We start from the raw sequence: 576,716 nt of genomic DNA, 5'->3' as shown, positions 1-576,716 counted from the left end.
TCTGGTTCTACGGTTATTGTCACACTTATCCTCTTTGGCATTGCTCATAGGCAAAAAAAGAAAATAGAACAAGAAACTCAACTGTGGAGTTAATTGCTTCATGGGTTGAAACCTCACATGATGCCATGCAGTTTTATGGCTTTGCCTTTGAAGTATTGCATGACTTTACAGGCATATTTATCAAGAAAATGTTGTTCGAATGCTAACTTCATGGGCTTTGACTTTAGATCTTCAACTATACAAGAACTAACTTAATACATTAAGTAAAATGAGAACATACAAGGTATGACTGAAGACTTCAAATTGTACCATCACCACTGTTTTATCTTGATAACACTGGCACACATACAAACAACAGTTTGAAAATGTCAGTTTCCTTTTCTTTTTTTTTTTTTAACGATGAACTGATGAAAGGTATAATTTAGGAAAGCAATACAGCTACTTCAAAAAGCTTCAAGTGCCATATTAGGTAGGAATGTGAAAGCTGTCCAGGCAAAAAATGATCCAATTTTCTCCTGGCTTTAATTACAAAGAGGATCCCCTTTCATTGGCACAACCAACGGGTGACCCTTTTTTTTTTTTTTGAAGACCATTGTGGAAAATGATCAAGTCAGGCATATCCAGAATGCTCTAATCTGGTCTCTCTATTAGTGAGGCCATATGAAACACTAACATACAATTCCAGTTAAGGAATGTGGCAATCAATAATACTGTATGAGTGGGAGAGGTAAAGAGAAAGAAACCAAGGAGGCTGCTGACTATATTTCAACATATCCATGGTCAAAATGTAAATCAGTCCTTTGTTTGTGGTTAAGGATAAGCAATAATGAAAAGAAGAAAGGCACAAGTGACTTAGTCCTTTAGAAAAAAAAGTTTTCCTTCCTCAGATGTCATTGCACCAACTAAATAAAAACATCATTTGTGGCTAACCCAAAGAGCAGACACATTGCGCCTGAGGTCGTTTTAGTAATGGGCATTGCCCTTTCTAATCTAAATAAATTTGGACATTTGTAACAGCAACTGCATTATGGAAAGTCTTAATTTGTGATTGCAACATCTGTACTTAACCTATTGCTGCATATGTTTCGCGTTATTATTTTTCCGGGAAACTTGGATGCACATGACCTTGCATGCAAAACTTACTGAGTCAGATCCAAAAAAGTGGGTACTGGCAAATACGGTGGTATAAAACAATTATACTTAGGCATGCAAACTCATGCTAAGTGCAGAAAACACAAGGCTGTGTGTGTGCATGTCTGCATGATATTATATGACAAGAAAAATGCTACAATTTTTTAAAATGCATTTTCATCCGGGCTCACTATTTGCCTTGTTGACATGCAGTGGTGTTCAAAATTAGTCAATCCCAACTGCCTACAGTTTTGCAGTAGGTCTGACATCTATTTATTTATTGATCTTATATCATTCACAAAGAGATGAAATACAGTACAGTGGAGCAAATAAGTATTTAGTCAACCACTAATTGTGCAAGTTCTCCCACTTGAAAATATTAGAGAGGCCTGTAATTGTCAACATGGGTAAACCTCAACCATGAGAGACAGAATGTGGGGGGGAAAAAAACAGAAAATTACATTGTTTGATTTTTAAAGAATTTATTTGCAAATCATGGTGGAAAATAAGTATTTGGTCAATACCAAAAGTCCATCTCAATACTTTGTTATGTACCCTTTGTTGGCAATAACGGAAGCCAAACGTTTTCCACAACTCTTCACAAGCTTTTCACACACTGTTGCTGGTATTTTGGCCCATTCCTCCACGCAGATCTCCTCTAGTGCAGTGATGTTTTGGAGCTGTCGTTGGGCAACATGGACTTTCAACTCCCTCCACAGATTTTCTATGGGTTTGAGATCTGGAGACTGGCTATGCCAATCCAGGACCTTGTAATACTTCTTACGAAGCCACTCCTTTGTTGCCCTGGCTGTGTGTTTGGGATCATTGTCATGCTGAAAGACCCAGCCACGTCTCATCTTCAATGCCCTTGCTGATGGAAGGAGATTTTCACTCAAAATCTCTCGTTACATGGCCCCGTTCATTTTTTTTTTTTTTTTTTACACAGATCAGTCGTCCTGGTCCCTTTGCAGAAAAACAGCCCCAAAGCATGATGTTTCCACCCCAATGCTTTTCAGTGGGTATGGTGTTCTTTCTCCTCCAAACACGAGAACCTGTGTTTCTACCAAAAAGTTCTATTTTGGCTTCATCTGATCATAACACATTCTCCCAGTCCTCTTCTGGATCATCCAAATGCTCTCTGGCGCAGACGGGCCTGGACGTGTACTTTCTTCAGCAGGGGGACACGTCTGGCAGTTCAGGATTTGAGTCCGTGGCGGCGCATTGTGTTACTGATAGTACCCTTTGTTACTGTGGTCCCAGCTCTCTGTAGGTTATTCACTAGGTCCCCCCGTGTGGTTCTGGGATTTTTGCTCACCGTTCTTGTTATCATTTTGATGCCACGGGGTGAGATCTAGCATGGAGCCCCAGATCGAGGGAGATTATCAGTGGTCTTGTATGTCTTACATTTTCTAATAATTGCTCCCACAGTTGATTTCTTTACACCAAGCGTTTTGTCTATTTCAGATTCAGTCTTCCCAGCCTGGTGCAGGTCAACAATTATGTCTCTGGTGTCCTTTGACAGCTGTTTGGTCTTGGCCATAGTGGAGTTTGGAGTGTGACTGACTGAGATTGTGGACAGGTGTCTTTTAAACCGATAATGAGTTTAAACAGGTGCCATTAATACAGGTCAGGAGTGGTAATGAAAAGTTAGACCTCTTTGACAGCCAAAAATCGTGCTTGTTTGTAGGTGACCAAATACTTATTTCCCACTCTAATTTGGAAATAAATTCTTTAAAAATCAAACAATGTGATTTTCTGTTCTTTTTTTTCCCCACATTCTCTCATGGTTGAGGTTTACCCATGTTGACAATTACAGGCCTCTCTAATATTTTCAAGTGGGAGAACTTGCACAATAGTGGTTGAATAAATACTTATTTGCCCCACTGTACAATTTTCCGGAATAATAATAAGGGATTAATTTCAGATTGGATATCTGAATCTTTAAATAACAAGTTTGTCTGTGTGGCTGTCTGTGTGTTCGTGCATTGTGGACGCCTAGACGGCTGGGCAGATTTTGACGAAATTTTAGATGATAGATTAATCGACTACTAAAATAATCGATAGCTAGTCTAGTTATATATCATAGAGATAGGGAAGAGGAACATGGGAAAAAAACAAGTCTTGTAAACTGAAGAGAGACCTGTCTGGAGGCTTGTTTGTGAGCTCAAAGGCAATGACAGGTAAGTTCCCAACTCAAAGGCAACAACTCCCATGTCATTACTCCTCATCCATCCAAGCTGCAGGACATTCTTCTACTGTTTCAAGGCTGTTAAGCGTCCTCAACTGCCCAGAGCAGTGGAACGACTCTCATTTCCTCCCATTAAATAACTCATGAAGAGAAAAATTACGTACTTGTTTGTGGTAAACTGCTTGACACCGCCAAGAAAACTTGAAAAATATGAGCGCAACACATGTAAAAGCCATTGTGTAAAGCCCTAACGCTTATTTAATCAGAGCCAGTCATTTCAGGGAGTTGGTGTGAGGATGCGTCCTCAGGCAGAGCCAAGATAAGAACCTTTGATAGAATTAAGCCAGCGTCAGATAGCCACTTGATGAGTCCTGTGAAGATAAAGCAGTCCTGACGGACATCTCTGATAATAGTGCAAACAAAGAGAAAGTGGAGATTAAGGGGTTTCTTTTGAGCATTTAAGTGGACTGCCCAGAGGACACTCCAGAACATGGTTCATCTGTCAGGAATGGGGTAATGGATACTGTCACTGACACTTCATCCAAAAGAGATAGCATCTAGGAATGTCAAAGAATGGGCTCAGCATTGGAATTTCATTTATTTCTTTATTTTCTTTATTCTTTTTTTTAATAGAAAAAAAAAAAGAATAGAAATCTTCCTCTGTATGTTTAAAATAATAATAAAATTGCTACTGGAGTTTTAGATAAAATCTTAGAAACCACAACTGCTTCTAATGGACGTTGCGCAACTTGTGGACATGAAACAATCGAAGTGAGCCTCCCTTTAACGATTTGCAATGCCAAAATCAAGATTAGGATGACAACTTTGATTTTAAGGCCAATATGAGCAAGTCAATTGTTCTTAAATTGGTTCAAATTCAAGAAAAATACATCAAACAGATGTTGTGTTTTGGACGCCACAGTAAATTTGTCATTTTGCATTTTAATACGAATAATTTATTCTCATGCTACCACAGGGGAAACCACCAGGGCTTGCAAATTAGGGCTTTGGAGCTTCAATCATTCTACAGGCCTAATGGCCTCGATAACGAATGTAGCAACATTTGACAACGTGCATAACATCCGTTACATTTCGTGAGGCCAAACACAGGCCACAATTAATCTTTTTTTTTTCATAAAAGTGATAAATATTTCAAAAAAATATTCAGGATATAATTAGATAGATTTTCCATGTCGCATTTTTGGTGTCTAAACTGGCGTCCAAACAATATAAATAGCCCTGGGATGTTTTATATATATATACAGTGTGGGGAGAACAAGTATTTGATACACTGCCAATGGGTTTTCCCACCCACACCTGGCATCCTGGTAACACTGCACATGCATATTGGACAATTTGGAAATTTGGCCAAATTGTGGGTCTCACAGCGGAACTTCAAGTCACCTGAGTGTTTTCCACCATATATACAGTATTAGGTGTGTGACGATACACACAAGTCACGGTTCAGTACGTACCTTGGTACAGAGATCACGGTTCAGTGCAGGTTCAGAACAAGAAAAATAAAAAGGCTTTTTATCCTCACAGCATTTGAAATTAAGTTTGTTTACCGTTACAGTCATATATCAGTGAAATTAAAAAAAAAAAAAAAAAAAAAGTTAATTTTTGGGGGGGAATGGAAAAAAAAAAACAGTTCAATTCAATCAGTTAATATAAACATGTTTAATGTGAAAGCTGTTTTAGACTATAATGTAATAACATGTAGAACCTGAAAAGTAACGTCACGTCATTACTTTGCTAAATAACTAATTACTCTTGCAATGAGGTAACTGAGTTTCTAACTCGATTACTTTTGGGGACAGGTAGTTTGTAAGTGTAACTATTTTTTAAAGTAAGACTAACAACACTGGTACTAACTAATAATTATTTAAAAAAAAAAAAAAAAAAAAAAAAGTTGAAAAATGATCATCACTGTCACTGATGCTGTCAAGTTCATCATTTAATGTCAAGCCCTAATGTTTTTAGCTCTATTACTCCTCCAAATAATTTGAACAATTTGAAAGGGGCAAAGAATGGTTTGAAATAAACCACAAAGTAAGGAACATTACAGTAATGCAATGTCCTGTAATGAAGTCATGATATATTTTACATAAACGTGCTTGGGCACAGATGAGTGCTGTTGGACCACTCAGGGTCAGCAAGGGACTTGGAACGACCTAAATTAATAAGTCATGAACATGTCAGCATAGTCCGAAATGGTTCCATCAGTTTTCTTCCTATTCCAGTGGTAGTAACAAAATCTCTGTCAAGTTGACGAATCATGACAACTGAACCTAAAAAGCCAGTGCAAAGGGGGAAAAGTGTGCTTATAAATTTGATAGGACAAATCTGTTTTGGGATGCTTTTTAGGGCGCTTTCATACTGGCACTGTTTAGTCCGTTTGAAACAGATCAGAGTTTTTTTTCTCAGATGGTCCGCTTTGCACATCCAAACTCTAGTTCGGACCAAACAACCGAACTCTGGTCCGCTCAAAAATCGTGAGTCTCGGTGCACTTGGCGTGTGAATGCAACCGGAGCAGGGTGCGCTTTTGCTACTTCATGAACTTACGTACATACCAACTTCTGCTTCACAAAACGGTCAGTTGACAAAAAATTGACACAGATGCTCGGTTATATCATCAATGCAAAATAAAACACACTAATAAAAAAACAACTTTATACAGCTTAACATGTAAAAATAATGCTATTGTATCGGATGAGGTTGTTGAGTCTCGTCGCTCGCTGAGTAAAGTTCGTGTTGCCGTGTTTGGGTGCTCGTGTCTTTCTTAACTCTCTAGCAGTTCAGCTAGCGCACAGCTAAAATAGGAACACAACATGCCCCAAACAAGTTCCCTAGGTGAATTCTGTTATAATAGAGGTCACTACACTATGCTACATCACATGCTCCACGCTCCCTCTATTTCCGCTTCTATTTGTCCAATCAATGAGTGCGCTTTTCGTCCACGTGATGCTACTTGGAAAGTTCGGTTGGGGAAGTGTGAATGCTGAACTTTTTCAACAACTCATTTGCAAGTGTTGCTGCGACCTAACTCTCCAATCAGACCTTGGTCCTGTTCGTCTAGTATGAAAGTGCCTTAATGGAAATGTTACCCAAAATGAAACTTACTGTTCAACTGACATTAGTTTCAGTGCGCAAACATAGAACAAATAGAAGCTAAAATAAACCTGCTAATGATTAATTAAATAAAAATATAATGTTAAATGAAATTTCTTTATAAACATTTTTGTAGTATTTGATGAATACAACAAATCTTCACCCCATGCACCACTCCTCTTAAAAGTATTTTTTGCATGTTGGAAAACAGATTGTTACATATTATCCTGTGTAACACTTTTGGGTTCATGTCATAAAATACCACTAGCTTAGTAGGGTGACCATATTTTGATTTCCAAAAAAGAGGACACTCGGCCCGACCTCGAGATACTTGAATTTTACTTGAAGATCACTTAAAGATGCCTATATCACCCAAAAATAATCTAACAATGAAAAAAAAAAAGATAATGATTTAAAAAAAATAATAATATAATGCAGACCCATGAAAATGTAGTCCAACCAATACACATACACAGTAGGCTATGTGCCAAATCAACATTTTTTTTTACTGTCACAACAATTGTCGTTAACAAATTGTTATTCTCGCTCAATTTTTATTCTCGTTCAATGTTCTAGATTGTACACAAACAATAACCGAAATAAACTGACAAGCTATTCAACCAGCATGTTTCCAAACACAGCAGTTCAAAACTACATTGCCCATAATGCCTAGCGCGGCTGAGCTCACTGATTGCTACCCTATAAGCGAGTACGGGAGCTAAAATCAGACTTTGCTATAAAAGTTTACAATCATCGGCAGTGCAAAGATGCAACATCAAACGGGATTTTACAGATTACACCAGTACAAATCTCCGACAGAAGTCAGCAGTTGCCATTATATAGGTATTTATCGTAAAAAATTTTTTTTTTTTTTTTAACTCATAAGAAACACAGCTATTTAGAATATAATACTAGTATTCAACCAAATAAACCAACGCAGACCAATTACAAGACTCACACAATATACTGCATCTCTGTGTACACATATAACCTTAAATACAACAGAAGACACGTGATCGACATTAACAGGAGTTAAACTTACAGAAAGGTGAATGGAGGCACGTCTTTCAGAACTCCTTATTGAATTCCTTACTGTTGTCTGATCTCTCGCCAAACTGTCAGTAGATGATGGTAATTCCCCATGAAACTAAGGGTAAACTGCCAACAAAAAAGTAGGAGCCACGTCAACGCAGGCAGGCGCTGCCCCCTAGCGGCTGGAGGGATTCTCTTCAAATTGGTCCCGTGAAAAATCATAAAAACCGGACATTTTCATGAATTTATTAAACCTGGCCGGATGCTCGGGAGGGCACATAATAAGAGGACTTGTCCGGGCAAAAGAGGACATTTGGTCACTCTACACTAACTATGTATAAGTAGTATATATACAGTTGTGGTCAAAAGTTTACATACACTTGTGAAGAACATAATGTCATGGCTCTCTTGAGTTTCCAGTTATTTCTACAACTCTGATTTTTCTCCGATAGAGTGATTGGAACAGATACTTGTTTGTCACAAAAAACATTCATGAAGTTTGGTTCTTTTATGACGTTATTATGGGTTAACAGAAAAACTGATCAAATCTGCTGGGTCAAAAATATACATACATGGATCTGAAAAAGCGAATCATTGACTTGAACAAGTCAGGAAAGTCACTTGGAGCCATTTCAAAGCAGCTGCAGGTCCCAAGAGCAACAGTGCAAACAATTGTTTGTAAGTATAAAGTGCATGGCACTGTTTTGTCACTGCCACGATCAGGAAGAAAATGCAAGCTATCACCTGCTGCTGAGAGAAAATTGGTCAGGAGGGTGAAGATTCAACGGAGAATCACCAAAAAGCAGATCTGCCAAGAATTAGAAGCTGCTGGAACACAGGTGACAGTGTCCACAGTCAAGCGTGTTTTGCATCTCCATGGACTGAGAGGCTGCCGTGCAAGAAGGAAGCCCTTGCTCCAAAAGCGGCACCTTAAGGCTCGACTGAAGTTTGCTGCTGATCACATGGACAAAGATAAGACCTTCTGGAGGAAAGTTCTGTGGTCAGACGAAACAAAAATCGAGCTGTTTGGCCACAATGCCCAGCAATATGTTTGGAGGAGAAAAGGTGAGGCCTTTAACCCCAAGTACACCATGCCTACCGTCAAACATGGTGGTGGTAGTATTATGCTGTGGGGCTGTTTTGCTGCCAATGGAACTGTTGCTTTACAGAGAGTAAATGGGATAATGAAGAGGGAGGATTACCTTCAAATTCTTCAAGATAACCTAACGTCATCAGCCCGAAGATTGGGTCTTGAGCGCAGTTGGGTGTTCCAACAGGACAATGACCCCAAATACACATCAGAAGTGGTAATGGAATGGCTAAATCAGGCTACAATTAAGGTTTTCGAATGGCCTTCCCAAAGTCCTAACTTAAACCCCATTGAGAACTTGTGGACAATGCTGAAGAAACACGTCCATGTCAGAAAGCCATCAAATTTAACTGAACTGCACCAATTCTGTCAAAAGGAGTAGTCAAAGATTCAACCAGAAGCTTGCCAGAAGCTTGTGGATGGCTACCAAAAGCGCCTAATTGAATTGAAAATGGCCAAGGGACATGTTACCAAATATTAGCGCTGCTGTATGTATATTTTTGACCCAGCATATTTGATCACTTTTTTCTGTTCACCCATAATAAAGTCATAAAAGTTCACTTCATGAATGTTTTTTGTGACAAAGAAGTATCAGTTCCAATCACTCTATCAGAGAAAAATCAGAGTTGTAGAAATAACTGGAAACTCAAGAGAGCCATGACATTATGTTCTTCACAAGTGTATGTAAACTTTTGACCATAACTGTAAGGAGTGTAATTGCTTTTATGTATTTTTAAAAATAATAATACAATAAGAAAACCGTGTGAAAGTATGCGGAATTTGATGATCAAGGGTCTATTCATTAAATGCCTGTCACCCAGTTTCATAGTCCAGGTAAAACAGGCCCCGCTTGCTTTATAGCGTGCTTAATTGTTTTTTTTTCCTCTTTGAAAACTTGTCTCACTTGAAAAAATCAAGTATCCGAAATTCAATCGTGCTCTTTAAAGCAAGCAGGTCCTTTAAAAGCTGCTTGCTTTTCTAAGCTTAAAAAAGAAGCAACAAAAAAAAAAAAAAAGTTTTAAATGCTGAAATGGCAGAAAACGACACAACTGTCAGCCCTTAGTAGTACATATACATGCCTCAACACTAACAAAGGAAATGAGCAAACCACACAGCAAATAGGACTTTTATTTAAAAAGGTTGGCCTCTGCACTTACATTTGAGTGTGAGGCTCAGTCACTTACAAATACATGGCTTTATGAGAAATATTATGCACAAATTACAACATTTTTGTCTAGACCGGACATAATTTCAACTATTTACACTGGCATAAATAAATTTCTTACAGCAGTAGCATGTAAAGCTTCCAAATTTGCACTTTAAATTCTATGAAACTCAATGTCACAAAGAAAACCATACCAGTAGCCTTTCCTTTTCAAAACATTTAAATTATCTTTTTAAAAATAACTATGTAAGTAGACCTTTAACATGCCTCAATACATGACCACAGTAAGTCTGCGCTACGGGCAGTGTTTGCTGTCATACTTTCCAAATTTTACAGATTGCAAACATGTTCAGACCTCACTCCACCTTGATCAAATTGACTTTATAATAACTGATTAATTGGCGTTAAGAACACATAGTTGTGGTATGCAGCAAAAAATGCATCACTTAGGGCAATAAGCAAATGTCACAATATTTTTGGATAACAGTTTAGATTCCTACAACAGTTACATGACAGTTTAAAAAAAATTATGCAACCTAGTAAATCATATCACAAAATGACCGTTTTGATTAGAGATTAATGGTGGATTTTAAAATGATTTTATTACCATATCCAGATGTCACATCCCTTAAGATAATTCCAAATTTGAGTCACCCAAACACATTTGATAGTGGTAATACCTTTTTTTTTTTTAATTTTACATACTGTATATTTAAAGCTTTTCAGTACTTGAAATTGTGTCTTCAACCACTGGTTCGCAAACCAACTTCCTGAGCGGGTTGTTAGCAAATAAAAGAAATACTTTTTTTTTTTTTTAAATAAATCAATTTAAAGCAACACTTGGTAACTTTTCAGTTTTGGTCGATTTTAGCGACGTCGGTGGACAAAAGGGGTAGTGTTTTGCCTTAAGGAAGACTGCGTTTCCCATGAGAACCAGCGCTTCGTTTTTCATGAGGACCAGCGCAAATCATGATGGTTGCCTGCAGATGAATTAAACAACATTTCTGTTTCCAACGGCTGTGTGAAGGATGAAAACTAATAAGGTAATGAATCCAGTTGTGGCTAAACAATAGCATTTGACGTTTAGCAACCGTGTGGCCAACCCCACCCAAATTCGGCAGCGCTGACAAATTCGGTGGGGGGGGTGTCACGCCAGCGAGTGAAAGCTGGGCCAATGTTTATTCTGTATACCCTGTTAGCCGCCCTATTTTCTCCTCAGACAAAGATTTTGCTGCTGTTGCTCTGCCATCTTTGCAGAACTCGCGGAAAAGCGTTAGCATCAACTTCCGTCTTTATAATGAATGGGGGAAGGGGGAAGTGACCTATGCCGTAAAGCAGTCAGAAAATGTGTAGTTTTTTTTTGTGTGTGTGTGTGTGTGTGTGTGGCAGGGTTCCTGCCACCCTACTTAAAGTTAATTAATGCCGGTTAAAGCGATATGGACCCCTTCAAGATATGAGGTGTCATTCAACTAGTTGTCAGTCGTTCCAAAAAATCGATTATTACATGCATCGCGATTCGACACATGACGATTCAATTACGATTCATAAAGGCTCAAAAACGAGGATTTTCCCTCATAACTTTGACAGCCGCTCGTAGCGGAACGAAAATCAAGACACGTCTGCCACTCGCACACCTATTACAGATGCACTCAAAACATTATAATGGATGCTTCCTGTAACTGAGTGAGAGATTTACTCTTTGTCAAAAGACTGGAAAATTAATTTTTGAAGAGAGATAGTTCGTTGCTCCTCGTCTTTCAGATGTCCTGCTGTAGTTTCAAGTCATGTCAATTGAAAAATGTCCTGAGTGTGTTGCTAAGACCCGTGTGCGTCTATAAGAGGTGAGTACACGAACCCTCTTATACTGTTTAGCTTTTATTTTTGTTGTTTTCGAGGTGTTAATAGTTAGCGCCGAGCGCTAAGCTAATTAGCCAATTCGCTAACGTGTATTTCATATGCACAACGTGTAAAACCATGATTAAGTACATCATTAACACTACAAACATGCGAAATAGAACAGAAATCTGTGAAAACAAAGTATGTTGGTTAAAAGAATGCTTATTTCTCAAGACACTTTGTTTCCAGAAAATGTGGAATTCATTCCACCTGTGTACATTTTATTGTATTGTTGAGTGAAATAAGTACTCCCTTTCAAATGGTTAATGTTTTTGCACTTTCTTGTAAAAATGAATAAATAAAAAAGCAGTTTAAGGGCAGTTTTTTGTTGTATGGGCATGTTTCCATCGTTCCTGTTGAATCATTAGGATTTTTAAAATAAATAATGGACAAAAATTTGTTTTTCTGCTTTATTAATTTGTAATGTACGACGCATCGATAATCGTGATAACCGTGGTCATCGTCAATACCATGATTATCGTTCAAGAATCGAATCGTAGCACCCTGAATCGTAATCGAATCGAATCATGGGGTGCCCAAGATGGCACACCCCTGTTGTCAGTCAACATATCATAACAAAAGTTATGAAAATATTAGGGCTGTCAAACGTATAAAATTTTTAATTGCGTTAATTACAGCTTAAAAATTAATTAATCGTAATTAAGCACAATTCAAACCATCTATAAAATATGCCATATTTTTCTGTAAATTATTGTTGGAATGGAAAGATAAGACACAAGATGGATATATACTTTCAACATACGGTACATAAGTACTGTATTTGCTTATTATAACAATAAATCAACTAGATGGCATTAACATTCTGTTAAAGTGATCCATGGATAGAAAGACTTGTAGATCTTAAAAGATAATGTTAGTACAAGTTATAGAAATTTTACATTAAAACCCCTCTTAATGTTTTTGTTTTAATAAAATTTGTAAAATTTTCAATCAAAAAATAAACTAGTAGCCTGCCATTGTTGATGTCAATAATTACACAATGCTCATGGGTGCTGAAGCCCATAAAATCAGTCGCACCCAAGCGCCAGCAGAGGGCGACAAAACTCCAAAAAACACAAGTAACAAGTGCACATTGCACTGTGCTGTCATTTTAATCTGTTTGAGCGGGGCATGTGCGTTAATTGCGTCAAATATTTTAATGTGATTATTTTTAAAAATAATTACCGCCCGTTAACGCGATAATTTTGACAGCCCTGGAAAGTATTTTATAAGGTTGAAAAGTTACCTAGTGTTGCTTTAACAGTAGTCTCAAAATTTATTATGTGCACTTGACTGACGCCTCTCCCTCAATCACATCAGGGTGTGGCCCTTAATACCTGCGAACAGCCAGTGCTCAATATTCTCTGAGGCAAAATATGAATTCCATACTACACCAGTACGCTATTTAGTGCCCTAATATAAATAAAAGGATGCATCAAAGTGTTCAAGCATATGCAACTGGTGGACACACGTTAGTCTTGTAAAGTAGATTGTGCCATTTGCTTCTTCATCCACTCAATTTTTAGTGTATAATACTCCTCTTGAAGTTTGAGGACTTTCTCTTGTCTTCTGAGCACAGACATTTCCAAATCAATTCTTTCCTGTGATGTGGTGCATTGTGCTGCATTTGTGCAAGGGGAGCAGTGGGAATTTGACTGTTCTCCCGACGCAGAAGGATAATGAGGACTGAACTGCACTGCGAGTGCTTTTGGAAAGGTAGAAAAAGGAGTCATTTTTTGTCCCAGTGGTGTCGGTGGATCTCCAGCATAGGCGGGTAGCACAAGATCTGCCTGCTCGTGTTTTGCCTTAAATTGTTCACCAGTTGAGAACATGCTTCCTTCTTTACTGCCACTGAAAAGAGAAAAAAATGTTGATTTGGCACTAAATAGGCACTAAGATCAATTCAAATACAGTGGTACCTCTCCATACGATCACATCGACAAACGATCCTTTTGACATCTGACGTAAAATTTGACTTGTCATTTGTCTCTACATATGCTCGAAATATGACGATAAACAGCTTTGCGATTTCATTTGTTTTCCCGCAAGACGGCAGCGCGGCGGATTTTCTTGGGAGAGAAATCAACATGGGTCCCAAGAAGGTTAGTACAGGTGGTGAAAAAAGGAAAAAGGTGACGCTTACCATTGAAATTAAGAAGGAAATGATAGAAAAATGTGAGCATGGTGTGTATGTGAGGGAACTGGTTCGATTTCAGCAAATCACCAGAGAACTACGTAATCTGGTTCCTACAGCACCACGGAAAGTCCCTACTTCAGAGTAGGGACTAAAATGGTTCTTGGAACTCGAGTTCCTGGTCCCTACTTCCTACATATGCGAACACGCAAAATGACGTCATCGCCCCTCAAAAGGTTCTAGGAACTGCGGATATTTCCTACAGTATGAAAGCGGCTATATGGCCTATCTCCTCTGACCCCCGTTCGCCAGTCGTGAAGTTAAGGTGAAAATTATTATTAGTGTAACATCGGCAAGGAAGTCGCCAGCTTCAGGTTTTTAATCATTTATTTAAGAACTTGGGCAACACAACACAGCTACTGTCCAACGCAGACGCCAAGAACAAGATGAAAAAAAAAAAACCTTTCCACTCTACCGCACCTCTTTCTCTCTCGTCAGTCACACGGTGCATTCAGGAACCGCATGCAAAACACAAGGGCCACATTAGAACCCGATTTGTGACATTATTATTATTATTATTCCGATATGAATTTATAATTTATTTGCTTTTCTGTGCGTAATAAGAGTGTGCCAATATCTCCATACAGCGATATATCATGATATTTTGCAACCCGACTGGTTATCGATTTGCTCCTGCCAAGTATCGGTACTTTTATTTGACAGATTGGCCATACAATGGAGTATGGATGCTGTAAACTGCTCAATGTTTGTTGAGCAATTCCTTGACGGTCCACTAGGGGCGCTCAAGAGTGGAAGTGAAGGTAGAGTGCGCACAAGTCGTCTAGAGAAGAAGAGAGGAAGCTCCAAGTGAATTGAAAAAAATAGAAAAAAGCTTCATTAGAACGGTGGAGGAAAAAAAGAAAAATATTGCTACAAATCACACATGTGGACACACTTTAGATTTTACACTAACAAGAGGTGTGAAGTAAGGTGAACAAGAACTTTGCTGTATGCAACAATTGTCTCACAAATATAAGGTTCACTGGCAGCTAGTGACTAGACTGCTTCACTTTCATCACTTCAGGTAAGAAAGTTTTGCATTTTTTTTTTAATTTACATGCATTATTTTGATGACATTTGGTGTTGAATGATATAAAATAAACCAGGACCCTAAAATAAATATCGAACAAGCCTACATGAATTTACTGATTTGATATTATTTGAGAACCAGTTCCCATCTAGTTTACTACACAAACTGTTATTACAGCCATTTTGATACAATGAGCTATAAAAATGGTTTGAATAGCTTCCAAGATATACAAGGTGATGTGCATGATAATTAATGTAGCCTACATATTAAAAGTAGGTAATTATTGCATTTTCAACTTCTATACATTCAATTCATATTTGTTAATTCACTCAATACTTTCAACACAAAAAAAAATCAGGATTTCAACTCAAAAGCTATTAAGTAGCTAATATTTTTTGTTTAATTTTGTTGTTTTTAAGGTGAGGAAGAATGTGACTGACTGAGTCCGACATCTCAAATGCTGAAGCAGATAGTGGAAGTCCTCAAACCAATGCTTTTGGCAACAAATGTCATATACGTAGAAAAGATTGCCCCAATCCAAGCTCATTTGCAGACTGACACCTACAGCACTGTTAATTTTTTTTTTTTTTTAAAGATTTAAAAAAGGGTGCCATTCATCATGATCTCTCCAAAAGATATCAGAGGTTGTGGTTTGTTTCCTCTATATGTGCACGTACACAATTTGCAGTAGATTTACAGTATATTTTACAGGAATGTTGCACTGAAAATATGTCGCTGTTTAATAAATGACTTAAAAAATATTTTTTCTATTTTGAAATATCTTTTTTTTTTCCTTTCAACAGTTGTATCGTAGAATACCATGTATCAAATTTCTGACCAATATATTGATAATCACTGAATCGGGATATCGTGAGATAATCGTTATCGTGAGCTTTGTATCGCGAATCGTATCGTGAGGTACCCTGAGGTTCCCACTCCTAGTGCGTAATTGCTATTTGTAATTGTAAAAGCAGTATTTATTGATGATTTAGCGTAGGTTTTGGGGCTGTGGAACGAACTAATGGAATTATAATGTATTCTTATGGGAAAATCCCGCTCGACAAACGACCATTTCGACTTACAAATCAGGTCCTGGAACGAATTAAATTCGTATGTAGAGGTACAACTGTATATTACTTAGGCCTGAACGATATTGGAAAAAACTATTGTTGCGATTTTTTCGGGGTTTGCGATATATTGCGATATTAAAAAAAATTATATATATATTTTTTAAAGAAATTTTCACTTGATGACTTGAATAGCTGTTTGGAAAGACTTTGGATGACTCACCATCACCACAGTGTACAGTGATCCCTCGTTTTTCGCGGTTAATGGGGACACGAACCCGCCGCGATAAGTGAAAAACCGCAAAGTAGTGCACCCCCCCCATTTTTAATTTTTTTTTGTGTGTTTTTTGTGCTCAATGTATTTATTCAGATCTAGCATTGGAAAGCGATACATATAAGACATGTTTTTTCTCACTTTTCCCCCCAAAGTGATTTAAAAAATGTATATAAAATGGTTTTTAAGCACTTCATATGTCAAAATTATGACCCGTTTTAAACATAACTGTCCAACCAAATCATTTTTTAACAAGAATAAAGAACTGTAGTATATAAATGCTTGGCTTTATTAAATGCTTCTGTTTATCTACCTTAGCTGTGACAGTTGGAGTGACATGTAGAAAAATGTTAAAACTACTCATGATCACTTCTGGCATTTATATGTCTCCAATGTCACCACACACACAAATTCATTTCAGCACGGCTTCCTTGCAGAAACTGTTTAACAAGTTAAACGATGATTGATAGATGCCCGTGTGAAGTCTGCTTCTTTGGCCAGATCAAACCCATCGTTAACTTTAATAAGCAAGTGCCGCAGTGACTGAGAGGAACAAAGGGTTGGGAGAGGGAGGGTGTGAGGCTGTGTGCAGAGTAGCAAGCAAGGCGTATATGGATTTAACAAAAAAACAAAAAAACTATCGCACGTGCTTGCAATGGGACTATCGCGCACGTGCACATCGTGATGGCGATGTTTAAACAATATATCGTTCAGGCTTAATATTACTACTGCAGTGGTACCTTGACTTAATGCACAAACAGTTTTTCATGTAAAATCTGCCGATAATATAAGTATATGCATATATAGAGGACCTGTTTTGTTGACTTTCCACCAAGTCAAAGGGCTGGGAGTCCTCTTCATCCTGTTGCAGTACTGAAGGGTTCATCACAGAAATCACAATCTGGGTCAATGCACTAAACTGATCCAGGGACAGGTCATCATCTGGGAAATGTAAAATGCAATGTTTCAAGGATGCTTAACAGGTTCTGTGACTTTCTTAATAATCCTAGTCATTATTATCTTAATTGGGCTCATTGAGCAACAAACTGTCAAACTTGTCTAAGGTTTATATCAGTGTTCCTGACAAGACATAACAACCAATAAACACTTTCAAGTGCTTATTTCACTTGAATCATACATGCATTTAGTTCGGAACACTGAGTAGCGACGGCAAACTGTACTCACCTGTACCTGTTTGCATCTTCTGACGTTTGATCTCCTCTCTTGACTTTGCAAGCAAATTTTCCCACTTTTTGCTGCAGTCAGACACCGTGCGCTCCATCTGTGGAAAGGCTGAGTTGATGGTGTGGGTGATTTCGTCCCAAGCCTGTCGTTTATCATATACACCAGTCGTGCACTTGCCTCTGATTATTTCTTTTCTTTCATGGACGAGTTGAGCAAGAAGATAACACTCCTGGTCTGTCCAATTGGGTCTACGCTTCCTGCTTGACATTGCCTCAAGTTGAAGTGGCATTATTAACTGATATATTGTGAACTTACAATTATATCACAGGAATACAGTAACGAAATAAAAATAGCTCCTATCAAGTCGCGTACTTTTCTAAAAAATGAACATCTCGCAGTGTTTATGTTGTTGTATGTTATGTCCTAACCACGCTACAATTAGCGGTCATTCAGAAAAACCTTGAAGTAGATTTTAAGCAGCTGAATAGCAACACCAACATCGTCGCACGGCAGTGACGTCACGTCCTGGTGACGTGTCCATTTGTTTACAGGACGGGAGCTCCTGCACTCGAGGTGTCACAGACATGGCTGTGGATATAACATTACTTTTTAAAGCCAGTGTTAAGACAGTCAAAACCAGAAACAAAGCGATGGGAATAGGGTTCGATTCTACCAAAGACGAGATTTTCAAGCGGAGCAGACCCAAAAGTGGCTTCTCTCCGAAGGCAAAAGAAGTGGTAAGTCTTTGCTAGCTAACTGTAGCTTAGCATGTTACTTCGATACAAACTTCTGGTATAAATCTGAGTCATAAAAGCGCGTCAATTGATGGACTATTAATCAGCACGCGTGTTGCAAAACACAATTTTAGAACGTTTTATTCTTTGCGTATTAGATTATGGTCAAATCCTCACATCATCGTTAGACTGACAGTGGTTGCAGGCACAGAGTAGCCTATGATCCAAAACTAGCATTCGTTTTTTAACATTTCAATTCTTATGTCCCATACTGAAATGCGCATTTGAGTCAGTCATACTATTCTGCACTATTTGCATATATAGTATTGTGCAAAATAATACACGCGCTTCATCAACGTGTATAATGGTCTAAAACTAAATGTAAACTGCTGAGAATAATCCAAGCATAGCCTTTGTAATATGTTTTACTAATCTCTGTTTCTTCTGCATACTGCAATATGGCATGCTAGAGCTCAGACTGATGTCCACCAAAATGTAAAATATTGCTGCATGAGCAAGAAGCTTTAATCAATTTCAATTAGTTAGTTAGTTTGTATTATTTTGACAAAATGCATTGCCATGCCTGCAGACCTAAGAAACAGATGCAATAAAATTGCCTACCATAAACTTTGGCATAATGTAATCTAATATTGGATGGATGGTAAATGGACTTACACTTGTATAGCACATTTCCACCATCAAGATACTCCAAGCGCTTTAACACTACATAATAGGCCTGTACAATATATCGTTTGATATATCGCGATCGCAATGTGTGCATGCGACTCAGGATGTGCAATTGTTGTTGTTGTTGTTTTTTTTTCCCCATCATAAAAGCAGCAAGTGTGCAAAGACATGGCCTCCTGGATCCCTTTTATCAGAGCTGGGTTGAATAGCCAATAAGGCTAGGTTCGTACCGCAGGTCTTAATGCACAAATCCGATTTCTTGTCATATCTGTTTTTTTTTTTTTGACGTGGCTGTTCAGACTGCCTTTGTCCATTGAGACAGTTCAAGTATTACACATGCGGACTAATTCGCCGTCCGACACGCGTTAAGCAAGAAGACCCGCATGCGGAGAAGCATCAAAACAAATGACTACACATGCTGGCTGTCATCCGTCTTTCCATATATCTATATACAGGACTGTCTCAGATAATTAGAATATTGTGATAAAGTTCTTTACTTTCTGTAATGCAATTTAAAAAAACAAAAATGTCATACATTCTGGATTCATTACACATCAACTGAACTATTTCAAGCCTTTTATTATTTTAATATTGCTGAATTTGGCTTACAGCTTAAGAAAACTCAAAAATCCTATCTCAAAATATTAGAATACTTCCTCAGACCAAGTAAAAAAATAATTTAATAACAGCAAAACTAAATCAAACATTTGAAAATGTCCATTGATGCACTCAGTACTTGGTTGGGAATCCTTTTGCACGGATTACTGCATCAATCCGGCGTGGCATGGAGGCAATCAGCCTGTGGCATTGCTGAGGTGTTATTGATGCCCAGGATGCTTCGATAGCGGCCTTCAGCTCATTTGCATTTGTAGGTCTGGTGTCTTTCATCTTCTTCTTAACTATACCCCACAAATTCTCGATGGGGTTCAGGTCAGGGGAATTAGCAGGCCAATCAAGGACAGTGATGCCATGGTCAGTGCACCAGTTACTGGTGGTTTTGGCACTGTGGGCAGGTGCCAGATCATGCTGGAAAATGAAATCCTCATCTCCATAGAGCTTTTCAGCAGATGGAAGCATGTAGTGCTCTAAAATCTCTTGGTACACAGTTGCATTTACTCTGGACTTGATGAAACACAGTGGACCAACACCAGCAGCTGACATGGCTCCCCAAACCATTGCTGACTGTGGGAACTTCACACTGGATTTCAAGCAACTTGGATTTTGCTCCTCTCCAGCCTTTCTCCAGACTCTGGCGCCTTGACTTCCAAATGAAATGCAAAACTTGCTTTCGTCTGAAAAGAGGACTTTGGACCACTCTGCAACTGTCCAGTGCTTCTTCTCCATAGCCCAAGTCAGACGCTTCTTCCGTTGTCTTGAGTTCAGAAGTGGCTTGACCATGGGAATACGGCTATTGTAGCCCATTTCCCGGACAAGTCTGTGAACTGTGGCTTTTGATACCTGGACTCCAGCTTCAGCCCACTGTCTTTGAAGCTCCCCCAAATTCTGGAAGCGGCTCTTCTTCACAATTTTGTTAAGGCTGCGGTCATCTCTCTTGGTTGTGCAGCGTTTCCGGCCACATTTTTCCCTTCCAACAGACTTTTTGTGGATATGCTTTGAAACTGCACTCTGTGAACAGCCTGCTCTTTGAGAAATTTCTTTTTGTGTCTTACCCTCCTGATGGAGGGTATCAATGATGGTCCTCTGGACAGCAGTCAGATCAGCAGTCTTCCCCATACTTGTGATTTAGTTTACTGAACCAAGCTGAGTGTTTTTAAGGCTCAGGAAACCCTCGCAGGTGTTTCGAGTTAATTAGATGATTCAGGTGATTAGTTGAATAGCCTACTTGTATACTTTTTCATGATATTCTAATATTTTGAGATAGGATTTTTGAGTTTTCTTAAGCTGTAAGCCAAATTCAGCAATATTAAAATAATAAAAGGCTTGAAATAGTTCAGTTGATGTGTAATGAATCCAGAATGTATGACATTTTTGTTTTTTTAATTGCATAACAGAAAGTAAAGAACTTTATCACAATATTCTAATTATCTGAGACAGTCCTGTATATTGCTATATATCCCAAACCCCCAAAAATGGCAATGTCAGTTTTTTCCAATATTGTTCAGTACCGTTCACTACTACAGACTCATTTACCTACTGATGACTCCGCATCAGGAGCAATGTGAGGTTCAGTATCTTGCTCAAGGATTGTTACGCAAGGTGTCCAGGGCGGAAAATCAAACCCACAACCTCTGGGCTGGGGAACTACTAGTCTAGTCAAAGTAAAATCAAAACAACATCACACACATCAACAACATGCAAGCCAACAGTCTCTTAACATATCTGTGTTATAATTCTTTGTCAGCATCAGTTTTATTTATTTCGTCGACAGGAACTTGTCCGCTTATAATAATGTCCACGTTGCACTTATAAACAATTGCAGTTTTACCGTCTTTAGTGTACGATTTCTTAGTTATCCATGTGTGTTTACAGAGAACAGAAGAAAACTGAGATAATATATCTAATATATTTGCCGATCAAAATAAATGCCCATTTAACTCATTCACTCCCAGCCATTTTCACCGGTGCAACCCCTTCGCTCCCGGCCGTTTTACTGGATTTTGACTGATTTTGCAAGGCCCACAGAAAATTCTGTTCTATTTCTATATAAACATGGAACCCACCAAAAGAAAGATTAAACTCTCTTTCAGCATGGAAAAAGTTAGTTCGTATCTTTTTCCATTCTTTAGAAATCAGCATTAGAAAATAGCTTAGGTTGAGCAATTTTCCAATCTCTGATGAAAAAACAGAGAAATTGAGCTTTTTGTAAAAGCATACATTTCAAACATAACTTTGACTTTAACACAGCTATTTTTTGCCTTGTGACATCCCAAACATCTGAAAAATGTTTTCTTTCTACAAAATAAAATTAACAACAAGATGAATAGAGCTTTTGATAGCAAATTAACAATTTATTTACACATAACTAAACTATTGAACTGAGAAACTGCGCTGTTGTGACTGGTGCGACAACCAGGGTAAACTTTTCCCTCATCGCCGCCTGTCTTATCAAGATGGATTTTTTTGAGTCTTTCTTTTGTGGTGACCACTGCCTCGTGGCAGAGTTCGCCTGGGGAACTTGTGTTCCTGGGGGGGGAACTGGTTTGGCAGTGCGCGTTTCCAGCTGAGTCGCCGGACACTGGAGGGTGCGGGGGACGCAAGCGGCTGAGCACGGCGGCGCGGGCTCTGCTCGGCAAGCAGCACGGACTCAACTGCATCGTCCACTGCACTGGTGGTCCCGGTTGTTCTGCTCGGTCGTCCAGCGCCTGGCATCCCGGGCGTCCTCCCGGTTGTTCTGCTCGGTCGTCCGCCGCCTGACATCCTGGACGACATCTTCCGCCGGCGTCCCGGACGTGTGGCACGGCCATTCGTTCCGTTGAATCGGGTTGCGGGTCTTACCAAATGTGCTACTGCCCTCCAGTGGCCAGTTTAATTGCTTTAAAATGGATTTCCAGCATTGTGTTTTGGAGCTAAGTTGCATCAGAACCTAGAGATGTCTGTTGTGGAAAAAAAACATAAAAAACGTATAAATATGTCTTTGGGACACTGAAACAATTAAAAATAGAACACATTTATACATTTTTGGGAGCAAATGAGTTAATGGGCACTTAACTGCTTTTGCCAACAGGAAGGTATTCTGGGTTGCAGTTCAGCAAGGATTAAATGAGGATTTATTCTGAAAAACTAATGTTGACATGTTGTCTCAGTTTTCCTCTTCCCTATGTAAACAGTCGTAGGAGTCTAAAGAATCCCACACAAAATTCGCTAAAGGTCTTTAAATAGGTCGTGAGTGAAACACAGACCATGATGTACACAGACAACTTCCTGTCAAAACCAGCTTCAGATTTAAAATTTAAAAGAATTGTTAAGCTTGTGGCCACAGTTATTTTTTTTCATTTTTTTATTATTTAGATGATTTGAGATGATCCCTGAATGTTGGTTTAGTTATGTCAAGTCAGATCTGGTGTCGATATCTTTGCATTATCAAAATTGCACCAGTATGTTTATTGGAAGGGTTAGCCCACCTGCATCTGTGGTTGGTGTTAATCTTGGCTGTGACTGTGGTATTACAATATTTAGCTTGTGCACATTGTCCAGATGGAAAACTGCTGCGTAGTGATAATATTGTGACCCGTGTTTGACATTTTCTTAAGTGTAATGCAATGATGGAATGTCAGACAGCAGAATTCCCCTTTCCTTCAATTCCCAAGTCAAACTATTTAGTATTCAACTCAAAACGGGAAGACCTGTGTAATTGAAACGCTGTTGTTGGACTTTTGTGTGACACACACTGATGAAGATGGTCTGCCTTCAGGGTGATGTCACACAAGCGGGTCAGCATTTAACGTGACACTTCACGCAATTCGGTAAACATCATATGTTCTACATTTTTAGGGGATGGGTAGCTATTTGTCCGAACTAGGTATGTGCTGGCATGATATTATGACCTTAAGCCAAAATATCACGGTTTCACAGTATCAAAGGTATTGCAATTACAGCTCTAAAATGTTTTACTTTGAAATATTTGGGTTTAGAAAAAAAATGTTTCCATTGAAAAGGATTTTTATTTTTCAAAATATAATAGCAAATTGGAACATAAGTATCATGTTAAGTTAAAATAACAAAATATTCTAAATAAAATTAAAATAAATGCAGTCCTTTAAACAGACAGGCACAGCTCAACATTATAACCATCAGAACAAAAATAATTGAATTATTGTCCATATGACGCACGTGTGTATGACTCGTATCATGTCTAGATTATACACAAACTCCTGTTCTCAACACGGACAGTTGCCAGAGAGAAGAAAAAAATTGTTTTAACACCTCTAGACACACTAAGCACACTGGAGTTAACTCTCATAGCTGGTGTGAAACATTCATGACAGTGTTTACTAACCTTTAATTTTGTATGAATGCAAAATCATATTTGAGGTATTGCCTCCTCAGCAGCCACCCTCCGCAAATATGTATTACATGTCGGTTGGCCCTCCTCCTCTAAGCCAAGGCCGTCTAACTTTTCTGTAGCCGAAGTATTCCCATACATGAGATTTCGTTTTTTTCGATGGGGAAAAAGATCAGGTGTTTCACCTTCTCCTGCCATCATGTAGCACAGCTGACTTACTGACACTGAGCAACAACCGATTGGGGAGGGTGGAGCCTACAGCTGCAAGCGAGGGATTACGTCATCATTTTTGGGACATAAAAAATAGCTAATACCTTAGGGACGGTATGACGGAAAATGTTCATACATTTTCATACCACGGTATACCTTGAAACCGGTAATCGGCACATGTCTAGTCCTAACATGTTCCTGACACTACTCAAAAACAGGTGTTAAGAGAAGAGTGCATACATAAATAGTTGTTTTAGAAGTAACACTTATCATGGTTTCAAATTTCATAGATGCTAAAACATTTGGCATCTTTGGCCTATGAAAAATGGGCATATATTTAAAGTTGGGATTCTTTACCATGCGCACATTTGTTCGATGCGGTACATACTGTACACTCGCATACGTTTTTGCTAAAGATACACGATAATATCGGTTACCGATAATTATCGGCCGATAATGGCAATTATGACGTCATACAGATTTGAAAAAAATCAACCGAAAATGCAATCCGATAATTATATACTTGATTTAGCCTCCAAATGTGCGCAACCAAGCAGTTTTCTACACTTCTCCACCGCCGCCTGCTCAACCCCTCCCCTCTCTGTAGCCCCTGTGGGAGGAGGGGTTCAGGAGTACGGCGTCATAGAGGAGGCGGTGTTATCAGTGTTGAGGCGCTCTCACTAGCGTGCGTTGATTTTCCCGTGTGTACTGTGAAATGAAATAAACGACGCGCTCGCCATCTACAAAACAAAACAGGTTCCACGAGGCGTAAAGAAAGTATCCTCATTGAACACCACTAACCCAGCAGCCATTTAAAACTGCATCACAAAGATTTTTGGAACGAATACGAGGCTGCTGCTAGCGCGAATGCTAAAGCTATTGTAAACACAAATAAACAATAAAGGAAGCTACGGGGCTTGTGACGATACAGAGACGCTGCGGTCCTCCCGGAGTCGGGTTGTTTGGGAATGCAGCCCAAAGCGGGTGGTAAACTCCCACCTATGGCTAAACACCTCACGAGACCGATAGTCGACAAGTAGCCGTCTTCCGACGGAGCCTGCCGCTCCGGCAGGCCGCCGCCTCGCCGTAGGCGGGCAGAGCAGAGCCATGCACTGAATACGCCGCAGCGAGCCGGCCGGCGCGGGCGGATATCCGGTACGAACTTAGCTGCCGCCGCCACTCCAGTTCAAGACAGAGGCCTGGCGCGGGTGCTAATTTGGCAGCCGGGCAGACTGAGGGGCACAGGCGGGAGGAAATTCCCGAAATGACCCAATAGCCAAACCCCTGAATGAAAAAATAATGCAGGTTATACGACCACGATTCTTCGTGAAAGACATGCCGATCACATCAGTTTTATCACGGACATTTGTACAAGTGATGTCAAGAAAGCATGTTTATCATGACGGCACAGTGGTTAGTTGATAATTGTAACATGCACCAAACCACACAAAGAAGTCATCCAGTCAGTCATGCATTCAGTACGCTTTAAATTTATGACGTCTTAATCAGATCATTCTTCTTAAATCTAGTCAAATAATTTTCCCCATCTTGTTTGAGTGTTGAAGACTAGTTAACAGATGAATGCACCAGATTATTCCACTTTCTTGAACTAAATATTGCCATTTGTTCTTATTAAGCCCAAACATCTAAAAAAATAAGGTCATTTTTCACCTAAATCAAGAAAAAATTGCTTTCAAATAATGTTTTGAACCATACATATTCTTGAATAAAGAACATTTCTGACAAGTTTATTTTTTTTTTTAGGATTATGTATAATAATTTATTGCTTAAAATAAGGCTGTTAAGCTTATTTTCAGCTGGCTATTTTTCTTCAAGAAATCTGAGTGAAATATACTTGAAGTGCTGGCAGTTAATTTCACTTATTTCCAATAGATTTACACTGAAAAGAAGGGAATTTAACTAGTTTTAAGGAGTTGTGTTTTTGCTGTGTAGTAATGTTATACGTTAGGAATGGCTTACTTTTAAAGCCATTTTTGTGCAACTTAGGTATTTACTCTGTAAGTAATTGTTGCCAAAAGTTTACCATTACACAATGTCAGACAATCTGTATTTAGATGTTGGAATTTACTACTTGTTCACATTTGATGTTGAAAAAAAGAGCAATAATATTTTTGCACAGTAATATTTTCTCTTGTGTATACTTTAAAATTTTACATAAATATTTTAATAGAATTATCGGCTTGACATTATCGGTTATCGGTTGAAGCGAGGAGGAAATTATCGGTTATCAGTATCGGCTGAATGCATTATCGTGCATCACTATTTTTGCTACAGGCGTTGATATTTCATCTTTGTGTTATGTAACTCATTCGCTGCCATTGGCGGTGATAAACGGCCAGTCCACCAGTTAAATTCGATTGGACTTCTACTGCTATCAATGACGATTTCCAAGTACTAAATAAATAGTAAAAATAAATGTTAGTCAACAACATTAACGGGCATCTTGTTTGCCAGTAACTTTGCTTACATTTATATACATTTATTAAGGTAAATTCATCAGGAAATGTATTTTCTTATAGACTTTTAGACTTGAAAATTCCTTTGTGTTGTATTGTTAAACAAAAATTAAAGGACATAGCATTCTTGGTACGTTCTGCATGTAATTTCTATACTTATTTTAAGTGTTACCGGCCAAACTTTTGTTGTTTTTATGTGAATCGGAGACCAATGGGAACATAAGGGTGCATTCAAATGTTTTGGCAACCTAAATATGCTCCAACTTTTTCATGCACTCTATATTTTTAAAAATAATTGAAAGCTACTTTGAATCTGTAATAGGTAATCTAAATGCATTACACACTTCACTGGCATTCATTGCGATCATGTCACAGTGTATTCCATTCAGAGTGTTCAGTGGAGGTGTGACATTGTAACATGGAACAGGGCATGCCTAAAGCCTCATATATTAGCTTATTTTTAGTTCGAGGATTTAGCTCAAATTTATGTCACTGAATTTTAATGTCTATCATTAAGGTAGTGCTTGGAGAACTAAGTGGTGGTAATTGGTGGAACATTTTTGGAACCAAAACCCTGGAACAGAAGACGCATGCTTCTATGAACTTTTATTCATTCACTGTAAACCAGTACTGCTCAAATAGTGGGGCAGAACGATGCCGGGGGTGGCGCATGTGACCTCAGGGAACTTTTTTGCAGTACTAGAGTGTAGTGTAATTGCACATCCACTCAGTGGGTCGCAGTGGCGCTCTCATTTTTAGAGTGTGTGCAGTATTTCTGAACCAAACAAGAGCACACAGCAAAGAGCACTGGAGATTTGAAGAGATAAGACGAGGAAATATGAAGAAGCGTATGTAGCGTTGGATTTTGGCTTTGCCTTTTAATACAGTGGCATATGAAGAAAGATCAGTCTGTTTACTGTGTCTAAAAATGTTGGCAGCGGACAGCAGGAAGCCAAATTAATTAAGATGTCACTTAAAGACATTAGACCCAAATCACATTGAAAAGCCGCTTGATAGTTTTTCAATGAAACATGGCGAATATTGTCAACAATCGTCCCGCAGAACAGAAAATAATTAAGAAGCACTGCTGTAAGCTTAGAAAGTTACTTTTACATCCGATTTTTTAGTGCTGGTGAATATAGGTAAAAAAAAAAAAAAAACAGTCACGATTTGGGCTGTTTTGTATCTCGATAACGACATGCTTCGATAGAATACTATTTTATTATTTGTTTAAAAAATATATATATACAAATATTCTGAGTTTAAAGTTCACTTTATTTTGAACTGAGAGTAACCAAACTGGTCTGTCACAAATGTGAAATGTATCAATTAGTGCTGCTATGCAATATAAACAGTTTTGCATCTAATTATCTGCTAGTATTAATGAGTGGTTGTAAAGGGATCCACGGATAGAATGACTTGTAGTTCTTAAAAGGTTAACATTATTATGGGTTAAAATAATTTGATTTTAAAACCCCTATTGATGTTTTCGGTTTTATACAATTTGTAAAATTAGTTTAACCAGTAGGTTGCCGTTGTTGTTGACGTCGCAGGGCAGTGACATCACTGGGTTGCGCTGCCGGGCTTCCAGACTATGACTCTAGCGACATAAACATGTCATCTGTTCAACCCTTTTAATTTGAACTCAAGAGGAACATTAATGAGCATGACAGCACTGTCGATATTTCACAAAATGAGCAACAAAAGCAAAATGGACTGGAAAGACAGGATGAGATGAGACAAGAGTCTGACAAAACCGGTGTCCTACCAAAATGTGCTACACGGGCAAAAAGTCCTACTAGAGGCGAATTTGACACCCGAAGTACCACCGTGCGCTTTCAGCTTGTTTTGTTTAGATGCATACAGACAGAACACACGAAAGATGCCTTAAGAAAATACTTTAACATAGTAATATCAAATAAGGGTGGTTTAAATATGCTACGTGACTAATGTGGTCAACAGATTAACGATCTGCTTTAAAGCTATCACAAGAAAACAAAATGCTTAAAGTATGAGAGGGGAAACACATGCAAAAAGTATTTTGAGGCAATGAAAAGGTAATAAAAGACTCAATAAATACACAAATATTAAGTACTCGCTGCTTTTAACCGATATGCACATGTGTTGGACGTCTCGCCGCGTAGAAGGAATTGCAGAACACCGTCTGCAATTCGTCTACTGACAGTAACAAACTATGTCATCACCCCGAGCGTCCATTGCGCGCATAAAACATGGCGCCCTCCGTAGGTCAAAACATGTACTAAATATTATAGATTTGTGAATTAATGGCAATATTTTATGTGTTTCTAATAACATATTTTAGTAAAAGAGAATAGTTGTGGCTTATTAAAGCCTACAAGTCTTTAAATCCGAGGTTCCCTTTAACCGTTAAGACTATCAAACTCACATAATATCAGAAATAATCCATTCATTCATAACTGTATTTAAATGGGTTGTCTGTGTTCTTTCCAATTGTTTTAAATGCATCACTCAACGCACAGATTGGGAGGGAAAGTACTTGACGCTAGTATTCCCAGCATGTCTTGCATTGGCCTTTTGTAAAAGGGTTTTTCCTAATTAGGTGTTTTATTAATAAAGAAATTAGGCAGTAAAGGGCACAGACGTTTAGAACTGTCTTCAGCCTGTCGTGGCACATTAGTGCTCGTTTTACTTGAAATGGGGACGTTTTTACATATGACGGAAAACACAGACAAGACTGAAAAAGTAGTTTCTGTTCTTGCACCCTTCTTTAAAACAAACTGCTGTATTTTAAGCCAAAACAACTGTTGTGTTTGATAGAACAATATGTCTTTAAGCTGCAATACCAGATTCATGGTGCATTAAGCCCCCAAACTATTTTTAATGTGTCCGTTTTACCCTGGAAACCACCGTTTACAGACGTCGCGCAACCGCTTTTGTTTCAGCCCAACCATAAAAATAAGGTAATTATATTCTAATTCAAAATGTCTGTCATTTTTAGCTTCGAATCATTAATTGATATCTAATATGTCATTTAAAAAAAAAAAAAAAAACTTCAAAAAATTATTCACTCGCATATTTTAAACTTTTAAACAAATTACGTCACAATGGAAAAAAATGGCGTCTGTAAAAAGGTCACGATATCTACCTTATAACTATGGCTTACTTTTATTTTATTTTTTTTGTACTGTCGCATTTTCCCCGATATGTTACATGATAAATAATCGATCCAAAAAAAAAAAAAAGAAAAAAACGTTTAAGAGGGTAAATATATGAAAAAGAACATCTCGACGATGTCTGCGATTTCTGCATCGCGACCCTTGTCATATGACCATGTTTCACCCATAAAATCCCCCAAAAATCCGGCTGTGGTCCCTGATGTCTGCGATTTCTGCATCGCGACCCTTGTTATATGACCATGTTTCACCCATAAAATCCCCCAAAAACCCAGCTGTGGCCATTCACATCTGTGTCTTGACACTCTATAATACATGCTACATGCAGTTTTTGGATCGAAACAAGGTAAGTAAGCGATAATATCTCGTTAAAATCACGGCGTCTTTAATTCTGCTCTCGCGTGCTCTCACCTCCAGTTAGGGTTTTGCTGTTAATTTTTTATTTTTATTTTTTAATGCCCTCCTGTTGAAAAAAATTCTTCCCCCTGAAAATTGAGATTTTAAGCTTTCCAATGATGTATCGCACATGCATATAGGACAATTTTGAAATTTCACCTGAGGGTTTTCCGCCATATCTTTTAAAAAACAAATGCATTATCCAAACACTACTTCTAATGCTTTAGCAAAAAAAAAAAAAAAAAAAAAAAGCCATGTTAATGGCTAATTCTTTTCCAATGTAGTAATACCAGTAGTTGATATTTGTCTTCATCCACCTTATAGTTTATAAATTGTCATTTATTTTTTTTATTTATGCATCATAAGTTGGGGTAGTGATATGACTTTTGAATGGGGACTTGAGTATTTTATTTACCGTTTTGAACTGTTAACTTGATACTGAAATAGTAGTTTATTTAAGCCTGAGAGAATTTTTGTACAATTTTTGTAACCAATGTACGAAAATTTGATTTCTATTTGAATCGTAGCCTCTGAATCGTAATCAAATCGTTGGGTGCCCCAAGATTCCCACCTCTAATTTTCACAATATACATCATCATATCGCCTAGCACTACTTTGTTTATTCTGTGATATAGCTACTGTCATATGCTCAGTTTGCAAATTTGTCTTAGTCTTCTTCATCAACCATAAAATAGAACATACAAGATATTCAAAATTCAGTAGAGAGGCTTTGATTTGAAAACAGCAACCTGCTGTTGCGTTCACGAGTAGAGTACCGGCAATGGTTGACTGGAGACAATTGGCATGTTCCAACAACAAAACAGAGCCTTTGCTCGATGTCAAGAAGGCTGCTTATACAGCAAGGAATCCTTTGCCTAACATGAGGTCCATGAAAACAAACCTCTTCAAAGGCGCCTTGAAGAAGCACTTTACATTTCCCTCAGGGAGTCTGGACTTTAAGTTGTGCCTGATGTCAAGCATCAAACATGAGCCCACTCACCTCGGTTCTGCACAACCAAGTTTTTGTTACGTTACGTTACATAGGTATTAGAAATGGTGGTTTAATAAAAGCAGTGGTGCTGATTCAAAGAAACCCAACTCTGTCCTGTGGTGCTGGTCTCCTGCTCTCTTCCCCCCCTACTGCTGTTTCACTCGCATTGCACATATCATCTCCAACCATCTCCAGTGGAGAAATTTAAATTGCCAGTTAGGAATGTCCTGACTGCTTACGGTTCTATTGCGGTTTTCTCCCACGTCTGACATGGCCAAGCATTTTTCTTTGTGTGCAACTCCTCTCTTCACATGCACGATTCCATAAACAGACTGGAATAACATTTGCTTTCTACTCTCGAACAATTTCTCGGGGAAAGCCGATCCTCCCAAGAGCCAGTGATTAAAGGTGGAAGATCAAAACAGAGAAAATATTAAATTAGGTCCCCGGCAACAATGTTGACGGCCGGCACCTAATGTGCAACAGATGTGGGTGCCCTTCTAGACAGGCAGAACGCTCTTTGGAGCGTCACAAAAATAGAAAGAACATATTGAATTTGACATATGCACAGTGCTTTTGATACAAAAATCCGAGCCATTTAAGAGTAAATCGTAACTAAACAGCACTGCAAAACTAGGCCTGATAGAATATGGTGAAGAGCGCATTTGGGTTTGGTGAGGGGAATCTTCCCCCTCAGAGAGGTCGCTTTAGGGCACTGTGATCTTCATTTCACTGTTCAACTAGTCCCTCTACACAGCATGCTTTCCTTCTCAAGTTTAAATAGTGGAGGTCACTCTAAAATTGTTAAATTGTGTGGCGAGGATAGTGCCTGGCTCCCCGCTGTGCCTTTAATATCACCATTCCTAGACTTGCTCGCTGACATCTTTCAAAAGTAGTGCTGTCACTGCACTGGAGGTTCACTGTTTATTAGGAATGGGAACCTCTTGGTACCTCACGATGCGATTTGCAATACAAAGCTCACGATAACGATAATCTGACGATATGGCGATACAACGATTATCGATACATTGGTCAGGTAATCATTCTTGGATATTTTACAAATAACTAATAAACAGAAAAACAATGATCTGCTGTGAATTGGAATGAGTTTATCACTAGTCGATGTTCAATCCATTTGAACCGGGAGGGTGGCATCGAATGAACATTAGTTCATTCGCTGCCATCCCTCCCACTTCAAACGGATTGAATGTCTATGGCCGTCAGTGGCAGCCAATGCCAGGCAATGAGGTAATTTTGGGCCATTTAGGGTCATGTACCTGTTGATTTGCAGTTACTTCCTGTTGATTTTGGGGTAATTTATGGGTCACTTCCTGTTTATTTTGAGTTACAAAACAGGAAGTGACCTGGGAATCACCCAAATAAATAGGAAGTGACTCAAACTCAACAGAAAATGACATAAAAATGCCATTAAATGAACATCAAATGACCTGTAAATGCCCTGAAAATCGGACAGAGTGACTGTGAATGCTCTGGTTTCGAATGAACGAATGTTCCCAGTCTAAATGGATTGGGCGTTGAGCACCGTCAATGCAGCCTTAGAGTTAACTGAGACACTATTATGGTGGAAAATTTTGGTAGCAACTTGTTGGTTCCTTTTTATTTTTTTTTAGACATTGACACCTTTTTAAAACAATATCTCGATTCATGGCAGGCGCATATCGTTAACCTTTTGGGATATAAAGTATCACGATATATCACCATTTCGATATTTTATCACACCCCTACTGATTACTAATGTTTACTATGTGTGTAGAAGGGTTTTTTTTTACCTGTCCTGTTCAGCTGCTTAGACACGGAGAATTGGAAGCTGAGTGTCCTTATGGTCTGAACAGTTTTAATGTATCACTTAGGAATTTTATATACAGTGATCCCTCATTTTTCTCGGTTAATAGGGACCAGAACCCTGCCACGATAAGTGGAAAACTGCGAAGTAGCGCATTTTTTTTTTTCCTAAGTATAATTTTAAAAAAAAAACATGTGTATATATATATATATATATATATATATATATATATATATATGTATATATTATTAATTTTTAAAAATTAAGCTATTAAAATGTAATAATTATGAGTTTGACACATTTTACTGTCCCACCGATTTATTTTTAAACAAGAATAAAACAGAAAAATGACTGGCTTTATTAAATTCTTCATTGAGCGAGTCCACTCAAATCCACTCACTTACACACAGTGAGTTGCCACAGCAACTGTTTAACAAGTTAGATGATGATTGACGCATGCAGAGTTTTGATCTTGCCACAGGAGCGAACGCGATTGATTGTTTTTTTTTTTTTTTTTTTTTTTTTTTTCAAATCCACGATGGAGTGAGGGCGCGAAGTTTGAAGCGCGTAGTAGTAGTAGTAGATCACAGTACTCCCATTGTTGTTATTCATTATATTTTATTTATTAGGAGAAAGCAGCGAACAGGAAGGGATTATGGGGGGACAGAAAGGAAGGAAGCAGACAGAAGACGAGAAGAACAAACCACAAGAACTACTGTACGTTATTACACACCAATGCTACAGATGAACATAGTGCTGCTATTGTTTGTTAATTGGTTAATTATACTTAATTAGGCAAGGCAAATTTATTTGCATAGCACAATTCAACACAAGGCAATTCAAAGTGCTTTACAACACATTAAGATCCACAAGGGAAGAGGAAGGGGTTTAATTATAGGGTGTTTTCACATAGTTGTTATTTGCTAGGGCCTTTTTATTTTTGTTTCTCTTGCATCTTATGTATATGGTTATTTACATTATTTCTTTTGTTGATATGAAGACAAGTTAAATGGGCGGACTGATATTATTGAGAAATAGAAAAGGGGGGTGGGTTTTAATAAGCAAACGCTTCATCCTACTTCTTTTTGGACACAATGAGCAAATTCTGATATTTATTATTTTCATCACAGTCTTAATTATTGTTGCTTTTATTTCAAATATATCATTGGTTTTCTCTGATTTTTTGCCTTTTTTAAAAAATATATATTTTATATTTTCTCATGTCCAAATATAGCGTTCATCATCATTCATCAAAGAGATGAAAAATGATTTATAGATAAAATGATTTCATAAAAATCACATTAACTACAAAAGAAAGTTGAGAACAAAGACATCTGAAAAAGGAAATAAATTTATACATAAACATTACATTAAATCATCATCAGAATTAAAAAATAATTGATATCGGAAATAGAAATTAAAGAGAAAATGAATAAAATGGAACTGACATTTTAATTATATGTATTTTTTTAATAAGATTTTAGTTTACTTTTTAAGGTTTTCTGATTATAACATTTTAGTTATAACAACTATTTGGCCTAATTAATATCTAGTTACCAATCTAATTAATTTGTAGTTATTAATGTCTGTTCTTAACAATTGTGAAATCTTTCTAATGAAAATGTTTGAAAGTGAAGTAGCAGTAACACTGTGGAAATTTTGAAGAAAAAACTTTGTTGAACTTCAGCAATTTCAAAAGGCATTGGGTGAATTTTAGAGTGTCGGCCCAAAAAAATTTACATCCAGTGTGGAAATGTTCTGTGCGTAGAGCCTATTGCGTTGACTTAAAGCGCAGGAAAACAGCTACTATATATGACATTTATATAAAAGACCGTTGCTCATATGATTTAATTATACAAACTGTGAATTTCTTTCACCTTTGATAATAGGGACAATTTTAAGCACAAAAAATGACAGCTTATGGATGCAGCCGTTTTGTGATGTCAGTTATATCCACGCACATACTGTATACACTAATAGACTCGAGCACAGGTGCATGTGATAATGGGTATTAATGACATAAAGAGCAAGGATGGGTAATTAAGAATACTCACATTTGATTGACAAAATTAGTGCCAGTATTGATTAGGGCTGCAGCTATCGAATATTTTAGTAATCGAGTAATCGACTGAAAATTCTATCGATTAATCGAGTAATCGGATAAAACAAGTATATTTTTAGGTGAAGAGCAATTATAGATATACATGAGAAAACAAGACATTTTATCATTTTCAGTCAATCAATGTCTTTATTTTTTATGTATATTGTTGAAAACAGCCAACAATTGCATCTCAGATGTAACTAGAATTTTAAAAAATGACTAATTCACTGCTTTCACTCAAAAAACCTTTAGATCTTATTTTTAAAAAAGTATATATATAGATAGATAGATAGATATATAAACACACCTAAAAATGCCTTTACGCTTGATAACACACATCACTTAAAAGTTAGGATTTTTTCCCACGTTTTTCAATTAAATTTCTATTTGTGTCAAGCCATTTTTAAGTTCTAGTTAAGTTTTAAGTTAGTCTAAACTGTAAGTCCTGATAGGATTTTGAGTTTTTGCACTGTTCAAAATAAATGTATGATACAGGCTGTATTGGAGCACATTAGGGACTAGTGCTACTTGGTGTTTTATCCAGCAATGACTACTGAGCTAAAATTGATAGTTAGCATTATTGAGTTTTTATTTGACACCCTCATCACTCCACAACGCTATGTTATGTTATAGCCTGTATGTAAGACACGTTAGCCACGCATCGAAAGCGGTCTTAATTAATTGAAACCTAGCCCTCCGCAGTGCTAACGTAAGGTGAGCTAGTAGTGACAGTAACGTTAATCTTATACAGTATATTAGCGTTTAGCGCTCTTTATTAGCGCTTAGCGCTCTACTGCTTTAAGATGGCGGCTGTTTGCTAACGCTGCCCAGACGCGGCCTAGTCTGTCATTTGCGCATCTAGTTCAACATACATGTGATCTCTATGAGACTCACTGGAAGCTACCTGCAACTAACGTAGCATGAGCGGGCTAGTATTTAGCAACGTCGGCGTCGTTTGTAGCGGTTGTCGGCTGCAGTACGTTTTTTTTTTTTTTTGCCTCTTCCTCTACGCACGTGACATCAGCGCGTTGTCCCGCATTAAAAGTAGTCCGAGCAAAACGTGATGCTTAGAGCTGTCAAAATAAACGATTACTCGAGGTGTATAAAATTACTCGGATCAGTTTTTAAACTCGAGTTACTCGAGTTGCTCGAGTATTCGTTTCAGCTCTAGTATTGATAAAATGCCTGTCACCATGTCGGTTGGCAACTTCCTGGAAATACTGGCTTTTATTTTACGTATTTCTCCACTTTTCCACATAAGAAAAATTTAATTTTAGAGTTTAGTGTTTCGAAATGCCGCAGTGACGTAGTGATTTTTTTTTTTTTTTTTGCTTCATTTATTTTGGGGGGGGTTTATTGCTATTTACAGTCAGGGAAATACCTCAGTGACAGACGGTGTCACATTGCCAATGACTCTACAGAAGTTTGCGGTGTTACTATGCCAACGAGATTCACATGGAAGCATCCAATGTTTATTGGAAACTGAAAAACTGATTCTACTGGCTATTGAAAAAAAGAACTCAACCCCATGGGAGATTTACATGACTCTTGAAAATAAAATCAGCATGTCTTCACGGCGAAGGTCTCCTTCTGTATCAGACCTGCATAATTAAATCCAACCTAGCATGGCGTCAGTAAAAATAGCCTTGAGGATTTCAACTGAATCGAGTTAGTTGTCATCTAATTGTGTCAGTTACCTGGATTTAAGAAAACAAAAGAGACATTGAAGCCATTTGGCAAAATCTGCTAACTAAGCCCTTTCTCTTGTCTTGCTCATAATAATCCCTCCTGATGGTTTGTTTGGGCTCAGTCAGGGCTGCGGGCCCAACGTGAATGTGAGCAGCTAAAGTGGGGGTCTTTGATGATGTCGAGATTAGACACAGCCCGGCAGACTGTCTCCGCCGCATTTACTTGCAAGCGGCTTCGCATTCGTGCGCACACACTAATGCAGAAGCGCAAATATACACTGTTGCATGTTCATCTGTAGACATGCGGCCCTCCGCACAAGGACGCCTCCTTCCTCATTGTCGAGGAATTACTTGCTCTTTATGGTCTTAAGTTACAAGAGCAATTGATCCCTCTGACCCCCTGCAAGCCCTTGAGCTTGAGCTGGGAATCCGAGCTCCAATGTATACACACTGGAGACAGCTCAACCCCCAGAGCAGCACTCTTGACACACCCCGATGTAACCCATCAACTCACGCATGCACACACACACACACACACACACACCAGTCCTGCCTGGCATCTTCATTTCATTCAAGGTTTTGGATTTAGCACTATCTGCTGGCCAAAAGATGTAGCACTACTTGGACTGCTTTGGAATCCTCACATCATTAGTAACTAGAGGAGCACTGAATGAGCAGACTTCCACCTAAGCAGACAAATTCAAAGCACCGCCATATTTTTTCATTGCGCTGTACGATTTAGAAATATAAATCACTTTTCGTGATATAGGCCATTTTCCATCACAATATTGATATGGCAGTACTTTTTATTTGGGGGTGAAAAATCTGTACAGCATCAGCCGCTGCATTTTTCAAATGACATGAAACTGACCGGCCACATATGTTATATGTGCCAAGTAGGACTGCAATTTAGAAATATCTACTGTAAACAGAATTTGGGACAAATTGTGTTGTCTCTGTTCTGTGTGGATAATGTGTGGCAATTTTCAATTGTCTTGCATGCATTACGTACGTTTGGCAGGGGAGAGTCAATTGGCTAACAACTGAGTGAAGATTGGTACATATTGGTGCCGATTGGTGGTACTATTGGCATCTGGAATCCCGTCAGTGTAGCAAGTCATTGCAAATTGGGTCCCATCTGCTGTCCGAAATTTGCATTACAGGAACAGGTCTATTTATGGCGATAATGACGACAGACCTGTAAAATGTCAATAGAAAGTTTTATATCTTTTTGGTGATGTATATCGTCGTATCACACAGCGCTATTTGATACAGTGGGCACTCTACCTTTTTTTTAACCTTCACTCTTTCTCTTCTCGCATCAACCACCCTACAAATTTGAGTTAAACAAATTTGAGGCTGATTTTCCATCAATTTATTGTGAAATTCCTTGTCTGACCTCTGTGACCTATGATCTTCTGACCCCAAAATTGAATCACCGCTTCTGTTTCATATTACAAACATAACCTGTTTGATAACTCAAGAACAAATAATCCGAACGGATAACTGGATTTTTCGTTCTGGAGTTATTTTGAATACAAATTTATAGACATACGGAGCCAAAAATATAACCAGTACCTTCTGTAGGCTTCATCTACTGGCGGAGGTAATAACTTAGTCTAACTAACGTCCTTCAGATTCACTGTACCTTGTTTCTAATATGACAAAGAGATAGAAAAATCCGATCTGGGCCACATTTTTCTAGAATGTGGCTGCGGTCTGAACTGTCAAGTCTCCCGAATCGGAATTTATGCAGCAATTAAATCAGCAAAGAGCGAGAGCGGCAGGCAGGACGGCAGCGATGTAACTGTGCATTAGCGTTAGCGCCTAGCTTGAACTGAGCTTTTACGCAGGCGGCAGCTTGACCAGAGTCATTAAAAAAATAAAATAATATGAACAAGCCTGATAATGCTCGATTTTCTTTCTGTGTGCCAAATAAGCAATATTTCAGTGTTTCCTACATGGCTAACTCAGGGCAAACTGACGCACACACGTAGGCTTATATGCATGCGTCACGCACAGTTTGTGTGTGCGATCAGTCCATATAAACTTTGAATATAAGACTATATGGGGATTATTAATGTGTGATATTTGTGTCCTCTTTTTAGAAATAAAAATATGATCACCCTGGAATGACATACAGCCAGCATGTGTAATTATTTGTTTTGATGCTTCATGCGGGTCAGTTTGCTACGAGCGTGTCTGACTGGGAATTAGTGCGCATGCGTAATACTTGAACGGGCTCAATGGACAAAAGCAGTCGGAACAGGCACGCCCAAAAAAAAAAAAAGACAGATAATCAGAATTGTGCATTAAGACCTGCGGTATGAACCTAGCCTTAGTGTCATTCGGCAAATTATCTCCCTTTTGAAAGGATGTAAAAGATCCTAGCTGGACATGACATCTGACATAAGCATTCATAAATGCTCATGAAAGTGTCATGTCATAATTTTGACGGTCTTATGGTAGTCCTATGACGCCACTGTCAAATAAAGTGTTACCAGTTAATGGCGGAAAACACAGACAAGACTGAAAAAGCAGTTTCTGCTCTTGCACTCCTCTTTAAAAGAAACTGCTGTATTTTAAGCCAAATCAACTGTTGTGTTTGATAGAACAATATATGCTGCCATAGCAGATTCATGGTGCATTAAGCCCCCAAACTATTTTTAATTTGTCCGTTTTACCCTGGAAACCCCCGTTTACAGACTTCGCGCAACCGCTTTTGTTTCAACCCAGCCATAAATCGAAGGTAATTCATTATATTTATTATTCAAAATGTCTGTTATTTTTAGCATAGAATCATTCATTGACGTCTGATATTTCGTTTAAAAAAAGAACGGCTTTAAAAAATTATTCACTTGTATATTTTAAACTTTTAAACAATTTACGTCACACTGAAAAAAAGGGCGTCTGTAAAAAAGTCACGGATATCTACCTCATAACTATCGCTTGATTATATATATATATATATATATATATTTTTTTTTTTTGTTACTGATGCATTTTCTCCGATATGTTAGATGATAAATAATGGATCCAAACAAAGACAATTTTAAAAATAAGTTGAAAAGGGTAAATATATGAAAAAGAAACTCGACCAATCCTTGCTGTCTGTGATTTCTGCATCTTGACCCTTGTTATATGACCATGTTTCACCCATAAAATCCCAAATAAATCCAGCTGTAGCCATTCACAGCTGTGTCTTGACACTCAGTGATACATGCTACATGGAGTTTTTGGAATGGCACAAGGCAAGTACGCGATAATATCTCATTAAGGTCATGGCGTCTGTAATTCTGCTCTCATGTGCTCTCGCCTCCAGATAGGGTTTTGCTGTTTAATTTTTTTTTTAAACTGCCCTCCAGTTCAGAATTTTTCTTCACCCTGAAAATTGAGATTTTAAGCTTTACAGTTATGTATCACACATGCATATCGGACAGTTTTGAAAGTTGGCCAATTTGGGGGTCTCAGAGCAGAACTTCAAGTCACCTGAATGTTTTCTGCCTAATGTCGTTTGGTGTAAATTAGGGTTGTTCCGATCATGTTATTTTGCTCCCGATCCGATCCCGATCGTTTTAGTTTAAGTATCTGCCGATCCCGATATTTCACGATCCGATTGCTTTTTTTTTTTCCTCCCGATTCAATTCCAATCATTCCCGATAATTTTTCCCGATCATATACATTTTTACAAACTGTATTTGTTTATTATGACAATTAGAGCTGAAACGAATACTCGAGCAACTCGAGTAACTCGAGTTTAAAAACTGATCCGAGTAATTTTATTCACCTCGAGTAATCGTTTATTTTGACAGCTCTAAGCATCACGTTTTGCTCGGACTACTTTTAATGCGGGACAACGCGCTGATGTCACGTGCGTAGAGGAAGAAGCAAAAAAAAAAAACTTACTGCAGCCGACAACCGCTACAAACGACGCCGACGTTGCTAAATACTAGCCCGCTCATGCTACGTTAGTTGCAGGTGGCGTCCAGTGAGTCTCATAGAGATCACATGTATGTTGAACTAGATGCGCAATGACAGACTAGGCCGCGTCTGGGCAGCGTTAGCAAACAGCCGCCATCTTAAAGCAGTAGAGCACTAAGCGCTAATAAAGAGCGCTAAACGCTAATATACTGTATAAGATTAACGTTACTGTCACTACTAGCTCACCTTACGTTAGCACTGCGGAGGGCTAGGTTTCAATTAATTAAGACCGCTTTCGATGCGTGGCTAACGTGTCTTACATACAGGCTATAACATAACATAGCGTTGTGGAGTGATGAGCATGTCAAATAAAAACTCAACAATGCTAACTATCAATTTTAGCTCAGTAATCATTGCTGGATAAAACACCAAGTAGCACTAGTCCCTGATGTGCTCCAATACAGCCTGTATCATACATTTATTCTGAACAGTGCAAAAACTTAAATCCTATCAGGACTTACAGTTTAGACTAACTTAAAACTTAACTAGAACTTAAAAATGGCTTGACACAAATAGAAATTTAATTGGAAAACGTAGGAAAAAATCCTAACTTTTAAGTGATGTGTGTTATCAAGCGTAAAGGCATTTTTAGGTGTGTTTATATATATATATATATATATATATATATATATATATATATATATATATATAAATAAGATCTAAAGGTTTTTTGAGTGAAAGCAGTGAATTAGTCATTTTTTAAAATTCTAGTTACATCTGAGATGCAATTGTTGGCTGTTTTCAACAATATACATCAAAAATAAAGACATTGATTGACTGAAAATGATAAAATGTCTTGTTTTCTCATGTATATCTATAATTGCTCTTCACCTAAAAATATATTTGTTTTATCCGATTACTCGATTAATCGATAGAATTTTCAGTCGATTACTCGATTACTAAAATATTCGATAGCTGCAGCCCTAATGACAATAAATCCTCAAGATGGCATTTACATGATTAACATTCTTTCTGTGAGAGGGATCCACGGATAGAAAGACTTGTCATTCTTAAAGGATAAATGTGACTTCGTATGTTGTGACTAAATATTGCCATTTAGTGTATTAGTTGAGCTTTCATTAAATGATACTGTAGCCATTTAACTGTTCTGCCCAAATGCATGATGGGAAGTGCAACCATGACTGTGCGTAGTGGCACCAATTCTCTGCGTTGGGAAATCACATAGGGTGTTAAGAAAAATATCAACTACTACCTTGCTTCCCCACATTGCTTCCCATGATATTTCTAATCGTAGGGAGAGGGATTGTAAGGGTTTAGCCAATTAAAAAAAAACTCCAAAGGCTGCCAAAATTCTCTCTACTCATTTTACGCTGCGTTTTAGCTCTATATATAGGTAAAACGGCGCCATTATAGATTGAACACGACAATGTGTGAGTGGGTCGTGCAGCGCATGCGTTAATTGCGTTAAATATTTTAACGTTATTACCGCCGTTAACGCGATAAATTTGATAGCCCTACTTTAAGCCAAAACTAAAGACTCTGGATGAGTGTAAGACATTTTTTCTGTAACGTTAAATATAATTAGAAAACGATTTAATAAAAAAAAAATATATATATATATATATATATATATATATATCAAAAAAAGGCATGTCCGATATTTTTTTGCCGATTCCGATACTTTGAAAATGACGTGATCGGACCCGATCGATCGGGACATCTTTAGTGTCAATATCCCATTATACAGTGTGGACAGCTGCGGCCCTGTAGTCCGGTTCGGCTTATCTGTAAACAAATACCGTTTTTGTGTCAAATTTGGTTGGTGGCGGCTTATAGTCAGGTGCGCCTTATAGTCCGAAAATTACGGTACTGGACGTCTGACCCCAACAATAGCACTGAAATGTGATCATTCCCTGCCATCTCTCCCAGTTAACTCATTAGCTTCAATGGACGGAGCTAGATGTCCAATCTATTCTGACTGGAAGAGGCTGGCAGCGAATGAGCCTCTCAGTCAAAAATGGATTGGACGTCTGGCGCCCTTCAATGGAAGCTAATGAGTTCAATTGAATTTAAATTCTCTCACATCAATGGCAGTAAATGGTTCAGTAACAACTTAAATGGAGTGAGACGGCAGCGCTTTCCTGAATAGTAAATAGCATTGTTGGCGTCGCGTCTGCTGTTCTCATTGCCGTAGACGGCGCACAGTACGAGTCATGTTTCAAAAGTCTTTAAAGCAGTTGAGCTCGCCCTTTAATTGGCCTCCCAAGCGTAACTGCTGCGAACAACAATTAACTCCTGACCCCAAATAATTGTATTATTACAAGGGTCGGCTAGCCTGCGTTAAAGCCGCCCCGTACGTGACGCAACTAAGAAAGCACATCTATGTTTCCAACAAATTGCTTAGCCCTGTAAATTCTGAACCCCCCCCTCCACATTTCCAGAGTCGGCTCAAATAAAACCTCACTTCAGGCTTCTGTGATGCGAGAATGGATGTTTAGGGATATTATTAGACAGCTGGTGCCAGATTACTGCTTACAGCCAGGGCAATTAGATAATTGGTGTTGTTAGAGTGGAAAGGTTGAAGGCCGAAAACATTATGCTATCATAATAATCTCCCGCGCTCGCCAAATTCCGTCACAGTCAAAGCCATTGTGTCGTTTTTCAATCCTCGGCTTGTCCCAGTCTTGTCTTATGCGAAGTCCAACAGAGCCTGCTGTGTGAGGCTCTGCACTGCCAGCAGAACTCTGTGGACAGGGAAGCAATTGGTTCTTTTTTAATATTTGACAGAATTACACGGGCAAATATTGAATTCAATCATGTTTCCTTTGGTTTCACTGTGCACATATACACTCAACGATAAATAGAAACACGTCCTAAATTTAAAGCTTATTTGCAATCACTCTGTCAGTGCTCTGTGTGCAGTAGCTCGCTTTTTTTAATATTTAGAAGGGCAGCTTGACGGCGAAATGGCAAGTTTTGAATTTAGTGTGTCCTGACTCCCACATGCTGATGAATTGTCAAAGATAAATATTGTGAATGCACAGCCACAGAGGGACATTGGTCACCTGTCATCTTCAATAAGCAAAAGATTCGACAGTTTAGTCTAGCTCTGCTCATAAGTAGCTGCGAGAAAATTGCTCCTTGGTAAATTCGATGCTTTGACAAGTTTATAATGACACTGAGTGATGTTTTCTCACTGTATTTTCCTAGATCATTAACATCAGCAAGCTCAAAGACTTCTTGCTGCAACACAGGAAGGATTATGTGAGTGCGGGAAGGTAAGCCTCAGCTTCCAACTACAGCCAATGTTACAGAATGTGACAAACACTGACTTGATGCAGGTGTCAAATGCATTTCGGCTTCTGCTAAGCCCCAGCAAGTAGTGTGGTCTTACGCAGCAGGCAGGCTCCAGTCTAGTTGTCTGCAATAATTGAAGTGCAGCCAAGCAGAGGAGGATTAACGTCCCGGAAAAACGGCAGGACTTCCTCTCTGCCAGTCTCCACCACAACACTCAAAGTCCAGATCAAGATGGTTGTAGTTCGGTGGAGCATAGTTTTCAAAAACTCTGGGAAAACCCATCAAGAATCAATGTGGGTGTGTGCGGGCAGGGGCAGATCAAAAAAAATATTTGTGGGGGTGGCGAGAGGGTGACAGGAACTTTTTGAGGGTGGCAAAGATTTCATGATGGAATAATACTAGAGCTGTCAAATGATTAAAATTTTTAGTCGAGTTAATCACAGCTTAAAAGTTAATTAATCGCAATTAAAACCATCTCTAAAATATGCCGTATTTTTCTGTATATTATTGTTGGAATGGGAAGATAAGGCACAAGACGGATATATACAGTGCCCGCTTTTGTCCACCGGCGTCGCTCAAATCAACCAATTTTTAAAGTTACCAAGTGTTGCTTTAATTGAGTCAGTACATGTCAAATTGACTGGAGCTGGGGGGGTTTTCATCAGTGTCTTTTCGTCTGGCAGTTGCCACCCCATGGCACTCTGGTAGGTCCGCCCCTGTGCGCGGGTGTCATCCACTTTACTGCTGCTGTTATTTGTTTTCTACTTCCTTTTGACTCCAATACTTTGACTAGAATAATTTTGACAGATCCTCTTGACCTTCCTTCAATTAAAATGTGACAAGAGCAATTTCTTCCATTTTTTTCAGATATTTTCAAAATGAAAAGAATCATTATACAGTGGGGAGAACAAGTATTTGATACACTGCCGATTTTGCTGGTTTTTCCACTTGCAAGCCATGTAGAGGTCTGTAATTTGTATCATAAGTTCTCTTTAATTGTGAGGGACGGAATCTAATACAAAAATCCAGAAAATCACATTGTATAATTTTTAAATAATAAATTTGTATTTAACTGCATGAAATAAGTATTTGATACATTACCAACTAGTAAATATTCCGGCTCTTAGTTCTTTTTTAAGAACCCCTCCTGTTCTCCACTCATTACCGGAAGTAACTGCACCTGTTTGAACTTGTTACCTGTATAGAAGACACCTGTTCACATGCTCAAACAAACGCCAACCTCTCCACAATGGCCAAGACCAAAGAGCTGTGTAAGGACATCAGGGATAAAATAATAGACCTGCACAAGGCTGGGATGGGCTACAGGAAAATAAGCAAGCAGCTGGGTGAGAAGGTAACAACTGTTGGAGCGATTATTAGAAAATGGAAGAAGTTCAAGTTGACGGTCAATCTGCCTCGTTCTGGGGCTCCATGCAAGATCTCACCTCGTGGGGCATCACTGAACATGAGGAAGGTGAGGGATCAGCCCAGAACTACACGGCAGGACCTGGTCAATGACCTGAAGAGAGCTGGAACCACAGTCTCGAAGAAAACCATCGGAAACACATTACGCCGTCATGGATTAAAATCCTACAGCGCAGGCAAGGTCCCGCTGCTGAAGCCAGTGCATGTCCAGACACGTCTGAAGTTTGCCACTGACCATCTGGATGATCCAGAGGAGCAATGGGAGAAGGTCATGTGGTCGGATGAGACCAAAATTGAACTTTTTGGTCTAAACCTGGCTCGTCGTGTTTGGAGGAAAAAGAAGGATGAGTACAACCCCAAGAACACCATCCCAACCGTGAAACATGGAGGAGGAAACATCATTTTTTTGGGGCTGCTTCTCTGCCAAGGGTACAGGACGACTGCACCGTATTGAGCGGAGGATGGATGGGGCTATGTATCGGCAGATCTTGGCTGACAACCTCCTTCCTTCAGTGAGAGCCCTGAAGATGGGCCGTGGCTGGGTCTTCCAGCATGACAACGACCCAAAGCACACAGCCAAGGCAACTAAAGAGTGGCTCCGTTAGAAGCATCTTAAGGTCCTGGAGTGGCCTAGCCAGTCACCAGATCTGAACCCGATAGAAAATCTATGGAGGGAGCTGAAAGTCCGTGTTGCCCGGCAGCAGCCCCGAAACCTGAAGGCTCTGGAGAATATCTGCATGGAGGAGTGGGCCAAAATCCCTGCTGCAGTGTGTGCAAACCTTGTCAAGGACTACAGGAAACGTTTGGTATCTGTAATAGCAAACAAAGGTTTCTGTACCAAATATTAAGTTCGATTTTTGTGATGTATCAAATACTTATTTCATGCAATTAAATGCAAATTTATTATTTAAAAATCATACACCGTGATTTTCTGTTTTTTTGTATTAGATTCCGTCCCTCACAGTTGAAGTGAACTTATGATACAAATTACAGACCTCTACATGCTTCGCAAGTGGGAAAACCAGCAAAATCGGCAGTGTATCAAATACTTGTTCTCCCCACTGTAACTAAATTCAGCTTCATCTGAGCTTTGTTTTAGTTTTTACAGTGTATATTATTGATGATTGTCATGGTGTATTTTCCAGTCTAATCTCATCAGACCTCACCCGCATGACAGATAGCGAACGGGATCAGATTGACCAGGATGCCCAAATTTTCATGAGGACATGCGCTGAGGCCATCAAACAGTTACGCCCTGAAGGTGTGTAACATCAGCAGTTATCTAATATTTTGTAGCATCTTAGTTCTTTTATACATTACCTTGTATTCGTTTTAATTCTAGCTGAGAAGCATGTGACATCAGCCCAGACTAAAGAACACAGGGGCGCGGTTTTGGATCTCATTGAAATGTATTTGAAAGGTGAGTTGATGAAGCTGAAAATCGGACGTTTGCCACTTGGTAAAAAATCTTTCTTTGCCTTAAAAGGAGTATGTAAGCTGTACTCAGAGCAGAGGGCCATAAGAGTCAAGAGAATGGTGGACAAAAAGAGGCTGTGAGTATTTGTTTCATTTACTGTTACTCCTCCGCATTTCCTGTTTGGAAACACCAGGGTGCCGATTTCAGGTCACGACTAGGATCTGATCAGCACAGTCGTGTGGAGAAAATGATCGACGAAGAGCCCAAGGAGGAAAAGACTGTCAAGGAAGAAAGCTTTGGTATGTTAGGAGATTCTGTTTATTTGATGCCTGCATTGTATACAGTGGGGAGATACACTGCTGATTTTGCTGATTTTCCCACTTGCAAAGCATGTAGAGGTCTGTAATTTGTATCATAAGTTCTCTTCAACTGTGAGGGACGGAATCTAATTAAAAAAAAAAAAAAAAAGGAAATCACATTGTATGATTTTTAAATAATAAATTTGCATTTAATTGCATGAAAGTATTTGATACATCACAAAAATCGAACTTAATATTTAGTACAGAAACCTTTGTTTGCTATTACAGATACCAAACGTTTCCTGTAGTCCTTGACAAGGTTTGCACACACTGTAGCAGGGATTTTGGCCCACTCCTCCATGCAGATCTTCTCCAGAGCCTTCAGGTTTTTTTATACAGGTAACAAGTTCAAACAGGTGCAGTTCCTTCCGGTAATGAGTGGAGAACAGGAGAGGTTCTTAAAAAAGAACTAAGAGCCGAAATATTTACTAGTTGGTAATGTATCAAATACTTATTTCATGCAGTTAAATACAAATTTATTATTTAAAAATTATACAATGTGATTTTCTGGATTTTTGTATTAGATTCCGTCCCTCACAGTTGAAGAGAACTGATGATACAAATTACAGACCTCTACATGGCTTGCAAGTGGGAAAACCAGCAAAATCCGCAGTGTATCAAATACTTGTTCTCCCCACTGTATACAGTCCCTGACAAAAGTCTTGTCGCTTATCCATTTTGTAGAAGCAATTGCTAATAACCTGTCTTTTAATTATTCAATTGGTTTCAGAAATGGTTCATAGGAAAGCCAAGACCCTCCCAAATGATGTTGAATGTACAAAAATATATTTGTTTCACTGAAAAAAGATTTATCATTTAATGAAGACATAAAGGTCAAATTTTGGCAAGACAAAAGTTTTGTCGCCTACAGAAAGTAGTGTGAAAATTGAACAAAAAATGTACTTCAAATACAAAAATATGTTACATAACAAGCGAATGAAGTAGTGGTGCTGTGAGATCCAAATTTAATATTTTGTATGACTTCCATGGGCTTGAAGGACTGCATCCATGCGGTTCGGCAAGGATCCATACAACTTATTGATGAAGTCGTCAGGAACATCAAAGAAAGCAGTCTTGCATGCCTCCCAGAGTTCATCAACATTCTTGGGTTTCGTCTTCCATGCTTCCTCTTATATCCTGGCCAGTCCTGGAGGATTTTGATCTTCTTTGCCTTGAGGAACTTTGAGGTAGAGATTGAAGTATGCGATGGAGCACCATCCTGCTGCAGAATTTTTCCCTTTTATGGTTAGGAATGTAAGAGGCAGCTAAGATTTATTGATATTTCAGACTATTTATGTTGCCTTCCACCCTGCAGATCTCTCAGGGTGCAGACAATTAAAAAACCGTATGGCATTTGCCAAGGCCCACAGCCTGTCAAAAGGATGGATGCTGGAAAAGTGGCAAAAGGTGGATTTTTCAGATGAATCTTAATTGAATTACACCACAGTCGCCGCAAATATTGCATGAGACCTACTGGAGCCTGCATGGATCTGAGATTTACTCAGAAAACAGTGAAGTTTGTTGGTAGCAAAATCATGTTCTAGGGTTACATCCAGTATGGGGTGTGCGAGAGATCTGCCGCTGTTTTAGGTTCAAAAGTAGCTTGACCTGGGTAATGCGGCACCTGTAGCCTATTTCCAGCACACGCCTGTTCGCGGTGGCTCTGGATGTTTCTACTCCAGACTCAGTCCACTGTTTCTGCAGGTACTCCGAGGTCTGGAATCGGCCCTTCTCCACAATCTTTCTCAGGGTGCGGTCACCTCTTCTGGTTGTGCAGTGTTTCCTGCCACACTTTTTCCTTCCCACAGACTTCCCACTGAGGTGCCTTGATACAGCACTCTGGGAACAGCCTATTCGCTCAGAAATTTCTTTCTGTGTTTAAGCTTCTTGCTTGAGGGTGTCAATGATGGCCTTCTGGACAGCAGTCAAGTCGGCAGTCTTGCCCATCATTGTGGTTTTGAGTAATGAACCAGGCTGGGAGTTTTTCAAAGCCTCAGGAATCTTAATTCGTTGATTCAGATGATTAGGTTATTAGCTTCTTTAGAGTACCTTTTCAAGATATGCTAATATTTTGAGATAGGAATTATTTTTTTTCTTGACTTTTTTGCCAAAATCATCAATATTAAAACAATAAAAGGCTTGAACTACTTCAGTTGTGTGTAATGAATCTAAAATATATGAAAGTCTAATGTTTATCAGTACCTTACAGAAAATAATGAACTTTATCACAATATGCTAATTTGTTGAGAAGGACCTGTATATTCCTTTCGAGTGGTAATGTCAATTGAAGCACCTCATTTACTGCAAAACGGACCCGAAGTGGTGCAATTTGTTTGTGCTGTAAAAAATATCTCTAAAACGATGGCAGCACAAACGTATTACAAACAGTTGACATATTTTTTTACATAAATTTGCATCTGGTCGGGGGCAACTTCACGGAGGTTTCAAATTAAACACGACTGTTAAAACTTCAGTTTTTGTTTTGTTTTTTTAACTAAACTGTGTCACATCTTCGTTTGATTTAGAAAAGAGTGCAACAGAGATGTTGGACCAAAGTGTCAACCTGTGGGAGGACGCCAAAGTGGAGGATGAGCTCTCTCCTGAGGAGATTCAAATGGTTTGTGGGCCAAGAACCTTCTTTGTGTCCGTCTGCATTATTATTCATCAGTGTTCTAACATTGATAAACTCTTTTGTGTAGAATGCAAGTCATAGTTGTACTCGGAGCTCAGTATTTACAGTTGTGGTCAAAAGTTTACATACACTTGTGAAGAACATAATGTCATGGCTCTCTTGAGTTTCCAGCTTTTTCTACAACTCTGATTTTTCTCCAATAGAGTGATTGGAACAGATACTTCTTTGTCACAAAAAACATTCATGAAGTTTGGTTCTTTTATGACTTTATTATGGGTTAACAGAAAAAGTGATCAAATCTGCTGGGTCAAAAATATACATACAGCAACACGAATTAGCAATTTCTTGTGAGTGATTATTGACTTGAACAATCATTGACTTGAACAAGTCAGGAAAGTCACTTGGAGCCATTTCAAAGCAGCTGCAGGTCCCAAGAGCAACAGTGCAAACAATTGTTTGCAAGTATAAAGTGCACGGCACTGTTTTGTCACTGCCACGATCAGGAAGAAAACGCAAGCTATCACCTGCTGCTGAGAGAAAATTGGTCAGGAGGGTAAAGATTCAACCGAGAATCACCAAAAAGCAGATCTGGAACACAGGTGTCAGTGTCCACAGTCAAGCGTGTTTTGCATCTCCATGGACTGAGAGGCTGCCGTGCAAGAAGGAAGCCCTTGCTCCAAAAGCGGCACCTTAAGGCTCGACTGAAGTTTGCTGCTGATCACATGGACAAAGATAAGACCTTCTGGAGGAAAGGTCTGTGGTCAGACGAAACAAAAATCGAGCTGTTTGGCCACAATGCCCAGCAATATGTTTGGAGGAGAAAAGGTGAAGCCTTTAACCCCAAGTACACCATGCCTACCGTCAAGCACGGTGGTGGTAGTATTATGCTTTGGAGCTGTTTTGCTGCCAGTGGAACTGGTGCTTTACAGAGAGTAAATGGGATAATGAAGAAGGAGGATTACCTTCAAATTCTTCAAGATAACCTAACGTCATCAGCCCGAAGATTGGGTCTTGGGCGCAGCTGGGTGTTCCAACAGGACAATGACCCCAAACACACATCAAAAGTGGTAATGAAATGGCTAAATCAGGCTAGAATTAAGGTTTTCGAATGGCCTTCCCAAAGTCCTGACTTAAACCCCATTGAGAACTTGTGGACAATGCTAAGAAACAAGTCCATGTCAGAAAGCCATTAAATTTAACTGAACTGCACCAATTCTGTCAAGAGGAGTGGTCAAAGATTTAACCAGGAGCTTGTGGATGGCTACCAAAAGCGCCTAATTGAAGTGAAAATGGCCAAGGGACATGTTACCAAATATTAGCGCTGCTGTATGTATATTTTTGACCCATCAGATTTGATCACTTTTTTCTGTTCACCCATAATAAAGTCATAAAAGAACCAAATTTCATGAATGTTTTTTGTGACAAAGAAGTATCAGTTCCAATCACTCTATCAGGGAAAAATCAGAGTTGTAGAAATAACTGGAAACTCAAGAGAGCCATGACATTATGTTCTTCACAAGTGTATGTAAACTTTTGACCACAACTGTAACAAACATGGCATTTTCTGAAAATGTATGAAATGATTCCTGAGTGATTTTGAGTATTATTTTTGCAGTTTGAGCAGGAAAATCAAAGGCTGGTCAGTGAAATGAGCAATCTGGTGGATGAAGTCAGGTGAGTCAAATGAGGTAAACTGTTGCTACTACAAAAATGCCATCAATACACCAGAAAACTAGATTTCTAATTCTGTATTTCACGCTTACTTCCTTCCCCCAGGCAAATTGAGGGCAAGGTGGTGGAAATTTCAAGATTGCAGGAAATCTTCTCAGAGAAAGTCCTGCAACAAGTAAGCGACAGCTCCTGTCGTGGTCAACATTTGAGTTTTTGTCGTAACATGTCTTTTCTGACTTGTTATGGCAGGAGACCGAAATCGATAACATTAATCAGTTAGTGGTGGGCGCTACAGAGAATGTTAAAGAAGGTAACGAAGATATACGCGAGGTGAGCTCCATCAAAACCGCTTGCGTTTCATATTCCCGTACTGTGGAAAAAGTCACTTTTGTTTGTGTTCCAAGGCGATCAAAAACAACGCCGGTTTCCGCGTGTGGATCCTCTTCTTCCTAGTGATGTGCTCCTTCTCGCTGCTCTTCCTGGACTGGTATGACAGCTAACAGCCCAGCGCGGCATGGTGGGAGGCTCGCTCACACGATGATATGAAGACAATGCCGGACTGAGTTTGTTGATTTATCGTATTGGACTTTAACGACACCAGACTTTAAACAGATTCTTTGGCCTACTCTTTACCAGAGTTATTTATTATCAGCTTAACCCACAAGGTAAAGGCAGCTTCTGTGGATTGAAACACGCTTTGAACGAGCACTATGTCCACTTTTTGGATAGCGTGATAGTCTCAAGAAGCAAGTGATTGATCAAAGGAAAACATCAATAGATGAAAAACAGATGTACGTGTGTTCCGTTGGTCCGCCTTTTTAAACAACCTTAATACACTTGGAGGTTCCCCATGGACATTAATCGCACTGGCTTTGCTGTCTTATGTTGTAAGAATCAAGTATCACAAATCCAACTTTACTGTAAGAATGTTTTGCCTTCATCAGCAGAACGTGTGATTATTAAAGAAGATCACATCTCGCGTGTTCTACCATCTTTCTTCACTTCAGGCTGTAATTTGACAACCAACAGTTGAAAATATTGAAATACTCTGCAGGTATGTCATATTTTCAGATAAGATACAGAGCAGAATATGAGATGTGTTCGCTGAAGGAGACAGAGTGATGACTGGATACATATCTGCATGCTCCGGATCCAGAACCACTTGTGGCTTTTGTCATTATCTTGCTCTGAATTTAGTTTGGCACTAGATACAGTGGGGAGAACAAGTATTTGATACACTGCGGATTTTGCTGGTTTTCCCACTTGCAAGCCATGTAGAGGTCTGTAATTTTTATCATAAGTTCTCTTTAACTGTGAGGGAGGGAAACTAATACAAAAATCCAGAAAATCACATTGTATAATTTTTAAATAATAAATTTGTATTTAACTGCATGAAATAAGTATTTGATACATTACATACAACTAGTAAATATTTCGGCTCTTAGTTCTTTTTTAAGAACCCCTCCTGTTCTCCACTCATTACCGGAAGTAACTGCACCTGTTCGAACTTGTTACCTGTATAAAAGACACCTGTTCACATGCGCAAACAAACAAACTCCAACCTCTCCACTATGGCCAAGACCAAAGAGCTGTGTAAGGACACAAGGGATAAAATAATAGACCTGCACAACGCTGGGATGGGCTACAGGTAAATAAGCAAGCAGCTTGTTGAGAAGGTAACAACTGTTGGAGCGATTACCGTAATTTTCGGACTATAAGCCGCTACTTTTTTCCTTCATTTTGATAACTGTGGCTTATAGTCCAGTGCGGCATATTTGTTGATTTTTTTTTTTGTCTTTTGACAGTGGCGTCATAAGACTGTCATTATCAAAAATATGACATGACACCATCATGGACCTTACTGAATGCTTATGTCATTAAGTGTCATTTGGCAAATTATGTCACTAACTCAATTTTTGTCCATCTTGGATCTTTTACATCCATTCAGAAGTGAGATCATTTGCCGGATAACACTTAATGATAGCTGTTATAAGCATTCATGAATGCTCAAGACAGAGACATGTCATAATTATGATTGTCTAATGACAGTCTTATGGCGTCACTGTCAAAAAGTGTTAGCAAATACAATAACTAGAAATTGATGAAACAACTGGAACAGTAACTGAAGAAATATTTAACACAGAACATGATTTTTGATTGGTATTTACATCTGTAGCGCTGCAATACATGCTAAGAGGCATGTTGGATGACAACATTGTTGACAGCAGGTGGCAGCAGATGTTGACTGTCTCCCCCAAGGGAGCAGTGATGTCCAAATGAAGCTTCTTGAAGCAATAAAGCTTTGCAGTAATTGGTTCAAAGTTTAATCATGGTTCATTTGGTCTTATGACAGTCAGTCGTATAATGCCGCTGTCAAATAAAGTTTTACCGGTTAATATCTTTTGGTGTAAATATCCCATAATACAGAACTGCTACGGCTTATAGTCCAGTGCGGCTTATCTATGAACAAATGCCGTTTTCGTGCCAAATTTGCTGGGCTGCGGCTTATAGTCAGCTGCGCCTTATAGTGCCGAAAATTAGGGTATTAGAAAATGGAAGCAGTTCAAGTTGACGGTCAATCTGCCTCGTTCTGGGGCTCCATGCAAGATCTCACCTCGTGGGGCATCACTGATCATGAGGAAGGCGAGGGATCAGCCCAGAACTACACGGCAGGACCTGGTCAATGACCTGAAGAGAGCTGGAACCACAGTCTCGAAGAAAACCATCGGAAACACATTACGCCGTCATGGATTAAAATCCTAAGTAAGGCCCCGCTGCTGAAGCCAGTGCATGTCCAGACACGTCTGAAGTTTGCCACTGACCATCTGGATAATCCAGACGAGCAATGGGAGAAGGTCATGTGGTCGGATGAGACCAAAATTGAACTTTTTGGTCTGAACTCGGCTCTTCGTGTTTGGAGGAAAAAGAAGGATGAGTACAACCCCAAGAAAACCATCCCAACCGCAAAACATGAAGGGGGAAGCATCATTTTTTGGGGCTGCTTCTTTGCCAAGGGTACAGGACAACTGCAGCGTATTGAGGGGAGGATGGATGGGGCTATGCATCGCCAGATCTTGGCTGACAACCTCCTTCCTTCAGTGAGAGCCCTGAAGATGGGTCGTGGCTGGGTCTTCCAGCATGACAACGACCCAAAGCACACAGCCAAGGCAACTAAAGAGTGGCTCCGTAAGAGGCATCTTAAGGTCCTGGAGTGGCCTAGCCAGTCACCAGATCTGAACCCGATAGAAAATCTATGGAGGGAGCTGAAAGTCCGTGTTGCCCGGTAGCAGCCCCGAAACCTGAAGGCTCTGGAGAAGATCTGCATGGAGGAGTGGGCCAAAATCCCTGCTGCAGTGTGTGCAAACCTTGTCAAGGACTAAAGGAAACGTTTGGTATCTGTAATAGCAAACAAAGGTTTCTGTACCAAATATTAAGTTCGGTTTTTGTGATTTATCAAATACTTATTTCATGCAATTAAATGCAAATTTATTATTTAAAAATCATACAACGTGATTTTCTGTTTTTTTGTATTGGATTCTGTCCCTTACAGTTGAAGAGAACTTATGATACAAATTACAGACCTCTAAATGCTTTGCAAGTGGGAAAACCAGCAAAATCGGCAGTGTATCAAATACTTGTTCTGTAGACATCCATTTCACTTGGACTGGGAAGGGTGGCAGCCATCAATGGCAGACAACAAGTTAATCGAAACTTTAATGGCAGCTCATTAGAGGTAGTTATATGTATACGTACGTACGTTATACGTATATATTACGTGTTATATTTACTCTGTTATATTTACTTGAGTAACTTTTGGAGAAAAATGTACTCCTTGAGTAGTTTTACAATGCAATACTTTTTACTTGAGTAGATTTGTGAAGAAGAAACAGTACTCGTACGCCTCTTCTTTGGGCTACATTAGAGTCGTTATAGTTTTCCTCTTTATTGTACATATTGACTTTATTTTTGCCAGATATGCCGAAAATGGCGGTCTCAGTTTCACCAATGAGATGCCGAACCAATAACCACATGACTCCATTTTACCAATCAGAGGTAACAATGTTTTTTTTCTCCATTAGGGGGCACTTATGGTGTTCGCATGGGTGACGTTTATAGTGTTGTTCTGATCTGAATTCGATGATTTTTGTGTCATCTTTTTGGCTTAATATGGTCCGGTAATAGGTTATTTTACAGTCATAGACTCCACCATCAGTTGGCAAGACCGCTCACACAGACATTGCGCCACGCCTTCCGGTAGGGGGCCGACCCATGCAGAACGTTGAGTTGGCTTTCACTGTAATAAACACGCTGCGTTCTAACGCCAGATTTAGGTGGAAATAGGACGAAGGTTTTACTGCGTACAAGCCAGCAGGAATGTCTCGAGAGTGATTTTGGTCAAGGATTCAAAGGTAATTATTATATTTTCAGCACCATGCATGCACCTTGAAACGTTGTAAATACAATGAAATGAATGGGAAAAAATTTGCCTAACTTTAGTTTGAAATATTTACGTAAAATGAATGACAACTGCCCGGTTTTTTGCTTTTAACCGAGTCTAGAGTGTTTTATGTTCATATCTATAGAAATTTCGCGATTTAAGCATTTATTTACAACAATTTTCAACTTAAGAAGCTGTTAGTTTCGTGATGGCCGCCCTGTTGGATTACACAATGCCGTAAATTTTGCTTGAGACATTTACATAAAATGAATGCTAACTGCCCGGTTTTTTGCTTTTAACCAAGAGTCTAGACTGTTTTACGTTCATATCTAGAGAAATTCCACGATTTAAACATTTATTTACTAGAATTTTCAACTTGAAAGCTCTTGGTTTTGTGACGGCCACCAAATTGGATTTTGTATCCCTACACAATAGCAGAATTCAACCTAAATAAATTGTGATTGCATATAGAAAAATGCTAATTTTGCTTTTGTCGGGTAAAATTAAGATGGTTCTGTATGCTTTCCTCAAGTATGAAGTTCTGATGTGAAAAGTGAGTGATTTATTAACTGTTGAAAACTTAATAAAAAAAAATAATAATCATAATAAAAATTTAAAAATTCTGTTGCTATTTTGGGCAAAAACTTCAAATGATATTTTAAATATTGCTATTGATCCTGAAAATATAGGTGATTATCTCTGCATTCGGTGTTTTTGTGCATCTCGTGTAAAATTTAAGAATTTAATAACCATTTTAAGTTTACTTATATAAAAAATAGTTAATCGGGATTTTATTAGGAAACAACTTAGAATTTTTTTATGTCGCTGCTAATGGAGACTCATATATGCCTAAGACAGGTGCCTGTTTTGGTTTTAGGTCGCTAGCGGGTTTGGTTTTGAAAATATTAGAATGTTAAGTTTTTGAAAATAGGCCCCCTACGGATCGGCCATGAGCCACGTGTCCCGTGAACTGATAGTGAAGTCTTATGTTACAGTATAATAATACCAGTTCATAGATGAGGTGGAACTACATCAGGGATCAACTCTGAGCCCCTTCTTGGTCGCTATGGTGATGAGACATGATAACGGAAGAGGTTAGACAGGAATCTGCATGGACTATGATGTTTGCAGATGACATTGTGATCTGTAGTGAGAACAGGGAACAGGTGGAGGAGAAACTAGAGGTGTGGAGGTTTGCCCTTGAAAGGAGGGGAATGAAGGTTAGTCGTAGCAAGACGGGAGTGTGTGTAAATCAGAGGGACCTCATTTACACTCATTCAAGGGACTTTCCTTGTGACAATATCTGTGAGTGATTAATGTTACTTTTGGCACCATTTCTAAGGCCTTGTGAAAACCGGACATGCATGATGCCACAGGCAATAACACTGTCAGGATGCTCTATTGGGACTGAAATGAAAGCATAAAGGTTCTTCTGGGCTCTTAATGGTGAGTCAACATTTAACTTGTTAGAAGGACTTCAATTTATTTGGATTTCTTTTTTTTTTTTTTTTTGCTGTCAAAACCCTTGAGCCCACCTGTTATCCCTTTAAAGTATTTCTCAGTTAAGAGAAAAGTAGTTGAACTGTCGATCACTGTCGATGCGCAGCCCTCACAAGGGGGCCTTTTTTTGTCCTCTAGCGCCCCCCAGAGTGGAACACTTAGGATTGGCTCCTGAAAGGATTTTCCAATATATTGGATGCCATTCGTACGTGACAGAATGGACACTAACAGAGGGGACATTTTGTGCTAAAGTTAACCCTCAGCCTAGCATTACTAGCTTAATAGCTAACATAACTATGGATAATTGATGAGAAATCCATAATTTTACAAATAAACCTTTTGAAATGATTCAATTAATTTCTTTAACAACGTAGACACGTTCTAATCTACCACAGTGAATGTACTTCATAAAACGCCAAAATCTTTGGATTGTTATCCTACTTATATTAGTTATTTTATAGACTGAATTTGAATGAAACACTGGAGACATTGGAAAATTCATTACAAAGAAAATTAACAGAAGAAAATGTACCCATGAATTTATAATAGACGGCGATAGCGTACTACACGAATGCTATTTTTAGACCGTGACGTCGCCATCGTAACGCGGAAGTGGGACATTGTAGACACGCCCTCGCATCCAATCCATGTTATTTCTGCTTGTTTTCTCCGGTAATCCATCAAAAAAACATGCCGATCAAACACTGCTGCCATGGAACTTGTAGAAACGACTCTAGACATTACGACATATGAAGTAAGTTTTCTTCATACGTTTCCCAAAGCCAAAAACTCAGAGGAAAAAAAATGTGAAGAATGGATCAACTTGCACGGACGTTCAAAAGACCGGTTTAAGGTGAAGCCATTTACATTTCATATTCAGTAAACATTTTGTTGGGGGCCATGGTTCTAAAGAGGACGAAGAGGTAAGCCATTTTGATATTTTTACTTATTTTTTAGCGTGGCGTTTTGCCGTGCTGCTTCTGTCTAACAATCAATGACCTGAAAAAATTTTAAATGGTTACCTTTTCTGTTGTTAAAAAAAAAAAAAAAACTTTAGTAAGGGGGAAGTGTAAATATATTATAGAATTAAGATTTTTTTATTAATGAAAAAATTAAAAGTGTTCGTTGGCTGTCACTGAGTAGCATTTGCGATCGCTACACAAAAAAGGCAATGTAAATTGCCCCAAGAACGGTCATAGACGCAAGACAACCAGAGGATATAGTATATAAGAAAGACGGGCCATATAGTTGCCTCTTTTTCCCGTCTTTTTCAGCCCTCGACACTCAAGCCATCGCTTTAGCTGAACATTTGTATGTTCTTCCACATCTTTACCAGTGAATTTTGAGACAGGGGCATTATTTTCGGGCAGAATTGGTAGGTTTAGCTCCATAAATATCTCGTTCGTACACTATTTCCATTCATTTTACTATTAGGGACAAATGGGAGGTTGACCCGCCTAACAACAATTGCTGATGTCATGAATATTTAAGAGCAAGTGACGTGTTGCTTGCGGTACGCCTTTGATAATGCACAAAAAAATTCATTGAATGACTATTTGCCCAACTTTAGTGAAAATACAGCTTAATTTATAGTAGGGACATAAATGTCACAATAGATTTTTTTTTAAAAAGAAAAAAACAACAATATTGTTGGTGGGAAACGTGGGCACTTTATTCCAATTCTTCATTTAACATTTAATGTAGCAAATGCACTTCAATGGTACTTATCACACTGTATGAAAATTAGGCATTTGTGACCATTTAACAGACACATACAAGAAAACAAAGCAGCAGAGCAAGCAACTACTTTCAGATTGTTCAACTAAAACAGTCAGTAAATGGACGGCTTCCAGTCACCATCCGATGACATTAATAAATGCAAGGTGTGGCACAATACAGCGTCATTACTATCAAAGCAAAAACATACAGTATAGCAGCATAAAATTGATGCTTAAATGTATCCTTTACATCTTGTTGCCTGCAAATAGCGCACTGTTCACAAAAATGATGGCATTCTTTTCGAAATACAATCGATACATAAACACTGAAAAACTTGACAGCAATATTATGCAGTAAGCAGTCGAGGTCAAACTGCACAGCCAGAAATTGTGTGAAATGGTTAATTCGCTGGTGCAGCCAGTCGGTGTCAAGCCTCCACTCGCAACAATTTAGTAGAATTTTTCTAGAAAACACTGCATTGAATTCAGAGCTAATATCGGTACGATTTACCCTAAATTATTGGGAATGGAGTTTTGCACCTGATAGACATTTACATTGCCAACATTTCCTGATGACAACTAAAACGGGTTCTAGAGGAACCAGTGTGACAAAAAGCAAAGTACAGTTCTAAGTGTTGTGCGTGCACGTTCATCTAAATGTGTCACAAACATGAAAGTTCACAGTCATTTCACTAAATTGAGTTCTAGCTCGTATATGTACAAAGTTAACATCAAGAGTGTGTGTGTGTGTATGAATGGCACTTCTACATGTATGCCACTCATCTATGTAACAATAAATAACAGCACATGCTATTCAAACAAACCCGTTTGCTGAAAATTGTAACCATTGTGACCTCGAAGGCAACGCAGCACATGTAAGCATCAGGTTTGCTTGAACGGCATTTGTTATTCATCCTGCCTTCTCAGGTGAGGCTCAAGCCAGCTTCTGAGCCGTCTCCGTCTCCTGCTGGGTGACCTTCTCTTCAGACATGATGGTCATCCACGGTGAAACTGAACGCGTGATGGTCTGTTTGGCGATGTTGTAGTGGTTGATGAGGGTGAAGAGGCGCCCACGGCCCCCCGGACCCTGATGAGGGAAGTTTCCGCCATACAGCCCGACCGGCATGCAGCGACCTTGCTGCTCCACGGGGAGATAAAAGTGTCAAAAGATGTGTAAGAACTGTGAGGTATGAGTCATCTTAATCTTTGCTCTTTAAAGGGTTATGTAACTGGCTGTTAAATTCTAAAGAACTTTAGCTAATAGAATAGCTCGCTACAAAAGATGGATGGCGGTTCAAGCAACTTATCATACTTTAAATGGAAATTAGACAATGGAGAAGCTCAGATTTAGCACTTAAATTATCATAAGTATCCGCGTTTGTCATAAAGTTGAAAACAGTTGTTTTTGTGTACAGTGCCGATAATGAAGATTTTTCATCAACGAACAATTTTTTTTCATGACAATGACGTGATGATGAGCTAAAAATGTGGCTTGTGGACAAAGTAGCTGTTTATAGTCTAAAAATTACGGTACTTCTTTTCCTGCTATCATTACATAGTTGACGTTGTCCTTGTAAAAGCTGAAACATGGGGTCGTGTGAAATTTGTATGAGATTTCGTCGACTAAAGCTAGATGAAGACGAACACATTTTTAAGTGACTAAAATATGACTAATACTGTAAGTATTTTCGTCTATAAGACTAACCCAAAAATTAAGAGGGCTTCTAAAAACAACACTGCTTGAAAAAAAAGTCACAATTGGTTACCGTGTAGACAAAACTGTCAGGGCATGGCTGCTCGTATTGGTAGACCTTGTAGACCACCAGGAACACCACGCACACTAAAAAGGCCAGGGCACAAATCACCAGCAAGGTCACCTGAGACACAGTAATCATCACACAGTTGATTAGAAAACAATTATCTGCATTAATCCTCAAAGTTCTCTCCTTTCTGGTCTTCCTATAAGTCAAAAGTGAATGATCACTGCCAAGCCTCCCATTTTCAATGAATTTGACGTCCATTGCTGTCAATGGCCGCCATTGATGTAAGAGTCTTGAAATACTTTATAGCCTAGCCTTGTACCTTACTATAAACACAAAATTAGTATACAGTTGGTTTTACGCAACTTTTTTTTTTTAAGTTTGAGACGATTGTAATGAAAGTCAAGTCAATGTGATTGTAACCACTGAATATTTTTTGTCAATGAAACTGACTCACTTTAACACTGTTTTGTTTTTGGGCACCAAGATGACCAATAAATGTACAATGTTGCAATGGAGGGTGTGTCCCCCACAAAAAAAAATCACATTTTAACCCTTTAATGCATGAGTTAGGAATTTTTCCCCTACTTTAATTTTTTTTAATTACTTTCATATAGGAAAGGGGTTTCAAACATGTGGCCCAGGAGTCAATTGTGGCCCTCCTGCAGTGTTTTGCATTCTCCATTTTGCATCCAATTTTGACTGGACGTATTTACAATTACTCAAATAGTAATAAACAGAATTTGAAAAAATGCTCATTAAAAATGTCGTATGTAATTAAATATATACTATATTAACACCATTTAACATATAAACCATTTTAAATAAAATAAGATAAAACTCAAATGGAACCTCGGACTTAAAGACTTATAGGCTCTAATAAGCCACAATTATTGTCTTTTACTAAAGTATGTTATTAGAAACACATAAAATATTGCCATTGATTTAAAAATATATTATTTAGTATATGTTTTGACCTACAGCGGGCACTATGTTTTATGATTCCTTTTACGCGGCGAGGCGTCAAACATGTGCACGTCGGTTAAAAGTAGCGAGTACTTACTATTTGTGTTTTTATTGAGTCTTATTCTCTTTTCATTGCCTCAAAATACTTTTTATATGTGTTTCCCTCTCATACTATTTTTATGCATAGTGTTTTCTTGTGTTAGCTTTAAGGCAGATAGTTGATCTTTTGACCACCTTAGTCATGTAGCATATTTAAATCACCCTTATTTGATATTACAACGTTGAAGTATTTTCTTAAGGCATCTTAAGTAGTTTCTGTCTGTATGCATCTAAACAAAATAAACTAGAAGTGCACGGTAGTAATTCGGGTGTTAAATTTGCCTCTTGTCGGGCGTTTCGCCAGTGTAGCACACCATTTTTTTTCCTACTCTCGTCTTGTCTCATCCCATCTTTCCTGCTCATTTTGCTTTTGCTGCTTGTTTTTTGATCTATGGACAGTGCTGTCATGCTCACTAATGTTCCTCTCGGGTTCAAATTGAAAGTGTTGAACAGAGTGTTTACGTTGCAAGAGTCATAATCTGGAAGCCCAGCAGCGTAACTATGTGACGTCGCCGCCCTGCAACGTCAACAACAATGGTGACCTAAACTAATTTTAAAAATTGTATAAAAACGAAAATATCAACAGGGGTTTCGATATCAAATTATTTTAACTCATAATAAAGTTGATCTTTTAAGAACTACAAGCCTTTCTGTCAGTTTATCCCTTTCAATAAAATGATTGTGATAAATTGGGAGAGGGAGACGAATAAGACAAATTCAAATGATTGTTGACTGAGTTGCTTTGCTCTGAGGAATTTATTTATTGTTTATTTTATTTTGTCTATCTCTTGTTAACTCGCATATCTTAACTCTTTGGCTTGCCTTTGATGGCAATAGAAGTCCAGTCCATTTAATCAGGGAGGGGCTGGAAGTGATATTTCAGTTCAAATGGATTGGACCGCTATTGCAGTTAGTAGGTGAATTTATTTATTCATTTATTTATTTATTAAAAATTAAATTACCCTCTTTTACTAACTACCATAACATACTCTATGACCTGGGCTGGCTGGCAGTGAAAGACTTGAGATAATTTTTTAATAGATTTTTAAAAATTTAAATATGAATGTTTCTGAGTGTCTTTCAAAATTGTAGGTTATTTCAACAAGAACTGCAAAAATCATTGGCCTAGATGTAAATACGGTATGTCATATTTTGGGGGAAACCATACTTTAATTGCTTCAGTCAAAGCCTAAAAATAGCAAGATGTAAATATGTCATTGAAAAACAAAGTTGGTCATGGAGAAGATGTTTTTTTTTTTCCTCCGAATCCAGGAGCTGCACATCAAAGCAGCAAACAAACACAAAGCAACAGGACTTTCGCAAAGATCTTTTGAAGCAAGAATTCCCTGCAGCACTTCAAAAAGGTTTTGATCACATCTGACAATGACATTCCTGTTGGCGAAGGACTAGCCTGCACTGTTTAACTCATGCATCTTTAAATTGTTACATCTCCAAAGAGGTGCAACAGAAGCTGCTGTTCAAAGGACATGGCCATAGTGGCGGCTGAATTCATGTGAGCCTCTGAGGTATGAAGGATCCTTCGTGTAAATGGGTCATAGCCATTTTAATTCCGCAAATTGACCAAGAAACAGGTGGGTTGTTTTTAAAATGATACTGTACTTTTGTCTTGAATTAATTCCCTGCCAGCCTAGCATGTGTATTCACAGAGTGTGTATTATGGCAGTTGGTAAAAATAGAAATATTCTATTAAAAACACAGAGGATGGCAATAGACATCCAATCCATTTTGATTAGGAGGATTAGATATTTGTTGCAATCAATGGCTCAAGTACACTTTGTTGTCAAAATATCTGGACTTCCACTTGTGTGAAATTTGGAGTCTTACTTTGAGTCGCTCAGACACGCCTTCAATGATGCTTATTGAGAACTCAGCGATTTTAGGGGATCTAATTTTGCCCCTCTTGCTTTCGCCGTCATAGTCAGCCTTTGTCTTCACCACCACCTGAAAACACACACACATACAGTGAAAAAAATAAGTATTTGAACACCCTGTTATTAAATTCTCCCACTTAGAAATAATGGAGGAGTCTAAAATTTTAATTGTAGGTACATGCCCACTGTGAGAGAGATAATCTAAAAAGAAAAATCCAGAAATCTCAATGCATGATTTTTTTCAACAATTTACCGTATTGGCCCGAGTATAAGACGGCCCTGATTATAAGACGTTTTATACAGAAAATATTTACAGTCCATCTGAAGCAAATGATTATAACAATATATTTGAGAGAAAAAGCATGTTATTTTGCCTCATTCAAATCTTAATAAATGAACATTTAAATATGTAAAGTGCAATCACATTCGTAAATGAATGGCATCTGGTTTTTGAAATGTAAATAAACCAATCTATTGTGAAAAAACAACAAAATTGCAATTACTGCAATAACCATCAAAGGGAGGAGTAACTAACTGTAGTCTTGGAACAAATCTGAATATGGAAAAACATTGCAATAGAATAATGCAAACTGGTTAAACTTGAGAGTAGCTGAGATCCGTCATGACAGACATCGCTTCAATGATATCTGGCGCCATCTAGCGTCGTGAATAGGTATAATGTCTAGACCGCAAATATAAGACAACCCCCACTTTTTCAGTCTTATTTCAATGCAAAAAACACTGTCTTATATTCGGGCCAATACGGTATTTCTGTGATATAGCTGCAAATAAGTATTTGAACACCTGTCTATCAGCTAGAATTCTGACCCTGAAAGACCTGTTAGTCCACCTATTAAAAGTCCACCTCCACTCCATGTATTATCCTGAATCAGATGCACTTGTTTGACACCTGTCAGCCCCATAAAATGAGTACGACTCAAACTTGTAACATGGTCAAGACCAAAGAGCTTTCCACAAGCCTTCACAAGGTTGGAAAGAACCACTGTTTCCAAGGTTACTGTTGGTAATACATGAGACATCATGAGTTTAAATATTGCATGGCATGGAAGGTTCCCCTGCTTAAACCAGCACATGTCAAGGCCCGTCTTAAGTTTGCCTATGACCCTTTGGATGATGCAGAGGAGTCATGGGAGCTGGTTTTGTGGTCAGATGAGATTAAAATAGAATTTTTTTGTCTTAATTCCACTCATAGTGTTTGGAGGAAGAAGGATGATGAGTTCTATCTCAAGAACACCATCCCTACTGTGAAGCATGGTGGTGTTAGCAGCATGCATTGAGGGTGTTTTTCTGTGCATGGGACAGGAAGAGTGCACTGTATTAAAGAGAGGATGACTGGAGCCCTGTATTGTGAGATATTGGGGAAGAACCTCCTTCCCTCAGTCAGAGCATTGAAGATGGGTCGTGCCTGGGTCTTCCAACATGACAATGACTCGAAGCACATACCCAGGAATATCAAGGAATGGCTCTGTAAGACGGATAACAAGATTCTTGCATGACGTAGCCAGTCTCCAAACCTAAACCCAATAGAAAACCTTTGGAAAGAGCTCAAACTCCGTGTTTCTCCGCGACAGCCCAGAAACCTGACTGGGGTGGGCCAAGATCTCTCCTGCAGTGTGTGCAAACCTGGTGAAAAACTATAGAAGACGTTTGACCTCTGTAATTGCAAACAAAGGCGACTATACCTTGTTTTCTCTGGTGTTCAAATACGTATTTGCAGCTGTATCACACAAATCGTTTAAAAAATTATACATTGTGATTTCTGGATTTTCCTTTTTAGATTATCTCTCCCACATGCACCTACGATGAAAATTTCAGACCCCTCCATGATTTCTAAGTGGGAGAACTTGCGAAATAGCAGGGTGTTCAAATACTATTTTCTTCACTGTGGGTATACAGTTCACATGCACGGAGGAATAAACTTAGCTTGTAACTGGTACAAATGAGGTCACATGATATGTGTTTGGGTTTTTTGTGTTGTTTTTTAAATTAACTTATCACTACCATTCATGGAAATAATGTACAATGTATATTAATCCACTGGAGACACTCTCAGTTCAAAATTGATTGGGCGCCGTCCCCGTGACCCTTTTATAGGGCAAGCAACTATTTTTGGAAGTTTAAAAAAAATAAAACTCAACCTCATTAAACCTGCCATCCATATTCTTCTGGAATGTACAGTAGGATGTGATGTAGAATCTACATCACATTTCTGGATCAATTAGGCCACAATATTAACATTTGGCAAACAAGTGAGGCCAAAAAAATGTCATATGTGATAGCCAGGTCTCAAATATAATTACATATATTTTTTAAAGATATTTTTCGTAATTTTTGGACTATAAGCCCCTACTTTTTTCCCTCAATTTGAATCCTGCAGTTTATAGTCCAGTCCATCTTATTTGTTTATTTATTTGAGTTAATAGGTAACACTTTATTTGACAGCAGTGTCATAAGACTGTCATAAGACCGTCATATAGACTATCATGGGCATTACCGAATGCTTATGACAGATGTCGTTAAGTGTCATCCAGCAAATTATGTCACTAACTCCATTTGTGTCCAGTTTGGATCCTTTACATCCATTCAAAAGTGAGATAATTTCCTAGATGACACTAAATGACATCTGTTATAAGAATTCATTAAGGCTCATGACAGTGTCACATCATAATTATGTTTGTCTTATGACACTCTTATACAATAAACAGCAATTAATGAAACAACTGGAACAGTAACTGAAGAAATAAGTAGCACAGAACATGAGTTTTGTCTGCAGCGCCACAATGCATGCTAGGAGACATGTTGGACAACAGCAGGTGGCAGCAGAGGTTGACTGTCTTTCCCAAATGAAGCTTCTTGAAGGAATGAGCTTCATGGTGGTTCATTTAGTCTTATCACAGTCTTATGATGCCGCTGTCACATAAAGTGTTAACCGGTTAATATCTTTTCGTATAACCAGTGGCGCACTTGGCAATTCTTGGGCCTAAGGCGAACATATCCAGGGGCCCTCTTCATGGGTCAGGGGTTATAAAGGTGAGAAGGATGTGGAGAAAATATGTTCCGGTTCACTAGGGGCTGTCCTAAACGACAAATTTTCTCCTGATTAGTCAGCCGACTAGTTTTGTCGACTAATCTAATTTTCTTTTTTTTACTAATTTAGCAATGCAATTTTTGTTGACGCTTATTAATTCACAAAACCATTTTGGAACACTTAAATTCTTTATTAAAGTACAAATAATCATGTAAATAACAATAATTAATCACAAATAAACAATGAGGTTAAATGCTGATAGCATTTACTAGTGCAAAAGAATGGAAAGTAAACAGATTCAGAACACTGACTTTGCCTTTCCAACATTATTCAAAACAGTTCTTTAAAAAAAATTCTAGCATTGTTATTATAGTATATTACTATAAATAATAGAGGTATAATAATTATAATAATTATTCATTGCCAATCATATTTGTCATAAAGAGTGTCATTTGAAAGCTATTCTTAGTGTTGAATCTGTATTCTGTAGTATTTACTCAACATATTATAATATTAATTCTGAAGTATGTGGGATTAACTCCGCAAATCGTTATTTATATGACGAACATGACGTGCTTTTATTTTGAAATGTTTGCTAACCGAAAGCGTTACACGGAGAAAAAAAAAAAAACATTCTTCGTCATTCATTGTGGTGTCACTAATAGATTTAATTTTTTTTCGTTAGCAAATGCTGTTAACCAGCTGTTGAGTGTAATTGTATGACTGATTGGAACTACTGCATTGTTTTGCCACAGGGTGTGCTGTCGTGTATTTTATGTTCGGTGTGAAGAAGAAGAAAGTTAAAAGAGGCATTAGCGGCCTGTTCTCAACTTCTCCCTCACTGCACTTTGGCTCTCATGGAGAGCACGTTCGCTCATGTGTTCAAAATAAACGATAGCCGACGTGCAAAGTAGCAAGTGAGCTGTAAAGTAGTAGGGGTGCACGATATCCATTTTTTGACACCGATACCGATATCGATAACTTCCTGCTCCTCAGGCCGATACCAATACAATAACCGATAATATACTATATATATATAAGTTTATATAAGTAATATATGAGTTTTTGAACACCTGTAGGTCAAAAATACTAGTGGTTGAGTCAGCATAGATTTGCCTTTGACCAAACGAGAATTTTCATGATGACATGAACATTATTATAATGAACAAAACAAAGACAAGAACAGTTTTGACTTCAAAAAAGTGCAAATATTAATTTTTTCAAATAAATATAATTTGAGTCAATCACAATCAATCAGCCAATATCATTGACGATGCGTTCCCCTGAACCATGAGCACTGATCTAAAACAAACATAAACCCCACATGTATTGTGCTTTGTCAGCAGATAAAACATTTGGTGCAAGAGGAGACTTTAGTCGTCTTTGTCCATGAAACAACTTTCTTAACCTAGCAATTATAGAACAGCAAGCCTATCAACAACCAAAAGGCTTCTCAAGAACTTGTAAACACAATACTATAAAATGCAAACATTTGCTAATTGCCATACTAAGGTTTACAACTCATTGAAGGAAAAATACAGCCTCTAGAACACTAACAAAACTTTGCATATTGGCAAAACAGGAGTGGAAACAAACGCTCACATCCCAATCCGACACCCTGCCAAAAATATTAATAGACCCGATAATATATAATGTTATTGGAGTTATTGGGATGACGTCATAATTCCTATTATCGGAATGATAATTATCGTGCACCTCTAAAAAATAGCGAGCTTAGTGGCGAGAGCTAAGTGAAGCTAACGAACAGCTAAGCGGAGCTAAGCGATGCTAAACGGAGCTAAGCAAAGCTAAACGGTGCTAAATGAAGCCAAGCGACTGATACTCAGTCCGTCGTCGTGGAACAGTCCATTGTATTGCGTGTGTGTGTGAGGGAGAGATAATATAAATGCAGCATTTAAATGGCTTTCTTTTTTGTTTTATTTGTTTGTTTGGTATGCTGACATAATTATACATGACGAATAGTTGGGGGCGCTACTGGCTCCGGTGGCCCAAGCTCTTGTTCGTTGGGGCAAGGGCAGCTGGTTGGGGGCCCCCTAGTGGTTGGGGGCCTAAGGCGATCGCCTACTTCGCCTGAATAGTAGATCCGCCTATGAATATCCCATAATGCAGTGAGGACAGTTGCGGCTTATAGTCCAGTGTGGCTTATCTATGAACAAATGCCGTTTTCATGTCCAATTCGGTGGGTGGCGGCTTATAGTCTGGTCCGCCTAATAGTCTGAAAATTACTGTTATACTAATGAATGAATACAATTATAAATGAATAAACTTGAATTAAAAATAGAAATATACTTTTGCTAAATATTCCCCAATTTGAGTTGTTGTTTTTTTTCATTAAATGACTGCCCTATAAAGGGTTAACATGGTAAATGCATCGTTGAAGTTGAAACTGTTTAAAGACTTTTTATCAATTATGTTTATCTCTATGCACAACTTAGCTTTTGGTTTCCCCAACCCTGAAATAGAGCCAATATCTCAAATCTTTGTCAAAACCTTTTTACCTTGTCCGGTGGAGGAAAATGAAGCTGGCTGGCATCAAGAGGTGTGATGAGGGGGATGGTGTCAAATCCATCTTCAGAGGCCCCCTTCCCATTGTTTTTCTCGCTGAAATTATTCCCCAGTTTAACCATTTTGTGCGCGCACCAACCTAACGGAGAGTGAAGATGAAGAAGAGGAGAGGGGGAGGGGGATTCGTGCACCGGCCTTTATTATTCATGTTTAACATCATATGCCATTGTGCTGATATAAACCATTTGGTTGCATTTCATATTTGTTCTAAAATAGCATTACTTAAAACCATGGTGAGGTGTTTCATTTTGATAGACCGTGAAAAGAAAAATGCACCAATCGCATGATGCAAAATGCATCTCAGCCAAATTAGAATAAAAATTTGAACACTCACCTTGTCCGCCGCGTGTATTGTTGTTGAAAAAGTCGATTGTAATTATATTCCTTTCTTAAACGGCGCCGTATGCTGTTGATTATGTCATGTAGACAAGCGCCTCAATGTGTGACGCAGCCGCTGCGATGGAGGAGGAGAGCAGATATGCTGCTGGTGCACAATATGGCCAAGCAGCCTCAGTCCCCTCTACATGCTGCTTGCTGCACTGCAAGTGATGTAACGTCCTCATTGCATCCTCTGAGCACGTCTCTCCTTCTCACTTGCAAGTGGTTGGGGACGCCACAATGGATTTACTGCTTGGGGCCAAGAGTCCAAATGTACTTCAAAAGAAAGCAACCAAACATTTTTGTTTTCGGTTCCATTTTCTTAAATCCATATGGTAGGGTGACCATATTTTGATTCCCAAAAAAGAGGACACTCGGCCCGGCCTCGAGATTCTTCAATTTTACTTGAAGTCCACTCAAAGATGCCCATATAACTTTAGTATATTTAAAGTGTGCCTCCTCCGTCTGGTTAGAAAAACTCTGTTTTATTACCAAAAAAAAAAAAACATAGGCCTATTGCCATATAGTATGTATTATACACTATATGGAAATATTTTTTACTCAACAGGCTTTATTCTTCCTAAAAAAAAAAAAAATAATAATAATAATCAAACCTTTAAAAAAAAAAAAAAAAAAACGAATATATATACATATATTATATATGTGTTAAAGATGTCCGGATCGATCGGGTCTGATCACGTCATTTTCAAAGTAACAGAATCGGCAAAAAAAATATCGTACATGCCTTTTTTAATATATATATATATATATATATATATATATATATATATATATATATATATATTAGGGGTGTCAAACGATTAAAATTTTTTAATCAAGTTAATTACAGCTTAAAAATTAATTAATCGTAATTAATCGCAATTAATCGCAATTCAAACCATCTATAAAATATGCCATTTTTTTCTGTAAATTATTGTTGGAATGGAAAGATAAGACACAAGATGGATATATACATTCAACATACGGTACATAAGTACTGTATTTGTTTCTTATAACAATAAATCAACAAGATGGCATTACCATTATTAACATTCTGTTAAAGCGATCCATGGGTAGAAAGACTTGTAGTTCTTAAAAGATAAATTTTAGTACAAGTTATAGAAATGTTATATTAAAACCCCTCTTCATGTTTTCGTTTTAATAAAATTTGTCAAATTTTCAATCAAAAAATAAACTAGTAGCCCGCCATTGTTGATGTCAATAATTACTTACACTATGCTCATGGGTGCTGAAGCCTATAAAATCAGTCGCACCCAAGCGCCAGCAGAGGGCGGCAAAACTCCGAAAAATACAACAAGTACAGCTTTCACTGTGCTGTCATTTTAATCTGTTTGAACAGGGCATTTGTGCGTTAATTGCGTCAAATATTTTAACGGGAATAATTTTAAGAATTGATTACCGTTCGTTAATGCGATAATTTTGACAGCCCTAATATACACATATATATATATATATATATATATATATATATATATATATATATATATATATATATATATTTTTTTTTTTTTTTTTTTTTTTTTTTTTTTTAATTAAATCATTTTCTAATTGTATTTAAATCCACTCCAGTGTGGTGACCACTGTCCCTAAAAAACTGTTAGTAAAAGTCGTTTGGTTGCTGAGACTTCTGCATTCTGAAAGATGAACACTAGAGGGAAACAGTTGCTTGGTTCTTGTGCCAAAATCAGTGGCGCTCATATGAGATGACGTGCATTGTAGGAATAGTTTTTAACACATTGGCTGTCTCAGACGGTGATAGACGTCCAATCTATTTGGACAGGGAGGAGTAGCAGCAAGAGAAAATGTTCTCAAATATGACGTGATGTCGATTTTTTTTATCTGATTACCCAAGTCATCAAGGAATGTGTGGCATTGATGCAAGTTCTTATGTAATTTTTTGGGGTTCTAAATCCAAATCTGACCTTTTGAAAATTCAGATTGCAAAATATGAAAATCAGTCAATTATGACAATTTAAGATTGACGATTCAGAAAAATATATATAATTATGCAAAGGACTGAAAAGTTAAACTAGTATTGGGTGAAAATACATGAAGAATCTATACCAACCATTAATACATTACAAATATAAGAATATAAAAAATACCAATTGCATGAAAACTAAAACATAAAGGGTGGACGCAGGGTGATGAGGGATGAAAAAAAAAAATGTAACACTGATCAGTGAAAGGGGATCGTGTGATCTGTTAGGAGTTAGCATTACGTGTTTATTTTTAAATTTTTTATATCGATAATATATTTTATGGTTTTATATGACTCGAATGATTCAGCACTGACTGATTTGGCACTTTAGTTTCCTTGTACATGATAGAATGACAATAACGATTTTATTCTATTCAGTCGGGCAACATAGTAAGACTGTGAACAAAAAAACATTTTTATAATTGGTCAAAATTATTTTCGAGCACCTTAGACAGTCATTTGCTTTGCATATAATTTAAATATATATATATATATATTAGAGATAAAAATATATATTGATTGAAAATATATGTTTTGATTGAAGCAACTTTTTGGGGGATTGAATGGTTTGATTTAGACACAAATGTCCTAATTATGATATGGCCCATGCTTCAATCAAAGAAAACTTTTTCAATGAAAAAGTAAGTGTTCAAATGCAAATTTTTCAATCTCAAATAGTTTTTCGCATTCAAAAACGTTTTTCTATGATTGAATTTTTTTTTTTTTTTTTTTTTTTTTTTTTCTTTGATTGAAGTGATTTTTCTTTTTGAAAATCTATATTTTTTGAAGCAACTTATTTTTTGATTGAATAATAAAGAGAAAAATGTCCTGGCCAAAATGTGGTCCAAACACAAATCAACATTTACTTCAATCAAAAAGTTGCTTCAATCAGGAAAAAAAAAGAAAAATTAATCAAAGAAAAATAGCTTTCACATGCATTTTTTGAGTTTCAAATTTATTTGTGCATTCAAACACATTTTTGGGGATTGAAGTGACTTTTTTTGGGGGTTAAAAATATATTTTTTCATTGAAGCAATTTTTTTTTTTTTTTTTTTTTTTTTTAATTGAAGAAACTTTTTTTTCTTAATTGAATAATAGAGACCCAAATCTACCACCATATGGCTCCGCCCAGGGGATACAATATTTGACTGGGGTAACTACATTGGCACGACACCAACGGATGTACCAAATTCAATGGATGACGATCTTGGCGAAAAGTATTACCTAAGCAGCCTGATTTAGAATTCCCCTCAAGAATGATGGGAAACAAAAAACGCTCATTGTCAACTTATCATTATAAATATTCTTTTAAGTTAATTTTATTGCTGACACTGCGTTTTGGGGTCATCAACATGTTTTGCCCCCCTGCCCCAAAAGTCAAACTCCGCCTATGGATGAGATAGAAGCGCATGTACACAAAACCACTTAAGTATTCTTTGTCTTTCTCAAACAAGGCTCAGAGACTCCAAGTCAGTGGACAGTTGCTAAACGTTTTTTTCTTATCGCTTCTTAGGAAGTCGAGTTTATTGATAACACAATAAACATGATCATAAAAAGTAATACAACCTACATGAATTGCTCTCATCTGACGGGTCGCAAATCTTTAACACTCATATATTTTGTGGGGGATATTTGACTTAACAAAGGAGTTTGACCTCCTTTTAATTAGCTGCTTACTTTTCACCTTTGAATTCACCAACGATGTAAAATCACAGTTGACACTCAGAAGGTGTACGCACAAGTCCTTGTACCAGTGAATGGTGCAGATTTGTGGGTAAACCTTCCAAGTGGCAACTTTGACTTTACATTGACTTTACATTACATTCTTTGTTAAATCTTGCAAGTTCCAGAATAAATCTTATCTTTATTTTTTTTTTTAAATATGAAGCTGAGACGCATCCGAGTGTTCAAAGGACTGCATGATGCTCCAAAGCTGTGGGTTGCCAACTCCTGGACTAGACAAATTACCAATTCCAATACTTGATTTTTTTTTTTTTTTTTTTTTGTTACTGATTAACAATACTGAAAATTAACCATTCAACTACTGATAGGTTAAGTTACCTTAGCAGGCCATCAATATTCATTCCTTCATTCATTCATTCATTTTCTGGACTGCTTATCCTCACGAAGGTCACGGGGATGCTGGAGCACATCCCAGCTAACAACAGGCAGAAGGCAGGGTACACCCTGAACTGCTTGCCAGCCAATTGCAGGGTACATTGAGACAAACAACCATTCAAGCACACGTTCACACCTACGGACAATTTGGAGTGTTCAATCAGCCTCAGGCCATCAGTATATTTATTATATTTAATTTGAACTTGAGACGTACACAGCATTGAAGTGTCCGTCAAACAAAAGATACGTCTGTTAATAGTTTCAACTTAATTTGTTTTATTCATATACATTATGACAATGGTCAAGTTTAATCATTTTTCGACGTGAGAAATGTAAGGTGTGGCGTATGGTGTAAAAAAGGCCTTAATTGGGGCAGGGCCGAGAACGAAAAGTGGTATTTGGTATGCAGCAAAATGGCTTTTGGCATGTGGCATTTTATTTGGTATGTGGCAAAATAGATTTTGACATGTGGCTTTTTTTTTGTATGAGGCAAAATGGATTTTGGCATGTGGCATTTTTATTTGGTATGAGGCAAAATGGATTTTGGTATGTCGCATTTTTTTGTATGAGGCAAAATGGATTTTGGCATTTGACATTTTTTTGGTATGTGGTTAAATGGATTTTGGTATGTGGCATTTTTTATTTGGTATGATGCATTTTTTGGTATGTGGCAAAATGGATTTTGGTATGTGGCATTTTTATTTGGTATGAGGTCAGATGGATTTTGGCATGTGGCATTTTATTTGGTATGTGGCAAAATGGATTTTGGCATGTGGCCTTTTTCTGGTATGTGGCATTTTTATTTTTGTATGATGCATTTTTTGGTATGTGGCAAAATGGATTTTGGTATGTGGCATTTTTATTTGGTATGATGGCAATTTTTTGGTATGTGGCGAAAGTGATTTGGGTATGTGGCAATTTTTTGTATGAGGCTCAGTGGATTTTGGCATGTGGCATTTTATTTGGTATGAGGCTAAATTGATTTTGGTATGTGGCATTTTTTTGTATGAGGCAAAATGGATTTTGGCATGTGGTATTTTATTTGGTATGTGGCAAAATGGATTTTGGCATGTGGCATTTTTTTTTTTGGTATGTGGCAAAATGGATTTTGGTATGTGGCATTTTTATTTGGTATGATGCATTTTTTGGTATGTGGCAAAATGGATTTTGGTATGTGGCATTTTTATTTGGTATGATGGCAATTTTTTGGTATGTGGCGAAAGTGATTTGGGTATGTGGCAATTTTTTTGTATGAGGCTAAATGGATTTTGGCATGTGGCATTTTATTTGGTATGAGGCTAAATTGATTTTGGTATGTGGCATTTTTTTGTATGAGGCAAAATGGATTTTGGCATGTGGTATTTTATTTGGTGTGATGCATTTTTTGGTATATGGCAAAATAGATTTTGGATATCTGACTTTTTTTGTGTGCTGCAAAATGGATTTTGGTATGTGGCATTTTTATTTGGTATGATGCAATTTTTTGGTATGTGGCGAAATGGATTTGGGTACGTGGCATTTTTTTGGGTATATGGCAAAATAGATTTTGAATATTTGACATTATTTTGGTGTGTGGCAAAATGGATTTTTGTATGTGGCCTTTTTTTTGTATGAGGCTAAATGGATTTTGGCATGTGGCATTTTTTTTTTTTTTTTTTTTTTTTTTTTTTTTGTGGTATATGGCAAAATATATTTTGGATATGTGACATTATTTTGGTATGTGGCAAAATGGATTTTGGTATGTGACATTTTTTTGTATGAGGCTAAATGGATTTTGGCATATGGCATTTTATTTGGTATGTGTCAAAATGGGTTTTGGTATGTGGCATTTTTTACAATAAAGCCCTATTCTATTCTATTGTATTCTATTCTATTCTATTCTATTACAGCGCATTGACGTTCAACTGGCACCCAAGTCAGGCCTTGCCATTGATGGCTATGCACCTCCTAATTTTCCATTCATTTTGACTGGCAAAAAAAACATGTGTGGCTGTGATTTTTGACCATACACTTACCATTACAGCTCATTGACTTTCAATTGGCACCCACGTCAGGCTATGCCATTGACGGCTATTCACGTCCAAATTTTCCTATTATTTCGATTGGCAAAAAAAGGCCACCTGCCAAAAGTCATTTTGCCACATTCCAAATACCAGTTTTCGTTCTCGCTGTCTCTCCTAAATTGTGTGAGAAATACACTCGATGCGTGAGAATCGAGAAACCTTGTTTGATAAGAGATTCATGCAGTAAGACCTGGACAATTAATATTTAGTTATTGTTTTTTAATTCTAAAAATCCAGCTTTCTGTCAGCAGCTTACATACAGTACAGCCTGTATGATTAGTATACAAAATAATACAGCAGTGTAAATTGTTCTTTTATTTTTCAAAATTACATAGGTACAATATACAATACATTTGATGTACTCTGTAAATAGTTCACAAACAAAAATAAAAATTGACATCAGATAACCACAACTTTGATACAAAGAATAAGATGTGTGTCCGAAATGAGCATCACTTGATCGTTGCATTTGAATATCAGATGACAACGAAAGAATCAGATGGCCAAAATTGTCGCTCATTCAGCACAAAACAGTAGAACCACTTTTTGCAGCATGGATTTCGAAGCAGTGCCATTTGAATCCAAGCTGAAGAGATCAGAGAAAAAAGTTTTGAGTTTTAGACTCCAACATAATCAGTGAAAAAAAATGCACCCATTTTGAATGTTAAAATGGTTTGGACAAAAACACAGTAAATCAGGGTCAGCAGATTGGATGTCTATCAACGTCAAAGAGAGAGAGGAGTTCTACTTACAACACTGGCCTCATGAGCATCTTCATTGATTCCTCCTTCATCCTCTTCTTCTCCTTTTTCTCTGGTATCTGATCCCAGATCTCGGTGTTCACCCATAATGCCTCAGGGAGGGCCAGCCCAGCTTGAAAGGTAGTAATCCTGCGACACATGGGGCAGCAGATGGTTTGCGTCGCTCTGTCCACATTTGCCAGTTTCTCCAGACAAGGGGCGCAGAAGGTATGACTGCAGCGTAGTAATCGGGGGACCCGCTGACTACGTGAGTACTCGTGAAAGCACACCACACACTCTAGATCTTCATTTGGCGACATGCTGGGGACACTCGGCAAGCTGTGTGCATATGACAATTATGTTACACTTGGCATATTTTCCAACACAAGTAGGTGGACAAGGAGAAAAGTGTTCACGATGTTTCGATTGTACAGTCAATTTATGCGGAGTACCATAACTTTCAGGAACCACAGTGGAGTATATTCTGAAGACTAGGGATGTCCCCGATCCGATCACATGATCGGAAATCGGGCCTGAGCACGTTATTTTTAGAAGATCGGATTAATAAGATCGGAGTTTTTTTAAGTATTAATTCATTGGCTGTCATTTGACTGGGGGACATAGACATCATCATTATTGACGGGTCAGCACGGCCATGCACTGCGCAACTCCTCCGAGCAGGGGGCCGCCCACATCAAGAGGTGCTATTCACAAACACACGCACGCAACGAACTAACGGTGGATTTCGGTTCAAAAAGTACGAAAGCTGTACCACATGCAAACAGGAAGGATTGTCTCAGGAGTGATTTGTTTGAGGATTCAAGGTAATTATTATATTTTTCGTACCATGCATTCATTTTGAAACGTTGTGAAAAAAAATGGAGAAATTAGCCGCTAAGGCATTGGCATCATAGTTCGCAATATTTACGTAAAGTAAATGCTACCTGCACGTTTTTTTGCTTTTAACCAAGAATCTAGACCTTTTTTCATCTATATCTATAAAGAATTCATGGATTTAAGCATTTATTCACAAGAATTTCAACGTAAAAAAGCTCTTTGTTGTTGACAGGCGGCGCCACAGTGGACATAAAGACGAGCTGCACATTTGACATATTTACGTAAAATAAATGCTACCTGCACGTTATTATTTTTTTTTGTTTTAACCAAGAAACGAAACTGTTTTACGACCATATCTATAAAGAATTCAGGGATTTAAGCATTTTTCACAAGAATTTCAACGTAAAAAGCTCTTTGTTATGGGCTTGTGGTAAGGCGGCATCACAGTGAACTTAAAGACGCACATTTGACATAATAACGTAAAATAAATGCTACCTGCACGTTTTTTTTGTAATCCATCCATCCATCCATTATCTTCCGCTCAGTCCGGGGTCGGGTCGCGAGGGCAGCAGCTTTAGTAGGGAAGCCCAGACTTCCCTCTCCCCAGCCACTTCAGCCAGCTCCTCCGGCGGGATTCCAAGGCATTCCCAGGCCAGCCGAGCGACATAGTCTCTCCAGCGTGTCCTGGGTCGACCCCGGGGCCTCCCGCCGGTGGGACATGCCCGGAACACCTCTCCAGGGAGGCGTCCAGGAGGCATCCGAACCAAATGCCCGAGCCACCTCAACTGGCTCCTCTCAACGCGGAGGAATAGCGGCTCGACACCGAGCCCCTCCTGGATGACCGGGCTTCTCACCCAATCTCTAAGGGAGAGCCCGGACACCCTGCGGAGGAAACTCATTTCGGCCGCTTGTATCCGGGATCTTGTTCTTTTGGTCACGACCCACAGCTTGTGACCATAGGTGAGGGTAGGAACGTAGCTCGACGGGTAAATCGAGAGCTTCACCTTTTGGCTCAGCTCCTTCTTCACCACAACGGACCGGTGCAGAGTTCGCATCATTGCAGACGCTGCACCGATCCGCCTGTCAATCTCCCGCTCCCTCCTACCCTCACTCATGAACAAGACCCCAAGATACTTGAACTCCTCCACTTGGGGCAGGATCCCATCCCCTCCTCCGTGAGTCATCACCTTATCGTGGTGGAGGGGTTTGCATGTCCCATTGATCCTTGGAGCTACAGTATGTTGTCTGGGGCTTTAAGCCCCTGGCAGGGTCACCCATGGCAAACAGGTCCTAGGTGAGGGGCCAGACAAAGCATGGCTCAAAAGGACCCCTATAATGAGTAAAGCAAATGAACTCAAGTTTCCCTTGCCCGGATGCGGGTTACCGGGGCCCCCCTCTGGAGCTAGGCCTGGAGGTGGGGCTCGAAGGCAAGCGTCTGGCTGCCAGGCCTGTCCCCATGGGGCCCGGCCAGGCACAGCCCGAAAAGGCAACGTGGGTTCCCCTTCCCATGGGCCAAAGGGGTCGGGTGCGTAGGGAGTTGGGCGGCAGCCAAAGACGGGGGCCTTGGCGGTCCGACCCCCAGCTGCAGAGGCTAACGTTTTTCTTGCTTTTAACCAAAAATCGAGACTGTTTTGCGTCCATATCTGTAAAGAATTCAGGGATTTAAGCATTTATTCTAGGGCTGTCAAAATTATCGCGTTAACGCGCGGTAATTAATTTTTTAAATTAATCACGTTAAAATATTTGACGCAATTAACGCACATGTCCCGCTCAGACAGTATTCTGCCTTTTGGTAAGTTTTACAGCAAGGTTTTTTGTGCTAACAGCGAACTTTTGTGGTCGCTTTGCGACATGGTTTATTGCTTTCTTGCCAGTTCAATATGGCTGCACGACGTCTCGGGCTGACGCCTACGTTGTAATGTTGTGCTTATATGATCCTTGGACAAGATTTGTCCGTAAGTATGGTTGTTGTAAAGAATGTACATATTACAGTATGTTAGTAAGCGAAATGTTATATTTTTTGTATGAGACGCTTTTTGTTTATGTTTAGTGAACCTGTATAGCGTGCTAAGCTAACGTTGTTGCTAATGCAATGCTTGTGTACTTTTTTTTGTAGTTTCACTACGGTCTAAAGAGGACAGTGGTTTGAGGCCATTTTATTAATAAATCAGATGAAAAATGAAAAAGTCTGATTATTAAGGCGTCGTTCACTAGCTGTCTAGCTTTGGAAAAAGTAGACGCTTCGGAGTGAGGACAGCATAGACAGATTTAAATGACAGTAGAGTGAAATGCCCACTACAGTCCTTATGTACCTTATGTTGAATGTATATATCCATCTTGTGTCTTATCTTTCCATTCCAACAAATTATTTTACAGAATATATATATAATTTACAGAAAAATATGGCATATTTTATGGATGGTTTGAATTGCGATTAATTACGATTAATTAATTTTAAAGCTGTAATTAACTTGCTTAAAAATTTTAATCGTTTGACAGCCCTAATTTATTCACAAGAATTTTCAACGGAAAAAGCTCTTTGTCTGTGATTCCAATCGGTCAGCTTTGACGGCCTCACCAACAATGCAGGCCCCCTATGTATCGGCCCCGCATCCCATCAGTTACATTATGAGGTCTGTGTAGGTGATTTGGTAGTGATCATTCGATCAGATTGGATCGATTGGACCTCTATCGCCGTCAATGGCAGTGAAACATGATCCGATCCCAGTCCATACAGTTCTACAAGCAACAAAATAATCCGGAGGTATAGCCCTCAGGGCTGTCTCCAATCCGATCACGTGATCAGAAATCAGGCCTAATCATGTCATTTTTACAAGATAAGAATCAGGTGAAAAACATTAGGGTTTTTAAGATTTTTTTTTTTTTTTTTTGCAGTTTAAGGGCCATAGGGTAATAAGATTTACAATGATGCCGTTTTTTTCTGTGCAACATTTTTGAAAGATCAGAATCGGGTGGAAAAAGATTGTGTTTTAAAGTTTTTTAATGGCTACAAAGCAACAAAATAATTAAGATGGACAAGGATATTGTCAAAATAAACAAAAAAATGCATGTTTTTTAAACACATTTTAAAATACATTAATAAAGTGCAGAGGTACCAGATTGGTACTTTGTATTGGCAGATCCTCAAAATTAGGTAACTCGAGCTCGGTTGCAAAAATATGTGATCGGGACAAATTTACTAAAGACTAGAGTTGTTCTTGATAAAAGCATTTTAAAATTAAATGAAATAATGTCGACATCAGTTTTTCAGTATCGGTTTTGGGCCAATATGAATGTTTCCTTCAAAGTTAATGTAGAAGCCTTCGTATATTCCTTTGTATAAGGCAGTACTTCTCGAATAGTGGGGCGCGCCCCCCTAGGGGGGCGCAGAGCGATGCCAGGGGTGGCGCGTGTGACCTCGGGGAACATGCTTTTTTTCCCCTTTTTTTTGCCGTACTAAAATGAAGTGTACTTGCACATCCACTCAGTGGGTGGCAGTGGCACTCTCATTTTCAAAGTGCGCGCAGTATTTTTGAAGTAAGCAAGAGCACACGGAAGAGACTCATGAAGAGCTGGAGAGCTGTGCGCCGTTTTTGAAAGCCGTTTTCCGGCCGGACTCACGCAGCGACCCACTGTCTTCTCCGGTTCTCACGTGTCCGTCCGAGAAGTGCCATTTTCGGCTTGGGATCATCACGACGACCGCCCTCACTTACGGTTCTCCCTCGGCCACCGAGAATGCGCTTTTTTGCAGGCTGTTTGCCTTTTGGCTTTGACATTTAATACAGTGGTAGACAAGGAAAGACCACTGTTTACTGTGTCTAAAAATGATAATAGCGGACAGCCGGAAGCCAAATCAATTAAACGCCACTTAAAGACATTAGACCCCAATCTTATTAATAAGCCGCTTGGTTGTTTTTCTGCGAAAACGTGCCGAATATTGCCAACAATCGTCCCACTTTGTCAGTGCTATATCAGTAAACCAGTGAGCACTGTTAGCATGCTCAGTGCAAAATAATCCCACATCATTGCAAACTGGAGGTGATACTGGAAGCAGTGAGCAGCGAAAATAAAAACTCATCTGTCCAAAGACACTTTTTTTCCCCCTTTTTCTATTCAGTTTTGTTTTTTCGGTCAAATTTTTGGGCATATTGTCCTCATGAGTTAATGTTTCTAATCAATTTGAATTTGTTATTATTTACTGATTTTATTTTTCAGTATCAAATGGTCAAAAATGCACCTGTGTATTTTTACAGTTTGGATGTGACTTTTTTTTTTTTTTTTAATTCAGGCAAATTGATGCGCGTTAAGTCTTTTCTGTTACAAACAAAACAATGTTAATAAAGTTATACTTTATAAGTTGATCTCTGTTATTTTCTCTAATAGAAAAAAAGATACAATGTGAGGCAGAGGCGTACTTATAATAGTAATATTATAGACAAATGATACTATTTACAGTGGCGGGAGAGTTTGGGGGGGTCACGAAACATTTACGTCTTCCTTGGGGGGGGGTAACAGAAAATAATTGAGAAGCATTGGTATAAGGGCTGGTCACAGCTTTGCACAGCAGTTATGCCTTTTGACCATTAGATGTCTCCAAACTAAGATGCTTGGGATTTGTTATGTGAGCATTATCATTATTAAAGCATCCAGTGGGACATCACAATGCAATAAGCCATAATATGTTAAGTCCACAACCGAATATTAGTTTTATATCGGTATCGGATTTTTGGAGTTGGACAATATCGGGATATTACTTATCGGTTAGAATGTCAGTATAGGACAACTCTACTGGCGACATTTAAAATTTCAAAGAGACATTTTTTTTTTTTTGCCAGAAAAAGTCATCTTGTATCAGAATAGCCCAACTCCCCATTCAAAAATGGCAGCATCATTCAGTATGTCAAATCATTGATGAGAAAGGTTATTGCAAGGGTCTTTCATTGTAATCTGCATGTATATTACAAATGGTGAATGTCATATTTTTGAGAATCAAATCATATTGATGGTTTCAGTACAAATCCATTTTTTTCCTGTGTATAATAAAAAACAGAAGATCTCATTGCCAAAATACTTGCATGATATGTATTTGAGATATACTTACTAGCAAGTTGAAAGTGTTGTTGCAGTGTGAAGTTAATACAGCAATGTCTGAGGTTTGCTTGGTTTGTTTCTGTACTTATATGCTGCTCAATTGTTTATTATTGTCACGTGACACACACGAGCGATATTCCAGGGAAATCTGTCTGGCAAATACTTACGAGTGTTCTGAATAATGCCATTCACACCACAACATGGGGGTGGGGGGATCAGCAGGCCTTCCACAACCTGACTGAATGTGTTATCTAAGTAAGAAGCAACATGCGACAGCCTTTGTGGGTGATTTATGGATTGACATTTTTATTTGCAAACTTTGCCCCTTCACACAAATGATGGTTCCATACAGGTGTGGCTCCCATTCATGAAGTTCAATAGTTACTTACACACTTTTTCCTGATTCTTTTAGTAGTGCAGACATTTTCCAGCATCCAATAAATTTTTTCCTAGACTTTATGCAGTAACCTAAGCACACACGGGGTACGTTGCAGATATGCGGTAGCAGTAAGGAGTAAAATTTGAAGGTCATGTCGATGGTAGTTTCAATTTACCACAAATTGAGACTCCATTGCATGGCTAAAAAATGAGAAGACTGAGGCTGCTTAAGCTAATTTTCGGCCAATGATGGAGATAGATGTCAAATCTGTTTTAACTGGAGTGAACGATCATTGGCATACTTATGGGATCTATAAATATGGCGGAAAACACTCAGGTGACTTGAAGCTCCACTCTGAGACCCCCAATTTGGCCAATTTTCAAAATTGTCCTATATGCATGTATGATACATCATTGGAAAGCTTAAAATCTCAATTTTCGGGGGGAAGAAAAATTTTGAACAGGAGGGCATTACTAAAAAAAAAAAAAAAAATTTAAACAGCAAAACCCTAACTGGAGGCGAGCGCACGCGAGAGCAGAATTAAAGACGCCACGATTTTAATGAGATATTATCGCGTACCTACCTCTTTTCGATCCAAAAGCTCCATGTAGCATGTATCACTGAGTATCAATACACAGCTGTGAATGGCTACAGCTGGATTTTTTTTTTTTTTTTTTTAATTTTATGGGTGAAACATGGTAATATAACAAGGGTCGCGATGCAGAAATCGCAGACATCAAGGAGTGATCGAGAGCTCCATTTTCATATACAGTGGGGAGAAAAAGTATTTGATACACTGCCAATGGGAAAACCCATTGGCAGTGTATCAAATACTTGTTCTCCCCACTGTATTTCCCCTTTTAAACATTTTTTCCCCCATTTTTCTTTGTTTGGACGATTATCATCTAAAATATTGGGGAAAATGCGACAGAAATGCGAGTAAATAATTTTTTTAAGTCGTTTTTTTTTTTTTTACATAAATATTAGACATCAATTAAGGATTCTAAGCTAAAAATGACAGACATTTCAAATAATAAATGCGATTACTTCGCTTCTTTTTATGGCTAGGTTGAAACAAAAGCGGTTGCGCGACGTCTGTAAACGGTGGTTTCCGGGGTAAAACAGACAAATTAAAAATAGTTCGGGGGCTTAATGCGCCATGAATCTGCTATGGCAACATATAGACATACTGTATTGTTCTATCAAACACAACAGTTGTTTTGGCTGAAAACACAGCAGTTTCTTTTAAAGAGGAGTGCAAGAGCAGAAACTGCTGTGTTTTCCGCCATATGGATTTGTTTAGATACTACATATAAAAATATACTTTAATTTACAAAAAAAAAAATCTTGACTTTTGCGCCGGTGCATATTCATGTGAAATCTACATAAATAGAACCATAACTTCACAATTAAAACATAGCATGTCATGTATATTTATCATATATTTCTTGCACGATTACCAGATTTTTCATTCACATTTTATTATATTATTCATATTTTTTGTTTACATTTATTATTTTATTTTTATTGTCAACATTGTGCGGGTCAAATGCAACAGACTTTGTCTAAATCTGGATGGATGGACGGACGGACGGACGGACGGACGGACGGACGGACGGATGGATAGATTTTCCGCATTATAAGGTACACATACAGTGGGGCAAATAAGTATTTAGTCAACCACCAATTGTGCAAGTTCTCCTTCTTGAAAAGATTAGAGAGGCCTGTAATTGTCAACATGGGTAAACCTCAACCATGAGACAGAATGTGGAGGGAAAAAAAACAGAAAATCACATTGTTTGATTTGTAAAGAATTTATTTCCAAATTAGAGTGGAAATAAGTATTTGGTCACCTACAAACAGGCAAGATTCCTAGCTGTCAAAGAGGTCTAACTTCTTCTAACGAGGTCTAACGAGGCTCCGCTCGTTACCTGTATTCATGGCACCTGTTTTGACTCATTATCGGTATAAAAGACACCTGTCCACAACTCAGTCAGTCACACTCCAAACTCCACTATGGCCAAGACCAAAGAGCTGTCAAAGGACACCAGAGACAAAATTGTAGACCTGCACCTGGCTGGGAAGACTGAATCTGCAATAGGTAAAACGCTTGGTGTAAAGAAATCAACTGTGGGAGCAATTATTAGAAAATGAAAGACATACAAGATACAAGACCACTGATAATTTCACCTCGATCTGGGGCACCATGCAAGATCTCACCCCGTGGCGTCAAAATGATAACAAGAATTGTGAGCAAAAATCCCACAACCACACGGGGGGACCTAGTGAATGACCTACAGAGAGCTGGGACCACAGTAACAAAGGCTACCATCAGTAACACAATGCGCTGCCAGGGACTCAAATCCTGCACTGCCCGACATGTCCCCCTGCTGAAGAAAGTACCAGTCCAGGCCCGTCTGCGGTTCGCTAGAGAGCATTTGGATGATCCAGAAGAGGACTGGGAGAATGTGTTATGGTCAGATGAAACCAAAATAGAATTTTTTGGTAGAAACACAGGTTCTCGTGTTTGTAGGAGAAAGAATACTGAATTGCATCTGAAGAACACCATACCCACTGTGAAGCATGGGGGTGGAAACATCATGCTTTGGGGCTGTTTTTCTGCAAAGGGACCAGGACGACTAATCCATGTAAAGGAAAGAATGAATGGGGCCATTTATCGAGAGATTTTCAGTGAAAATCTCCTTCCATCAGCAAGGCCATTGAAGATGAGACGTGGCTGGGTCTTTCAGCATGACAATGATCCCAAATACACAGCCAGGGCAACAAAGGAGTGGCTTTGTAAGAAGCATTTCAAGGTCCTGGAGTGGCCTAGCCAGTCTCCAGATCTCAACCCCATAGAAAATCTATGGAGGGAGTTGAAAGTCGGCGTTGCCCAACGACAGCCCCAAAACATCACTGCTCTAGAGGAGATCTGCATGGAGGAATGGGCCAAAATACCAGCAACAGTGTGTGAAAAGCTTGTGGGGGCAACAGAAAATGTTTGGCCTCCGTTATTGCCAACAAAGGGTACATAACAAAGTATTGAGATGAACTTTTGGTATTGACCAAATACTTATTTTCCACCGTGATTTGCAAATAAATTATTTAAAAATCAAACAATGTGATTTTCGGGGGGGGGGGGGGGGGGGTTCCACATTCTGTCTCTCATGGTTGAGGTTTACCCATGTTGAAAATTACAGGCCTCTCTAATATTTTCTAGCGGGAGAACTTGCACAATTAGTGGTTGACTAAATACTTATTTGCCCCACTATAGATAAATAGACAGACAGACAGTCAGACAGACAGACATTACCGAAATTTAATGATTTATAGCCTCTTGGTTATGATTGCTGATATTTTTCTGTCAAATGGATTGAAAAAATACATAAAATACGACTGACGTGTTACTCTGAAGGACGAATGGCACTGTCACAAAATGACGAACAAGCGCTAATGGCCATTCAGGTTGACTTACAGTGCGCATATTGCATCTAGCATTTCCTATACATGTAATCAACAGGGAGACTACATCAGCCTTACGGTAGGGTCTTTGCCTCCCTCTATTGGTGGGAAGTGTTAACATCTCCTCAACTGTTTTGAGCAACTATTCCTCAAAATTCTCGTGGTTTGATCACCCCTAACTGAGAAATGCTGTACTTGTCAATCGAAAAGGACGACATGCAGAACAATTTTGAGCTGACTGGAATGCTGGAATGGAATGAGCGGCAAATTTCCAGCGCACTAAGGTCAGCACGTGCCGACTTTTGTTACAATCGGTCACAAGACAAACACTCGTGGCACACTCATGTCACACCCACCCGTGGACGTCTTTATGTCTTCTCAAGAAACGTATCGCAGTAATGTCGCTTACGAACTGTAATTACGATCTAATGAGGTAATAATGCGAATGAAAATCATAAAAGTTAACACTCCTGATTGTTGTTAAAGGTTTGGAACATTGTTGAGTTGAGGTGGGGAAACAGCAATGAACGTTTATGTTTAGTAGAACTGTAGAGCAGTGGTGAGAAAACTGCTTTTGGCACAGTTGTACCTATAACACATACACACACAAAAAAACACAAACATGCATTAGGCTACTGCAAGGCAAACATCAGAAATAAATTTTTGTTCTACATTGTATTTTTCAATGATTTGCAAAATAACAGTAAACAAAAACAGAAGTAACCCCAACCTCTATCTTCTAATTTTTATTTTCCCTCATTTCCTCACATGTAAATGCAAAACCTCAATTTTAGTTACCTAAGAACATAGGGTGTACATTAGAGGTGACAAAGTATCGAAATGGTGATAAATTGTGATACTTTGTATCCCAAAATGTTATTGATATGCTCCTGTCAAGAATCGAGATATCGTTTTAAAAAGGTGTCAATTTAAAAAAAAAAAAAAATTTTTTTTTTAAAAAGGCTGCCATTGACGGTGCTCGACGCCCAATCCATTTAGACTGAGAACATAAGCGGATTTTATGGGGGGCAGGGGGGCCAGTCAACCCCCCCCCCCGTGTCCGAAATGTGTTATTGCATGTAATTGACTTTCCTATATACATAAAAGTTGAAAAGCAATAAAACTGCAACAAAAATGAATGAAATGAACAAAAATATACATTTTTATAATGGGTCAAAATTATTTTTCGAGCACCTTAAACGGTCGTTTGCTTTGCATATAATTTAATTTAAAAAATATATTTTTTGAAAAAAAAAATTTTTTTTTTAAATTTTTTTCTTTAACCGAATTTTTTTTTTTTTTTTTTTTTTTTTTTTTGATTGAAGCAACTTTTTGGGGAGATTGAATGATTTAGACACAAATGTCCTCATCATAATATGGCCCAAACACAAAAAAGTTGCTTCAAACAAAAAAAAAAAAAAAACTTCAATTACTAAACAACAACAACAACAAAACACAAACAAACAAACAAAAATCTAAGAAAAACAGCTTTCACGTGCATTTTTGGGGGGGGGGGGTTTAGTTTCAAATTTATTTTTGCATTCAAATACATTTTTTTTTTAATTGAAGCAACATTTTGGGGAGGGGGGGTTGAATAATAAAGACACAAATCTATCTCCGTATGGCTCCGCACACGCATCTTTCGTGGCACGCCAGACCCACTTACAGTGTTTGTTGCCAAAAAGCTCAATCTTGGTCTCATCTGACCAAAGCACACAGTCCCAGTCGAAGCCCCAATACCGCTTGGCAAACTCCAGACGTTTGCATTTATGATTGTGAGTGCATGCCTCCCAAACAGCTTGTTGGCGTGTAGACAGCGCCTCATACCCACTGTGAAGTATAGGGGTGGGTCAGTGATGCTATGGGGCTGTTTCGCTTCCAAAGGCCCTGAGGGTGCATGGTATCATGAATGCTTTGAAATACCAGGACATTTTAAATCAAAATCTGTTGCCCTCTGCCCGAAAGCTGAAGACGAGTCTTTCAGCAAGACAATGACCCTAAACATATGGCCAAATCTACACAGAAATGGTTCACCAGACACAAAATCAAGCTTGTGGAACATTACAGGAGAAGATTAGGTGCTGTTTTGTTGGCAAAAGGGGGTTGTACAAAATATTAACACCAGGGGTGCTAATAATTGTGACACACATTATTTGATGTCAAATAATTATTTATGTGGGATTTTTTCCCCACTGAATAAATGCACTTGTATTGAAGGTTGGATTTTTCTCTTTTTTTTCCCATTAAGGTCCCATATTATTTGAATAAAAATATATATATTAGAAGCTAAAAAACACATCGTAACCAGGGGTGCCAATAATTATGGAGGGCATTGTATACACAGTGGTAGAATGTAATGAAGTAAACGTACATCATTACTGTACTTAAGTACACAACATTCCACAGCACATATCTGTACTTCTTACTCCACGACTTTTTAAATTGTCACCAGCCGTTACATGTTACTTTACTTTGTTTTCTTTTTTCTCATTGTGAATTGATAGTTTCGTTTTCATGCCTTGAGCTCAATCGATAAGTCCCGTGCAACTATACCGTATTCCGCACTAGAAGCAGCAACATGAGTACAAGCAAGATTAGGCAGGTGAACAAGATATTGACCAATAAAAAACAACAGTGTAGCAGCGCGCATTCAGATGGGTGCTGCACACTCTTGTACAGTAGGTGGCGGTACGCACCTGATACTTGACTGTAATCCGCCATTAAAATAAGTTTCAGAGTTAATGAGCTTCCCCCAAAATGTCAAAAAATGTGTGACCAAACTGAAACTGTTCTGTGTACATGCCATTGACTAAATATGCGCTACAACACGCTGAACTTTTGTTCTGAATTAACTTCTTATCACTGGTTACCATGCGGCTTGCTTTTCATTCATTCGCACAGTCCTTTAAACAGTGTGGACGCTGTGCGTATCCAGAGTTGAGAGTGCATTGTTCCACTACAGCAAAACGAGACGAGTCATTGGCTAACGGGTGGGTTTATCCCGCCCATCGGCCGCTGTCCATCTCTGTTGGTCTATGGGCAGTGGGCGGGGCTCGGCTGGCGCAGACACTCTGCTTTTCTGCATGATGATTGGATGATCTGTCTGAGGCTGAATCCCGTTTTGATTGACAGCGAAATGAGCAAATCATTGATCTTGTCGTATTACCATCCTCAGGAGGCATTTTAAAATTTTCATTCCATTGTTCTGGGTTGAACCCGAGACTTTCATAATCATCCTAGCAACGACTCGTGAAAAACTGAGCTTTTATTTCTGGTGTTTTTTTTTTTTTTGTTTGTGTTTTTTTTTTTATTGTAGCTGCTTGTTTTTGGAGACTTGACTTCTGGTACTCTAATTTCTTTCCCTACCGAGCAGGAGGTGCCGCTGAGCCCCTTCACCATCACAAAGCACTCACAGGCGAACACACTTTGAACTTCCTCTCCAGTATCTGCCACTGGTGTACAAGTAAAGTTTTGTTCGCCTAAAGGCTGATTTATGCTTCTGCATTGCGGTGACGGCAGACCTACGCCGTTATTCCAGACCTGATTTACGACTCTACTCTACGCTGACGTGCACCTCCAAAAAACTGACTTCACGTCACGTCAACGCATCGTGACGTGAACGTCAAAGGACTTCGATTGGTCCACTCAGAACGTTGTTTCCGGTTTTTAAACATTCGCAAACATCTTATGTGTCACCTACGCTTCAGCATTTGTATTCACAACATTTATTGTTCAATATTAATTAGCTGCAGCAGCAAATGCACACATTCCATCTCCAAATTCGACAAGTCCCCCAAAACCGTTGAGGTTTACCCATGTTGACAATTACAGGCCTCTCTAATATATTCAAGTGGGAGAACTTGCACAATAAGTGGTTGACTAAATATTTATTTGCCCCACTGTATATGGAATCACTCCATTCTGAGGGGGGGAAATTTAATCATGAGAAACAAATAAAGAAATAACAATCAAAACACATCTCCAGTATTTAGTAGCACCACCTCTGGCTTTTATGACAGCTTGCATTCTCTGCGGCATGGACTTGATGAGTATTCTTCATCAATTTGGTGCCAACTCTCTTTGATTGCAGTTGCGAGATCATGTTTGCAGGTCGGAGCCTTTCTGTGGACATTTTTTTTTTTTTTTCATTTCCACCACAGGTTTTCAATAGGGTTGAGATTGGGCTATTTGCAGGCCATGACATTGACCGGATGAGTCTGTCTCCAAGGAATCCTTTAACAGTTTTAGTTCTGTGGCATGCATTGTCATCTTGGAAAATGACATACATATTTTCAATTGAAGGGATCTGTCTAAAATTTCAATGCAAACTTGTGCATTTATTGAATATTTAACCACATCTCCCCAGTGCCTTTGCCTGACATGCAGCTCCATTTTATCAAGGACTGAGAGAATTTTGATGTTTTCTTCAGGCAGTCACCTTTGTAAATCTCACTGGAACAGCACCAAACCAAAGTTCCAGCATCACCACCTTGTCAAGAGTTAAGAATCTGCATTGGACAAGGTGTCAAGAGTCAAGAATCTTCATTGGACAAGGTGATGATGCCAATTCCAGTTGCTACATATGACGATTAGTTAGTCATTTTTAGTTTCATTATATTAATTTTTAATTTTGGCAGCTTTGGTCCTCCATATTAATACCAATTAATTCAAAAAAGGGGAAATCAAACAAACAAATAAAACGTAAAAGTGATTACCGTACTGGCCCGAATATAAGACGGCCCTGATTATAAGACGACCCCCTCTTTTTCAAGACTCAAGTTTGAAAAAAGACTTTTTGAACACCAAATTAATTTTTATACAGAAAATAATTACAGTACATCCGAAACAAATGATTATAACAATATATTTGAGAGAAAAAGCATATTATTTTGCCTCATTCCAATCTAAATATCTGAACATTTGAATATGTAAACTAAAGTGCAATGACATTCGTAAATGAATGGCTTTTGGTTTTTGAAATGTAAATAAACCAATCTATTGTGATAAAACAACAAAATTGCAATAACAGCATTAACCATCAAAGTGAAATCTAACTGCAGCTGTAGTGTTGAAACAAATCTGAATAAGGAAAAACATTGCAATAAAATAATGCAAACTGGTTAAACTTGAGAGTAGCTGAGATCTGTCATGACAGAACATCGCTTCAATGATATCTGGCGCCATCTAGCGTTGTGAATGGGTATAACGTCTAGACCGCGATTATAAGACGACCCCCACTTTTTCAGTCTTGTTTCAATGCAAAAAACATCTTATATTCGTGCCAATACGGTAAAATGTAGTGTATTCATAGTTTTCCATCATTAACGAATAAATAAATTAATAAGTGGAGATATAGACACAGTAATAATATTTTATTCAAGTACCATTAAGGAAAATACAGTTTCATGAACTGGAAAAGAAATCAATAAATGTAGGTAGACAAAGGCATAATGCTGAAACATCAAACATACATGTATACAGTATATATATATATATATATATATATGTATAAACACTTCACAGTCCAAATCTATATTTTTTAGCTCCTTAAAGTCTGTTTACAAAAAAGAAAAATATCTATAAATACGTACAATATATAAACACATGAAACAAAATGGAAAATCAGAGGACAACATAAGTCTCAGAAGGCTTGCAAGCGTTGCTAATGCACCGTGAACATTTGTTGGAGTGTTGACTTGAGAACAGCATGATTTGAATCCAAGCTGAGGAGGAACAAACCATTACGTTATTATAGTATTATGATAAAATGGTAAGCCGTTTGAGCATTTATTCCTTGATATCCAGCTTGAGGTCTACAGTATGTAGTAGAATGCGGGTTTTAAACTGAAAAGACACTTCAGCACACAAGTGGAACTATTAGTCAAATTATGTTGGTGTTTTTTGTTCAGGACTGCCTTCAACCACTGTATTATATTTATACTCACAAGAAGTCAAACCAAGGGCATAGGTTTGGTCTCAATATTGCTAGGGATGATATAACAGCATAACCTGCATGTACAGTTTTTGCTGGGGACGCGACATTAATAAGACCAGAAAGATTGAGTGGGGGTCAGGGTTTCTCACCAATATGAACCGAACTAAATATTAGCTAAATATTTAATGCAAAATAAATCTGTATTGGCTTATACGAACTTTCACACTAGCTGCGAATTGGAATGAATTTATCACCGCCATCCCACCCTCTTCAACGATTGGACATCTATGGCCGTCTGTGGTAGCCAATGAGTTAATTTCGGGGCTTTTCAAGTCATTTTCTGTTGGTTTTCAGCCATTTCCTTTTCCTTTTGGGGCATTTACGGTTCACTTCCTCTCAATTTTCGGTCACTTCCTGTTGATTTTAGGGCATTTACGGGTCACATCCTGTTTATTTTGGGTTACTGGGCAATTTTGCGTCATTTCCTATTGATTTTCGGCAGGTCCGACCCAGGCCATTTGGGGGCCCTAAGCAAAATAATGCCAAGGGGCCCATATTTTTGGCACACCATTTCGTCACAGTGTACTGTGAAACCCATACATGCAATCCAACCCATACGTCCATATTTTGTATATTAATCAGATTTAGTTGCACTGCATACTTCAAACTTCTCACCCGAAATGATTGTTAGTACTTACAGTAGATTGCGCCAAATCTTTTTCTAAAAGAGGTAAAGAAAGAAGTTAAGGAAGAACTTTTATCTTTTAAGCTTGAAATTAAGTATCAAAACTCACAAAAGTCAAATAAAGCAAACAAAATAGAATATGAATTAAACAATTGCCAGATTGGGGGCCCCCTAGTGGTAAGGGGCCCTAAGCAGCTGCATAGTCTGCGTATAGGCTGGGCCGGCTCTGATTTTCGGTCACTTCTTTTAACGTTAACAGTAGAAAACATACAGGAGGATATTTCTCGCAAAACAGCTTTCCTCCTCGTGTTCGAGAAATTCACACAGATTAATGTCACGTTAACTCTGATGCAGGTCGGACTTTCAGTAGCAAAATTAGTGGTGTGTTCCCCACCTTCACAACATTGATGTCTTTTTACATTTCTTACAGTGGCTACTGCTGGCGGGGAAAAAAAACATTTTAATATCCCTCGTCTTCGAAGGGGGCGGGGGAGTCATCAGTCAATCAAACATGCGTTTGAGGGGAAAAAAATGGACTGGCAGATTCAGCAAGTGAAAAGTCTGAACTTAATGAAAGTACTGTAATTTACGTAATAATGGTAGGGTCATTTCTATCCTTACAACATATGGGTAGACAATCTAAATTACCTATATAACTGAAGTCATTATATAATGCAATTAAAGTTGCTTAAAAGTCGGTGGGGACAATTTGGGCATCCTGAAAAGTTGGTAGTGTTATGTCCCTTCCGTCCCTATGCAAACCTACGCCCTTGATTCAAACTATGCATGTGAGATTATAAAATCCCAAAGTAGTACTGGACCTTAAACCAAAAAACAAGGGAATAAATGCTTTAATGTCTTCAAAGTGATGTTCTACTTACAACATTGGTCTGGTGAGCTGCTTATTCATGTTCTCCACTGAGTGTTCCTTCATGTTCTTCCTTTGCTCTCCCTCTGCCATCTGATCCCAGATCTCGGTGTTGACCCGCAAGGCCCCGGGCAGGGTCAGGCTGGCCCGCGTGCAGGTGATCCAGCGGCAGAGAGGGCAGCAGACGGTCCGGATCACGCCGTCCACGTTGGCCAGTTTGTGGAGACAAGGTGCGCAGAAGGTGTGACCGCAGTGTAGCAGGCGAGGGATTCGCTGATTGCGTGAGTACTCGTAACAGCACACCACACACTCTAAATCTTCATTTGGCCACATGCTGCTTGGGAAACATGACAATTATAAGTTAATACACTTATTTCTTAAAACACACACATGGGATATGAGAGAGACTTTGGAACTTACCTGGTGTTGTCCATGTTATTGCTGAACTGGCTGAGGTGTGTTCTGAGTGCTGCTGTGTCACAAGTAACTTTTAAAGACGTGCCCCCTTGCCTCAGGTGACGTGAGCGCTCTTCCAGGGAATTCTCTTCAGCAAAAAAAAAAAAGTCACTCAAAGAATTCTATTCAGCCAGCACAAAGAGTGAAAATAAAAACCATCCTCATACTTTATCTAATCAGCAAGCTTTACTTACATGTGCTTACATTACTTTTTCATTACGTTGCGTTATATTACCATAATAATAATTATCATTTAACAAATTAACTAAATTAACTAAAATGGTGCAATTTATGTACACACACAATTTTCCTTCAAGAAACGCAACCTGGTAAATATCATCCATTCAGTTAGTAAGTAGTTTGACCCAGCTCAGTATCCACAAAATTTATAAGAATGGCACAATTTAGTGATCTCATATCGTGAAAATATCGTGTACCCTCGTTTCTGTTAAATATCGAAACAGATCAAATTGAATCAGAACTGTAAGGATTTAAAACATTTTGATTTTAAGCAAGGGCTTATGTTTGCATATTGACGGTAGGGACAAAACACTACCAACTTTACAGGATGCTCAAATTGTCCCCACCAACTTTTAAGCAACCTTATATGCGTTATACAATGACTTCGGCCATATGTCATTTAGATTGTCTTCCCATATGTTTTAATTGTTGTAATTGAGCCCACAATTATTAAGTGAATTATTATCATTATGTTCAGACTTGCATGTACCTCTTTTCACTTGCTGAAAATGCCAGACCATTTCCTTCTAAACGCTTATTTGATAGGCTGATGACTTGACCCCCCCTTCAACAAACACACACACATTAGATATCAGGGATATTACAAGTTTTTTTTTCCAGGCAGTAGCAGCCACCGTAAGAAATGTAAAAAGACATCAATGATGTGGAAGCGGGAAACACACCACTAATTTTGCAACTGAATGTCTGACCAGTATCAGAGTTAGCATAACATTAAACTGTTTGAACTTGCTCCGCCGTAAGAAATCTAAAAAGACATCAATGTTGTGGAAGTGGGGAACACACCACTTATTTTGCTACTGAATGTCTGAACTGCATCAGGGTTAGCATAACCTTAAACTGTTTGAACTTGCTCCACCGTAAGAAATGTAAAAAGACATCAATGTTGTGGAAGTGGGGAACACACCACTAATTTTGCTACTGAATCAGAGCTGCGTCAGAGTTAGCATAACATTAAACTGTTTGAACTTGTTAACCTGCAAAACTCAGGTAGGAAGCTGCTTAGAGAGAAGGGTCCTCCTGTATGTGTTTTCTACCATTAACATTAAATCAACTGTGAAAAATGTAGTGAACCCTTCTCCCCAATTTTACTTTTTTTTTTTCCAATTTTTTTATTATTCTTTTTTTTTTATATGTGGTATTAAAGCAGTCCACAGGAGATTCCTTTTTTTTTTTTTTTTTTTTTTTTTTTTTTTTGGTTGAGTTCAATTCAATTCAATTCAATTCAATTTGTATAGCCCTCAATCACAACAGAGGTCTCAAAGGGCTTTACAGAGGCAATATGATACACAATTAGAAATGAAGCAACAAAGATGAATAGATACAGTTCAAGTCCTGGGTATCCCCTATCCTTAAGACCCTCCATGCCGGCAAGGAAAAACTCCAAAAACTCCAGAGTCAATTGGGAGAAAAATGAGAAACCTTGGGGAGTACCACAGTCAGGAGAGATCCACTCCCAGGACGGATAGACAGGAACCCCAGAACGGCTAATGGGAATTAGCAAGCGAAATTGTAGTCCGTAAAAATACAGTGGAGTAAAGGAGCAAGAAGAGGTCCCTCTGGTCAGATGAGACGGGGGTAGCAGCGAGGACGTCAATCCAGCCAGGGGTCCGGACAGTCAGGAGGCTGCAGCTGAAAAATAGCCCCTCCCCAGAGGGGAGGGGGGAAAGGGGACACCGGGTGACTAGTGATGAAGAGACTAGACAACTAGATATTAACATTGGAAAATAGAAATAAAGTAAGACAAGTGGTAGGTAGAGTAAGAAAAGGAGATAGAACTCAGCGGCTGTACTGCCCCCAGCATTATAGCTTCTAGTGCAGCTTAAACTAAACTGTGAGTCTACTCCGACTTCAACTAGCCTAACCATAAGCTTTGTCGAATAGGAACGTTTTTAATCTAATCTTAAATGTGCAGACTGTCTCGGCTTCTTTAATACTAGCTGGAAGCTGATTCCATAAAACAGGGGCTTGGTGGCTAAAGGCTCTAGCTCCGACAGTACTTTTATAAACCCTGGGAACTACCAGTAGACCTGCATTCTGAGATCGGAGTGTTCTGTTGGGGCGGTATGGAACGAGAGCATCGGTGAGATAAGATGGCCCCAACCCATTAATGGTCTTAAATGTAAGAAGGAGTATTTTAAATTTAATTCTAAACTCGACTGGAAGCCAGTGAAGTGCCTGGAGCACAGGGGTGATGTGCTCTCTTCTATTGGTTCCTGTTAAAAGTCTTGCTGCTGCGTTTTGGACTAGCTGAAGACCTTTTAGAGAGTTTTTAGGACAAGCTGCAAGTAGGGAGTTACAGTAATCCAATCTTGATGTAACGAACGCGTGAATTAATTTTTCTGCATCGCTTTTAGATAAAATATTTCTAATTTTGGCAATGTTGCGCAGGTGAAAGAAAGCCGTTCTACAGGTTTGTTTAATGTGTGCTTTAAACGATAAGTCAGGGTCAAATAAAACTCCTAGGTTTTTAACTGTGGCGCTGGAGGCTACACTTACATTGTCCAGAGTGACTATCTGGGCAGATAAAGAGTCTCTAGCACTTTTCGGGCCTATTATAAGGACTTCTGTCTTTTCAGGGTTAAGTAGAAGATAGTTAGTGCTCATCCAGGTATTTATATCTCGGACGCAGGCGCTTAGTTTTTCTACTTGCCTGACCTGCTCAGGTTTAATTGATAAATACAGTTGTGTGTCGTCAGCGTAACAGTGAAAGTTAATGCTATGTTTTCTGATGATATTACCTAGAGGAAGCATATACAGCGTAAACAAGATGGGCCCGAGGACAGATCCTTGCGGCACACCATAACTAACTCTAGAGTACGATGATGATTGCTGGTTTACATTGACAAACTGGTACCTATTAGATAAATATGATTTAAACCAGCATAGGGCTGCTCCTCTAATGCCTATGTCACATTCTAATCTCTGCAATAAGATATTATGGTCGATTGTGTCAAAGGCTGCGCTCAGGTCCAGCAGAACCAGGATTGAGACTAATCCAACGTCAGCGGCAAGTAACAAGTCATTAGTTACTTTAACTAATGCGGTTTCAGTGCTATGATGAGCTCGAAAGCCAGACTGGAACTGTTCAAATAAACTATTGTCATGAAGGTGCTGACAGAGCTGTTTAATTACCACTCTTTCAAGGACTTTGGAGAGAAATGGTAAGTTAGAAATAGGTCTATAATTGGCCAAAATATCAGGATCAAGAGTAGGTTTTTTCAAGAGCGGTTTAATAACTGCATATTTAAAGGACTGCGGCACGTAGCCAGTAACTAATGAGGTATTTATTATATTTAAGATAGTGTCAATAGTTAGAGGCAGGGTCTCTTTAAAAAGTTTGGTTGGGATTGGGTCGAGGAGGCACGTTGATGGTTTGGAGGACATTATAATTGAAATTACATCAATTTGGTCTACAGTGGTAAAGTTATTTAATATTTTAGAGGGTTTTATAGGAGATTCCGAATTCTTTGTCTGCACTTTATCAGACCTAATAACTGGAAGTGATTCATTTATTTTATTTCTAATAGTTGCGATTTTATTGTTAAAAATTTTTAGGAAGTCATCACAGCTAAGGGTGGTTGGGATATAAGGTTCTATTGAGGTGTGACTGTTTGTCAGCCTTGCTACAGTGCTGAACAGAAACCTAGGATTATTTTTGTTTTCCTCTATTAAGGATGAGTAATATCTGGTTTTAGCCGTACGCAAGGCCTGCTTATATGTCACTAAGCTGTGTTTCCAGGCAGAGAGGGTGTGCTCTGTGTTGGAACGGCGCCAATGTCTTTCTAATTTACGTGTCGATTGTTTAAGAGAGCGTGTGAGTTTGGCTGTGCTTCTGGACAAAAGCAGTAGTGTTTTACCTAAAGGACAGTTCCATTTTTATTTATTTTTGTTATTGCCTGACAAAGAAGTTTTTTCACCCTTATTTAATTTGTTTATTTAGACAAAGTTGAGTGATCTCAAGACAAATGTTTATTTTTTTGTTTAATTTTCTGGATCGTTAAGAGATGATTAACAAGCTTGTATTTATTTTGTATTTAAATTTGCTCTTAAAATCCGGACATTTTTTTGTGTGGACGTTTTCAAAATGTTTCTTTAATAGTTTTTGAAAACAAAGGTTTTAATTGAACAATGTAGACTGAACCAATACACATAAAAGTTAGTAAAAATCAATACATATATATTTTGCATTGATCATTATGAATGTCCCGTCCCCAGCAAATAGTGTACATGCAGGTAGTGCCATATCGTCCCTTGCAATGTTGAGACCAAACCTACACCCTTGATTTGAAGGAAACATGGACTTTGTACACCAGCTCTCGCACAGCTGACTTGCTCACATGCAAAGTGCAGATCAAAGGCTTGCAGCGGTTGTAAATATCTGTTCACCCTTCCGACACGCTTCATTGCTTTCGTTTTAATTTGACGTCACTGTTTGTCGTGCACCATACTCACTACTAAAGTTTTCAACTCGATTTTGATACTCAAAAAAAATACTTGATACCATTTTTTGGTACTACATAAACAAAAAAAATTTTTTTTAATGAACCCTTTCATTGCCATTCATATATGGCCAATCATGTGGCTCTTAAAAACCAAATTATAACTCTTTAAATAGGTTTATCACTAGCAAGCCCGTCGACATTTTACATTCACATATTTCTAGGGCTGTCAAAATTATCGCGTTAACGGGCGGTAATTAATTTTTTAAATTAATCACGTTAAAATATTTGACGCAATTAACGCACATGCCCCGCTCAGATTAAAATGACAGCAGTGTAATGTCCGCTTGTTATTTGTTACTTGTTTTTGTTGTTTGGGGCCCTCTGCTGGCGCTTGGGTCCAAATGATTTTATGGGTTTGGGGAGTGAGCATGGTGTAATGACATCAACAATGTCGAGCTACTAGTTTATTTTTTGATTGAAAATTTTACAAATTTTAATAAAACGAAAACATTAAGAGGGGTTTTAATATAAAATTTCTATAACTTGTACTAACATTTATCTTTTAAGAACTACAAGTTTTTCTATCCATGGATCGCTTTAAGAGAATATTAATAATGTTAATGCCATCTTGTTGATTTATTGTTATCATAAACAAATACAGTACTTATGTACCGTATGTTGAATGTATATATCCGTCTTGTGTCTTATCTTTTCATTCCAACAATAATTTACAGAAAAATATGGCATATTTTATAGATGGTTTGAATTGCGATTAATTACGATTAATTAATTTTTAAGCTGTAATTAACTCGATAAAAAATTTTAATCGTTTTACAGCCCTACATATTTCTTTTTTATTTAAATTGTCTGATTAAATATTTTGTTCTACTCGATATATACTTAAAAACTTTAACATATTAAATATATCCTTTTTTTTTGCACAACGCCCCCTTCTGTCTTAGCAGAGAATGGTTTGACCCCGCTCTGGCAAACTCGAGGCTACACTACGTACAGTGGGGCAAATAAGTATTTAGTCAACCACTAATTGTGCAAGTTCTCCCACTTGAAAATATTAGAGAGGCCTGTAATTGTCAACATGGGTAAACCTCAACCATGAGAGACAGAATGTGGAAAAAAAAAAACAGAAAATCACATTGTTTGATTTTTAAAGAATTTATTTGCAAATCATGGTGGAAAATAAGTATTTGCTCAATACCAAAAGTTCATCTCAATACTTTGTTATGTGCCCTTTGTTGGCAATAACCAAGGCCAAACGTTTTCTGTAACTCTTCACAAGCTTTTCACACACTTTTGCTGGTATTTTGGCCCATTCCTCCATGCAGATCTCCTTTAGAGCAGTAATGTTTTGGGGCTGTCGTTGGGCAACACGGACTTTCAACTCCCTCCACAGATTTTCTATGGGGTTGAGATCTGGAGACTGGCTAGGCCACTCCAGGACCTTGAAATGCTTATTACGAAGCCACTCCTTTGTTGCTCTGACTGTGTGTTTGTGATCATTGTCATGCTGAAAGACCCAGCCACGTCTCATCTTCAATGCCCCTTGCTGATGGAAGGAGATTTTCACTCAAAATCTCTCGATACATGGCCCCATTCATTCTTTCCTTTACACAGATCAGTCGTCCTGGTCCCTTTGCAGAAAAACAGCCCCAAAGCATGATGTTTCCACCCCCATGCTTCACAGTGGGTATGGTGTTCTTCAGATGCAATTCAGTATTCTTTCTCCTGCAAACACGAGAACCTGTGTTTCTACCAAAAAGTTCTATTTTGGTTTCATCTGACCATAACACATTCTCCCAGTCCTCTTCTGGATCATCCAAATGCTCTCTAGCGAACCGCAGACGGGCCTGGACGTGTACTTTCTTCAGCAGGGGGACATGTCTGGCAGTGCAGTATTTGAGTCCCTGGCAGCGCATTGTGTTACAGATAGTAGCCTTTGTTACTGTGGTCCCAGCTCTCTGTAGGTCATTCACTAGGTCCCCCCGTGTGGTTCTGGGATTTTTGCTCCCCGTTCTCGTTATCATTTTGACGCCACGGGATGAGATCTTGCATGGAGCCCCAGATCGAGGGAGATTTTCAGTGATCTTGTATGTCTTCCATTTTCTAATAATTGCTCCCACAGTTGATTTCTTTACACCAAGCGTTTTACCTATTGCAGATTCAGTCTTCCCAGCCTGGTGCAGGTCTACAATTTTGTCTCTGGTGTCCTTTGACAGCTCTTTGGTCTTGGCCATAGTGGAGTTTGGAGTGTGACTGACTGATGACTGATGTTGTGGACAGGTGTCTTTTATACCGATAATGAGTTAAAACAGGTGCCAATAGTACAGGTCGTTAGACCTCGTTAGAAGAAGTTAGACCTCTTTAACAGCCAGATATCTTGCTTGTTTGACCAAATGCTTATTTTCCACTGTAATTTGGAAATAAATTCTTTAAAAATCAAACAATGTGATTTTCTGGGTTTTTTTTTTCCACATTATGTCTCTCATGGTTGAGGTTTACCCATGTTGACAATTACAGGCCTCTCTAATCTTTTCAAGTAGGAGAACTTGCACAATTGGTGGTTGACTAAATACTTATTTGCCCCACTGCACGTGCCCTGAAGCGGGAAATTAAAATCTGTCATTGTTATAAACTCTAATCATGGCGAGTCGTCGTAAATCAGGTGCGCAGAAAAGAAACGGGAAAAAAAGATGAAGATCAAAGAGGTGAACGAGAATAAAATGAAGTTTTAAAAAGGGGGACAAGAAGCCAGAGAATTACGGCTACAGTTGGCTGTGGACGGGTATGTGGGTAAATGAACACCAGCCGCTAACACTGAACGGTTTACATTCGCGATCACCGTGACCAAAGCCCGATTAATGTCTCTCAACGGCCGCCTGTAGCCTATTGAGCTGCGGTATGACAAGACATGCTGCTCGCGTTGAGCCGAGGAGAGAGAAGGTGATGGGAGATCAGGGATATATGTTAGTCTGTGGGGAGCAGGTGCGCGAGGCTGAACAGACTCGGGTCCGGCAGCTGGATTTATCTTGGGTTTACAACCCACTGTGTATTATAGCAAACGCTAATACGAATCTATTATAGAAACAGCGCAAACGAACCTGTTAACAACCTCGCGATGCTCTCCATTGAGTGTGAGCTTGCTCAAAAACTGGATTTCACTGATGTTATAAATGACTTTGCTGTCAAAAAATCTAGGCGGATCACTGTTTGAGGGCTTGATAACCCCAGGCACAGGATGTTTAGTTATACTGTTTTGTTGTTTAGCAGGCAGGCATAGCACTCTCAGTTGTATTGTATTGAAGTCCACATGGGATAATAGGTGGAAATTGTTTCTTTATATTGTCACATCACATCACGGTCTGTTAAATTTAACTGCCAATGTCAAATTAAATAATTTTAAAATTTACACTGTCATTGCTTGCAAAGCGTTAAAAGTACTGCATATGTTGTCGTGACAAGCCGGTGGCAGGGTTGGGGTGGCTTTATAATGGTCTCTTGTCCCCAGGCCCCTGCGAGTCTCCCACATAAAGAAAAAATTATTTGACATCAAATAATGTGTGTCACAATTATTAGCACCCCTGGTGTTAATACTTTGTATAACCCCCTTTTGCCAACAAAACAAGGTTTGGGGACTGAGATGGCCATGGGAGGAGCTTGATTTTGTGTCTGGTGAACCATTTCTGTGTAGATTTGGCCCTATGTTTAGGGTCATTGTCTTGCCGAAAGACCCAGTGATGACCCATCTTCAGCTTTCGGCAGAGGGCAACAGATTTTGATGTCCTGGTATTTCAAAGCATTCATGATGCCATGCATAGGCATGTGCCGGTATGAGATTTTCACGGTACGATAACCGTGAGCAAAAATACCGCGGTATCACGGTATTGCAATTATAGCTCCAAAATTTTGAGATGTATGGGTTTAAAAAAAAATTTTTTTAATCCATTGAACAGGATTTTTTCAAAACATATTTGCAAATTGGAACATGAATATAATGTGAAAATAAATAAATTAACAAAAAATAACAAATATTATATAAAATTTAAATAAATAGAACCTAGACTATACCCACAGCCACAGCTCAAGTTGCTCAATATTAGAGTAAGAACAAAATAATTGCTATAAAAAGTAAAAACACTTCTAAATAAAATTAAAAATATATACTGTAGGACTTTTTTTTTGAGGGGGGAAGCTCAAGTGAAGTTTCGCCATTTTCAGACACTGTGTCAACTCTAGTCTACATGATGCAATGCCTTTGTGTTAAAAAGAACAAAGAATTCATAAGTTAATAAATTAGTTAAAAATGTATAAGTTAGTTTTATAAATTAGTTAAAATGTAAAAATTGTTGAGGAAAGGTTTCATCTTAAAAAAAAAAAAAAAAGTGAGGAGTGAGACCTCCTCTCTCAATTAGCGATCTTTGACGCGATTCTTTTTCTTTCCCCCCTTCATTCAAACTTTTCTCTCACTCAGCGGCTGTGAGACATAAAAGAAGCTGCTCTCCCAGTTTAGCCTAGGCTAACATTCGTCTTTGTAAGTTTTAGTTAGTTTGTATATTGAATTTGAAAGGAAAATGTGTGTTTTGTTTTTGGCGAACTTTTTAATGGTGCTACTGCTATCCTGTTGAACCTAATCACACGTGGAAAAATACAATTGTACGTTTTAAATGTATTTATTTGTATATTTCACCACGATTTGAGAGCTCAATAAATTGAAGAAAAGTACGCCTTGTGTTTGGAGGATTTGTTTTTGGGTTTGCTGGCTGTTTAGTGACACTCACGGCAACAAACGGGAAGGGGTGAGCGGTGCCGCACCAAGCCACTTCGGCTGCATTTTGGCACATGAAAAATAGCGAATACCGTACTAAGGTATGACGGAAAATTTTAGTGGTTTTGAAACCGCGACGTTTTCACACCACGGTAAACCGTGAAACCGGTAACCGGCACATGTCTAGCCATTAGGGCTGCAGCTATCGAATATTTTAGTAATCGAGTAATCGACTGAAAATTCTATCGATTAATCGAGTAATCGGATAAAACAAATATATTTTTAGGTGAAGAGCAATTATAGATATACATGAGAAAACAAGACATTTTATCATTTTCAGTCAATCAATGTCTTTATTTTTGATGTATATTGTTGAAAACAGCCAACAATTGCATCTCAGATGTAACTAGAATTTTAAAAAATGACTAATTCACTGCTTTCACTCAAAAAACCTTTAGATCTTATTTTTATATATATATATATATATATATATATATATATATATATATATAAACACACCTAAAAATGCCTTTACGCTTGATAACACACATCACTTAAAAGTTAGGATTTTTTCCTACGTTTTCCAATTAAATTTCTATTTGTGTCAAGCCATTTTTAAGTTCTAGTTAAGTTTTAAGTTAGTCTAAACTGTAAGTCCTGATAGGATTTAAGTTTTTGCACTGTTCAGAATAAATGTATGATACAGGCTGTATTGGAGCACATCAGGGACTAGTGCTACTTGGTGTTTTATCCAGCAATGATTACTGAGCTAAAATTGATAGTTAGCATTGTTGAGTTTTTATTTGACATGCTCATCACTCCACAACGCTATGTTATGTTATAGCCTGTATGTAAGACACGTTAGCCACGCATCGAAAGCGGTCTTAATTAATTGAAACCTAGCCCTCCGCAGTGCTAACGTAAGGTGAGCTAGTAGTGACAGTAACGTTAATCTTATACAGTATATTAGCGTTTAGCGCTCTTTATTAGCGCTTAGCGCTCTACTGCTTTAAGATGGCGGCTGTTTGCTAACGCTGCCCAGACGCGGCCTAGTCTGTCATTGCGCATCTAGTTCAACATACATGTGATCTCTATGAGACTCACTGGACGCCACCTGCAACTAACGTAGCATGAGCGGGCTAGTATTTAGCAACGTCGGAGTCGTTTGTAGCGGCTGTCTGCTGCAGTAAGTTTTTTTTTTTTGCTTCTTCCTCTACGCACGTGACATCAGCGCGTTGTCCCGCATTAAAAGTAGTCCGAGCAAAACGTGATGCTTAGAGCTGTCAAAATAAACGATTACTCGAGGTGAATAAAATTACTCGGATCAGTTTTTAAACTCGAGTTACTCGAGTTGCTCGAGTATTCGTTTCAGCTCTACTAGCCATGCACCCTAACAAGGTTCCCAGGGCCTTTGGTAGCGAAACAGCCCCACAGCATCACTGACCCACCCCCATACTTCACAGTGGGTATGAGGTGCTTTTCAGCATGCGCATCTTTCGTGGCATGCCAGACCCACTTAGAGTGTTTGTTGCCAAAAAGCTCAATCTTGGTCTCATCTGACCAAAGCACACGGTCCCAGTTGAAGCCTGGGATCGTATTTTTGTGTGAGACAGCGATTTAAATAAAGCAATACGTGAATGTAAAGTAAAAATTAAAGGTCATTCAGGGGCCTCTATGGCCCTGAGGCCCGAGACAACATACCCGGTTGCCCCCTCTGTCGACGGGCTTGCTCACAAAACGTGCAGTTATGATCAAAAGCATATTTCAATAACTTCACTCATTAGTTTTCATTATTTTTCATCTTGCTGTAATTGACAGAATAATTATAAAACCCTCCTCCAAATATGTTAAATTCTGAAGGGACAGCATTCTTTTTGCACATATTTGAGAACCATAAATTATTAGTTTTCTAACAGAACAAAAAAAATGTGCATGACATTAATCAGAATCACAAAATTAAACATTTGTGTTCAAGACCATAAATTCTCCCAGTCAGTTTGTCTTTGTAGTTGTATCCAACGTGAAACTGGGCCACATGGCCAATTCACACCAGTGTTGAAGTGCATTCTTCTAGGGCCGATAAAAACAAACAATATTGTGATGACACACCTTTACCTGATAACGCTCACAAGCATGAATTGGAATTTCTTCCGTGCTAATGCAAGGATACGTTATCAAAATTTTGTGCTGTCAAATAAAGTTTGAAATTAACTGGAAGCTATAAAACTGCCACGCTATTAATTTTAGGAAAATGCCCCAGCTTCCCGGCCTAGTCTTATTTATTTGGCTTCACTAAAAAAAAGTTGAGCATGACAATTTATTGCTGCACGATCACACAACAGCAGTCCATTTAGATTTGTTTATTTCTGAAGTGTCGGTGCTGAAAAAGAAGTCCACTAGCTTCACTAACAAATGCAATGCACAACTGTACAATGAACAGCAGTCATGTGGACACTTAACCGTGTCGTCCGACTACGCACTCCAAGGCTCTGTCTATAAATTAAAACAAGATTGATCTGAAAGAAAATATACATTTTAAACAAAATGTTGATTCTCCTCCCGCGTCTACAAACTGGACGCGAACAGAGCGATGCTAAAGTGGTCGCCTAAACTAAACCGAACAGCGCTGGTCCCAACTCGCAACATACTGGGCTCATGGGTTGATTGGGGAGCGCTGGCGTGAGCCGTAGTCGCTTCGTAACAATGCTTAGGCATTCCTTAAATTTTCCTATAAAGATTTTCCTTTGTGCTTCAGGTAAGCAAATCTTAGAAATGTATCATCAGTGGGATTATTTTAAAAAAAAAAGACAATTCCAATGGAAATACAAACAGTTACACTGCGATAGGAGAAGGTAGACAACTGATTGATTGCGATCTACAGTGGTGCCATCTGCCTCTCCCTTTATTTTTTTGTGTAAACATAACAGCAGAAACGAATAAAAACGATAATCAGGAAGAAATGCCTTTTCACTGAGGGCGAGTAGGGGAAAAAAAAAAAAGTGTTTTTGTTGATGTCGTTCCACAGAAGCAACTTTTTTCCACAACCCATGAGCCGCCAATGATCCTTCCCCACACCCTCCCGGGTCGGGCTACTTTTTGTTCGTCCGGAGCCCGTAGCAGTCTCGGGACCGTACGTCCCCGTCCAACAGATGTTTGTCCGTCTCTCAATCCTGCGCTATGCTCCTCAGCACGTACTTGACCGTGTAGGCAAAGGCGGCGAAGCCGACGATCACAAACAGGTTAGCTAGAGCGCCGCCGAGAAGTCCGTGGTTGCGATTGGCTTGCTGCATGCCCTGGGCGGGGTTGCCGCCTCCGAGGGGGATAGGACCTCCGTTGAGGGCGGGGAGGCCGTAGTGGGCCTGTTGAGGGTCGCCGTCGGGCACCACGTCAGGTAAGGGGAGGGGCTGAGTGCGTGCGTTTAACTCTTCCTGCGCTTTCTGTTTTTGCTTCATTTCCTGTTGACGGCACATAAAACACAATTCAGACAGACAGGAAAGCGGAGCGCAGAGCGAAGGAAAGAAAGGTGCTCACCTCCACAACATCGGGGAACAGTTCACAGAAGATTTTGTCCTTGAGGTTGAAGGCGAGGCTTTGGGCTGAGAGTTGCCTTTTCTGAGGGAGGAGGGGAAAAAAACACATTTACAGAGAGACCTTGACTTAAAGTGGATGTGACACGAAAAAGCGTGTTTATTTCATAATACACGCGGTATTTTATGCACCTGAATGATATGGACCGCTGGGATGTGTGTGGAAGCGATCGCTATAATTATTTAGTTTTTTTAAGCCTGCGCCATGAAAATGAGTGACTTCTGGCTTCGGTCTTGCATTGAGGAGGAGGGCACTGTGACGTGTACGGGTGACGGCGTCCTCTTCACTAAACAGCCGTACTGTTGTGTATGAGGACTAAGGATTCAGCTGATTTTGCGGATTAATACGTTTATTGTTCGCATCACGCCAGCCAAACGGCTGTAGAAAAATCTTGCTTTATGAGGGAGAGGCGTGTGCGCCTTTTTGGAGTTTCAAAAGGTTCCCATTCACCGTGGATATTGGCCAAAACAAGCCCTACTACTGTGGGACCATTGGACTTACGAGGAAGTGAGTAAACATCTTGTTTTCTATTATGTCAAATACGAATACAGCGATTACAAAGTACACACTACAAACTTTCTTTAAATAAAGGACTACTTACGTTTGATCATTGATAGGCATATAAAAAAGCTCTACTCATGCACGTTAGCTGCACAACAACTGCAGCTGCCCTCCTCCGGGGAACGAACTGTAAATTGCTCTCCGCCGGCCGGTTTGCCGATCCGCAAAGACAATTGACAACCCAGCCGTCATGTCAAATAATCCGGGCTAGTTATGTGTGATTTTCCGCTTCGAAGACTTTGAAACATCACTCGGTTCGGGTTAGCATGTCGGCTAGCTGTCACGCCTCTTTTTTGTTTACATTCTCCGAAGCCGGGGAAGGGAAATGACATATGTCATTTAGGTGTCATAAAATATCGTTCGGGTGGTGCGACAGTAAAGGTGAAGTCGATAGTTTTGACCATTATGTAGTAATTTTGCCATGTCGTCCTGAATAAATGCATTTTTATTATTTCATATTCCATTTAGCACAAGACTTATTTGTCATGACCATGCCATTCATTTAGCAATTGGATACTTGGATAAAAAGAATATCCTGTAAAAATATTGAAGTAAAGAGACAGAAACAATGACATTTTGCAGCTCTCTTCGTCACGTTTTCCTCGTTCTGAATAATTCCCCCTCAATGGGATAAATAGTAAAACCGATGAGCCCAGTCTCCCGCTGATGTCATCCACCTGTTGGGGACGCTAGAGCCCTATAATGGTAGGCGTGGCTAACCGGCAGATTAAAAGACTAATTTCTCGTCATCTGCGCTTTGCCAAATTGTTGTATATAGTCGAATCGTCTCAAAATATGATTCTAATTCACATAATAATGCTATTTAAGACTTTTTTTCTCCTGTCGTATGCTCTTTAAGTTCAGTTACTCAGTGACCAGTCTTGGATGTAGTGCTGCAACGATTAATCGATTAATTCGAGTATTCGATTAGAAAAAAATATTCGAATTAAATTTTCCTGCTTCGAGTATTCGTTTAATTAAAGTGGCGTTGTAATGGTTTGTTTTTAATGTGTTTACATGTAGTTTTAATCCAGCTGCTCCCTGTTAAGACCAACATGAGCTAGGATTTTGTTTGAGCTAATGTTTTTTTTATGCATTCGTAATTTAGTTTAAAGGCATATTTAGCGAATTTTTGTGGGAATATGTGTCTGAAACATTTTTAAAGCGTATTGTTAAAAAAAAAAAAAAAAAAGTATTTTATAGCATTTAAGCCAGCGGACTTTTATTACGTAAGTTGGCCAATTGTTCTTTTGTGTTACACCGTTTGAGGCTCAGCTCAGGTATTTTAATTTTTTTATGTTCTTTATCCGATTACTCATTTTTTCCAACTAACTAGTTCATCGATTAATCGACTACTAAAATAATCGATAGCTGCAGCCCTACTTGGATGTGTTGCTAAAAACATGATGTACAGTCATGTGAAAAAAATTAGGACACCCCATTAAATATTCAGTTCTTCAAATGTTCACATATCAATGTCCGATCTTGTTTTTCTTAATCTCTGGAAAAGTGATTTAATTGCAGGTAAGCAACAAAAACTATCAAATTATTATTATTTACCATAATTATAAAAATATCAACAAAAATGCATATTTTAACTGAGGAAAAAGTTAGGACACCCTACCACCTAATAGACCCCAATCACGTGACGTCACAACTCCGCCCCCTGGACTGGTGCAGCCATATTGTTCGTCAGCTCATCGTGTTTACATATTACCGCTACGTACATTCCTCCTATTACTGCGTGTTTTTCTGCTTGTCTAAGGAATCACCGCCTAGTACACGAACCCAAAAACCTTCCTGACAATTGTTAACATTGATTAATCAAAATGGTGAAGGCATGTGTGGCGGTTGGTTGCAGTAACAGAGAAGATAAACGGTCATTTTAGTAGTTGCTGTGTGCCCATTGTTAAAAGGGCAAATCTCGAAAGCAGCACGGTTTGTTTATCTCGGTCCATGATGCGTTTGTGTCGACAGCCGTTAGACAGCGGAGAAAACATCAATACGATGCCAACACGATCGCAGACATCATCAGACGGAGACTACGAAGCTCGTCGCCACGGTCGCACAGCAAGAAGGTGAGCCCAACAACAGGTGTTGTGCCGAAAAATAGCCGCCCTGCGTGAAATGTCCCCCCTGACGGGAGCGCCCACACGGAAACGACTTTCTTGTACCATGAATATGTATTATTTTACTCTGCTTGAACTAATAGATGTCATACCTGTGTGATTGTCATTGGGATATGGTCGTGAAAACCTGTAGACTAATACATTTCTGTTCAAAGATGGTTATGTGGCCCAGTCCACGATTTGTTACTAAAATACAGTAATATTTTGTGTAATTTAATTATTTAAAACTGATCTTACAGTCGTAAATCTATTACTGTAATGTGTCCATGAAAACATTTGATGTTTTCACATCAACAAAGCGTTATAAATAAGCGCTCCCGTCAGGGGGGACATTTCACGCGGGGCAGCTATTTTTCGGCATACACCGGCCCGTTGTCGATCAAGTTTCATTTTACAATCGTGACAACGGTGACGCTCAGCTGACCAAATGTCGGTTTACAGTATATTCGGGCCGGTGCCGGTTTTGGGTACCAGACTCCTCATCTTGACATAAACTGGAGTATGACTGGAAATTTTGTGGTCTCAGGACGAGCTCTGACGCACGGGACGGGACGGGACCGGACGCGAGGAAACATCGGTTTGGGCATCAAATATGGATCTGGCGACTGGATCGACTGAAGCTTTTCCAAATAACGGCTTTTATGCAACTCATCCAATGAGTTTACAGCGTCTGAAAGCACCGGGGCTTCCATAATTTGCAAGTGAATCCTCCTTTAGAAACTACGATCAATGACAATACGGACACACAATGACGGACAATATGGCGGCACAATACAGCGATCACGTGATTGTGTGACGTTGGTGATTGGGGTCTATATTCGCGGTCTAGACGTTATACCCATTCACAACGCTAGATGGCGCCAGATATCATTGAAGCGATGTTCTGTCATGACAGATCTCGGCTACTCTCAAGTTTAACCAGTTTGCATTATTTTAATGCAATGCTTTTCCTTATTCAGATTTGTTTCAAGACTACAGTTACAGTTAGACTTAACTTTGGTGGTTAATGCAGTTATTGCAATTTTGTTGTTTTATGACAATAGATTGGTTTATTTACATTTCAAAAACCAAAAGGCATTCATTTAAAAATGTGATTGCACTTTACATATTTAAATGTTCAGATATTAAGATTTGAATGAGGCAAAATAACATGCTTTTTCTCTCATATATTGTTATAATCATTTGTTTCAGATGTACTGTAATTATTTTCTGGATAAAAATTTGGTGTTCAAAAAGTCTTTTTTTCAAATTTGAGTCTTGAAAAAGAGGGGGTCGTCTTATAATCAGGGCCGTCTTATATTCGGGCCAATACGGTATACTTACAATCAAAACTACGCATGCATGAAAAAAACAACTTTAGCTCAAACAAAAACTTATCTGATGTTGTTCTTAACAGTGAGCATATGGATTTAGCCATGTTAAGAGTTATGTCATATTCACTGTTGCCACTCGAGGGTAGTGTATAGTATCCACCCAAATCATTAAACCAAATGCAAACACTCTCAAAACAAACCATTACAACGCCACTCTAATTAAACGAATCGTCAAAGCAGCAAAATTTGATTCGAAGCTTTTTTTCTAATCGAATTACTCGAGTTAATTGATTAATCGTTGCAGCACTAACATCAATATTACAAATTTTGACCACAAATATTTGGATTTTGGTCTAAAATGTTAATGATATTTGGTCAGTGAAAAAAAACAACAGTTTGGACATGAAAATTATGGTGTCTTGAAAAAAAGGACCCAACAAGGCCATTGTAAACAATTCTTTCTTGGCATGCAAAATCGGACAAAATAGGCCGAGACCTTAAAGAAGGATAACAGTGTATTATTGTCAAAATGTCACGCTGTACTTTATCAGGATGCTTTTGTCGGGCTGGGCTCACCGTATGGTCTGTGGTCTCAATGCTGCCCAGTGTGGGTCCCTTCTCCACCATGAAGCTGAGCAGACCTGTGAGGATGGTGGAGACTGACCACGCCGGGTTCCACGTATCCGGGTGGAAGTCTGTGATGGATAAACACAATCTGTGGAGGGACACGCGGGCAGCATTACAGCAAGGCAATGTGACACCACTGTAATCGAATAACCTCCAAATAAAGAAAAGACTCTTCTTACCTTATATTACATTTAAATCTGCCGTTGGGTGTTATCATGTAGATACTTGGTGGTTTAAAAGGGAATTCCCGAGGAAATATGAGCTTTCCGTGATAGTAACCTCCTACAAAAAGCATACAAGTGTAGGAAAAAGTTCAACTGAAATGAACTTTAAAAAACAGCAAAGGTTTTTCGGGGGGTTTTTTTTGGGGGGGGGGGGGTATATGGTGCTGGCTTTTTAGGGTAAAAAAAAAATGTTTAAAAACTTAAGTTATGCATGCTTGCGTCCCATACAAGCTTTATTCTAATACAGTGGTTAACAAAGTATACCTCCAGTGATATTTGAGCTCCCTCTGTAGTACAAGCATACGAGACAAATTGCAGAAACGTATTTTTTAATCCACGAATGTATATTTGTAAAGAAAACTTCAGTTTTATTTAAAAATAAACAACAATAGATATAAATTTAACTAGAGCTGAAACGAATACTCGAGCAACTCGAGTTTAAAAACTGATCCGAGTAATTTTATTCACCTCGAGTAATCGTTTAATTTTGACAGCTCTAAGCATCACATTTTGCCCGGACTACTTTTAATGCGGGACAATGCGCTGATGTCACGTGCGTAGAGAAAGAAGCAATTTAAAAAAAAAAATGTTTTTTTAAATTATAACCGCAGCTGACAGCCGCTACAAACAACGCCGACGTTGCTAAAAACTAGCCCGCATGATGCTACAGTGGTAGCAGGTAGCGTCTGATGCGGCTCATAGAGATCACATGTATGTTGAACTAGACGCTAAATGACATAGTCAGCAGCGTTAGTAAACAGCCGCCATCTTAAAGCAGTAGACTTCTAAGCGTTAATAAATAAGTTTAACGTTACTGTCACTCGCTCACGTAACGTTAGCCCTGCGGAGGGCTAGGTCTCTGTTAATCATGACCACTGTCGATGCGTGGCTAACGTGTCTGACATACAGGCTTTATTTAATCTGTGAAAACAGCGCTCTAGAGTGATGAGGGTGTAAAATAAAAACCTAATAATGCTAACTGTCAATTTTAGCTCAGTAGTCACTGCTGGATAAAACAGCAAGTAGCACTGGTCCCCAATGTGCTCCAATACAGCAGGTATCATACATTTCTTTTGAACACTGCAAAAACTCACAATCCTATCAGTGGCCTATACTACGAAGCCGGTTTTCTGGCTTAGCAGGGTAACTTCGAGAGTAACTTTATCACGTGCGACGTAAGTTCGCGGCTATGCAAGACTACGAAAGGTGGATATGTTGGAACAGAGAAGTGTTGCCATTGCAACACACGCAACACGCCAAACCTGGTCGTGTCAAGAGTTAGATCTTGCTTAACATCAGGATTCCAATTAACCACGCTCTATTTAAACAGCACTCCTCCGCGGACGTGTCCTCCTGACAATGACAGCGTACTTGGACGACCCATACGACATTGGCGCGCGGATTGTGAGGGGCTCTCTCCGGAGGGCACGGATATTTCGGGACCGCTAGAATCCGCTGGCGTACCCGGAAGATGTTCTCCATGAAAGATATAGATTTTCAGCTGAGGGAATTCTTTACCTGTGCCAACTGATCTAGGCAGACGTCACTAATGTAACCCGCCGAGTCAGGCCCTCACAACCGCGCAGATTGTGTGTGCCTGTCCCTGCGCTCTTTCGCCAGGGACAATATATGTATTCCATTGGTGATGCTGAATATCTGCGTAAGAACACTGTATGCCGTGCGATTCGGAGTGGGGTATGGAAACGCTTCAAATTGATGCATTTATAATAATCATAGAAATATGTAGACTATTTAAACATTGAGAAAACTTGCGTTTTTTTCTGCCAACTCGAGGAGATTAAATTAAATGTCAAATCCACTGATAGGACAGACGCACAAATATAAAAGATATAAATGTTTATTGAATATGCATCTTAGTCTTGTTTAACTGTGAAAAATCGTTACAAAAGACGGTCTTTTATTTACGCAACAACGCATGGCATCCCCGCATTTCCTTCTTCTCCTGAGTCCTCACAAATATAACAATTTTTTTTTTTTGTTGTTGTCGGGCTCGGGCCTGCAAATCAAGTTTATTGATCGGACTCGGGTCGGGTCGGGCTGGATTTTTTAGGCCCAAACTAAAAAAAAAGAACATAAGTATTCGTACAGTCAAGGGGACTAAACATACAATCATCCTGTTTCGTGTGGTGATGCGTGACAATTATTTCTTACTGTTAATGTACCAAATCTTATTTTATTGTCCTGACAGCAGGCTTTATTTCTTTTCATGGACATAAGTAAACTGGCATATTGACGCATTCACAAATCACACGATCTGTAAATTCGCTGTCAACAGACCCGTTGCGCTCTACTCGCCGAAGCGGTGTTGGATTTCGCGGTGAGGGTGGATTTTAATTCCTCATAATTCCGCATGATCATCGCGCATTCCTCCTCCGTGAAGTAAGGTGCCCGTGCCATCGTCACAAGTAGTGTTTGACTCTGGTCACCGCCCCCTTTTATGTGAACGCGCAGTAACTCTGACTGGGTTGACACAGGTTCGACTAATCAACCTCATAATCAGCGTCGTAGCACCGATTGACCACAAACTAGACAACCAAGTTTTGTCAACTCCAGTTACCCGATGGTAAACTGGATTACTTCTGGGGAGGTTGAACTCGGTTCGTAGTATAGGCCACTGGACTTACAGTTTAGACTAACTTAAAACTTAACTAGAACTTAAAAATAGCTTGACACAAATACAAATTCAATTGAAACACGTGGGGAAAACACCTAACTTTTAAGTGATTTGTATTATCAAGCGTAATGGCATTTTTAGGTAAGAAATATATATATTTTTTTATAAGATCTAAAAGTTTTTGGAGTGAAAGCAGTGAATTAGTCTTTTTTTTATTCTAGTTACATCTAAGATGCAATTGTTGCCTGTTTTCAACAATGCACATCGAAAATAAAGACAGATTGACTGAAAATTGTTAAATATTAGATAAAATGTCTTCTTTTCTCATGTATATTTATAATTAGAGGTGCACGATTAATAGGAATTATGACATCATCCCAATAAATCCGATAACATTATTTATCGGCCCGATAATATATATTTTTGGCACGGTGTCGGTGGATTGGGATTTGAGCGTTTGTTTCCACTCCTGTTTTGCGAGTATGCAAAGTCTTGTTACTGTTCTAGAGGCTGTACTTTTCCATCACTGAGTGATAAACCTTACTATGGCAATTAGCAAATGTTTGTATTTTACAGTGAATAAGTTCAGTGCTCATTTTTCAGGGGAACACATCGTTAATGATATTGACCGATTGTGATTGACTGAAATTATATTTATTTGAAAAAATAAATATGGGCACTCTATTTGAAGTCAAAACACTTCTCGTCTTTGTTTTGTTCATTATAATAATGATCATGTCATCATGAAAATTCTGATTAGGTCAAAGGCAAATCTATGCTGAATCCACCACTAGTATTTTTGATGTTCAAAAACTCAGGTGAATATAGATTTTTAAATTCTATATAGATTATCGTTATTGTATCGGCCTTGAGGAGCAGGAAGTTATCGTTATCGGTATCGGTTACAAAAAATGGATATCGTGCATCCCTATTTATAATTGCTCTTCACCTAAAAATATGTTTTATCCGATTACTCGATGAATCAATAGAATTTTCAGTCGATTACTCGATTACTAAAATATTCGATAGCTGCAGCCCTACATTTAACACTTTATCACCGGGCGTGTCGGCGGCGACATGTTAGATATAATTTTTAATATTTGTAATTATTCAATTCAAATGTTTTTTTTAAGATTGATATGAACATATTTGTGTGCACGCGTCCTGACGCTGCTCAATCAGTGCAGTCTGGGTGAAAAGGTTATGACACAATGAAGCAGTAGATCCAGTTCAAAAGTGGAAGCGTTCTGCTTGTTACTTGTGTGGCGCGTATATACTGAATCATCACTTGACGCAACATTTGTCTTTTGTTATCAAAGGGCAACATCTTGTAAGTTAGAGTCATTTGGCGCCATTAACCTAAAAGTACTAATTATGAATCATGGGAAGCAGTTTTGAATAGTTGCCAAACAACCACATCATTCATGAGACCGGAAATCAACTTGACGGAAATGTTCAGAATCAGGTTTATACCTTCGTAAGGCGTCTTCTCAGGACCTCTCACCACGTAGTGCCTGCATGTGAAAACAAGACCATGGTTGTCACATCAAAGACAACAAGATGCACTAGTTCTGTGGAATATCCTCGTTATCTGTGTGATCTTGCTTAGATGTTTATCCACTTGTCGCGAGTCACAAAGAGGTTTGCGAGTTAGTGACAGAAAATGATTTTGGTCTGAAACAGTACCAAAACTGAAAGTTTGGTGCAACTTTGGTGCAAGAAAAAAGCTCAGTAGCCAGGACTTTTCTCGTTCCCTGTCAATAATTCTTTATTCTTTCAGTGAAATTTTAATAATCAGGCATGAAAATGGTTTAGGGGTTAAATAGGTGAGAAGAGTGTGGAGAAAATATGTTCCGATACACTGCAGAACTAGGTCTATCCCAAACGATTAATTTCTCCCGATTAGTCAGTCGACTATTTTTACGATTAGTAGACTAATCTACTCATTTAAAAAAAAAAAAAAAAATTAAACTAATTTAGCAATGACATTTTTGATTACTCTTATTAATTCACAAAAACATTTTAGAACACTTACATTCTTTATTAAAGTACAAATAAACACGTAAATAACAATAAATCACACATAAACAATGAGGTCAAATACTGATAGCATTAACTAGTGCAATTGAATGGAATGTAAAGAGATTCAGAACACTGACTTCGCCTTTCTAACATGCTTCAAAACAATTCTTAAAAAAAAAATCTAGCATTATTGTAGTATACTACTTTATATATAGTAGTATTATAATAATTATTATTCATTGCCAATTAGATTTTTCAAAAAGGGTGTCATTATAAAGCTATTCTTAGTGTACAATCCAAATTCTGAAGTATATGGGATTAACTCCAGAAATCGTTATTTATATGACAAACATGACGTGCTTTTATTTTTTAAATGTTCACCGGAAGTACATTTGCTAAACCGCTAACCGTAAGCTTTACACGCCGCAAAAAAAGCTCTTTTTGTCACTGAATGTGATGTCAGTAATCCATTTTTTTCCTTCATTTTTTTCGTTTACAAATGCTGTTAACCAGCGATTTTTTATTTTTTAAGTGTCACCTTTTAATCGCAAGTTTACGTTTTGGAGAAGACAGCTAATGTTTTATAGCAGGCTAAAGTAGGTTGTCTTTTTTTCCCCATTAGCCTTAATGTAGCAATGCTAACAATTACAGTATTTAATATAGATGTTTTTCCCTATTTTGTATGTCAGAACTTTAATTCTACGGCGTGTTGATGACCAATAAACATCTGTGAAAGGAACTGTTGTCTCATATGCCATCAGCATTTTTATTTACCGTGCGATAAATGGACTCATTGCATATCGCGACGGGCTTAGCAGTTTCAATAAAACATGTCGCTAGTTAGTTAGTTAGTTAGTTAGTTAGTTAGTTAGTTAGTTAGTTAGTTAGTTAGTTAGTTAGTTAGATGGACTTACGATCTGCCTGCTTCTAATTGTCTCCTGTCATCTTCTAAAATTACAACTGGGTGACGGCGCTTTAGGTGTTTATTCACGGCTGACGTGCAGCCAAGCTTAGCATTGAAGAGACAGGACACAACTGTGCACCCTTCTTTGTTTAATTGAAATAAGTCAATCTTTTGGCCACTCTGGTGCGCTTTTTTTTGGCTTTGTGACGCTTTCCCTGCTTGTATACCAAGCTCCAAAATTTTAAAAATCTCCCGACCCCCCCCCCCTTAAAATGTTCTCATAGGATCTACACTATTCACGTAGGTTAGCCTTTTTTACTTAAAAACGGCGAATTTCACTGAAAGGTGAGAGATTTTCATGCCTGTTAAGTGAAATTTTAATAATGTAGACAAAATGCCACTGTTTGTATACACTGAAAAACAAAAGTAGCAAGTACCATTCTAGTATGTTGGAGGGGAGAGGCTCAGCACAGATGTAAGGCACGGGGTCTTTCTTTATCCTGAGGTAATCCTGCTTAAGTCGCTGAGTGGCTGTGGTTGGAGCTCTCTTCTTCCCGTTGTTGTTCATCTGTTGGCATAAAAGGACGCGTAGTGGAAATGCAATTCTTATGTTCAGTGGTACCAAAGCAAGTGAATATGATTCCACACGTGTTATCGGTTTCTTAGAATGAATTAAACTTGATAGTAGGACTTCACCATTTCATACTGTTGCCGATATTATCTGTGTATTTTTGATGGTGGGACGACTGGCGAATTCGTGCGGACTTTGCTATCGATTATTTTAGTAGTAGATTAATCAATGACCTAGTTAGTTTGAATAATCGAGTATTCGGAGAAGGAACATGAAAAAATTAAAATACCTGAGCTAAGCCTCGAACTGTATATTTTTTTTTAAATGTGGATTTATTTACAACAAAAGAACAATTGGCGATCTTACACAGCAAAAGTCGGCTAGCTTAAATGCTATAAAATGCTACCGTTTCTTTTATAATGCGCTTAACAAATGGCTGAGACACATATTCCAACAAAAAACGGCTAAATACGCCTATAAACAAAATTACGAATGCATTAAAAAACATTAGCTCAAACAAAAACTTTGTTTACGTTGGTCTTAACAGGGAGCAGTTGGATTCAACCATGTGAAATGAGGCAGACTAGAGGGCAGTGTATCCACCCTGATCAATAAAACTAAATGCAAACACTTTCAAAATAAACCACTGCAACGCCACTTTAATTAAACGAATACTCGAAGCAACAAAATTTAATTCAAATACTTTTTTTCCTAATTGAATACTCGAGTTAATCGATTAACCGTTGCAGCACTAATGCCAGTTTTACATTTTTACCATAGGTCCCCTAAATATACAATACCATCTATGGGTGGAGTTTCCCCAGTATTCCTAGCAAGGGGGAATCTTCGATCTTTTGTTCTTGTCTTCCTTTAAAATTTTTCCCATGAATCCCTAAAAGTGTGGGGGAAAAAGTCTGAAATACCAGAGATTGCCACCGGGGGAAGGCTTCAAAACCGATTCTCCCATTGAGCACCAGTCTAAAACATCTGATTTCACCATCAAAATAGATGGGTTGAGTATGAATACTTTTACAATCAAATATCGTATCTGGATTAGGGGTATAACAATAAAAAGGTGATAGATCGCGATACTTTATAGCCCAAAAGGTTATCGATATGCTTCCACCAAAAATCGATATATCGTTTTAAAAAGGCCTCACGGTTTGAAAAAAGGAACCAAGAGGTTGCTATCAAAATCTTCCATTAGAATAGTGTCTACGTTAGCTCATTGGCTCCTATTGATGGTGCTAGACATCCAATTCATTCTGACTGAATTGGACGTCTGGCACCATAAATGGCGATAAAACCAGAGCATTCACTGTCAGTCTTTTGTGGGCATTTACAGGTCACTTCCTGTTCACTTTTGGGCATTTACAGGCATTTCCTGTAAAAGTTAGGGTGGTTTTAGTTAAAGGAGACACTTTTTTCATCTGTGTGACTTTGAACTGCTCCACCAGCTTTTATTATTTTTTTTACTTCCAGTCTCCAGTCATGTGAATTTGCATATTAAGCTAAATATTTAGTTGCGACTGTTTCCTAATTTAACAATTAGGATATAGGATACAACTTTAAGATTTATATTAAATATTTAATTCTGGATTTAAACAATAAGGTCCAAAACTTATTTAAAAATAAATATTCACGTTGCTAAATAATGTTGTAAATGTGCAACAACAACAAAAAAGTGACTAAAAATTTCACACCATTTTAAACACTGTGTGGGGCTAAAAGTGAGAAAATGTCAATTTTCAGCATGTCAGCATATGAGCTTGTTTATTATTAGAGCAATAATTTTGTTTTAAAAAAGGGAACAAGTTCATTTCAACTATTTTGCGTAGAAAATGAACTACCCTAACAACAATCATAACATACATTGTTAATAAAACTATATTACCTGAAATCAGCTGGACACAATGACAAAACGTAAACACAAAGATATGTGAATGATAATATCAGACATTAATATCAGTCAAACAATCTTTACGTGTTGATTCGTGGAACAGACTACTTCTCAAAAAACTGCTAAGTGTTTTGTTTCCTTGCTAACAATGTGTCGTACATTATCTAATCGCCCTCAAAAATGTTGCGCGACTAAACAACTGAAATCGTCCTTTCATCACTGACACTATTTCATGTTTACGCATCTTGCGTCACTCGAGGCTCGTTACGCTGACGTGCGATGTCATTCAAGAAAGTGTCAAGAGTGGCTGCGTTACGCTACACAAACTGTTAGCAAAAAAAGCTAGCCTGCTTTAATCAGTTGAATCGATATTTAGCAAACTATTATAGCTTGAGAACGATTCAGACGAACAAGCTGGTACAGCCGGTGTGTAAACACTTAATAGCCACCAGAGGCTAACGTAGGCCACTGCTACGAATAGGTGGCAAATACTAGCAGCCGTGGCGCTACAAACACCAGTTGGCTGTCGACATGTGTGGATTTCCCCGAGTTATCATGTGTTATGTTTGACATACCTCTCCAAAGACCCCAGCAAAATGTGAATTCGGGCCTGGATACGAGTAAGGGTTGGAGTTTTAGCGGTCAAACCCCAGACCGACGGGACGGCGAAGACACAAACGTAGCAACGTTAGCTAAAGGCAAGAGCCACAAACGCAAGCACTCACTTCCGGATTTATTCTTCGCCTTCCACGAGGTGTATAAAGAAATGCCCAATAAGCTCTTTAGCGCCGTCATTTGATGTGGCGGTGTCACTGTATCTAACAATAGACGGGAGTCAGGGTGGCCACGAGGTCTCAGGGCTAGTGCCGAGAACGATGGATGGGCAGGTGCTCATTGATCCAAAGGGGCACATAAACCAGTGGCGCCTCCAGAATTTTTTCATAGGGGTGGCCAGATGGGGCCACTTAAAATCTTGGGGTGGCCAAACCTAAAAGCCATAATTTCAGGTTTTCATTATATTATTGCAGTAAAAAGGTCAGGGGAAAACTATCAGAAAGACTTAAAGATAAGGCTACTGATATACTTTAGTTTATTGTGTAATATTTGATGTTACTAATGATTCAATGTGTACAGTCCATAACTGTCCAGGCAACATTTTGAGTTCCACAACAATTCTGTTTTATTGTGTTATGTATATATTAGGCATACGGTGTACATTAAATTGTCTGTCAAACGATTGAAATTTTTAATCGAGTTAATCACAGCTTAAAAATGAATTAATCGTAATTAATCGCAATTCAAACCATCACTAAAATATGCCATATTTTTCTGTGAATTATTGTTGGAATGGAAAGATAAGACAAGACGGATGTATACATTTGACATACTGTACATAAGTACTGTATTTGTTTATTATAACAATAAATCCACAAGATGACATTAACTTTATTAACATTCTTTCTGTGAAAGGGATCCACAGATAGAAAGACTTGTAATTCTTAAAGGATAAATGTGACTTTGTATATTGTGACTAAATATTGCCATCTAGTGTATTTGTTGAGCTTTCAGTAAATGATACTGTAGCGACTTAACTGTTCTGCCCAAATGCATGATGGGAAGTGGTGCAACCATGACTGTGTGTGGTGACTGCAAATGCTATATCTTCTCTATTTTGGGTTCACTACAGGGTGTTAAGAGAAAGATCAACTCCTGTCATTCTTCCCCACGTTGCTTCCCACAATATTTATAGTTGCTGTGTGAGAGATGACAAAGCTTTTGCCAATTAAAAGCACGGCCCCAATGAATGCTTGTATCTACTGTACTCCACTCACTTGACACTGCCTCTTATCTCTGTATATAAGTAAAACGGCGCCATTGTAGGCTGTTTGCAGCAATGCATGAATGCGTCGTACCACGAATGCGTTAATTGCGATAAATATTTTCACGTGATTAATTAAAAATAATTAATTACCGCCCATTAACGCGATAAATTTGACAGCCCTACATTTGACAAAACAAAATAAATGCATTCATTTGGGATGAAATGCATAACTGATGCTACAACAATTTAATGATATACTGGCAAGCGGGGTGGCCAGTGGGGTGGCCAACCAATTTATAGGGGTGGCCTTGGCCACCCCCTGGTGGCGACACTGACATGAAAAAGAATTTAATACACCTTACAACTACATAACTTCCAGTTTAACCAGCTTTACAGTATAATTGGCTGTGACCAAGGGTGTAGGTTTGCATAGGGACGGTAGGGACAAAACACTACCAACTTTTCAGGATGCTCAAATTGTCCCCACCAACTTTTAAGCAGCCTTATTTGCATTATATAATGTGTTCAGTTATATAGGTCATTTAGATTGTCATCTCATATGTTGTAATGATAGAAATGAGCCTACCATTATTAAGTGAATTACCGTATTGGCCCGAATATAAGATGGTGTTTTTTGCATTGAAATAAGCCTTATATTCGCGGTCTAGACAGTATACCCATTCATGACGCTAGATGACGCCAGATATCATTGAAACGATGTTCTGTCATGACAGATCTCTGCTACTCTCCCCATTAACGACGCTAGATGGCGCCAGATATCATTGAAGCGATGTTCTGTCATGACAGATCTCAGCTACTCTTTTTAGTTTAACCAGTTTGCATTATTTTATTGCAATGTTTTTCCTTATTCAGATTTGTTTCAAGACTACAGTTACAGTTAGACTTCACTTTGATGGTTAATGCAATTATTGCAATTTTGTTGTTTTATCACAATAGATTGGTTTATTTACATTTCCGAATGTGATTGCACTTTAGTTTACATATTTAAATGTTCAGATATTAAGATTTGAATGAGGCAAAATAACATGCTTTTTCTCTCAAATATAATAATTCTATGGCTATTTAAGAAAATTGTATGAATGAGCTTGTGTAACTGAACGAACAAAAAGCAACAAGCGCTATAAGGATAATTTACTTTTAATTTTTATTAAAAAACAATGGCTTCTACAACGTTTTGGCAAAATATAATTAAAAATGTATATGTATTGTTTTTTTTGTTTTTTTTTCAAGCTACACGTAGCCTAGGAACACGAAAATGGGGGTAAATTAATGCTTAACGACATGGCAAATTCATTAAGTGAGAGAGCTGCGTACAGTTGTTGTGTGCAGCTAACATGGCAAACGTAAGTTAATATTCCTTTCTTTAAAAAAAGTTTGTAGTGTGTACTTTGGAATCGCTGCATTCGCGGTCATTTTTAACGTTACGCGCATGCCAAATTTGTCAGAACACTGGCAATGTGCGGCAGAAAAATACAGCAAATATAAAATAACATTTGTTTTTAGCCCTGTCGTGTTAAGTGGAGGGAAAATACAACTCACCCGCGGAATCAGTGGGAGGCCTGAGCGCATTTCGTTTTAGACGAGTTGGTCCCGAGATGGGAGAGTGAGAGAAGCATAGTATCTTCACAAAGATACTATGTTGGAAACTGCTGAACAGTTTTCAGCGCTGTCCTGGCAATGTCAGGATATTCCGAAATGACTTTAATCTAGAACCTCGGTAGAGATGTTGTCTCAAATGTATATTTAAGGTCGCCGTGATTTGCGATCCCTACAAACTGATATTCATGTTGCACAGACATCCTCGAATCACTCGGTTTATTCACATACGGTCACGAATCCACTCCTTCGCAGTTCGTGAGTCTTTAGTGATTGGGAAGTAGCATGTACTTTGTTTTCTTTGAGGTTGTGAGCTCATCTTCTGGCTCGTCATGTTCCCTTTTCCCCGTAAAAAATCTGTCCAAAGACGTCTGTTTTTCACTTATTCTAGTGTGGGGGCTAATTATTTCCGGGAACAAATGTGATGGGCGACGACCTACGTCATATGTTCTTTTCAAAGCCAAGCGCACATACAGTGGGGCAAATAAGTATTTAGTCAACCACTTTTTGTGCAAGTTCTCCCACTTAAAAATATTAGAGAGGCCTGTAATTGTCAACATGGGTAAACCTCAACCATGAGAGACAGAATGTGGGGAAAAAAACAGAAAATCACATTGTTTGATTTTTAAAGAATTTATTTGCAAATCATGGTGGAAAATAAGTATTTGGTCAATAGCAAAAGTTCATCTCAATGCTTTGTTTTGTACCCTTTGTTGGCAATAACGGAGGCCAAACGTTTTCTGTAACTCTTCACAAGCTTTTCACACACTGTTGCTGGTATTTTGGCCCATTCATCCATGCAGATCTCCTCTAGAGCAATGATGTTTTGGGGCTGTCGTTGGGCAACACGGACATTCAACTCCCTCCACAGATTTTCTATGGTGTTGAGATCTGGAGACTGGCTAGGTCACTCCAGGACCTTCAAATGCTTCTTACAAATCCACTCCTTTGTTGCCCTGGCTGTGTGTTTGGGATCATTGTCATGCTGAAAGACCCAGCCACGTCTCATCTTCAATAGCGTTTGCTGATAGAAGGAGATTTTCACTCAAAATCTCTCAATACATGGCCCCATTCATTCTTTCCTTTACACAGATCAGTCGTCCTGGTCCCTTTGGAGAAAAACAGCCCCAACGCATGATGTTTCCACCCCCATGCTTTGCAGTGGGTATGATGTTCTTCTGATGCAATTCAGTATTCTTTCTCCTCCAAACACGCAAACTTGTGTTTCTACCAAAAAATTCTATTTTGGTTTCATCTGACCATAACACATTCTTCCAGTCCTCTTCTGGATCATCCAAATGCTCTCTAGCGAACCGCAGACGGGCCTGAATGTGTACTTTCTTCAGCAGGGGGACACGTCTGGCAGTGCAGGATTTGAGTCCCTGGTGGCGCATTGTGTTACTGATAGTAGCCTTTGTTACTGTGGTCCCAGCTCGTTGTAGGTCATTCACTAGGTCCCCCCGTGTGGTTCTGGGATTTTTGCTCACCGTTCTTGTTATCATTTTGGCGCCATGGGGTGAGATCTTGCATGGAGCCCCAGATCGAGGGAGATTATCAGTGTTCTTGTATGTCTTCCATTTTCTAATAATTGCTCCCACAGTTGATTTCTTTACACCAAGCGTTTTACCTATTGCAGATTCAGTCTTCCCAGCCTGGTGCAGGTCTACAATTTTGTCTCTGGTGTCCTTTGGCAGCTCTTTGGTCTTGGCCATAGTGGAGTTTGGAGTGTGTCTGACTGAGATTGTGGACAGGTGTCTTTTATACCGATAATGAGTTAAAACAGGTGCCATTAATACAGGTAACGAGTGGAGCCTCATTAGACCTCGTTACACCTCGTTAGAAGAAGTTATACCTCTTTGACAGCCAGAAATCTTGCTTGTTTGTAGGTGACCAAATACTTATTTTCCACTCTAATTTGGAAATAAATTCTTTAAAAATCAAACAATGTGATTTTCTGGGGGGGGGGTTCCGAATTCTGTCTCTCATGGTTGAGGTTTACCCATGTTGACAATTACAGGCCTCTCTAATCTTTTCAATTAGGAGAACTTGCACAATTAGTGGTTGACTAAATACTTATTTGCCCCACTATAGATATACAAAACAAGATGTACTGCTAACAGTCCAATCAATGAATTTCTATGATGACCTCATATCCTCTAGTTGTATATCTAGAGTAGACAGGGATATATGTGTGTTAAGCGGCACAGGCCAAAGTCAATCGGCCAGAAGGCAGTCGTTAATAAATTATGTATTATTTCTGCGCGGCCCGGTACCAAATGCGGTCGTTGGGGAAAACTGGCCTAGGGTACCTAGTCACCCAGGGCCAGACCTGGGAAAAGCACTTGGTAAAAAGAAAAATACCTTCAAGTCTTGTGTTGCTAACATTCTATTTGAACCTTAACAGTGTCAAAAAATTATAATATTCTTAACTTTAAAATATAATTTTATGGTCTTGTTCTTGGCCTTGACTCCCAAAAGTCTTGGTCTTGTCTTGATCTCGGGAAAGTCTTTTTCTCAGATTGTGTGATTTCTAGCACAACAGTAGTTGTTAATAGATATAAAAACAGAGACAGGACAATCAGTCAATCTTTTATCCATGAGCCCTTCCACTTCTTAATAAATTGATATAATTTTATTATTAATTGTGCAATTTACAAATCATACACTACATCATGGCATCAGAAAGCAAATGTATTTGCAAAAGGAGTATGGTGCTATGGTGTTTTGATTGTGCATTGATGACAAGCATGACAAAAGCTGAGAAATAGGGCAGTGTGAAAATGAGTCAGGAGTTGAAAATTCCTGGGTGGCTATCAGCATTTGACAACAATGACAAACCATTGAAATAAAATTCCTAAGTGCTTTATAGTTGGCAGTGATAATGGTATGAATTAATATTTGCCAGCAGTTAAAATAGATGTTGGGAGTCCCGTGCCATTTTTCATGTCAATCATCACCGTGCTTGCCATTCAGATAAACACCCAAAAACCTGACTGTGGGAGTGTTGTCTTCAATACATTATATGAGACAAATGGCGGCAAATATCAAAAAAAAAATTCACCAAAATTTTGAATAAAATGTGCAATCCTGTTATTTTCTCAAAAAGTGGCTCTTAAGTTAACCCCTTGATGGCTATTGTTGTGAAATATTCACATTCCAGAGCATAGCAGCCTCGATGCTTTTTTGTTGTTGTTTTCGTTGTTGCTAATTTGCCTCATACATAAAATTAGGTGTATTTTATTAATTTTAAAATTTTATTTTATGATTTATTTTATGTGTTATTCCCTCAACTTTATTGAGCATCAACTTGAAAGCAAACACACCATAAAAAGATTTTTAAATCTCAATTTTTATAATTTTGGCATCAAGGGGTTAATAGTAACACCACACAGTCCCTGACAAAAGTCTTGTCGCTTATCCATTTTGTAGAAACAATTGCTAATAACTAGGGCTGTCAAACGATTAAAAATTTTAATCGAGTTAATTACAGCTTAAAAATTAATTAATCGTAATTAATCGCAATTAATCGCAATTCAAACCATCCATAAAATATGCCATATTTTTCTGTAAATTATTGTTGGAATAGAAAGATAAGACACAAGATGGATATATACATTCAACATACGCACATAAGGACTGTATTTGTTTATTATAACAATAAATCAACAAGATGGCATTAACATTATTAACATTCTGTTAAAGCGATCCATGGATAGAAAGACTTGTAGTTCTTAAAAGATAAATGTTAGTACAAGTTATACAAATTTTATATTAAAACCCCTCTTAATATTTTCCTTTTAATAAAATTTGTAAAATTTTCAATCAAAAAATGAACTAGAAGCCCGCCATTATTGATGTCAATAATTACTTACACAATGCTCATGGGTGCTGAAGCCTATAAAATCAGTCGCACCCAAGCACTAGCAGAGGGCGGCAAAACTCCATAAAACACAATTAACAAGTGGGTATTTCACTGTAGTGTCATTTAAATCTGTCTGAGCGGGGCATGTGCATTAATTGCGTCAAATATTTTAACGTGATTAATTTAAAAAATTAATTACCGCCCGTTAACGCGATAATTTTGACAGCCCTACTAATAACCTAACTTTTAATTATTCAATTGGTTTCAGAAATGGCTCATATGAAAGCTAAGACCTTCCCAAATGATGTTGAATGAACAAAAATATATTTGTTTCACTGAAAAAAGATTTATCATTTAATGAAGACATAAAGGTCAAATTTTGGCAAGACAAAAGTTTTGTCGCCTACAGAAAGTAGTGTGAAAACTGAACAAAAAATGTGCTTCAAATTCAAAAATATGTTACATAAGGGAAGCAAATTAAGTAGTGGTGCTGTGAGATCCAAATTTAATATTTTATATGACTTCCATGGGCTTGAAGGACTGCATCCATGTGGTTCGGAAAGGATTCATACAATTTATCGATGAAGTCATCAGGAACATCAAAGAAAGCAGTCTTGCATGCCTCCCAGAGTTCATCAACATTCTTGGGTTTCGTCTTCCATGCTTCCTCTTTCATCCTGTTCATGTCTGGTGACTGGGCTGGCCAGTCCTGGAGGATCTTGATCTTCTATGCCTTGATGAACTTTGAGGTAGAGATTGAAGTATGCGATGGAGCACCATCCTGCTGCAGAATTTGTCCCTTTTTATGGTTAGGAATGTAAGAGGCAGCGAAGATTTGTTGATATTTCAGACTATTTATGTTGCCTTCCATCTTGCAGATCTTTTGCACACCCCGATACTGGATGTAACCCCAGACCATGATTTTGCCACCACCAAACTTCACTGTTTTCTGAGTGAATCTCAGATCCATGCAGAGTCCAGTAGGTCTCTTGCAATATTTGCGGCGACTGTGATGTAATTCAATGGAAGATTCATCTGAAAAATCCACCTTTTGCCACAAAACAGTGAAGTTTCGTGGTACAAAATGGATAAGCGACAAGACTTTTGTCAGGGACCGTACAGTACAAAAATCAAATTAAAATGAAAAAAAATAAATTGAAAGCTGAAAGCACCCCTGAAATCACAATAACAAACTTTGATCATTTTTACTGTACATGCAAACATTGAATTATCAGTATAGCAGACATTTAAGCCTACAAATTATTCATTCCACTTTTCAAGTTTTGTTCATCTACTTTGAACATTATGCTAATTGGCTTCTAAACTATATGATGAGGAGACGGTGGGAGGTTTCTCGCAGCGGCTGAACTGGAGACTCCTTCTCCTCAGCTTCTCGGGCTGGAGAGATGCGAGGAGAGAAAACTCGCAAAAGACTTCAACACGGGAGATGTCACCTGAAAGTCAAGGCGATTTGATCATTACAGCAGTGATGTGGCATCCAAAAGTGGATGAAAATGTTAGGATTACTCCATGACACACCAAAAAGCCCAGCGGCATGCCATTTGTTTGTAAGAGAAAATAATAAGCAGCTCTCTACCGCATGTAGCTATTTTATACTGTAGTTGAGTTTGGTAATAGGGAAGGAAAATGCATAGGAAGAGTGTGGGGAGCATCCTGTTCGGCATGTACATCAGTGTTTCTCAACCTCGGTTCATAATGACATGTAGAATACTGAATAACTAGTGATTTTGATACAATTCATTAAAAATTATTAACTATTTAGTTGAACACAAACTTATTTCCATACAGTTTTGGTGTACAATGGGGCAAATAAGTATTTAGTCAACCACTAATTGTGCAAGTTCTCCCACTTGACAATATTAGAGAGGCCTGTAATTGTCAACATGGGTAAACCTCAACCATGAGAGACAGAATGTGGGGGAAAAAAACAGAAAATCACATTGTTTGATTTTTAAAGAATTTATTAGCAAATCAGGGTGGAAAATAAGTATTTGGTCAATACCAAAAGTTCATCTCAATACTTTGTTATGTACCCTTTGTTGGCAATAAGTTTTCTGTAACTCTTCACAAGCTTTTCACACACTGTTGCTGGTATTTTGGCCCATTCCTCCATGCAAATCTCCTCTAGAGCAGTGATGTTTTGGGGCTGTCGTTGGGCAACACGGACTTTCAACTCCCTCCGCAGATTTTCTATGGGGTTGAGATCTGAAGACTGACTAGGCCACTCCAGGACCTTGAAATGCTTCTTACGAAGCCACTCCTTTGTTGCCCTGGCTGTGTGTTTGGGATCATTGTCATGCTGAAAGACCCAGCCACGTCTCATCTTCAATGCCCTTGCTGATGGAAGGAGATTTTCACTCAAAATCTCTCGATACATGGCCCCATTCATTCTTTCCTTTGCACAGATCAGTCGTCCTGGTCCCTTTGCAGAAAAACAGCCCCAAAGCATGATGTTTCCACCCCCATGCTTCACAGTGGGTATGGTATTCTTCGGATGCAATTCAGTATTCTTTTCCTCCAAACAAGAGAACCTGTGTTTCTTCCAAAAAGTTTTATTTTGGTTTCATCTGACCATAACACATTCTCCCAGTCCTCTTCTGGATCATCCAAATGCTCTCTAGTGAACCGCAGACGGGCCTGGACTGGTACTTTCTTCAGCAGGGGGACACGTCTGGCAGTGCAGGATTTGAGTCCCTGGCGGCGCATTGTGTTACTGATAGTAGCCTTTGTTACTGTGGTCCCAGCTCTCTGTAGGTCATTCACTAGGTCCCCCCGTGTGGTTCTGGGATTTTTGCTCACTGTTCTTGTTATCATTTTGACGCCACGGGGTGAGATCTTGCATGGAGCCCCAGATCGAGGGAGATTAGCAGTGGTCTTGTATGTCTTGTATTTTCTAATAATTGCTCCCACAGTTGGTTTCTTTACACCAAGCGTTTTATCTATTGCAGTTTCAGTCTTCCCAGCCTGGTGCAGGTCTACAATTTTGTCTCTGGTGTCCTTCGACAGCTCTTTGGTCTTGGCCATAGTGGAGTTTGGAGTGTGACTGACTGAGCTTGTGGACAGGTGCCTTTTATACCGATAATGAGTTAAAACAGGTGCCATTAATACAGGTAACGAGTGGAGCCTCGTTATACCTCGTTTGAAAAAGTTAGACCTCTTTGACAGCCAGAAATCTTGCTTGTTTGTAGGTGATCAAATACTTATTTTCCACTCTAATTGGGAAATAAATTATTTAAAAAACAAACAATGTGATTTTCTTTTCTTTTTTTCCACATTCTGTCTCTCATGGTTAAGGTTTACCAATGTTGACAATTACAGGCCTCGCTAAACTTTTCAAGTAGGAGAACTTGCACAATTAGTGGTTGACTAAATACTTATTTGCCCCACTGTATGTGTACCTTATAATGTGGAAAATGCGGTAATAGCTTCTTTTCTTTAACAGCTACACGCATTTAAAGTAACTTGTATTGAATCTCATTAAAGTGTATAAGTGTACCAAGCATAAAGTCCTATGACTACACCAAATCAGATTATGTGAGGCACATATCTTGCAGAGACAAGACAGAAGCACCAAAAGAGCCCTCAAAAAAGCACCGTGATCAGAGCAAGAAAGATTCAGTGTCCCTCTATTAAAAAGGACGGCCCAGGATGCTTCACTCACTCTATCCAGTGGTAAGGATTTAAACCTTCTGCTCTCCTTGACAAACCCTGCGGTAAGAAAAGCAATGACATGTCAGTTAGCGTTTGTCAACCTGCGCTGTCTTTCTTAGAATATAAAATGATGGTTTAAAACATTCCTGGCAATTGTGTAAAATTTTTATAGTGGGTGTAAAAAAAAAAAAAAAAAAACTGCTTGTGAGGTCATATGAATGTTTTACAAGTGAAGACACTGAATTATTCAAAGCACACAGTACTGCTGCAGGCTTGAAACCCCCTGCACCATTTGATACTGAGCACTAATGTGAATTAGAATTTTAAAAATCAGCATTTAAAAAAGGTAAGGCTCACTGTTGAGCCCGTAATGCTTTGAATAAGATAGTGTTTCTTGGAAATTCAGGACACAGTCAGTCAGGTAGAGAAAACAGCAGTCTCCCGACATTGAGCCATCACTGGAGAAAAAAAATAATCTTGAAGTGATCAATTTAAATCAATTCTAGATATTGCTCTAATGTTGAAAGACTGTGAGAGCTCAAAAGAAATGAAAGCAAGTAGAGGCCGGGTTAGTTCATGAAGAATTTCTCATTTTATTGTACTCGTTTTTTTTCCATTTGTTCCCCTCAGTGTGTCTAAAGACATGGAATAACAGTTTCCCAAATGTCCAGCTGTGGACTGTTGGGCGCCTTTCGAAAGAGAATAAAAAGACAAACATGAAACAGATCCAAGCGTCACGATCTGTGATGAACGCTGAGAGGCAGGCATGGAGTTGAAATACACGTGTACTATTTACAGCACCTTTTTACCACTCCTATGTCAACACACACAATGGACACGACATTGAATACTTCCTCGAGGGCGACGAGCGGACCCCCTTTGACTGGTACTACTTGAAGTCTGTAAGACTGTAACTATCACCATGTGAGAATCTCAGTTCTGTTTTAGATCATGTGAGCACACCAACAGTGTTTCTACCACTCCGTCACTTCACAAAGCATAGTAAGACAGAAACAGTTTCAGTTTGAAGAGAACAAAAAAAAATACCCATCAAAATCTGTGATATACAAGGTCAGACACTTTGTCTTCAAAAGTCTTTGGCAGAGGAAACTAAAACCACACAAAATAAGAAATTACTGCTTGTGGAAAGGATTTGAACTGTGACATCAGAGAGGTCATGTTGGTACATGCTTATTCCACAGAACTGCACTGCACAACGTGATGAAAACTGTAGAAAAATATCGGAGCATGCTAGGAGCGGCAGCCGTGTTGACTCGCCCACACAGCATGCAGAGAAGACTTTCCGCTATTAGGCCTCTGAGCCTACGAAGTGTGTAAACACGTAATAAAAATGTGCTCCATAATCTCACCGATACAGATATTGTAACATTGAAGAGTATTTACAAGTAAATGCGGGCGTGGTTATATAGCCATGAAGTCATCTTTGTTCAGTTAAGAGCAGTGAGCATTGTTTTTTTTTTTTACTGCTACGACCAAACACTGAACTCACGTTTTATGCTTTCATTCATTCATTTCTTCCATAAACTCAGAAAATCTCTTTCAATGCTGAATTATTGTATTCAAAACGTAACGTAAGGCCTTTCCACATTCCGAAAAACTTGACGAAAATGGATTTCACGACTGCTATTATTGAGATTGTGTCAAAACACTCTTCTTTCCGAGCAATATTTTAAGACTGAACAGACATTCGTTAAAAGAATGTAACAAACTGCATCATTAAAGAGAGACAGCGCAAATCAAAAGTGGTATTTGCAATGTGGCGAAATAGATTTTGCCATATGGCAATTTTTTTTTTGCCATGTGGCATTTTTTTTTGTATTTGGCAAAATTGATTTTGCCATGTGGCATTTTTTGGGTGTGTGGCAAAATGGATTTTGCCATGTGGTATTTTTTTGTCATGTGGCAAAATGGATTTTGCCATGTGGCATTTTATTTTGCAATGCAGAAAAATTGATTTTGCCATTTGGCATTGTTTTTGCCATGAGGCTTTTTTTTTGGCCATGTGGCAAAATTGATTTTTCCATGTTGCATTTTTTTGCCATGTGGCAAAATTGATTTTGCCATGTGGTATTTTTTTGTCATGTGGCAAAATGGATTTTGCCATGTGGCATTCATTTTTACCACGTGGTATTTTTTTTGCCATGAGGCAAAATGGATTTTGCCGTGTTGCATTTTTTTTGCCATGTGGCAAAATGGATTTTGCCATGTTGCATTTTTTTTGCCATGTGGCAAAATTGATTATGCCATGTGGCATTTTTTTGTCATGTGGCAAAATTGATTTTGCCATGTGGCATTTTTCTTTGCCATGTGGCGAACTTGATTTTGCCATACGGCATTTTTTTGCCATTTTTTGGTACGTGGCAAAATAGCAAACTTGATTTTGCCATGTGGCATTTTTTTGCCATTTTTGGGGTATGTGGCAAAATGAATTTTGGTTTGTGGCCTTTTTGGGGGGATTATATGGCATTTTTTGGGGTATATGGCAGTTTTTCAGGCCATGCACGCCATTGATGGCCATGCATGTCCAAATTTTCCATTCATTTTAAATGGCAGAAAAACATTTGTGGCTGTGATTTTTGGCCATCCATTTACCATCCCAGCGCATTGACATTCAACGGACACCCAAGTCAGGCTATGCCGTTGACGGCTATGCACGTCCAAATTTTCCATTCATTTTAAATGGCAGAAAAACATGTGTGGCTGTGATTTTTGACCATGCATGACCGTCAATTGCATGGATGTGATTGGCCTGCAAAAATGCCATATACCCCTCCCCCCTCAAAAAATGCCACATGGCAAAATTCATTTTGACACATGGCAACAAAAATGCCACATGGCAAAAAAAAAAATGCTACATGTCAAAATCCATTTTACCACATGGCAAAAAATGTTTGCCAGATGGCAACAAAAATGCCACATGGCAAAAAAAAAAAAAAAAAAAAAGCCTCGTGGCGAAATCCATTTTGCCAGATGGCAAAAAAATTTTGCGACATGGTAAAATCCATTTTGCCACATGGCAAAAAAAAAAAAAAATGCCACATGGCAAAAAATAAAATGCCTCTTGGCAATTACCACTTTTGGTTCTTGGCCCTGCTGTCATTAAATGCATTGCACGGATCCTCATCTAAGAAAAATATAATAGACAGACAGTAACAGACAACAACTTCAGGGCAGGGGAGTACTATAAAACAAACTTAAATATAATAAAATTATAATACTAAAGGTTGGAAAAGTGCACAGTATTAGCACTCCATAAAAAGAAGCATTGACTTTTCTGAATAACGTCAACCGCCTCTAGTTTGAGTCTTCCTGGAGATAATCGCTTCCGGTGCTACTCTCATTTAGTAAGACAAACAATTAGCGTGAAGGTTAAATTTTTAGGTCACATATTCACTGTTTTTATGCTCAAGCCAAAGCTATGTCTCATAGAAAAAGTGCTTTGCCGCCTTCTTGTGGCATCTCATGGCAATAAAGCAGTAGTAACAGCAGCAGTGAATTTAAATCACTAGTGTACGAATATACTATTTCCTGTAGGTTTTATTGGTTGAGATGTACTTTGATTTGTTGTAGCTAAGGTTTCGGATTTTGATGATGTACTAATTGACCTCGATCCCATGAATTATTTTAGGCCACGTTTACACGACAACGATATTACACACGACAGTTTTTCTCAATTGCTTTGGTACGTTTCTCAGATCAGAATTTAAATTCTCAAAACTACTTGTTCAATCCTCGCAAAATCGTATCACTAGTGCACATCAAAAAAGCAGTTTCTCATTTCTTTGAGCAAGTTGCAGATGTTTTTGTGCACCCATGCAAGTGATTTTGTACATTTCTATGCTGATTCCTACATTATCAGTTGCATCTACCATGATGGTCAAAATGGATCATCATGGGTATAAATATGAAGTGGTACTTTTATTTCACTACATTTTACAGCACTTATCTGTGCTTTTACTCCACTACTTTTCAAATTGTCGCCTGCGTTTCACTTGTTTTTTTCCCTCGTTGTCATTTCATAGTTTCGTTTTCATGCCTCCGGGGCAATCGATAAGCCCTGTGCAAGTATACCTTAATTGAGCACTAGGTCAACAGTGATCCCTTGTTTTTTGCGGTTAATGGTGACCAGAACCTTCCGCAATAATTTTTGTTGTGCGTGTGTTCAATGTATTTATACAGATTTAGCATTGAAAAGAGATACGTAGATATAAGACATGTTTTTTTCACTTTTTTTTCCCCAATGTATAATTTAAAAAAAAATTAATAAATGATTTTTAAGCACTTTAAGCACTAAGTTTTAAACATGTTACTGTCCCACCGAATTATTTTTAAACAAGAATAACATAGAAAAATGCTTGTCTTTATTAAATGATTCATTGAGTGAGTCAACTCAAATCCGCTCAAGCAGCTCACACACACACAATGAGTTGCCACAGCAAGTGTTTAACAAGATGAACAATGATTGATGCATGCGACGTGTTGAAATTTCGGCTTCCAAGCATTCTGGCAAGCTCAAACCTTAATGTCTGTCATCATTATTAACTTTAATCAGCAACTCCAGTGCACTGCCTGACCAAGAAAAACAGCAGGACAGAGAGTGAGACTACGTGATCGGATCGGGACAGCTCATCTGTATTTATTTTTCTGTTTTTTGATTGGAAAAAAAAAATCCCTGATGGACTGAGGGCACGAAGTAGCGAGGGATCATTGTATTGACCAATAAAAACCACCTCACTCATGTACAGTGGGTTGCGGTATGCACCTGATAGTTGCTTGCAATCTGCTATTAAGCTAAATTTTGGAGTTTTTGAGCTTGTTTCGCTTGTTTACAGTGCAGTCAATTTTATTGCTCGTTTTTTTTTTTTCAATTCTGCAAAGTTTTAAATAAAACTGAGCAGTCAATTAATTATCTGGTTCTTTCTCTGAATATTGACTCAAATCTCTGAATGTATGTATGCTCATACACACATATTACATACACACGTACAGTGTATTACATTTTTGCATCGGTAGAATACTTTTACGGGTAAATTTTAAAGCAAGTACTTTGTACTTTCACTTGAGTATTTTTTTTTCTTAGATACTTGTAGTTAAGTATTTTTTTGCACCTGTATCTGTACTTTTCGTAAAGAAACACTTGGTAACTTTTCAGTTTTGGTCGATTTTAGCCATGCCGGTGGACAAAAGCGGTAGTGTTTTGCCTTACGGAAGACTGCGTTTCCCATGAGGACCAGCGCACACCCGCAGTGTCTTAAAATTATCAATGAATCAAAAATTAATCTCTCGGTCGCCTGCAGATGGATTAAACAACATTTCCAGCGGCTGTGTGAAGAATGAATAGTAATAAGGTAACGAATCCAGTTGTGGCTAAACAACAGCATATGACGATTAGCAACTGTATGACTTAGTGTGGCTAAAAGTTAATTAGTGCCGCTGAAAGTGATATAGAAGAGGTGTCATTCAACTAGTTGTCAGTCAACATTTTATCACAAATGTTATGAAAATATTTTATAAAGGTTGAAAAGTTACCAAGTGTTGCTTTAAATTAAAAATAGTGAGTACTTTGGCTACCACTGCCTAACTCCCGCGGCTGACGGGGCGTACCAACTCTTTCAATAACAGAGGGGTGTCCTCTTTTGTCCTGGTGAAATAACAATATGGCGAAGCGCATCGGGCTGTAATTAAAATTGTGAAAAGTTGACTAGATACTTGAATAATGTTGAACGCAATTAGACCATGTACAAGGTTGTTACGTGAAGACATGTTTTCATACACTGCCGAACTGTCCGCATGCACTGTCTTCACCCCCTTCACTGAGAAATATATTGGAACATTATCGCCACCTACTGTTCCGGAGTACATAAGTCCGTTGTCACCCAAAACTCATTTTTGCGTTGTCAACTGTTTAGACGGCAACGATGGGGGTAGAGTTTTTTGAAATTTCCAATCTGGAAGGCATTTTCAGCCCCCCAAAACGCCGTCACCGTGTTTTTGTGTTGTCACACCTGTTGCCGTTGTCGTGTAAACGACCCTTTAGTTAAATTATCAAGTGAACAGACACAAGGCAGGAAAAGATTTTCTGTCTGTTGTTATTGATTAGCAAGATTTCTGCGATTATCTAATTTGTTTACGTCCTTTTACATGAACAAACAGCTAAAATGCAGTCATTCGGTATGACTCTAAAGAAGGCCCAGGTACTAAATGCATAGCCCTCCGCTGGCAAATAAAGGGACTAAAGACAGTGATGGGTTCTCAAGAGTATTTTGGCAGCTTACCACCCAATTTTTGGTGTTTGGCTCGGAAAATATAAAATGGCGAGGCCAATTTTTGGTGTTTGGCTCGGAAAATATAAAATGGCGAGGATAGGTTGACGTTTAAATATCAAGTCTATACTTCATTTTTATGAGCGTATTTTTCTTTTAAAAGAAATGTATTATAAAATCATATTGTTCACTCTACAAAGCAGACGAGGCTTTCTCCCCCTAAAAAGCTGCTCGGTCTTTTTGTCACAGTTTTTGTTTTTCATCCCTCCCTGACATCACTTTATACGTACTGTAAATTGGTTCCTTAATGAATCTAACAAATGCTCTTTGTTGGCTTCATGCCACATCACACATCGTAAGGGTGAGCCACATCTAAATGAGACTATTTACACCTCTGGCTGAGGAGAGATGGTGTGATCCAGGTTAATGGAGTGACAGGCTACAGAGCACCCGCAGCCTCCCATGAGTGGTTAAACCACCGTGTGATGGTGGGGATGTTAGCAGAACACCAACAAGCAGATGTCATTTGCCTTGATGTGATGCGGCTAGTGTAGCAAGGAATGTAAAATTAGAGCTGAAAATAAGAGGTGCATGGGGGGAGTTAGTCAGTAAGAGTTAGAAAAGGTCCATCAGGGGGTTTGCGTTGCCCATAAGCCTTGATCGAGCTGACATCAGTTTCTATAGGCAGCAACAGGACGACTCTATGGCTAGAGACGCTAAAACTCCTCTATGGTGAGGCAGATGAACTCTTGGATGCACTTCCTGTACTGCTGCTCAGTGGGGCTGGTGCTGGGATATTGACCTGGTTGTCCCAGGGGGGCTTCCGCTTCTCGCATCTCCTCATTCATCCGCGCCAAACGCAGGCTGAAACCAGGCAGAAAAACAATGTTAATTTCAATAGTAAAATAATGGAATTTAATTACAATCAGTGAATTTATTAGAATTGATTAAAAAAAAAAAAGAAAAAAAAAAATAATAATAACAATGAACCATAAAATCTAAAGTTGTCCGATATTATCGGGCCGATAAAAACATTTTGAAATGATATCAGATAATATCAACATCGTTTTTTCATTATTGGTTTTGAGCTAATATGCATGATGCCTTCAAAGTGAATGTAGAAGCCTTTTGCCTTTTCTCAAGGGCTGGTCACAGCTTAGCACAATAGTTATGCTTATTGACCATTAGATCTAAATGCTTGGGATTTGATATGTGAGCATCATCATTATTAAAGTATCCAGTGGGGCATCACTATACAATTAGCCATAATATGTTAAGTCCACAACTGCATATATCAGTATCGGTTTGATATCGGTATTGGATTTTTGGAGTGGGACAATGTGGGGATATCTAATATAATAAATATAATACATTTAAAATGGTTTAATTTTTCATGTCAATTTTTTTAATAGTAGTAATGATGTTTACAATCTATACAGTATATTAATTAAAAAATAACTTCATGAAATAAAGGGATGCAAATGAAAAATACATAAAAACCGCCATAACAATAAATTGGACTTATACAGCGCTTTTTCAGGGCACCCACAGCCATTCTGACCACATCGAATCACCCGATCTCACACTAGTTTCACACAAGCAACTAGAGAGGAGAGGACTCGAACCCCCAATCCATCGATCGGTGGACGCCCCACTCAATAAAAACAAGAATTAAGGGCTCTTATAATATACAATACAGTGAGAAAAATAAGTATTTGAACACCCTGCAATTTTGCAAGTTCTCCCACTTTGAAATGATGGGCGTGTTTGAAATTTTCATGGTGGGTGCTTGTCCACTGTGAGGGACAATCTAAAGAGAAAAAAAATCCAGAAATCACAGTGTATGATTTTTGTAACATTTTATTTGTATTATACTACTGCAAATAGGTATTTAGGTATCAATAATAGGTATAAAGAGAAAAAAAATCCAGAAATCACAGTGTATGATTTTTTTTTTTTTATTTCATTTTTTTATTTGCATTATACTAGTACTGCTGCAAATAGGTATTTGAACACCTGAAAAAAACAATGTTAATATTTGGTACAGTAGCCTTTGATTACAATTACAGAGGTCAAACGTTTTCTTTACTTTTCACCATGTTTGCACAGACTGCAGCAGGGATTTGCACACAGATCTTCTCTAGATCAACCAGGTTTCCAGGCTGTCACGGAGAAACACTGAGTTTGAGGTTCCTCCAAAGATTTTCTATTGGGCTTGGGTCTGGAGACTGGCTCGGCCCCTCAAGAATCTTAATATGTTTTTTACGAAGCCACTCCTTGGTAATTCTGGCTGTCAGCTTCAGGCCATTGTCATGTTGGAAGACCCAGTCAAGACCCATTTTCAATGCTCCACCTGAGAGAAGGAGGTTATTCCCCAAACTCTCAGAATAAATGTCCCTGGTCATCCTCTCCTTAATACAGTGCAGTCTAGTCCAATGTGCAGAAAAAAAAAAACAAAGCATGATGCTACCACCCTCATGCTTCACAGTAGGGATGGTGTTCTTGGAATAGTACTCGTTATTCTTCCTCCAAACACGGTTAGTGTGATTATGATCAAAAAGTTCTATTCTTCTCTCATCTGACCACAAAACTTGCTCCAATGACTCCTCTGCATCATCCAAATGGTCATAGGCAAACTTAAGACGGGCCTTGACATGTGCTGGTTTAAGCCATTTGATTTTAAACCACGACTTCTTAGTTTATTCCCAACAGTAACATTGGAAATGGTGGTCCCAGCTCCTTTCAGGTCATTGACTAGCTCCTCCTGCGTGGTTCTTGGCTCATTCCTCACCATTCCTAGGATAATTGAGACCCTACAAGGTAGATCTTGCATGGAGCCCCAGTCCTAGGGAGACTGACAGTCATGTTTTGCTTCTTCCATTTTCTAATAATTGCTCCAACAGTGGATTTCATATCAACAAGCTGCTTGGAAATTGCCCCGTAACACTTTCCAGCCTTGTAGAGGTCTACAATTCTGTCTCTGGTGTCTTTGGACAGCTCTTTGGTCTTTAATGCTAGTAATTGAAGTCTTCCAGATTGTATGGGGTGGACAGGTGTTTATATGCAGCTAACCGCCTCAAACAGGTCAAAAAGTCTGACTTAAAAGTCTACCTCCACTCAACTTATTCGTTGGACTTTTAAAGGTGACTAACAGGTCTTCGAGGCTCACAATTCTAGCTAATAGACAAGTGTTCAAATAATTTATTTGCAGCAGTATAATACAAATATATTGTTAAAAAAAACACAGTGATATCTGGATTTTCTTTTCTCTAGATTGTCTCTCACAGTGGACAAGCACCTACCATGAACATTCCAAACCCGCCCATCATTTCTAAGTGGGAGAACTTGCAAAATTGCAGTGTTCAAACACTTATTTTTCTCGCTGTAGAGGCACAAATTTTTTTTTTTAAATCTGACGTTTACCTGCACCTGAGGCTTGCGAAAAAAGGCATGCTTTCATTTCAACGTCTAATGTTACCATTTTCATCAAGAATCGTGTGGACTTGAACCTCTGAAAATATCACAACGATCTCCTATTACAGATGTAATAAACTATCCAGCTTTGTGTAAAGAGGGTAATGAATAGATCAATGATGAACAAGCTACATAAACATTGAACTAGTGGGCTGTCTTACAGGGTAACGATATCCGCGTTGGCAGCTTGCACCGCAATGCTCAGTGGGTCATAGCCCTGCTCGTCCACTTCAGTCTGCGACGCTCCTCTCTTCAGGAACAGACACACCTGACTGTATAACAACATACAAGTAATCACATCACATGAAGTAGCTCCAGCAACAAGGAGGTTAGCAGATCTCAAATGCATATCGTCATACCCAGTGTGTCTGAGGTAGGTAGCGTGATGCAGTGGGCCTCTTCCTCTCATGTCTCTCTGGTTCACATCAGCTCCATTCTGAAGCAGGAACTCACAAGCTATCAGCGAGCCCTGTTAGAGAAGAACAGAAAAGACAGAAAATAAAAAATAAAAAACAACAACATGTAACTAGCTATGATTATTCCCATTGTTACCAAAAGAAAAGGCCCACTCACCCCCATTACAGCCTGTATGAGTGGCGTTTTTCCATCGTCTTCCTCACTTGGAGCATGGACATCTGCGCCATGAGCCAGCGCCTCGGCCATGAGCGGCAAGTTGTGAAGACGGGAGGATCGGTGGAGCAGCGCGCCTGGGTGGAGCTCCCTGGGGTCCTCAGGGTCTGACGGTACTTCCTGTTCAATTTCTACCTCGCCACTCGAGGACTCCTCTGATTCCTCTTCTAGTGGACAATGACAGCGACAGAAAATTAATGGGGGGATTTCATCTATTTTTAAGGCATGTGGTATCATTCTAAAGCCCATTCAAATAACAATTTTACCTTCAGTTGATTTGCGAAAGCTATATATTCCATACACAACGTGATATAAATTTGTCTTTGGATCATGGCATTCTCAAACGGCTGGAAATGGGACTGTCTCTTTAAGAAACTCCGCCTCCTCCCCCCTCTCTCCCTGTCTCTACAAGGCTTACTTTTGTTTTCATAGTCCAGCCATTTCTGACGAAGCGTGCCATTCTTTGGATGTGTAAAAAGAGGAAAATCTCCTATGGGTCCAAAAACACATTTCCTCTTCAACACTTTGGAAAACTATTCGATTAAAAAAGCTGCCATGTGCGTTTTCCTGACCTTTTCTGCCCAAGCTGTAAGTGTTAGCAAAGTTGTAGCATTATCTGCAACTTGTCTTGATGGGGAGGAGAGGCGGAATGCGGGTGAGGTAGGGGAGTTGAGCAGTGCGGCATACATTAGAGGAGGTGCTTGGGGAAAGAGGCGGAGCTAGGTACCACCGAGCATTCAATGAGTTCTCAAACATAGGCGAATGGTTCAGAAAACCACCCTAATTGTGTTTGTAACCACGGATTGACCATATAGCACGATTAAAAGCTCAACAAAGTGGAATTTGCATGCCTCTTTAAAATGAGTTCAACAAATTGAAGAAGCATATGAGCAGTATGAGATGATTGATTGCTTAAGACAGTCTTTCGAGAATAGTATGATTGTACTGTGACATCGTGGCAGTCCTAAATGAGCATCTTCGGATTTTCGAGCAATTTTGACATATTTGTGGTTCCAAAAATTTCCCAAAACAATTCAACTGCAGTGAGACTGCAAAATCATAAAATTTTCCTTAGGGCTGGGACGTTCCGCTTTTGTCACGATCCGATCAGTATCCCAATACCTGTGTGGCGATCCGATACGTGTTGCGATACTTCAACTATGGCAACATATTACCTTTTAAAATTCACAAAAACACCGACGCATGTATCTCAGTTTAAATCACTAGATGCCATTTGACATTTATTCTTTTTTTTTTTTTTTTACATTGAACAGGGCATTGACTGTTGCAGCAACTGTTCCTGTGCAAAATAAAACAAAAACTATTTAAAACACTTCACATTTTAAAGAACATGTAAACAAAACTCAAATGTGCACTATAACAGCCATTTCTTTCATTCAACATTGTCTCTTGATTGGGTCTTTGCTAGCTGCAGTAGCACAGTGTTGCCCTCTAGTGGTTTGTTGTAGGGATGTATTTTTTCACCCGAGTCCTTGTCACCTGATTTTGAGAATCTGCCGATACAGAGTCCCGATCTGATACCGTAAAAAAATTGTTCAGAAAAAAAAAATAGTTTTAAACATGTTACTGTCCCACTGAATTATTTTTAAACAAGAATACGGTAGAAAAATACTTGTCTTTATAAAACGCTTCATTGAGTCAGTCAACTCAAATCCGCTTGCTGCTGAGAACACTTACACACACACAATGAGTTGCCACAGCACATTACCGCAAGTGTTTAAGAAGCTCAACGATGATTGACACATGCAGCGTCTTTCAAGGTAGCGCTCCCAGGCTTCTCTGGCAAAATCAAAGCTTCAATACTTGTCAATCATCGTTAACTTTAACACGCAAACTCCAGTGCACTGCGGACCAAGAAAAGCAGCAGAAGGGAGAGTGATTGGATCGGGACGGCTCTAGTTTGTTGGCTAATGGCCGGCGCTACGTTCGAAGTAACTGCAGTATCGATACTCAGAAAAAAGTATCAATGCTTGGTATTGGGACATAAAGGATCGCGACTTATTGCCAAATTATATTTTTCCCAGCTTTACTAAGGATGAAGGACATCTTGACACACCCTCAACCAACGTACCTTCTTCTGTGACGCTGTCCACTACAGAGCCAAACACTAGGATGTCGGTGCTGCCGTCAGTGCTTCCTCCCAGGCCGCTATCGCTGCTCAGACCTGCGGGGCCAAACCACGCCAAGCCACGGACACGTTAATTATAGGGCTGTCAAAATTATTGCGTTAACGGGCGTTAATTAATTTCTTAAATTAATCACGTTAAAATATTTGACGCAATTAACGCATGCACTGAATGACCCGTTCTCGCATTGCCTTAAATAGATTACAATGACGCCGTTTATGGACATTAAGAGTGAAGAGAATGCCACCGGCCGCTTGGGGGCAGCGCAGCGCCGTTCCATACCAATGTTATTCCTTCTAAACGTGGGAGAATTAGTAGTTGTGAGACGTTTATGCTGTTGCTTTGTGCTCCACACATATTTCTGTAAGTTTTCTTTCTTTTAGTGGCAATTATGTGTCTCTTGTTGTATTTTGGGTAAGATACAACAGAGATATATATTTTATAAAGGCGAGTGGACACAGGCGTTCTTTGGACCGCGCCGTTTATTGGCATACGCTTCGGCAACTCCTTCACAACAAACATAAGTATCATTTAGTGAAAGCACAACAAAAATAATATTCCTATCTCTCAAAAAAAAAAAAAATGTTCACAAAAAGAAAAGCACTTCAGTCTATAGTAATGAGGCCCTATTCTCACACAGTTAAACAACAATGCAAAATGAACTGGCATTCCATATCAATATACACGCAAAACTTACTCAGACTTTGATCATTCTATTCTTATTATTGTTATTTTTATTCTTATTATAATTATATTCTCTACTTTTGATTGAAAATTTTACAAATTTTATTAAAACGAAAACATGAAGAGGGGTTTTAATATAAAATTACTATAACTAGTAACTATAACATTTATCTTTTAAGAACTACAAGTCTTTCTATCCGTGGATCACTTTAACAGAAAGAATGTTAATAATGCCATTTGTGGATTTATTGTTATAATGAACAAATACAGTACTTATGTACAGTATGTTGTATGTATATATCCGTCTTGTGTCTTATCTTTCCATTCCAACAATAATTTACAGAAAAATATGGCATATTTTAGAGATGGTTTGAATTGCGATTAATTACGATTAATTAATTTTTAAGCTGTGATTAACTCGATTAAAAATTTTAATCATTTGACAGCCCTCGTTAATTATTACATAGGGTATCTCTCGTGCACATGCGCCATCTCTTGGAATTCCTTTTCAATGCTTTTACTTCTGCCATCAAGTAGAGTGACATGAAGAGACTTACTGCGAGGACCAGATCCTGTGTCAAAGTAGGAGAAGAGGGAGTCCAGCTCATCTGGGCAGAACAGGGAATCGCGGCGAAACTTGGCTGCAGCTGCTGCCAAAGATTCATAAGAGTAAAAGAGTCAGGTTGTTTCTGTAGCCACTAATCATCAACAGACAGTGCTCATTGCCCCACTGACCTGCCGAGAGATTTGCAGGTGAGGCGCTGCCAGGCTCATAGCGGCGGTATTTCCTGCGGGCTTTGTTGGGCGCCCGAACCGAGCTGTTGTGTCGCTGGCACTTCTTCACAGTCCACGGTCGGGACTTCCTTTCACCTTCCACCAACGCCTCACTCCCACTTATTTTCTTTAAGAAACGCTTCTCCACATATTTGGACTTTATCCACGACTCTTTCTCCTGTCTGGAGAAACAAAGCCACATTGGCGTTTTTTAGAATATTTCTCTTAAACATGAGGGAAGCGATGGCTACTGCAAGGTTCAAATACTAACCTCGTGCTGGACGGTCCAGGCTTTTTCACCCCGAGGTCTTCGCAGGCGCCCTCGTAAATTTGATTGATCACAGTATTCCCTAATTCACACATTAGCTGAACACGAGAACACGCGTTTATAGACTTGCACTGAAAGTTGGTACATTCTTGTTGAATTTTGTAAGTAGGATAAACAGAACACAACCACAAACAGACGAATACCATACCTTGAGTAACTCTGGCTCCCATGAGTCAAGAGTCAGTGAACGTACTTTAGAGCAATGAACTCCAAGACTCCTAAAAGTGAAGAATTTGAAGTTTCATGAGAAACATTTTTTTTGGTCACGTTATTCTTACAAGCTGTCACGATACATGTTTCTTCATCTCAGAATGTCTAAAAATTACACATTCATACTCATTTAGTATATCTCACAATCGGCAATAGGCGTGGGAATCTCTGGGTTCTTAACGATACAATACGATTTGCGATACAAGCTCACGATAACGATCTCACGATATGGCGATAGAACAATTATTGATACATTGGTCAGGAAATCATTCTACAACATAAAATACACATATTTTTGGTCACTTCCTGACATTCTGTTAATTTTGGGGAATATTTTGGGGGGCATTTCATGTTGATTTTGGTGAATACGGATCACTTCCTGTTAATTTTGGGTTACTGAACAGTGACCTGGGAATGTCCACGAATGAATAGGAAGCAAGGGCGTAGGTTTGCATAGGGACGGTAGGTACATAACCCTACCAACTTTTCAGAATGCTCAAATTCTCCCCCCAACTTTTAAGCAACCTTATATGCATTATATAATGAGTTCAGTTATATAGGTACTTTAGATTGTCTTCCCATATCTTGTATTGATAGAATTGTTTTCATTATGTTCAAGCTTACATGTAATGATAGAATTGTTTTCATTATGTTCAAACTTACATTTACCCCTTTTCACTTGCTGAATGTGCCAGTCCATTTAACCCCCCTCCACCCCTCCAAATTCATGTTTGATTGGCTGATGACTTGACCCACCCCCGACACACATGTGCACCCTCAGTCACACAGCCCCGACAGAAATACATGTCGACAACATGCCGCCTCCTCTGCCCCCTTCGAAGAGGAGGGATATTAGATTTTTTTCCGGCCAGCAGCAGCCACTGTAAGTAAATTAGAAGACGCCAATGTTGTGGAGGTGGGAAACACACCACTAATTTTGCTATCGAAAGTCTGACCTGCATCAGAGTTTGCATAACATTAAACTGTGTGAACTTGCTAATCTGCAAAACTCGAGTAGGAAGCTGCTTAGAGAGAAGTGTCCTTCAGTTTGTGTGTTTTTACTGTTTGAGTCTTTTTTTTTTTTTTTTTTATTATACTTTGGTGAAAAAAAGCATATATATATATATATATATATTAGAGCTGGGCGGTAAACCGAAAATTTACCGTCACCGAAATTCTTCACGATGACCGACGTAATTTTGACCACAGGCTAACGCTAGCGCCTAACGCTAGCGGCCGCTAGCGGCTAACGCTAGCGGCTAACGCTACAAATGAACGTGATGGAGTCGGATAGCGGCTCTAACCTTGTCGAAACGGCTGAACTTTATGAGTGGATTGGGCACGGACTGCATCTAGCAATTACTATGTCGCGTTATTTTGTATCTGACTGTGTGTGATTTCTCTGATAGCTTTTGTGATGGTAAAGCATTCAGCATAAAGCACAATCCAACGGTGAAACTTATAATATGACCGAGAAATGGCCCCAGCTATTTTTCTGTATGTGCTTAATTCTGTGTCATTATTGCTATCATAAAATCTAAAGTGTTTCATTTGCAGAAGATCAATATAGCTTTAATGTGTGTCTGTCTGTCTGTTTGGGAGTTCATGTATGCGTGCATTTATTAAAAAATGCACTGGGGGGAAAAAAAACCCTGAAACCATAAAGTAAACACTTGTATTGAATAATTATGTCACAGCAGCCATTAACAATAAATTGTCTTTTTGAAGTGTACTGTTCAAGCTGCAAGTCATTTGTGTTACAATGACATGTTTGCACAGGCAAATTGATTTTGACAATGTACATTGTTCAAGCCATACACGCTGTTATAAATGCTCATACTTGAATTCTTATTGTTTACAATACATTTTTATAAACTTAATGTTTAGACTGCATGTACAATTGTTAAATATACCAAATTGAATGCTGGTAACTAAATCAACAAGAAACTGTTCATCTGTATTTCATGCATTGATTCAGATTTTCAAATTATATAACAGTCCGCTTGGTCGACTTTATCGTCATTTATCGTTACCGAGGTAAATCTGCTCAATTTATCGTGATACGTGTTTAAGGCCATATCGCCCACCCCTAATATATATATATATATATATATATATATATACCCTCACCGGCCACTTTATTAGGTACACCATGCTAGTAATGGGTTGGACCCCCTTTTTCCTTCAGAACTGCCTCAATTCTTCATAGCATAGATTCAACAAGGTGCTTGAAGCATTCCTCAGAGAGTTTGGTCCATATTGACATGATGGCATCCCACATTTGGTGCAGATTTGTCGGCTGCACATACATGATGCGAATCTCCCGTTCCACCACATCCCAAAGATGCTCTATTGGATTGAGATCTGGTGACTGTGGAGGCCATTTGAGTACAGTGAACTCATTGTCATGTTCAAGAAACCAGTCTGAGATGATTCCAGCTTTATAACATGGCACATTATCCTGCTGAAAGTAGCCATCAGAAGTTGGGTACATTGTGGTCATAAAGGGATGGACATGGTCAGCAACAATACTCAGGTAGGCTGTGGCGTTCCAACGATGCTCAATTGGTACCAAGGGGCCCAAAGAGTGCCAAGAAAATATTCCCCACACCATTACACCACCACCACCAGCCTGAACCGTTGATACAAGGCAGGAGCGATCCATGCTTTCATGTTGTTGACGCCAAATTCTGACCCTACCATTCGAATGTCACAGCAGAAATCGAGACTCATCAGACCAGGCAACGTTTTTCCAATCTTCTATTGTCCAATTTCGATGAGCTTGTGCAAATTGTAGCCTCAGTTTCCTGTTCTTAGCTGAAAGGAGTGGCACCCGGCGTGGTCTTCTGCTGCTGTAGCCCATCTGCCTCAAAGTTCGACGTACTGTGCGTTCAGAGATGCTCTTCTGCCTACCTTGGTTGTAACGGGTGGTTATTTGAGTGACTGTTGCCTTTCTATCAGCTCGAACCAGTCTGGCCATTATCCTCTGACCTCTGGCATCAACAAGGCATTTCCGCCCACAGAACTGCCGCTCACTGGATATATTTTCTTTTTCGGCCCATTCTCTGTAAATCCTAGAGATGGTTGTGCGTGAAAATCCCAGTAGATCAGCAGTTTCTGAAATACTCAGACCAGCCCTTCTGGCACCAACAACCATTCCACGTTCAAAGTCACTCAAATCACCTTTCTTCCCCATACTGATGCTCGGTTTGACCTGCAGGAGATTGTCTTAAACCATGTCTACATGCCTAAATGCACTGAGTTGTCGCCATGTGATTGGCTGATTAGAAATTAAGTGTTAACGAGCAATTGGACAGTTCCTATTGGTTGGTTGGTTCCTATTACCTAGTATTTTTATCGCTTTACGTGAAATGCAACCTTAAGTGTTAAATAGGTACTTAATATCCTATCAAATGGATTGGAGACCCTTGAATTGGACTGGATTCAAATCATGATAGACTGTAATACGGATCTGTAAGTATCGTATTAGTGTCAAAGAAATCGATATCATATTGTCATGAAATTGCTGATTTTTTCCCCTTGTATCTATGACATATTTTTTCTTTTCATACAGACAGAAGAGTAAGGAAGTGAACCTGTGAATCCCCGAGCACTCGATGCACAGCAGCACTCCGAGGTTGATGGAGGCCCAGCATGGAGCACTCTGGCCACAGTCGCAACACAACTCGTTGCCCGGCAGGTTCTGCACCCTTTGGAGGAGGCCTTCGCCCCCTCCCCGAACCGCCCTATCCGCCCTCTCCCCCTTGTCTCTGGGCTCGCTGGCAGAGTCAATGCTGCTGGTGGAGGGCGAGGCTGTGCGATCCAAGCGCTACAGAGGCAGGGAATACAAAAACATAATTGCAGCAAAATAAAATGAGTGTCACTCCTGATAAATTACAAGGTGGCGCCTCGTCATACCTCAATGTAGTAGTTGTCGGCGATATCTTTATAAGCAGAAGCGATGCTTGCTTGGACCGCTTGGATCCACGCCTGCCTCAGCTTCTCTGACTCAGCCTGAAGCATACAGCTCCTGCAAAGTCATGGAAAACAACTTCATGTATTACACAACTGAATTTAAATGGTGTTATTTGTTTGACATGCTGACTTTAAGTTTCTGTCATTGGTGCAGTCTTTTCAAATTAATGACTTATTCATTAGTTGATTCAAAGAGGCTTTTGTTGCGCAAGTTAAGCTCGAGACAGACATGACATTAGTTCGTAACCCAGCATGAGATGAGTCAGCAACTGTAGATAACGCTTAGTTTAGCAGTGATGCATGGCACAAAATATCGTATGGCATCGAATTACTTGGGCGCCAGTTGAATGTCAGTTGGCTGTAATCGTATGTTTTTGGTAAAACGTTCTTAACGTGGAAAGTTCTTGGTTTTTTTGCCATTGAAAATGAAGTGGAAATTTTGGTCATAAGAAATGAATGGAAAGATGTATATGGGAATGGCATCCCATTAGAAATGAATAGGAGCGTTTTTGGAAAATTTTGGGGGAACCGTAGTTTTTGGAAAATTCTATTCATTCTTCAAACTTTTATGCCCCTTACCTTTCTGAAATTTTTGATGTATGATTTATATGAATTGGCCAAAAATTATTAGACACATTTTGAAAAAAAGTGTTTGTTTTTTTGTTTTGTTTTTTTGCATTACATGCAAAGCTACCATCAATGAACAGAACAGATTTACAGTAATGTTGGCATATATAACTACCTATATAAAATTAGATCACTAGCCTTCCTACTGTTGGAACCTTATTGATGTCATTTCATAAATCAACTCATTAGCTGCCACTGACGGTCACAGACGTCCAATCCATATTAACAGGTAAGAGCTGGCAGCAATCAAATGATGTCAATTTAGTGACAAACTAATTGAAATTCACAGAAGGATGAACAGCACTGCGGCACTGGAGTCGCAGTTTGCAGTCAATGACAGCAATTCGATCGTTGCCAATCTTCCCAGTCGAAAGGGATTGGTCATCTATCACCGTCAACGGCAGTGAAACATGATCACTAAAGGCCAGCCTTTCCAGTTAAAATTGGATTTAATGTCTAAAACTGTCAATGATAGTGGATGAGTTAAGCAACAAAATAGCTTCATAAATGATCATTTTTATGAAAAAGAAAAGATTGCTCAATTTATCAAATTGGATTTTTTTTTTTAGTAGACAAATTTATTGACGTGAAACAAAATACTGAAATTCTACAGTTTCCTATATTGACTTCAACATGTCAGGTTTAAACTCCTGAACTAATGCAGAAGCATTGCTTAAAGAGCTTAGCTCCATCTAGTGTTAGAGCTGAGAAGTACAAGAAAATGTAGGTTGAATTTAAGCTTCTTGTGCAGTCCATGTGATCAATGATATTTTCTAGGGATGTACTGAAAGCCAAATTCTTGCCCGAAACAAAAAAACGAATATTGGAAACACGGAAAAACCGAAAACCAAAAGGCCGAATAATACACATGTATAGACTTCTTTTTTTTTTTAATGATTTCATTATTTTATTTCACTATTTTCTGATTAATGCCCTATGCCTTTCTATTTTTATTTTATTTTTTAATTTTTTTAACAATCTAACGGAAATGAAATATGGTCCCTTCTCACAAGTACTCAGACCTCTTCCAAAATGTTCTCCAACCCCTGAGGCTCGAAACCCTTGGCAGGGTGCCTTCCTGAATTGAGCATTGAGCATTTTGTGGCAAACACTGAACGCGTCCTATTGCAGAGATGCCGGCGTCGCCGTGGCATTCTGTTTGGTGGGCTACACGGCCGATAAAACCTTGATAAATGCACTTTCTTGGAAATTTGGGTCACCCAAAAAATGGGTCTGACGCCTCGAGTTGCTAAGCTAAATGAGATCTCAATGTATGTTTGTGTGGAACTGTAGTTCACAACAACAAAAAACTATTCTGTTCTCGCCGAAAATAGTAACGCTATTTACAAGGCTATGACAATCTCTGGTACTCCTTAAATAAGATTCGCTGTTTCCTTGTGCAACAAGTGGAATTGATCGAGAGCCAGAAGAGCGGGCCGAGTTCTAGCGGCGACAAAACCGAGCGAAGTCCCTCCCGGACGAATTAAACGGCGACCAGGAGAGAGGGTGTGGAAGCCTCGGTAAAAATGTGACAAAAAGAGGAAGTGGTCATGCCGTAATATTTTTGTACTAAACCACAGCAAATGCACATGTATGCATTTAAATACTACTTTATTTGTATACTACTCACTTGATTAAACTCCAGACTACCCACACACGGGCTCAAATGCACTGTATGTATGTGACGTGGGACACGACGCAACGTTGTTTCTCGCCGTGTTTTGATGACATCATCAAAAAAGGACTATGGTTCTTCACAGTATTCGGTGGTAAACTTTCGGTCTTTTAACCGAAAACCGAAAATGTAATTTTAGCTATTTACGGCCGAATATCACATCTCTATTATTATCCAAATTTTCAGTTGGCCGCAGTTCGCCCGAGGGCTGTAGTTTGGACACCATAGACTACAGAATGATTTCTTGAACTATTTGAAAGCACTGAACGTATTTTAAAAAGTTTTAAACTACCGTATAACATGACTTGTGACTCATTTTAAAGTAAACTTATTTCTTCATTGGTTCACACTGTCCATAATTAGACTTACTTAGTGGGTGAAACCACCTCGAAACAGAACCGCCTCTCGTTATCTTCACACGGTTTGACTGAACACAGCCTCAGGTCCTCCACTACCACCGTCAAAGAGTCCTATCATTGAAAGAGAGGAGTTTCACTCATTTAGTGATGAAATAGAGCTGAAACTTGTCGTCATGTCAGTACGATTCCATTGCCGGGAAAGTCACATCAATGAATAAGATATACAGTAATGACAAAATCCAACTGTACCTTGAGTTTCTTTTGGTAGACCAGTTGGCTATTCTGTATGGAAAACCATCGCCTTACAGGAAAAGAGGACATAAAGTTAATTCATTTTCATCACTTTCTTATACAGTTGCATTTTGGCTATTAGGTAGTTATTACACATTACCTGTTCCAGGTCTTAAAAGCATTGCTGGCTCTCTTGAAGAGGTAACCCTCCATGACAACACCATTGGGGGCATCCACATTGAACTCCAGCTTGGGGTCATCATAGGAAAAGTCCTGTGGAGACATGTTTATTAAATTATTGCCCAAGTTCAGAATCATGCCCTGACTCATTTTTAATGAGTAGCTCAGATATTTGTGTTTGGAGGGGATAACATCCATTCTAGACAATTCAACGATGATTTGGAGAACAGATACGATCACAGTCTATGTCAAGACCAATTACTTGTTAATCATATGTTAAGAGACACGTTGGAACTGCATATTTTCTACAGTGGCTCCATTGTGACAGCTGCATGACTCAATGAGGAATTAACACTTAGTTCCGTCGGAGTTTCCATTGTACAGAGGTGAATGCGAGGCCATCTGTTCAACAGGTTACCTTTCCTCACCCTGCATTTTTATGTCTATTCACCCTCTAAAGGTCTGACAACACAAAGCTGCAATTCCACAGAGAGGGAATTAAATCCAGTGGCTACTACTCTAACGAGGTGGATGTAAAAAAGACAACCAGACAGATTAAAAAAAAAACATACAGCAGTCCCAAGTTCGGGTTTCCTTTTTGTTGGAAGGGCCTTTAGTTATACGAGTAAAAAGCATAATGATGATGACAAAAGAAGCTGCAACTAATGTGGCTGACATCTCAACCATTGTTCTCGGTACAGAGTACAGTTATGGTCAAAACTGTTCAACGCCCACTCCTATATAGTGTTATGACTAGAGTTTTTATAACATTTTAAAATGATGTCTGATAATATCGACATCGATTTTTCGTTAACGGTTTTGGGCCAAAATGCTTGTTGCCTTCAAAGTGAATGTAGAAGCCTTCTGCCTTTGTACAAGGGCTGGTCACAGCTTAGCACAGCTTGGGATGCCTGGGATATGTTATGTGAGCAATATCATTATTAAAGCATCCAGTTGGGCATCACAATACAACTAGAAACTGCAATTTCTGGAGAAATTACACCTGGTCTTTCCTGTGTGGCTATACAGATTGTAGCCCCGCCAAGGGCTATCAATAGAATGGACAAACATGCCCGTCAATGGCATTAAACAAATTAAATGCCATTAGAAATGAATGGGAAATTTTGACATCCATGGCCGTCAATGGCAGCACCCTTCATAGGCGTCAAGTGTATCGTGGAAGTTTGGGGGACACGTCCTATTGATATTTGGTCATTTCCTGTTGATTTGGGGACATTGTTTTGTTTTACCATTGAAAATGAATGGGAAAAATTTGGATGTCCATGGACGTCAATGGTATCGACTTACATAGGCGTCAATAGAATCCAAGCAAACTGGCATCAATATAATGAAAAAACATGATGAAATGCCATTGAAAATGAATTGGGAGTTTGGACGTCCATGGACGTCAATGGCATCACCCTACATAAGCGTCAATGGAAGCGGGGAAGTTTGGGGGACACGTCCTATCTGGTCATTTCCAGTTTATTTGGGGACATTGTTTTTTTTTGCCATTGAAAATGAATGGGAAAAAATTTGGACGTCCATGGCTGTCAATGGCCTCCAAGTACATTGGTATCAATAGAATGGACAAACATGCCAGTCAATGGCAATAAAGTAAATGCCATTAGAAATGAATGGGAAATTTGAACATCCAAGGCCGTCAATGGCAGCACCCTCAATAAGTGTCAATGGAAGCGGGGAGGTTTGGGGGACACGTCCTATTGATATCTGGTCATTTTCTGTTGATTTGGGGAAATTTTGTTTTTTCCTCATTGAAAATTAATGGGAAAAATTTTGGACATCCGTGGCTGTCAATGGCATCGACTTACATAGGCGTCAATGGAATCCGAGTACATTGGCATCAATACAATGGAGAAACATGCCAGTCAATGGCATTAAACAAAGTAAATGCCATGAGAAATGAATGGGAAATTTGGACGTCCATGGCCGTCAATGGGAGCACCCTCCATAAGCGTCAATGGAATCGGGGACATTTGGGGGACACGTCCTTTTGATATCTGGTCATTTTCAGTTGATTTGGGGAAATTTTGTTTTTTCCTCATTGAAAATGAATGGGAAAAATTTTGGACGTCCGTGGCCATCAATGGCATCGACATCCATACAGTCATTTGAATCCAAGTACATTGGCATCAATAGATTCGACATGCATGGCCGTCAATGGCATCAATCCAATGTAAATTCAATTTGAAATCCCAGTGTAAGTGAATGGGAAATGTTCTCATAAAAAACGAATGGGCAAGTTTTTGGGAAATTTCCGGAGGACCGTATATTTTTTCCAAATTGTGTTAATAACTTTTATGCCCCTCACCGTCCTGGACTTTTTGATGCCCAAATTGTGTGTTTTCGTCAAAAATTGAAGGACTAGAAACATTTTGAAACTTTTCTTTTTTTCCCATTAAAAATGAATGGGCAAGTTTTTGGCAAATTTCCGGGGGACAGTATATTTTTTCCAAATTGTGTTAATAACTTTTATGCCCCTCACCGTCCTGTAATTTTTTTTATTTTTGATGCCCAAATTGTGTCATTTGGTCAAAAATTGTACGACTAGATACATTTTGAAAATGGCTTTTTTTTTCCCCGGAAAATTGCCGTTTACGGGCGAACAGAAAATTTTTCAGGGCCGTTTGAAAAAAAGCCTGCGTCGCGCGAAAATTCCGGACGTGTCGATACTTGAACAGTGCCGATCGGTCAAGCGGTTCGGGCTGCGTGGCGTGCCGAAGGATTCCCATTCAAAAAAAACAACTAACATATACCTGGTATATGTTAGTTCAGGTAATTAGCCAAAATATGTTAACTCTACGACCGCATATACTGTATATGTATCTGTTTGATGTCGGTGTCGAATTTTTGGAGTTGGACAATATCGGGATATCAGTTATCAGTTAAAAAGTCATTATCAGAAAACTATGACAAGTCTGACTTTTTTTTGTTATTCATAAACTGATCAAATACTTAAGTATGTTACAGAGAAATGCATTTTTTTATTTTTCAAGTTTAAATTTGATCTGATTAGGGCTGCAACTAACGATTATTTTCACAATCGATTAATCGGACGATTAATTGAACAATTAATCATTTAATCAGATAAATGTCACTTTTTTCAATTACCTTCACAATTTACCTTTAGAACTGGTTTTAGGCATGTTGTTAGTAACAATGAAGACAAATGGATGACTATTTCCTTCAAAAATAGTATTTTATTACAGCTGCCTGACTTACTACAACTGTATAGATTATCAAATTCGTTAGCAACAAATTTATTAAATCAGTTTAACTGATTAGTTGTTGCGCCCTTATTAAGTGAATTGTTTTCCAAAGTAAAAGCACATTTTTGTTAATGTCCTACTTCTCAGTTGCATGTATGTTATAATTTCAAGAATTTAGACAAGTTTAACGTGAAGAAGGTCCTAAACGATTAATTGGTTCTCGCAATAGTTTTCGATTAATTTGCTAATCGATTAGTTGTCGATTAATCGTTGCACCTCTCGATCTGATTATGAGTAAGATTAACAAACGATGCAATACTAAAACACTATATTGCAGTTGGGGTTAAATAATTTTGAACGCAACTGTAGCTATTGTGAACATTACAAGGATTCAACATCAATGCAGCTAAATAAGTAAAATAACCCCTACACCGCATTAAGTTTTAATTTGAAGAGACTCATGAAGTAATTCAACAGCACATCAAATGACTTGAAAAGTAGAAAATGACTAGTTTACGGTTCACAAATAAGTTTGTCAAGAAGTTATTAACATGTACAGTATTTACATAATAAATTATAGTATGAAATTACTGTGATAACAGCTTGACTAAATTCAGTTTTGACAAGTTCTGTTCATGATAATGCATTTTCACAATGCAAAATTGAATATAACTGTAATAGAAGTGTGATTTTTAAATTTGTATTCTTATACTACTTTTCAAGTTAGCAAGAGCCTGTCCCATCTGACTTTAGGCGAGAGATGGGCTATGGTCACCGCCAATTTTCAGATTCGTCCATAGAGGATTTTTGTCAAATATATACATAACCAAAAAAATTTTGGTTTCACAGATTCACCACAAGCGTTGGTGAAGCAAATGTCAAACAAGAGCCATTCATTATACTTCTATTCACACTACAGCGAAAGCAAAAAACAACTTTCCTCACCAATGGATAGCTCAGCCGTCCAAGTATCTTCATCTTTACGACATTAACATCCAACAGCATTTTAAAAAACAGTTAAATCAACTCAAAATATTCATAAATAAATAATGATTACTAATGAGAATAAATGCGGGTGAGAAAAGAGCCACTCCACTGTATCCCGCAGGTGGTTAACAAGTGCATCCCTCATCCATTGAGACTCACAGCAACCCACTAGTGGCTTTCCTCCACTCGCACGCGTTGGTCTGCACACTGCCCCGGCGCGTGTAAGTGACGCGGGTGCTCATTTCCATACAGCTGTTCAGCCCTCGTGCCCCCGCGACCCGCCACGGCTGCCGGATCGAGGGGATCAAACATTTCATTGCTCGGCCGCCCCTCCCATTGTCAGGCCCGCGGCTACATCCTCACTTTTATGGAGGAGTTGGCTTTCCATCTGTCTGTGGATTTGACAACTGTTCCTGCCTAATCAAGCTGACATTATAGCTCCCCAGGACCGGCATGGAGTCCCCGCTTCCCACCTTAAATCAGCTGCTACCTGCAAAATGCAGCACAAAAGTGGCACCACAAGGCTTCTATGGACACATGTGACAGACTGTGATATAAAACAATTGTTTAATAAACAGAGGAAGGGGTCAAAATAGGTGTTTTGTTCACAAACCTCATTATTAAAATGCTTCTTTAGTCATTGTCTACCTAGTGTTTGTGAATGAAATAAAACAAACATTACATAAAGGGGAAAAAGTGCATTCAATTAACATGCTTTATCAAAATAATTACTAACGGGTTTGTACACTACCGTTCAAAAACCTTTGAACTATAGTGTACATAATAAAAAAATCCCATATGATACACTACGGTTCAAAAGTTTGGGGTCGCTTTGACCCCAAACTTTTGAATGGTAGTGTACAGGGAAAATATCAACTACATGCAGTGGGGTAAATAAGTATTCAGTCAACCACTAATTGTGCAAGTTATCCCACTTCAAAATATTAGAGAGGCCTGTAATTGTCAACATGGGTAAACCTCAACCATGAGAGACAGAATGTGGGAAAAAAAAAAAAATCACATTGTTTGATTTTTAAAGAATTTATTTGCAAATCATGGTGGAAAATAAGTATTTGGTCAATAGCAAAAGTTCATCTCAATACTTTGTTATGTACCCTTTGCTGGCAATAACAGAGGCCAAACGTTTTCCGTAACTCTTCACAAGCTTTTCACACACTGTTGCTGGTATTTTGGCCCATTCCTCCATGCAGATCTCCTCTAGAGCAGTGATGTTTTGGGGCTGTTGTTGGGCAACACGGGACTTTCAACTCCCTCCTCACCCCGTGGCGTCAAAATGATAACGAGAACGGTGAGCAAAAATCCCAGAACCACATGGGGGGACCTAGTGAATGACCTACAGAGAGCTGGGACCACTGTAACAAAGGCTACTATCAGTAACACAATGCACCGCCAGGGACTCAAATCCTGCACTGCCAGATGTGTCCCCCAGCTGAAGAAAGTACACGTCCAGGCCCATCTGCGGTTCACTACAGAGCATTTGGATGATCCAGAAGAGGACTGGAAGAATGTGGTATGGTCAGATGAAACCAAAAAAGAACTTTTTGGTAGAAACACAGGTTCTCGTGTTTGGCGGAAAAAGAATACTGAATTGCACCATACCCACTGTGAAGCATGGGGGTGGAGACATCATGCTTTGGGGCTGTTTCTCTGCAAACCAGGACGACTGATCTGTGTAAAGGAAAGAATGAATGGGGCCATGTATCGAGAGATTTTGAGAGAAAATCTCCTTCCATCAGCAAGGGCATTGAAGATGAGACATGGCTGGGTCTTCCAGCATTACAATGATCCCAAACACACAGCCAGGGCAACAAAGGAGTGGCTTCGTAAGAAGCATTTCAAGGTCCTGAAGTGGCCTAGCCACTCTCCAGATCTCAACCCCATAGAAAATCTGTGGAGGGAGTTGAAAGTCCGTGTTGCCCAACGACAGCCCCAAAACATCACTGCTCTAGAGGAGATCTGCATGGAGGAATGGGTCAAAATACTAGCAACAGTGTGTGAAAAGCCTGAGAAGAGTTACATGAAACGTTTGGCCTCCGTTGTTGCCAACAAAGGGTAGATAACAAAGTATAGAGATGAACTTTTGGTATTGACCAAGTACTTATTTTGCACCATGATTTGCAAATAAAGTCTTTAAAAATCAAACAATGTGATTTTGTTTTGTTTTTTCCACATTCTGTCTCTCATGGTTGAGGTTTGCCCATGTTGACAATTACAGGCCTTTCTAATATTTTCAAATGGGAGAACTTGCACAATTAGTGGTTGACTAAATACTTATTTGCCCCACTGTACATATTCCAAATTATGAAAAAAAAACAGACAAAAAATAACGGACATAAAATCTAATTATAATAGTTAGGCTAATTTTATAGCAGAATTGCAGAAGTCATTTTTTAAATTTACTGTCATAATAACAATGAAAAAAGGGCTGAAACATTTGTTTGTTTCAGTCTGTATAGACTCACAATAGTAATCCACAACAATTGGACTGAGGCAATTGAACTTTCTCTTTGTTAAATTTGCTTTATTATTTTTTACTCATTTTCAGATTAGGTAAAAAAAAAAAAAAACTATGCTATACACGTGTATTATTTTTCTTGCTGTAGGAAGTTGTGAAAAACCAATGTGGTAATTTGGCTACAAGTGACCCATAGACTCCGCCATCAGTTGACAGCTCCCACAGCCATTGCGCGACGCCTTCCCATAGGGGGCTGACCCAGGCAAACCACTGAGTTGACTTTCACTGTGATGAAGTCAAACACACGCAGCGTTGTAACGCCGGATTTATGTGGAAACACGACAAAGAGTTCACTGCATACAAGAGGGCAGGAGTGTCCCAAGAGTGATTTGGTTGAGGATTCAAGGTAATGATTATATTAAATAGCCCCATGCATGCACTTTGACACGTTGTGAAAATAATCAATGGATAAAATTTGTGTAACTTTGGCTTGAAATATTTACCTAAAATGAACGATAACTGCCCATTTTTTGCTCTTAACGAAGAATCTAGACTGTTTTACGTTCATATCTATAGAAATTGCACGCTTTAAGCATTTATTTACATGAATTTTCAACTTAAAAAGCTCTCTGATTTGTGACGGCCGCCATGTTGGATTACACAATACTGTTACTGGCTTGAAATATTTACAAAAAATGAACGATAACTGCCCATTTTTTGCTTTTAACCAATAATCTAGACTTTTTTATGTTCATATCTATAGAAACGGAGCAATTTAAGCATTTAATTACCATATTTTTTAGTTTTTTTTCATAGTTTGGCTGGGGGTGCGACTTATACTTTGGAGCAACTTATGTGTGACATTATTAACACATGATTATATCATTTCACATGTTATTTTGGTGTTTTGGAGTGACACTGATGGTTTGGTAAACTTGTTAGCATGTTCTTTATGCTATAGTTATCTGAATAACTCTTAATAGTTATGTTACGTTAACATACCGGCCACGTTCGCATTTCGTTGTTCATGGATCATGTAACATTATCATACTGTACACTTATTCAGCATGTTGTTCTCTTTTGAATTTTTATTTCAAATTGGCTTTCAGGATTACATATCTGTTCTATGTGTTGGATTTTATCAAGTAAATTTCCCTCAAAAATGCGACTTATATATGGTTTTTTTTCCTCTTCATTGCGCATTTTTGGGCTGGTGCCACCTTTACTCTGGTGCGACTTATAATCCAAAAAATATGGTACAACATTTTTCAACTTAAAAAGCTCTCTGTTGTATGACAGCCGCCATGTTGGATTTTGTTAAAAAAGAAAAAAATGTAAATTGCTACTTTTTGGCAAAAACTTATATGATATGTTAAATATTGCTATTGAGCCTGAAAATATAGGTGATTATCTCTGCATTTGGTGATTTTTGTGCATTTAGCATAAAATCTGAGAATTTTATAGCCATTTTAAGTTTTGTAATACTTATACTACCGTTCAAAAGTTTGGGGTCACAGTGACCCCGAACTTTAGAACCGTAGTGTACATAAAAAATAATGAATCAGGATTTTATTATGGAACGACTTAGAATTTTTTTATGCCACTGCTCATGGAGACTCATATATGCCTAAGGGAGGGGCCTGTTTTGGTTTTAGGTCGCTAGTGGCTTTAGTTTTGAAAATATTCGGCCCCATTTCCCGTCAACTGATACCGAAGTCTATGACTGATCTCAAACTTGTATATATTTTAATAAATTCTTGAATTATGTGACCCCTTTGTGTAGTTTTGCCCTCTTATATGTCTCAAATATTTTTTCGCAACCTGTTTGCTCGCTTCGTACACACAAGAAAGTTGTAAAGGCTGGAAAAATGGAGGCGTTGCGAAGTGAGGCGGCAATCCCCTGGGAGCCACAATTAAGTCTTATGCACACAAAAGTCGGACAGCAGCAGTAAACGGACAGCAGGGTGGAGTTTATAACAAACGGGAGGAACAAGCACTGATTTAGCAACCATTAAAAAGTAGAATGAAAGCGAAGGCACCTGCCATTATTTTGATAGTGTTCCCTCACCTGCACTCTTCTTAACTTATATTGTGTATATTGATGTAAACATCACTTCCTCCACTTCAACTTGAGCCCCCAAAAGTATTTCAATCATCTCATCAACTGCACTGATTGAATGGCTCATCAGAACAACAACAAAACCAAACCGAAAAATCTATTATTCACAAAGTTGACTGTCTAGTGGTTTCCTGCAGGTTAAAAAAAGTTCCTCTTCACTGGAAATAGTTGCATAAGGCTCGTGGCGAATGTTCCCTGTTGCCACTTATCTTGTAGATTTTTCTTGCCTGCTTTTTGCTATTGAATCAAAAGTACTTTTTGTCACAGGCCTTATTGTAGTAATAAGGAGTGTCTTCATCTCTGTGAAACAGTGTTGTTTTCGTCAATGATGACGATAACAAAAATATTTCGTCGACGAACAATTTTTAATGACAATGACGTTACGATGACGAGCTGAAAATGTGCCTTGGGAGACGAAAACGAGAAAACGAGACTGATGCCAGTTATCGTCTGACGAGACGATAACGAAATGAAAATTCGCCATAGTTTCCGTCATAAGTTCACAATTAGTGATATTAGCAGTAGGGTTGTTCCGATCATGTTTTTTTGCTCCCGATCCGATCCCGATCGTTTTAGTTTGAGAATCTGCCGATCCCGATATTTCCCGATCCGATTGCTTTTTTTTGCTCCCGATTCAATTCCAATCATTCCAGATAATTTTTCCCGATCATATACATTTTAAATTTGATAACTCTACCTTAAGCCTAAACTAAAGACTCTGGATGAGTGTAACGTATTATGTCTGTAACGTTAAATACAATTAGAAAATGATTTATTTAATATATATATTAAAAAAAGGCATGTCCGATATTTTTTTGCCGATTCCGATACTTTGATAATGACGTGATCGGACCAATCGATCGGGACATCTCTAGTCTTAAACTGTCCACTGTAGTGACCATTGTCCTTGAAATGGCAAATTATCAAATACTGTACATTGGGTTTTTTTGTACTGGAAAAAAAAATATTTTATTTTGTAATTAAACCGTTTCTTGTCCAGGGGCAAAATGTCATCAGCCCAGTCCTGGCACTGGAACAGCCTTCGGGCGTGCCTGGCACATGCTGAATTCATCATCGGCCTAATGTACGTGAAAACTGGGATTGAGCCCCGTTAATTGTGCCTGGGAACAGATGGCTGAAAAAAGTTGATTCTATTAGTTTACCTTGCTATTTAATGCTTCCTCGAACAGTGTTTCCCAATCTTTTTTGAGCCAAGGTGCCCATTTACATGAGAAAAATCCCATCAAACCGTGAGCATTTCTTATAAGTTGTTGGTGTGGCTCCACATTTCTCAATATAAAAATGCCACTGGACCGTTGACTATAATTCACTTGCCCTCACAATGTGCTAACACCATCTGTTGCATTTGGCTTTGAGGAGGAAATGGGTTGAAGTGAGTCTGGCGCACAGTCACATGTCTACAATCTCCAGTGACCTTGTGTCCTTTCGTCAGCGGCCCTGTATTTACTTGGCCTAAAACTACATGCTCACTTTAGCGAGTGAGGCCAGCTGCGGTACTACTCAGAATAACGGTCCCATTCCCGTCTTTGATATAATCTCAATCTGTGAGATTTAGCAGGATTAGGTTTTGTATTATCGTGCACTCTGACAGCTCGGTGCGAAGCAGCTCTTTCGGCAGACAATCCGATTGATCAATTGCTGAAAAAAAAATATAAAGGGAATAAACATTAATGCATAACAACAACTAATCCTGTGAGTACATAACCAGGAATGAGGGATTTAAACACTTTCAAATAAGCGGTGGGATATTGTGGCTGGTAAAAGAACTAAATTAAATTAAACTCATTTCATTTCCTACTGTTCTTTGTTTTCATGTCTTCATTCTCATTTTATTGTTGCATCCTAGAATCACATACTACATACAAGTGCGAGTCAACCTTCCACCGAGCAAACTGATTTCTCCTCGCATTAGATAAACAGCTAGCAATTGAAAGAAATGGAATAGAGCCTGTAAATTTAGGGCAAACCAGTCCAAAACCTGGTCTAAAACGCCACTTTGCCTAGATTTAGTCAGTTTACAATATAGGGCTCTGCATTTCTTAACCTTCACCGACCCGCTGAGGCTTACTCACTGAACCTCTGGGGTTCGATCAAACCCCAGTTAAGAACCACTGGTCTAATGTGGTCACGTAATAGGTTATAGTACAGTACAATAATGACTAGAGTTGTCCGATAATTACTTTTTAACCGATATCCCAACATTGTCCAACTCCGAAAATCTAATACTGTCATGGACTTAACGTATTATAGCTAATTGTATTGTGATGCCCTACTGGATGCTTTAATAATGATAATGCTCACATAACAAATCCCAAGCATCTTAATTTGGTGACATCTACTGGTAGTGGTGTCAACAATAATCGATGCGGCGATGCATCCTGATGCGGGGCATGGACGATTCGATTCGATGCGGGCAACAAGCCGAATCGATTCAGCGCATTTTAAAATATATAAGTATGTTCAAAAATCTTTCCTGCGCAATTCCGGTGATGCGACGGATTTGGTTTCCCCGTTTGTATTATTATTCTCATGTTTCAATTTTTGCACACTGCATAACTCTGGTCAAGTTTCCCACCAACCTCGTAGAAGCCAAAATGTCTCCAGATGTCTGCTTTCAAGGTACATCAATAATCTTTCTCACTCCCTCTTTCTCCGCTGCAGCCATTGTTATGTTATGTCCTATCTCTTAGATGTTAGGTCTTAGATCTTGATCCAAAATGTTAAGCATTCACGTTCGGGTCGGGTCGGGCTGCCGCGCCGGACAATTAAATTATTTTTTAAAAAAGGGATAAAACCTAGAGCAGGCTCTCTGTATTGTGCATTTGCTTGTGCACACACATGAACGCAGTGGCGCCACCCGCGTTTTCTTCTTCTCCTCCGCTGTGGCGCTTGCGATTCGTTACAAAAGACACTTTTATTTATGCACACAAAGGCAACACAAATGTGATCCTTTTGAATCTTCTCCTCTGTGTGTCTGCAAAATCGCATGTTTTTTTTATTTTATTTTTTTTATTAAACTTTCCCAGCGTTATTTCATTGTGTAAATGCTTTTATAATGATCATAAAAATATGTAGACTATTTAAACATTAAGAAAACTTGCGTTTTTTCTGCCAACTCGAAGAAATGAAAATAAATTGCTGCTGCTGCTGCGTTTTTTTTTTCCGCGTCACTCCAAGCCGGCTCGGGCTTCAATACCAGCTGGCCATGTCGGGTCGGGCTGGATTTTTTTGGCCCGATCTAACCTCTATCTCTCTGCTCTCTCGATTGCAAAAAACTGATATTTCCTCATGTTGAAACAGATTGTTATGGCTGCTAAAATGCTGCTGCACTTCATTTTAATTCATTATTTTTTATTGTTATGTGGTAGTTACTGATTGCACATATATAGTGGGCTAGGCCTACATTTTACTTTTGTTCTACATTGCAATTTAGTTGATGTTTTGTTTGCAACTGAACTGATCCCTGGATTGATATTGCGATAAAGATGCTGCTGCGCTACAATATTTTCTTTGTCGTTTTCTTTAATATTTACTTGAATATTTTTATTGATGGGTTGTTGTGACTAAAATACAGTGACTTTTATTACTGATTTTGCACAGGAGTTCAGATGTTGCACTGTGTGAAAGGCTGCTACTGTGTGTTTAAAAAAAAAAAAAAAAAAAAAAAAAAAAAGAGAAAGCCCTGGTCTCATTCAAAGCACCAATTAAATGCTGTGATCTTTTTTTTTTTAAATATATATATCTGAAAATATTTTCATTTGACTTCAACCAGGAGTGACACAAGAGCCAATAAAAAGTTGTTTAATGTCTGACCACTTGTGTTGCCTCATGATTCCCGAAAAATATGCTTTGCTTCAGAATTTTAATGCATCCCAGGCTTTAAGGCATCGCGATGCATTGCCGAATCGAACCGAATCGAATCGTGACCCTCTGAATCGAATCGAATCGTGGCCCTCCGAATAGTAATCGAATCGAATCGTGAGGGCAGTGCCGATGCACACCTCTATCTACTGGTCAGTAAGCATAACTGCTGTGCTAAGCTGCGACCAGCCCATGGACAAAGGCAGAAGGCTCCTACATTTATTTTGAAGGCTACATGCATATCGGCCCAAAACCAATAATGAAAAAGCGATGTTAATATTAGTGCTGGAACGATTAATCAATTAACTCGAGTAATTCGATTAGAGAAAAGATTGGAATTAAATTTTGCTGCTTCGAGTATTTGTTTAAATTAAGTGCCGTTGTAATGTTTTGTTTTTAAACTGTTTGCATTTAGTTTTAATGATTTCGGTGGATACACTGCCCTCTAGTGGCAACAGTGAATATGACATAACTCATTTAACATGGTGAGTCCAGCTGCTCCCTATTAAGACCAACATAAGCTAAGTTTATGTTTGAGCTAATGTTTTTTTAATGCATTCGTAATTTAGTTTATAGGTATATTTAGCCGTTTTCGTGGGAGTATGTGTTTGAGCCATTTGTTAAGAGTATTGTAAGAAAAAAAGTTTTATAGCATTTAAGCTAGCGGACTTTTGCTATGTAAATTAGCCAATTGTTCTTTTGTTGTAATTAGATTCTCATTTATTTACAGTATTTTTTTTATACCGTTTGAGGCTGAGCTCAGGTATTTTCATTTTTAACGTTCCTTATCCGATCAATCAATTATTCGAACTAACAAGTTAATCGATTAATCAACTACTAAAATAATCGATAGCTGCAGCCCTAGTTGATATTATCCGATATCATTTTAAAATGCTTTTATCGATCAATATTATTGGGTACCCGAAAATATCGTACAGCTCTAATACTAACAGTTCATTTAGATGACTTTGTAATGAGAGAAAAAAAAAAACCATTGTTTAAAAAAATCAGATATTGTAAGCTGTTACTCGCAATGTTACTCATTACTTGGCTATTCTTTTAACCGAATAAACATTTTTGGCAAACCTCTACATATTTTCTTGAAAATAAAGCTGTTGTGAAGTTCACACTTTTTTGCCAATTCTGTTTAGTTGATGGTTGTGAGCGTTTCCTCGCGTAAAATGGGTGCCTTATTGCTTTAGCTCAATAAAGCTTGGGAAACACAGTTTTAACATAATAATATGGTACCTATCAGTCATTGGCTGTCATTGTTAGAGTTTTAGGAAATGAAGTGTGTCAAAAATTTTCATTACAAAGACATAATTAAGTGCATATGTGTGTGTGAGAGAGAGAAAGAGATGGCACTTGTTTATCAATGCAGAACAGATTGAGTGACTGATCTATTCAGAGCAAGTTTATGGAGGGAGCCACCATGTGATGACCATAAACCTGAAGCCTGAATAGGCTTGTTGCAGATGGTGTGTGCGTGCGTGTGAGCCAGAGAGAGGGAGAATCACCAAACCAGGCAGACATGTCAAGCCCTCAGACATACACATGTTCAGTGAAATCATGTGTCCAAGCAATAATATGCCTAAAGACCATTTCATTGAGAATGTTGTGATACAAAAGTGCACATTCATCACGATGACTTATATTAAATTCCTGCAGACAATCATTAAACGGTAACACAAATGTGCCCACTTAAATGTCTTATCCAGATGTCTGAAAGAGATTCATGTCCTGCCAGACAAGCACGGGGCCGTCATAGTTCAATTCTCATGTTTCATATGTAGTGTGTGAACATGAAGGGTAAACACTCACCTGCATCAGAGTCTGAAGATGTATGGGACCAATTGAAGGAGCAAAAGGAGAGAAAAACAAAAACATGACGTTATTTTTTTTTTTGTTTAAACACATAAATTAGAATTTCAAAGCACCCTTGCAACAATGGAACCCCTAAAAGGGTAAAAGATGAATAAATAAAAACAACATTTTGAAATGAATACCCTTTGATGAATAACAAATTGTGTAATATGGCCCTTAAATTGTAAAATAATTAAGGGTGTCAAACGATTAAAATTTTTAATCGAGTTAATTACAGCTCAAAAATTCATTAATCGTAATTAATCTCAATTAATCGCAATTCAAACCATCTATAAAATATGCCAGATTTTTCTGTAAATTATTGTTGGAATGGAAAGATAAGACCGAGATGGATATATACATTTAACATACTCTACATAAGTACTGTATTTCTTTATTATAACAATAAATCAACAAGATGGCATTACCATTATTAACATTCTGTTAAAGCGATCCATGGATACAAAGACTTGTAGGTCTTAAAAGATGAATAAAAATAATAAATAAAATATATAAATATATAAATAAATAAAATATATTAATATTTATACAAATATAGAAAATAAATAAAAGATAATAACTAGTACAAGTTATAGAAATTTTATATTAAAACCCCTCTTCATGTTTTCGTTTTAATAAAATTTGTAAAATTTTCAATCAAAACATAAACTAGTAGCCCGCCATTGTTGATGTCAATAATTACTTACACAATGCTCATGGATGCTGAAGCCTATAAAATCAGTCGCACCCAAGCGCCAGCAGAGGGCGGCAAAACTCCGAAAAACACAACAAGTACACCTTTCACTTTGCTGTCCTTTTAATATGTTTGAGTTGCGTTAATTGCGTCAAATATTTTAACGGGATTAATTAAAAAAATTAATTACCGCTCGTTAACGCGTTTAGCCCTAAAAATAATGTCATACTTTTCCACAATACCTTTTTATTTCATAATGTTTTTTTACTACAATGGGATTCTACAAGATAAAAAGCATTTTTCACAAAGTCATGTTTTTTCATAAAGTGTCCACCATGGTCTATTTCAGGGGTGCCCAAGTCCGGTCCTCGAGGGCCCCTATCCAGCTTGTTTTCCATGTCTCCCTCCTCCAACACACCTGAATCAAATAATCAGGATCATTATCAAGGCTCCTGCAGAGCTTGCTGATGTGCTAATCATTTGATTCAGGTGTGTTCAAGGAGGGAGACATGGAAAACAGTTGGAAATGTTTATTTTATTATTATTATTATTATTATTATTAAAACCTTTGAATTTTGAACCTTTGAGTATTCGTTGACTAAAACGAGACGAAAACTGCTTGAGTAATTGTCGAATAAGACCAACCCATTTTGAAATGATTAAAATATGCCTGAGAATAATAAGTATTTTTGTCCGAAAGACTAAAACGAAAGATTAAAAGGGCTGCCAAAGACAACACTTATCGCATGTTGTTCTTTTTTGTACTGTATGAACATCAGAATAGACAAATCCCAAATAACTTGGAAAAATGAACAAGGCAGCCTTTGTTTGAGCTGAGGAGATGGCCAGAAACAGCCATGATCACCAAGTCTGGCAAGAAGCCTTTACTCTGCAGCTAATTTGATTACAGGGATGGGCTAAATCAAGCAGAAAAACAGAAAAGTTGTTGGCATCTACTAGTCCAACAGATGGACGATCTCTTTAGGGCATCGCCAAGCAAAGAATAGCTTTCATTTCGCATTGTGACCTATAAAGCATATCAAACTGCCTCGGTGTTTTTTCTTCTATTTGAAGAATTTATGACTAGTTGAAAAGCCAGTCGATCGCAGGGTGCGTAAAGACTAACAAAGAGGAAGTGTATGTAGACGATGCACTTAACCCAACCAAAACTGAACATCCGAAATGCTACTCTGCTATAAGCTAAGCTATTTCCATGCGTCTGTTGTGAATTGAAATGAGTTTATCACTAGTAGACGTCCAATCCGTTTGAACTGGAAGGGTGGCAGCGAAATTCGCTGCCATCCCTCCCACTTCAAACAGATTAGACGTCTATGGCAGTCAGTGGCAGCCAATCCCAGGCCATGAGTTACCGTATTGGCCCGAATATAAGACGGTGTTTTTTTTGCATTGAAATAAGAATGAAAGAGAGGGGGTCGCCTTATATTCGCGGTTTAGACGTCATACCCATTCACGACGCTAGATGGCGCCAGATATCATTGAAGCGATGTTCTCTCATGACAGATCTCAGCTACGCTCCCCATTCACGACACTAGATGGCGCCAGATATCATTGAAGCTATGTTCTGTCATGACTAGGGCTGCAGCTATCGAATATTTTAGTAATCGAGTAATTGACTAAAAATTCTATCGATTAATCGAGTAATCGGATAAAAATAATATTTTTTTAGGTGAAGAGCAATTATAAATATACAAGAGAAAACACCACATTTCATCTAATATTGAACCATTTTCAGTCAATCAATGTCTTATTAAAAAATATAGATAGACAGACAGACAGACAGACAGACAGACAGACATATAGATATAATTTCTTACCTAAAAATGCCATTACGCTTGATAACACACATCACTTAAAAGTTAGGATTTTTTCCCACGTGTTTCAATTGAATTTCTATTTGTGTCAAGCCATTTTTAAGTTCTAGTTAAGTTTTAAGTTAGTCTAAACTGTAAGTCCGGATAGGATTTTGAGTTTTTGCAGTGTTCAAAATAAATGTATAATACAGGCTGTATTGGAGCACATTAGGGACCAGTGCTAATTGGTGTTTTATCCAGCAATGACTACTAAGCTAAAATTGATAGTTAGCATTATTACGTTTTTGTTTTACACCCTAATCACTCCACAGTGCTATGTTATGTTAAAGCCTGTATGTAAGACACGTTAGCCACGCGTCGACAGTGGTCATAATTAATAGAAACCTAGCCCTCCGCAGGGATAACGTTACGTGAGCTACTGAGCTAGTGACAGTAACGTTAATCTTATTTATTAGCGCTTAGCGCTCTTTATTAGTGCTTAGCGCTCTACTGCTTTAAGATGGCGGCTGTTTACTAACGCCGCTGACTAGTTCAACATACATGTGATCTCTATGAGACGCATCAGACGCTACCTGCTACCAACGTAGCATCATGCGGGCTAGTTTTTAGCAACGTCGGCGTCGTTTGTAGTGGCTGTCGGCTGCAGTAAGTTTTTTTTTTTTTTTTTGCTTCTTCCTCTACGCACGTGACATCAGCGCGTTGTCCCGCATTAAAAGTAGTCCGAGCAAAACTTGATGATTAGAGCTGTCAAAACAAACGATTACTCGAGGTGAATAAAATTACTCGGATCAGTTTTCAAACTCGAGTTACTCGAGTTGCTCGAGTATTCGCTTCAGCTCTAGTCATGACAGATCTCAGCTACTCTCAAGTTTAACCAATTTGCATTATTTTATTGCAGTGTTTTTCCTTGTTCAGATTTGTTTCAAGACTACAGTTACAGTTAGACTTCACTTTGATGGTTAATGCAGTTATTGCAAGTTTGTTGTTTTATCACAATAGATTGGTTTATTTACATTTCAAAAACCAGAAGCCATTAATTTACGAATGTGAGTGCACTATAGTTTATATATTAAAGGCAAAATAACATGCTTTTTCTCTCAAAAATATTGTTATACTCATTTGTTTCGGATGTACTGTAATTATTTTCTGTATACAAATTTATTTGGTGTTCAAAAAGTCTTTTTTCTAACTTGAGTCTTGAAAAAGAGGGGGTCATCTTATAATCAGGGCTATCTTATATTCGGGCCAATACAGTAATTTGGGGCCATTTCACGTCATTTCCTATTGATTTTCAGTCACTTCCTTTTCCTTTTGGCGCATTTATGGGTCATTTCCTGTTGATTTTGGGGCATTTACAGGTCAATGGCTGACTTACTGGCTGCCATTTTGACAAGATTGGACGTCGAGGACCGCCAATGGCACTCAAACCAGAGCATTCACAGCCGGTCTTTGTTAGGCATTTGCTTCCTTACCGGTTATTTCCTATTGATTTTGAGTAACTTCCTATTCATTTGGGGACATTTTTGAGTCATTTCTTTTTCAGTAACCCAAAATGAAGAGGACCTGTAACTGCCCAAAATCAGGATGAAGTGACCTCAAATTCTCACAAAAGACTTCAGAGCCACTGACAACGCTAGACATCCATATAATTATGACTGGATTGGATGTCTAGCGCCGTCAATGGCAGCCAGTGAACTAGCATAGACTATTCTAATGGACGTTTTTGGTAGCAACCTGTTGGTCCATTTTCTTTTTAAACAGTGACACATTGTTAAAACGATATGTCGATTCTTGGTGGGAATATATCGATAACCTTTTGGGGTACAAGGTATCGCAATATAATACCTTTTCAATATACAGTGGTATGAAAACGTATCTGAACCTTTTGGAATTTTTCAAATTTCTGCATAAAATCATCATCAAATGTGATCTGATTTTTGTCAAAATCACACAGCTGAAAATACAGTGTCTGCTTTAACTAAACTAAAACCACCCAAACATTTATAGGTTTTCATATTTTAATGAGGATAGTATGCAAACAATGACAGAAGGGGGAAAAATAAGTAAGTTAACCATCACATTGAATATTTTGTGGCCCCCTTTGGCAGCAATAACTTCAACCGGACGCTTCCTGTAGCTGAAGATCAGTCTGACACATCGATCAAGACTAATCTTGGCCCATTTTTCTTTACAAAATTGCTGTATTTCAGTCAAATTCCTGGGATGTCTGGCATGAATCGCTGTCTTTCGGTCATGCCACAGCATCTCAATGGGGTTCAAGTCTGGACTTTGACTTGGCCACTCCAGAACGTGTATTTTGTTTTTCTGAAACCATTCTGAAGTTGATTGACTTCTGTGTTTTGGATCATTGTCTTGTTGCAGCATTCATCCTCATTTTAGCTTCAGTTGTCTGACAGACGGCCTCAGGTTTTCCTGCAAAACATCCTGATAAACTTTTGAATTAATTCTTCCATTAATGATTGCAAGTTGTCCAGGCCCTGAGGCAGCAAACAGCCCAAAATCATGATGCTCCCTCCACCAGGCTTCAAGGTGGGGATGAGGTGTTGATGTTGGTGAGCTGCTCCATTTTTCCTCCACACATGATGTTGTGTGTTACTCCCAAACAGTTCACTTTGGTTTCATCAGTCCACAAAATATTTTGCCAAAACCTCTGGGGCGTGTCCAAGTGCCTTTTTGCGAACATGAAATGAGCAACAATGTTTTTTTAAGACAGCAGTGGCTTCCTCCGTGGAGTCCTCCAATGAACACCATTCTTGGCCGTAGTCTTACAAAAAGCTCATGTGTGTAGATATATTGGACCTGCCAGCGATTTCTGTAAGACTTTGGCAAACACTCTAGGGTTCTTTTTTTTTTTTTTTTTTTAAACATATCTGAGTATTCTGCGCTGAACTCTTGGCGTCATCTTTGGTGGACGGCCACTGCTTGAGAGAGAAGCAACAGTGCCTAACTATCTCCATTTGTAGACAACTTCTCTGACTGTCAACTGATGAACATCCAGACATTTAGAGATAGTTTTGTATCCTTTCCCAGCTTTATACAAATCAACAATCCTTGATCGCAGGTCTTCAGACAGCTCTTTTGACCGAGCCATGATGCTCATCAGACAATGCATCTCATCAAGACAATTCTTACCATGTGTGTGTTTTATAGTGGGCAGGGTACTTAAACCACTCATCAGTGATTGGGCACACACCTGACTTAAATTGTTTGGTAAAAACTGGTTTCAATTGCTCTTTAAGTCTCCTTAGGCAGAGGGTTAACTTACCTATTTTCCCCCTTCTGTCATTGTTTGCATGCAATCCTCATTAAAAGACGACGCCATATAAATGTTTGAGTTGTTTTAGCTAAAGCAGACACTGTTTTTTTCATCTGTGTGATTTTGACAAAGATCAGATTACATTTGATTGTGATTTTATGCAGTAATGTGAGAAATTCCAAAAGGTTCAGATATTTTCATACAACTGTACTATCACAGCCCTAATGAGCAGTATGTCCTCTATATAGGCCTACAGTATTGTTGTTAACAATAGTGATTCTCAGTTAATTCTGAAATCAAATCTGTAAAATAATGAGAGAGAAAAATACCACGCTCACAAGCTGACTTTTCAAAAAATTCCAAATGTAACAGGAAAACACAACATGGAGTGATACTATTGTGCCCTCCAACACCACCTAACCCCAATTTTGATAAATCGTGTTCATAGTAAGTAAGAGGTAGAATAAAAAGTTCTCTCACTCTTTGCTGGATGAGGGCATGTTTGTGCTCCAACTCCCTCTTCTCCACTGCAGAGTCAATTACAAGCTGATCCAGCTGCACAAAGCAGAGCAGAGCAAATGAGACAGGGATATGGAAATGGAAGCCAAATTAAGGTGACATTTAAAGATCAGCATTGCTCTAACAAAAATAAAACCTTAGTCAAAGGAGTTCTGTTTATTTGATGTGTGTGTGTGAGCCATTTTTGGTCTTCTTTTTTGGTCCTCACCTGGGCAGCCAGCTTTTTCATATAGGGATCAATCTCATCCAGAATGTTGAAGCCTTGTTGGAAAAAAGTGTACTGGGCACGCATGAAGGACAGCATCTGTAGAGGTTGATGAACATTCACTTGTCATTACGGAAACATTCACGTTAAATGTTAAACTATAAATAACAGAGGTTACTCACCGCGTCTAGGATTTCAAACTTCTTCCTTGCCTGAAGTACATTAATCTACCAGGGAAAGGAGAAAGTGAACTTTGATTAGTGTGAATCTTTTAATTGAATAGTTTTAGATGTTAAACTGTCAAAAATTGTGTCAAGTGGCTTCAGGGCTTTACAGTCCCTGACAAAAGTCTTGTCGCTTATCCATTTTGTAGAAACAATTGCTAATAACTTGACTTTTAATTATTCAATTGGTTTCAGAAATGGCTTATATGAAAGCTAAGACCCTCTCAAATTATGTTGTATGTACAAAAATATATTTGTTTCACTGATAAAAGAATTAGCATTTAATGACATAAAGGTCAAATTATGGCAAGACAAAAGTTTTGTCGCCTACAGAAAGTCGTGTGAAAATTGAACAAAAAATGTACTTCAAATACAAAAATATGTTACATACCATAAGCAAATTAGGTAGTGGTGCTGTAAGATCCAAATTTAATATTTTGTATGACTTCCATGGGCTTGAAGGACTGCATCCATGTGATTCGGCAAGGATTCATACAATTTATTGATGAAGTCATCCATGATTTTGCCACCACCAAACTTCACCGTTTTCTGCAATATTTGCGGTGACTGTGGTATAATTCAATGGAAGATTCATCTGAAAAATCCACCTTTTGCCACTTTTCCAGCATAGATCCTTTTGACAAATGCCACATGGTTATTTATTGTCTGCACCCTGAGAGATCTGCATGGAAATGTCACCAAATCTTTGCTTCCTCTTACATTCCTAACCATAAAAAGGGACACATTCTGCAGTAGGATGGTGCTCCATCGCATACTTAAATCTCTACCTCAAAGTTCCTCAAGGCAAAGAAGATCAAGATCCTCCAGGACTGGCCAGCCCAGTCACCAGACATGAACATCATTGAGCATGTCTGGGGTAGGATGAAAGAGGAAGCATGGAAGACGAAACCCAAGAATGTTGATGAACTCTGAGAGGCATGCAAGACTGCTTTCTTTGATGTTCCTGATGACTTCATCAATAAATTATATGAATCCTTGCCGAACCGCATGGATGCAGTCCTTCAAGTCATACAAAATATTAAATTTGGATTTCACAGCACCACTACTTAATTCGCTAATGTTATGTAACATATTTTTGTATGTGAAGTAAATTTTTTGTTCAATTTTTACACTACTTTCTGTAGGCGACAAAACTGTTTTCTTGCCAAAATTTGACCTTTATGTCTTCAATAAATGATCAATCTTTTTTCCGTGAAACAAATATATTTTTGTACATTCAACATGATTTGGGAGGGTCTTAGCTTTCATATGAGCCATTTCAGAAACCAATTGAATAATTAAAAGTCCGATTATTTGCAAATGTTTCTACAAAATGGGTAAGCAACACTACTTTTGTCAGGGACTGTATATTGAGTAGCTGTGGCGCATTAGCGCTTCCTAGTGGACGAGTGTGTGAGACCAACCTGAAGTACGTAGTCCAGGGCTAAGTGCCTGAAGGCTTTGCGGCTGAGGACGAGTGCTTGAGTGGCCTCCTCCGCCTCGTGGACCTTGTTCCTGGGCGCCTGAGCATTCTTCACCTGAGCCAGCTCCATGTCCTCTCGAACCCTATCAAACTGCTTCTTGGTGTCCTTGAACTTGCGCACGTCACTAGCGGAGAAGCACGACACACCGTCATTAGAGCTTCCCAATAAAACTTCAGTTAACAGAGATCGGGTAACTTGAACCAAAGATATTGAGCGCTCGTAATTGCATTATGAACGCTAAGTGTGTTTTGTGAGAGTTCCATTATCTCAAAGATGTTTGTTTTGTTTGTTTTTTTTCAAAAATCAAAACAATGGGATTTTCTGTTTTTTTCTTTTTTTTCACATTCTGTCTCTCATGGTTGAGGTTTACCCATGTTGACAATTACAGGCCTCTCTAATATTTTCAAGAGGGAGAACTTGCACAATTAGTGGTTGACTAAATACTTATTTGCCCCACTGTATGGCATGCAACAATTAGGCAGTACTTACTCTTTAATGAATGCATGGAGCTGCTGCTTGATTGATCTTTGAGCTTGGTCAAACAAAATCTGTGGAAAGACAAAAGGGTGAGATGGAAATATTTATGTGAATGAGCGAGGGGAATACCAAATACGTAAAGTACTGCCTTGGTGGCATCAGTCAAGTGTTATTCATTGGGTAGCACAAGCTGGAATTCCCCCTGTTTACCACAAGATGGCAATATAAACTTGTATCCTTACTGTAACAGCATGCATTATTTAAAGGGTGGAGACTTTAATAAGTGAACTTGTGTAATGAGTGCGTGTGTGTGGAGGGGGGGGGGGCGTGAGTGTGTGAGTAGTTCAGATTAGTAACAGATTTTTGTTGGTCACTAAATTGTGTTTCAGATAAAAGGGGATCTAAGTATCAAAAAAAGTAATATCTCTAAAAGTGTCAATCAAATCGGAACATTATAATTATTATACAGGCTGCACTGCACTTGTGTGAGATTTGATTGTTTTATAATGTGCCTGAAGAACTGATGTCTTCAAAGCAATACTATTGTCTCTTATTTTTGTGGAATTAAAAATTAAATTACCACCATAAATTTGGTGTTAAAGCAGTGCTTCTCAATTAGAATACAATAGAATAGAACGCCTTTATTGTCATTACACAAAGTGTCATGAGATTCAAAGCTGCCCCATAGAATTGCACACACACTTACACCTAGGATGGATTGAAAAATATGTACAATCTCCAGTATGCAATATATATACATATATATATGTACATATACATATATATGTACATATACATATATATATATATATATACAAGTATATATATTAGGGCTGTCAAAATTATCGCGTTAAAGGGCGTTAATTAATTCTTTTAATTAATCACGTTAAAATATTTGACGCAATTAACGTAGATGCCCCGCTCAGACAGATTTAAATGACAGTACAGTGAAACGCTCGCTTGTTGTGTTTTATGGAGTTTTGCCGCCCTCTGCTGGCGCTTGGGTGCGACTGATTTTATAGGCTTCAGCACCCATGAGCATTGTGTAAGTAATTATTGACATCAACAATGGCGGGCTACTAGTTTTATTTTTTGATTGAAAATTTGACAAATTTTATTCAAACGAAAACATGAAGAGGGGTTTTAATATAAAATTTCTATAACTTGTACTAACATTTTTCTTTTAAGAACTACAAGTCCCTCTATCCATGGACCGCTTTAACAGAATGTTAATAATGATAATGCCATCTTGTTAATTTATTGTTATAATAAACAAATACAGTCTTTATGTACCGTATGTTGAATGTATATATCCATCTTGTGTCTTATCTTTCCATTCCAACAATAATTTACAGAAAAATATGGCATATTTTATAGATGGTTTGAATTGCGGTTAATTGCGATTAGTTACGATTAATTAATTTTTAAGCTGTAATTAACTCGATTAAAAAATTTTAATCGTTTGACAGCCCTAATATATATAGTTGGCAATATTCGGCATGTTTTCGCTGAAGAAAATCATCAAAGTAATTGGGGTCTAATGCCTTTAAGTGACGTCCTAATTGATTTGGCTTCCTGCTGTCCACTGCAAACATTTTTAGACATAGTAAAGAGACTGGCCTTTCCTCATCTCCCACTGTAATGAAAGGTAATAAAAGTCAAAGCCAAAAGTGAAACGCTACATACTCTTAATCATATTTCCCCATCTCAGCTCTTCATATCTCCAGTGCTCTTTGCTGTGTGCTCTTGTTTGGTTCAAAAATACTGCGCGCAATATGAAAATGAGAGCGCCACTGCCACCCACTGAGTGGATGTGCAATTACACTTTATTCTAGTATGGCAAAAAAGTATGTTCCCCGAGGTCACATGCAGAGGTGGGTAGTAACGTGTTACATTTACTCAGTTACATTTACTTGAGTAACTTTTTGACAATTATGTACTTTTTAGAGTAGTTTTACCATGCAACACTTTGTACTTTTACTTGAGTGGATTTGTGAAGAAGAAACGCTACTCTTACTCTGATACTTTGGGCAAGACTAGAGTCGTTACATTTTTTCCTCTTGATTCTACACATTGACTTTTATTTTTGCCAGAGATGCCGACAAAGACACCAATGAGACATTGCAACAATTACCACATGACTCCAATATACCAATCAGAGGTAATAATGTTTTTTCTCCACCAGAGGACACTCGCTCTTTAGGCAGGTGATGTTTCTTTCTGGTCTGAATTCGATGATTTTTGTGTCTTTTTCTTTGGCCTAATATGGTCATGTAACAGGTTACAGTGCAGTATAATATTGACATTTTATATCGATGGAGTTGTGCTGCGATAAAAATTTTAACATTATTTTAAAAACAAATCAGACAATGTAAGCAGTTACTTACAATGTTACTCATTACTTGAGTATTCTTTTCAACAATTTTTTTACTTGTACTTGAGTAAATTTTTGGAAGAGTACTTTTACTTGAGTAATATTATTTAGAAGTAACGCTACTCTTACTTGAGTCAAATTTTTGGCTATTCTGCACCACCCCCGGCATCGCTTTGCGGCCCCACTTTTTGAGAAGTACTGTGCTAAAGTAACTTGGCGAAAAAAAATGTACTTAAACCAAAACTAACATGTAATTGTACAGGTGAATTTGGTGCCAAACTAACTTGAAAAATGTTTTATAGCTGTAAAAATGTTAACTTGCAGTTAGAGGAAATACACTTGTAGTTACAGCAAAACTCATTTATAATACATTAGTTGCAAAAAAGTAGTATTTGTAACTTGTAATCCCAAAATTTGGTGATGTTTATTTGTTCTGCTTTGTACAACCAAATGACTTTTGCATATTGTAGTTATGTTTTGTATAAACCATAATTTTTGGACTATAAACCGCTACTTTTTTCCCCTCATTTTCAATCCTGCGGCTTATAGTCCAATGCGGTTTATTTGTTGATTTATTTAGGTTAATTGGTAACACTTTATTTGACAGTGGCGTTGTAAGACTGCCATAAACGAACGCCCAAACGAAGCTTGTTGAAGCGATGAAGCTTTGCAGCCAATTGGTTAAAAGCTTCATGGTGGTTCATTTGGTCTTATGACGGTCTTATGATACCCTGTCAAATAAAGTGTTACCAGTTGATATCTTTTGATGTAAATATTAGGGCTGTCAAAATTACCGCGTTAACGGGCGGTAATTAAATTTTTTTAAATTAATCACGTTAAAATATTTGACGCAATTAACGCACATGCCCCGCTCAAACAGATTAAAATGACAGCTCAGTGTCATGCCCACTTGTTACTTGTGTTTTTTGTCTTCCTCTGCTGGCGTTTTGGTGCGACTGATTTTATGGGTTTAAGCACCGTGAGCATCGAGTATTTATTGACATTAACAATGGCGAGCTACTAGTTTATTTTTTGATTGAAAATTTTACACATTTTATTAAAACAAAAACATTAAGAGGGGTTTTAAGATAAAATTTCTATAACTTGTACTAACATTTCTCTTTTAAGAACTACAAGTCTTTCTATCCATGGATCGCTTTAACAGAATGTTAATGTTAATGCCATCTTGTTGATTTATTGTTATAATTAACAAATACAGTACTTATGTACAGTATGTTGAATGTATATATCCGTCTTGTGTCTTATCTTTCCATTCCAACAATAATTTACAGAAAAATATGGCATATTTTATAGATGGTTTGAATTGCGATTAATTATGATTAATTAATTTTTAAGCTGTAATTAACACGATTAAAATTTTTAATCATTTGACAGCCCTAGTAAATATACCATAATACAGTGAGGACAGCTGCGGCTTATAGTCCAGTGCAGCTTATCTATTAACAAATGCCGTTTCCTTGTCAAATTTGGTGGGTAAGTCAGGTGTGCCTTATGGTGCGAAAACAACGGTAACTACAAATGTATTCTGTACAATACCACATTATCTTTTGTACAACTACAAATTGCTTTTGGTACAATAACAAGTTGTAATTTTTATAACAAAGTTAATTTGACAAGAAATCTCTCTAAAAACTCCAGATCAATTTAGTCACAAGTATATTTTTTCCCCGACAAATTGTTTTTGCAGGAAATTTGTCTTCATAGAATATCACTAAAGTGCTGCAACGATTAATCGATTAACTGGAGTATTCGGTTAGAAAAAAAGATTCGAATTAAATTTGGCTGCTTCGAGTATTCGTTTAATGGCGTACCGCACGCAGGCTATTTTTAGACCGTGACGTCGCATCGTAAAGCCGAAGTGGGACATTATAGACCCGCCCTCGCATAGACTTAACGTAATTTGTGCTACTTTTGGGCGGTAATCTTTCAAAAACGAACATGCCGATCACACATTGCTTTTTGGAACTTGTAGAAACGACTATAGACATTACGACGCATGAAGGATGTTTTCTTCTTACGTTTCCGGAAACCAAAAACTCGGGAGGAAAAAATGTGAAGACCGAATCAACTTGCGCGGACTTTAACACCAGCTCGGTAAATCCATTCACATTTCATATGCAGTAAAAGTAAACATTATGTTGGGTTGGCATGGTCTTTCAGAGGACAAAGAGGTAGCCATTTTTATATTTTTAACTTATTCTTTCAGCGTAACGTTGTGCTGTACTGCTTCTGTCTGACAATGAATGACCTTAAAAGAATTACAATGGTATCTGACTGCCACTGCTAACTAAATTACCCCCAAGAACGGTAAGAGACGTAGGACAACCAGAGGATATATAAGAAAGACAGGGCTGATGGTAAAGGATAGCTTGTTGAAACAGGAGAATGTCATCGTCAGTCGCGTCGATAAAAAATCTAAAGCTATGCTTAGGTCGGTTGTTTTTTTCGTCTTTTTCAGCCGTCGACACTCAAGCCATCTCTTTAACTGAACATTTTTATGTTCTTCCACATCTTTGCCAGTGAATTTGGCACCAGGCACATCATTTTCGGAGAGAATTGGTAGGTTTAGCTCTGTAAACATCTCCTTCGTACACGATTTCCATTCATTTCCTATTAGGGACAAACGGTGGCTTGTCCCTACTTAGCAACAGTAGCTAATGTCATGAATATTAATGAGCGGAAGTGACGTGTTGCTTGCGGTATGCCATTAAAGTGGCGTTGTAATGGTTTGTTTTGAAAGTGTTTGCATTTAGTTTTATTGATTTGGGTGGATACACGGCCCTCTAGCCTACCTCATTTCACATGGCTGAATCCATCTGCTCCCTGTTAAGACCAACATAAGCTAAGTTTTTTTTTTAGCTCATGTTTTTTTAGTGCATTCGTAATTTAGTTTATTGGTAATTTAGCCATTTTTGGTGGGAATATGTGTCTCAACCATTCATTAAAAGCATTGTAAAAAAGTTAGCAAAAGTCTGCTAGCTTAAATGCTATAAAATGCTATGTAAGTTAGCCAACGGTTCTTTGTTATACATAGACCTTCTTTTTTTTTTTAAACATATATATACTGTCTGAGGCTCAGCTCAAGCATTTAAATTTTCTATGGTCCTTATCAGATTACTCGATTATTCGAACTAAATAGTTACCAACATTAACTGCAGTCACTATATTGGGAGTGGTGGGAACAGGGCATTCAAGGATAACTATTGAGATTAGCAACCCAGTTGACAAACTAAGCTTTGTAGGGGCAATTTTAAATGTTGGACAATACAACCTCTGTTTACACTGAATAACACCCAATTCTGCATGATGTCTCAGACTACCCAAGACTCACTTTTCCTGTTTTTCTTACGAAGGTCAGCAAACTGGTTATTACTCTTTTGTCTGGGAATTTAACAAGCTGAATTCAAGTTATAGGACAATTAGTGCTGAGCTGGGATTGCTTGGTACTTTCCATGGTGGTAAATTTGCCAGCCCACTCAGTGAAATCTGAAGCAGCTTCATCAGACTCATTTAGAAAGAACACTAGTAATCCAAAAGTTCCACCCAAACCTGCTTTGGATTATGGCGCCCTGCTGGGCGTGACCCCCACATATCTCGTGTTGCCTGCAAGCACTATTGTCACGTTCAAAGACCCTCCCTGTTTGCTATTGCGGACATAAGGCAGCAGTCCAAGAATATAGAACAGCTGCTGACAAGTAAATACCATATGTTTGAATACGCTACGAAATGATTAGAATTTATAAAGTTTGGAGCAAATCTGATCAGTTCCCAAATGATTGCACTAAAGGGCAATAAGGATCAGCCGCAAAGTCGGCCATCTGGATCGCACTAAGTCACTCTTCTTGCTGTCAAACGTGTCACCACAAAATATTCAAAAACTGTCTAAAAATAGAGGGGCGGCGAATATAACTTAAGAGAAAAAAATGTAAGATGTCTGTAATGACAAACATTGCGAATCACGCATTTACGAAGACATTTGTTGATTGGAAGACTGCCATTGCACACGTTATTTTTTACTAAAAACCTAAGACGGCTTGCCATAGAGCTGTCTATATTGATTGATGCTGCTCCAAATGTGATTTCAGGGTTACAGAAAAGTGAGAGTGAGGCCTGGAGATGGCACACAGAGATGACATTTAGATGCAGAGGACAGGCAGAGTAATTATGAGACAACCAACCCCATTAAATCCAATGTTACACCAAACAGAAAGAGCGATTAAATCAAACTGAGCTGATGGATCCTCTTGTGTTCAGCACACATTGAGTTGATTTGAAAAGCTTAGAGGGGTCAAACGGGATTGACTTCTAGAGAGAGAAAACGATTGCGTCGAAGGGAAGCCAGATATTGCAGGACAATGACAGTAGGACAAACATTATTTCATTGTTACTCCCACTTGCTAAAAAGTGGGGTTTTGAGTTTACGTATTTAGGAATTCCCTTCATTTGTATACTGTAAGGCGTGAAAAAAACAATTTACATACAGTAAGCGCTTTAACATGAATTTGATATCATTTTTTTAAATTTTAATTTGCTTATTTGTAAAAATGAAAAGTGTAAAACTGGACATCATAGAGGGAAGGGGTTCACTTCCATCCATCATCTACCGCTTAATCCGGGTTGAGTTGCTGGGGCTGCAGGGAAGCCCAAACTTCCCTCTCCCCAGCCACTTCAACCAGCACCCGGCGGGATCCCAAGGCGTTCCCAGGCCAGCCAAGGGACATAGTCCCTCCAGCATGTCCTGGGTCATCCCCGGGGCTACCTGCCGGTAGGACGTGCCCATCCACGGAGGCGTCCTGGGGATATCCTAACCAGATGCCCGCGCCACCTCAACTGGCTCCTCTCAACGTCGAGGAGTAACGACTCAACAGTCCATCCCGGACATAAGCGAAGTTAAAGGGGGGGGGGGGCAAATTTCCCCCCAGTGGCCAAAAAGTGTCATTGCATGTAACTGACTTTCCTATATACAGTGGGGCAAATAAATATTTAGTCAACCACCAATTGTGCAAGTTCTCCTACTTGAAAAGATTAGAGAGGCCTGTAATTGTCAACATGGGTAAACCTCAACCATGAGAGACAGAATGTGGGAAAAAAAACAGAAAATCACATTGTTTGATTTTTAAAGAACTTATTTCCAAATTACAGTGGAAAATAAGTATTTAGTCACCTACAAACAAGCAAGATTTCTGGCTGTCAAAGAGGTCTAAATTCTTCTAACGAGGTCTAACGAGGTATAACGAGGCTCCACTCAATACCTGTATTAACGGCACCTGTTTTAACTCATTATCGGTATAAAAAACACCTGTCCATAATCTCAGTCAGTCACACTCCAAACTCCACTATGGCCAAGACCAAAGAGCTGTCGAAGGACACCAGAGACAAAATTGTAAACCTGCACCAGGCTGGGAAGACTGAATCTGCAATAGGTAAAACGCTTGGTGTAAACAAATCAACTGTGGGAGCAATTATTAGAAAATGGAAGACATACAAGACCACTAATAATCTCCCTCGATCTGGGGCACCATGCAAGATCTCACCCTGTGGCATCAAAATGATAACAAGAACGGGGAGCAAAAATCCCAGAACCACACGGGGGGACCTAGTGAATGACCTACAAAGAGCTGGGACCACAGTAACAAAGGTGACACAATGCACCCCAGGGACTCAAATCCTGCACTGCCAGACGTGTCCCCCTGCTGACGCCAGTACACGTCCAGGCCCGTCTGCGGTTTGCTAGAGAGCATTTGGATGATCCAGAAGAGGACTGGGAAAAAGAATACTGAATTGCACCATACCCACTGTGAAGCATGGGTGTGGAAACATCATGCTTTGGGGCTGTTTTTCTGCAAAGGGACCAGGACAACTGATCTGTGTAAAGGAAAGAATGAATGGGGCCATGTATTGAGAGATTTTGAGTGAAAATCTCCTTCCATCAGAAAGGGCATTGAAGATGAGACGTGGCTGGGTCTTTCAGCATGACAATGATCCCAAACACACAGCCAAGGCAACAAAGGAGTGGCTTCGTAAGAAGCATTTCAAGGTCCTGGAGTGGCTTACCCAGTCTCCAGATCTCAACCCCATAGAAAATCTGTGGAGGGAGTTGAAAGTCCATGTTGCCCAACATCAGCCCCAAAACATCACTGCTCTAGAGGAGATCTGCATGGAGGAATGGGCCAAAATACCAGCAACAGTGTGTGAAAAGCTTGTGAAGAGTTACAAAACACGTTTGGCCTCCGTTATTACCAACAAAGGGTACATAACAAAGTATTGAGATGAACTTTTGGTATTGACCAAATACTTATTTTCCACCATGATTTGCAAATAAATTCTTTAAAAATCAAACAATGTGATTTTCTGGGTTTTTTCCCCACATTCTGTCACTCATGGTTGAGGTTTACCCATGTTGACAATTACAGGCCTCTGTAATATTTTCAAGTGAGAGAACTTGCACAATTAGTGGTTGACTAAATACTTATTTGCCCCACTGTATATATAAAAGGTGTAAAGCAATAAAACAAACAACAAAAATGAATGAAATGAACAAAAAAAAAAAAAAGATTTTTATCATGGGTCAAAATTATTTTTTGAGCAGATCATGTGACGAGCCCCTTAGACGGTCATTTGCTTTGCATATCATTTCCCCCCGCCCCCCAAATTTTTTTTAAAAAAATAGGTAAGGGCAATTTTATTTTTCAAATGATTTTTTTCTTCGTTTCAAAATATATTTTTTTTATTGAAGCAACTTTTTGGGGGATTGAATTATTTAGACACAAATGTCACACAAAAAGGATTGCTAAAATCAAAGAAAACTTTTTTAATGAAAAATTAAGTGTTCACATGCAAATATTTGAGTCTCAAATATTTTTTCGCATTCAAAAACTTTTTTTCTATGATTGAATTTGGTTTTTTTTTGGATTGAAGTGATTTTTCTTTTAAAAATATATATTTATTGTTTGAAACAACTTTTTTTTTTTTATTTAATAATAAAGACACAAATTTCCTTGCCAAATTTGTGGCCCAAACACAAACAATATTACTTCAATCAAAAAAGTTGCTTCAACCAAAAAAAACAAAAAATGACTCCAATCAAAAAAAAAAATTCAAAGAAAAATAGCTTTGAAATTTTTTTGAGTTTCGAATTCATTTTTGCATTCAAATACATTTTTTTGGATTAAAGTGATTTTTTCTTTTTTTTGATTGAAAATGTCTATCTTGATTGAAGCAACTTTTTTGGGGGGATCTAATAATGAAAACACAAATCTACCTCCATATGGCTCCGCCCAGGGGATACAATTTTTGACTGGGGTAACTACATTGGCACGAGACTGGCGGGCATACCATATTCAATGGATGTGATTTTCTAGATGGCGCCAGATATCATTGAAGCGATGTTCTGTCATGACAGATCTCAGCTACTCTCAAGTTTAACCAGTTTGCATTACTTTATTGCAGTGTTTTTCCTTATTCAGATTTGTTTCAAGACTACAGTTACAGTTAGACTGCACTTTGATGGTTAATGCAGTTATTGCAATTTTCTTGTTTTATCACAATAGATTGGTTTAATTACATTTCAAAAACCAGAAGCCATTCATTTACGAATGTGATTGCACTTTACATATTTAAATGTTCAGATATTAAGATTTGAATGCGGCTGTACTTTAATTATTTTCTGTATAAAAATTAATTTGGTGTTCAAAAAGTGTTTTTTTCAAACTTGAGTCTTGAAAAAGAGGGGGTCGTCTTATAATCAGGGTCGTCTTATATTCGGGCCAATACGGTACTTTTCTTAATGACTATTTCTTTCTGGTGACGCAGTAGTTACAGTGCCTTGCAAAAGTATTCGGCCCCCTTGAATCTTGCAACCTTTCGCCACATTTCAGGCTTCAAACATAAAGATATGAAATTTAATTTTTTTGTCAAGAATCAACAACAAGTGGGACACAATCTTGAAGTGGAACAACATTTATTGGATAATTTAAACTTTTTTAACAAATAAAAAACTGAAAAGTGGGGCGTGCAATATTATTCGGCCCCTTTACTTTCAGTGCAGCAAACTCACTCCAGAAGTTCAGTGAGGATCTCTGAATGATCCAATGATGTCCTAAATGACCGATGATGATAAATAGAATCCAACTGTGTGTAATCAAGTCTCCGTATAAATGCGCCTGCTCTGTGATAGTCTCAGGGTTCTGTTTAAAGTGCAGAGAGCATTATGAAAACCAAAGAACACACCAGGCAGGTCCGAGATACTGTTGCGGAGAAGTTTAAAGCCGGATTTGGATACAAAAAGATTTCCCAAGCTTTAAACATCTCAAGGAGCACTGTGCAAGCCATCATATTGAAATGGAAGGAGCATCAGACCACTGCAAATCTACCAAGACCCGGCTGTCCTTCCAAACTTTCTTCTCAAACAAGGAGAAAACTGATCAGAGATGCAGCCAAGAGGCCCATGATCACTCTGGATGAACTGCAGAGATCTACAGCTGAGGTGGGAGAGTCTGTCCATAGGACAACAATCAGTCGTACACTGCACAAATCTGGCCTTTATGGAAGAGTGGCAAGAAGAAAGCCATTCCTCAAAGATATCCATAAAAAGTCTCGTTTAAAGTTTGCCACAAGCCACCTGGGAGACACACCAAACATGTGGAAGAAGGTGCTCTGGTCAGATGAAACCAAAATTGAACCTTTTGGCCACAATGCAAAACGATATGTTTGGCGTAAAAGCAACACAGCTCATCACCCTGAACACACCATCCCCACTGTCAAACATGGTGGTGGCAGCATCATGGTTTGGGCCTGCTTTTCTTCAGCAGGGACAGGGAAGATGGTTAAAATTGACGGGAAGATGGATGCAGCCAAATACAGGAACATTCTGGAAGAAAACCTGTTGGTATCTGCACAAGACCTGAGACTGGGACGGAGATTTATCTTCCAACAGGACAATGATCCAAAACATAAAGCCAAATCTACAATGGAATGGTTCAAAAATAAACGTATCCAGGTGTTAGAATGGCCAAGTCAAAGTCCAGACCTGAATCCAATCGAGAATCTGTGGAAAGAGCTGAAGACTGCTGTTCACAAACACTCTCCATCCAACCTCACTGAGCTCGAGCTGTTTTGCAAGGAAGAATGGGCAAGAATGTCAGTCTCTCGATGAGCAAAACTGATAGAAACATACCCCAAGCGACTTGCAGCTGTAATTGGAGCAAAAGGTGGCGCTACAAAGTATTAACGCAAGGGGGCCGAATAATATTGCACGCCCCAAGTTTCAGTTTTTTATTTGTTAAAAAAGTTTAAATTATCCAATAAATGTTGTTCCACTTCACGATTGTGTCCCACTTGTTGTTGATTCTTGACAAAAAAATTAAAATTTTATATCTTTATGTTTGAAGCCTGAAATGTGGCGAAAGGTTGCAAGGTTCAAGGGGGCCGAATACTTTTGCAAGGCACTGTATATATAATGTGTTTATAATTATTTTTTATCTATTGTTCCTTTTATCTTTGCACCGAGAGTGATTAGGGTCTTTCCTTCAGTTAACAAATCCCAAGCATCTTAGAGCAGGGGTGTCCAAACCTTTTGCAAAGGGGGCCAGATTTGATGTGATAAAAATGGGGGGGGCCGACCTTGGCTGACATTCGTTACGTAGAACATTATATTTAAGCGTTCCTGACCGTTCTGGCCCACTTTCACCCCTGGTTTTATCACAAATGGAAAATGAATGAATGAATGAATGTTATAATCATTTGTTTCAGATGTACTGTAATTATTTTCTGTATAAAAATAATTTGGTGTTCAAAAAGTCTTTTTTCAAACTTGAGTCTTAAAAAAGAGGGGGTCATCTTTTAATCCAGGCTGTCTTATATTCGGGCCAATATGGTATTTTAAAGCACGTGTGTGCAATATGTACATTTTAATTTTGTTACACATCAAGGGCAACATGTGGTTTGAATCAGATACACATTTCCACTGTCACTGACTAATGTCACGCGCAACTCTGTGTGTGCACGTCTGAGACTTGCAATGGTCAGCCAAGGTGGAAGTGAATTTCTTTGGCATGTTGACATGCCAAAAGGAGATGTATGTGTCCCCTTGCATTTTGGGGACAAGAGACAAAATGCACATTTATCATTCTGTCTAGGCGCAAGGTTATATAAAATGCAGAGATAAAACTGGGTAAAGTATCTGTTTCTTACCATATGGTAGTTGACGATCTCCTGCAGACTTTCTCCACATTTTTCGAGGCAGTCCTGCACACATAAGCATGTGCACATGAAATGAAGCAAGTATCTAATTTAATAGCAGCAGAGATAACGGCTAAAGGCAGTGAGGGAACGCCCTGACACTTCAAATGTTTTCCTAAACAATGCCTCTATTTTTTTAATATTATTATTATTATGACTGAGCCTTCGGCTATGTAAGCACAAACATCTTGCGGTCGCAAGTCACGCTTTCAACAGCTGGACATCTCCGTGTCTAGACAACACTGTTTATACAGCTCTACTTGTTTGATTCATGTTGGGAACCACTGAATTGCCCTATGAGAGTCAGACTGATGATTTCAGGAGAAGGTGACTCTGACCTACATTTGTATGTTTGTGTCAGAGATGACAACAGAAATGACGTGCGCTCACTCACCGATATCATCTCCTCTTTCTTGCATTGCTGTGACAGGTCCTTGATGCCGTTAACAAAGAGCTTGTTGGCGCTGACGTAGGCCCTGCCGGCCTCGATCATACCGCTGCACAGCTTCACCAGCTAAAGGGAGCAAATACGAAAATGGACATTAAATAAACCATTGAGGACATGTTCTATTTAAAAATTCTCGTGCTTTACAAAATGCAACACAGGGATAATAATAGTTGCAGTGATTACATAAATCAAACAAAGCCGCAGTAGATTGGCAGTCAGTCGAACAGAAAATGCACATTTTCCAGTGCAGATTATGGTGACAAGCAAACTTAAGTTACACTGCTGTTGTATGATAGCAGCTATAGTTGTTCAATAATATCGGCCGATAAAGGCATCTAAATAATAGCAGAAAACATGAGTATTGGTTTTGCACTAGTATGTATGCTGGGTTATAGGCTAATGTACTAGCCTGCAGCCTCTAAGCTAAGATGCTTGGGATTTGTTAACTGAGGAAAACACCTTAATCACTCATGGTACACAAATAAAATGAACAATAAATGAAAACTAATTAATTATAAATCCATTATATATAACTTCTGTTTCACCAGAAAAAATAGGCACCAAGAAAAGTAATAAAACACATAATTATAATAAAAAATCTGAGCAAAAGTCGAGCAAATTTTTAATTTGGGAATTGTCATTGCATTGGCATGTCCTATATTAGCGTACCGCACGAATGCTATTTTTAGACCGTGACGTCGCCATCGTAACGCGGAAGTGGGACATTATAGACACGCCCTCGCATACAATCCATGTTATTTCTGTTTGTTTTCTCTGGTAATCTTTCAAAAAAGAACATGCCGATCAAACACTGCTGCTATGGAACTTGTAGAAACGACTGTAGACATTACTACATATGAAGGATGTTTGAATGGATCTACTTGCGCGGACGTTCCAAAAGACCAGTTTAACGCCAACAAGGTGAAGCCATTCACATTTCATATGCAGTAAAAATTTTGTTGGGGGCCATTGTCCTACGGAGGACGGAAAGGTAAGCCATTTTTACATTTTTTTACTTCTTTTTAGCGTGGCGTTTTGCCGTGCTGCTTCCGTCTGACAATGGAATGACCTGAAAAAAATTAAAATGGTATCCGACTGCCACTGTTACCGTTTCTGTTGTGAAAAAAAACAACTTTAGTAAGGGGGAAGTGTAAATAAATTATAGAATTAAGATGCTACACAAAAATAGCAATATAAATTACCCCCAAGAACGGTCAGAGATGTAAGACAACTAGATGATATATAAGAAAGACAGGGCATATGGTGGTAAAGCATAGATTGTTGAAACAGAAGAACATCATTGTCAGTGGCGTAAGGCAATGCACACAAGAAAAAGGTGTCGGTAAAAAAGCAAACTCTGGATGAAGTCGGCTATTTTTCCCGTCTTTTTCAGTGCTCGACACCCAAGCCATCTCTTTAACTACACATTTGTATGTTCTTCCACATCTTTACCAGTGAATATGGCACCAGGGACATCATTTTCAGACAGAATTGGTAGGTTTAGCTCAGTAAACATCCCGTTCGTACACTATTTCCATTCATTTACTATTTGGGACAAACGGGAGGTTGACCCGCCTAGCAGCTATTGCTCACGTCATGAATATTAAGCAAAACGTGACGTGCTGCTTGCGGTACGCCATTGCCTGCCTGTATTTGTAATGATTTGGTCGCCCTCTAGTGGCTCTTTGGGGTAACTATATTTGTGTTATTCCTTTTATTGAATATGGATATTTTGACTCATTTTAATTTCTTTTTATTTGCCGTAATTTTTGGACTATAAGGCGCACCTGACTATAAGCCGCCAGCCACCAAATTTGACATGAAAACGGCATTTGTTCATAGATAAGCCGCACTGGACTATAAGCTGCAGTTGTCCTCATTGTATTATGGGATATTTACACCAAAAGATATTAAGTGGTAACACTTCATTCGACAATGGCACCGTAAGACTGTCATGAGAGCAAATAACCCACCATTAAGCTTTGAACCAATTGGCTGCAAAGCCTTATTGTCACTAAAAGCTTCATTTGGCCATCACTGCTTCCTTGGGGTACACAGTCAACCTCTGCTGCCACCTGCTCTCAACACTGTTGTCTTCCAACATTCCTCCTAGCATGCATGGCGGGACTACAGATGTAAATAACAGTCATGTTCTGTGCTAATTATTTCTTCAGTTATTGTTCCAGTTGTTTCATTAATTGCTAGTTATGATATTTGGTAACATTTTCTTGGATAGTGGTGCCATAATACTGTCATAAGACAGTCATAATTATTAAATGACACTGTCATAAGCATTAATGAATGCTTATTATAGATGTCAGTTAGTGTCATCCAGCAAATTATCTCACTTTTGAATGGACATAAAAGATCTGAGCTGGACATAAATGGATTTAGTGACATAATATGCCACATGACACATATTGACATCTGTCATAAGCATTCAGTGATGTCCATGATAGTGTCATGTCATAATTATTCTTATGACAGTCTTGTGAGGCCGCTGTCAAATAAAGTGTTACCTATTAGCCCAAATAAATCAACAAATAAGCCACACTGGACTACAAGCCGCAGGATTCAAAATGAGGGAAAAAAGTAGCGGCTTATAGTCCGAAAATTAGGGTATATGGGACATAATTTTGGCACATTTTCACAGTTTTCTTATTCTTCACAGAATGTTTTGTTTGGAAAACCTTAAAGTTGTTACATTTGTTATTACTACAGCATCCAGTGGGGCGTCACAATACAATTAGTGATCAAATGTTAACTCTACAACCGCATATATGTGTATCGTTTTGATACCAGATTTTGGAGTTAGACAACATCTGGATATTGGTTAAAAGGTCATTATCGGACAACTCAAAGAGTAACCCAAAAAAATGTTTACAACTCGTTTACAGTCTCAAAAGGTGCTGTGGTCTATGATTTATGAATGCGGCAATTTTCAATTTGCAAGCAATCTCTTGGTCAATCTTTTTTTATCTCACTAGCCAAAATAGGAGTTACGAATAAGTTTCGGATATGCTGCGGGTTCAGTTCAAAATGAACAACGACTGTGCAGCTCACTCCCTAAACGCTTCATCAACCCAGAGATAAAAAAAGCAAAACAGAGGAGCGCGTATGCCCTCTACCAGCAAACTCAGAACCTAAAGGGAACAATAAGTCTTCAATTATTGAATGTACAATGTAATTAATCAGCCCTGAGACGAAAAATTAAGGACAGTAAAATGTATGAATCCCTACCAAATTTCATTCTGACCTGTCCCTGAATCAAAGAGGAGTAGCAATGTTAAGTCCGCAATTAATTAATATATCTAATCATCCCTGAGACCAAAAATTCCGTCCATGAATAATGGAGGAGTAGAAAAATTTAGCTCGTGTCCTCACCAAGAAGAGAAAGAACAACAACAAAGTAAGCGAACATTGGAGCCCTGCCTCCAGGCAGTCCAAACAAGACAGACAGTCACCTATGCACTCACGGCCTTATATTAAATTTCTCAAATATTCAATGCACAAATGCAAAATGATAAATCTTTCAAACTTGTACACTATGCCAAGACTCACATATACTCACCCAGAGACGAGCCAACACTGTTCCTGACATCACTGGTTTTATTTCCTTTTACTATATAACAGTGTTTTTCTTTATTAAAACCATGTTTTAGCTGGAACGGATTAAGGGAATCAAAAGGAAAGTAACGAATGTAACTACGGTTCTACGAATCCTGTGTGACTGCCAGAGGGCAGTGCTGAAAGCAGGGATCCTTCAGTGCTTTCAGCCCCACCCACCGGAAGTCATCAGGGATGAAATAAAACTACCGTATTTTTCGGACTATAAGTCGCACCTGAGTATAAGTCGCGCTAGCCAAAATATGTGCAGTGAGGAGGAAAAAAACACATAGAAGTCGCACCAGAGTATAAGTGGCATTTGGGGGGGGGGGGTTATTTGATAAAATCAAACACCAAGAAAACACATGTCATCTTGAAAGGCAATTTAAAATAAAAATAGAATAGAGAACAACAGGCTGAATAAGTGTACGGTATGCTAACGTTACATGACGCATAAACATATTTCACTACATGCATCTTGTAATGTGCAGAATATGATTTTCTTTTGGGTGCTATTTTGTTCAGCCCTTCTTAGTTGTTTTTATAAGTTACCACTAATGTTGAAAACCAGGCCTTGAGCGCCTTCTTGCATTTTAGTGTGAAAATAACATGTAAAATAAATGTGTTTATAATTTCACACATAAGTCACTCCAGAGTATGGATGTCCCGATCACATATTTTTGCAGCTGAGTCAGGGGCAGTTTACATGGCGACTCTGCGACACAAAGACGCAATGACTGAGTTGCGGACTCGCCTCGCGTGCATAAGGTGTCGGCGAAGACGGAAGGCGAAGACGAAAAATTCTGAATCCTGCTTCCAAAGTGGAAGAATCCGATTTCGAGGGTCGCAGCGCGTTCATATGAATGAAAACCGCCTTCGCTTCGATGACGTAGGCACTCGCACCCGCACCCGTACGTCACTTTGGGCATGCGCAGTCTCAGCTACTAAACATTCACAGCAGCAAACATGGCGGAACTTTGGCTTGTCCTTTGTGTAGTGCGTTGTTGTACCTTTTGAGGCAGCTTTATAATCCAACGTGGCGCGTAGTAAAAGTTCTACTTCCTCATCCATCCAAACCAAAAAACGCGTGGCAGTGGTCGCCATGGCTATCAGTGTGCGGATATACTGTTTCCAGTCTGTGGAGGTTGTTGTCAAGGAAGTGCGTCATTGGCTGCCCCCTTGTAAAACTACACTGCCCACTAGGGCTCGGCATTAATACTACATCGTTTTCACGCGGAATTGCGACATCGTTCGAATGGAAACGGAAACATGGAACCATATAGATGCTAATGTGAAATTTTTCGTCTTCTCGGAGAGTCCCCATGTAAACTGCCCCTCAGAGTCACCTGATTTTGAGAATATGCCGTTACCAAGTTCCGATTCCATACAGGAAAAATGTTTAGTTTTTTTTTTTTTTTTTCAACAAAAGTTCCAAACATGTTACCGTCCCAACCTGCCACCTTCATAATTAGTTTTTTTTTTTTTTTTTTTAACATGAATAACCTGAAGTCTAACAATGATTGACAGATTTGTGCCTTTGATCATAGGGCTACCAAGCTTCTCTGGCAAGATCAAAGCTACAAACCTGTCAATCATCGTTAACTTTGAATACCAAACGCAAGCTGGACAGTTTGGCTGCGCTGTTAAGCAAGAGGGAGGGTGAAAGGCTGTGGCGCTGTAAGAGCACGAAGCAGAAAAACATATTTTTAAAAGATATTTTTTACTTAAAAAAAAAAAAAAGGTCAATATTAGTGATTAGCTGTAAGCCTATTTCCTTGATCAACCGTGGCGGGATCGTGTCTAGTTTTGATGGTCTGTAGTATGACAAAATTACCATTTGTTAAAGAAAATGATACACATTTCAAAGAGACAGTGATGTGGGGTAAAGAAAAATGTCTACAATCCAGGCAGTTTCCAGAGGAGGCAGTTAAAAGTTTTTAATATTGCACACTTTTAGAAAAGACTAAAATTGTGAGCATAGCTTTTTTATACATTACTGGTTAGAGGAGTTCCAAAAAAGCAATTATTACATGCATCGGGTTTCGACACGTGACGATTCGATTACCATTCATAAAGGTTCAAAAACGATGATTTTCCCTCTCATAACTTTATGACAGCCGCTCGTAGCGGAACGAAATTCAAGACACGTCTGCCGCTCGGACACAGTTAACGAACGCACGCACAACATTATGATGGATGCTTCTGGTTACTGGTTTTACTCCTTTTTAAAAGACTGGAAGATACATTTGTGTATGTGACAGGCAGACACAGAAGCGCGAGCCGGCGGTCGCATTTTTGTGCGCAAGTTATTTTTTAGAGCGCGGGAAGAGAGATAGTTCGTTGCACCTTGTCTTTCAGATGTCCTGCAGTAGTTTTAAGGCATTTCAATTGAAAAATCTCCTGAGTGTGTTGCTAAGACCTGTGTGCGTCTATAAGAGGTGAGTACACAAAACCTCTTGTACTGTTTAGCCTTTTTTGTTGTTTTTTTGAGATGTTAATAGTTAGCGTCTAGCGCGAAGCTAATTAGCTAATTCGCTAACGCGTATTTCATATGCAGAACGTGTAAAACCATGATTAAGTACAGCGGGAACACTACAAACATGCAAAATAGTACAGAAATCTGTTGTTGCAAGTGCTGGCTGGGAGCCGACAGGCGTGTGTGCACATGGGCGGGCAGGGAGAGAAGAAAGTGCACGCGCTGTAATGAGTGCGTGAGTGGCGATGTTGGAAGCTGACGGACTTTTTTATGTGCTCAGCAATAAACGCAAAAAGTTAAAAGTGATGAAGAGCAGTTGTGATTTCCACCTGTCACTCCAAAAGTTACACAAGGGAGGTAACACTGTGAAAACAAAGTATATTGGTTAAAAGAAGTCTTATATCTAAAGACACTTTGTTTCCAGAAAATGTGGAATTCATTACACCGGTGTAAATTTTATTGTATTTTTCAGAGAAATAAGTACTCCCTTTAAAATGGTTAATGTTTTTGCACTTTCCTGCAAAAAATAAATAAATAAATAAAGCAGCTTATGGGCAGCTTTTTGTTGTATAGGCATGTTTCCATAATTCCTGTAGAATCATAAGGACATTTTAAATAAATAATGGACATAAATTTGTTTGGCTACTTTATTAATCAGTAATGTACGATGCATCGATAATCGTGATAATCGCGATAACCGTGATAACCGTGATCATCATCAATATCGTGATCATCGTTCAAAAATCGAATCGTAGCACCCTGAATCGTAATCGAATCGAATCCTGGCGTGCCCAAGATGGCACACCCCTATTACTTGTATTGTTGAGTGAATTTCTTTACTTTATTTCTTTACATTTTAATTGATTTATTTTCTGTTATTATGGAATATGTGTGCCGGTAGAACAATGTTTGTTGGTTTCGCTCCCCACAAATGACTGGCGACCAGTTTAGGGTGTAGTCCCCTTTTGCCCGAGGTCAGCTGGGGTAGGTTCCAGCACCCCGCAACCTTAACCAGGAAAAGCTGTGTTGAAAATGGATGGATAATGTTTGGTTTGCTGCTTAAAATATTGACCATGAGAAACGTTTGTGTACATACTGTACATTCCATCTAACATTTTTAAAGCACTCACTTATGCTTGTCATTCGGAAGATGAAGAGTCACACTTGTAAACATTTACTTATAAGTACACTGGCTCACAAATATTGTTTCTTTGCCAATTAATTTGTTCACTCTCAAGTGTTTTTTTTCCCTCGTTCAGGAATTCATTTCCGGCAAACAGAACAGATAATCAGTTACTTTATATAGATTGTTCGATTGTAAACAAATTAGAGCTGCAGCTATTGATTATTTTAGTAGTCAATTAATCGATGAACTAGTTAGTTCGAATAATCGAGTAAGGAAGCATGATGATAAGGAACATGAAAAATTAAAATACCTGAGCTGAGCCTCAAACGGTATAAAAAATAAATAAATGAGGATCTATGTACAACAAAAGACCAGTTGGCTAACTTACATAGTAAAAGTACGCTAGTTTAAATGCTATAAAATCCTAACTTTTTTTCTTTTAAACAATGCTCTTAACAAATGGTTTAGACTCATATTCCCACAAAAATATATATAAACATATCTATAAAGTAAATTACGAATGCATTAAAAAAAACATTAGCCCAAACAAAAACTTAGCTTACGTTGGTCTTAACAGGAAGCAGTAGGATTCAGCCATGTGAAATGAGGCAAACCAGAGGGCAGTCTATCCACCCTAATCAATAAAACTAAATATAAACACTTTCAAAATAAACCATTAGAACGCCACTTTAATTAAATGAATAGTCGAAGCAACAAAATTTAATTTGAATTTTTTTTTTTTTTTCTAATCGAATACTCGAGTTAATCGATTAATCGCTGCAGTACTAAAACAAATTATTTCACAATTCAGCCTTTCTCATTAATATTACTGTGGTTTCATCACTTTGATTGAACATTACCAACAACTATAACTATAACAACAACTATAAAAATACGATCAAAATGTCTTTTTTAAGGTGAGGTTAAAAAAGCAAAAAAAGCAGAAGTCACTGAACAAAAGATGTTCATTCGGCAATTCCAAACTAGGAATGTAGTGAATTAAATAACTCAGCAGAATTTTAACATCTCTTGCTAAATCGCAAATCGTTTTTGAGGGTGTAAACATGCTAATTACAGGGTGCAGACAGCTCAAGAATGATGCGTGAACTATGCATTGGCACTTTGCGGGTAATATGATGCACCAGAATCCCACAGTCTTTAGCACATGGAAAGAGTGTATTGGTAAGAACTTGAGAACTAAGCAGCGAAGGGGGTAAATAAAACCTTAAATCATTTGATTTCGTGCAAAAGCTTGTGAGCCAAGAAATGTCATATACTGCGTTGTAGTTTGGTGGCAGCTGCTAGAAAATATTTTTTTTACTTTGCATTGGCCAGACATGGAAAAACTAGAAAAACACCATGTATGTTGGAATGCCTAATTAGCTCTTACATCTTACATATATATATATATATACATAAGTAAAATGCAAATCAGACATAAATCATTAATATTAAATGTACATTGGTCTTTGGCACGTGTTTATGTTTGAATCCATACAACAGCAACTCTTGTGAGGTGGTTGATGGGGGAGTATGTGATCTCATGGTGTGCTCCCTGAGCCCCAAGGGTCTGAACATGGCCATTACAGGCACACTATATGTGTCAGCTTGTCAACAAATGGGTTGAAAGAACCACAGGGGTCCACTTGGGAGTCGGATTGCTACATCTGCTCCAATGAAACAGCATAGGTTGTGTTAATTGACAAAAACACTATGTAATAGAGTAATTCTGATGAAGCTAACTACCGTAATTTTCATACTATAAACCGCTACTGTTTTCCGTCATTTTGAATCCTGCGGCTTATAGTCCAGTGCGGCTTATTTGTCGATTTATTGGTTTACATCAAGGGCATAGGTTTGGTCTCAACATTGGTAGGGACGATGTAACAGCATAACCCGCATGTATACTTTTTGCTTAGGCAGGGACATTATTAAACCCAAACAGATTGGGTGAACGGGGGTCAGGGCAACATTTCTCATGAATATGAACCTAATTAATTGATAGGCCAAATGATCAATGCAAAATAAATCTGTTTTGACTTATACTAACTTTTAATGTGTATTATTGGTTCATGTGATACACATTGTTTGATTCAAACCCTTGTTTTCGAAAAATACTAATTACATTCTTGAAAACGTCCAGAATAAATTTCTGGATTTTATTAGCAAATTCAACATACACAATAGATACAAACCTATTAATAATTTCTGTCCAGGAATGCAAAAAAAAAAAAAAACATTAAACAAACAACAAGTTTTTGTGTCACGAAGAGTAAGATAGGCAATAGACACCATCTTTAAAGAAAAGGAAGGTAAGACATTTTATTTTTCTATTTTCCAGTGCATTATGTTCTATTATCTACTTAATTACAGGTATTAACGGTACGGTATGATACCGTTAGGTTAGGTTACTTATATGAAATGATTCAAATGTGTTTTACTGTTGTTTTATCCCAATTATAAATTTGATTACTTTCAGAACCAATTAATTTAGTAAGTAGAGATACCACTGTATAAAATATGAGGAAGCTCAAACTGTTGATGAAAAAAATTACTGAGTCGTCATAGCATTATCCTATTTTAAGCTAGCTCTGATAAATGTCCTTCATTACAGAAATGCATAGCTTTCATGAGAAGCACCCAACAGAAAAGCTCCATTCTGAATTATAGTAATAATTTTCCTGTTGTTTTTTCCCTATTCAAGTCCAACTTGACTGGTAACAGTTGTAGTTATTAATGAAAACATGAGAAATGAAACATAGTTTTTCAATTTAAAAAAAAAAATGAGTTCAGTCACTAAATTGTAGATGAATGATTTAGCAACCAGTCCAGGGTGAAGCAAATGTTAGCTTGAATAGGCGCTCGCCAAATGGTTCAACTTTTCAGAAATCACATAGTTCACATCCACACTTTCTTGCATTAATCCCATATGAGTCTCAATGGGATTTCGGTGCTGTCAGAATACTCCCTTAGGCAGTGAAAGGACATCCTATCAGATCAGTGCGAGGAGCGAGCGCCGGCTGCACAGACACACTGAACAAATGACCTTAATAGAAACTCTACTGATGACTCGGGTCATCATTCAAAGTTCAATCGAAGGTCCCAACGTGCTTGGAGCAGAATTACTTGATGTGGTGTACGTGAACGTGTCACTGACCAGCCTGCTCATTTAACTGCAGAACCATTGATGAACTCGAGGTTAACCGCACGCTTTACTTCCTTTACTTAACTAGCAAGGCATTCTTTTTCTATTAAAAAGAGTTTTTGTTTTTTACATGGAAAACTAAATTCGAGCTATGAGAGACAAATGTCTGACATATTGAAATCTTATGATGAAACACTTAATTCAAAGGACAGCAAGGACAGTAAAGTTCGATATTTCAATCCAATTTGAGTCAGGATTAAAAATTTTGGGGGTTTTATGATAGTTTTTATTACTTTTACTATTTGTTTTTCATACATGGTATTTGTCAGGCGCAAGATTAAGAAAAAAAAAAAAAACACAAGTCATTCTGTGTATATATTAAGCAACAATTTTTCTCTTTTACTAAAATATGTTATTAGAAATGCTTACATTAATGCCATTGATTTAAAAATCTACGATATTTGGTACATGTTTTGACCGCTGGGGATGATGTCGCAGTTGGGCTAGACTGGGAGAATAGCTGTGCTAGCTAGCAAGCGAAGCTAGTATGATGACTGGCATGATTTTGTCAAATTCTGTTGCTGATCAGATTGTTTTATTACAGAGCTGTGAGATGAGTTCCCAACGTCGTATCTGCACTGCATCCAATTCTAGCGCATCAGCAGTGTCTTTAAACCGATCCTAGGTGGCTTGCCGAGATATTAACTTGCTGCCATTTCACAGTTTGTATTCTTGACCCCTTCATTGTGAGTTACATATTTGCCTTGGTTTTTCCGTTCGTGTGCCTCTCATTGCGGTTTTCCCGATCTTTATTCTATTTTTTTTTTTTTTTAATTGATCCTGACCAGTGTTGTTAATCTTACTTTAAAAAAGTAATTAAATACAGTTACAAATTACTTCTACCAAAAAGTAATTGCGTTAGTAACTCAGTTACCTGAATGTAAAAGTAATTAGTTACTTGGCAAAGTAACTGGTGATAATTTTCTAGTCATTAAAAAAAAAAAAAAAAAAAAAAACAGGTCACACAATGCAAAGTTTAAAGGGTTTTTGCGACAATTGGCCTTAGCCCAATTCTTTACCCTAAACTTAACTAGACACTGGGGTATTGCGGATACTGCGATAACTAGATAGTAACCTTTGCTATGTGTGAAAGTCATTTAATGTTCTGAATCAACCGTTAAAGTTGCTCCCGTTATTGCATTAGTTTCCTTCTGTCTACTTTCGACATGTGTAAGCTTTAAAACTGTTTCATCATCTAAAGATAGATTTAAGTCAAGATTTTGCCCATTTAGAAGCATTTTAGATAAAATGTTACTTAGGTTCGCTAGGAAGGTTCTCTACAGCAGAGCTTTCCTAAGAGGTCTACTGCTTTAAGATGGCGGCTGTTTACTAACACATCTAGTTATTTAGATATGTTGCTAATGCCACCGTGTCTTTCATTTGCATCTAGTTCTATAATATATGATTTCTACCGTAGCATTACGTGGGTGTAGTTTGTAGGCCAGGGGTGGGCAAACTATTCCACAAAGGGCCGCTGTGGGTGCGGGTTTTTGCTGCAACCCACCAAGACGACACCTTTTCACCAATCTGGTGTGTTATAAGTGCAATCAGTTGATTGCAGTCAGGTGCTTCTTGTTTCCATTGAAACCTCTTTGGTTAAAAGCTCTGTGCTGGATCAGTTGGAACCAAGTCCAGGACCCACTGCGGCCCTCGAGGACCGGTTTGCCCACCCCTGTTGTAGGCTATCGACTACAGTCAGGTATTATTGGAGCCACCTAGCATCGCATTTGCAACGGCGTCCCCACTACTGCTCTGCTCTCTCGTCTCCACGAGTCCGTCTCTCTCAGACTTTTCTCGCGTCAACCAACATAGTAACGCATAGTAACACATGCCTTTCCCGCCTCAGTAACGGTAACGGCGCTGCCAAGATGAGAAAAGTAATTAATTAGATTACTCACGACTGAAAAAAAATTAACGCCGTTAGTAACGCCGGTATATTCTAACGCCGTTATTAACAACATTGATCCTGTTTGTGTCCTCCTTTTCGCGATTGCGTGTTTTTTGTGTGTCCTTATGTTATTGTTATCTGATTGTTGTCTGAAGTGAGCCCCGTTTTCTAATTCCGTGGTCAAGCCAGCAGCACTTTCTTTTCAGTTGCGTTTCCCTTCAGGTTTTACCGCACAGAGACAGACAACGCATGTGGGTTGCGATTGCTTTACAAGGAAAATCATGACACTGATGTCACGCGGAAGTATAGTCCTGCGGTTTACGCACCCGTCTGTTGCACGGGAAACGTGGGTTAGAGAATCCTGCTGGAGACCATAAAATTGCTTTTGCTGCTCGTTTGATGAAATATCGACAGTGCTGTCCTGCTCATCACTTTTCCTTTCAGGTTCAAATTGGAAGGGCAGAACCAACGACATGTTTTTTGTGGCTAAAGAGTGACACTGTGGAACTCTGCCAGCGCCACCCAGTGACGTCAACGGCAAAAGTGCATTTCGTCGTCAACAACAATGGCGACCTACTAATTAAACTAATTTTACAAATTTTATTCAAATGAAAACATTAAGAGGGGTTTCAATATCAAATTATTGTAAGTCACACTAACATTTATCTTTTAAGAGTTACATGTCTTTCTATCCGTGGTACCCTTTAAGAGTACTTTTGCCTTGTCCAATTTTTGCCTTCGCCATACATCAAGACTCAAGCAGGAAAATGTTCGAGCAACATGGCAATGCAGTCTAAATACGTCTGAGTGGGTCTAAAATGCTACATTGTTACTAATTAGAGCTAAAAGACCCATAATAATATACGCAAAAGCAGTATTTTCACATTCCGGTATTTGCATCATACTAAATTATCAAGAGAACACATTTATGATGTAATCTGTAGTTAATGCATTCTGACTCAGAAAAATCTATTAGTTTATCGGGAGAGACATTACCTCAGCTCTGAGACTCCCAAGAGACCATTAGCCATGCACTTTACATACAGCCCTATATTTCATTACAGCAGTGTTTTTTCCATATTTTTTTTTTTCATTTAATATAAAAATACAATAGAGAACAACATGCTGAATAAGTATACAGTGTACAGTGCATGAACAACGAAATGCGAATATACTGTCCTCACCAGGGCGCTACTGCTCGGTCCTGGCTATTCAGCGGGCCAAACTCCCAAATGACGATGCTGGACGTCCGTATAATTTGCTGAATCAATTTCGTCCTCGATACCAAACAGGTTCGCATCAATGTAAATAAATTATAATTACGTGCTTTTACAGCAATGACATGACACAAACGGTTAGCATACGTTCGGTAGCATTAGCGCATCGTTCAAACAACCACACAACTGGTTCTAAGTGTCCGATCACGGGTGGAAAACACACAACAACAACAGATAACTATAGCATAAAGAACATGCTAACAAGTTTACCAAACCTTTAGTGTCACTCCAAAACACCAAAATAGCATGTGAAATGATATCATAATGTGTTAATAACTTCACACATAAGTCGCTCCTGGGTGTAGGTCGCAACCCCAGCCAAACTATGGAAAAAACTGTGACTTATAGTCCAAAAATACGGTAGTGAGGCTGGTATGATTAAAAAAAACAAAAAAACAATTTTAATAATCAGTGGCCAATTTAACACAACAATGAAAACGCAGCACTGCAAAAAGCCAACCCGATTAAAAATACACAGCAAACGCCAGCCCTATCACCCCTGTGTATTGCACAATCTACTTGACTTAAAAATAGATAAATGAATAAATAACTGTAATTTAGGAGGGAAACACAGTGACACATGGCAAGATAAATGTCCTCCATGTAGGATTTAGGACACACGCTTTGCTGATGAAGCCGTACAGGTGCCTGGATGCATCCACTGTGTGCAGCGATTATATCAGCCGAGCGCCACACGCATCAGTCTTTGGTGTCCTCCACTGCCGAACCTGTCCTGAATGGCGTACTGCACGCATGTTATTTTTAGACCATGATGTCCCATCGTAAAGCGGAAGTAAAGCAGGAGTGGGACATTATAGACACGCCCTCCCATAGGAACCATGTTAATTCTGCTACTTTTCTCCGGTAATCTTTCAAAAACGAACATGGCGATCACACATGGCTTTTTTTGAACTTGTAGAAACGACTCTAGACATTACGACATAAGAAGGAGGTAAGCCATTTTGATATTTTTAACTTATTTTTTAGCTTGACGTTGTGCCGTACTGCTTCTGTCTGACAATTAATGACCTGAAAAGAATTAAAATGGTATCTGACTGCTACTGTTACATTTTCTGTTGTAAAAAAATCAACAACTTTAGTAAGGGGGAAGTGTAAATAAATTATGAATTAAGATTTGTTATCAATGAAAAAATTAAAAGTGTTCGTTGGCTGTCACTGAGTAGCATTTGCGATCGCTACACACTACACAAAACAAACAATATAAATTACCCCCAAGAACGGTCAGAGACGTAGGACAACCAGAGGATATAATATATAAGAAATACAGGGCTAGTGGTAAAGGATAGCTTGTTGAAACAGGAGTATGTCATTGTCAGTCGCGTAAGAAAAAGGTGTCCATAAAAAAAGCTAAGGCTATGCTTCGGTCGGCTCGTTTTTTCGTCTTTTTCAGTGAATTTGGCACCAGGGACATCATTTTCAGAGAGAATTGGTAGGTTTAGCTCTGTAAACGTCTCCTTCGTACACAATTTCCATTCATTTCCTATCGAGGACAAACAGTCACGTGTCCCCCCCTTAGCAAAAGTAGCTAATGTCCTGAATATTAATGAACGGAAGTGACGTGTTGCTTGCGGTACACCATTGCACTGGCTTCCCAAAGGAAAGAGATAGTGCACCCCTTATTGGTTGAACTTTCCCCTGCGGCCCTTGCGCCCGCAATGTTTTCCCTGAGGTCCTAGCACCCTTCACATTACACTTGTACACATTGTAAAATGTGTTTTCTTATCTTAGCAAGCGAAAATATGCAATGTTGCTTTAGGCTTGACAGGTCTGTGCTGAGTGATCATCTCACACTCAACGTCACTCGGAGCGTTAGCATAGCATTCGCGTTCTCGTTAGCATTAGCATTTAGCGTGGCAAGCATCACCTTAAACTTTCAGGCACTTTTGTTTACATACAGTTCATGGCGTCCAGGTAGGTATGATTCATCACCTGCCACTGCCTGCAGTAGGCGAAATTAATCAAAAATTACCTTTAGTTAAATAATAATGAGTTAATTTGTTTATTTATTATTTATTTATCTATAAAATTATTTACAGTGGTATGAAAAAGTATCTGAACCTTTTGGAATTTCTCACATTTCTGCATAAAATCATCATCAAATGTGATCTGATTTTTGTCAAAATCACACAGATGAAAAAAGTGTGCTTTAACTAAAACCACCCAAACATTAACAGTTTTCCATTTTTAATGAGGACAGTCTGCAAAAAATGACAGAAGGGGGAAAAAAATAAGTAAATGAACCATCACATTTAATATTTTGTAGCCCTCCCTTTGGCAGCAATAACTTCAAGCAGACGCTTCCTGTAGCTGCAGATCAGTCTGGCACATCTATCAGGACTAATCTTGGCCTATTCTTCTCTACGAAACTGCTGTAGTTCAGTCAGATTCCTGGGATGTCTGGCATGAATCGCTGTCTTGAGGTCATGCCACAGCATCTCAATGGGGTTCAAGTTTGGACTTTGACTTGGCCACTCCAGAACGTGTATTTTGTTCTTCTGAAACCATGCTGAAGTTGATTTACTTCTGTGTTTTGGATCATTGTCTTGTTGCAGCATCCATCGTCTTTCAAGCATCAACTGTCTGACAGACGGCCTCAAGTTTTCCTGCAAAACATCCTGATAAAGTTTTGAATTCATTCTTCCATTAATGATTGCAAGTTATCCAGGCCCTGAGTTAGCAAAACAGCCCCAAATCACGATGCTTCCGCCACCATGCTTAACGGTGTTGATGTTGGTGAGCTGTTCCATTTTTCCACCACACATGACGTTGTGTGTTACTCCCAAACAATTCAACTTTGGTTTCATCAGTCCACAAAATATTTTGCCAAAACTTCTGGTAAATGTCCTAGTGCCTTTTTGCAAACATTAAACAGGCAACAATGTTTTTTTAGACAGCAGTGGGTTCCTCTGTGGAGTCCTCCCATGAACAGCCATTCTTGGCCATAGTTTTACATATAGTCGATGTGTGCACAGAGACATGGAACTGTGCCAGTGATTTCTGTAAGTCTGTAGCAGACACTGTATGGTTCCTTTTTACCTCTCTGAGTATTCTGCGCTAAACTCTTGGCGTCATCTTTGGAGGACGGACACTCCTTGGGAGAGAAGCAACAGCGCCAAACTCTCTCCATTTGTAGACAACTTGACTGACTGTCGACTGATGAACATCCAGACTTAAAGAGATAGTTTGTATCCTATCCCAGTTTTATACAAATCAGCAATCCTTGATCACAGGTCTTCAGACAGCTCATTTGACCGAGCCATGATGCACATCAGACAATGCTTCTCATCAGGACAATTCTTACCAGGTGTGTGTTTTATAGTGGGCAGGGCAGCTTTAAACTGATCATCAATGATTGGGCACACACCTGACTTAAATTGTTTGGTAAAAGTTGGTTTCAATTGCTCTTTAAGTCTCCTTAGGCAGAGGATTCACTTACTTATTTTTCCCCCTTCTGTCATTTTTTGCATGCTATCTAGAGCTGTATTATTGTGTATATACATATAGTAGTATACTATATATTGAATTTCTGTTAATATGACTATGTGTGCCTTTCATTCAAAATAATTGTGGTAATATTCTAGTGCTTTGTCCATTTTCAGGTTAAAACAAAAGTTGAACAGTTTTTCCCCTCCCCCAAAAATGCGGAATGCACACCAGAGAGAGCATCTGAACCCACACAAAGTATTCTGAAAATAGTTGTCCGGGACATTGCAATTCATTTTAACATTTAGAACATTATAGACAATGACATACCACAAAAAGAGTAAGAATTGTTGTTGTTTTTTGGAGTAGTTAATGCCAGAAGCATTTGACCTCATTGTTTGTGGTTTATTATTGATATTTATTGTTATTTATTTATACGTTAACAAAGAATTTAGGTGTTCCAAAATGTTGTTGGTGAATTAATAAGCTTCAACAAAAATTTCATTATTAAATTAGTTAACATAAATCGTAAAAATTATCGGCTGACTAATCGGGAGGAAATTAGTTGTTTGGGACAGCCCTTATGCTCTCCACATTAAAATATGAAAACCTCTATATGTTTGGGTGGTTTTAGATGAAGTAGATACTGTTTTTACATCTGTGTGATTTTGACAAAGATCAGATCACATCTGATGGTGATTTTATGCAGAAATGTGAGAAATACCAAAAGGTTCAAATACTTTTTCATACCACTGTAGTTTGATTTAATATTAATAAAAAGTCTCAAGTGTGTATGCATGGGGCACGGTGGGGGTCAGTTGTTGGGATGGGTGGACGGTAGGATTAGGTAGGGTCGATAAACATCTCCCTGAAATGAGTTTTTAGAACTTGGGATGTCTACATTACTCCCCGTTGCACACAGGTTGAAAAACACTGCATTAGAGTATAGCACAATAACGCATTCTGCATGTCAAGTTGCTTTTAACCAATTCAACAACTGTTGATGGTAGCTACAAATCTGTATATTAAGCAGACATCCTGTTTTGACCTATTGTCAAATCGCTGACACAGCCAGCACCAGCAGTGGAGGAACCGGCAACAGTAATGTTTTTACTCTACACTCCAAAATGTGCTCTGTGTTTTTTAGCTACACACAAGCCAATTGGACATAGCAGTATCCATCTGGTTTTAATCGACAGGGACAAAGAAAACCAATTAGTCGCACATCAGCTAGGCACTGATGGCATTTTCCAGCGAGACATTATGATTCAGTCAGACAAAAATATATTTGTATTATTAATCGCTCTTCAGTAAAAAAAAAAAAAAAAAAAAAAAAATCTGTACCTTGTCCAGCTTTGCCTCGATTTCCACCACGTCTGTCTCCACATCGTCAATGCCAGCCCTAAGACAAGAAAAAGCAAGGTTAATGAAATAATGATAGACATGCTCACATAAAAAAAACACCCGTCTATGAGTGTCAGATGTCCTAATAATGTATTATTGGGACAATATTCCTTAAGGTAATGAAAGAGGCTGAAATGTTGACTTTTTGAATTTCAGCTGTTACTTCTTCCACTCTTCTCAAATGAGGTTCCCAAAAAAATTGGAAGCATGACTTAAGGTTCTTTTATCAATGGATCCAAAAGAACATTTGGGAGATCAAACCTCACAAAATGTTCTTATTAATTTAAGATGTGTTTGAGGGCTAATGTAGTCAATTCTAAATGTTATTGATTACAAGATGGGATATCATTATCATCCTTTTCAGTAATATCGACAGCTATTTAACACGCATAACACTGTGAAGCTACCTTATGACTGTGCTGTTTACCGTTTTAGTCAACAGCTCAGTTTTGATAACATTTCATACCCTTCTGTATTTTAAGTTGCAACCAGACACCACACATCACGGTTATACAGACTTGCGCATTAATCCCAATGATTAAGATAAGTGATAATGGCGCTGCAGTAAAATGAATGAATGACATCATGCAAAGGTACATTACACATTAAGTAAACACAAAGGCAGTATAACACGTGGGTTTTCATTAGAAACTAATATTTCAAGAATAACACTACCACAGTGCAATAAGTCATATGGGTTTTTAATTATTGTCTCATAACACAAAGATACCAATGCAAATTGTAGCTGCCATCCAAGTCATCTGTAATATACTTGTTCCTAAGGTTTAGAATTAGTTACCGTAATTTCCGAACAACAAAGCGCACCGGATTATAAACCGCACCGGCCAAATTTCACAAAATTTTAGAAATAAATCCACATATACAGTACTGTATGCCATACCTGACTATAAGCCACAAGTGTCCATGTCTTAACATTGGGTATTTACATAAATGTAGAAAATATGAAACTCGTTTGCCCCACCCCAAAAAAAAAATCCATAAATGAGTCACCTACTTATAAAAGCCTCAGGGTACAAACAGCGAGAGAAAAGTCGCGGCTTATAGTCCGAAAGATGCGGTAAAAAATTGGTTAAAATGTAACAAATCCAGATTCATATAATCAGTTCTAAATACATTACATTATGTAAATACAAGTTATGAATACATTTTCTTTAATTCGATTATAGTTTAGATGTAAGATGAAACAAATATTTAAGTTCCGCATGTTCGCGGGACCCCCGAGGAATAAGTTTAAGGTCACACACACTATGACGTTTGTAACGTTTTTCCAATTAAAAAAATAAATAGCCGATCACGTAGTCTCACTCTCCCTCCTGCTGCTCCTTGTTAGTCAGGCAGTGCACTGGAGTTGCTTATTAAAGTTAACAATGATTGACAGACGTTTCGTTTTGATCTTGCCACAGATCCCTAGAAGCCGAAGCTTCTAAACGCTGCCTGTGTCAATCATCGTTTAACTTGTTAAACCGTTGCTGTGGCAACTCATTGTGTGTAAGCTTGAGCCGATTTGAGTGGACTCACTCAATGAAGCATTTAATAAAGACAAGCATTTTTCTACTTTATTATTGTTTAAAAATAATTCGGTGGGACAGTAACGTGTTTAAAACTTAATAATAATTACAGTATTGCATTTGAAGTGCTTAAAAATTATTTATAAAAATATTTACATACATCAAGTTTTCTTTTTATTATACTTTGGGAAAAAACATGTGTTATATATATTTCTTTCCCATGCTAAATCTGAATAAATACATTGAACAAAACAAAAACACACACAAAAAACAAAACAAAATTTTTTTTTTTTTTTCCCTTTTGAGAGGGGGAGGGGCGCTATTTCATGGTTTTTAACTGATCGCGGCAGGTTTTGGTCCCCCATTAACCGCGAAAACGAGGGATAATTGTACTTTGTTCCACTCTGCCTTTAGCATATTGTATTGGATTGTATTTATTCCATTTTTAAATGTAATTTTTTAAAAATCCTTTTTACTCTAGCACTTTTTTTACTATCTTGAACTTTATACTTTTGTATTTGCCGCTGTCGGAAAACCTCCCGAGGGATTAATCAACTTTATTGAATTGAATTGAATTGAATTGAATTGAATGCAGCGAAACGAGATGAGTCATGGTTAAAGGTTAGGAGGCTGAGTCGCTTTTTGATTGACAGCGAAACGAGTGAATCATAATCGTTCATAGTCATCGAATCGAAAAATTGAGCTTCTATTTCAGGTGTTTGTTTTTTTATTGTAGCTCCCTGTGTTTTGGGAATTGTTTTCTGCCACTCTGGTTTCTTTCCCTACCGCGCAGCAGGTGCCGCTGAGCCCCTCCACCATCACAAGGCACTCACAGGCGAACACACTTTGAGCTTCCCCTCATTGAAAGACCAACATCTGCCACTGGTTTGTAAGGTGGTGGCTACTCAAGAACTGGACGTAGAAGCTAACTTGTGAAACCCCTTTTTATTCCCTTGGGATCAATGTGGCCAATGAGTTCTGATGGCATTGTTTGGACATCATTATTCTGGCAAGATGAAGTCCTGTTGTCTATATAAATGGTTGTTAAAATCCAAGAACGATGTTGAGCCTTAAATAACCTCTAAAAGGAGTAACACAAACACCGCAGAGGTCTCAAAGACAAAACAAAACACCCAAAAAGTAAAAGTATCAACCTCATTCAAGATTGAAATCATTATGGCTTATGTGAATTCCACAATGACATCAGCTGGAGTTTATTGGATTCTATCCAGCCAACGTCCAAGGTCCCACCCTTCTGCATGAGCTGCTGGAACAAGCTCCTCATAACACCAGACCCCTTAAGGATGGATGATCTCACCATTAAATTCCAAACCCACCCTCATCTGCACCTCTTTAACACTGGGAAACACCCTCATTGAAGAAAAAAAAAGCAAGTTACGCCACATTTCCAGTTTAAAGTGACTTTAAATGTCTTGCTCTGGTGAGGAGTGATCAGACAACAAGAAAGCATGAATACTCACACACCTGCTCCAAAGAAGAACATTCACAAAATTCCTTTCTGTTCCTGGACCCTTATTGCAACGCTTAACAGTTGCACAGGCACTTACAGAAAAAAACAATGTGTTTATCCAATTTGTCCTAGAACAACACGCTCCTGACACAGCAAGGTTAGCATTTGTGTGGTCTGCACTGGAGGCTTGTTGTGCACGTATGTGTAAGCAGATGTCTGTTTACATTGTTACACCTAACTACTGTTGCTGACAGTCCAGTCTACCATTAAACAAACTAATTTGCTGCTTTTCACTTAAGTAATGAATCAAACACATCCGCATGGTGGTGCCTTTAGCTTCCAGCAAACGAGTCCAATGTCAAACAGCTACTCTGTGTGGGGGATAAGCTCATTTAATCAAGTATCACGCACGGCACACTGTCAATGAGACGTGCGCTCGAGGTGGAGGCCGATATCTTAACGATGAAGCCAAGGCAGACAGCTCTCAATTTGGTTTCTGTTTCAGCTCAAATGGTTCAACACGTGTACCTACAAACATATGGAATTAACTATAAGTACACGAAGATGGTTGTCCTCCCTGCAAAGGTTAAGTACAAAATAGAGCTTTCTGTCTGCAGCAAGATGTTCAAGGCTGTAGCATAAACTCCACCATCATTTGACAAGACAGCTCCCACAGCCATTGCTCCACGCCTTCCCGTAGGGGGCTGACCCAGGCAGAATGTTGAGTTGGCTTTCACCGTGATAGACTCAAACACACGCTGCATTCTAACGCTGGATTTAGGTGGAAATAGGACAAAGGTTTTACTGCATACAAGCAGGCAGGAGTGTCTTAAGAGTAGGCATGTGCCTGTATGAGATTTTGACGGTACGATAACCGTGAGCAAAAATACCGCGGTTTCACGGTATCACGGTATTGCAATTATAGCTCCAAAATTTTGAGATGTATGGGTTTTTTTAAAAAAAAAAAGAAGAATAAAAAAAAAAACTTTTTTCCATTGAACAGGGTTTTTTTTTTCAGAACATATTTGCAAATTGGAACATGAGTCTAATGTGAATAATAAATCAACAAAATATAAATATTTTATATAAAATTAAAATAAATAGAACCTAGACTATATCCACAGCCACAGCTCAAGTTGCTCAATATTAGAGCAAGAACAAAATAATTGCTATAAAAAAGTAAACACACTTCTAAATAAAAAATTTTTTTTAATATTTTTTGAGGGGGGGAAGCTCAAGTGAAGTTTCGCCATTTTCAGCCACTGTGTCAACTCTAGTCTAAATGATGTCATGCCTTTGTATTAAGAAGAACAAAGAATTCATAAGTTAATAAGTTAGTTAAAAATGTATGTTAGTTTTATAAGTTAGTTAAAATGTAAATATTATTGAGGAAAGGTTTCATCTAAAAAAAAAAAAAAGTGAGGAGTGAGACCTCCTTTCTCAATTAGCAATCTCTGACACTATCCTTTTTCTTTCCCCCCCTTCATTCAAGCTTGTTTCTCACTCAGCGGCAGTGAGAAACATAAAACCTCGACGAAGCTGCTCTCCCAGCTTAGCCTAGGCTAGCATTCGTCTATGTAAGTTTTAGTTAGTTTGTATATTGAATTTGAAAGAAAAATGTGTGTTTTGTTTTTGGCGAACTTTTTAACGGTGCTACTGCTATCCTGTTGAAGCTAATCGCACGTGGAAAAATACAATTGTACAACGTTTTAAATGTATTCATTTGTATATTTCACCACGATTTGAGAGCTCAATAAATTGAAGAAAAAGACCCCTTGTGTTTGGAGGGTTTGTTTTTGGGTTTGCTGGCTGTTTAGCAGAATAGCGTCACTGACACTCACGACAACAAACGGGAAGGGTGAGCGCTGCCGCACCCAGCCACTTCGGCTGCATTATGGCACATGAAAAATAGCGAATACCGTACAAAGGTATGACGGAAAATTTTAGTGGTTTTGAAACCGCGACGTTTTCACACCACGGTAAACCGTGAAACCGGTAACCGGCACATGTCTACTTAAGAGTAATTTGGTTGAGGATCCAAGGTAATTATTACTAGAGCTAAAACGAATACTCGAGCAACTCAAGTATCTCGAGTTTAAAAACTGATCCGAGTAATTTTATTCACCTCGAGGAATCGTTTAATTTTGCCAGCTCTAGGCATCACGTTTTGCCCGGACTACTTTTAATGCGGGACAACGCGCTGACGTCACGTGCGTAGCGGAAGAAGCAATAAAAAATTATTTTTTTTAAAAACCTTACTGCAGCCGACAGCCGCTACAAACTACGCCGACATTGCTAAAAACTACGCCCGCATGATGCTAATCTAGCAGGTAGTGTCCGATGTGTCTCATAGATAACGCATGCATTTAGGACTAGATGCGAAATGACAGACTCGGCCGCGTCTGGGCAGCGTTAGTAAACAGCCGCCATCTTTAAGCAGTAGACTTCTTGGCGCTAGTAAATATAACATTACTGTCACTCGCTCACGTAACGTTAGCCCTTCAGAGGGCTAGGTTTCTATTGACTATGACCACTGTCGATGTGTGGCTAACGTGTCTTACATACAGGCTTTATTTAATCTGTAAAAACACAGCGCTGTAGAGTGATGAGGGTGTATAATTAAAACATAATAAAGCTAACTGTCAGTTTTAGCTCAGTAGTCACCAAGTAGCACTGGTCCCTAATGTGCTGAAATACAGCTTGTATCATACATTTATTTTGAACACTGCAAAAACTCAAAATCCTTTCAGGACTTACAGGTTAGACTAACTTAAATCTTAACTAGAACTTAAAAATAGCTTGACACAAAAAGAAATTCAACTGAAACACGTGGGCAAAACACCAACTTTTTATGTGATGTGTGTTATCAAGCCTAATGACATTTTTAGGTATGAAACATGTTTTTTTTTTTTTTTAAATTAAGATCTAGAAGTTTTTTGAGTGAAAGCAGTGATTTTTTTTTTTCTAGTCACATCTGAGATGCAATTGTTGGCTGTTTTCAACAATGTACATCAAAAATAAAGACATTGATTGACTGAAAATGGTTCAATATTGGATTAAATGCCTTTGTCCCAAAGGGCCCATTTTGACTGGGCTTTTTTCTTTTTTTGGGTGCGTATGTGTGTGCTGGCCGACAGTGCAGGCACACCACCGAGTACTTTACTTGAAAACCGAAAACACATTTAAAAATAAAATCAAATTTTATCTTTATCTTTATTTGCTCGAGTTTAAAAACTGTCCGAGTAATTTTATTCACCTCGAGTAATCGTTTATTTTGACAGCTCTAAGCATCGCGTTTTCCTCGGACTACTTTTAATGCGGGACAACGCGCTGATGTCACGTGCGTAGAGGAAGAAGCAAAAAAAAAAAAAAAACTTACATCAGTCGACGGCCGCTACAAACGACGCCGACCTTGCTAAATACTAGCCCGCACGATGCTACGTTGATAGCAGGTAGCATCTGATGAGTCTCAGAGATCACATGTATGTTGAACTAGATGCGAAATGACAGACTCGGCCGCGTCTGGGCAGCGTTAGTAAACAGCCGCCATCTTAAAGCAGTAGAGCGCTAAGCGCTAATAAAGAGCGCTAAGCGCAAATAAATAAGATTAATATTACTGTCACTACCTCTCGCAACTTTAGCCCTGCGGAGGGTTAGGTTTCTACAAACTATTACCACTGTCGATGCATGGCTAACGTGTCTTGCATACAGGCTTTAACATAACATAGCGTTGTGGAGTGATGAGGGTGTAAAATAAAAACTCAATAATGCTAACTATCAATTTTAGCTCAGTAGTCATTGCTGGATAAAACACCAACTAGCACTGGTCCCTAATGTGCTCCAATACAGCCTGTATCATACATTTATTTTGAACACTGCAAAAACTCAAAATCCTATCAGGACTTACAATTTAGACTAACTTAAAACTTAACTAGAACTTAAAAATGGCTTGACACAGATAGAAATTCAATTGAAACACGTGGGAAAAAATCCTAACTCTTAAGTGATGTGTGTTATCAAGCATAACGGCATTTTTAGGTATATATATATACAGTGATACCTCAGCTCACGAACGCTTAAGCTCACAAACTTTTCGCCTCAAGAACATTAAATTCGCGAGCATATAGTCTCTGCTGACGAACTAGTTTTCGGCGGACAAACCAAACCACACGGTCAAACAGCGTCACGAGAAGCTGACGCACGCTCACGGCGTCCAAGTTCGTCCCCTCCCTTTCTTTGAGTGCGGACGTGGTTTGTGTTTGATAGACATTTTGGACCATATTGAGTGTACTTTTGCTATTATGGGACCGAAAAAGACCCCACCACAGGCTAGTGTTAAGCCTAAAAAGACATTAAAGAAAATAAGGTATATTTTTGTGTAGTTTTAAGGCTTATTTAGTAGAAAATTATGTTTTATGGGGACCTGGGAATGGATTATTCTCATTTTAATGGTTTATTATGGGAAATAAATGTTCGGAAGACGAACTTTTCGCCTTACACACACTTTCTGGGAACCAATTATGTTCGTGAGCTGAGGTATCACTGTGTATATATATATATATATAGATAGATAGATATAGATAGATATATATATATATATATATTTTTTTTTTTTTTTTTTTTTTTTTTTTTAAATAAGATCTAAAGGTTTTTTGAGTGAAAGCAGTGAATTGGTCTTTTTTTAAAAATTCTAGTTACATCTGAGATGCAATTGTTGGCTGTTTTCAACAATATACATCGAAAATAAAGGCATTGATTAACTGAAAATGGTTCAAGATTAGATGTAATGTTTTGTTTTCTCATGTATATTTATAATTACTCTTCAGCTAAAAATATATTTGTTTTATCCGATTACTCGATTAATCTATAGAATTTTCAGTCGATTACTCGATTAGTAAAATATTCGATAGCTGCAGCCCTAAACTGTAGTCTTGGAACAAATCTGAATAAGGAAAAACGTTGCAATGAAATAATGCAAACTGGTTAAAACTAAAAAGAGTAGCTGAGATCTGTCATGACAGAACATCCCTTCAATGATATCTGGCGCCATCTAGCATCGTGAATGGGGAGCGTAGCTGAGATCTGTCATGACAGAACATCGCTTCAATGATATCTGGCGCCATCTAGCGTCATGAATGGGTATAATGTCTAGACCACGAATATAAAGCGCCCCCCTCTTTTTCAGTTTTATTTCAATGCAAAAAACACCGTCTTATATTCGGGCCAATATGGTATTTATGACCACAGACCGGGTTCAAGTAAAGATACAGAGACGATAACCATTCATACTCTTTCATGCTGCATATTGGAATGCAACGTGACATTTATTCTTCACAGTGCTTGTTTTTGTCCTTCCGCATCATACTGTCATAAATTCACACTGTCATTTACAAGGATAAGGCTAGAAACAAAGGAATATAAAGCTAATGATATGATATAAAGCTAATGTTAATAAGGTGTATCAAATGTTGTGACCACTTTAAATGCTCACACATGTGTTTGTGGACATATGAGGAATACCCTGAAGCTTCTAACAACGATGATGATGCAGTGGACCAGCCCAGTCAGAATGGGGGATGGGCACATGCTTGTTGCCAGTGGTAACATACAGTACAGAGTCGAACATCATTGGCAGTGGGGGAGGGGAGCTTCACGTGCCCTTGCGCCACGTGCAGACTCCGCAGGCTCAACAACCATTCACAGTCTATTCTGGTCCTGCCACTCCTTGTGTGTACTCGGTCCGTATGATGCTTGCGTGGATATCTTCTTGCATCTCTTCACATTAGTGTACTAACACACACACATCTTGGAGTCCGCTGTGTCTTGCACACTCGATGTGTCACACGGCATCCTATCCACATCAGCATCAGTTCAAGGACTAGAGGGACAGGGGCAGCAGGAACAACAGGGCCTCTGATACCAGTCAAGCTTGGGCCCGGAGGCAAGAATAGTCACATGCAACAGGGACGTCAGCAACGAAGCCATGAGATGAAATGGTTTGTTTCTATTGCATATTGACTGACTGTATACGTGTGACTTTGTTGACTAAAGCGGGCTAGGGTAAATCAAAACACAGTCGACACAAAAAAATGCAGAAATTGTATCCGGTGTAAAATACAGGTAGAGTTGTGTATATGCAGATGTTTGTGTATTGATACAACTCACTGTATTTCTAACAGTTGGATGTACAATGTAATCCCTGCTTTTTAATCTGTCAGTATTTGTGATCTGACTCAGCAGATCAGGCTATGTTTGGCAATGACCTATTTTTAAGATATCAGGTGAATGGATAGTAATTGCTATCCCTCTCAGACACACAGACAGACAAACAAGTGGATCAAGAGCACAATCTGACAGATGCAGGTGCATGCTGACCCACAGTATAGAATTACCGTATTGGCCCAAATATAAGACAGTGTTTTTTGCATTGAAATAAAACCGAAAAAGTGTGAATCGTCTTATATTCGCTATGGGTATTCTTATATTATACCCATTCACGACACTCGATGGCGCCAGATATCAATGAAGCGATGTTCTGTCATGACAGATCTCAGTTACTCTCAAGTTAAATCAGTTTGCATTATTTTTAGGGCTGTCAAACGATTAAAAAATTTTTAATCGAGTTAATTACAGCTTAAAAATTAATTAATCGTAATTAATCGCAATTAATCGCAATTCAAACCATCTATAAAATATGCCATATTTTTCTGTAAATTATTGTTGGAATCGAAAGATAAGACAAGATGGATATATACATTCAACATACGGTACATAAGGACTGTATTTGTTTATTATAACAATAAATCAACAAGATGGCATTAACATTATTAACATTCTGTTAAAGTGATCCATGGATAGAAAGACTTGTAGTTCTTAAAAGATGAATATTAGTACAAGTTATAGAAATGTTATATTAAAACGCCTCTTAATGTTTTCGTTTTAATAAAATTTGTAAAATTTTCAATCAAAAAATAAACTAGTAGCCCTATTCTGTCCTCAATGTGTGTGAGTACACAAATTGACAGATAGCGAACATAAGTTCCAAAAAGAAATCAGACGGTGTGGCAAAGTTGCATGGGCTTTACTGAAGTCATCTCTTTTTGACAGGAGCACGTTTCTTGTATTTTTGTAAAACTGAAAATAACAAGGCAATGTGTCAATTACTTGCATAAATCACAAAATAACATAAAATGTACACACACGTGTCCATTTGAGCAGTAGCACTAGCCAATTAGCTCACAAGCATCTAACAATGTAACTGCATTTCACCATATATGTGAACAAATTCAAATACACATCATCAATAACTATCTAATGCTCATGAATATAAGCAAAGGAGGAATATAACTCACAAGCGATGCATGTATTAGACACAAACAGTGTGATGGGGCTATGAGAACTGCCACTGAATATTGGATGCGGACGTTAGCTGGTCTGAATAGCACTGTCTATTAGTGTGAGTTCGCGTCGACATATAATCACGTCAGAAAAGCGCGCCGAAACCCAAATAATCAGCTGCACTGAATCGCCAGCAGAGGGCGACATTACGCCACATAACATATGCAAGTCACACCCAAGCGCCAGCAGAGGGCGGAAAAACTCCATAAAACACAATTAACAAGTTGGCCTTTCACTGTACTGACAATTAAATCTGTCTGAGCGGGCCTAGTGCGTTAATTGCGTCAAATATTTTAACGTGATTAATTTAAAAAATTAATTAACGCCCGTTAACGCGATAATTTTGACAGCCCTAATTATTTTATTGCAATGTTTTTCCTTATTCAGATTTGTTTCAAGACTAGAGTTACAGTTAGACTTCACTTTGATGGTTAATGCAGTTATTGCAATTTCGTTGTTTTATCACAATAGATTGGTTTATTTACATTAGAAAACCAGAAGCCATTCATTTACAAATGTGATTGCACTTTAGTTTAGGGGTGTCAAAAGATTAAAATTTTTAATCAAGTTAATCACAGCTTAAAAATTAATTAATCGTAATTAATCGCAATTAATCGCACTTCAAACCATCTATAAAATATGCCATATTTTTCTGTAAATTATTGTTGGAATGGAAAGATAAGACACAAGGCGGATATATACATACAACATACTGTACATAAGTACTGTATTTGTTTATTGTAACAATAAATCCACAAATGGCATTAACATTCTTTCTGTTAAAGTGATCCACGGATAGAAAGACTTGTAGTTCTTAAAAGACAAATGTTATAGTTACAAGTTATAGAAATTTTATATTAAAACCCCTCTTCATGTTTTTATTTTAATAAAATTTGTAAAATTTTCCATCAAAAGTAGAGTTAATATAATAATAATAAGAATAAAAATAACAATAATAAGAATAGATTGACCAAAGTCTGAGTAAGTTTTACGTGTATTTTGCATAGCTATTTTGATATCGAATGCCAGTTCATTTTGCATTGTTGTTTAACTTTGAGAATAGGATAGATAGAATTAATATTAATTAATTAATTAACTAATTAATAGAATTACTATAGACTGAAGTGCTTTTCTTTTTGTGAACATTATTTTTTTTGAGAGAGATAGGAATATTATTTTTGTTGTGCTTTCACTAAACGATACTTATGTTTGTTGTGAAGGAGAAGCTTATGCCAATAAACTGCGCGGTCCAAAGAACACCTGTGTCCACTTTATAAGATATATACCTCTGCACATATCTTACCCAAAATATAACAAGAGACACGTAATTGCCACTAAAAGAAAGAAAACTTACCGAAATATGTGTGGAGCACAAATAGCAATTTGCATTGCATTGTGCATACAGCATAAACATCTCACAACTACTAATTCTTCCACATTTAGAAGAAATAACATTAGTATGGAACGGCGCTGCCCCCAAGCGGCCGGTGGCATTCTCTTAACTCTTAATGTCCATAAACGGCCTCATTGTAATCTGTTTGAGGCAATGTGCAAGCTGGTCATTCAGTGCATGCGTTAATTGCGTCAAATATTTTGACATAAATAGTCTGAAATATCAACAAATCTTGGCTGCCTCTTCTCTTACATTCCTAACCGTGAAAAGGGACAAATTCTGCAGCACCATCGCATACTTCAATCTCTACCTCAAAGTTCCTCAAGGCAAAGAAGATCAAGATCATCTGGGACTGGCCAGCCCAGTCACCAACAAGAACAGGGTGAAAGAGGAAGCATGGAAACCCAAGAATGTTGATGAACTCTGGGAGGCATGCAAGACTGCTTTCTTTAATGTTCCTGATGACTTCATCAATAAATTGTATGAATCCTTGCCGAACCACATGGATGCAGTCCTTCAAGCCCATGGAAGTCGTACAAAATATTACATTTGGATCTCACAGCACCACTACTTAATTCGCTTATGTTATGTAACATATTTTTGTATTTGAAGTACATTTTTTGTTCAATTTTCACACTGCTTTCTGTGGGCGACAAAACTTTTGTCTTGCCAAAATTTGACCTGTATGTCTTCATGAAATGATAAATCTTTTTTCAGTGAAACAAATATATTTTTGTACATTCAACTTCATTTGGGAGAGTCTTAGCTTTCATATGAGCCATTTCTGAAACCAATTGAATGATTAAAAGTCAGGTTATTAGCAATTGTTTCTACAAAATGGATAAGCGACAAGACTTTTATCAGGGACTGTAAATTAGGAAAGTCCCGATCCGATCATGTGATCGGAAGTCGGGCAGATCGCACCATTTTTCAGAGATTCGGACTCGGGTGAGAGGGATGGAGAGGTGAACATTTTTAGGTAAGAAATAAGATTTTTTTTTTTTTTTTTAATAAGATCCTAAGTTTTTTGAGTGAAAGCAGTGAATTTGTTGGGTGGGGGGGTGGGGGTTCTAGTCACATCTGAGATGCAATTGTTGACTGTTTTCAACAATGTACATCTAAAATAAAGACATTGATTGTCTAAAAAATGTTCAATATTAGGTGACATGTCTTGTTTTCTCATATTTATAATTGCTCTTTATCTCTCTATCTAAAAAAAATGTTTTATCCGATTACTAGATGGAATTTTCGGTAGAATACTCAATTACTATATTATATACTATACTATATTAGCTGCAGCCCTAATTGTGACCCACAATTTCAGTTGACAGTCTCCACACATGTTGCTTTGTTTGCATGTTTCATTCCGATTGATGCCTTCATCGGCATGGTTTTCTCACTATAACTTTTTAAAATATTGAAACGTCCCAGCCTGAACCAAGGCGATTAGAATTAGATTATATTGGAGCTAGGGTTGTTCCGATCATGTTTTTTTTGCTCCCGATCCAATCCCGATCATTTTAGTTTGAGTATCTGCCGATCCCGATATTTCCCGATCCGATTGCTTTTTTTTTTTTTTTTGCTCCCGATTCAATTCAAATCATTCCCGATAATTTTTCCCGATCATATACATTTTGGCAATGCATTAAGAAAAAAATGAATAAAACTCGAACGAATATATACATTCAACAGACAGTACATAAGTACTCTATTTGTTTATTATGACAATAAATCCTCAAGATGGCATTTACATTATTAACATTCTTTCTGTGAGAGGGATCCACAGATAGAAAGACTTGTAATTCTTAAAGGATAAATGTGACTTTGTATATTGTGACTAAATATTGCCATCTAGTGTATTTGTTGAGCTTTCAGTAAATGATAATGTAGCCATGCCCAAATGCATGATGGGAAGTGCAACCATGACTGTGCGTAGTGGCACCAATTGATATATCTTCTCTGCGTTGGGAAATAACATATGGTGTAAAGAAAAAGATCAACTACTATCTTTCTTCCCCACATTGCTTTCCCACGATATTTCTAATTGTTGAGAGAGGGATTTTAAGGCTTTAGCCAATTAAAAAAAAAGCTCCAAAGCCTGCCAAAATTCACTCTACTAATTTTAGGCTGCGTTTTGGCTCTTTATATAGGTAAATCGGCGCCATTATAGATTGAACGCTACAATGCATGAGTGGGTCGTGCAGCGCATGCTTTAATTAAGTTAAATATTTTAACGTGATTTTTTTTTTTTTTTTTTAAATTAATTACCGCCGTTAACGCGATAAATTTGATAGCCCTACTTTAAGCCAAAACTAAAGACTTTGGATGAGTGTAAGGCATTTTGTCTGTAACATTAAATACAATTAGAAAACGATTTAATTAAAAATATATATATATTAAAAAAAGGCATGTCCGATATTTTTTTTGCCAATTCCGATACTTTGAAAATAACATGATCGGACCCGATCGATCGATCAGGACATCTTTAATTAGAGCATAAGTGGTCTTTGCAGACAGACATTGTCTCCAAGGTTTTCATGCATTAGAGGATCGATGAGGTGTGAGATATAGAATGATAACTGCCAAGTATGTTTAACTTTTGCTGACCTTTCAAAATCCACTGGGGTTCCAATTCATGAATCATTTCCTTTCAGGATTAAAATAAAAAATTCAGAATCATGTAGTTTGTCTTAGACCACATTAAAAAACTACACATACACGTTCACGAACACGCGCGGGCACACACATACGTACAGACAAACCTTCATTTATAATTACACACTTTCATCACTCCCCACCCACAAGTTCAGACAGCACACATGTCAAAATATCCCCTTCTCAGAATTCCAAGTAGGGAGGCAACCATGGCAACCGTTCATTGACCCAAATCACCATGGCAACAAGCATCAGCATTACTCACGCTTTTTTTAAACTGACCAATTTTCTCTTTGTCTGATGTGATTCTACTTAGGAATCTCCCAGACACACCCTAAAGCTTACACTAGTGGAAAGTATGTGTGATTTAATAGAGTAATAGGATACTTATCATGGACAAGTTAGTGGTAAATTGGAAAAAAAAAAATCAAAACAAACATGAATCAAATTGTTGTAGTAGCAGATGTCCTTACATTAAAAACAATGCTTAAAATAATTGTCAAAATAATCTCTGATATTAGAATGTTGTGCGTTTTTTAGCATGGGGGAAAAGAACAGAATCCCATCACGCCTTTCTTTGTTCTGCAATCATGGGGTAACATCCTGAACACACCGAAACAAATTAGTTACATTTAAGCACAGCTTAAATATTGAATACCTGATTTATTATTCTTTGTGTGAGCATCATTTAGTTTGCAATTGTAACGACTGCTGAAGGGCGATGCTTGAGTGTGTCTGTGTACAAGATTGACAATGGAGTAGAACAAGAAACTCATTTGTGCATTTAATTGGACCATTTGTGAGGTCAATGCACAATCAGCACACCATTAAAGAGCTCACAAATAAGCTCAGTCTCCATCAAAAGGGGCTTTAATAAAGGATCCTCACATTTGAAACACACACGCGCCTTAACACGCTGCCTTTTTGCACCAATGGCGATTAAGGCAAACACTGGTATCTTATGCTAGGCTTACAAGGGTGCCTTCACTGTTCCCCCCATGCCCACCAAGCCTTCCTCCATATACAAAACAAGCATCACACTCTTTCCGTGAAAAAAAACATTTAACTGTTCCGACGACTGAAGAAGCTACAGCAGGAACTTTAAAGTTGTCCAGTCATCTATTTTCGATATAACTCATCCCCATTCTGGTCACATTTGGGCTGGAGGGTATGCCATTTGATTTTGGACAAGAGGATAACGACAAACAACCATTCACACTCACATTCATATTTATAAAGAGTTCAATTACACTGACATGAATGTTGTTGGGAAGAGATAACTCATGCAAGGGACAAGAGCCAAACTCTTTCCAGGAAGGCCTGAGCCAGGATGCGCAATCTAGTTCAATTGGGGAGTCCCCCAAAGACATATGAAAACAATAGTGGCACAATTTGAGGTTCAACCAACATTATCTATTAACCTTATATTGTATGTTAAACTCATAAAGATGTGTGGGCAAATAATGGTGCAATTTGAGGTTCAACCAACATTATCAAAAGTCCAGGGCTCACCAACTAAATTGGTGGCCAGAGGTCAGTGTTATTTTCGTCAACGATGGTTATAATGAAAATATTTCGTCAACTAACAATTTTTCCATGATGACGACGAGACAATAATGAGCTAAGAACGTTTTTAGGAGACTAAAACATCACGAGACTAATGGTAGTTTTAGTCTGACGAGACGAGAATGAGACGAAAATGCGCAATAGTTTCTGCCACATGTTGACAATGTATGACATCTTATGTGTAGTTAGTAGTGATGCACGATAATACATTTTTCAACCGATAACCGATAATTTCCTCCTCATCCCAACCAATAACCGATAATGTCAAGCCGATAATTCTATTAAAAGATTTATGTAAAATTTTAAAGTATACACAAAAGAAAATATTACTCTGCAAAAATATAATTTATTGCTCTTTTTTTCAACATAAAATATGAACAAGTCGTCAATTCAAACATCTAAATAATGACAGATTGTCTGACATTGTGTAATGGTAAACTTTTGGCAACAATTACTTTCAGAGTAAATTCCTAAGTTGCACAAAAATGCCTTTAAAAGTAAGCCATTCCTAACATATATAACATTAATACACTGCAAACCACACCTCCTTAAAACTAGTCAGTTTTAAGTGTAAATCTATTGGCAATAAGTGAAATTATCTGCCATCGCTTCAAGTGTATTTCTCTCAGATTTCTTGGAAGAAAAATAGCTAGCTGAAAATAATCTTAACACCCTTGTTTTAAGCAATACATTATTATACTTAATCCTAAAAAAAACAAAAACATGGAAGAAGGAAAGATTTTGAATAATATTTGTGGCTACGGAATGTTGATTTAAGAATTTGATTATCTACTGTGACTGTAATTGATCAGAGAAATAAGTTAAATAATTTGAAAAGTGATTGCTAATGTTATATGCTTTGTTGCACACTGTGAAAATGATTAACTCAAAAGAGCGAGATGTCATGTACCCATTCTGCAGCGCTTTGTTTACATTTGCGGCTTTCACGACATTTGCTTTACAGAAGCTAAACTGATACACGGCAGTACTATTTGGACGGAGTTGGAGCTCGCACCCGCGTGCGTGTTGTTTCGTGCCTGAGTTTTGTTAAGCCGAAAATAAAGGCAGCGTTACAAAGTCATCTGACCGCTCGTCATTTTACATACTGAATGCATTATTGACTGGCTGACTTCGTTTTCTCCATGTTTAAATTATCATCTAACCACTGTGCCGTCATGATAAGCCTGCTTACTGGACATCACTTTTCATGAAGAATGGTGGTTGTATAAACTGCATTATTTTTTTTTATCCAGGGCTTTGGTTCTCGGGTCATTTAGGTAAAAAAAAAAAAATAAACCGTGTCTCGTCTCTGGGGCGGCGGCAGCTACGTTCGTACCGGCAAATCCGCCCGCTCCGGCCGGTTCGCTGCGGCGTATTCGGGTCCTGGCTCTGCTCGCACGCCGTGGGGGAACGCTCGAGAAACCGGGGTGTTCGCCGGAGGTCCCGAAGCCAGGGAACCGGGCTCGGCCCGGCCTGCCCCGCGTATGGTGGGGCGGCGGCGGCCTGCCGGACCGGCCAGAGCAGCGGGCTCCATCGGAAGACGGCTACTTGCCGACTATCGGTCTCCAGTCGTGCCGGTGTTTAGCCTTAGATGCGAATTTACCACCCGCCTTGGGCTGCATTCCCAAACAGCCCGACTCTGTATCATCACAAGCCCTGTAGTTTAACTTAGTTAGTGTTTACAATAGCTTTAGCATTCCCGCTAGCAGCAGCCTCGTATTCGTTCCAAAAATCTTTGTGATGTAGTTTTAAATAACTGCTGGGTTAGTGGTTTTGAATGAGGACGCTTTCTTTCTGCCTTGTGGAACTTCTACGGTACATGTTTCGCAGATGGCGAGAGCGTCGTTTTTTTAGTAACAGCCGCCATAATATTCAACTACTTCTTGTCGTGTAACTCCGCCTCCTCAACCCCTCCTCCCTCAGGGGCTTCAGAGAGGGGAGGGGTTGAGGAGGCGGCGTGCTGAATTCTTCGGTTGCGCACATTTGGAGGCTAAATCAAGTATATAATTATCGGATTGCATTATCGGTTGAATTTTTTAAATTATCTGGATTATCTGTGTGACGTCATAATTGCCGTTATCGGCCGATAATTATCGGTGACCGATATTATCGTGTATCTTTAGTAGTTAGCCTACATCGTTGCAGTGTCTGGTTGTGTCATTCGTTTGACGTGCTGCGCCCCCCGCCCCGACTCACCAGTGTGTCCTCTCCAGTCTCCAGGCTTGCGCACACATATACAGTGGGGCAAATAAGTATTTAGTCAACCACTAATTGTGCAAGTTCTCCCACTTGAAAATATTAGAGAGGCCTGTAATTGTCAACATGGGAAAACCTCAACCATGAGAGACAGAATGTGGAAAGAAAAAAAAAACAGAAAATCACATTGTTTGATTTTTAAAGACTTTATTTGCAAATCATGGTGGAAAATAAGTATTTGGTCAATACCAAAAGTTCATCTCAATACTTTGTTATGTACCCTTTGTTGGCAATAACGGAGGCCAAATATTTTCTGTAACCCTTCACAAGCTTTTCACACAGTGTTGCTGGTATTTTGGCCCATTCCTCCATGCAGGTCTCCTCTAGAGCAGTGATGTTTTGGGGCTATCGTAGGAAAACACGGACTTTCAACTCCCGCCGCAGATTTTCTATGGGGTTGAGACCTGGAGACCACTCCAGGACCTTGAAATGCTTCTTACGAAGCCACTTCTTTGTTGCCCTGGCTGTGTGTTTGGGATCATTGTCATGCTGAAAGATCCAGCTATGTCTCATCTTCAATGCCCTTGCTGATGGAAGGAGATTTTTTACTCAAAATCTCTCGATACATGGCCCCATTCATTCTTTCCTTTACACAGATCAGTCGTCCTGGTCCCTTTGCAGAAAAACAGCGCCAAAGCATGATGTTTCCACACCCATGCTTCACAGTGGGTATGGTGCAATTCAGTATTCTTTTTCCCCCAAACAAGAGAACCTGTGTTCTACCAAAAAGTTCTATTTTGGTTTCATCTGACCATAACACATCCTCCCAGTTCTCTTCTGGATCCTCCAAATGCTCTCTAGCGAACTGTAGACGGGCCTGGACGTTTACTTTCTTCGGCAGGGGGACACGTCTGGCAGTGCAGGATTTGAGTCCCTGGCGGCGCCTTGTGTTACTGATAGTTGCCTTTGTTACTGTGGTCCCAGCTCTCTGTAGGTCATTCACTAGGTCCCCCCGTGTGGTTCTGGGATTTTTGCTCACCGTTCTTGTTATCATTTTGATGCCACGGGGTGAGGAGGGAGTTGAAAGTCCGTGTTGCCCAACGACAGCCCCAAAACATCACTGCTCTAGAGGAGATCTGCATGGAGGAATGGGCCAAAATACCAGCAACAGTGTGTGAAAAGCTTGTGAAGAGTTACAGAAAACGTTTGGCCTCCGTTATTGCCAACAAAGGGTACATAACAAAGTATTGAAATGAACTTTTGGTATAGACCAAATACTTATTTTCCACCATGATTTTCAAATAAATTCTTTAAAAATCAAACTGATTTTCTGGGGTTTTTTTTCCACATTCCTGAGACAGTCCTGTATATATACACAGGACTGTCTCAAAAAATTAGAATATTGTGTATTCTAATTTTCTGAGACAGTCCAGTAGAATGTGGAAAAAAAAAACCAGAAAATCACAGTTTGATTTTTAAAGAATTTATTTGAAAATCATGGTGGAAAATAAGTATTTGGTCTATACCAAAAGTTCATAATTTCCTGACTGTCTCAGGAAATTAGAATATTGTGTATTCTAATTTCCTGAGACAGTCCTGTATATATACACAGGACTGTCTCAAAAAATTAGAATATTGTGTATTCTAATTTTCTGAGACAGTCCTGTATATATACACAGGACTGTCTCAAAAAATTAGAATATTGTGTATTCTAATTTTCTGAGACAGTCCAGTATCTCTCATGGTGTAGGTTTACCCATGTTGACAATTACAGGCCTCTCTAATATTTTCAAGTGGGAGAACTTGCACAATTAGTGGTTGACTAAATACTTATTTGCCCCACTGTACACACACAGTAAGATTTATTTTCTTATCTTGGACAGAGAGAATATGCAATTTTGCTTTAGCCTTTAAAGAACTGTACTGAGTGATCATCACACACTACATGTAACTCGCAGCGCTAGCATAGCATTCGCGTTAACATTAGGCTAATGCTAATGGCGAGCATCCTCCTAAACTCTCGGGCAACTTGTTTTTTTTTTTTTTTACATAGAGTTCGTGGCGTCCAGGTGCGTGTAATTAATTGAAAAAAATATACACTCAGCAGGAAAACAGTACATTATTACCAAGATGGCATTATCCATGTAGATGCTACAATATGTACATGTCTGTCAATGTTCATTCGACCATGATTTTGATTTGCCACCACCAAACTTCACTGTTTTGCGGCAAAAGGTGGATTTTTCAGATGAATCTTCCATTAAATTACACCACAGTCGCTGCAAATATTGCAGGAAACCTACTGGAGCCCGCATGGATCCGAGATTTACTCAGAAAACAGTGAAGTTTGGTGGTGGCAAAATCATGGTCTGGAGTTACATCCAGTATGGGGGTGTGCGAGAGATCTGCAGGGTGGAAGGCAACATAAATAGTCTGAAATATCAACAAATCTTAGCTGTCTCTTACATTCCTAACCGTAAAAAGGGACAAATTCTGCAGCACCATCGCATACTTCAATCTCTACCTCAAAGTTACTCAAGACAAAGAAGAGCAAGATCCTCCAGGACTGGCCAGCCCAGTCACCAGACATGAACAGGATGAAAGAGGAAGCATGGAAGACGAAACCCAAGAATGTTGATGAACTCTGGGAGGCATGCAAGACTGCTTCTTTGATGTTCCTGATGACTTCATCAATAAATTGTATGAATCCTTGCCGAACCGCATGGGTGCAGTCCTTCAAGCCCATGGAAGTCATACAAAGTATTAAATTTGGGTCTCACAGCACCACTACTTAATTCGCTTATGTTATGTAGCATATTTTTTAGGGCTGTCAAAATTATCGCGTTAACATGGGGTAATTAATTTTTTTAATTAATAACATTAAAATATTTGACTCAACGCACATGCCCGCTCAAACAAACTAAAATGACAGTACAGTGCAATGTCCGCTTGTTTTTTGGTGTTTGGCGCACTCTGCTGGCGTTTGGGTCCAACTGATTATATGGCTTAGTACCATGAGTGAGCATGGTGTAATTATTGACATCAACAATGGCGAGCTACTAGGTTTTTTTTTTTTATTGAAAATTTTACAAATTTTAATAAAACAAAAACATTAAGAGGGGTTCTAATATGAAATTTCTATAACTTATACTAACATTTATCTTTTAAGAACTACAAGTCTTCTATCCATAGATCGCTTTAAGAGAATGTTAATAATGTTAATGCCATCTTGTTGATTTATTGTTATAATAAACAAATACAGAAAAATATGGCATATTTTATAGATGGTTTGAATTGCAATGAATTTCGATTAAGTAATTTTTAAGCTGTAATTAACTCGATTAAAAATTTTAATCGTTTGACAGCCCTAATATTTTTGTATTTGAAGAACATTTTTTGTTCAATTTTCACACCACTAACTGTAGGCGACAAACCTTTTGTCTTGCCAAAATTTGACCTTTATGTCTTCATTAAATCTTTTTTCAGTGAAACAAATATATTTTTGTACATTCAACATCATTTGGGAGGGTCTCAGCTTTCATATGAGCCATTTCTGAAACCAAGTGAATAATTAAAAGTCAGGTTATTAGCAATTGTTTCTACAAAATGTATAAGTGACAAGACTTTTGTCAGGGACTGTATTTTGCTGAGCATTACTGTACTACAGTATTCATTTGTTTTGTGCAAACATTGACATTTTTTCAATGTATTGTGCACTTCTACTAAAATTGTACTTAAATGACCTGATCTGTCAAATAAAAAGAATCATAGTTTCTACATTGTTCATGAGCATCTGAAACGGATTTTCTAATGCAAACATAATCTGTCAATGGGTAATTCATGAACATTGTGACCTTACAAAATTAAGAATTACCAGAAACATAGTGTGCGGAGATGCTGTAGTTCCTCTGCTGCACTTTCTATGAACTCAATGTATAAATATTTTTGCCAAAGGACATCGGGATGTGGAAACGTCATGATATCCCCAAGAACAGGCCTACAGGAAGTGTGTTAGAAGGCCTTCGAGTATCAAGCAGGCAGAAGTTATCCCTTTCAAACATATCCTGACGGTATCTAGAGCCATGTGACACTTCTGTTTGTTGGAAAATGAAACATTTGCCTTCAGTGGCAAGACAGGAGGGAAGAGAGTTACCGTAGCTAGGGAAAGGTCCGACATAACTTCCATTATATGTGCCGTCAACATGTGAGTCAGAAAAACTCCAGGGAGTCATGAAATGACACTGAAAATGATCTGCATAACTCAACTCTCCAAAGCACATATAAGCATGCTTCAACTCCAGATGCTTCGCAAATGTATGGTAACAGAGTAATACAGTCAGTCAGTCAGTAAATATGAACATTAATACATTTTTGATGGCACACTAGTAAACTCATCTCTGCATCACTGCAATGGTAATTCAAGATTCCCTACTTGATTGAGTTATATTATCGTTGGAACAGCCAGGAAACACGTGCTGCATTATTGCTAGTGTCTGTGCTGTCCACAACTCAATACACCCCCAAATAACCTTATATGTAACTTATTTTGTAAGTCCAATGATTTGCAAGAAAAAAGGGTTTCATATAGAGAAGGGCAAAAAAATAATGATGAGTCAATTGTTTCGTTTGGATTTTGTCAGTTGTGTGGAATTTTGTTGATTTACCATTTTAGTTTAATTTTAGCCTGTCTTGAAGCGATGGAGTGTCAAATGAAGCGCACTTTTTGGCAGACACCAGCAGTTTAGTTCTCTTGCAAAAGGTGCTATTGTGCTGATGGTGGTATCAAAACTCATACAATGGTACCTCTACTTTCGGGATGAATTGGTTCTGGAAGTAGTTTAGTAACTTGAACATTTTGTAAGTAGAGACGCATTTTCCATGTAAATGCCCTAATCTGTTTCAAACCTAGCAAAATTAGGACATATGCCTTTTATAATGCATAAAAATGCATCAAAACATGTAATAAATACATGTTATAATTAGATTAGTGCACAATAAATATAAAATCAGAGTTGTGCATTATGTAAAGCTGTCGGAACACGAGAGGCAGATGAAGAGGATGCTGGGATACAAACATACACATACAGTAGAGGTTCCTCTTAGCCAATTGGACGCCAGGAATGGTAGGCGTTAAACAATAGCAAAGCAGCTATAAGTATGTTACATTCAGTAAAATCTGGGAGCTGCGAGTATCAGCCATACTGTTTTTTTGCCGTTCGTATCCTGAAATTTCTTTCGTAACAAAAGGCAATATTTTCCCACTGAGCCGTGTCTTAACCAGAAAATTCTGTACGTAGAGACGTTCGTAAGTATAGTTACCACTGTATTTTGACTTTTCATTTTGTTTTTTTATGAATTATTACTTGGGCTGCAGCTATTGAGTATTTGAGTAGTCGATTAATCGATAAAATAGTTCGCTCGAATAATCGATTAATCGGATAAGGAACATAAAAAACTTAAATACCTGAGCTGAGCCTCAAACATTATAAATATAAATAAATAAATGAGTACAACAAAAGAACAATTGCCTAACTTATACAGCAAAATTCTGCTAGCTTAAATGCTATAAAAAGTTTTTTTAAACAATGCTCTAAACAAATAGTTCAAACACATTTCCACAAAAAAAGTCTAAATATACCTGTAAACTAACAAAAAAAAAAACATTAGCTCAAACAAAAACCTACGCTTATGTTGGTCTTAACAGGGAGCAGCTGGACTCAGCCATGTGAAATGAGTTATGCCATAACACTGTTGCCACTAGAAGGCAGGTTATCCACCCAAATCAATAAAACCAAATGCAAACACTCGAAGCAGCAAAATTTAATTCAGGTCTTTTTTTTTTTTGTAATCGAATTACTCGAGTTTAATCGTTGCAGCGCTAATTATTACTTCAGATTGCTTGTTTCGTCCATGTAGTGGACTTACCAATAACAAGGACGTATTCACTGAAGTCTTTCAGTCGATTCTTTTATTGTACTGTTCCCATTTTTCTTTAGCGTAGCATAGCATTTCATGTTTAATGCCTCCATTTTCTATATCATGTGTTTATACGTACGTATTAATAGTGCATTTTGTGAAATGCCCTTTGCTAATTTTAAGCACTTTCTAATAACAGCTGTGTTCTGATGTTGTACCACATTGGGCTCAAGGGCTTGATCATGTTGGATCATGCTGCACTCACACACACAAATAGGAATGTGGACTTACAGTACGTCCGCGTTCAATGAAAGACTGCCAACGTCTCTGTTTGAGTAAGAGGAAAACGCCTGAAAAACGAATGATGCTTTAGCTGTGACTCTAACAGAGCAGATCAAAATAGTTCATCAAAATGACAGAAAAAACTTGGGAGCACTTTGGAAAGTTCTCTTTCTCAACGGGTGACAACCTGCAAGGTTTTAGTTTTGAATTGAGGAGAATTACTGTGCCCCTGCAGGCACATGGGACTCAATGCAGCAGAAAGATTTGACAAATACATGAGGTGATTGTAAGTACCGTATTTTTCAGACTACAAGTCGCACCTGAGTGTAAGTCGCACCAGCCATAAAATGCCCAACAAAGAGAAAAAAAACATATACAAGTCGCACCGGAGTATAAGTCGCATTTTTGGGGGAAATTTACTTGATAAAATCCAACACATAAAACAGACATATCATCTTGAAAGGCAATTTTATATAAAAATTAGGGCTGTCAAAATGATCGCGTCAACGGGCGGTAATTATTTTTTTAAATTAATCACGTTAAAATATTTGACGCAATTAACGCACATGCCCCGCTCAAACAGATTAAAATGACAGAACAGTGTAATGTGCACCTGTTACTTGTGTTTTGGGCCGTTTTGTCGCCCTCTGCTGGCGCTTGGGTGCGACTGTGGGTTTCAGCACTATGAACGAGCGTTGCGTAATTATTGACATCAACAATGGCGAGCTACTAGTTTATTTTTGATTAAAAATGTTACAAATTTTATTAAAACGAAAACATTAAGAGGGATTTTAATATAAAATTTCTATAACTTGTGTTAACATTATCTTTTAAGAACTACAAGTCTTTCTATCCATGGATCGCTTTAACTGAATGTTAATAATGTTAATGTCATCTTGTTGGTTTATTGTTATAATAAACAAATACAGTACTTATGTACCGTATGTTGAATGTATATATCCGTCTTGTGTCTTATCTTTCCGTTCCAATTCCAACAATAATTTACAGAAAAATATGGCATATTTGATAGAGGGTTTGAATTGCGATTAATTACGAATAATTAATTTTTAAGCTGTAATTAACTCGATTAAAAATTTTAATCGTTTGACAGCCCTAATAAAAATACAATCGAGAACAACATGCTGAATAAGTGTACAGTGCATGAACAATGAAATGCGAATATAATGTCCTCACCAGGACGCTATGGCTCGGTCCTGGCTATTCAGCGGGCTAAACTCCCAAATGACGATGCTGGACGTCCGTATAATTTGCTGAATCAATTTCGTCCTCGATACCAAACAGGTTGGCATCGACGTAAATAAATGATAATTAGGTGCTTTTACAGCAATGACATGACACAAACTGTTAGCATGCGTTCACTAGCATTAGCGCATCGTCCAAACGACCACACAACTGGCTCTAAGTGTCCGATCGCGGGTGGAAAACACACAACAACAACAGAAAAGATGATACACACAGGCGTTGCCTCTGTAGAGATATTTTAAAAGCATAAACAATGAACATAGGTTCACAGCCGTGTTTCTCTCTCACTAACTCGCCCACTCAGTCAGAGCTACGTAGGTGTCGGTCTTTTTCTGGCGTGTAAGCGCTCTTCTTCACGTAAACAAGTGCAAGTGTGCCCCCACGTGGGCGTGAAAGCGCCACAAACCAAAAGCACACACACTGCCAAAGGCAGAACGCGAACGTGGCCATAGCTATTAAGTTATTCAGATAACTATAGCATAAAGAACATGCTAACAAGTTTACCAAACCTTCTGTGTCACTCCAAAACACTAAAATAACATGTGAAATGATATCATAATGCGTTAATAATTTCACATATAAGTCGCTCCTGAGTATAAGTCGCACCCCCAACCAACTTTATTTGGGGGCTGGTTTGATATGATCTGTCGACCACATTTATTAAACCAAAAATGGTAACCTCAACTATAGTACAGTACTTGCTGCAGGGACAACAGCCTGGCATTGGGCTTGGTAACAAACCATTAAATAGTTCAAGTGCATGGCATAGCTGGACATCACCCTTAAATGTAAGGAATAGCAAAGACCACAATTCCTGTGCTCAGGAAGGAGCGATTTGACACCAACCTGCTGGTGACCTTCTACTGGTCAGCCATTGAGAGCCTGCTGATCTATGCTGTGTCAGTGTGGCACTCAAGCTACACAGAAGCAGATAGAAGACTGCAGAGGCAGATTTTAAAAAAACACACAAAAGGTCATCGGCTGCCCTCTTCCTCCCTTGTCAACCATCTGCAACTCTCAGCCTATGAAGGGCAAGGGCCATCGTAAAAGACGCCAGGTTCCACTTCTTCAATCTGTTGCCCTTTGGCAGGCACTACAGGGCCATACCACCCAAAACAAACAGACTGAGAGACAGTTTCTTTCCAAGTGCTGTCACTAAACTCAAGTTTGCACTGAAATGACGCTGACATTGCACTGCTAATGCCACAACATTGTCACATGCATCTCACTGAGTAATATGCTCTCAGACATCTGTCTCGATCTGGCTACGGCATTATCAGGGAACTGTATATGCAATATTTGCAAAGTTACTTAAAAGCATTTTTGCACTGTTACACCTATGCACAAACTTTTTGCACTATCATATCAAGTCAGCCATCTGCCTCCTAGTTTGAGTACTGTAAATTGTCATATACGCTCTGTTATATTACCACAATATCACCACTTGCTGCTAGTCATTTAGGCTAGGTTCAGACCGCAGACCGATATTTTCGTGTTTTCCCGACTCGAGTGAGGCATTAACTTGACGGTCGCCTAGAAGTGGACCATTTCAAAACCGATCTGGGTCATTTTCATATGTGCTTTAAATCCGATCTGGGCCACATTTTTCCAGAATGTGGCGGCGGTCTGAACAGTCAAGTCTCCCAAATCAGAATTCATGCAGCAATTACATCAGCAATGATCGAGAGCGGCAGGCAAGACTGCAGCGATGTGGCTGTGCATTAGCATTAGCGCCTAGCTTGAACTCAGCTTTTACGCAATAGGCGAGTTTGACCACAGTAATAAAAAAATAAAATAAAGAAAAGGATAAGTCCGATAGTGCTCGGTTTTCCTTCTGTGCGCCAAATGAGCACGATATCAGTATTGCTTATTTGGCAGAGTCGGGGCAAATATAAATTTTTGGTCGGCATCGGCTGTCACAATGTTGGTCAAATCGTGTTATGTTACAAAGCCAATTGTGGGAGCGTTCCCGACTTCGTAACTGGAGCCAATTCAAGCTCATATAGACTGTATTTAAGCCCAGGCGATCCAAGAGAAGGGTGCCGAGATATTAACTTGCTGGGCGCCATTCGACACCTCTTCCGCCCTGGTTTTGAAATTCCCTGCGCTGTGCTGGTATTTCATTGTATTTGTTTTGTTGTCTTATTAGGCCCTTTGCCTACCGCTAAGGTTAGTATTATTGATCCCCGTCGACCTACTGTCACGGACCCATTCTGTTTTTCCCCCTTTTCCGCGATCACGTGTATTTTTGTTTGCATTTAATAAACCCTTGAACGCTTCCCTCCATTGTTTTTTGCTTTGAGGCACAACCTTGTTTCCGCAGTTGCGAACCCTAACTTCGGCAACAAAATTTTCAAAAATGGACGATGGACTCTTTTCCTTGGCTCTACGATCCAGTGGCAATTTAATTTTGTCATGTTTTCAGTTTAATTTAGCTATTTCCAGCTTGCTATGTTGATAATTGCAATGTTTGTTTACAGCTTTTTGTGTTACTGCGAAAAAAGAGGAAGTGACGGTTGCCCGCCATGATGTTTATCAACCATCATGCTGTGACCCGGGAATTTAACGTTTGCTTTCACATACGCCTCGTCCCAGGACTATCCCGGATATTATAAGAGGAATGTTCGCGTAATCTCCAGTCAGTGTACTCGGGAAATTGCTTTGACATACAGTACAAGGGCTGCCCGTTTAAATCCCGGGATTTTAACGGTGTTTCTGCTTAAGTGAAAGGGGATCGTGTAGTGATTTGTTTTGATGCTTCTGCGCATGCGGGTCAGTTTGCTCAGCTCGTGTCGGACTGCGAATTAATGCACATGCATAATACTTGAACGGGCTCAATTGACAAAGGCAGTCTGAACCGACACGCCAAAAAATGCGATAAGACAAAAAATCGGAAATGCACAAAAAATGGGTTGCTGATTATGTGGAATTGTTTGTTGATTAATACTGTGTTAAATGAACTGGTGAAGAAACAGGTCAAATAAAGACTTCACTAATCGGTAGAAATAAAAGACATTCAGTGTAAAACAACTAATGCACTAACTGTCCAATATTTCGCTCTGAAACACTATTTGAATGCAATTAATATACATAATGTCCGTCCAATGGAGTACAGCACTTGAGAAAATGTACTTGTACACTAGTCGAATGTCAAAGCCCCACCTCTTTAACCTTCACTTGGCTCCCTGCGGCCACTGAGCATCACGCCAAATGCACACTGACGCAGGCGGCATGAGAATCGAAGAGGAAGAAGAAGACCCCCTGTGGCATAAACTGCTAGCTCCTATTCCCAGCAATAATTCACTTCTGTGCTCTTAGCGTCCATCCCGCCCACAGCCAGCTGACAGCTTCTTATCGCAAGAGATGTGGGTTTTGTTTGGTTGTGATGGAACCTCACAGGAAGTCCACACACTAAAATTAACATCAAACGATGAGCCTGTAACAACAGAAATATATCTAGCTCTTGTTTTTCCCATAAAGTAGACTCATCTTCCAGTTAAAGTATTTTTTTTATAATAAATGTGTTTATTTCTGCGACACAAAATGTTCACACCACATACTATTGATGCCAAATTGATGACTAAGCCATCGCTGTATTACACCCCCACATGCCGAGAGCATAAAGGCAAAAAGATAAACTAGAATCCTGACAGCAGCACAGACTTGTCTGTACATATAAAGAAAACTTAAACGTCACAGTTGTCAGTTGAATAACTGAGTGATGGTGATCAAGTGCAAGTGTTTGGATTCAGGCCACAAGTGCTAAGCATCTGTTCAAACTCACATGGTAACAGGAAGTACAACATTCCCATGATACAAAACTGACTTTATGGGTTGGGGGCTGATCTGCTTTTATTGCTAAAATGTTAAAACATGATTGTGTGCAATATAAGACCAGTATATAGAGCCACTGTTAGTCTCGTAAATTTCGGACTAAAAGCAGCTACTTTTTCCCCTCATTTAGAATCCTGCGGATTATAGTCCTGTGCGGCTTATTTGTTGATCTTTTGGGTTAATAGGTAACACTTTATTTGACAGCGGCGTCATAAGACAGTCATAAGACTGCCATAATTATAACACTACCTTGGACGTTAATCTAATCAACATAACGAGCACATTGCCACGATCGACAATGGACTATTGGGAAAATGAACAATCAGAGGGGATGGTTACTATTTAAAAAAAAAAAAAAACTTGTAATCACTACGAAATCTGAATGTCAAAAATTGATATTCGATATTTTCTGCGTCCTATATGGTATACTTGGGACGGGTTTCAATAAGCTTCGGCTTCTCAGTCAGCCCTTTTCTTTTCGGGTTGAATTAATTGTAAACACATATAAATGCTGTATGTTTGTTTGGACTTGTCAAGCCTGAAGGGAAAATTTAAAAAAATAAAAATAAAAAATTTTAAAAAATAATTAATGAAGTTTATGACAGATGTCATTGTCATCCGGCAAATTATGTCACTTACTCCATTTATGTCCAGCTTGGATCAGCTTGCAACTCCTCAATTCAAAAGTGAGATAATTTGCCGGATGACACGAAATTACATCTGTCATAAGCATTCATTAATGCTCATGGCAGTGTCATGTCATAATTATGATAGTCTTTTGGCGCCACTGTCAAATAAAGTGTTACCAAATACCTTAACTAGCAATTAATGAAACAACTAGAACAGTGACTGAAGAATTAATTGGCACAGAACATGAATTTTGATTGTTATTTACATCGGTAGCGCTGCAATGCATGCTAGGAGGCATGTTGGACTATAAAAATGTTGACAGCAGGTGGAGCAGTGATTGCCAAATGAAGCTTCTTGAAGTAATGAAGCCTTGAACTAGCATGAAACAGAAAGTTTGACTTTCTTAAGTGAACATTGTTTGTTATACCGTAATCCTTGGACTATAAGGCGCACCCGACTATAACCCGCATCCACCAAATTTGACACAGAACGGCAGTTGTTCACAGATAAGCCACACTGGACTATAAGCCACATCTATCCTCACTTTATTATGGGATATTTACACAAAAAGATATTAACCAGTAACACTTTATTTGACAGCAGCATCATAAAACTTTCATAAGACCAAATGAACCATCATGAATCATTGCTTCAAAAAGCTTTATTTAGCCATAACTGCTCCCTTGGAAGAGACAGACAACCGCTGCTGCCACCTACTGTCAACACTGTTGTCGTCCAACATGCCATGCATGCATTGCAGCGCTAAATTTGTAATTAACAATCAAAATTAATCTTCTGTGCTAATTATATCTTCATTTACTGTTCCAGTTGTTTCATTAATTGCTAGTTATGGTATTTGGTAACTCTTTACTTGACAGCGGTGCCACAAGACTGTCATAAGACAATCAGCATTATGACATGACACTGTCATGAGCATTAATGAATGCTTATAACAGATGTCATTGTAACAGTCACTTCTGTAATCCTCTATGTTCCTTAGACATCCACCACACGGTGGCGCTTCTTTATGTTGTGTGTTCACTTCCTTCTTCAGTTGCTACCTACTCTTTGGGGAGTCAAGTGTGATCATGTGTGCGTGGTCCGTTGCACTCCAAAGTGACGACTGGTTGAGCTGGATTTATTTATTTTTGTCTATTAAAAGTGAATAAGTGGACGTCTTTTTTTACCTTTTATGCACTCATCCTGCCCTGCCATGCGTTACATGATGTAGTGTCATCCGGCAAATGAGCTCACTTTTGAATGGATGTAACAGAGCTGGACATACATGGAGTTAGTGACATAATTTGCCGGGTGACACTTATTATCATCTATCATAAGCATTCAATAATGTCGTAATTATGACGGTCTTATGACAGTCTTATGTCAAATAAAGTGTTACCTATTAAACCAACTAAATCAAAAAATAAGCCGCAGGATTCAAAATGAGGGGAAAAAGTAGCGTCTTATAGTCCTAAAATTACGGTATCTACTTTACTCAACACCATCTGAGCGTTTTTTTCTCAGCTGCTAACAAAAAAAAGCAAGCTTGACACCTGATCATGTAGACGTGCTCACTTTCCTTCACTTCAATGCTTAGCTCATTTGCTCCCAAAAACGTATAAATACGTTCTATTTTTAGTTGTTTCAGTGTCCCAAAGACGTATTTATACGTCTTTTACGGGTTTTTTTTTTTTCAAAAGAGACATCTCTGGGTTGTGATTCAATTTAGCTCCAAAGCACAAAGCTGAAAATCCATTTTAAAGCAATAAAACTAGCAACTGGAGGGCAGTAGACCATTTGGTAAAACCCGCAACCCTATTCAACGGTAACGAACGGCCAAGCCGCAAAGCCGGGGCGCCGGCGGAAGATGACCGAATGGATGACAGGCGGTGGATGACCGAGCAGAACAACCGGTAGGACGCCTGGGATGCCAGGCCCTGGACGACCGAGCAGAACGACCGGGACCACTAGATGCCGTTGAGTCCGTGCTGCTCGCGAGCAGAGCCCGAGAGACTCAAAAAAATTCATCTTTTTAAAACAGGCGGCGATGAGGGAAAGGTTTAACCGGCTGTCGCAGCCACAATAGCGTCCTCTTTCAGTTAGTTATGTGTAAATAAATTGTTACTTTGCTATCAAAGCTCAATTTGTCTTGTTGTTTCTGTTATTTTGTAAAAGGAAAACATTATTCAGATGTTTGGGATGTAACTAAAGCAAAAAATAGCGGTGTTAAAGTCAATGTTATGTTTGAAATGTATGCTTTCACAAAAAGCTCAGTTTCTCCAGTTTTTCATCAGAAATTGGAAAATTGCTCAAACTAAGCTATTTTCTAATGCTGATTCCTAAAGAATGGAAAAAGATATGAACTTACTTTTTTTCTCTGCTGAAAGAAGAGAGTAATCTTTCTTTTGGTGGGTTCCATGTTTATATTGCAATAGAACAGAATTTTCTGTGGGCCTTGCAAAATCAGTCAAAATCCAGTAAAACGGCTGGGACCGAAGGGCCTTGCTCCGGTGAAAATGGCTGGGAGTGAATGAGTTAGAGAGAACAATATAGACGTATGACATATGAAGTCAGAAATGTGTTTAATCCATTTGGAAAAGTCTTCTGGATCTGTTTACTTTGAATTCACGTGCACTGGTGTTAGTAAATGTTAGCATTTAACCTCATTGGACTTATTAGTTAACCAAGTATTTATCTTTACTTTATTAAAGAATTTAAATAAGTTCAAATAATCGCTATATTAGTCAATAAGCTCATCGTTACACTAGTCGGAAAAAAAAATAGTCGACAGACTAATCGGCAGAAAAACAATCGTTTGGGACAGCCCTAGACAGTGTAATGAAGTTGTTTTTCTGTTGTTGTTTTTTTAAATGTGAAATGTGAAAAACAAGATGGGACGATGTGAAAAGTTGTCATTATTTCTTTTAGATATTGCTCAGCCGTTGTCACTGGCAATTTCATTAGAAACAGCTTCACATTCCGATTGACAAATTCAGACCACACAGATAAAAAAAAAAAAAGGTCAGTTTTGAGTGTGTTGTATGACTTGGTGATGCAACGTGCAAAATGTGAATGAAATGGATGGTTTATTCATGAGAATTCTTAAGTAAAAGCAGAAATGACGCATATCCTCTTGGATTAAAATGTTTTCTTTGATGTATGAGTATGTCATGGGTCACCTGCTCAAATGTTTGACTGGTAGTTCGATGAAAAATACACTAACGCACTCAGACACAGATACACATTGCCTTATCTTGTGAGTGCGTCATGAGGAAGGAAATGGAGACTGCTGAAGGGGCCACACAGAATGCCTGCGCGTAGATTTTACAAAGCACACAAATCGTCCCTGACATAAACATTTACACTAAAACAGCAGTTCGCATCGCCTCGCTGAGAGGAGAATGGTCCATTTGGGTTGGACTGACTTAGCAATTCATCCCAAGCAAAGTACCTCCCATGACACTGAGGATGATTTTACGAGACATTAAAGACATAGATATATATTATCTCAAGAGAGATAACAGATTGTCACTCGTAGTCAGTGTCGTCACAGATTACTTGAAAAAGTAATTCAATGACTGATGACTGATTACGCGTCAAAAAAGTAATCTAGTTACTTTGCCGACTACTTAATTACCAAAGTAACTAAGTGACTTTTTATCAAGGGCGTAGGTTTGGACTCAACATTAGTAGGGACGATATAACAGCATAACCTGCATGTACACTTTTTGCTGGGGGCGGGACATTAATGAGACCATACAGATTGGGTGAACAGGGGTCAGGGATACATTTCTTACGAATATGAACCTAATTAATTGATAGGCTAAATGATCAATGCAAAATAAATCTTTATTGATTGACACTAACTTTCATATGTATAAGTTCAAGTGGTACATCGTTCAATTCAACCTTTGTTTTAAAAAACTACTAAAGAAACATTTTGAAAACTTAAAATTTCTGGATTTTTTTTCCTAGCAAATTGAAATTCCAATACTTGAACAGAATTTAAATTATATTAACATACACAATAATCTCTTAACTATCCAGGAATGCAAAAAATCGTCTAAATAAATTAAGTATAACTGAAAAAACATCTTAGTGTATTACAAAAATAAAAATGAAGCCTTCCTTCAGGTAAAATACAACTGCTTTTGTCCACAAACACAACCATACTCAACAAAAAAATGAAAGCTGCTTTGGGCTGCTTTAAGACCACATAAATCAAATAAAAATGAAAATTGGGAAAAAGGGGTTAAACCTCGGTTCACTACATTTCTCACAATTAACGTTCACAGTAGAAAACATACTAAAGGACACTTCTCTCTAAGCATCTTCCTACTCGAGTTTTGCAGGTCAGAAAATTTATACAGTTTCATGTTATGTTAACTCTGATGCAGGTCGGACTTTCAGTAGCAAAATTAGTGGTTTGTTCCTCACCTCCACATCATTGATGTATTTCTACATTACTTACAGTGTTTGCTGCTGCTGTTGGCTGAAATGAAATTCTAATATCCCTCTTCTTCGAAGGGGGCGGAGAAGGCGGCATGTTGTCGACATGTTGTATCTCTTTCTGGGCTGTGAGTGCGTGTGTGGGGGGGGAGGGTCATGTCATCAGCCAATCAATTGGTGTTTAAGGGGAAAAAAATGGACTTGCAAATTAAGCAAATGAAAAGGGGTAAATATCAGCCTGAACATAATGAAAGTAATTCACTTAATAATGGTAGGGTCAATTCTATCCATACAACTTATGGAAAGACAATCTAAATTATGTATATAACTGAACTCATTATATAATGCCAATAAGGTTGCTTAAAAGTTGGTGGGGACAATTTGAGCATCTTGAAAAGTTGGTAGTGTCATGTCCCTACCGTCCCCATGCAAATCTACGCCCTTGCTTTTTATCAATTTTTCTCCCTTTGAAGCCTCAACATAACAATGACCACAGAAAAATGTCATCGCATGTAACTGACTTTCCGATAATTTAATTTTTCACATAAGGCTTAATCTTCGAGTTAGCGGAGGTTTGATTAGTCGATGGAAATGATTTCAACCACCATTGACGCGCGCTAGCTTAGCCACTCTGGAGCCCTGAAACTAACAAATAACTGACAAACTGCATGGAATGCGAGTGACAGTAACATTAAACTTATTTATTAGCGCTTAGAAGTCTACTGCTTTAAGATGACGGCTGTTTATGAACGCTGCTGACTATGTCATTTAGTTCTAGTTCAACATACATGTGATCTCTATGAGACTCATCAGACGCTACCTGCTACCACCGTAGCATAATGCGGGCTAGTTTTTAGTAACGTCGGCGCAGTTTGTAACGGCTGTCGGCTGCAGTAAGGTATTTTTTATTGCTTCTTCCTCTACGCACGTGACGTCAGCCCGTTGTCCTGCATTAAAAGTAGTCCAGGCAAAACATGATGCTTAGAGCTGGCAAAATTAAACAATTCCTCGAGGTGAATAAAATTACTCGGATCAGTTTTTAAACTCGAGTTACTCGAGTTGCTCGAGTATTTGTTTCAGCTCTAGTAATAATTGCCTTGGATCCTCAACCAAATTACTCTTAAGATACTCCTGCCTGCTTGTATGCAGTAAAACCTTTGTCCTATTTCCACCTAAATCCAGCGTTCCAGGTTCATACCGCAGGTCTTAATTAGTGCTGCAACAATTAATGGATTAACTCGAGTATTCGATTAGAAAAAAAATATTCAAATAAAATTTTATTGCTTCGAGTATTCGTTTAATTAAAGTGGCGTTGTAATGGTTTATTTTGAAAGTGTTTGCATTTAGTTTTATTGATAAGGGTGGATACACTGCCCTCTGGTCTGCCTCATTTCACATGGCTGAATCCAACTGTTCCCTGTTAAGACCAACGTAAGCTAAGTATTTGTTCGAGCGGTATATTTAGCTGTTTTTTTTTTTTTTTTTTTTTTTGTGGGAATATGTCTCTGAACCATTAGTTAAGAGAAATGTAAAAAAAAAAAAAAAAAATAGCATTTTATAGCATTTAAGCTAGCATACTTTGCTATGTAAGTTAGCCAATTGTTCTTTTGTTGTACATAGATTCTAATTTTTTTTCTTCTTTTCAATACCGTTTGAGGTTTAACGTTTTAATTTTTCATGTTCCTTATCCGTTTACTCGATTATTCGAACTAACTAGTTCATCGATTAATACTACTACTAAAATAATCGATAGCTGCAGACCTAGTCTTAATGCACAATTCCGATTTTGTGTCATATCTGTTTTTGTGGCGTGCCTGTTCAGACTGCCTTTGGCCATTGAGTCCGTTCAAGTATCACCCACGCGCACTAATTCGCAGTCCGAGATGCATTGAGCAATCTGACCTGCATGCGCAGGAGCATCAAAACAAATGACCACACATGCTGGCTCAACGTCATTCAAGTGTGATTACATTTTGATTTCCAAAAAGAGCACACAAATAACAGACATAAATAATCTCTGTTTAGTCTTATATTCAAAGTTTATATGGATTGATAGCATGCGCACAGTGTCCGTGCATGACACACACACACATACGGACAGTTTGCCCTGACTCTCGGCAGTGTAAGCAATCTTGAAATAATGCTCATTTGGTGCACAGAGAAAACCGAGCATTCTCAGGCTTATTTTCAACCCATTTTATTTTTTTATGACTGCTGTCAAACCCGCCCCTTACCCAAAAGCTGCGTTCAACCAAAGCGCTAACGCTAACATAAAGCTTCACCGCTACCGAAGCCCCCTGTCTCACTCGCGCATTGCGACGCAATTGCTGCATAAATTCCAATTTGGGGGACTTGACACTTCAGATTCCAGCCACATTCTGGAAAAATGTGGCCCAGATCGGAATTTAACCACATACGAAAGTGACCTAGATCAGATCTGAATTACCGTATTTTTTGGACTATGAGACGCACATGAGTATAAGTCGCACCAGCCATAAAATGTCTAACGAAGAGGAAAAAAACATATATAAGTCGCACCGGAGTATACTGTAAGTCCCATTTTTGGGGGGAAATTTACTTGATAAAATCCAAAACATAGAACAGATATGTCATCTTGACAGGCAATTCAAAATAAAAATACAATAGAGAACAGCATGCTGAATAAGTGTACAGTATGATAGTGTTACATGATGCATGAACAATGAAATGCGAACGTGGCCGGTTTGTTAACGTAACATAGGTATTAAGAGTAACTATAGCTTAAAGAAGATGCTAAAAAGCTTTACCAAACCATCAGTGTCACGCCAAAACACCAAAACAACATGTAAAATGATATAATAATGTGTTAATAATTTCACACATAAGTCGCTCCTGAGTATAAGTCGCACCCCCATCCGAACTATAAAAAAAACTACGACTCATAGTCCGAAAAATACGGTAGTTCAATTTTTATGCAACCTATCCCGTTCAGACCGTCAAGTTAATGCCTGCCTCGAGTCGTAAAAACACGAAAAAATTGGATTCGTGCATTAAGACCTGCGGTATGAACCTAGCTTTAGCGCATGTGACTCGAGACCAAACAGGTAGTTACTATGAGCAGTTACCATGGAAACGAACGCGTAGTGGGAACCTTTCTAACATTTTCTATTCAAATCCTCTTTGTACATCACTACAATATTCTTCATTCTACATACATTATGAGGCAAAAACTAAACAGTAACGCACAGACACTAAGGAAACTAATTTTAATCACATTACTGGTTTGAAAAAAAAGAACGCGTTAGATTGCTCGTTACTGAAATAAAGTAATCAGATTACAATAACGCGTGACGATGCTGCTCGTAGTACATAATTTGAGGTACATTTGTACTTCAGAACGCCACACTATAGGACCTAGTACACATGGCCATTACAAGCACAGTCGAACTGAAATCGATCAAAATGCAAAACATCGATGAACATAGTCATCTTTGATGCCATTTTGTTAAAAAGAAGGATTTTCATTCCAATGTCTGAAATGTTTCAGCTATGAATTTTTCACAAACAAGTATCATAGTCAATCGATCAAAGGACCTTGAATCAAATCGTGGCAGATTTTGTATTTCCGCGAAAAATATTATTGTTGTCCAAAGAATCGATAATGTATCGTATTATCATGAAATCGTTGACTCACACCCCTACTGGCGACTGGTCGACTATCAAAATAATCGTTTGTGGCAGCCATAGTCTGCAAAGTAAATAAACTAGCCAGGCGTTTGGTTGAGAGACACACGTTAATGGGAATTGGGAAGGTCAAAGGGTTGACAGAATTAAGCGACAGGTTTACAAGACAATCGGGGTGGTCTGACAACGAAAGCATGCAAGAACTGCAGTCTGGAACATACGAATGGAATGTATGACGTTATGGTCAAAGGGTACTTACAGTATAACGGTGTTCTACAGTCTGACTTTTAATACTGGATGCTATTCATCATCAATGTGGATTATTGATTTTATAGTTATGTGTCGAGCTCAGAGTTCACTAATGCAATTAAGTTGCTTTAGTGTGGCAATGCCTTGGTTCCAGAAAAATCCACAAGCAAAAGACAATGCAAACAGGCATTAAACAGGAGACAAAGCCTGTGAATGACGACTATGGCCTCCATTTGTGGGTTCAATAACAATTAGAAGAACAATACATGTCTGCCAGTGATTATGTTAAGAGTGAACTAGGTTTCGTCTAATTATTGATGGTAGCTTTGCATGTTATGCAAAAGCTACCATCTATAATATTCCTTTTTTTTTCCAATGGCGTTTCTTTGGCGCGCCACCCAGCCAAAATTGTTAGACCTACTGACGCCATTTCTACACCGAAACGACCGGAATTCTCATGTGACTAGGTGGCTCTTTCGTTTGACACCCAAAAAATGACCGTTTGCCTAAAAACGCAGTGTTTTTTTTAGACAAAAAAAAAGAAAAAATAGCGAAATTTCAAAAAACTACTTGTCCTACAATTTTTGTCCGAATCACATACTCAAAAAATCATCATCAAAACATCAAACAATTCAACAACATCTAAAAATTCAACAACATCTAAAAATTCAATTCAAATTTAAAAGCCCAAGGGGCACAAAGGTTTTCTACAGTTTTTGCCAAAAACGTACGGTTTGTCCAAAATTTGCCAAAAACATACAGTACCCCTTAATTTCTAATGGCAAAAAATTCCCATTGATTTCTATTGGCCCTATTTGCCATTCATTCCAATAGCATAAATCCCTAGATACACTCTTATTGATTTCCAACCCAAGTGAGGCGATATTAACAGGAAATGACCCCGAAATGCCCCCAAATCAACAGGAGGTGACCCAATATGGAGGACATGACCTTTAATACCCCCAAATCAACAGGAAGTGACCATGAAAAGCCTCAAAATCAAAAGGTCGTAACCCTGAAATGCCCCAATATCAACAGGCAGTTACCCGATATCTACAGCAAGTGGACCTAGATTGCCTCAAAATCTACAGGAAGTGACTAATTATGTACAGGAAGTGAACCAGAACTCCTGTATCAACAGGAAGTGACCCAATATGAACAGGAAGTGACCCGATATCTACAGGAAGTCCATGATGCTTTAAAAGCAACAGGATGTACCCCGGTATATCAACCATCATAGGAAAGCTACCATCGCAATTTCTTAAGAAACTGAATTTTCTAATATTGTATACAGGTAGTCCCCAGGTTACAACTTACTCGATTTACGCGATTTTTCTTAACGACGCTGGAGTCTCGTCCGCCATTTTGTCTTTTTTGTTTTGTTTTGTTTTTGTCGCATAAACAGTAAATAGTTGTACCTCACAGTATCTTACTTTTTACTTTGCAATATTAATATGACATGTTCTATCCTCACTAAACGTGAAGTTGTTCAGCTTTACACACAGCAAACAAGGCAATTCTGCTTTTTGAAGCTTTTTACTTCCTTCACTTTTGACATTTGTAAAGCTGTAAGACACATATGTACACTTATGTTAAAAATGACACGCTTTTTAAAAATAAAACACTTGAAACAAAACAACTGGTGTTCAAACGTCCATCTAGTCTGATCAATATGTGAATTTAGTAGATTAAATTAGCCTAATTTGCCCAACAAGAGTCGTCTAGTTTAGTGCTACGATTGCTAATGTACAGTGGGGCAAATAAGTATTTAGTCAACCACCAATTGTGCAAGTTCTCCTACTTGAAAAGATTAGAGAGGCCTGTAATTGTCAACATGGGTAAACCTGAACCATGAGAGACAGAATGTGGGGGAAAAAAACAGAAAATCACACTGTTTGATTTTTAAAGAATTATTTCCAAATTAGAGTGGAAAATAAGTATTTGGTCACTTACAAACAAGCAAGATTTCTGGCTGTCAAAGAGGTCTGACTTCTTCTAACGAGGTCTAACAAGGCTCCACTCGTTACCTGTATTACACCTGTTTTAACTCATTATCGGTATAAAAGACACCGGTCCACAACCTCAGTCAGTCACACTCCAAAGTCCACTATGGCCAAGACCAAAGAGCTGTAGAAGGACACCAGAGACAAAATTGTAGACCTGCACCAGGCTGGGAAGACTGAATCTGTAATTGGTAAAACGCTTGGTGTAAAGAAATCAACCGGGGGAGCAATTATTAGAAAATGGAAGACATACAAGACCACTGATAATCTCCCTCTATCTGGGGCTCCATGCAAGATCTCACCCCGTGGCATGTTAACAAGAACGGTGAGCTAAAATCCCAGAACCACACGGGGGACCTAGTGAATGACCTACAGAGAGCTGGGACCACAGTAACAAAGGCTACTATCAGTAACACAATGCGCCGCCAGGGACTCAAATCCTGCACTGCCAGACGTGTCCCCCTGCTGAAGCCAGTACACATCCAGGCCCGTCTGCGGTTCGCTAGAGAGCATTTGGATGATCCAGAAGGGGACTGGGAGAATGTGTTATGGTCAGATGAGACCAAAATAGAACTTTTTGGTAGAAACACAGGTTCTCGTGTTTGGAGGAGAAAGAATACTGAATTGCATCCGAAGAACACCATACCCACTGTGAAGCATGGAGGTGGAAACATCATGCTTTGGGGCTGTTTTTCTGCAAAGGGACCAGGACGACTGATCTGTGTAAAGGAAAAAATGAATGGGGCCATGTATCAAGAGATTTTGAGTGAAAATCTCCTTCCATCAGCAAGGCCATTGAAGATGAGACGTGGCTGGGTCTTTCAGTATAACAATCCCAAACACACAGCCATGGCAACAAAGGAGTGGCTTCGTAAGAAGCATTTCAAGGTCCTGGAGTGGCCTAGCCAGTCTCCAGATATCAACCCCATAGAAAATCTGTGGAGGGAGTTGAAAGTCCGTGTTGGCCACCGACAGCCCCAAAACATCACTGCTCTAGAGGAGATCTGCATGGAGGAATGGGCCAAAATACCAGCAACAGTGTGTGAAGAGCTTGTGAAGAGTTACAGAAAACGTTTGGCCTCCGTTACTGCCAACAAAGGGTACATAACAAAGTATTGAGATGAACTTTTGGTATTGACCAAATACTTATTTTCCACTCTAAATTGGAAATCAATTCTTTAAAAATAAAACAATGGGAATTTCAGTTTTTTTTTCCACATTCTGTCTCTCATGGTTGAGGTTTACCCATGTTGACAATTACAGGCCTCTCTAATATTTTCAAGTGGGAGAACTTGCACAATTAGTGGTTGACTAAATACTTAATCTGCCCCACTGTATTTACAATTCTTATAGCAAATCACACACACATAACGCCACAAACTGCAGCTGTAAACTTAATTACAAATGCATAAACAAACATATATTAGCTGAAACAACTTACAGCCTGATGTGGGCCAAACCAGAGGGCAGCTATCCTTAATCCATGTCAAACGTCTGAGTCTGCTTCTCAATCATACAAGGCGACAGTCCAGCCAGACCCAACGCTGCCACCAGAGGGCAGTGTATCCTCCATCATTAAACAAAATACAATATTTTTGAACTTTTTGGATAGTTATTTTGTAGGGGTACTAAAGGGTTAATTCCGATTTACGTGGAAATTCGGGTTACGTCGCCAGCGTAGGAACGGAAGTCGTTCGTAACCCGAGGACAACTTGTATGTTATTGTAAGATTACGCAATAAGTCATTAAATGTGGAAACCTAAGTATCTGTATCAATCATTTAGTCATTTATTTCTACAGATAGAGACATTGTTCCACATTGCATGTACTAAAATCAACCAAAGTAGTCAACTATCTTTCGTGAAATGGGTTACGTAGTTTTTGGTGGAGATTATTGCACGTCTTATGTCTAAATCATCTTGCATTTGGAATCGATCTTGACAACATTTTCAAATAGTGTTTGCCCACAAAGCCTTTCAAATCCCCTGTCTTGGCGCACTCATTGCTACGTGTTCTTGTTTAGACAGAGGGGATCAGCTGTTCTAACAGATGACACGATGTCACAGTAAACGGGCAAACAACATTCCGACTACTGCAGCCTACAAAACCAGATGAAATCTTGAAATTCCATTGTTGCCGAGAGCAAGATGCTAGACAAAAATGAATATGGGGTAGAATCCATTCACAAACGCGACAGGTTGTAAAACTACAAGTTGATGAAATCTATAAGGCGGAAAACACACACAAGGCTGAAAAAGCAGTTTCTGCTCTTGCACCCCTCTTTAAAATAAACTGCTGTATTTTAAGCCAAAAGAACTGTTGTGTTTGATAGAACAATATGTCTTTATGCTGCCATAGCAGTTTCATATCGCAATATGCCCCCAGACTATTTTTAATTTGTCCGTTTTACCCTGGAGACCCACTGCGCAACCCAGCCATAAAAAGAAATTAATTGTATTTATTATTCGAAATGTCTATCATTTTTAGCTTAGAATCATCCATTGATGTCTAACATTTAGTTTATTCAGTCGCATATTTTAAACTTTTAAACAAATTTCGTTACAATGAAAAAAATAGTGTCTTTAAATAGGTCATGGATATCTACCTCATAACCCATGTTTAATAATATATTTTTTGTTACTGTCGCATTTTCCCCAATATTTTAGATGATAATCGATCCAAACAAAGAAAAATTGAAAAATTAAAAAAAAATGTTTAAAATGGTAAATATTTGTAAAAGAAAATCTCGACTACTCTATGATGGCTGCGATTTCTGCATTGCGACCCTTGTTATATTACCGTGTTTCACCCATAAAATCCCCAAAGTCCGGTTGTGGCCATTCACAGCTGTGTCTTGACACTCGGTGATACATGCTACACAGAGTTTTTGGATCAAAACAAGGTAAGTACGTGATAATAGCTCGTTCAGTGTGTCTTTAATGATGCTCGCTCATGCTCGCACCTCGAGCCACAAAAAGGCGTACATTGCAGTCGAACGCTAGTGTGAGAATTATGGACACAGCAGGCTAACTGACTAGCATGCTATCCATTATCTTTTCGACCCTTGTTGCCGTTTGGATTGCTTATTATGGGATGATATCGATGTATTAGATACATTAGATGCTTAAATCATAAAGCCTAAGTCCTATGCTTCAAGGCTAAATACAATATATAGAGAGTGTTATGTACTCACATGTATATGTTCCCTTTATGCATATGAAACCTTTTATTCTCAGTATCTCACATTCACATTCTTTGATCATTATTGGAAAAACATTCTAAAAAGCCCACTGCAAAAATTAAAATATAATGTTATTGGAATTTAACTACTAAAATCCCACTGGAATATTTCTTCTTTCCAGAGATTAAAATCAAGCCAAATCAAAAAATGTATGCAGTAAAGTTATCATTAACAATACAGCTAACTCCCCCATTAGCAATGTTTACTTCCACAATAAAACACAGGGCTAAATTAAATCTACATTTACTCACACACCAATTTCCTTTATTATTGTGCATCCATCCACATGTCTTAGTGCATGCATTTTGATTATCAAAGACTAGAGTAGACATAGGGGGATCATCTTGAAGTGTTCTTTATTTATTATGTACCAGGATGGATGTCCAAAACCTTTTTTAAATGAGAAACCATAGACTCCATAATTTAATTGAAGGGTCACATCCGTCAGCCACTGTGCAACGCTTTAAAGTAGGAGGCCGTCCTACAGTCCGCTTCAGTTATTCGCAGTCGGTCGCAGTTAGTAAACACATGCAGGGCTCCAACGCCGGACTTAGGTTGAAAAAGTACGAAAGCTGTACCGCATACAAACAGGAAGGATTGTCTCAGGAGTGATTTGTTCGAGGATTCAAGGTAATTATATTTTTCGTACCATGCATGCATTTCGAAACATGAAAAAAATCAAAGGGAGAAATTAGCGGCTAAAGCATTGGCATTATACTTCACAATATTTAAATAACTGCTAACTGCACAGTTTTTTTTGCTTTTAACAAAGAATCAAGAGTGTTTTACGTCCATACTTTTTTAAAAAATCAGGGATTTAAGCATTTATTCACAAGAATTTTCAACGGAAAAAGCTCTTTGTTTACATATGGCGGCCGCTAATTTCCTTACTGACTAGCCTCATAGTTCGCAATATTTACATAAAATAAATACTACCTGCACGTTTTTTTTTGTTTTTTTTTTGCTTTTAACCAAGAACCGAGACTGTTTTACATTCATTCATTCATTCATTTTCCATGCCGCTTATTCCTCACGGGGGTCGCGGAGGTGCTGGAGCCTATACATCCATATCTATAAAGAAGTCAGGGATTTAAGCATTTATTCACAAGAATTTTCACCAGAAAAGCTCTGTTTACATATGGCGGCCACCACATTGACTGACAGACTAGCATCGTACTTTGAAATATTTAAGTAAAATAAATGCTAACTGCACGTTTTTTGTTTTTTTTTGCTCTTAACCAAGAATCGAGACTGTTTCACGTCCATATATATAAAGAATTCAGGGATTTAAGCATTTATTCACAAGAATTTTCACCGGAAAAGCTCTGTTTACATATGGCGGCCGCCACATTGACTGACAGACTAGCATCGTACTTCGAAATAGTTATGTAAAACCAATGCTAACTGCAGGTTGTAGGGTTTTTTTTGCTTTTAACCAAGAATCGAGACTGTTTTACGTCAATAGCTATAAGGAATTCAGGGATTTAAGCATTTACTAACAAGAATTTTCAACGAAAAAAGCTCTACACTCGGTCAGACTTGACGGCCACGCCAACAATGCAGCCCCCCTATTAATCAGCCCCGCCAATACCATTATGAAGTCTTTGTGAGAAACTTTCAAAGGTCTCAAAAATGTCTATTTTTCACTCACCTGTTTGACCTGCTTTTAAGATGTCAAAAAATGCCCTCCTGTTCAAAAATATTCTTCCCCCAGAAGATACAGATGTTACTTTCCAATGATGTATGACACATGCATATAGGACAGTTTTGAAATTGAGGGGTCTCAGAGCGGAACTTCAAGTCACCTGACTGTTTTCCGCCATACCTACCTTCAAAATTAACGAAGGAGATTCTTGAACAACTTGATGCAAATACTACTAGCATAGATACACGACAACCATTTATTTTACAGTCTCAATTCTTGCTCTTGATCCAAAGACAACTTCCTGTAGCAGTTACCGTGAAACTTTTGCTTGTTTCACACAGACATGAATCTTAATCTTCTTCCACTGCGGCCCAGAATCTCTCTTACACAACCTCTAAGTTCATCCAGCTACATCTGGATAGTTCAATCGGATATCCCACATTGACTCTTTGGGTTTCCCGCCATGACTCTGCACGCACATACCAAAGCAAGGTTATAATACTTCCTCCCTGTACTCAAGACAGTGACTGTTCCTCAGCTGGTTTGATTTCCCATTTGGTTATGATTGAAGAATGAAGACGTGCCCTCCCATCCCATATGAAAAAGTGGGAGGCGGTGATGAGGATGGTTCCAAGGAAGTGCGGGACTGCTGAGACGGCATTTAGGAATGTTTTCATTTGGTTACAAGGAATTCCAAAGAAGTCTGAGGCAAAGATGCAAGCTGGAGAATGTAGTAAAAAGGAGCATGACAAGGGAATTCAAGCAAAATCAGCTCTTTCGGTGTTGTCAATCACACTTGTGGTTTCGGCGCCATTCTGTTTTTGGGATCAGTGAGGGTCAAGAGCTGGTGGGATGCATGATCAATGATGACACACCAAGGAATGACCGGGAAATCAAAACCAAGGGAGGAACATGCTTACTAAAGATGTTAGTCAGTCCATGAAAGTACTTTGCTTTCACCACAGCAACATGGACGGAGGGGGAGAAACCATATAAGTTACAAAATGAGACAAGAGCAATGAAAACGAAATTAGAGATGAGAGGAAAGCCACAGAAATCCGAACCAAACAGCAGAACGCAAATAAATCTAATGAACTATATTCGGAATTTGAGATTGATCCACTGGATTCCAGATGTGAGACGCCTGCAAGCAAAAGTAATTCTCTGGACACGATCGGCATCTGACCCTAAATGATACAGCTGTCTTCTTCATCTACCGTAATTTTCAGACTATAAGCCACTACTTTTTTCCTTCATTTTCAATCTCATAGTCCAGTGTGGCTTATTTGTTGATTTTGGTTAATAGGTAACACTTTATTTGAGAGCGGCGTCATAACACCGTCATAATTATGATACAACACTATCATGGGCATTACTGAATGCTTATGACCGATGTCGTTAAGTGTCATCACCCAAATTAGGTCACTAACTCCATTTATGTCCAGCTCAGATCTTTTACATCCATTCAAAAGTGAGATAATTTTCAGCTTAAGACTAAATGACATCTGTTATAAGCATTGATTAATGTTCATGACAGTGTCATGTCATAATTATGATTGCATGATGACAGATTTATGGTGCCATTGTCAAATAAAGTATTTCCAAATACCATATGTAGCATATAATGAAACAACTGGAACAGTAACTGAAGAAATAATTTGCACAGAACATGATTTTTTATTTTCATCTGCAGCGCTGCAATGCATGCCAGGAGGCATGCTGGACAACAACAGTGTTGACAGCAAATGGCAGCAATCACAAACAAAAAAATTTTATCGTTGAAAATTCTTGTGAATAAATGCTTAAATCACTGAATTCTTTCTAGATATGGACGCAAAACAGTCTTGATTCTTGTTCAAAAGCAAAAAAAACCGTGCAGTTAGCATTTATTTTGCGTAAATACGTCAAAGTACGATGCTAGTCCGTCAGTCAATGTGGTGGCCACCATACGTAAACAGAGCTTTTCCGGTGAAAATTCTTGTGAATAAATGCTTAAATCTTTGAATTCATTATAGATATGGACCCAAAATAGTTTCAATTCTTGATTAAAAGCAACAAAAAAAAACATGCAGTTAGCATTTATTTTAGGTAAATATGTCGAAATACGATGCTAGTCTGTCAGTCAATGCGGCAGCCGTCACATGTAAACAGAGCTTTTCCGGTGAAAATTCTTGTGAATAAATGCTTGAATCTCTGAATTCTTTACAGATATGGATGTAAACCAGTCTGGATTCTTGGTTAAAAGCAAAAAAAAAAACCTTGAAGTTAGCATTTATTTTACAAAAATATGTTGAAGTTCGATGCTGGTCTGTCCGTCAATGTGGCGGCCGCCATATGTAAGCAGAGCTTTTCTGGTGAAAATTCTTGTGAATAAATGCTTAAATCATACTTTTTTGCCGTACTAGAATAAAGTGTAATTGCACATCCACTGGAGGTAGTGGCGCGCTCATTTTCAGAGTGTGCGCAGTATTTTTTAACCAAAACAACACACAGCAAAGAGCACTGGAGATACGAAGAGCTAAGACGAGGAAATATGATGAAGCGTATGTAGCGTTTGCCTTTTGGCTTTGAGTTTTAATACAGTGGGAGACTAGGCAAGCCCAGTATGTGTCTAAAAATGTTAGCAACAGACAGCAGGAAGCCAAATCAATTAAGACGTCACTTAAATCAAACAATTAAACCCTAATCATTGACAAGCTGCTTGATTTTTTTTTTTTTTTTTTTAGCAAGACATGCCAAATATTGCCAACAATCGTCTGACTTTGTCAGTGTTACATCAGTAAACCAGCTAGCACTGTTAGCATCATAAAAGGTGGCATACCAAGTTGCTCAGAGCAAAAAAATAAAATAAAACATAAAAACTGTCCCTCTGTCCAATGACACTTTTGCTTTTGTTCTATTAATTTTTGTTTTTCGGTCAAATGGTTTGGCATATTGTTCTTATCATGAGTTAATGTTGCTGATCAATTTGAATTTTTTATTATTTACTGATTTGATTAAATTGTATTTTTCAGTATTTAGTGGCAAAAAAAACTTACATTAAGTGTATTTTTACAGTTCGGAGGTGACTTTTTTTTTCTTCTTTTTTTTAAATTCAGGCAAAGTGATGCACTTTAAATCTTTTCTGTTCCAAACAAAACAATGTTAACAAAGTTATTCTTTATTGTAAGTTGATCTACATTTTTTTCTTTATTATTAAAAAGGACACAATCTTATGCAGGGGTGTACTTATAATAATAATAATTTTATAGACAAATGCTACTATTTATAGAGGGGGCAGTGAGTTGTGGGGGGGGGGGGGGGGGGGCGCGAAACGTTTATGTATTCCTGGGGGGCGTAACAGAAAAAAATTGAGAAGCACTGATGTATAGGATAGACAGTATACGGGATATGTAGCATTATCCAAATGTGTTCACAACTTTCTGAGTTTGCATGCTCTTTCACTTCCTTTGCCAATGCCTCCAACCTGTCACGTCACGTCGACCCCTCTTCTTCCATTCACTTATAGGGTCGCTCCACATGATTCACTTATAGCAGTTGCTCCACATGAGGTTGATCATCTAATCAAAACCTGATGATTCATATCCTTTCTCCAATTTGCAACACAGCAAGAAGGTGACAGAAGCCAGGAATCACAACAGCATCTGTGTGAGATATGCTGTATGACGAGCATGAGATGACTTGGGTTCAGTTGTCCTTTTTAAGCCAAAGAGAATTAAATGATACCAGATGATTTCTGCCTGGAGAGCAGACAAAGATGCACTTCAATCACATAAATTGTAGAGGCAGGAAATTTTCATCATCAAACAACACTCAAAAATGCGTTTGCTTGTGTTTGTAACCTCAGGAAATGGGCTTGTCACACTACTTATTCCATAACGCCTACTAAGTGTCTGATTCCAAACGGATGCTAAATGTAAGGGACTTTTTAAATGCAACATGCTTGAAGAGAAAAAAGAAATGTCACGTTGACCACTGAAACAAAAGGTTCATTAAAACCAGTGTTGTTTTTTGCAGCCTTTTTAATTTTCGTCTTAGTCTTTTGGACGATGATATTTATTAGTCTTAGTCATATTTTAGTCATTTCAAAATGTGTTTGTCTTCGTCTGGTTTATGTTGACGAAAACTCAAGACTAATTTCGTGTAGTTATAGTTGACGTTTACCAAAAGTCTGTCTGTAAAATTAAAAAAAATATTTACTCCAAAAATAAATAAATAAAAGTTTCCAACTATTTCAAATGAACATTGACAAACGAGCACATACAGTGGGGCAAATAAGTATTTAGTCAACCACCAATTGTGCAAGTTCTCCTACTTGAAAAGATTAGAGAGGCCTGTAATTGTCAACATGGGTAAACCTCAACCATGAGAGACAGAATGTGGAGAAAAAAAACAGAAATCCCATTGTTTGATTTTTAAAGAATTTATTTCCAAATTAGAGTGGAAAATAAGTATTTGGTCACCTACAAACAAGCATGATTTCTGGCTGTCAAAGAGGTCTTAACTTCTTCTAACGAGGTCTAACGAGGCGCCACTCGTTACCTGTTTTAATGGCACCTGTTTGAACTCATTATCGGTATAAAAGACACCTGCCCACAACCTCAGTCAGTCACACTCCAAACTTCACTATGGCCAAGACCAAAGAGCTGTCAAAGGACACCAGAGACAAAACTGTAGACCTGCAACAGGCTGGGAAGACAATCTGCAATAGGTAAAACGCTTGGTGTAAAGAAATCAACTGTGGGAGCAATTATTAGAAACTGAAAGACATACAAGACTGCTCCCTCGATCTGGGGCTCCATGCAAGATCTCAGCCCGTGGCGTCAAAATGATAAGAACGATGAGCAAAAATCCCAGAACCACACGGGGGGGACCTAGTGAATAACCAACAGAGAGCTGGGACCACAGTAACAAGGGCTACTAACAGTAACACAACGCGCCGCCAGGGACTCAAATCTTGCACTGCCAGACGTGTCCCCCTGCTAAGAAAGTAAACGTCCAGGCCTGTCTGCGGTTCGCTAGAGAGCATTTGGATGATCAAGAAGAGGACAGGGAGAATGTGTTATGGTCAGATGAAACGAAAATAGAACTTTTTGGTTAGAAACACAGGATCTCGTGTTTGGAGGAGAAAGAATACTGAATTGCATCCGAAGAACACCATAACCACTGTGAAGCATGGGGGTGGAAACATGATGCTTTGAGGCTGTTTTTCTGCAAAGGGACCAAGACGACTGATCTGTGTAAAGGAAAGAATGAATGGGGATATGTATCGAGAGATTTTGAGTGAAAATCTCCTTCCATCAGCAAGGGCATTGAAGATGAGACGTGGCTGGGTCTTTCGGCATGACAATGATCCCAAACACACAGCCAGGGCAACAAAGGAGTGGCTTCGTAAGAAGCATTTCAAGGTCCTGGATTGGCCTAGCCAGTCTCCACATCTCAAAATCTGCGGAGGGAGTTGAAAGTCCGTGTTGCCCAACAACAGCCCCAAAACATCACTGCTCTAGAGGAGATCTGCATGGAGAAATGGGCCAAAATACCAGCAACAGTGTGTGAAAAGCTTGTGAAGAGTTACAGAAAACGTTTGGCCTCCGTTATTGCCAGCAAAGGGTACATAACGAAGTATTGAGATGAACTTTTGGTATTGACCAAATACTTATTTTCCACCATGATTTGCAAATAACTTTTTTTTTTTTTTTAAATCAAACATGTGATTTTCATTTTTTTTTTTCACACATTCTCTCTCTCATGGTTGAGGTTTACCCATGTTGACAATTACAGGCCTCTCTAATCTTTTCAAGAGAACTTGCACAATTGGTGGTTGACTAAATACTAATTTGCCCCACTGTGCATGCCGCCAAATCAACAGGAAATGCTCCAAAAGCACCAGGAAGTGAACAAAAATCAATATATTTTATGTTGTAGAATGATTTTCTGACCCATGTATTGATAATTGTTGTATCTCCATATCGTGGGAGCCTCATTATCATGAGCCTTGTATAGCAAATCGTATCGCGAGGATCACCAGAGGTTCCCACCAATATTATCTAATACACCCAAATTAACAGTAGTAATAAACAACTGTTGATTCAAACCAAAACCTGTCCAACATGTTTTTCTGGGGGGGTGGTATGTTTGTTGTATATTATACTCTTCAGTGGCTTCCTTGTTGTTGTTTTTTTTTCATTTTATTTTAGTAATCCTGATTTAACAACAAACAGTCATGTAATTTATTGACGTTAAGAACTTTCCGTGAACACAATTCATTCAACTAAATACAGTTCTAAACAATCCTACTTGACATTATTATTTCATTTATCTGTTGACTAGGAGGACTTTGAGTTTGTTTACAGTATATACACAAATGCAGTTACCAAACTGCTGAGCCTGTGGATGTTGCTTGATAAAATTGTCAGGGTAAAAAATGCAGATGAAGAATGGCATATGACAGATGAGGGAATCTAGGGGTATGACCATATAACGGAAAGGTGACATATCGCAATATTTTGTAGCCCAAAAGGTTATCGTTACGTTCGCACCCAGAATCGATATATCGTTTTAAAGCAACACTTGGTAACTTTTGAGTTTGGGTCGATTTTAGCGTTTAGTGTTTTGCCTTAAGAATAACTGCGTTTCCCACGAGGACCAGCGCACACTTGCAGTGTCGTAAAAGCAATAAATCAAAAATCAATCTCTCAGTCACCTGCAGATGGATTAAACAACATTTCTGTTTCTGTTTTAATTAAAGATGTCCCGATCGAAGATGCCGATCGATCGGGTCCGATCACGTCATTTTCAAAGTATCGGAATCGGCAAAAAAAATATCAGACATGCCTTTTAAAAAATTTTTTTTTTTTTTTTTTTTTTTTAATTAAATCGTTTTCTAATTTTATTTAACGTTACAGACAAAATGTCTTACACTCATCCAGAGTCTTTAGTTTTGGCTTAAAGTAGGGCTATCAAATTTATCGCATTAACGGCGGTAATTAATTTTTAAAAAAATTAAAAACGTTAAAATATTTAACGCAATTAACGCATGCACTGCACGACCCACTCATGCATTGTCGCGTTCAATCTATAATGGCGCCGTATTACCTATATAAAGAGCTAAAAGGCAGCGAATAATGAGTAGAGTGAATTTTGGCAGTCTTTGGAGCCTTTTTTTTTTAAATGGCTAAAGCCTTACAATCCCTCTCTCAACAATTAGAAATATCGTGGGAAGCAATGAGGGGAAGAAAGGTAGTAATTGATTTTTTTCTTAACACCCTATGTTACTTCCCAACGCAGAGAAGATATATCAATTGGTGCCACTAAGCACAGTCATGGTTGCACTTCCCATCATGCATTTGGGCAGAAGTTAAATGGCTACAGTATCATTTACTGAAAGCTCAACAAATACACTAGATGGCAATATTTAGTCACAATATACCAAGTCACATTTATCCTTTAAGAATTACAAGTCTTTCTATCCGTGGATCCCTCTCACAGAAATAATGTTAATAATGTAAATGCCATCTTGAGGATTTATTGTCATAATAAACAAATACAGTACTTACAGTATGTACTGTATGTTGAATGTATATATTCGTCCGAGTTTTATTCATTTTTTCTTAATGCATTGCCAAAATGTATATGATCGGGAAAAATTATCGGGAATGGTTGGAATTGAATCGGGAGCAAAAAAAAGCAATCGGATCGGGAAATATCGGGATCGGCAGATAGTCAAACTAAAACGATAGGGATCGGATCGGGAGCAAAAAAACATGATCGGAACAACCCTAGTTTTAAACCCCCCACCCCACCCGATCTTGTCAGCTTTAACAAGTTTGGTTGGAGAGGTGCATCACGCCAGAAAGTGAAAGCCAAGCCAATATTTATTATTTATATCCTGGTAGTCTTCCTTTTTTCACCTCCACAGACAAAACTTTTTGTCTCTTTTGTTGCTCGGCCATCTTTAGAGAATTTGCGTGAAAACGTTCGCATCGACTTCCATCTTTATAATGAATGGGGAAAGGCCGAAGTGATGCATGCCGTAAAGCAGTCAGCACATTTGTAGATTTTTCTGTGTAGCAGGGTTACTGCCACTCTCCTCAAAGTTAAATTAGTGTCGGTGAAAGCGATACAGACGCCCTCGAGATTTAAAACAGGTGTCATTCAACTAGTTGTCAGTTGACATATTGTCACAAATGTTATGAGAATAATTTATAAAGGTTGAAAACTTACCGAGTGTTGCTTTTAAAAAAAAAGTCACTGTTTAAGAAAAATAAAACGAGCCAACAGCTTGCTAGCAAGATCTTCCATTAGAATAGTGTATACATTAGCTCACTGGCGGCCATTGAGGGCGCTAGACATCCAATTCATTTTGAATGGATTGACGTCTGGCGTCTTCAATGGCACTGAAACCAGATCATTATCAGCCAGTTTTGTGGGCATTTACAGGTCACTTCCTATTCATTTTAGGTAAGGGTGTAACGGTACATGTATATGTATTGAGTGGTTGACTAAATACTTATTTGCCCCACTGTCTTGTAGCATCTACTAGGTATACCTACCCAGACGTCACGTACAGTGCTGGCCAAAAGTTTTGGCACCCCTGCAATTTTGTCAGATAAGGCTTAATTTCTCCCAGAAAATGATTGCAATTACAAATGCTTTGGTAGTAATACCTTCGTTGATTTTGTTTGCAATGAAAAAACACAAAAGAGAATGGGAAAAAAAATTAAATCATTATAATTTTACACAAAACTCCAAAAATGGGCCGGACAAACGCATTGGCCCCTTTTGAAAAATTATGTGATGCGTCTCTAATTTGTGTAATTAACAGCCCCTGTTACTTACCTGTGGCACATAACAGGTGGTGGCAATAACTAAATCACACTTACAGCCAGTTAAAATTGATTAAAGTTGACTCAACCTCTGTCCTGTGTCGTTGTGTTTACCACATTGAGCATGAGGAAAAGAAAGAAAACGAAAGAACTGTCTAAGGACTTGAGAAGCAAAATTGTGAGGAAGTATGGGTAATCTCAAAGCTGCAAGTCAATCTCCAAAGACTTGAATGTTCCTGTGTCTACCGTGCGCAATGTCCTCAATAATTGTAAAGCCCATGGCACTGTGGCTAACCTCCCTCGATGTGAAAAACTGACGAGAAATTTCAATGAAAGATTGTGCGGATGGTGGATAAAGAACCTCGACTAACATCCAAACAGTTGTCCTGCAGTCCGAGGGTACAACAGTGTCAACCCGTACTATCCGTCGGCGTCTGAATAAAAAGGGACGCCATGGTATGATACCCAGGAAGACCCCACCTCTGACCTAGAGACATAAAAAAGCTAGGCTGGAGTTTGCCAAAACTTACCTGAGAAAGCCAAAAATCTTTTGGAAGAAAAAAGTAGAGCTTTTTGGGAAAAGGCATCAACAGAGAGTTTACAGGAAATAAACAAGGTCTTCAAAGAAAGAACACGGTCCCCACAGTGAAACATAGCCTGATGATTTAGGGTTGCTTTGCTGCCTCTGGCACTGGACTGCTTGACCGTGTGTATTGCGTTATGAAGTCTGAATACTACCAACAAATTTTGCAGCATAATGTAGGACCCAGTGTGAGAAAGCTGGGTGTGCCTCAGAGGTCATGGGTCTTCCAGCCGGACAATGACCCAAAACACACTTCAAAAAGCACTAGAAAATGGTTTGAAAGAAAGCACTGGAGACGTCTAAAGAGAACACCTGTGGAGAGATCTGAAAATGGCAGTTTGGAGAATGCACCCTTCAAATCTCAGAAACCTGGAGCAGTTGGCCAAAGAAGAATGTTCTAAAATTCCAGCAGAGCATTTTAAGAAACTCATTGATGGATACCGGAAGCGGTTGTTCGCAGTTATTTTGTCTAAAGGTTGTGCTACAAAGTATTAGGCTGGGAGTGTCAAAACTTTTGTCTGGCCCATTTTTGGAGTTTTGTGTAAAATGATAATGATTTAATTTTTCCCCCCCCATTTTCTCAATTGCAAGCAAAATAAATGAAGATATTACGACCAAAGCATTTGTAACATTATCTGACACAATTGCAGGGGTGCCTATACTTTTGGCCAGCACTGTACTGTATGTAAAAAAAAAAAAAAATTTCCCTTAATTATCCGAGAGTTTAAGAGGATGCTCGCCGCTAGCATTAGCTTAATGCTAATGGGAACGCGAATGCTATGCTAAGGCTACGAGTTACATTCAGTGTGTGATGATCACTCAGCACAGACCTTTAAAGGCTAAAGGAACATTGCATATTTTCTCCGGCCAATAAACGATTTTACCGTGTGTGCAAGTCTGGAGACTTGACAGCATCAGCACATTACATGAGTGACACACCCAAACACTGCTACAATGCAAGCTAACTACACATAAAATGTCACACATTGTGAACATGTAGTAAAGTATTGCACATTTTCGTCTCGTTCACTTCTCGTCACACAAAAACTTGCATTAGTTTTATGTTTTAGTAACCCCAAAACACGTTTTTAACTCGTTATCGTCTCATCATCATCTTGAAAAAATTGTTCGTTGACCAAATATTTTCATTCTAGTCATCGTTGACGAAAACAACACTGATCAAAACTACCAAGAAGTAGACTGTTCTCTGGAACTAAACTCTCCCTTTTGTTTTTATTTTAGTACATTTTGTATACACTGTGTTCGACCTGGTTCCTGCAGTGTTACCTTGACTCGTCTTAACCACAGTTCTAACTATATAACACCTATGTGACCTAGGTTAAGTTTTAAAGTGTCAAAGACATACACATGAGTCTCAGTTTTCTCAGCATTCAACATGTGTACATACGTGTCAAGTCCTGAGAGGGTTTATTCATGCATGACCTAACGTGTGACAATCAGTGTTGAGGCCTGGCCAGCACAGATATATTCCAAATATTATACGCTGACTGCTGGTGCCTGCCTGCCATTTTACGACTTCCTGGGAAGTGAGATCTCAATGGTGAATTGGGGAGTTCTAAGGTCAGATAGTGCCTGAAGCTTGAGAAGAAAAATCAGGTAACTCATTATTTTTTTAACAAAAGATGAAACTGCTGCTGCTGCAACACAGAAAACTAAATAAAAATGCGCTATTATAAAAAAAATTAAAACATTAACTATCAAAAACTTGACTTCGGCGACTACAACATAATGAGACGAATGCCAGTTTTGACGTAGTTTGTCATATGTTCACAAGTACAAGTACATTAGCTTGCATCGTAGCAGTGTTTGGGTCATGTCCCTTATGTGCCTCTCCCTCATTCTCCTCACTGGAGTTTAGGATATGTTTCAAGCTAGGCTGCGCTCCGGCTTGCTTGTTAGGAAACAAATGGTAAGATTTGTTTTCTGATCTTGGCAAGAGAATGTTGCTTTAGCCTTTAAAGTGCATGTGACATGAAAAAGCATGTTTATTTCATAATACACACGGTATTTTATGCTCCTGAATGATATGGACCGCTTGGATGTGTGTGGAAGCGATCGCTATATTTATTTAGTTTTTTGAATCCCGCGCCATGAAAATGAGTAACTTCCGCCTTCGGTCTTGCATTGAGGAGGAGGGCGCTGTGACGTGTACGGTTGAAGGCGTCCTCTTCCCTTTCCAGCCATACTGTTGTGTATGAGGACTAAGGATTCAGCTGATTTTGCCGATTAATACGTTTATTTTTCGCATCACGCCAGCCAAACGGCTGCAGAAAAATCTTGCGGTATGTGGGAGAGGCGTGTGCGCCTTTTTGGAGTTTCAAAAGGTTCCCATTTACCGTGGATATTGGCCAAAACAAGCCCGACTACTGTGGGACCATTGGACTTACGAGGAAGTAAGTAAACATCTTGTTTTGTATTATGTCAAATACGAATACAGCGATTACAAAGTAAACACTACAAACTTCCTTTAAATAAAAGACTACTTACGTTTGATCATTGATAGGCATGTAAAAAGCTCTCCTCATGCACATTAGCTGCACCTTAGCTGCACAACAACTGCAGCCGCCCTCCTCCAGGGAACGAGCTGTAAATTGCTCTCCGCAGGGCGGTTTGCCGGTTCACAAAGACAATCACCAACCCAGTCGTCATGTCAAATAATCCGGGCTAGTTATGGGTGATTTTACGCTTTGAAGACTTTGAAACATCACTCGGTTCGGGTTAGCATGTCGGCTAGCTGTCACGGCTCTTGGTTTGTTTACATTCTTCGAAGCCGGGGAAGGGAAATGACATATGTCCGATTTGGGTGTCATAAAATATCGTCGTGAGGTGCGACAGTAAAGGTGAAGTCGACAGTTTTGTCCATTATGGAGTAATTTTGCCATGTCGTCCTGAATAAGTGCATTTTTATGATTTCATATTCCATTCAGCACAAGACTGTTATTTGTCATGACCATGCCATTTATTTAGCAAATGGGGAAAATACTGAAAATATAAAAATATTGAAGTAAAGAGACAGAAACAATGACATTTTGCAGCTCTCTTCGTCACGTTTTCCTCGTTGTGAATACTTCCCCCTCGACGGGCTGGCTGGTCCTTCTCAAGCCATTTATGGAGCTATTGTGGAAAAATACTTGTATAAAAAGAATATCCTGTAAAAATATTGGAGTAGAGAGACTGAAACAATGACATTTTGCGGCTCTCTTCGTCGCGTTTTCCTCATTCTGAATAATTCCCCCTCAATGGGCTGAATAGTAAAACCGATGAGCCCAGTCTCCCGCTGACGTCATCCACCTGTTGGGGACGCTCGAGCCCTATAACGGTAGGCGTGGCTAACCGGCAGATTAAAAGACTAATTTCTCGTCATCTGCACTTTGCTAAATTGTTGTATATGGTCGAATCGTCTCAAAATATGATTGTAATTCACATAATAATGCTATTTAAGACTTTGTTTCTCCTGTCGTATGCTCTTTAAAGGTCTGCGCTGAGTGATCCTTACACACTAAATGTAACTCATTGCGTTAGCATAGCGTTAGCAACAACTTTAGCATCCTGTTAAACGCTCGGACAACTTTTTAAAAATACAGTTCGTGGCTTTTAGGTGGGTTTAATTGAGAAATGTTCCCAAATCAACCTAGGTGGGGGCTAAAATCTGTAAAAGCCCCATTGTAATTTCTCCAGAAATTGCAGTTTCTAGTTGAAAATAATGTACCCGTATTTTTCGGTCTATAAGTCGCAGTTTTTTTCCATAGTTTGACTGGGGTGCGACTTATACTCTGGGGCGATTTATGTGTGAAATTATTAACATGTTATTATATGATTTTACATGGTATTATGGTGTTTTGGAGTGACATTGGTGGTTTGGTAAACTTGTTAGCTTGTTCTTTATGCTATAGTTAGTAGTCTGAATAACTCTTAATAGCTATGTTACTTTAACATACCGGCCACGTTCGCATTTCATTGTTCATGCATCATGTAACATTATCATACTGTACACTTATTCAGCATGTTGTTCTCTATTGTATTTTTATTTTAAATTGTCTTTCAAGATAACATATATGTTCTATGTGTTATATTTTATCAAGTAAATTTCCCCCAAAAATGCGACTTATACTCCGGTGTTTTTTTTCCTCTTCATTGGGCATTTTATGGCTGGTGCGACTTATACTCAGGTGCGACTTATAGTCGAAAAATACAGTACTGCTTTTCCTGCTGAGGGTATATTATCATCACGTAGTTGGCGTTGGACTTGTATATGCTACAATATGTTCTTGTCTGTGTATGTTCGTTCAAAATTGTTGGAAACCATTATTTGTCTTTGGACTAAAACTTTGGCTAGGTTCAGACCGCAGGTCTTGATGAACGAATCCGATTTTTTAGTGTTTTTCCAACTCTAGTGAGGTGTTAACATGACAGTCTGAACGGGACAAGTCGCATAGAAGTGGACCATTTCAAATCCGATCGGGGTCAGTTTCGTAAGTGGTTTAAATCCGATCTGGGCCATATGTTTCCGGAATGTTGTGGCGGTCTGAACTGTCAAGTCTCCCAAATCGGAATTCATACAGCAATTACATCAGCAAAGAGTGAGAGCGGCACGCAAAACGGCAGCGATGTAGCTGTTCATTAGGGTTAGCGCCTAGCTTGAACTCGGCTTTTATTACGCAAGAGGCGGGCTTGACCACAGTCATAAAAAATACAATGAAGAAAAGGATAAGCCTGATAATGCTCGGTTTCTTACTGTACGCCAAATGAGCAATATTTCAGTACTGCTTACATGACTAAGTCAGGGCAAACTGACGCACAGTGTGTAGTTTTTTGTTTTGATGCTTCTGCGCATGCGGGTCAGTTTGCTCAGCGCATGTCGAACTGCGAATTAGTGCGCATGCCTAATCCTTCAGTAGGGCTCAATGAACAAAGGCAGTCTGAACGAACAAAAAATCGGAATTGTGCATTAAAGTGCCTGTGACAGGATTTTAAAAAGTCTTAAATAGCATTATTATGTGAATTAAAATCATATTTTGAGACGATTCGACTATATACAACAGTTTGGCAAAACACAGATGAGGAGAAATTAGTCTTTTAATCTGCCGTTTAGCCCCGCCTTTCATTATAGCGCTAGCATCCCCAGCTGGATGATGACGTCGGCAGGGTCATGATTTCAGCTGATTTAGAATCAAGCCCATTGAGTGGGAAGATGCAGAACGAGGAAAATTGCGACAGAGAGCAGCAAAATGTCAATGTTTCAATCTCTCTACTCTAATATTTTTACAGGATATTCTTTTTATCTAAGTATTTTTCCCCAATTGCCAAATAAATAGTATGGTCAAGACAAATAACAGTCTTGTGCTAAATGGAATATGAAATCTTAAAAATGCATTTATTCAGGATGACAGGGCAAAATTACCGCATGATGGTCAAAACTGTCAACTTCTTTCACCTCCCAAACGGTATTTTACGCCACCGGAGTTAGTCAGGCTTTTGTCATTTCCCTGCCCCAGCTTCGAAGACCGAGGAAAGAGCGTAAATAAAACAGGAGACCTGACAGCTAGCCGACATGCTAACCTGAACCGAGTGGCATTTCCAAATCTTTTTCTCGTCTTTCGAAAACGAAAAATCACACATAACTACCCCAACTCATGTCACACACGGCGGCAGGGTTGACTTTCTTCACCGATCGGCCAGCTCAAGTTATGGCTCGTCGTTCTGCTGCGCCCCGGCGGGTAGGAAGTGTTTGTCGGCGGGGAGAGAAGAAGAAAATCAGATCGATCAGAAGTAAAAAAATCAGCATCGGGACATCCCTAGATGCAATGCACCTCTGCTTGTTCAGTAAGTGTGTGGAAGAGGAGGGTGGTGGGATTAGTAAATCAATGCCAAGTAGGATTATTTAAGGTTTTAAAACAGGCATACCCATCAAGATGAGCGAAAGAGAACGACCACTGAATGAATTGGACACTACGTATTGGAATTTAGCTCCAAAAACATAGTGTGGTACCCATAGTTACAGTAACTTTTGGGGGACAAATGCTACTTATTGTTATTAGGGAACATTGACTTGAGATCAAATTAATCAAAGAACAAGAACACACAAAACGAATTTAAAAAGTTGTAAGGCAACACATCAATGTATATGAAAAAAACACCTATTGCTCCTCTGAATCTCAACTAGGGGGTGTGAAGGTGACTGTCAGTAAGCTTTCATGTTGTGTGTCAACTATCCAGTTGATTTAATCAGAGTGTGGTTGCCGATAATCCTATTTCATATATGGCTTCCACACTAAGTCCCCGCAGCGGCACGTGCAGCTGAGTGGCAGAAAAGCTGCTTCATCGTGGATTCATTGGAACTATCCACGTGCTGGAATGATGTCGAGCTAATGTGTGTCCCACACGCATGGAAAGACTATGTGGGAAGATGTATTCAGACCACGAAAGGCACATGGATTCGTGGAATTGTGCATTCAGTCAGGCAATTTATTTAGAGGACAATGTTTTGTTGACATTTCTGACTATAGTCCATCGATTTGTTTATTAATTTTCTCCAGTATATTGGTTATTTTGTTCAGGGTCACACAGAGTTTGAAGCCAATGCCTTCTGATTTAGGGCGAAGCATGGGCTACACTGTGGACTGACCGTCGGTCAATAATAGGTTGATTGTGAATCAACAACAACAAACCACTATTTTGGTGTCCCAAATAGCCAATGAAAAATGATGCGTCCCATCTTCCCATTCCTGAGGGCCGGTTGATGGGAGGACGGGTGGTCCTGGGGACCACCCTGGATCCCGGGGGGTGTGACGATAGCTCCTTTGCTGGGCTGCGGGAGGAGGGATGCGCTGCACCACCACCCTCCCTCCCCGGGCTGGCCTGGTGAGGGTCGTGGCTCTGGGTTGGTGTCTCCGCTCATCTGCGTGGCTGTCGCGTGTTTGGCAGGGCTCGCGTGCGGCTGGATGTGATTGGGTGCACTCGGGTGGAGGGTCCCGGTGCCGGGACTGGCGGTGGGGCGGCGTAGGGTCGGTTGCCAACGGGCTTACACTCACAAGGGATTCACCCGATTATTGTGTTCTAGATCAGGAGTCCCCATCTGCCGGGCATTTGCTACCGGACCACATAGAAATAATAATTTAATAACGACCGCATTCTGGCTGAATTAACCCTGTGCCCCTGCTTAACACACCAATATCCCTGTCTACTCTAGATATAATACTACGGGATAGATTAGAATGTCGTCATAGAAATCCATTGATTGGACTGCTAGCAGTACATCTTGTTTGAGTATATAATATATCTATGTGCGCTTGTCCTCTATAATAACGTATTGCTAGACCGCGGGCGCTGCACATTTGTTACCGGAAATAATTAGCCCCCACACGAGCGATGATGACTGGAAAACAGACGTCTGTGGAGATATTTTTAACGGCGAAAAGGGCACCTGACGAGCCTACGACCTCGAAGACCCACAAACTGCGAAGGAGTGGATTCGTGACCCGTTTGTGAATAAACCGAGTTTGTGAATAAACTGATCAGATAAATTCGAGCATGTCTGTGCAACAGGAAGATCAACTTGTAGAGATCGCAAATGACGGCGACCTTGTTAAACGTACATCTGAGACAACAACTCTACCGAGGTTCTGGATTAAAGTCATTCTGGAATATCCTGACATTGCTACAAGAGCATTGAAAACCTTGCTACAATTTCCAACATCGTATCTTTCTGAAGGGGGCTTCTTAACTAATGTTTAACGACAAGGCGAAGTCGTTAATGGTGAGAGCGGTGTGCATTTGTTGTGTGCAGCTTACATGGCAGGATGTATCTGTAACTTTTCTACAAGTCCTTTCATGATCAAACGTAAATTAATATTCCTTTCTTTCAAGAAAGTTTGTAGTGTTTACTTTGGAATCACTGCATTTGCGCTCATTTTCCAGGTATGTTTAACGTTACGCGCATGCTCAGAACTGCATCGTTGCAATTTTTGATGGGTTGCAAAATTTGTCAGAACACCAGTTCGTGAAAGAAAGACCCAAATAACACTGGTCCGTGGTGCAAAAAAAGTTGGGGACCCCTGTTCTAGAACACAGAGCGATCTGTGTACACTCTACCCCTCCCCTTCTCTCCCGGGTCAACAGGCCCTCCACATGGTGTCAACCGGAAAGACATCTAGCTGACGATAGCACCAACATATTAATAGTTAGTGTAGGCGTTCAATGTATTTCTTGTTGTTGTTTGTGTTTCTTTTCTTTCTTTTTCTTTTTCCCATAACCCCTTCCTGTTTGTGGTTCTGTCATAATAAACAACATATGTTGAATGATCACAATGGGAGTAAGTCATATTCTCAATGTGAAACATTAAAACTAGAGATGATGCCGATCGATCGGGTCCGATCACGTCATTTTCAAAGTTTCGGAATCGGTAAAAAAATATCGGCCATGCCTTTTTTTTATTTATTTATTTTTTTTTTTTTATTAAATCGTTTTCTAATTGTATTTAATGTTACAGACATAATATGTTTAACTCTTCCAGAGTCTTTAGTTAAGGCTTAAGGTAGGGTTATCAAATTTATCCTAATAACTGCGGTAGTTAATTTTTTAAAAAATGTATCACGTTAAAATATTTAACGCAATTAATGCATGCGCTGCACGACCCACTCACGCATTGTCGCGCTCAATCTGTAATGGCGCGGTTTTACCTCTATAGAGAGATAAAAGGCAGCGTAAAATGAGTAGAGTGAATTTTGGCAGCCTTTGGAGCCTCTTTTTAATTGGCTAAAACCTTACAATCCCTCTCCCTACGATTAGACATATCATGGGAAGCAATGTGGGGAAACAAGGTAGCAATTGATCTTTATCTTAACACCTTATGTTATTTGCCAACGCAGAGAAGATATGTCAATTGGTAGCACTACGCACAGTCATGGTTCCACTTCCCATCATGCATTTGGGCATGACTACAGTATCATTTACTGAAAGCTCAACAAATACACGAGATGGCAATATTTAGTCACAATATACAAAGTCACAAGTCTTTCTATCTGTGGATCCCTCTCACAGAAAGAATGTTAATAATGTAAAAGCCATCTTGAGGATTTATTGTCATAATAAACAAATGCAGTACTTATGTACTGTATGTTGAATGTATATATTCGTCCGAGTTTTATTATTATTTTTTTTTTTTTTCTTAATGCATTGCCAAAATGTATATGAGCAGGAAAAATTATCGGGAATGATTGGAATTGAATCGGGAGCAAAAAAAAGCAATCGGATCGGGAAATATCGGTATCGGCAGATACTCAAACTAAAACGATCGGGATCGGATCGGGAGCAAAAAAACATGATCGGAACAACCCTAGAACCTTGTATAATACAAGCAGAATTTGAAGATTTGGTAAGCTGCCATCATCAGTATACATAATACACCAAAAAGGCTCAGTGGAAAATCAGTGCTTTTACCTAATTCAACCAGCATTCTAACTAGTAATTCAATTAATTTGCACATGTGGTCGCGCAGCAGTCAGAAGGGGACAATAATTTCACTAAAGTCTAGTCAGGACCTTATATAACTAGGAGTGTGAATATGCTCGAGAACCTGTCAGAACAAACACCAGGACTCTTGCAGCCCTCAACTGTGAACATCTCAACAAGTCTTTGAACTAGCAAGAATGTTTCATGTAGTTGTGTGGAAGATTCTACCATCACATGAATAGTCACAGACATATTGCTGTGCTCTGGTGAGACAGGGTTCTGGCTTCTTGATATTTTAATAGCACTTACGCCAATAAAAGGTTATGAGAGTTCTAGAGTTTGACTGCTAGTTCAAAAGTTACTTTCAATAAAGAAGAAAAGCTTTGTTAGTAATCAAAACAAAGCTCTTTGAGACTTAAAGTTGCTTTTTATTTGCAGATGTGAACGGATAAGATGATTTCACAAGGGAATAGAACAACTTGCTCTATTTGGTCAAAGGGACACTACAGTGGGTATTTGATGCTACAGAAAGTGAAAATGGAAGATAATAAAATCTATGCTCATCTCCTTTGTCTCTTAAATGATTAACCGTCTTCTGGGAATAGTCTTAACAAGATTTTGGACACTGGATTTTGTCGTCCATTCAGGGAAGCGGTCAGAGAATCAGCACCTCCAAATCTAAGACTATGGTCCTCAGCCGGGAAAAGGTGGAATGCCTCTCCGGGTCAGGGATGAGGTCCTTCCCCAAGTGGAGGACTTTAAGTATTTCAGAGTCTTGTTCATGAGTGAGGGAAAAATGGAATGGGAGATCGACAGGCGGATTGGTGCGGCATCTGCAGTGATGTGGACTCTGCATCTGTCCATTGTGGTGAAGAGTGAGCTTTAACGGTCGATATACTGTGCATTCCTACCTGTTTTCTGAAATTTCCAGGTTCGCGGTGAGTCAGCAACCAGGCACACTTTTCCTCAATAGACGATGTTTATTGATTAGAAAATGCAGAATAAATGAGATTTATTGATTACAATCCCACAAGAGCAAGCAACAAGCATCAAAAACAAGCATAACAAGGGTAACGATGACACTAGATTGAGTTTGTCAATCCCAGAATCCCGGCGCTACCGTTACAGTACAACCAGGTGTTCCTTAGCGATGAAAATCGCTTACCGTGACAAATGAGCGGGAGCCAACGCTCCGGTGAGTTCGAGTTTTTGTTTGATCTAATGTTTGTTTAATGCATTTGTAATTTAGTTTAGTTTATGTATATTTAGTTGTTGTTGTTTTTTTAATGGGAATGTGCGTTTGAACAAATTGTTAAGAGAATTGTAAAAAAAACATTGGCATTTTACAGCATTTAAACTAGTGGACTTTTGCTTTGTCGCACTTAGATCCTCATTTATTATTTTTTTTTTTTTTTTATACCGTTTGAGGCTCAGCTCAGGTATTTGAATATATTATGTACCTTATCAGATTACCTGATTAGTCGAACTAGCTAGTTCATCGATTAATCCACTACTAACATAATCGATTGCCGCAGCCCTAATATCAACCATGCAGTCAACAACCTCTAAAACGGAACGTAATCTGTTCTGAGATTGTGGTGAACCGCTGATTTGTTTTAATTCAAAATTATTTGAAAGTAAGAGAGAAAATAAAGCTATATCACTATTCTTCTCAACATCATCACCTTTATTAAATGGGTTGCTAACGTAATAGCTAACATGACATTTTAGAGGGAAAATGACAAGCAGTACTCAATCTGGACATTTAGGGATGTACGTAGTTCCCATGTGGTGTACTCACTTTTGTTGCCAGGGGTTTAGATATTAATGGCTATATTTTGAGTTATTTTGAGGGGAAAATAAATGAACTCTATTATATAAACTGCACACAGACTACTTTTCATTGTGTCAAAGTATCATTTTGTCCGTGTTGTCCCATGAAAAGATATACTTAAATATCTGCAGAAATGCGAGAGATGTACTATATTTGCCATAAACTAGTTAAGACTGAGCCAATAGTGCCTCTGCTGGTCGCGTCCAAGTAATGTTCTTTGTTTTCTCACAATTGCTTCAAGACATTATGAATCAAAATTCAATCAAAGTCAGATTAGATAAACATAATCGAGGTAAAAGCAAAGCAATACAAACACACCCACAGACACAATACAGTGTAATCATAAAAGGGACTAAGTCAAATAGAAATGTAATTGCCTGACCTTGCTATACCTTCTAAGGAAAATCTACATACATCACTGTGCTGCAAATCCCTGGAGATTATAGCCAAATGTTTGATTTATGGTATTTGCCAGATTTATGGGGAAAGCGATTTAGAGAAAACGGAGAATTGTTATGCGAAGCTGTGCAGTCAAATTATCTTTAACATAAACCCTATATAGGAGCAATAGGAAGATTCTAGGTCAACAGTGTTGAGGTTTTCCCGTGAAAGCCTGTTTGTGCAAGAAAACATCCTAGTGATGGAAATGAGTGAAATTATGTGAGTGGTCTGAATCCTTCTTAATGTTTGTGGATGTCTATTTTGAGCGAGGTTCTAAGGGTCAATGGGGGATTTGAAAGTGTTTTTTTTTCCTCTGAAATACTTTTAAGCAGACGAGGACATTGTGTGAAAAAACAACTTATTCTTCTGTCACTTCATCATGTGACACTTTACTGATTCCAGCACTTTGGGGACAAACAACTTTCCAAGTCTCTTACTTAGGTCACTGCATTTCAATATTTCAGGCAGTTGACCCACTACCGTACAGCATTATCTCAGACAGGTGAAGAGATGATATGCAGGATTAAAATGCTATGACGCAGGAAGTAATCCAGACTCTTATGCAAAAGCACGGCGCCAGACAGATATCCAGAGCATCGGGAGGGCACTTTAATCTGCCAATAAATAGACAAGAGCTTTTAAAGCCATGACGGGAAAATAAATGGTGGCAGCCCAGCACTTCCAAAATCTTTTAAGTAAATCGTGACTCCCCTTTGTTGATTTATTAATAGTAGACACTCATCATATTTTCTATCAAATTGATTTTAGTCAAAAGGACTCCACTCTATTACAACTGCTACAATATTGTAGCTTCAACGATCACTAGGGATGGGAATCGAATCAGATTGCAATTCCGAACCGGTTCCTAGTGCTTCGAGGCCTCGACATCACAATGAAAAATCCTTAAGGATCACTTTAACGATTCCTAAAGACACGTACTGCGTCATCATGTGACGTGACGCGTCTTGTTGTCCAGACGCATCCTGGACGCATCAAACTAGCACGGCGCCAAGAACCACTCGCTCCACTTCACCAGGAAAGTGGGTGAAAATGAAAGGTTACGATGGTTTAGCACGAGCATTGCAGCCGTAAACATAACAATGACAACACGTAGGTTCAAACGCTCGAACGTGTGTCTTCACTTCACGAGGAAAAATAACAACAAAGCGACTTGCAGTCATTCAGGCATGAAAATCACTCACCTTTCGGCTAAATTTGCCATTTTGAAGTCAAAGAGGGTGACACACTTGAATTGTGTAGATCCGAGGAGAACATTTTTAAGAGGGGAGTCGTAATTCTATTTAACTAACTAACGGCATGTTTTATTAAAGTTGCTAAGCCTGTCGCGATAAATAAAAATGAGGGCGATAATTTTCACGGCTGCGTTTTATCAACGCGTGCGTGCATGCATACATTTGCGTGTGCTTGTCGATGACTATTAGACTCCAGTTCATTTCACAGATGTTTATTAGTAATCAAAACGCCGAAGAATTACAGTTCAGACATACAAAATAAGGAAACACGTGTATATTAAATGTATTATTTTAATTTATCAATGTATTATGTTAGCATTGCTACTAGCGATGTACCGATCGATCAGGATGCCGATCGATCGGGTCCGATCACGTCATTTTCAAAGTATCGGAATCGGCAAAAAAATATCGGCCATGCCTTTTTTTTACTATATATATATTTTTTTTAATTGAATTGTTTTCTAATTGTATTTAACGTTACAGACATAATATGTTACGCTCATCCAGAGTCTTTAGTTTAGGCTTAAGGTAGGGTTATCAAATTTATCCCGATAACGGCGGTAATTAATTTTTTTAAAAAATGTATCACGTTACAATATTTAACGCAATTAATGCATGCACTGCACCACCCACTCACACATTGTCGCGCTCAATCTGTAATGGCGCCGTTTTACCTATATAGAGAGATAAAAGGCAGCATAAAATGAGTAGAGTGAATTTTGGCAGCCTTTGGAGCCTTTTTTTAATTGGCTAAAGCCTTACAATCCCTCTCCCTACGATTAGAAATATCATGGGAAACAATGTGGGGAAGCAAGGTAGCAATTGATCTTTTTCTTAACACCTTATGTTATTTCCCAACACAGAGAATATATATGAATTGGGAGCACTACACACAGTCATGGTTCCACTTCCCATCATGCCTTTGGGCATGGTTACAGTATCATTTACTGAAAGCTCAACAAATACACCAGATGGCAATATTTAGTCACAATATACAAAGTCACATGTCTTTCTATCCGTGGATCCCTCTCACAGAAAGAATGTTAATAATGTAAATGCCATCTTGAGGATTTATTGTCATAATAAACAAATACAGTACTTATGTACTGTATATGAATGTATATATTCGTCAGAGTTTTATTCATTTTTTTTCTTAATGCATTGCCAAAATGTATATGATCGGGAAAAATTATTGGGAATTATTGGAATTGAATCGGGAGCAAAAAAAAAAAAAGCAATCAGATCGGGAAATATCGGGATCGGCAGATACTCAAACTTAAACGATCGGGATCGGATCGGGAGAAAAAAAACATGATCGGAACAACCCTAATTGCTACATTGAGACTAATGGGGAAAAACAGACAACCTACTTTAGCCTCCTATAAAACACTGGCAGTCTTTTCCAAAACGCAAACTTGCGGTTAAAAGGTGACACTTCAAACATTAAAAATCGCTGGTTACCATCATTTGCAAATGAAAAAACTGAGAAAAACTTTGAGTGACGGTGACACCACAAGCAATGACGAAAAGTGATTTTTTGCGGAGTGTGAAGTTGTTAGCGGTTTAACGAACGTACTTCCGGTGTACATTTCAAAATAAAAGCATGCCACGTTTATATAAATAACGATTTCTGGAGTTAATCCCACATACTTCAGAATTAATACTGTAATATGTAAATACTATAATACTACAGAATTCAGATTCTACACTAAGAATAGCTTTAAAATGACACCCTTTTTGGAAAATGTGATTGGCAATGAATATTATAATTATTATAATACTATTATACAGTATATAGTAGTATACTATAATAATAATGCTACATTTTTTTTTAAGAATTGTTTTGAATAATGTTGGAAAAGCGAAGTCAGTGTTCTGAATCTGTTTACATTCCATTCGTTTGCACTAGTTAATGCTATGAGCATTTGACCTCATTTTTTATGTGTGATTAATTATTGTTGTTTACATGTTTATTTGTACTTCAATAAAGAATTTAAGTGTTCCAAAATGTTTTTGTGAATTAATAAGCGTCAACAAAAATTTCATTGCTAAATTAGTAACAAACAAAAAAAAAAATATATATATATATAAAATATATATATATTTTTATATATATATATATATATATATATATATATATATAAATAAATATATATATAAATAATATAAATAAATATATATAATAATTATATATATATATATAAAAATATATATATATATATATATATATATATATATTTTTTTTTTTTTTTTTTTTTTTATTAGTCGACTAATTGTAAAAATAGTCGGCTGACTAATCAGGAGAAAATTAGTCGTTTGGGACAGCCCTACCGGAACATATTTCCTCCACACCCTTGTCACCTTTTTAACCCCTGACCCATTTTCATGCCTGGTCATTGTAAGATGGAGATAACTGCGTTGTGAGGGAATACGACCAATATGCCAATATATATCAATATTTTTTATTTATATTAGAAAAATGTTTCAGTAAAATGTTACACATTCTTATGTATTTGCCACATATTGCCACGGTTAACATTGAGGCTTTGGGCCTCTTTCGACCTTGTTGTGAGTTTGTAAGGTTGTGACTTCTGATTAAACAAACTCAATGCCAATCAAAACGTTTGTTGTTCTTTTTCCCCAAATTAGAATCGATAAGAGAATCGATAAAGAACCGAATCGTTAAGCAATATCGATAATGGAATCGGAATCGTAAAAATACTATCAATTCCCATCCCTAACGATCACAAATGTTTACCTAACCCATTTCCATTATGTCGTATTTGGGTCATTTTTTATAGGGTGCCATTTGTGTCCCTAAAATAAATGAAGCTGTGTTTTCACTAAAGTTGGGCAAATACAGGTTGTCCCCGGGATAAGAATGAGTTCCGTTCCTACGCTGGTGACTTACCGAATTTCTGCGTAAATCGGAATTAACCCTTTAAGTACCCCTAAATCTCAAAATAACTATCCAAAAAGTCCAAAAGTATTGTATTTTGTTTAATGATGGAGGATACACTGCCATTTAGTGGCAGCGTTTGGTCTGGCTGGACTGTTGCCTTGTATGACTGAGAAGCTGAGAAGTTGTTTCAGCTAATACATATTTGTGTAAGCATTTGTAATTTATTTTACAGCTACAGTTTGTGAAGTTACAACAAAATTTACCATTTATTAATGACATCAGGTTGCAGTTTTATGAAGTACTTTCTATGTGGTCGATCATAACGTGTCCAGTATGTTATAGCTAAGTAGTCAAGATATTAATTAAATCGAATCTTTTCTAAACGTTTATTTGAAAAATTGTAGATTTATCATAAAGTATCTAAAGTCATGTTAGTTATTACGTTAGCAAAGCTAGCAGCACAAAATGTCCCCTCTGTTCGTGTCCACTCTGTTATGTCCAAATGGCACCCGATAAAAAAATGACCCATTTAATAAAGGTGATGATGTTGAGAAGAATCTTGATATCATTTTTTTTCTCTCTTACTTTCAAACAATTTTGAATTCAAACAAATCAGTGGTTCACCACAATCTCAGAACAGATTACGTTCCGTTTTAGAGGTTGTTGACTGCATGGTTGATATTAGGGCTACGGCAATCGATTATTTTAGCAGTGGACTAATCGATGAACTAGCTAGTTCGACTAATCAGGTAATCTGATAAGGTACATAATAAACACCTGAGCTGAGCCTCAAACGGTATAAAAAATTTTAAAAAATGAGGATCTAAGTGCGACAAAGCAAAAGTCCACTAGCTTAAATGCTGTAAAATGCTAAGGTTTTTTTTTTTTTTTTTTACAATGCTCTTAACAATTGGTTCAAACACACATTCCCACTTAAAAAAAAAATAATAATAAATATACCTAAATTAAACTAAATTACGAATGCATTAAACAAACATTAGCTCAAACAACAACTTAGCTTATGTTGATCTTAACAGGGAGCAGCTGGATTCAGCCATGTGAAATGAATTACTGTATTTTTCGGACTATAAGTCGCACCTGAGTATAAGTCGCAACAGCCATAAAATGCCCAACGAAGAGAAAAAAAACCCTATGTAAGTCGCACCGGAATATAAGTCGCATTTTGGGGGGAAATTTACTTGGTAAAATCCAACACATTGAACAGATATGTCATCTTGAAAGACAATTTAAAATTAAAATAAAATAGAGAACAACATGCTGAATAAGTGTGCAATATGATAATGTTACATGATGCATTAACAACGAAAGATATTAAGTTATTTAGATAACTATAGCATAAAGAACATGCTAACACGTTTAGCAAACCATCAGCGTCACTCCAAATTAACATGTGAGATGATATAATAATGTGTTAATAATTTCACACATAAGTCGCACCAGAGTATAAGTGGCACCCATATTCAGTGTTGCCACTAGAGGCCAGTATTTCCACCCAAATCAATAAAAACAAATGCAAACACTTTCAAAACAAATCATGACAACGCCACTTTAATTGAACGATTACTCGAAGTAGCAAAATTTAATTCGAATCTTTTTTCTAATCGAATTACTCGAGTTAATCGATTTATCATTGCAACACTAGTAAATATCAATGATTGCTCAGCCATGTTACAAAACAGAACTTTAGCTAAAACATTCCTTCTGCAATACATTTTATTTCCAAAAGCAATGAAATTACATTTAGCAAAATCAAATTTGATCGTATGAGACAAATTGTTGCGTTTGAATAAACTACAGATTAAAAAATGTTCCCTTCTTTTGTTTACTCTTTGAAGCTTCCTGCCACCTAGTAATAGCTTTTTAAATGAATATACGCAGGCAGATTGTGACCGCTCATCCTTTTTTTTCTTGCAAGTAACCATAGCAACCACTCTAGACGAGGCAAAAGGAACCCTTGGGGGAAAGACACGACATCATCTTCCACGGTTGTTCCGCTTTGAGAAATACAAGAAGACCCTACTGCTCAAGAAAGCCCTTCTGTCCATTTATTTATTAGAATTAATCTGGCTCAAACGTGCCTTAGCTTCCAAAAACTGAAGAGATATGATTATCAGCCGTCCAGCAGGTTGTACAACATTCCACAAGAGTATGATGGGAAAGGGTGAAAAAATACAAACAAACAAAAAACTATAGTTAAGGAAATTAGCTATGTAGAAAATCTTTTGTAATAGAGCAAGATTATGTCCTGAATCTTATTTATATGTTTTGAATGAGGACACCTGATTTAATGGCATCACATTGTTCAACAATAAGATATTTGTTCATTTGTCACATTATGAAAACAGGCGAGTCGTTCAACTAGTTCTGAAGCCATGATGCAGCGCGGGTGAAGAGGAAGCAGACTGGTGTGTTTGGTTCTACTACCAAACAGCTGTGTAGACACTGACCTGGGATGAATATTACTTGGGGGCGTTTGTCATATTAATAAGACAGCTCTTAGTAAACACAGACTTGAATCATGGTAGGAGATATTTTTTTGCAGCAGAATGTGTGTCAACAGCTTAGTTCTATCCCAAAACAAAGCTCCACATTTTGTAAATAAAACATGCCGATCCATATGAAAACAGACTTATGTAGCGTGTATGCTTCACAACAGAAGTACATTGTAGATGTTTGTGCATCTCACAGTGCAAATGTTACTGTATTTCTTGTCAGAATCCAGAAGATTCTATTCAGGATGTACAACAATTATCAATACACAGGTCAGGATATCATTCGAGGTCTACGAAAACAACTAGTTAACAGAAAAACTTTTTTTATTTTGATCCTTCTGCTGTGAATTGGAATGAGTTTATCATTAGTAGACATCCAATCCATTTGAAGTGACTTCAAACGGATTGGACGTGTATGGCCGTCAGTGGCAGCCAATGCCAGGCAATGAGTTCATTTCGGGGCATTTTACCTCCTTTCCTGTTGAGTTTCGGCCACTTCCGGTTGATTTTAGGGCATATATGTGTCACTTCCTATTAATTTTAGGGAATTTACTAGAGATAGAACAATTATCGTTCAGGTCGATTATCAGTGCCGATATTTGGAAATTTGACGTGTATTATTATTATTTTAGCAGTCGATTAATCGATGAACTATCATTAACCATGTTTGTCTTTGTTGTAAAGCACTTTGAGGGCCTTTCGGGGGTTTGTGAAGGGCTTTAGAAATAAATTTGATCGATCGATTTATTGTTCGAAAAATCGAGTAATCAGATAAGGAACATTAAAAATTAAGATACCAGAGCTGAGCCTCAAACGGTATTTAAAAAAATAAATAAATACTGTAAATGAGGTTCTATGTACAACAAAAAAACAATTGGCAAACTTACATAGCAAAAGTCCGCTAATTTAAATGCTATTAAATGCTAACTTCTTTTTACAATGCTCTTAACAAATGGTTCAGATACGTATTCCCACAAAAACGGCTACATATACCTGTAAACTAAATTACGAATGCATTAAAAAAAAAAAAAAAAACTCAAACAAAAACTGGATTCAGCCATGTGAAAAGAGGCAGACTAGAGGGCAGTATATTCACCCAAATCAATAAATTATTATTATTAATTAGGGTTGTTCCGATCATGTTTTTTTGCTCCTGATCCGATCCCGATCGTTTTAGTTTGAGTATCTGCCAATTCCGATATTTTTTTATTTAATTTAATTTATTCGAGTTACATTTGAGATGCAATTGTTGACTGTCTTCAACAATATACATCGAAAATAAAGATATTGATTGACTGAAAATTGTTCAAGATTAGGTGAAATGTCTTGTTTTCTCATGTATATTTATAATTGCTCTTCACCTAAAAATATATTTGTTTTATCCGAGTACACGATTAATCGATAGAATTTTCAGTCGATTACTCGATTACTAAAATATTCAATAGCTGCAGCCCTAGCCTATACAAAGCTAGAATTCTGCTCAAAAAGTAGCGGGTATTTAAAGATAATCCAACAACAATTTGCCTTTCAGACCACGCATATTGGTCAGCTTTCTTTCTGAAAGAAGGAAGAAAAAAGAAGTCCTGTGCTAAAGAGAAAAGCAATCCCAATGATAAAGATTTTAACATGCATTTTACAAGATTTTAACATGTATTTTACAAATGAAATGCCTCAATGAATCTTTTTTTTTTCTTATGAACGGTTTTCAAAAGCTTTATTGGTGGATTTTCTCAAGTTAAAGCACCACACAGAAATTAATAAATTTAATTGTGTAAGCAGGATCTGTGTATTATTCCTATTATTTAATTTCAGGTGTTTTAGCTCATTTCAATTTATTTTATTTAAATGGGATATTATTTAATTATGCGTTTATATTTTACAAATGTGATGTAGTATTCATTTATATTGTATATCTTTAGTTCTTATGTGAATATTAGTTCCTACTTGTTTTGTTGTGGTAGGAGGGTTTTGTATTTAACACGGGGCCGTGTTGGTTATCATTATAGCAAAGAAGACAGCAGTAAATCAACAAAGACAAGTCAACTGTGCCCTGATCTACCACTCGAGATCTGATGGACTCAAAAAGTGAGGTTACGATTGCATATAAGTTCGAAAATCGACTGGATCCACCGTATTTTTACACGAGTGACTTCCGGTCTGCCCGATCCTAGCTACCGGTAGTAGTATTGACGCAGGAGGGTCGCGTCTCGCGTCAAATAATAAACTCTGCCGTTCTTTTCGCGTGCGTCGTGTTGAGCCGCTTCTGGGACGCGTCTAGCACGCGGCCGCACTGCGACTGGTGTGCATTGCCTGATTGACTTCAACGCCCGCGTTTCACTGCGTTCTCGTGGCGTTGATGTTTCTGGGTTATACTGTCCTACCATGTTGGTCCTCATTATGGTAGAGAAGACGGAGTAAATATAATCTACGCAAAGAAATTGTAACCCGATCTACTCACAGCCTCGAAAAGTAAGGGTTACATTACGTCAGAAACTCGCTCGGTACGCCTCCGTTCCGAACCGAACACCAAGTACCGAAACAGTTCAATACAAATACATGTACCGTTAATTCCTTATTGGTCACACCCCTAGATTCCTTCATCTGTCATATGCCATTCTTCATCTGCATTTTTTACCCTGACAATTTCATCAAGAAACACCCACAGGCTCGGCAGTTTGGTAACTGTATTTGTGTATATACTGTAATCAGATAAATGAAATAACAAAGTCAAGTAGGATTGTTTAGAACCGTATTTAGTTGAATGAATTGCGTTACTAAAAAGAATTACACTCATGGAAACCTCTTAACTTCAATAAATTACATGATTGCTTGTTGTTGAATCAGGATTACTAAAATAAAATTAAAAAAAAAAAAAAACAAGGAAGCCACTGAAGAGTCATAATAGAATATACAACAAACATACCACCACCCCAGAAAAACATGTTGGACAGGTTTTGGTTCAAATCAACAGTTGTTTATTACTACGGTTAATTATGCTGTATTAGATAAGAAACGGTGGGAACCTCTGATTACCTCACGATATGATTTGCTATACAAGGCTCATAATAACGACGATCTCACGATATGGAGATACAACAATTATCAATTATCGATACATGGGTCAGGAAATCATTCTACAACAGGGGTCGGCAACCTATGACAAGCGTGTCAGCACTGGCACGCCAAGGGTTAACCAGTGACACGCAAGCGCATGGCAAAAAAACAAGAAAAAAGCGCCTTTTTACCTGAAATTCAGACATTTTCTGTTGCGCGCCCTGTTATTTAAGCCACACACACATTCAAGGGAATTCCTGTGTAAAGAGACATGGGATTTACTCACGTCATTGCTTTCACGTTTAAAAAGATGTCCCGAGAATGGAGCGGGTTGGACGCTTTCACAGACTTGTCCCTTATTGCCCACTGGCGCTCACTGTGCGGGAAGGGCCGCTGGCGCGATTTTATAACCTCTGACATTACGTCATTTTTGGTAGGCATCGGCTGTCACAATGTTGGTCAAATCGTGTTTTATTCCAGAGTCAGCGTTCCCAACGTCGTAACTGCAGCCAATTCAATCTCATCAAGACTGTATTTAAGGGTGTTATTCCCCCACCAAGATCTGCACCCGCGGCTCCACTCGGGCTGGTATGGGGCTAGATCAGTCTTCTAGCCCAGTGCTTCTCAATTATTTTCTGCTACGCCCCCCCAAGCAAGACGTAAATGTTTCGCGCCCCCCCAAACTCTCTGCCGCCACTGTAAATAGTATTATTTGTCTATAAAATTACTATTATAAATACGCATCTGCCTAATATTGTGTCCTTTCTTTCTAATAAAGAAAAAAAGTAACATAGATCAACTTATAATAAAGTATAACTTTATTAACATTGTTAATAAATGTTTTGTTTGTAACAGAGAAGACTTGACGTGCATCAATTTGCCTGAATTTAAAAAAAAAAAAGTCACATTCAAACTGTAAAAATACACTCAAGGTACATTTTTGACCATTTGATACAGAAAAATAAAATGTAATAAAATCAGTAAATAATAACAAATTCAAATTGATTAGAAACATTCACTCATGAGGACAATATGCCAAAAAATTTGACCGAAAAAACAAAAATGAATAAAGGAAAAAAAGAGTGTCCTTGGACAGAAGGACAGTTTTTATTTTTGCTGCTCACACTCAGTATTACCTCCTTTGCAATGGTGTGGAGTCATTTTGCAATGAGCATGCTAACAATGCTCACTGGTTTACTGATATAACACTGACAAAGCAGGACGATTGTTGGCAATATTCGGCACGTTTTCGCTGAAAAACAATCAAGCGGCTTATCAATGAGATTGGGGTCGAATGTCTTTAAGTGGCGTCTTAATTGATTTGGCTTCTGGCGGTCCGCTATAATTATTTTTAGACACAGTAAACAGTCTTTCACACACATCACCCACAGTATTAAAAGTCAAAGCTAAAAGGCAAACGGCACGAACAAAGCGCATTCTCGGCGGCCGAGGTAGAACCGTAGGTGAGGGCGGTCGTCGTGACGATCCCAAGCCGAAAATGGTACTTATCGGGCGGCGGCGTGAGAACCGGTGTTCTGACAAAATTTGCAACCCATCAAAAATTGCTACCTTGCGGGTTTTGCGCATGCGCGTAACATTAAAAATGGCCGCGAATGCGGCGATTCCAAAGTAAACACTACAAACTTTCATAAAGAAAGGAATATTTACTTAATTTTCATCATGTAAAGACATGTACAAAAGTTCTCAGACACATCCTACCATGTTAGCTGCACACAGTAACTGCACTCCGCGCTCTCACTGCTAATAACTTTGCCGCGTCGTTAAGTATTAATTTAAGCCATTTTCGTGTTGCACATGTATGTTTATGATGTATCTAGTTTAGTTAGCACTTTGGATAACATTGAGAGTCCAATTGAACGTAAAAGAGGGGGTTTTCAGCGCCACAAAAGCTTTGGGAGCAAAATTTTATAAGGGAGCAAATTTTGACAGAACACCGGTCGGAAAACGGCGGCGGCGCACTGCTCTTCATATTTGTTTTCTGTGTGATGAGTGCTCTTCCTTAGTTCAAAAATACTGCACGCACTCTGAAAATGAGAGCGCCACTGCCACCCACTGAGTGGATGCGCAAGTACACTTTATTCCAGTACGGCAGGAAAAAACAAAAAAAAGCATGTTCCCCGAGGTCACACGCGCCCCCCCTGGCATCGCTCTGCGCCCCCCCAGGGGAGCGCGCCCCACTATTTGAGAAGTACTGTTCTAGCCCCACACGCTCGCGCCTTCCGTGGGCACCACGAGAGCGAGCCTCTCTCTCCCCGGGGAAAGGCTCGCTCCTCGCGGCTCCACCCGGGCCCGCGCCCGAGCCTTTCGTGCGCACCGCAAGAGCCAGCCTCCCGGGGGCCGCGGCGGCTCCACCCGGGCCCGTGCCTCTCCCCGGGGAGAACAAGTGTCAAACGTCATTACGAGACAAAACATGAAAATTTATTCAAGGATGAGTCTGACAAGGCAGAGACATTAAAACGTGCTGTGTCCAGGTACAGTAAACAAACACACCCTGAAAACCTTTGTCACTGCTAAAAACACCGCCACCGAAGCAAGCTATCACTTTGCTCACTGCATTGCAAAGCAAGGAAAACCTGATGAAAAAAAGAAAAACTGATGGCGAATTTATCAAAGAGGCGATCTTGTCAAGCTCAGAGGTTTTTGTTGATGGCTTGACTAACAAAGAGACACTAACAAAAAAAAAAAAAAAAGGATAAGCAGCTGAAAGTCACAAAGTACAACCCCGAAATACGAGCTTAGCCAAGGAAAACAGGGCCAGGGATCACATTAAGGTAGGCATCTTTTATCTTTGTAATATAAAAGAATATCTAAAATGCTGCATATAATTTACTGTTTAAGTTGATAGTGAACAACTAGCTAGTGAACTGTTGCACTTATTTTCAAGTTTTGACATTTTCTACAATATGCATTTATTTTTTGTTAATTGAAAAAGAATGGTAGTTATACGATTTCAATATATGTTCATGTTGTTTTCTTTGGGGTAAAATTACAGCTCTGTTGGATATAAAAAATTGGATTTACGTCATTAATCTCGGTGTGGCACACTGATTGACAAGAAAATTTGAAAGTGGCACTCCACACCAAAAAAGGTTGCTGACCCCTGTTCTACAACATAAAATATATAGATTTTTTGGACACTTCCTGATGCTTTTGGAGCATTTCCTGTTGATTTGGCGGCATGTATGTGTCACTTCCTGCTAATTTTGAGTTACTGAATGGGAAATGACCCGAGAATGTCCCCAAATGAATAGGATGTGACTCAAAATCAACAGGAGGTTACCTGCAGATGCCCTTAAATGAACTTGAAACATAAGTATGAGCATGTGAATGCTCCGTTTCAGTGCCATTGACGGCACTAGACATCTAAACAATCTTAAACCCTCCCAGTCGATGTGGATTGGACATCTAGTCCCGTCAATGAGCTAACACAGAGAGTATTCTATTGAAAGATTTTGGTAGCAAACTGTTGGTTCTTTTTTTTCTCGAGCAGTGACACCTTTTTAAAAGTATATATCGATTCTTGGAAGGAGCACATCGATAACTTTTTGGGATACAAAGTATGCGAATACATCACCAGTTCGATAACTTGTCACACCCCTATTTGATAATGATAATCAACATTTAAAACAAATGCTTAATGACATCCGTTATCAATCAATATCCTTAAGATTAAAATCTATAACTAAAAAAATTAACTACAATCGACCCGAGGGATTAAACCAGAAAAAATAGGCTGCCTCATAGGAATCAAATGACAACCTCTAGGACAACCACACCGAACAGGTGCGCTGGCTTTATCTTTTTACTGTTGAGCTGAATGAATACTGCACGGACAAGGCAGGGCAACGCCACAAACAGGTTGACAAAACAGAGAAAACAATGAACAAAGAAATGTGTGTTACAGATACTCACCATACCTTCAATACTTTTTCATGCACACTCAGTCATGCAAACACACAGAGGCTTCACAAGTTAAAACCTGCTGGGAGTGGGTGTAAAGGAGCTGCTGCAGCATTAGGCATGGTAGAACAGTGACTCTCTTGCTGCTTTTCTAAAATGACACAACAGGCAGAGCCAAGAAGCCAGTCACCCCAATAAAGAGGGAAACACTGCTCAAATTCAAACATTCCGACCCGCTTCAGTCACCTTTAACGATGAAGAATTGTACGTGCCCAATCTGATGTGTGCAAGCGTCATTTTACGGTTGCAACATGTTGAAAGTGGCAATGAGATATGAGCAATGGTCTTATAATGTAGAGAAAAAACAACCTTGAACGGTGAAGACAATCTCATGTGATGTTAGTCTGATATTTTTAAGACAATGCCTGACAATACTGACAGTGTAAACACGAGTATGAACGATTGCCTGTCTATACATGCTTTGGCACCTAGTTAGTCCACAAAGCTTTGTAGGTAAATGCTGAAATGAAGTGAACCACCATTAAAAAAAAAATTTAAAAAAATAAAAACAGCAAGCGAGTCTTCGCTGTACACCAAGTGAGTGACCAATGAAAATCTACTCGTACGCTGAAAAATAAAAAATGTGTATCAAGTTTTGCGGTCCCACATACCAGTGGCAATTGCTCTAAGACTGCAAGTGATGTTCATCTTCCCCCAAAACATCAAAAAAATAAGTGACAAAAAATGTATACTGTTGTGTTTACATTAGAGATGCACGATAATATCGGTCACCGATAATTATCGGCCGATAATGGCAATTATGACGTCACACAGATAATCCAGATAAAACGAAATTCAACCGATAATGCAATCCAATGATTACAGTATATACTTGATTTAGCCTTCAAATGTGCGCAATCAACAGTTTTGTCCAATTCTGCTAATTTTAAGGAGGTGTTGTTTTTTTTTAATTGAATTTATTGTCATTGTCATCATCATCATCATCACATTGCAGTGTAGTAATGTGATATGTTATGATATGTTAGGAATGGCTTACTTTTAAAGGCATTTTTGTGCAACTTGGGTGTTTACTCTCTAAGTAATTGTTGCAACAGCTTACCATTACACAATGTCATTGCCATTTTTTAGATGGCATTTACTACTTGTTCACATTTGATGTGGAAAAAAATAGCACTAAATTACATTTTGCACAGTAACATTTTATCTTTGTATACTTTAACATTTTACATACATATTTGAATAGAATTATCGGCGTGACATTATCGGTTATCGGGTGGAAGGGGCAGGAAATTATCGGTTATCGATATTGGTTGAAAAATGTATTATCGTGCATTCCTAGTTTACATGTCATTGACTAAATATGCGATACAACAACACAACATTGACTAAATATGCAATACAACACACTCAACTTTGTTCAAAATTAACTTCTTATCACTGGTTACGATGTGGCTCCCTCTTCATTTATTCGCGCAGCTTCACAATCCTTTAAACAGTGTGGACACGGTGCGTCTCCAGAGTTGAGAGTGCATTGTTCCACTACAGCGAAATGAGACAAGTCATTGGCTAAAGGCTGGGTTTATCCCGCCCATCGGACGCTGTGCATCTGTGGGAGTCATCTTCATAGGCTATGGGCACTATGGGCAACGAGCGGGGCTCAGCTGGCCCAGACGCTCTGCTTCCCTGCATGATTTTTTTAGCATGATTGTCGGAGGCTGAATCCCTTTTTGATTGACAGCGAAATAAGTGAATCAGTGATCTTGTTGTATTAACATCCGTGGAACGCATTTTTCAATTTTCACTCCGTGACCCTCGTGAGGAAAAAGCGGCATGGAAAATGAATGAATGAATGAATGTTCTGAGTTGAACTGGAGACTTTCTTCATCATCCTAGCAACACTTGCTATAAGGGGTGTGACAATATATCAAAATATATCGTGGTACTTTACATCCCAAAAGGTTATCGATACGCTCATGCCAAGAATCGAGATATCGTTTTGAAAAGGTATCGATGTTTAAAAAAAATAAAATAAAATAAAAAAATAAAGGAACCAACAAGTTGCTACCAAAATGTTACTACATAATAGTATTTCAGTTAACTCAATGGCAGCCATTGACAGTCACTTTTTCCGATTTCTGTTCATTTTAGGGCATTTACAGATAACTTCCTTTTGAGTTTGAGTCACTGCCTATTCATTTGTGGGATTCCCGGCTCACTTCCTGTTCTGTAACCCAAAATCAACAGGAAGTGCCCATAAAATGCCCCCAAATCAACAGGAAGTGACTGAAAATCAACAGGTAATGAGCTAAAATGGCCCAAAATCACCTCCTTGCCTGGCATTAATTGGCTGCCACTGATGTCTATAGAAGTGGGAGGGGCCTGTTTGAAGTGGGAGGGGTTCATTTGCTGCCACCCTCCCAGTTCAAATGGACTGGACATAAACGTACAGCAGAAGGATGAATGTAGCTTGTTTTTTCTGTTTATTAGTTATTTTGTAGTATGATTTCCTGACCAATGTATCGATAATAGCTGTATTGCTATATCGTGAGATCATCGTTAGCGTGAGCTTCATATCGGAAATCGTATCGTATCGTGAGGTACCAAGAGGTTCCCACCCCTACTTGCTATGTTAAAAACGACTAGCGAGAAACTGAGCTTCTATTTCTGTTATTTCTGTTTTTTTTTTGTTTGTTTTTTTTTTAGCTGCTTGTTTGGAGACTTGACTTCTCGCACTCTAGTTTCTTTCCTTATAGAGCAGCGAGTGCCGCTGAGCCCTTCCACCGTCACAAAGCACTCATAGGCGAAAGCACTTAAAGCTTCCCTTCATTGAAAGACCAGCATCCGCCAGTGGATACAATAACTGTAGAACTGTACTAAACACAAAAAAGTCACGATTTTCAACCAAGAAGTGTACACACGAAAAGGGGAAACGGGTGATTATGAATTACAACAGGGGTGTCAAAGATACAGCCCGCAAGCTGGAAGTGGCAGACCATGGGGTGCAACACAACATGCAACACCGAGGGGTGCTGAATAACCCAAAAACGTTGCTCACACAACATAATTAACTACGTATTTACATTTTTTTATGTAGCTCATTCATACTGTGCAAGTGTACATACATATTACATACTTCAGAATATATTGACAGGACACGGGGCGGTGACACTGCACCACGCCTCCGGGTAGGGGGCCATCAAGAGAAGTTATTCTCAAACACACACACACGCAGCGATCTAACGTCAGATTTAGGATGAAAAAGTACGAAAGCTGTACCGCATACAAACAGGAAGGATTGTGTCAGGAGTGATTTGTTCGAGGATACAAGGTAATTATTAGATTTTTCGTACCATGCATGCATTTTGAAATGTTGTGGGGAAAAAAAAAAACAATGGGGGAAATTAGAGGTGCACAATAAGTATCGGTCCGATAATAGGAATTATGACGTCATCCCAATAAATCCGATAACAATATATGTTATCGGGCCTATTAATAATATTTTTGGCACGGTTTGGATTGGGTTGTGTGCGTTTGTTTCTACTCCTGTTTTGCTAGTATGCAAAGTTTTACTGTTCTAGAGGCCGTATTTTTCCTTCACTGACTTATAAACCTTACTGTGGCAATTAGCAAATGTTTGCATTTTACAGTGTTATGTTTACAAGTTTTTGAAAGGCCTTTTGGTTATTGATAGGCTTGCTGTTCTATAATTGCCAGGTTAAGAAAGTTCTTTCATGGACCAAAACGACAAGTCTCCTCTCCTGTTGCATCAAATGTTTTATCTGCTGATGGGTTTATGTTTGTTTTAGATCAGTGCGCATTGTTCAGGGGAACACATCGTCAATGATACTGACTGATTGATTGTGATTGACTCAAATTATATTTATTTGATAATATTAATTTGGGCGCTTTATTTGAATTCAAAACTGTTCTTGTCTTTGTTTTTTTCATTATAATAATGTTCATGTCATTATGAAAGTTCTGGTTTGGTCAAAGGCAAATCTATGCTGAATCAACCACTAGTATTTTTGACCTACAGGTGTTCAAAAACTCAGGTGAATATACATTGAAAAATTATATATATATTATATATATATATTTATATATATATTATCGGTTATTGTATCGGTATCGGCCTTGAGGAGCAAGAAGTTATCGATATCGGTTTCAAAAAATGGATATCGTGCACCCCTAGGGGAAATTAGCACTACAGCATAGGCATCCTACGTCTCAATATTTATGTAAAATAAATGCTAACTGCCCGTTTTTTTTTTTTTTTTGCTTTTAACCAAAAATCGAGACTGTTTTACGTTCATATCTATAAAAATTCAAGGATTCAAGCATTTATTCACAAGAACGTTAAATGTAAAAAGCTCTTTGTGTTTCCACAGCTTTGACAGAGATAGGTCCCCTATGAATCAGCCCCGCGCCCGTGTCCTGTCATTATATCATGAAGTCTAGGCATATTATTATACTTTCATATTTTGATATTGGCACCTTAAAACCATAGATCTGTGTGATCAAGTGTGTGCACTACCACACCTGGTTCACTTTCATGTCTGCGGTTAAATTTGTTCATTCACCCGGACCCAGTCAAAATGGATTGGACGTCTAGTACCATCAATGTCAGTAAATGAGTTAACAAAGAAGCGACCTAAAAATTCCCCAAAGCCAGCAGGAAGTGAAACCAAATCAACAGGAAGTAATCTAGAAATGCCCCAAAATTAACAGGAAGTGTCCCGGAAGTGCCCCCAAAAAATCAACAGGAACTGATCCAAATTATATACAGGAAGTGACCCGTAAGTATCTTAAAATTACAACGACGTCAATAGCAGACAGTGAGTTAACTTATTCGGCCAAAATTAAACTGGCACATTCCCACATTAGTTCTAATTGCCAAAAATGTGGCCCAAAATGAGTGACACCTCTGAATTAGAGGGTTGTTGACAGTTTGAGAAACTGTTGCCAATGACGAATTGCTCTATTGACTGCAGCTAAACTACAGCTTACAGGTAAGTAATATTGTAAAATATTGTACAATGCAGAGTTTTAACTTGATGATGTGAATGGTTGCAGTCAATTCATCTCAACTCACTTACAATACAAGCACTTTGGCAAACAGTGAGCAACTCCTGAAGAAAAGAGGCTTAGGGCTGCTCAACGCTAAAACAAGTTAAAGTTTACTGTCAAACTAACAACATAATAGTGAATTACACCTTCTGTAATTAAACAAGCCTTGCTCAGCCTTTCAGCCAACTTGCTAATTAGCTGGAACAGATTAATGGAATTTCCATAATGGTTATTCTGAGTCTGCGTTTCAGACTGGCTGTTAAATCTGCTCACCAGTGATTCAAATTTTGAATCAGAGCTCAACTAGTGGCCGACGCCCAGCGGTCATCACTCATGAAGACTAGACGCAGTTCAGTTCAGTAGGTTTTGTAAGGGAAAGATCCCTGCAATATGATAAATGGTACACAAAACTGGAAGGATGGATGTTTAACATCCTAAACAATAGCACTAAGTTGCAACACATTGTTGTCTGCCGCAGCTATTTGCAAGTATCCATTACATGCTGGGTGTAAATGACAGAGCAGTTACGTATCATTATGACCCATGTTGCATCATGACCTCATTTTTAACCAAAAGGCATTGCGGAATTTTCCAAATAGTAGTCTACACGAGTGCATGGAATAAAGTCAGTAGGTACTAGGCCTTTTGATGCCTCTGCTTGTGACCTTTCGTCCTCGCCGTCCATCAAAGAGTCTGCCTCATGCCTCCCTCTGATCATCTCTCTAAAGGAAGACTTGTGAGCAAACTAGAGGGAAGCAATGCATCGACTGCAGACGCTGACACGATGAAACCACATTTTTCCATTGATTTGCATGAGAAGCTTGCAAGCCAGGCTGGCACGTGGTTATAGTGCAGCCTCCACCACCCCCACCTTACCAAAGTGGACAGGCAAACATCTGGATAAATACCCAGGAAAAATGCTCTGTCCCCTGCAGAGAGCAGTCTCACCTCCCTGCTGACTGCTTGGCCAGCGAGGAGACAAATGCAGCTGCAAGGACATCCACTAAACGTTCATGTTGATGCAGACCATTTTTCCCTCTATCTCAAAAACGCACACACACACTGCCTTATGAATGATCTAAAAAAAAAAAAAAATCAATGAAATCATTCGCATTAAAACATGAGCATTTACATGCAGTCCTCCCAGTGTTAATAAATTGGACGTCTATTGTTGTCAATGGCATCCAGTTAGTTAATTAAATCACTACATCAGCATCATGAAAAGCAATGATATGGTACATTCGTTTCCATTCTTTTCATACATAGCCCATTTTGCAACGCATGAGCCTAAATTAAATAATATACAACACACGCATGTATTTTCACACTCAAGCACAGAATGACATTTAGGAATGCATGATTCGTCCACCCTGTTGGTGCATGCAGTCCAGCGGTTCTCGTCAGGAGGGGTGAAAAATCATGCGTAAAAGAAGGCGTGCCGTTTAGCGCAGCAGTCTTACCTGAAGCGAGGCGAATCCTTGATACATTCTTCAAAGTCCACCGTCATTTTTGCGTCTTCGTCGTGTATTCCTAACTCAGTGTGCCAGTGTCATCGCCCGCAGCGGGTTGTCGCTATTAACCGAGGTCGATGACTGGTCGTGTCCCTCACGCGCGGCAGTTCCGTCGTAGCCTCTTCCCAGTGGCACCCTGACACCAAAAAGACGAACGGAGTATGCTGGAACCGAATTACTACAACCAGTCAGAGAGGAGGAGTAGGAAGCCTGAAAAGTGGGAGTGAGCATAGGAGACCGAAGTGGGCGTAGAAGAGCGGCGACTAGTGACGACCTTAAAGAACTGCAGCAAATGAAATAACGTCATAAACCATTCATTCATTCATTCATTTTCCATGCCGCTTTTCCTCGTGCTGTTTTAAATCCAGCAAAACGTTTTTCCTCCCATTTTTTTTTTTTTTTTAATTCTGTATATGTTTTAAAATAAAGTCCAACTGGTTTTAACTTCGTTATATAACTGTAATCATGCCTATAACCAGGCATGTGCCGGTATGATATTCTGATGGTATGATAACCTTAAACCCAAGGGCGAAGGTTTGGTCTTAACATTGATAGGGACCATAAGCGGAGTTTAAGGGGGGCAGGCCTCCTGGTGGCCGAAAAGTGTTATTGTAGGTAATTGACTTTCCTATAGACCCTACTCACGTGACGTCACAGCCACGCCCCCGCGCCATGATGTCCGCATACTAGCCATAGAAATGCATTAGCGCTTCGTAAATTCTTCCTATTATTGCACGTTTTACTGCTCGTCAACATTAATACTCAAAATGGTGAAGTCGTGTGTGGCGGTCGGTTGCAAAAACAGAGAAGATAGACGGAGAGACCTGAATTTTTACCGTATTCCGAGAGACACGAAGAGGAGGCCGCGATTGACTGCTGCAATTCGACGAGACAACTGGGCTCCAAACGACTACCACAGATTATGTAGTAGTCATTTTATATCTGGTAAGATGCATTTAATATATATTTAGAGGGTTTCGGGCTGACAACCACAATTAAGATCATTGCTAGGCTAATCGCCGACAACATACACGTATGTATGTAGTTAGTGCTATCGCTAAACCATATAAACATTAAAAGCCCTAGCTCCATTGACAAATGACATGAAATACATTAGACTTGACAGTGGATGTTAGCAAGAACAAAAGATTTTCAATTGAAAATTTCGTAACTCACCTTCCGAGCACAAGATTCTTGCCGAATTTTCGTGTACAAGGACGTGTTTCACCTAACCAGCAACGTAGCATTTATAAGCCTCCAAGCTCTTAAAGTTTTTCAAACTTTCGTGAGAATAGGCTGATTTTGTGTGGGTATCAGATGTCAGGCGAAGCCAGCGGGTCGAAAAACATCGATTTAGGCATCAAATACGGATCTGGCGAATGGATAAACTGAAGCTTTTCCACGTAACGCCTTTTATGCAACGGATCCAATGAGTTTACAGCGTCAGATAACACCGGGGCTTCCATGAATTGCTCTATAACTTGCTCGACTAATAGAAAACAATGGGAATAGGTCTGAAAAAGAGGTACAATATGGCGGCCGGAAACAGCGACACGCCCATTTTGTGACGTAGGTGAGTAGGGTCTATATATATATATATATATATATATATATATATATATATATATATATATATATTTTGTGTGGTGACCCTTTATTATGACATAATTCACCCACCGAACTTGTGTGTGGGAGATGTTGTGCGTCACAGTCACGTGACACAGACACTTAAGAGCCGTGTGCGTTCCGGCTGAGTTAGCAGAGTTCATAGCGAGTTACAAGAGACACATGAGCAGCCGAGCACGGCAAATAAGACTCCACCCAACGTCTTACTGCTACAATATATATATATATATCTCAAACGATTTAAATTTTTAATCGAGTTAATTACAGCTTAAAAATTAATTAATCGTAATTAATCGCAATTAATCGCAATTCAAACCATCTATAAAATATGCCATATTTTTCTGTAAATTATATATATATTCTGTAAAATAATTTGTTGGAATGGAAAGATAAGACACAAGATGGATATATATACATTCAACATACGGTACATAAGTACTGTAGTGGGCATTTCACTCTACTGTCATTTAAATCTGTCTATGCTGTCCTCACTCCAAAGCGTCTACTTTTTCCAAAGCTAGACAGCTAGTGAACGACGCCTTAATAATCAGACTTCTTCGTTTTTCATCTGATTTATTAATAAAATGGCCTCAAACCATTGTCCTCTTTAGACCGTCGTAAAACTACAAAAAAAAAGTACACAAGCATTGAATTAGCAACAACATTAGCTTAGCACGCTATACAGGTTCACTAAACATAAACAAAAAGTGTCTCATACAAAAAATACAACATTTCGCTTACTAACATAATATGTACATTCTTTACAACAACCATATTTACAGACAAATCTTGTCCAAGGATCATATAAGCACAACATTACAACGTAGGCGTCAGTCCGAGACGTCGTGCAGCCATATTGAACTGGCAGGAAAACAATAAACCATGTCGCAAGGCGACCACAAGAGTTCGCTGTTGGACAGCACAAAAAGCCTTGCTGTAAAACTTAACCAAAAGGCAGGATACTGTTTGAGCGGGACATGTGCGTTAATTGCATCAAATATTTTAACGTGATTGATTTAAAAAATTAATTACCGTGCGTTAACGCGATAATTTTGACAGCCCTAATATATATATACACACATATATATGTGTGTATAAAGGTTGTAAAGCAATAAAGCAAACAACAAAAATGAATGAAATGAAAACAATATATATATTTATAATATGTCAAAATTATTTTTCGAACAGATCATGTGACTAGCACCTTCGACGGTCATTTGCTTTTGCATATTATTTAGAACAAAAATTAGGGGAGAGCAATTTAATTTTCAAATGACTTTTTTGCGGATTGAATGATTTAGACACAAATGTCCTACCCATAATATGGCCCAACACAAAAAGGATTGCTGAAATCAAAGAAAACGTTTTAAATTAAAAATTAAGTGTTTGAGTCTCAAATATTTTTTCGCATTCAAAAACTTTTTTTCTGTGATTGAAATTTTTCTTTTTTTGTATTTTGGGTGATTTTTGGTTTTAAAAATTATATCTTTTGTTTGAAGCAACTTATTTTTTGATTGAATAATAAAGACGCAATATCAAAGGCCCAAACGCAGAACAACATTACTTCAATCAAAAAAGTTGCTTCAATCGAAAAAAAAAAAAAAAAAAAAAGACTTAAATTTCAAATGCATTTTTTTTTTAGTTTCAATTTTATTTTTGCTTTCAAATACTTTTTTTTCATCAAATAATGAAAACACAAATCTACCTGCTCCGCCCAAGGCATACCATTTTTGACTTGGGTAACTACATTGGCACAACACCCGAAAACGTACCATATTAAATGTCGGTTGGCCCTCACTCTCTAAGCCGCAGCCGTCTGTAACTTTTCTGTAGCCGAAGTATTCCCATACCAGTGATTTTTTTTCTTCGATGGGGGGGGAAAAAGTTCAGGAGTTTCACCTCTTCTGTCGTGTAGCACAGCTGACTCACTGACACCAAGCAACAACCAGTGAGGCAGGGTTGAGCCTTGCAGCTGCAAGCAAGGGATTTCTCCATGCATTTTTGGGACATAAAAAATAGCTAATACCCTAGTGACGGTATGACGAAAAAATTTTGCCGTTTTCAAACCGTGACATTTTAGTAACACGGTATACCTTGAAACTGGTAAATGGCACATGTCTAGCTATAACACATAGCTTTAAAAAAAAAAAAAAAAAAACATTCATCAGTCCAATTTAAAATATTTGGACGTTATTCAAACACCGATTTTGATTCTACCCTTATTTAACTCCACTGTTGATGATAAACTGTGAACAATCTAAAAGTGTCCTACAATATTTATAAATGACAAATACCTTTAAGGGGGAAAAAATTGCCTTGTTTTTTTTTTTTTTTTTTTTAAACAAATAGAGTACTGTATTTTACTTGGAACTGCTTGGTACTTGGTGTAAAAAGTTTGAGAAAACATAACATATGGTATGTACTCACATTTATACGTTCACTTGTATGAATTAGGTAGCCTTTTATTCTCATTCAAAGCAAACATGCATTCACATTCTGGTTAGTTTTAACATACAGTGATCCCTCGTTTTCCGCGGTTAATGGGGACCAGAACCCGCCGCGATAAGAGAAAAACTGCAAAGTAGCTCCCCCTTCCCTTTTTGTGTGTTCGATGTGTCTATTCATATTTAGCATTGGAAAGAGATAAATATAAGAGAGTTTTTTTCCCTTTTTTTTGCCAAAGTATGATTTTTTTTTTTTAAACTAACTTTTATAATATTTTAATATTAGTTTTAATATTCGTATTAATATTTTAATACAGTATTAACTGAAACAACTTACAGCCTGATGTGGGCCAAACCATTGTGCAGCTATCCTTTATCCATGTATCCATGTCAAACATCTGAGTCTGTTACTCAGTCATACAAGGCGACAGTCCAGCCAGACCGAACGATGCCACCTGAGGGCAGCGTATCCTCCATTATTAAAGAAAATACTATACTTTTGGACTTAACAAGTTAAACGATGATTGACACATGCAGCGCTTTGAAGTTTCAGCTTTCAAGCATCTGTGGCAAGATCAGACCTTAACGTCTGTCAATCATCATTAACTTTGAAAAGCAACTCCAGAGCACTGCCTGACCAAGAAAAACAGCAGGGGGGAGAGTAAGACTACGTAATCTGATCAAGACAGCTCATCTGTATTTTTGTTATTGAAAAAAAAATCCACGATGGACTGAGGGCGCAAAGTTTGAAGCGTGAAGTAGTGAGGGATCCCTGTAGACCGTTTGATGTCATAGAAGTAAGCTAATTTATCTCAAATCTCTTTAAGTCTTTGGTAATCAAATCAGGGGAAGTCACAAGACAACTCCCAGAACTGTTATTTGTCAACCAATGGTTTGAATGATTAAAGTAAACGCCCACTAGATTGTAAAATGTGATATGTATATAGACCCTACCCACGTGACGTCACAACTCCTTCCTCCTGACTGGTGCCGCCCAATTGTCCGTCAACACATCATGTTTACCTGTTACGGCTACGTACATTCCTCCTATTTACGACGTGTTTTTCTGCTCGTTAACATTAATAATCAAAATGGTGAAGGCGTGTGTGGCGGTCGGTTGCAATAACAGAGAAGATAGACGGAGAAGACGGAGAGACTTGAAGTTCTACCGGATTCCGAGAGACCCGGAGAGAAGAGAGCGAGATGGGCTGCTGCAATTCGACGACAAAACTGGGCTCCAAACGATTACCACAGATTATGTAGTAGTCATTTTATATCTGGTAAGATGCATTTAATATATATTTAGAGGGTTTTGGGCTGACAACCACAATTAAGATCATTGCTAGGCTAATCGCCGACAACATACTACATACGTATGTATGTAGTGAGAGTGCTATCGCTAAACCATATAAACATTAAAAGCCCTAACTCCATTGACAAATTACATGAAATACATTAGACTTGACAGTGGATGTTAGCAATAACAAAAGATTTTGAATTGAAAATTTCGTAACTCACCTTTCCAAGCACAAGATAGATTCCTGCCGAATTTTCGTGGACGAGGACCTGTTTCACCCAACCAGCAACGAAGTATTTATAAGCCTCCAAGCTCTTAAAGTTTTTCAAACTTTCGTGAGAATAGGCTGATTTTGTGTGGACAAGAAAGTTGTACATATCAGGCTAGCTAGCAGATGTCAGGCAAATACGGCGGAGACAGCGGGTCGAAAAACATCGATTTAGGCATCAAATATGGATCTGGCGAATGGATAAACTGAAGCTTTTCCACATAACGCCTTTTATGCAACGCATCAAGTGAGTTTACGGCATCCGAAAGCACCGGGTCTTCCATGAAATACATTATAAATTGCTCGATCAATTGAGACCATTGATAATACAGACACAAAATGACGGACAAGGGGGCGGAACCATACAGCGAGCACGTGATTTTGTGACGTCGGTGGGTAGGGTCTATTGGGGTGGCGTGGCTCAGTGGTAGAGTAGTTGTCCCCCAACCAAGAGGTTGTGGGTTTGATTCTCCACCCTGATGAACTTGCCTAAGTGTCCTTGAGCAAGATACTGAACCCTGGTGCTGCATCCCCAGTAGGTGGATGGCGAGATAGTGTAATTGAGCGCCTTGAAAGATGGAAAAGCACTATATAAGCATAACACCATTTACCATAGGAGTCAGATTCTGAAATGTGTGTGCATCATTCTTTAAAATTTATGTTTATTGTTTGACCACACCCTGAGACTCTCAGTATTTGTGTATTGACTATGGTTTTATCAAAGCCTCCAGAACAGAAAACAAATGCGCGGCATTGTGGGTACAATGTCGAGAGCCAACACATAACATAAACCTAAACATACTCGCACGCAGTCTTTCAGTATGAATACAAATAAATTAGCTAAACATAAATACTGACACACAATTGCCCCTGAATTTTGTTTATTTGCTTATTTTCAACCAATTTAATTTGAAATGTGAATGTGAAAAATGTGACACAGTGCAATCAACCTTTTGATCTAAACCCCAAGCTCCCTTCATTATTATTTTCAAGTTTTTTTTAATATTATTATGATTTTTTGTTGTCAAACATCTGCTCCACATTTAAGACCAGTTGTTGTAGACAATGTACAAATGAGCTGTTTCCTCAGTAATATGAGTCAAATTTCAACATTTACTCCGCGAATTAGACTTTCAACTCAGGTTCCTAAATTTACAGGTAAGGCGTAAGCTTTAACCTGTTGCCCTCTAGTAGGCGCTACAGGGCCATCCATAACGGCCAAAACAAACTGAGAGACTTTCTTTCCAAGAGCTGTCACCATACTCAACTCAGGTTTGCACTGAAAAACTGAGATGCTGCACACCACTGACAATGTCAGTGTTATTGCACTGCTAATGCCACAACATTGTCAAATGCACTCTCTTAGTAATATGTTTTCAGACATCTGGGTACTGCATGTGCAATATTTGCACTGTTACATTAATATCTACAAACAAACTGTCATCATTATATCAAGTCAGCCAACTGTCTCCTAGTCTGTGTACTGCAAGTTGTTATATACACTGTTATTTAGCACCCAGCAGTACAGCGTACAAGTACAAAACTTCACAAACAGCTAGCAAAGACTGATAATTTATATACACTACATATATATGGCGGAAAACACAGACCACACAGAAAAAGCAGTTTCTGCTCTTGCACCCCTCTTTAAAATAAACTGCTGTATTTTAAGCCAAAAGAACTGTTGTGTTTGCTAGAACAGTTTGTCTATATGCTGCCATAGCAGATTCATGGCGCATTAAGCCCCTGAACTATTTTTAATTTGTTCGTTTTACCCTGGAAACCTCCGTTTACAGACGACGCTTTGTTTCAACCCAGCCATAAAACGAACGTAATTCATTATATTTACTATTCAAAATGTCCGTCATTTTTAGCTTAGAATCATAAATTGATGTTTAATATTTCGTTTAAAAAAAAAACTACTTCAAAAAATTATTCACTTGCATATTTTAGACTTTTAAAAACTACTTTAAAAAATTATTCACTTGCATATTTTAAACTTTTATACAAATGATGTCACAATGAAAAAAATGGCGCCGGTAACAACGTCACAAATATCTACCTCATAACTATCGCCTAATTGTATTTTTTTTAATTGTTTTTTTTTTTTTGTTACTGTCGCATTTTCTTCGATATGTTAGATGATAAATAATCGATCCAAACAAAGAAAAATTGGGGGAAAAAAACGTTTAAAAGGGTAAATATATGAAAAAGAACATCTCGACCACTCCTTGATGTCTGCGATTTCTGCATTGCGACCCTTGTTATATTACCATGTTTCATCCATAAAATCCCCAAAAAAATCCAGCTGTGGCCATTCACAGCTGTGGCTTGACACCAAGTGATACATGCTACATGGAGTTTTTGGATCGAAACAAGGTAAATACGCGATCATATCTCGTTAAAGTAATTGCGTCTGTAATTCTGCTCTCGCGTGCTCTCACCTCCAGATAGGGTTTTGCTGTTTAAAAAACTTTTTTTATTTATTTTTATTTTTTAAATGCCCTCCTGTTCAAAAAATTTCTTCCCCCAGAAAATTGCGATTTTAAGCTTTCCAATGATGTATCACACATGCATATAGGACAATTTTGAAATTTGGCCAAATTGGGGGTCTCAGAGCGGAACTTCAAGTCAGCTGAGTGTTTTCCGCCATATATATTTAATCATAGAGGCTAATGCCATGACATTTGCTCAGAACGCAGTAATTGTTTGTTCCCAAATATTTGTCTGTAGTGTGCAAGCCAGGCTTTTATTTGTCAAACACGGAGGATTTGGTTTATTAATAACATGATACATTATGCTGTTAGCTAGGGGCTGGAGCTAACACTTTTACCACCAGCAGTGATGAATACTCACAGTCTTGAAAAACCTTCTTATGTTAATCCTACATCCTTGTATTCAAGCTCTACTCTGTGTGCGTAAGGGGTACACACAAACGCGGTACAGACTGCGAGCAAGGTCACAGGGAAAACGCGGACTGGATTTTCAGTAATGTGGGTGTTCTCTTAATGAACAAGTGGAATGGATTGGACACCGACGCACTGACGGGGCTCTCTAAGTTACTCTATGAAGTGAGGGGAAACTGACAGATTCATAATCACATTTAAGTTAGTAATGACAGGTTATATGATTATTGATTTAAACTAATATTCCGGCAACTTCATAGTGAATATGTCAGCATTTTTTGTATTTTGTATATATATATATATATATTTTTTTGTAATAAAACAATACCAAATTAATTAGGGGGTCTTAAGAATATCCTAGGGGGGCTTCAGCCCCCCAAAAATAGGCCTAACGACGCTACAGGTGTACACTGTAACCTGTGTTTTAATATTAGCCTCATTGTACTTTTGTTTTATGGGTTGGACAACAAGGCTTTCTATTCTATTCTATTCTATTCTATTCTATTCTATTCTATTCTGTGCTCATCCAATTTAATTTTTAAAAAGCTATGAATTCGACAGTTATTGTGCAAAATCACTGCAATCTATATTTAAAATGAAACTTCTTTTACTACCGGTAGATGTTGCCATTCCTGAAAAAACACATCCCAACCATGTATATTTGACACAGTGCCGCATTAACAAGAATGATTAATTTAATCACAATTAACACGATTATCCAAACATAAACCGCATTGGTCCCATTTTATCAGAACAAATAGAAAAATAACCTACACTATGTAGAGGGTGAAAAGTAAAATCATTCCGTATTGTTCATAAAAAACTGTTTTGACATTTTGATACTGCTGTTTATTGCCGTTCATCATGTCTGTTTCTCGTAAATTTCATTTTTGCTCATCCATATAAAGTTTTACAAGCGATGGGGACCACCAGACCAGAACCAATAATGGGGGCAGGATTTTTGGGATGACAAATGTAATAACAAAGTTCTCAGGACACTTGATAAATGAATATTAGCAGAACCGAATTAAAAGGACTTTTTTTTTTTTTTTTTTTAATATTGAGATGGATAAGATTAAGAATATAAAAAAGAATTTTGTATCATTTCATAAAACTAAAGAGGTTCAATTCAAAATTCTGAATGAAATTTACCCGAGAAAGGAATTTTTGAGACTGAAATTTGGTTTTCATGCAAATAATTGGGCTTTTTGTGATGTGGATGTTGAAAATTGAAATGATATCTTTTTTTCACTGCAATGTAGTCAATTCCTTCTGTAGTTACTTAAAGACTTGGCTGCAATAAAAAAAAAAAAAAATTGATATGCCCGTGACAGAAGAAACAATTTTGTTTGGTGTTTATCAAAAAAGATAAGAACTTAGAATTTGTTTTAAATGTGATAATGCTAACGGGGAAATGTTTCATTCATAAGTGTAGATTTTTTTTTTTTTTTAAAAACCAAACCATGTCTGGAGAAATGATTTCTCTATCTTTGGTGAATTTGATTGATGGGAATAGTATTATACTATATTATACTATTATTTAAACAATTGATGTTGATAGTTGAATTCTTTATTTTGTTTGTATAATGGTTCAATAAAAAAAAGAACGAAAAAGAAAACGCAATAGTTGGCGACGCATGATGATGTCATCAAAACGCGACTAAACCAACCATGTCTCCATACGCTCTTTACTTGGAATACCTCAAATAAATGGTAAAGCGCTGAATATACACTTAAGCGTCGAATCAGTATTTTTCTCTGTTGCATATCAAATAATCACAAATTTACACGAGATGCCCCCGCGATGTTTAAACTGCTACTTCCGGACTACAAAATGAAGCGTGCATAGTGCCTACATGCGGATGCAACTCGCAGTATGTTGTACATTGTACATTATCTTCCCCTCATCCAGCACGAAGTTCATCGATTGGTCGGTTTAAATAGATTCAACGCTTTTCTGGCAAAAGTGGCCAAAATATAGCTATACCATGCGAATCTTGTAATATGCAAAACAAAAAAGATTGAACAAGGTCATGTGCAACCAGACGCGCTACCTCATCTTTTTCCAATACATTGGAACTAAATACAGGTAGGCAATTCTTCACATGCACTTGATGTATTTATCTTAACAACTGTGTTTGTGTTTTGCAAAGTGGTGCGGTCAAAGTACCTCCACATCAACTAGGGAAAAAGGGGGTTCAAGATCACTTGGAGGTAACTAACACACAAGTTATCAAATTATGAAACACTGGAATACAAGACTGATATAGACAGTAATCCTACTTTTGCTATCCATCTGCTAAATTGACAGCATGGTAAGCTTTTGGTTAGCAAAACTGCCTCACATATATGAAGTTTTGGGGATTTAATCTAAGCCCTGACCTTCCTCTCACCTTTACTTTAGACTAGCTGTGTCCAAATTACGGCCCGCAGCCCAGTTTTTACTGGTCCAAAACAAATTATGAAGATATCTTTGGTATATGGCCTGCACAAGAACCTTAAATTCAGCCTAAATTCTCTTGCACTTTTCATCTTTAACACTAGATGGAGCTAGTCAGTTAACCATTGTCTCTCCATTCCATTAGCTCAGGAGTGCAAACCTGGCAACAGGTTGAAATTAACGTAGGAAACTGTAGAATTTCAGTATTTTGTTTAACATTAATAAACATTTATTTAAAAAAAAAACAAACAAACACACAATCCAGTAAGATAAATTAATCAATCTTTGTTTTGATTTTCTTGACTTTTTGGGAGGCTGTGGCTGGACATTTTCTCATTATAGTGCAAAGTTTGTTTCAGTAGTGTAAGTATAAATACTGTATACTGTATATACAAGTAGTCCCCAGGTTACGAAGAAGTTCCGTTGCTATGCTGGGGACGTAAGCCGAATTTCCGTGTAAATTAGGGCTGTCAAAATTATCGCGTTAACGGGCGTTAATTAATTTTTGAAATTAATCACGATAAAATATTTGACGCATTTAATGCACATGCCCCGCTCAAACAGATTAAAATGACAGCAAAGTGTCATTTCCACTTATTACTTGTGTTTTTTGGTGTTTTGCCGCCCTCTGCTGGCGTTTGGGTGCGACTGATTTTATGGGTTTCAGAACCATAATTATTATTGACATCAACAATGGCGAGCTACTAGTTTATTTTTTTTCAAAATTTTACAAACTTTATTAAAACGAAAACATTAAGAGGAGTTTTGATATAAAATTTCTATAACTTGTACTAACATTTATCTTTTAAGAACTACAAGTCTTTCTATCCATGGATCGCTTTAACAGAATGTCAATAATGTTAATGCCATCTTGTTGATTTATTGTTATAATAAACAAATACAGTTCTTATGTACAGTATGTTGAATGTATATATCCGTCTTGTCTTATCTTTCCATTCCAACAATAATTTAAAGAAAAATATGGCATATTTTATAGATGGTTTGAATTGCGATTTATTACGATTAATCAATTTTTAAAATGTGATTAACTCAATTAAAAAGTTTAATCGTTTGACAGCCCTAGTGTAAATCAGAATTAACCCTTTAAGTACCCCTAAAGACCCCCCAAATCTTAAAATAACTCAAAAAAACATGTACTATACGTCATTTTACTGTTCTCACTTGGACCAGAGGTAGGTAGTAACGCGTTACATTTACTCTGTTACATTTACGTGAGTAACTCTTTGAGAAAAATGTACTTCTTAGAGTAGTTTTACCATGCAATACTTTTTACTTGAGTAGATTTGTGAAGAAGAAACAATACTCTTACTCCGCTACTTTGGGCTACACTAGATTAGTTACATATTTCCTCTTTATTCTACATATTGACTGATTTTTGCCAGAGATGCCGACAGTGGCTGTCTCAGTTCCACCGATGAGATGTTGCAACAATAACCACATGACTCCATTATACTAATCATAGGTACCATTTTTTTCTCCACTAGAGGGCACTAATGCACTTTGGACGGGTAATGTTTCAGCGTTGTTGTGCTCTCAATTCAATGATTTTTGTGTCATCTTTTTGGCCTGATATGGTCATGTAAGAGGTTATAGTACAGTACAATAATAACAATTCATAGAGATTAAGTGCTGAGAAAAAAAAAAACACAATGTAAGCAGTTACTCACAATGTTACTCATTCAGTATTCTTTTCAACAAATATTTTTTTTACTTGTACTTGAGCAAATTTTCGGATGACTACTTGATTGAAATTATTTAGAGGTAAAGATACTGTTACTTGAGTAAAATTTTTGGCTACTGTACCGACCTCTGACTAAGACGTTGGAGCTAAGTCCTCGCTAGACAGCGAGCTAAGCTCCGAAATCACTATATTAGACGTCCGTGTGGTTTGTTGACTTTATTCAGCAGCACTTGCAGAATGAAACAAAAATAAAAAAAATAAATTAATCAGTATCACCTTCAATAATTCAAATTTGTGTTTATAACTAGCTGCGGGCACAGCAATAACAATCCACACAAACGTTTAGCAGCCGCACATCAGCAAAAATGATCACATAAACTCGCCCCAAGTATTTGACCACAATTGAAAACGTACAATAAACAGTACAAAAGGTTTTACAGTTGGGCAAATAAGTATTTAGTCAACCACCAATTGTGCAAGTTCTCCTACTTGAAAAGATTAGAGAGGCCTGTAATTATCAACATGGGTAAACCTCAAGCATGAAAGACAGAATTTGGAAAAAAAACAGAAAATCACAGTGTTTGATTTTTAAAGAATTTATTTCCAAATTAGAGTGGAAAATAAGTATTCGATCACCTACAAACAAGCAAGATTTCTGGCTGTCAAAGAGGACTAACTTCTTCTAATGAGGTCTAACGAGGCTCCACTCGTTACCTGTATTAATGGCACCTGTTTTAACTCATTATCGGTATAAAAGACACCTGTCCACAACCTCAGTCAGTCACACTCCAAACACTACTATGGCCAAGACCAAAGAGCTGTCGAAGGAAACCCGAGACAAAATTGTAGACCTCTACCAGGCTGGGAAGACTGAATCTTCAATAGGTAAAACGCTTGGTGTAAAGAAATCGACTGTGGGAGCAATTATTAGAAAATGGAAGACATACAAGACCACTGATAATCTCCCTCTATCTGGGGCTCCATGCAAGATCTCACCCCGTGGCGTCAACATGATAACGAGAATGGTGAGCAAAAATCCCAGAACCACACGGGGGGACCGAGTGAATGACCTACAGAGAGCTAGGACCACAGTAACAAAGGCTACTATCAGTAACACAATGCGCCGCCAGGGACTCAAATCCTGCACTGCCAGATGTGTCCCCCTGCTGAAGAAAGTACACGTCCAGGCCCGTCTACGGTTCGCTAGAGAGCATTTGGATGATCCAGAAGAGGACTGGGAGAATGTTATGGTCAGATGAAACCAAAATAGAACGTTTTGGTAGAAACACAGGTCGTCACGTTTGGAGGAGAAAGAATACTGAATTGCATCCGAAGAACACCATACCCACTGTGAAGCATGGGGTCGAAACATCATGCTTTGGGGCTGTTTTTCTGCAAAGGGACCAGGACGACTCATCTGTGTAAAGGAAAGAATAAATGGGGCCATGTATCGAGAGATTTTGAGTGAAAATCTCCTTCCATCAGATAGGGCATTGAAGATGAGACGTGGCTGGGTCTTTCAGCATGACAATGATCCCAAACACACAGCCAGGGCAACAAAGGAGTGGCTTCGTAAGAAGCATTTAAATGTCCTGGAGTGGCCTAGCCAGTCTCCAGATCTCAACTCCATAGAAAATCTGTGGAGGGAGTTGAAAGTCCGTGTTGCCCAACAACAGCCCCAAAACATCACTGCTCTAGAGGAGATCTGCATGGACCAATGGGCCAAAATACCAGCAACGGTGTGTGAAAAGCTTGTGAAGAGTTACAGAAAACGTTTAGCCTCTGTTACACTTTTGTTATGTACTTCCTTCATCTAAGTACATGTAAGGCCGAGACTTGAATGGAACAACACTTCTTTATTCAGTGTGCTTCTCAGAATATATCACCGAGACATCACAGACATTCCTTTTATTCTGTAATACCACACCCAGAGGAGGTGCACACTATGGCAACAGCAGTGTGACATAAATATGTCACATCTCTGTGATTTTCTGTTTTTTTTTCTCCACATTCTGTCTCTCCTGGTTGAGGTTTACCCATGTTGACAATTACAGGCTTCTCTAATATTTTCAAGTGGGAGAACTTACACAATTAGTGGTTGACTAAATACTTATTTTGCCCCAGTGTATATATAGGTGTTGCCTCTGTGGATGCTTCACAAGCAACAAATGTGTGTGGAAGCTTGCAGCTGTTATCTATCCCTTTTCTCTCACTCGACTGCATGACTTCTTCACAGAAGGAAATGCGCTCTTCCTCGTGTGTGCACGTGCGCTCTTCTTTGTGTGCGCACATACGTTCCTCGTGTGTACATCAGCTTTTACTTTTTAAGTACTACATGCTCTATGCTTCCTGCGCCAAAATAAAAGTATGCATCAAATAACAAAAGTAACATTAATAAAAAAAAATTTTTAATGCGACTGGAGACAAAATGCCGGACAAGACTACAGCGTTGTAAAGTCAAAATCATGTTAGTCGGGTACGTTGTAACTCAGGGACTATCTGTATTGCACTCTCCTTATACCTGTTGGTTATTTAGTTGTTTGTAGCCCTTAACTTATTCACTGCCACAGAAAGTTAAACACATCAGATCCATTTTAATGGCGGAGACTACGATTGAGTGATCATGGTTTACTGCCATTGACGGCGGTAGACGTCCAAACCAATTTGACATCCAGTCAAAATGGATTGGATGTCTATTGCAGTCTCCGGCAGCTGATACGTTAACAATTAAAAATGAAAACATTTTAAAAGCAATATTTTTTTACCCAATTCTGAATGAAAGTGGATGGATTTCAAGTTGGCCATGCAACCTTTGATTTTTCTGAAAGCGGCCCTTGGAGAAAATATTTTGACACAGGTGTGAATGTAAGTGTGAATATTTTTATGTATGGATCTTGAAAGTATCGTTATTATTTATTTGTTTCCCCTCATGCCTCTGTGCAGGATGCAATAAGAAGACTGAGACCCCTCAACCCGGTGTCTCTGTCCATTTCTAGTAGGACAGACCGGGGTGTTCACGCTCTCTCCAATTCAGCCCACTTTGATTTGCAACGAAAGAATGACAAGCCACTATTTACGGAGGACGTTCTGGTCGAGGCACTTAATTTCCACCTTAAAGACGAAGAGATTAGGTACGTAGTTTTGGAGTATCTGATGTTTTAGTGTCCAACTGTGTGATAGGGACAACATTTTATCCTTCATATAGGTCATTGTGATTGCAATATATACAGTAATCCCAAATTTTCTTACAATTACATGAAATTAACCGCTTTTTTCTTTTTATTTATAAAATACATATATAATAAAAAATGAACAAATATATAAAAGCACTCTTAATTACTTATGCCTGTTATGCCATCTGGCATGAAGGGCAGTAGCAAAGGGATTCCACTTCTGCCTATACTGGGCCAGCTTCCAAAAAGTCCCCCAGGTGTGATGGAGGGTCTTGATCCTGGGACGCCCTCGTTTTCGTTTCGCCTTCTGGTGTCCAGTGAAGAGCTGTCCGGGAGATGTTGTCTGGTTCTCTTCTCATAACATGTCCCTTACATTTTCATGATGATGGTGCCTATTCTGTGTTGGTTAGAGCGGGCGAGAAAATGTTGGTTGGAGATATACTTAGGTAGAGGTTAGCCGATAATTTCGGCCGATAAAAGCATTTTCAAATCATTTCGGATAATATCGACATTGGTTTTTCATTATCAGTTTTGGGCCAGCATGCATTTGGCAGTGCTGTCGTGTCCATTTATTGTCTGCCTGTGTTTCTGGTGATTTATCACCCCCTGCTGGCGCTTAGGTGTAGTTAGTTTTGATAACTTCCAACTAGAGCTGAAACGAATACTCAAGCAACTCGAGTAACTCGAGTTTAAAAACTGATCCGAGTAATTTTATTCACTTCGGGGAATCGTTTAATTTTGCCAGCTCTAAGCATCACGTTTTGCCCGGACTACTTTTAATGCGAGACAACGCGCTGACATCACGTGCGTAGAGGAAGAAGCCAAAAAAAAAAAAAACTTACTGCAGCCGATAGCCGCTGCAACTTACGCCGACGTTGCTAAAAACTATGCCCGCATGTATGATGCTACGATGGTAGCAGGTAGCGTCTGATGCATCTCATAGATATCACATGTACGTAGAACTCGATGCGAAATGACAGACTCGGCCGCGTCTGGGTGGCGTTAGTAAACAGCCGTCATCTTAAAGCAGTAGATTTCTCAGCGCTAATAAATATAGCGTAACTGTCACTCAATCACGTAATGTTAGCCCTGAGGAAGGATACGTTCCTATTAATTATGACCACTGTCGATGCGTGGCTAACATGTCTTACAATACTGGCTTTATTTAATCTGTGAAAACATAGCGCCGTAGAGTGATGGGGGTGTAAAATAAAAATGCTAACTGTCAATTTTAGCTCAGTAGTCATTGCTGGATAACACACCAAGTAGCACTGGTCCCTAATGTGCTCCAATACAGCAGGTATCATACATTTATTTTGAACACTGCAAAAACTCAAATTCCTATCAGGGTTTAATGTTTAGACTAACTCAAAACTTAAATAGAAGTTAAAAATAGCTTGACACATATGGAAATTCAATTGAAACATGTGGGAAAAAACACCAAGCTTTTAAGTGCTGTGTATTATCAAGCGTAATTACATTTTTAGATAAGAAATATGTTTGGTTTTTTTTTTTTTTTAAATAAGATCTAGAAGCTTTTTGAGTGAAAGCAGTGATTTTTTTTTTTTTTTTCCAAGTCACATCTTAGATGCAATTGTTGGCTGTTTTCAACAATGTACATAAAAAATAAAGACATTGATTGACTGAAATTGGTTCGATATTAGATGAAATGTCTTTTTTTCTCATGTATATTTTATCCGATTACTCGATTAATCGACAGAATTTTCAGTCAATTACTCGATTACTAAAATATTTGATAGCTGCAGCCCTAGTTCCAACACTTTCTGCTGACATAATCATGTGTCGGACGTCTGCAGCTAGTGTAGCATAGCAGTTCTTGCCATCTCACCACATTGTTTGTGCCTTATACAAGCATTGCTTGAAAGTTAATGTATGTTCTTCCTTTGTTTTATAACCATGAGCATTGTGTAGTATATTGAAAATGCGTATAAACTAAAACTTGTGAATTTTACAGACGAAAACATTTTTGGTAATTGTCGGTTAAAACTAGACGAAGACGAACACATTTTGAAATGGCTAAAATGTGACTAAGACTAATAACTATTTTCGTCCAAAAAACTATGACAAAAATTAAAAGGGCTGCCAAAAACAACAAAGTACTTGTTGAGATGGATAGTTTTGTCAGGCATGTGCTAATTAATGTGTGAGTTCCTCAAGGGTTGAGGTTGGTTGGCCTGTTTTTTGCTGCATCACCCAGTCAATCGTCCCATTGAAAAGCAATGCCGACATCGGACTGGTTTTGCTGCTTCCCATTCTGCATTTGAAGTTTCTCTAGAAGCCTCCTGATGACAAGTGCAATCAGTTAAAGAATTTCATATGCCCTAAGTATGCTCCATAGACATTCTCAGTGGATGCCGTCGAAGGTTTTTCAAAGCTGTGTTTATACACACACACCCACACAAAAAGGTCCAATCTCGTCTCATTTGAATGACAAAATGATTTGCTCATTTTGAAATCCATGACTGCTCGACACCAATTTGATATACTGACTGGTGATCATAAAGGAATTCATTTGAGTGACAGGTTTAAGGCTGCAACAACTAATCGATTAACATCAATTAATAAATTAGTTGCCAACTAATTTGATAATCCATTTTTGACGGCAGTTATGAGCAGTCCCGCTTGGGTCCTTGTTTGTGTGTAATGTGAGGCTTCGCGCGTGCACCAGTGATTAAAGCAAGAGAGAGTGAGTTCACTGCTACACTCAGATTGGGTTGCTGAATCAATATTATTAGTTACTATTTAGCATAGTTCGCTAAGCTGGTTAGCGATTATGATAATCAATGTCTTAAGTGTCCGTTTGTATTGTGTTTTGGAGAAGCATATTAGCGCTTGAGTTATTGTTAGATTGTAAAGTTGTCTCATTTCTTTTTCTAAAGAAACCACACACATAAACCCATTCATATAAAAGCTTAGTCTGCTCCCACTCAAACTGTAAATTGACATACAAGAGAGTGTGCTTTGAAATTGGATTTGCATTGTATTTATGAACAACTGTTTGATAAAGCTTCATTACAGTTTGCCTCTTCATTCTGTTTTGTTGTGTGGTTGCTTTAAAGAAATTGACACATTGACACAATTAATATCAGCGCTTTGCCCACAAGAAAAAAAAATGTCAGTCAGCAGCACTTTTTTTATTTGAATCAACAGGACTTTTGTCTGATTTGTTTACTGAGAAATTATTTTTGTTTTATACTCAGAACCTTTTTTAAAAACTATAACAAGTTCTGTGTACTTAAAATAATGCAGTTGTACAGCAGCACTTTTTTTTATTTGAATGAACAGGACTTTTGTCTGATTTGATTACTTAGAAATTATTTTTGTTTTATACTCAGAACATTTTTTAAACACTATAACAAGTTCTATGTACTTAAAATAATGCAGTTGAAGACTTGTTAAATCAAGAAGCTGTAATAAAAATATTATTTTTGAAGGAAATAATCTTCTAGTTTGTCTTCATTGTTACTTACGACATGCCTAAAACAACTTCAAGGTAAATTGTGAAGGTATCGTAATATTCGGACTTGAGGTCCACGATAATTATCGGCCTGATAATTATCGGTCCGATAATAGGAATTATAACGTCATCCCAATAACTCCAATAACATTATATATTATCGGGCCTATTAATAATATTTTTGGCACGGTGTCGGATTGGGACGCGAACATTTGTTTCCACTCCTGTTTTGCCAGTATGCAAAGTTTTGTTAGTGTTCTAGAGGCTGTATTTTTCCTTCAAAGAGTTATAAACCTTACTATGGCAATTAGCAAATGTTTGCATTTTACATTGTTATGTTTAGAAGTTCTTGAGTGGCCTTTTGGTTATTGATAGGCTTGCTGTTCTATAATTGCCAGGTTAAGAAAGTTGTTTCATGGACCAAGACGACAAAAGTCTCTCCTGTTGCACCAAATGTTTTATCTGCTGACAAAGCACAATACATGTTGGGTTTATGTTTGTTTTAGATCAGTGCTCATTGTTCGGGGCAACACATCGTCAATGATATCAACTGATTGATTGTGATTGACTCAAATTATATTTATTTGAAAAAATTAATATGTGCACTTTTTTTTAAGTCAAAACTGTTCTTGTCTTAGTTTTGTTCATTATAATAATGTTCATGTCATCGTGAAAATTCTGGTTTGGTCAAAGGCAAATCTATGCTGAATCAACCACTAGTATTTTTTACCTACAGGTGTTCAAAAACTCAGGTAAATTTACATTGAAAAATTATATTATCGGTTATCGTATTGGTATCGGCCTTGAGGAGCAGGAAGTTATCGGTATCGGTGTAAAAAAATGGATATCGTGCACTCCTAATTCAGACTATAAGGCGCATCTGAGTATAAGCCGCCACCCATCAAATTTGACACAAAAACGGCGTTTGTTCATAGATAAGACACTGGACTATAAGCTGCAGCTGTCCTCACTGTATTATGAGATATTTGCACCAAAAGATATTAACCGGTAACACTATTTGACAGCGGCATCATACGACTGTCATAAGACCAAATGGACCACCTTGAAGCTTTTAACCAATTGTTTGCAAAGCGTCATTGCTTCAAGAAGCTTCATTTGGCCATCACTGCTCGTTTTTGGAGTAGACAGTCAACCTCTGCTGCCACCTGCGTCAACACTGTTGTTGTTCAACATGCCTCCTAGCATGCATTGCGGCGCTACAGATGTAAATAACAATCAAAATCCCTGTTCTGTGCTAATTATTTCTTCAGTTACTGTTCCAGTCTATTCATTAATTGCTTGTTATGTTATTTGGAAACACTTAATTTGACAGTGGCGCCATCAGACCATCATAATTATGACAAGACACGGCCATGAGCATTAAGGAATGCTTATGACATATGTCATTAAGTGTCATCTGGCAAATGATCTCACTTTTGAATGGACGTAAAAGATTGACATAAAGCACATAAACACATAAAGGAAGATGGACATTAGCTGGACATAATTTGAGTTAGTGACATAATTTGCCGGATGACCCTTAATGACATCTGTCATAAGGATTCATTAATGCCCATGGTAGTGTTATGTCATAATTATGACAGTCTTATGGCAGTCTTATGACATCGCTGTCAAATAAAGGGTTACCTATTATTCCAAATAAATCAACAAAGAGGCCGCACTGGACTATAAGCCACAGGATTCAGAATGAGGGAAAAAAGTTGCGGCTTATAGTCCGAAAATTACGATTATTGAAAAAAAAGTGACACTTATACAATTAATCGTCAGATTAATCAAGTGTAAAAATAATCGTTATTTGCAGCCCTTGACAGGTTTCTTGTATTTTCTGCCAGCTAATAGAAAAGCTCATTGCTATATATTGCTGACATAGTTAGATGACCAAATGTATATTAGTGATAAATGAATCCCAATTTTCCCAACAAAATAAGACAAACGTTATCTCCCGCAGCACCCCTGCTAATCTTTCACGGCACACTGGTGCGATAGTGTTAGACTGTGAAAGTGGGATGAAATCAAGATGAGGAACAGACAGAAAGGTGAGAGTGTGAAGCAGAACGAGCCAATTGGGAAACAGACGGCAGGGGGAAGGAGGAAGGAAGGAGGGAAGCTCCTACCATCCCACTTGCATCCCACTAATCCTCCAACCTGCAGAGAGAAGGTTAGAAAGGATTATCTCTGCTCTGCTTTTTGCTCTGTAGCGTCCAATAACACACATGTATGCACCTATAGCACCGAATAGAAATAACCTCCTCAAATGTTGGCGTCCCCCATTGACACCAAGCTATTTTTATTAATGGTCAGGCAGGAACGGTTACCTGGCCAAAAGCTTTTTGATTCATATTTGCGCAACTCCAACATAAATAAATGAACAGAAATCACTCATCTAACTTTTTTATTTTCGTCATGGTAAGAATATATAGAAAACAACCTTGACATTTTAAATAGAAGTGAAGGAATGTGTTTTATGTGGAGTATGTATGTATGGAGTATGTTTTAATATGCCTGTTTGTTTGTGTCTGTGAATTTGAGGTGTAGGTAAAGGGCAATCGCTGTCATTTCACATTTCAGCAGGTGTCATTAAAAGACGTAAGGCTTTCCTGTGCCACGTGTCGTACCCAATCCCCTCCCTCGTAACCTACTTTCTCTTATCATGTGCTGGGCGCATACACACAGCCACAGAGACCTATAATGTAACTCTGGGAACAGAAATAGGCCTACCCGTGCACTTGCATGCATGATGCATTGAGTTGAACAGCATCGTTTTTGACTGTGCCACCCACAGACGGTCACCTCCTTCTTACATATGCTTGAATATACCAACCCCAGCTTGTCTAAGTCAGTGTATGGCAGCACAATTTTGTTGAATGTAGAACTGCTTATCATATATTGCTGTCTTCACATGCTTTGGGAAAGATCATCCTTACCACTTGCTAATTGGTAATTACAAGTATACCCTGTTCAAGTGATTTTGTTGTCATAGCAAAAAAAAAAAAAAAAAAAAAAAGAATAACAGCAAAGACTGACTTCATTTTAGTTTGTTGCGTGGGCAAAACTGCTTTAGACCGACAGTGCCTTGCAAAAGTATTCGGCCCCCTTGAATCTTGCAGACTTTCGCCACATTTCAGGCTTCAAACATAAAGATATGAACTTTAATTTTTTTGTCAACAATCAACAACAAGTGGGACACAATCATGAAGTGGAACAACATTTATTGGATAATTTAAACTTTTTTAACAAATAAAAAACTGAAAAGTGGGGCGTGCAATATTATTCGGCTCCTTTACTTTCAGTGCACCAAACTCACTCCAGAAGTTCAGTGAGGATCTCTGAATGATCCAATGTTGTCCTAAATGACCGATGATGATAAATAGAATCCACCTGTGTGTAATCAAGTCTGCGTATAAATGCACCTGCTCTGTGATAGTCTCAGGGTTCTGTTTAAAGTGCAGAGAGCATTATGAAAACCAAGGAACACACCAGGCAGGTCCGAGATACTGTTGTGGAGAAGTTTAAAGCCGGATTTGAATACAAAAAGATTTCCCAAGCTTTAAACATCTCAAGGAGCACTGTGCAAGCCATCATATTGAAATGGAAGGAGCATCAGACCACTGCAAATCTACCAAGACCCGGCCGTCCTTCCAAACTTTCTTCTCAAACAAGGAGAAAACTGATCAGAGATGCAGCCAAAAGGCCCATGATCACTCTGGATGAACTGCAGAGATCTACAGCTGAGGTGGGAGAGTCTGTCCATAGGACAACAATCAGTCGTACACTGCACAAATCTGGCCTTTATAGAAGAGTGGCAAGAAGAAAGCCATTTCTCAAAGATATCCATGAAAAGTCTCGTTTAAAGTTTGCCACAAGCCACCTGGGAGACACACCAAACATGTGGAAGAAGGTGCTCTGGTCAGATGAAACCAAAATTGAACTTTTTGGCCACAATGCAAAACGATATGTTTGGCATAAAAGAAACACAGCTCATCACCCTGAACACACCATCCCCACTGTCAAACATGGTGGTGGCAGCATCATGGTTTGGGCCTGCTTTTCTTCAGCAGGGACAGGGAAGATGGTTAAAATTGACGGGAAGATGGATGCAGCCAAATACAGGAACATTCCGGAAGAAAACCTGTTGGTATCTGCACAAGACCTGAGACTGGGACAGAGATTTATCTTCCAACAGGACAATGATCCAAAACATAAAGCCAAATCTACAATGGAATGGTTAAAAAATAAACGTATCCAGGTGTTAGAATGGCCAAGTCAAAGTCCAGACCTGAATCCAATCGAGAATCTGTGGAAAGAGCTGAAGACTGCTGTTCACAAACACTCTCCATCCAACCTCACTGAGCTCGAGCTGTTTTGCAAGGAAGAATGGGCAAAAATGTCAGTCTCTCGATGTGCAAAACTGATAGAAACATACCCCAAGCGACTTGCAGCTGTAATTGGAGCAAAAGGTGGCGCTACAAAGTATTAACGCAAGGGGGCCAAATAATATTGCACGCCCCACTTTTCAGTTTTTTATTTGTTAAAAAAGTTTAAATTATCCAATAAATTTTGTTCCACTTCACGATTGTGTCCCACTTGTTGTTGATTTTTGACAAAAAATTAAAATTTTATATCTTTGTTTGAAGCCTGAAATGTGGCGAAAGGTTGCAAGGTTCAAGGGGGCCCGAATACTTTTGCAAGGCACTGTACAGTATTAATTCATCCTCTACAGCAAGAAGAGTGCTTCAAAATCCAAATAAGTTTTTGTTTGTAACTGAACATTTTAATGAACACTTGTTTAAAAGTTTTAGAAAAATAGTTTTAGAAAATGTTTTTGAAAAATATACAATATATTATTATTTTGGTGTCAAAAAAACATGCAAATTGATGATAATTCTACTTTAAAAACTTAGTTTTTTCCTATTCACAGCTTGTTTGCGCCCCGCCATTTTGAAAAGTAAAAGGTCCACCCATCTCAGAAACCCGGGTATCATAGTACAATCCTAGTTCTACAGGAGAAAATACAGTGCAATGAAAAAGTATCTGAACCTTTCGGAATTTCTCACATTTCTGCATACAATCACCATAAAATGTGATCTGATCTTTGTCAAAATCACATAGATGAAAATACAGTGTCTGCTTTAACTAAAACCAGCCAAACATTTATAGACTTTCATATTTTAATGAGGATAGCATGCAAACAGTGACAGAAGGGGGGAAAATAAGTAGGTGAACCCTCTGCCTAAGGAGACTTAAAGAGCAATTGAAACCATTTTTTACCAAACATTTTAAGTCAGGTGTGTGCCCAATCACTAATGAGTGGTTTAAAGCTGCCCTGCCCACTATAAAACACACACCTGGTAAGAAATGTCTTGATGAGAAGCATTATCTGATGTGCATCATTGCTCAGTCAAAAGAGCTGTCTGAAGACCTGCGACCAAGGATTGTTGATTTGTATAAAGCTGGGAAAGGATACAAATTCATCCCTTGAAGTCTGGATGTTCATCAATCAACAGTCAGAGAAGTTGTCTACGAATGGAGAGAGTTTGGGACTGTTGCTTCACACCCAGGGAGTTGCCGTCCACCAAAGATGATGCCAAGAGTTCAGCGCTGAATACTCAGAGAGGTAAAAAAAAAAAGAACTCTAGAGTGTCTGCTAAAGACTTACAGAAATCACTATCACAGTCCAATATCTCTGTGCACACAACAACTATATGTAAAACCATGGCCAAGAATGGCACTCATGGGAGGACTCCACGGAGGAAGCCACTACTGTCTAAAAAAATATTGTTGCTCATTTAATTTTCGCAAAAAGGCACAGGGGCACTCCACAGAAGATTTGGCAAAATATTTTGTGGACTGATGAAACCAAAGTTGAACTGTTTGGGAGTAACACACAACGTCATGTGTGGAGAAAAAATGGAACAGCTCACCAACATCAACACCTCATCCCCACTGTGAAGCATGGTGGCGGGAGCATCATGATCTGAGGCTGTTTTGCTACATCAGGACCTGGACAACTTGCAATCATTAATTGAAGAATGAATTCAAAAGTTTATTACGATGTTTTGCAGGAAAACCTGAGGCCTGTCAGACAATTGAAGCTAAAAAGAGGATGGATGCTGCAACAAGACAATGATCCAACATACAGAAGTAAATCAACTTCAGAATGGTTTCAGAAGAACAAAACACACGTTCTGGAGTGGCCAAGTCAAAGTCCAGACTTGAACCCTATTGAGATGCTGTGGCATGACCTAAAGACAGTGATTCATGCCAGACATCCCAGGAATCTGACTGAACTACAGCAGTTTTGTGTGGAAGAATGGGCCAAGATTAGTCCTGATCGATGTGGCAGACTGATTTGCATTTCCAGGAAGTTATTGCTGCCAAAGGAGGGGCACAAATTATTAAATGTTATGGTTCACTGACTTATTTTTCCCCCTTCTGTCGTTGTTTGCATACTATCCTTATTAAAATATGAAAACCTGTAAATGTTTGGGTGGTTTTAGTTAAAGCAGACACTTTTTTTTCATCTGTGGGATTTTTACAAAGATCAGATCACATTTGATGGTGATTTTATATGCAGAAATGTGAGAAATTCCGAAAGGTTCAGATACTTTTTCATACCACTGTACTGCTTGACTGGGCGTTCACATGCAATTTTCGACACGACGAGTGGTATTTTCCATAATTACGACACAACATGAATGCAGCATTAATATTATTTTTGAGTCTGTATACGAGAAATAGAAATCCACTCATACATTGCATGCTAGCATAGATGGTTTCTCTGAGCTGTAACGACAACAAAATGAAGCATTGTGGACTTGAATCAGAGGTTGCGCTAGACATTTTCGTTGTCTGTCATTTTGACTGACAGGGTCATAAAAATCCGGTCATAATCTATTTTTACCTGTCACTTAATTTTTTAAAATGGTAATGATGACATATTCAATAGTATTTAGTTTTCATTCGTTTTTAATTAATATTGTAACGCTTGCTTGGCGGCGAAAAATTAGACACGGAAGTCGTGGTATTTTTCTCCCTCTTTTTACTCTGCTTATCGCCAACAACACCAACAAAACAACAACTCCGCCCCCAAAGAAAAAGAGGCAACTATATAGACCCCAATCACCAACGTCACACAATGATCTTAATTGTGGTTGTCAGCCCAAAATCTTCTAAATATATATTAAATGCATCTTACCAGATATAAAATGACTACTACATAGTCTGTGGTGATCGTTTGGTGCCCAGATTTCTTGTCGAATTACAGCAGTCCATCTCGCTCTCCTCTTCGGGTCTCTCAGAATACGGTAGAACTTCAAGTCTCTCCGTCTGTCTTCTCTGTTACTGCAACCAACCGCCACACACGCCTTCACCATTTTGATTATTAATGTTAACGAGCAGAAAAACACGCCGTAATAGGAGGCATGTACGTAGCGGTAATGTGTAAACACGACGAGCTGACGGACAATATGGCGGCTCCAGTCAGGGGGGCGGAGTTGTGATGTCATGTGATTGGGGTCTATACACAGGCGGCAACCTTGGTCCACCAATTGGATGACGCGCTGGCACACCGGGTGCACCAATAAGAACCTCGCGTTGATGTGTCAATCACGGTGCCGCCGCCTGACCCCGGTGACGCTACAATATTCTGACAGAATAGCCAACGACGTCATGCATTAAGAGAGACAATAGCTAATTAATATGCTCACTCGCCACCCTGTGGTCTGGGGTGTGAATTGCAACCTGTCAAAATGACGGACGGACTTCAGTTTTTTCCGTCACCGTTTTCAAAAACCGGTCAACGACAGAAAATATTCGGATAACGCGACCCCTGACTTGAATAATGTCTTACATGCGTGTACATCCAATATCATATTTACAGCAATACCTTGCCAATAGGACCATTTTTAGGTCACATCATCCAATTCTTTGGAAATACTTTATATATAAAAGCTTGTCTGTAAACAATGGCACAGGTAAAAAAAATATATATATTGTTGCGGTGGGTAAGTAATGATTTTTTTTTAATGTGCACAAACAGCAATAATGTCTGTTAGCAATCATATAAGGCTGCTTGGCCAGGGTAAGCCGAGGACCTAAGCGAGCTAGGAGGTTGCCTAGGGTACCATCTATTTGAGGAGTCAAATTGCTTGGATTGGACACCCTGAAAAAAATTTCTCACACTACAAAATGTTCTCATGTTCACATCAAGTTCATATGAATAGGCTACATATAAAACATATTTCCATTGTTAGCAACCTGCTATTTTGTGGGAGGGAAGAACAGTCCACCCTTACCGTACGTAAGCAGATCAACTTCCCGAAAAAGGACAAATAATGCACGGTGTCTAAACGAAACTAAAATCATCACATAACAACAAAACAAGTGGCATACAGTCACGTGAAAAAATTATGACACCTCATTAATTATTCAGTTCTTTATTAACAAATGTTCACATATCAATGTCTGAGTTTGGTTTTTCTTTATCTCTGGAAAAGAACGTGATTTAATTGCTGGTACACAACAAAAATTAACATTGTTTTACTCATGAAACCAAATATATCAACAAAAATTCATATTCTAACTGAGGAAAAAGTTAGGACACCCTACCACCTAATATCTAGTGTTACCCCCTTTGGCTGAAATAACTTCAGTGAGACGCTTTTTGTAGCCATCTACCAGTCTTTGACATCGGGCTGAAGAAAGTTCGCCCCACTCCTCAACGCAGAATACTTTCAGCTGTGAGATGTTTGAGGGGTTTCTTGCATGTACAACCCGTTTACAGTCACCCCAATGGGATTAACATCTGGGCTTTGACTCGGCCATTCCATGACTCTCCATTTCTTCCTTTTCAGCCAATTCTTTGTGGATTTACTGTTATGTTTTTGGTTATTTTCATGTTGCAGGGTCCAGTTTTCAGCTTTAATTTTTTTCACAGACGATCTCACATGTTACTCAAGCACCCTCTGATACACGATATAATTCATGATGGAATCTATGATGGTGAGCTGTCCAGCTCCTGCTGCGGCAAAGCATCTCCAAACCATGACACTTCCACCTCCATGCTTCACAGTTGGTATGAGGTTCTTTTCCTGGAATGCTGTATTGGGTTTATGCCAAACTTGTCCTCTGTTCTGGCGTCCAAATAATTCAATTTTAGATTCATCCGTCCAAAAAACCTTATTCCAGAAGTCCTGTTCTTTGTCTACATTCACTCTGGCAAACTTCAGTCTGGCCTTCATGTTCTTGTTGGAGGGTAAAGGTTTCCTCCTTGCACACCTCCCACAAAGGTTACACTTGTGAAGTCTCTTTCTGATTGTAGAGGCATGCACTTTCAAATCAACAGTAGCAAGAGCCTGCTGTAGGTCCCGTGATGACATTTTAGGGTTTTTGGAGACTTATTTTAGCATCTTGTAGTCTGCTCTCGGTGTGAACTTGCTTGGATATCCAGACCTGGGCATGTTGGCAGTTGTTTTGAATGTCTTCCACTTGTAGACTATTTTCCGGACAGTGTATTGGCTGATTTTATATTCTTTTGAGATCTTTTAAAATCCTTTACCAGACTCATAAGCGTCTGCAATCTTCTATCCGAAGGCGTCAGACAGCTCCTTTGATCTCTCCATGGTGTTTTCTCTCACTTCAACAGTCAGGGGCACACCAAACTAAATGTGAGGTTTGGGTGATCATAAAGGCCAAGAGGCAAACAGTGTTCAGAATTCTATGGCTATTTGTTTTGTTTTTTTTAAATGATATGAATGCGAATGCGCTTGTGTTACTGTATGAACAAAACGCAACAAGTGCTATAAGGGTAATTTGCGATTTATTTATATTTCGAGACAATAGCTTCTACCGTGTTTTGGCAAGATATAAAATATTTAAAAAATATAATGTTATTTTCTGGGAGGCGGTGGAACATTCGTTCATTTGCAGCCAGTCTTTCCGATTTTCATTTATAGGGCACTTTCTGTTCGTTGTAGTGCATTTACAAGTCACTTCCTGTCGAATTTGAGTGACTGCCTATTCATTCCTGGGTCACTTCCTGTTCAGTAACCCAAAATCAAGAAATGCCCCAAAATCAACAGGAAGTGACTGAAAATCAACAGCAAATGTCCTGAAATGCCCCCATATTAAACTCATTGGTTGCCATTGACCGCCACAGACGTCCAATCCAAATTAACTGGACGTCTTTAAGTGATAAACTCAATTCAATTCAAAGCAGAAGGATAAAAAGAGCTTGTTTTTCTGTTTAATACTTGTATAGTAAAATATTATAGCGTTATTTTCGTACCCATACATCGCTGATTATTATATTGTCATTCGGTGAGATAATCGTTATCGTGAGCTTTGTATCGCATAACGTATCTTGAGGTACACAGAAGGTTTTTTTTTTTTTACCGTGTCATAAAGATTTGAGGAGAAGGAGAATTATACAACCAAGATTTCTTTTGAATGAGGTTCCTCAATCTTGATAGTTTACCATTTTTCCCAGTTCGGATTCAAAGCAGATGTATGATTGGAAATTGCACTGACCTTAATTACATCTAAATAGCTCACACAGATGGAATCATTGTGTCTCATTACTTGATATGGTATCAAAACAGACAGCGGTCTAAATGCCACGCAGTCGCAGAGAAGTGTACAGCGTCCCCCTGCTGGATGCACATCAAAGAGCATCTCATCCTGAACCGATGCTAAATATTTGAGCGTAAGCGCTTAGCTCCCCTGAGCTTTGTGCTCTCCGACAATGCCTTTGCCTTTTGTATAAAAGCTGCCGCATTGGCATTTTAGACAAAGACCCATGCACAGTTTTATATGGCTTGCAGTAGAAAACCATCTGTTCCCACGTGAGGGGAAATGAAGGATGCTTTTGATCAGTTGTCGCATTAGCCTTGTCGCAGCATAACTTGAAGGAAGAAAATCCTGGGCTGCTAGTCTTACCCCCACAGTGGTGGACTCTGGCCCAGTCTAAAATGATGCTGGATGGATGAGCGTGAAATTGAGAAAAATTGCCACCAGAGGAGGAATTCCAATGTTGTTGGCAATGACTTGATCAGTCCGGCAAAAGAAATAGAGTAGCCTGAATAAGAACATGTAACTCCTTAATGAAAATACATATCTCAGGGGTGTAGAATGAATTGTCTATGTACAGGTAGTCCCCGGGGTTTGGAACGAGTTCCGTTCCTATGCTGGCGACGTAACCTGAATTTCCTCGTGAATTGGAATTAACCCTTTAAGTACCCCAAAATAACTGTTCCAAAAACTCCAAAAGTACTTGTGTAGAGTTATGCTCCCGCGTTGCGGTGATGGCGCAGCGACTACGGCGTCATTCGACATTTGATGGTTCTCCGGCCAGGTGACACGTTGCTCTGTAATTCACCGCCAAGCCACTAGAGGGGTGTGGCGTTATGTTTGTACGGTTTTGGGGCATGCTTGTTGACTTCCTCTTGTCTAGTTAAACGGAGAAAAAATAAACAATGCAAGATTGAACGCTTGAATGTGGATCTTCAGCTCATCAACATTGAATAAATGTTGATCATACAAATACCCAGGCAGAGAAGAAAAGGGAAGGCGAAAGCAGGAAAACGCCGAGGAGCAGCCGCGGGGCGACGCGAGATCAGAGCCCCGACCACCCCCTCACACACACACACACACTCCCGCGGCCGGCAGCCCAGACAGAGGGGAGGTCATGCCCCGGGAGCCACGCCATAGAGAAAAAGTGTGGGACCCACCACCACCCTATTACTGTGGCTGCCAGGTTCCCGGCTGCACCGTGATGGGATTGTGTGGGGAGGGTAGTGCAATGTATGCATTAAAATAGAAGAGCTCGGCTTGGGGCAGTGAGACCGCTGCATGGAATTTCTACCCAGCCACCCATCCCACCGCCCTTTGCCGGAGCTCTCCCGTGGAGTATGATGTGTGTGGTGCATTTAAAAAGGTGCAGGAATGGCGGGGCCTGCCGTGAGGAGGTAACAATGAGCACCCCCCCCCCCCCCCCCCCCCCAACAGGTCCCATCCATCCCACAACCTTAGTGTGTAATGCAATAAAATTAGGGGGGAGCCGGGTCGGGACTGTCTGCCCCAGTCTCAACTCTCCCCGGAGAAATGAATGAGTATGTAGGTGCCAGGGTGAAAGGTATTAGCAGTGCAAAGTGAGAAGTGGGTGAATTAAGAGGCAGGCTCCTGTAGGCGTGGCCCAGTCCACCAGAGCCACCGGCCGGAGGGAGGGAGAAGCACCAGGGCCCCGATCAACCCCCGCCCCAAACCACCCCCGGCGCACCAGCAACCACCCACCCCTCCCCCTGCTGCCCGAGGACCCACCCCACACCCCAAGCAGGCGCTACGCCAAGCGCCGGAGACCAGGGGATGTCCACCCCACCGGCAAGAGACGGCAAACCCCACCCAAGGCCCCCTGGCAGGAGAGCAGCGGTGGCTGCTGCGGTCCGGAGAGGCAGACAGGGCCGGAGACAGACCAAGGGGATGGAGGCGCAACCCCCCCAACGCCCACCCGAGTCAGGAGGGGTGCGTGGTATGACACCAGGGGGCACCTCCCCGGTACCCGGTACAAGGAGATGCGGCTCCGGCCGGGCCGACCCGGCAGGGAACTTTGGCCGCCGCATACACCACCCAACCCCCACTCCACCCCGCCCCAGCCGGCCAGGGAAGGGCCGCGGTCCGGTGGTGGCAACCGCACGGCACCCCCACCTGCCCGCAAGAACACCACGCACCCGATGGGACCCACGCACGACCAGACGCAACCAGACAAGCCCTAGCTGAAAATCCAGGGGCCAGGACCGGCGACGGGACGGCACAGAGCAGGACGCCAACAAACTCCACCTGTGAAGCTGACCGAAGAAGGGGTTTATCAAACACCCTAAGATGTATGCCAAGGACCAGTGAAATGTATTATTTAAACATAGTTCCTTAATTGTTCTGAGTCTGGTAATTTATTATATTGGACAGCTACTAGTTTATTTTTTTATTTAAAATGTTACAAATTTTATTAGAACGTGGTACCCTTTAAATACTGGAGGCCTTTGCCTTTGAGAAATGGGCAGAGATATCTGTGGATCACTGCAAGAAACTGGTGTCAAGCTATGCTTCACGTCTAAAGGATGTTATTGTTGCAAAGGATATTGTACAAAGTACTGAAGTTATACATACCTAAGGGGTTGAATAATTTTGTCAATGAAGTAATCACAGAAAGGCCATAAATTGGAATATTCTAGACATGTGCCAGTTACCGGTTTCACGGTTTACCGTGGTGTGAAAACGTCGCGGTTTCAAAACCACTAAAATTTTCCGTCATACCTTAGTACGGTATTCACTATTTTTCATGTGCCTAAATGCAGCCGAAGTGGCTTGGTGCGGCAGCGCTCACCCTTCCCCTGTTTGTTGCCGTGAGTGTCAGTGACGCTATTCTGCTAAACAGCCAGCAAACCCAAAAACAAACCCTCGAAACACAAGGCGTACTTTTCTTCAATTTATTGAGCTCTCAAATCGTGGTGAAATATACAAATGAAATTGTATTTTTCCACATGTGAGTAGATTCAACAGGATAGCAGTAGCACCATAAAAAAGGTCGCCAAAAACAAAACATACATTTTCCTTTCAAATTCAATATACAAACTAAGTTAAACTTACAAAGACGAATGTTAGCCTAGGCTAAGCTGGGAGAGCAGCTTCGTCGACGTTTTATGTCTCACAGCCGCTGTGTGAGAAACAAGCTTGAATGAAGGGGGGGGGGGGGGGGGGGATCATGTCAAAGATCGCTAATTGCGAGAGGAGGTCTCACTCCTCACTTTTTGTTTTAGATGAAACCTTGAAACCTCAACAATATTTACATTTTAACTAACTTATAAAACTAACTTATACATTTTTAACTAACTTATTAACTTATGAATTCTTTGTTCTTTTTAACACAAAGGCATGACATCATGTAGAAGAGAGTTGACACAGTGGCTGAAAATGGCAAAACTTCAGCTTCTCCCCCTCAAAAAAAGTCACAGCATATATTTTTAATTTTATTTAGAAGTGTTTTTACTTTTTTATAGCAATTATTTTGTTCTTGCTCTATTATTGAGCAACTTGAGCTGTGGCTGTGGGTATAGTCTAGGTTCTATTTATTTTAATTTTATATAAAATATTTATTTTTTGTTAATGTAAATACAAAATGTAAATTTTCACATTAATTTATTTTCACATTATATTCATGTTCCAATTTGCAAATATGTTCTGAAAAAAAAAACCTGTTCAATGGAAAAAAGTTTTTTTTTTTTTTTTTTTTTTTTTTTTAAACCCCATACATCTCAAAATTTTGGAGCTATAATTGCAATACCGTGATACCGTGAAACTGCGGTATTTTTGCTCACGGTTATCGTACCGTCAAAATCTCATACCGGCACATGCCTAGAATATTCCCAAAAAATATTTGTGTTATTTCAGTTGTATCTGTCTGACTTGTCATTATTTAATGTGATTATAAACAACATGAAAAATAAATGTCAAACTTGCAAAAACGCTTATCTGCTGTGGGGGTCGAATAATTTCGAACACAACTGTATGTTTTGCATTTGCTTGATGTAACATCACATGTATGCGAGTTCATTGGTGCAGTGTGAGATGTGAATGACCTCACTTAGGAACATTTCAAGATACTCGCAGCCAGGGGTCGCGTTAACCGAATATTTTCCGTCGTTGACCGGTTTTTTAAAACGGTGATGGAAAAAACTGAAGTCCGTCCGTCATTTTGACAGGTTGCAATTCACACCCCAGACCACAGGGTGGCGAGTGAGCATATTAATTAGCTATTGTCTCTCTTGATGCATGACGTCGTTGGCCTTACTCGGAAAAATGTCAAGGCAACTGAGTGTTTGCCTGGCACTGCCAGACTGTTCTCCCTGTATTTTTCAAACACTGAGAGAAAAGTCTGGGACACAGCCTCTCGAGTAGGTACAAAATCAATCGACAAATCAGATTTGTTTATTTGCGTGACGTGTTCTTCACGAGCAACGTCACTCTTGCACGCCGAAAGTCGTCTCTACAACAACACGGATGGCGGGAGAGCCGAGAATATGTTCCAATCCGTGGTAAATTTAGTTTTAAATGAGCTAAAACACATCGACACGAGACATTGACAACAGTCTGTCTCGCGCTAGCCATGTTGAATAAACTCCGTTCTCCTCGTAGGTTTACTTCCGCGCGCAAGTCCCTCGTCCTGCCCTCGTCGCTTTGCTAACGGCACGTCTGCCCGTCGCTGACTGGTGCACTCCGCTGTCTGTTTGCCTCTTGTTAAGCTTGTTCGGACAGAATATTAATTAAAAATGAATGACGGGTAAAAATAGATTATGACCGGATTTTTATGACACTGTCAGTCAAAATGACAGACAACGAAAAAGTCTAGCGCAACCTCTGCTCGCAGCCATTCAACCATTGCCATATAGTGGTTGTGTCAGAATTACTATGGTAAATATTCTTAAAAAATACAAATACGTGTTACAACATTACATTTTGTTGCCGTTTTTCGGGATGTGGAAAGCTGGAACAACAGAATAGCTTTTCCATTCTTTTCAATGAGGATTATTTAAGAGGCTGGTATTTTTACTTACAAACATTATAACTAAGGGTGTAACGGTACATGTACTGTATTTGTATTGAACCGTTTTGGTACGTGATGCTCGGTTCGGAACTGAGGCGTACCGAACGAGTTTCTGATGTAATGTAACCCTTTTCGAGGCTGTGAGCCGATCAGGTGACATTTTCTTTGTGTAGATTTACTCCGTCTTCTCTACTATAATGAGGACCAACACGGTACGACAGTATAACCCAGAAACGTCAACGGCGTGATAACGTGACCGCCGCGAGAACGCAGTGACACGCGGGCGTTAAAGTCAATCAGCCAATGCACACCAGTCCCAGTGCGGCTGCGTGCTAGACGCGTCCCGGAAGCGGCTCAACACGACGCATGCGAAAAGAACGGCAGAGTTTATTATTTGACACGAGACCCCTCCTGCGTCAATACTACTACCGGTAGCTAGCATCTGGCAGACCGGAAGTCTCTCGTGTAAAAATACGGTGGATCCGGTCGATTTTCAAATTAATATGCAATCGTAACCCACTTTTTGAGTCCATCAGATCTCTTGAGTAGTAGATCGGGGCACAGTTGACTTGTCTTTGTTGATTTACTGTTGTCTTCTCTGCTATAATAATAACTAACACGACCCCGTGTTCAATACAAAACTCTCCTACCACAACAAAACAAGTAGGAACTAATATTCACATAGGAACTAAAGTTATACAAGATAAAATATACAATACAGTATAATTGAATACTACATCACATTTGTAAAATATAAACACATAATAAAATCAATAATAGCCTATTTAAATCAAATAAATTGAAATGAGCTAAAACACCTGTAATTAAATAATTAGAATAATACACAGATCCTGCTTACACAATTAAATTTATTAATTTCTGTGTGGCGCTTTAACTTGAGAAAATCCACCAATAAAGCTTTTGAAAACCGTTCATAAGGGGAAAAAAATGATTCATTGAGGCATTTTATTTGTAAAATACATGTTAAAATCTTTGTCATTGGGATTGCTTTTCTCTTTAGCACAGGACTTCTTTTCTTTCTTTCAGAAAGAAAGCTTACCAATACGCGGCGTCTGAAAGGCAAATTGTTGTTGGATTATTATCTTTAAATACCCGCTACTTTTTGAGCAAAATTCTAGCTTTGTATAGACCCCAATCACCATCGTCACACAATCACGTGATCGCTGTGTTGTGCCGCCATATTGTCCGTCATTGTGTGTCCGTATTGTCATTGATCGTAGTTTCTAAAGGTGGATTCACTTGCAAATTATGGAAGCCCCGGAGCTTTCAGACGCTGTAAACTCATTGGATGAGTTGCATAAAAGCCATTATTTGGAAAAGCTTCGGTCGATCCAGTCGCCAGATCCATATTTGATGCCCAAACCGTGCGCCAGAGCTCATCCTGAGACCACAAAATTTCCAATCATACTCCAGTTTATGTCACGATGAGGAGTCGGGTACTCAAAATCGGCACCGGCCTGAATATAAACCGACATTTGGTCAGCTGAGCGTCACCGTTGTCACGATTGTAAAATGAAACTTGATCGACAACGAGCTGGTGTGTGCCGAAAAATAGCTGCCCCGCGTGAAATGTCCCCCCTGACGGGAGCGCTTATTTATAACGCTTTACTGACGTGAAAACATCAAATGTTTTCATGGACGCATTACAGTAATGGATTTAAGACTGTAACATCGATTTTAAATAATTAAATTACACAAAATATTAGTACTGTATTTTAGTAACATTGTGGACTGGGCCACATAACAATCTTTGAACAGGAGTGTATTCATCTACAGGTTTTCATGACCATATCCCAATGACAATCATACAGGTATGACATTTATTAGTTCAATCAGAGTAAAATAATTAGGGCTGTCAAATGATTAAAATTTTTAATCGAGTTAATTACAGCTTAAAAATGAATTGTAATTAATCGCAATTCAAACCATCTATAAAATATGCCATATTTTTCTGTAAATTATTGTTGGAATGGAAAGATAAGACAAGATGGATATATACATTCAACATACGGTACATAAGGACTGTATTTTTTTATTATAACAATAAATCAACAAGATGGCATTAACATTATTAACATTCTGTTAAAGTGATCCATGGATAGAAAGACTTGTAGTTCTTAAAAGATAAATGTTAGTACAAGTTATAAAAAATTTTATATTAAAACCCCTCTTAATGTTTTGGTTAAATAAAATTTGTAAAATTTTCAATCAAAAAACTGAAGTCATCTCTTTTTGACAGGAGCACGTTTCTTGTTTTTTTGTAAAACTGAAAATAACAAGGCAATGTGTCAATAATTTGCATAAATCACAAAATAACAAAAAATGTTCACACACGTGTCCATTTGAGCAGTAGCACTAGCCAATTAGCTCACAAGCATCTAACAATGTAACTCAAATACACATCACCAATAACATTATGATGCTCATGAACTTAAACAAAGGAGGAATAAAACTCACAAGCAATGCATGTATTAGACACAAACAGTGTGATGAGGCTATGAGAACTGCCACTGAATACTGGATGCAGACGTTAGCTGGTCTGAATAGCACTGTCTATTAGTGTGAGTTCGCGTCGACATATAATCACGTCAGAAAAGCGCGCCGAAACCCAAATAATCAGCTGCACTGAATCGCCAGCAGAGGGCGACATTACGCCAGATAACATATGCAAGTCACACCCAAGCGCCAGCAGAGGGCGAAAAAACGCCATAAAACACATTTAACAAGTTGGCCTTTCACTGTACTGACATTAAAATCTGTCTGAGCGGGGCAAACGTGCGTTAATTGCGTCAAATATTTTAACGTGATTAATTTAAAAAATTAATTAAGGCCCGTTAACGCGATAATTTTGACAGCCCTAATTAAATAATACATATTTACAGTGCAAGAAAGTCGTTTCCATGTGGGCACTCCCGTCTTGGGGGACATTTCACGCTGGGTGGCTATTTTTCGGCACAACACCTGTTGTTGCGCCCACCTTCTTGCTGCGCGACCGTGGCGACGAGTTCGTAGTCTCCGTCTGATGATGTCTGCGATCGTGTTGTCATCATATTGATGTTTTGGCCGCTGTCTAACGGCTGTCGACACAAACGCACCATGGACCGAGATAAACAAACCGTGCTGCTTTCGAGATTTGCCCTTAACAATGGGCACACAGCAACTACTAAAATGACCATTTATCTTCTCTGTTACTGCAACCAACCGCCACACGTGCCTTCACCATTTTGATTAATCAATGTCAACGATTGTCAGGAAGGTTTTTGGGTTCGTTTACTAGGAGGTGATTCCTTAGACAAGCAGAAAAACACGCAGTAATAGGAGGAATGTACGTATCGGTAATATGTAAACACGATGAGCTGACGGACAATATGGCGGCACCAGTCAGGGGGGCGGAGTTGTGACGTCACATGATTGGGGTCTATAGGCTAATGTTCCTATTGTTGAAAGCACAAAGGTGTGTAATAAACAACTAGCACATTTATATTTTGCATTTTGTTTTCTTACTGTACCGAAAAGGAACCAAACCGTGACCTCAAAACCGAGGTACGTACCGAACCGAGATTTTTGTGTACCGTTACACTCCTAATTATAACAAATAATTAAAGTCATATCTCCAGTCACTAATGTTTACTGACAATGTTTTTAAAGACTGCATGCTAAGATATTGATTTGTAAATACGTTTCCCCTTTTTCCAGCATCACCCGTGCCTATCGCGTGCCAGCTGATTTTCACGCTCGTTTTCGAGCTCTCTCCCGAACGTATGTCTACCGCATCGCCCTAGGTGTCTCCCATCGTTCTCAGCTTCCCCTCACAGAACGCAACATGTGCTGGAATCTTCGTAACACGTGAGTCAACAGCGTGTGTGTGTGCGCCTTTGCATATAAGTGTATTATTCCTTTCATATAGAATGCACATACACACACAAACCCCCTCAATACGCTCCTAACAAGCCTTGCAGAAACAATAGCATGTTAGACACATGAATAATCCACATGTGCACAGCCGGAACTGCAAATTAGGGCCAGTCAATTCAAGTCAAACGTTTTATCAGAGCTGACGTTCCAAAAACAAACAAAGGACAGACAGAGACATCGGAAACAATGGATGGCAAGGCGAGAAAGGAAGTGAGAAGAATGCTTTTGGAAGAGATTCATGACACTCTCTGGACTGTGTTGGGAGGAGGAGCGCGAAGAAACACATTTGAGCGAACACATACTGTGTAGGCATTTTTCGTCTCTTTTTTTTTTTTTCGGGAGGGGGGGGAAAGTAGGCCAAGATAAGCTGCGGGCTCATACGCACGCCGAGCAACACCCACACATCTCCCCCTATCCTCCTACTCAGTTTTCTCCCGCTCCCCTTCTCATGTTTCCCTTCGTTATTCCATCTCATATTTTCGGCATCCGCCTTGTTCTTCCGCCCCTGAGCATCCCTGACTTCCTGTTTGATCTACTCCTTCATCATAACTCCCCAGCGCCCTCTGCAATGAATCATCCATTCATCTCCTTTGCGTTTCTCAAAGCAGGTGAAACGTAACAAAGTACACCAAATGAGGTGTCGCAAAGTCGAGAGGGGTTTAGGTCAAGGATTTGAAGGAAATTATCCAATTTCACCTAGTCTGAAAACTTGTAAACTTCTAATACTGTATTAATACTTATAATAATTCAGTATTTAAAACAGTGATCATTTTAATTAGCGCTGCAACGATTAATCGATCAACTCGAGTATTCGATTAGAAAAAAAGATTCGAATTAAATTTTGCTGCTTCGAGTATTCGTTTAATTCAGTGCTTCTCAATTATTTTCTGTTACGCCCCCTCAAGGAAGACGTAAATGTTTCGCGCCCCCCCAAACTCTCTGCCGCCACTGTAAATAGTATCATTTGTCTATAAAATTACTGTTATAAATACGCATCTGCCTAACATTGAGTCCTTTGTTTCTAATAAAGAAAAAAAGTAACATAGATCAACTTATAATAAAGTATAACTTTATTAACATTGTTTTGTTTGTAACAGAGAAGACTTGACGCGCATCAATTTGCCTGAATTTAAAAAAAAAAAAGTCACATTCAAACTGTAAAAAATACACTCAAGGTACATTTTTGACCATTTGATACAGAAAAATAAAATGTAATAAAATCAGTAAATAATAACAAATTCAAATTGATTAGAAACATTCACACATGAGGACAATATGCCAAAAAAATGGACTCAAAAAAACAAAACTGAATAAAAGAAAAAAAGAGGGTCCTTGGACAGAAGGACAGTTTTTATTTTTGCTGCTCACAGTATTTACCTCCTTCGCAATAGTGTGGAGTTATTTTGCAATGAGCATGCTAACAATGTCAATGCTCACTGGTTAACTGATATAACACTGACAAAGCAGGACGATTGTTGGCAATATTCGGCACGTTTTCACTGAAAAACAAATCAAGCGGCTTATCAATGAGATTGGGGTCTAATGTCTTTAAGTGGCGTCTTAATTGATTTGGCTTCTAGCTGTCTGCTATAATTATTTTTAGACACAATAAACAGTGGTCTTTCGTCATCACCCACTGTATTAAAACTCAAAGCTAAAAGGCAAACGGCAGGAAAAAAGCGCATTCTCGGCGGCCGAGGTAGAACTGTAGGTGAGGGCGGTCGTCGTGACGATCCCAAGCCGAAAATGGCACTTCTCGGGCGGTCGTCGCGAGAGCCGGACAAGACAGTGGGTCGCTGCGTGAGTGAGTCCGGTCGGAAAACCGCTTTCGATAGCGGCGGCGGCACACTGCTCTTCATATCTGTTTTCTGTGTGTGCTGAGTGCTCTTCCTTAGTTCAAAAATACTGCGCGCACTCTGAAAATGAGAGCGCCACTGCCACCCACTGAGTGGATGTGCAAGTACACGTTATTCCAGTAAAAAAACAAAAAAAAGCATGTTCCCCGAGGTCACATGCGCCCCCCCTGGCATCGCTCTGCCCCCCCCCAGGGGGGCGCGCCCCGCTATTTGAGAAGTACTGGTTTAATTAAAGTGGCTTTGTAATGGTTTGTTTTGAAAGTGTTTGCATTTAGTTTTATTGATTTGGGTGGATACACTACCCACTATTCTGCCTCATTTCACGTGGCTGAATCCAGCTGCTCCTGTTAAGACCAACATAAGCTAAGTTTTTGTTTAAGCTAATGTTTTTTAATGCATTCGTAAAATAGTTTATTAGTATATTTAGCCGTTTTTTGTTGGAATATGTGTCTGAACCATTTGTTTAGAATTAGGGAAAAAAAAAGTTAGCGTTTTATAGCATTTAAGCTAGCGGATTTTTGCTATGTAGATTAGCCAGTTGTTCTTTTGTTGTACATAGATCCTCATTTTTTATTTTTTTTATACCATTTGAGGCTCAGCTTAGGTATTTTAATTTTTTATGTTCCTTATCCGATTACTCGATTATTCGCACAAATTAGTTCATCGATTAATCGACTACTAAAATATTCGATAGCTGCAGCCCTAATTTTAATACTGTATTCACTCTATAATAATACTGTAGTTATGAGAACTTCTAATAATGTATACAGGTAGTCGGGGGGGCCGTATAGGGGTGAAAAGTGATACTGATTCTAAGGGCCCATGCCCTGATGGGGGCCCACAAAGAAAATTAGAACATTCGGTAATCGTTTGCAAATTAAAATATGAATCATTATCATTTTTAATAGCAATAAAACAAAGGGTTTCTTTTTGTTGTTTTGTTTTTGGCAAAAAGCAAACACCCAGAGAGCATATGTATTGCCAGCCAAAGACCCCCGTGTTTTCATGAAATGATTTGGTCCACCCTGACTTCGATCAAGAAAGCCCGCAAACAGTTTGCTGAAGACGACAACAAAGCACATGGATTACTGGAACCATGTCCTATGGCAGGGGTCATGAATTAAAAATTCTCTGGGTCCGAAATTAAAAAATTACAACAATATCTGGTCCGGAAATATTTTTAATAGGGTTGTTCCGATCATGTTTTTTTGCTCCCGATCCGATCCCGATCGTTTTAGTTTGAGTATCTGCCGATCCCGATATTTCCCGATCCGATTGCTTTTTTTTTTTTTTCGCTCCCGATTCAATTCCAACCATTCCCGATAATTTTTCCCGATCATATACATTTTGGCAATGCATTAAGAAAAAAAAATGACTAAAACTGCTTTCAACATACAGTACATAAGTACTGTATTTGTTTATTATGACAATAAATCCTCAAGAAGGCATTTACATTATTAACATTCTTTCTGTGAGAGGGATCCACGGATAGAAAGACTTGTAATTCTTAAAGGATAAATGTGACTTTGTATATTGCGACTAAATATTGCCATCTAGTTAATTTGTTGAACTTTCAGTAAATGATACTGCAGCCATTTTACTGCAGCCATTTAACTTCTGCCCAAATGAATGATTGGAAGTGCAACCATGACTGTGCGTAGGGCTACCAATTGATATATCTTCTCTGCGTTGGGAAAGAACATAGGGTGTTAAGAAAATGATCAACTACTACCTTTCCTCCCTTCAATCCCATGTTATATTTAATTGCTGAGAGAGGTATTTTAAGGCTTTAGCCACATAAAAAATGGCTCCAAAGGCTGTCAAAATTTTCTCTACTCATTATACGCTGCCTTTTAGCGCTATCTATAGGTAAAACGGCATCTTTATAGATTGAACGCGTGGGTAGTGCAGTGCATGCGTTAATTACTTAACGTGATTAATTTAAAACAAATTAATTACCGCCGTTGACGCGATAAATTTGATAGCCCTACTTTAAGCCAAAACTACTCTGGATGAGTGTAAGACATTTTGTCTGTAACGTTAAATACAACTAGAAAACGATTTAAATTTAAAAAATTATTTAAAAAAAAAATCAATAAAGCTAAATTCAAACACTTTCAAAACAAACTTTTACAACGCCACTTTAATTAAACTAGTACTTCTCAAATAGGGCGTGCCAGCGATGCCGGGGGGGGCGCATGTGACCTCGGGGAACATGCTTTTTTTTTTGCCGTACTGGAATAGGGCTGGGCGATATGGCCTTAAGCACGTATCGCGGTAAATTGAGCAGATTTACCTCGATAACGATAAATGACGATAAATTCGCCCAAGCGGACTGGTATACAATTTGAAAATCTGAATCAGTGCATGAAATACAGATTAACCGTTTCTTGTTGATTTATTTACCAGCTTTCAATTTAATATGTTTAACAATCATACATGCAGTCTAAACATTAAGTATACAAAAATTCTTTGTAAACAATAAGAATTCAAGTATGCACATTTATAACAGCTTGTATGGCTTGAACAATGTACATTGTCAAAATCAATATGCCTGTGCAAACTTGTCATTGTAATACAAATGACTTACAGCTTGAACAGTACACTTCAAAAAGACAACTTATTGTTAATGGCTGCTGTGACATATTTACTTAACACAAGTGTTTACTTCAAGGTTTCAGGGTTTTTTTTTCCCCAGTGCATTTTTTAATACATGCAAGCACACATGAACCCCCACACAGACACACACACATTAAAGCTGCATTGATCTAATGACACAGAATTAAGCACATACAGAAAAATAGCTGGGGCCATTAAACAGTCATATTAAAATGTTCACTGTTGGATTGTACTTTATGCTGAATGCTTTACTATCACAACAGCCATAAGAAATCACACATAGACAGAGATACACAATAACGTGACATACTAATTGCTAGATGCAGTCCGTGCCCAATCCACTCATTAAGTTCAGCTGTTTCGCCAAGGTTAGAGCCGCTATCCGACTCCATCACGTTTATTTGTAGCGTTAGCCACTAGCGTTAGCCTGTGGCTTGGCTACTAGTAGAAAGCATTGAAAGCATCCTCTTTGGAAATCGTGAGAACAAGGGAGGACAGCGGGTGAAAGCCTGTCTGGATGCCGCCAAGAGTCTATTTAATGTCGGGTGAAAGTTTGGCAAACTTCCCTTAAGCCACACTCCATCACGTTTGCTTGTAGCGTTAGCCGCTAGCGTTAGCCACAGGGCTCTTGTTTGTTTGGCTTCCTGATAACCACGTGACTCTATACGTAAGCACACTTTCTGCTTTCTAAAAGGGGAATGAACATTGCCGAACAACACACAGTCAAAGCGGGATGAAAAGACTATATTTTCTTGTTTTATGAAATTACCGAATTTACCGTCATGGTCAAAATTACGTCGGTCATCGTGAAGAATTTCGGTGCCGGTAAATTTTCGGTTTACCGCCCTGCTCTATACTGGAATAAAGTGTACTTACACATCCACTCAGTGGGTGGCAGTGGCGCTCTCATTTTCAGAGTGCGCGCAGTATTTTTGAACCAAGCAAGAGCACTCAGCACACAGAAAAGAGATATGAACTGTGCGCCACCACCGTTTTCGAAAGCCGTTTTCCGGCCGGACTCACTCACGCAGCGACCCACTTTCTTCTCCGGTTCTCACGTCTCCGCCCGTGAAGTGCCATTTTCGGCTTGGGATCGTCACGACCGCCGCCCTCACCTATGCTTCTCCCTCGGCCGCCGAGAATGCGCTTTTTTCGTGCCATTTGTCTTTTAGCTTTGACTTTTAATACAGTGGCTGATGAGGAAAGACCACTGTTTACTGTGTCTAAAAATAATTATAGCGGACGGCCGGTAGCCAAATCAATTAAGACACCACTTAAAGACATTAGACCCCAATCTCATTGATAAGCCGCTTGATTGTTTTTCAGCGAAAACGTGCCGAATATTGCCAACAATCGTCCTGCTTTGTTAGGGTTATATCAGTAAACCAGTGAGCATTGTTAGCATGCTCAGTGCAAAATAACCCCACACACTTTTGCAAAGGAGGTGATACTGTGAGCAGCAAAAATAAAAACTGTCCTTCTGTCCAAAGACACTTATCCCCCTTTTACTCAGTTTTGTTTTTTCGGTTTCGGTCAAATTTTTTGGCATATTGTCTTCATGAGTGAATGTATCTAATCAATTTGAATTTGTTATTATTTACTGATTTTATTACATTTTATTTTTCTGTATCAAATGGTCAAAAATGTACCTTGAGTGTATTTTTACAGTTTGGATATGACTTTTTTTTAAATTGAGGCAAATTGATGCGCGTTAAGTCTTTTCTGTTACAAACAAAACAATGTTAATAAAGTTATACTTTATTATAAGTTGATCTACAGTGCCTTGCAAAAGTATTCGGCCCCCTTGAATCTTGCAACCTTTCGCCACATTTCAGGCTTCAAACATAACTAGGCCTGCAAGCAGGACTGAACGGGCCCTCGCAATCTAGCGCAACTCGGACGTCATGCAACTCGGACAGTGTGCAGGTCAGGGTGGTGGCAGATCGTCCTCTCTAATCATCTCATTAGAACCTAACATGCGCGAAAGTTGCCTCTTTACATTCACACACCTAAGAGATAAAAACCCCTATTGGACAGAGGACTACAAAAAAGGAGCGAATAAAGGGTCATCACAGCAACAGACAGAGACATGTGGACATGGGCCGTAAAATAAGTATTTTAAAAGGTCTTGAAACTACAATGACCAACCTGAAAAGAACTGGACATATATTTAAAAAAATGAGTGACTTTCTATTGCCACTAGTTGGCGCTGTAGGGTTGATGCAAATGACCCCTACAGGACCCTTCAGACTATGACTCAACAAGCACGATATGTTTGGCGCAGATATGTTGTAGAAGTTATGACTGTTCAAAACTTGTGGTGAGACGAAATGGCTTCAGTCATTTTTACTTCTCCTGTTGGACCCTTCTGCTTCAACCAAACCTCAGTATTTTTCATCAGGCACCTGAACACATGTCTTCAGGCTCCCCTGATGCAGGTTTGAGGTGAATAGATTTTTTTTTCCTTGGAGGAGGAGCCTGTTTCGTAAAAAAGGCATTTCCTGTTCCCACTAGGGGGCGCTAGGCCTAATGAGTAATATTTCAATGCACTCGTGTTCAGGGTGGGATCCCGCACATACATGCCAGATATGAAAAAGATTGAACGTTGTTTCAAGGAGCTATTAGTCCTTTACTGAATTTGTCATTTTGCCGAAAAAATGGCCGACTTTGGCACCACGCCCAGGTCAGACCCATGAATGAAAACACACCATTTTGAAAAGTTTAGATTTCATAGGTCTCCTGAATTGTCTAACCAATTTTGAAGATGATCCAATTGATTCCCTCTGTGACAAGGTCTCAAATGTGCACCCTGTTAATTGATAAAAATTTCACATTCGATCCAAAATACCCGATTTCCTGTTGGGTTTGGAATATGGGTGCAAGAGACTTTTTGGAGCAGTTTTGCACAAGGTATCGACTCCCCAAATTTCATTGCTCTACGTTAAAAAAACTTAATAGGAAACGCCTTTTTGAAAAATTCAAGGGGGCGCCACTGAGCCATTTTGTTACATTTTTTTGTAACGTTGCAAGATTATCGAAATCCACACAAAGCCGCATGTATGTGCAAAATTTGGTGAGTTTTCGTGCATGTCCAGGCCTCCAAATGTAAACTGTACTAGAAATGGACAGAAATTTCACATTTGATCCAAAATACCCGATTTTCTGTTGGATTTGGAATATGGGTGCAAGAGGCTTTTTTGAGCAGTTAGGCATAAGGTATCTACTCCCCAAATTTCATTGCTCTACGTTGAAAAAACCCAACAGGAAAGGCCTTTTTTAAAACTTCTTTCTGTCGCCACTAGTTGGCACTGTAGAGTTGATGCAAATGACCCCTACAAGAACCTTCAGGGTATGACTCTCAACAAACACGGAAAGTTTGGCGCAGATATGTTGCATATCTGCCGAGTTATGACTGTTCAAAGTTTTTGGCGAGACAAATTGTTGACGGTCATTTTCACTTCCAGTTTGGACCTCTCCGCTTCAACGAAACCTCAATATTTTTCATCAGGCACCTGAACACATGTCTTGAGTCTCCCCTGAAACAGGTTTGAGGTCAAAAGATTTTTTTCCCTTGGAGGAGGAGCCTGTCTCGTAAAGAAGGCCATTTCCTGTTTCCACTAGGGGCGCCAGGCCTAATGGGTAATATTTCAATGCAGTCGTGTTCAGGCTGGGATATCTCATAAACATGCTAAAAATGAAAAAGATTGAACGTTGGATCACGGAGTTTTTAATCATTTTCTGAATTTGGTATTTTGCCTAAAAATGGCCGACTTTGGGACCACGCCCAGGCCAGACCCTTGAATGAAAACACACCATTTTGAAAACTTAAGATCTCATAGGTCTCCTGAATAGTCTGACCAATTTTGAAGACGATCCAACTTTATCCTTCAGCGACAAGGTCTCAAATGTAAATCGATAAAATTTCGCATTTGACCCAAAATTTCCAGCTTCCTGTTGGGTTTGGAATATGGGTGCAAGAGACTTTTTGGAGCAGTTTTGTACAATGTATCGACTCACTAAATTTCATTGTTCTACGTTGAAAAAACCTAATAGGAGAGGCCTTTTTGAAAATTTCAAGGGGGCGCCACTGAGGCATTTTGTTAAATTTTTTTTGGAGATTATCAAAATTTACGCAAAGTTGAATGTATGTGCAAATTTTGGTGAGTTTTCGTGCATGTTCAAGCCTCCAAACGTAAACTCCAACTGTGAACCGAAAAAATTTCACATTCGATCCAAAATACCCGATTTCCTGTTGGATTTGGAATATGGGTGCAAGAGGCTTTTTTGAACAGTTAGGCATAAGGTATCTACTCCCCAAATTTCATTGCTCTACGTTGAAAACCTGAGAGGAGAGGCCTTTTTGAAAATTTTAAGGGTCAAGGGGGCGCCACTGAGCCATTTTTTGACATTTTTTCAAAACGACGCAAGATTATCAAAATTTACGCGAATCTGCACGTATGTGCAAATTTTGGTGACTTTTCGTGCATGTTCAGGCCTCCAAATTGGCCATTTTCATTTGCCATGAAGAAAGAAGAAGAATAATAATAATAACTAGGCCTGCAAGCAGGACTGAACGGGCCCTCGCAATCTAGCGCAACTCGGACGTCACGCAACTCGGACTGTGTGCAGGTCAGGGTGGTGGCAGATCCTCCTCTCTAATCATCTCATTAGAACCTAACATGCTCGAAAGTCGCCTATTTACATTCCCATACCCAAGAGATAAAAACCCCTATTGGAGAGAGTACTACAAAAAAGGAGCCACTACTGAGCTGTGCAGCCAAGCCCTTATTCAAAACCCAAAATTAATCTTCTAACTCGGCCAATTCGACCAAGTGTGCCAAATACTGTGGCTCTATAAGCTGCCTGAGTCTCTGAAAAAAAATATTTCCTTTAAATGGCGAACAAAGGGTCGTCACGGCAACAGACAGAGACACGTGGACATGGGCCGTAAAAAAGTATTTTAATAGGTCTTGAAACTACAATGACCAACCTGAAAAGAACTGAACATGTATTGGAAAAACGAGTGACTTTCTATTGCCACTAGTTGGCGCTGTAGGTTTGATGCAAATGACCCCTACAAGGCCCTTCAGGGTATGACTCTCAACAAGCACGGGAAGTTTGCCGCAGATATGTTGTATATCTGCCGAGTTATGACTGTTCAAAATTTTTGGAGAGAAAAATTATTGACAGTCATTTTCACTTTCCTGTTTGGACCCCTCCGCTTCAACGAAACTTCAATATTTTTCATCAGGCACCTGAAGACAGGTCTTAAGGCTTCCCTTATGCAGGTTTGAGGTCGATTAATTTTTTCCCTTGGAGGAGGAGTGTGTCACCGTAAAAAAGGGCATTTCCTGTTCCCACTAGGAGGCGCCAGGCACAAATGGTAAATTTTCAATCCAGTCCTGCTCAGGCTGGTATACCTCACACACATGGCAGATTTAAAATAGATTGAACGTTGTATGAGGGAGTTATCAGTCATTTTCCGAATTCGGTGTTTTGGCGAAAAAATGGCCGACTTTGGCACCCCGCCCAGGTCAGGCCCGTGAATGAAAACACACCATTTTGATAACTTAAGATTTCATATGCCTCATGAACAGTCTCGCCAATTTTGAGAATGATCAAACTAATTCCCTAGGTGCCAAGGTGTAAAATGTGCACACTGTAAATCGATAAAAAATTCACATTCAATCCAAAATACCCGATTTCCTGTTGGGTTTGGAATACGCATGCAAGAGACTTTTTGGAGCAGTTTTGTACAAGGTATTGACTCTCCGAATTTCATCCATCTACGTTGAAAAAACCTAAATGGAGAGGCCTTTTTGAAAACTTCAAGGGGGCGCCACTGAGCCATTTTGTTACATTTTTTCGTAACGTTGCAAGATTATTGAACGTTATGCAAAGCCGCAGGTATGTCGAAATTTTTGTGAGTTTTCGTGCATGTTCAAGCCTCCAAATGTAAACTCCTACTGTTAACCGATAAAAATTTCACATTTGATCCAAAATACCCGATTTCCTGTTGGATTTGGAAAATGGGTGCAAGAGACTTTTTGGAGCAGTTTTGCACAAGGTATCAACTCCCCAAATTTCCTCACTCTATGTTGGAAAACCCAATAGGAAAGGCCTTTTTTAAAACTTCTTTCTGTCGCCACTAGTTGGCACTGTAGAGTTGATGCAAATGACCCCTACACGAACCTTCAGGGTATGACTCTCAACAAACACGGGAAGTTTGGCGCAGATATGTTGTATATCTGCCGAGTTATGACTGTTCAAAGTTTTTGGCGAGACAAATTGTTGACGGTCATTTTCACTTCCAGTTTGTACCTCTCCGCTTCTACAAAACCTCAATATTTTTCATTAGGCACCTGAACACATGTCTTGAGGCTCCCCTGAAACAGGTTTGAGGTCAATAGATTTTTTTCCCTTGGAGGAGGAGCCTGTCTCGTAAAGAAGGCCATTTCCTGTTCCCACTAGGGGGCGCCAAGCCTAATGGGTAAAATTTAAATGCAGTCGTGTTCAGGCTGGGATATCTCATATACTTGCTAGAAATGAAAAAGATTGAACGTTGTATCACGGAGTTTTTAATCATTTTCTGAATTTGGTGTTTTGCCCAAAAATGGCCAACTTTGGGACTACGCCCAGGCCAGACCCTTGGATGAAAACTCACCATTTTGAAAACTTAAGATCTCATATGTCTCCTGTATAGTCTGACCAATTTTGAAGACGATCCAACTATTTTCTTCAGCGACAAGGTCTCAAATGTAAATCGATAAAGTTTCGCATTTGATCCAAAATTTCCGACTTCCTGTTGGATTTGGAATATAGGTGCAAGAGACTTTTTGGAGCAGTTTTACGCAATGTATCGACTCACCAAATTTCATCATTCTACGTTGAAAAAACCTAATAGGAAAGGCCTTTTTGAAAATTTCAAGGGGGCGCCACTGAGCGATTTTGTTAAATTTTTTTGTAGATTATCAAAATTTACGCAAAGTTGCATGTATGTGCAAATTTTGGTGAGTTTTCGTGCATGTTCAGGCCTCCAAACGTAAACTCCAACTGTGAACCGAAAAAATTTCACATTTGATCCAAAATATCCGATTTCCTGTCGGATTTGGAATATGGGTGCAAGAGGCTTTTTTGAACAGTTAGGCATAAGGTATCTACTCCCCAAATTTCATCGCTCTACGTTGAAAACCTGAGAGGAGAGGCCTTTTTGAAAATTTTAAGGGTCAAGGGGGCGCCACTGAGCCATTTTTTGAAATTTTTTCAAAACGACGCAAGATTATCAAATTTTACGCGAATCTGCACGTATGTGCAAATTTTGGTGACTTTTCGTGCATGTTCAGGCCTCCAAATTGGCCATTTTCATTTGCCATGAAGAAAGAAGAATAATAATAATAATAATAATAATAATCCTTTGCATTACAATAGGGCCTTCGCACGCCTAGTGCTCGGGCCCTAATAATAATAATAATAATAATAATAATAATAATAATCCTTTGCATTACAATAGGGCCTTCGCACGTCTAGTGCTCGGGCCCTAAAGATATGAAATTTAATTTTTTTGTCAAGAATCAACAACAAGTGGGACACAATCGTGAAGTGGAACAACATTTATTGGATAATTTAAACTTTTTTAACAAATAAAAAACTGAAAAGTGGGGCGTGCAATATTATTCGGCCCCTTTACTTTCAGTGCAGCAAACTCACTCCAGAAGTTCAGTGAGGATCTCTGAATGATCCAATGTTGTCCTAAATGACCGATGATGATAAATAGAATCCACCTGTGTTTAATCAAGTCTCCGTATAAATGCACCTGCTCTGTGATAGTCTCAGGGTTCTGTTTAAAGTGCAGAGAGCATTATGAAAACCAAGGAACACACCAGGCAGGTCCGAGATACTGTTGTGGAGAAGTTTAAAGCCGGATTTGGATACAAAAAGATTTCCCAAGCTTTAAACATCTCAAGGAGCACTGTGCAAGCCATCATATTGAAATGGAAGGAGCATCAGACCACTGCAAATCTACCAAGACCCGGCCGTCCTTCCAAACTTTCTTCTCAAACAAGGAGAAAACTGATCAGAGATGCAGCCAAGAGGCCCATGATCACTCTGGATGAACTGCAGAGATCTACAGCTGAGGTGGGAGAGTCTGTCCATAGGACAACAATCAGTCGTACACTGCACAAATCTGGCCTTTATGGAAGAGTGGCAAGAAGAAAGCCATTTCTCAAAGATATCCATAAAAAGTCTCCTTTAAAGTTTGCCACAAGCCACCTGGGAGACACACCAAACATGTGGAAGAAGGTGCTCTGGTCAGATGAAACCAAAATTGAACTTTTTGGCCACAATGCAAAACGATATGTTTGGCGTAAAAGCAACACAGCTCATCACCCTGAACACACCATCCCCACTGTCAAACATGGTGGTGGCAGCATCATGGTTTGGGCCTGCTTTTCTTCAGCAGGGACAGGGAAGATGGTTAAAATTGACGGGAAGATGGATGCAGCCAAATACAGGAACATTCCGGAAGAAAACCTGTTGGTATCTGCACAATACCTGAGACTGGGACGGAGATTTATCTTCCAACAGGACAATGATCCAAAACATAAAGCCAAATCTACAATGGAATGGTTCAAAAATAAACGTATCCAGGTGTTAGAATGGCCAAGTCAAAGCCCAGACCTGAATCCAATCGAGAATCTGTGGAAAGAGCTGAAGACTGCTGTTCACAAACACTCTCCATCCAACCTCACTGAGCTCGAGCTGTTTTGCAAGGAAGAATGGGCAAGAATGTCAGTCTCTCGATGTGCAAAACTGATAGAAACATACCCCAAGCGACTTGCAGCTGTAATTGGAGCAAAAGGTGGCGCTACAAAGTATTAACGCTAGGGGGCCGAATAATATTGCACGCCCCACTTTTCAGTTTTTTATTTGTTAAAAAAGTTTAAATTATCCAATAAATTTTGTTCCACTTCACGATTGTGTCCCACTTGTTGTTGATTCTTGACAAAAAATTAAAATTTTATATCTTTATGTTTGAAGCCTGAAATGTGGCGAAAGGTTGCAAGGTTCAAGGGGGCCGAATACTTTTGCAAGGCACTGTATGTTACTTTTTTTCTTTAATAGAAGAAAGGACACAATGTTAGGCAGATGCGTACTTATAATAGTAATTTTATAGACAAATGATACTATTTACAGTGGCGGCAGAGTTTGGGGGGGGGGGGGCGCGAAACATTTACGTCTTCCTTGGGGGGGCGTAACAGAAAACAATTGAGAAGCACTGAATTAAACGAATACTCGAAGCAGAAAAATTGAATTCGAATCTGTTTTCTAATTGAATACTCAGGTTAATTGATTAATCATTGCAGCACTAGTTTTCAGAGAAGCAACTTTCAAAAATAGAATTTAGGAGCCTGTATCCATGAATTTATAATGGACAGCAATTGATAATACAAAAAAAATAAGTTGAGTATTTGTAACTTTAGCGAAAATACAGCTTAATTTATATTGGGAACACAAACCGCACTCTCCTTAAACAAAAAAACAAAAAAAAGCCCTTACACTTTGTGTGTTGAACGAGCCTACTTGCAGAACATGTCTTCATTATCATTCTACCTCACACCCAGTGTGTACGGATATTCTTTTACAGTTAATTCATTTAGGACTAACTCCCTTGTTCCAGATTTTAAATGAAGACGTTCCGCTTTTAATTAGAGAGACATTCCTTATATTCTTCCCGGCTCGCTTTGTGCTTCTCTCTTTCTCCATCAGATCATATCTGAGGGATGGCATTAGCTTGTTGGGAAAACTGGCACCGGCGCTGCACGCCCCCAATCAAGCCACGCTTCGGCATGCTTTACGCGCTCACGTGGCGTAGTGTTGCAGAAATATGTCCAAGTTCATCAATGAATTATTCCACTGCTGTGACTGGAACATGTAGTCTAAAATGGGTAGCGTGGATAGTGTAGCTAACCCATTTCCAGGACAAACTCTTAAGTTTAGTGCTCCTAAAGTAATGGATGATGGCAAGGGGAATGGGAAAAATAATCATTTCAGTGCAAGATTGTGGAAAAATATGCTTCTAACCTCATTCTATTCAGTACGCATCAAAGGATTAGCTCTGGGCTTGTTTTGTTTTTCTCTTTATATGTTTGCCGAACTTGAACTGTACTACTGGTTGAAAACATTGTTGTCCTCTGTAAGTCATAGTGTACATTTCTGTCGTTAGGGAACTCGATGTGGGAGCCATGAGTGAAGCGGCTACCGTTTTGGCCGGGACTCACGACTTCAGCAGCTTCAGGGCCGTCAACTCCGACTTGCCTTTTAAAAACCCCGTAAAGACCCTGGATGTCGCCAGAATACATCCTGGAAGAGCATTTGTATGTGAGCACTTCCACAGGTAAACAGGACGTAAGGCATTGATGGAGTGTAACGAAGTAAAAGTAGTTTCTTACTGTACTTAAGTACATTTTTGTGTATTTGTACTTCACTTGAGTACAAATACAAAGTGGTACTTCACTCCATTTTACAGCAGGTATCTGTAAATTTTACTCCGTTACTTTTCAAATTGTCACCTGCGTTACACATTACTTTTTTTTTTTTTTCTCATTGTGAATTGATAGTTTCGTTTTCATGCCTCCAGCGCAATCGATAAGCCACTTTATGCCTGCAAACCGGGCCTCATGGGTGCAGTTGTACCCCCAGCACATGCCTGAGTTCCATCCTTGCCTGAAAGTGTTCAAATGCCAGCAGAGAGAATGAACAAGATACAGTGAGGAGCAGAAGTACCGTATTTTTCGGACTATGAGTCGCAGTTTTTTTTTCATAGTTTGGCAGAGGGTGTGTCTTATACTCTGGAGCGACTTATGTGTGATTATTTACGGTCGAGTCGGGCTGACTTCTCTCTTGCTAACTTTTTTTTTTTAAAATACATATTCATATATTTATACTAAAACGATGTATGGATGTTAAATAAAATAAATAATTTGGATAAAACAGAGAAGGCACTTTGCATGCCTGCGCACGTGAACGCAGTGGCTCTCTTTTCAATCTTCCCCTCCCGCGCCCTGGCGCCTTCCACGAGCGTCCTGGTATTTCCTTTTCGATATAGAGCAGCTATAGGAGTGAAAAACAAACTAAAGACGGGGGAATTGAAAAGCAAACAACTGCGGTAGGAGTGGGATATGGAAAGTAGGGATGCACGATATCCATTTTTTGAAACCGATACGGATAACTTCCTGCTCCTCAAAGCCGATATCGATAACCGATAATAAATATATAATTTTTTTTTATGTATATTCACCCGAGTTTTTGAACACCTGGAGGTTTAGAAAAAATAATAATGGTGGATTCAACATAGATTTGTCTTTGATCTCACCAGAATCTTCATAATGACATGAACATTATAATGAACAAAACAAAGACAAGAACAGTCTTGACTTCAAATAAAGTGCCAATATTTATTTTTTCAAATAAATATATAATTTGAGTCAATCACAATCAATTAGTCAATATAATTGAAGATGTGTTTCCTGAACAATCAGCACTGAACTAAAACATAAACCCAACAGGTATTGTGCTTTGTCATCAGATAAAAATATTTGGTGCTACAGGAGACTATTGTGGTCATGGTCCATGAAACAACTTTCTTAACCTGGGAGACAGGTTAGGACAGCAAGCCTATCAATAACCAAAAGGCCTCTCAATAACTTACTAACTTATAACTAACACTGTAAACATTATATAGTAAGGTTTATCACTCATTCCTCATAACAAAAATATGGTAGAAAAGGATTAATGGCTTGCCTTATAATAATCAATATAAATGGCAGTGAGTGAACCCATATTCAATAAAGTATGAGGTTTATTCTCTGCATAGTATAAAATCCTACCAAGCATGCTGACAGGACTAACATTACACAACAACTATTATATGTATGTATAGCATAGCACACTAGCTTGAGCTACTAGCCTTAAGCATTGGCTGGCTTCTATAACACGACAACTTATGAAGTTCTGTACATATGACCCTTCACCACCGAAGTAAACATATATTGCACATCCATATGTTATAGTAAACATAAATACTTACATACATTTCTGAGGCGGAAACGTAAGTAACAGAAAGCATTCACGATTGTCAATGCTAACGCTAGACACAGCACTGTGTAAAGTGAATGAGTTTGTGGGCCAAATTATAGATGCAGCGAATTATTCTGACCGGCCGGTGGCAGCAATGCCCCGCAAATGGTCAACTGATTTCCCAGCCAGCGAGCACAGTTCATACTGTATTATCGGTCCTATTAATAATGTTATTGGATTTATTGGGATGACGTCATAATTCCTATTATCAAACCGATAATTATCGCACCAATAATTATCGTGCACCAGTAACGGAAAGGATTCAAATGGATTGTTGAAGGTTCTATACGGAAACCTGTGTCCGCTTCGCTGAATGTAAACGAATGTGGCGCTTTGGTCTCATACAAGAAATATATTTAACAAACTTTTCCAGCGTTATTTCATTGTGTAAATGCATTTATAATGATCAAAAAAATATATAGACTATTTAAATATTGAGAAAACGTTTTTTTCTGGCAACTCGAGGAGATTAAAATAAATGTCAAATCCACTAGCCGCCTATTAGAACAGACACGCAAATATAAAAATATAAATGTTTACTGAGTATCCATCTTACAGTCTTGTTTAACTGGGAGAATTTGTTGCAAAAGACTGGCTTTAATTTGTTATCATTATGCATATATGCACCGGCATCGTCACAGATGTGATCACACAAAACGCAACTGTGCATCGCATCCCCGCATTTCCCCCTTCTCCTGAGTCCCCACAAATAAAACATAAAATTTCGGGGGGTTTTTTCGGGCTTGTGCCTACAAAAGAAAAATAAAATTTCGGGGTTTTTTGGGCTCGGGCAAGCAAATCAAGTTAATTGATCGGGCTCGAGCTGCATCGGGCTTTAATACCCGCGGCCCGGTCGCGTCAGGCTGGATTTTTTTAGGCCCGATCTAACTTCTAGCGTCATGTAATGTTAGCATACTATACACCTGTTCAGCCTGTTGTTCTGTATTGTATTTTAAATTGCCTTTCAAGATGGCATGTCTTTTCTTGGTGCTGGATTCTATCAAATAAATTTCCTCCCAAAAATGCGACTTATACTCCGGTGCGACTTATATATGCTTTTTTCCTTTTCAGTGCGCAATTTTTGGCTGGTGCGACTTATACTCAGGTGCGACGTACAGTATAGTCCGAAAATTACGGTATTTGCACCCTTCGTGATTTTGCAAGTTCATCCACTTAGAAAATAGGTAGAGGTCTGAAATTTCAATCATTGATGCATTTCCACTTATAGAGACATAATCTAAAATAAAAACTCCGGAACTCACGTTGTATGATTTTTTTAAAGCAATTTATTTATAATTTGCTGCGGTTCGTAAGTACTTGTACCCCTGAGAATCAGCCGTTTGAGTTCATAATTGTCACCTGTGCACACCACAGTCAGTCATAATCCAACTGCTACCATGGGCAAGACCGGAGAACTTTCGAAAGACACCAGAGAAAAAAAATAGTTTAGCTTCGCAAAGCTGAAAAAGGCCATGGGATAATTGGAAAGCAGCTTGGTGAGAATAAATCAACAGTTGTAGCAATTGTTAGAAAATGCAAACGGCTAAACATGACTGATATCTACCTCGAACTGGGGCTCCATGTAAAATCCCTCTTCGTGGGGCATCATTCATGATGAGAAAAGTGAGGGCTCAGCCTAGAACTACACGGCAGCAGCTGGTTAATGACCTGAAGAGAGCTGGATGCACAGTTTCAAAGGCTACTGTCAGTAGAACACTACGGTGCAATAGTTTGAAATGATGCATTGCTCAGAAGGTCCCCCTGTTGAAGCCAGTACATGTGAAGGCCCACCAGTTTTTGCCAGTGACCATTTGAATGATGCAGAGGGGTCATGGGAAAAAAGTCATGTGGTCATAGTAGAACTTTTTGGTGCAAACTTTACTCGTTGTGGAGGAAAAAGAAGGATGAGTACAATCCCAAGAACACCATCCCCACTGTGAAGTATGGGGGTGGAAACCTCATGCTTTGGGGCTGCTTTTCAGCAAAGGGGATAGGACAACTGTACCGTATAAAGCAGAGGATGAATGGTGAAATGTATCGTCAGATTTTGAGCCACAACCTCCTTCCCTCATTCAGACACTTGAAAATGAGCTGTAGCTGGTTCGTACAACATGACATTGATCCAAAGCACACAGCCTAGCTGACCAAGGAGTGGCTGCGTTAAAAGCATATCAAGGTTCTGGAGTGGCCAAGCCAGTCTCCAGACCTCAATACAATCGAAAATCTTTGGATGGAGCTGAAACTTAATGTTTCTCAACAATAGCCCCGAAATCTGACAGATCTAGAGAAGATTTGTGTGGAGGAATAGGCCAGAATCCCTGTTTCCAAATGTGAAAACCTGGTGAAGAGCTACAGAAAGCGTCTGACCTCTGTAACTGTAAACAAACGCTATTGCACTAAATACAGTATTAGGACTTATTTTCTCAGGGGTACAAATACTTATGGACCCCAATAGATTTCAAATAAATTATTGAAAAATCATACAATGTGAGTACCGGATTTTTTTTTTTTTTGCAGGCATGAAAATCTCTCACCTTTCGGCGAAATTCGCCGTTTTGAAGTCAAAAAGGGCGACCTACGTGAATTGCGTAGATCCGAGGAGAAATTCTTTTTGGGAGGGGGGGGGGGGGGTCGGGAGGTTTTATTTAATTATTATTATTATCATCATGTGATTAACTTAGTACGTAAACTGAGCACTTAAGAACACAGTCAGCAAATCCTTCTAGATGCTTCGCTGACGAGAACCAATCATCGGCCCAAGCTGCGTTCCATTATTCCAAACGCGCGCACTCCTTACGCGTGTACATGGAGTGCTCGGAGAGCCTTCGGTTGCATTGCAAAGCAGCGAAAACAAAAAGCAGGCCTTATCCACATCGGGGTAGACCAGAGCGCAGCATACACACTTGCCTGTATTTGCCAGCAGATTGAATTTGGTGAGTAATGGTTTCAATCGTTTTCACGTTTTGCGATATAAAAAAGTTACCGCCATTCGTTGCAGCTTGCGTTGAACACTGCCAGAGCTAGCCAAATCTCCCATGAAAAAAAATAGCTCCCGTTAAATTGGCATCAAGCTTGTGTATTTAGCGGTAATATAAACGAAGAAACACACTGTTGAGTCAAATTAAGCGGCATTCTCTCGGATGGAGGGGGCGCCTCACATCGCTCCCGTCGTCCGCCGGAGACGCGTTATTTTCGGCTTGGATTTGAGCTGACGGCCGGTGTCGGCACAACAGCGGCCTGACGAGTGGTGGGAATGAGTCCTGCTTCTTAAAGCTTTTCAGAAATACAGGGATCCCTCGTTTTTCGCGGTTAATGGGGACCAGAACCCGCCGCATTAAGTGAAAACCGCGAAGTAGCGCGCCCCCCCTCCCCCCCATTTTTTTGTGCGTGTTCAATGCATTTATTCAGATTTTACATTGGAAAAAAGATACATATATATAAGACATGTTTTTTCACTTTTTTCACCAAAGTATCATTTATAAATGGTTTTCAAGCACTTCAAAATGTAAGAATTATGATAAGTTTTAAACATGTTACTGCCCCACCAAATTATTTTTAAACAAGAATAAAATAGTTAGAAAATGCTTGGCTTTATTAAAAGCTTCATAGTGAGTCTACTCAAACCCTCTCAGGCTTTGGTAAACGCTGATTGGCACATGTGCAAAGTTTTTCTTTTTATATATATATTTTTTGTTTGAAGCAACTTATTTGATTGAATAATAAAGACACAAATGTCCTAGCCAAAATGTGGCCCAAACGCAAAACATTACTTAAATGGAAAAATTTGTTTCAATCAAGAAAAATAGTTTTCAAATGCTTTTTTTGTCTCAAATTTATTATTGCAATCAAAAACTTTTTTTTTTTTTTTTATTGAAGCTACTTTTTGGGATTAAAAGTATACACTGTATTTTGATTGAAGCAACTTTGTTTTTGATAGAAGTAACTTTGTTTTTTGATTGAATAATAAAAACACAAATTTAACTCCATCGTTACTGAGTGAGAAAGAAATTAAGAAAGCTTTAAAACTAAAAGCCACCGGGGAGTCTGTTTGTTTTTTTAAATATTTATATTTCATTACATAGACATGCGTCGTAGGGAAGGGAGATTGAGGGATAAAAAAAGGAGTTAGATGAGGCTGCTAAAGGCAGTGGATACCTCATCAGCTGGGTGAATAGCAGACTTGGTAAGAACAAGTTTGCAAGGATAGTCGGGTATTAAATCCAATTATAAACACAATTACAATGTTATTTTTCTATAAGATTTTTATGTTATTGCCTTATTAATCATTAGGTGCTAGAGTTGTTAAGTATGGATAATAATGAAATAATAGTTTTAAGAAAACGGTGCTGTTGGTGGCTCAGTGACCATCTGATGTGGTTTGTTCTCAGATGAACAAGTTGAGGAAGGAAGTTTTGATGCAGAGGTTGAAGGAAGAAAAGAGGCAGACTGACTGAGTCACGGCCAGAAAGTGTTGATGACAGTTTTGATTTCTATTCACTGTTGCCCCCTCCCAATTAAAGTATGTCACAGTCGCAGCCAATTATTATCTAAAGCTGGTTAAAATTTAAGTTATGTTGTTTTAAGGTGTATTAAATACTTGTTCATGTGCCCCTTTTGATCTACGAGCACCCACCCCTCCACCGGTCTCTGCATGGCCCTGCTGAAACACAGTGTGGGTCGACAGAGCTCAATATTTTGTTGGGGTGTACAATACAGTGTACTGGAACATATTTCCTCCACACCCTTCTCACCTTTTTAACCCCTGACCCATTTTAATGCCTGTTTTTATTTTTTAGATTATTTCTATAAGCAGAAATGCATCTATGATTGAAATTTCAGCTCTCTACCTATTTTCTAACAGGGTGAACTTGCAAAATCACAAGGGATGCAAATACTGCAAATGTTTGTACGCGGATCCCCATTTAACAAACGTTTGAAATGTAATTGTCCTATTCTGAACACAGCCTTATTACTACTTTGTGGGAGTGTGCAACCACAAGATCTGACAAAAAAAATGTCCACGCATAACAATTGATGATGTTTCCATTGGTTCTTGCAGAGAGATTCCATTCTGGGAGTTCACTTTTCGAAGCAAATCCTTTCTGTACAAACAGGTACGTACAATTATGTTTCGCAAGGAAATTACCTGCCATTTTTGTTAATACAGTGATTCCTCGCTATATCGCGCTTTAAACTTCGCGCCCTTTGTCCATTGCTGATTTTTTCCAATTAAAAGCAAAAAACAGTATTTTATCTAAAAATGTTAAGATATATGCAAGTATACATGTACAAATCATTGTTTACTTTTACATACATCTCATTTATATCATAACTGCTGCATTAGCAGTGCTTAAAAAACATTATTAAAATTTACAGTGGGACAAATAAGTATTTAGTCAACCACTAATTGTGCAAGTTCCCCCACTTGAAAATATTAGAGAGGCCTGTAATTGTCAACATGGGTAAACCTCAACCATAAGAGACAGAATGTGGAAAAAAAACAGAAAATCACATTGTTTGGTTTTTTTAATGATTTATTTGCAAATCACCGTGGAAAATAAGTATTTGGTCAATACCAAAAGTTCATCTCAATACTTTGTTATGTACCTTTTGTTGGCAATAACGGAGGCCAAACGTTTTCTGTAACTCTTCACAAGCTTTTCACACAGTGTTGCTGGTATTTTGGCCCATTCCTCCATGCAGATCTCCTCTAGAGCAATGATGTTTTGGGGCTGTCGTTGGGCAACACGGACTTTCAACTCCCTCGGCAGATTTTCTATGGGGTTGAGACCTGGAGACTTGCTAGGCCACTCCAGGACCTTGAAATGCTTCTTACGAAGCCACTCTTTTTTTGCCCTAGCTGTGTGTGTGGGATCATTGTCATGCTGAAAGACCCAACCACGTCTCATCTTCATTGCCCTTGCTGATGGAAGGAGATTTTCACTCAAAATCTCTCGATACATGGCCCCATTCATTCTTTCCTTTACACAGATCAGTCGTCCTGGTCCCTTTGCAGAAAAACAGCCATGTTTCCACCCCCATGCTTCACAGTGGGTATGGTGCAATTCAGTATTCTTTTTCCTCCAAACAACAGAACCTGTGTTTTTACCAAAAAGTTCTATTTTGGTTTCATCTAACCATAACACATTCTCCCAGTCCTCTTTTGAATCATCCAAATGCTCTCTAGCGAAGAGACGGGCCTGGACGTGTACTTTCTTCAGCAGGGGGACACGTCTGGCAGTGCAGGATTTGAGTCCCTGGCGGCGTATTGTGTTACTGATAGTAGCCTTTGTTACTGTAGTCCCACCTCTCTGTAGGTCATTCACTAGGTCTCCCCGTGTGGTTCTGGGATTTTTGCTCACCGTTCTTGTTATCATTTTGATGCCACGGGGTGAGGAGGGAGTTGAAAGTCCGTGTTGCCCAACGACAGCCCCAAAACATCACTGCTCTAGAGGAGATCTGCATGGAGGAATGGGCCAAAATACCAGCAACAGTGTGTGAAAAGCTTGTGAAGAGTTACAGAAAACGTTTGGCTTCCGTTATTGCCAACAAAGGGTACATAACAAAGTATTGAGATGAACTTTTGGTATAGACCAAATACTTATTTTACACCATGATTTTCAAATGAATTATTTTAAAATCAAACAATGTGATTTTCTGTTTTTTTTTTTTTCCACAATTTGTCTCTCATGGTTGAGGTCTACCCATGTTGACAATTACAGGCCTCTCTAATATTTTCAAGTGGGAGAACTTGCACAATTAGTGGTTGACTAAATACTTATTTGCCCCACTGTACATGTACACACAAGTTTTGTTTTTTTGTCTTTTTTTAAACATGCCTTGTATATATCTTTTACCAATGCTGTTAAAACTGAATAAAAACATTGAACACACCCCAAAAAAAGTTTTTTTTTTAAACTTAAATAAGCCATACTTAGGGGATTTTCACTTTTCGCCAAGGGGTGTTGGTGGTGCCCCATTAACCGCGAAAAACGAGTCATCACTGTATGCCCCTCTGCTGGGTACTAATCTATTATGCCATCAATTAGTCTTATGCTGCCTTCACGTGATCTGGGAAAGATGATCGTTACCACTTGCTAATTGGTAATTACAAGTGCATCTTATTCATGTGCTTTTGACGTTGAAAAAAAACAACAACATAGCAAACGACTTCATTTTGATTTGTTGTGTGGACGCAAAACTTTCTATTCATCTAGGACAACAAGAAGAGAATTTTGTGGGTAACTGAACATTTACATTATTATGCTGGTGTAAAAAAAAGCGTGCAAATTGACGACGGAAGCTTTAAAAACGTACTTTCTTTCCATTCACAACTTCTTGTTCGCACGCCCCTATTTTGAAAAGTGAAATATCTCTTGGGAACTCAAGTATCATAATAAAATCCCAGTTCTCCAGTAGAAAATACTACTTGAACGGGCGTTCACATGCAGTTTTCGACTCGACAAGTGGTATTTACCATAATTACGACACCACATGAAGGCAGCATAACAACCTTTTATTCCAGGTATGGTCACATGATGTCAGCAATTTCTCAAATGTTGCGATGTTAAATTCGGTCACCTCTGTGGAGTTGGCACCCCATCAGAAGCAAATTCATAGAAAAAAATGTGTCATTCATTTGTGCTGAAAAAAAAATTGTGTTTGAGATATTAACAATTTTTTTTTATAGGTCAATCTGAGGTCAACCAGCCCCCCATTTTAATTAAAAACAGCTTAAAATGGTAGCGAATCGTTTGTGCTGTAAAAATTAACTTTTGTCCTGCTATTGTTTTTGAGATAACAAGTTTGAGTGATTACCTCACGCAGCCCCCTACTTACTGCAAAATGAACCCAAATTGGACACCTTTAGCCATTTTTAATCAAAATGTGGGGCTGGTTGACTTCAGATTGACTTATAAAAGAATTCTTAATCTGTCAAAAACGATAGCAGCACAAGCGAAAACAAAAATTCAGCACAAATGAATGACCTGATTTTTTTTTTTTTTAATTGCGTCTGATGGGGGGCATACTTTACAGAGGTAATTCAGGCGCCTGCACAGGATTATATACTGCCCAAAATGGCGGCTCCTAAGCATGATTCAGTTCTTATTAACCCTTTATTGCCAAACGTATCACATTTGACACACCTAAAATTTCATGATTTTGAGACTAATTCAGAATTTTTAACAATTCTTTTGGGAAAAAAATGATGGATGCAAGTCAACACATGCACTGCAGGTTCCATGAGAAAAACACAGGATTTAGCAAGGGTTATAGATATCAGAGCGCTTATTACACAAATTAGTTTTGACTTTTCTTTTTACAAATTAAAAAAAAAAAAAAGGTTTCATTAGGACCTTATTTTTCAAATTTTGGGATTCTCTGATAATTGTTTCATGTTGCAGGTATTGAAGGGTTAAAAGAATGAAATTTTAACCAGAATACTAGGGCTGCAGCTATTGATTATTTTAGTAGTCGATTAATCGATGAACTAGTTAGTTTGAATAACAGTGTAATCGGGTAAGGAACTTGAAAAATTAAAATACCTGAGGTGAGCCACAAACGGTATTTAAAAAATGAATAAATAAGGATCTATTTGTAACAAAAGAAAAACTGGCTAACTTACATAGCAAAAGTCCGCTAGCTTAAATGCTATAAAATGCTAACTTTTTACAATGCTCCTCACAAATGGTTCAGACAAATATTCCCACAAAAAACAGCTAAATATACCTATAAACTAAATTAAGAATACATTAAAAAACATGAGCTCAAACAAAAACTTAGCTTACATTGGTCTGAAGAGGGAGCCGTTGGATTCAGCTATATGAAATGAGGCAGACCAGAGGAGGGTGTATCCACCCTAATCAATAAAACGAAATGCAAACACTTTCAAAATAAACCATTACAACGCCACTTTAATTAAACGAATACTCGAAGCAACAAAATTTAATTTCAAAGTTAATCGAATACTCGAGTTAATCAATTAATCGTGGCAGCACTACAGAATACCTTGTTTTGATTAGTGTTGGTACTTTGAATATATTCTTGGGAGGGTGTTTTTCCATATTGCTCAGAAATTTCATAATTCTTTTCACCTTCAGATTTCCTCTTGTAGGACCAAACTAAAGTCCAATGTTGCAGATTTCCAGTTCATTCCCATAGTATAGATCCGTGAGCACTTATGGAATTCTGCAACCCAAGTGCTGGAATTTGAGCATGTTTCTTATCATGGAGCCATGTTGTTGCTTTAGGTGCGTAGAATGACAGGGGCCTTGGTGGCCGTGGGCCAGGGGAGGATCTCACTTGGCGAGCTGAAAGAAATCCTGGAGGCTCGGGACTCTCTGGCTTATCCACCGAACATAGTCGCTCCGGCCTGTGGCCTCTTCCTCACCAGGGTGGACTACAATCAGTCAGGTGAGTGATTTCAGGTAGATAGAATTACATGGTACCTCTACCCCCCAAACGCTGTACTTAATAACCAGGACCATAGTTCGATGCAGTTTTCATAGGTTACTTTAAGTTCCAATTCTAGTTCTATGGTTGCATTTTGAAAAACAAAGCCAAAAAGCACATCTAATAATACAAGACCTGCTCCCATCAGTCATCTGACAAGCAGTGATTCAATTTGTATCAAGTGTATGGTTGCCAATCGTCCCGTATTATCATGAAACTTGGAAATGTGTCTTATTTATAGAACGAATACTGGTATGGTGCTTCACAAGAAGATAGAGGCCGTAGGTTTGCATTGGACGGTTGGGACACAACACTACCAACTTTTCAGGATGCTCAAATTATCCCCACCAACATTTAAGCAACCTTATTTGCATTATTTAATAGGTTCAGTTTTATATAGGTCATTTAGATTGTCTCACCATATGTTGTAGGGATAGAATAGACTCTACCATTATTAAGTGAATTATTTTCATTATGTTCCGACTTATTCATCCCTTTTCACTTGATGAATGTGCCGTTCCATTGTTCCCCCTCAAATGCACGTTTGATTGGCTGACATGACTCCCCCCGCCACACAAGCACACTCATACAGCACCGACAGATTAATGTCAATATGATGCCTCCTCCACCCCCTTCAAGAGGGGATATTAGTTGTTTTTTCAGACAGTAGCAGCTAGCTACTGTAAGTAATGTAGTAGTCGAATAATCAATGAACTATTTAGTTTGAATAATCGAGTAATTGGATAAGGAACATAAAAAAATTAAAATACCTGAGCTGAGCCTTAAACGGTATAAAAAAAAAATATGAGGATCTCTGTATGTACAACAAAAGTTAGCCAACTTACATAGCAAAAGTTTGCTAGCTTAAATGCTGTAAAATGCTAACTTTTTTTTTTAACAATGCTAAATATACCTATAAATTATAAATGCATTAAAAAAAAAAAAAAAAAAAAAATTAGCCCATCCAAAAACTTAAATTATGTTGGTCATAACAGGGAGCAGATGGATTCAGTCATGTGAAATTAGGTAGACTAGAGGGCCGTGTACCCACCCAAATCAATAAAACTAAATGCAAACGGTTTGAAAACAAACCATTACAACACCACTTTAAATAAACGAATCCTCAAAGCAGTAAAATTTAATTTGAATCTTTGTTTTTGAATACTCTAGTTAATCAATCATTGTAGCAATCAAGTAATGTAAAATGATGTCAATGTTGTGGTGGTGGGGGCAACACCACTAATTTTGCTACTGAAAGTCCGACCTGCATCAGAGTTAGCATACCATTAAACGGTGTCAACTTGCTAATCGGCAAAACTACTGCGGTCAAGCCAGACGTCCCTCATTTGAATCATTGCATTATTTGCATTACGGTAATGCAACGCGGTGGTTTTAGAGTGGACGCTTTCTTAGATAGCTCCCCATTTTTTTAAATAAAAAGACTTGCACTTCAAAATGTTTTAAAACAGGTTTGAATCAAACTTTGTATCACCTGAACCAATACACATGAAAGTTAGTATAATTAAAGATTTTGCATTGATCATTTAGCCTATCAATTAATTAGGTTCATATTGGTGAAAAATGTAGCCCTGACTACCGTTCAATAATCTTTTTGGTTTTATTTATGTCCTGTCCCCAGTAAAAAGTGTACATGCAGGTTACGCTGTTATATCGTCCCTACCAATGTTGAGCCTAAACCTACGGCCTTGGGAAATGCATTCCCCCGTCTCGCTTGCTTTTTTACCAATGAGCTGGCGGAACAATGACAATACGAAATCCCACTCACCTCATTGGTCGAGGTACTGTCGCTTGTCACAATGATAACAGAAGACATCATTAGAGTGTGGGAGATAAGAGGTTTCAGTAAAGCTTGAGTAAAATCCAGGTTCAAAATGATGTTTTCTTGCTCTCTGTGTGCTTTATTTACACTAATTGTATTATATTTTTGTGTTCTGTCAATTTTATTTTTTTATTTCCACAGAGTATTTGGAGGGATCATGTACTGTATTTACTAGGGCTGTCAAATTTATCACGTTAACAGGCGGTAATTAATTTTTTAAATTAATCTCATTAAAATATTTGACGCAGTTAACGCATGCACGGAATGACCCGTTCATGCGTTGCATCAAACAGTTTACAATGACGCCGTTTCAGCACATTGAGAGCGAAAAGGCAGAGATTTGCGAGTGGACACAGGCGTCCATTGGACCGCGCCTTTTATTGGCTTAAGCTTTGGCAGCCACTGCTAACAGTGATGGTTGCCCAACTTCCCATCATGCATTTGGGCCGAAAAAGAGACAATCTTTTTCTTAACATACTGTATACCATTTGCAGCCACCACTGACAGTCATGGTTGCCCAACTTCCCATCATGCATTTGGGCGGAGCAGGAGACGTTCTTTTTCTTAATATAAAATTACTATAACTTGTAGTTCTTAAAAGATAATTTGAGTACAAGTCTTTCTATCCGTGGATCCCTTTAACAGAAAGAATGTTAATGGTAATGCCATCTTGTGGATTTATTGTTACAATAAACAAATACAGTACATATGTACAGTATGTTGTTTTCATGTGTCTTGTCTTTCCATTCCAACAATAATTTACAGAAAAATATGGCATATTTTTGAGGCGGTTTGTTTTTAAGCTGTGATTAACTCGATTAAAATTTTTAATCGTTTGATAGCCCTAGTATTTACCTAATTTAGGTTTGAGTAAAATTATAATTATTGATAAAAAAATCTCACATGAATTAGAGGGTGAAGGTTATTATCGTGCCAGCCGGCTCTACCAATGGTCTTTTTCCACGTGGACCTTGCGTTCATTTAACATTTTCTCCTAAAACGGGGGAAATAGTATAGTATATTCATTTCATTTTTAATGACTAACTCATTTCCATAAAGAATCATTTCATGAAATGCAATTTTAAAATAAATAGATTAAGCTGTAGATGATAAATGGATGGATGGAAGTAATTAAAGGGAACCTCGGACTTAAGACTTGTAGGCTCCAATAAGCCACAATTCTCTTATACTAAATTGTTATTAAAAACCCATAATATTTAGTACGTTTTGACCTACAGAGAGCGCCATGTTTTATGCGCGCAATAGACACGCGGGGTGATGACGTAGTTAGTCAACGCCAACGTCGGTCTTTGAGGGCCCCTATCCAGCCTGTTTTCCATGTCTCCCTCCTCCACCACACCTGACTCAAACAATCAGGATCGTTATCAGGCTCCTGCAGAGCTTACTGATGAGCTGATCATTTGATTCAGGTGTTTTAAAGGAGGGAGACATGGAAAACAAGCTGGATAGGGGCCTTCAAGGACCAGAGTTGGCTACCCCTGCACTAGACGAAAACTACCAGTGTTCTGCAATTCCTTCCTACGCGCCGAGACAACCAACACATGCGCACATCGGTTAAAAGCGGCGAGTACTTACTATTTGTGGTCTTTTATTACCTTTTCATTGCCTCAAAATACTTTTTGCATGTTTCTCCCTCTCTTTTAAGCATAGTCTTTTCTTTTGGTAGCTTTAAAGCAGATTGTTGATCTGTTGACCACGTAGCGTCTTTAAACCAGCCTTTTTTGATATTACTCTGCTGAAGTATTTTCTTGAGGGATATTTAGTATGTTGTCTGTATGCATCTAAACAAAATATGAAAGCGCAGGGTAGTACTTTGGGTGTCAAATTCATCTGTTGTAGACGTTTTGCCGGTGTAGCACATTTTGGCAGAACACCGGTTTTGTTCCACTCGTCTCGGTTCATCCTGTCTTTCCTTTTCATTTTGCTTTTGCTGCTCGTTTTGTTGAAATATCGACAGTGCTGTCATGCTCATTAATGTTCCTCTCGAGCTCAAATTGAAAGGGCTGAACAGATGTCAATCTGGAAGCATAACCTAGTGTCACTGCCGTGCGACGTCAACAACAATGGCGACCTACTAGTTAAATTTTACAGATTCTGTGAAAACATCATGAGGGGTTTTAATACCAAATTATTTCAACTCATAATAATATCCATCTTTTAAGAACTACAAGTCTTTCTATCCGTGGTTCCCTTTAAAATGAACTGCTTTATATCTTTCGCAGGAAAATTTTTCAGTCCTTCAGCTCAAAAGTTTACCGAATTTTTTTTTTTTTTTTTTTTTTTTTTTTTTTTGCATCATATGACAAGCGGTTGCACATAACTATCTTATTTTTATCATGGATTGTTTTGGCATTTCTTGGGTGAAAAAAATGTTTTAACTAGGGCTGTCAAAATTATCGCGTTAACGGGCAGTAATTAATCATGTTAAAATATTTGACGCTGTTAACGCACATGCCCCGCTCAGATTTAAATGACAGTACAGTGAAATGCCCACATGTTGTGTTTTAATATAAAATTTCTATAACTTGTACGAACATTTATCTTTTAAGAACTACAAGTCTTTCTATCCATGGATCGCTTTAACAGAATGTTAACAAATCAACAAGATGGCATTATAATAAACATACAGTCCCTATGTACCGTATGTTGAATGTATATATCCATCTTGTGTCTTATCTTTCCATTCCAACAATAATTTACAGAAAAATATGGCATATTTTAGAGATGCTTTGAATTGCGATTAATTTTTAAGCTGTAATTAACTCGATTAAAAATTAATCGTTTGACAGCCCTAGTTTTAACTGAAGTATGTCATGCCGGCTTTCACATCATTTGTTCATTGCTTGTTCTAATATAGCCAATATCGTTTGTGTTTTATCAGACCTGCTACCGTCACCGCAAACCTCAACTGCAGCCTCCGACGGGTGACGCGCAAACCAGTGTGAATGTAATAAAAGTGATTTTTGTGAAACTATTAAAGCCTCTCTAGTCGATATTTTAGGACACATTAAAAGAATACTGCAAACAGATGACCACCTACACATTCTTTTACTTCATACAAGTCATGACTCATCTGTGAACGCAGCTCAAATGACCACATACAAATCCACGTGTTACTCTTGAGCCTACATACTGTGTACATGAACACAGGGTAGCTTCTAATATCAAAACAAAGTTTACAACATGTGGAGTGTATATGCTGTTCGTGTTCATCTTAAGTTATACCATATAGAAGGTGCGCACATTCCCCTATGTATTCTATACATCCAAATTAAACCGCATACAATTTTTTTTTCCACACCCTGTCGCTAGCCTCCAATTTGGATGCATCTAGTTCCCGTAAACAGTCAATGAATAAAAGCCACCAGCCTCGTCCCTGCCAGTGGGGGTTAAATGAGGTTTGTCGAAGGTTCAAACGCTGTCCCTTTTAATGTTCCAGAAGACAGTTAAATAATCACCGACAGATGCACAGCCACTTTGTTTTCAAATTGAGCTATGGCAAAGTTGAACCTCATGAGGAATGTGTTTTTGCACTTCCCAGAAGTGACACTTCTCAATAAATCGCGCAATTTAAGCTGTAAATGTGTACACAAGTACACATGTATAATGTGACCGTGACGTAACAGTAAATCTGATTGGCATAGGTCCGCGAGTCAATTCAGCATTTGGTTTAAGAGTTCAATAGATAAAAATTTCAAGTGTCGTTCAGCATGTTAAGTCCAATATTTTGGATTATCAATAACAAAATAAGTATATATAATGCACTTGAGGAAGGCTGTGTATTTAACTCACAATCATTGAGAAGTTTGCAGTTTAGGTGAAGAATGTAATGGAGCTCAAGTTCGACCCTGATTGAGGCGATTGCGAGACAAAACCACATCGGACTTGAATAGTCCAAATTTGGAAAGAAACTACGCATCGTGTGACAAATGTTTAAAAACAATAGTTTAGCTGTAAGATGTACTCATTCTAATACTATTTAAAAAATGAGCTGTGCAACTGTCCAGTCAAAGTAAAATACAGTGGTACCTCGACCTACGATTTAACTGGACAGTCACTTTAACCTAGAATGATCTAAAATGTTCATGTGTTGAGGAGTTAATCGTGTCACATCTCTGTTGGCAGCCTTTTTGGCATTTGGCTACACACCCTGAAGCTAAAGTAGAGGTTAATTTAGAATTCACTTCTGCTATTTGACCACAGGTGTACACCAAGTTTGCATAGACCCTTAAAATCTAACCATCGCCGTCATCATCCAAAACCGTGCAGCAGCATACCCAACTTCACCCTTTCTACAGACTTTCAATGCAGTAAAAGCCTGAAGATACATTCGTTAAAAACCTAAAATATATATAAACAGCAGAGTAAAATGGGCTTTCTTGTACATTTGTTTTCTTTTCAGAATTACAACTCAAACTTTATTCCATGAAGTAAAAAGAGTGAAATGGGGTATGTTTCACAGACTTAAGTCCATTCCGTGTGTAAACGTACAGTATTTGTCCGTTGGTCCGTGACACTACCCCCTTCCACCCCATTTTAAAAACAAAATACAAACTTAAAAAGACGTTGCAAAGAAGCGTACAGTCCTTGCAGAGCAGTCAACAAGTCTAGTTGTCAAGTCCAATTCGTTGGCTCACGTAACACTCTTTAGCTGGCGATTTTCTCTATTTCATCCAGGTCGTGAGTGTCTAGTTTCTCTATTTTCTTGTCTGGAAAAGGATGAAAAATAAAGTTAGTGGACAATCACACTGCATTCAGTGTGTACATTTTTCTTTAGTTTGAAAAGTAGCTCAAAATGTAGTAAGTATTGTGCACGAAGCTGACCGAAGACCATCATAAAGGCTGATTTATACCTGACCCATCTGTGTGGTCCGCATGGCTTCAAGCTAGTGATTAAGCCTGTAACGATTCGCATATCGAAAATAAAATCGCGAAACCCGAAAGTCACGATTCTGTCTCGTGGTACCAGACGATAGATTGCTCCCAGGTGAATCCTGACTAGGGTTGGGCATCGTTTGAAATTGAACGATTTCGGTTCCATGTTTTGATTCCGGTTCCCAACGGGTCCAAAAAAAGGCAGGGTAAAAAAAATCTATAGTTTAAAAATTTATATTAATGTCTTAACTTCTCAATTTTTTAAACGTTTCATGAATTTAAAATGTATTATTATTATTATTATTATTATTATTAGAGATGTCCCGATCGATCGGGTCCGATCACGTCATTTTCAAAGTATCAGATACGGCAAAAAAATATCGGCCATGCCTTTTTTTAATATATATATATATATTTTTTTTTTTTTTAATTTTTTTTTTTTATTAAATCGTTTTCTAATTGTATTTAACATTACAGACATAATATGCTCCACTCATCAAGAGTCTTTAGTTTTGGCTTAATTTGGGTTATCAAACTTATCCCAATAATGGTGGTAATTAATTTTTTTTTAAAAATGTACCATGTTAAAATATTTAACGCAATTAATGCATGCGCTGCACAACCCACTCACGCACTGTCACGCTCAATCTGTAATGGCGCCGTTTTAGAGAGCTAAAAGGCAGCATAAAATGAATAGAGAGAATTTTGGAAGCCTTTGGAGCCTTTTTTTAATTGGCTAAAGCCTTACAGTCCCTCTCCCTACGATTAGAAATACCGTGGGAAGCAAGGTAGTAATTGATCTTTTTCTTAACACCCTAGTTATTTCCCAACGCAGAGAAGATATATCAATTGGTAGCACTACGCACAGTCATGGTTGCACTTCCCATCATGCATTTGGGCATGGCTACAGTATCATTTACTGAAAGCTCAACAAATACACTAGATGGCAATATTTAGTCACAATATACAGTCACATTTGTCCTTTAAGAATTACAAGTCTTTCTATCCGTGATTCCCTCTCACAGAATGTTAATAGAGGTGTGCAAAATTTCCGATTCTTAGATTATTCGCGATTCGGCCGTGGAAGATTCGAGAACGATTCACAAACATCCAAATTCCGATTGTTGAAATATGCCAAGTAAAGCGGAAGTACAACACACTCAGCGCGCCGCGCGGTCTTGAAGACAATGACGAACGGAGCGAGAGTATCTAAACATCATGCTTCTCATTACCCGGCCCCTCGGGTAATCCCAATGCTCAACTCGCGGCACGAGATAAAAAAACACAACAACATACCTGACTGCTGCCGAAAAGCTGCTACAAAGTACATCCACATAATGTTACGGTAGATATCATTTATATAGGACTAGAGGCATTATAGATTCGGTAGCGTTAGAAGCACAGCTACAAAAAGCTAGATGCGGGCGTAGTAAACGGCCGCCATCTTAAAGCAGTACACTTCCCTGCAAGGCTGTTGTAGCGAACCTTCCATGCAAACCTAATTAACTTTTTATCTACAATACTCCCAAATCGGTAAAATATTGACTTGAATCTATCTTTAAAATAGTTTTAAAACTTTCACATGTCGAAAGTAGACAAAAAGGAAATTATGGAATAACGGGAGCAATTTTAGCAACTTTAACGGTTGATTCACAACATTAAATTAATTGAATGTAGTTTAAAGCTGCTGATACAGAGTGGGGACTGGAGTTTTTTATTTACTGTTATTTTTGTATATTTGTTTATTGCTATATGTTAACTTGATACTGAAATAGTAGTTTGGTTTAAACAGTATTTTTGAACAATTTTGGAACTAATGTAAAAAAACATTTAAAAAAAAAAAATAAAATAAAAGGAGAGGGGGTGCATCAATAATCGTTTTATAATCGAATCGGAGCCTCTGAATCGTAATCGTAATCGAATCATTAGGTGCCCAAAGATTCCCATCTCTAGTTAATAATGTAAATGCCATCTTGAGGATTTATTGTCATAATAAACAAATACAGTACTTATGTACTGTATGTTGAATGTATATATTCGTCCGAGTTTTATTCATTTTTTTCTTAATGCATTGCCAAAATGTATATGATCGGGAAAAATTATCGGGAATGATTGGAATTAAATCGGGAGCAAAAAAAAAAGCAATCGGATCGGGAAATATCGGGATCGGCAGATACTCAAAACTAAAACGATCGGGATCAGATCGGGAGCAAAAAAACATGATCGGAACAACCCTAATTATTATTATTTATATGAATTTAAAATGATTAATTATTGTTTATTGTTAATACAATTAATATGAAATTTATAAAATTATATTAACTTCTCACACGGTTATTTTTAACCTGTATATAAATATTAGTCTTTGAACTCGAATGTGATGAAGTTTCTTTCCACAGGAGTAAGCTTTCACAAAGATGTTTATTTTTTAAAAGCCCACGGAGAAAACATTTACTTATATTCTTTTGTCATACATGTACCTTAGCTGGGAGCTACAACGAAGCATTAGTATAAATTCTTCTATTGATTATAATTTGATGTAGATGAGGCAAAATAATTAGCTTTCCTCATTTGTAAAACACATTCTGTTGTGTTTACAGACACATGCAGTATTTGTTCTGACAATACCAGTTAGGCCAGTGAGTGGCGCTGTAGGAGTATGTACGTATGATTAGGAGAAGAAGAGATGAGAGCTTCTGGCTAGAATGCTTTGTGATGTGATGCTATGTTTTCACTGCTACGAGTTCATTAAAAAAGTAATCGAATGCTTCATATAGCTGCTTCTTTCTAAATAAGCAACATGAGATTCCAAAACAAAAATCATTTTAATACTGTTGATTTTAAAGTGTCCACTGCTTTAAGATGGCAGCTGTTTACTACCGCTAGCGAATCTGTCATTTTGCATCTATTTCTCTTTATATGTTCTAACGCTGCCAAGTCTGTCATTTTGCATCTAGTTCTATATACATGACATCGACTATAGCCCGACGTAATAATAAGACTTATTCATGTACTATTTTCCATCTATCCATCATCTACTGCTTAATCCGGGGTCGGATCGCGGGAACAGCATAAGACAGACGTACTGTATTGTTTTACTTAACTGGTTCTAACGGCACAGTGTGTCAACTATGTAGCACTCGGCAAGCTTTGCACTTGGCACTTAGGCTACATTCCATGAAGCCGGTCGTGCAGCCACCTTTGCATGGCATAGTTGTGGTGCAAATGTTGTACTGAGCTGACTGGTCATTTTTTGGGTAAAGTTTAGCCAAACTTTTGAGCACCGCAGCACCGTGTCCATGGTTGTAATGAAATTGCAATGCACAAACACGCGCTTCTTGTGGCTTCGTGGTTTTCGGCAGCATTTTTTTCTGCTCGGCGGTCAGGGCATCAAAACAAGGAAACGAAATTTAAAAATTCAAATGGTTTCGTGAGAACCGGAGTGTTAGAACCAAGTCCCATCGATGCTGAAAGCTCGATGTCCAACCCTAATCCTGACTTCCTCTACTGAAGAAAGCATTCTCCACATTATTAGAGGTGGAAATATTGGGGTACCTAACAATTCAATTACGATTCAGAGGCTACAATTCGATTATAAATCGATTATTGATGCAACCCCAGCTATTAGCTGCTTTTAGTGTTTCGTACATTAGTTGCAAAGTTTGTACAAAAATTCTCTCAGGCTTAAATAAACTACAATTTAACTATCAAGTTAACAGTTCAAAACAGTAAATTAAATACTCAGGTCCCCATTCTGTAACAACAGCTTTAAGTTAATGTTGTGATTCAACCGTTAAAGTTGTTAAAATTGCTCCCGTTGTTCCATAATTTCCCTTCTGTCTACTTTCGACATGTGAAAGTTTTAAAACTTTCATCATTTAAAGATAGATTCAAGTCAAGATTTTGCCGATTTAAGAGTATTTTAGATAAAAAGTTAATTAGGTTAGCTACAACAGCCTTTCAAAGAAGTCTACTCCTTTAAGATGGCGGCTGTTTGCTAACGCCGCCGAGTCTGTCATTTCACATCTAGTTCTAAACACATGTGATATCTACAGTAGCATTATGTGGATGTAGTTTGTAGTAACGTGGGCGTTGTTTGAAGCCGCAGTCAGGTATATATATTTTTTTTAATCTAGTGGCTTAAATTGCCAGCCCGTTCCTCATTGCGTCCCGAAGACCGCGCTGACTGTGTTTTAGTTCCACTTAATTTGGCATATAATAGGCGGAATTTGGATGTTTGTGAATCGTCCTCGAATCTTCCACGACCGAATCAGAAATAATCTAAGAATCGAAAATTTCGCACGCCTCTAATAATTATATTATTTTGGGGGTAGGAGGAGAACAGATTTATTTATCGTATTAGTGTTACATTTTCAGGCAAGTTGGTCAATAAAATGCTGGTATTAATGTAAATACAAATGTTTTCATATTTTGAAAATTAGTGTATTGCATCGTGGGTCACGCATCTCGATACCAATCGTATTGTTAGTTTTTGTATCATTACTGCCCTACTAGTGATGGGTGAAATGAACAGAGCGTGGGTTGAGTAATAGTTCAGCCGCAAAGCGTAAACCAGTGTTTTTCAACCGATGTGCTGTGGCCAGAGGTGGGTAGTAAGGCGTTACATGTACTCAGTTACTTTTTACTTGAGTAACTTTTTGAAAAAGAAAATACTTCTAAAAGTAGTTTTACTAAGCTATACTTTATACTTTTACTTGAGTATATGTGAAGAAAAAAAGGCTACTCTTGCTTCGCTACATAGGGCTACACAAGAGTCGTTACATTTTTCCTCTTTATTCTTCATAAGATTATTTTTTTTGCCAGCGATGCAAGAGTAGCTCTACCGATTTCACAAATGAGACGTCGCAACAATAAACACATGACTCCATTATACCAATCAGACGCAAGCTTGACGTTGTATCTTCATACCAGCCTGTTCAATCATGTGGTGTCTTTAAAGGACCGTAAAAAAATGAAATATTTGATATTGAGCGCTGCCCTCAACATGACTCAAAAGCGCGGATTTTAACCTCTCTCCCATTTTTTGTTTGGCACCGTCTAGCCACGGTAAACCAGAGATATGATTCTTTTAATTTTAAAATAGTAATTATGAAGGAACTAGGAACTATTTTCTCCACCAGAGGGCACTCATGCTGTTTGGACGAATAATGCTTCACTTATGTTTTTTTTTTTTTTCTCGTTTTTTTTTTTTTTTTTTTTTTTTTTTTTTTTTTGTATTTCTTTGGCTTAATGTGGTTATGTAATGGGTTATTATACGGTATCATTATAACAGTTCATATAGATAACTGTTCTCAGGAAAAAGAAAAAAAAACAAAAAACTAAGCAGTTACTCACAATGTTACTCATTACTCGTATTCTTTTCACCAAATACTTGTTTTACTAGTACTTGAGTACATTTTTTTGGATGTCTACTTTTACTTGAGTAATATTATTTTGAAGTAAAGCTGCTCTTAGTTGAGTAAAATCTTTGACTACTCTACCCACCTCTGGAGGAGAGAATTCATCAACTCCAGTGGGAAAACATGAGGGATGCACTACTAATTGCAGAGGTTCGCAAGTACAAAAATTTGTATGATTCGACCGATAAAAAACACCTGAAATGAGATTGCCATCAAACAACAAAGAAGTTGTTCCTTCTTTATGAAAACCACGAGCTTTCCCATGTGGCACTTTTTGCTGCCCCCTAGTCTGGGAGAATATCAGTTTCACCAGAACGTGTGCCAGATGAACTCCGTCTCGTTCAACCCATCAGGTATAAACCAGCCCAAGTCTTCTTCACTCTTTATCATTAAATCATGAGAACTTTATCAATACGTGATATGGACAAATGGAGTGCTTACTAAAATGTTCCTGGATCCTGTTGAGGATGTTCATGCTCATCCTGCTGTCCACCATGTTGATGGCCAGTCCCCTTTTACCGAATCGACCCGTGCGACCGATCCTGTGCAGGTACGTCTCGTTGTCCGGGTTACCATCTTGGTCTACTGGCAGGTCAAAATTGATCACCACCGATACCTGCTCCACATCAATGCCTGGTATTGGAAAAGCAGAGCCAGAGCAAAATATTTGAGAAATGTGACGCGATAAATGAAAGTGTTCAGTCATTTCCACTATTGTACAAGGTGTTCACATTAAACTTTCATGCACGAATTACAATGTTTTTGTTTTTTTTTTTGACCCTATCAGGTGACTCATTTAATTCAATGGCTGTCACTGTCAGTATTAGACGTCCAATCCATTTTGTTATTTAGTAATCCATTTAATTTTTGAATGTATTTGTAATTGGAAAACAAAATAATTAAAAATGCAATACTAATATTTCAAATATAATAGCCGATACATTTTTTAAATCACCAAAAATAGTCTGTTAAAAGTCAAAAGTGCAAACTTTTGAAGTGCAGTCCGCTGCAGTGACCACTATCCCTAAAAGGGTTCAAAGTTCAAAACAACATTACAAAAGCCATTGATGAGATGTATAATCATATTTGGGTTTTTTTTTAGCTCATCGGCAGCAATTAATTGCCATCATTGGCACTGGAACAATCATTCACTGTCGTGCCATAATGTCATTTTACTATAAATGTTGATAAAAAGGTACCAAAATATGTCACATTGTATTCCTCACCCCTGGCACAAACATTTGTGGTTACAAGGACCTTCTCCTTCCCATCTCTAAAGCGTTCAATAACAGCAGCCCTCTGCTCCACTTGCATTTCCCCACTAAGCAGCGCCACCTGGTGGTTCTCTTTGGAAAGCTCCCCTGCCAGCCAGCCTGCAGTCTTTCTTGTCTGGATCGCACAAAGGAAAGCAGAGTCATCAGTTCTTATATCAACAAGACACTCAAGGAGTATGCTCCTTGCTTGATGTGGAGAAACAAGCCCACTTTTAGACAAGTTCTCCAAACTAATATTTCCAAGGAAAATAACTTATGTTCTATGAATATAAAAGTATTTAGGGGCTTTCTCACATGGCAGAAAATCATAGCCTGGGCAATCGTGATGGCTCCATAGATGTTACACAAGGCTTCGAACTTTTCCTCCTTGCTGTTACACAGTACGTAGTATTGTTTGATGGTATCCAGGGTCTCTTCCTCTCGTTTTAATTTGATGATGTTTGGGTCGGGCACGATGCGCCTGGCAAAATCCCAAACAGTCTCCTCAAAAGTGGCCGAGAAGAGCAACATCTGACAATTTTTGGGCAGCATCCTGTGTGGGAGGGAACAAATGAAGCTTGTAGTATCCATTCCAAAAGTACAGTGTGACCTCAAAATCCTATAAGATACTACAGTGAATCAGGGTATAAAAAATGATCAAGTACCTTCATAAATCTTGATTAACTCATTCACTACCATAAGCTGTGTTTCCATTGCAGTTTTGTCAAGCTCACTTTGCCCTAAAGCAGTACTTCTTAACACATGTTAACTGAACCCTTTGGAAGTAGGTAATGAAGCATTTTTTTCCAAATTCAAAAATGATATCTATGCTAGCAAACTAAAAATTTAGCAAGTTCCCTTTCAAAATTCTTCTCATATTGACAGCATGTTTTACAAACGGGTCAAAATTTAAGACCATGCTGCCCATTGGTCTGTTGTATTCCCTCATACCAAATGTAAGTCAACCTTCCACTGAGCAAACCAGTTCCTCCTCCCATCAGATCGAGGACCAGCGATTAAAAGAAACTGATTAAGCCTGTAAATTGGGAGCAAACCAGTCCAAACCCTGGTCTAAAAGCCATTTTGCCTAGATTTAATCAGCATACGAAAATAGGGCTCTGCGTTTCTTTACCTTCACCTTACACTTACTCACCAAACCCCTGGGGTTTGATCGAACCCAGGTTAAGAACCACTGCCCTAGAGGCTTTGTTCAGCTAAGTAGCGCTGCGTCATACTTTTCACTTGCATCGGAGAATGTGCCATCGTTAGTCATACCTTGACAAGTGTAAAGACGATGAGAGATTATGTGACTGGGAACGGCACATAATGTGACATAAAAATTCAGGGAAAGGGTTTTTTTTGGGTCTTGCATTATATTTTGATATCGAACGGTCTGCAAAACTTGAAACGAACGCATAAAAACTTTTTGGTGAGTTTTGAAATTCAGGCGTTTCCATGACTAGGTTTGCATTGTGGAATTTGGGTTTTGTGAATTACTTGGTCTAAGGGAAACACAGCTATTGACAGCGATAGAGCAATTTATTCAAGCAATTAACTCATTTGCTCCCAAAAACATAAATACGTTCTATTTTTAATTGTTTCAGTGTCCCAAAGACGCATTTATACGTCTTTTACGTTTTTTTTTTCCACAAGAGACATCTCAAGGCTCTGATGCAATTTAGCTCCAAAGCACAATGCTGAAAATCCATTTTAAAGGAATAAAACTGAACACTGTAGGGCAGTAGCGCATTTGGTAAGACCCACAACCCGATTCAACGGAACGAACGGCCGGGCCGCACTGCCGGCAGACGACCGAGCAGAACAACTGGGAGGACGCCCGGGATGCCAGGCGCTGGACGACCGAGCAGAACGACCGGGACCACCAGTGCAGCGGACGATGCCATCGAGTCCGTGCTGAAAACGCCCACGGCCAAACCAGGTCCACCCCAGGAACACAAGTTCCCCAGGCAAACTCCGCCACGAGGCAGAGGACACCAGAAAAGAAAGACTCAAAAAAATCCATCTTGATGAGAAGCGACGATGAAGGAAAAGTTTACCCCCGCTGTCGCGGCCACAACAGCGTCATCTCTCAGTTCAATAGTTTAGTTATGGGTCAATAAATTGTTGCTTTGCTATTAAAAGCTCTATTTGACTTGTTGTTTATGTTATGTTGTAGAAGGAAAACATTCAGATGTTTGGCATGTCACAATGCAAAAAACAGCTGTATTAAAGTCAATGTTTGAAATGTATGCTTTTACAAAATGCTCAATTTCTGTTTTTCCATCAGAAATTGGAAAATTGCTCAAACTAAGCTATTTTCTAATGCTGATTTCGAAAGAACGGAAAAAGATATGAACTAACTTTTTTTCCTGCTGAAAGAAGAGAGTCTAATCTTTCTTTTGATGGGTTCCATGTTTATATAGCAATAGAACAGAATTTTCTGTGGGCCTTGCAAAATCAGTCAAAATCCAGAAAAACGGCCGGGAGCGAAGGTGGTTGCATCGGTGAAAATGGCTGGGAGTGAAAGAGTTAAGCAAATGTAAGAATTCACATTGAGTAACCTTATGATGCGAGTTGGTCTGGGAAACAAATAAGTGGTGGTGCTTCAATAAATGTGTTCATCACGGCATTTGAGAACAACAGTAAGCTATAAAAATAACCCCTTTTCACCTTTGGATGCGAATACTCTGGTCTTTGTGACCCTGTGTTGCGATCATGACATCAGCCTCGTCCAGCACGAAGACCCGGATCTTCTCGGGATCGATGAATCTTAACTTCCCGCACCAGTCCAACATGGTGCCGGGCGTGCCGATGACTATTTGCTCTTGAAGTTTTACGCCTCTCTGCACTAGAATATATCAAAACACAACACACGCTGGATACCAGATGTGTCAACATGACACTAAATTCAGAATATGCAAAGCCTTACGTCTATTTCCCCGGATGGCGTAAACCAACTTCACTTCGGGATAGTTTTTGCCCATCTGTTCAATGACTTTGCCAGTTTGAAGCGCCAGTTCATAGGTGGGTGACAAACACAGGCACTAATGGGAGAAAACGGGAGAAGAATAATTTAGAAGGCTAATTCATAAATCGCAAATATGTGTTGAGACTAAACCCATTTAGTAGAAACAACCTGGGGATGCTTGTAGTCAGGATTGACATGGCTGAGCATGGCGAGGACAAAGGCAGCCGTTTTTCCTGTTCCTGATTGAGACTGGGCTATCAGATTCTGTGGACTACAGGAGGAGAAAAAAATCATTTAAATCAGATTGTTTAATAGAAATGCATGAAGCACTTCAGTAGTCAGAGATGGCATCATCAGTGTAAACTTAGTAAATAAAGGAAAGCAACACACCATTGTTGTTTTTAAGTGTTTTGGATGAAATACCTATTCGTTTTAGTCATATTTTGGTCATTTCAAAATGTGTTAGTTTTTTTCTAGTTTTAGTTGACGAATACTGAAAATTTTTTTGTCTGTAAAAATTCAATTTTTTTACTCCAAAAATAAATTTCAAAAAATAAAGGTTTGCAACACTTTCAAACGAATATTGACAGAAGAGCAGATATTGTAGAGTCCACAAGGAGGACACCGCTAACTTCAAGAGGGTTTTTGCAATAGGAAGTACGCAGCACTACTACTGTAAGCCGTAGCTGACGCCAACAAAATGAAAACAACATTACAGCTTAAGAGGATGCTCTCGTCGCAAAAGTTATTGCTAACGCTATGAGTTACATTCAGTGTTTGATTATAGCTCAGCACAGACCTTTAAAGGCTAAAGCAACATTGCATAAAAATAACTAATCGAGATAACTAATTTTACCATGTGTTTCAAAACAAGCAAGTCTGGAGTACAGCCTGACTTGAAAAACATAATTGTTTATCCGTCTTTGGTAGTGAATGAATTAACCACCAGTCACCGGGGAACATGTGCCGGCTACCGGTTTCAAGGTATACCGTGGTATGAAAACGTCAAGGTTTCAAAACCGCTCAAATTTTCCGTCATACCGTTCCTTAAAGTATTAGCCATTTTCTATGTCCCAAAAATGTTGAGATTAAATCCCTCTCTCAACCCTTCCCCTCCAGTTGTTGCTCAGTGAGTCAGCTGTGCTACACCATGGCTGGGAGAGGTGAAACACCTGAACATTTTCCTCCATCGAAGACAACAAAGTTTCTGGTATGAGAAACTTTTCTGGTATGGGATACTTCGGCTACAGAAAAGTTACAAACGGCCATGGCTTAGAAGAAGGCCAACCGACATGTAAAACATGTTTGCGGAGGGTGGCTGCAAGAGGAGGGAATACCTCCAATATGATTTTGCCATACACTTCATTACCTATTGACGTGACACTTCGTGACTTATGTCACGCCTTATCAGAAGGGGCCGAGCTTCATTTAGTATAGTCAGGCGAAGACGGCACACTCTCATGTTTAAGCTGGATTGAAGCTTGGATTTTGAAGAACTACGAAAGCTGATTTGTTCGAGGATTCAAGGTAAATATTGTATGTTTCGTACTATGCATGCATTTTGAAACGTGAAAAAATTCAATGGGAGAATGTGAACCATTGGCATCATTCTTCGACATATATACGTAAAATAGATGCGTAACTGCCTGGTTTTTTGCTCTTTTAACAAAGAATCGAGACAGTTTTACGTCCATATCTACAAAGAATTCAGTGATTGAAGCATTTATTCACAGGAATTTTGTACTTTGTTTAGAAACACATGGAAGCGGCAAATTTTCGTAACTGACTAGCGTCATAGGTGGCAATATTTACTCGAAATAAATGCTACCTGCACTTTTTTTTTTGTAGGCCGCCTGGCTAGAGGCCAGGCGGCCTCTAGCCTCATTCGCTAACAGAGTAGCATTGTACTTCAACATATATACGTAATTGAAGTGGCTGGGGAGAGGGAAGTCTGGGCTTCCCTGTTAAAGCTGCTGCCCCCCCGACCCGACCCCCGAACAAGCGGAAGATAATGGATGGATGGATAAACACTAACTTCGCGGTTTCTTTGCTTTTAACCAAGAATCAACTGTTTTACATCCATATCTATGAAGACTTTGGGGATTTAAGCATTTATTCACAAGAATTTTCGCCAGAAAAGCTCTGTTTACGTCAGGCAGCCGCTAGCCTCATTCGCTAACAGTATATAGTGTATAATGATAATATAGGGCTATTCTATAATAAGTTGTGATTGTATATACAATTTATTAATAATCTATTTACATATTTATAATTGATTCTGCATGTTTTCCTCAAGTATTAAGTATCTGATGTTAAATTGAGTGATTTATTAGCTGTTGAAAACCTGGAGAAAAAAAAAAAAGTTGCTATTTTGCTCAAAAACTTATACAATATGATAAATATTGCTATTGATCCTAAAAATATAGGTGATTATCTCTGCATTTGGTGATTTTTGTGCATCTAGTGTAAAATCTGAGACTTTCATAGCCATTTTAAGTTGTGTTATATTTATATAAAAAAATAATCGGGATTTTATTAGGGAACAACTTTGAATTTTTTTAATGCCGCTGCTGATGGAGACTTATATATGGCTAAGGTGTAAGGTATATATGGCCTGTTTTGGTTTTACGTCGGTAGCAGCTTTGGTTTTGAAAATATTTTAATTTCAAGTTTTTCGAAATAGGCCCCCTACGAAACGGCCCCGTTTCCTGTGTCATGTCAATAGGTTATTAAGTCTATGGATTTTGCATTTAAATGAACACCACTCATCCCTTTATACAAAACTAAATGTTAGTAAACGCTGTCATGAACGTTTCCCCGCTACGAGAGTTAACTCCGGCATATTTAGTGTGTCTAACGGTGGTTAAACATACTATAACGTATGCTTGTTAATAGATAACGTTTCTAATTAGCGTGCCAAGACGGCTAACTAGTTTCATTTCTAATATTAGCTTACATTTTTTTTTAAGTCTTCATTGTAAACATCTGTTCCAAATGTCCAATTTGCTAATATGTTGCTATAAAAATTATGTTCAAAGGGAAAAAAGTTGTTTTTTTTAACCTAGACATCTCAAAATGACACATTTTAGAGCTGTAATTGGAATACCGTGATATTTTTGCTTAAGGTTATCATACTATCGGAATCTCATACCGACCCATGCCTAGTCACCGGTGACTGTCAGGGTGGGGGCGCAGGACGTGACATAAGTAACATGACCCAAAAACAGCTACGATTCAGGCTGACTAATTACACGTACAATGAAATATGGCAGAAACTATGGCGGATTACCATCTCGTTCTCATCAAACGAAAACTCAAATTCATCTTGTTATGTTTTAGTCTACCAAGACACGTTATCGCCTCGCCATCTTCATGAAAAAAATTGTTCGTCAGCAAAATATCTTTGTCATTGTGAACAAAAACAACAATAAAAAAACAGACAGTCAATGGACAGCATACTCACGGTTCAGCGAGCATCATAGGTAAGGCGGTTTCCTGGATTTTGGAAGGCCGGTTAAAACCCATGCCATAGACACCCTGGAGGAGCTGCGGTTTGCTGAACATACAAAAGAAAACATTTTGATGAAAGAATAGAACAACAATAACAAAGGCAATGAGCAATAATAATAATAATGAGCAGCAAATCTGCATCACTGCTTAACAAGAGCAAGGCTGCAGCTAACGATTATTTAAGTAATCGATTTATCTTGAGTTTGAATTATCGAATAAGGAACATTGAATGCGTCGCAGAATTTTAAGAGCTGTATAACAAAGGGTTGCTAAGATTGCACATTCAAAAAACATTAAATGTGAAAACAAAATACTGTAAAATTCCCAAGTGTTTTTTCAAACTATGCAGAATTGCACTTTCATTTCACAAGAGAAATAAATCTATTTAAAAATAAATTTAAAAAACCTAAGCTTAGCCTCAAACGGTGCAAAAAAATAATAAATTAGGATCAAAGTACAACAAAATACTAATTGGCTAACTTGCACAGCAAAAGTTTGCTAGCTTAAATGCTATAAAATGCTAACTTTTTTTTTTTTTTTTTTTTTTTTTTACAGTGCTCTTAACTAATAGTCCAAAGCCATATTCCCACAAAACAAATGCTAAATATATCTTTAAACTAAATTACGAATGCGTAAACAATGATATTAGTGCAAATAAAAACTTACAACCATATGTTGGTCTCAACAGGGAGCAGCTGGATTCAGCCATGTTACACGAGTTATATCGTGCGGTGTATCCACCCAAATCAAACTAAACGCAAACACTTTCAGAATAAACCATTACAATCTCACTAATTAAACGAATCCTCGAAGCAGCAAAATTTGATTCGAAGCTTTTTTTCTAATCGAATTACTCTAGTTAATTTTTTAATCATTGCAGCACCAGTTAAGAGCAACTTTTTCTTTTGGGCCATGAGCAAATATTTTAATTCTGAGCCAATACCAAAAACAAAGTTCTTCCAAATACCTGCCAAGACAAATGAGTGATTAATAAATGAAACAACGATACTTACAGATGCAACTCCTCGAATGATTTGACAGAGTACAGCGGCGAGTTGGGATCCTTCTGCAGTACTTCTACTTGATTGGTGGTGTTCACAAGATTGCTTCTGATGAGTTTGTTTAACAAGGACTGTGCTGCCTTGTCGACTGTGCAAAAAAAAGAAAAAATATATATTAGAAATTGTGCTTTTATCGGGCTGAGTGAGTACCAAACATGGTTCAACGGATGCCCAGCCTGTTGAACAACATTCTGGAAAATTGGTCACCTAAAACCTTCTTAATATTTAAGCAATATTAAATGGTAATGGGTGAGAGAAATACTTTGTCTAAGTATATCCTTTTTTTGAAAATTCCGTACGTTGATATTAGGGCTGTCAAACGATTACAATCTTTAATCGAGTTAATCACAGCTTAAAAATTAATTAATCGTAATTAATCGCAATTCAAACCATCTCTAAAATATGCGATATTTTTCTGTAAATTATTGTTGGAATGGAAAGATAAGACAAAACGGACATGAACATTCAACATACTGTAAATAAGTACTGTATTTGTTTATTATAACATAAATCCACAAGATGGCATTAACATTATTAACATTCTTTCTGTTAAATGGATCCACGGATAGAAAAGACGTAGTTCTTAAAAGATAAATTTGAGTAAAGTTATAGTAATTTTATATTAATACCCCTCTTTTAAATTTGAGATTTAGCCAAGGCAAAGTCTGAGTACGTTTTATGTGTATTTTGCATAGCTATTTTGATTGGGAATGCCAGTTCTCTTTGCATTGAGCGCTTTTCTTTTTGTGAACATTATTTTTTTAAGAGATTATTTTTGTTGTGCTTTCACTAGTGTAGCGACTTAACTGTTACGCCCAAATGCATGATGGGAAGGTGGGCAACCGTGACTGTCAGTGGTGGCTGCAAATGGTAGGCTATACAGTATGTTCTGTATTGTGTTCAATTAAGCGTGTTAAGAAAAAAATCGTCTCCTGTGAGAGATAGGAATATTATTTTTGTTGTGCTTTCACTAAATGATACTGTAGCGTCTTATCTGTTCTGCCCAAATGCATGATGGGAAGTTAGGCAACCATGACTGTCAGTGGTGGCTGCAAATGGTATACAGTATGACCTGCGTTGTGTTCTATTAAGCATGTTAAAAAAAAGATAGTCTCCTGTCATTCTTCCACACAATACTTATATTTGTTGTGAAAGAGTTGCCAAAGCTTAAGCCAATAAAAGGCGTTGTCCAATGAACGCCTCTATCCACTCGCATTTCTCTGCCTTTTCACTCTCAGTAGTGCTAAAACGGCGACATTGTAAACTGTTTGAGGCAAAGCATGCACGGGTCATTCCGTGCATGCGTTAATTGCGTCAAATATTTTAACGTGATTAATTTAAAAAATCAATTACCGCCCGTTAACGCGATAAATTTGACAGCACTAGTTGATATCCCTAAATCTTTGTTTCCAACACTCCGACAACGCAGTAGTTCGGCATTTTGTGGCATAACATTGACACAGTAATGCCAATACTAAATGGCACTTTGTGTATTTGTGTCCTTTGGTTGACATCATCGCCACAAATTCCAGAGTGTGCTCGATTGCGCCAATGGATTTTTCTGTTGTCGCTGACGACCCGTGAGACTGATTTGAAAAAAATAAAATAAAATGCCAATATAAAAGTATTATTTCAAAACAAGTTTGGATTATGAAGATTTTGTTGTATATTTTTTTTATATCTGGGCCTTAAGTTTTGCTGAAACGTTTCCCATTTTAATGCTACACGTAGTCTGGCATTAGAAAAGGTATTCTCTGAAAGAGATGACTGGATGGGAGTATATTTTGTTGTAGAACTTGAATATACTTTTATTTCAGTGTTTCCTAAGGCCAGAAAGTTGCAATTTTAAAGGAATTTGGTAGGGATGTACTGAAAGCGAAATCCTTGGTAGAAACAGAAAACCGAAATTTGGAAACACTTGGCTGAAAAACCGAAAGGTCAAATAATATACATGTATACCATTTTTCCCCCCTTTTTTTTCCTTTAATTTCTTTATTTCATTATTTCCCAATTAATGCCCTGTGCCTTTTCTTCAAACGATCAGACGGAAATAAAATAGGGTCCCTTCTTACAAGTACGCAAAATTGTCCAAAATGTTCTACGACCCCCACTTGACATCCACTTACCGTTTTCCTCCTCCTCTTTAGCCTTATCTCCTGTCGAGTTTTCTGGCACTTCTTGTTTTTTTTCAGATTCTGCTGACGGGACAGATGTACCTGCATTAACAGAAAAAAAAGACATACTTTGTATAACTCATTGGCGGTTAGACATCCAATCTATTTTGAATGAGGACAATCGTTGCCAGCCCTGGATCCCAAAACTGGACGTGTATCACCGTCAATTGCAGCCAATGAAATAAATTTAATCTACAAACTTTGAACGATAACATACCATTTTCTGCGCGCGTCTCTTTTATCTGAAGGTTGCCAATCTGAAAGAAAAGAGTTTACATGTCATTTGGACCAACCAAAGCATCTTACTTCTATTGTTTGATAAGTGAGTGCAGGGTGATATTGATTAATGGTGTAATATATAGGAGTGGGAACCTCTTGGTACCTCACGATACGATACAAAGCTCCTGATAACGATGATCTGACGATACGGCGATACAACGACTATCGATACATTGATCAGGAAATCATTCTAGGATATTCTACAAGCAACTAAAACAGGAAAAACACAATATTCATCCTTCGGCTGTGTGTTTATCACTAGTAGACGTCCAATCCATTTGAACTGGGAGGGTGGCAGCGAATGAACATTCGTTTATTCGCTGCCATCCCTCCCACTTCAAATAGATTGAACGTCTATGGCCGTCAGTGGCAGCCAATGCCAGGCAATGAGGTCATTTTGGGCCATTTAAGGGTCAGTTACCTGTTCATTTTTAGTTACTTTCTGTTGATTTTGGGGTATTTTATGGGTCACTTCCTGTTTATTTTGAGTTACAGAACAGGAAGTGACCTGGGAATCACCCAAATAAATAGGCAGCGACTCAAACTCAACAGGAAATCCCCTGTAAATGCCCTAAAATGAACAGCAAGTGACCTGTAAATGCCCCGAAAATCGTACTGAGTGACTGTGAATGCTCTGGTTTTGAACGAACGTTCCCAGTCTAAATGGATTGGGCGTCGAGCAAAGTCAATGGCAGCCTTAGAGTTAACTGAGACACTATTATGGTGGAAGATTTTGGTAGCAACTTGATGTTTTTTGTTTTTTTTTAAACATTGACACCTTTTTAAAACGATATCTCGATTCTTGACAGAAGCATATCGATAACCTTTTGGGATACAAAGTATCACCATTTCGATATTTTGTCACAACCCTATTAATATATCATGTGGATGTATTGTGTCAGCATGTTAAAAGGTAAAGGCGAGCAGATAAATCTAACGTTGTGTCGACATTACACCACGGATATCGTGTAAGCTGAAGGAAATTAGGGGTGGGAAACTCTGGGTACCTCATAATATAATACGTCACGATATGGCGATACAACATTTATCGATATATGGGTCAGGAAATCATTCCATGATATTCTTCAATACAACTAATAAATACATCCTACTGCTGTGAATTGGAATGAGTTTTTTTTTTTTATTAGTTTGCACCGTTGGTCTACTGTATATAACCTGTTTTGACCATAGTATGTATAAAAGCCAAAAACACCTATGACCAAACCTGCTGTTTCTGTTGACTTATCAAATATAAGACCAGTCTCCTTTTTTGTCTGTTCATTCTAACAAGTTGAATTAAAATGATCAAGATTCAAAACTGCACGTTAAGCATGTTTGATTGTCAATAGGACATCAATATTACAAATTTTGACAAACAAATTTTGGATTTTTTTTTCTTTTTTGGCCCAAAATGCTGATTATAATTGATCAGTGAAGAAAGCAACAGATTGGACATGAATGTTATTGGACATGAAGGTTATGGTGTCCTGAATAAAGGAACCCAACCAGGCTATTGTCAACAATTCTGACTTATCTTCTACCTCTATAAAGGCAACATCAAAGGGATTAAAAAACGGACAAAATAGGACTTCAAAGGGTTAAACTTCCAAGCCAAATACTAAGCTTGAATTGTTGTTATTTATAACTTTATTAATATGTTTTCTTTGTTACTATTTAAGAATTCTTTTTTGTTGTTGTTTTTTTTAACTCAGTAACCAATTTGAAATGGTAAATGAGTCACTTTTACACATCCCATTGTTTACACTTTTGGAAATAAAAGTATATTAATAAAAAAAAAATAAAATGAACTTTGTTCCTGCTTTTTTTGTGCTGAAAACAACCCGAACTGAGCACTTCAACAAACTGTTCTGAACCAACATTATAGTTCAGTACAGTTACACATCCGATATAGAAAATACTTTTTGAATATAAGGAAATAACAAATCACATATATCAATATAGTTCAAATGTGCAACTTAAGGAGCTTTAATTTAAAAAAAATAAAATAAAAGTAGTCCTGTTACAATACAACTGAACACATTTACATGAACAGTTGAAAATCGTTAATTTTTAATATTTCAATAAAGTTACGTATGTCGCATTTGGCTGCCTTGAACTCGAAAAATTCATCACACACAACTCACCTTGTGAGGAAAATATCTTATATCGCTATTCAGGCTAAATTAAATGAACTTTTGCTCTGTATCGCCCAGCCATACATGTTGGGAAGGCACCAACCAAGCGGAGGCCAAACCTTGTACTTATTCAGCTCAGCTATTTTGGAAAGCTCTTTCATCATTCCGTTGCCAGCCAGCTAAAACTGCCTTAATCAATTACCGTTAAAGGTAGCGTCGGCTAAAGCTAGCACCAGCCCGAGGCTCAAAGCACATTTCACAACCATATTTGGCAAATGTTAGCTTAACATGCACTGCATTCCCAACTTTTATCCGTCATGAAATAATGTCAGGTTTAAACTTAAATATAAACGTTTGTGTTATCAGCGCTAGGCCTGACTGTGATCCGTTACGGCTAACACAACGTGAAGTAGCATATTTACCGATTCCGCCGCGGCCTCTTGCTCGTCCACTGCCTGGGCCCAGGAGTCCGACGACATCGTTTTATTTGTAATGTTCGTGTTAGTTTAAAACCTAAACTGTGAGAATGGCTCGGACTATTAATGACCGCTCAGTAAAATACAGCACTTTTCACCTAGTCACAACGGCTCTCTCCAACGGCGTGCTGTAATCTAAAAAGCCTTGTCCAATAGCTCAGTCGACCGAGTGAAATCCAAGTGTAGAGAAACAGTTCCTAGCTATTTAATGTTCCCACTTGCATATTGCTGTTACATATTGAGAACCACGAGTGCAAAAATTTAATAAATAAATACACAATTAAATAAAGTATTAAATGTGTCATTAAAAAACTTCTATTTCGATATTCATCTAAATACTCACCTTTTTAAACTGGTTTTTAATTTATAATTATTTTCTCTATTGTTTTATACTGCTCATGTTGTGTGAGCCTTTTCTTTGTTTTAACTGTAAAGCATCTTTGAGCATCGGTAAAAGCGCTCTATAAATAAAATGTATTTATTATCTATTTATTTAAATATTTATTACAACATTTATTAATTTATTTATTTATTTCAATATTTGTTTATTTGTTTCGATTTTTATTTCGATTTTTATTTATTTGCACTTTTTATTTAATTTTTTCAATTTATTTTTATTTATTTTGACATTTAATTATTTTTTTCACTTTTTATTTATGTATTTCAATTTTTATTTATTTTAACATTTATTTTTATTTATTTATTTCATTATTTATTTATTTCCACAGGGAACAAGAGTGGTGCAAAAATGAAATAGATAAATAAAAATTGAAATAAGTATATAAAAGTTGAAATAATAAAAATTGAAATAAATAAATAAAAAGTGAAAAATTAATATTATAATTATATAATATAAATTGAGGTTGGTAGTGCATCCCCTCTTGCCCTCCCTGAAGGCCGGTTGATGAGTGCGCGGGTGGCCCGGGGGACCACCCTGGATCCCAGAGGGGGGTACGATGGCTCCTTTGCTGGGCTGCGAGCGGAGGGATGGGCTGATTAGTTTTAGCAAATATGGAGAAAACCAGACGCTGGGGAAATTATAACCCTTTATTGTTTTGTGCAGAGCATATTTGTTGAAACTAGCAGTAAACAATATAGTAACATTAGACCAGAATTCTTAACAACAGTGATAAGAAAAATGCTTTGTTGGAATATCTTAGATGTGAACTTGTCAAGTCAGATCAGTCTATTGGTTTGTGTGCTACAGTTCTATTCAAAAAAAAAAAAAAAAGATGAAAGAAAAGACAATTTAGCTTTGTCCGTCTTTGGCATAAACCCCATTCTTTTGATGCTCAAATCACTTTGTTGTTATTATTGTTACCAGTCATGTTCGTGTTCCAATGTATGTATGCCCCACCTGTGTTAGTCCTGTGTTATGTGTCTTTCATAGAGATAGAGAAACGCAATTTCGTTTTCTTTGTGTGTATGTATGAAGATGATGACAATAAAGCCGACTTATGATTTATGAGTTTCAAACACACACATGAAAACAAGGGCATAGGTTTGCATAGGGAAGGTAGGGACTTAACACCACCAACTTTTAAGGATGCTCAAATTGTCCCCACCAACTTTTAAACAACCTTATTTGCATTATATAGAGAGTTCAGTAATATAGGTCATTTAGAATATCTTCCCATATGTTGTAAGGATAGAATTGACCCTACCATTATTAAGTGAATTACTTTCATTCATTTCATTTATGTTCAGACTTAAATATAACCCTTTTCACTTGCTGAATGTGCCAGTTCATTTTTTTTCTCCTCAAACGCATGTTTGATTGGCTGATGACTAGAACCTCCACATTCACACAATCCTGACAGAAATACATGTGAACATGCTCCCTCCTCCACCCCCTTTGAAGAGGAGGGATATTATTATATTATTATTAGTTTTTTTCGGCCAGCAGCAGCAGCCACTGTAAGTAATGTAAAAAGACGTCAATGTTGTGGAGGTGGGGAACACACCACTAATTTTGCTACTGAAAGGTATGACCTGCATCAGAGTTTTAACATAAAATTAAACTGTCTGAACTTGCTAACCTGTAAAACTGGAGTAGAAAGCTGCTTAGAGAGGTTTCTTCCTGTACGTTTTCTACTTTTAACGTTAATTCAACTGTGCATTTTGTGCATTTATTCCCTAACTAAAATGTATGTGTTTTCTACATCATTAAGAAATATTTTTTTATTTGCTGCCTATGCACATTTTTAAACCCCCCCATAAAAAAACCACAACTACTGTAAATTTACTTTATATGTAGCAAACATTTTGAAAAATGACTTTCACCCATGAAAATAATTTCAACTTTTTTCATTTTTACGTACGAACCAGCTATTTTTGAGCAATGTACCCAATCTGTTTGGTTTATTAATGTCCCGTCCCCAGCAAAAAGCGTACATGCAGTTTATTCTGTTATAGCGTCCCTACCAATGTTGAGACCAAACCTATGCCCTTACATGAAAAGACCCAACCAAAATGGCCTCAGGGCGGCCATGTTTGTAGGGGTGATATTCCCATCAAACTCAATGGATTGATATTAAAATGAAGTCAGAAATGTCTCATTTCTTAACTGATTTATAAAAGATTGTCAATGCAATTATTCATTTGCTGCCAGGCATCCCACTTCAAATGGATTGGTCGTCAACTAGCGGCAACCTAATTGGTGTGAGGGTGCATCCTAGCCAGAGGAAGAACAAATTATAGTTTTTAATTTAATTTTTCGCCTATTATCGTAGTTTTTTTTTTTTTTTTTTTTTTAGCAATGTCTTCTTATGCAAGTTCCCAACTACTTACTGTCAACTCGTCTTCGTCACGGTCGGACACCGAGCTCAGTGTGCCATCTTTCTGCGGGTCTCCGGTCAGGAAGCACCACTCGACTTCTCACGCCGGAACAAAGCATAGCCATTCCGCCTCCTGCGGATGCATCCGGAACATCGCTTTCCTAAATCAATGATCTTTGCCAGCTCTTCCAGTCCAAAAAACGTGTAAAAAATGATTTAATAATGCCAAAGCAGCTAATTAGGGATCACCATGAAGCTGCAAATTAACATTTGTACATTTGCTGCCAGCCCTCCTACTTCAAATGGATAAGACGTCTATTGCTGTCAATGGCAGCCAGTGAGTAAATAGAAGATACTTTGACATTTACCAAATAATGTTTTAAATAAATCATCTTACGCCACCCCTACCAACATGAGTGCTCTAAAGCCATTTTGGTAAGGGCGATGAAAGCTCTTTTATGCATCTGCCCTGAACTCAAACTAGTTCAGCACTAATAGAGGTCCAATCCATTTGAAGTGCAAACTGGTCGCCATCTGCTGGGCAAAATGTGAATTGGACGAACAGGTCTATTTATAGCAATAATGAGATAGACACGTACAGTGCCTTGCAAAAGTATTCGGCGCCCTTGAACCTTGCAACCTTTCGCCACATTTCAGGCTTCAAACATAAAGATATAAAATTTTAATTTTTTGTCAAGAATCAACAACAAGTGGGACACAATCGTGAAGTGGAACAAAATTTATTGGATAATTTAAACTTTTTTAACAAATAAAAAACTGAAAAGTGGGGCGTTCAATATTATTCGGCCCCCTTGCGTGAATACTTTGTAGCGCCACCTTTTGCTCCAATTACAGCTGCAAGTCGCTTGGGGTTTGTTTCTATCAGTTTTGCACATCGAGAGACTGACATTCTTGCCCATTCTTCCTTGCAAAACAGCTCGAGCTCAGTGAGGTTGGATGGAGAGTGTTTGTGAACAGCAGTCTTCAGCTCTTTCCACGGATTCTCGATTGGATTCAGGTCTGGACTTTGACTTGGCCATTCTAACACCTGGATACGTTTATTTTTTAACCATTCCATTGTAGATTTGGCTTTATGTTTTGGATCATTGTCCTATTGGAAGATAAATCTCCGTCCCAGTCTCAGGTCTTGTGCAGATACCAACAGGTTTTCTTCCGGAATGTTCCTGTACTTGGCTGCATCCATCTTCCCGTCAATTTTAACCATCTTCCCTGTCCCTGCTGAAGAAAAGCAGGCCCAAACCATGATGCTGCCACCACCATGTTTGACAGTGGGGATGGTGTGTTCAGGGTGATGAGCTGTGTTGCTTTTACGCCAAACATATCGTTTTGCATTGTGGCCAGAAAGTTCAATTTTGGTTTCATCTGACCAGAGCACCTTCTTCCACATGTTTGGTGTGTCTCCCAGGTGGCTTGTGGCAAACTTTAAACGAGACTTTTTATGGATATCTTTGAGAAATGGCTTTCTTCTTGCCACTCTTCCATAAAGGCCAGATTTGTGCAGTGTACGACTGATTGTTGTCCTATGGACAGACTCTCCCACCTCAGCTGTAGATCTCTGCAGTTCATCCAGAGTGATCATGGGCCTCTTGGCTGCATCTCTGATCAGTTTTCTCCTTGTTTGAGAAGACAGTTTGGAAGGACGGCCGGGTCTTGGTAGATTTGCAGTGGTCTGATGCTCCTTCCATTTCAATATGATGGCTTGCACAGTGCTCCTTGAGATGTTTAAAGCTTGGGAAATCTTTTTGTATCCAAATCCGGCTTTAAACTTCTCCACAACAGTATCTCGGACCTGCCTGGTGTGTTCCTTGGTTTTCATAATGCTCTCTGCACTTTAAACAGAACCCTGAGACTATCACAGAGCAGGTGCATTTATACGGAGACTTGATTAAACACAGGTGGATTCTATTTATCATCATCGGTCATTTAGGACAACACTGGATCATTCAGAGATCCTCACTGAACTTCTGGAGTGAGTTTGCTGCACTGAAAGTAAAGGGGCCGAATAATATTGCACGCCCCACTTTTCAGTTTTTTATTTGTTAAAAATGTTTAAATTATCCAATAAATGTTGTTCCACTTCACGATTGAGTCCCACTTGTTGTTGATTCTTGACAAAAAAATAAAATTTCATATCTTTATGTTTGAAGCCTGAAATGTGGCGAAAGGTTGCAAGATTCAAGGGGGCCGAATACTTCTGCAAGGCACTGTACAATGCCGATAGAAAGCTTTATATAGTTTTGGCGATATACGTATATTGTCATATCACACAACCCTAGCAATAATCGTCCAATTCATTTTGAATGGGAGAGGCTGCCAACCCTTTTACTGCAAATGGATTGGACATCTAGCGCTGTCAATGTTAATGTGGCGTCCAATCATCTTTCTGCTGAGAATTGAAATGCATACGCGTTAAGTTGTATGGTTTCATTGTAATTTGTACAAGTGAGCACTGATTTTTAAATGTGTACGCCGTTTTTCGTTTTTCATGCATTACGTTTTTTTCGCCGTTCACATTTTGTCACCGTTCAGCAATGAGACAATGTGCATTAATATGCGTTACTATGTTGGTCGAATGATGCGAGAAAAGTCAGAGACCTGGAGAAAGAAGAGCGGGGTACAGTTGTCTATTTTTATATATATTTATTTCTTTTATTTCATTTTTACTTGCCACTGAGGTTAGAGAGTCACACAATTTCAATTCTATGTCTGTCCTTGCACATGTGGTAGAATTGACAATAAAGCAAACTTTGAACTTTGCGTGGGAAAGGGGGGAGTGTGACGCCGTTGCAAACGTGATGCTAGGCTAGATGGCTCCAATAATACCTGACTGTAGCCGACGACCTACAAACTACTCCCACATGATGATACGTTAGATATCACATGTATATAAACTAGATGTGAAATGATAGACTTGCCAGCGTTGGTAAACAGCTGCCATCTTAAAGCAGTAGACTTCTCAGAAAGGCTCTATTGTAGTGAACCTTTCTAGTGAACCAAAGTAACCTTTTATCTAAAATACTCCTAAATCGGCAAAATCTTTACTTGAATCTATCTTTATATGATGAAACAGTTTAACGGTTGATTCACAACATTAAATGACTTCCAAACAGCAAAGGTTACTATGTTTTTTTGTTGTTTTTTTTAATTAAAAAAAAACAAACATGTAAGGTAGCACCAGTTACTCTGCAAAGTAACTAATTACTCTTAAATTCAGGTAACTGAGTTACTAACTCAATTACTTTTTGGGGAGAAGTAATTTGTAACTTTTTTAAAGTAAGATTAACAACAATGGTCATAAAGATGCAGTCTGCAGACTAAAAAGTGACGAAAGCGGAGATTTTATTCGGCCAATTTATTGCCGAACACAATTTGCCTGCAACTCAGGGCCGGCCCAGCCTATACGCAGACTAGGCAGCTGCGTAGGGCCCCTGACCACTAGGGGGCCCCCAATCTGGCAATTGTTTAATTTATATTCTATTTTGTTTACTGCAGTTTGTTTTATTTGACTTTTGTGAGTTTTGATACTTGATTACAAGCTTAAAAAAATGAAAGTTCTTCCTTAACTTCTTTCTTTCCTCGTTTAGAAAAAGGTTTGGCGCTATCTACTGTAAGTACTGACAATCATTTGGGGTGAGAAGTTTGAAGTATGCAGTGCAACAAAATCTGATTAATATACAAAATATGGACGTATGGCTTGGATTGCATGTGTGGGTTTCACAGTACACTGTGTCAAAATGGTGGGACAAAAATATGGGCCCCTTTGCATTTTTTTGCTTAGGGCCCCCAAATGGCCTGGGCCGGCCCTGCTGCAACTATTGCTGATCACTTCTCAGAATTAGCAAAAGAAATGTTCCCTGACTCAAAGATTGCATTGGTAAGTTAATTTTATCAACCGACTTTTTAAATTTATAATTAGACATACTAACAAACTACCTTCAAGTCAAACTGAATTGCGAGCTGAAGTGCCATGAAGTGCAGCCATCAAAAGACATAATACAAATTACCAAAAGTGCAACATACAATTATGACAAAAGTCACTGTTAAATTTTAGTCATCGTGATGTAGCTGAAGATATTGATTGTTCTTTGATTGCACCAGGTTATATGTGACAATATTACCAATAAATTCATATTATTTAAAAAAATTAGTTTTATTTTTGTTTCATATTGCACGCTGTATAAAACGTTGTAAGATTAGTCACCAATTTGTAAGGGCATACGCCACTAATTGTAAGATTGCCAATGGCCTCGGGTTGACAGGTATGGAAATGAGTTCATCACTATAAGACATCCAGTCCATTTGAAGTGGAAAGGATGGCAGCAAATGAAGATGCGTTCATTCGCTCTCTCGATACATGGCCCCATTCATTCTTTCCTTTACACGGATCAGTCGTCCTGGTCCCTTTGCAGAAAAACAGCCCCAATGCATGATGTTTCCACCCCCATGCTTCACAGTGGGTATGGTGTTCTTCAGATGCAATTCAGTATTCTTTCTCTTCCAAACACGTGAACCTGTGTTTCTACCAAAAAGTTATATTTTGGTTTCATCTGACCATAACACATTCTCCCAGTCCTCTTCTGGATCATCCAAATGCTCTCTAGCGAACCGCAGTCGTGTACTTTCTTCAGAGGGGGGCACGTCTGGCAGTGCAAGATTTGAGTCCCTGGCGGCGCATTGTGTTACTCATAGTAACCTTTGTTACTGTGGTCCCAGCTCTCTGTAGGTCATTCACTAGGTCCCCCCGTGTGGTTCTGGGATTTTTGCTCACAGTTCTTGTTATCACTTTGACGCCACGGGGTGAGATCTTGCATGGAGCCCCAGATCGAGGGAGATTATCAGTGGTCTTGTATGTCTTCCATTTTCTAATCATTGCTCCCACAGTTGATTTCTTTACACCAAGCGTCTTACCTATTGCAGATTCAGTCTTCCCAGCCTGGTGCAGGTCTACAATTTTGTCTCTGGTGTCCTTCGACAGCTCTTTGGTCTTGGCCATAGTGGAGTTTGGAGTGTGACTGACTGAGGTTGTGCACAGGTGTCTTTTATACCGATAATGAGTTAAAACAGGTGCCATTAATTCAGGTAACGAGTGGAGCCTCGTTAAACCTCGTTAGAAGAAGTTAGACCTCTTTGACAGACAGAAATCTTGCTTGTTTGTAGGTGACCAAATACTTATTTTCCACTCTAATTTGGAAATAAATTCTTTAAAATCAAACAATGTGATTTTCTGTTTTTTTTCCACATTCTGTCTCTCATGGTTGAGGTTTAGCCATGTTGACAATTACAGGCCTCTCTAATCTTTTCAAGTAGGAGAACTTGCACAATTGGTGGTTGACTAAATACTTATTTGCCACACCGTATCGTACATATCGTAAACACTAGACGGTGCCTTCTTCCATTTTTTAAAACAGTCGAGTTCATTGAGCGCGCTAATCGTTTCCTGAAATAAAACCTTCTTTAGCTATTGTTTGCTGACAAAACGGTCGACAAATGACACTTCATCATTTCAGCATTTAGTCGTAAATAAGTTCCATCACACAAATGACCTCGTCCGAGAGGGTCGTCGGCTTTGCAAACTTTGTACTGCTGGTCGTCATGGCGACCCGCAAAGCACTTTGCCTTCGGGCTTATCTTTCTTCTTTCTTCTCTCTTGTGCGGCGAGCCAGACGAGCAGCAAAAGGCAGCCGGTGGGCGTCGCGTTGCTTAGCGACGCCAACGGCCGCCCCGGATTGATACGCACGCCGCTTTGTTCCGGCGGAGCGACAAAAGCGCTCTTCTTATGGAGGCCTGACCCCCATCCTCCGCTTTTTCCCTTCTTCTTCGTCCTCTCTTTGCAAGTGAGGGGAAAAGCTGAGCTCAAAGGAGACTCCAACGCTCACACTGCAACTCAGGGGCCTCCAGGTGGTCCACAGTAAATAGAGACATTCTTTTCTTATTATGATGAGGGGCGTCCCTTTTTATATTGCTTCATTTGTTGTTACTATTGTGAGACAAAAATTGTCTCAATAGGGCCAATGGGAAGTTTTTCAAAATTCAGCTCCGGAAGCCAGTGGGCCATAGCAACGTGAAATTGGGTAGACATATCTATCATGAGTTCAGCCACAAAAAAGTTTCAACAAGCCATGTCTGGAAAGGAACAGGAAGTCTGCTATTTTAGTTTGAAGAGGTCACTTTGATGGAAAAAAGTCTTGAAATTTTCTTAGTTTCACCATATTAAAAAGAATCCAGCCCCAAAAAGTAATTTTACTTAGCCATTTGAAACTTGGTATTCATTTCTATTATACAGTTGTGGTCAAAATTTTACATACACTTGTGAAGAACATAATGTCATGGCTCTCTTGAGTTTCCAGTTATTTCTACAACTCTGAGTTGTCCCACAGTCCTGACTTAAACCCCATTGAGAACTTGTGGACAGTGCTGAAAAAACAAGTCCATGTCAGGAAGCCATCAAATTTAACTGAACTGCACCAATTCTGTCAAGAGGAGTGGTCAAAGATTCAACCAGAAGCTTGCCAGAAGCTTGTGGATGGCTACCAAAAGCGCCTAATTGAAGTGAAAATGGCCAAGGGACATGTTACCAAATATTAGCGCTGCTGTATGTATATTTTTGACCCAGCAGATTTGATCACTTTTTTCTGTTCACCCATAGTAAAGTCATAAAAGAACCAAACTTCATGAATGTTTTTTGTGACAAAGTATCTGTTCCAATCACTCTATCAGAGAAAAATCAGAGTTGTAGAAATAACTGGAAACTCAAGAGAGCCATGACATTATGTTCTTCACAAGTGTATGTAAACTTTTGACCACAACTGTAGGTAGACCCAAAAAGTCTCAAGAGGCCATGTTGGAAAATTCACAGTTTTGCTGCCATTTTCGTTTGAAGTGGTCACTATGGTGGAAACTTTCTTGAAATTTTCTTAGTTTTACCATCTTAAAAAAAATTCATCCCCCAAAGCCAATTTAACTTAGCTATTGTAAATTTGGTAGGGATGTCTGTTATGTGTAAACCCACAAAAACATCTCAAGAAGCCATGCCTAAAAAGGATCAACACTAAGTCTGCTATTTTAGTTTGAAGAGGTCACTTTGGCAAGAACAATAGTGAAATTTGCTTAGTTTAAAAAAAAAAAAAAAAATATATATATATATATATATATATAGGTTTGAAGAGGTCACTTTGGTGGAAGCAGTCTTGAAATGTTCTTAGTTTCGCCATCTTATAAAAATCTAGTCCCCAATGCCAGGTTAACTTGGCGAATCTAAATTTGGTAGGGATGTATATTATGAGTAGACCCACAAAAATGTCTCAAGAAGCCATGCCCAAAAAGGAACACTAAGTCTGCTATTCTATTTTGAAGAGGTGACTTTGGCAAGAACAATATTGAAATTTGCTAGTTTCAAAATATAAAAAAAAAACACACACAAAAAATTGCCCCTAAAACCAGGTTTACTTAGCCCTTTGAAATTTAGTAGGGATATCGATTATGAGTAAACCCACAAAAAAGTCTCAGATGCCATGATTTAAAATGCAGTTTGTCTGCCATTTTAGTTTGAAGAGGTCACTTTGGTTGAAACAGTCTTGCAATTTTCTCAGCTTCACCATCTTTAAAAAAATCCAGCTCCCAAAGCCAGTTCAATTTAGCAATTGTAAATGTCGTAGGGATGTCTATTATGAGAAGAGCCACAAAAAAGGTTCAAGAAGCCATGCCTAAAAAGGAACACCAAGTCTACTATTTTGGTTTGAAGAGGTCACTTTGGCAAGAACACTATTGAATTTTGCTTAGTTTCACAATATTAAAAAAATCCAGCATCCAAAGCCAGTTTAGTTTAACTAATGTACATTTGATAGGGATGTATAGTATGAGTAGACGCACAAAAAAGTCGCAAAAAGCTACGCCTAAAAAGGAACACTACATAGGTCTACTATTTTAGTTTGAAGAGGTCACTTTGGCAAGAACAATATTGACATTTGCTTAGTTTCACAATATTAAAAAAAAATCCAGCCCCCAAAGCCAGTTTTACTTTGCCATTTGAAATTTGGTAGGGATGTCTATTATAAGTAGAAGCACACAAAAGTCTCAAAAGCCATACTGGAAAATGCACAGTTTGTCTGCCATTTTAGTTTGAAGAGGTCACTTTGGCGGAAACAGTCTTACAATTTTCTTAATTTCACCAATTTAAAAAATACAGCCCCAAAAAGCCAGTTAACTATTAAATTTGTTAGGAATGTCTATTATGACTACTCACAAAAAAGACTCAAGAAGCCATGCCTAAAAAAAGGAACACGATGTCTGCTATTTTAGTTTGAAGATGTGACTTTGGCAAGGAGTCTATTAAAATTTGTTTCGTTTCACAATATTTAAAAAAAAAAAAAAAAAAAATCGAGCCCCAGAAACCAGCTTAGTTTAACTATTCTAAATGGGATGTCTATTCTGAGCAGACCCACAAAAAAGTCTCAAGAAGCCATGCCTAAAAAGGAACACAAAGTCTGCTATTTTAGTTTGAAGAGGTCACTTTGGCAAAAACACCATTGAAATGTGCTTAGTTTCACAATATTTAAAAAGCCCCCAAAGCCAGTTTTGCTTAGCCATTTGAAATTTGATATGGATGTCTATTATGAGTAGAACCACAAAAAAGTCTCAAGAAGCCATGCCTAAAAAGGAACACTAAGTTTGCAGTTTAGTTTGACGATGTGACTTTGGCATGAACACTATTGAAATTTAATTAGTTTCACAATATTAAAAAAAAAAATCAGCCCCCAAAGCCAATTTAGTTTAACTATTGTAAATTTGGTAGGGATGTAAATGATGACTACACCCATGCTGAAAACTGTAGTTTGGCTGCCGTTTTAGTTTGAAGAAGTCACTTTGGCAAGAACTCTATTGAAATTTGATTAGTTTCAGGAAAAAAAAAAAAAAAAAAAATCCAGCCACAAAAGCCAGTTTAGTTTAAGTATTGTAAATTTGGTAGGGATGTCTATTATGAGTACACACACAAAAAAAGTCTCAGAAGCCATGCTGGAAAATCTAGTTTGGCTGCCGTTTTACTTTGAAGAGGTGACTTTGGCAGAAATTATCTTACAATGTTCTTAATTTCATCATGTTAAAAAAATCCAGCCCCCAAAGCCAGTTTGATTTAGTCATTGTAAATGTAGTAGAGATGTCTATTATGAGAAGAGCCACAAAAAAGTCTCAAGAAGCCATACTGGGAAATGTACAGTTTGGCTGCCATTTTGGTTTAAAGAGGTCACTTTAGCACAAAGTCTTGAAATGTTCTTAGTTTCACCATTTAAAAAAAAAAAAATCCAGAGGTCACTTTAGCGCAAAGTCTTGAAATGTTCTTAGTTTCACCATTAAAAAAAATCTAGCCCCCAAAGCCAGTTTGACTTAGGCATTTGAAATTTGGTAGGGATGTCTATTATGAGTGGACACACAAAAAAGTCTCAAGAAGCAATGCTGAAAAATGCAGCTTGGCTGCCATTTTGGTTTGAAGAGGTCAATTTGGTGGAAAAGGTCTTGAACGTATAGCTTAGTTCACCATATTAAAAATTTGAGCCCCCTTGAATTCCTTTAACAATAATAATGATTAAATTTTTTAAAAAAAACTATTGGATTTTTTGCTGCCAGTTATTTTGTGTACTGTCACACATCAACAAGTTGCATTATTCACATTCAAAACCTAAAAATGTAACCATAAACATGAATTCATTTAGTTAAATGTCTTCACATCTCTTTGGCAACTCAGTTTTATGAAAAGCATGCATCTCCAAATGGTTCTGGGTTGGTTGTATAGCAAATTCCTGTCTGGTCTCCGTGGCAACCAAGAAAAAGCCCACCCTTTCTTTCAATTTTTTTGAGGGGGTGCAGAAGCATAACAGCAGCGTGAAACATTTCCTGCTTGGAGATCAGAAAAGGAACAATACACAAGCAAACGTATGTTACAAAAGTTTACTGAAAGTCAAAAAATGAGTAGAAAAACTACTAATTTTTTCGCTTACAGCCATTGATGGTGATAGAAGTCCAATGCGTTTGAACTCAGAAGGGCTGGAAGTGATCATCGAGCCCTTCCAGTCTTAATAGATTGGACTTTTATAGGCGTCAGTGGCAGCCAATGAATTACGCGATGTGGTGTCGCGTCTTTTAAAGGAAAAATGTTCTCGGGTGTGACATCCGTCAAAAATTATTAGTAAAAGCTGACTAATTATGTTCCTTGATGCCATTACATTTCACAAACACACATAAAGAATTGGAGGAATACATAAGAACATAAAATATAATTAATAAAAAATACAGAATATAGAAAATTAAATTGGGAAAACACAGCTTAATTCGAGAAATCCTAAAATCTAAATAAGAATAAAACGAGAAAAAAAAATAGAAAATGTAGAACATTTATTAAAAATACACGTCATTTAAAAATATATAACATAAGTGCATATAATTGTTTTATTTTTCAGCTTTATTATTATTACTATTTTGATGTCCTTTATGTATTCCCCAATGCTTTCTGATACACATTCATAGGCTTCACTATCAGTTGACGGGACACGGGGCCGATCCGTAGGGGGCCTATTTTCAAATACTTAAAATTCAAATCATTTCAAAACTAAAGCCGCTATACAGTAGCAACCTAAAACCAAAACAGGCCCCTCCCTCCCTTAGACATATATGAGTCTCCATGAGTAGCGACATAAGAGAATTCAAAGTCGTCCCCTCATAAAATCCCGATTAATTTTTTAATACAATTATAACAAAACATAAAATGGCTATAAAATTCTCAAATTTTACTCTAGGTGCACAAAAATCCCAAAATGCAGAGACAATCACCTATATTTTCAGGATCAATAGCAATATTTAACATATGTAAGTTTTTGCCCAAAATAGCAACTTGATTTTTTTCTATTTATTGCACGTTTTCAACAGCTAATAAATCACTACATTTTCACATTAGAAACTTAATACTTGAGGAAAGCATGCAGAATCATCTTAGTTTTACTCAACTAAAGCAAAATTTGTATTTTTTCCATGCAATCATGACTTATTTACGGTAGGTTGAATTCTGATGTTACTACAGTCCCTGAAAAAAGTCTTGTCGCTTATCCATTTTGTAGAGACAATTCCAAATAACCTGACTTTTAATTATTCAATTGGTTTCAGAAATGGCTCATAAGAAAGCTAAGACCCTCCCAAATGATGTTCAATGTACAAAAAAATATTTGTTTCACTGAAAAAAGATATCATTTAATGGAGACATTAAGGTCAAATTTTGGCAAGACAAAAGTTTGGTCACCTAGAGAAAGTAGTGTGAAAATTAAACAAAAAATGTACTTCAAATTAGGCCTGAACGATATATCGTTTAAACATCGCCATCGCGATGTGCGCATGCGCAATAGTCCCATCGCAAGGACGTGCGATAGTTCATTTTTTTAAATCCACAAACGTTTGTTTTGAGGAAGGAGAGAGAAGGAGAGCGCACAGCTGCTTTCCCTCCAGCAAGTCATCGGCTCCTCCCCCTCCCCCCGCGGCAGCGGAGTGGAGGGAGGAGGGGCCGAACAGCAGAGCGGAGGGAGGAGGGGCCGTTCTCAAAGTGAAAGCAACACGTTGAAGCAAGGAAACGAGGCAAGACCGTCTCCAAAAGGAGTTTTGGAAGTATTTTGGCAAGAAAAAGACTATAAGGGAAAAAAAACAGCCCTGTCGACAGTGCCTCGCCATGGTTGCATCAACAAGAAGTAATCTGTCGAACATGTGGGACCATTTAAAACGCAGGTATCTATGCATTCCTGCTAAGACCTTCCCATCAGAGGCTTTTTAGTACAGGTGGGAACATTGTTACGTGCCAACGTTCTTGTCTCAAGCCTGCAATAGTGGATAAACTAGTAGTCTTGGCCAAAAACCTATGAGACCCAGTTGAGAATTGCTGAGCAAGGAAGGTGGACGATATGCAGACAAATACATAACACAGCTGGAGGAATGTCTTTTCTTCTTTTTATTCATGTGACAGCTATCAGGAAGGCAGGAAATTTGGTTCTGTTATTCATCAGTTATTTGCAGTTATTCAGGTCAATTATTTACAAGTTCAATTGAGTTTCTGTTTCTTTTATATTTATTGTAAATCGTATTTTTCAAATAACTATATATAGTACTGCTGCACATAAAGTTTTGACACTTAATATTTTTGTTTAAATATTTTTACAACTTTGTTGCCGTTTTGCAGTTTTATATTGTAATATTTTGTGTAAACAGCTCAGGGGACTAATGCACTTGCACTTTTATTAGTCAGATTTAATATTTAAGTTCAAATATGTTGACAACTTTGTTGTTTTACTGAGGTTTTTATTTATTGTTATAGTTTGTGAACAACTCTTTTATTTGTCATATTTAATATTTTTGTTCAAATATGTTTACAACTTTGTTGTTATTTTACAGAAGTTTTTATTTATTGTTATATTTTGTCAAAAACTTAGGGGACTAATGCGCCTGCTCTTTTATTTATCATTTAATGTATTTGCTGCTGTTGAAGTGTAAAATATTGTGTTCAATAAATGATCTATTTTGTGCAGACATGGCTTCCTGGATCCCTTCATAAAGCAATCTTCATCATTCACAAATGAAACGGTATTATGTGAATACACTGTGGTCACGGTGTGTCAAGTAAAGTATTTCCAAACAGCTATTCAAGTCATCTAGTGAAAATTTCTTTAAAAAAGATAAAAAAATATATATATATAATATCGCAATATAATATCGCAATATATTGCAAACCTCAAAAAAATTGCAACAATAGTTTTTTCCAATATCGTTCAGGCCTACTTCAAATACAAAAATATGTTACATAACATAAGCGAATTAAGTAATGGTGCTTTGAGATCCAAATCTAATATTTTGTATGACTTCCATGGGCTTGAAGGACTCCATCCATTCATTGTCTTCCATGCTTCCTCTTTCATTCTTCCCCAGACATGCTCAATGATGTTCATGTCTGGTGACAGGGCTGGCCGGTCCTGGAGGATCTTGATTTTTTCCCACTGCAACAGAGCTCCACGAAACCTGGTCACCTGAAGTCCCTGTGTCAACCAGAACAGTCTGTCGAGTTCTGTCAAGAAATGGCCTCCATGGTCGAATCAGTGCCCAGAAACCATTAAGCAAAAGACAATTAAAAAACCGTGTGGCATTTGCCAAGGCCCACAGCCTGTTAAAAGGATGGATGCTGGAAAAGTGGCAAAAGGTGGATTTATCAGATGAATCTTCCATTGAATTACACCACAGTCGCCGCAAATATTGCAGGAGACCTACTGGAGCCCGCATGGATCCGAGATTCACTCAGAAAACAGTGAAGTTTGGTGGTGGCAAAATTATGGTCTGGGGTTACATCCAGTATGGGGGTGTGCGAGAGTTCTGCTAATTCGCTTATGTTATGTAACATATTTTTGTATTTGAAGTACATTTTTTGTTCAATTTTCACATTACTTTCTGTAGGCGACAAATCTTTTGTCTTGCCAAAATTTGACCTTTATGACTTCATTAAATGATCTTTTTTCAGTGAAACAAATATTATTTTTGTCCATTCAACATCATTTGGGAGGGTCTTAGTTATCATATGAGCCATTTCTGAAACCAATTGAACAATTAAAAGTCAGGTGATCAGCAGTTGTTTCTACAAAATGGATAAGCGACAAGACTTTTGTCAGGGACTGTATTGGTTCAGCACGTCTTGCTGGCTATCTGGCCCTCGTCGTTTTTTGATTGAAATGTTACATAAAACATGTAAAAGGCCCATTTTTTTTGTATGGCCGCAAAAATGTCTAAATCACTACTTGTTTCCCCAAAAAACGGGCAGTTAGCCGAAAATTACCTCATCATTTGACTGTAAAATTACGCTATTGTGTATGGATACAAGATGGCGGCCATCAAACAAAAACAAAGAGTGTTTTAAGTTGATAATTCTTGTAAATAAATGCGTACATCCCGGAATTTCTATCGATATGAACATAGAACAGTCTAGATTATTGGTTGAATGCAAAAAAAAACAAAACAAAAAAAAACAGACAGTTATCATTCATTTTACGGAAATATTTCAAGCTAAAATTACACTATTGTGTAATCCAACGTGGCAGCCATCACAAAACAAAGAGCTTTTTAAGGTGAAAATTCTTGTAAATAAATGCGTACATCCCGGAATTTCTGTAGATATGAACATAGAACAATCTAGATTATTTGTTAAAAGCAAAAAACTGGGCAGTTATCATTCATTTTACATAAATATTTCAAGTTACGCTAATTTTTCCATTCATTTTTTACGTTTCAAAGTACATGCATGGTGCTATTTTATACAATAATTACCTTGAATCCTTGACCAAATCACTCTTGAGACCAAGGGCGTAGATTTGGTCTTAACATTGGTAGGGACGCTATAACAGCATAACCTGCATATACACTTTTTGCTGGGGACGGAACATTAATAAGACCAAATAGATTGGGTGGACGGGGGTCAGGGCTAAATTTCTCAGAAATATGCATATGTGTTGCCTACGTAAAAATGAAAAAAAGTTAAATTTATTTTCATGGGGGAAATCCCACTGTCTTCATATCAAGGAAATTTACAGTGGTTGTGTTTTTGGTGTGTGTGTTATTTTTTTAAAGAAATGTCTGCATAGGCTGCAAATAAAATTATTTTTCAATGAATGATGGAGAAAAAAAAAAAAAAAATTAATCAATGGATAAATGCATAGTTGAATTAAAGTTAAAAGTAGAAAACACATACATTACAGGAGGAAACTTATCTCTAATCTGTTTCCTACTCGAGTTTTGCAGGTTAGCAAGTTCACACAGTTTAATGTTATGCTAACTGTGATGCGGGTTGGGCTTTCAGTAGCAAAATTAGTGGCGTGTTCCCCACCTCCACAACATTGATGTCTACTGACAGTGGCTGCTGCTGCAGCTGGCCGAAAAAAAATTCTAATATCCCTCGACTTTGAAAGGGGTGGAGAAAGCGGCATGTTGACATGTATTTCTGTTGGGGCTGTGTGAGTGTGCCTGCTTGTTTGTTCTTGTCATCAGCTGTGTTGTAGAATATAACGGCGTTACTAACGGCGTTATTTTTTTCAGTAATGAGTAATCTGATTCATTACTTTTCTCATCTTGGCAACGCTGTTACCGTTACTGAGGCAGGAAAGGCGTGCATTACTATGCGTTACTAAGTTGGTTGAATAAAAAAAGGTCTGAGAGAGACGGACTCACGGAGACGACAGAGAAGAGCAGGAGTGGGGAAGACGCCGTTGCAAACGTGATGCTAGGTGGCTCCAATAATACCTGACTGTAGCCATAGCCTACAAACTACGCCCACATGATACGGTAGATATGACATATTATGGAACTAGATGCAAATGGCAGAAACGGGTGCATTGGCAACATGTTTTAAGGACTACATGCGATAGTAAACAGCCGCCATCTTAAAGCAGTAGACCTCTCAGGAAGGCTCTGATGTAGAGATCCTTCCTAGAGAAGTATTTTATTTATTTTTTCTATATTTATATATAGAAGTATAAGTTTTTTTGTTTTTTTTTTGTATCTAAAATGCTCCTAAATCGGCAAAATCTTAACTTAAATTTATCTTTAAACGATGAAACAGTTTTAAAACTTACACATGTTGAAAGTAGACAGAAGGGAACTAATGCAATAACGGGAGCAATTTTAACAACTTTAACGGTTGATTCATAACTTTAAATGACTTCCACACATAGTAAAGGTTACTATCTAGTTATCGCAATACCCTTGTGTCTAGTTAAGTGGAGGGTAAAGAATTGGGCAAGGGCCAATTGTCCCCAAAACCCTTTAAACTTCACATCGTGTGACCTGTTTTTTTTTTTTTTTTTTAATTTTTTTTTTTTTTTTGAGAAAAAAAGAGAAAGAAAATTATCACTAGTTACTTTGCCAAGTAACTAATTACTCTTACATTCAGGTCACTGAGTTACTAACACAATTAATTTTTGGGAGAAGTAATTTGTAAGTGTAATTACTTACTTTTTTAAAGTAAAATTAACAACACTGGTCATCAGCCAATCAAACGTGCGTTTGAGGGGAAAAAATTGGACGGCCACATTCAGCAAGTGAAAAGGGGTAAATGTAAATCTGAACATAATGAAAATACAGTAATTACTTAATAATGGAAGGGTCAATTCTATACTTACAACATATGGGAAGTCACTATAAATTATTATTATTAATAATTATCATCAATTATAATCATCATATAATCCAAATAAAGTTGCTTAAAAGTTGGTGGGGACAATTTGAGCATCCTGAAAAGTTGGTAGTGTTATGTCCCTACCATTCCTATGCAAACCTACGCCCTTGCTTGAGACACTCCAGCCTGCTTATATGCAGTAAAGCATTCGTCCTTTTTCCACCTAAATCCAGTGTTTGAACGCAGTGTGTTTAAGTTTATCACAGTGAAAGCCAAAGCCTGAGTCGGCCCCCAACGGCAAAGCGTGGCGCAATGTTTGATGGCGCTGTCTTGTCAACTGATGGTGAAGTCTATGATACAGTATGTTAAATGTAAATTCAGGCATCAAGGGGTTAAACTTCAATTTCTAAATATCTCTAAATTTGATTTCTAAAAAGCCCAATTCCAAACCCTAATCCTATTTTAAAACCCTAGCAAGTCCCAAACAATGTCAAAAGAGTCGACTCAGCATGGAGTTCCGATGGCTCGCGAGGCGTCATCGTCCATTTTGGATGACGGCGCCAGGGACATCGTTGTCGGCGAGGAAGCCGCGGACGGCGAAGGCGGCGCCGCATCGGGACGGCATTCGTCGCAGCAGCAACAGCAGCAGTCTAGGAAGGCCTGACCAAGTTGGCGGCACAAGCATAGAAGCAGCACAGGCGTGGCGGCGCAACGGGCGAACAGGAAGAAGTGTCCGGCCAGACTCGCCGCTGCCGTCACCCCTGCCGGTACCTCCACATACGTTAACGTGATGCTGCAAATACTGTCGGGTATGTTGCAGGCCACGTATAAAGCGGTCAGCCACGCCACGATGGAGCGGAGCTGAGGCTGGCGTCGATGCCGCTGATGATGGTGATGCTTCTTCTTCGTAGGTGACGATATGCAAGAGGACGCGGAAGAGGAGGAGCGTCTGCTGACGGTTTCGACGGGTCGGTTCGCCGACACCTGCAAGCGCAATCGTTCATACCCATTATGATCAAGAACGTTTGGAGATAGCGAAAAGTCCCTTAAGAAGAGCCCAAACCTGTGAGCTTGATGCTAACAAAATTAGCACATGTAGAGATGAGAAAAACAACAACAATCACTCTTTGGAAGCTTGAAGAACAAGTTACATAACTTTTACTTAAAGTGATCCTCTAGTTTTAAGACAAGTAATTCTTAAAAGATACATCTTACTATGAGTTATGATAATTTGACATTAAATCCCTCTTAATGTTTTCGTTTTAATAAAATTTGTAAAATTATATTAACTGATTGTTCGCCATGGTTGTTGACGTCGCAGTGCTGTGACGTCACAGGTCCCGCTGCCGGACTTCAGCGTGTCATTCATTAGCAACATGTCGTCGGTTCGTCCCTTCCAATTTGAACCAGAGCGGAAAAGTGAAGAGCAGGACAGCACTGTCGGTCGTTCACAAGACGAGCAGCAAAGGCGAAATGCAGAGCAAGAAATACCTGATGAGGCAAGAGTTGGGCTAAACTTCTGGTGTACTTGCGGCAAGTGCATCTCGATGACAAAGGAGCGAGAGAGCGTATGTTGTCGAGAACTCAGGTTTTTGTCCGCAGATCTTCAAGGTGAGTTATTGCGTCATCAAACTCATTCCAATATAATTGTGTAGATTGTTAGCATCCAGAGCTGTCGTATGCTTTACATAGAGTACAGGCCAAAACACCTTGGCATTCGTGCCTTTTTATTTTCTTGACCATTGACATTATAAACTCTCACTGAAGGCAATAAAACTATGAATGTGTGGTGAGCTAGGGAAGGAGGCGGAGTATCAAACCACGGAGCTAATCCGCGTTGTTTTATTGACATTTAGGCTGCAAGAAATAGCAATGTCTGTCTGGCATGCGACCCACGGAAGGTAATGTTATTTCCAGCTGTTCCCTTCACAAAGTACCCCCCCAACCACACAACATGCCAACATAATTTCCGCCGGTGAATTCTGTTATAACTTGCTACAAATGCACACGTGTGTATTGTGTACTTAGGGAAAAAAAAGGTGAAATAACTAAAAAAGTGTAGTATTCTAGTATCTTCAAAGTAGCCACCCTTTTCTCTGATTACTGTTTGGCACTCTTGCCATTCTCGCGATGAGCTTTCAGAGGGAGTCCCCTAAAATGGATTTTGACTTCACATGTATGCCATTCCGGCGATGAGAATTTATTGCTTTATCAATGGGGTTGGGACATTTGTTTTGCATTGAATGAATTGCATTGGACGTGCTTTGATCAGTTTGAGTGGCAGCATCACTCATATTAGCTGAATACTGAACACACACACTTACTGCCGGATGAACTGACAGTAGAGGTGAATTATTAGCTTCCTCTGTGACTAGCGGTACGCCCGAAGGTTCGCCTCCCGCTGTAGCGACCGGAGCGGCTTGGGTGCTTAAGAGGGCGGCCAGAGTGTCTCGTCCGTCTCGCTTCATTGCGCGCATTTCACTCGATATCCGAGCAGGCTGAGGCTTCTTGTGCGGGAAAATAGTTGGAACAGCATTTGGTTTTAGTCTGCGCTTATATCTAGCCGCTCCGGTGAGATCTTTCATTAGTTGTCATCTACTAAAATCCTCAAACGCAGTAGGAGAAAAATGGCGACAACAAAGCCTTGGTTGTTTGGGAAGAATTGCTTGTCTACAGGCATTTTCCCAAACCTTTCTCTTCTTCTTGTCAACAGGAAATTTGTGGAGACTCGCATCACTCTCCTTGTTTCCATTTGACTCGAAATTGCATCCATAAGCAGCACATCGTGGCATTTTACTTCGCGAGTTAAGCCAGCAATACACAGTTGTTGTACACACGCTACACGATTGGAAAAATATCATCTACGTCATCACTCCGCGCCCGCAGATCATGGCGCCAACTATCGGTCAAAATAGGCACTAAATATTATAAAATATTTCCATTGATTTAACATTTTATGTGTTTCTAACGACATATTTTAATACAAGAGAACAATTGTGGTTTATTAGAGCCTACATGTCTTTAAAATCGAGGATCACTTTAACGCTTAACGTAACTGTTACTTGCTTCCTCTACTACGGTATGTTACTATCAGTGCTTCTCTGCAATGAGCCACACTGCCTACCACTGGCATATGTGTGCACACTAGGGCTGGAGCTATCGAATATTTTAGTAATCGAGTAATGACTGAAAATTCTATCGATTAATTGGATACAACACTTTTTTTTTTTTTAGATAAAGAGCAATTATAAATATAGATGAGAAAACAAGACATTTCATCTAATATTGAACCATTTTCAGTCAATCAATGACTTTATTTTCGATGTACATTGTTGAAAACAGCCAACAATTTCATCTCAAATGTTGACTTAAAAAAAAAAAAAGACTAATTCACTGCTTTCACTCAAAAAACTTTTAGATCTTCTAAAAAGTATAAATATATTTCTTACCTAAAAATGTAATTACGCTTGATAACACACATTACTTAAAAGTTAGGTGTTTTTCCCACGTCTTACAATTGAATTTCCACTTGTGTCAAGCTGTAAGCTCTAGTTAAGTTTTAAGTTATTCTAAACTGTAAGTCATGATAGGATTTTGAGTTTTTGCAGTGTTCAAAATGCTGTATTGGAGCACAATAGGCACCAGTGCTACTTGGTGTTTTATCCAGCGATGACTACTGAGCTCAAAATGACAGTTAGCATTTTTAAGTTTTTATTTTACACCCTAATCACTCTACAGCGCTGTTTTCACAGATTAAATAAAGCCTGCATGTAAGAGTTAGCCACGCATCGACAGTAGTCATAATGAATAGAAACCTAGCCCTCCGCAAGGATAGCGTTACGTTAGCGAGTGACAGTAACGTTAATCTTATTTATGAGCGCTGAGAAGTGTACTGCTTTAAGATGGCGGCTGTTTATTTAACGCCGCTGAGTCGGTCATTTCGCATCTAGTTCTACGTATATGTGATATCTATGACACGCATACAGACGCTACCTGCTAGCAAGTGGCAACATGCAGGCGTAGTTTTTAGCAAAGTCGGCGCAGTTTGTAACGGCTGTCGGCTGCAGAAAGTTTTTTTTTTTTTAATTGCTTCTTCCTCTACGCACGTGACGTCAGCGCGTTGTCCCGCATTAAAAGTAGTCCGGGCAAAACGTGATGCTTAGAGCTGGCAAAATGAAACGATTCCTCGAGGTGAATAAAATTACTCGGATCAGTTTTTAAACTCGAGTTACTCGAGTATTCGTTTCAGCTCTAGTGCACAAGTTTCAAACTTTTCAATCATACCAAAGTTCAAATTAGGAAAGAAAAAAACTGTAAATATTCTCAGATTCCTTAGAATCTGAAAATTCCTCAGAGGACTAAAGAAGTTTTATTCAGTTTTTATTTTTTAGGGTTTGTTTTTGCAGACCACGCAAAATGATGTGGCGAGCTAGATTTGGCCCTCTGGCTGCCATTTTGTCACCCATGACTCAGAAGAAAAAATTCAAATATTGCTGCCATCATACCCGTCTAGTGACGAGGTCACAGGCCAGCGTGAAGAGCAGCGGCAGGCAGACGTAGCAGCCCAGCATCCACCAGGCCCGAGCCTCCCGATAGGTCAGCACCAGCGAGTAAACGCCGTCGGGCAACCGCTCTGATGGCTCGCGCTCACACACGTCTGCCGCCGCGGCTTCTTGCCGCAGCCGCCACAGCGGCAGCTCAGGTGCTGCCAGCGTCAGTGAGCCCAGCCAGATCACAGACATTTTAGACAGGATGGAGTGGCAGGACTCGGGGGCGGGCCTGGGGGCGGAGTTAGCGGTGGCGGCGCGGAAGCGGTCGATGCTCAGGGCACAAAGGCTGAAGGTGGCCACGCCCAAAGATGTCACCTGGAACAAAGACCACAAGATTTCGAAACATTACCAAACTTATTAACCTTGTATAGGGTAGTCATTGAACTCATTGGCTGCCATTGATTTTGACTGCTCCCCGTCAGAATAAATCGGACGTCTATTGCCGTCATTGGCAACTAATTAGTTAACATAGACACTATTCTAGGAGAAAATTTTGGCAGCAACCTGTTATTTCCTTTTTTATAACCTTTTGAGATACAGGTAGTCCCGAGGTTAAGAACGAGTTCCGTTCCTACGCTGGCGACGTAACCCGAATTTCCGCGTAAATCGGAATCAACCCTTTAAGTACCCCTAAATATCCTCTAAATCTCAAAATAAAACATTTATTATACGTCATTGGACTGTTCTCGCCAAGATGTTGAAGCTAAGTCCTAGCTAGACAGCGAGCTAAGCTCCAAAAAAATGATGTCATACGTCCGTGCGGTTTGTTGACTTTATTCAGCTGGTCATGACGTCAACACTTGCAGAATGAAACTAAAATAAATCAGTTTCATCTTCAATAATTCAATTTATAACTAGCTGCGATACAGCAATAACAATCAACACAAACGATTAGCATGTATCAGTTAGCGTCCGGACAGCATCAAAAACAATCACATAAACTCGCCCCAAGTATTCGACCATAATTGAAAACGCACAATAAACTGTACAAAAGGTGTTATATTCAGGTGTTGCCTCTGTGGATGCTTCACAAGCAACAAATGTGCGCGCAGGCATGCAGCTGTAAACTGTCTCCTCTTTCTCTCACTGCAAAACTTCTTCCATTAATACTACCTCCTCTACACTTCCTGAGCCAAATTAAACCAGGCACCACAAAATAAAAGTAAACATTTAAAAAAAATAACTGGAGACAAAATTGTGGATGAGAAGACACTCCGGTGTCGTTAAATCGAAATTACGTAAGTCGGGTACGTCGTAACCCGGGGACGACCTGTACAAAGTTTCGCAATATATCACAATATTGATATACTGTAACACCCCGAGTACATAAGCTTTTTTAAATGAAAATAAGACCCTTTGTAGTGGTGCGCTTAAGACCACGTGGAGCGTTTACTGTTTATGCAGTGTGTCGGCCCTGAACCCTAATTTGGTTGTCCTGCAACAACTAAACACAGGAAGTTTTATGGACTTGTCCTATATTGTCTGCGTGTAAACGCACAAGACAGGCACAGACTGTGATCATCCCCCCTTTAAGACGGAGAGTTAAGATCATTAATGGAGACGGCTGATTAGTTTCATTAGCCAGACAAAAGCTGCAACGCCCATGAGCTGGATTTAGCGCCTTTCAAAAAACTGTTCACCAATTGCGCTTCTGGACCAAACTGGGCTTCGGTGAACTCAAACTGAACTCGGATGTGCAACAAAATCGCACTGGTGATAACTAGATTAAGTTCATTATGCAGTTACTTTCATTAAAAAAAATTGCAGTATGTATTAGCTGGTGTGTTGTAGCCTACAAAATGGTTCAGGTATTAACTCATTCGCTCCCAAAGTAGCAATATGCATAGTATTTACAGAGTATGTGGTGAGGTAGTAACGCACCATTGTTTATGCCTTTTTGATCAAGTAATGGATAAAATTTGCATTGAAACGCCAAAAAGTGGTGTGGTATACATATATATATATATATATATATATATATATATATATATATATATATATACAGTGGGGAGAACAAGTATTTGATACATTGACAGTGTATCAAATACTTGTTCTCCCTACTGTATATATTTATATACACACACTCATCGGCCACTTTATTAGGTACACCATGCTAGTAATGGGTTGGACCCCCTTTCGCCTTCAGAACTGCCTCAATTCTTCGTGGCATAGATTCAACAAGGTGCTGGAAGCATTCCTCAGAGAGTTTGGTCCATATTGACATGATGGCATCACACAGTTGGTGCAGATTTGTCGGCTGCACATCCATAATGCGAATCTCCCGTTCCACCACATCCCAAAGATGCTCTATTGGATTGAGATCTGGTGACTGTGGAGGCCATTTGAGTACAGTGAACTCATTGTCATGTTCAAGAAACCAGTCTGAGATTATTCCAGCTTTATGACATGGCGCATTATCCTGCTGAAAGTAGCCATCAGAAGTTGGGTACATTGTAGTCATAAAGGGATGGACATGGTCAGCAACAATACTCAGGTAGGCTGTGGTGTTCCAACGATGCTCAATTGGTACCAAGGGGCCCAAAGAGTGCCAAGAAAATATTCCCCACACCATTACACCACCACCACCAGCCTGAACCGTTGATACAAGGCAGGATGGATCCATGCTTTCATGTTGTTGACGCCAAATTCTGACCCTACCATCCGAATGTCGCAGCAGAAATTGAGACTCATCAGACCAGGCAACGTTTTTCCAATCTTCTATTGTCCAATTTCGATTAGCTTGTGCAAATTGTGGCCTCAGTTTCCTGTTATTAGCTGAAAGGAGTGGCACCTGGCGTGGTCTTCTGCTGCTGTAGCCCATCTGCCTCAAAGTTGGACGTACTTTGTGTTCAGAGATGCTCTTCTGCCTACCTTGGTTGTAACGGGCGGTTATTTCAGTCACTGTTGCCTTTCTATCAGCTCGAACCAGTCTGGCCATTCTCCTCTGACCTCTGTCATCAACAAGGCATTTCCGCCCCCAGAACTGCCGCTCACTGGATATTTTTTCTTTTTCGGACCATTCGCTGTAAACCCTAGAGATGGTTGTGCGTGAAAATCCCAGTAGATCAGCAGTTTCTGAAATACTCAGACCAGCCATTCTGGCACCAACAACCATGCCACGTTCAAAGTCACTCAAATCACCTTCCTTCCCCATACTGATGCTCGGTTTGAACTGCAGGAGATTGTCTTAAACCAGGGGTGTCCAAACTTTTTGCAAAGGGGGCCAGATTTGGTGTGGTAAAAATGTGGGGGGTCGACCTTGGCTAACGTCCTTTACGTAGAACAATATATTTAGGCAAATTTTAGCAAGCCATTCTGTGTGTCACATTTGCTTTATTATTTTTTTAATTAATAATTTAAACAATCTCGCAACTAGCCTTTGTGGCGTTCTCTTTCGACTCTTGGGCTCTTGTGAAATACTGCTGCTGTAAAATTAAACTAGCTAAGTTGCTTCAATTTCTCGCTACGTGTCTTCCCTGTAATCTTGTCGTACATGTCAGCGTGTCTTGTTTGGTAATATCGCCTCACATTGAACTCTTTATAAACACTGACTGTTGCTTTGCAAATGAGGCAGACACAGTTGTTGCGTATTTTAGTGAAGAAATAGTCCAATTTTCACCTATCGTTGAAGCGTCGGCCGTCGCAGTCAACTTTCTTTTTTTTGTTGATTGTCACCATCTTAGAATATTGGGAGTAAAGGGTCACACGGGGTAATGTTGCTTAGAGTGCTGCTGCCTTTTAGTGGGTAAATGAGGAGCAGCATTTAGTGTGTAAGCTGGTAGCAGTACTGCTGACCAATTTATTAAGTCTGTGTGCGGGCCAGACATTATTGATTTTATGACAGAGGCTGGGGGCCGGATGAAATTTGACCACGGGCCGCATTTGGCCCCCGGGCCGGACTTTAGACATGTCTGTCTTAAACCATGTCTACATTCCTAAATGCACTGAGTTGCCGCCATGTGAGTGGCTGATTAGAAATTAAGTGTTAATGAGCAGTTGGACAGGTGTACCTAATAAAGTGGCCGGTGAGTGTATATAAGTGTATATGTATGTATATATCTTAACTCATGGCTACCATTGACAACGATTGACGTCTGACAAATCGGCAGCGATCCAATGATCGTTGCCATTCCCTCCCAATCAAATTTGATTGGTGCTGTCATTGGCACTGAAACATGATCATCTGGCGCCGTCATTGGCAGCCAATGAGTTAAGATCGAGATCATACTTCATTTTGAACTTTTTCCTTTTTATTTAAATGAAAATAAATACATTTAGACTAGACATGTGCTGATTACCGGTTTTAAGGTATACCGCGGAATAAAAACGTCAAAAAATTGGATTGGAATTTAGACATCTATCCCCATCAATGGCAGGCAATGAATAAAGATCAATAGGACTGGCCCCAAAGGGATTTGTTGAACAATGACAATATAGTATTTTATATTATGTCCTGTAATTTAACAATCCCTTTATTCATTCTTGAGTTATCCTGAAAAAGAACAAGACTTTTGGGTTAAGTCTACCAAAAATATTAAATTAGTTTGACTTCTAGGAAGTTTTATTGTTTACGGGAATAAAATTCGATTTTTACAAGTACAAAAAAAAGTCCTATTTTGATGACTGACCTCCAGGTAGGGCACCAGGCGGCAGGACACTTCTCCCAGCAGGCGCCTGGAAGTTAGCTCGTGGAAGACGACGATCGGCAGGCAGAAAAAAAGCACCAGAAAGTCCAGCAGGGCCATGCCGGCAAGGATGCAGTTCCAGGCGCTCTGCAGGTACACGTTGTGCCACACAGTACACATGAGCGCCAGGTTGCCCACCATGCCCACCGAGAAGAGGACCAGGGCCAGCAGCATCAACGCGTAAGCCCAGTATGAGGCTTCCCCGAGCGGCTGCGGCCACCCGCCGGACGTAGACGACGAATTCCCCAGGAGTCCGGCGTTGGGGTCAAGCCGCGGGGTGGTGAAGTATCCGCTCGGGTCGTCTCGAGTCTCCGCACCAGTCCGGGGCACCGCCGAGGCATCCTCAGCCCGGCCAGGGTGCGCCTCCCCCGGGGCGGACGGCGGAGGGAGGCGGACGTGGCTCCGGAGCTCCGCCGACCCAACCAAAAGAAGCAATAGAAAGGAAAGACCGCTCATCTTGGCCGTGAAGCTAAAAATTCCACCTTATCGACATGTGTTCTAGTTAAATATTGACTTTTTTAAAATCATAAAACGTCAAAAAATGTCACGTCCTATTCGGTGCTGATGCAAAAAGTTATGCACTTGAGCGTAAACGGACGTGGGGTAGTACGTACGAAGCTTCCGGGTATGCCTTTACAAAATAAAACGACCAAATAATCTGCCGGAAGTAGATAGTGCATTTTATGGTTTGTGTTTTACAGTTATTTGCAAGGGATACATTTAGGGCATTTGGCAGTGGCGGAACAAATCAGATCCGGGCTCGAGTGCGATGAATACGACCGCCCTCAGAGCCAAGCGGGGGCACAGTGGGTGCTTGTGGAGAAATGTAAATACAAAGAAAAACCAAACACACAGTTTTAGGATGATCTTATTGTTCAAAATTATTATTCCTGATTCGAGTTTTCATGAGTTAACTTTGCTCCTCTCGTGATTAACTCATAAGCTACCGTTGACAGCACTATGTCCAATCCATTTGAAATGGAATGTTGATTGGACGAAAAATCATTTAAATCAAGAACAGAAGGATGAAGAGCAACATGATTGGATTTCTATCATCACCAAAGGCACAGAAAGAGTTAATAACCCTCATCTGCAAGTATTGCAGAATTTTACGGATGTTCAACTTCTGACCAGTCCTAAATGAAGACTGATAGCCCTCATCTAAAATTTCAACATTTTATCGATGCTAGTCTTCCGATAATGTGCATTTTACGTGGAGAAGTAATGTAGCAAAGGGATACAATGTTGTAATAAATAGAATAACTTTACCGAGTGGTCCACGCAGGACCAATTGGTTAGCCCCTCCCCTCGCCCGACCACGCCCCCTTTACACAAACAAACCAGGACCCCAAGAGCAGACCTCAGTCCCTGCTCATTGGTATAGCACAGTGCTTCTCAAATATTTTCTGTTATGCCCCCCCTTGGAATACATAAAGGTTCAGCGCCCACCCAACTCTCTGCCGCCACTGCAAATAAACTGTAGTATCATTTGTCTATAAGATTCTTATTATTATAAGTACACCTCTGCATAACATTGTGTCTTGTTTAATATTAAAGAAGAAAAAAAAGTGTAAAAAGAACACATCCATACTGTAAAAATAGACTCAAGATATATTTTTGGACCGTATGACACTGAAAAAAAAAAAAAAAATCAATAATCATAAATTCAAATTGATTAGCAACATTAACTCGAGAGGACAATATGCCAAACTATTAGACTGAAAAAAAAAAAATTAATAGAACAAAAACGACAGTGTCATTGGACAGAGAGACTTTTTATTTTTGCTGCAGGCAGTATCAGCTCCTTTGCTGTGGTGTTGGGTTATTTTGCATTAAGCAATTTGGTATGCCACCTAATGTGATGCTGACAGTGCTCGCTGGTTTACTGATTTAACACTGACAAAGCGGGACGATTGTTGGCAGTATTCGGCACGTTTTCGCTGAAAAAAAAAAAAAAAAAAAAGAATTCCTGCTGTCCGCTGTGAACATTTTTAGACAAAGTAAACAGACTGATCTTTCCTCGTCTCCCACTGTACTAAAAGTCAAAGCCAAAAGCCAAATGCTACATACGCTTCGTCTTAGCTTTTCATATCTCCAGTGCTCTTTGCTGTGTGCTCGTTTGGTTAAAAAATACTGCTCACATGCTAAAAATGAGAGCGCCACTGCCACCCACTCAGTGGATGTGCAATTGCACTTTATTCTAGTAAGGCAAAAAAGTATGTTCCCCAAGGTCACATGCGCCACCCCCAGCATCGCTCTGCGCCCCTCAGGGGGGGCCCGCCCCACTATTTGAGAAGTACTGGTATAGCATTACATTAGGGCCAGATACAAATGGGTTTTACAAAGAAAAAAAAAAGTAGCATTCATTCTACAAAAAATAAGATAAATGCCCTCACCCCAACAAAAAAAAAAATAAAAAATTTGCAAATACAATTTTAGTGCTTGCAAAAAATTATGCTTGCAAATTTGAGTGGAAAAAAGCAATAATTTTTTGGCAAACACTGATTAATAATAATATCCAATTACGATACTAGACCCCCAATCGATTTGGACTGGGAGATGCGAATTAATATTCGTTCATTTCCAGTCTCAGTCAAATGAACTGGATGTCTAGCATCGTCAATTGCAGCCAATGAGTTAAATAATAATAAAAAAACCTAACCCCAATATAGGAAGTGACCAAAAATCAGAAAGTAACTCAAAGAACCTCCACAAGAAATTGCATTTTCGAGTTTCGTCATGTTTTATGTATGTCTGCGTATATACCGTATATTTATACACACTATATTGCACTGCATACTGTATATGAAAGCATTATATGGAAAATAGAAATAGACATCCAAATTACATCCAAATCCTCATTTTATTTGACATGATGTCTTAAATTTGGGCTACAAAAGAGCAGTTGAGTTGACATATTTTATATATATATTATACATGGATATTACATGATGCGGTATTCTTTTCTAAAAACAAATCCCTGATTCTTGCACGCAGTGGGAAGCATTCAAGTCTTTTGCGAGGATCTGAGCTTCCTGCGGGCGTCCCTGTGCTTCTTGCGGTACTCCTGAGCATAAACAAATTGACAAAGAAAAAAACATACCAAAGCTGTCTAAAGTTGTGGCGGTAACGCTTTGGAGTGTTGGCGCCATTTACCTGTCTGAGCTCAGTCCTCCTCTCCTCCCACTCATCTCGCTCGTCCTCCAGCTGAGATGAGCGACAGAACCACTTGGGGCCCTCTGAGCAGTTTCGCCGTACACAAACGCAACAACTGATTAAAACCCGCGCAGCACACATGCAAATTTGGGCTGAGCAATATAGCAAAAGTTTTTTTTAAATTTCTTTCGCCAAAAATTTGATACAATTTTTTTTTTTAAAGATAATTTTCCCTCCCTTGCATTTTAAAGACAAGAAATAAATAACAGGAACTACATTAAAAAAAAAAGTTGAACAACAGTAATTTTAATTAAGTGCATAAGTGAGTAAATAGTCATGAAAATAAAGAAAACGCACGAATGAAAAGGTGTATCCAAACTTTTGGCCTGTGCTGTAAGTAAAACAATCATTCTATAAATGTATAAACTCAAAGTCTTTTGTAACACTGGCCAGCACGTAGGAGGTGCAAACTAAAAGCAAACTATAAAAAAAAACCCAAATTATTATTATTTTTTTCCAATCATTCGCAATAAAAAACAACACTAATTCATAAAATCAATTTATCGCCCAGGACGAATGCAGGAAAATGAATTTAAAACCATACACGCAAGAAACAAGCTAGGACACACTAAACACACAAACATACACAAAAAAATAATCAATATAACTAAACACTTACACAAAACAAGAAAACACACACCTGTCAGTCTGCTGTCATCAAGGTGGAAGAAGAAGAACTCATTCATGGCGGGCGCAATTTCATCCCTGCGGACAAAAAAAAAAAAAAAAGCCTGCTGACATCATCATCGTTCCTTACTTAACTCATTCACTGCCATTGACGGCTATAGACGACAAATCCATTTGTACTGGGACAGGATTGTCCCGATCCGATATTTGGATCGGATCGACCGCCGATATGCGCAAAAAAATGCACATCAGTATCGGATTGGCCGACACAGGAAAATTCCGATCCAGACTCAGAATCCAGTGTTTTTTGAAAATCCTGTCTGGATTTCCAGAGCACCGGTTTACATAATCCATTCCAGTTTTTGCTTTGGTTTCCCAAAAATCCGGTCCGCATTTTACATTACACCTTCAGCACACTAGCATTACCGTCACCCAATTTACCTCTGTGGCATCTCCTACATTATGACAGCAATGTAAATTTAAAGTTAATCGGTAAAAATGTCAGCTGTCACCTGAGCATCTTGAAATGCTTGTCTTTGTAAGAAAAAAAAAATCTCCCCATCATTCTAGGACTGCATCCAGGGCAAACAGCTGAAGGGTGTGTGTAGAATAGATGGAGATGGAGCAACAAAGTGTGGAGAAGATTGGGGAGTAGAAGCCATTTTTGGTTTAAAATAGTACTATTTGCACTTATTTTTTTAAAGCCTTGGTACAGTTTTTCAAGAGTACTGATGCTGAGTTAAAGAGCATATGACACGAGAAAAAAAGTCTTAAATGGCATTATTATGTGAATTAGAATCATATTTTGAGACGATTCGACTATATACAACAATTTAGCAAAGCGCAGATGATGAGAAATTAGTCTTTTAATCTGCCGGTTAGCCACGCCTACAATTATAGGGCTTTAGCGTCCCCAATAGGTGGATGACGTCAGCGGTAGACTCGGCTCATCGGTTTTACTATTCAGCCCATTGAGGGGGAATTGTTCAGAACGAGGAAAACGCGACGAAGAGAGCTGCAAAATGTCATTGTTTCAGTCTCTCTACTCCCAATATTTTTACAGGATATTCTTTTTATCCAAGTATTTTTCCCCAATAGCTATATAAATGGCTTGAGAAGGACCAGTCAGCCCGTCGAGGGGGAACTATTCACAATGAGGAAAACGAGACGAAGAGAGCGGCAAAATGTCATTGTTTCTGTCTCTTTACTTCAATATTTTTACAGGATATTCTTTTTACCCAAGTACTTTCCCCAATTGCTAAATAAATGGCATGGTCATGACAAATAACAATCTTGTGCTAAATGGAATATAAAATAATAAAAATCCATTTATTCAAGACGACATGGCAAAATTACTCCATAATGGTCAAAACAGTCGACTTCACCTTTACTGTCACACCTCCCGAACGATATTTTATGACACCTAAATCGGACATATGTAATTTCCCTTCCCCGGCTTCGGAGAATGTAAACAGACCAGAAGGAGTGACAGCTAGCCGACATGCTAACCCAAACCGAGGGATGTTTCAAAGTCTTCGAAGTGGAAAATCACACATAACTAGCCTGGATTATTTGACATGACGACCCGGTTGTCGAGTTTCTTTGCGGATCGGCAAACCGCCCGGCGGAGAGCAATTTACAGTTCGTTCCCTGGAGGAGGGTGTCTGGAATTGTTGTGCAGCTAACGTGCTAACAGCTAACTGCTAATGAGCATGAGGATAGCTTTTTACATGCCTATCAATGATCAAACGTAAGTAGTCCTTTATTTAAAGGAATTTTATAGTGTTTACTTTGTAATCACTGTATTCGTATTTGACATAATACAAAACAAGATGTTTACTCACTTCCTTGTAAGTCCAATGGTCCCACAGTAAATATCCACGGTGAATGGGAACCTTTTGAAACTCAAAAAAGGCGCATACGCCTCTCCCGCATACAGAATGATTTTTCTGCAGCCGTTTGGCTGGCGTGATGCAAAAAATAAAAGTATTAATCCGCAAAATCAGCTGAATCCTTCGTCCTCATACACAACAGTACACTGTATAGTGAAGAGAACGTCTTCTACCGTACACGTCACAGCGCCCTCCTCCTCAATGCAAGACCGAAGCCGGAAGTCACTCATTTTCCTGGCGCGGGATTCAAAAAACTAAATAAATATAGCGATCGCTTCCACACACATCCAAGCGGTCCATATCATTCAGGGGCATAAAATACCGCGTGTATTATGAAATAAACATGCTTTTTCGTGTCACAGGCACTTTAATAGTTTATTTTCCACTGAGGTTGTTTGTATGTTTTGCTTTTTTAAGACAGTTTACAATACTATTTGCACGTTTTACTGACTGAATATGCAATTTCTGTTTGTAATTTATAATGTTTTGTGTTTATCACTGAATAAACAGGTCAGTTTCTTGTTACCAACCATTGTGTGTTATTCAAACTCACCTAATTCAGCTGGCTAGTTGTTATCAAGAGTACTAAAACCCTTTTCAACATGAGTCTGACAAATAAGTAAGGAGGCTAAATAACTTTAAATTTTAATACATGCTCAGATAGGCCGGTATCGGTATCGGCCAGTATTAATATCGGATTGGAAGTGCAAAACAATATCGGGATCGGATCGGAAGTGCAAAAACCTGGATTGGGACATCCCATCTGGCAATTAAATATCTTTCCGTGCCATTGGCGGCACTATAGACATCCAATCCATTTGGACTGGGGAGTAATACACCTGAGAAAACCATGCAGCCTAACCCAACGTCATTGGGAAATAAACTAAGACTATCTAAACACATGCGATTGAATGATCCCAGTTCAAATGGATTGGACGTCTATTGCCGTCAATGGCAGCCCATGTTAGTTTATGAAATAAGATTAAAGCCTAATGAACAATGGGAAGATGTTAATGTGTTCCCTTAGTTTGAGCGTTGTAAGTGGTAAAATGCTAAATTTACTGTATATGTAAAGTAAAAATAGCATATTTTTAAAAGTAACTGCTTTGTCTCCAGCACAATGTCATCTAATGAGTTACTGTAAATCCTACTGTATATTTTATATGACAACATGTTTTCACCTTTGGTTTTTAGGTGGTGTGTTGTTTTTCTCCTTCTGCACTTCGTCTTCTTCCTCCTCTTCATCTTCCTCACTGCTGTCTTGCAGGCGGGGGTCTTGTTGCCATGACGACACCTTGGCAGTATGGATGCTCTCAATCTTGTACTCTAAGCAAAAATAATAGTTCTGTTAATTTGACATGAAAGTTTAAATTTGAGTACCATTGACAGCGTCTCAGCCATTCTAGATAAATTGGACATCTATCGCCGTCAATGTCAGCCCATGAGATAATTGCGGAACTGTTATGTAGTTAGTCCAACTATCCAAAAGGTAGCAGTGGTGCGTTGCATCTTGTTTGGGTAGCAGGCAGTCGTTCATTAGAACTTGTTTAATTAATAATAAATAAAAAGAGAATATTTACAGTTTTTTAAAAATTATTTAAAATGTGTATTTATGATCTTTAGGGAAATTCAAAAGCACACCTAAGAAAATAATGCTTTTTTTTTAAATAAATACCAAGCGTAATTCAATTTAACTTGTTTAATGATAAATTTTTTAAAATAAAATTAGTTTTGCTCCTCATTTTTACTTAAAATATATATTATGTTAATGAAAAAATTACAAAGGAAAATTAGAAAATTAAAAAAACAATGCTGGATTTTTTGGGGTGTTTTTTTTTAAGATAGAAAAAATAAAAATATAGTTGTGTTCCTTTAATTTTTTACTAATTAATAAATTCATTCATCTTCCGAGCTGCAAATCCTCACGAGGGTTGCGAGAGTGCTGGAGCCTATCCCAACTACATACAGTATGGGCTCAAAATATATATTTATTAGGTGCAATAAAACTATAAAAAGTCAATAGAAGAAAAAAAAAAAAGTGTTTTTTTAAAAAAAATTTTTTACAGTTCATTTCTTTTTTTCTTTTATAATGTAAATTACACATTTATTAGATAAAAAATGAAATGTAAAAAAAAAAAAAAAAAAAAAAAAAAAAAAAAAAATCTATTTTAACTAATGTTAAACAAACAACCAAAAAAAAAATATTTCCATTTTTTTTCCAAGGTCATATTGTCCCTCAGTACTTCATCGACTGTCAAAATTAGAGGTGGGAATCTTTGGGCACCTAACGATTCGATTACGATTCAGAGGCTACGATTCGATTATAAATCGATTATTGATGACCCCCCCCCCCCCGCTATTAGCTGCTAATGTTTTGTACATTAGTTACAAAAACTGTAAAAAAAAAAAAAAAAAAAAAAAAAAAAACCTCGCAGGCTTAAATAAACGACTATTTCAGTATCAAGTTAACAGTTAAAAACAATAAAAAATATACTCAAATCCCCATTCTGTATCAGCAGCTTTAAACTACATTCAATTAATTTAATGTTGTGAATCAACCGTTAAAGTTGTTAAAATTGCTCCCGTTATTCCATAATTTCCCTTTTGTCTACTTTCGACATGTGAAAGTTTTAAAACTATTTTAAAGATAGATTCAGGTCAATATTTTACCGATTTAGGAGTATTTTAGATAAAAAGTTAATTAGGTTCGTTTGGAAGGTTCGCTACAACAGCCTTGCAGGGAAGTCTACTGCTTTAAGATGGCGGCCGTTTACTGACGCATACATCTCGCTTTCTGTACATGTGCTGCTAACGCCACAGTCTATTTTGCATCTAGTCCTATATAAATATGATATTTACCATACGATTATGGTGACGTAGTTTGTAGCAGCTGTCGGCAGCAGTCAGGTAGTCAGGTACAGAGAACAAGTATTTGATACACTGCCAGTGGGTTTTCCCATTGGCAGTGTATCAAATACTTGTTCTCCCCACTGAATGCTGTTGTTTTTTTATCTCGCGGCATGAGTTGAGCTACACCCGTGAGTTGAGCATTGGCATTACCCGAGGGGCCAGGTAATGACAAGCATGATGTTTAGCTACTCTCGCTCCGTTCCTCATTGCGTCCCGAAGACTGCGTGGCGCGCTGAGTGTGTTTTACTTCCGCTTTACTTGACATATTTCAATAATCGGAATTTGGATGTTTGTGTATCGTTCTCGAATCTTCCACGGCCGAATCGCGAATAATCTAAGAATCGGAAATTTCGCACACCTCTAATCAAAATAGTCAAATAATCTGATCTGATTCGCTGTCGATTGGTTGAGGCGATGAATTTACAAAAAAAAAAACTACGTACTACGAATTTAAAACATTGTTATGGGGCACCTTCAGGTTTACTTGCAGTCTGGATATCATCTCCAAAGAATGAGAACATAAAGCCGGAAGGTTCTTCCCCTTGAGGTTGCTCCTCTTCTTCTTCTTTCTCCTCATCTTGGTTTTGATCCCAGGCGATTTCGACCGCTTCTGCAGGCTGCTGGTCAGTGACGGAGCCGAACATGGCCTTTAGGTCACCAGACACGTCGTAGAAGATTTCCTTGGAAACCTCGGGGAGCTTCTGTGCCTCCTCGCGCTTCTTGCGCCGGGTCGACTTGCTGTGGAATATAAAAAAAGAAAAGCGCACTTTTTGAGCACAGAATAGGAAGCTTGATTTGCCAGGAGATTGTTGTTACTACCTTTCCTTGCTGCTCACAGCTTTGGTTTCAAAGGCGGCGTGTTCTTCTCGGCTGGGGTCGTAGTGCAGCGCCGATACGTCTCTGCAATAACACGATGACGTGAAAGTGTGTAGCAGGATTCTTGCACCGTTTAAAAGTCAAATTTAATGCTTTTTAAGTCAAATATTTCTAAAGTATGAGTGGAGTTGGATGGAGTGATTGGAATGTGCAGCGGCAAGACAACGGGCAGATAAGGTAAATAACAACTGCAGGATGCCTGTTGACAACGGAAGCACAACGTGCTCGTAATGCAGCTGACAGAGCAAGATTGACGCTGACGGAGCGAGACAAGCAGGGGATGGCCAAGACATCGACAAGCCCACGTCTGGACCACCAAATCCCACCATCAGCTCTTCTGGTAACCAATAATGAACAGTCCAGAACAATAAAAGTTCATCCTCTCCTCACACAAGGAACATCTGATAAAAGAGGAACCCGCGACTGCGAAGTTGACACTCGGCACTCACGTGCCGCTGAGGTGGCAAAATCCTCAACTCTCGTTGCCCTGACAACAGTAACGGCCAAAGCTCTCCTGTCCAATCCCAAACAGACATTAATCCTAACATAGCCCAAACATACCCTTCTTCCGGCCCACAGCCCGCCCCACAAATCCCTTCAAAAGCAGAGAATCTTTTGTTGACCTTTGATTTGTGGATAAAGCCTTCCTCTTCGTCTGGGTATGCTTGCTGTTTTTGCCTTGTTGTCTGATTGCTGTCAACTTGGAATAAATTGTCAACTTGTGTTTCGAAGCATTTTCCAGCTTTTTGAATGGAGTCAGTACAAGTGCTTAAAACTAAGGTGAACGCGCGGAGTTCGGCCTTTTGGCCGGGTCATTGAAATTGCGATAGCGCGGTTCCGGCGATTTAGCTGGCGTGATTCAGGCAATCTGGCTAAAAGGTCAAATTCCAACAGTTGCTACCCTCCCACTTAAAATGGCCGTCAGTAACACCCAATGCCAGGCATCGAGTTCATTTTGGGGCATTTCACGTCCTTTCCTGTTGATTTTCGTACAATTCCTTTTCCTGTTGAGGCATTTACGGGTCAATTCCCGTTGATTTTGACTTACTGAAAAGGAAGCGACTCAAGAATGTCCCCAAATGAATAGCAAGTAACTCAAAATGAACAGGAAGTAACCTGTAAATGCTCTAAAATGAACAGGAAGTGACCTGTAAATGGCCACAAAAGACTGCGAATGCTGTGGCTTCAGTGCAGTTGACTGTGCTAGGCGTCCAATTCAATCAATATTGGATATCTAGAGCTGTCAGAGGTAACCAGTGAGCTAACGTAGACACTATTCTAATGAAAGATTTTGGTAGCAACATGTTTTTTAAACAGTGACACCTTTTTAAAATGATAGATCGATTCTTGGTGGAACCATATTGATAACCTTTTGGGCTTTTAGAAAGTATTGTGATATACTGTATCACCTTTTCAATATATTGTCACATCCCTACTTTGCACTGGGCACTGTTGTTATTTTTACCAGTGGCCAACCACCTCTTAAACAGCTTAAACCAGGGGTCCCCAAACTACTCCGGCCCGCGGCCACATTTGGTTCGGCCCCCTGAACAAAAAAAAAAAAAAAAAAAAAAAAAAAAAAAATTTTTTTTTCCCAATAGTGTTATTTATTTCCTGGCTTTTTTCTGTGAAGAACCCATAGAGGGTTATTTGGTTATTATCTATTTAATTAATAGTGTTATTATTATTATTTATTATTATTTTATATTATTATTTTTATTTTATTTACTTTTGTTCCGTGAAGAATTCAGAAAGGGTTATTTGATTGTGGCTTTCTGAAAAACAATGAAATTTTACTAGAGCTGTCAAAATTATCGCGTTAACGGGCAGTAATTAATTTTTTAAATTAATCACGTTAAAATATTTGCCGCGATTAACCCACATGTCCGGCTCGAACAGATTAAAATGACAGCACATTGCAATGTCAACTTGTTACTTGTGTTTTTTTGAGTTTTGTCGCCCTCTGCTGGCGCTTGGGTGTGACTGATTTTATGGGCTTAAGCACCCATCAGCATTGTGTAATTATTGACATCAACAATGGTGGGCTACTAGTTTATTTTTTGATTGAAAATTTTACAAATTTTATTACAACAAAAACATTGAGAGGGGTTTTTAAAATAAAATTTCTATAACTTGTACTAACATTTATCTTTTAAGAACTACAAGTCTTTCTATCCAAGAATGTTAATAATGTTAATGCCATCTTGTTGATTTATTGTTATAATAAACAAATACAGTACTTATGTACCGTATGTTGAATGTATATATCCATCTTGTGTTTTATCTTCCCATTCCAACAATAATTAACAGAAAAATATGGCATATTTTAGAGATGGTTTGAATTGCGATTAATTATGATTAATTAATTTTTAAGCTGTAATTAACTCGATTAAAAATTTTAATCGTTTGACAGCCCTAATTTTTACATTTAGGCACTCCTGCAATCGTCACACCTTTTCTGTTATAAACTGACCCCGGCCCCTCATTAGAGAAGGGAAAAGTTATGTGGCCCTCACAGGAAAAAGTTTGGGGACCCCTGGCTTAAACAATCCTCCATCCATTTTTGATTAAATTTACACTTCCCCATCTCCACATATTCCCCGCTCACCACTACAGCCACGCATAACCAGGAAATGGTGTCATGGCGAAAACTTAAGTCGCTGACGTACGGCTGAGATTGTGGACAATGTACTCTAAAACATATATTATTCCCAAACTTTCGTAGTTAGTGCACGAAAGTGAATGAAACAAATACACACCATCAGAAGTTTAACGGCAGACTACATTGATTTCCCTGGCATTAAATGCATCGTCTAGAAATTTAATACGTTCTGCAATTTTCCATTAAATTGAAGACAATTTAGGACCTTAATTATCCTGATTTTAAATTCAAGACATTTTAAGACTTTTTAAGGACCCACGTTTACAAGCGTGAATGAGACAGACCTGAAGGTTTTAGTCTTGGTGGAAGTCTTGGCACTGTTGGCTTGATGTCCCAGAAGGCCCTGGAGGATGGACATGTTCCTCTTCTTCTCCTCCTGGAGAGCCTCCTCATCCTCCGCCACATTGGCCTTACCATCTACATTGAAAAAGACAACAACGACAACAACCGTTTATTAACCACAGTGGGAAAGACTGACAGCAAACAGCCCGAGGGGAAAAAAAAGTCCTCATTATCTGAACGACCAGATAATGTTGTTTTACGAGAATTAAATAAAACACGGGAAGACAACTTTTCGGAGAAAAGAAAACATTTTAGGAGATATTAGAAAACTAAAATAAACTATTATGAAAAAAAAGTCCACACTATAGGAGAATAAAATCAAAAAAAGATTTGTTTTAATTTAAGGAGAAAAACACTGAAACATTGAAAAAGTACTAATCTTAGGAGACCACAATAAAATCCAAAGTTTTTGGAGGATAAAATAACAATTTTAAAAGGTGCAAAAGTTAAGATTTTTGAGAATCAAAATGAAAATTTAAAAAGGGGAAAAAAAAGTTCTAATTTTAGGAGCATTAAATGAAACAGTCAAATAGACAGCAAAAGTTTTAAAAGATTAAAATGACAAAATTCAACAGTTTATATTTTAGAAGAAAAACAAACTATTCCAAGGGGAAAAAAAGAAACTAAAAATCTCATCATTTTAAAAAGGATAACATTCAAGAATGACAAGAAGAGGAAAAAAAATGATCATTTTGGGAAAATGAACAAAAAATGATGTGAGTTAAGTTGCCATTTTAAAAGGCAGAAAAATTCTACATCACAAAAAAAAAATAAAATAAAAAATAAACGAACAAATTAGGAATGGCTAAACGAATCGGACGTCCATTGACGTCAATTGCAGTGAGTGAGTTAAAGACTGAATCTGATGACCTGACCTGACTCTTGGTCCATTTCTTCTTCTTCTAGAAATCGCGAATCCATCCTGAAGCGCTCATCCGTGCCGAAGCGTGACTGCAGCGCCATCAGCTAAATGACAAAAAGATGTCAAGTAGCTCTTCTTTGTCCGAAGCGAGTCGATCAACCAGTCACCTTTTGCCCCGCTCTTCCTTCAAATTGAGGCCTGACGTGGAACCCGCCGCCATCATCCTCTTCCTTGTCGTCTTCCCCACTGCTGTCGAAAAGTTGAGGGCCCGACATTTTGGAGCCGTGCTCCTGACAGCCAAAATAGGGAAAATAAATGTTTTCTTTAAAAATGCACACTTTCACATTGTTGTTAAAAGCCCGTGGTTTACCTCATTTATGGACGGCACGCTCTTATTGGTCGCCGACTCCTCGTGTGAGTCCTCTAATTGGCCGTCCAAGAGCGGCGAGGTTTCCTCTTCCTCATTGTCATCGGAATCAAAGACGATGTGTTTTCCTGTTTTGGCACGACCAGCATCCTAATAGACAAGTGATTTTGAATAAAATCAGAAAAAAAAACTGAAGTGAATAGAAACATGCAATGAAGTATTTGGGCCAAACAAAAAGCAAAACAAAAATTGGGCTACGAGAATCAAGTCATATTTTCTAATTTTATGAGAAAAGGTCAAACGTTGTAATGTTGTGAGACAATTGTCGTAATATTACAAGAATAAAGTCATACGTTGTATTGTTATGAGATTTAAGTCGTAATATGAGAAAAAAAATGTAATTTACGAGATTAAACTCGTAATCCGATGTAACTATATGACAAAAAAAGTCGTAATGTTATGTAATTTACATAAAATTACGGGAAGTCAATGTCACGTAGCTTTATTTAATACTACGACATTAAAGTCGTACTATTACGAGAATATACTTCAAGGTAGTCAGAAAGTCATGTAATTTTGCGAGAAAAGTTGTAATGTTATGTAATTTTATGTAAAATTACGAGAAATGTCGTCATGTTACGTAACTATTACGAGAATAAACTAAAAACTAAATGTCCTGTAATTATAGGTAATATTGCAAGAGAAAAGTCGTTATGTTATACAAGTTTACCTATATTACGAGAAAAGTCGTAGTGTGTTGTCAGTTTAATATTACAAAATTAAAGTCGTAATATTACGAGAATAAACTCTGACAAAATAGTCAGAAAGTCCTGTAATTATATCTAATATTGCGAGACAAAAGTCGTAATGCTATGTAATTTTACGTAACTATTACGAGAAATGTCGTAATGTTACGTAACTATTACGAGAATAAACTTTGAGTATGTAAATAGAATGTCCTGTAATTATAGGTAATATTGCAAGAGAAAAGTCGTTTTGTTATTTAAGTTTACGTAATACTACGAGAAAAGTCGTAATGTTACGTAACTTTAATATTACGACATTACAGTTGTAATATTACGAGAATAAACTTTGACTAAATAGTCAGAAAGTCCTGTAATTATATGTAATATTGCAAGAGAAAAGTCGTAATGCTATGTAATTTTACGTAATATTACTAGAAAAGTCGTAATGTTACGTAACTATTACGAGAATAAACTGAGTAAATAGTCAGAAAGTCATGTAATTATACTAGGGCTGCAGCTATCGAATATTTTAGTAATCGAGTAATCGACTGAAAATTCTATCGATTAATCGAGTAATCGGATAAAACAAATATATTTTTAGGTGAAGAGCAATTATACATATACATGAGAAAACAAGACATTTCATCTAATCTTGAACCATTTTCAGTCAATCAATGTCTTTATTTTCGTTGTATATTGTTGAAAACAGCCAACAATAGCATCTCAGGTGTAACTAGAATTAAAAAAAAAAAAAGACTAATTAACTGCTTTCACTCAAAAAACTTTTAGATCTTATTAATATATATATATATATATATATATATATATATATATATATATATATATATATATATATATATATATCTTACCTAAAAATGCTGTTACGCTTGATAACACACATCACTTAAAAGTTAGGATTTTTTTCCCACGTGTTTCAATTGAATTTCTCTTTGTGTCAAGCCATTTTTAAGTTCTAGTTAAGTTTTAAGTTAGTCTAAACTGTAAGTCCTGATAGGATTTTGAGTTTTTGCAGTGTTCAAAATAAATGTATGATACAGGCTGTATTGGAGCACATTAGGGACCAGTGCTACTTGGTGTTTTATCCAGCAATGACTACTGAGCTAAAATTGATAGTTAGCATGATTAAGTTTTTATTTTACACCCTCATCACTCCACAATGCTATGTTATGTTAAAGCCTGTAGTAAGACACGTTAGCCACGCATCGACAGTGGTCATAATTAATTGAAACCTAGCCCTCCGCAGGGCTAACGTTCCGTGAGCTAGTAGCGACAGTAACGTTAATCTTATTTATTAGCGCTTAGCGCTCTTTATTAGCGCTCCTTATTAGCGCTTAGCGCTGTACTGCTTTAAGATGGCGGCAGTTTACAAACGCTGCCCAGACGCGGCCGAGTCTGTCATTGTGCATCTAGTTCAACATACATGTGATCTCTATGAGACGCGCCAGACACTGCCTGTTACCAATGTAGCATCGTGCGGGCTAGTATTTAGCAACGTCGGCGTCGTTTGTGGCGGCTGTCGGCTGCGGTAAGGTTGTTGTTTTTTTCCCCTTCTTCCTCTCCGCACGTGATTAAAAGTAGTCCTAGCAAAACGTGATGCTTAGAGCTGTCAAAATAAACGATTACTCGAGGTGAATAAAATTACTCGGATCAGTTTTTAAACTCGAGTTACTCGAGTTGCTCGAGTACTCGTTTCAGCTCTAAATTATACTAGTATGTAATATTGTGAGAGAAAAGTCGTTATGTAATTTTACGCAATACGTGTTACGAGAAAAGTCGTAATGTGACGTAACTTTAATATTACGACATTACAGTCGTAATATTACGAGAAATTTTGAGAAAATAGAACCTAATTTACATGAATTACGAGAAAAAAGTCGAAATGTATGTAATATGACATTGGAGTTGTAATATTACGAGATTAAAGTTGTTATATCTTTACGTTACTTAAAAAGTATGGGTGTTAGGCCTGAACGATATATCGTTTAAACATCGCCATCGCGATGTGCACATGTGCAATAGTTCCATCGCAAGGACGTGCGATAGTTTTATTTTTTTAAATCCACAAATGTATGTTGCTCCATGCTTTCTCTGTCCTGAGCTGATCGCTTTAGTGACACTCACACAACCTCCCTCTCCCCCTCCCTCCCTCCCTCCCTCTCCTAGGTCTTTGTTCCTCTGCTCACTTGCTTATTAAAGTTAACGATGGTTGTGTTTGATCTTGCCACAGAGGCGGACTTCAGTCATACCGCATCTTTCAGTCGTCATTTAACTTGTTAAGAAGGTGTTGCATGAAGGAAGCGTGCGCTGGAATGAATGTGTGTGCGTGGAAATGTTGGGGACAGCCGGTGTTCTGACGAATGGGTATGCTTTGTACACCTGTTGTGTTGTGTCAAGGAAATAAACACTAGAAGTGATTCTGCAGCCAAGGTAGATAAACAGAAGCATTAAATAAAGCAAAGCATTTTTCTACTACAGGACATTATTCTTGTTAAAAATGATTCGATGATCTGCTCGTGTGGTACATGATTGGAAAGCTTAAAATCTCAACTTTCTGGGGGAAGAAACATTTTTAACAGGAGGGCATTTAAAAAAAAAAAAAAGAAATGTTTTTTAAACAGCAAAACCCTAGCTGGAGGTGAGAGCATGCGAGAGCAGAATCACAGACACCATGACTTTAACGAGATATTATACTTATCTTGTTTCGATCCAAAAACTCCATGTCGCATGTATCACTGAGTGTCAAGACACAGCTGTGACTGGCCGCAGCTGGATTATTTCATTTTATTTTATGAGTGAAACATGGTACTTTAACAGGAGTCGCAATGCAGAAATCGCAGACATCAAGGAGTGGTCGAGATTTTCTTTTTCATATATTTACCCTTTTAAAAGTTTTTTTCCCCCAATTTTTCTTTTTTCGGATAAGTTATTTATCATCTAACATAGCAGGGAAAATGCGACAGTAACAAAAAAATATTATTTAGCGAAAGTTATGTGGTAGATATCCGTGACTTTTTTACAGATGCCATATTTTTCATTGTGACGTGATTTGTTTAAAAAATTAAAATATGCGAGTGAATCATTTTTTAAAGTTAGCCATATACATTTTTTAAAGCATATTTTAGGGGGGAAAATTTTTTGAAAAAAACATGTCTAATATATGTATAATATGTATCTTTTTCCAATGCAAAAAAAAAAAAAAAAAAAAATTATATATATATATATATATATATATATTTTTTTTTTTTAATATCGCAATATAATATCGCAATATATTGCAACCCAAAAAAAAAAAATCGCAGCAATAGTTTTTTCTAATATCGTTCAGGCCTAATGGGTGTAGTGCGCCTAACTTAGCTAAATTAGCTGCTCTGTACTGTAATCGTCTACATTAAAATTATTAAATCGATGGAAAGCTAAAACGAAGAATTAGTATTAAATCTTTATATTGATTATAAATTAATGTAGTTGCACCAAAAGATTAAGGATCTGCTTATTTTTTAAACCGATTCTATAGTATAGCCTTGCGAGAGGCTTTCAATTTTGTTCAATTCAACCTAAAGTACATAGCAGCTAATTCAGATTGATTAGCCGCGCTGCATCCATACATTACGACTTTAACTTCGTATTATTACGACTTTGGCAATTAAATTTGAAAAAAGAAAAACGGTATTTCAATACCCAAAGTTTGCTCTACGTTGTCTCTATGTCTCTAACATTTTATTATACAAGTGGATTGGATGTCTAGCACTATCAGTGGCAGTGAATGAGTGAGTGAGTAATGAACTAACCACGTTGGCGAGCGCCCCCTGGATGAGCTCCTTGTGCCGCTGCGTCTCCTTTAATCTCTGTTGGACGGCGGCCAGTCTCCTAGTGTTGTCCTTCTTCTGCCGTTCTTCTTCTTCCTGAGCACTCAACTTGGGTCGACACGTATCCTTTACCTCCTCTTCAGAAGACGACGACGACTCAACATTCTCCTCCTTTTTTTCTTGAGCTTCTCTATCGATCACCTCCTCTTGGAAGGAGGGCAGTCTCGCAGTTTTGCCTTTCTTCTGCCGATCTTTTCCTTCCATGGCATTCAACTTGGGACGACACGTCACCTTTTCTCCTGCTTCCTCTCCAGAAGACGACGACTCAACATTTACCTCCGTTTTTTCTTGAGCTTCCCTTTCCATCACCTCCTCCTCCTGGAAGGAAGCCAGTCTTGTAGTCTTGTCCTTCTTCTTCCAATCTTTTTCATACTGAGTGCTCAACTTGGGACGACACTTAACGTTTACTTCCTCTTCCTCTCCAGAAGACGACGACCCAACATTCTCCTCCTTTTTTTCATGACCTTCCCTTTCCATCACCTCCTCCTGAAAGGAGGCCAGTCTCATCGTGTTGTCCTTCCTTTGCCGTTCTTCTTCTTTTTCATCGCGACAGGTCACCTTTACTTCCTCTTCCACTCTTGAGGACTCTGCATTCAGCTCCTCCTCCTGGTAGAGCATCGCCGTGCCCCGAAAGGGAGGAAGTGTCGTTTTCCGTTTCTTCTTCTCGGATTCTCGTTCGTACTCGTCGCCGTCATCCCGCAGGAGGGACGCCAGAATTTCCTCGGGCAGGATTCCTTTCTTAAATGTGCATCGGGGTGGAGGTTCCTCCGATGTCGGCTGGGTTTCCCCAGCCAGCTTCTGGAGATCGGACAGGGAGATTTCCAGATGGGTGACATTGGAGAACATAGCCTCATACTCCGAATCGGCGGAGTAGTCATCTTCGTTGGATGAAGTCATCCCGTCCTCTTTGTGTTCAAGTGCAGTCTTTTCTGTCGGTGAATCTGGGATGTTCTCCAGAAGAGGAGCTTTCCTGAGAGTGGAGGTTTTCGTTCTTTTTGTCCTTTTCTCTTTTTCCCCTGACGCTTTTTTAGGAATGGCAATTGTCTTGGTGAGAGTAGATTTTTCATCCTCTTCTTCTTCATCATCTGCCTCCTCTTCCTCCTTGGAAATAAAAGCTGTTTTCGTAGTACTCTTGTCCTCTTTTATGCTCGTCTTCTCATTTTCTCCAGGGATCTTTGGAGGAAGGAGAGACGATTTTTTGTGAGTGGAGATTTTTTGAATGTCAGAAGAGTTGTCTTCTTCATCAGCCTTTTCGGAAACGACACTTTTCTTTGTCCTCTGGTCCTCTTCTTTTCTTTTCCTCTTCTTTGTTCCCATACTTTCTCCTGAGATCTTGTTTGGACGAGGAGGAGAAGGTTTTCCAGGAGTGGATATTTTCTTCATGCCAGTAGAATTGTCTTCTTCTTTTCTTGTTTTCTCCTTATCTCTTGAGATGTTCTCCAGAGGCAGAAGAGGACATTTCCTTGAAGTGAAAAGCTCATCCGTGTCAGCAGACTGGTAGTCCTCCTCTTCTTGTTCCCCAGAAAAAACAGAAATCCCGTTCACTCTCGCATCGTCTTTTCTTCCTCTCTCCCTCTTCCCCTTTTTTCCTGACATGTCCTCCAGAGGAGGAGGAGGAGAACGTTTCCTTGAAGCAAAGAGCTCATCCGTGTCGGCTGAATCGTAATCCTCATCATCTCGGTTGTGCTTTGGTATACCTGGAATTCCAACAAAAATGGGATTAGAAACGTTTTCCTTATACAGACAAAAAAAAAAAGGAACAGAAATATGGAATACTTTTATTCTGTTGCTTTTGTGCAGAGTTTTTTTTAACCGATAAGATACTCCAACATTTGTTTACCGTAAATCTTCTTATGTGAGACTCCTGCCTTGAGAAAGTAGTCGTCTCCCACTACTTCCAGGTTGTCCTCCTCCATATCCCTGCCCGGTGCATTGTAAGAAAGCCGCTCGAGCGCCGCCAACCGGTGTATCTCCTCATCTGAGTCCACGTCGCTGTCCTCGTAACGTCTGTTCTGAATCGGATGCTTGTCGCTAACCACGCTAAAACCATTGGTCAGATGATGATTTTCTGACTTGGCGGGTCTAAGGAAAAGGAAATGGTCAAGAAAAAGCAACGCATCTTTAGGGGAAAAAAAAAAAAATTCAAAAGCGTCTTACCTAGCGCTGTTTAGCAATTCGAGCACCTCCGCACAAGTCTTCTTGGGTCTTGTCGATTTATATGGCGCAAACTCTCCCCGCCTCTTTTTGCTGATTTCATTGTCCCCGCCTTCAATCTGCCAGGTGAGCTTGTCCACCGGTGTGGGCGGGTCGGCAGCATCGGGGGCGGTCACGGGTGGGGTCAAACGCCGGATATTGTGGCTGTACTTAGACGGGTCGTACTTGAGGGTGCGAGCTTTGCTGCCTTTCTTACAGCGTAGCTGCATGACTGGCAGCACGCGGCCAAATTTACTCACCACCCAGTCCTGAAACGACAAAAACAGTCATGGCGGAGAACATTTCTAGTAAACACAAACATTTAGACCAAGCGGTGTCCAAACTCCCAGCTCAGCCCAAACGATGTGTGTAGATCCACTCTTGCAAATCCACTGGCAATCGTAGCTGGGCTGGGATGCAGGGGGGCAGCAGCACTAGCAGCTAGCTGGCTAGAGGTAGCTGCTGTCGATTCGCTTACATGAGCAGCTTGTTGGCTAGCTTTAGCTTCTGTCTTTTCTGGCTCGTGAGCAGCTGGCTCAATTCCAACAATAATTTACAGAAAAATATGGCATATTTTCTAGATGGTTTGAATTGCGATTGATTACAATTAATGAATTTTTAAGCTGTGATGAACTCGATTAAAAACTTTAATCGTTTGACAGCCCTATTAAAAATCAAAATAAATAGATTTTTAAAATATTTGGACACCCCTAACTAAAACCCACCCTGTGTCCGGGTACTTCTGTGCCCGGCACAGCCGCCTTCATGGTGAAGTTGTTAACGCCAGCTTTGCTGAAAGCTTCCAGCAGCTTGTTAACATTTTGTTGTTTATCGTCTGCGTCCTGACATTGGTGCCGCTGCTCAGTCTCTCTTTCTTGAGCCAGCCTAGAAGAAGAACATTATCAACTCACAAGGTAAAAAATGATTAGCTACAATTAGAAAGGCTTGCTTACTTATGCAGAAAACTCTCCTTGGCAGGTTCGATCTGCAGAGTTCCTCCTTTCCATTTAGATTTGTTCAATACTGTCATGCCTGGGGAACAAAACACAATAAATGTTGCATTAACAAAATAACTTGCTTGTTATATTCACTTACATTTCTTTAGGTCAGTATCGGAAATGTTGAGATTGATGTAAGCAAAGGTTTTGTAGGGAACACCTGTAAAGAAAGACAAGGGTATTTACAAAACATTTGTTATTTTGTTTGTTGGGTGCTTGTTTTTTAGTAGTTTTCATGTAAATCACAACTTACCCTCGTCATCCCTCCTTGTCCGGAGCTCCACGTCCTCCACCTGTCCGAATTTTCCAAAGCGATCGGTCAGATCTTTCTGTGTGACCAGGTGGGTCAAGCCGCCCACGTAGAGACGTGGCATCTTGCTGGAAAACAAAACTGTTGCAATGATAATAATATTAGAAAAAACATGTTTTGTAATTGGGTGCTTGTATTAATGTGATCGTAATATAATTGCCTTGAGTGCTTGTATCAATGTGATTGTAATATAATTACTTTAAAAATGAACAGCTTGACCCACATAATCAATTTTAGTGTATTGACATACTTAAATGTTGACTCAAAGCCACATCACAGTGGATGTTTACGTCAAATACTGATGTAAATCCAGCAAAAAAAAAAAATGTTCTGGTAATTTATGCTCAAAATAAAGTGTGCTCGTTCCACTAAAGAGCTAACGTACGATTTGCTAAAGAAATAAACCGTTGACTGTGAGACCGACAAAACAAAAAGAATTTAGTGCCTTTTTGATTCCAAAATGAAAAAATAGCGAAGTTTTTCAAGCGTGCAGCGATTAGAAATGTTTACCTCACATGGAAGCAGCTGGTGTTACCTTGAAATGTGCTCGACACCTCTGTCCGTTCGACATTAGAGTCCGCTAGTGTTTCTGTACAAGAGTACATTTACTTTTCTATAACGCGCAACAAGTATATAAATAACAAATAAAATGTGGATACAAATATTAGTTTAACCATACTCAGCCAAACTGCGCAACTGGATGAAATATAAGGCTACATAACTGGAAAAAAAGGCGCGACCAATTGCTATTTTGTCAAGGGGGATTCAAAGTGTAAATCCTCCATTTATGATCTTGCTATTGCGAAGTGTGGATCCTCTTTATAACCTGTTTTTTTTTTTTATTGTAATGTAGTTGTTAAACATAACAACCAAATTTTAACTACGGAGTGAAATTAATTACTCGATAAACTCACTTTTGCATCCCTCCTCTGACGTAACGCAAAGTAGTAGCGTCCAGTTCGTATACCGCCAATCTCCAAACACTTTTCGTTGGAAAAAGGCGATAACTCACCGGGTCACAGTATGTTTATGTATTTTTTTACGATTAATATATTAGTTAAGCGTCTTATTAACTTGTATACTAGTACATTGTAAACATTACGACATGATATTGTCAAATTATTGTAAGGTTCAAGAGGTTCAAGGTTGTCGGCGTTAAAAATTAGCTATCAAAATATATTAGGAATAATGGCTACTTCTGTGACAACCAAATTTAATAAGTATAACAAGGCATCTGTAGCTAGAATATTCACAATTTGTTTTTAAATAGCGGGTGCTGTGTTCATTATTGAGTAACATGAGAGTCTTTTTTTTTTTTTTTTTTTTAACATATATTCACAATTTGTTTTTAAATTGAGGGTGCTGTGGTCATTACTGGAGAGTCCCCAACCCCAGTTGAATGCTTGTCGTTAAATTTATTGTTCTTACATAGAAAAACATTTTGTTACCACTGTATTGGCTGTCATAAGGTAAGTCCATTTATCACGGTTAGATATTACGGTGTGTAATTTAACCCTTCAAGGCCTGCAACATGAAAATTTGAAAAATAAGGTCTTAATGGCACCCCCCCCCCCAAAAAAAATCAAAAAATATTGTAATAAGTGCTGTAATATCTATAACCCTTGTTAAATCCTGTTTTTTTTTTTTTTTTCCATGGAACCTTGCATCCAACATTTCAAAATTCTGAATTAGTCTCAAAACATGAAATTCTAAGTGTTTCAAATTTGATTCATATAGCTATAAAGGGTTATCGGTAATTTATTTATTTAGTTTAGAAGGACAATGCACATTAATAAACAACGCTGTAAATGTACCAGAATTGGCTAAAAGGCTAGTTGTCATTCGTAGTCCCCTGCTCTATCTTATTTGATGTTGTCCTTTTCCATATTGTCCCAACAGAATGGAGGAAGGAATGAACAAGGAGAACACAGAGGAGTTGATGCAGGTAGAGGAGAACACAAAGGAGTTGAAGCAGTTGGAGGACAAAATCCGGCGACTCGAGGAGGAAGTGGCCGAACTAAAGCGCCAGCGTCAGATCTACCAACCTGATTTGCATGCCAGCCAAACAATGCGGGATGCGATGTGAGTTTTATCCCTTCTTAAACCTGACACATGGAACTTCACATTCAAATGATATGAATATCTAATACCACAAAAATTCTGCCCTACAATACATGCATTTTAAGCATTAAATCCACATTATACTGTAAGCCAAAAGTAGCTAAAAGAAGCTCCTACATACTAGGGCTGCTGCTGTCAATTATTTTAGTAGTCGATTAATCTATGAAGTAGTTAGTTCGAATAATCAAGTAATCGGATTAGGAACGTTTAACGTGTTGCAGAATAAACTTTAGGAGATGTAAAACAAAGGCTTGCTAAAATTGCACGTTCTAAAGAGCATTAAAGTGCCTGTGACACGAAAAAAGCATTTTTATTTCATAATACACGCGGTATTTTATGCCCCTGAATGATATGGGCCGCTTGGATGTGTGTGGAAGCGATCGCTATTTTTATTTAGTTTTTTGAATCCCGCGCCATGAAAATGAGTGACTTCCGGCTTCGGTCTTGCATTGAGGAGGAGGGCGCTGTGACGTGTACGGTAGAAGACGTCCTCTTCACGCTACAGTGTACTGTACTACTGTTGTGTATGAGGACGAAGGATTCAGCTGATTTTGCGGATTAATACGTTTATTTTTCGCATCACGCCAGCCAAACGGCTGCAGAAAAATCATTCTGTATGAGGGAGAGGCGTATGCACCTTTTTGGAGTTTCAAAAGGTTCCCATTCACCGTGGATATTTACTGTGGGACCATTGGACTTACGAGGACGTGAGTAAACATCTTGTTTTGTATTATGTCAAATACGAATACAGCGATTACAAAGTAAACACTACCAACTTTCTTTAAATGAAGGACTACTTACGTTTGATCATTGATAGGCATGTAAAAAGCTCTCCTAATGCTCATTAGCAGCAACACGTTAGCTACACAACAACTCCAGCCACCCTCCTCCGGGGAACGAACTGTAAATTGCTCTCCGCCGGGCGGTTTGCCGAGCCGCAATGACAATCGAAAACCGGGTCGTCATGTCAAATAATCTAGGATCGTTATGTGTGATTTTCGCTTCGAAGACTTTGAAACATCACTCGGTTCGGGTTAGCATGTCGGCTAGCTGTCACGCCTTCTGGTTTGTTTACATTCTCCGAAGCCGGGGAAGGGAAATGACATATGTCCGATTTAGGTGTCATAAAATATCGTTCGGGAGGTGCGACAGTAAAGGTGAAGTCGACAGTTTTGACCATTATGGAGTAATTTTGCCATGTCGTCCTGAATAAATGCATTTTTATTATTTCATATTCCATTCAGCACAAGACTGTTATTTGTCATGACTATGCCATTTATTTAGCAATTGGGGAAAATACTTGGATAAAAAGAATATCCTGTAAAAATATTGAAGTAAAGAGACAGAAACAATGACATTTTGCTGCTCTCTTCGTCGCGTTTTCCTCGTTGTGAATAGTTCCCCCTCGACGGGCTGACTGGTCCTTCTCAAGCCATTTATATAGCTATTGGGGAAAATACTTGGATAAAAAGAATATCCTGTAAAAATATTGAAGTAAAGAGACAGAAACAATGACATTTTGCCGCTCTCTTCGTCGCGTTTTCCTCGTTGTGAATAGTTCCCCCTCGACGGGCTGACTGGTCCTTCTCAAGCCATTTATATAGCTATTGGGGAAAAATACTTGGATAAAAAGAATATCCTGTAAAAATATTGGAGTAGAGAGACTGAAACAATGGCCTTTTTTCGGCTCTCTTCGTCGCGTTTTCCTCGTTCTGAATAATTCCCCCTCAATGGGCTGAAAAGTAAAACCAATGAGCCCAGTCTACCGCTGATGTCATCCACCTGTTAGGGACACTAAAGCCCTATAATGGTAGGCGTGGCTAACCGGCAGATTAAAAGACTAATTTCTCGTCATCTGTGCTTTGCTAAATTGTTGTATATAGTCGAATCGTCTCAAAATATGATTCTAATTCACATAATAATGCCATTTAAGACTTTTTTTCTCGTGTCATATGCTCTTTAAATGCGAATACAAAATGAAATTCCCAAGTGTTTGTTAAAACTCTGCAGAATTGCACTTCCATTTAAAAACATAATTAAAATACCTGATCTTAGCCTCAAACAGTTTAAAAATAAAATAAATCAGGATCTAAGAACAGGAGAACAATTGGCTCACTTGGATAGCAATCATCTGCTAGCTTAATTGCTATAAAATGCTAACTTTTTTTTTACCTGAACAAATCGTTCAAACACATATTCATAAAAAAAAACAAAAAAAAAAAACAAAACAAAACGGCAAAATATACCAATAAACTAAATTACGAATGCATAAAAAACATTAGCTCAAACAAAAACTTATGTTGGTCTTAACAGGGAGCAGCTGGATTCAGCCATGTCAAATGAGTTATGTCATATTCACTGTTACCACTAGGAGGGCAGTGTATCCCACCCAAATCAATAAAACTAAAACCAAACACTTTCAAAACAAAGCATTACAACGCCACTCTAATTAAAGAAATATTCGAAGCAGCAAAATTTGATTTGAAGCTTTTTTTCTCATCGAATTACTCGAGTTAATCGATTAATCGATACAGCACTACTACATAGACTTATTTCAAAGGGAAACAACATTATTTTAAGGACTTGTGGGTACTATTTTATTAATTATGTCAAGAAAATGAAACTAATATGACAATTACTGGATAAATCTGGGGACTCTAACTTTGTGTTTATGGAGGATAAAGGGAAAAAGGTGAAGCTGGAGGTTAATTATGGTAGAGAAACATTTGTTTTTTTGTGTTGTTGGTGTGCTTTTTTGTTGTATTGTTTTGGTGGTGTAAGTTATCACTTTGAAAATCAATAAAAATACGAGGGGTGGGGGCAGGGGGTCTCCAAAACTCACCTGGTAGAGTTGAGACAACTGTCATGGTGTGAGACAGGTCGCTGTTGTGCGGAAAAATGCCACAAGGAGGCGCCCAAATGGTTCTGTCCAATCTGAGGGAGGAGGTGAAGCACTTGCAAGTGGATCTGCGGCGTCAGAGCCGCATGAACGGCATCAGTTTGAGGAGTTGCAGTGTAGAAACTCTGCAAGGAGGTATGCAAACAAAAAACAACAATGTATGTAAACAAAAAACAAAAAAAAAAACTTCATCCAAAAATTAAGATGTGTCCTGTAGTGCTGGAAGCTAGCATTAGCATTGCCTTACAAAACTTTAAAGAACTTCAATTGAAAGATAAACAATTTAGCAATACGTATGGCCTACTCTTTATCCTTTGCAAAAAAATGCTTATATTACTACAGTTCAGTTATCGTATAGTATGTCAGGATGTTTCATACTATTCAGTTTTATGAAGTCAAATACTGCAGAATGCTATTTATGATTATTAAGTTTGTTTTTGTGTCTTGTTTTTTTTTAGACGGCACTGAATTAGTACAGAAGATGTGTGTCTCTGGTTGTTGCTCAGAGTTTGACTTCCTGGTGGCGCTTCAGCTCTCACAAGTGGAGGTGAGTCAAGATGCTAGTTGACTTACAAGTTATTTTCAATCATAAACACTCTGCGTTCACTTTGTAGAGTCTATTATTAATGGCTGCCTTTAGGGCTGCCACAATTAATTATATTTTTTAAAATTAATTTCTTAAATTTTTGTTAAAAAAAAAGAAAATAATCAATTTTTATTTTTATTTTTTCTTTGAAAATGTAATTCAAAAAAAGAATTTAAATAAGTTAAACAACAAAACGCTGGAATGTTATTTTTTATTTTTACTTTATTAACAAAAATAATTTTAGGTAAACGAAAAAATAAGTCATTTAAATGTGACCCAGTTAGCCGACTCATCATATCATATCACTTAACATTTTATGATTTATCAGCTATCAAAATAAACAGATCATTCGCTGCCAGCCCACCCGGTCAAAATTGATTAAACGACTATTGGTATCAATAGCAGCAAATGAGTTTGTTATGAAGAATGCTAGTGTTTTTAATGACCAAAAGGGGGCGGCAGAGTACCATACTCATTGATTCAACAGAGTAATGAGTTTAACAGCTGACCCGTGCTACACTTTTTAGCACGCTAATAAAATGAAATATTACTGTAAAATGATCTGAAAATATCGATAAATGACCTTTTGCATAGTCCAAGTTTTTTTTTTTTTTTTTTTTTTTTTTTTTTAAATATGTCATGGGGTTGAACAAGGAGAGCAGCTGCTTCATTACAATCCTTCCTCTCATGGTCAACTTGTTCCAAAACTTAATCTTGTTTTCATTACACGGCTGAGTTATGTCGGATGGTGAGACGTCCATTATTCATATTCCCTCGCAGCTCTTTTAATGCGGCTTTAATTCATTTTGTTGTGTTTTTTTTTTTTGTTCCCTGCCACATCGTGATAGATCTCTGGGTAACCTCAGTGTTTGCTTAGTAATGTAGCACACCAAAATGGTTGCCCAGAGGAAGGCTTCAATGTTTTTCAAGGGGAAAGTTTGCGCTTGTGCTTTCCCTTCTTGCTGAAAGTGACAAATTCTGATGAAAACATATTGGAACGTTAGTGTTTTTGCAACACTAAAATAAACTTTTTTTTCCCTAAACACCTAATTATGATGTTCAATCATCCGATAACCATCTTAGCACACCACTAAAATACAACATTCAAAAAATCTTGTAGAATTGATATAAAATGCACCAAGTCGCATTACAGTAGATAAAAACAGGTCTGCAATGCAAATACACTATTTTATCGGAATATAAGCTGCTACTTTTCCTCCCTTTTGAACGAAGTGGCTAATTTAGGGATTTTAACAGGCGAGCTAGCATCATGCTCCTTTAATTCATCCATTCATTTTGTGTCTTAGCACCATGGCGGCATTGCCACGTTTGGTGAGTTCACAGTCTCTAGCTACTCGTGCAAGTTTTCCATTATCCAATTCCACTGAATTTTGAAGTGTAGCAGTACACACACGGAGAGTGGTGCTTCTACTTACGAAATTAACTGGTTGTGGAAGTAGTGTCGTAAACTGGAAATTCCATAAGTAGAGAGAAGTTTTCCATGTAAATGCGCTAAGCCGTTCCAAGCCCCCCAAAATTCAGACATAAATCTTTTATTAAGCATAAAAATGCATCAAAACTTGGAACAAATACATGTTACAATAGCGTACCGCACGTAACACGTCACCTTTGCTCATGAATATTCATGACGTTAGCAAATTAGGGTGGCGTGGCTCAGTGGTAAAGTAGTTGTTCGATTCTCCGCCCTGATGAACTCGTCTAAATGTCCTTGAGCAAGATACTGAGCCCCAAATTGCTCCTGGTGCTGTGTCACCAGTAGGTGGATGGCAATAAAAAGTGAAGCGTTCTGAGGGCCTTGAAAGGTGGAGAAGCGCTATACAAGTATAACACCATTTACCAACTGTTGCAAAGGGGCTCAAACTTGCGTTGGTCTCTCATGCTAGATGCATATACAGTGGGGCAAATAAGTATTTAGTCAGCCACTAATTGTGTAAGTTCTCCCACTTGAAAATATTAGAGAGGCCTGTAATTGTCAACATGGGTAAACCTCAACCATGACAGACAGAATGTGGAACCCCCCCCCCCCCCTAGAAAATCACAGTTTGATTTTTAAATAATTTATTTGCAAATCATTGTGGAAAATAAGTATTTGGTCAATGCCAAAAGTTCATCTCAATACTTTGTTCTGTACCCTTTTTTGGAAATAACGGATGCCAAACGTTTTCTGTAACTCTTCACAAGTTTTTCACACACTGTTGCTGGTATTTTGGCCCATTCCTCCATGCAGATCTCCTCTAGAGCAGTGATGTTTTGGGGCTGTCGTTGGGCAACAAGGACTTTCAACTCCCTCCACAGATTTTCTATGGGGTTGAGATCTGGAGACTAGCTAGGCCACTCCAGGACCTTAAAATGCTTCTTACGAAGCCACTCCTTTGTTGCCCTGGGTGTGTGTTTGGGATCATTGTCATGCTGAAAGAACCACCCACGTCTCATCTTCAATGCCCTTGCTGATGGAAGGAGATTTTCACTCAAAATCTCTCAATACATGGCCCCATTCATTCTTTCCTTTACACAGATCAGTCGTCCTGGTCCCTTTGCAGAAAAAAGCATGAACTTTCCACCCCCATGCTTTACAGTGGGTAACACTGGGTACGGTGTTCTTAGGATGCAATTCAGTATTCTTTCTCCTCCAAACACGAGAACCTGTGTTTCTACCAAAAAGTTCTATTTTGGTTTCATGACCATAACACATTCTCCCAGTCCTCTTCTGGATCATCCAAACGCTCTCTAGCGAACCACAGACGGGCCTGGACGTGTACTGGCTTCAGCAGGGTGACACGTCTGGCAGTGCAGGATTTGAGTCCCTGGCGGCGCATTGTGTTACTGATAGTAGCCTTTGTTACTGTGGTCCCAGCTCTCTGTAGGTCATTTACTGGGTCCCCCCGTGTGGTTCTGGGATTTTTGCTCATCGTTCCTGTTTTCATTTTGACGCCACGGGGTGAGATCTTGCATGGAGCCCCAGATCGAGGGAGATTATCAGTGGTCTTGTATGTCTTCCATTTTCTAATAAGTGCTCCCACAGTTGATTTCTTTACACCAAGCATTATACCTATTGCAGATTCAAACTTCCCAGCCTGGTGCAGGTCTTCAATTTTGTCTCCGGTGTCCTTCGACAGCTCTTTGGTCTTGGCCATAGTGGAGTTTGGAGTGTGACTGACTGAGGTTGTGCACAGGTGTCTTTTATACCGATAATGAGTTAAAACAGGTGCCATTAATACAGGTAACGAGTGGAGCCTCGTTAGACATCGTTAGAAGAAGTTAGACCTCTTTGACAGCCAGAAATCTTGCTTGTTTGTCGGTAACCAAATAGTTATTTTCCACTCTAATTTGGAAATAAATTCTTTAAAAAATCAAACAATGTGATTTTCTGTTTATTTTTTTCCACATTCTCTCTCTCATGTTTGAGGTTTACCCATGTTGACAATTACAGGCCTCTCTAATCTTTTCAAGTAGGAGAACTTGCACAATTGGTGATTGACTGAATACTTATTCGCCCCACTGTAAATAGTGTACGGACGAGATGTTTACTGAGCTAAACCTACCAATTCTGTCCGAAAATGTCCTTGTGCCTAATTTACTGGTAAAGATGTGGAAGAACATACAAATGTTCAGTTAAAGAGACGGCTTCAGTGTTGAGGGCTGAAAAAGAGCCAACCTGATCTAGAGGTACCTTTTTCATCGACACCTTTTTCTTTTGCCCGTTGCCTTACACCACTGACAATGAGATTCTCCTGTTTCAACAAGCTATCCTTTACCACCATATGCCCTGTCTTTCTTATATGCTATATCCTCTGGTTGTCTTACATCTCTGACCGTTTTTGGGGGTAATTTATATTGCTATTTTTGTGTAGCGATCACAAATTCTACTCAGTTACAGCCAACGAACGCTTTAAATTTTTTCATTAATAACAAATCTTAATCCTATTAATTTATTTACACTTCCCTCTGACTAAAGTTAGACCAAACCCACAACAGTGGCAGTCAGATACCATTTTAACTTTTTTCAGGTCATGCATTGTCAGACAGAAGCAGCACTGTAAAACGCCACGCTAAAAAATGAATAAAAATTTCAAAATGGCTTCCCTCTTGGTAGCAGGCAATGGATCAGCATTGTCATCTGTAGGACCATGGCTCCCAACAAAATGTTTACTGCATCTGCAGGTGAATGGCTTCACCTTGCTGGCGTTAAACTGGTCTTTTGGATGTCCGCACAAGTTTATCCACTGTTCACATTTTCCTCTGAGTTTTTGGCTTCGGGAAACGTATGACGAAACATCCTTCATATGCCATAATGTCTAAAGTCGTTTCTACAAGTTCCCTAGCAGAAGTGTTTACTCGGCATGTTCTTTTTTGAATGATTACCAGCAGAAAACAAGCAGTACTAGCATTGGTTGTATGCGAGCGCGCTTCTATGTTGACCTGCTTCCGGTTTACGACGGTGACGTCACGCAGCCTTGCGGTCTAAAAATAGCATTCGTGCGGTACGCTGCTAGATTATTGCATGATAAACATAAAATGAGAGTTGTGCATAATGTAAAAAAACAAAGAATAAATAATAGCTTGCTTTTGTTTAAATGACATGCCAATTGTAGAAGTTTTACGGCCATATTTTTTGGCGAGATCAACCAAACGCATGCTTTTTTCATTCTTTTCTGTTATCTCTTGCTTTGACTGTATGGACAAAAAAACCTATTTTCTTCTTTTCACCGTCACTTTCTAGGGGTCCATAGTGAATAAAAGTCAATACGCTCATGTGAAGGTGTCAGAACACCTAATGGCCCGAGGGGCGAATGAAGAGGACACTGGGAGACACACATACAGTAGTGGTCCCTCTGAGCCAATTGGATGCCAGGAAGATGCTAGGCAATAGCCAATGGCAGAGCGACTAAAAGTACATTACGTTCAGTAAACTCTGGGAGCTGTGAGTGGCAGCCCATACTCTTATTTTTGCCTTTCGTATCCTGAAATTTTTTTTGTAACAAGAGGCAATATTTTCCAGTTGAGGTGTGTTGTAACCTGAAAATTCCTTATGTAGAGACTTTTGTAAGTAGAGGTATCACTGTATATCCACAGTTTGTTACCCCAAAGCTGCTATACTAGCAGGCCATTAGCAGAGTTCAATAGGAATTTTATGGTCGAAAAAAGCTATGTCCGATGTTTGGTGCCACTACAGGCGAGCAAGGGACATTTCAAAAGAATTACCATCCACAATGTGCTACGACCAAGGTGCTATGCAAGAATACGCGCTGACAGTTGTTTGCTCCTAGTTCATTTTACAGGCATGAAAATCTCTCACCTTTCGGCGAAATTCGCCATTTTGAAGTAAAAAAGGATGACCTACGTGAATCGTGTAGATCCGAGGAGAGACTTTTTAAGGGGGGTGGGTGGGGGGGTGGGGGTCAGGTGTAGCCATGTGCCGGTTACCTTCACGGTTTACCATGCTATGAAAACGTCGTGGTTACAAAACCACGAAAATTTTCTGTCATACAGTAGTACGTAATCGTTATTTTTCATGTGTCAAAAATGCAGCCAGAAGTGGCGTGGCGCGGCAGCGCTTACTCCTTCCCGTTTGATGCTGCGTGTGTCAGTGACGCTATTCCAGCAAACCCAAAAACAAACACTCCAAACACAAGGCGTACTTTTCTTCAATTTATTGAGCTCTCAAATCGTGGTAACTGAAATATACCGAATGAATACATTTAAAACGTTGTACAATCGTATTTTCAGCTTCAACAGTTTAGCTTCATGAAAAAGTTCGCCAAAAACAAAACGCATTTTCGTTTCAAATTCAATACACAAAACTTACAAAAGACGAATGATAGGCAAGGCTTAACTCGGAGAGCAACTTCATTGAGGTTAATCACAGCCGCTGAGAGAGAAACAAATTTGAATGCGGGGGGGGGGGGAGCGTCATAGATCGCTATTCCCGACAGATGATCTTGTCCTAAGCACAAATTCACGTTCGCTGGACGAGGAGAGGTCTCACTCCCAATTTTTTTTAGATGAATGCATTTGCCAGCATATTGAATTTGGTGAGTGATGGTTTCAATCGTTTTCATATTTTGCGGTATGACAGCTAGCCAAATCGCCAATGAAAAAATAGCTCCCGTTAAGTTGGCGTCAAGCTTGCGTATTTAATGGTAATATAAAAGCAGTGTTGTCAGTAACGCGTTATGTGAGTAATGCGTAACTGTAATCTGATTACTTTCAGTAAAGAGCAATGTAACGCGTTCATTTTTCTAAATCAGTAATCTAATTAAAGTAACTTCCCTTGATGCCTGTGCGTTACTATTTTGTTATTGCCCCATTATGTATGTAGAAAGAAGAATACTGTAGTCATGGGAGTGACATCACATGTCACATTTTCTAATCGGGGATGGAAAAAAAACAGGTCACGTGTATCACCATGATGCGTGAGCCGTGAGCGCTGGGAGTTTGCGGCCAAAACAACATAGCCTTGCTACCTCGCCAGGATACAATGAAATAGGTAGGAGATATACTACAAACGGCTGCATGTGCACACTGGAAACACAGCCAGTACTTCACATTTTTGTCCCGTAAAGATGACAAAAATATCTCCGTGCGCTGCGAACTTTGCGCTGGCTCAAAAAGACTGTCGACCGCTAAAAGCATCCATTTCAAGCACCACTTGGAAATACAGCACAACAAGTAACAAGACAGCCAGGACTGTTTGATACTGCTCGTGCTCAATCCTCAGTTCAAGCTCAGTTGTTGTTGAAGGTTTTGAAAGCTTAGGTTTAAAGAAATTCTAAATATCCATCTTGCCTCCTCAGCTGTTGTTTTGGCTAAGTAAAGCAAATGGCTGTCTCTAAGGTGCTATAGTCACATGATCTGTTTGAAAAATAATTTGGACCCATTATTAAATACTTTGAAAGATTCTTGTTTATTTCATTCATTTTTGTTGTTTTATTGCTCTAAAACTTTTATAGACAACATTTTAATGGCCATATTCAATGGTCTTTATTTTAAAGGGGAAGTTCAGAATATTTTACATTAGGCGGCTTTGAGTTAGCCGGGGTTTAATTAGTCGTTGGAGTTTATTTGAACAAATTCTGTGCAGTTTGCATGTTATTTGTTAGTTTCAGGGCTCCGGAGTGGCTAAGCTAGCGCGATTCAATGGTGGTTGAAATCAACTCCTTCAACTAATTAAACCCCCGCTAACTTGAATAAGAAGCCTTATGTGAAAAATTTAAATTTTCAAATTCGCCTCATGTAGGACGTTTTGCCGACGGAGGACATTTTGGCAGAATGCCGGAACATATTTCCTCCACACCCTACTCACCTTTTTAACGCCTGACCCATTTTCATGCCTGTTTCGGCGAAATTCGCCGTTTTGAAGTCAAAAAGGGCGACCTACGTGAATTGCGTAGATCCGAGGAGAAATTCTTTTTGGGAGGAGGGGGGGGGGGTCGGGAGGTTTTATTTAATTATTATTATTATTATCATCATGTGATTAACTTAGTATGTAAAGTTGGTTAAAATTGAAGTTATGTTGTTTTAAGGTGTATTAAATACTTGTTCATGTGCCCCTTTTGATCTACGAGCACCCGCCCCTCCACCGGTCTCTGCACGGCCCTGCTGAAACACAGTGTGGGTCAACAGAGCTCAATATTTTTTTGGGGTGTACAGTGTACTGGAACATATTTCCTCCACACCCTTCTCACCTTTTTAACCCCTGACCCATTTTCATGCCTGGTATTGTCAGATTCTCAAAATCGGGTCATTCAGGTGCATAAATATGTGATCGAGGCATCCCTAATTGCGATATTAAAATTAGAAGAATTTTCACCAGGTGACTTGAATAGCTCTGTTTGGGAAGACTTTGGTTAACTCACCATGACCACATTGTAGTCATATAATGCAGTTTAATCCAGGCAACAGGGGTTCTTCTGTGAATGATGAAGATTTCTGAATATAAAAGGAATCCAAGAGGTCATGTGTCTACACACTTGCTGCTTTTATGAAGCAAAACAAAAGTTTGCTTAGCCCAAAAAAACAAACAAACAAACAAAAAAAAAACGCACGTCCTGCGATGGGACTATTCTGCATGCCAAAATCGCGATGGCGATGTTCCAACAATATATTGTGCAGGCCTACTAAGAAGTCTAGGTCAAGTGGATATTATTTTTTCCCCTTGGTAATTGTAGTGCCCTGGTTTTTCAAATTTAAGAGCGTTTGTGCTTTCAGACTTGCTGTGAACACACCAGTGTGACCTGTGACACAGTTTGGCTCAATACATATGATGATGAGCCAGCTTATGAATGTAGAGTGTGTAACTCGGCATGTTGATGTTAATTCGGTTAAAAAAAGATATTTTTGAAATCAATCGAAACTTTGTGTAACATTTTTCTTTGTAAATACCTCTTAAAATGTTACTTATTGTCAGGTGAGGCTTATGTGTGTATTTTTTTCTTCAATTATCTGACATTTGAGTGAAGCGATTTACTGCAGGTGTGCTTAAAAATAAAGTTACAATGACTAAAAAAATACCTAATGTAAGCTATTGTGTTTAAATCTGTTTGTGTTACAGACCGGCGAGCGGCCCGAGAAAAAAATTGTCAGTCTGGACGTGGTTCTGGGCGACATTGACCTTCCTAACTTCAGCAGCTTCCTCTCTGGGTAAGCTTTCACGCGTTTTCCCTTCACCTGATTTCAGCCAAGCGCAAAGCAAACACGTCACGGTGCGTTCGCCAGAGACCGGTGCATCAGTAACGCAAGGTGCGCTTCAAGGTCCGAGGCTCTCCCGCGAGAGCTCGGAGCAAGTCGTAGCAGATGTGCGAAGCTCGCCGTCCTCGCCCATCACATCTGGACATCGCCTGTCTGGAAAACAACAAGTGGAAAAACACTGCGGTTAACGTTTGGTCTCCTCCGTCGATTAATTCACGAGAACGGCGGCTGTTATAGTGACTCCTTGCAAGCCCCGGGCCAAATGAGCCCAGAGTTGAAGAAAGTCAGATGCGAGCTGTCAGGGGCTTTTCTTTTTCCACAATGATAGTGTGAAGCCAAGCTGCGCTGAGGTCATCCTGATGCATGTGCCTATTGGCGCCCCAGACAAGCGGAGGACACCACTTTTGGAAAAATGACACGAATGGTCTTTGCGTGCCAGCGTTTTGATTATGGCAACAGAATACGGCTTCAGTTCGAAGAAAACTAAAGGACAAGGGTCGAAAAAAGAAGGTTCAACAGACACATTAAAAAACCTGAATATTGCAATTTTTTTAAAACTCTATGAATGGATAACTACAGTTGTTAAAAAAGAAAAAAAAACGCAATATCGACTAGCGATACCATTTTTGGGTTCCCGATTCTGATTACAACACTTGGCAGTGTATTTATTACAGGCCGATGTCACATTTTTGAAAAAATGTTTTTTATTTTCGTTTAATACTACTTTACTGTATACCTATTTGAATGTAAAGTGAATTGTTATCATGGCTTGGTCAGACACTGCTTAACTCACTGTCTGCCATTGACGGCGTTAGATGTCCAATCCATTTGAAGTGGGAGGGTTGGTAGGGAATGAATGTTTGTACATTCGCTGCCACCCTCCCACTAATTGCTGGGAGTGTGCAATTTTGTCAGAGTATATTATAACTCATTGGCTGGCTTTAACGGTGCCAGACGTCCAATTCATTTTAAGTGGAAGGGTTGGCAGCAAAAGAACGAACATTTATTTTCTGCCACCCTCCTGCTACTCGTGATAAACTGATTAGTGGGTGGGTGAATCTTGGCCAGAAGAAGAACAAATTTGAATTTTTACTATTTCGACTGACGTATCGGCCGGCCAATACATTAACTTTTTCTCAAAATTGGCCGATATCAGCCGATATGTAGCCGATATAATGGGATAACTGTAATGTTCACTGTTTGGGTGACGATCGTTTTTAATTGTGATTTTGCACCAACTAGTGGCCAGTAATACAAAAGGAAGTAGCGGAGTAAAATTTAAAGTGCCTATGACAGCAAAAACTATGTTTATTTCATATTTCACGTGATATTTTATGCTCCTCTATGAAATGGACCGCTTGGATGTATGTGGAAGGGATCGTTTTATTTATTCAAATTTTTTAACCCCGCGCCATGAAAATGAATGACTTCCGGCTCCGGTCTCGGGTTGAGGAAGAATGCGAATGTAACGTCACCTGGGTCAGCATCTCACAACACAGCCATTGCTTTATAGCATGCAGATGGACTGCGGATTCAACTATTTTGTGGATAAATTCGTTTATTTTTCGTATCACGCCAGCCCTATGTGCTGCAGGGTTTTGTTGCAGCACCATGGAGAGTGGTGTGAGGCTTTTTGGATTTCCAAAAGATTCTTGTTCACCGCGATGGGGAAAACTTAAGTCCGACAATCAAAAGACCATTGGACGGATGTGAGTAAGCTTTGTGTTTTATATTATGTCAAATACTGGGATCATGGCAAACGTTTTAATAAGGAGGTGGCTTGCATTGTGTGGGTGATAATACTACTCCTGTTTTGTTGACATTTTCGGCGTTTACCCTTCTCTCCCTGGCAACGAGCCCTGCCTGCCCGCCACCGTGGGCTAGCCGATCAGTGAAGACAATCAACCCCACCGCCGTGTGTAACATAAGTTGAGGTAGTTTGTGGGATTTGTCATTTTCGGCATTTGCCCTTCTCTCCCCGGCGACGAACACTGTCTGCCCGCTGGTGTGGGCTGGCCGATCGATGGAAACAATCAACCCCACCGCCGTGTGTGACATGAGTTGGGGTACTTTTGTGTGATTTGTCATTTTTGGTGTTTCCCCCACGCTCTTTCCTCCGTCTCCGAAGCCGGGGCAGGGAAATGACAAAAGCCTGACTAACTCCGGTGGCATAAAACACCGTTCTGGAGGTGCAAGATGTCGACAGTTTTGACCATTGTGCAGTAATTTTGCCCTGTGATACTGACTAAATGCATTTTTCATATTTCATAATTTCATTTAGCACAAGACTGTTATTTGTCATGACAATACCATTTATTTAGCAATTGGGCGAAAATACTTAGATAAAAAGAATATCCTGTAAAAATATTGGCGTAGAGAGATTGAAACAATGACATTTTGGTGCTCTCTGTCGCAATTTTCCTCGATCTGAATCGTCCCCCTCAATGGGCTGAATTCTAAATCCGCTGAAATCAGGACCCTGCCGACGTCATCCTCCAGCTGGGGACGTTAGAGCGGTATAATGACAGGCGGGGCTAAACGGCAGATTAAAAGACTAATTTCTCATCATCTGCACTTTGCCAAATTGTTGTATATAGTCGAACTGTCTCAAAATATGATTCTAATTCACATAATAATGTGATTTAAGATTTTTACTATCAGGAAAAGTATATTAGGGCTCAAATATCTGCTTTAAACATCGGCAGTCTAGACCATTTGAATTTTTTTTGCATTTACATTGACTTATGATTAGGAATTTGAGATTTTTGTTTGGTGGAAATGCAGTGTTGAATGTATCTTATTTTAGACATGAAGATATGGTATACTTTCTCCTCCTAATATTCAAGGCTGGCACTCCAAATTGGACATGTCAGAGTCTTCACTTTTAATTAGCAGCTGCAATGGACCACATGAAGGAGCAAATTGAAACGCACATACTGTACGCGACAGCCTGGCACCCAAAAGCACCTTTTAAAAGTTCTAGCCGTACCCGCACTGGAACATATTTGCATTGACAGGCTGTATGTTTGAATTTGTGCCACAGCAAAGACGCAAAGTGTCAAAACCATTTAGTCATGGAGTTGGTGAGAGACCAGCGTTTCAATAAAACTAACTTTTGCGCTCTCACCCATCATTTTGTTTCCATCGGCTCCGTGTGGTGGAATAACAATCGGTGGAAAGTCTGCCCGGCTGCCATCGAGCCCCCTTTCATGCCTAGTGGAAAATTCACCCACATGGATGTAAACAAATCATTTTTTTGTATTTCGGCACAGTGGTGAAACTCTGTGTGTAAGATCAGTTTATGTTGTTGTTGGTTTTTTAACCCTCTCTTTGTGCTGGTAGGCTAAAATATCAGATTTTCTCGCCAAATATATATTACAGTATTTTGTTATATATTTTGTTCAATATATCCATCTGGTAATTAAACTTAAAATCTTGTATGTATCGAATCAAATGTTTTTCTCATACTTGTGCTGTCAGCCCCCAAATACAAGGCAATAACACAGTACCTTGGTTGTGCACGCAACGCTTCCCTTGAGCTACTAATACACTTTATAAGGAAAAAAAGGCATTTAACAAAACTGAAACGGTTCCCAAGTGAATCGAACTGAACATGCAAAACCGAAACGGTTCAATACATCGAGATGAGGCGTTACATCCCTTAATAAGTTAGATTGTACATCGACAATTTCATGATGATACCACATAAGTTCTTTGGACAGCGATATGATATTTGCCGGTGTTACAAAATCTTCCATGATTCCATTTCAATTCAAGGGCCTTTGATGGATATCATACAACATCATGTATACATTAGCCCAATTCTTTTCACCTAAAGCAATTTAATATAGATATAAATTAAGCTTGAGAACGATAAACCGATACGACCGGATATCCGGTTCTACAGGTGAGAAATACAGATGTATCGATAGTAAAGTTACCATTCGACAATAATTAGCCATTAAATATTCAATGAATCGATAGTAGAGATAGAATTCGGCTATCGCGAGCACAAGAATTGGCTTCTAATGCATTGCTTAATATGATAATAATTTAGCTTTTACTTCACATGCTGCGCTTGTGTCATTCACCACACAGCGCACTTAGCTCGAGACCGCACGCATGATATAATATGGACAAGCACTACTCACAGTCGTGGTTGCCTCAACTTCCCATGCATTTCGGCAGAACCGCATCTAGTCGCCGTCATTACCCGATCGTCACGGGCGTGTCATAACAACACGAGAGCTAACAAAACCACTGTAACGCACGCTCCGTAGCGTTTTCTTCAGAGCCCAAAACGAAACTAGTAGTGGCAACAAAGCAACATGCTAAGACAATGGACAGTGTGATCTCCGACGCCAGCGACGTGCAGCGATTGATTTTCAACGCATCCAGGAAAACAAAAGTCGGACTTTGAAGACTACAATGGTGGAAAGGGCGGCATATTGTTTCCACGAAAAGCAGTCTACTTAAACATGAACATGTGGATTAGTTGATCTTCTTCAAGAAAGATCTGCCCTTCAAAAAAAGATATGGACAGTGATAAGGAATAAAAAATGAGGAAGCACAGGCATAAGTGAATGACTTTGCTGTGTATTTGGTTAAAGTAATGATTATTGACCTGTCTGTCTAAAATGCCATGATCTTATTCCCCCAATTATACCAGTGGTAAAGCATAATTTATTATTTATTTATGATAACATTGCAGGTTTAATTCTTTTTTTCTAGAGCTGCTGCATATAATTAATATTTTTTGTTTGTAAGATGTTTACGTTGAAAGTTTGCACTTAAATTACTTACCTCTTGTGTAAAAAACACCAGGAAATACAGTAATTGAATTACTGCACTTTATTGTTTTCTGTCACTGGAGTTTTATTTTATTATCAATCCCATCCAACAAAGTGACAGTCATATAGTAAGCCTTTTTTTTTTTTCATAAAAAAAATAAAACATAACATTGGTATGAAATTTTGTTGTTTAATTTTGCTATATTAGAAATGTGGTCTTTTTTATATGTTTAAAATACTGTACAAACACACACAACAAATGTTTACTATCGTCTCCTTTTCACTCTATCGAACCGTATCGTATCGTTCTTACACTGTATCGAATCGTATCGAATCGCTCGGCCTTAAAAATGTATCGTTTTTTAATCGAATCGTAACCTGTGTATCTAGATACATATCGAATCGGCTTCATGCCAGATATTCCCAACCCTAATATAAATTTTGGCATTCCTGACAATTCTGTCGCTGAAACATTTCAGACTTTTGAATGAAAAGCATTCTTTATAACAAAACAGCTTATCTAAAATCCACATTTTGCATAAATTCATCAATTTGATTCGATCTTTGCTTAACCAATCCATGTATCGATCCAGATCAACATACTGTATCGTTACTAGGGTGTGACAAAATATCGAAAAAGTGATATATCGTGATACTTTGTATCCCACAAGGTTATTGATATGCACCTGCCAAGGATCTATATATTGTTTTAAAAAGGTATCATTGTTTAAAAAAAAAAAAAAAAAAAGGAACCAACAAGTTGCTACCAAAATCCTCCACTAGAATAATGTCTCTGTTAACTCAATTACTTTGAGGGGCGAATTAACGTTTGCTCATTCTAAACCAGAGCATCCACAGCCAGTCTTTCTGATTTTTGGGGCATTTACAGATCACTTCTTGCCCAGTTTTAGTCAGTGCCCATACATTTGGGGAGAGTCCTAGGTCAATTCCTGTTTTCTAACCCAAAAGGGACCCAGAAATACTCCAAAATTAACATAAAGTAACCAAAAAAATGCCCCAAAATCAACAGGAAGTGATTGAAACTCAACAGCAAATGACCTGAAATGCTTCCAAAATTAAACTCATTAGTTGCCATTTACTGCTATAGACGTTGGATTGGAGGGAGGCACTCGGCCTGAAGGGGGGCCTGATGGCAGCCGGGCAAACTTTGCACCGATTGTTGTTCCACCCTCCCAGTTCAAATGAATTGGATGTCTACAAGTGATCAAATCAATTCAGTTCACAGCATAAGGATGAAAAGAGCTTGTTTTTCTGTTTATTACTTGTATAATGAAATATTGCCGATTATTTCCTGACCCATGTATCGATAATTGTTATATCGCCATATTGTGAGATCGTCATCGTGAGCCTTGTATCACAAATCGTATTGTATCGTGAGGTACCCCGAGGTTCCCACCCCTAATCATTACACCCCTTTCTAGACACCAATGAATCGTGACTCAGAAAATTACTGATCTCTAATCAGAACTGATGGAACTAACCCATTTAGCTGAAATTTATACCGCATTTTTCGGACTATAAGTCGCAGTTTTTTTCATAGTTTGGCTTGGGGTACGACTTATACTCGGGAGCGACTTATCTGTGAAATTATTAACACATTATTATTAGGGATGGGAATCGAAATCCGATTCCAATTCGGAACCGGTTCCGAGTGTTTCGAGGCCTCGACATCACAATGAAAAAGCCTTAAAGATCCCTTCAACGATCCCTAAAGACGTATATTGCGTCGTGATGTGTCTTGTTGTCCAGACGCATCAAACTAGCATGGCGCCAAGAACCACTCGCTCCAAAGTTTGGCTACACTTCACCAGGAAAAAGGGTGAAAATGAAAGGTTACGATAGTTTAGCACGAGCATTGCCGCTGTAAACATAACAATGACAGCACGTAGGTTCGAACGCTCGAAAGTGTGTCTTCACTTCACGAGGAAAAATTACAACAAAGCGACTTGCAGTCATTGCGAGATGGAAATAACTGCATCGGGAGGGAATAGACTGCACTGTCCTCACCAAGACGCTAAGGCTCAGTCCTGGCTATACAGCTAGCTAAACTCCCAAATGACGATGCAGAAGACGTTGGAATAATTTGCTGACTTTATTCAACCATCACTTGAAACTAAAAATAGAAATGAAACAAATCAGTTTCGTCCCCAATGACAAACAGGTTTGCATCAACGTAAAGTTAGCATGCGTTCGCTAGCATTAGCACATCGTTTAAACCACTACACAACTGGATTTAAGTGTCTGATCGCGAGTGGAAACACAACAACAACACAGAAGATGATACATACAGGCGTTGGCTCTGTAGATATTTTACAAACATTAACAAAGAACGTAGGCTCGTAGCAGTGTTTCCCTTTCTCACTAACTCGCTCACTCGCTTAGATGCGGCATTTCTTCTTCGTGTGTAAGCGCGCTCTTCTTCGCGTGAGGAAGCGCAAGGGCGCCACCACTTGAGGTGTGAAAGCACCATAAAAACTAAAAGGCATGCATTTCAATATACTGGTAAATAAAAACAGGGGTCCCCAAACTACGGCCCGTGGCTCCATATTGGTCCGGCCCCCTGAACAATTCCAGAGAGCATTTTGAATTTTTTTGTTTTTTTCTCCCTCAGTAGTCTTATTTATTTCCTGGCCTTTTTCAGTGAATAACTCAGAGAGGGTTATTTGGTTATTATCTATTTAATTAATAGTGCTATTATTATATATTATTATTATATTATATTATTATTTTTATTTTATTTACTTTTTTTCCGTGAATAATCCACAGAGGGTTATTTGATTGTGGCTTTCTGAAAAACAATAATTTTTTTACATTTACGCATTCCTGCAATCATCACACTTTTTCCGTTACAAACTGACCCCGGCCTCTCATCAGAGAAGGGAAAAGTTATTTGGCCCTCACAGGAAAAAGTTTGGGGACATTGCCAAAGGCAGAACAACGACCTATATGCCAAAATATACCAATATTTTTTATTTTATTAGAAAAATGTTTCAGTAAAATGTTACACATTCATGTGCATTTGCCACTTATTGCCACAGTTAACATTGAGGCTTTGGGCCTCTTTTGACCTCGTTGTGAGTTTGTAACGTTGTGACTTCTGATTAAACAAACTTGATGCCAATCAAAACGTTTGTTCTTCTTTTTCCCGAAATTAGAATCGATAAGAGAATCGATGAAGAATCGAATCGTTAAGCAATATCGATAATGGAATCGGAATCGTAAAAATCGTATCAATTCCCATCCCTAATTATTACATCATTTCACATGTTATTTTGGTGTTTTGGAGTGACACTGATGGTTTGGTAAACTTGTTAACATTTTATGTTATAGTTCTCTGAATAACTCTTAATAGCTATGTTACGTTAACATACCGGCCACGTTTTCATTTCGTTGTTCATGCATCATGTAACATTATCATACTGTACACTTATTTAGCATGTTGTTCTCTATTGTATTTTTAATATTTTTTATTTTAAATTGCCTTTCAAGATGACATATCTGTTCTATGTGTTGGGTTTTATTAAGTAAATGTCCCCCAAAAATGCGACTTATACTCCGGTGCGACTTATATTAGTTTTTTTCCTCTTTGTTGGGCATTTTATGGCTGGTTATACTCTTATAACATATACTCAGGTGCGACTTTTAGTCCGAAAAATACGGTAGTCAAATTTGATATTCCTCTAATTTTGATGTGTGTAAATATCTTTCCAGGGTAGAGGAGAGCAAGGACCTCCTGCTGTTCTTTCGGACACTCAGGACCTTGTCAGACAGGATCAACGACCGACGCCGCACCTTCCAGCACTTTCAGGTAAGTGGGGACACAACCGCCACTCAACTCAGATCGGTCGCTGGGAAACATCTGTAAATGTTCTGCTAAAGCAGGGGTCGGGAACCTACGTATGTCTCGCAAGCTCTTTTGATAAGTGCATCGTGATCTCCGCGAACCCATAATCTTAAATGTGGAACCAGCTGGCTCGCTTGCATGAAGGAGCTGTGATGAGCTGATGGTGCATTCACACATTGATCTTTGACACTTCAAAAGTACGTCGCAGTAATGTGCTTCAATTTGGTACACATTGGTGGTCCTCCCGTCGCAGATTGCACAGAGATGGGCGTTACAGAGCTCGCTTCGCGCATAAAGTCTCCGCTCAACCAGCAGCAGGGCTGGTCCCTCCCAACTCAATGCCGAGTGAACTGGAGTATGTAAAAAATGTGTATGCTTAAACCAAGAAAGTGAACTGTGTGGTACCGGGAGTCACACAGGCAGCGGATCGGTTTCACTTTCATGACTTCTTCGCATGTCATGTTGTGGCTTTGGTGCTTGGACAAATGAGAGGGTCTGAGGCTGTAAATTGGTGGCCTTTAATGATATTGCCCCTTTTTGTCGATGTCGGGGTGTCCATTTTGTCTTGTTTGCATTTTAGTTGGCTCATCTGGATCTCGCCAAACTCATACTTTATATTTAGCAATTAACATCCAACATTTTGAAACGTATTTCACTTTTAACCCTGTGAAATGTATCATGTTCGAGATGAACATTTTTAAGGGTTTTTACCCTTTCATGCACTAATTAAAAAAACAAATATTCAATGTTACATTACATTCATATAGGACAGGGGTCTCAAAAGTGCAGCAAAGGGGCCAATTGTGGCCCAGGGGACAATATTTTGCAGCTCCCATTTGACATCAAATTGTGGTATTAGTGTTCCGCGCATGTATTTTGCAATGTGCAATGAAAAAAAATCTAAACATTTTAAATGAAATAATTCATAGATTTTTGGGAAAAAATCAGTTATTTAAGAAAGATGCAAATGCAAAAAAAAAAAAAGAGTATTATAAAGGATAAATAATGCGAAATAATATCAAATTAATATTTTTGTTTTGTTTTGTGACTGGAATAGCTTAACTTTTTTATCTGCCATTGACGTGCTCGCCTCAATTTTGTGCACATGTCTGCGGGTGCATGGATGAGAGACATATGCAATGGGCATTGGGCAACGCAGCCCGCACGCAGGCAGTCCGCAATGGATCTGAGCTGAGCTGTGACTGACTCTGTGGGATTTCGGGGTTAAGCTAATGATACCTTTTAAATAGAATAGAATAGCCCTTTATTGTAATTATACAGTTATACAAGATATATTCACTTAGATACAATATTCAATGTGCAATACTTACTCACGTGCAATATTCAATGCCCCACTGTCAAACCGCTGCTACTTCTATTCACACATATTCTATGTGGAATACTTATTTACGTGCAATATTCAATGCCATCACTGTCAACTGCTGCTACTTCACTTCGATTATTTGCACTGCCCGAACATAGGACTACCTCATACAGATTTTATATTTAATCAGATTTTATACTTTTATTCTTGCAAGTCACTTTTCAGAAATACTGTAGATGTCAATTGTAGTGACAACTGTCTCTGAAAGGGTTAAATTTCCTCATCTTGACTGTGACTGAGAACTTTTCTGACATTGTAGGAGTTATAGTATTATTATTATTATTTTTTATTTTATTTTATTTTTTTGTGAGTTTGGCTATTTTGCCCCATAACTGACATTACATTCTCTCCTAAGTAGTCATAAAAATGGTCTTTAAAAAGTCCTATATTTTACCAGGTAATCCCAAATTTTTTTAGTTTCCTAAAATTTGACATTTTCTTGACTTTTCTTTCCTTTTTATAATGCATCCAACAGGTGAATTTCTGAGAGCCTCAACATACAGTACCACACATTTGTCGAAGCGCCTTAGAAAAACTAACTTTAATGAAGTTGCATATGTACTTTTGGCCATTGTTCTGCCGTCACAGCAGTAAAAACTCTTAATCAATTTGCAGAAGGGGCACAGAGACGCCTCTGTTTACTCAGTAAAACATCTTTGCCAACTTGGCGCCCGAATGCAGCATTAACTCGCATTTTCCATACTTGCCTGTGCGCAAGTTTTATTTTGCGCCGCTTGCATTTTTTTATGTTGGAAAATGCAATCGGTCGTAGCGCATAACTGATAATGATACACAGACGCTGGAATGAAATAGTTGCAAATAGTTTTTGTGCTGCAAGTGGCACACATCCACAGTTTCACACGCACTGATGGTGGTCGGACTTAACTGCTACAAACCGCAAACATTTATAAGCTCTTTGTGTGCATTTTTCATTCGTGAATGTTTATAGTCGTTAACTTGTTGGCTGCCTTTTATTTATAATTCGACCTTGAAATAAACTCCTACCTCAGAAACTTAAATCATTTGCTGCCAATGACGGTGACAGATGTCCAATCCAATTGAATTGGGGATGCAATTCAATTCTTTTTTTTTTTTTTTTTGTCGACTTGTCTAACTAAACTTATTTCTCCTTTGTTTTTCCTTTTTTTCAATTAAAAAAAAATTACAAATAAAATTTAAATAACTTAGGAGAATATTTGCTGTCTTTTGGAGTATTTAAAATTTCAGATAATTAAAAATAAGTAAATTAATTAAAAAAAGTGAATATTTACAGTTTTTCCCCTTTTCTGTTATTTGAAGAAGAATTTCAACAAAAAACAACAAAACAAAAAAAACAAAAAAACAATACAATGAGTATTCATTTCTAAAAGGATTTGGATCACTTTTAGGTCAACAATGTCTCAACGTCTCATCACTATCAAAATAGTTGTTGTTATATTTGCTAATCGATTAGTTGAAGATAGGTTGATTACTCGTTTTAGCCCTGTACTCTAATCAAATGGCTGTGAATGATTTAAACATTACATGAATTTGAATTTAAACGCCTAGCATAAAGCAATGGCAGCTATTTTCGATACAAAATTGAATTCCCAGGGCTGTAAAGAATCGGGACAATTGATCCATTTGACCAAATGGATGCCATTACTCACTAACTAATTACCACCATCAACTCGGCTGGAAAAACATTTGTCTGGATGTTTCTTCTTTGCCAACAGTGATTCCATACACATTAAAAAAGTTTAAACTTTATTCAAATATCTTAAGCAGCCATACACATATCTGTACAAGCACAATTCTATACACACTGGTAATCATTTTCATGAGACATATTTATTACTGAAGGAGATTGGTTGGGGCTACATATTTCATACGCGGATTAAATAACTGATGATAAATGCTTCCTTGCTTCAACTCAAGTGGGGTTTGTAAATTAACGTTTAAAATGAGGCACTCGGCATTAATAATCTTTCCAAATAGTTTTTCCAGACCATTTCGGATTGACTGGCTTTTAATAAGGAAGCAAAATGACAAGTCATGGGGACCTTAAACTATTTCTCTGTGGTCTTTTGTAATGTTGAGGAGTCGGACCAGTTCCTCCCAAAAATCTGAAATATTTCTGAGTCCACCGAAGAAACTTTTGGCCAAAACTTTTCCTGAACCCTGGCGGTTCTTCACCGGTACCGTCCGATAGGCAGTACTTGCAAACATGTGAAGCTGTCGGGATATTTGGAAAGGACCACGGGGTTTCCATCCAAGCGGACTTCGCTGAGGCTCGGTCGAAGGTAGTAGGTGTCATTGGATCGGCAGAAGGTGTCGATGTTGACGTCCGTGATGTTGTTGTTCTGGTGGTCAAAGGGAAATTGGGTCAAAAGTGGAAACCAAAATGGCGCACGTTCTGAATCTTTTTGGGATCTGTACCTGGAGGTGTAATGTCCGAACCTTCTCAGGGATTTGTGGAACTGCTTCCATCTCGTTGTTAGCCAGGTACAGGTTAACCAGGTTGGTCAATTTCTGTCAGGGTACGATAACTGCAATTTAATCAACTAGCATGCAGTGTTTGTTCGATGGGTGTCGCACTAAGCAAAATGCATAAATCATCATTTTAAGGTAAACATGGTTTCATGAGAAGTGATATCTACCTTGAAAGCGGTAGCCTTCACACCCTTGGTCTTTAGGAAATTGTTGTTGGCGTTGAATGACATGAGCTTGGCGGGGAGCGCCGGAAGCCTGACCAGCCTGTTTTCCGCCAGAGACAGTTCCTCCAGTAGCGGCAGCTTAGCGAATGCCCCGTCCTCGATCTCCGAGATCAGGTTACCCGTCAAGTCGATCCTCTTTAGTGTCACTGTTGAAAGACAAAGCGAAGCCACTATGTTTGTAACTGCTCTGCTTTTGCTGTACTTTGCACCATACCTAAACTGAGTAGCTGTCCAAAGTATCAAACTTACCGATGTCAGCAAAGTCCCCGGTGTTGATCTTTTTGATTTTGTTGAAGCGTGCGTAAAGGTAGGCTGTCTTCTTGGGCAAGGTGGGAACAGCGGTCATGTCCGGACTGACCTCCTCGCAGTACACCGAGCGGGTTAGGCAGACGCAGAGTAGACAAGTAGGCAGGCCTGCAAGTGTCAAACCAGTCATTTCACTTGTACAGTTTGGCATTTTCTCATGTAGTTGTCAAGGTTGCTGTTCTGCAAAATTTTCCGACCCAATCTTCAGCTAGTTAGTCAAGAATCGCACCTATTTTTTCATAGTTGTAGTTCTAGATGCCACCAAAGCCACAACTATGTAGGAACTGGTGTCAGGGAGATATGTTGAATTGATATGGGTTGACTTGCAGACAGGTTTTGTATGCAAGTTGTGTTATGTGACTTTGAAAAGCCCAAAAATGTGAACAGCAATGTGAACACTGAAGGAATGAAGTCTTAGAAAATGAAGTCCGCTGATTCTTTTACATACCTGAGTCATCTTCCCCTGTCGAGACGGGCTTATCATCTGGTTGGTCGGCTGTAGGCAGCTCTCTCTGCAGATTCAATTACGTACAAACAATTAGAAAGTCAAGTTTGTCACGTGACATTTGCAGTAGTCTTAAGATATGGGGAAAAATTGTTTGCTTTCATGCAGTTCATTCATAGTAGATGTCCACTCCAATTGAAGTGGGTGGTTTGAGAGCAAATGAACGAATGATTGGACATCTAGCGCCGTCAATGGTAGCCAATGAGTTAATGACTTCAAACCAAATTTTCCTGTGTTACATTGCTCCAGTAATCTACTCAAGACAAACATTCAACCTTTTTCAAACCCATGAATAAAACAAATAATTAGGGATGTCCCCGATTTGATCACATGGTCGGAGATCGGACTTAAACACGTCATTTTCGCTGGATTTGGAATCGGGTGGAAAAGATCGGGTTTATTAAAAAAAAAAAAAATTAAATAAAAAAATTTAATTTTTAGGGGCTACAAGGCAACAAAATAATCAAGATTTACAATAATACAGTATTGTCAAATGAAGAAAAAAGTATGTTATGTACTATGCTACATTGCAAAAGAGCCCTAAACAGCAGGAGTAAACACCACCTGTTGGAGAATATTATGCTAGCTGTTGTGGGAAGCTAACGGTAGCATCATGCAAGAGTGATAATGTCTGAAATGTGGGCATATTTTACAATTGGATGTTTTTCCCCATCCTTAATACTGTACATTGCCGAGAACTCGGATTGGTGCTCGGTATCGGCTGATCCTTAAAATTAGGTGACTCTGATTCGAACGGTTATAATAGATAAAATAAATGAATTAACATCAAAATAGTAATTACAAAGATAAAGAACAAATGACAAATACTCTCATACGTCTTGAAGTGCACCTTATGCACCAACTCGGTCATTGATGTTGCGCTTTACAATCCGTAGCAGTGTTGTTTTTGGCAGCCATTTTAATTTCCGTTTTAATCGTAGTGTTTTGGACGAAAATACCTATTAGTCTTAGTCATATTTTAGTCTTCATCTAGTTTTAATCAACGAAAACTCAGACAATTTTCGTCTAGTTTTAGTCGACACTTCTCAAAATGTTTTCGTCTATAATCTTCAAAAGTTTTAGTCCATGAATTATTGAATAAATAAAAGGTTTCCAACTATTTCAAATGAACATGACAGACAAGCACATAACTATAGTCTACAAGGACATCACCATTGTCATGATGATAATACAGACTCAGCAGGAAAACAGCACATTATTTGCAGTTAATTAAACCCCTCTGGACGCCACGAACTGTATGTAAAATGTTTTTCAAGACAAGACACCGGGTCACAGCGCTAAATGCTAATGCTAACGCGAACGGTATGCTAATGCGAACGCTATGCTAAAGCGAGCGCTATGCTAATGCTACAAGGTAGTTTAGTGTGTGATGATCACACAGCACAGACCTTTAAAGGCTAAAGCAACATGGCATAGCCAAGATAAGAAAACAAAACTTACCAAGCAGCAGCCTGGAATGGGCACACACTTAAGCCTGTGTGTGGGGCAGGGGGGGGGGCGCAGCACGTTACATGAGTGACACGACCAAACACTGCTAAATGTGTTCTAACTACACATACAATAAGCAAATATCACACGTTGTGAATATATGGCGGAAACAATGGCAAATTTTCATCCGTTCTCGTGTTGTCAGACGACCACTGGCATCCATCTCGTTATGTTTTAGTCTCTCAAGTCACGTTTCCAGCATGTCATCGTCATGAAAGAATTGTTCATTGATTAAATATTTTCGTTATCGTCATCATTGACAAAAACAACAGTGATTCGGACTCCGAAAAATATGGTAATTTTTGGGGCATTCCGCTGAAAAAATAGTTACCGGTACTGTACTGATCTGACCCATTCATTTGGAATAAACCTTACTGAACGACACGTCGTCAGTCACATTTATTTAAAATATATTTATACTATGAGAAAAACATTCCAGACCACAAAAATCTCCTTGACCTTTCCTTCTGACTTTCCGTGAGCTAAATTGGAAATAGATTTTCCTTATTCTTGGCTTGTGACCCTTACAACATCATCGCATACTGTATATTGAATCGAAAAAACAATGTAAATGGACCATCAAGGCCGGGGTTCAAATCGGAACTCTTCCGTTTTTCCCTCTACAACCACGACTAAATTGAATTAGTGTTTTACAACAGATGGGAAATCTTTGGAGCCCTCCAAGCATTTTGAGAAACAACCGGTCCCGAGGGTGCGAAGGGAAGATTACATTGACAAATGCACTGGCTTGATTCATGCAGCGTTTTCACCGCAGAGCAGACAAATGTTTGCTTTTGCTTGGCTAGCGTGTCTGTGAAATAGTTTCTTCTTTCTTGTGGTGGTGTGAGGGCTTCTGCGGTGCATGTAAAGTCTTTCCAGTGGGGAGAAGTGGACTCAGTGGACTGTGCTGAGTTTCCCAAATGTAGGTCCGATTTTTATGGCTCTCCCGGGAAAAACAGGCAAAATCTAGGTTTTGTTATTAGAACAGTCAAACGATGCCACCGTCCCATTTCAGATGGATTGGAGATCTACTGGTGAGGCTCATGGCAGAAGGGCAATTGGACACCACACGACTGGACAAATTTTCAATCAGACCCTTGATTTATGAATTCACATTTAACAAAAATACGTTGAAAAATCATTGGGAGAATACGCATGTACAAGTACATTAAAATAGTAATAATAATACATGTATATGTTAAAAAAAAAAAAAAGTACAACCAGAAATTTTCCTGAATCCCAATTTTAAAAAAAAATGATAAAAATTAATAGAGGAAAATATAGAAAATTGATAATAATATTAAAATAAAAACTGAATCAAAAGCAAAAAAAAAAAAAAAAAAAAAAAACTACAAGAAATAAAATAAAATATAGAAACTTAATTTAAATATATATATATTTTTTAATATTAATGATTTTTTTTCTATATAAAAGAAATAAAAAAGAAGGAATTGATGAATAAATCCCCCCTTTTTAATTATTTATTAATTTTATTTGGTTTTTAATTCCAGCAATTTAAGCTGTTTTTCAATAAAAATGTCGATATTTTTTATTTCATCGTTACTATATTTTATGTATTTATGTATTCCACCAAATCTTAATGTATATTTCTTAATGCCATTGACGCTGCTTGACGTCCATCCATTTGACTTTCATTTATTCTCTGCCAACCCTCCCACTTATAATGGATTTGACATCTACACATGATAAACTCCTTTAAATTCACATCAGAAGGATGATTGGACGCCACACAATTGGACGTCTATCATCGTCAATGGCAAAGAGTTTAAAAGAAGTCTTTGTAGAAGTGTGGCCATTTTTGAGCAAAGCAATTTCTTACCCTGGCTCGCGTGGATTTGAAGTAGCTGGCGAAGAAGTTGCTGAGCTGGGTGTCTGAGCGAGGGGAAGCGGCAGTGGCCAGCCACGGCGAGGCCAGCAGCATGCACGTCAGTAGCAGTGCCCTCATGCTGCTCGCCATACGTTTGGAGTCGGGCTCAGCAGATGTGCTCTGTCTGCTTCAAGCCCCCTTGGCGGGATGTGTCAAATGACGCTATATAAAGGCTCAAGCGCTGTGCGGGGAAAGCAGACTTTTTAACCCATTCCTAACTGCCACTCACTCTGCAGGAAGTGCTGGAAATTTGTGCCAAACTGTCCACAAAAATATTCTTTACAAACTAAGATTTCCATCAATCACTGATTATTTTTGTGATGAGTCATCTCATTGAATTTGATGGGTGCAGTTTACAGTCATGTACACCTTAGTCCAATAAGTTCGTCAGTTCCAACTTGTTATTTAGTGCTGTACGATATGATATGACTATCACCAAAACTTTCTAGCAACTTCTACCTGCCTATTGTCATAATTGCAATAAATAGACCTGCTCCTACAATGCCCATTTCGGCCAGCAGATGCCGGTTAATTTGTTCCATTTGCCGTAGTAGTACCACCAGTTGACCTCAAGATGTCCCTATCTCCACTAGGCATGGGAACCTCTGAGTTGCGCACGATACGACATGATTTGCGACACAAGGCCCACGATAATGATTATTTAACTTTTGGGTTATACAACGATTATCGATACATGGGTCAGGAAGTCAATCTACGATGCAACTAATAAGAAAATAAGCAATTTCTAAATGGAACAATAAAAAATGTTTTGTTTGTGCACATACATTGTCAAAAATTTGTCTTCCTCAAAGACTATGAGAATATTTCAGTGCAACATTTTTGTAAATATAGTGGTACCTTGACATACGATCGCTTCGACGCACGATCTTTTCGACATTTGACATAAAATTTGACTCGCCATTTGTTTCTACATTCGATGACATGCTCGAAGTACGACGATTTATGACAGCGCCGCAGTTTCTTTGTTTTCCCGCAAGGCGGATGCACGGCGGATTTTCTTGTGAGAGAAGTCAACATGGTTTTTCAAGAATGTTAGTGCAGGTGGTGAAAAATCGGAAAAAAGGTGAGGCTTACCATTGAAATGAAGATGTAATGATATAAAAATATGACCGTGGTGTGCATGTCCTTGAACTGGCTCGACAATACGGCTGTAGAATGTCTACGATCTCGACGGTCCTCCTCCGACCTCCATTCGCCAGTCTTTATAAGTTAAGGAGATAATAATTATTGTGTTAACATCGCCAAAAAAATGCCAGCTTCGTCAGGTTTTTAATCATTTACAGTGCCTTGCAAAAGTATTCGGCCCCCTTGAATCTTGCAACCTTTCGCCACATTTCAGGCTTCAAACATAAAGATATGAAATTTGATTTTTTTGTCAAGAATCAACAACAAGTGGGACACAATCGTGAAGTGGAACAACATTTATTGGATAATTTAGACTTTTTTAACAAATAAAAAACTGAAAAGTGGGGCGTGCAATATTATTCGGCCCCTTTACTTTCAGTGCAGCAAACTCACTCCAGAAGTTCAGTGAGAATCTCTGAATGATCCAATGTTGTCCTAAATGACCGATGATGATAAATAGAATCCACCTGTGTGTAATCAAGTCTCCGTATAAATGCACCTGCTCTGTGATAGTCTCAGGGTTCTGTTTAAAGTGCAGAGAGCATTATGAAAACCAAGGAACACACCAGGCAGGTCCGAGATACTGTTGTGGAGAAGTTTAAAGCCGGATTTGGATACAAAAGAAGAAGACTGTGCAAGCCATCATATTGAAATGGAAGGAGCATCAGACCACTGCAAATCTACCAAGACCCGGCCGTCCTTCCAAACTTTCTTCTCAAACAAGGAGAAAACTGATTAGAGATGCAGCCAAGAGGCCCATGATCACTCTGGATGAACTGCAGAGATCTACAGCTGAGGTGGGAGAGTCTGTCCATAGGACAACAATCAGTCGTACACTGCACAAATCTGGCCTTTATGGAAGAGTGGCAAGAAGAAAGCCATTTCTCAAAGATATCCATAAAAAGTCTCGTTTAAAGTTTGCCACAAGCCACCTGGGAGACACACCAAACATGTGGAAGAAGGTGCTCTGGTCAGATGAAACCAAAATGGAACTTTTTGGCCACAATGCAAAACGATATGTTTGGCGTAAAAGCAACACAGCTCATCACCCTGAACACACCATCCCCACTGTCAAACATGGTGGTGGCAGCATCATGGTTTGGGCCTGCTTTTCTTCAGCAGGGACAGGGAAGATGGTTAAAATTGACGGGAAGATGGATGCAGCCAAATACAGGAACATTCTGGAAGAAGTTGGTATCTGCACAAGACCTGAGACTGGGACGGAGATTTATCTTCCAACAGGACAATGATCCAAAACATAAAGCCAAATCTACAATGGAATGGTTAAAAAATAAACGTATCCAGGTGTTAGAATGGCCAAGTCAAAGTCCAGACCTGAATCCAATCGAGAATCTGTGGAAAGAGCTGAAGACTGCTGTTCACAAACACTCTCCATCCAACCTCACTGAGCTCGAGCTGTTTTGCAAGGAAGAATGGGCAAGAATGTCAGTCTCTCGATGTGCAAAACTGATAGAAACATACCCCAAGCGACTTGCAGCTGTAATTGGAGCAAAAGGTGGCGCTACAAAGTATTAACGCAAGGGGGCCGAATAATATTGCACGCCCCACTTTTCAGTTTTTTATTTGTTAAAATAGTTTAAATTATCCAATAAATTTTGTTTCACTTCACGATTATCTCCCACTTGTTGTTGATTCTTGACAAAAAATTAAAATTTTATATCTTTATGTTTGAAGCCTGAAATGTGGCGAAAGGTTGCAAGGTTCAAGGGGGCCGAATACTTTTGCAAGGCACTGTATTTCAGAACTTGTGCCACACAACATGCCTACTGTCCGCTGCAGCTGAACATGAAAAGTGAAAGTAAAAAGTCCTCTCTCACTCTGTCAAGTAGGACACGCGGTGCGTTGAAGTACACCATGCAAAACACATCCGCCACATTAGAACCCGATTCGTTACATTATTACAGGTATTATTATTATTACCATTATTATATAATTATTCCGATCCCTTTTTTTTAAAGGATTTAGTGTAGGTTTTCGGGCTGTGGAACGAACTAATGGAATTATAATGTATTTGTATGGGAAAATACTGCTCGACATACGACCATTTTGACTCATAAACAAGGTCCTGGAACGAATTAAGGTACCACTGTAAATACAGTAACATTTTTTGTTTGTGAACAAATGCGTATCTTTCTTAATATAGAGCCTTATGTAGTGGAAATTTTTCAGTAGCAAGCCTGCTGATTCTTAAACAGTGACTTTTTAAAACGAAATGTTGATTCTTGACTGGAACATTGTGACAATTTATGTGGATTCAAAGAATCATGAGGAATCAATATATTGTCACACCCCAATTGCCACTCATTAGTAAGCCGGTTAGTTCCCTTTGCCAACAGTATGTGAGTAATGCATGCAAGACAATTAAAAATGGCAAGGCATATACAATTCAATTCAATTTTATTTGTGTAGCCCTAGAGTCAATTTGATACACAGTCAGAGAGTAGATGAATGAGATGAGTTCATGTCCTGGGCATCCCCCATCCTTAGACCCTCCATGGCGGCTAGGAAAAACTCCAAAACCCAGTGGGAAAAGAAAAACCTTGGGTAGAACCACAGTCAGGAGAGATCCAGTCCCAGGATGGTCAGGCTATAGATGCACCAGGACTGATGATGGGTATTAGCAGGAGTTCCAGTTTGTAGAGATGCAATGGGGTGATGGAACATGAGGGGGTCCATCTAGCCAGATGAGACGGGGGGGCAACGAGGAGGACATCCATCCAGCCAGGGGTCAGGATAGTCAGGCGGCTGCGGCTGAAAAAGAAGCCCCTCCCCCAGAGGGGAGCGGGGAAAGTCACCGGGTGACTAGTGATGAAGAGACTAGTCAACTAGATATTAGAATTAGAAAAGAGAAATAAATGAAAGACAAGTGGTAGGTAGAGTGAAAAACAGGGGCTAGGACTCAGTGGCTGTACTTCCCCCAGCATTATAGCTCCTCGGGCAGCTCAGACTGAACTGTGAGTCCAGTCTGTTTTCAACTAGCCTGACCATGAGCTTTGTCAAATAGGAACGTTTTTAGTCTAATCTTAAATGTACAGACTGTGTCGTCCTCTTTAATATTAGCAGGTAGCTGATTCCATAAGACAGGAGCTTGGTAACTAAAGGCTCTAGCTCCTACTGTACTTTTAGAGACTTTGGGAATTACCAGTAGACCTGCATTCTGAGAACGAAGTGTTCTGTTGGGGCGGTATGGAACCAGAGCATCTGTGAGATAAGAGGGCCCCATACCATTAATGGTCTGAAATGTAAGAAGGATTTTAAATTTAATTCTAAACTCGACTGGAAGCCAGTGAAGGACTTGGAGCACAGGGGTGATGTGCTCTCCTCTATTAGTTCCTGTTAAAAGTCTTGCTGCTGCGTTCTGGACAAGCTGAAGACCTTTTACGGAACTTTTAGGACAAGCTGCGAGTAAGGAGTTACAGTAATCCAATCTAGATGTAACGAACGCGTGAATTAATTTTTCTTCATCGTTTTTAGACAGAATATTTCTAATAGTGGGTATGTTGCGCAGGTGAAAAAAGGCTATTCTGCAGGTTTGTTTAATATGAGCTTTAAATTATAGGTCTGGGTCAAATAGATCTGGGCAGTTAGAGAGTCTCTCACATTTTTAGGGCCTATGATAAGGAATTATGTCTTTTCAGGGTTAAGTAAAAGATAATTAGTGCTCATCCAGGTATTTACATCTCGGATGCAGGTACTTAGTTTATCCACTTGCCTGATCTGATCAGGTTTAATTAATAAATACAATTGTGTGTCGTCAGGGTAACAATGAAAATTAATGCTATGTTTTCTGATGATATTGCCTAAAGGCAGCATATACAGCGTAAACAAGATGGGCCCAAGGACCGACCCTTGCGGCACACCATAACTGACTCTGGAATACGGTGATGATTGCTGGTTTACATTGACAAACTGGTCCCTATTAGAGAAATAGGATTTAAACCAACAGAGGGCATAAAATTAACTGAACCCAGACAACACAATTCGTTCCCAAATTTATGTTATTATTAATTGTATTAGTCTAACTTAATATACAAAAGTCTTTAAAGTTGAAACTAGTAGTCACAAGTATTGGTAGATGATAAAATATCTTTACAATTGAGCAAAAATATGTATGCAATTGTGCTGCTGCTTTTTGCATTGGATAGTTTGAGGTCGCAGCACATTTGTATTAGGTCAGTTTAATCTGAACTCATTAAAACAGTGGTTGGGGGGAAAGCTATTAGAATTGTTGCATCATTTTTCAACAAATAATTTAAAAAACGTATTATGTCGTGCCATATCCATAATCGTGATATTAATGGCTCGTATACTGATAAATTTTTTTACACATCGCGCAGCACTAGCTAACATAACATTAAGGTTTTTGCAAACACTAAAATGATGTTTAAAAATAAGGGATGTCCAAGTACTGTCCATTTAAATCAAATGCAGAACTAGAAGTTTGCCCACCCGTGATGCACAAGATGCTGCAAGTAAATTCAAGCCCAGAAGTAGTGAAAGCGCCAAGAATGTCTGGGAAAAGTTTCCATCGGAAGAAAACGGCCATTCTAAAAGTGAGTAGATTGCGCCCAGTGTCATTCGCAGCTGTTGCCATTGGAGCCGATTCAGCAGAAAGACATGTCGGGCTTCCCCACAGTTGTCCGTGCCCCTTCTTCTTCTTGACAACTTGCAGCCAAGGGGAAAAAATGAGCGTGGAGGCAAAGAAAAGATGAGTTCAACAGCATAAGTCGGGCCTCACCGACAAGAAAAAGATAGACACGTTCGTGCAACATGAGCCTCCGCTGTTACAGGTGTGTTAGCAATTATGAGCACCTTTCAACTTTTACGAGTGAAAACGGGCCAGAAAGGAGGCTTGGCAGTCTGCTCAAGATGCACAACATTTGGTTTTTAAGTGCCGCATTTATTGATTTTTTTTTTTTTTTTCAAAAGTCATGACAGGATAGAGCGTGGCTGGTATTCCTGAATTTTTTTTCATCTTTATTTAATTACGTTTAACTTTTTTTAAGGGCGGTCCGTATCGAAGATTTTTTTTCCCCTAATTACCAGTGTTGTTCATGGCAGCCCTTTAAATTTCATCTTAGTCTTTTGGACAAAAATACTTAGTAGTCTTCGTCATATTTTAGTTATTTCAAAATGTGTTTGTCTTCCTCTATTTTTAGTCAACGAAAACTCAATCGTCTCGTTTTAGTCGACAATTCTCAAAACGTTTTCGTCTGCAAACTTCAAAAGTTTCTAACAATTTTGAATGAACTTTGACAGACGAGCACATAATTGTAGAGTCTACAAGGACATCAACATTTTCATGATGATAATACACACTCAGCAGGAAAACAGCACATTATTTGCAATTAATTAAACTCACCTGGACCATAAACTGAATGTAAAAAGTTTTTCAAGAGTTTAAGAAGACACAGTCATCTTGCTAAATGCTAATGCTAACGCGAACGTTATGCTAATGCTCCAAGGTGGTTTAGTGTGTTATGATCACCCATTATTGACCTTTAAAGGCTAAAGCAACATGGCATGACGTAATGTGTTTCACAAAAGGAGCCTGGAATGGGCACACGCCTACTCACCGACTGGTGAGTAAAGCCTGTGGTGTGGGGCTGGGGGATGGGTGGGGAGTGACTCCTAAGATTCGTGCTAACTACACATACGATAATAAAATATCATACATTGTGAATTTATGACGGAAACCACGGCAAATTTTCATCTCGTTCTCGTCTTGTCAGACGACGACTGGCAACCATCACGTTTTTAAGCTCGTTGGTGTTACGTCATCGTATTGAAAAAATTTGTTGACGAAATATTTTCGTTATTGTCATTGTTGATGAAAACAACAATACTAATTACTATTTATTGTTGGTATCAATTCTCAGTGACTGTCATTGACTTTAATGAGATTGTACGTGTTTTGGAGTATCGGGCAGTATTGGATTTGGTCACAAGATCGGCTCCAATCCAGTATTCACCTGTGTTTTCGGATTTCCAATGCGTGGGAATAGAATGGAATAGAACACAAAAGAATAGAATGCCTTTATAGTCATTTACCCGGGTACAACAAAATTGTGGGACTACAGTGTATCACAAAAGTGAGTACACCCCTCGCATTTCTGCAGATATTTAAGTATATCTTTTCATAGGACAACACTAACAAAATGACACTTTGACACAATGAAAAGTAGTCTGTGTGCATCTTATATAATAGAGTTGATTTATTTTCCCCTTAAAATATAACCATTAATAACTAAACCCCTGGCAGCAAAAGTGAGTACACCCCTTTGAAAAAAGACGTACATCCCGCAAACAGTTTGCTGAAGACATGTCAACAAAGCACATGGATTACTGGAACAGTGTCCTATGGTCTGATGAGACGGGCGGACTTTCTTGTGTACCGTCCTCTTCCTGGGGTGACAGCCATGCACACCATTTTGATGTAGAGTGCGGCGTATGGTCTAAGCACTAACAGGCTGACCCTCCACCTCTTCAATCTCTGCAGCAATGCTGACAGCACTCCTGTAATGGGTCACATGAAATTTTGGAGGGAAAATGACAAGCAGTACTCAATTTGGACATTTAGGGATATACATATTTACTAAGGGGTGTACTAACTTTTGTTGCCAGGGGTTTAGATATTAATGGCTATATTTTGAGTTATATTGAGGGGAAAATAAATTAACTCTATTATATAAGCTGCACACAGACTACTTTTCATTGTGTCAAAGTGTCATTTTGTCAGTGTTGTCCTATGAAAAGATATACTTAAATATCTGCAGAAATGCGAGGGGTGTACTCACTTTTGTGATACACTGTACCTCTCTTCAAAAACTAATGATACTAATAGAATATCATGTAATATTTGTCATTGTAAACAGAGCATTTCTTGAGGAACTAGAAGCAGGGGTCACTTTAACACAAAAAATATGATTTGTCATTTACTGGTTACATTATTTTTTTTGCATTATTTTCACTGGCCAAAATTGAAAATCATATCAGGTCAGAAGTAAACATTTAAAAAAAAAAAAATCTTAATAAGTAATATTTAATCACTGCATACTCACTTGAATATAAAGTAATTGGAAGACTAGCAGCAAATGAACGCATGTTAATTCGCTGCCAACCTCCCACTACAAATGGTTTGGACGTCCAGTAGAAAGGAACTCATTTCAGTTCTCTGCAGAAGGATGATTGGAAGCCACACAATTGGACGTCGATCATCATCTTGGGAAGAGTGACAAGCGTTCCCTTTTTTTTTATGGCGACGTGCGTCGCTTGAGGCCATCTATTGGGTGGGGTGACCAGTGGGCGGAAACTAGATCTTTGAAAGGACACATTGCATAGCATCAGCACGTGTATTTTCTCAAACTCCTCGGTACTGATGACTTATCGGTATAGATACTAGTATCGGTATTCGTGCAACACTCATGAAAACCAAGTTTTTAGAAAAGACTTCGCTCGGTCCTAGTTGAAAGTACATCAGTTACACTTTCAGTAAGTGTCTGGCAGCGGAGGCAGAGAATGACAGTTTGTTCATTTGCGACCAACCGTCCTTGTATGAATGGATTGAAAGCCGAGCGCAGACTCATACTGCAGGTCTCAATGCACAATTTTTATTATTATTATTATTTTTTTTTGGCGTGTCTGTTCAGACTGCCTTTGTCCATTGAGCCTGTTGAAGTATTACGCATGCTCACTAATTTGCAGTCCTACACGCGCTGAGCAAACTGACCCGCATGCGCAGAACCATCAAAACAAATAACTACACATGCCTGCTGTACATCATTCCAGTGTGATCATATTTTGATCTCCAAAAAGAGGACACAAATAACAGACATTAATAATCCCCATTTAGTCTTATTTTCAAAGTTTATATGGATTAATAGAACACATACTGTGCGTGCATGACACACGCACATAAGCCTTATACGTGTGTGCGTCAGTTTGCCCCGACTCGGCTATGTTAGGAATACTGAAATGTTGCTCATTTGGCGCACAGAAAGAAAATCGAGCATTATCAGGCTTATCCTTTTCTTTATTTTATTTTTTTTATGACTGTGGTCAAGCCCGCCTCCTGCGTAAAAGCCGAGTTCAAGCTAGGCACTAACGCTAATGCACAGCTGCATCGCTGCCATCCTGCCAGCCGCTCTTGCTCTTTGCTGACATAATTGCTGCATGAATTCCAATTTGGGAGACTTGACAGTTCAGACCACCGCCACATTCTGAAAAAAATGTGGCCCAGGTGGGATTTAAATCACATACGAAAGTGACCCCGATTGGATTCGAAATGGTCCACTTCTATGCGACCGTCAAGTCAATGCCTCACTTGAGTCGGAAAAACATGAAAAAAATCGGATTCGTGCATTTAGACCTGTGGTATGAACCTAGCCTTAGAGACATTGTTGGCCTGATCGTTGGCGAAACGATGGCCCCTAAAGCATCTTTACACTTTGAACCGGTCAATCCACTGGTAAACCACACCGTGGTAAGTCGCAGATCTTCTTTGGTGCAAATGGAGAGTGTTGCAGCCAGCTTTACTTCCTAACAACACAAAGTGCGCTGAGGCGATAAGGCAGAAACCTACCACAAGCAAGGAGGGTGGCACCATCTAGAAGCCGACATAGCATGCAAAGCCGTATAGCGAATATACAAGCAATTAGAACAAAAGCGCAGATACTTATAAACTTGCCTTCATAGATATATAGATATATTTAGTAGGAGTGGGAACCTCTTGGTACCTCACAGTACGATACGATTTGCGATACAAAGCTTACGATAACTATCATCTGACGATATGGCGATGAAACGATTATCGATACATTGGTCAGGAAATCATTCTAGGATATTCTACAAAAAACTAATAAACAGAAAAACAAGCTTCTGCTGTGAATTGGAATGAGTTTATCACTAGTAGACGTCCAATCCCTTTGAACTGGGAGGGTGGCAGCGAATGAACATTCGTTCATTCGCTGCCATCCCTCCCACTTCAAAGGGATTGAACGTCTATGGCCGTCAGTGGCAGCCAATGCCAGGCAATGAGGTAATTTTGGGCCATTTAAGGTCATTTACCGGTTGATTTTCAGTTACTTCCTGTTGATTTTGGGGTATTTTACGGGTCACTTCCTGTTTATTTTGCGTTACAGCACAGGAAGTGACCTGGGAATCACCCAAATGAATAGGCAGTGACTCAAACTCAACAGGAAATAACCTGTAAATGCCCTAAAATGAACAGCAAGTGACCTGTAAATGCCCCGAAAATCGGACCGAATGACTGTGAATGCTCTAGTTTTGAATGAATGAACGTTCCCAGTCTAAATGGATTGGGAGTCGAGCACTGTCAATGGCAGCTAAAAAATTGACACCTTTTTAAAATGATATCTCGATTCTTGACAGTAGCATATCGATAACCTTTTGGGATGCAGCGTATCACAATATATCACCAGTCACTAGTATGTCTAGTATTTAGACATACTAGTATATGTGACCATGGGTTATTATTTAATGGGTTTGAAGAGTTAACCTTTTATGAGGCACCTAATAAACTTATTGACCGCGTGGAAAAATGGAAAAATAAAAAACAAAAAAAAGCGAAAACCACAGAAACCTAAAAAAAAAGTCTTTTCACTGTCAATGGCAATGATTTAGTGAGTTGATTTCCTGTGTTTACATATTGTGTTAATGTTCTAACTTAGACTGAATTTGACTTTTTCTTTGGCAGGTTCCGTATATAGAATCATGAGGCAATTCCACAATACATGTCTGAAGTTAGCAAGGGCTCCCTAATCTGGAGTAAAGCAGATTTGGTCGAATTCCAGATGTTCGAATCCATCTCTTTTTCATGACGTGACATGGAAATAAATCAGCAAAAGAAAAAAAGTTTATTAGCTTGTCCACCAAGTAAATCAAGCGACTCCGTTCTGTAATACTGTAAATATTTTGGAAGTAAAGCCATGTGAGAAAGAGCTATTCGGTCGTCTATACCGTGCGCCGATGATAGCTTTTCCTTATGCTCACACTCTTTGTCAAAATCCGTCTTGGAATTCAGTCCTGGAGGATTTTAGGGGAAAAAAATGGCTAAAACAGCTGCGTTGCGCGTCGAGGACGACGACTGCGAGAGGTGTCGGAAGATTGTTAAGTTGGGGAATGAAGTGCATGCATTGAGGATATACTGTACTTTATGGCTTTGACAGTTTTTTTTATGCCTATAGTGATGAAGTATTTAGAAGTTTTGCATTTGGAATGGCTGCTGTCTACGCGTGCTTCCTGCGGTCTGTTAGATTCGGAGCAGATGTGGCCAAGTCAAGTAGAAAGGTTGTTGGGGGGGGTTGTCTAGTGCAGTGGTTGTCAAACATTTACAGTAAGTACCACCTACTGTTGTCATGAGACTAAAAATTTCAACTGGATAGTGATACTAAAAAAAAAAAAAAAATTCTCCATACCACATTTATGGCTCACTTTCTGTTGATTTTGGGCAATCGTGTGTCACTTCCTGTTCATTTTGGGGCACTTCCGGGTCACTTCCTATCTAGTTGTGTCATTTATTGAATACGTTCTGTTTAATTTGGTCACTTCCTATTTATTTTGGTTACTTACTGTTGATTTTTAGGCATTTAATTTTTATCACTAGTAAAAAAATCTACACCATGACAGTAGGTTTCTTTAGTACTTTGAAAAACAAATAACTGGTTGTTAATACGTTTGTATAAAATATTGTTCTCAGATACAACCTTTTCGGTATTAATTCTTTTCGAAGTATCGATACTTAAATCCGGATACGATATGTGATTGCAGAAGTATCGATTTATTGAAGCATTTCAAAGTATCGATGCTGATGTTGTATCCAGAAAATACGACATGTGATCGTAAAAGTATCGATATGCAGTTACCAGTATTTGTTTTTGCACCACCACAGGTCACCAGAAATTTGTTGTCATGGATTAAATTTGAAACTCTTGATAGTAATAGCAATGGAGGATATTTTTGCTACCTATTGGCTGCCATTGACAAAACAAAACTGGAAGTCTAGCGCGGTAAATGGCACTAAAAGATGCATATTCACAACCAGTCCTCCAAGTTTGAATGAACTGTATGTCTACCATTGTCGATTGTTGGCAATGAAGTAATTTGGGCTCACTTCCTGTTGATTTTGGGGCATTTCTGGGTCTCTTCCTGTTGATATCAGATCACTTTCTACTGGTTTTTGGTCACTTCTGGTTCACCTGTTGATTTATTTGTCACAATCTGATGATTTTGGGGCTTTCCAGGTCACTTTCTGTACATTTGGATCACTCTATGTTCATTTTAGGGCAAGTCATTTTTGGGGGGGGTCAAAACTAATGACCACCAGTTGAGAAATGCAGAAAGTGTTAATAAAAGACTATTTTTGTATAAATACAGTATTGTACAAAATATGGCGAAAAAAACTAGTGACATGAAATTCCGCTCTGAGACCCCCAATTTGGCCAAATTTCAAATTGTCTGATATGCATATGTGATACATCATTAGAAAGCTTAAAATCTCAATTTTCTGGGGGAAGAAAAAATTTGAACAGGAGGACATTTCGAAAAAACAAAAAAAAACTTAGGGCTGTCAAAATTATATCGTTAACGGGCGGTAATAATTTTTTAAAATTAATCACGTTAAAATATTCAACACAATTAACGCACATGCCCCGCTCAAACAGATTAAAATGACAGCACAGTGGCATGTCCACTTGTTACTTGTGTTTTTGGTGTTTTGTCGCCCTCTGCTGGCGCTTGGGTGCGACTGATTTTATGGGTTTCAGCACCATGAGCATTGTGTAATTACTGACATCAACAATGGCGAGCTACTAGTTTATTTTTTTAATGAAAATTTTACAAATTTTATTAAAACGAAACCATTAAGAGGGTTTTTGACATAAAATTTCTGTAACTTGTACTAACATTCATCTTTTAAGAACTACAAGTCTTTCTATCCATGGATCGCTTTAACAGAATGTTAATGTTAATGCCATCTTGTTGATTTATTGTTATAGTAAACAAATACAGTACTTATGTACAGTATGTTGAATGTATATATCTGTCTTGTGTTTTTCCATTCCAACAATAATTTACAGAAAAATATGGCATATTTTATAGATGGTTTGAATTGCGATTAATTATGATTAATTAATTTTTAAGCTGTGATTACCTCGATTAAAAATTTTAATCATTTGACAGCCCTAATCCGGATACGATATTTGACTGCAGAAGTATCGATTTATTGAAGCTTTTCAAAATATCGATGCTGAAATGTTGTATCCAGAAGATACGACATGTGATCGTAAAAGTATCGATATGCAGTTATTTGTTTTTGCACCACCACAGGTCTCCAGAAATTTGTTGTCATGGAGTAAATTTGAAACGCTTGATAGCAATAGCAATGGAGGATATTTTTGCTACCCATTGGCTGCCATTGACGGTGCTAGACGTCCAATTTATTTTGACTGCTAGTCTACAAAACTGGAAGTCTAGCGCGGGAAATGGCACTGAAAGATGCATATTCACAACTAGTCCTCAGCCCACAGTCTGAATGAACTGTATGTCTACCGTTGTTGATTGTTGGCAATGAGGTAATTTGGGCTCGCTTCCTGTTGATTTTGGGGCATTTCTGGGTCTCTTCCTATTGATATCAGATCACTTTCTACTGGTCACTTCTGGTTCACCTGTTGTTTTTTTTGTCACAATCTGATGATTTTGGGGCTTTCCAGGTCACTTCCTGTACATTTGGGTCACTCTCTGTTCATTTTAGGGCAAGTCATTTTTTTGGGGGGGTCAAAACTAATGACCACCAGTTGAAAAATGCAGAAAGAGTTAATAAAAGACTGTTTTTGTATATATACAGTATTATACAATATATGGCAGAAAACACTCAGGGGACTTGAAGTTCCGCTCTGAGACCTCGAATTTGGCCACATTTCAAAATTGTCCGATATGCATGTGTGATACATCATTGGAAAGCTTAAAATCTCTTAAAATTTTCTGGGGGAAGAAAAAATTTGAACAGGAGGGCATTTAAAAAAAATAACAAAAAATTTAAACAACAAAACCTTACTGGAGATGAGAACATGCGAGAGCAGAATTAAAGACGCCACAATTTTAACAAGATATTGTCGCATACTTACCTTGTTTCGATCCCAAAACTTTATGTAGCATATATCACCGAGTGTCAAGACACAGATGTGAATGGCCACAGCCGGATTTTGGGGGTATTTTATGGGTGAAACATTGTAATATAACAAGGTTCGCGATGCAGAAATCGCAGACATCAAGGAGTGGTCGAGATGTTCTTTTTCATATAATTACCCTTTTAAACATTTCCCCCCCCAATTTTTCTTAGTTTGGATCGATTATTTATCATCTAAAATATTGGGGAAAATGTGACAGTAACGAAAAAAATACAATTAAGCGATAGTTATGAGGTAGATATCTGTGACTTTTTACAGACGCCAATTTTTCCATTGTGACGTAATTTGTTTAAATGTTTAAAATTGAATAATTGAATAATTTATTGGGTCTTTTTTTTATTTTTTTTAAAAAACTAAATATTATACATCAATTAATGATTCTAAGCTAAAAATGTCAGACATTTTGATGACTAAATATGGTTACTTACCTTCTTTTTATGGCTAGGTTGAAACAAAAGCGGTTGCGCGACATCTGTAAACAGGGGTTTCCAGGGTAAAACGGACAAATTAAAAATAGTTCGGGGACTTCATGCACCATAAATCTGCTACGGCAGCATATAGACATATTGTTCTATCAAACGCAACAATTCTTTTGTCTTAAAATACAGTAGTTTATTTTTTTAAGGAGGGGTGCAAGAGCAGAAACTGCTTTTTCAGCCTTGTTTGTGTTTTCTGCCATATATATTATATATATATATATATATGTGTGTGTGTTTTTGGGCAGCCATATCGAGTTGAAAATTTTAGTTTTGTGACAACAGTACTATCTGATGGTGTGCAACATTAACTCATTGGTCGCCAGTGACGCCGCTAGACGTCCAATCCATTTTGACATGGAGCGGCTGTCAGCGAATATTCGACAAAACTTCAGCGTACATGGCTAATGAATCTCAGGTGTGTCACGCATTTGCAACGCGAATTCTAAGGAGCCATACACAGAGTGGAAAAACGGCCTTCGCCGCTGACGGGGAGATTGGCCGTAGATAGGCTCCGATGTAGTCGTAAGTCGGAGCGGCCAAAATTTTAAACAAATGCAATCGAAAACAGATGTCGCCGCGACTACCCCGCCAACTAGAACGTTTCGCTCTTCAATTGATAGCTTTAATTATTGGCCATTATGCAGAAATGTAATATTGTAAATATATGGCTCACACAGACAGAAATAATCTAATCAGTCTGTGGAAATAGCGCAAGGCGGTAACTCATTGGCTGCCATTGACGGCGATGGACGCCCAAACCATTTTGACTTAGAGTCAAATTGGATTGGGTGTCAATCATCATCATCGGCAGTTCAAGATGATAATTCAATTGGTTTGATGTCTGTCGTTATTTTCCTGCTTTTAAATGTCTATTTTTTGCCGTCAATGATAGTGAATGAGTTGACAGCAAAATATGTAGAGGAAGAGAAGTACCAAAATGAAATGAATCAATAAAAATCATATAAATAAATGTTGTAATAAAAAAAAAAAAAAAAAAAACTTAATTGAAACAAATGTTAAAATAAATAACAATTGAAAAAAATACAATAAATAAACAATAGCTGAAATAAATGAAAATGAATAGATAAAAAAAACTTCAAATAAATAAAATTGAAATTTATAAGTTGAATGTAAGTTGACATTAATAAATAATAAAATATAAGATGCTGATTTAAATCAATGGAAGCTAAAATAAAATTCAGATAAACACATAAAATCTAAATGAAGAAATTTTGAATTAGATTGCATAAATAAATAAATAAATAAATAAATACAAAATGAAATACTGTAAATAAATACATTATGAAATAAATCCTAAAACAAATACTGAAATACTAGCTTATTATTTATGGATACTCCTGCTCCTCCCTTATCATAGGCTCCTTTTTTGGGGGGCACATCATAAATGTTTTTTCATAATTTCAACCAGCAAACGATCGCTGCCGGTCCAAATAACTGACGTCTGTTGCTGTCAATGGCCGCGAATGAGTTAAGGACCCGGCAGAGCGTCAGACATAGTCTGCTTTTCTCCAGACGGCGACAGCGGCCGTGTTCTCCTCATCACAATTAGTGCCGGGAGAAATATGTCCTCTTAAAACAGACCTAATTGCAATAACACGGGAACTTCCAAGAACTCCACACGTGAGAAACACATTGACACAGACCGCAAATGGCAGCGGCGATGAAGTGTCTAGCAAGAGAACCGAGCTCGCTTTAGTAAGCGGGTCACGCCTGATTTAAACCATCTAGAAGAAGACATAATAACAGATTTATACGCTATAAAACCCACCGCACGCGTGTGGCTTGAAACCGCATTTGCTCGAATTGAAAGAACCCAATGTGGAGACTTTTTGAAGGATTTCACGTGCAGCGCATCGTGATTTCTATGTTAACCTCTTGACGCCTGAATTGAACAAATATACTGTACATAAAGCGTTGGAGGAATACATAAGAAGCGTTGCACTGATACCGATACTTGTACCGATACGGCTTTAAAATGACGTCATCGGAATTAGGGAGTACAGTGATCCCGCTTTTTTCACGGATAATGGGGCCCAGAACCACCCGTGAAAAGTGAAAAACGACAAAGTAGTATTTATTTGCAGTACCTGCATGGTGTGTGGGGGGAACTTAGCACACCTAGATGTTGTGTGTTCACTAGGAGTGGGAACCTCTTGGTACCTCACAATACGATACGGTTTGCGATACAAAGCTCACGATAACGATGATCTGACGATATGGCGATACAACGATTATCGATACATTGGTCAGGAAATCATTCTAGGATATTCTAAAAACAACTAATAAACAGAAAAACAAGCTTCTGTTGTGAAGTGGAATGAGTTTATCACTACTAGACGTCCAATCCATTTGAACTAGGAGGGTGGCAGCGAATAAACATCTGCTGCCATCCCTCCCACTTCAAATGGATTGAACGTCTATGGCCGTCAGTAGCAGCCAATGCCAGGCAATGAGGTAATTTTGGGCCATTTAAGGTCATTTACCTGTTGATTTTCAGTTACTTCCTGTTGATTTTGGGGTATTTTATGGGTCACTTCCTGTTCATTTTGTGTTACAGACCTGGGAATCACCCAAATGAATAGGCAGTGACTCAAACTCAACAGGAAATGACCTGGAAATGCCCTAAAATGAACAGCAAATGACCTATAAATGCCCTGAAAATCTGACAGAATAACTGTGAATGCTCTGGTTTCGAATGAACGAACGTTCCAAGTCTAAATGAATTGGTGTCGAGCATCATTAAGGCAGCCTGGAGTTAACTGAGACACTATTATGGTAGACGATTTTGGTAGCAACTTGTTGGTTCCTTTTTTTTTTTTTTTTTTTTTGGCATTGACACCTTTTTTAAATGATATCTCAATTCTTGCAGGAGCTTATCGATAACCTTTTGGGATACAAAGTATCACGATATATCACCATTTTGACATTTTGTCACACCCCTAAGTGTTCACTCACGGGCGAAGAGAGCGTGTAGCGGAGATATAATGCTTCATTTGCGGGTAAAATAAAAGTGAACATTTCCCTGGGGATTTTGGAGGTTTTTAGCGGGCTTTGGGTGCTCGTAAAATGTGTGAAAACGGTCAAAAGTACCGCTGAAAATGACCCGGGAAGTCCTCTTGTTGAAATTTCCCAGTGAGACTGGAGATAGAACAAGGTAACAGGCTAGGCGAGGCTGCAGTGTGTTCAGCCAGTCAGCTCACGAGATAAATCCACTCTCATTTGTTCTATTGGTTGTCAATCAGCATAGAGGAGGCTTATGGGATAAGGCAACTCTTATTAGTGGACTTGTCTGTCAATCATAACGGGGGAGGATGCGATGGTGAACAGCCAATCAGCTCACGGGATGAAGCCACTCTTGTTGGCGGTCCTGTCGGTTGATCATAATGGTAGAGGCTATTATTTTCATGCACCTATGTATTCCCCAATGCTTTTTGATGTATATGTATTAAATGTAAATTCAGGCATGAAGGCATTGACAGCCGTTCCTCCCAGTTTAAATGAATGTATTGACATGTATTGTTTTTATTCTACTAACTACTCCAACACATACTTTGTAAGTACTATAAATATACCTGGGGTCAAAGTCAATGAGTTAAGAGGCTCCAAAAAAAAAATTTGGACAATTTTTAGGTCAACAACGTCTCTAGTCGAAACGATTCATTGACTGTCTCAATAGTTTTCGTGACAGCCTACCGTCTAATGCAACTAAGTTTTTATTTCATTACAACAAGTGTTTATGAAATGCACTCCAGGTTCAGCCCGACGGAGATACTTATAACATCATACATAAAATAAGATGAACTGCCTGCCCAATCGCTATGTAAAGCGCTTTGCACCTCACTTCACTGGCAATGTGAGCTCCACAATCGCTCCTTCTAGGTTTAAAGTTATCACAGGTTAAAAAACCACAACAGCAGATGAATTTTCTTTCCCTCCGTACACTTTTCTATTCATCAAAGACTCCAAAATATCTTCAGTGGAGAGTGACATTTTGAAGTGCTTATAAGGATCGTCTGTTTTTCGAGGATCTTTTCAGAAGAGTCGCTAAATCTGTGAAGGATTTTTTTTCTCTCAGTTTTTTTGGAAGCGGGATTATTCGAGTGCAGGCTTTAGGAATTCAAACCAAGTCTGCTCTTAATCAAGCGAGTATTACGTTCTGACATAGGACGCCTAGTTCAGGATTCCTTGGCCTCTTTCTCACTGCCTGGCAAAGCTGTCCTTTTTTTCCCACTGTGTTGCTTTTGGTGAACTGGGAATTTTCCAAATTCTGAGATACAATCAGAACTGATGCTGGAAGCAGCCCACCAGGGGGTTCAATCCAGCCCGCGGGGTTGTTCTGCCTGATAGACACGTTGAAGCTCATTCATACTCCGTCCGTCCGTCCGTCCGTCCATCCATCCATTTTCTCCCGCTTATGTGAGGGTTGTGGAGGCTGCAGCTTCAGCAGGAAAGCCAAGACTTCCCTCTCCCCAGTCACTTCATCCAGCTCTTCTTGGATGATCCCTGGAACACTTCACCAGGGAGGTGTCCCGAAGGCATCCTAATCAGATGCCCAACCCACTTCATCTGGCTCCTCTTGATGCAGAGGAGCAGCGGCTCTACTCCGAGCCCCTCCCGCATGACCGAGCTTCTCACCTTATCTCTGCAGGAGAGCCTGGACACCCTATGGATGGAACTCATTTTGGCAACTTGTATCCGGGAACTTGTTCTTTTGGTCACGACCCACAGCTCGTGACCATAGGTGAGGGTAGGAACATAGAACGACCAATAAATAGAGAGCTTTGCCATTCGGCTCGGCTACCTCTCCACCATGACGGACAGATGCAGAATCAGCATCACTGCAGACACCGCACCCATCCGCCTGTCAATCTCCCGTTCCATTTTTCTGTAACTTGTGAACAAGACCCTGGGATACTTAAACTCTAGGTACAAAAATCACATTGGTGCCGTAAACCCGTAGATTTGTGTGACCAAGGGCGTGCACTTCTGCACTTGGCCCACATTCATTCATTCGCCCCCTTCCAGTCAAAATGACTAGCACCGTCAATGGCAACCAAAGAGTTAAAAAGAAAGAGACCCAAAACCAACAGGATGTGACCCCAAATCAACAGGAAGTCACCTGGACATAGGCGGATCTACTATTCAGGCGAAGTAGGCGATCGTCTTAGGCCCACAACCAGCTGCCCTTGCCCCAATGAGCAAGGGCTTGGGCCACCAGAGCCAGCAGCACCCCCAACTATTCGTCATGTATAATTATGGCAGCATACCAAACAAACAAATAACAAAACAGAAAAGAAAGCCATTTGAGAGCTGCATTTACCCCCCCCCCCCCCCCGCCACACACACACACACACACACACTACAATGGACTGTCCAACGACGACAGACTGAGTATCAGTCGCTTAGCTTCATTTAGCGCCGTTTAGCTTCGCTTAGCTCCGTGAAGCATCGCTTAGCTCCGCTTAGCTGTTCGTTAGCTTCACTTAGAGTAGCTCTCCCGCGTTTTTCACGCCACTAAGCTCGCTATTTTTACAGCTCACTTGCTACTTTGCACGTCGGCTATCGTTTATTTTGAACACATGAGCGTACGTGCTCTCCATGAGAGCAAAGTGCAGTGAGAGAGAAGTTGAGAACAGGACGCTAATGCCTCTTTTAACTTTTTTCTTCTAGACACCGAACATAAAATACACGACAGCACACCCTGTGGCGAAACAATGCAGTACAGTTCCAATCAGTCATACAATAACACTCAACAGCTGGTCAACAGCATTTGGTAACGGAAAAAAAAAAAAATCTATTAGTGACACCACAAGCAATGACAAGAAATGTTTTTTTTACGGAGTGTAAAGCTTTCGGTTAGCGGTTTGGCAAACGTACCTCCGGTGAACATTTCAAAATAAAAGCACGTCATGTTTGTCATATGGATAATGGTTTCTGGAGTTAATACCACATACTTCAGAATTAATATTATAATATGTAGAGTAAATACTACATAATACAGATTCTACACTAAGAATAGCTTTCAAATGACACTCTTTATGACAAATATGATTGGCAATGAATAATTATTATAATTATTATACTACTATTATATATAGTAGTATACTATGATAATAATGCTACAATTTTTTTTAAAGAATTGTTTTGAATAATGTTGGAAAGGCAAAGTCAGTGTTCTGAATCTGTTTACTTTCCTTTCTTTTGCACTAGTAAATCCTATCAGCATTTAACCTCATTGTTTATTTGTGATTAATTATTGTTATTTACATGATTATTTGTACTTTATTAAAGAATTTAAGTATTCCAAAATGGTTTTGTGAATTAATAAGCATCAACAAAAATTTCATTGCTAAATTAGTTAAAAAAAAAAAAAAAGAAGAAAGAAAAAAGAAAATTATTAGATTACCGTAATTTCCCGAATATAACTTTTTTTCCCCCAAAATCAACTTGTAAAATCATGGTGCGCATTATAAACGGGTACATGGATGGAGACAGATATATATATATATATATATATATTAGGGCTGTCAAAATTATCGCGTTAACGCGCGGTAATTATTTTTTTTAATTAATCACGTTAAAATATTTGACGCAATTAACGCACATGTACCGCTCAGACAGTATTATGTCTTTTGGTAAGTTTTACAGCAAGGCTTTTTGTGCTGTCTAACAGCGAACTCTTGTGGTCACTTTGCGACATGGTTTATTGTATTCTTGCCAGTTCAATATGGCTGCACGACGTCTCGGGCTGACGCCTACGTTGTAATGTTGTGCTTATATGATCCTTGGACAAGATTTGTCCGTAAGTATGGTTGTTGTAAAGAATGTACATATTATGTTAGTAAGCGAAATGTTATATTTTTTGTATGAGACGCTTTTTGTTTATGTTTAGTGAACCTGTATAGCGTGCTAAGCTAACGTTGTTGCCAATGCAATGCTTGTCTACATTTTTTGTAGTTTTACAACGGTCTAAAGAGGACAATGGTTTGAGGCCATTTTATTGATAAATCAGATGAAAAAGGAAGAAGTCTGATTATCAAGGCGTCGTTCACTAGCTGTCCAGCTTTGGAAAAAGTAGACGCTTCGGAGTGAGGACAGCATAGACAGATTTAAATGACAGTAGAGTGAAATGCCCACTACAGTCCATATGTACCGTATGTTGAATGTATATATCCATCTTGTGTCTTATCTTTCCATTCCAACAATTTATTTTACAGAATATATATATAATTTACAGAAAAATATGGCATATTTTATAGATGGTTTGATGGTTAATTACGATTAATTACGATTAATTAATTTTTAAGCTGTAATTAACTCGATTAAAAATTTTAATCGTTTGACAGCCCTAATATATATATATATATATATATATATATATGTATACATACATATAAAAACCGATTTTTTTTTTAAATTGACACGGCCATGTTGTGTTGAAGAAAAGTATGCGGTGATCCGTTGCCGACCATTAAGGTACGTGACATCACCATTTTGTTTCGGTAATACTTCACTCTGATCGGCCGAGTGATTTCATCTGTGTTAAATTCTGCTTTTTTCACTCTTCATAAAGCACAGAATTTAGTTTCTTGAACTCATTTGAGTCAACGTTTATTGCAGCTCCACAACTCGGACCATAACAATCATAACAACACAGACTTCCTGTGTCCGTCAACTATATCTGTCCCTCGGGAAACTCAAACCCAAATAACAATAGGTCCTATTGTTACTGTCATGTCGACAGCGATGAGCTCTCTCGGATTTCCGACTTACGTTCTCACTTTCATTTTACCATATCAATCCATGGAGGAAACATTTATTCATCATGATGAAACGAGCAAGTTATACAGCAGCCTTTAAAAAAAAAAAGTCACATCTGTTTTGTTTTCTCCTGGTTTCTGGTAAGTTCAAGAAGTTATCAGATCATATTTTTACCGTACATGTCAGTTTACGGTAATGTTTTGAACTGCCAATGTGCTATGCTTGTGCTGTGTTTCACCAGTCAGTACAATGATATTTCTGTATCTGTAAACGAGCTCTGTTTTCTTGTATTCTTGTATTTATTGGTGCTAAAATTTGGGGTGCGCGTTATACACGGGTGCGCCTTATATTCGGGAATTTACGGTTGTCGACTAATCGTAAAACTAGTCGGCTGACTAATCAGGAGAAAATTTGTCGTTTAGGACAGCCCTAGTGTACCGGAACATATTTCCTCCACACCCTTCTCACCTTTTTAACCCCTGACCCATGAAGAGGGCCCCTGGATATGTTCGCCTTACAACAAGAAGTAGCCCGGAAATGCCTGACAAAGCAACAGGAACTAATCCAAAATTTACAGGAAATGCGCCCATAAGCATCTTAAAATGACATGGAAGTGACCCAATATCAACTCAATGCCTGCCAATGACAACGATCCAATTCACTTATACTGGAAGTACTGGCTGTGAGTGCTCATCTGTCAGTGCCATTGACGGCGCTTGACATTCAATCCATTTTGAACTGGAGGGGCGAATGAAAGAACATTCCCATTCAAAATGGATTGGACAACAAGCACCGTCAATGGCAGCCAGTGAGTTAACTTATTTTGCCAAAAAATAAGATAGTCTGGCCCGCATGAGATGTAATTACCACAAATGTGGCCTGAAAACCAAAATGAGTTTGATCTCCCCTGACCTAGCACAAGTATAATATTGTTTACTGACTCGATGATGGCAGTACAACTTGTGCCTATCTTAAAAGACAAGGCTGGTAAAATCAATAGTAAAGATAATTACAGACCATTGCCCTTGCCAGTGTGCTCTCTAAAGTTCTAGAGACAATCATTTTGGGTAGAAGGGGTACATTTATTTCCACAAGCCACAATCAGTTTCGTGTTTAAAAGGAAACATGGAACCGACATGTGTATATTTGCTCTGAAGGAATATTATTTGAGTATCAAAGCCTAAATTCAACAATGTTTTTGTGATTCATTGACTCATCGAAAGCCTTCGATCGGATCAATCGTAGAAAACTTTTTCTTATGTTTGCACAAAAGGGGGTTCCCAAATTTATCAACCGTATTCTAGCCTTGTGGTATGCAAATCAACTTGTTCACATAAAATGGGGTGGCTCGATCTCTGTTTGCTTCACATTAGGTAGCGGTGTGAGACAGGGAAGAATTCTCCCACCATATTTGTTCAGTGTTTTCAAGGACGACTTATCCAGCCGTCTCAATAAGTGTAATACTGGTTGTGTTGTAGGAGGCACTGTCATTAACCATCTTATGTACGCCAGGCGAAGGCGGAAGTGTTCGCCGAAACATGTCATGTAATTAAATCACTTATTATTGCCTAGGATAAAAGAAAAAATCGACTTTTTGTTTTATTCATAAAAGCATCAACAATAAATGTATTTTTTTTTTTTCATATCTTCCTATTTGCCTTTAAATTTACTAAAATCTAAAATACACAATATACAATACAATAAATAAATTAGAGAATATTTACCATTGACAGGCTCAAATAGGAGGATTTGACTCATTTTTAGGTCAAGAGTGTCTCTAAATGCATAACCCACTATCAAAATAATTGCTGATAATTATGATAATAATCGATTAGTTGTCGATTACCGTAATTTCCCGAATATAACGCGCACTTTTCCCCCCCAAAATCAACTTGTAAAATCATGGTGTGCATTATAAACGGGTACATGGATGGAGACAGAAATATATATATATTACATATATATATATATATAAACCGATTTTTTTTTTATTGACACGGCCACGTTGTGTTGAAGAAACGTATGCCGCGACCCGTTGCCGACCATTACGGTACGTGACGTCACCATTTTGTTTCGGTAATACTTCACTCTAATCGGCCGAATGATTTCGTCTGTGTTAAATTCTGCTTTTTTTACTCTTCATAAAGCACGGAATTTAGTTTCTTGAACTCATTTGAGTCAACGTTTATTGCAGCTCCGCAACTCTGACCATAATGTAAGCACACAGACTTCCTGTGTCCGTCAACTATAACTGTCCCTCAGGAAACTCAATCCCAAATAACAATAGTTCCTATTACTGTCGTGGTCATAGCGATGAGCTCTCACGGATTTCCGACTTACGTTCTCACTTTCATTTTACCGTATCAATCCATGGAAGAAACATTTATTCATCATGATGAAACGAGCAAGTTATACAGCAGCCTTTAAAAGAAAAGTCACATCTGTTTTGTTTTGTCCTAGATTCTGGTAAGCTGGAGAAGTTGTCAAATCGTATTATTACCGTAAATATTGTCAGTTTATGGTAATGTTTTGAACTACCAATATGCTATGCTTGTGCTGTGTTTCACCAGTCAGTGAAATGACATTTCTGTATCTGTACACGAGCTCTGTTTTCTTGTATTATTCTATTTATTGGTGCTAAAATTAGGGTGCGCGTTATAAACGGGTACAATATTTTTCCCTAGATTTTACAAGTAAATTTGGGGTGCGCATTATACACGGGTGCGCCTTATATTCGGGAAATTACGGTAGTCGATTCATCATGGCGGCCCTTCGTGATCGTGCTTGTAGGCAATCCAGTCTCGTCTTGAAAACGGCAATGACTAATCTCAGAAATGCTCAATGCGGTGACTGAAATATGAAAATTGAAAGCGGTAATTCCATCTGACATCCCAAATCACAATTCAAACAACTGTTTAAATCACAGAAACTTTTGAATTGGCGGCAATGACTAAACGCAACCAAAAATAATCAGTCCCGTTTTTTTAGCTCACTGGGCCGAGGTCCAAAAACCACATCAGTGCTTTGTTTGATTGCGACTCATTCTCCCCAACGAACTCTTCTGACTTTGTTTACCTCTCTGGAGGCGTTTAGTTGCAAACATGTCCTTGTCTTCAACATGTTTGTGTGTGTGTGTGCGCGCTGTGAGACGTGGCAGGAGGGGGGTCTGGCCAAGTGCTAGATCTCTTCCATATGTTTCCTGCAACTCACCTCCCTTAAAGTCAGGACCGTGGCCGTGAAATCGCAAACAACGCCAAAAGTCACGCACCTCTTTATCCGGTTTTTGAGATCAATTTGCTTTTAAATCGGAGCGTGATTTTAAGTCCTGTCAGGTATATGTTGCGCGTTCCTTTGCTGTAAAAAATTCGACTAGTTCTACCGATTTTTTGGTAGTCGTTTTCTTCTCACTTTCATTTTTAGAGATGTCCTCGCTTTCCGATCATGTGATTGGAAATCGGGCGCCATGAAGTCATTGTCGGAGGATCGGAATAAGGTTAAAAAAAAAAAAAAACAGATTGGGTTTTTAAAATGTATTAATCTATTTTTAAGTATTAACTAAGACTTGCAAGTCAACTCAAGAGAGTTAACTCATTAGTTATATTTAGGGATGTCTCCGATCTGATTGCATGATTAAAAATCGGGCCCGATACGGTTATTTTCAGAGGATTGGAGTCACGTAGAGTTCATGTAAAGATCGGGTTTTTGAAAACTGTTTATTTGATTTTTAAGTAATGCTACATGATTAATCAATTACCTCGAGTAATTCGATTAGAAAAAGGCTTCGAATTAAATTTTGCTTCTTCAAGTATTCATTTAATTAAAGTGGCGTTGTAATGGTTTGTTTTGAAAGTATTTGCATTTATTTTTATTGATTGGGTGGATACACTATCCTCAAGTGGCAACAGTGAATACGACATAACTCATTTAACATGGCTAAATCCAGCTGCTCCCTGTTAAGACCAACATAAAGTCCGTTTTTTTTTTTGAGCTAATTAGTTTTTTAATGCGTTCGTAATTTAATTTATAGGAATATTTAGTGTTTTTTTTGTGGGAATATATGTTTCAACGATTTGTTAAGAGCATTGTAAAAAAAAAAAAAAGTTCGCATTTAAAAGCATTTAAGCTAGTAGACTTTTGCTATGCAACTTAGCTAATTGTTCTTTTTTTGTACTTAAATCCTCATTAGTTTACTTTTTTTAAATACCATTTGAGGCTAAATTCAGGTATTTTTAGTTTTTTATGTTCCTAATCCGATTACTCCATTATTCGAACTAACCAATTCATAGATTAATCGATCACTAAAATAGTCGATAGATGCAGCCCTATTTTTAAGTATTTAATAAGGCTGGGCTCACATACTAATTAACATTGTTAATTTTTTTTCAAGTGGGCATTAAATCATTGCCTCACTGTGAGGTTATATAGAATAATATTTTATTAAGTACTACTGTACATTTAAAATGTGCTAAATACTACTTTTGATTGAACTAATGTTCATTCATCATGTTTCACTGGCATTGACGGCGATCGACGTCCAAACCATTGTGACTTGGGCCCTTGTAGCGATTGAGTGATCACTGCTAGCCCAAATGGATTGGACGTCCATCGCCGTCAATGGCAGCCAAAGATCATTTGATGATTATTTCATTAAAATGACAGTACGTTTAAAGTCAATGAGTGCTAATACTTTAGAAATCATTATTATACATATTGTGATTAATGGCAATTAGTCTAACGTGATTAATCGCAATAAAAAAAAAAAAAGTGATCATTGCCCAGCCCGAGTATTAACTCATTAGCCACCTTTGACTAGATACACATCCAATGCCTTTTGACTTGGAGGCCTGGCAGAAATCGTTTGATCAGAAATCAGGTCCAATCACGTGATTTTCAGAGCATCGGAATTGAGAAAATAAAAGATCGGATTTTAAAAATATATATTTTTATTCTAAAGTATGCACTTGCCATTGATCGCGCTTCACGTCCAAACGATTCGAACTGGGAGGGCTGGCAGCGAACGAGCATTCGCTCCTAGCCCTCCCAATTCAAATTGCTTGGACGTCTCCTCGTGATAAACTCACTTAAATTAACAGCAGGATGAATGGATGCCACACAGTTTTTTTGCTTGACTAATTGGCTGCCATTGACAGTATAGACGTCCAATCCATATGAACTGGAAGTAGCCCTTGCTGAATATTATAAAGCAAACTTTGATTTATATGTTCTCAAAAGTGAGGAGAGACAATTGATACAATTAATAATCTATTGGCTAAATCATGAAGTAATGCCGCCATCTGCTGGACCTTGTCAACGAGTGACAACTTGACTGACGTAATTTCATGTTTACCAGGGTTTACTGCAAATATTTTGCACTTTCCGTGTTGTTGTCTTTGAAATAAAAAAAGTATTAAGCAATTTCATGGAAATAAAATGTTGAAATTTCCTGATTAAAAGATTACATTTACGATTTGTATTAAAAACTATATTTATACAGTATATGTTTTCCTTATCCACCAGCAGATGTCCGTGCACGCTAAAGGTTCTGGTCTCTATGGTTAGGGTCTGCTCTTTTTTTCAATGTAAATATTCGACGGTTGGCAAATTTTTTATTTTATCGTCCCTTGAAATTATACTATACATATTTTGGTTTTCAGTTCTAAGTAGCTCCAGAAAATAACCGTTAATTGTGGACTCGTTTTGTGTTTGAGATCAACAGAAAGAAAAGATTGGTGATTAAGTTACCAATTTTAAAAAAAAATTACAAGATTAGACAAGATTACGTTTTTCAGAGCAATCAAGTGACACTTTGTTTTCCAATTTTTAACGTTAGATTTACGTGTGTCAAAATAAATTAAAGCGAGGATGTTAACAAAGAGTGCACACTTACGTCTTAATTTCCAGGTTCTTGACTGAACTCTGAAGTGTCACGTTATGTTGTTAGAACCTGAAAGTTCAGACCCAACTTTTCAGGTTGTTGCTGTTCCACTCAAATCCTGTAGATGTCAGTGTGAGTTTTTGAAAGTAGTATGGAGGAAGAGTCAAAATAAATGGAGGCGAAGATGATTTTTGCAATGCCTTTAACTCTTTCAGTGCCGTTGAGAATAGACGTCCAAACATGTGGCTCTTTTTATCGTTCTGCTGTGGATTTAAATAGTATAAATAAATAAAATAACAACAACAACAAAAACAAAAAAAAACTGTCCATTTGAACTTGGAGAGTTGGCAGCAAATAAATGAATCGTGTTTCGTTGCCGTTAATGGTGTTGGATGTCCACTCAAATTTGACTCTCAAAATGGATTGGCTGTCCGTCACCATCAATGGCAGCCAAAGATTCAATATCCATTATTACTTCAACAATATGGCAGTGTATTCAAAATCAATGTCAGCTAATCACTGCTTTTGAATTCATGATTATACAGATTGCGATGAATCACAATCTCAGGGAATTATTCGAGATTAAAATTAGTAACCATTGCCCGCTCTAGTGTTAACTCATTGGCTGTCATTGACAGCAAAAGACATCCTATCTATTTTAACTGGGAGGATTGACAGCGATCGGAAATTGGGCCCGACATGTCATTTTCAGAGGATCGGAATCAGGTAAACAAAGAGTTTTTAAAATGTGTTGTTTTATATTTCATAAACCCATTGGCTGCCATTAAAAGCAATGAATGTCCAATCCATTTTGACTTAGAGGGATGGCAGAAATTGTGCTCAATCACGTCATTTTCGTCAGGTCAGAATCGGGTTAATAAAAGATCTGTTTTTTTTTAACCCTTTCATGCACAAATTGTTTTTTTCTTTTTCTTCTTACCCATTTAGGGCATTTGATGGGAGGAAAGAACACATTTTTTTCCCAAAGTCGTTGCCTGCCACTGACCGCACCAGACGTCCGATCCATTTTGACTGGGAGGGTGGTGTCTTCCCTCTCACCAATTAGTTTATCACTAGTAGAATCCCAATCGATCGGGCCCGATCACGTCATTTTCAAAGTATCGGAATCGGCAAAAAAATATCGGACATGCCTTTTTTTAATATATATATATATATATTTTTTAAATTAAATCGTTTTCTAATTGTATCTAACGTTACAGACAAAATGTCTTACATTCATCCAGAGTCTTTAGTTTTGTCTTAAAGTAGGGCTATCAAATTTATCGCGTTAACGGCGGTGATTAATTTAAAAAAAAATTAATTGATTAATTTTTTAAAAAATTAATCACGTTAAAATATGTAATGCAATTAACGCATGCGCTGCACGACCTACTCACGCATTGTCGCATTCAATATATAATGGCGCCGAATTTTGGCAGTCTTTGGAGCCTTTTTTTTAATTGGCTAAGCCTTAAAATCCCTCTCTCAACAATTAGAAATATTGTGGGAAGCAATGTGGGGGAAGAAAGGTAGTGGTTGATCTTTTCCTTAACACCCTATGTTACTTCCCAACCCAGAGAAGATATATCAATTGGTGCCACTACGCACAGTCATGGTTGCACTTCCCATCATGCATTTGGGCAGAGCAGTTAAATGGCTACAATATCATTTACTGAAAGCTCAACAAATACACTAGATGGCAATATTTAGTCACAATATACAAAGTCACATTTATCCTTTAAGAATTACAAGTCTTTCTATCCGTGGATCCCTCTCACAGAAAGAATGTTAATAATGTAAATGCCATCTTGAGGATTTATTGTCATAATAAACAAATACAGTACTAATGTACTATATCTTGAATGTATATATTCGTCCGATTTTTATTCATTTTTTTCTTAATGCATTGCCAAAATGTATATGATCGGTAAAAATTATCGGGAATGATTGGAATTGAATCGGGAGCAAAAAAAAAAAAGCAATCGGATCGGGAAATATCGGGATCGGCAGATACTCAAACTAAAACGATCTGATCGGGAGCAAAAAAACATGATCGGAACAACCCTAGTAGAAATCCAACCGTCACATTTAAAATGGATTGGACGTCTTTTGCTGCCAATGGCACCCAACAAGTTAAGAATGGAAATTTAGTATCCTGGCAAAACACATTGAGTAAAGGGAGGTTCCACAGTCTAGACATGTTAGCATGTGGCTAATCAATAAGATGCTAAGACTCAATGACAAAAGTGCGCATGTTTTGGGTAGTGTTCCAGGTTTATTTGAAAACATACGCAATAAATATAGCACCACTTAAGGAGGAGACACTGTAGGAAATGACGATAGTCGCATTTGAGCTCAACCTGGAGACATTTTGGACAATTTGTTGATCCACAGCCCCGTCGAGGGTGCTTTTGTTTTTCCCAGAAGGACGACGTCTGTTAAAGTACTTTGCATGCGTAGGAAACATTTGAGGACAACAACAGTCGGGTATTATTGCACTGAATATGGCCAATATGAGTACAGACCTTTGCTGAAAGGTTTCAACTTCACAATGCCTCAAATTACATCAAAGGAAGAATAAAAAAAACACACACACACAAAAGGCGAAAAGACAGAAAATTCAGTCCTGTGACGTTTCAAGGATGGTTACAAAATAAAGCTTATTTTTACATCATCAAGCTTATTTTTAAATCGTACACAATGTTTGTGCAGTTTGTGGTGCAAGAATGGCATGACGGTGCTACAAAAGTTAATTTTGTTGACCTGAAAAAAAAAGAAGTGTAAGCATATTTCGAATTTTTCAAGATAAGATAAAATTACCTTTTTTGGCAGAGAATGCTGGAAAAAAGTTGCAATGACAGGTAGAAAAGGTGGCAATTATTTTGTCATCACCCAAAATTGTAACATAGTTAATTCTCAACTAAAATTCAATTCACAACTTTGTGCGCCATTTCCCCAAAACTAAAAAAAAAAAAAAATTTGCTGTCCTCATCGGGCTTTTGATGAGCTTTCAAAAACGGCAAAGATGTTTAAAATATGATGAAAATTGTCAAAGTAATAATATTTATTTTTCTCCTAAAGAAAATTGAGAATTTTTTTTTTTTTTTTCTTACAATAAAATCCAAATAGCATACTAGGGGTGCCCAATTAGTTCAACTTTGAACTATGGTCATGCTTTTATTCACTTATAGGTAGTGCTGTTTTATATGGAAAAAATCTTATCATGATACCAGCCATTTTATACTATGATATGGGACGATATAATAGATTTTTTATTATTTGGTGCACAATGATACAATTACACCACACTCACTTTGTTAGTGCTGCAACTATTAATCGATTAACTCGAGTCATTCGATTAGAATAAAAGCTTCGATTTACATTTTGCTGCTTCGAGGATTCTTTTGATTAGTGACGTTGTAATGGTTTGTTTTGAAAGTGTTGGATTTAGTTTTTTTGATTTGAGTGGATACACTGCCTTACAGTGGCAACAGTGAATATGCCATAACTCGTCTACCATGGCTTAATCCAGCTGCTCCCTGTTAAGATCAACATAAGGTATGTTTTTGTTTGAGCTCATATGTTTATATGTATTCATTATTTAGTTTAGAAGTATATTTAGCAGTTTTTGTGGGAATATGTGTTTGAGTAGGAGTATGTGATTTGTTAAGAGCATTGTAAAAAAAAAAAAAAAAAATGTTATCATTTTACAGCAAGTGAGATAGTGGACTTTTGCTACACTGCCCTCCCTGTGGCAACAGTGAATATGCCATAACTCGTCTACCATGGCTGAATCCAGCTGGTCCCTGTTAAGACCACCATAAGGTGTGTTTTTGTTTGAGCTCATATGTTTGTATGAATTCATTATTTAGAAGTATATTTAGCAGTTTTTTGTGGGAATATGTGTTTGAACGATTTGTTAAGAGCATTGTAAAAAAAAAAAAAAAGTTAGAATTTTAGTTGGCGGACTTTTGCTATGCAAGTTAGCCGATTGTTTCTTTGTTAAACAGTACTGTACTTAGATCCTCGTATATTTGTATTTTGATATTGTTTCGGGCTAAGCTCAGGTATATTAATTTATTTTTTAAATACATGTTTTTGCTCTTGTGAATTGAAAGTGCAATTCTGCATGGTTTGAGGAAACACTCAGGAATTTTATTTTGTATTCGCATTTAATGGTCTTTTGAAAGTGTAATCTTAGCAAGCCAAAATATTATTGCAAGCATAAACACTTGTTTGTTTTACACATCTTAAACTTTATTCTGCAACACATTAAATGTTTGTTATCTGAGTACTCAATTATTCGAACTGACTAATTGATAGATTATCGATTACCTAAATAATCAATAGCTGCAGCCCTACATTTTATTATTGAATTTTCAAGAAACTGACATGCCACAATGTTAAATGCATCAAGTAGTGCTGCAACCTAAAACTATCCAGTGTAAACAGAAGCAGCAAGCAGCAGTACATATTTTTCCTCAAATTTAATGATATCTAAGTACCTACGAGTACGTGTGAATAATAGTTTTGAATTTTAATATCAGTAATAATGAATGAATTCATATTAATATTGGAATGAAATGCACTGTCCGTATTGCTATTTTCCCAGTTGTCTTGCATGCCTTACTCACATAGGGTTGGTAGTGGGAGCCAATTGGAGATGGGGACATATCAAGGCTTAATGGTTGTACTACTATGGCATATGCAATCGCATCAATGTAGTAAGTCGGTGCAAATTGGGCGCCATCTGCTGATCACAATGTGCATTGCAGGAATGATAAAAAGTTTTATATCGTTTTGGTGCTCTATATCGTCATATTGTACAGCACTACTTATAGGTATATTTTCACTTTATATCTGGGGTACTAAAACAGTCAGTCCTGGTGCTTATGGATCTAATATTCAGATTCAGCATTGCCATATTGCCCTAAATCAGTGGGGAAAAGACAAACAATTTACAAATTAGATTATTGTAACCCAGTGACATTTTTAGACAATGCTGTGGGTGAATCTCAGAAAGAGGAAAAAAAAAAAAAAAAAAAAAAAAAAAAACACAAATAGGTTAATTTTTCAAAGCAAACAATGCAAAGGGTGTTGTCGTATTCCTTTTGGGTTTGTTTTGGAACACTTTTAGTGCTCGTAGTGGTCATTTTTGTTGTGCTATATGGTGATAGTACATGTTAGCAGAATCATTTTGGTCACTTAAAGTCATCGTGTTCAATTTTCCTTTCTCTGATTTGGAGACTTTCTCTAAATTACAATCATTTTGGGGTCCCTCCCGTCCAACGAATGTCTGTCTCACTTGCGGAAGTTCCCGAGCTGAACGCCCCGTCTTCCGCCCACACATCGGAAAGTGGCGGGGTGGATGTCCCAGTACTTGACAGGGTTGGCGAATAGGCTGATGCCGTTGTACAAGTTCTTTTTCTCGCCGAATCGGAGCGGGCAGAAGTCGTTGACGCCTACGCTGGTGATTTTGTTGGCGTGGAGGAAAATCACCTGGACAGACGGGGGAAGAGATGTTGGAAAAATGGTCGCTCAATGTCAGAGTGCAGAGGACTGCACTTTTTGCAGATTACAAACTGGAAACTTTGACATCGTTTCTGGCGCAAACTCGCGCAATAATATTTGTTCTCACAAGGAAGACTTTTACAGTTTCTTGATGTTTTTTTTTGAGGGCGTCTCAGCTTTTCAGAGGAAAACCGGGAGGGCCAAGTTGCGCTCGGCCCTCATGAAAAACGTGCAATTGTTCACCTGAAGGTAACGCAGGGAGCTGAGTCCGGACGGGACCTTTTTTAGACTGTTGTTGTCCAGGTGGATCTCGCGGATGTTGGGGATCTTGGCCAGACTGCCGTTCTCCACGAAGCGGATTTGGTTGAAGCTCAGGCTCAGTCTGAAAATGGGCGACATAGAAACTTCAGATCTGGGACATGTTTCATTTTCTGATCAATGTAGATAAATTCCATTTACTATAGCCTTAAATCATCAAATGATCCCAGAGGGCTTCACCAATGCAAAGTTGACTTTAAAAATGAACAAATAACAGTAATAGTTATTTTTCTAAAAAAAAAAATAATAACAACAAAATCATCCCTGATTGGGAAGAAAAGTAATTCAAATAAAATGTCATTACATTATCAAAAGAAAGACCTTCAATATTGTCAATATTAATGTTTGTATAAATCCATGACGGAGGCTGGAAAATTACTAAATTAATTTAAAAGATGCCCATAAATAAACATAGTGGTAAAAATAAATGAAACTGTTACAATTCTACTTTATGAATATGTTGTTACACAAATCCAAAAAACTAAATTGTGAATTTAAAAAAGGAAAATACACTTGAATAATTTAATAATTATAATAATGAAATGATTATCGCATTTTAATGTTAAATCCAACTCGGAACATTTTTTTCCCCACTTTGTCATTATTGCTATAAATAGACCTTTTCCTGCAATTCGCATTTCGGCCAGTAGATGGCTAACATACTACATTGATGGGAATCATATGTCATAGGAGTACCACCAATCAGCCTCAATCTATCTCTGTCTTCACTCAGTAGTTAGTCAGTCGGCTTCCCCTTCCAACAGTATGTGAGTAATGCATGTTGAACAATTGAAAATACAAAACATAATTTGTTCCAGTATCATTATTAATTCATTCTTTTTTAATATTATGTTAATTTAATACTCAGCAGTCTTAAAAGTTAAAAGCATTAGTCCATGAGTATCAGTAGATTATTAGATATTTTTGCATTTGAGCTAAAATACGTGTGCTACTATGCTGCTTCTGTTTACACTGGATAGTTTTAGGTTGCAGCACTGCTTTATATATTCAACATTTATAGCAGGTCAGTTCAAAGATAAAGTGAGTGTGGGAAAACCCGTCGTAATTTATAATGTATTATATCGTGATATAAAATAGTCCATGTCATGATAGATATTTTTCCATACCACACAGCACTACTCTAAAAATAGTTCACCTCTGAAGATTTTTATATCTGATGAAGTCCTCCACTTCGACCTTAAAGATCTTGTTGTACTCCAGGTTGAGCTCTGTGATGGAGGAGGGCAAATCTGCGAGAACAAAACAACATACCGAGGGTTCGCATAACTCCACAGTTTATTAGTTCTGATTAAGAAGGCGATGAGTGAGCGAGGGGCACCTTTGGGCACAGCCGTCAGCCTGCTTTCCGACATTCCCACGTAGAGTGTGCTCAGCCCGTTGAAGGCACCCAACTCCATGCCGCTGTTGGCTAGCGGGTTAGCACCCAACTCTGGTTGAAAGCGCAAAGTGACTTCACTGCATCCAATAGGACATGTTTGCAAAAACTGACAGTGCTCGGTTGTCATCGACAATGTTAGCATCTGATCATTTGGCGTCTAATCATCTGTATTCACTAGTTTATCGCTAGTAGACATCCAATTAGTTTGAACTGGGTTGAACGTTCATTCGCAGACAGCACTCCCACTTCAACCTATTGAACGTCTAGCGCTGTTAATGGCAGCCAATAAGTTAATACAAATATTATATTTAACTCTTTTTTTATTTACTTTTTTATTTGAAAAAAAGGGCAAAAAAAGGATATATATATACACACACACAGTGGGGCAAATAAGTATTTAGTCAACCACCAATTGTGCAAGTTCTCCTACTTGAAAAGATTAGAGAGACCTGTAATTGTCAACGTGGGTAAACCTCAACCATGAGAGACAGAATGTGGAAGAAAAAAAACAGAAAATCACATTGTTTGATTTTTAAAGAATTTATTTCCAAATTAGAGTGGAAAAGAAGTATTTGGTCACCTACAAACAAGCAAGATTTCTGGCTGTCAAAGAGGTCTAACTTCTTCTAACGAGGTTTAACGAGGCTCCACTCGTTACCTGAATTAATGGCACCTGTTTTAACTCATTATCGGTATAAAAGACACCTGTCCACAATCTCAGTCAGTCACACTCCAAACTCCACTATGGCCAAGACCAAAGAGCTGTCGAAGGACACCAGAGACAAAATTGTAGACCTGCACCAGGCTGGGAAGACTGAATCTACAATAGGTAAAGTGCTTGGTGTAAAGAAATCATGTGTGGGAGCAATTATTAAAAAATGGAAGACATACAAGCCCACTGATAATCTCCCTCGATTTGGGGCTCCATGCAAGATCTCCCCCCATGGCATCAAAATGATAACAAGAATGGTGAGCAAAAATCCCAGAACCACACAGGGGGACTTAGTGAATGACCTACAGAGAGCTGGGACCACAGTAACAAATGCTACTATAAGTAACACAATGTGCCGCCAGGGACTCAAATCCTGCACTGCCAGACGTGTTCCACTGCTGAAGAAAATACGCGTCCAGGACCGGCTGCGGTTCGCTAGAGAGCGTTTGGATGATCCAGAAGAGGACTGGGAGAATGTTTTATGATCAGATGAAACCAAAATAGAACTTTTTGGTAGAAACACAGGTTCTCGTGTTTGGAGGAGAAAGAATACTGAATTGCATCCGAAGAACACCATACCCACTGTGAAGCATGGGGGTGGAAACATGCTTTGGGGCTGTTTTTCTGCAAAGGGACCAGGACAACTGATCTGTGTAAAGGAAAGAATGAATGGGGCCATGTATCGAGAGATTTTGAGTGAAAATCTCCTTCCATCAGCAAGGGCATTGAAGATGAGACGTGGCTGGGTCTTTCAGCATGACAATGATCCCAATGCTTCGTAAGAAGCATTTCAAGTTCCTGGAGTGGCCTAGCCAGTCTCCAGATCTCAACCCCATAGAAAATCTGTGGAGGGAGTTGAAAGTCCGTGTTGCCCAACGACAGCCTCAAAACATCACTGCTCTAGAGGAGATCTGCATGGAGGATGTTGACAATTACAGGCCTCTATTAGTGGTCAATTAGTGGTTGACTAAATACTTATTTGCCCCACTGTGTGTATATGTATATATATATATATGTATATATATACACATACATATACACACATATTTATTGGTTATAATTTTAAAAGAGCAAATACAGTAAATATTGCCAAAGAGTTAAGAAATATGCTTTGGAAGGATACTACGAAGCCCCTAAAGGGACACCGACAGAAATAAAATAAATTTAAGGAATCTGCTGCGCAAGAAACAATCTGGTAAACATTAGCATAATATAGCATTTAAGCTAGTGGACTTTTGCCATGCAAGTTAGCCAATTGTTGTAAACATTAGCATTATATAGCATTTAAGATAGCGGACTTTTGCTGTGGAAGTTAGCCAATTGCAACAATGCAAGAATTGCATCTAACTTGCATAACAAATGTCCACTACCTTAAATGCTATATAATGTTAATGTTTACCACATAATTTCTGGTGCACACTATAAACAATCTGGTGCGCACGATAAACAATCTGGTCTGCACCAGATTGCTTAAATGTATTTTATTTCAGTCGATGTCCCTTTAGGGGCTCAGTAGGATACATTAGTACATTAAAAAATAATGTTGATCAAAAAGTACTAACGATTAAAAAATGAATGGAAAAATACAGCAACAAATTAGAAATTAAAAAAGTCATAAAAAGTTACATACACGTTACAAGAAATAACAATAAAATAACAAAATATATATACTAGCACCTCAACGATTAATCGATTAACTCGAGTATTCGATAAAAAAAAAAAATTCAAATTTTTAACGAAAATACATTTTCGAATTTTTTTAATTAAAGTGGCGTTGTAATGGTTTATTTTGAAAGTGTTTGCATGTATTTTAATAGATTAGGGTGGATACACTGCTCTCTGGTCTGCTCTTTTTACATGGCTAAATCCAACTGCTCCCTGTTAAGACCAACAACGTAAGCAAAGTTTTTGTTTGAGCCGATGTTTTTTTTAATGCATTCATAATTCAGTTTATTGGTATATTTAGCCGTTTTTTGTGGGAATATGTGTTTCAACCATTTGTTAAGAGCATTGTGAAAAAACTTTAGCATTTTATAGCATTTAAATTAGCGAACTTTTTCTATGTAAGTTAGTTGTTGTACATAGATCCTCATTTAGAAAAAAAAAAAAAAACGTTTTAGGCTCAGGTATTTTAATTTTTCATGTTCCTTATCCAATTACTCGATTATTCGAACTAATTAGTCCATCGATTAATCGACTACTAAAATATTCGATAGCTGCATATTAATTTTTATACTATTACAAAAAATAAAAATGTATTTTTACTTTTCCCCAAAATTTTCTTTAATTTTAAAAAAGACATGTTTTCTATATTTTCCTCTATTTCTTTTAAGTTATTATTTTTTGGTTTGATTTTTTTGTTTACTAAGATTTTATTTGTAAGCTTTTCCATGTGACTTTCTATCCGACCGTGGGGTCGCCAGGTCTTGACGCGCTACACCAAAAAGCGCATCTGCTTTTGATGCTTAAACACACGTCTATTAAAATACCAGGGATCGTTTTATGCTTATGCTTTATATTTTTTTTCTTTCCTTTTTCAATTTATCGTCTCAACTGAGAAGAAACCATCCTGCAAAAAGCCTTTGGAAAAACGCTTTCTGCTAAATTATGATCTGAGGCATTTTTTCAACTCTATTCCTGCCAAGGTTGTGGTATGTACGGTGCAGACGAGGATATGTTGACTAAGATGACCCGACCCGGAAATTGTGCCGGCCGTGCTTCTGCAGTATATCACAGACACAACAGGGACTGCTTTTTTTCTTTGTGTTGCTTTGCTGTGTGAAAGGCATAACGAGAAACTAGGGTTACCACAAAAAAGTATTTTCATTAGAAAAAAGAACACTCAATATTCAAAAATATCTTTTAAAAAAAGAATATTTGCTTTTCCCAGTTTTTTTCTCCAATTAAAAAGAAAAACAAATAGAATATGATATTTGCAGTTTCTTTGATTTTTAGTTTAAGTTAAAAAGAAATTATTAAAGTTTTTTAATTTTGAATGTTTTTTATAAATGATTTTTCAAAAGTAAAAAAATACGTTTTTCCATTTGTTTGTGTTCCTAATTTATAAAAGTAATTATAAAACACAAATGAATATTTAAAAATAATAATAAATAAAGAAAATTACTGCTTTTTTCCCTTTTTTTTTTGTTAATTTAAAAAGCAAAAACAAATACAAAAATATATATAAAAAAGTTTATTTCAATTATTTCCTCTTTTGTTTTACATTTAAATTGTTTTAAAATATAACATTTTCTAAATTAAAAATGTCTTCTTAAAGAAAATGAACTTATGTAAAAGAAAAATGAAGATTATTTACTATTTATCAATTTTTTTTTTTAAATGTATAAAATAAAAAACAAAGGGAAATAGGATATATAAAAAGGCAACTAGTTTTGTTTTTCCTTTTTCCCTAAGTAAAAAAATGAAAAAAAGAACATTTACTATTAAAACATAAAAAAAAAACAAAAAAAACAACAACATTAGGGCTGCAGCTATCGAATATTTTAGTAGTTGATTAATCGATGGACTAGTTATTACGAATAATCGAGTAATCGGATAAGGAACATGAAAAATTCAAATACATGAGCTGAGCCTCAAACGTTTTTTTTTTTTTTTTTTTAATGAGGATCTATGTACAAGAAAAAAACAATTGGCTAACTTACATAGAAAAAGTTCGCTATCTTAAATGATATAAAATGCGAAAGTTTTTTTAACAATGCTCTTAACAAATTTTTCAGACACATATCCCCACAAAAAGCGGTTAAATATACCTATAAACTATGAATGAATGCATTAAAAAACGTTAGCGCTAGCAAAAACTTAGCTTACTTTGGTCTTAACAGGGAGGAGTTGGCTCATTTGTTCAGCCATGTGAAAAGAGGCAAAGCAGAGGGCAGTTTATCCACCCTAATTAATAAAAATGAATGCAAACACTTTCAAAATAAACCATTACAACGCCACTTTAATTAAACAAATACCCGGAGCAACAAAATTTAATTCGAATATTTTTTTCTAATCGAATACTCGAGTTAAATCGATTAATCGTTGCAGCACTAAACAACATTTTTTGGACCATTTTCAAAGGTTATCAAAATATTTGTCGATTCACTTGATCACTGATTAGTACTCGATTCATTCCTGCAACAAAGATGTGCGTGTGTTACATACCGAGCACGTGCAGCTTCCTCAGGCCTTTGAACGCGTCACTCTGGATTCTGTTAATTTTGTTTTCATGGAAACGCAGCTCGATGACGTTGGGAGGCAGATTGGCTGGAATCTCTGTTAGCAGGTTGTAAGAAAGGTAGAGCAGGCGCAGCTTGTTCATGTTCTTAAAGGCCCGCGGATGGATCTTGGAGATGCGGTTGTTGATCAGGAACAAGCCCTGGTCAACCACAAAATGCATTAAAATTAATAAAATACAGTGGTACATCAACTTACGAACATCTCTACAAACGGAATTTTCAGGTTACGACACGCCTCAACGGGAAAATATTGCCTCTTGTTACGAAAGAAATTTCAGAAAACAAGAGGCAAAAATACAGAATGGGCTGCTACTCGCAGCTCCCAGACTTTACTGAACAGAACATATTTATAGCTTCTCTACCATTGGCTATTGCCTAGTATTCTTCTGGCATCCACTTGGCTAAAAGGGAACCTTTACTGTATGTGTATGTCCCAGCGTCCTCGTCATTCGCCCCACGTGCCATGAGGTGTTCCGACAGCTTTACGTGAGGGTATTAAGTTTTTTTTCTTTATTGTATTCTTTTTTTTTTTACATTATGCGCAACTGCCATTTTACGTTTATTGTGCAATAATCTAACATGTAAGTTAACTGTTGAAAAGTGCAACAAATTTGAGGTTAATTATGAGTTAACGATTGAAAAACGCGACATTGGTGATTAGTCATGAGTAGGGCTGCAAATAAATATTTTGATAATAAATTAATCGGACGATTAGGTAAACGATTAATCAGATAAATTCGTTGACAACTAATTTATTAATCGATTTAATCGATTAGTTGTTGCAGCCTCATTAAGAAGCTAGTTTAGACAGTACGAGGTCTGAAAATTGGCAAAAATGTGAATTGTTGTTTTCCAAATTAAAAGCAGATTTTTGTTCATGTCCTACTTTGACTTAAAAAAAAAGTTTTATATACGTTATATTTTCAAGAATTTAGATAAGTTTAAGGTGAAGAAGGTCATAAACGATTAATCGGTTATCAAAATAGTTGTCGGTTAATTTGCCAATCAATTAGTTTTTGATTAATCGATTAATTGTTGCACCTCTAGGCATGAGTAAACTACTTAAAAAAGTGAAATTTGAGAATAATCATGACTGAAGTAGTGTATATAAACACATTTGCAAATAATCGCGAGTTAACCTTTGAAAAATGCAACACATTTGCGATCAAACATGACTTAACTATTGAAAACTGCTAAATTTGTGATTAAGCATGTGTTAACTATTAAAAATAACACTCATTTGCAATTAATCACGAGTTAACTATCCCAAAAAATGCAACAAATTTACGATTAATCACGAGTTAACTATTACAAATTGACAAATTTGTGATTAATCATGTTCAGATATTTTCCTCCCTAGTCTGCAAAGATCTAATAATCTCAAAATAGGAATTTTTCTATCCCACTTATGTTTATTGCCAACCCTTGATTAAAGACAGATCAGATGGGTCGCGAATCCACATGATTTGAGTCGATCCCACGAAAATCAAGGAGACAAACACGATAAAAAGTCTCCAGCGTGTATCCCTTGGTATTCGCGGCAGCCGAAAACTGCTTGTTGTCCAACTAAAACAGTAAAAGGGGTCCTCGCCGGTTTATTTTTCTGAGCGGGATAATGAGTGGAACTGCTAATTACACCAGTCTCTCCGTAAACAGAACACGTGTGCGCTGATATTCTCAGCGTGACTCAAAGCTGAAATATTTCCAGGTGTTCTCCCGCATGAGATGTGACTCACTTAAATTTGTCCTTTCCGTGTGTGATGACAGACATCCAATTATCCTTCTACTGTGAATTTAAATTAGTTTATTCAATAGAAAACATATAATTCATTTGAATTGGTCGGGCTCATAGCGAATGAATAAAAGTTCATACACTGTCAGCTCTACCACTTTAAACCGATTGGACGCCTACCGCCGTCAATGGCAGGTCAAGGCCAAACGTTTTCTGTAACTCTTCACAAGCTTTTCACACACTTTTTTTTTTCTTTTTTCTATTTTTTTAAACTTTTCTATGGGATTGAGATCTGGAGACTGGCTAGGCCACTCCAGGACCTTGAAATGCTTCTTACCAAGCCACTCCTTTGTTGCCCTGGCTGTGTGTTTGGGCTCATTGTCATGCTGAAAGACCCAGCCACGTCTCATCTTCAATGCCCTTGCTGATGGAAGGAGATTTTCAACTCAAAATCTCTCGATACATGGCCCCATTCATTCTTTCCTTTACACAGATCAGTTGTCCTGGTCCCTTTGCAGAAAAACAGCCCCAAAGCATGATGTTTCCACCCTCATGCTTCACAGTGGGTATGGTGCAATTCATTATTCTTTTTCCTCCAAACACGAGAACCTGTGTTTCTACCAAAAAGTTTTATTTTGGTTTCATCTCACCATAACACATTCTCCCAGTCCTCTTCTGGATCATCCAAATGCTCTCTAGTGAACCGCAGACGGGCCTGGACTGGTACTTTCTTCAGCAGGGGGACACGTCTGGCAGTGCAGGATTTGAGTCCTGATAGTAGCCTTTGTTACTGTGGTCCCAGCTCTCTGTAGGTCATTCACTAGGTCCCCCCGTGTGGTTCTGGGATTTTTGCTCACCGTTCTTGTTATCATTTTGATGCCACGGGGTGAGGAGGGTGTTTAAAGTCCGTGTTGCCCAACGATAGCCCCAAACAGCCCCAAAACATCACTGCTCTAGAGAAGATCTGCATGGAGGAATGGGCCAAAATACCAGCAACAGTGTGTGAAAAGCTTGTGAAGAGTTACAGAAAACGTTTGGCCTCTGTTATTGCCAACAAAGGGTACATAACAATGTATTGAGATGAGCTTTTGGTATTGACCAAATACTTATTTTCCACCATGATTTGCAAATAAATTCTTTAAAAACCAAACAATTTGATTTTCTGTTTTTTTTTTCTTTTCTTTCCACATTCTGTCTCTCATGGTTGAGGTTTACCCATGTTGACAATTACAGGCCTCTCTAGTATTTTTAAGTGGGAGAACTTGCACAATTAGTGGTTGACTAAATACTTATTTGCCCCACTGTATGTGGACGTAGTTTGTAGTGGCTGTCGGCAGCAGTCAGGTATTATTGTTTTTTTTATCTCGCGGCATGAGTTGAGCCAGAACCGTGAGTTGATGATTACTCTCCGTCCGTTCCTCATTGCGTTCTGAAGACCACGCTGACTGCGTTTTAGTTTCACTTTACTTGACATATTTCAATAATTGGAATTTGGATGTTTGTGAATCGTTTCGGAATTTGGATGTTTGTGAATCGTTCTCGAATCTTCCACGGCCGAATTGCGAATAATCTAAGAATCGGAAATTTCCCACACCTCAACTGCCTACCCTCCCTCTTTAAATGGATCGGACATCTACTAGTGATAAACTCATTTAAGTTCACAGCAGAAGCATGAAAAGACCTTTCATTGCCCCTACCAAAATGGCCTCACGGCGGCCATGTTGGGAGTGTTGACGTTCCCGTCAATGCGGCTGCCATATACGGCACAAGACGTCCGATCCATTGAAGTGGGAGGGTTTGGGAGGGCCTTTTGTTCCAATGGACTGGACGTCTGCTAGTGATAGACTTTCAATCCTGTAATGACTTTATCATCATCTTGGGAAGGGCTATAAGTGCTCCTTTTCTTAGCTGGCGGCCATCTTGTGTAGGGCAACTAGCGGTTGGAAACTAGATTTTGGAAAGAGCATGTTGCGCAGCTTTTGCACGTTATTTCTTCTTTCTGTCCCCACCTATACCGATGATATTACAATCATCAATCAACCAATACGATCATTTTCGGGTCGTATTGGTAAAAACTCCAGTCAGGGTGTTTTGTTGCGTGATGCTCTCACATAAAGTTTTTCCTGGCCTTTAAAGTCATCCTCCTTTATCTCAGTTATGTCGTTGTTTTGAAGGTCGATCATCAAGATGTCGGCGGGAATCTTTTCCGGAACGCTGATCAGACCTGTTGGCACAAAAAAACGTTATTACTGTTACTAGAGATAGACAAAATGTAACTAAAAATGTGATTTCTGTCCAAAACGCTTTTTTCACCAATACTAGAATGCCGAAAACGAAAAGTGCGTTGATGCAAGCTAAATAGTGCAGTAGCTTACACAGTGGACATTCACTTTCAGTGTATTTAAGTGCAAAACATTTTTGTAAATCAATACAGCAACACTATATTATTTTAAGATTCTTGTCAATAAATGAGTGTTTTTAACTCTTTGCCTGCCATTTACAACAATAGACGTCCACTTCATTTTGATTTTAATTTGCCCCCTCCCGGTCAAAACGAATTGAACAGCTAGCACTGTTAATGACGGACAATGAGTGAACAAGGAAGTGACCCAAAAATGTCCCAAAACTAATAGAAAGGAATGTCTCTTCGTGCTGTCTTGCGTTAAATCCTGCAAAAAAGCTTTTAATCAATAAAAAACTTTTCATGAAATTATGCTTATTGGAAATGTCAACACTCTAAAGTTGTGAGCTGGGAATGTTCATCTGACAGTGCCATTGATGCCGCAAGAGGTCCAATCCATTTGGACTGGGAGGGGCGAATGAATGAACGTTCCTTAGTAACATTTCTGGTGACCTGTGTTAGTGCAAGAACAAATAACAAAGCAGCGATACTTTTGCAAAAAAAGTTGTATTCAAATACAACATTTCAGTCACAATACTGAGATAATTTTCGATACTTTAGAGCAGGGGTGCCCAATCCCGCTCCTCGAGAGCCCCTATCCAGCTTGTTTTCCGTGTCTCCCTCCTTTAACACACCTGAATCAAATGATCAGCTCATCAGCAAGCTCTGCAGCAGCCTGATAACGATCCTGATTAGTTGATTCAGGTGTGTTAGAGGAGGGAGACATGGAAAACAAGTTGGATAGGGGCTCTCGAGGACTGGGATTGGGTACCCCTGCTTTAGAGCATAGGTGTCAAACTCAGTTTGACTCGTGGGCCACATTCATGGCAATTAGATCTCATGTTGGTCGGGCCAGTTTATTTTTAGCCAAATAAGTTAACTCACTGGCTGCCATTTACGGCACTAGATGTCCATTGGATGTCTAGTGCCCTCAATGGTACTGAAAGATGAGCAACCACAGCCAATCCTCCCAGTTTAAGTGAATTGGACACCTATCACTGTCAATGGCAGGCAATTAGTTAATTTTGCGTCACTCCTTGTAATTTTAAGGTACTTACAGGTCACTTCCTGTAAATTTTGGAGCATTTCCTTTTAATTTGTTGTTGTTGTATTTTTTGGCATTTGCAGGCACCCTCCTGTTCATTGGTCCTTTCCTATTGTTTTTGGGGCATTTCATGGTTACTTCCTACTGATTTTGTGTTACTTCCTTGTTAACTCATTCAGTGCTATTGAAGGTGCCATTTTGACTGGGAGAGGATGAGTGAACGAATGTGACTTCGGACACGAAACTGGGCCAAGTGCAGTAGTGCATGCACTCGATCACACAAATCACAATTTTTTGTTTTTTCGGCGCCAATGTCAAAATAAAAACATGTGATTCTGGACAGTATGAATGTGCCACAAGGTGCCTGTCAAGCAGAACAACCCCGCAAGCTGGATTGGACCATCTATCAGGCTGCTTCAAACTTGCGGGCCTTGCATTTGACACATATGCTTTAGACAGTTCTCTTGAATATATGTACTACTTTTGAATTTATCATTGTTTCATGTATGACAATGTGATTAATTTGAGTTAATCCAAGAGCCTCACACTATTATTCGTAATTAAAATTTTTAATCGTTGCCCAGCCCAAAATTTTGGGGGGAAAAATTCGGATGTTTTTTTTCCCACAGTGTTCTCATATTTGCCCAAAAACCTTCATTTCGTTGCATCCCCAGTTGTGATGTTAACACTCAACTAGAAAGTGCCGTTGGTGCAGAAATAACATAGGTCATTTATGAACTCATGTTTCAGTTCCATTGATGTGCTAAACGTCCAGTCAGTTTTGACTGGAAGAGGGCAAATTAATGTTCCTCTCAGTCAAAAATGGTTGGCGCCTAGCGCTGTAAATGGTATTGAAATATGACCATTCACATTTGGGTGTGTTGACGGGAGCATTCTTCCCAGTTTCAATGAGTTGGACGTCTATCGTTCTGAACGACAGGCAATGAATTAGTTTTGGGTCACTTTTTTTTTAAGTTTAGGGTACTTCCGTGTCGCTGTCTGTGTATTTTGGGTCACTTCCTGCACATTTTGGTGCGTTCTGAGGTTACGTTCTGCAGATTTTGGACAATTTCCTTTGATGCTTTGGGAAACATCCGTACAAACTTTCAGAAGCTCACTTTGTTATACCGTAATTTAAAAAAGGAAAACATGTCTCACCTTGATCGGAGCACTGTACCACCCGAGGCGAGCAATGGCAGCCCAAGGGACAGCTGTCGTAGCGATCGTCATAATTGTTGCCATCATCATCGTCGTCATCGGAATCTGCCATCATGATGTCGTAGTTTTTCATGATGTCCATGACGTCGACATGCTGGTAGTATTTGCTGCTGACCAGCGTCAGCAGACAGAGCAGAAGGACCACCCTCATGGCGCAGCTGGACCAACGGTCGGTCTTATCTTTGCTCACTCGCGGGGAAACAACATTGCCAATGAGTGTAAAAGTGCTTCCGTTGTTTATTTGCCCTGAAATTTCAAGGCGTTCCTCTACTTCAAAGCAGGTTCATGCACTTCCTACAAAAGCAACAACCCGATGCAAAGTACTGTACGTCACTCTGAAATCTGCCGTTCCAATGTTTTGATGGGAGTCAAGTTCTCATGCGGCCAAATTAGCGTTTCAAAATAGGGTTTTTGGATGAAACGTAAACACGGTCAAAACCACAAATATGCGTATGTTCTGGTTTTTAACTCATTGACTGCCATTGATGGTGATAGACATTATTTTTTGTGTATTTAATAATTTAATTTTTGCACTCCTGGTCCTCCACACTTGACCTTGAAATGGTCCAAATATTTTTTTTTAACCTCTAACACATTTTTCTTGATTTCTTCCCATTTTCATTTCTCTTTAAAAAGTGGGTGGGAAGCAGTAAGTATCGTCTTTAGTTTTTTTATAGTTGTTTCTTTATTTAATAAAGGAATTAACGTCAATATTCTCCTTAAATATATATGTTTATTTACTCATTTATTTTTCGATTTAATCATACATATATATTTGCATTTTTTAAATAAATAAAATAGGGGGAAAATGGTCTTATTTCCATGTTGGATTATATATTTTTTCTAAAAAGTGGAAAACAATGTAAATATTCTCTTTATTTTCAATATATATATGTATATATGTTTAATTTATTTCGTTAAAGGAAAAAAATGTATTCTCCCAATTTTATGGTTTAAAACTTTTTTTTTTTTTTTTTTTTTTTTTTTTACTACTTCATACGACTACAAACACAGTAATACCTCAAGATACAAAATTAATTCGTTCTGGAGGGGCTTTGTCAAAAAAAGTTTCGTATAATGAATCCCGTTTAAATGTAAATCGCCTAATTCGTTCCAAGCGCTACGAAAAACACCACAATAAATTTGCTGTCATGTCCTTTGATTGATTGCCTGTCTTTATCTCAAGTGCTTTGTTGCCATCTACTGGTGCTTAAGTGTTACTAGTTTGTTTGGTGCAAGTTCATTCCACACGCGTTATCACATGACTACTCAAGCTCATAAACACTACTCTTACTTTGCTACAACCCTAGCAACAGCTAACTTTACTGTTTACATTGACTGATGCTGGGCTGCTACTGAGGTGTGCAAACACCCCAGTAATGGCGGCCACCATTAAAGGGCGACGTCCACAAATCGCTACTCAGATTAGTCAATAGAAGAAGTTGTGCAGAGGGAAAAAAAAAAAAACATTATTTTAAAAAATCAGACAATGTAAGCAATTACAATGTTACTCATTACTTGAGTATACTTGAGTAAATTATTGGATAACTACTTTTTGCTTTTTGCTTGCGGACTATCATTTAGAAGTAACGATACTCTTACTTGAGTAAAAGTTTTCACTACTTTACCCATCTCTGCATAGATTTTAGCCAAAAACCTGACATCGATGCACATGATGTACTTTCGCGGGCCACACAAAACGCCACGGCAAGCCCAATTTAGCCCCTGCGCCGCCGGTTTGATTAGCAGCTCTAATCCATGTTTAACTTGAATATTCCGTGTCCAAGTTATACAAGAAAAGTTAAAAGTGATGCTTTCCAGCACGCTTGTTGTCACTGTTTCCGCGCTCCAGTTGGAAATGAGCGGTCGCGGCCAAGGCAAATGTTTTGCCACGCTCCTACCTATTCTCCGCAGGGGTGATTTATACAATTCCCCTCTATTAAACGCTGGCAAGGCCCGCCCGGAGGCCCGCTTTGTCCGCTAATCTTGATGGATTCTCCGTTCGACCGCTGGCTGGCCACAAATATGCGCTGCTGCAGGAGAGGGGCGACCCTTCCTCATCCCGCTGTGACTGCACGCACTGTTTTGGAGAGTTAGAACTAAAATAACTGTGGTTGTAGGAAATTCCAAGGAGAATCTAGTTCGAGAAATTGTGTTGGAAATTGTTTGAAAATTTCTAGGAAATCTGTTGGTAGACGTCGTGTATTGAAAGTTTATCACTAGTAGACGTCCAACCCATTCAAAGCAGGAGAGTGACATTCGCTCATTCGCTGCCACTCTCCTACTTCAAATGGTTTGGACATCTAACGCCGTCAATGGCAGACAATGAATGAGTTAAGGATGGATTTCATATAGACCAAAAATCCAAAGGAAAAAGAAATAGGGATCGTCAGCAGTGTTGGAAACGAATTTCCGCACAAAAGTTTAACATTTTTTTCTGGGGTTTTCCTTTAACTTGTTGGCTGCCATTGACGGTGATAGCTGTCCAATCTATTTATTTCCATAATATTTACAGTTTTTGCTTTTTTGTGGGAGTGGGGGGGGTATATAAATTTAAAAAACTACGAAAAAATAGGAAAATATTTGCTATTTTTGGGAAATTTTTGTACGTTGATTCACCGCCAACCTTTCACTTTAAATAAATTGGCTGTCTATGGTATCAATGGCACAATGAGTTAACAAGGAAAATGCCAAAATATCCTCCATTACTATCAAGAGTAGCGCCAAATCAAATTTACCTCATGACAACAAAGTCTGGTCACTTACGCTAGTGCAAAAACAAATAACTGATGATCAAAACTTTTGCAATCGAATAGCGTATCGGGATACAACGTTTCTGTGTCAATACTTTTCGATTCTTTTGAAAACTCTTGTCACAAAATAATAAAACCCAAAATCAGACCAAAAGAATTCTCTTAGTCCTTTATAGCATTTTTTCCTATTATCCACAAAATCCATCTGACCGACCATTCGTCTTTCTTGGAAGACCAAAAACATGTCGAGAACCACATTTTTAGGAACTTGAGAAGAACTTGCTTTCCTAGTTGAATTAGATTTTCTTTTCATATATTTTCCTTTACTTTGCTTAAAACACAAAACCAAGACAAGGACTCCAATTAAACTCGACAGTCACTCTCTAAAGCAGCACCACCCAATTACTGTCATTGTTAATTATTTCCTTCTTACGTCTACAAATGACCTCAAAACCAAACGTGGCGTCTTTGATTGCATTTACAAACCACAAACTTGACTTAAATTAGCTTCAAAACTTGTCAAAATAAGTTGAACTCATCACTTTTCAAAAGCAGGAAATGAAAAAGCAGTTAGTGATGGTCCTACCTTGTCCGTCAGATGCTTTTCTGGAGCACGGCAAACTTTCAGCTTTACACCACGAAGGGATGCAACCTAAGTCAGTGCCCAGAACAGCATCCCCCCCTTGTCTCAGCAGCGAGAACAGGGGAAAAAAACAAAAAGTCTATGTGAGAGAGAACACCCCCACTGCTGAGACATGGGAGCTTTTCTGTCATCACAGCATCTGCCAATATGAGTTGCCTTTTTGAAGCTCTGCCAGGCCTTTAGTGTTGTTTCTCTAGCCTTTTAACTCATTTGCTGCCATTGACGGTGCTAGACGTCAGGTCCATTTGAAGTGGCCGCGAATGAGTCAACCTTCCACTTTAAATGAATTGGATGTCTACTAGTGATGAACTCGTTTCAATTCACAGCAGATGCATGAAAAGTCCTTTCACGCCCCTACCAAAATGCCCTCAGGGCGGCCATGTTGGTATTTGTTCGTTTGTTGCCAACCTAGCCACATTAAATGAATTGGACGTCTACTAGTGATAAACTCATTTCACGTCACGGCAGAAGCATGAAAAGAGCTTTTATCACTCCAACCAAAATGACCTTAGGGCAGCCATGTTGGTTGGGGTGGCGTTCCCATCAAAGTGAATGACATTAAAATGAAATCAACACTACTGTAGCTTATTTCTTCTAAGAAAATTAACTCATTGGTCGAAATCGCTAATATATTTATTAATCTCTTAAAGGGTATGACAACACCTGGGGAAATGCTAATATTCCATCATTTATCCATCAACGCATACCTTTTGAATTCATATCATGCCACTTCGTGTAATTACACTCATCGCAACACCAAGAAAATGATAGAAATTAGGTCGATTGTCAAGCTAAAAGTACCTGCCCCCGAGATGCCGGAAATCTAGCATATTGTGTGCGTGACGTCACTATAGGGAAACAACCGGCTCAGTGCTTAGTACTGAATGGCGGCGATGATGGCGGACAATTTTGTTTCTATTTGCAGCGACGAATCCGACTTAACGAACGTTCTTCTAATGGTGACGAGGAGACTTATGAACCTTTCTTTGGTGTTTTGGGTTATCAATTTGAGCCCAAACGAAAGCCAATGCAGCCTAATGAAAGGATCATTGAGGGGAGCAATCACACTGATGAAACACCGGCGGCAACAGAATCACCGAATGGTTTGTTTTGCATTTCTTTTTGTAAAGCTGATACACCGTGACTGCAAAATAGAGTAATGTATAGAATAATTATCATTTAAAATGCTATCATCAGTTTCGCTCTGCCAACCGACACAAATATGAATGGGATTAGAGGATTTGTTCTATATATTTTACGAGCGATAATTTATACATGTGTCCAGTCCTATATCCAATGCGTGATGTTTTTTATTATAAAAGAGTACTCACTCTGGCCATTTCCCTCCTTTGCTTTGCCTGGGGTGGTGAGGTGGTCTCATCAGAGCCAGTCATCGTCCTCTTTCACCGGGCACCGCATCTACTTTCAGCAGCAATTTCTTAGCAAAACCTGATTTCATTTGCCCATAGTTCGTATAGCTTTCAGGTGTAAAATGCGCACCACACAAAACCGTGCCGGAGGCTGGATCTGCAAAATTAGCCCTCTTAGCACTGACGAACTTTACTCATTGTCTGCGTAGTCCAGCTCTTTTTCTCGCGTTCGGGAACTCATGGGTACTACATTGCGACAAATGGCTATTTGTAAACCACATAGAATGACAGGTTTGAACCATTTTAGTGATTTTTTGATAAAACACGAACGCAACTCTCTCGTCGATAAACAACGATGGCACCTGCCTCGACCTTTTGTTTCCTTGTTATGACGTCTCCGCCCCATTCGGCTGTTTCCGGAACACTTTCGGAAATGTTCGTCATTTTCGATCTATTTTCGATAATTGCTCATTAATGTGATTGATTTTTTTTTGTTAACTTTATCAATATTTGTTATCTTGGCACATAGCGGTTCTATTGATTTCTCACACCCCCTTTGCGTTTTCATACCCTTTTACAACAAGCGTTTTTTTAAAAATTGTTTTCTTTTTTGTTAAAAAAAAAATCAGTAAAAAATGAAGAAAAAATGTTCTTATTTTTGTATTTCTCCTAACAATAAAGAAATAAATTAAAAATTTAATTTAATTAAAAAAAATGCAAAAAAAACTGCTCTTGTGTTCATCATTTTTAAAAATTATATAAAAAACATAAAAGGAAAAAAAAACTATTTTACATTTGTTTAATTTTTAAGAAAATTATTTGGCAAACCAAAAATATTTTTTTCCCCCGTTTTTATATGTTTTACATATTGTTATTCATTAAATTTAAAAAAGGAAAATACTGTACAGTAAATATTCTCTTTTTAATATATAATTGATTTTTTTTTAATTAGACAAAAATGAAAAAATAACTATTTTCTTTATTGTGAAAATGTTAAATTGCGTAAATCTTAAATAATTACAATAACAACAAATATCCTCAATTTTAAAAAGGAAAATACAGTAAATATTCTTTTTACTTTATTTATTTACATTTTTTAAAAATAGAGAAAAAGCAGCAAATTTTCACTTGACCTATTTTAAAATAATGAAGAAATAGTAAAAAACAAAACAAAAAAACCCCTTTTGTTTTCAGCGCAAAAATGAATGTGTAGTCAGCTGTACGTGACTGAAGCATGCCATTTAAACTTTAAAGTGGGTAGAAACAGTCTCCTGTGCGCCTCTTTTCCTTTTTCCACTCCCCATGATGGCGCGCCTGTCTTTTCTGCTGAGGCCAGCGTGAAGGCGCCCCTCCCTCCGCCCCTCCGTCCCCCACTAGACGGAGCAAACGTGCCCTGGTTTGGCAACGGCCGCACAAGAAGCCAAAAGAGAAGAAGCTCTGCTTTCCACGCTCGCTTTCTTCTCACTGGGGGGGCCCAGCGGCTGGCTCATACTTTCCGAGGCTTCTGAGATCATCTCGGTTCTGTGACTGTCAAACTTCCACTTTTGCTAGAAAGGCTGGAAAATTGTCCACTTCCGACTTGTTCCCATCTCCAAGTTATGTTTTCCTAATAACCTTACACTTATAAACTGCTTAAAATCTGTTAACTCTTTCAGTGACATTGACAATGATAGTTTGATGTCCAATGGTGTACCGCATGTAATACGTCACTTTTGCTCATTTATATTCATGATGTTAGCAACTGTTGCTAGGCTGGTCAAGTTTGTCCCTATTGCTAAATGCATGTAAATATTGTACGAACAAGATGTTTACTGAGCTAAACCTACTAATTCTGTCCGAAAATGATGTCCCTGGTGCCAAATCACTGGTAAAGATGTGGAAGTACATGCAAATGTTCAGTTAGAGATGGCTTGAGTGTCAAGGGTCTGAAAAAGAGCTGACCTGTTCCAGTGGTAGCTTATTTATCGACATCTTTTTCTTGACAATGACATGCTCCTGTTTCAACAATCTATCATTTACCACCATATGCCCTGTCTTTCTTATATATTATATCCTCTGGTTGGCTTACATCTCTGACCGTTCTTGGGGGTAATTTACATCGCTATTTTTGTGTAGCGATCGCAAATGCTACTCAGTGACAGCCAACCAACACTTTACATTTTTTCATTAATAGCAAATCTTATTTATATAATTTATTTACACTCCCCCCTTACTAAACTTGTTTTTTACAACAGAGAAGGTAACAACAGTGGCAGTCAGATATCATTTTAATTTTTTTCAGGTCTATCATTGTCAGACAGAAGCAGCACGGCAAAACGACACGCTAAAAAATAAGTCAAAATATCAAAATGGCTTACCTCTTCATCCTCAGTAGGACAGTGGCCCCCAACAAAATGTTTACTGCATATGAAGATAAATGGCTTCACCTTTGCTGGCGTTAAACTGGTCTTTGGACGTCCGCACAAGTGGACACATTTTTTCCTCTGAGTTTTTGGCTTCGGGAAAGAAAACATCCTTCATATCTCGTAATGTGTAGAGTCGTTTCTACAAATTCCATAGCAGCAATGTTTACTCGGCATGATCTTTTTTGAAAGATTACCAACAGAAAACAAGCAGTAATAACATGGGTTGTGTGCGAGGGAGCTTCTATGATGACCCACTTCCGTTTTACGATGGTGACGTCACGCAGCCTTGCGGTCTAAAAATAGCATTCGTGCGGTACGCTATTGAAGTGAGTTTGTTTTAGTTTAGTTAAAAAAGTGTTAGCTTAATGCTAAATTAGAATACAAAATGCCATCAACAGGCTAAATGAAAATGGCATGGTGGGATTTAACTCTCAAAAGAGTCTTCCACACTGCCTCCTAGTGGCCAAAATGGTAACACAATCAGGCTGTTCTTTTTTCATAAATTCCTTGCGTCGAGTAAATTTAAGGATTTAAAAAAATATATATACATTTTGTTAAATTAAAAAAAGGTCAATTTTAAAAAGTTGACCTTATATATAGTTGGGTTGCCAAGGTTGATGAACTTATCGATGATCAGACGAACGGCAACGATAAATTCATAAATACTGTATATATTTTTAAAATTTTCTATTTTCTCATTCAAAAACAGTAAACCTTTTTTTTAAAATTTTACTTTTTTTTTTTTACTTGAAATATTTTTAAGAAAGAAAAAAAAATTTTTTTTTGTTTATTCTTTATTTACTTTTTATTTAATTGAAAAAAATAATTACATAAAAATATTTGATCTTCGCGTTTTTGCTTCTGAAGTCCAAATCTGCGGTGATTTTTGTCCGCGAAGTTGTGATTTGAATTCTACTCTTCGACACCCCGTTATGTCTAACCCTAACCCTTTTTTCAATTTTAAGTAATTTTACCATTGTTTACATCTCAAATCTGCTCCACCCGTGACCTCCATGATGATGATGATGATTTGGTACCCGTGGAGACTTTGCCTGGCGCCAGATCCCAAGGTCAAAGGATGTAATTTTCTCAAAGGGGTTGTAATGGGAGCCTGATGCGATGCTGGCACTTTGCGCCTCTTCTTGTATCTCCTCTGGCTTCATCTGCTGGCGCACTCGTTGCGCTTTTATGACGAGAGAGCAAAACGTTTCCACATGTCACGTTCATCATGTACGTACATGAAAAGCATATCCCCGTATGATGTACGTCTTGCAGTGTCTTGTAAAATGGAAGCATTTTTTTCCCTTTATTTTTTGTTTTTCAACTACCACAGAGTAGAGTTGTCAAGAACATCTATACTGAAATGTATCTGGATATGAAGATTGATTACAAATGTATCGATACTAAGTTATTTGTTTTTGTAGTACTACAGGTCACCAGAAATTTGCTGTCACTGAGTTTGTTTGTTTTGCTATTGATAAAAGTTAAATGTCCAACTATCAAAAGGAACTGACCAGAAAAACAGGAAGTTTCCCAGAAATGACATAAAATCAAAAAATAACGTAGGAATGCAACAAAATTAATAGGAAGTGCCTAAACATAAACAAAGTCACCCAAAATCAACAGAACGTGACTAAAATAAGCATTAGGTCTCCCAGAAATTACCCGTAATCAACAAGATGTAACCTTGGAAAGCAACAATAGTAATAGTAATAGTAATTTACTAAAATAAACCAAATGTCACCAGTAAGTGACACAAAGTCAATACGAAGTGACCCTGAAATGCCCCAAAATGAACAGGAAGTGACCTCCGACAAAACATTGATAAGATACTAAAATTTTCAACTCAATATCGATGCCATTTTTGATACACCATGAATGAAAATCAATGGAAACGCCCAAATATCCTCCTTTACTATAAAGATTCATCCACATCCATCCCAGACTTTCCTCTCCCCAGCCACTTAATCCAGCTCTTCTTGGAGGATCCCAAAGCATTCCCAAGCCAGCCAGGAGCCAGAGTCTCCCCAGCATGTCCTGGGTCGGCCCCGCTGTCCCCTCCCGGGGGGATGTGCCCAGAACATCTCACCAGGGAGGCGTCCAGGAGGCATCCTAGCCAAGACATGCGACCGCAAGTCCGATAACATGACTACAAAGTCAATCATCGAACTGTGGCCTAGGATGTCCAGGTGGCAAGTTCACATGGACATGCACATGGGGCCGTTCCTCCCAATTACGTCTCTCCAGGTCTCACTGTCATTGCCCACGTGATCACTGAAGTCACCCAGGAGAACGAGGGAGTCCCCAGTAGGGGCACTCTACAGCATGCAAGGACTCCAAAAAGGGTGGGTACTCAGAGTTGCTGTTTGGTGCATAAGCACAAACAACAGTTACGACCCGTCCCCTAGCACAAAGGTGGAGGGAGGATACCCTCTCATCTACTGGATTGAGACCCAATGCACAGGTGGCGAGTCCGGGGGCAATAAGTATGCCCATGCCTGCTCGTCGTCTCTCACCGTGGGCAACTCCATAGTGGAAGAGGGTCCAAACCTCCTTGAGAGCAGTGGTACCAGAGCCCGAGCTGTGTGTAGAAGTGAGCCCGACTAAATTGAGTAGGAACTTGTCAACCTCACACACTAGCTCGGGCTTCTTCCCAAACAGAGAGGTGACATTTACGTCCCAAGAGCCAGCTTCTGCATAAAGGGATCGGACCGCCAATGACCCCTCCTTTGGCTGCCACCAAACTGCCACAGGTGGTGAGCCCATGGGAAGGAGAACCCACGTTGTCTGTTCAGGCTGTGCCCCGCTGCAGCCCCAACCACCAGGCGCTTGCCATCGTGCCCTACCTCCATGCCTGGCTCCAGAGAAGGGCCCCGGTGACCTGTGTCCAGGTGAAGGAAAACAAAAGTTTATTCGGGATCCACCTCATAGAAGGTCTTTTGAGCCCTTCTTTGTCTGGTCCCTCACCCAGGACCTGTTTGCCATGGATGACCCTGCCAGGCAACATAGCTCCTAGGATCATTGGGACATAAATTTACCCCATAACAATACATTTCCGGTGACCATAAGCAAATAATTGAGTATTGCTACATTTGCAATCAAATATCGTATCCGAATACAACATTTAAGTATCGATTTTTCGATGCTTTTGACCACCCTGCTATAGGGCCTGCAAACAATGGGCCTACTGTACAGAAAGATCCTATATCACTTTTCATTGCTGTCTTTAGTCTTGTGCGACGGAGACGGTGGTGCGTCGCATACCTGAACAGGAAGTACGCCATTTCATGCGGAATGTCTTCTAATCTCTTTGACAGATTTGGCATAAGAGGAGTGGTTTAACTCCTTCACTTCCATTGACGGTGCTAGATGTCCAATCCAAGCATTTAGTGTGCAAATGAAAGGACAGCGCAGGAAGTTGAGTTCATCCCAAAATGACAATTAAAGAGCAAGCAAGCCACATTTCCTAGTGAATCATCACTCCCAACACAAACGTTTTTATCCTCCAATTAGGAATCATAACCAGTGAGTTGCAAAAACAGTAATTTGCACACTAAAGATGCAAACAATAATGATGCAAACCGCGCATTCGAGTACAAAATACATTCCTATAAAGATGTCAGCTTAATGCTAAAATACAATACAAAATGTCATCAACACTATAATGAAAATGAGCATGGTGTGACAGTATTTAACTCCCACAAGTGTATGGTTGGGCATTGTTTGAAATTGAACGATTCTGATACCACGTTTCGATTCCGATTCTTTTAAGAGGCAGGGTAATTAAAAAAAAAAAAAAAAAAAAAAAAAAAAAAAAAAAAAAAAAAAGGCAGGGTAAAAAGAATTGCAGTTTATATTAATGTCCTAACTTCTCGATGATTTTTTAAATTACATGAATTTCTCACAGGGCTATTTTTAACTTGTATATAAATATCAGTATTTCAACTTGAATGTGATGAAGTTTCTTTCCACAGGAGTGCACTTTCACAAAGATGTTTATTTTTCAAAAGCTCACAGGGAAAACATTTACACATTTTATTTTACCATACATGTACCTAAACTGGGAGCTACGATGAAGTATTAGTATAAATTCTTCTATTGATTATAATTTGATGATCTTTTAATACTGGTGATGTTAACGGCGGCGGCTACGCGGTACGTAAAGTACGTGGCTGCTTATATAGGCGATATTGACGGAGAAGTCCACTGCTTTAAGATGGCGGCTGTTTACTAACGCCGGCGAGTCTGTCATTTCACATTTAGTCCTCTATACATGTGCTAACACCGCGGAGTCTGTCATTTCGCATTTAATTCTCTATACATGTGCTAACGCCGCCGAGTCTGTCGTTTCGCATCTAGTTCTACAGTGGTGCAAATAAGTATTTAGTCAACCACTAATTGTGCAAGTTCTACCACTTGAAAATATTAGAGAAGCCTGTAATTGTCAACATGGGTAAACCTCAACCATGAGAGACAGAATGTGGGGGGAAAAAAACAGAAAACTACAATGTTTGATTTTTAAAGAATTTATTTGCAAATCATGGTGGAAAATAAGTATTTGGTCAACGCCAAAAGTTGATCTCAATACTTTGTTATGTACCCTTTGTTGGCAAAAACAGAGGCCAAACGTTTTTTGTAACTCTTCACAAGCTTTTCACACACTGTTGCTTATATTTTGGCCCATTCCTCCATGCAGATCTCCTCTAGAACAGTGATGTTTTGGGGCTGTAGTTGGGTAACACGGACTTTCAACTCCCTCCACAGATTTTTATGGGGTTGAGATCTGGAAACTGGCTAGGCCACTCTAGGACCTTGAAATGCTTCTTACCAAGCCACTTCTTTGTTGCCCTGGCTGTGTGTTTGGGATCATCGTCATGCTGAAAGACCCAGCCATGTCTCATCTTCAATGCCCTTGCTGATGGAAGGAGATTTTCACTCAAAATCTCTCGATTCATGGCCCCATACATTCTTTCCTTTACACAGATCAGTCGTCCGGGTCCCTTTGCAGAAAAACAGCCCAAAAGCATGATTTTTCCACCCCCATGCTTCACAGTGGGTATGGTGCAATTCAGTATTCTTTCTCCTCCAAACAAGAGAACCTGTGTTTCTACCAAAAAGTTCTATTTTGGTTTCATCTGACCATAACACATTCTCCCAGTCCTCTTCTGGATCATCTAAATGCGCTCTAGCGAACCGCAGACGGGCCTGGATGTCTACTTTCTTCAGCAGGGGGGCACGTCTGGCAGTGCAGGATTTGAGTCCCTGGCGGCGCATTGTGTTACTGATAGTAGCCTTTGTTACTGTGGTCCCAGCTCTCTGTAGGTCATTCGCACGGTCCCCCCGTGTGGTTTTGGGATTTTTGCTCACTGTTCTTATCATTTTGACGCCACTGGGTGAGGAGGGAGTTGAAAGTCCGTGTTGCTCAACGACAGCCCCAAAACATCACTGCTCTAGAGGAGATCTGCATGGAGGAATGGGCCAAAATACCAACAACAGTGTGTGAAAAGCTTGTGAAGAGTTACAGAAAACGTTTGGCGTCCGTTATTGCCAACAAAGGGTACATAACAAAGTATTGCAATGAACTTTTGGTATTGACCAAATACTTATTTTCCACCATGATCTGCAAATAAATTCTTTAAAAATCAAACAATGTGATTTTCTGTTTTTTTTTCCACATTCTGTCTCTCATGGTTGAGGTTTACACATGTTGACAATTACAGGCCTCTAATATTTTCAAGTGGGAGAACTTGCACAATTAGTGGTTGACTAAATACTTATTTGCCCCACTGTATATACATGTGATATCTACCGTAGCCCGACGTAATAATACGACTTATTCTCGTACTATTCCATCCATCCATCCATCCATCCATCCATCCATCCATCCATCCATCCATCCATCCATCCATCCATCCATCCATCCATCCATCCATCCATCCATAGCTTAATCCGGGTTTATTGTTTTACCTACCTGCTTCTGATGGCGCATTGTGGCACTGAACTATGCACTGCGCACTCGGCACCTGTATTCCATGAAGCTGGAGGTGTTTAATCATATTGGTCATGCAGCCACCTTTGCATAATATAGTTGTGGTGCAAATGTTGCACTGAACTGACTGGTGTTTTTTTTTTTTTTTTTTAATGTGAAGTTGAGCCACAAGTTTGAGTGCCGCCGCACAGTGTGCAAGGTTGTAATCAATTTGCAATGCACAAACACACGCTTCTTGTGGCATCTTCTTCGTGGTTTTCGGCAGCAATTTTTTTCTGCTCGGCGGTCAGGTGCATTGAAACATGGCAAATTCGAACGGCTCCGAGAGCATCGGAGTGTTAGAACCGGATCCTATTGATGCTCGATGTTCGATGCCCAACACTACACAAGAGTCTTCCAAACTATCTCCCAGTGGCCAAATTGTGTACATAATCAGAGCAGTTTTTTTTCTTTTAATATAAATTCTTTCGCTGCCAGTACTTCCAGTTTAAAAAGATTGGACCCATACTCATATTCACAGCCGAAGGGTGATTAGACGCTGCACAAATGGACGTCTATCATCGTCAATGGCAGCTGATGAGTGAATAAGAGATGAAGAGGAACAAAAATACAGTAGTCTGTATACATGTATACATTTAAGAACAGCTGAATTCAATGATGTAAAACAACACGCATGAATACTCAACTTTCTGCTGACAAGCTAACTCATCATCGCCATCTCTAGCTTCTGTACTGTCGTGGTGACGCTTTCCTCACATGCGATTGATTAAAAGCGCGACTTCTAGGCCGCATGACGACGCTCATTCTTGTCATTCTCCCAGTCGGAACTCGGAGTCTGCGCGTCTCTCGCGGGCGCTCACATTTTCCAAATAGGCTCCGTCTGAGCAAGAGGCGGCCAGCTTTGCCGGGATGCCAAAATTGACGCCTGCCAGCCGGGTTACAGAGCACATTCATAGATGGGTAAAAAGGGGTGGGGGAGGGGCACTTGGGGGGTATGTAAATCATTGGCTGCAACTGATTTACATAGACGTCCAGTCTATTTTCACTGGGAGGCTGGATATTTACTGTCCCACCCCTCTTTTTATTTAAAAAAAAAAAAAAGAAAAGAAAAAAAAAAACATAAAAATTAATACAAATTTAAAAGGTTTAAAGAGACTATTTCCTTTTTTTTTTTTTTTTTTAAAGTAAGTAGTAAAATAATAAATAAAAATAAAATATTTATATGAGTGCCATATGATGGGTTAATATACTGGAATTTCTTTAAAAAAAAAAAAAAAACGACAATTTTGTAAATAACTTGTAATCAGCATACACTCATAACTATATATTTTTTCTTAAATTTTATTCTGTAATCATAAAAAAAGACCAACAATTGACAGTGACTGTTTGATGATGATAAAATCATTAGTGGCAGTTTTAGTTCAAATTTTCAACCGATTCTTAGAGGTTTTGACCTCAAAAGAGATCATCTTATTTTATCGAAACATAATTTATGAAATCACATTTTGTCATCCCGCGTGGAATTTTCATCTGCGCTCAATTACGAGGCTAATCATCCTCATGTGTCGATGCTTTCGTTTTCTCTTCCTTTGTTGTGATGTGGCCGCCACTGTGTGATTAGCGATTTAAAACGCCGCAATCTTTGGAAAATATGAAAATAAATCTGACTCTTTTGATGGATGAGCTTGGGCGTGGACAATAAACAGTCAAACGACTAAACAATAGTTGGGAAATTTGCGCTGTTTGAAGTGCCTGTGAGGACAACACAATCAATGACACAATGTTGAATCTATTTGAAGATTTATTCCAAGAAAATCCACTGCAAACGTGCTCACTGTGATCCCAGCTCAACAGCAGAATGCACAAAAGAAATTTATGAGTGTTGTGAAAGGCTGCCGCAATCAATTGACAAATCGATAACGAATCGATTAAATGCCAACTATTTAGCAGTCAATAAATCATTGAGAGACAACAAAAAAACGTCAATTCTCTCATTTGAGCCTCTTATTAGTAAATATTCTTATTTATATACAATATATTTTTTTTTCCCCTGCCTACTGCCCGTAGTGAGCTGGGATAGGCTCCGGCACCTCCGCGACCCTCGTGAGGAAAAAGCGGCATGGAGAATGAATGAATGAATGAATATATTTTTTTTAATTAAAAATTTCACATTTGTTATATTTTTAATAGTTTAAATAAAAACTTAATTTACTGTATTTTTTAATTGAAAAAAAGGCAACAAAAAAAAATCAAAGCGTCTCTTCGTCATTCTTAATTATTATTTACACAGACATTACTTGAAATTACAAAAGCAAAAAAATGTATTTTAATGTATTTGGTTATTAGTTTTAATTATTTAAAAAAACTGTAAATAATTTCTTAATTTACTGTATTTTTTAAAGAGTTAAAACAACAAAACCGACCAAGTATTCTTAGCTTTATTTTATTCAATTTTTTAAAAATATTTTAAAATTTATATTTATTCATAAAAATTTCTATTTTAAATCCTCCGAAATCCTAAAAATTGAATTTTATTCCTAATTTATTTTGTAGTTTTAATGAACAAAAAAATATAAATGCAACTGACAAATATAAAATCAACAAATATTGTCTTGTTTTGAACTAATGTTTATATATATTAACATGAATATTTTAAATTTAAAAAAGAAAAACACACAAAAAAAAAACAATGTCTTTTATTTATTTTTAATTTATTTGTTTATTGTCTTGTGATGGTTAGTGAAATATAATAAAAAAATAATCTTGAAAACACCATTGAGTTAGTTCGTGGTAGCCCTTATGTGTTGACATTCATCTCCCGGTTTTCCCCTCCGATCTAATCGATATGAATTTTATCGTTCATTTGCGTTTCTGTGGTTTTAAGACCACGCTAGAAGAGGAGCGCACGCAGGAAAATGCTGAGGGCGAAAGCTTGAGCGGGTCGATCAGGTTGTTCTCCAGCCTGACGGCCACCAGTGTGGAGTCGCCGGTGCGCTCAGGATCGCAGATGCCCTCTTCAGGAACGCTCCTGCGAACAATTGAGATAGTAGGGAAAAAAAATCTCTGATTAAGCGACGCCGAATGGTACCTGATGCGGTTGTCGTTTAGCCTGAGGAAGTGGAGGTTGGTCATCTCATTGATGCCGGAAGGCACGGCCTGCAGCTGGTTGTGGTCCAGGCAGAGCTCCAGCATGGAGTGGTAGGCACCGAAAAACGACTCAGGCTCGATGGCCTCGCCGTCCAGCTTGTTGTACGATAGGTATAGGTACTCCAGACCCGGCTCCAAGTGGGCCAGCACGAAGCCTAGAGGTTCAGATTAGTCCCCCCCAGAAAACATTTTTTTACTGTCAACATGCTATGGAGTTCCAGTACACTCAAAATTTCATAAACACATTGTCATATGATTTTAGACTGTTAGATTTGAAGCTAGGTTTATGTACACCTAGCTTGGCTAAAAAGAACACGCAGGAAGTCGATGTAGCTTTTGTGGAAGTTGGTTGCTGCTTCCCCCAGGCTGCTGTGAAGCAACCTTATTTATTCAGGGCCAAACAATGGGATGGGAAAGGTCAGGAAGGCAACATGGGACATTGAGTACACTACATGGGGGCCACATGGCCCAGAACAACAGAAAGGCTAACTAGACAGAGGTTATCCTATCTAGTAACTATAAGGTATCCTAGATATTCAGTAACTATCTGGTATCCTATATATAACTATAAGGAAAGCATAAATGTTTACTGTATGCACAACAATTCTAACATAGACCACCCGGATGGAGGTCTGATGTTCTCGCTCACTTTGTTCTTCTTGTTCTTGTTGAGGATACTAACTAAAATTGCAATCCGTTATTCGTGTATCAATCAGAATAAAATTCGGTAACTACATTCTAGGGATGTATACCTATTGATTCTTGGAGCCAGATTTTTTTTTTTTTTTTTTGTCTCCGAGCTAGTTACATTAATTACGCACATTAATTACCTAATTGCGGATTTATGGTTGCCTGTAGGTTCTGAGTTACCTTGTAGAAGTATCTGGACTAAGCCTGAACGATGGATCATTTAAACATCGCCATTGCGATGTGCGCGTGCGCGATAGTCCCATCGCAAGCACGTGCGATAGTTTTTATGTTTTTTTAATCCACATACGCCTTGCTTTCTGCTCTGTGCACAGCCTCACACCCTCCCTCTCCCAGCCCTTTGTTCCTCTCAGTCACTGCGGCACTTGCTTATTAAGTTAACGATGGCTTTGATCTGGCCAAAGAAGCAGACTTCACACAGGCATCTGTCAATCATCGTTTAACTTGTTACAGTTTCTGCAAGGAAGCCGCGCTGGAATGAATGTGTGTGTGTGTGGAGACGTTGGAGACATATAAATGCCAGAAGTGATCATGAGGAGTTTGAAATTTCTACATGTCACTCCAAGAGTTGCAGCTAAGGTAGATAAACAGAAGTATTTAATTAAGCCAGCATTTATCTACTACAGTACTTTATTGTTGTTCAAAAAAATTTGGGGGTTGGACAGTTAAGTTTAAAACTGATCATAATTATGACATTTGAAGTGCTTAAAAACCATTTATTTATATACATTTTTTAAATCACTTTGGGGGAAAAAGTGAGAAAAAAAACGTCTCATATGTATCTCTTTCCAATGCTAAATCTGAATAAATACATTGAGCACAAAAAACACACACCAAAAAAAAAAAAAAATGTGGGGGGTGCGCTACTTCGCGGTTATTAACTTATCGCGGCGGGTTCTGGTCCCCATTAACCGCGAAAAACTAGGGAGTACTGTACACTGTGGTGATGGTGAGTCATCCAAAGTCTTTTCAAACAGCTATTCAAGTCATGTAGTGAAAATTTCCTTTAAAAAATACTGTATATATATACTGTATATATTTTTTTAATATCACAAAATATAATATTGCAATATATCGCAAACCGCAAAAAAAGTGCAACAATAGTTTTTTCCAATATCGTTCAGGCCTATACTGGACTGATAAAAATTTTAGAGAGTGAGTCAGGTGGTCAGGCTTCATTTTGTACATATTTCAACATTTAGTTCTTAATTTCATATTCTTTTGACTTCAATTTGAATTTTTAAAAAAATTAAATTTATTTTCATTATTATTTAATTGTTTTGTCTGATTTTTCATCTACCAAAATGAAAGTAAAACATTCAATGTTGAAATACAAAAAAAAATAAAAAAATTTTTACTTGAAAACTAAATACAGTACTTAAATGTAATAACACATTGAAATAAAATGACTACAAAAATTACAATACATAAGTGTTGAATAAGTAAATATGTAAACCAAAAAATAAGTTTCAATGAATAGTTACAGTACGTCAAATAAATAAATGCATAAACGTAATAATAAAAACAAATTTAAATACATGAAATAATCTTTAAAGACATAAATGCAGATAGACTATAGAAAAAGATGAAAAAAAAACATTAAAAAATGACCATATTACAATTCAAATGAACAAAGTTGAAATATATATATCTATATAAAAATTTAAATGAATAAAAATACATGTAATAAAAAATTGAAATAAAAGCAAATAGAAATTACAAAATGGAAAATTTTTGAAATACAAAAAAATGTAAAGAAAACAAAAAATGTAATGAGTAAATTAACTCATTCACAACTAAAATGTCACAAGACAGCCTCTTTTAAGCACCGAATATTGTGTTGTATGGCTATATGAACACAGAACCTTCAAAGAGAAAGACTAGATTCCCATCTTTCATCAAAATGAAAAACATTTATACATTTATTTATATAGTTAACATTATATATTTCCAATCTTTTTCGTTCTTGAGTTATGAGCACTTTTACATAATAACTTTGTTTCTATGTCTTTGGTAGTGAATGAGTTAATGTTAAAATAAATAGGCAAAAAAAAAACCCAACTTAATTTTGATACAAATACTGAAAAAACACCTTTATTGATGTATTTTTTAAAATTGAATTTATTATAATTGGCTCCGAGTCCAGCTGTAGTTTGGGTTTGTAAACTTTCAAGCCTAGGTAAGACTTTAAAGTTTAGGTTTCTAGCCTGGATTAGTCATTCAAATCTAGATAATTCGATACTAATTATGTTCAGAATGCTTATAATGTAGGTGTGCACTGACCAGGTATTCTCTCAATGCGATTGCCCACCAGCACCAGGTGAACTAGGGACTTGGGCAGGTAGGACGGCACCAGGTAGAGTCTGTTGTACGAAAGGTCCATGGACTCCAGATTCCTGCGGCAGGCAGACACGAGTGAGCACCGGACTCCAGACAAACATCAGCGCTCTGGCCAAAAGTAATAACAAGTCAGCCGTCAATCTTGCGTAGCCGAAGGCGCCCGTGAAATCAAAGAATCTTAAATATTAGCCGCCGCGCGGCCTTGATGCGAATTCCTGATGGAGCGGAGAAACACTTTGCTAACCGTTAGCGGCTTAGCCGTCTGGATATATCGTAGGCACCTGTTTTTTCCAACAGATTTTGAGAATTTGTCTACTGGGAAACGGTGCGGATTTCGTTAGCGTCGGGCACGTGTGGCCAGACCTGTGGTGGATCCAGGCTAGCGGGGCGATCCGGGTCTCCTCCAGCCTGTTGTGCCTTAGGGAGAGCACGTTGAGGTTTTGGCTGCCGTTGAAGACGCCCGCTGGGATTTCTTCGATCAGGTTGTTTTCCAGGTATAACTCCTGAAGAAAATGGGAGCATTTGAGTGCTTGGCAAACATTTTACTGCAAGCACTACTTCCAGCAAGAATTAGCTTTATTAGTACCACCAGTACGACTAATATTAAAATCTTTCAGTGTCATTGAGTACGTTTACTTAAACATTTCTATTCAGACTAAAAACCTGACAGGAATGTACACATCCCCATTGGGAATATTCTAACCCGATCCAGCCCTTTCCGATCAGGATTCTATTCTAGTCGGCGTGCATGACAACACTTTATTTCAAAATTTTGGAACAAATCGTCCTTACCTACGTGTGACGTCAGTATATGCGTTTGTTTAGCTAGCAGAAGCAGAGCAAGTGGAAGACAGGATAGGCACAACTTGCGCAAGACAAAACTGGTCCATGTCTTCGACGAACACGTTTCTAGAGTTACCGTATTAAAAGTTCGTAAAATTCATGAAAGATTTGATGTTGGAAAAACGGAAAAAAATTTATTAATTTTAACATTTTATGTCTAAATGGACAATGTTTTGTTGACACAGAAGTCAGTAGGGCTTCCTCTTCTTCTTTTACTACCGGTACTTTTTCTTGTATTTTTGTTAATACTGCCTTCATATGCTGTGGGAAAGATGAAACTTACCACATTGGTAGTGACGAGTACGTCCACTTCAAGTTTTTTTTTTTTTTGTCATAGTAAAAAGACATGGCACATGGACTTTATTTTGGTTTGTTGCATGGAAAAAAGCTATTTTAGTCTATTCTTAAAAAATGTATATTTTGTATTATTTACAAAATAAACAAAAATCAAATATTCTGTATTATTATTATTTGATTTTTCAAACTTTTTATGAAAAACATACTAATTAATAAAACAAAACAGAAAAAAAAAACACTTGTTTTTCATTTTTTTACAATCAATATAATCTATAAGAAGCAAAAAGAGCAGTAAATATTCTTTAAAAAAAAAAATATATATATATATATTTATTTACACAAATAAAAACAAAATACTAGGGCTGTCAAACGATTAAAATTTTTAATCGAGTTAATTACAGCTTAAAAATTAATTAATTGTAATTAATCGCAATTAATCGCAATTCAAACCATCTATAAAATATGCCATATTTTTCTGTAAATTATTGTTGGAATGGAAAGATAAGACACAAGATGGATATATACATTCAACATGCGGTACATAACGACTGTATTTGTTTATTATAACAATAAATCAACAAGATGGCATTAACATTATTAACATTCTGTTAAAGCGATCCATGGATAGAAAGACTTGTAGTTCTTAAAAGATAAATGTTAGTACAAGTTATAGAAATTTTATATTAAAACCCCTCTTAATGTTTTCGTTTTAATAAAATTTGTAAAATTTTCAATCAAAAAATAAACTAGTAGCCCGCCATTGTTGATGTCTATAATTACTTACACAATGCTCATGGGTGCTGAAGCCTATAAAATCAGTCGCACCCAAGCGCCAGCAGAGGGCGGCAAAACTCCATAAAACACAATAAACAAGTGGGAATTTCACTGTACTGTCATTTAAATCTGTCTGAGTGGGGCATGTGCGTTAATTGCGTCAAATATTATAACGTGATTAATTAAAAAAATTAATTACCGCTCGTTGATGCTATAATTTTGACAGCCCTACAAAATACATTAAATAAAACAAGTATATACCATCTACTTACTTTTACTTTTTAATCTTTTTATGTAGAAAATGTTAATTAAAAAAACTAAACAGGAAAAACATTTTTTATCGGCGAAAAAACTGAGAATATATTTCTGATCCTGTACTCCTCCATCATTGATGACTACTGAATTTTTTTATTCCAATGTCATTTTAGTAAGAGACCACACAAAATGAAAAAGCGGACCAGATCTGGTTCCCGGGCCTCGACTTTAACACCCGTGCAATATTTACCTTGCTTACCACACTTTGAGAACCACGATTTCAAACATTTGGTGTACATTTCTTTTGGCCTGAAGAAAAAACGACCACAAACGATGTCGGTTTTATACACGTTGAGCGGCGTCAGCGCAGTCGATTTGGCAGATCCGGACTGTGGTTTATTGGAACTCGCTGCATAAATCTGGGAAAGGCTTCCTAGTAGCCATCAAAATGTCATACCAGGAGTGAGGCGGGGAGGCCCTGGGGGATGGAGCGAAAGTGGTTGCGCCCCAGTCGCAGGTAACAAAGGTGGCCAAGGGGCGTAAAGGCCTCGGGGTCCACGTTGGCCTCGCTCAGAAGGTTGCCTTCCAGCTCCAGAATCACTAAACTAGCCAGACCTGCAAACATCATAGGATATATTTGATCGGTGAATCATGGGCGGTTAGGTTTACAATTGTAGATGCAGATGGTACCTCATTTTGATTCATTACTTCAATTTTTGGACTGTAATGCACATTGGATTGTAGGCGCTCTATGTGAGTTCATCATAAGTAGAGGTCCAATCAATTCGAAGTGGGATGGTGGCAGCGAATTATCATTCTTTATTCATGCATGGCGCGCGTGCTTGTATGAGCACGAACATAAGTAACGAGCATTTGGCCCATCAAATTAGCACCAGAAACGTAAACAGTAAATGTGATAGTTTACTGTTAGTCGCAAGTCTTAAAGTGCCTGTGACACAAAAAAGCTTGTTTATCTCATAATACACGCGGTATTTTATGCTCCTGAGTCCTGAATGAAATGGACCGCTTGGACGTGTGTGGAAGCGATCGCTATATTTTTTTAGTTTTTTTAATCCCACACCATGGAAATTAGTGACTTCCGGCAAACAGTCTCGAGTTGAGAAAGAGGGCGCTGTGATGTGTACGGAGGAAGGAGTCCTCTTCACTCTACCGCCGTACTGTTGTATAAGAAAGGACTAAGGATTCAGCTGATTTTTCGGATTAATACGTTTATTTTTCATATCACGCCAGCCAAACAGCTGCAGAAAAATCTTACTGTACGAGGGAGAGGCGTGTGCGCCTTTTTGGGGTTTCAAAAGGTTCCCATTCACCGGTGGATATTGGCCAAAACAAACCCTACTACTGTGAGACCATGGGACTTACGAGGAAGTGAGTAAACATCGTGTTTTGTATTATGTCAAATACTGGGATCGTTTTAATATGTAGGTGGCTTGCATTTTGTGGCTGACATGCTCCTTGCCCCCTCGGTCGATGACCGGCGGCTTGTCGCACATCCCCCAGCCGGGAGAGCACTATACTCAGCTTATACCCCTTTTCATGTGCCCGTAGTTCTGTCAAATTTTCCGACCGATCAGAAATTGCAACTTTGAGTTAAAAATAGCCGCGAATACAGCGATTACAAAGTAAACGCTACAAACTTTCTTTAAATAAAGGACTATTTAGGTTTGATCATGGATTGGCACGTAAAAAGCTCTCCTCATACACGTTAACTGTACATGTTAGCTGCACAACAACTGCAGCCGCTCGCCTACGACTCTCTGGCTGTTTACGACTTCGTTGTGTAGGAAAGCATTATTTTGCCATATTCGTGTTGACAATTTGGTAGCTACACGCTCCTCCGACCTCGGCCGGTTTGTTCAGCGGTCATTGTCCAGCTGCTTCCCCGGCAAGCTCTCCTGTCCGTAGTAGCAGGGAAATGAGCTGTAAATTGCTCTCCGCCGGCAGTTTGCCGATCGGCAAAGACAATCGCAACCCAGTCGTCATGTGAAATGATCCGGGCTAGTTATGTGTGAATTTCCGCTTCGAAGACTTTGAAACATCACTCGGTTCGGGTTAGCATGTCGGCTAGCTGTCACGCCTCTTGGTTTGTTTACATTCTCCGAAGCCGGGGAAGGGAAATGACATAAGCCCGATTTAGGTTGCATAAAATATCGTTCGAGAGGTGCGACAGTAAAGGTGAAGTCAACAGTTTTGACCACTATGGAGTAATTTTGCCATGTCCTCTTGAATAAATGCATTTTTATTATTTCATATTCCATTTAGCACAAGAGTGTTATTTGTCATGACCATGCCATTTATTTAGCTATTGGGGAAAAATACTTGGATTAAAAAAATATCCTGTAAAAATATCGGAGAGACTGAAACAATGACATTTTGCGGCTGTTTTCGTCAAGTTTTCCTCGTTCTGAATAATTTCCCCTCAACGGGCTGACTGGTCCTTCTCAAGCCATTTATTTAGCTATTGGGGCAAAATACTTGGATAAAAAGAATATCCTATAAAAGTATTGGAGTAGAGAGACTGAAACAATGACATTTTGCGGCTCTCTTTGTCGCGTTTTCCTCGTTCTAAATAATTCCTCCTCGAAGGGCTGCATACGAAATCAGATGAAATCGTGACTCCGCTGACGTCATCCACCTGTTGGAGACGCTAGAGCCCTATAATGGTAGGCGTGGCTAATCGGCAAATTAAAAGACTAATTTCTCGTCATCTGCGCTTTGCTAAATTGTTTAATATAGTCAAATTGTCTCAAAATATACTACGTTTAAAAACAAAACATCCTAGTAGTGCTGTGTGAAATGGCACGAATAATATTTTTTTAATTGATAAATAATGATAAAATCTTTAACGACTGTGAATGCCGGGTGGAAACTAGTTTTTAAAAGGTACATATTGCACAGCATGGGCACATTATTTCTTCGTACTTGCCGATACCAATGACTTCTTTTTAGTAGAGATCGACCAATATGGGTTTTTCAGGGCTGATACAGATTATTAGTAGTTAGAGAGGCCGATAACCTATTGGAGCTGATATTCATTTGCACTTAAAGTATAAAAATTGGCATGAAAACAGAATAATGCAAACACTGAACTCCATTGAAGTACCTAAAGCATGTTTACTTAATAAGACAAACAAAAATAATAGCTCCAGAAGTGCCTGAATTTCCTAGACTCCGAAACGTCTCTTATAAAGTTGATTAAAAGGTTAATAAATAGCTCTCCGTAAAAAAGTGTTTCAGAAAAAAACAAAAAAAAGTTTTAAACATATTACTGTCCCACAGTGCCACCTTCATAATGCGAATTATTTTAAACAAGAACAATGTAGAAAAATGCTTGTCTTTATTAAATGCTTCATTGAGTGAGTTGAGTCATATCCGCTCACTGCTGTGAACAGCTGCGCACACACATACAGTGAGTTGCCACAGCACACTAGTGTTTAACATGCTAAATGATGATTGACACATTCCGCGTCTTTGAAGGTAGTGCTGCCAAGCTTCTCTGGCAAGAGCAAAGCTTCAACGCCTGTCAACCATCATTAACTTTAACAAGCAAAACTTTCAGCGCACTGCTGAAAAGCAGCAGGAGGGAGAGTGAGGCTGTACGAGCATGAAGCAGAAAAACATAAATATACGAGGGGCATTCAAAAAGTAATGCACTCAAGTACATTGCTCGAACACGATTTTACCAATCTTTGTTTGTATTTGGCACAAACATGATAGGACACACCTTTTTGCGATTGTTATATGTGTTTTTCTTATTATCAGATTTTTAAAGCTTAAACTAGCTTCCAAAATGGCTGCCCCTCTTGAAGCTCGTCAGAAACAAAAAGCTGTAATCAAATTCCTTGTTGCAGAGGGAGAAACCCCTCTGAGGATTCACAACCCGCTGGAATATGTCTACAAGGATTACCATAGACTATAGTACTGTAAAAAGATGGGTACAGCGATTTAAAAACAGTACTGAAGACCATGAAGGAGATCAATGGAATGGCGTCACCCAAATTCACCAAGGACCAAAAAGTTCAAGGCCCAAAAGGCAGCTGGCAAAATTATGGCCACCGTTTTTTGGGATTCTCAAGGTGTAATCCTTGAGGATTTTTTGCCGAAGGGGGAAACTATTAACTCTGAGGTATACATTGAGACTCTTAGGAAGCTCAAAGCAAGAATTTGATGTGTTTGGCCCAACTTGGACCTGGCATATGTGCTCCTCCAGTATGACAATGCACGTCCTCACACAAGCATCAGGACCATGGAGGTCATCACTTCATTTGGATGGACTGTGATACCACATCCACCATATTCTCCTGATTTGGCACTGTCAGACTACCACCTCTTTGGTCCAAAGAAAGAAGGACTCCGGGGCAAGCGATATGGCAATGACGATGAAGTGAAAACTGCTGTCAAGAATTGGTTTAGAGATCAACTGGGAGAGTTCTACAACACTGGTATACATGCCCTCGTTCATAGGTGGACTGTAGCTCTTGAGAGAGGTGGAGATTATGTGGATAAGTAAAAATGTAATCCTCACCCTTGTACCTTTCTTTTGATGTATAATCAGGGGTGCACATAATTTTTTTGCCCAGGTTCTCAGAGGAGGACCTGGAGATGTGACTTGGTCCTCATTGAGCTTGAGAGCCGACCCGCCTGATGCGATAAATTTATGACAAGCTTTACTTAGAGCCAATTAACTTTAATTAATTATATTAACAATTAATGCTTGATTAACATCAACTGGCACAACAAAATTGCCATTACTTTGAATTGAAATGTAAAGAAATAAGAAGCACCAATTCAAAATAAAGGGCATTATGCGGCTCACACATTAACTCCAAGCCTTTTTAAAAGTGGGATATCCTCCTCATAAGACCTCATTGAACGTGCATGTTTAGCTTTGTAAAATGCGAGCAAAAACACGTTTGTCAGTGCATGTCGCTGTTCATTACCTTTATTCCGCCACTTGTCCATAGGGCGAGTGGGGTCCTGTTTGACATCGATAGTTTGCTTAATTGCCACATGCTGTTTTTTTCGTGCTTTTCAAAGTTTGGATGGCTGAAATTCTTTGACCCTACATAAAATGCGCTGCTCTTATCGGCGACATTGGGATTCTCACGGCACATTTTGTACCTCATTTCTGTGCGAGCATCATTTGCTTCTAGCCACGGTACCTCCTGTAGCCACTTTTCAGCAAAAGTCCTTTTTTTCGGTAGCTTCGGTGACGTCTCTGTCGTCTGTCTGTCTTTTGACGGGGGTGGGGGAACACGGAAGTAATTTAGTGATGGCCAAATGAAGCCTCATGAAGCAATGAAGCTTTGCAGCCAATTGGTTTGCACATGTAGCAAAGCTTCATGGTGCTTCATTTACCCTATAGCGCCATCAAGTGGTCTAGAAGCCCAAGAGGTCAACATTGTTAAGAATTCAATGGCTATTTGCTTAAGACAAAGATATGAATGTGCTTGTGTTAGTAATTTAGTATGTGAACAAAATACAACAAGTGCTAAGGGTAATTTTTTATTCATTTTTATTTAGAAATAATAGCTTTCCCACAGTGGCTGGCTTTAAACAGTTTCTTTTTTTTTGGAAAATATTTCACCAGCTTTAGAAAATATTCTTTCACAAGGCACAGATGAAAATGGGATGCAGAGAAATGTGAGTGCCAGTTTATATAAATTTGGGTAGGTATTCTTTTGTGCCTCCCAGTACACTAATGGATTGTTCATTCTGTTGATGTTTGGTTCAGATAGGTACACACACACACACTCACATTTATATTAAAGTAGTTTTTCTCCCTTACCTTATTGAAAGCAATCAAATCAAAATGTTCCCATACAGGGGAGGATCGCTCTTTTCGGGCAGGTTCCATCACAAGCAAAGGACAAGGCTCGAAAAAAGATTGCACTGGTTGCACTGTTGCGCACAGATGTAACAAGTACAGGAGCCCGAAATCCACAAAATGTGAGATAACAGGCGATCGCCATTGCGTTTTGCAACCAATTTATACCGTAGTCTGTCCTGTTTTTCCAATGTGCGCCAAACGTTGGATCACTTCCGAAGCACTCACGAGATTCAGCCGGCCGCTGGCCGCCGGCGAGGCTTCCCACGTCATCATTTTTGGGTTTTGCCGAAATGCAGCGCGCCTCGCTACAAGCTTCGTGGAAACCCCCCTCCCAATGCTCGACACAAGCTTCGGAACCTCGGCTCATTTCGTCCCATTACTAAAGTAATTACTCAGTGTGGCCTGCCTCTTCAAAATTTTGAGAAGTTATTTTCTCGTGTCCGCCGCAAATACAGTGGTCAGCCATCGGTACGCAAAAACGTATGGAAGCCGTTGAGGGCCAGCGCATTTGTCTACGTCCAGTACGCATGCGCGCATGCGGACCACTTATGTGCACCCCTGTGTATAATATATGTTGCTATTATAATTTGTTTGTACATAATAGAGTTGGGTGCATTACTTTTTGAATACCCCTCGTATTTTTAAAAATTAAAAACCCGATCCTCTGATAAATGGCGCGATCCCTAGTTTTAAATGGACTTTTTCATATTGGCAGTTGGTATTTAAAAAAAAAAAAAAAAAAGGCCGATACCGAAATACGTCAAAATTCCAAATATCTATCTCCACTTTTTAGTGCCATATACTGTAGGTACCGATACTGCAGCATCATCTTGAGTGGGGCGAAAAGTCTCGCAAAGTACATATCACCTAGCATCAGCATGATATTTCTTAGTACATAGTATCGATTCATCGTTGCTGCCCTAACTACGAGATCAAGCCGTCATTCCTCTCACCTTGCAAACTGTTTCCGTGAATCCTCTGCAATCTATTTTCGTTGATTTTCAGTTCCTGCAGGCTTGCCGGCAGATTAGCGGGAACCACCTCTAGAAGGTTCCCGTCCAAGTACAGACGTTTCAGCATCTTCAGACTCTGGATCAAATGCGCGTTCATTAACTCGTTGGCTGCCATTGATGTCCGATCCATTTGAAAGTGGGCAGGTTTGTTTGTTCATTTGCTGCCACCTTCCCACTTCAAATGGATTAGATATTCCATTTGAAGGATAATTGGATGTGTATCACCTTCAATGGTAAAATTTTCACCCAGCAAACCCTTTTTCAATTTTTTTCGCAGTCTTCGGACGCGACTTGTGATTGATTTTTTTCTCCGCCATGCGACATTTTGACTTTTCAAATATGCAACAAATTGGCGATTAATCGTGAGTTAACTATTAACGATCAAATCAGATGCAGGTAAATCGCCGTTAATTCCAGTAAAACGTGATCACTCAATCCCAATTCAAGCTAATTTGACATCTTTCACTGTCAATGGAAGTGAATGAGCCAATACAAGTTTTAATTTTAATTTTATGTATTTCTCCAATGATTTACAGTGGGGAAAATAAGTATTTAGTCAATCACTAATTGTGCAAGTTCTCCCACATGAAAATATTAGAGAGGTCTGTAATTGTCAACATGGGTAAACCTCTCAATACTTTGTTATGTACCCTTTGTTGGCAATGACGGAGGCCAAACGTTTTCTGTAACTCTTCACAAGATTTTCACACACTGTTGCTGGTATTTTGGCCCATTCCTCCATGCAGATCTCCTCTAGAGCTGTTTTGGGGCTGTCGTTGGGCAACACGTACTTTCAACTCCCTCCACAGATTTTCTATGGGGTTGAGATCTGGAGACTGGCTACGTCACTCCAGGACCTTGAAATGCTTCTTACGAAGCCACTCATTTGTTGCCCCGGCCGTGTGTTTGGGATCATTGTCATGCTGAAAGACCCAGCCACGTCTCATCTCCAATGCCCTTGCTGATGGAAGGAGATTTTCACTCAAAATCTTTCGATACATGGCCCCATTCATTCTTTCTTTTACACAGATCAGTCGTCCTGGTCCCTTTGCAGAAAAACAGCCCCAAAGCATGATGTTTCCACCCCCATGCTTCACAATGGGTATGGTGTTCTTCGGATGCAATTCAGTATCCTTTCACCTCCAAACACGTGCACTTTTAGATTTGTTTTTCAAATGTAAAGTGCGTTATAAATAAATAAATATTATTATTATTATTATTATTAAACACGAGAACATGTGTTTCTACCAAAAAGTTCTACCATAACACATTCTCCCAGTTCTCTTCTGGGTCATCCAAATGCTTTCTAGCGAACCGCAGGTGGGCCTGGACGTGTACTGGCTTCAGCAGGGGGACACGTCTGGCAGTGCAGGATTTGAGTCCATGGCGGCGCATTGTGTTACTGATAGTAGCTTTTGTTACTGTGGTCCCAGCTCTCTGTAGTTCATTCACATTTTGACGCCACGGGGTGAGGTCTTGCATGGAGCCCCAGATTGAGGGAGATTATCAGTGGTCTTGTATGCCTCCCATTTTCTAATAATTGCTCCCACAGTTGATTTTTTTTTACACCAAGCGTTTTGCCTATTGCAGATTCAGTTTTCCCAGCCTGGTGCAGGTCTACAATTTTGTCTCTGGTGTCCTTCGACAGCTCTTTGGTCTTGGCCATAGTGGAGTTTGGTGTGTGACTGACTGAGGTTGTGGACAGTTGTCTTTTATACCGATAATGAGTTAAAACAGGTGCCATTAATACAGGTAACGAGTGGATTCTCGTGAGACCTCCTTAGACCTCGTTAGAAGAAGTTAGATCTCTTTGACAGCCAGACATGTTGCTTGTTTGTAGGTGACCAAATACTTCTTTTCCACTCTAATTTGGAAATAAATTCTTTAAAAATCAAACAATGTGATTTTCTGTTTTTTTTTTCCACATTCTGTCTCTCATGGTTGAGGTTTACCCTCGTTGACAATTACAGGCCTCTCTAATCTTTTCAAGTAGGAGAACTTGCACAACTGGTGGTTGACTAAATTCTTGTTTGCCCCACTGTATGTATATTTGTTAATGGACTTTCAATAGTTTGTGGTAGCTCTCATCCCAAATTGACTTATTCTCTGCCATTGGCAGTGCTAAATGTCCGATCCATTTGATATTGGAGGGTTGGCAGCGAATAAGCGTTCGATTTGCGATTGATTTTTCTCTTTTGACTTGTAAAAGCGTGGCTCACCCGAAAGGCTTTTTGGTCAACACTGGCTGACGTGAGTTTGTTCTTCTTCAAGTTGATCCATTCCAGGTTGGGAATGCCATTGAAGGCCTCCGCCGGGATGCCGCTGATGTCGTTGCCTGTGAAAAACGTTGAGCATGAAAGGAAACGCTTGGCAAAGCTTCTTAGGGAAGAAGAAAACACTGAGCCAGCTGCGCATTGTTTTACGGTTATTGGCTTTGGTCATATCAAAGTGTAGAAAAGTATCTAAGTAACGATACTGAAATGTATTCGGATACATATTTGAATGCAAAAGAATCAATTGTCTAAAAACAAAGAAATCTTTTAGTAGGTTTATCACAATTAGACGTCTAATCTATTAGAAATGGGAAGGTTCACTCACTGCCAACCCTTCCACTTCAAATGGATTGGACGTCTGGCGCCGTCAGTGGACGCCAATGAGTAAATAGCAGATGCTTTGATATTGATAAAATATTACAGTAGTTCCAACATGGCCGCCTTAGGACCATTTTGGTTGGTAAGATGAAAGCTCTTTTCATGCTTCTCCTGTCAATTGAAATGAATTTATTACTAGTATTAGTACAATTCATCAAAAAGATTGGACATCAAGCGCTGTCAATGGTAAACTATCAGGCAATAGTAACAATAATGGAGGATAATTTTGCATTTTCCTTGCTAATAAAAGAAAAAAACTTTTAAAAAACAAATTTTGGGCTTTTTTTTTTTTTTTTTTTATAAATAAAAAATGGCATCAGGTTTTTTTTTTAAGATCCAATATTGAAAATTTCCTCATCTTTCTATCAATGACAGACAATGAGTTAATAATAAAAATTGAAGATATTTTTTGCATTTTTCTTGTGTAAATAATAAAAACATTAAATTTTGTTTTTATTTAAAGATCATCGAAAATGGTATTGTAAATTTTTTTTTGAGGATCGATTGTTGAAAATTTTATGGTCTTCCGTACTGTCTATCGCTGTCAATGGCAGCCAACGAGTTAATAATAATAATACGTAGTAATGGAGGATATTTTCATTGTTAATAAAAAAAAAAAATTTAGTTTACTTTTTTTTTTTTTTAATTTATAAGTATCAACAATGGTATTGCGTATATTTTTGGAGGATCAATATCGAGTTGTATTACCACGACAACAGGAATTGGCTAAAGGTTTTTTCCGGATTGATTCAGATCAGGCCGATTTGCAGCATCGTAAAATCTTACAACTCAGTTCAACAAAAAAATGACCTAAATTACGATATCTCTAATTTTCGATGAAATTCTCTCCAGTTCTAGTTTCGATCAGTCAGAATACAATTATACGAAGCTTCACGATCCAGTGCAATAAAATTTACTCCACTGACCGATTCCCTTTACGATACGGTTCACAATGAAATGCCAATTTTTTTCAGCTATTGATTCGCAGAAATTTCAGTATGATTCATTCCAACTACGATATGATTTCTTCACGATGCACTAGGATACATTTCCCCCCTAAACAGACACGGTACCATTAACCCAAATAGCTATGTTGTTATTCCGATTTTGATTCGATGTCCAACATTGTTTTTTGCCACCCTTGTTGACTGATTGTCAATCAACTATACGTTTTGAACGAGAAGATGCGTTACTAACCCTCCAAACTGAGCGACTTGAGCTGCGGCATGAAGAGAGGAGGGAAGTACGTCAGTTTGGCGTTGTCGCAAGTCAGCGTGACGTCGGAGAGCTCGCAACCGGGAGGAAGACCTCCCTTCTCCACCTCTTCCTTGTCTTCCTCTTCAACCTTCACCTCATCATCTTCCGTAACAGCTGGGGGTCTTGGGATAGGAGCTGGGAAGAGATCTGGTTCTACGGGTTCTTCTTCTTTTGGGAGCATTTGGAAGACATCTCCTCTCAACCACACCTCCTCTTCTTCCTCCTCTCGCAGTATTTCCTCCCTCAGCTTCTTCTCTCTCTCCCAAGCTTCGTTCTCCTCTTTTCTCCTCTTCTCCTCTTCCATTTTCCTCCTCCTCAGCTCTTCTTCTTGTTTCTTCCTCCTTTCCTCTTCCTCTTGTTTCTTCCTCCTTTCCTCTTCCTCTTGTTTCTTCCTCCTTTCCTCTTCCTCCTCCCTTCTCCTCCTCTTCTCTTCCTCTGCTATCTTTCTCTGCTTCTCCTCCTTCTTCCTTCTCCTGGCCTCCTCCTTCTTCTTCAGTCGTTCTTCTTCTTCCATGCGCTCTTCCTCTTCCAGCCAGACGATGCGCTGGATTTCCTCGCGGGTGAGCGTAGGGGTAGTGATGACGGAATGGTGCCGGTCGTCGTCACGGTTGCGGGGCGCTGGGGAGTCACCAGAAAATTCAAGACTGAGGTCTGGGTCTGAGGGGACGGGAAACCGGAAGCAGAAAAGAAATTGGAAAGGACAGAAAGACAGACAGAAAGATGGATGGACAGATGACCCTGTTAGTATGTCGGACAGACAAAAGACATCCCACACGACATGTATATGTACACTAATACACATACACTGTCAAAAATTACCGTACATGCACAATACAATGTTATTCGTCTATTCGCTGCATGCCCTCCCATTTCAAATGGATTGGACGTCTAGAACCGTCAATGTCAGCCAATGAGTAAATAGCAGATGCTTTGACATCTTTTAAAGAAAATAGTTACCGTGTTGGCCAGAATATAAGACTGTGTTATTTGCATTTAAATAAGACTGAAAAAGAGGGGGTCGTCTTATATTCGCGGTCTAGACATTATACCCATTCACGACGCTAGATGGCGCCAGATATCATTGAAGCGATGTTCTGTCATTACAGATCTCAGCTACTCTCAAGTCTAACCAATTTGCATTATTTTATTGCAATGTTTTTCCTTATTCAAAATTGTTTCAAGACTACAGTTACAGTTAGACTTCACTTTGATGGTTAATGCATTTATTGCAATTTTGTTGTTTTATCACAATAGATTTGTTTATTTACATTTCGAAAAACCAGAAGCCATTCATTTATGACTGTGATTGCACTTTAGTTTACATGTTTAAATGTTTAGATCTTAAGATTTGAATGAGGCAAAGAAACATTCTTTTTCTCTTAAATATGCTATAATCATTTGTTTTGGATGTACTGTAATTATTTTCTGTATAAAAATTAATTTGGTGCTCAAAAAGTCTTTTTTCAAACTTGAGTCTTGAAAAAGAGTGGGTCGTCTTATAATCAGGGCCGTCTTATATTTCGGGCCAATACGGTATTTAGGACTTCATTTGAATGTCAATGTATTGACTGATGGGAACGTCGCCCCTAGCAACATGGCCGCCCTGACGCCATTTTGGTAGGGGCCATGAAAGGTCTTTTCATGCTTCTGCTGTGAATTGAAATGAGTTTATCGCCGGTAGACGTTCAATCCATTTGAAATGTTGAAAATACCTTATTTTGATTAGATACTGTAATTTTCGGACTGTAAGGCACACCGGATTATAAGTGACTCCTGTGAGTTTATCACGAGTAGACATCCGATCTATTTGAAGTGGGAGGTCCAAATGGATCGGACGTTTACCACTGTCAGTGTTAGCTAGTGAGTTCATGAGTAACACCAGACAGAGCATACCTGAGTCAGGGCAGACTGGGCAGCACTCCCCAGCGGCGGCGGGTGCGAGGGGGAGTCGGCAGGGCGTGATGGGACAAGCCTGTCTGTCGCAAACCACCCGACCGCCCGTGCACAGGCAGGTGACGCACGGGCCGGGGGACCACACGGCCTGATCGAACATTGTCATGCCCTGGTAGGCGCACTGACCCGTTTTACCTACACAAACACACAGTAGTCAGAAGAAAAATATTGCGTTTTGCTGTATGAATACTAGAGGTGGGAATCTTGGTGGGCACCTCACGATTCGATTACAATTATGATTCAGAGGCTCCGATTCGATTATGAATCAATTATTGATGCACCACAAACCACCACCCCCGCCCCCCGCTTTTAAAGTTTTGTACACTAGTTCCAAAATTGTTCAAAAATACTCACAGGCTAAACAAACCACTATTTCAGTATCAAGTTAACCGTTAAAATCAGTAAATAAAATACTCAAGTCCCCATTCTGTATCGGCAGCTTTAAACTACTTTCAATTAATTTAATGTTGTGAATAGGCATGTGCCGGTATGAGATTTTGACGGTACGATAACCGTGAGCAAAAATACCGCGGTTTCACGGTATCACGGTATTGCAATTATAGCTCCAAAATTTTGAGATGTATGGGTTTTTTAAAAAAATGAAGAAAAAAAAAAACTTTTTTCCATTGAACATGGTTTTTTTTCAGAACATATTTGCAAATTGGAACATGAGTCTAATGTGAATAAGAATAAATTAACAAAATATAAATATTTTATATAAAATTAAAATAAATAGAACCTAGACTATATCCACAGCCACAGCTCAAGTTGCTCAATATTAGAGCAAGAACAAAATAATTGCTATAAAAAAGTAAACACACTGTAAATAAAATTAAAAATATATACTGTATGACTTTTTTTGAGGGGGGGAAGCTCAAGTGAAGTTTCGCCATTTTCAGCCACTGTGTCAACTCTAGTCTAAATGATGTCATGCCTTTGTGTTAAAAAGAACAAAGAATTCATAAGTTAATAAGTTAGTTAAAAATGTATGTTAGTTTTATAAGTTAGTTAAAATGTAAATATTATTGAGGAAAGGTTTCATCTAGAAAAAAAAAAAGTGAGGAGTGAGACCTCCTTTCTCAATTAGCGATCTCTGACACTATCCTTTTTCTTTCCCCCCTTCATTCAAGCTTGTTTCTCACTCAGCGGCAGTGAGACATAAAACCTCGACGAAGCTGCTCTCCCAGCTTAGCCTAGGCTAGCATTCGTCTATGTAAGTTTTAGTTAGTTTGTATATTGAATTTGAAAGAAAAATGTGTGTTTTGTTTTTGGCGAACTTTTTAACGGTGCTACTGCTATCCTGTTGAAGCTAATCGCACGTGGAAAAATACAATTGTACAACGTTTTAAATGTATTCATTTGTATATTTCACCACGATTTGAGAGCTCAATAAATTGAAGAAAAAGACCCCTTGTGTTTGGAGGGTTTGTTTTTGGGTTTGCTGGCTGTTTAGCAGAATAGCGTCACTGACACTCACGACAACAAACGGGAAGGGTGAGCGCTGCCGCACCCAGCCACTTCGGCTGCATTATGGCACATGAAAAATAGCGAATACCGTACAAAGATATGACGGAAAATTTTAGTGGTTTTGAAACCGCGACGTTTTCACACCACGGTAAACCGTGAAACCGGTAACCGGCACATGTCTAGTTGTGAATCAACTGTTAAAGTTGTTAAAATTGCTCCCGTTATTCCATAATTTCCCTTCTGTCTACTTTCGACATGAAAGTTTTAAAACTGTTTCATCATTTAAAGATAGATTCAAGTCAAGATTTTGCCAATTTAGGTTTTTATTTTTTTAGATAAAAAGTAATTAGGTTCGCTGCAACAGAGCCTTCTAGAGAAGTCTACTGCTTTAAGATGGCGCCTGTTTACTAGCGCGGGAAAGTCTGTCATTTCGCATCTAGTTCTTGGTATATGATCTAACACGGCTGTCGTCTGTCATTTCCCATCTAGTTCTAGATATATGTGATATCAACCATAGCTGTATGTTGCCGTATGTTTGTAGCAACTACCAACTGGGCGCTGTTTGTAGCGGCTGACGGCCGCAGTCAGTTATTATTATTATTTTTTTTTTTTTTTTATCTAGCGGTATGAGTTGAACATGATATTTACTCTCGGTCCGTTCCTCATTGCGTCCTGAAGACCGTGCTGACTGTGTTTTATTTCTGCTTTACCTGGTATAATTCAATAATTGGAATTTGGATGTTTGTGAATCGTTCTCGAATCGTCCACGGCCGAATCGCGAATAATCTAAAAATCGGAAATTTCGCACGCCTCTAATGAATACTGACTGGTTTTAAGTGTTTGTTGTAGATTTTTATTATTGTTTGTTGTTTTTTATTAGCTTGTATTCTTTTTGACTGGGTTTCATTGTTGTTGTTGAAGGAAGGGGTATTGTTTTTTTCCTCTGTTTATTGTTGTTGTTTGGAGATGTAGTCTCATGTTCCTTCTGCTGCTTTTCTTTGTCAGGCAGTGCACTGGAGTTTCTTATCAAAGTTAACTATGATTGACAGACGTTAAGGTTCGATCTTTCCAGAGATGCCTTGAAGCCGAAACTGTGAAAAAGTGCCACATGCGTCAATCATTTGCCACGTTTATATGGAGCCAAATATTCCAATTACAATCGGAATATTTGTTCAAACCGAATAAATGTGTTCCATATAAACACCTCATTCGGAATGAACAGGCCCAAACCGAATGGAATTTCATTCCGATTCACAGGGGTGGAATATTCCTTTTCCCAAACCGATTAGAAGTAAAATTATATCATGTAAACAGGGAAGAGGAATGGTGTCTGGTTGCATTCTTTCTGCGCATGCTCAGTACTGACGTGGTGACGTCACTTGGTGACGTAAGTAACGTCACTTGCAACATGGCTTCCAAGCACACGCACAGCGCACCCACACAACTTTTTAAATGAACGGCGTATCATTCTGAAGTTTTGTTTCCACTCGAAAAGTCAAAACAGCAGCTGATCTGACGATCGATCTCCATGTTTTGCAACGTGACGCTTTGTTTTGATTAATTTGCGCATGTCAGTCGGCAGTTGTCAAACGTCCTTTCGGAATAAAGGCAGTCACATGTAAACGCTGGATCGGAATAGATGAAGTGACATGTAAACAGCTGATGTGAAATTTCCATTCGGAATGATTTGAATCGGTATGAATAAAAGTCAGCATGTAAACGTGGCTACTGTTTAACTTGTTAAACAGTTGCTGTGGCAACACATTGTGTGTATGTGAGCATCTTTAGTGGATTTGAGTGGACTCACTCAATGAAACATTTAATAAAGACAAGCATTTCTCTACTTTATTCTTGTTTAAAAATAATTTGGTCGGACAGCAGCATGTTTAAAAAGTAGAATAATTATTACATTTGAAGTGCTTGAAAACCATTTACTTAATATATATCCATAAAATCTTTCTTTTTTATTATTATACTTTGGTTAAAAAAACAAAAAAAAGTGAAAAAACATGTCTTATATGTATCTCTTTGCAATGCTAAATCTGAATAAATACATTGAACACACAAAAAAAAATGTTTTTGAGGGGGCTGTATTGTTTTTCTTTGTTTATAGTTCTTTTTTGTTGTTTGGAGATGTCAGTTTTTTGCTATTTTTTGGGAGGTTGTTTTGTTTTTGTTTGTTGTTTTGTTTAGATTTTTTGTTGAAGCAAGTTTCCCACCAGTCTCTATGATTATTTGGGGATTTTACAGTAGGTATTTGGGTATTTTTATTTTTTTTATTTTTTGTTGTTGTTATATTTTTTAAAATCGTGTCACAACATTCCCATGATTGTTTTTGTTAGTTGTCATTTTTGTTCATTTATTATTATTATTTTTAGATTTGTTGTTGTTTAAAGGATTGTTTTTTTTTTTGTTAACAGTTCTTTTTGTTGTTTTAAGAATTTAATTATTTTAGTGCTGAAGTTTGCAGTTTAAAAAAAAAACAAAATCAAATTTTACCACTTTTCCATGATTTTTTTTTTGTTTCGTTTTTGTTGTGTATTGTTTTATTCAATAAAGATGACCCTGCATGCTCATTCGCTGCCACCCTCCCAATTCAAATGGATTGGACAGCTCCTCATGACAAACACATTAAAATTCACACCACATGATTTCACATCTATCATCGACAACGGCACAGAGAGAGTTAAACGACGTCTCATTTATGACATTTTTGGCCCAGTGGACCGACCTGGTAGAACATTGTAGCTGGAGTGCATCTCCGGCGCGTCCCTGTAGGATCCCAGCACAAGCAAGTCACTCTGAACAGAAACGCCGGGGCCGCGGGGAGCTTGTCGACTCCTAAGGGCTTTAACACGCCCCAATCTGACTCCGGCTTGACCTGCGAAAAACAGCCCTTAACAGCCTGAAGCCAAAAAATGATAACATTATTTTGGCTTTGACAGGATTCTTGTGGATCTCGCGGTCTTCCGCACTGGAGATTGACCCCCTGTATCATTAGCCACTTTCACACAGTGTCCCACTGAAGATCTGGAATCAATCTGTGTGCGGGTTTTTGCGTGAAAGCCATTTTTTTACGGTATCAAAGCAGCTCACCGTGGCCGTCCCTTCTCCTCTTCATCCGACGGATTCCTCCGTCAGGCTTGCGAAGTTTTTGTGCGTCCGTCATGGTGAAAAGCAGAAGCAGCCATAGAGCTGCCAGTAGCAGCCCCGTCCTCATACCTTAAAAACACAATCTATTAAACATAGCGCCAGCGGCGTTCATTCTGTCAAACAACAAGCGACAGCCAGTTTTTACCTGTGAGATCCTGGAAATGTCAATGCCGCTAATGGTCCTAATATACTGTGTGTGAGTGTGTAATTTGTAGTCTGCAGTCCTGTCATTATTAGAGGATCCACCTTCAAACACACCTGATAGTTGTCCTGTGAGTAAGTCGAAATAGATGCGCGTCCTGGCTCTGTGCTTTTCTGTGCTTTTGGTTTGAAGTGGACCTTTTCAGAGGTGTGATTAAAACCAAAAACACTGAAATGAGTTTGGCTTAGCCATAAGGAATTTGGTAGACTTGTCTTTCATGAGTAGACCCACAAAAATTCTCAAAAGGTCAACCCCAGAAAGACAAAAGTGGCCATGTCCAGGGGTTGCTACCACGAAAAACTTGTCCTGGAATTGTATTTACAGAAAATTCAGCCCCTGAAGCTAGTTTGACTTAGCAACTTGAGATTTTGTAGTCTCGTTTATCATGATTAGAACTCCAAAAAAGTCTCAAGAAGCCATGCCCCAAAAGACAGCCACTTTGGCGATATCCAGGAGTCCCTAACTGAGAATATCTATTCCAGTTTTTTTTATTCATTTAAATTCAACTTTGCAACTTGAAATTTGGTAGACATGTACAGTGGGGCAAATAAGTATTTAGTCAACCACTAATTGTGCAAGTTCTCCCACTTGAAAATATTAGACAGGCCTGTAATTGTCAACATGGGTAAACCTCAGCCATGAGAGACAGAATGTGGAAAAAAACAGAAAATTTTGATTTGTTTGATTTTTAAAGAATTTATTTGCAAATCATGGTGAAAAATAAGTATTTGGTCTATACCAAAGGTTCATCTCAATACTTTGTTATGTACCCTTTGTTGGCAATAACGGAAGCCAAACATTTTCTGTAGCTTTTCACAAGCTTTTCATACACTGTTGCTGGTATTTTGGCCCATTCCTCCATGCAGATCTCCTCTAGAGCAGTGATGTTTTGGGGCTGTTGTTGGGCAACACGGACTTTCAACTCCCTCCTCACCCCGTGGCAACAAAATGATAACACGAATGGTGAGCAAAAATCCCAGAACCACATGGGAGGACCGAGTGAATGACCTACAGAGAGCTGGGACTACAGTAACAAAGGCTACTATCAGTAACACAATGCGCCGCCAGGGACTCAAATCCTGCACTGCCAGACATGTCCCCCTGCTGAAGAAAGTACACGTTCAGGCCCATCTGCGGTTCACTACAGAGCATTTGGATGATTCAGAAGAGGACTGGGAGAATATGTTATGGTCAGATGAAACCAAAATAGAACTTTTTGGTAGAAACACAGGTTCTCTTGTGTGGAGGAAAAAGAATACTGAATTGCACCATAGCCACTGTGAAGCATGGGGGTGGAAACATCATGCTTTGGGGCTGTTTTTCTGCAAAAGGACCAGGACGACTGATCTGTGTAAAGGAAAGAATAAATGAGGCCATTTATCAAGAGATTTTGAGTGAAAATCTCCATCCATCAGCAAGGGCATTGAAGATGAGACATGGCTGGGTCTTTCAGCATGACAATGATCCCAAACACACAGCCAGGGCAACAAAGGAGTGGCTTCGTAAGAGGCATTTCAAGGTCCTGGAGTGGCCTAGCCAGTCCCCATAGAAAATCTGCGGAGGGAGTTGAAAATCCGTGTTGCCCAACGACAGCCCCAAAACATCACTGCTCTAGAGGAGATCTGCATGGAGGAATGGGCCAAAATACCAGTAACAGTGTGTGAAAAGCTTGTGAAGAGTTACAGAAAACGTTTGGCCTCCGTTATTGCCAACAAAGGGTACATAACAAAGTATTGAGATTAACTTTAGGTATTGACCAAATACTTCTTTTCCACCATCATTTGCAAATAAATTACTTAAAAATCAAACAATGTGATTTTATGTTTTTTTTCCCACATTTTGTCTCTCGTGGTTGAGGTTTACCCATGTTGACAATTACAGGCCTCTCTAATATTTTCAAGTGGGAGAACTTGCACAATTATTGGTTGACTAAATACTTATTTGCCCCACTGTACATCACGAGTAGACCCTCAAAACAGTCAGAAGCCACATCTCAAAAGACACCGGAAGTATCCATTTTGACCATTTGTACTGTTCCCTAACTCAGCAAATCTTTTCTAAGTGTGTGTGTGTGTGTGTTTTTTGTTTTTGTTTTTTTTTTAAATATAAATTCAGCCCCTGAAGCTAGTTTGACTTGGCAACTTCAAATTTGGTAGACATGTCCATTATTACTAGAGCAACAAAAAAGTCTCAAGAAGTCATGCCCCAAAAGAAATAGGAAGTAGCCCTTTTGCCGTTTTCCAGGGGTCCCTAATTCTACATACCTATTCCATTTATTTATTTATTTTCAAATTCAGTCCCTGAAGCCAGTTTGAATTACTGCAGCAACTTGAATTTGGTAGACATGTCCATTACGACTAGACCCACAAAAAAGTCAAGAAGCCATGCTCAAAAAGACACCAGAAGTAGCCATTTTGACCATTTTCAGGGGTCAGTAATGCAACAAATCTTTTCCAATTGTGTGTGTGTGTATGTGTGTTTTAATTCAGCCCCTGAAGCCAGTTTGACTTACCAACTTGAAATTTGGTAGACATGTCCATCATGAGGAGACCCACAAAAAAGTCTCAAGAAGCCATGTCTAAAAAGCTACAGGAACTCTGCCATTTTGATTCTTAGCAAACATTTTACTCACATTTACCATTTTCCCTAACATTACAAATTCAATCCCTGAAGCAAATTTCAACCCACAAATTTAGTCGACATATTGTATGTATCATGGGTAGGACAACCAAAAAATCTCAAGAAATCCAAGTTATTCAATGGCACTGAAACAATCATTTTAAAAGGATTGAGACACAAGAGTGAGCAAGAGCTTCATGCTTCATGCTTAACATGCCCTCAAACAGAAGAAGAAGAGGGTGGGGGGAGACGTGGAAAATCCTTTTTCCCCCTTTTAAGATCCTGGATGAGCAGGCTCACATGGAGCTCCGACACAAGATAAAAATAACTGCACGCTAATGAAAGCCAGACAATATATGCCGCGCTCATTTTTTTCCCTTGGTAAAGTGACATTTATTTTATTAAGAACACTTGTCTTTGGAAAAACATCCACTAAAGGAAAAAATAACACCTTAGACATCTCTCAACTTAGGTAAGGGTTTGTTATTCCATTATATAAAACCACATGAGTCAGTAAGATGCTTGAAAATTCCATATTCAGACCTTGAACACTGATTAGAAGATGGAAGGATTGATTTTGAGTTTCCTGTTTTTTCAGTGAGTCATCCAAATGTGTTGCCGTTCTCCAATGAAAACAAAAAAACTACATTTTCATAATTTAACGTTGTTAATGTTTCTTAAGTGCTTCAAATTTGGTAGAAATCAGACAAAAACTCTAGAATAGATGATTGTCTTTGAAGGAACACTGCAAATGGCCAAAATGAATATTAAAATGTCAGGTTAGAACTAAAATGGCATACTTCCTGTGTCTTTTCAGGCATGGCTTCTTGAGACTTTTTTGTTGGTCTACTTATGATGAACGAATCTAACAAATTATATGTTGCTGTCTCAACCTAGCTTTTAGGGCTGAATTTCGAAAAAGACTCTCGGCCATTTTTCTTAACTTGGTTTTGATTGAACCCCAAGAGTTCGGTGAGTAAGTCCAAGGGGTTCGGCGAAGGTTAAGACACACAGGGCCCTATTTTCGTACACTGACTAAGGCCAAAGTGCCGTTTTAGACGTACGTTTTGGACTAGTTTGCCCCCAATTTACAGGCTTCAATTCCATTTCTTTCAACAGCTAGCCCTCCATCTAATGGGAGGAGAAACTGGTTTGCTCAGTGGAAGGTTGACTTGTACTTGGTATAAGGAAGTATAACACCAAAAAAAAAAAAAAAATTGTGTTTTATTTTATGCTATGAAAATAGTATGTGATGCAAGGGATGCAACACTAAAATCAGAATGTACACATTAAAACAAAAAATTCATTTTCCAACATTAATATCAACATCAAAAAGCACAATTATTTGTAGTATATTTGAAATTTGAAGTAATTTGAATGAGAATTCACTCAGATATTAGCTTGCTATTGCTAAGCTATACCGGTTTTGAATTAGGGAAAAAAAAGTTTTATTATTTAAAGCAACTCTTGGTAACTTTTCTGTTTTGGTCGATTTTAGCGACGCCTGTGGACAAAAGCAGTAGTGCTTTGCCTTAAGGAAGAGTGCGTTTTCCATGAGGACCAGCGCACACCCACACAGTGTCGTAAAATCATCAATCAAAAATCGCCTGGAGCTAGATTAAACAACATTTATGTTTCTAGCGGCTGTGTGAAGGATGAATAGTAATATGGTAATGAATCCAGTTGTGGCTATACAATAGCATATGGATGGTTAGCAACCGTGTGACTAGCCCTACTCCACTTGAACTCTTCAGCGCTGACAAATTTTTTTGAGGGGTGGGGTGTCACAGCGAATGAGAGCCACGGCAATGTTAATTATCTATATCCTGGTAGGCTTCCTTTTTTTCATCCTCAGACAAAACTTTTTGTCTCTTTTGTTGCTCTGCCATCTTTGCAGAATTTGCGCGAAAGCGTTCGCGTCAACATCAATCTTTATAACGAATGGAGAAAGGGGGAAGTGACGTATGCCATAAAGCAGTCAGCACATTTGTAGTTTTTTTGTGTGTGTGGCAGGGATCCTGCCACCCTCCTCAAAGTTAATTAGAGCAGGTGAAAGCGATACAGATCCCCTAAAGATATAAAAGAGGTGTCATTCAACTAGTTGTCAGGTGAAATATTATCACAAATGTTATAAAAATATTCTATAAAGGTTGAAATTGTTACCTATTGTTGCTTTAATTCCAAAGGGTTCGGTGAATGCACATGTGAAACTTGAGGGGTTCAGTACCGTTAGCAAGGTCAACAACCACTGCTCTAAGCTGTGTTTTTTGTTGTATGGACCTCTGGAAAAGGCCAAAATTGTTACTTCATGTGTCTTTTCAAGCATAACCTATTGAGACTTTTTTGTGGGTCTACTCATGATGGACATGTCTACCAAATTTCAAGTTGCTAAGTCAAACTGGCTTCCGGGGCTGAATTTTAAAATGATTCCAGGACATGTGTTTTTTGTGGTAGGGACCCATAGAAATGGAGAAAATGGTTTCTTCCTGTTTCTTTTTTAGCATGGCTTTCGAGACCTTTTTTGGGTCTACTCATGATGGACCTGTCTGCCAAGTTTCATGACCCTAGGTTAAGCTTGCATTGTGTTTTTTTTTGGGCTTGCAACTTTTTTTGCAGGTCTGTCTACTCATCATAGAAATTCCATGTCACCAAGGCAAACTGGCTTGAGGTGCTGAGATCTGGTCTGATGGCTGCTAGTGAGGCGTGCTTTGAACGCTGGCTCGGGTGACCAATTATGGTCGTTTCCTGCTAAAAGGAAAAAGGTTACATAACTGGGATGACGGCATCCAACACTGAAACCTCCGTTGGAGTTATCAGAAACACGCTCGTCGTAACGGAGCTTCATTTAGTTGGTATTCGGAAATTTTGAGATCGAACGGATGCACATCAATTGCTACTCAAGTGAACGGAGGGGGCGGAGCTAAAGACTGACAGATAGACAGACAGGAAGTGGACCTTACCAGCAGTTTGGAGGCCAAATTCTTCCTCCCTGGTTCCTCCTCTTGTGGAAGCTTCTGGAGAGATTTTTGTGTGCGTGTTTCAGAAAAGTTTCAGTGCTTGTCAGTAGTCGCCGTGATTGCGTACAGCTGAGAGAGCGTGCTGCGGCCGCATCGGGTGAGCGAGGAGACACAGGGGAGTGAGAGAGTAAGAGAGAGAGAGAGACAGTTGGAAGGCAGCGTCACTAGCGGATGGAAGGAGGTCAGAGTTCACGGCCAGGACAAATACGTCACTCAAGTGTCGAGGGATAAAAACAAATACGGCCCTAAAATCAATTGGGTGACAATGATTGATGTCCAATCTGTTTAGACTGGGGGTCGGGGGGCTTGCAGCGATCAGTTCATTAGGTAATTTGCCGATAAAATTTCTTCAAAAATTGTGTGTGAATTAGCTGCAAATCTAAATGGAATATTGTCATGTTAAAATTTTTGGAATGGTATAAAGTGATTTTTGTTAAAGGCGAATTCACACCAGGAAAGTCCATAGTTCGCTTTCTTTGGTCCACACCAAAACACACTTGGTCCGGACTTTTTTGATGCGGTTCCTTTTCATATTGCAATTTGACACGTTTTACCACCGCTACACACACTTAACACACTGGAGTTAACTTTCGTAGCTGGTGGAAAACGTTCATGACAGTGTTTACTAACCTTTATTTTGTATACATGCAAAATCATATTGGCGGTATTGCCTCCTCTGCAGCCACCCTCTGCAAGATGTTTAACATGTCGGTTGGCCCTCCTCATCTAGGCCGTAGCCGTCTGTAACTTTTCTTTAGCCGAAGTATTCCCATACAAGTGGTTTAGTTTTCTTCGATGGGGGGAGAAAAAGTTCAGGAGTTTCACCTCCTCCAGCCATTGTGTAGCACAGCTACACCGGTTGGGGAGGGTTAAGCCTTGCAACTGCAAGTGAAGGATTTCTCTATGCATTTTTGGGGAAATAAAAAATAGCTAATATCTTAGGGACGGTATAACGGAAAATTTTTGCCGTTTTGAAACCTTGACCTTTTCATACCATGGTATACCTTGAAACCGGTAATCGACACATGTCTACCTACGCATGTGCAAAAATCATTCAATCATTGGACAAAACAGTCTGGCCTGAGTAGCACACTAAAATAAGGAAGTAAACAGTCACAGAGCTCCCAAGTACTGTCAAAAGTGCTCATAATGATTTGTTTCATCCAATTACAACCGTTTGTGGGAAATTTAGAGCATTAGAGGCCTTTGATGCCACTTTCATTTTACAAGGGTAGAAGACAATCCACTTCTCATTGCTCCACGTTGAACCCTGTCTCATATTAGCCGACATACTGCTAAACACAGACTGTGATGCTAACTATCTTTATTCCCTGTTACGTGCAAAACGTTATGTGCGGACGCTTTCACACCTACTGTATAGCGAAACGCTCCATGGTCTGCTTGGTAGACCTCTCCGGCGAGGTCTCGGACTGACTGTTTGGTCCGCACCAGAGTTTGTTGGTTTGTATTCACACCAGCACAAAAGGTGCGCACCACGAACTTTTTTGGTTTGGTCCGGACCAAACTAGGCAGGTGTGAATACGCCTTAAAGTGCATATGACATGACAAAAAAAATCTTAAATAGCATTATTTTTGGAATAAAAATCATATTTTGTGACGATTCAACTATATACAACAATTTAGCAAAGCGCAGGCGACGAGGAATGCGTCTTTAAATCTGCCGTTTAGCTCCTGTCATCATAGCGCTCTGGCACCTCCGTCTTAGTGATGACGTCGGAGAATGAACGATTTCAGCGGATTTAGCATTAAGCCCAATGGAGGAGGACGCGTTTTTAAGCGATTCTGGTTCAAGTGTAGATTTTTCGAATGATATTGTCGATCAAGAAGAAGTATGTGAAATATAGCCATATATGTTTAAGTCGTATTTGGAGGAGGAGGAAGATTCAGAACGGGAAAAAGGTGACAGAGACAACAAACTAGTGCTGCAATGATGACTCGAGTATTCAATTAGAAAAAAAGATTCAAATTAAATTTTGCTGCTTTGAGTATTCGTTTAATTAAAGAAGCGTTATAATGGTTTGTTTTGAAAGTATTTACATTTAGTTTTATTGATTTGGGTGGATACACTACCCTCTAGTCTGCCTCATTTCACATGGCTGAATCCAGCTGCTCCATGTTAAGACCAACATAAGCTAAGCTTTTGTTTGAGCTGTTTTTTTTTAATGCATTCATAATTTAGTTTATAGGTATATTCAGCCGTTTTTTGTGGGAATATGTGTCTGAACCATTTGTTAAGAGCATTGTGAATAAAAAAAAAGTTGGCATTTTATAGCATTTAAAGCGGAAATGTGAAGTAAGTAGGGCTGCAGCTATCGAATATTTTAGTAATCGAGTAATCGACTGAAAATTCTATCGATTAATCGAGTAATCAGATAAAACAAATATATTTTTAGGTGAAGAGCAATTATAAATATACATGAGAAAACAAGACATTTCATCTAATCTTGAACCATTTTCAGTCAATCAATGTCTTTATTTTCGATGTATATTGTTGAAAACAGCCAACAATTGCATCTCAGATGTAACTAGAATTAAAAAAAAGACAAATTCACTGCTTTCACTCAAAAAACCTTTAGATCTTATTAAAATATATATATATTTATACCTAAAAATGCCATTACGCTTGATAACACACATCACTTAAAAGTTAGGATTTTTTCCCACCTGTTTCAATTGAATTTCTATTTGTGTTAAGCCATTTTTAAGTTCTAGTTAAGTTTTACGCTACTCTAAACTGTAAGTCCTGATAGGATTTTGTGTTTTTGCATTGTTCAAGATAAATGTATGATACAGGCTGTATTGGAGCACACTAGGGACCAGTGCTACTTGGTGTTTTATCCAGCAATGACTACTTAGCTAAAATTGATAGTTAGCATTATTGAGTTTTTATTTTACACCCTTATCACTCCACAAAGCTATGTTATGTTAAAGCCTGTATGTAAGACACGTTAGCCACGCATCGAAAGTGGTCATAATTAATAGAAACCTAGCCCTCCGCAGGGCTAACGTTGCGTGAGCTAGTGACTCAGACAGTAACGTTAATCTTATTTTTTAGCGCTTAGCGCTCTTTATTAGCGCTTAGCGCTCTACTGCTTTAAGATGGCCGCTGTTTATTACCGCTGCCCAGATGCGGCCGAGTCTATCATATTGCATCTAGTTCAACATACATGTGATCTCTATGAGACTCCTCAGATGCTACCTGCTACCAACTTAACATCACGCGGGCTAGTTTTTAGCAACGTCGGCGTAGTTTGGAGCGGCTGTCGGCTGCGGAAATGTTTTTTATATTTTTTTATTGCTTCTTCCTCTACGCACGTGACGTCAGCGCGTTGTCCCGCATTAAAAGTAGTCCGAGCGAAACGTGATGCTTAGAGCTGTCAAAATAAACGATTACTCGAGGTGAATAAAATTACTCGGATCAGTTTTTAAACTCGAGTTACTCGAGTTGCTCGAGTATTCGTTTCAGCTCTAGAAGTAAGGTTGGCCAACCATGTTTTTGAATAATATCAATGGCTTAACAGTTATAAGCATATTTTCGTTATTTTTTTTTAATGCAACCCTTCCAGATTCTTTGTTTAACCCATAGCAATGCCCTTGACAACGAAAATGCTTTTCTTCAGCAATCTTCGGAAATCTTCGGATATTGCGTCACACCGGGAAGTGCGAGGGAAGTCCGCCATAGAACAGTATTGTTTGTTGCATTGCTTCTCGGTAAGATTCCACGGCGGTGTGTGGCGATGTTTTGTTCTCACTCAAACGAAAAGTTGTATGAGTGGCCAAAGGATAGCAGGGCACGTAAATGGACATCTTTCGCTCGCACGAAGCGAATGAATTTCATGCCATCATCGAGTAGTGTTCTCTGCTGCAAACACTTCGAAGACGCCTGCTTCCTTAACCGGTCTGTTTATGATCAAGGATTTGCCAAAAAGTAAGTGTGATTTTTGGATAGATGACTGATGACTTTGTCAAAGCAGAGCTGCCAACTGTTGTGGAATGAACAGTATAAGTTAGCGACGTTAGCCAAAAGTTAACTCGTGGCAATCCCCGATCGTAGTTGTTGTTGCGTTCGCTAGGTTAAGCGTGTTTAAATTATGCATCATCTACGATCTTGTCCGAAAGGGTTAATCCTCTGTCAATCGGGAAAGGGGTGTGGATGTGCATATAAGCGGGTCGGCCTCGCGGTAATTCACGGTCACGTTGCTGTAAGAGACACACACCGCCGGTGAGTTTGTGCACATTTATTTGTATTTGTATTATGTATTTCCACCTTCATGCTTCAAGCATTGCATTGCATTTGCACGGTTCGGCGTTTCCTTCACGGTGATTGCTTGATAGCCTTCTAGTTTGTGTTTTACGAGAGCCACTGACAGGTGACAACTAGCGTGTTGGCATTGAGTCAATCTCGCAGCGAATCAGCGAGCGGCTCAAGTCACGCAGTGAATCATGGGAAATGTAGTCTCGGGACAACACTGAAGTGGTGCTTTGTAATCTGTTCGCTTGTGTGAAAAAACGACATTTCCTCACGCCATTAGAAGCCACTTCCTGCCGAGAGCCCCAGCTACTGTTAGCTCCATGTGTTAATTAAGAAACAAAGTTGTCAGCACGTCGTGTGTTCGATACCTTTGTCAACAAAAAGCTCATTACAAGACACTATGCACGATCCGTTTAAGAGACGCTGGGACTGGAAGTAGTAGTAGCTGGTAGTACGAGGCGAGGCGGAGATGAGCGAAAAGCAAAACTTCGCGGTCGAATGTGAAGGCAGTCTACTATTTTGTTTTCTTATTGTTGCCACAAAAAAGTGGAGAAGGCCCTCAACGAAATATCTCCTTCTTTCCCCCCAACGTTTTTTTGTTATTATTTATATGCACGAGGCCTGCCGGATCTGCCAAAATGAACATGAAGTCTGATTATTATTTTTTTTAACAATGTCATCAGATAGACAAAAGCATAAAATTATGTGCAAATGCCTGCATCTTCAAATCATGAAAATAATAACAGCCTATATCTTACCAATCTTATAACCTCGATGGGTCTTGTACCCATTCCATGTCAGGTAGTCTAGGCTCATTGTTTGCATCCTGATTAGCGTCTGGCTAATACATGTTAGGTCCAACATAAAATTCCAGTCTCCTCTTCTTCCTCCAACTCTTCAAAAACTTGGGTCTCCTCACTTGCGCTTGATCTATCACTTATACCGCTGTTTGAAGGGCTTTGTAGGGCGGCCGTATGGAGCGCTCCCATCGCTGTTCTCGGTGTGACGTATCACTTCCGGGTTCGTCCCCTTTCAGGCTTGAACTTCGGAAACGCGATTATTTTGTCAAATATACAACATATAAATTATTTTTTCATGCTTTATTTGTTGGACAATGTTTAATTACTTTAATTGTGACCCTATTTGGCATGTTATGAAATTACTTCACATTTCTGCTTTAAGCTAACAAACTTTTGCTTTGTAAGTTGGCCAATTGTTCTTTTGTTGTACATAGATCCTCATTTATTTATTTTTTATACTGTTTGAGGCTCAGCTCAGGTATTTACATTTGTTATGTTCTTTATCCGATTACTCAATTATTCGAACTACCTAGTTCATCGATTAATCGACTACTAAAATAATCGATAGCTGCAGCCCTAAAACACGAGGCTAATGACTACAGCAGACTGCATTTGCAACACAAAGTGTCATCATTATTTTTATCTCTCTACGCCTATATTTTCCAGGATATTCTTTGTTTTTAAGTATTTTTCCCAGATGTCTTTATAGATTGTATGGTCATGACAAATGACAGTCTTGTGCTAAATGGAATATGACATATTATGAATGCATTTATATAGTACGACAGGGCTAAATCACTGCATATTGGTCAAAACTGCTGACCTCTTTAACCTCCCAAATGGTATTTTATGCCACCGGAGTTAGTCCGGCTCTTGTCATTTTCCTGCTGGACTCGGAGACTGAGGAAAGAGCGTAAATAAAACAGGAGACGTGACAGCTAGGCTCCATGCTAACCTGAACCGAGCGGCTCTTCCAAGTCTCTTCCTCGCCTTTCGAACACGAAAAATCACACAAAACTACCCCGACTTATGTCACACACGGCGGTGGGAGTGATTGCCTTCAACGATCGGCCAGCCCCTGGCGGCGAGCAACCTTCTGCGAACTATTACAGCTAGTCATTCCCCTGCTGCGGCCCCGGCAAGCAGTGCTGCGGGAGTGCTCGTTGCCGAGGACACGGCAGGGGAATGAACGCCCAAAACGGCTCATTCTTGGCGGATAAACCGGCCAACATCGGGTGACTTGTCACACGCCACGGTCGCTGGCTGATTAATGCAAGCACGCCCAGCTTCATTGGCCGACAGCAAGCCTTATCACCCACAAAATGCAAGCCACCTCCTTATTAAAACATGCGCCATGATCCCAGTATTTGACATAATATAAAACACGCAGCTTACTCACTTCCTCGTCCTTCCAATGGTCTCACGATTGTCTGACTTGTTTTTCCCATTCTTCGCGGTGAACACAATATTTTGGAATCCCAAAAAGGCTCACACCACTCTTCCTGGTGTAGCAACAAAAGCCTGCAGCATATTGGACTGGTGTGACGCGAAAAATAAACTAATTAATCCGCAGTCATTCGCCATACAATAGTATGGCTGTATAGTTAAGATGATCTTACTTTCAGACGTCACATCCGCCTTCTTCCTCAACCCAAGACTGGCCAGAAGTGACTCATCTTTATGTCGCGGGATTCAAAAAGTCGAATAAATATATCAATCGCTTCCACACACATCCAAGCGCTCCATTTCATTCAGGAGCATAAAATACTACGTGTAATAGGATTGGGAACCTCTTGGTACCTCACGATACGATACAATTTGCGATACAAAGCTCATGATAACGATGATCTGACGATATGGTGATACAACGATTATCGATACATTTGTAGAATACGCTAGAATGATTTTCTGACCAACAATTAAAAAACAGAAAAACAAACTTCTGCTGTTAATTGGAATGAGTTTATCACCAGTAGACGTCCAATCCATTTGAAATGGGAGGGTGGCAGCGAATGAACATTCGTTCATTCGCTGCCATCCCTCCCACTTCAAACGGATTGTACGTCTATGGCCGTCAGTGGCAGCCAATTCCAGGCGATGAGGTAATTTTGGGCCATTTAAGGTCATTTACCTGTTGATCTTCAGTTACTTCCTGTTGATTTTGGGGTATTTTATGGGTCACTTCCTGTTGATTTTGAGTTACAAAACAGGAAGTGACCTGGGAATCACCCAAATGAATAGGCAGTGACTCAAACTCAACAGGAAATGACCTATAAATGCCCTAAAATGAACCGCAAGTGACCTGTAAATGCCCTGAAAACCCCCAGTCTAAAAGGATTGGGCGTCGTGCACCATCAATGCAGCCTTAAGCCTGAGTTATGCTCCCGCGTTGCGGTGATGGCGCAGCGACTGTGGCGTCATTTGACATTCGATGGTTCTCCGGCCAGGTGACGCGTTGCTCTGTAATTCACTGCCAGGCAACTAGAGGGGTGTGGCGTTATGTTTGTACGGTTTTGGGGCTTGCTTGTTGACTTCCTCTTGTCTAGTTTAACAGAGAAAAAAATAAACAATGCAAGATGGAACGCTTGAATGTGGATCTTCAGCTCATCAACATTGAATAAATGTTGATTAGGGCTGCAGCTATCGAATATTTTAGTAGTCGATTAATCGATAGACTAGTTAGTTCGAATAATCGAGTAACTGGATAGGGAACATGAAAAATTACAATACCTGAGCTGAGCCTCAAACAGTATGATTTTTTAAAAATGAGAATCTATCTACAACAAAAGAACAATTGGCTAACTTACATAGAAAAAGTCCGCTAGCTTAGATGCTATAAAATGGTTATTCCCACAAAAAACGGCTAAATATACCTATAAACTAAATTATGGATGCATTAAAAAACAATAGCTCAAACAAAAATTTAGCTCATGTTGGTCTTAACAGGGCAAAGTTGGAGTCAGTCATGTGAAAAGAGCCAGACCAGAGTCCAGTGTATCCACCCTAATCAATAAAACTGCATGCAAACACTTTCAAAATTAAGCATTACAACGCCACTTTAACTAAACGAATACCCGAAGCAACAAAATTTAATTCGAATATTTTTTTCTAATCGAATACCAGAGTTAATGTTGATTATACAAATGTTGAGGCGCAGGCGACGCAGAAGACTGTTTCGAGGCAGTCTGTCCAACTTTGATGCCGCATAGAGAGTTTTAGCCTCGGGTGAAAACCAACTAGCTGTGGCGGCTAGCTTCAAACTGGCGTTGAGCACTGCGTCCAGCGTTTTGTCCGAGGTCTGCAAAGCCCTCCAGCCCGATTGGTTTGCCATGTTCTACAACCAGCCAGTTGGAAGGAAAATTTCTGGCATCTATGGAACTTCCCAAACTGCCTTGGAAGCCTTGATGTTAACGTTATCATAAAAGCACCGAAGCACTCTCAATCAGTGATCATGTATCGTGTGTAACCTGTCTGTTGTTGAAAGTGAAACATCAAAACAACTCTTTTGACACCAAACCTGTGCTTTATTCTTCATATACTTGACGTGTGACACGTAAATAAGTCACAGACTCACAGCAAACATATGTACACAATAAGTGATGAGGTGCAACAACCAAAAAATACGTCATAAAGTGATAAAAAGCTGGCAGTTTTTGGCAGACTGGGTCACCGCTTCGTGTGGCCACTCGATTCCGAACACACACGTCTGGGTGGTCCTTCCATTTTTTTATTCAGTCGTTGACCTTTCCATTTGGCAATCTTAATGATGTCTTGACGAGACTTGCTCTTCAATGATACTCTCGTCGGCTTGGTCCATTTTTGCGTGTACAATGGCGGTGATTTCAAGCTGAACCGGAAACAACAGCGTGAGCGGACCAATCACAGTACATTTCCATCACGTCATCTGCATCGACATGACGCTAAGATTTGAAAATTCAATAGGACCGCGTCAGGCTACAGCGCAGGGTCGTAAATCGGGTCTTCCTTGACGGCGCAGGTCTGATGCGGAAGCTTAACTAGGCCTTTAGAGTTAACTGAGACACTATTATGGTGGAAGATTTTGGTAGCAACTTGTTGGTTCCTTTTTATTTTATATTTTTTTAGGGCTGTCAAACGATTAAAAATTTTAATCGAGTTAATTACAGCTTAAAAATTAATTAATCGTAATTAATCGCAATTCAAGCCATCTGTAAAATATACCATATTTTTCTGTAAATTATTGTTGGAATGGAAAGATAAGACAAAAGATGGATATATACATTCAACATACGGCACATAAGTACTGTATTTGTTTATTATAACAATAAATCAACAAGATGGCATTAACATTATTAACATTCTGTTAAAGCGATCCATGGATAGAAAGACTTGTAGTTCTTAAAAGATGAATGTCAGTACAAGTTATAGAAATTTTATATTTAAAACCCCTCTTAATGTTTTCGTTTTAATAAAATTTGTAAAAATTTTCAATCAAAAAATAAACTAGTAGCCCTCCATTGTTGATGTCAATAATTACACAATGCTCATGGGTGCTTAAGCCCATAAAATCAGTCGCACCCAAGCGCCAGCAGAGGGCGACAAAACTCCAAAAAACACAAGTAACAAGTTGGCATTGCACTGTGCTGTCATTTTAATCTGTTTGAGCGGGGCATGTGCGTTAATTGCGTCAAATATTTTAACATAATTAATTTTAAAAATTAAGTACCGCCCGTTAACGCGATAATTTTGACAGCATTAATTTTTTTTTAGACATTAACACCTTTTTAAAACGATATCTCAATTCTTGGCAGGAGCATATCGATAACCTTTGGGAAAGTATCACGATATATCACTCTTTCGATATTTTGTCACACCCCTAACGTGTAATATGAAATAAAGATGCTTTCTTGTGTCATAACCACTTTAACTCTTTACTTGTTCACATTTTTAATAGCCAAGTCCGGATCAATCGATTAATTATCAATTAATTGCAATTTTTTTTTTTTTTTTTTAAATAAAGTTCTGATTAATTGTAGATTTGTCACATTTTTTAATAACCTTTGTCAAAATTTGAATAGCTCACTATAACTCACTATTAACAGTAAAAAAAAATGCTTGAACTTTATAGTTAATGTGATATTTTTTGCTATTTTGACGCTTTAAAACGACAACTCACGATTAATCACAAATTTGTCAAATTTATATGAAGAGTTAACTTGATGAACTGTAAATTTGTTGCATTCTTTGAATTGTTAACTCATGATTACACGCAATTACATTTAATCATTGTTTATACGCCCCCTCCCAGTTAGGTTAGTAACCCATGTCTAACACTGTCAATAGCAACCAGTGCGTTAAAAAACATGCGATGATAGAAGAAACAGATGCTCCGATGCCTTAAGAACACACGCATCCTTGTTCTTCCACTGATTGTTCCCCTTTTTCTTCTCGTTGTCTTTTATGATGACTTTCCCAAATGTTGTCGTCTGGGGAAAAGTGCTGAGTCAGCTTTACTCAATCTTGGGGGAAAAAAAAGAAAAGGAAAAGGAGCAAAAACTGGAGACTCATCATGTGTCTTTTTCATCAATTCAAAATGTCAAAAAAGCCTGTTCCGCCATCTGCTGGTCACCATCATGCCTCACACATTCACTCTGGGATTTTCATTCATTCATTCATTCATTCATTCATTTTCCATGCCGCTTATCCTCGTCAATGCAGCCTTAGAGTTAACTGAGACACTATTATGGTGGAAAATTTTGGTAGCAACTTGTTGGTTCATTTTTATTATTATTTTTTTTAGACATTGACACCTTTTCAAAACGATATCTCGATTCTTGGCAGGAGCATATGGATAACCTTTTGGGATACAAGGTATCACGATATATCACCATTTCGATATTTTGTCACACCCCTAATGTAATTACTGTTTTAAATTACATAAAAAACTTACCGGCCATCCTCATAGCTACTGCTATGGCGTTCCATGCGTCTTCCTTTTTAAAGTTGTCCTTATAAAAAGGATCTCCTATATCGTAAATCATTTTGTGACTTTCCACCTACATAATGAAGCGTTCATCATCAATGCTCGCTGGTGTTTAAACCGTGAATAAGCATCTGGCCCCACCCATTTTGATGGATGCGTCTCCAGCAAAAAATGGAAAATAGCCTACACACACATCTAGTATAAATTGGCCTTCTGACGAAATACTGTAAACGGTACAGTACTGTAACATGTTTGGAACTTTTGTTTTGTTCTAACGTTGCCAGTTCAAATGGATTGTCTGTCACCGTGATGGGTAAAATATGTGATTATATGACCCGGAGTGAATAGCCATAATATTGCTTACAATAAACTTTTTTACTCCTCCACTTCGACACCTGTTATTGTTCTTCACACCATCCTGGCCTCTGGGTTCCACAGTTGGGAGGGAATCTCACGAGATAACGTGTTTTGCACTCACGACATACTGGCGCCTCTGTAACACAACAAACCTCAAAAGGGAGGGAATCTCATACCATAGCGGGGAGGGAATATGAATGTAATCTGAATGTCAAAAATTGATATTCGATATTTTCTGCGTCCTTTATGGTATACTGGGGACGGGTTTCAATAAGCTTCGGCTTCTTCCGTCAGCCCTTTTCTTTTCGGGTTGAATTAATTATAAACACATATAAATGCTGTATGTTTGTTTGGATTTGTCATGCCTGAAGGGAAAATAAATAAATAAATAAATGTCTAGACCGCGAATATAAGACGACCCCCACTTTTTCAGTCTTATTTCAATGCAAAAATGACCGTCTTATATTCAGGCCAATACGGTAATTTTAATGTATTCCGTTCCGTGTGTTTGTGTTCAAGATCTCTCATGAACGAATAATGGAATTACTATCAAACTTACAGCAGAGTATGTTTGTAATATGAAATGGAAGAGGTGAGTGAATTTTGGGTTCGTGAGGTGAAAGGTCCTAGAGGTCAGAAAAAAAATTTAGCGATAATTTGATAACAGATTAGCCATGTAACTCAAATTTGATATGATGAGAAGACAAAGGGTCAAAAATATGACGATGCTTTGAATTTGGCCGCTTAGGTGGAGTTTAAGACTTTGTGTACATGCATTTGTGTCTGTGTATCTACTACATGTATCTTTATAACTCCAACAATTATGTGCTTTTTTTGTGTGTTTTTTAGGCCAAATACCCACAAGTGGTGAGTCTTCCTGACGGCGATAGTTCTTCCACACTGGCTCTTCATCATCCTGCTCTTAAAAGGTTCAAAATCAAAATATTTCCATTCACTGGTTGTTTTTTCCAACTCTTTGAATTTTTAAAAATGTCATTTCAGATGCACTTTTTTGTTGCACTGGTGTGTGGATGTGTCCAAGGAGGGCAAAGTCACTCCAAAACTGGACCTGCTCCCAAAGATCCCGCAGCAGGGTGAGACGCTCCTCTCGCTATCAAATCAAACAAACCATTCACGACATTGCTGTTTTTTCAAAATTTTTCGGACACAGCTTTGCGGCTGTTGCCGTCATGGAACGTAGATGGCGTCGGTGAGGGCTTCCACAGCCTGCTGAGGCTACTGGGGCCCGAAGCGGCCTTGGAGGAGGTCATCAGGGCGGCACTTATTCTTGATGACTGAACAAGAGGTGAAGATGACGTGTTGTCAACTTTTCGAACGCCTGGAGTTGGAAGTAGCGAATGAATGACTGCAATTAATCACGAGTTGACAATTAAAAAAGTGCAACAATTTGGTGAATGTTAACAATTTAAAAAATTGACAAATTTGTGATTATTCATAAGTATTTTAAATGTGACAAATTTTCATGTCATTGCAAATTGATTATTCATAATGTGACAAATTTGCGATTCAATGTTCAGTTAATATTTTAAAAATGAATCAAATTTGCCATTTGTTGAAAGTTCACGATTTGAAAAAATGCAACAAAATTGCGAAGAGTCTTGAACTATTAAATCTTATTGGACATCTATTGCCGTCAAAGCCAGTGAAACACCACGAATAGAAAGACTTGTAGTTCTTAAAAGAAATTTGAGTACAAGTTATAGTAATTTTATATTAAAACCCTTAAAACGTTTTCGTTTTAATAAAATTTGAGCAATTTTCAATCAAAAAATAAACCAATAGCTCGCCATTGTGAACATTATTTTTTTGAGGGATAGGTATATTATTTTTGTTGTGCTTTCACTAAACGATACTGTAGCAACCTAACTGTTCCGCCGAAATGCATGATGGGAAGTTGGGCAACCATGACTGTCAGTAGTGGCTGCAAATGGTATACAATATGTTCTGCGTTGCGTTTAATTAAGCGTGTTAAGATCGTGTCTTGCTCCGCACAAATGCATGATGGGAAGTTGGGCAACCATGACTGTTAGTAGTGGCTGCCAAAACTTAAGCCAATAAAAGGCGCGGTCCAATGAACGCCTGTGTCCACTCGCATTTCTCTGCCATTTCGCTCTCAATGTGCTAAAACGGCGTCAATGTAGACTGTTTGATGCAACGCATGAACGGGTCATTCCGTGCATGTGTCAGTTGCGTTAAATATTTCAACGTGATTAATTTAAAAAATTAATTACCGCCCGTTAATGCAATAAATTTGACAGCCCTAATATATATACAGTGGGGAGAACAAGTATTTGATACACTGCCGATTTTGCTGGTTTTCCCACTTGCAAAGCATGTAGAGGTCTGTAATTTGTATCATAAGTCCTCTTCAACTGTGAGGGACAGAATCTAATACAAAACCCCAGAAAATCACATTGTATGATTTTTAAATAATAAATTTGCATTTAATTGCATGAAATAAGTATTTGATACATCACAAAAATTGAACTTAATATTTGGTACAGAAACCTTTGTTTGCTATTACAGATACCAAATGTTTCCTGTAGTCCTTGACAAGGTTTGCACACACAGCAGCAGGGATTTTGGCCCACTCCTCCATGCAGATCTTCTCCAGAGCCTTCAGCTGCTGGGCAACATGGACTTTCAGCTCCCTCCATAGATTTTCTATCGGGTTCAGATCTGGTGACTGGCTAGGCCACTCCAGGACCTTAAGATGCTTCTTACGGAGCCACTCTTTAGTTGCCTTGGCTGTGTGCTTTGGGTCGTTGTCATGCTGGAAGACCCAGCCACGACCCATCTTCAGGGCTCGCACTGAAGGAAGGAGGTTGTCAGCCAAGATCTGGCGATACATAGCCCCGTCCATCCTCCCCTCAATACGGTGCAGTCGTCCTGTACCCTTGGCAGAGAAGCAGCCCAAAAAAAGGATGTTTCCTCCGCCATGTTTCAGAGTTGGGATGGTGTTCTTGGGGTTGTACTCATCCTTTTTCCTCCAAACACGACGAGCCGAGTTTAGACCAAAAAGTTCAATTTTGGTCTCATCCGACCACATGACCTTCTCCCATTGCTCCTCTGGATCATCCAGATGGTCAGTGGCAAACTTCAGACATGTCTGGACATCCACTGGCTTCAGCAGCGGGACCTTGCGTGCGCTGTAGGATTTTAATCCATGAGGGCGTAATGTGTTTCCGATGGTTTTCTTCGAGACTGTGGTTCCAGCTCTCTTCAGGTTATTGACCATTCCTGCCGTGTAGTTCTGGGCTGATCCCTCACCTTCCTCATGATCAGTGATGCCCCACGAGGTGAGATCTTGCATGGAGCCCCAGAACGAGGCAGATTGACCGTCAACTTGAACTTCTTCCATTTTCTAATAATCGCTCCAACTGTTGTTACCTTCTCACCAAGCTGCTTGCTTATTTTCCTGTAGCCCATCCCAGCCTTGTGCAGGTCTATTATGTTATCCCTGATGTCCTTACACAGCTCTTTGGTCTTGGCCATTGTGGAGAGGTTGGAGTTTGTTTTTTTGAGCATGTGAACAGGTGTCGTTTATACAGGTAACAAGTTCAAACAGGTGCAGTTACTTCCGGTAATGAGTGGAGAACAGGAGGGGTTCTTAAAAAAGAACCGAAGAGCCGAAATATTTACTAGTTGGTAATGTATCAAATACTTATTTCATGCAGTTAAATACAAATTTATTATTTAAAAATTATACAATGTGATTTTCTAGATTTGTGTATTAGATTCCGTCCCTCACAGTTGAAGAGAACTTATGATACAAATTACAGATCTCTACATGGCTTGCAAGTGGGAAAACCAGCAAAATCGGCAGTGTATCAAATACTTGTTCTCCCCACTGTGTGTGTATATATATATATATCTATATATATTTATATATATGTTAATGGACCTTCATCTAAAATTTAATTGGCTGCCATTGACAGCACTCAACGTCAAATCCATTTGAAGCAGAATGGTGGCAGCGATTGGACGTCCACTAACGATAAACACATTTCAATTGACATTAGAAGCATGAAAAGAGCTTTCATGGCCCCTACCAACATGGCCTTACCAAAATGGCCTCAGGGCAGCCATGTTGGTAGGGGCGACGTTCCCATCCAAGCCACTGACTGTGTTAGACATCTAATCCAATTGAAGTGGGAGGGTTGGTATTCATACTGGAATAAATGCGGGCTTCAAAAACGAATTTAAAATTATTTGAAACGAGGTAAGATTTGCTTATAACAAGAAAATTCTGCCAATGAAACGAGCAATTTTTTGGTGTAAGAATTCTTAAAATAAGACATCCATCCAATAACTCTTTGGCTTATAATAAGCCTTAAAAATAGTATTACAGGCTCATTATAAGACCTATAACAAGCCGGTATTGCTTAAAATGAGTATTTCCAGGCTTATTATGGGACTAACAAAAAGTCTCACAATAAATGCTACTTCTAAACCCAGTAAAAAAGTACCGTAATTTTTGGGCTATAAGGTGCACCGACTATAAGCAGCCACCGATCAAATTTGACACGAAAACGGCATTTGTTCATAGATAAGCCATACTGGACTATAAGCTGCAGCTGTCCTCCAAAAGATATTAACCGGTAGGATGTTATTTAACAGCGGCATCATATGACCAAATGAACCACGAAGGTTTGAACCAATTGGCTGCAAAGCTTCATTGCTTCAAGTAGCTTCATTTGGCCATCCCTGTTCCCTCTGCTGCCAAAGCTGTTGTCATCCACCATGCCTCTTAGCATGCATTGCAGCGCTACAGATATAAATAACCATCAAAATTCATGTTCTGTGCTAATTATTTCTTCATTGAATTTTCCAGTTTCATTGATTGCTAGTTATGGTATTTGGTAACACTTTATTTGACAGTTGCACCATAACATTGTCATAATACAATCATAATTATGACATGACACTGTCATGAGCATTAGTGTCATCCGGCAAATTATCTCACTTTCGAATGGATGTAAAAGATCTGACCTGGACATAAAGGGAGTTAGTGACATAATTTGCCACATGACACTAAATGACATGTCATAAGCGTTCACTAATGCCCGTGATAGTGTCATGTCATAATTATGATGGTCTTACGACGCCGCTGTCAAAGTGTTACCTATTAACCCAAATAAATCAACAAAAAAGCCGCACTGGACTATAAGCCACAGGATTCAAAATGAGGGGAAAAACGTTTCAGTTTGTAGTCCAAAAATTACGGTATTTGAAATGAGATAAGATTTGCTTATAACACGTAAGAAAATTCTGACAATGGAAGAAGCAATTATTTTTCTTGGTAACATTTCTTGCCAAGAAATTACAAGTACACACAAGTCCATCTACTTGTAGTAAAAGTACAGACACCCTTGTGGTATTGTAAGTTGTATAAAAAGTAGGGCTGTCAAACGATTAAAATTTTTAATCGAGTTAATTACAGCTTAAAAATTAATTAATAATAATTAATCGCAATTCAAAACATCTCTAAAATATGCCATATTTTTCTGTAAATTATTGTTGGAATGGAAAGAGAAGACACACGACGGATATATACATACAACATACTGTACATAAGTACTGTATTTGTTTATTGTAACAATAAATCCACAAATGGTATTATTAACATTCTTTCTGTTAAAGTGATCCACCGATAGAAAGACTTGTAGTTCTTAAAAGATAATTGTTATAGTTACAAGTTATAGTAATTTTATATTAAAACCCCTCTTCATGTTTTCGTTTAATAAAATTTGTAAAATTTTCAATCAAAAGTAGAGTTAATATAATAAAAATAGAGTGACCAAAGTCTAAGTTTTACGTGTATTTTGCATAGCTATTTTGATATGGAATGCCAGTTCATTTTGCATTGTTGTTTAACTGTGTGTCAGAATAGGGCCTCATTACTATAGACTGAAGTGCTTTTCTTTTTGTGAACATGATTTTTTTTTGAGAGATAGGAATATTATTTTTCTTGTACTTATCTTACCCAAAATACAACAAGAGACACATAATTGCCACTAAAAGAAAGAAAACTTACCGAAATATGTGTGGAGCACAAATAGCAATTTGCATTGCATTGTGAATACAGCATGAACGTCTCACAACTACTAATTCTCCCACGTTTAGAAGAAATAACATGAGTATGGAACGGCGCTGCCCCCAAGCGGCCGGTGGCGTTCTCTTCACTCTTAATGCCCATAAACGGCCTCATTGTAATCTGTTTGAGGCAATGTGCAAGCGGGTCATTTAGTGCATGCGTCAAATATTTTAACGTGATTAATTTTAAAAAATTAATTAACGCCCGTTAACGCGATAATTTTGACAGCCCTAATTAAAAGTAAACGTGTTTGTAGTACAAGTAATAGTGATGTGTCGGTCGCGAACGAGCCGGTACAAAGAGTTAAACGATCAGAGCTGGCACCCTCCCTCGAGAGCCGGCTCTGTCATTTTCCCCCCTGCTTCTCTCGCTCTATGTTGATCTCTCTTTTTCACATGTCTAAAGTGAGGTTTGGCATTGGCTCAGCTGCTGTGCTCAGAGAGGGAGACAGGAAGAAAAAGGGGAGGAGCCAGGGGCTTGGTATTAGGTACTGCACGGAGTACACGCTGAGTACATGCTCCATCGCGTCTGCACAGCCAAAGACAGACACAGGAGGAGGAAAGGACGACACACGAACGCGGTTTGTAGGCCTTTGAGATGTGCCGGAAACGCAGTAACATTTGGAGACATTTTAATTGGTTAAAGTCAGATGACAATAGGGCAGAATGCAGTGTCTACAAACTTAAAATTGTCCGTTC

At 38.7% G+C, this 576,716-nt stretch overlaps 14 protein-coding genes across 22 annotated transcripts; 3 read left to right on the top strand and 11 right to left on the bottom strand.

Moving 5' to 3' along the window:
- Nucleotides 1-9,683: 9,683 nt before the first annotated feature.
- Nucleotides 9,684-17,862, bottom strand: LOC130922037 (uncharacterized). Of its 2 annotated transcripts, none has more exons than XM_057846523.1 (3): nucleotides 17,365-17,862; nucleotides 16,992-17,121; nucleotides 9,684-13,465 (listed from the first exon to the last, which is right to left on the bottom strand). In XM_057846523.1, the coding sequence occupies exons 1-3, from the start codon at nucleotides 17,651-17,653 to the stop codon at nucleotides 13,087-13,089; spliced, it is 798 nt and encodes a 265-aa protein (XP_057702506.1). In that variant the 5' UTR covers nucleotides 17,654-17,862; the 3' UTR covers nucleotides 9,684-13,086. The 2 variants fall into 2 exon arrangements, with proteins under 2 accessions (XP_057702506.1, XP_057702507.1); XM_057846524.1 differs by having other exon boundaries at nucleotides 16,992-17,052; nucleotides 17,371-17,862.
- Nucleotides 17,863-17,874: 12 nt separating this feature from the next.
- Nucleotides 17,875-52,330, top strand: stx18 (syntaxin 18). Its single transcript, XM_057846522.1, has 11 exons — nucleotides 17,875-18,101; nucleotides 43,723-43,790; nucleotides 46,380-46,495; nucleotides 46,577-46,654; nucleotides 46,721-46,787; nucleotides 46,859-46,950; nucleotides 49,536-49,627; nucleotides 51,258-51,316; nucleotides 51,419-51,488; nucleotides 51,563-51,643; nucleotides 51,718-52,330. Exons 1-11 carry the CDS (start codon nucleotides 17,949-17,951, stop codon nucleotides 51,811-51,813), a joined length of 972 nt encoding a protein of 323 aa, XP_057702505.1. The 5' UTR covers nucleotides 17,875-17,948; the 3' UTR covers nucleotides 51,814-52,330.
- A 6,554-nt stretch (nucleotides 52,331-58,884) lies between these two features.
- On the bottom strand, nucleotides 58,885-69,849 carry LOC130921278 (neuronal vesicle trafficking-associated protein 1-like). The gene is made up of 5 exons (XM_057844964.1): nucleotides 69,656-69,849; nucleotides 69,255-69,400; nucleotides 63,640-63,756; nucleotides 60,736-60,846; nucleotides 58,885-60,107 (listed from the first exon to the last, which is right to left on the bottom strand). The coding sequence occupies exons 2-5, from the start codon at nucleotides 69,381-69,383 to the stop codon at nucleotides 59,904-59,906; spliced, it is 561 nt and encodes a 186-aa protein (XP_057700947.1). The 5' UTR covers nucleotides 69,384-69,400; nucleotides 69,656-69,849; the 3' UTR covers nucleotides 58,885-59,903.
- A 22,204-nt stretch (nucleotides 69,850-92,053) lies between these two features.
- Nucleotides 92,054-106,533, bottom strand: LOC130922085 (uncharacterized). Its single transcript, XM_057846599.1, has 4 exons — nucleotides 106,392-106,533; nucleotides 94,300-94,423; nucleotides 93,893-94,216; nucleotides 92,054-92,114 (listed from the first exon to the last, which is right to left on the bottom strand). Exons 1-4 carry the CDS (start codon nucleotides 106,531-106,533, stop codon nucleotides 92,054-92,056), a joined length of 651 nt encoding a protein of 216 aa, XP_057702582.1.
- A 153-nt stretch (nucleotides 106,534-106,686) lies between these two features.
- Nucleotides 106,687-121,038, bottom strand: ube2j2 (ubiquitin-conjugating enzyme E2, J2 (UBC6 homolog, yeast)). Its single transcript, XM_057846896.1, has 7 exons — nucleotides 120,868-121,038; nucleotides 118,259-118,389; nucleotides 116,369-116,409; nucleotides 112,216-112,318; nucleotides 111,986-112,124; nucleotides 107,350-107,430; nucleotides 106,687-107,273 (listed from the first exon to the last, which is right to left on the bottom strand). The coding sequence occupies exons 2-7, from the start codon at nucleotides 118,387-118,389 to the stop codon at nucleotides 106,983-106,985; spliced, it is 786 nt and encodes a 261-aa protein (XP_057702879.1). The 5' UTR covers nucleotides 120,868-121,038; the 3' UTR covers nucleotides 106,687-106,982.
- Nucleotides 121,039-131,019: 9,981 nt separating this feature from the next.
- Nucleotides 131,020-294,604, bottom strand: acap3b (ArfGAP with coiled-coil, ankyrin repeat and PH domains 3b). Of its 5 annotated transcripts, XM_057845912.1 has the most exons (24): nucleotides 294,349-294,604; nucleotides 207,561-207,618; nucleotides 189,141-189,260; nucleotides 188,699-188,752; nucleotides 176,125-176,183; nucleotides 175,576-175,759; nucleotides 174,110-174,154; nucleotides 173,931-174,026; nucleotides 173,684-173,758; nucleotides 167,359-167,370; nucleotides 152,824-152,936; nucleotides 152,682-152,733; nucleotides 152,443-152,543; nucleotides 149,715-149,826; nucleotides 149,393-149,625; nucleotides 145,735-145,804; nucleotides 145,530-145,624; nucleotides 145,220-145,440; nucleotides 145,042-145,134; nucleotides 143,746-143,838; nucleotides 141,597-141,820; nucleotides 141,383-141,492; nucleotides 141,185-141,295; nucleotides 131,348-138,413 (listed from the first exon to the last, which is right to left on the bottom strand). In XM_057845912.1, exons 1-24 carry the CDS (start codon nucleotides 294,393-294,395, stop codon nucleotides 138,266-138,268), a joined length of 2,526 nt encoding a protein of 841 aa, XP_057701895.1. In that variant the 5' UTR covers nucleotides 294,396-294,604; the 3' UTR covers nucleotides 131,348-138,265. The 5 variants fall into 5 exon arrangements, with proteins under 5 accessions (XP_057701894.1, XP_057701892.1, XP_057701893.1 ...); XM_057845911.1 differs by lacking the exons at nucleotides 167,359-167,370; nucleotides 173,684-173,758; nucleotides 173,931-174,026; ... (5 more) ...; nucleotides 207,561-207,618; nucleotides 294,349-294,604 and adding an exon at nucleotides 131,020-131,322 and having other exon boundaries at nucleotides 138,352-138,413; nucleotides 145,042-145,131; nucleotides 152,824-157,955; XM_057845909.1 differs by lacking the exons at nucleotides 167,359-167,370; nucleotides 173,684-173,758; nucleotides 173,931-174,026; ... (5 more) ...; nucleotides 207,561-207,618; nucleotides 294,349-294,604 and adding an exon at nucleotides 131,021-131,322 and having other exon boundaries at nucleotides 138,352-138,413; nucleotides 143,746-143,847; nucleotides 145,042-145,131; nucleotides 152,824-157,954.
- Nucleotides 294,605-304,574: 9,970 nt separating this feature from the next.
- On the top strand, nucleotides 304,575-364,319 carry pusl1 (pseudouridine synthase like 1). 3 transcript variants are annotated; one of them, XM_057845914.1, is made up of 8 exons: nucleotides 304,594-305,029; nucleotides 305,094-305,154; nucleotides 310,026-310,213; nucleotides 333,064-333,213; nucleotides 347,983-348,153; nucleotides 354,955-355,009; nucleotides 359,147-359,309; nucleotides 364,091-364,305. In XM_057845914.1, the coding sequence occupies exons 1-8, from the start codon at nucleotides 304,974-304,976 to the stop codon at nucleotides 364,135-364,137; spliced, it is 891 nt and encodes a 296-aa protein (XP_057701897.1). In that variant the 5' UTR covers nucleotides 304,594-304,973; the 3' UTR covers nucleotides 364,138-364,305. The 3 variants fall into 3 exon arrangements, with proteins under 3 accessions (XP_057701898.1, XP_057701897.1, XP_057701899.1); XM_057845915.1 differs by lacking the exon at nucleotides 305,094-305,154 and having other exon boundaries at nucleotides 304,575-304,653; nucleotides 364,091-364,309; XM_057845916.1 differs by lacking the exon at nucleotides 333,064-333,213 and having other exon boundaries at nucleotides 364,091-364,319.
- On the bottom strand, nucleotides 363,574-385,540 carry LOC130921701 (ATP-dependent RNA helicase DDX19A-like). The gene is made up of 12 exons (XM_057845913.1): nucleotides 385,307-385,540; nucleotides 382,688-382,727; nucleotides 382,423-382,512; nucleotides 380,249-380,384; nucleotides 379,189-379,281; nucleotides 375,894-375,996; nucleotides 375,687-375,801; nucleotides 375,428-375,605; nucleotides 373,073-373,310; nucleotides 372,731-372,893; nucleotides 371,946-372,137; nucleotides 363,574-365,918 (listed from the first exon to the last, which is right to left on the bottom strand). The coding sequence occupies exons 1-12, from the start codon at nucleotides 385,361-385,363 to the stop codon at nucleotides 365,857-365,859; spliced, it is 1,467 nt and encodes a 488-aa protein (XP_057701896.1). The 5' UTR covers nucleotides 385,364-385,540; the 3' UTR covers nucleotides 363,574-365,856.
- A 16,268-nt stretch (nucleotides 385,541-401,808) lies between these two features.
- Nucleotides 401,809-414,203, bottom strand: gpr37l1a (G protein-coupled receptor 37 like 1a). The gene is made up of 3 exons (XM_057846339.1): nucleotides 413,514-414,203; nucleotides 408,841-409,200; nucleotides 401,809-405,319 (listed from the first exon to the last, which is right to left on the bottom strand). Exons 1-3 carry the CDS (start codon nucleotides 414,024-414,026, stop codon nucleotides 404,840-404,842), a joined length of 1,353 nt encoding a protein of 450 aa, XP_057702322.1. The 5' UTR covers nucleotides 414,027-414,203; the 3' UTR covers nucleotides 401,809-404,839.
- Nucleotides 414,204-416,299: 2,096 nt separating this feature from the next.
- Nucleotides 416,300-436,146, bottom strand: nol8 (nucleolar protein 8). The gene is made up of 18 exons (XM_057845944.1): nucleotides 435,969-436,146; nucleotides 435,402-435,526; nucleotides 435,246-435,308; nucleotides 435,104-435,182; nucleotides 434,876-435,035; nucleotides 434,115-434,419; nucleotides 433,798-434,039; nucleotides 431,880-433,654; nucleotides 427,328-427,474; nucleotides 427,125-427,247; nucleotides 426,971-427,061; nucleotides 426,038-426,170; nucleotides 423,035-423,115; nucleotides 422,688-422,953; nucleotides 420,487-420,631; nucleotides 417,427-417,491; nucleotides 416,727-416,809; nucleotides 416,300-416,637 (listed from the first exon to the last, which is right to left on the bottom strand). Exons 1-18 carry the CDS (start codon nucleotides 436,061-436,063, stop codon nucleotides 416,578-416,580), a joined length of 4,038 nt encoding a protein of 1,345 aa, XP_057701927.1. The 5' UTR covers nucleotides 436,064-436,146; the 3' UTR covers nucleotides 416,300-416,577.
- Nucleotides 428,962-572,195, top strand: cenpp (centromere protein P). 2 transcript variants are annotated; one of them, XM_057845946.1, is made up of 9 exons: nucleotides 428,962-429,616; nucleotides 437,358-437,540; nucleotides 440,459-440,613; nucleotides 440,937-441,025; nucleotides 449,637-449,725; nucleotides 458,296-458,392; nucleotides 570,750-570,829; nucleotides 570,903-570,994; nucleotides 571,072-572,195. In XM_057845946.1, the coding sequence occupies exons 1-9, from the start codon at nucleotides 429,444-429,446 to the stop codon at nucleotides 571,197-571,199; spliced, it is 1,086 nt and encodes a 361-aa protein (XP_057701929.1). In that variant the 5' UTR covers nucleotides 428,962-429,443; the 3' UTR covers nucleotides 571,200-572,195. The 2 variants fall into 2 exon arrangements, with proteins under 2 accessions (XP_057701929.1, XP_057701930.1); XM_057845947.1 differs by lacking the exon at nucleotides 428,962-429,616 and adding an exon at nucleotides 436,416-436,479.
- ogna (osteoglycin, paralog a) lies at nucleotides 461,591-466,897 on the bottom strand. Its single transcript, XM_057845949.1, has 6 exons — nucleotides 466,669-466,897; nucleotides 463,263-463,326; nucleotides 462,758-462,922; nucleotides 462,452-462,654; nucleotides 462,231-462,323; nucleotides 461,591-462,154 (listed from the first exon to the last, which is right to left on the bottom strand). The coding sequence occupies exons 1-6, from the start codon at nucleotides 466,804-466,806 to the stop codon at nucleotides 461,984-461,986; spliced, it is 834 nt and encodes a 277-aa protein (XP_057701932.1). The 5' UTR covers nucleotides 466,807-466,897; the 3' UTR covers nucleotides 461,591-461,983.
- On the bottom strand, nucleotides 500,288-517,195 carry aspn (asporin (LRR class 1)). The gene is made up of 8 exons (XM_057845948.1): nucleotides 517,141-517,195; nucleotides 513,742-513,990; nucleotides 511,249-511,361; nucleotides 507,332-507,545; nucleotides 502,393-502,503; nucleotides 502,210-502,303; nucleotides 500,979-501,117; nucleotides 500,288-500,723 (listed from the first exon to the last, which is right to left on the bottom strand). Exons 2-8 carry the CDS (start codon nucleotides 513,950-513,952, stop codon nucleotides 500,526-500,528), a joined length of 1,080 nt encoding a protein of 359 aa, XP_057701931.1. The 5' UTR covers nucleotides 513,953-513,990; nucleotides 517,141-517,195; the 3' UTR covers nucleotides 500,288-500,525.
- On the bottom strand, nucleotides 528,784-558,651 carry ecm2 (extracellular matrix protein 2, female organ and adipocyte specific). The gene is made up of 12 exons (XM_057845945.1): nucleotides 558,452-558,651; nucleotides 552,614-552,739; nucleotides 552,249-552,398; nucleotides 547,991-548,185; nucleotides 546,038-546,754; nucleotides 544,409-544,524; nucleotides 542,130-542,265; nucleotides 535,783-535,940; nucleotides 533,520-533,659; nucleotides 533,100-533,212; nucleotides 530,050-530,263; nucleotides 528,784-529,989 (listed from the first exon to the last, which is right to left on the bottom strand). Exons 2-12 carry the CDS (start codon nucleotides 552,735-552,737, stop codon nucleotides 529,821-529,823), a joined length of 2,232 nt encoding a protein of 743 aa, XP_057701928.1. The 5' UTR covers nucleotides 552,738-552,739; nucleotides 558,452-558,651; the 3' UTR covers nucleotides 528,784-529,820.
- Nucleotides 572,196-576,716: the final 4,521 nt, after the last annotated feature.

The sequence above is a fragment of the Corythoichthys intestinalis genome, chromosome 9 (genome assembly GCF_030265065.1).
Source record: "Corythoichthys intestinalis isolate RoL2023-P3 chromosome 9, ASM3026506v1, whole genome shotgun sequence".
Lineage (NCBI taxonomy): Eukaryota > Metazoa > Chordata > Actinopteri > Syngnathiformes > Syngnathidae > Corythoichthys > Corythoichthys intestinalis.
Note: the sequence above shows the minus strand (reverse complement) of the source record. Positions and strands in the feature narration are given on the sequence as shown.

What these genes read in the sequence shown, in the direction of transcription:
- cenpp (XM_057845946.1), top strand. Translation starts at nt 429,444, where the DNA reads ATGGCGGCAGTTTACAAACGCTGCCCAGACGCGGCCGAGTCTGTCATT. An exon ending in TTCAGCAGCTTCCTCTCTGG is followed by an intron (nt 449,726 to 458,295) that starts GTAAGCTTTCAC and finishes ATATCTTTCCAG; the next exon opens with GGTAGAGGAGAGCAAGGACC. An exon ending in CCCAAAGATCCCGCAGCAGG is followed by an intron (nt 570,995 to 571,071) that starts GTGAGACGCTCC and finishes TTTCGGACACAG; the next exon opens with CTTTGCGGCTGTTGCCGTCA.
- ecm2 (XM_057845945.1), bottom strand. Translation starts at nt 552,737, where the DNA reads ATGAGGACGGGGCTGCTACTGGCAGCTCTATGGCTGCTTCTGCTTTTC. An exon ending in CTAGCCTGGATCCACCACAG is followed by an intron (nt 533,213 to 533,519) that starts GTCTGGCCACAC and finishes TGCCTGCCGCAG; the next exon opens with GAATCTGGAGTCCATGGACC. An exon ending in TCGCATTGAGAGAATACCTG is followed by an intron (nt 530,264 to 533,099) that starts GTCAGTGCACAC and finishes CTGAACCTCTAG; the next exon opens with GCTTCGTGCTGGCCCACTTG.
- acap3b (XM_057845912.1), bottom strand. Translation starts at nt 294,395, where the DNA reads ATGACGGTGGACTTTGAAGAATGTATCAAGGATTCGCCTCGCTTCAG. An exon ending in AAGGATTCGCCTCGCTTCAG is followed by an intron (nt 207,619 to 294,348) that starts GTAAGACTGCTG and finishes TTCTTGTCTTAG; the next exon opens with GGCTGGCATTGACGATGTGG. An exon ending in CACAGGATCTGGTCCTCGCA is followed by an intron (nt 143,839 to 145,041) that starts GTAAGTCTCTTC and finishes TTGGCCCCGCAG; the next exon opens with GTCTGAGCAGCGATAGCGGC.
- ogna (XM_057845949.1), bottom strand. Translation starts at nt 466,806, where the DNA reads ATGGCGAGCAGCATGAGGGCACTGCTACTGACGTGCATGCTGCTGGCC. An exon ending in GACAGGGGAAGATGACTCAG is followed by an intron (nt 462,923 to 463,262) that starts GTATGTAAAAGA and finishes TGACACTTGCAG; the next exon opens with GCCTGCCTACTTGTCTACTC. An exon ending in TTCGGACATTACACCTCCAG is followed by an intron (nt 462,155 to 462,230) that starts GTACAGATCCCA and finishes TTTGACCACCAG; the next exon opens with AACAACAACATCACGGACGT.
- aspn (XM_057845948.1), bottom strand. Translation starts at nt 513,952, where the DNA reads ATGAGGGTGGTCCTTCTGCTCTGTCTGCTGACGCTGGTCAGCAGCAAA. An exon ending in GAGGAAGCTGCACGTGCTCG is followed by an intron (nt 502,504 to 507,331) that starts GTATGTAACACA and finishes GCTTTCAACCAG; the next exon opens with AGTTGGGTGCTAACCCGCTA. An exon ending in AGATATAAAAATCTTCAGAG is followed by an intron (nt 501,118 to 502,209) that starts GTGAACTATTTT and finishes GCCCATTTTCAG; the next exon opens with ACTGAGCCTGAGCTTCAACC.
- nol8 (XM_057845944.1), bottom strand. Translation starts at nt 436,063, where the DNA reads ATGTACTCTTGTACAGAAACACTAGCGGACTCTAATGTCGAACGGACA. An exon ending in AAGGAGAGTTTTCTGCATAA is followed by an intron (nt 435,036 to 435,103) that starts GTAAGCAAGCCT and finishes TTCTTCTTCTAG; the next exon opens with GCTGGCTCAAGAAAGAGAGA. An exon ending in AAGGAAGAGCGGGGCAAAAG is followed by an intron (nt 427,062 to 427,124) that starts GTGACTGGTTGA and finishes TTTGTCATTTAG; the next exon opens with CTGATGGCGCTGCAGTCACG.
- pusl1 (XM_057845914.1), top strand. Translation starts at nt 304,974, where the DNA reads ATGTGCAACCAGACGCGCTACCTCATCTTTTTCCAATACATTGGAACT. An exon ending in GGGTTCAAGATCACTTGGAG is followed by an intron (nt 305,155 to 310,025) that starts GTAACTAACACA and finishes GCCTCTGTGCAG; the next exon opens with GATGCAATAAGAAGACTGAG. An exon ending in TGCTGGAATCTTCGTAACAC is followed by an intron (nt 333,214 to 347,982) that starts GTGAGTCAACAG and finishes TTCTGTCGTTAG; the next exon opens with GGAACTCGATGTGGGAGCCA.
- LOC130921278 (XM_057844964.1), bottom strand. Translation starts at nt 69,383, where the DNA reads ATGGTTAAACTGGGGAATAATTTCAGCGAGAAAAACAATGGGAAGGGG. An exon ending in GCGTGTCTGAGCGACTCAAA is followed by an intron (nt 60,847 to 63,639) that starts GTAAGACTCCAA and finishes ACTGTGTCTCAG; the next exon opens with GTGACCTTGCTGGTGATTTG. An exon ending in CTGACAGTTTTGTCTACACG is followed by an intron (nt 60,108 to 60,735) that starts GTAACCAATTGT and finishes CCCGTGGAGCAG; the next exon opens with CAAGGTCGCTGCATGCCGGT.
- LOC130921701 (XM_057845913.1), bottom strand. Translation starts at nt 385,363, where the DNA reads ATGTCGTCGGACTCCTGGGCCCAGGCAGTGGACGAGCAAGAGGCCGCG. An exon ending in AAGAGGCCGCGGCGGAATCG is followed by an intron (nt 382,728 to 385,306) that starts GTAAATATGCTA and finishes CTTTTCTTTCAG; the next exon opens with ATTGGCAACCTTCAGATAAA. An exon ending in AGGCTATGATTTTCTGCCAT is followed by an intron (nt 372,894 to 373,072) that starts GTGAGAAAGCCC and finishes TGTGCGATCCAG; the next exon opens with ACAAGAAAGACTGCAGGCTG.
- stx18 (XM_057846522.1), top strand. Translation starts at nt 17,949, where the DNA reads ATGGCTGTGGATATAACATTACTTTTTAAAGCCAGTGTTAAGACAGTC. An exon ending in ATGGTGGACAAAAAGAGGCT is followed by an intron (nt 46,788 to 46,858) that starts GTGAGTATTTGT and finishes TGCCGATTTCAG; the next exon opens with GTCACGACTAGGATCTGATC. An exon ending in TGTCAAGGAAGAAAGCTTTG is followed by an intron (nt 46,951 to 49,535) that starts GTATGTTAGGAG and finishes CGTTTGATTTAG; the next exon opens with AAAAGAGTGCAACAGAGATG.
- ube2j2 (XM_057846896.1), bottom strand. Translation starts at nt 118,389, where the DNA reads ATGAACAACAACGGGAAGAAGAGAGCTCCAACCACAGCCACTCAGCGA. An exon ending in TTGAGACCACAGACCATACG is followed by an intron (nt 107,431 to 111,985) that starts GTGAGCCCAGCC and finishes CTCCTCCCTCAG; the next exon opens with AAAAGGCAACTCTCAGCCCA. An exon ending in TGTTCCCCGATGTTGTGGAG is followed by an intron (nt 107,274 to 107,349) that starts GTGAGCACCTTT and finishes TGCCGTCAACAG; the next exon opens with GAAATGAAGCAAAAACAGAA.
- gpr37l1a (XM_057846339.1), bottom strand. Translation starts at nt 414,026, where the DNA reads ATGAGCGGTCTTTCCTTTCTATTGCTTCTTTTGGTTGGGTCGGCGGAG. An exon ending in GCCTGGTGCCCTACCTGGAG is followed by an intron (nt 409,201 to 413,513) that starts GTCAGTCATCAA and finishes TCTTTGTTCCAG; the next exon opens with GTGACATCTTTGGGCGTGGC. An exon ending in GTGACCTCGTCACTAGACGG is followed by an intron (nt 405,320 to 408,840) that starts GTATGATGGCAG and finishes TTGCGCTTGCAG; the next exon opens with GTGTCGGCGAACCGACCCGT.
- LOC130922085 (XM_057846599.1), bottom strand. Translation starts at nt 106,533, where the DNA reads ATGCCTAAGCATTGTTACGAAGCGACTACGGCTCACGCCAGCGCTCCC. An exon ending in CATCGCTCTGTTCGCGTCCA is followed by an intron (nt 94,424 to 106,391) that starts GTTTGTAGACGC and finishes TTTTTGCTGAAG; the next exon opens with AGAATTCCCTGGAAGAGCGC. An exon ending in CAGCTCACCAGACCAATGTT is followed by an intron (nt 92,115 to 93,892) that starts GTAAGTAGAACA and finishes GTTCCTCCTCAG; the next exon opens with CTTGGATTCAAATCATGCTG.
- LOC130922037 (XM_057846523.1), bottom strand. Translation starts at nt 17,653, where the DNA reads ATGCCACTTCAACTTGAGGCAATGTCAAGCAGGAAGCGTAGACCCAAT. An exon ending in GAAGATGCAAACAGGTACAG is followed by an intron (nt 17,122 to 17,364) that starts GTGAGTACAGTT and finishes TACATTTCCCAG; the next exon opens with ATGATGACCTGTCCCTGGAT. An exon ending in GTGGAAAGTCAACAAAACAG is followed by an intron (nt 13,466 to 16,991) that starts GTCCTCTATATA and finishes TTCTCTTTTCAG; the next exon opens with TGGCAGTAAAGAAGGAAGCA.